Source organism: Miniopterus natalensis, chromosome 5 (assembly GCF_054644295.1).
Source record: "Miniopterus natalensis isolate mMinNat1 chromosome 5, mMinNat1.hap1, whole genome shotgun sequence".
Taxonomy (NCBI): domain Eukaryota; kingdom Metazoa; phylum Chordata; class Mammalia; order Chiroptera; family Miniopteridae; genus Miniopterus; species Miniopterus natalensis.
Window position 1 is genome coordinate 32484692 of NC_142085.1, and position 576716 is coordinate 33061407.

The following is a 576716-nucleotide window of genomic DNA, read 5'->3' on the forward strand; positions in this document are numbered from 1 at the left end:
TGAACCAAAGTAAGAAAAATCTTTGACAATTTTGATGTCTTTATTGTCTCTGTTTAGTTGCGTATTTCTTCTGTAGTCACAATTTTTGTCTTCTTAATGTTCACATGCAGTCCTGCCGTGGCACTTTCTTCTTTTACTTTCATCAGAAATCATGTCAAATCATTGCTATTTTCTGCCAGTGAGACGGTGTCATCTGCTTATCTTAAGTTATTGATATTTTTACACCATTTTTTATATAAAATTAGGACATGTGTTTCCGAAATCTCTTCCCATCCTTCATTCTCTCTCTCTTCCTTTTGATGCCTGAAAACAGGCATCATTCTTTGACTTTCTCTATATCATATCTTAATTCTATTCTCAGAAAGCAAGTTTCTTGCTTATATGTTATGAAAATTTTCACAACCATTTTCTAAAGGTATATTCTTTCTATATTACATGAAAAATCTATGTGTTAGGTTGTCTAGCTTCAGTCCATGGTGTTAAAAGGGAAAGATTAAGGAATCTTAATCCTTGTTATATACTCTTATTTTTTAATTTCATGAGCTATTTTTTGTCTTTATATTTTATCCTTTCTAAAAGATCCATTTTGCTGATGGAAACATAGATACTGAAGAAAAACGGAGAGGAAAGAGACAAACAAAAGTTAAATAAAAAACACAGAATTTCAAGACCTTTCCTAGAAAAATGGGTCAATTTTAAACAAATAGTTCCCCTAAGATTCAAAGAAACTAAAACAAGTTGACCTTCCTAAAATAATGAGCCTGAAAGACTCATGAGAGATAAAAAAAAAAGAGAGAGAGATGAAAAGGAAATAGGAGATGAAAAGTGTGTCTATGGAGCTCATGAAGGAATAGAATAATAAAACGAAACTATTCCAGAGGTGAGCTTCTCATTAGAATCAACAAAAGGTAAAATATATATGGATAAAAATATAATCAGAGGCAATGCCAACAGGCCTGAGGAAATAACAAAATGAAATAGAGCAGAACAAAGAGGTAAAATCCTAAAAAGATGGTACATATGGACTACATACAAATAATCACTGTTCTGGAAGAAAATATATGGAATGGGGGGGATCCAATATATAATTGAATAAAAATATTCCTGAAATAAAGATTCAAAACTATGGATTAAAAAGAAATAGCTAATAAAATGATGAACAGAATAGATTCAATGACATGGAAGCATAGATCAGACTGACGAATGTCAGAGGGATGGAGGAGGGCAAGTGGGTGGAGGGGGAGAGAGTAACCAAAGAATTTATATGCATATATGCACAACCCAAGGACATGGACAACGGTGGGGAGAGGGACTGGGGAGGGGGATGGGACGGGGTGGAATGGGTGATTGGGGAGAAAAAGGGACATCTGTAATATTTTAAACAAAAATTTAAAAAAATAAATAAAATACAAATAAAAATAAATAAAAGAAATAGCTTAGCCAACACCCCAGAAATTTAGATTAAGACTGATTAATAAGACATATCCTAGAAAATGGATTTTGGGCAGGAAGTTGTAGGAAGTTACACCGTCAAGAACTAAGGAAGCCCATGAATCAAGTCAGCCAAAATGAGAAAGAATAGGAGGAAATGAATTTAAGAGATATTTAGGATCCTGACATGTTGGAAGGCAGCATTGTGTGGTTATTAAAAGGCATCTCTGTCGTTAATCTGCCTCAATTTAGATCCTAGCTCCACCCTTTACTACCCTGTGACCTGGGCAAATTATTTTGCCCCTCTGTACCTAGTTTTCTTACCTCTAAAATGGAGATAATAATAGCCATCCACATGATATGGTGACTGAAGATGAAATGAGATGGCACATGTAATCCTCTTAGAAAAACACCTGGCCCATATTAAGCAGTATTAATTATTATTAAATTCAACAGAGCTTGGTAATTCTCTGAATGTTAAAAAATCAGAGAAAGGGAAGAGACAAAAATGATTTCTAGGTTTCAAAATTAGACCACCATAGTACCACTCAGTAACAAGGTGAGTACAGAAGAGGAGATTATAAAAGCTTTCCAGTTGTAAAGGATTCCTTTTGTACATTTGAAGATTGCAGCATCTTTGGGCAGATAGAGATGTCCTGCAGGCACCTAGAGCTTAGCAGAGCAGTGGGGCCGGCTGTAGATGTAGATCCTTTCATGTGAGCCTGAAGCCATGGATGTGAATAAATTTCCTTTGTGATGTACACATGAGAGAAAAAAGGGGTGAGAACTGAACCTGTGGGACATCCTCATTGGTGGGCTGGGCTATGACAAGGGACCAGTAAAAAATAAAGAAGGGGGAGAAGATAAATAATGGAGCAAAGGCATGAGGGCTTCAGAGAGCCTGTGATCAGGAGCATAGGTGAATGGTTAGCTTTCATCAAAAGGAGGACACCCCTTCCACTGACAGAGAAAGGAAACTGTGAGGGTGTGGGTGGAACCACGTAAGTGTAGATGGTAGTAAAGCTGAAAAGGTTCCCGACCGGTGCTTCAGTTTTGTCTGTGAAGTAAGAGCAAGACCACCTGCGGCCAAACATGGGCAGTCAGTGCAACAGTGAGGGTTAGGACAGTTAATGATAGGAGGGTAGCCAGAGATGTGACTTCTCAAAAACAAACAAAAAACAAACAAACAAACAAAAACACGCGAGGACCCAGCAAACATAGAATGAAAAGTATGAACTATAGTACTGCCGCTGAACTTTAGTTTCTCATGCATGTCCACTAACTTTGGAAGGGTAGTACGAATAATTAGGAGGCTTCCCACTAATAGAACTGGAAAATAGATAAACCTGTTTTCACCAGAAGCACATCTTCAAGTCCCTTCTCCCCACTTCCTCCCTTCTTTGACATTCTGTCTCAGGACAAAGTAGGTCAATGAAAAGAAGTTAAGGGCCACATAGAAGGAGTTCATGATAAGACAACAGAGGTGTTCTGTGTCTAGAAGAAGAAAAGGAAAATACAGGTCTTAAAATGAGACAGACTGTGAACATAATAAACGAGTTAGAATTGATTGGGAAAGAACCTGATCTCATAACAGTTTTCATCATGGTATTGCTTGTGTGTATATTATTATTTCCAGTATTCTCTTCCCATAGTCATCTAGGTCAGATGTGGGTATAAATGATTTCCAGAATTGTGTTCTTAGTAGATGTCATGTCACAGAAACCAATGGCTGTGTAATAACTACCCACATATGGCATCTCTTCTCATAATTGTAAGAGAAACTTGCTCTATTTTGACTAGAGCGAAATGTGAAATATGCCTTTTTTTATTCTATAACAACACATTCATGTTTACCAGTTAGATTTTTCTAATTACCAACACTTTAGTTTTCATAAATTCCTTTGTCAATTCTTTACTGCTATTATTTGAATTTAAGACAGCAGTAATGCAAAAGGAACATAGGTTAAAATATATTTAAAGGGGAGATATTAAAAATCTATTAATACACTTGAAAGCCTGGCACATGGTTGACTCTTAGTTGCTTTCATTACCTTATTTCATGGCTAGCAAACTGAACTGGGTGCCTAACACTCCCTTTCTATTTATTCTCAACCTCAATTTTCTATGGCATTTTAATAAATTATTTAGCTTCTATTGTTCTAAGTTCTTAGATTTTTCCACATTACAATTCTCCAGTTTCCAGTGTGTTATTTCCTGTTATGAAATTATTCACAGTAGTTTGTTTTTTATTGTTGTTTTTCAAAGAGAGGCAGGCTGATCAATGGTGCTTGGGGATATTTCACAATGCTAGTTCCTTCCTGTATACGCATTCACACACGCACCTACACACGCGCGCGCACACACTGGCCTTAGGTAAGAAGTTGCCGAATCTTTGAAGTCTTCAGACCACCCTTTCTGGCTCTTTTCTCTTCCTTTTGGAAGCAACTCTTGCCCTTCAGTGATCCTGCATCTTGCATCCTGCGTTCTCCCCTCTTCCTTACAAAGAGCCTGTTATCGGTCACAGCGCCTCATGTTCCTGAGTTACAGTGGCCTAGTTCTACAGGAGCCCAGACACTGGGCAGCAAAATAAAGAGAAAAGACAGGCTCGCCCTCAGCCGGCGTCCTCAATCCTCCTGGCACACCATTGTTTCTTCTTCCTACAAGTTACATCCTGTCCGTAGACAGACTGGCCCAACAACACGGTTGTATCTGTTGAGGTGAAACTTGCCCAAAAGGGTGTGTGCTGAATCAGAGGGACTTGGGGGAAAGGGGAAATTGAAATAGGAGAGTGGATTTCAAGAGAGTTACAATCCAGCCGATATATACTCAGTCAATAAAACTTCATGATTTTATTTTTTTATTGCTGTTTGCTCTAGAAGAGAGCAATATTAGCATTTTCTAGAAAGAAAAACTTCAGTCAGACATCGTTGAGAGATATATGATTAAATGTTGACAAAAATTATCTTGAGGTTATTTTACACACTTAAGTTTAATAAGGTTCTAGATATATAGAATCATTACCTGTACACATTAAGTAAAAATGAAATAGTAACTGAGTAGAGTTGGAAAAGAGGCAGTCAAATACTTTAGATTGTCCATTCCTTATATACATTTGGTTTTATGTATGAGAGTGTTTGCCACCCTGATTCAGAATGTAAGGCTATGTTGTTGTTGTTTTTAAAATTGATTTTAGAAAGAGAAGAAGGAATAGAGAGAAACATTAATCTCTTGCCTCCACCAGGGATTGAACCCACAACCCAGGTATATGCCATGACCAGGAATCAAACCTGCCATCTTTTGGTGTACGGGATAATGCTGGAGCCAACTCAGCCATCTGCCAGGGCCAGGATGCAAGACCTTTTAATAGTACTTGTGGAATCATTTTTTTTCTAGCCTGTGGAATAATTTATTAGAGAAGAGCTGAAAGGGCACTCTTTTGTTACTATTTCAAAGCATCTTTTATTTTCTCAGGGAAAGAACTAGAAAGATTGGTTCCAAATTTAAAATGTCAACACTAGTAGTTGAGCATTCAAAAATGAATGCATGGAGCTACCAAGGATATTTAAAAATTCATGTTCTGGCCATGGGTAATGTGGGGGGCAAAATCATAGCAAGTATACCAAAGTGAACTAACGTTCTTCATTCCAAAATGTTCCCCAAAATAGTTTCTCAACCATATGACAAAAATTTGATACAGATGACTATATATGCTATCATGTTTGGTTATTGTTAATAGTTAAACTAACAGAGAGTTAGACTTTAGACACTAATACCTTAGAAGTATGAACTTGCATGAAACTATATAGAGATAACTTAAAGAGTTCTTTCTCTTAAAAAAATAAAACAAAATGCAAAGATCAGAGATGAAGGGAAGAAACATATATTAAGTGACACTAAATGCCAGCCAGACACTGGACTAGATGCTTTACATACCTTAGGTTATTTAATAATATAGATAGAAAATGTTCTAAACTTATGGGGGTATTTAGTTTTTCTTTTTCTAACTCTTGACTCAAGTGTTCATAATGCAAAGGTTATTTGTTCTGCCCTGTGTCTTTCTTGCACAAGATTTTCTCTCTTTTATAAGTCTTATTAATTTTTTTAATTTATCTTTATTGTTGAAAGTATAAGTCTTATTTCTTGAATCATGATCTGCCTCAGGCTTGATCTGGTGCAGTTTCAGAAAGACTGGTTCCATACTTCAACTCACCTTTCAAAATATTTCCAATGCAGGCCACTCATGCAGCGTCCCAGGCGCCTAATGAGTCATGTTCCTCCTCCTAGTCAACTTTATCTTTCTGGGTGGATACAGAGTCATTAAGCTGAAATATACCCTTTGCCAATAGACTTGAGGGTTGGGTTTAGTTATTAACTTGGTGAGCCTCCACCCAGCTAACTATTCTAGGAAGTAATTTGTTGAGTCAGGTGTCTTTATAATCATATTTCAGCAAACTACTCATCTGCCCTAAGTACTGCTATTGAAGGCTGAAGGCCCTGGAAAGTTTACCACCACATTTCCATTTCTACACAAGCACCGAGGCTAACAAATGAAAAGATGCATTGTCAGCAGAACCATTTTTTGTTCTTTTAAACGGCATTGCCTTGTGTTATAAAAGGTCAACAAATATTTGTTCATTTCAACTTTGATGAGGCTGCGAGCTGTTACATACAGCACGGAGCAGCAACCCAACCTAGGCACTGTCTAAATGGAAAACGAAAGGGGGAGCCTATGATGATTAAATGGGATTGAAAACTCAACAGTTCCTTTTCCACCTGGAAGAGAAATAGCCCTGGAAGCATATTCCCTTCTCTGCACAGAGAGAAACAATGCCAAATCATACGACTTCTGTGACACCTCTCCCTTCCAGCCCCACATACACTTGATTCAAAAGAGAGCTTGGAGAGGAGGAGGGATTTGAAGAGACACAATAAGATGGGCACCTCCCCTTTTTCATAGGAGCAAATAACATCAGTTCCCATCTACTTGGGAGCTGAGGACACTCTTAATTCATAAACCACCATAAACAGAATTTAATTTCCTAAATGTAAGGACATACAGGAAATTTAATCTTCTTTAGGAAAAAAAATTCTCCTGAAATCAAATTAGGGTCAATTTTGTATTGAAAACTTTCCATGCAGTAGGTGCTGAGCCAAGCACCTTACATGCTTTTGCTCACAACTTCATAAAATTGCCATTATTTTACCATTTTACAGGTGAAGCAGCTTAGGACAGTAACTTGCCCCAAGTTCCGCAGCTGAGCCAAAATTTAAATCAAAGTTTTGTTTGTTTATTTTTAAGAGCCAGAACTATTGACAAGTATATTACCTATATAGCAACTAATTAAATAAAACTAATGTGACTAGCATGTAACTTACATATCTCAGCTTATAATTAGTTTGTGTTTTATATATAACTTGTTTTGATATAAAAATTTTACCATTAAAAAAGCACAAGGCAATGAAACTTTCAAAGTAAACATTCTACGACAATTAGAATAACCCTATCAAAACATGCCTAAAATTCCTAATACAGGCAACAATAAGATTCCGTTTCAAAAGCAGTGATCTCACTGAAAGTCACAAAGGAAAAAAAAAAGACAAAGTGTTCAGATTTGACAAGATGAATTGTGAAGGCTCAGGTGTTCTTTATACTTCCTATCCATATTTTCATGTATGTTTGAAATATTTTACATAAAAATATGTCAAAAAAACCAAAACAAATAATTACCTATACAGAACTTCTGGCCATTATCCTTACCTCGATTATGCCCTAGGTAACCATATGCTCTGAGCTCAAAGGCATAGACAAAAATTATATATATATATACATATATATAGGTAAATAGATATGAGGTAAAAGCCTATCTTGAGCAATTTTGAGGGGCAGAGGGATATTAAAAGGCCAGATAATTTTAACAATAAATTTTTTTTAAATCTCATATAACTAAAAAGAAAAAAACTTCCAAACTTATTTTACAAATTTAGTACAAACTTAATACCAAAAGGTTATGGGTTCAATCCCAGGTCAGGGCACTTTGGGGAGGCAACTGATAGATATTCCTCCCTCCCTCTCTCTCTCTCCCTCTCTCTTTCTCTCTCTCTAAAATCAGTAAGCATATCCTTGGATGAGGATTATTTAAAAAAAAAAAAGAGCTATAACTGTATTCATATATTCAAAAAACTAGAGGAAATATTGAACATGTTAAATAGAAATATGGGCAATGTATCAAAGAACATGAGCAAAATTCTAGAGCAGGGTCAACAAACTTTTTCTATGAAGGGCCAGATAGTAAATGTTTTCGGCTTTACAGGCCACATAAAATTTCCATCACATATTCTTTAAAAGAAAAAAAGAAAGCTTTCAAAATGTGAAAACTGTTTCTAGCTCAGGGATTGTACAAAAAAGTCATGGACAAAGAACAGGTGGCACAAATAGAAAATAAACAGAACGATGACAGATTTATGTCAATAATTACACTATGTACAAATGGTCTAAACACTCCAATTAAAAGGGAGAGTGTCAGTTTGCATAAAAGAAAGCTATACATATCTATGTGGTACTTACAAGAAACCTACTTTAAATATAAGGACACAAATAGGTTAAAAGTTAATGGATAAAAAAATGATATACCATGATAACGTGAATTAAAAGAAAGTTGGAATGGTTATATTAATGAGACAAAGTAGATTTCAGAGAGGAAAAAAAATACCACCAGGGACAATGGAGGGCCACTTCACAATGATAAAGCAATAAACTCATGTAGAAAACCTAATAATCCCAAATACATATACATTTAATAAAAGGGTTTCGAAATACATGAAGCAAAAGCTGATATAACCATAGGCAGAAATAGCAAATCCACAATTATAATTAGAAATTTCAACAACCAGTTCTCAATAATTTATAGAAACAGACAAAAAACCAGTAAGGATGTAGAATATTTGAACAGTACACTATCAATCAAATTGACAAAAATGACATGTCTAGAATACTTCACCCAATAATAGCAGAATACACATTCTTTTCAAGTGCACACAGAATATTTATAAAAATAGTTCATAATGGGGGCCATTTAAAAAGTGACACTAAATTTAAAAGGATTTATACATACAAAATATATTCTCTAACCACAATAGAATAAAATTATAAATCAATTAGAGAAATATCTCTAAAATAGCCTCAAATATTTTGAAACTAAATGTCATACTTTTTTAAGTATCCCATGGGGCAAAGATGGAATGAAACAGGAAATTAGAAGGTATTTTGAACAGAACGAAAATTACACAAGCATATCCACATTTGGAGCATATAGCTATGGCAGTATTTATCCAAGAGAAATGAAGGCATATGTCGATATAAATACATATTAAAGTGTTCATAGCAGCTTTATTTGTAATAGTCCAAAACTGGAAACAACCCAAAGAACCATAATCAGGTGAATGGATAAAGAAGTTCGGTAATCTACATAATGGGTGCTATGGACTGAATTCTGGACGCCCTCAACCTCCATGAACCGAATTCGTATGTTGAAGCCCTAACCCTCAACACGACTGTATTTGGAGATAGGTAATTAGGAGGTAATTAAGGTTAAATTAGGTCATAAGGGTGGGACCCTAATCCAATAGGATTGGTGGCCTTATAAGAAGAGGAAGAAAGAGATATCCCCTCTCTGTCTATCATGTGAATTCACAGCAAGACGGCAGCTGTCCAAGAGCCAGGAACAAAACTCTCACCAGGAACTGAATAAGCCAGCACCTTGATCTTGGACTTCCAGCCTCTGAAACTGTGAGAAATGAACTTCTGTTGTTTAAGCCACCCAGTCTGTGGTGTTTTGTCACGGCAGCCCTTGCTGACTAATACAATGGACTACTATCCAACATTAAAGAGGAGCCAGCTATTGGTATGTGCAACAACATAGATGTATCTCAAAATAATTGCACTAAGTGAAAGAAGTCAGACAAAAAGTATGTACTGTATGATTCCATTCATATAAATTGTAGAAAATTCAATCTAACCTATAATGAAATAAATCAGTGCTTGCCTAGAGATGGGCATTGGTAGGGAAGGGGGCAGGATATAGAGATTACAAAGAAGCACAAGGAAACTTTCCATGGTCATGGATATGTTCCTTATCTTTATTATGGCGATGATTTTACAAGAATCAATGTATCAAATTGTACATGTTAAATAAGTGTAGTTTATGTTCATTGTCTCTCAATAAATTATTTTAAAATCTAATGAAGTTTTTCTTAAAGCATTGTAAAATTTTTATCTGCAAATTTTAATCTTGACAATATAGTATTCATATGATCATTTTAAACCAAGATAAAATTTAGTAGATACTTTTAAAGGAGTAACTTAAAATCTCCTGTCAACTCCTAATTCTTACATTCTCCATGGTGATGGAGTAACAAAAAAGAAAAAAGAAAAGCAACTATCAGCAACGTTTTTCCTTAACTTGTAAAAGCAAGCACACAGGCATATATTCTCTTCAAGGAGTTCCTACAAATCGAATCATCCAAAAGCTATTTACTCACTTTCAAGATTACTTTAAATTGCTTTTTTTGCTGAATAAATTGAAAAAAATGGTTTACGTAGCTTTTAAAGACATAATGGAAATGGTAAATGAAATTCCAATTTCCTAATACAGAGAATTTTTCTTTTTCTGTACCCAAGATAAATTTGGCAACTCTTACACATTTCAAATATATCTAAGCATAAATAGATTTGATAGTTCACCATGAAAGAAATAAAGCTTAATGATCATTATAGTATAAAAAAATGACTTTATTGTAGTTTTTTTTATTCCTTTCTACTGCATTCCCACCAATATTCCCAATGCAGCAACTAAAGAAGTTTTTCTACTGGAGAAATTTTAAAACATGAGTTTAATTTTGCATTCCCTATGAAAGCCTGTAGATTGATGTAGGAATTTAGAGTTGTGTATCTTGTTAGTGAAGAGGGACTTAAGGGCTAATTATAGATGCCTTTTACTATAAGTTCAATTGATCTATTAATCTATTGTTACTTCTCACTAATTCTGCCAGTTACAGGAATAATCAGTAATAATTACCTTTATTTTGCAAAGATCTTTGTAATAATTTCACAACATCCTGATGAAGCAGCTTATCATAATATTCATATTATAGATCAGGAAGCTAGAAAAGAAAGTTACACAAATGTATAGGATCATAGATACAAAAAGATATATTGAACTTTTGATTATGTGATCTGTTCATGAAGTTACTAATATGGCTGTTTCTGGGTTTAGGTAAATGGGGGTTCATTAACAGAAACTAGAAGGTTGGGAGGGAGATGGAGTTGTGTGTAATGGGGAATGGGCAATTTCATTTGGGACAGATTGAGTAAGAGGAGTCAACAGTTAAACTAAGTGACAAGGTCTGATATGAAGCAGAAACTATGTGCCTGGAGCTGGCTTAAAGATTAGGATTCAAGATAAGAATGTGTGAGCCTTTAGAAGAGTGAAATAATTGCCCTAACATGTTTGTTATCACAGATCAAATGGTAACTAGTATACATATTATTTTTAAAAAAAACAACCATGGTAAGCTTCAAGCCTATGAGGAAGAGAATAATTCAGAAAACATTTCATTACTGTCATTTGATGCTAGATAATGACCCTTCACAGGAGTGATTCAGTGGAATGGTGGTGGGAGGAATATCTTCTGTCTGACAGATTCTCTCCAAATGATCCGAGCAGACACTTATCTTTGGGAAATCCAGATAATCTGAGTTGCAACCAAGAAGTCACTGCTTTACCGCCCCTTTCACACTATATAGAAAAACCTTGTTTGCAGTTTAATCAATTATGTAGCTATTAGGTTTTTTCCACAATATCATTATTAAAGGCTATGGTATATGCATTTTTAAAACTGTATTCATTTTACATAGATTCAAATATTTTTTTTCTTTAATACATTCACTAGATTCATACCCAGAAGAATATACAATAAAGAAGTTCTTTGCCTCCCCCACCAAGCACCCCAGCCTCCAAGTTTCCCTCTCATAAGCAACCAACATTATCAGTTAAAAAAGAAGGAAAACGTTGGGGTTTTTTTAAGGTTTGCAATTACATTACAAGGAAGAAAAACTTGGTAATTGAGTAGCTTTATATGGTGGTTCCTCCAGATACACATCGCTATTAAGTCATAAAATAACGTTACAACATTACGTTATGGAGTAATATATTTTCCCTTGTGGTTTGTAGCTGTTACTAACCCATGAAGGAAGACCTATAATGAAACTGTTTTGTTCCATCTCATATTTGTTGTTAAGATTATATAACTTTAAAAAAACTTACCCTTGAGTACTGAGGGTGATCACCCCAGAGTCCACATATGATTAAATCAACGCTTCACACAGAGACAAGAGTGACTGCCCAAAAGGGGAGGTTAGTGTTTTATTAATATTATAAATTGGAGTATTCTCTACTCATTAGAGAATACTCCAATTCTTACTAAGAAATTAAAAAGGGAATTCAGAATTCTCAGTAAAAATGCCAAAAAGAATCATATTCCTGCAAAAAAGTGTGGAATAATTTGACTGTATCTTATTTTTAATTTAACATTGTAAAGTTGATAGTGATCTTCTTTAAGCAACGGGAATATTTTCAAAATCATAAGTCCCAGGAAGGAAAAAGCAAGCTTATTTGCTTAGTGAATTAATGTCTAGCAACAAATACAGACATTTTCCCACAAGGTCATTTCCAAATTTATGTCAATCTTCAGCTGAGCCAACATTGAGCAACTGTGTAAGGAAGAAATAACCTGATCTTCAGTTTAAGAGAATACTCCAATTAAAAGAGATTAGTAAAGATTCAAAAGCATTTAATGCCAAAGTTAAATTACGTAAACCAACTACAGAACACAAAAGATACCAGGCCTTGCATTCTTTGAGTACTCATGAGTTGGGTAGAAAATGACACATATAAGTCTTAGCTTAATGTACATAATTAGTGTCTTAAAAGCAGACTCAAAATATGGAAAGATAAATGGGAAGTAAATTTAGAATCATGAAGTTTCTAAAGGACCTTAGATACTATATGATTCTCTTATTATGAGAGAGATTGAGACTTAAGAGACTCTCATTTTACACAGTATACTGCAGAATGCAGAACTTGAGCCCAGGTAATCTGACTAGATCAATGCATTCTGCACTCTAGTAAATCTGCATGTTAGGAAATATAATTTTTCTGATTTTCATTAAGAGTATTTTATATTTTTCTATTGATCAATAATTTCCAGGAATTCTTGTCTAAATCTCTACATTAGGTGCTCCTCTACTGGGTTTCCAATCAACCTGTATCCACCCCAATTTTAACTCTTTAGTACAACTTACTGACATTTGACGTGCTTGTCTTATCCATACTGGTTTGTAAACTCCCTGAGAGTTGGAATTTACTCTTAATCCTCCTTGTACCCTATGCTTGGCACATACTATTCACTTATCAAAAATACTATTTAAATAGATCTATCCATGAAATCCCTCAAAGGCTCACCATGACCTGACCTTGCCTACTTCTCTAGCCTCACATCCTAGACTTATGGCATCAAATTGCTTAGTTTTAGCTCTCTGTAAAGATAGGTTTCTCATTGCATGGTTTCCTTTAAGCAATCCCTTTCTTCTTTCAGCCTCTCTCCTCTCCTCCATCCCTGACACATCTGACTTCATTAACTCTCTGGAATCATCTTCTCCTGGAAGTATTTCCTGACTCATGGCCTCTCCCACCTCAATTGGATTAATGCTTCTCCTGGGAACCCCGAGAACCAGTCGCTAGTTCCCTGCGCACACATCCCTCCACTACACCGTCACATCATAAGGGAATTATGCAGACACTCCACCCAAGTTGTTTTATTCATGGTGATATCCTCCAAGATGAGTACACTGTCTGGCATGCAGATGACTTTAATACGCGATTTAAATAAAAAGGACAGGTAATAGGGAAGTAATCTTGGCAGGGGGAGTATTTTAGTGAAGGCATGGCTGTAAAAAAGCAAATAAATGAAGATTTGGTATATTTTCCTGAGACAGAACTTAAAAAATAGAAAAGGATTCCAATTTTGAGGCTACATTCAAATCACAAAACAAACAACAAAGGCCCTTAGGAGAAAGGATAGTAAAATGGGATTTGGCTATTAATGGAAAGACAAAAAGATTAGGAACCAGGAAAGCAAGACATTGACTGGTTATCATGGGACAACAGGGCACTTACAGTTATGTTACAAATACATATTAAGATGAAAAAAAACCCCAGAGGTTAAGTGATAGTCCAAACCTGCCCCCCAAATGGCCTAGACTACAAAGCATCACAATTTTCCCCAAACCAGTACACAAAGCTTTTTCTTTCCAATCATTTTTATTGTGGTAAAATACACATAAAATTTTTCCATTTAACCATTTAAAAAAGTGCAGTTCAGTGCCATTAAGTACATACTGTTGTACAACCATCACCACTATCCATCCCCTTAATTTACTTTTCACACACGCTGCAGCCGCAATTTCCTTCTTTTCATTAACTTTGCTTTAGTAACATCCTGAGCTTTATGCGCCTCAAAACTTTCTGCTGGATCCCTCTCAGAAACGGGTGGGTGAGGAAAATCACTGAAGCATTACCCTTCACACGCTATCCAAATCATATGCTTCTGGTTCACGGAATTTAACAGGCAAAGACCCACTTCACCGCACCCCTCCCACCCTCTTGAACATCAATAACTGATAAGTAACCATAGCAGCCCCCACATCTCTCCAAAAAACGGCGACAACCGAGTCCCCAAAAGGTAGCCAGCCGCCCAGAGCGAGGCCGGACCTCCCGCAGCTTCCTTTCCAACTCCGCAGAGCGCGTGGGGCAGGGGCCAGGCTCTCTATCCGGGACTCCAGGGAGCAGGTGGAGAAGAGAAGAATAAAGAACCACCTGCGGAGCACCGCTGAAGCGTCAGTTCTCCCCCTCTCGCCTTCCTCCGGTTCCCTATTCTTCAACGTCAGCCACTTACCCTCTACACTTGTTCCCTGAAACCCGCCGCGCCGCCGGTCCGCTGGGGCTCGCGCTTTTTATTGACGCAAGCCTCCCATTCTCGCGGGAACTTGGGAGCGGGAGCCGCATAGGGCGGACAAATCTGTCGAAATCTCGGCTCCCAGGCTCCCGCTGCGGCTGAGGGGCTTGGAAGGAGGAGGAGGGGCGGGGCGCCAGGCTTGGAAGGGGCGGGGCCTAGGCTGAGAGAGGGGAGGGAACAGGCTGGAGGGGGAGGCGAGAGAAGGCCGGGGGCGGGGCCGCGGGGCCGGGGACCTGTTGATCCCAGGTAGAGCCGACTCGCCCGGGCTCCCTCGAGACTGGGACGAGTGCGCATGCTCGCGGGCCGCGCTGGGCCAGTAGCCGAGCGGCGGTGACGAACCGGCTCCTCCGCTGCGGTGGTTGCGGTTGCTGCGATGGCGACGTGAGGGGGCCCAAGGCGGGATGGTGCTTACCCGCGGAGGGCCGTATTCTTCCATTAAGACGACGAGCTCCTCCGTCCGACAGGCGGTGGAGGTGGCCGAGGCGGGCCAGAGGTAAGCCCCTCACTGTCTTCTCCGTCTCCCCTGGCTCCGGACCCCCACGACCCCTCCCTCTGTCCCTGTTTCCCACGGGCCCGGCAGGAAGCGGCCTCCTTCTCGCCGCCCCCCTCGCCCGCTCCGGCCCCTCACCCGGCCGCTCCCGGTCGGAGCCGGGTCCCAGGCCCGCTGAAGGTCGGTGGGGACGGCGGTGCAGAGTGCGCTCGGGGTGCGGAGGGGCCGCGGCGCGCCGCTCGCCCGGTCCCCCCGGCCGCCCCGGACTGAGGCGTCCCCCGGACAGCTTTTCCTGAACCTCACTTCTGCGGTTTCGCAGACTTCGCTTGCCCTTCGCCCTCCGCTCCATCCTCGCTGCTCCGTCTTGTCTTTACCCTCCTTTCTTGGTTCTCTCCTCCCATCCCCGCCTCCCACGTGCCTGTTTGTCTCGGGGGTCGGTCGCTCGGTTTGGGGGAGGCTGTGTATCCTCGTACTCCCCGGGGTTTCTTCTCGCTGCGCATCCCTCAGTCCGGCTCTTATAGGACGGACGTTCTTTACCCCCACTGACCAGGTTTCTCGCTGTTGCCTCTGTACTTTCTTCCTTGGCTGCCTTTTTATTCTCATAAACCGTCTTTCGGTACTTCGTCTGTCTTTTGTTAGTTTCTGACTGTGCGTTTTGCTTTGGCATCGCTCGAGTTCATTCTGCGCCCCACCATACCTTCGGAGCCCTCACTGCCTTAATCCTTAGCTCTCTTGGTACCCAGTTTCATCGCTTGCCGTGGAATGACCCCCTGTCCTGACGTCTTTTTCCATCTCGATCCCATTTCTAGTCCCTAGTCTTGATCCCCCCCCCCCAAACTGTTGTCTTCTGTTTGCATAGGTCGAGCCTCCTAACTTCAATCCGTTTAACTTGTATTAAATCTCGAAACCATTCAGTCTCTTCTGCTTTCTACTTAAGCAAGGTATCCACTCAGTATTTTTAAGTTCAGCTTCCAATTTAATAAAATCTCTTCACCTTCTTTCTTCAATGACTGGAAATACCACCGAAAGAGTGACAGTAGCAATAACCTGTTACGCTTACTGATTGAAGCTTTGATTTTTAAGAGTTATGTGTACCTGGCATTCCAGGAGAAACAACTTGAGTACAGACTTGATGAAAGTATAAAGGATTAAGATTTGTTAAAGGGTGAGCTACAAACATAAGGTTTAAATTTTGAAATTTTGTGGTCCTCCAGGAAATACAGTTGTTGAAGAACTAATCTTAAATGAAATTTAACAAAGTTTATTTTATAAAATTAGGTGTTAATTTTTATACATTTGCTATTGCAATTGATTGCATCATTTTCCTGATGTTCTCTGTTCCCTTTAATGAATGCATACAATTTCTACTAACAGGAATAGAATTAGTGTGCTTACTGAAAGAGAAATGTGAGAACGCAAGTATTAAAATTTTTAATTGGGCAAAAGAACTTTTTAAACAGTTTTGGAAGTTGTTCCCCATCTCCTTGTCATTGAGATTTGGCTTCCGTAAAACTTGTCACTATGTAAATCATGATATGGTGTCTTATTTTGAGGGCATCTGCTGAAGCAGTTGCTTTCAGTTAAGTTTGCCTTTATTCTGGAGTTGAAGATCAACTGGAGTATGTATTTCCGGAATCTCAAGGCTGTCCACAAACAGTAAATTCTTCCCTATGTTGTCTGTATCAGGTAGGAATTAAATTTTTTGGTTTCTGTTATACAAAGGGGAACATCAGGGCTACAAAGTGTAGTTCCTTATTTGAAGTGATAATAGAGGTAAAGATAGAGGGAGATACAGTTTTGGATCTGATGTCATTAAGCCACACCTCTTTTGGAAGAACCAGCACTTATTGTGTGTGTGGTACAAGGTTATGAACTCAGCTTTTAAGATTTTTAAAAATGATTTTTTCAATGCAAATAGATAACTGCTGCTTCTGAAGGAAGCTTTCCTGCCTTTCAAAGGCAAGTCTTTTATTTTTAGGAACCTATTCATTAAAAAAGTAAATGCTTACAAATTCTTGTTGGTATTTTTGAATGAGTTGATTCTGTGCTTATAGAAATTAAAATAAGGATTCATGTTTGATAGCAGGTACAGGACTAGAAGTCAGAAGATCTAAGCTCTTATGATGACTCATGACATTAGCTTGTAAAAGCCACTTAACTTCTATGACTTGGTCTCTCTACCTGTAATATGTGGATAAAAAAAGTGGCCACCCAGTAATCTCTCAGTAGTAGACTAAGCCTTAATCATTTAAACATGCTTAGGGCCACCACAGACAAAAATTGCTATGTAAGTATTTAATTTTATCTCTTTTAGACAGTGTAGTAGTGTGTAATTTAATGCTTAAATCCCAAATCACTGGAATTTAGATTTTTTTTTTTAAATTTCAGATTTCTGTGAAAAGCCTAGTAGAATGCTGTGAACTGTGGACTAGATTAGATTAATGTTCATATACAGTGAAATAGATGCTACAGCATTCAGTATATGGAACAACTATTGCCCTTTGTGCATCAGGATTTGACACTGAAAATGTAAAAATTATACCTTTGGTTACCTACAAAGTTTATCCTGTCTTATATTTTAGCTTTGTTTACTGTAGTTAATAGATCCTTGAGAATGGGGATTGTTTAGAGGATAGAGAAGACAAGGATTTCCTTTGCTTTGATTCTAGGTATTGAGGAAAAACTGCTTAAAAGGTAGTGTTGTGATATGTACATGTATATTTAAAGAAATGGATGGAGATGGGAGTATACAGATCTAAAGTGAGTAGTGGTTTTTTTTTTTCCTCTTGAGTTGTTTGTCAGGAAGTAGGTTTAGAAATGAATAAAAATAAGCAGAATGGTGTTAAAGAAGAAAGCATTCATAATGGGCCCAGTGGTTTCTCAGAAAAGTTATGAAGCACAAGTTGTTAGTCAGGTCTAGAATTTTCAGAAGGAATAGAGTGAAACAATTCTGCAGGGGTTTTTACTATTTTATTTTTAAAGATTTCTGTTTTTTAACAGGTACATACTTGGTTACCTATGATGTGCTAAATTTAATAAAAATTAGCCCTTTTTTTCTTAATGAGAATATAAAGGTGTCAGGCATACACCATTAAGAGATGTCTCCTACTTGAATAACCCCTTAGGTGGTTCTTGTTTTGATGAAACAATTTTTATGAACTATCTCAGCCAAGAGAGTATTCTGAGAAAAATATAGCATATTGCCTTTTATGAGATTAGGTCTCTTCAACCATCTATAATATAGAAAGTTTTTCTAAATTATGTTCTTATATAGAGTTCCGCTATTGATAGTATTATGTTGTTAAGTTTTATTAAATGTCCTTTTGCTACAGTTCTTAATATATTCTGAACTAGAAGTATTCCTTATTGAAATCCCCTTGAAGTTGCCATATAGGATGCAGCTGCCTCATTCATGATTGTTTTTAGAGCAGTGCTATCTCTGACACCTGCTCTTTGATGTCTCCAAGTTGCCAGTAAGTTATTGGCTTCAATTGGAAATACTTACTGTTAACTGTAAATGTCAAAGCAGCAAAGTAAGGGCTTTTTGGTAGTCACAATTTAATACCTTAAATGGAAGCCTTTGCCATTACTTTTGTCTTTTGGAATTGAAAAACCCAGATTTTAAAACCACTCTCATTCTTACTCACTCCTACTTTAAGACTGAAAATTAGTTACTTTCCTCAGGCAGATAAGATTAGACTGTAGGTTGTCACCAGTCCTCTTCTGTAATCTTATAACTATTTTATGTCAAAGTATGATAATTATATAATGTAATGCTTGCCAAGGGCCCCAGTTTGGTAAAGGAGTTCTGAAATAGTCCTTCAGGCAGGGGGAGCTAGAGAAATGTCAATGAGGAATGAAATCAGAAAATTGTTCAAATTGGAGAGTTGAAATATTCACTGTCTTGTTTTTTTTGTATTGTTTTGTTTTCTGTTTTTTTCCAACATCTTAATTAGAGGCCTGCTCTTCTCCCCTTAAAGTCCTATGGCCTATAAATGAAAATATTTTCAAGCCATGCAATTGAAACTTATAATAATAGCCTGTTTAGTTGAGTTGCATCATTTTGAATAGACATTTTCTTGAATGAAATTAATTTAAAATTTGAGGGTGTGAAGCCTCAAGTGGGCATTTTTATATATAATTTGAGGTAAAGTAAAACATATCAACAATTTATTGAGCACCAACTGCCATTCTTAATGCTTTGTATAAATTTGTATATATATAATCGTTTTAAGCCTTACCTTTTGACCTAGCAATTACAAATATTATTTCTTTTTGAGAAAATTTAGGCTTAGAGAGTCTGAATTAGAATCTAAGTCTGTCTGATACCAAAGTTAATTGTAGACTAAAGAAAGCATAGGCAATTAAGAAATTGTTTCTTAGAATATTTTTCAGAGAGAGGAATGTAACTCTTTTTGTTCTTGTTCTGAGCTTTTTTCTTTGTTGAGATAACTAATAAGACCAAGTATTTTAACGAATGCTGTGCAGATCCCGGAACTAGGTAGTAGATGGAGTAAAAGGAGTAACTAGTTTTTGTTACTTTGGGCTATCCTGGTTTTTTTTAAGGTATATAATAACATGATATATTCAAAGGCACTCTGTATTATGTTACTGGCAGGTTTGTTTTATGGCATAGATGTATCCCTGAAAAATGTATATGAACTGCTTTTGATAAATTAGATCCTGTTTTCCATATAATGTCAGAGGTAGTTTTCATTAAGTGTCTCATAAAAGTTTTTTTTTGTTCCTTTACTTCATTCTTATGTACTGAGTAAACCATGGAAATGCTCTCAGAAGTTCCTAAATTTTTTTTCTACATTATGTTTAAAAATAATTTTTTCTATGGATTTTCTATTATATTAACACAGTTATCCAAAATTAATAGTGTTCTGTTTTGAGAGTGCTTACCTCTTAATCTAAATGTTAGTTCTAACATTACTAGTAATATGTTTCTCTTTTATTAGACAACAACTGTTTAAACCCAGATTTTTAAAGAAATTAGGAAAGAACAATGCCTTTATTTTACTTATTTATTTTTTACTCTTCACTGGAGGACATGTTTGTTGATTTTTAGAGAGCAGGGGAGAGAGAGAGAAGCATCATTTGGTTGCCTCTTCAGATATGGTGTTTGTTGGTGTGGGATTTGAGAAATAGAAGATTTCAGTTAGGGAATAATGTTAATTAAATGGAAAATTAACTATAGTAATTTATCAAGTGCAGTTTTTTTCATTGTTGCATTCTGATTTTAGTTTTTGTTTTATTATGGGTATATTTACCTTATGGCTTGATGATCATTGAATTTGTTTGGTATAACAATTCAGGTGTAGGCTTTAGAAATGTGCAAGTGTAAATATAAATTGTAGAGTTTTATACATTTGAGGTTTTTGTCCTTTTATATTATTTCCTTACTGTGACCTTGGATAAATTATATAAACATTTTGATCCTTAGTTTGGTCACCTGTAAAATGGAGTAATAATAGTTCTTCCAGATTTTTATGATAATTAAATACAATAACATAGTTAAAGTTACTGGTGTAAGAGTAGGTGCTCCAAAAAGTTCTGAGTGTCTGGTTTCTATTTGATACTGTTATTTGATCTGTATTTGGTATCAAGAGGGAAACAGCTTTTAAAAAAGTTTGTCAATCAAGCTATTCCCATTGTCTTTCCTTTGAAGATCTCCCTCTTCTCCTCTCCCCAGAAGAGAAGAATTTAGTACTTTATTCTTAAGTATTTCTATAATTTCTGCAGTATAGCATATGACTGGCCCTCAGGAGTTCATTTGGATGACTAAGGAGTGGGAGCAAAAGTTTCTAAACCAGTGATTTTTTTTTCTACTTTACATGTCTCCTCTACTTTAATGATTCTGATAAACTCATCCTCACTGTGAATCACTTTTTAAAATGAAATGTCACTGATGAAAGTGTGTTGTGCTTGTGAATAATTATGAAGACAAAAAGAAGGTTAAAGCCGTCTGAGTAGTGGTGATTTTCAGAGTCAGACAAGTAACAGGTGGCTTGGCCGTTTTAGACCAGGATATAATCCAGTGACTTAGCATGTTTAACCTCTGCAAGAGGGAGTTTACCAGACTAGGCAGGGTGTCAAGGCCTTAGCCAATCAAAAAGGAAACTGAATCAAGAAATAGGACCATAGCTCAGATATTTAGACTGAACCAACCAATGCAGATTTAACCAACTTATGTGGCCAGAATTACACCAGATAACAGGGTTATAGATACAAGACTAATCCACATGTCATTAGCTGATTGTTCTCAATTTATAACTGTATGTAACTTACTCTTTTTGATGATTATTAAGGTTCAAAATAACAATTATGGCAGGTGGTACAGTCTACATATTTATGATGGAGAGAAGAAAATATCTGTGAAAAAGAGTGAACGTGGTCATTATTCTAACATTTTTAGTACCTAAAATAATTATGTCAAGGGCAAAATATCTTTTTAAATCTAAGCGATAAATATTTGGAGTTTGGAAAAAACTATCCATAGCATATCCAGGCAACTTTTTTGTCAAAATATTTTAGGTAGCTCATAGCATACACACATTTCATTCAGAAATCATTTGAATTTGCTCTACCCAGGGAGTTATTTAAAAATTATGAGTTCTGCATCTTAAAAATTAATAGGTTTATAATGTTTTGTGTATTCATGAAGTTTGTTTCTGAACCACTGAACTAAGAAAATAGTCTTCTATTTATTATTGTGCTTTAAAGTATGCACAAGTGGATCCTTGACAATGATACGATAGTTAATACTGATATCAGTGAAACTGTGAATGAAAACAAAATCTCTTAAACTTATTCCTAAGCCTTATAGAGGATATAGATCTTTTAGGTATATTGAGAATGTTAAGTAGCTAACAAAGCATAGGTTTCCTTAAAGTGGACTTTTTTATGTTTACTGTTTTGTTTGAGATGTTGCTTTTCCTTTCTCATAGGAGGAACAATATATTTTTAACAAGAATTAGTAACTGGAAGCACAAGATTTGTTATTTAATAATGTTAAAATGAAGCTTTGATCAGCAGAGGTAAGACTATGCCTTTATTTATTTTTTTGCATTCAATTCATAATAGATTAGATTCTTTGTCAAATTTCTATGAAGAACTATTTCAAGAACTGCGAAGGGTCTAAGATTTTATCCCACTTTCAAGTTAACATTTAGTGTGCCACAAGTGCCGTAGATGTGGTTAGAAGACATGAGACTCCTGGATCAACAAAAAGGATAGTTTATACTCATAGCAAGAGCAGTAGCTAGAGTACCAGGCTATACCTGCATATGAGTGGGTTGTGTCTTAGGAGAGGAACCCTGACCTAGGGGTACCCAAATCTTTCATTTTGGACAATAAGCCTACCTGACTTAGGCCTCAGGGGGACACTCTAATCTCTATTACTTGGGACAGTAAACGTATCTGCCCTTTGATCCAGTATAAAATCTATCTCTGATTTCCTAAGGCTTCGCTAACCACATCCTTGAAAAATAGTCTGGAACAAAGGCAGTCATTGTCTCTGCTTGCAAGACATACAGAAACACAAGGCTGGAGAATTGTCTTTCAATACTTCCTACTCGGAATTGCTTTTTAAAGCAAATAATATCGATAAAGATGATTGTTGCAGTGCTTTTTTGAAGTAGTGAAAAGATGGAAACCACTAAAATACCCATTAGGAGATTGTTTAAATTATAACATTCACAGCATAATAGTTAACAATTAAAAATAATGTTATAAAACTACATTTATTGACATAGATGTTCATCAGAAAGATTAAGTGAACCCTGGCTGGTGTGGCTCAGTTTCTTGGAGCATTGTCCTGTACACCGAAAGGTCACAGATTTCATTTCCTCCTGGTCAGGGCACATACCCAGATGGCAGATTCAGTCCTCAGTTGGAATGTATACAGGAGGCAACCCATCAACGTTTCTCTCTCACTTTGATATTTCTCTCTTTCTCTCCATCCCCTCTCCCTTTCTCATTGACATCAATGAAAACATATCCTCTGGTGAGGATTAAAAAAAAAATTAAGTGAAATAAATGGGTTATAGAATGTACATGTGGTTTGATCTCTCCTTTATAGAAATTGTACAAATGTACACACATGAAGAATATATACCAAAGTATGTATTTCAGTGAGTAGAATTGTGAATGTTTTCTTTTTTGCTTGTCTGTATTATTTTAACCCATTTGAAGATGAATACTTCAGGCTTTTGTAATGAGGGGGATTTCTTTTTGAAATTTAAAGATGAGTAGTCATTTAATAACTTCACCTAACAGAGAAAAACCTTCATGAATATAAGTAGCGGTTAAAAAATGTTATTTCACTTTTGACTCTGGAACTGCCTTTATGTGCAATATAGAACTAGAAGAGAATAATTAGCTTAATTTTTTCTTAACAAGTTACTATTTTATTTATGATAGATAAAGTCAAGAGTTTCTTTTAGCAGTTTGGTGTATTATTTATTATCACATGCCACAATGGGGAACAAATCTTAGAAAAAGCATTCTAACAGGATATATCTTAAATTATACAGTGCTATTTTAGTAAATATATTATTAGTAAGTATACTTAGTAAGTGTATATTCTGGTGCTATGTCGTTGGGTTATTCTAAGTTAGGTACACTTAACTAAATTGCTTCATTTTTCTTTCCTGCCTATATATGATACTCAAATATGTTTAAATGTTAGTGGTTTTGTAAGTTGGCATTTTTGTTGTTGAGCTTCTCATGATTTTTTTCCTCCAAGGTGCTGTTACCAGATTTGTCTTCTGAATATAAATTAAAAATGACTGAAGTTCAAGCAATGGTAGAATTCTCTGTGGAGCTAAACAAGTTCTACAATGTGGATTTATTTCAGAGAGGGTGTGTATTTTAATGTGAAAACTATGTATTTTGCATAAGATAATATGTACAGTTTTCATTTATAATTAATTAATTACTTTTGTTCCAGTATATTATAAGGAAAACAGTGAGGTATATTTAAGTAATTATTTTCTCAGAGGAATTTATTTTTATTTTTTATTTTTTTTAAATATATCTTTATTGATTTCAGAGAGAGGGAGAGGGAGAGAGAGAGATAGAAACATCAACGATGAGAGAGTCATTGATCGGCTGTGAGCCCGCAACCCGGGCATGTGCCCTGACCAGGAATCGAACCCCGATCCCCTGGATCCTAGGTCGACACTCAACTGCTGAGCTACGCCTGGCTGGGCTGGAATTTATTTTTAAATACATATTTGAGAATTATCTACATGGATATAATGATAATAAGGGATATATTTAACATGTGTTTATAAATGTATACCAATCATTGAGAGAACTTTAATGAAGTCTCATTTCTCCTTTTTAAAAGCTTATAGTGAATGGGGAAAATCAGATATATACATGAAGCACCTAAGAAGGAACACAAAACGGCGAATATTCAATAAGTATATGTAGGAAGTGCTCTAGGAAAAAATAGAAAAATATCTAGGTTATTATGTTAGGAAAGGCGTTATGGAAGGATAGGATCAAAGTATGAATAAGACTTGAGTAAGCAAAGGATAAAGTGAATGACCCTTTTAGTAGGAAAGAGCAGCACGAATCAAGTCTTGGAACTGGGAATGAACATGTTCTTTTAAAGAATATTTAGGAGATTGGATATTCTCTAGAAGAACTGCAGAAGAAAAGATAGTAAAGAAAGGACAAGTTATGTTGTGAAAGGCTTTTAATGTCTGTAGAAGAGTTTACACTAGGGATTAGGGTAGCTATTGATGGTTTTCAAGTAAGGATGAAACTATCGCATTACAATAAGCACTTACTAACTTGATGAAGATTGTTATATATTAGATTGATGGTTGATTGGTTGTATATAGGAAATAGAAGCATAAGGTATAGTTTAGAGGTGCTTGCAGTAACTCAAGTTAGATACCTGAAGGTATGTACTAAGAATGGGAGTAGAATGAGAAATCTTCCATTGTTTTTGTTTGTTTTTTGCTTGGCTCGGCTCTGCTCTCTTGTTGAAAATATAAAACAACTGTGCTCTGCTCTGCTCCACATGGTCTCTCATCCCTCAGCAGAACAGCCTAGGCTTCTCATGGCAGAGGCAGGAGCCCAAGAAAGAGCAAAGGATGCCCAGGCCCCTTGAATTGGCCTACTTGTTACTTCCACTGCATTTTGTTGGCTAAGCAAGTTATAAGGCCAAACAAGGTGTCTAGGCTAGTGGCTTTTGGGCCAATAAACTTTAAAACTTTATGGGTTTCTATATTTTTATATAATCCATTCCATGAAACCTACACCCACAATTGTTTTTTATGGCATGACTGCTCTCTAGATGTAATCACTACTCTTGGGGGATCATGCCCTTAAACTTCCTAATAACCCTTTTGTCAAACAGAATGTGTACTTAGACACTGCCTTAATTCATTTAGAGATCTTAGGAAAGGGACTTATAGCCACACCCATGATTTGATCTATGTCCATCACTGCATTTTATTTTGAAAATCTTTAGGGAAGTGAGATAAACAGTTTTATATTTCAACCCAGAAAGCCTAGTCTCTCTCTCTTCCCTCTATATTCTGCTTGTAAAATGACCAGTTGTTTCTTTAGCTTATCTCTTTCTTGCAAAATCTTATTATACTTAACTAAGAGCAGCCAGTGACATTTTTAGCATTCTGCCTAGAAATTAACTTGCTCACGTACGAAAGTTCCTTCGGTACATTGTCTGAATTCTCCGAAGTTATTGCTGTCAGCACATTTACTTAAGTTTCATCACTACATAACATGGGTTACCATTTTTTAAATCTCCTATACTTTCATTACTTTTCTTGCCTCTGTAACTATTACTGTTACTTTGGCCCCCAAGTCAATGCCACATATTTTAAGTTTTTGTTAGGTACCAATTTCTGTATTAGTTATATATTGCCACAGTAATGCAGCTAACAACAAACATAAAGCCTCAGTGGCATCACAACAATAAACATTTATTTTTGCCTCAAGTCTATAGATCAGCTGAGTGGTTCTGCTGATCTGGGCTGGCTTGACTGATCTTTACTGGGCTCACTCATGAATTCACAGTCAACTGGTAGGTTGGCTGGGTGCTGGCTGATACAGAATGGCCTTACCTTGATGGACTTAGCTGTGTTTATGACCTCTCATATTCCAGCTTATTCTCACAGAGGAGGCAGGTTTCCAAAGTGAAAGAAACTATTTAAGAAGACCTTTTAAGACCTAGGCTTCGAACTGGCACACTGTCATCTCTCCCACATTGTATTCCCCCAAACAAGTCATAAAGCCAGTCCAGATTTAAGGGGTGGTGAACTACACTCCACTTTTTCATGGAAGTTAACATTGTAAGAGGTGTGTATACAGATGGGGAGGGATGGGGGAAAAATTGGAAACATTTATAAAGTCAATCTATCACACACTTTAATGTGTGTGTTTTTAAAATTAATTTTTATGAGGCATTTTGGAGAATAAATAATAGGATTTAACAGCTGATTCAATGTGGAGGATGATGTTGAGACAGAAAAAACATTTAATAATATACATGAAGAAGCATGGATTTGCATGATGTCTAGGATTACTTTGAAATAGCTCAACAAAGGAAAATAGTACTGATGACTCATGGCAAAATATTTTTAATTGGAAATAGGCAGTTCATTGCTGTACATTTTGCAGATTTAGAATTTGTAGTGTGGGATTTAAAAGATAATGCTGAAGTTTTAAGTCACTTTTACTTGGACAGTATTAGAAATACTGAGATAAGTAATGAAGTTGAAGAGGATTTCTGGTGTGGGACTCAAGATTAGTTCATTTTGTTATGCTGGGTTTGAAGTGAGATATCAGTTAAAGAATAAAAATTCAGCCTGGCTGGTATGTCTCAGTGGTTGAGAGTCAACCTATTGAACCAGGAGGTCACTGTTTGATTCCCAGTCAGGGCACATGCCCTGGTTTTGGGCTTGATCCCCAGTAGGGGGCATTCAGGAGGCAGCCGATCAGTCACTTATCATTGATGTTTCTCTCTCTCTCCCTCTCCCTTCCTCTCACTGAAATCAATAAAAATATTTTTAAAATTTTTTGTAATGAATAAAAATTCAATTGAGAAAATTTAAAGATATAGTTGGCTTTATTGAGCAATTTATGAATCATGCAGTATTCCATCTATCAAGTAGAGAGGAGCCCCAGAAGCTGTATAATATATAGAACACATTTTTAGGCAGGAACTGGGTGGGACAAGAAAGTTATTAGAAAAGAAAAAGGATTGTTTCAAGCAAGGTTACCTTACTTAGGGGAAAGAAGGGATCTTATCAGGCAGATTGCCTTAGCTTCCTTTGGTGAATGGAGAGGGCCTGCTGGACAGATTACCTCATTGGTAGTGACCAGAAGATTCCAGACTGACCAATTAATGATAACATTCCTAGAAAAGGTTGAAACTGCAATTTGGTGAGGTATTAAGTCTAGGTTACTTGTGATGGGCTTTAGCATAAGTAACTCAGTTTTGGGCCTGTGGTATTCTCCTTAACATATCCTAGTAGAGGTAGTTTATAAATAATTGGGGGTTTGGAACTGGGTATAAGGCTGGGGCGGGAACCGTCCAGCCTCAATGGCGCACGAAATAATTTGGTCTGGCCCTGCCAATGCAACCACAGGTGGGATTCAAAATTCAATAAATCTAGGAGCTTTTTTCATAGCTAACTTTTAAGTTGATAATTTTGTATGACTTCCGAATGATGTTATAAATATCCAAATGGCCCTTAGCAGAAAAAGGTTCCCCACCCTTGGTATAAGGATTAAGTAAATTATTACTCTCTTTTATTGTCAACCATTATAAATATAGCATGTATAAATGCTGCTTTTATTAGTTTGCTGGTATTCTACAATCTGGTTTCTTTATCCGTTGAGGACTTTTGAAGAATATTGTTACTGATCTTTCAAAAACCTAATGATTAGAGACTTATTGTTTTTTGATATATTCTTGTTTGTTTGTAAGAATATTCTCAAGAATATACTTTACTCTTTTTTTTATTCCAATTTATCTTTTTCATCTTTTACATCTTTCCTTTATGCTACTTTTTGAGTCCTCGCCACTTCTGCCATTTACTCTAGTTAACTTAGAGCTTGCGTTTGGCTGTTATGTTAAATAACTGTCAGCTCTGATAGATAAACATACATAAATTACCTAAATTTATATTTATATTAGGAAATAAAAATGTCTTTAGTAGTTTATTTTTTGATATATCAAATGATTACTTAGGATACTGAGATGAGAAACTTAAACTTTCAAGTAATTCCTATGTAATATTTTGTTGTGATATTTTTAAAATAACATCAATAAATATCGTACCAAATAACATTGGAATTAGAGCCAGTAAGGATTAGATGGAAAAGGAATGTGAGGAAACATTTCTTGTGCATGTTTTGTGATGGTTCTTTTCCTGCTCTTATTTTTAGTGTTAAATTTGCCACCATTGTTGTTACATGATAAAGAACTGATTAAGCAGTACCAAAACTTTAGGCAGGTAGAGAAGAGAGAGAAAATGTTATATCTGAGTAGATTTATTTTCTTGAGTGCATAGGTTTTTATAGTATGAAATCAATTTTTAAAAAACATTTGTAATTCTCTTTTTTCAACATTATGCCTAGGAATAATTTATCCTTACCTTTTAAAAGAAAAAACAAATCAAATTAGGCAGTGAAAGTGAAACTCTTAGATGCCTTATTAATTCCTCTGGTTGCTATGACATTATCTCATTTGAAGTAAGAAATACCATATATCTTTCTTCTGTTTTTTTTTCCCATTTATCTTTAATTATACTGGTTTCCCTTTGGGTTTTATCCCACTCTAATATTTGATCTGTGGATCTTATACTTTCCACCAATAATACTATGGGAGACTGATATTAGCAGACAAACTTTATTACTTTAGTATGTATAGATATATAGTAATTGGGGCATTGCATATTTTAAATATGTTTTTTAAAATGGCTTCTTTGTCTCTTTTGCTTTAGTTTTTACCAGATTCGTGCATCTATGAAAATTCCACCAAGAGTTCCCCACAGAGTAGAAGCTAGTTTGTTTCATGCAACAGGTAAGCCAAGAATATTTTCAACTTAAAAAAAAAGCTGAAGCAACATTATACTGACCAATAATAACTTTTCATAATTATTTTTATTTTTAAAATTACAAATACAAGATACCAAAGAGCATCATTATAATAATACCTCTTATAAGAAATATATTTGAGACCTTCGGTAAAACAGGCTTGCTTATAGGTTCCTTGTCTCCCTCTTAGCTTTTCTTAATATGAATGAGGAAAAAAAATGTATGTGAAATTTCCAGGGGGGGGAAAACTTAAGTACTGGGATGTAATTTGAAAAATGAACAATGCGTCCTGGCTAGTGTGGCTCAGTCTCAGTGGTTAGAGCATCAGCCCACCCACCGAAGGGTCGTGGGTTCGATTCCCGGTCAAGGTCACGTGACTGGGTTGCATGTTTGATCCCAGGCCCCTGTTGGGGCTCATGCAGGAGGCAGCCAATTGGTGTGTCTCTCTCACATTGATGTTTCTGTCTGTCTCTGTCTCTCCCTCCCTTCATCCCTCCCTCCCTTTATCCCTCCCTCCCTTCGTCCCTCCCTCCGTCCTTTCATCCCTCTCTTCCGCTTTCTCTAAAAATCAATGGAAAAAATGTCCTGGGGTGAAGATTAACAAAATACAGCAACAAAGTATAGGGTGTCCCAAACAATGTTTACACACTTTGACAGCTGATAACTCAACTTTCACTCCTTTTCAGGTTTAACTGATTTGAAATAATGGGTGAAGCCAGACTAAGCTTTGAACAAAGAAAATTTATCCTAAAGTGCCACTAGACTTTTCTTATGGGGTTACATAAAAGGTAAAGTTTACAGTACAAAACCGGCAACAGTCAGCAAATGGAGGGCATACAAATACCGAATGAAATGATCCTTGATGTTTGCAATTCCATTGCTTCAAGTTACCAGCAGTGCCTGGACCAGAATGGTCATCAGTTTGAAAACAGACATTGATAAAAAAATTATTCATTTCTATAGATTCTTTTAAATTTTGAAAATGAGCCTTATGTTAATAAATACTGACTTTATAATCATGCAAAGTGTTTATACATTTTTAGGATACTGTGTAGATCTATCTATCTATAGATAGATAGATATTTATACAGTGAATGTAGATGCCTAATTTGACATGATTATCAGAGGTGTTTTATGATAAAGTTGCTTGAGAATATTTTTTTAACCACATTTTTTTACCTGGTTAACTAATAAGAAAGCAAAGAGCCAGAAGACAATGTAAGAATGTTATAAAATAGATGTTATAGCAGCTCTATTATTTACTTATATTCTAAGGAGAAACACCAGCTTTTATGTGTCTGAGCCAAAACTGGTGGCCCTGACATAATCACTGGGCATTTTTTTCAGCTTTCCTGATACAGTATACTATTATTATTTTTTCTTTTTTTAGAGAGAGTGGGAGGGAGGGATGGCAGGGAGAGAGAAACATTGATGTGAGAGAGACACATCAATTAGTTGCCTCCTATACCTGCCTCAACCAGGGCCAGGGATCGAACCTGCAACCCAGGTACTGGCCTTGACCAGGAACCGAAACCGAGACCTTTTGGTCCGCAGGCGTACACTCTAACCACTGAACTAAACGAGCAAAGGCTACAGTATACTATTTTATTCTATGCAGTTAAAAAATCAAATAGTTAATGAAACATTTTACAAAGTTATCTATATAATAGGAATTGCCAGTTGTTAAAGCATTGTAAAATAATAAAATACACCTAATATTGAAGCTGTGCTAGGCATAATTAAGTTACTTTTTAAAATTTAAAAGCATAGTCTGGGAATTTGAAATGTTTAACATTATCTTTTTAGCATACTATGGATAATAAAATGCTCATTAATGTTAAATTTTAATGAATTGTATATAGTGAAGAGTTTACTCTATATTCCTGAAGACTATCAAAATACTCAGGGACACCTATATTGCCTATAACCAAAAATACATTCTTTTAAAATGAAAAAAATTTCTTCTTGGCCTGGTGTACACATTAAAATATATATTTTTTATCAATAAGTCTTTTGTAAGTCTATGTAGTAGGAAACACAGAGGTTAAAACAACTAATATTGCAAGACAGATCTGGTACTCCCTCTTTCAACTTCCTAGTAAACTAAATGTCTTGCTCTAATTGTATCTCCTAAAGTTGCCATTTGAAAAAACTAGAAAGACTTTTTTTCTGGACTCCCTGTATATGTATTTTTCCAGCTTTATTGAGGAATAATTGACAAATATAATTATAGTATATATTTAAAGTATGCTATGTGATTTGATATACATTGTGAAATAATCACCGCAATCAAGATTATTAGCACATCCATCATCTTGCATACTTAACTTTTTGTGCATGTATGGTGAGGATGCTTAAGATTTACTCTTAACAAATTTCAAATATGCAACACTTTATTTACTGTTGTAACCATACTATGCATTAGATCCTCATAACTTATTTATCTTATAACTGAAAGTTTGTACCTTTTGATCTACATCTCCCCATTTCTCCCCACCCCAACTCCTGGAAGCCACCATTCTACGCAGTTTCAAGAAAATCAACTTTTTTGTTTTGTTTCCACATGTAAGTCATACCATATAGTATTTGTCTTTGACTTATTTCACTTAGAAGAATGCCCTCCAGTTTCTTGCATATTGTCGCAAATGGCAGGATTTCCACCTTTTTATGGCTGAATAATATTCCACCTGTATATATACCACATTTTCTTTTTCTGTTCATCCACTGCCAGACACTTAGGTTATTTTCCTGTCTTGGTTCTTGTGAATAATGCTGCAATGAACATGGGAGTGCAGATTTCTCTTTGGGATACTGATTTTGTGTCTTTTGAATATATACCCAAGAGTGGGCTTGCTAAATCATATGATAGTTCTATTTTTAATTTTTTGAGAAATCTCCATGCTATTTCCATTGTGGCTGCACCGGTCTGCATTCCCACCAGTAGTGCACAAGGGATCCCTTTCTTCACATCCTTACCAACACTTGCTATCTCTTGACTTATTGATAATAGCCATTCTTACAGGTGTGAGGTGATATTTCCTTGTGGTTTTGATTTACATTTCCTGATGAGTAGTGATGCTCAGCATCTTTTTCATGTACATGTTGGCCATTTGTATGTCTTTGCAAACATATCTATTTAATTCCTCTGCCCATTTTTTAATAAGATTGTTTGGTGTGGTATGTTTTTTCCTCTTGAGTTGTATGAGTTCTTTATATATTTTGGATATTAACCCTTTCTCAAATACTTGAGTCGCAAGTATTTTCTCCCATAAGGTAGGTTGCCTTTTAATTTTGTTGATGTTATTATCCTTTGCTGTGTAGAAGCTTTTTAGTTTGATGTAGTCCTATTTGTTTAGTTTTGCCTGTGCTTTGGTGTCCAATCCAAATAATCATTGCTGAGATCAGTGTCAAGATCAATGTCAAGGAGCTTTTTTCCTTGTGTATGTGTGTGTAATTTATTTATTTGAGAAAGAGAGAGAGAAACACCAATTTGTTGTTCCACTTATTTATGCATTCATTATTGATTCTTTTTAAATTTAATTTTATATTTTAATCCTCACCTGAGGATATTTTCCATTGCTTTTCAGAGAGAGTGGAAGGGGGTGCCGAGAGAGAGAGAAACATCTATGTAGAGAGACACATGTTGATTGATTGTCTCCCTCACATACCCTGACCAGGGCCGGGGATCAAGCCTGCCACCAAGGAACGTGCCCTTAACCAGAATTATACCCAAGACCCTTCAGTTCAAGGGCCAACGCTCTAACCACTGAGCAAAACCTGCTAGGGCTCATCATTGATTGTTGTATGTGCCCTGACCGGAGATCAAACCTGAAACCATGGCCTATGAGGATGATCTAACCAACTGAACTACCAGGCCAGGGCCACCCTGTATTATCATCCAAGAGTGTTATGGTTTCAGGTCTTAAATTTGAGTCTTTAATCCATTTTGAGTTAATTTTTGTTAGTGGTATAAAGGAATCTAGTTTCATTCTTTTGCATGAGGGTATCAATTTTTCCCAGTACCCATTGTATGTTCTTGGTGCTTTGTCAAAGATTTGTTGACCATATGGCGTGGGTTTTTTTCTGGACTCTTACTTTGTTTCATTGGTCTGTGTGCCTATTTTTACTGTTTTGATTACTGTAGTCTTGTAGTTTTAAAATAAGGAAGTGTGATACCTCCAGCCATGTTTATTTTTTTCTTAAGATTGCTCTGGCTTTTCAGGATCAATTGTGGTCTCCTGAATTTTAGGGTAGTTTTTTTCTATTTCTTTGAAAAATGCCATTGGGATTTTGATAGAGATTGTATTGACTCCATAGGTCACTTGGAGTAATCTGGACATTTTAACAGTATTAATTCTTTCAATCCAGAAACATGGGATATCTTTCCATTTATTTGTGTCTTATGCAGTTTCTTTCATCAGTATCTTATGGTTTTCAGTATAAAAGTCTTCCATCCCCTTGATTAGATTTATTTCTAATGTTTTATTGTTTTTGAATCTGTTGTAAATGGGATTGCTTTCTTAATTTCTCTTTCGATTAGTTCATGTTAGTGTATAGAAATATAGCTGATTTTTGTATGTTGATTTAGCATCCTGCAGTTTTACTGAATTTGTCAATTAGGTCTAACAGTTTTTTGGTGGAGTCTTAATATATAAGATCATGTCATCTGCAGATAGTGACAGTTTTATTTCTTTCCTATTGGATTCCTCTAATTTCTTTTTATTGCCAATTTGCTGTGGCTAGGAAGTTGCATATAAGTGGTGAAAGTGGGTAGTCCTGTCTTGTTCCTAACTTTAGAGGAACACTTTCAACTTTTCACTGTTGAGCATGATGTTAGCTGTGGTCCTGTCATATATGGCCTTTATTATGTTGAAGTATATTTCTTCTACACCTAATTTAGTGAGAGTTTTTATCATCAAAGTATGTTGAGCCACACTTGAGCCCAAGCTGGTGTTGCTGAGTTGGTTGAGTGTCATCCCATGCACCGGAGGGTCTCCAGTTCGATTCCTAGTCTGGACACATGCCCTGGTTCTGGGCTCGTTCCCCAGTGGGGGGGCATACAGGAGGCAGATTATAGATGTTTCTCTCTCACATTAATGTTTGTCTTTCTCTCCTTTCCTCTCTCTGTAAAATCAATTAAAAACACATGGATTGGCTGCCTCCTGCATTCCCCAACCAGGGACAGAGCCCATAACCCGTGCCGGTGCACTAACTGAGAATTGAACTGGCAACCCTTAGGTATATTGGACAACACCCATCCAACTGAGCCACACCCACCAAGGCTTTATCATGTTTATTGATTTGCATGTGTCAAACCATCCTTGCATCTCAGGGATAAATCCCACTCGATCACAGTGTATGATCCTTTTAATGTGCTCTTGCATTTGGTTTGCTAGTATTTTGTTGGATTTTTCATCTGTTCATTAGGGCTATTGGCATGTAATTTTCTTTTCTTGTTGTGTTTTCAACTATTTCTTTTAATGAATTTTTGGAAGAGTTCAAGAAGGATTAGTATTAATTCTTCTTTAAGTGTTTGGTAGCATTCACCAGTGAAGTCATCTGCTTCTGGACTTCTATTTGGTGGATGATTTTTTTATAACTGATTTAGTCTCCTTACTCATTATTGGTCTGTTTAGATTTTCTGTTTCTTCATGATTCAGTCACATGTTAGGGTTGGGTTGTTTGAGATCTTTCTAGGTCATTAGTATGGCAGAAATATTACATATAATTAACATTATTTACAAAGCTATGTTATTTTGACATGACAAATAGTGTTTCAAAAATACTCAAAGTACCTTTTTAAAAATAAATATATATTGAGTTCAGAGAGAGGAAGGAAGAGGGGGAGAGAGAGATAGAAACATCAATAATGAGAGTCATCACTGATTGGCTGCCTTCTGCATGCCCCCTACAGGGGATTGAGCCGGCAACCTGGGCATGTGCCCTGACCAGGAATCTAACCTCAATCTCCTGGATCTTAGGTCAATGCTCAACTGCTGAACCACACCTAGCCAGGCCCTCTTCCCTACTTTTAAAAAGAGATACACCATGATTCCCTTATCTTTCTTTGACCATTACTATAGCTTAAATAATATATTTAAAGCTTCGTACCCTATTTCAGCAAATATGACAGACCCCTTATTGTATAAAATAAGAAGATATACAGTCTTGTCTTTTTATTCAAGTTTTCTCTTTTTCTCCACCCCCCAACCTGTTAGATATATTTTGTTTTATATTATCAAGGTTGCTAACGTTCATATTGTTTTGTAGTTAAATCTTATGTGCTTTGTCTATGGGTTGGTTCCAGATGTTGTAAACAGTTAAACAACATTTGCATTTTTATAATAACACAAAAGAAAAAGGGTTTATAAAATAGAAATGACATGAAGAAAGCATCATAAGGTTCTGGCAAGACAAGGCAAATCTAGTTACCATTTTGATATTGATCTGGGTCACCTGTGATATAGAGATACAGCTATAGATATATCTTTGGTATTTTAGAAGTTGTAGATTCAAATATAAGGCTCTGTTGTGGTTAATAGAATAATGACTTGGGATCAGGATACCAGCTTCTTTTTATGTTACCTTGGAAAACCTCTGTAAGCTTCAGTTTTTGGTCTGTGAAATGTGTTACCTGCTTTACAAGGTTGTCGTGTGTGAAATAAGTAAAAGTTCTTAGCAAACTGTAAAGGGTTGTATACATGTAAAGTATTATTATTTCTCTTTTGGTGATGTAAGAAAGACTGGAAGCAGTGAAATTTTGGCTCATTTTCTATGATTTGTGAACCATTTACTGTTGTAAAGAGCTGACACTTACAATGAAGTTAATTTTATGTTTTCCTATTATATAATTTTAATTATGTAGCATAGTGATTAAGTACATAGGATAATATCTCATGTCAATAAGTAAATTAAAAATTTTTTTAAATCATTAAAACCATTTTGGTATAAGAAGCATGAACAAGTATGACTAAGGGCAAAAAGAGGAAACTGAAGGGAGGAAGAGACCTGTAAAAGATCCCTGAATTTATAGCTAATCAAGGAAACCTAGATACCTGGGATTGCATTTCTGTGCTTATAAAACTGGCTTAATCTGTAGAAAGTGTTTGAATTTGTACATAACTAGTTTCAAGCCTTGTTCTGCCACTCACTAGCTATGTATAAATTTAAGGTGTACAACATGTTACTTTGATTCATTTATATATTGTAATGTGCCTTTGTAATATTTATCACATTACATAATTATAGTAAAACATTGTTGTCTATATACATTGCATTGTGCATTAGATATCTATGACTTATTTACTACTTGATGCAGGTTTGTACCCTTAAACAACATCAATCTTATACCCCCCCTCCCATACCTTGGTAATTACCATTTTACTCTGTTTTTTATGAGTTTGAGTTTTTTAGATTCTACATATAAGTGATATCATATAGTATTTGTCTTTCTCTGTCTGACTTTTCTCACTTAGCATAATGTATTCAGGAGTCATCCATGTTATTACTCATGGCTGAGTAATATTCCATTGTAAATACATATCACACCTTTTTTATACATTCATTTGTTGAGGGGCTTTGGGTTGTTTTCATATCTTGTCTGTAGTGAATAATACTGCAATAAACATGAGAGTGCATATATCTATGCAGAACCCTCTTTTCATTTCCTTTGCTTATATATCCAAAAGTGGAACTGCTGGATTATATAGTAGATCTATTTTTAATTTTTTGAGGAGCCTCCATATTTTTTTCCATAGAGGTTAGACCAATTTACATTCTCACCAACAGTGTATAAAGGGGTCCCTTTTCACCACATCATCATCAATACATCCATCATCTGTTGTCTCTTATTGATGATAGCCATTCTCACAGGTGTGAGATGATACCTCATTGTGGTTTTGATTTGCATTTTCCTGATGATTACTGATGTTGAGCATCTTTTTGTGTGTCTGTTGACCATTTTGATGCCTTTGGAAAAATGTCTGTTTTGTTCTGATGCAAGACTTATTTATGAGGAGAAAGTCAGGGAAATGTCACAAAAATTCAAACAATGTGTGAGAAAAGTCTTATCACTCTATATATATATATATATATATATACACACACACACACACACACACACACACACACACATACATATATACACATACACATATATTCTCCACTTTTTAGAAGCTTCACAGTTAGATAAGTATTTGTACTAATAAATCAACCCTTGTTGAACAAAACAGAAATTCCCAGTTATTTGTATTTGACCAGGGTTTTTTAAGGCCATTTGTTCTGGATAAAATTCTTTGTGTATATATGTTTTACATTTTTCTTCCTACCTACCACTACCTAGTGCTCTTATATAGGTATTAGCAGTTACAAAAATTAATATCATGAAAAAAGTAAGGTTGAAAATAAGGACTAGTTATCAAAGTAAGAAAGGATTGGTTCAATTGCTTTGCCTTTGCAATGATTCATTGGCCACTTGTAATAAAGCTTTAAATATTTTGAAGTGCTACTAGAAGAACCATCTCTTTCTCCCCTATTAGTTGTCTCCTCAAGCTTTGTCCAGCAACCAGCTTTTTGGGGCCTTTCTTTGAGAGTCAGTGAAATGTTGTGGTAGTTTTGCTGACTTGTTAAGATTTTTCATGATTTTATCCTATACTGCATGTCTAATTTTATTTCCCACCGTTCTCCCTGTGGGTTCTATGGTCAACAGCTTCCTTCTGTCACTGCCATTAGTTATCTATTTACCTGGCTTAAGAGATAATGATAATTACATTGCCATTTGCTTTGGCCTCCTGAAAGAGGGAGTTAAGAGATTAGCACATTATACTGCAATTATTTGCTTGTATGTTTCTATTCAAACCAGATTAGGAACTCTGAAAAGAAATACAGTGTTCTTTTTATGTTCATATCTCATAGCTCCAGTATTTTAGAGGCTTAATAAAATATGACTGAATGAATGCTCACTTGTTTACAAAATAAATAAGAGATACCAATGCTAGCTGTTTAACCAAACAAAATGCTGAAAGATAGAAGAATAAAATATAAATTATGACTAAATGTAATTATTTATAGGTCTATATCACAAATCACTAAAGGTGCAGATCTGATGTTTTGGTTAGCAGAGTGAAAATAGTCTCATTTCAACAAGGAAATAGAGCACTAAATTTAGATGAAAGTTCATTTATTCAGTAAATAATTGCCGAGTACCTATTATGTATAAGACATAGTGCTCACTCCTAAATTAAAGCAATGAAAAAGATATATGTGGTTCTTAAACTCATAGTTAGAGGTTATCAACTAGTAAATATTAAAAAGCAGAGAGGGTTTCAGACTCAAGACAATAAACTGAGTATATGCTTATGTTCAGGTCTTTTGTATTCCAATACTCCTTGGTAATAGTAATATAAAATCACAAAAAGAAATAACAGACAACTATTTCAATAAATTTTTGAAGGACAGAAAACACAAGTGGGAGCTAAACTACCTTCTGGAACACCTCCCAGGAATTTTAGGCAGGTACAGCCGATGAGGGGATGCAAGAGGTGGGACTGAAAACAGGGATAAATTAAGGTTTGTAATTGGGCCAGCTTTGATATAGTTGGGCCCCCAGCCCCAAATGCAGAATGCCAGGAAGGTTAGTATTTACCTTAGGACAAAAATCTCAGGGCTTTTCTCCATATTGCTATGGGGTGTTAACGCTCCAGAGTGCCAGCGTGCTCGGAGTCCAGTAGTAGATGAGCTCTATGAGTCTCTGCTTCCCTGTTCAGTGTGCATGTGCTTGTATACACAGGCGCTCAGTTTTTCCAGGTGAATTCCACTTCAGAGGGCCTCTGTTATCCTCTCCAGGGAATAAACCTTCAGACTTCTACTCGGGTGAAGGAGGGGCAGCAGCCTAATGGCAGGTAGTAGGGAGAGTACCTAGGAGTCTGTTCTAATCTTTGCTGATAGGTTACCTTCTCAATTAAGCATTGCCTGACTTTTCTGTTTAAAATTGCTGCCTTTCTCATCTTTCCTCTTTATTTTTTTTCTATAGTGCTTATTTTTATTTACTTATTTTAATTCTCTATTGCCCTTCCCATTGGGATGTAAGCTCCATTAGGTCAGAGATTTTTATCTCTCTTATTTGACTGTTTATCCCCAATAGTGCCTGCCTTCTAAAAGGTTTTCAATAAATATTTGTTGATTAGATGAGTGAATGAATAACTAGAAGGAATTTGCACATCTTTTGCCCATTGCTCCTGATTTGAGAATAAAATTAAAGAGAAGTTTGTTATCTGTATGTCATTGGTACATCTTTTTTAAAGCTTTAAGTATTGATGTTAATTGAGAATATAGGTAACTTTCACAGACAGTTAATTATTGTCATTACAAAGCAATTTAGAATAATTTTTTTATATAGTTTCTTATCCTGTGCTAGAATCCCTTCTAGGGCATTCCTAACAGTTGTGTTCTTTTTGAGCATTTCTAGCACTTTTACTCAATAAATCTTAGATATATTTTGTTGGTGGAGCCAATGGGGTTTGCTGAAGAATTGGATGTGGGGCATGGAAGAAAGAAAAATTAATAAAGATCACAGGGCTAATAAGTGACAGTATTTAAACCCAGCAAGTCTGGCTCTAGAGTCTGTTCTTAACCACTATGCTGTGCTTCTTCTTGGACAAGAAAAAACAAGCCAAAAATGACTAAAAAGGGGTGGCCCATGAGGTAGAAGTAAAACCAGAAAAATGTGATGTCCAGGAAGCCAAATTCTTTCAAGAATGAGAGAATATGTAACTGTCAGATGCTGATACACATCAACTAAGATGGGGTCTGAGAATTCACTATTGCATTTATCAAAGCAGAAGTTATTAGTGGTCTTGATAAGAGCAGTTACATGCTCTAAAGCCTAGTTAAAGTGTGACTTAATTATTCTTGTGTATTTGCATGCAAACTTAGTTTAAAACAACAAACGTCTCAGAGTTTCTTTGGGTCTAGAATTCAGAAGTTGTTTAGCTGCTTTCCTTGGGCTCAAGGTCTCTTAAGACACTGCAGTCTATTCTGCTGTCTTACACAAATCATACCTTTAATTGTGCTGTATTTACACAGATCAACCCAGGGACTTTGTGGGAGGTCTTATATAAGGATGTAAATACCAGGAAGTGAGAATCACTGGGGACCATCCTTGAAAGTAGCTATCACAGAACGGGCCAGAGAGAGAATGGGAGGCAAATTTGAGACATTAAATACCAAAGACTCTTGAGGAGTTTGCTAGAAAGGGGAGCAGAGGAATAGGGAATTTGTCCAGGTGTATCTGCAAGTAGATAAACATCAGTAAGGAACAGAGAAGCTTCAGTCCCAGTAGTAGCAGCAATGTAAAAGAGTGGAAGAGCAACAGGGAAACTCACTTTTTGAAGCAGTGAATTCAAATTTTACATTATCTGGGTGCTTTACAAAAGTCTACTTTTCATTGAGGAAAATTTTTCCTCTTAGCTCTTCTCTGATATATACACTTGAGTTTCTCATCTGTTTGGTTTCCCTTGTAATGTACATATATAAATCTGTCAAACTTATAGAAAAGTTATAGTTATAGGACAAATACTGTTTTTTCCTGAACCACTTAAGAGTAACTATTTAAGGATAATTTGCTAACATGATGCATCATCACCCGCAAATGCTTCAGTATATATTTCCTCCAAACAAGAATATTCTCCTAATAACCCTAATAAAATCATCAAAATCAATAAATTAACACATACATTATTGCCATCTTATCCTCAGACTCATTCAAGTTTTGCTAGTTGTCCCAATAAAGTCCGTCATAGCAAAAGGACACAGTATAGAATCATGCATTGTAATTAGTTATGTCTCTCTAGTCTCCTTTATTCTGGAACAGTTCCTCCGTCTTTCCTTAACTTTCTTGACTCTAACCCTTTTGAAGACTATAATCCTATTAATTTGTAGAATGTCCTTCAGTTTGCATTGGTCTGAGATTTCTTCATGACTAGATTCAGGTTATGCACCTTTGGCAGGAATATCTCAGAAGTGATGCTATGTTCTTATTATATTCTGTTAGGAGGCACATGATTTCTGTATGTCCCATTACTGATGTTAACTTAGATCATTTGATTAAGTCAGACTTGACTTAATAAGCATCCTGTTCTTTATCAAACGCCTGACTTGTTTGTTCACGTATTTATATCATTATGGACTTCTGGATTTCTGTATTATTGAATGTATGTTAATACATTACTATCATAATTTATTTTGATCCTCAGTTCATCCCAGATATGACTAGGGGTAGCTTCTTCAAGCTAGTTTTTGTGTATTTTTTATGTGTCCCCTTATTCTTTTAGCACTTCCTTACTTTCTGGTATGAAAAGATGGCCCAGACTTTTCTCGTCCTATCTGTGCCCCAGCTCTGGAGTCAGCCATTTCTCCGAAAGCCTTGATTCCTTTTAGTGGATAGTGGTATCTAAAATCAACATTTGGGACTGTCCTGTTCCCAGTCCCTTTTAGGTGACAGAGCTAGCGAGTGCACGTGTGTACAAACATGTATATTTATATACAAATTTACACCTATCTTCCTTTATCTAAATATATAGTGAAAACCATGAGTTTATGTCAGGATTTCTAATTTCAATCCAGTACCATAGGATTCATTCTATATTTGTATCTTCTTTCCATATGCATGCATTCTTTCTCGAACAATAAGGAACCTGACTATCATTATCCTTAATATATTTTCTTATTTAATCTATCCCTTATATGTGCCAGTCCCTTGTCACTATTCCCTCTCCCTCATGGGCTACTTGGGCTTCAGCACCTCATGTCAGGTGACTCCCCTATGTGGACACCCTCCTTACCTTACTTGGGCTCAGTTGGTGTGTGTCAGGCTGCCCACACTCACCCTCTTTCCCATATGGAAGTTTTTCTCATCTCTCTTGGATTCCTACACCATGATGCTCTTCTGCAAGGACACCCTCCTAGGCTAATTTGAGCTCCAAATCTCCAGCCTTTGAGCTCCCATGCAGTTGCCCTCCTCATTTTGTTTGGGCTCCCAGTACCTCCCTCTAAGTCACTCCTTCACCTAGATTGCCCTCCTCACCCTACTCAGGTTCTAACACTTCACTTCAGCCTGCCTCTCACCAGGCACAGGCTCAGACATCAGACCACCACTCTGTGTGAACAGACCACTCTCCTTTTTTAGTTCGACCCTGGTATCCCACTCTGGGCTTTCTGACCCACAAGATGCCCACCTGGCTTTATCTCTGGCTTAAACGTCTCCAGTTCATTTGACTGTTTCTCCTACCATGTTACTTCTAGAGAATAGAGAAGACGGCCGGTGGGCTGGAGTGACCTGACACCAACAACTCACAGACCAAACTTGATAGGTTAAGGATGTGGCCTTCTGTGAGATTACTCTCACTTCAGACACCAGCTGCAAGTTCAGGGGTTCACAAACTACCCTCACTTTGGACCACTGACTACAAATTTTGGTTCCTCTTACCCCTGCCAGTTTGATAATTCACTAGAATAAGTCACAAAACTCAGGAAAACACTCACTTATCTTACAGTTTTATTATATAGCTATAAAATTATAGCCAGCCTAAAGAAATGCATAGGGCAAGGTATGGGAGGATCACAGATTTGTGTGGCTTCTGTTATTTTCTCCCCATGGAGTCAGGATGCATTACCCTCCCAGAAAATTGATATGTAACAAAATATAGAGTATTGCCAACCAGGGAAGCTCACCCAAGCTTTAATGTCCAGAGTTTTTATTTGTGTTTTATTACTCAGGCACGATTGAATCATCACACACATGGTTCAATCTCCAGCTCCCTTCCCTTCCCTTCCCTTCCCTTCCCTTCCCTTCCCTTCCCTTCCCTTCCCTTCCCTTCCCTTCCCTTCCCTTCCCTTCCCTTCCCTTCCCTTCCCTTCCCTTCCCTTCCCTTCCCTTCCCTTCCCTTCCCTTCCCTTCCCTTCCCTTCCCTTCCCTCCCCTTCCCTCCCCTCCCCTCCCCTCCCCTCCCCTCCCCTCCCCTCCCCTCCCCTCCCCTCCCCTCCCCTCCCCTCCCCTCCCCTCCCCCCTCTCTTCTTCCCTTCCCTTCCCTTCTCTTCCCTTCCCTTCTCCTCTCCCCTCTCCTCTCTCCCCTTCCCCCTCCCCTCCTCTCCCTTCCTCTCCCTTCCCCTCTCCTCTTCCCACTCTCCTCTCCCCTCTCTCCTCTCTCCTCTCTTTTCTCTTCTCTTCATGTGGCTCAAAGCCCCAGCTTTCTAATCACATGGTTGGTCTTACTGGCATGGCCAACTCCCATCCTGAATCTCCTTGGCATAAACTCTCTAGGGGACCACCTTGAGTCACTTCATTAACATAAACTGTCAGGGCCCTCCATGAATAATAGAGACACTTCTGTCCCTGGGAAATTCCAAGGATTTCTAGATCACCTTCCAGGAATCAGGGACAACAGCCAGCCAGATTCTTTATTTGGAGGGTTTAGAGGTTACTTCCCAGTAACCAGAACAAAGGCCAACCAAAATCTTTACTATGCAAGCTGTGGAAAACTAAATTGGTTTCTTCTGTGGTATCCATATTCATTTTTTACTTTTAAAATACCTACTTTGAGATTTCCTTTTTACTTTCTCAAATTAAGATAAGTTGTACACAGCAACTTAATAATGGTTATAATGACTTACCTATTCATTTTTTTAAATCATAGAAATGAATAAATTTTCAGAAATGTTCTAATACTGTTATTGGCATTGGAATAATATAATCAAGCTTATAGTGTAAAGATTTTAATTTACTTGTATTATGTTTTACCCTTTACCTGTCAATTATATATCTTATTTGTTTTAGGTATGACTTTAGCCTTTCCAGCTTCAGTTCATGATTCTCTGATTTGCAGTAAAACATTTCAAATTCTATATAAAAATGAAGAGGTGGTTTTAAATGATGTTATGATCTTCAAAGTTAAAATGCTGTTGGATGAAAAAAAGGTAAACATCTCTTCACATATATTTAGATAAGTATTTTTTTAAAGGCTCAAGTAGTATTTCTAACTTTCTATAAATATTTTAAAAGTATCTCTTATTATAATTTCTTTTCAGATTGAAGAAACTCTTGAGGAAATTGGTTTTCTGTTATCCTTGGACCTACACTTTACAGATGGAGATTATTCGTAAGTAGGCTAACCAAACAATTAAAAATCCATAGTTACTCATGACTATTACCTGTTAAATAGTCATTTACTTCTTAGAATTCAACCTTTTTCCAATGGTTAGGCCTACTCTTTTGTGCCCGTGCTGATTCCATGAGCGTCAGATAGTGAAATCAAGTTGAAGAAATATGAAATAATTTTCTAGGCTCTAGAAATAGCTCTGTTGATATAATAGCACTGCCGTCAGGCATTTAAATATAACTGAGCTCTTTTCCATTTTATCACTGGCTAATATTTTTAGTGGCATGAATGATGATTTCTTTAGGTGGGACTTTTTAATTGATATTCAGAGTTATCAAGACCGATGACTCTTAAACTTAGCAATTGTTTCTAGCTCCCCTTGAGGAAATTTTAGGACTAGCTACCCTGAACTTGCCCACACATCTGAACGTACAATACCGTCATAGATTTTAGGGACAAACTATGCTTGTATTCATTTAAAACAAGAATCGGAAATCCATTTAACAATTTTTGAAGATTTGTGTGTTTTTTTAATTTGAAATGTACTTGTAGAAATATTTCTTGCATGTAGGATAAGTGATTAAGCAGTCACATTACTGAAAGGACTACATGAGATGTCCTCTTTGCTATCCTAGAGGAATAAGAATTTTTTACGTGGTAGCTATTGCTCCTCTGTAATACTTATTTATTACAAATAATTCCTTAAGAGATTTTTTAAACCAAGAAATAATTCTTTAGGTGGAGTAAGCTGAAATGAGTAAGTAGTTTATTAGCTGTAGATAATTATAATGTGTGTATGTATGGGTTAAAATATATATGTGTGTACATATATTTTGGATATCATTTTCATGGAATTGTTTCAGATATCTTGTATGTGTATATCTAAAGACAGACTAAATATCTACCCATGGTTAGCTTATCTTTAGGAAGCATTTAATAACAAAATTTTGTACAATAAAAATAATTTTAAATATCTTTTAGGATTTATTTTAATCAGATTTTACCTATTGATACCGCAACCTTATAATAAACAATATTTCTATGGAAAAAATTTAATATAAGATGAGACTAATTTCTAACATATCAAGAAAGACTCACTTTATAGAGACATTAGTGAAGAAAATCCATATCATAGATTGATAGACATCTATAGGTAGGATCTTATTGTTAGACTTTATTTGCTGTCTAATGCAAACTTGCTGCTTTAAAAATGATTCTCATTAACAGTTTTTAAAAAGTAGTTAAATAACTGAATGTTTAAACAGCTTTACGAAGTATTGGCCTTTATGAAATAGTCTATACTTATATAAAAATATGTTGCTTTTTATAGGGCAGATGATCTGAATGCCTTGCAACTAATAAGTAGCCGAACCTTGAAGCTGCACTTTAACGTCCATAGAGGCCTTCATCATCATGTTAATGTTATGTTTGATTATTTCCACCTTTCTGTTGTGTCTGTTACAGTCCATGCATCTTTAGTTGCACTACACCAGCCACTGATAAGGTAATTTTAACCAATACTCTGGTCTTTATTAATGTAATGTCTTTTATTTTTATAGTGAAAACATATACTTTGATAAAGATAACTTCATTAGTAAGGAATTTCTAATTCATAGTTATTTAATAAATTCATTTTATACTAAAATATTGATTTAAAATTGAAGAGCATGCAAACATTAGATTGATAACTTTATTATCACAGATATATGGAGTAATCATTGTCAAATATACTAAGAAAAATAATGCAGTCTGGAAAGAATCATACAGCATTGTTTAGTCTGAATCTATGTTTTTGTGTGATGCTATGCTGTAATTATTCACTCTCTGGAAAAGTATATTCATTTTTTCGTAGTTTTTTTTTTTATTTGTCTCTTCGCTGGATGAACTTATTTTATCTTTTTAAATCTATATATACTATACAGTAATTCTTGTTTTCTAAGTCATTAACCAAATTTATACATCTTTTCTAAACCTTTTAAAATTATTTTATGTATATCATTTTAGCTTAAAAGTGCATAAAATTCTGGATCATAATAAACGCATTGGGATAATTATTTTCTCTGCCCACTTCCCTGGGGAGATGGATTTTCTTTTATTAATGTAAGAATACAATTCAAGCTCTAGTTTTTACAATAAAACAACATCCTTATGGTATGGGCAATTCATGGACACTATTCAAATCAGAAACTTACATGAAAAGACTCCAGATTGATTTGATTTTTGAACTACTGTATAATTCCTGGCATAAGTCTTATTCCGACAACTGATATTAGGGATAATGCTTAAATGTTATGATATTAAACGAATTTATCAGAAAACTAGGTAATTTTGTAGAATTATCCTCAGAATTTGTAGAAGACCCACACAATTTAACATATAGCCCACAAGTAAGAGCCTCCTGTGGCATACCTTTACATTGTTTTAAAAACTGTGAGAACCTTTTCTGTTATGTTTTCCCATTATCTCTTTTAGGGCACAGGGCCAGGAAGAAATCTATTTCATGACTTGCTTTGCCTTCCTTATTCTCTAGGAAGATCTCGTTCTCTAATAAGTAACTAGTGTTTTGCCATCTTGGTCTTACCTCTTAGGCTTTTGAGAATGTTCTGGATTGCTGTAACTTCTGTAAATAGCACTTGATCATAAACTTCGTCAAAAATTTTCAGATTCTGATTGAATAAATTAATATATAATAACATGATAACGGAATGAAACTTTTCTGACAAGAAATATAACTTTGAAATAAGTAGTATATAATATTTTTGTGTGAATTACATGTTAAGTTTTAATGATAGAAGTTTGTTTATAAAATACGCTCTAGTTTTCTGAATCTCTTATTTTTGTATTTTCAATAAGAATCCCTAACTAAACTAAATCTATCATTCCTTTTTCTTTATAGCACTGGCTTACTTTCTCTTCTGAAAAATGTACAGTTCATAGAGGTTAGGTCAGATTATTAATGTTGCTTTTTAAGACCCTGAATAGAGTAGTGATATTCATACTAATCATAGTGAGTTAAATGTGTGCTTCCTCTTGTAATACAGCAGTTTTTGCCACAGAATAGTAGGAGAAAGGGACAGCCATCTCCTAGAGACTGTTTGCTGGAAGGAGAGGACATTTTTGGCTCAGAATCAGAAGCCAAGAGGATTAAGTGTTGGCTTTGGTTAGTGACTGAAAAAGAAAATGAGGTGCCTGCAACATCTGAGGTTCTGTTCTTTACCTAGCAGCCATGGGCCCTGATATCCTCTCTTTTGCTGCTAGAATTTTACCCTGAAAGAAGGAACATCTTTCCCTACCTTTCTTTGCCTGTAAATGAGAGGTTGGAGAAGGGAAGCAAGGAAAGGGTAAAGGAAAGCTTTTTGCTGGTGGCGTGCTGGTAGAGGGATCATGTTAAGGGTAACATTCCTTATTATTTATGCTTCGACAAGTTTTTCCTGAAGTGTTATTATAAGTGAACTTTTTTATCCTTTAAACAAAGTGAAAAAATTTTAATTTATAATATTATCATTCTCTTTAAAACAATTTCTATGTTCAATCCAACTATAGCCATTAAATCAGTTATGTAAAAGTAAGTGGGAGCTCTTCTCTATGTAGAATTCATATTTGATTAAGTGTTAACTTTGAAAAGTTGATAACTACAGTTCTGACAGATCAATATTTCCAAATTAAAGCTTGACACTCACTTGTCATTTAGCTACTCTGGGTCCCACCCTGTTTTATCTTTAGGATCCTTTGAGGCTCCCTGAAGTCCAATTATAAAGAAATAATCTCAAGAATCTAGTCTTGGTTATATATATATATTTTTTCATTGTGTCTTTAATAATTCAAATTATTAAAGGAAAAATTACCTTGGAATACTTTACATCATCGCCGTGCAAAACCCTTGCTCTTTATTCTATTCCTAGACTTTCTTTTGTAAACATTTAACTTAACATTCAAATTGACTATTGTGACCATAATAATGTAATACTTATTCCTTCAGCTTTCCTCGCCCTGTGAAGACTACTTGGTTAAATAGAAATGCACCAGCACAAAACAGAGATTCTGTGATTCCGACTCTTGAAAGTGTGGTCTTTGGTATTAACTACACAAAACAGCTGTCACCAGATGTAAGAACTGATATATTTATAAACCCTTTCTTCCTTTTTATTTCAAATGAGATATTTCTTTAATGTTTTATCTGTGGATGTGATATTTCTTTTATTAATGTTTTGAGCTCAACAACTTACAGACCTAATTAAATATGATCTTAAGAAAATTGGTTGTTTTCAGTTGTTTATTCTGAAAAAAACAATGACTTCAAGATTTTACCAATTTAATCGAGATTTTTGAGAGTCACTGCTTTTTTAAACTTGTTACTGGCATCTGTTGCTCTCTTAACAGAACTGGTAGAATCATTCTAGAGGTGCCTGTAAAGAACAATTGGCAAAGTCAGACCCAACTTGCAGTAGTACAAGTATAGCCATTACTCCTCTAAAAGGAGAAGGGAATTATACTATAAAGGCAGAGTGTCTTTCCCTCAGTCCAAATGTAATTTGGACCTCAAATTTTTAAAAATCATAATCTTGTTTTAAAAATCCACTATAACTGAAATTACTAGAGTTGCATTTCATGTTTAAATTACTTGCATCGAAAAGAGCAACTCCCTAAAATATTGGTGAATTTCTTATGTTTTAAAATAACTGTAATTAGTAAATGCTTAAGGTTTTTATTTTATTTCTCTAAGTTTCAAGTGTAATATTTTTAGAGTTTTGGTTACTAATACTCAATATCCTAAATCTATTCTTTGTTTAGGGTTGCAGCTTCATTATTGCAGACTCCTTCCTACATCATGCTTATCATTTTCATTATACCCTTTGTGCCACATTGCTGCTAGCCTTCAAGGGATTGCACAGCTACTTCATTACGGTAACAGAAGAGATTCCCTCTTGTCAGAAAGTAGAACTAGGTATGTTGAAAGTAGTCAGACTTATCCTATAGTTCAAGTAATTCTCTTCATTCCCATATTGCTAGTTATCAGCTTTGACATAGTTTTTCTATACTACAGTGTTTATGTGCTTCACTTTTTCTTCTCTCTCAGTTCCATCTTTTTCCATCTTTGGTAGCTACTTTCTGCAATTAAATACTTTTTTATATTGAGAACTAACTCCTTGGTGCTAAGTTTGAAATGAGTCTTTTGATAGATTTTTTTATAAAAGCATATATCCACATACTACTCCTCTTCGACTATAACCAGAAAGCATACTGGAAAGCGAATGTTATTATCTGTAGAATCATAGGAAGATCAGTTAAATCCATACTTCCAATATTTAACAATTTAAGAAGAGTGTAGATACTTTGGACATTTTTATATACATTTGGTTTTAAGTGATCTCAGATCTTATTTCTTTCATTTCACTTAAGAAAAGAATAACATTACTCAGTTTTAACATTTTAAAAATTATTTAAATAATTTTAAAAATTAAACTTTAGTTTTAATCCAACAGTAATATCTGCATATATGTTACAGTACATGAGAAAAAAAATCATATTGCCTTAATTTTGTATGTCATTGGTAGTTTGCAAAATTTTCTTACATATATAATTTCACAAAAGACAAATTATTGGGATTAACAAAAATATATTTTATTTAGACTTTTAATAAGTTACTTATAAGCTTTTATTTTAAAATATCAGGTAATAGCTTACCATAAAAGCACATTTTAATGATCTCTTCAGAATAAATTATTCTTATTAGATATTTGAATAAATCACGAGTTACTTTTAAAATTTTACTTAAATTATTCAGTGTTCTTTGTTTGTTTCTTTGTTCAAGAATCTCAGTCTTTTAACAACATTGATGCACTCAAAAATAGTCATCATTATTGAAAATAATTATTGGGTTTGAGACTAGCCTATAATTGCCTATTTTGAGATACAAAAGAATTGTAAGAAAGTGAAATAATTTGTACCTTACTTAAATTCAGTTGTGAGAAAATTCTGGTTATTGTCCCATTCCCTGTCAGCAACTACTCCAGAGGGTTTGATTAATTTCGTTAGACAGTTCACACTTTTTTGACTTAAGGAGAAACAGATACAGATTGACTGTTTAGAATGTTTGATGCAAAAATCCCAATGTATGCATACATACACTACCAATAGGAAAGTGTGTTTGTTCTTTTTTGCTCATGTGTTCTTCCTAAAGATAAAAATGGAAGTGTGGAAGCCTTTTGATTACTGTCCTCTGAAATTTTCTTTTTCCTTGCTATTATTTCATGTACTTAGAATCCTTCTATTTCCCTTAGGAAAATCCTGTAGGGGACAACTGCCTAAAATGTAAACTTTTTAAAATGAAAGAATTGTTTGTAGAATAGACTAATTTAGACTATCAGTTATCCTCAATTAATGGAAAAATTATGGTCCATGTATTTTTCAGCTTGGCTCCTTGAAACTCAGACACATTTTCTTAGAAGAATTATATAAAATTTTTTGATTAATTTAGATTTAATGACCAGACCACAAAATTATTAAACCACAATATTAATGAAGGACAGTACCAGGTGCCTGAAAAGTAGTGTTATAAAAAGTAGTGGTGTGAAACTTAGAAGCGTGTGTAATAACATTTCTACAAAAAAATTTGTTAGTAGTTTTGACGTTGAATGCTGTAGTAGAATTCATGGAGGCATTAGCTCATAGTGCTTAAAAGTGCATGTTTGGAGCCATTTCTGTCACTTATTAGGTTTGAGACTGTATATGCAAAGTAGATTCCATTTGAAAGATAGGGAGATTAAAGGGAACCACGTTGGTGCATGAGTCTGGCAGGAAAGATGAGGACATCCAAAAGACAAGGTGTAAAGCAGCTCTCGCTGTAAAACTTTTTAATGATATAATTCCCTTGGGCTTTTTATGTCAGGTACTGAGATACAGGTACTGAGGAAAGAATAGGTTCTCACTCTTTAAAAAGCTTTGACTTCTCCCTTCCCTTAATAAGTAATCAGTTCAGCATAGGAATGAACGAGAGAAACTCACCCACAAGACTGGGCTTCTTGTGATTTTTAATGTGGAGTCATATATGAGATGGGCCTATATATGCTTGTATAAGGAAGGAAGATGTTTATCAGCATTTAATTTTCAAGTAGATTTATATTTGCAAATGAAAAAACACATAAAACCTATTTTAACTTAAATATTTCTCTCTAAAAGAAAGTAATGTTTAAAGAAAACGAGCATCTCTTTTCAAAGGCAAAGACTTATTTCAAAAAGCTTAGACGGTATTAGCACTTTATTGCTAATTTATTACTTTAACTTCAGTGTGATCATTTTATAAGGCTTTTGATTTTCTCTCAGATAAGGATTGTTTTTTTTGTCATCTGTTTGGGCTTCTAGATGTAACGTAGAAAATTTCATAATTAAAAGAGCCCTTATATTTAATTTCAGGAGATTATTTACTAAATGGATATCAACTTTATTCCAAATTATATGGTTAATATATTTTATCAAAAAATAAAATTCTAAAGCAAACCTAGACTTTAACAAGTAAATAATAGTGATAGAATAAAATTATTACTACCTTATTCATAGTATTTATTCAAAATATATTTGTTGAATGAGTGAATGAATGAATAAAACAGCACAATGCAGTTTTTGTTGCTACTTGAGAAGTATATAAGCATCAACACATAGTTTATAGCAGTTTCCTAGGGATTTTTAAAATCAAGACTCATCTTCAATAAATATTTATTGATAATACTTTGTGTTATTCTTAAACTTTTCATTACTATTTATATTTTCTATTTATTTTGACAGTTTATTAGTTTATTCTTGAATGCATCTTCTAGAAGAACCTCTAAAAATACTATCAACACTTCAGTAAAACTACTGCATATTCTTAGCTATTGATATTAACGTTGTTTACTTTTATTCTAGCAAAATTAAATTGTAGGCACTAAATAATACATCCATACAACACTGCTGACTAAACATCATCATATTCATCAGTTTTAATAAGTGGACTTAAAGTAGTTCTTGATTAAAGGATGTATTTTATTTCCTTCTACTACTTAGCATTTTTCTTGAGTATTCAAATAAATATATATTTAAAAGTCTTAAACTCCACCATACTTTGAATGTATCTAAACTCTACTCCATCTTTTAATATATGCCTTGAATTCCTTTCTGCTTTTGCCTTATTTTTCTCCTAGATGAATGATGTACATTTTTTTGATGACATAGAGTTAAATATTGGTTTGGTGCAAGCAGCTCTAACTGAAAATGAGAGTCACAAGTTCTGGAATCTAGGCTTTGGCAAATGTGGTAACCTTTCTGGGCCCCAGTATCTACACTTGTAAAAGCAAGGGTTTGACTTAGCTGATCTCTCAGATCACTGCCAACTCTAAAATTTTGAGTCTAAGAAATTAAAACATAAAAATATGGATTATGAAATATTGAGTGATGCATACATTTAAATAGAAAACAAAGTAATATAAACTTGAATGTACATCATTTGTGATTCTAATAAGCTAATTAACTAACGCAAAGATTCTGCTTTAGAGTTCTAACTGCACTATCAGGTCAATGCTAAGCCTATTAATAACAACTTCGGAAATTCTAATAAATTTTGTTGTAAAAGGAGTATAGTAACTAGTGCTGTGTGCAATCCTTATAACTAGCCAAGGCCAACATGCAGGTCCTTTATGAACGCCTTCTCAGAAGAAAACAGCCACGAACCCAGAAAGACACCTGTCTAGGTATGTTAACAAATAGGTTAAGTAAATAATCCCTTTAAATTAGTATGAAATTTTGCTTTAAATTAGTGTCAAATTTTATAAATATGTATTTATTAATATAATATGTTTCTACCACCCTTATTTAAGAACTTTTAGAATTTGGTTTGTAAATAAGCTTTAGTTAATTTCTTAATTTGTAATATTGAAGTTTTTATTTAAAACTGGAAATGGTAAATGCAGAGATTTCTTTGGCTCTTTCCATATCTTTTAGAGTTCCCACAAACAGCACTTTTGGAAGCCATGTTTATTGCCAGGATTTGTTGGTTTAATGATACTGCCTTCAATTTATCTTTGGTTAGGGCTAGTGATAATAAAATGTGGTTTAAAAACTGAAGCTGATTTCATGCATTACAGAAATAAAGAAGAGAAACATCTTCATTATCTGGTTTTGTTTTTTGTGTCAATTTGCATTTATTTTTTATTCTAAATTTAAAAAGCAAGTAGTATCAGTCACCACTATCCAGATATGTTACATATTGTAAAGGAAATATTTTAATTTCATTATTTTGTTGATGTATTTCCCTATCCCTATATATTTTAGACTTGTTATTGACTAGCAATAGAGTTTAATTCACTATTTTTTGATAAGTATATTGAAAGTTTTTGCTTTACATTGGGTAGACCATCACAATTACATTTTTTAAAAGTTATAAAAGGCTATAGAAATAAAAAATAAAATCACAGTGTTTCTTCATTTTTAGGAGTATGAACAAAAGTAAATTAAGGAGCCAAAAATCTTTCTTAACACTTCTCAGATGAAAACTAGCTCAGAAATATTTAAGCTGCGTCAATTTTCACTAAAACTTAAGAGTGGAACTGAATTTCTTATCAGGAAGAAAAAACAAAGGTTGAAGATTTATTATGATCACTATTTTGTAATATAATTTTATATTCTCATGTAAAGTAACTAAAATTAAAGAATTTGATTGTGGTCATTTGTGACATATGTTAGTGTTCTTTTTAGCAATAAAAATATACTTCTTCCCCAGTAATTTTTTTTTTAATCTAAAAAAAAACACAGAGTAAGTGGTTGAACTGGAAAATATATATATACTTCTCATTTAAACTATTGTAAGTCTATCGATTTACATTCTAAATAATTCTATGGAATGCTATTTATGTAATAAGCTCTATATAAAGAAGAGCCCAGTTTTTAGTTGGGTGGGAAAAGACTTGATTTAAAACTAAAGTGTAATGAATTAAATTATACTTTTATCAATACTTTTATTAAGTAATTTATCAAGGTATTTTTGGTTCTTAATAGCTAGCATTGTATTGGCATTTTCTGAACTATGTTATTAATATCTGTTGAATGAATAAATGGATGGATTTAGAAAATAAGATACATTTTACCCTTTGACCTAGCAACCCCACTTTTGTTAACCTATATCATAAAATAAGAGTACTAATATCTAAAAATATATGTACAAGCATGTTTATTGCAATATTGTTCATAGTGTTAAAACACTGAAAACAAAGATGAATGACCATCATTTGGCGAAGAGTGGAATATAGAAGAAATTATAAGGTACTCACACCAAGGAATATTATGCAGCCATTTAAAAAAATGCTTTAGGGCTGTATACCAGAGTTCCATGGAGTAGTGCTGAGAGAAAAAGGCAAATTGCAGAAAGGGTGTAAAATACAATCCCATTTTTGTAAAACAAGGACTCCAAAACTCATTTATGTATACATATGAATATTTGAAAAATATGGAAGGATATGTTCTAGACTGTAATCTCAGAGTAGCAGGAGGAGCGAAAGTAAATGATTTTATATAAGATAATCACATTTCTACATTTCTATAAAGTTGTTAGATATATGTCATGTTAAGACGAAAACTTAATTAAAATAGAATTTTAATTCAGGTAACACTCCTAAATGATTTTGAAATCACTTGAACTCAAAGATTTTGAGGTTAAGTTTTGCTTTTAAACATTCAAGATGTTGTTTACACTGAAGTAGCTTTCACTAGCCATAATGCTAATGTACCAGTTTATGCATTTAGATCTTGTATGTAAAGATTTAAAAAATGTATCAAAACTTTAAAAAGCTTTATATTTTAAAAAAATACTTAGGCAGAATATATAACTACTAAAACTAACATTTTCTTCTATCACTGGAAAAGATCATGAGTAATGTGAAAGCAGATATTGGCATATGAAAGTTACAATTTTAATACAGGGTCTGCTGCTGGTTTTTTTTAAATTTTGGCAACCAATAGTAGAAGCCACTGATTTATCTGACAATGAAATGATTTTTGAAATCTTAGCAGATTTCTTTAGTTATCAATGGGCTGACCAAATTTGTGATCTGTTTCCTGGTATATTTTAATAACTAAATACAATATTATTTATACATTTATTTTGTCAATTACAAAACATATGTGTTCTACTGGTTTTAGTTACCAGTAGAATATCTGTTCACATCATAGTTTGGTTGTATTTACCACTTAATTGTAACTGCTTATTTTATCAAATTTAAATGTTTATCATTATTTTTATCAAGTAGTAAACATTCAGTCTGCCTTATAAGATAGTCAGTTGAGTGAATTCAGGGATGTCATAGAAAGTTTTCTTGCCTTTGTGTGAGAATGATCAATTAAACTCTCTTTGAGCAACAAGATTATGGAATTTTGTGTGATTATAACTATGCTATTATAGTTCTTTAGGAGATCTCATTTTGGTTTGATTTCTGATTAAAAATGAAATATATCTAAATATGGTATTTCAGAACTTAGGGAAAGCAACTAATAAATCTTTCTGTTCTGTTAGTTTCTATATTCCCTTGTAAATGTTACCATTTTAATTGCAAATTAATGTGTACAACTTTTTAATAGATGGTTGTAGCATACATTAAATAAACCAGAATTGTATGGAAAAATTTTGCCTCACTGTTAGACTTATAGAAAACTGAATTTTAATTTTTTTTAATATATTTTGATTTCAGAGAGAGGAAGGGAGAAAGAGAGAGAGCTGAAACATCAGTGATGAGGAGTTGTCATTGATTGGCTGCCTCCTGCACACTCCCGACTGGGGATTGAGCCCACAACCCAGGCATATGGCCTGACCAGGAGTTGAACTGTGATCTCCTGGATCCTAGGTCGATGCTCAGCTGCTGAACCACACCCAGCCAGGCGAAAACTGAATATTAAACTAAACTAGAAACTTACCTTTTTTTTTTTTTTTTTTTAAAACATATCTTTATTGATTCCAGAGAGAGGAAGGGAGAGAGAGAGAGAGAGATAGAAACATCAATGATGAGAGAGTCATTGATCGGCTGCCTCCTGCATTCCCCCAACTGGGGATCGTGCCCGCAACCCGGGCATGTGCCCTGACTAGGAATCGAACCCTGATCTCCTGGATCCTAGGTCGATGCTCAACCGCCTGAGCCACGCCTGGCTGGGCGAAACTTACTTTTTATTGAAGAGGATTTTGTCATTCCTTTTTATTAAATAGCCTGTACTCCAGGTATGTTTTACATACTTTTTGGTTATAAAGATTAATTTGACTTGAATTTTTTAGCAATAGCTTTTGTAAAAAGCAAGGAATGTATACATATAAGACAAAATACTAAGCTTTAGTGGAATTTACAGCATGTGAAATGCAAGAAAACTTAATTATATTGTTTTGTCTTTTCTGTGATGCAGTTGTGCAAGTTACTTTAGGTATATAGTCAATATTTCCTTGACCGTGTTAGCCTCTTTTGGGAACTGAAACACTGTTTAATAGAGCATAGAATATAAGGATTATCACATTATCTACATGATTAATATATTTATGAATATACATTATATTGACATTTAATTCATTAGAGTCAAGATATTTCTTAACCTGGTTTTTAAAAGGTAATTTAATTGATATAATTTCAAAAATAGATTTCAGATCTAACATTGAAATACTTTCTCTAATTGCTCTTTAATCCTTTCAGAGGATATGGATGTAGAAGCTCGGCTTACTGAACTATGTGAAGAAGTTAAGGTACTTGGACTTTTTATCAAGTTATTTTAGTGGATTGTTTCCTATTCTAAAAATTGTGTCTAAGAAAACCTAATAATTAGTTATCCTTCCTAAAATGCAAAGATAAAATTGTTGATCATGGTAGAACCACAGCTTAGTTGATCAAAAGACATTTGACTTGAACTTGAATTTAAATTATCTTTAAAAAGTATGTTGTTCTGCATATAATTGAAATAGCAAAGACAGCTGATCAAAAGTGTGTTTTCTCTTCAATTAGTTTACTCATAGAATTTCTGGACAATTTTTAAAGCATCACTTAAACTTGCATATTTTTATAAAATTATATTACTTAGAAATGAACATTTGTTTTATTTCAGCAAGTCAAATTTTTTCACAACCTTTAAAATGATGCTTTGAAGAAGTGTTTGATGATGTGGGAAAATGTTCATACTGTGATATATAGTGAAAATGGCATAAAACAAAATCTTGTTTGTAATCAAACAAGATCATTTAATGCTATGAAAAGTATATATTCCATGTAAGACAAGATAGTGAATGGTATTTGAAAAAATACAATACAAATGTAAGATCTTATTCCTACATTTATACATATAAAAGATCTTGTCAAACGTAATTCCAATTTTCTTTTCAACATAAAATAATTTTATTATTTATATTTTAAGACTTACTGTAAAGATTTATGTAAACCAGAAAAGTAATTTGTTTATACTTTAAGGGATGCTTTCCCAGTAATGAATATACTGAAGTCTTCTCTCAGAACTGTGGTGCCATGATCCCTGAGGAATAAAATTAATAATTGCAAGGTATCTAGATAGCCCTGCTCTCAGGAAAGGGGAAAAAAAGTTGTGTACTTTATTCAGCCTATGGTAGGGCCAGGAGAATTATTTCTACTTGTTTGTAGGTTATATTAGGTACAGTGTTGCTTGCCTTACACCATGCTATTTACTGTCAAATGCTTATCTAAGTCTTTTTCTAACCTTTGTTTAAACTATTGTTGGAACAATACTGCAGGTTTCAGCTTATTTTAGATTACATTGTCATCTTCTGTATGTTCTTAAGAGAGACGTTAAAAACTTGTTAGCTTCACCCCAGCCAGGTGGCTCAGTTGGTTGGAGCATCATCCTGTGCACCAAAAAGGTTGCAGGTTGGATTCCCCATCAGGGCACATACCTAGGTTGTAGGTTCGATCATTGGTCGGGGTGCATACGGAAGGCAACCAATCGATGTTTCTCTCTTTTATCGATTTCTCCCTCCCCTCCCCTCCCCTCCCCTCCCCTCTACCCCTCTCCTCCCCCTACCCCTCTCTAAAATCTGAACATTTATAAATCATCCCCTGAGGAAAAACACATCTGTAGATTTATTGTATGTTGTTGAATCAATATTTATTATATGTTCTATTAGCTTCCATTTCAGAATTCTGGAATTAGTCAACATTTTCTAAGTTTATCCATAAATTCTGGTAGCTTTTTCCTTATCTGAAGCCTATAATTTCTTATTCATTCAGTAAATATTTGAGTGACTACTATGTACCAATAACCAAAGTCACAAAAGAGACTAAAAGACTCTCTCTTCCCTTATTACTAATTTTGCTGAATTTTTGTCTTATGTGTTCTCTGAGTTAAGGTAGATAAACAGAAGCTTGGTTTGGGTGGATGAAGAAAAGCTTGCTGAATTGCAGACTTTAAAAAGAAGTAAAAATAAACTGAAATTAAGAGTTTAATATGTGATAAGCAACATTTGGGGAGGATGGGAGGTTTATTTTTTGTTTTGTATTTTGGTGGGCTTGTGTTGTTTTTTTTAAGAAAGAGAGAGTAGAGATATAATTGTAATTTGGCACAAGTTGAACTTGAGCAACTTTCTTTTCATGTCCAAATACAGTCATCCAGTAGGTAATAGGTCTAGAGGTCAAGAGAGCTGTGATCCAGAGATATAAATTTAGCCATCTGTGGTATATAGGTGGTAATTAAAACTATGGGAGCGACTTTCAACTTTAACCCCAATAGACTATGTCTACCTTCTTTAGGAAGGAAATGAAATCAACATCTTTCTATATATTTGGAGTAGATGTCCTGTTATTACTAGTAGTTGAAGACAGATGTTTGCAGGAAGAAATCTGCCTGAAAACTGGCTGCTGCCTCAGTGAATTAAAGAAAAACCTGTCCTCATAATAAAAATACGTGTCCAAAAGAGAAGCATTCAGTCTGTGTTTATAGTCTTTTGTTGTTCTTTGTTCAGAAATCCATATTTTATCATTCAAGAAAACCAAATGCCTTTTAAAAGATTATATATAATCTAGTTTCGTAGTATAATCTAGTACTCTTTAACTTTTATCATCAGCTTAGGTGAAGATTTAAATAAATGGAATAATTTAATATCACTATAAGAACATTCATAATATTAAAATTGTTTACCTACCTTACTTTCCTCACCTCGACTGTGAACTTCTCATATTAATCTTTGTATCTGTAGAATGGTAGGCTCTAGCATGTAAAATGTGCTCAATAAACAGTGGGTGAATATTAGAAAGAGAAAGACGTGTTTGACAAGAATTATCACAAGCAAAACAGAACATAGGAAACCTAGAAGTGACAGAAAAGCAGTACTTTAGAAAGTCCCTCAGCCCTTTATGAGGAATTACAGATCTTTTAAATACTTTACATTGCTGATTGGAGAAAAACTCTTATTCTAAGATATCATTATCTTTCAAAAATTTTATAACTTTCAATATGATTTGTACATTGTGTTTAAAATTCTCAATATTTTAGTGTTTGAAGTTGATCATGCTCTATAGAATTCCATTTCATAATTTTGTACTGTATTTGACATTGCAGTTACAAGTTATCTCAGATATTGAAATATTAGTTAAGTCATTGAAAATTGCTATATAGTAACTATCAAATAGAAAAAAACCATTGGTCAGTTCTCTTTCTACAGACATACACACACATACTTCTTTTGTTTTTAATCCTCACCTGAGGGTATTTTTTCCATTGCTTTTCAGAGAGAGTGGAAGGGGGGGAGGGAGGGAGGGCGCAGAGAGAGAGAGAGAAGCATCGATATGAGAGAGACTTCGGAGTGGTTGCCCCCCCTACTCGCCCCGACTGGGGCTGGGGATCGAGCCTGCAACCAAGGTACATGCCCTTGGTCAGAATCAAACCCAGGACCCTTCAATCCCCAGGCCAGCACTCTAACTAGTGAGCCAAGCTGGCTAGGCACACATTTTTTAAAACTAAAAATATGCCTTTGTATTGATATTCTCAATTATGTATATTTAGATGTATTATAGTAAGTCTCAGAGAGCCTTTCTTGTCATTTCAGAAAATAGAAAACCCTGATGAACTGGCAGAACTTATAAATATGAATCTTGCACAACTTTGCTCACTTCTGATGGCTTTATGGGGACAATTTCTGGAAGTTATAACACTACATGAAGAACTAAGGCTGTTATTAGCACAAGAGAACCATACTTTGAGGGTAAGTTAAAGAAAACTGTTGTTAGAGCATTTTCATGAGTATTATTATTTATCTTAAATTTCTTATGAGTGAAAAGCCTGATTTTTTAACTTCATGTGTTGATAAATCTGAAAAGAGACATTTATTACTGTGTTATTGTTTGATTTCTAAAGATAATAATAGAACAATACAGTGGAGCACGTGACCTAACTTAGTTAACCCCTGCTAGTAAGAAAAATCACCTAGATGTAAAGAAAATAGAAAAATGTATGATATAGATTTTCCTGGGAACCCAAGAACAGGATTATATTCATACATACATACATACATACATACATACATATCCAGGTCTTGTTAGGAACAGAAATCAGGAACTAGAGAGCCATCTCAAACTAATATAGACTATCTATATTCTATATCCTGTTCAAATAGTTTGCCCATTTTTCTATAGGATTACCTTTTTTCTTGATTCATAATAGTTTTCTATGTATTTTAAATACTGTTCCTGTGTTATGTTTTATAAATAAACCTCATATGATGGTTTGATTTTTCACTGTCTTTATGCTGTTTTTTGGTGAACTAGAGGTCTTAATTTTAGTGTAGATGGAACAGAAGAGAAAGGCCAGACATAGTCATATCCGTATTTCGACATAATAAATGCAGGTGGACAATGAAAAGGTGAGATTTTCAATAAATGACTGGGACAATTGTATATCCATGTGGAAGAAAATATATGAAATTGAATTTCAGATGAATTGAAGACAAATATGAAAGGCAAATTTATCAGACTTCTAAAATATAATAGGGAATTCACAGAAAGAGTATACAATAACTCTTCATCAGAAGCACAGATTATAATTTTGGCACATTTGCTTTATCATTTCTTTTTGTAGATAGGTGCATATATCTGGACCATTTGAAAGTTATAAACATTGTGCTCTTTTATCCCTAAATACTTCAGGGTATACTGACTAAGAACAAAGATAGCCTCTTACTTAACCAAACTACAATAACCAACACTAATATTGATACAGTACTGCTATCTCATGTATAATTCATTTTTAAATTTTATTAATTGTCTAATGTTCTGTGTGATAACCTTTTTCTCCTTTTCAGCATCAAATTCAGGACCACATAATTCATTCAGTTGTCTTATTCCTTTAATTTCTTTTTAGACTCATTTAATCTGGAAGTTTCTTATATTTTTTTTGTCTCATGACTTTGATTTTTTTGAAGAGTATTAGCCAATAGTTTTGTAGTCCATTCTTCAGCTTATGTTTTCTTGTGATTAAATTCAGGTGGTACAGTATTAGTGAGAATACTGTATTTTGTTTATTTTTCAATCAGTTTTAGTAAGTTATATTATTCCAGAAGTTCTTTCTAAATTTATTCATTTATTGACATCAAATATTCATAGTATCCTTCAATTTTCTTTTTAACACCTTCAGTATCAGTAGTATTTTCCTTGGTTTCATTCCTGATATTAGTTATTTGTGTCTTCACTCTTTTTTTCTTTATCAGTCCTACCAAAAGTTTGTCATTTTATTAGTTTTTTCAAAGAACCAAGCTTTCAGTTCTCTCTCTTGTTTTGTTTTCTGTTTCATTAGTTTTGTTTTTACTTTAGTATTTCCTCTTACTTTCTTTAGGTTTATTTTGCCAACTTTATAAATTTCTATAAGTAGATGCTTAGCTTATTAATGTAGCATTTCTTTTTTATTTTATGCATTTAAGTTTGTAAGTTTATAAGTATTGCTTTAGCTGCATTCCACAAGTTGTGATATGTTGTATTTTTTTATCCTTCAGTTCTCAATATCTCTTCATAGTGTCCTTTGAGACAAAGGACATGAGGACAAGAAGAAAAGTCTTAAACTAATTTTTTTCCAGTAAAAGGGTCTTATAAATTAAGACATATATATTCAACAGTTACTTTTTGGTAAAATTTTTAAATGATAGAACATAACTTTTTTAATTGAGAGAAAGTATTGTGTTTATGACTGCTACTGATAGTTTTCTTGAAATCATTAATTTTTTACATGTTTGAGAAAAATCCACATGGCAAGGGGGAGAAAAGATTTTTTAAATCTAAGTTTACTTGATGTATATGTCTTTGTTTCAGTAGAATCCTAGTATATAGTTGATTTTTTAAAAATTCATAGTCCTCAGAGGCTTAGCACAGAAACTTTGCATTCAAGAGATCTAGATGTTATAAACTCCAATACAAGCTTCTTGAATTATAATTGGTACCATATTTTCAAAACCAGGCATAAAATCTAATATCTGCTTTTTCTCTTTAACAAATTAACTAGTGAAAAAAAATGAAAAGGAATAAATATTGGTATCTTGAATCAATATTGGAACATATACTTATGTAAGTTGAGGTTTTATTCCCCCTTGAAAAATTACCCTGCTGCTAAAATCCTCAACAAAATATTAGCAAACTGGATTCAGTAATAAATTAAAAAGATCATACACCATGATCAAGTGGGATTTATTCTGGGGATGCAGGGTTGGTACAATATTTGCAAATCAGTAAACATGATACATCACATAAACAAAACGAAGAATAAAGATCACATGATCATATCAGTAGATGCAGAAAAGGCATTTTGACAAAATTCAGGACCCAATTATGATTGAAACTCTCAGCAAAGTGGGAATAGACAGAACATTTATCAATGTAAAAGAGGCCATATATGATGAACCCACAACCAACATCATACGCAGTGAGCAAAATCTCAAAATGTTTCCCTTAAGATCAGGAACAAGACAGGGATGTCCACTTTTACCACACTTATTCAACATAATACTGGAAGTCCTAGCCGCAGCAATCAGATCAGAAGAAGAAATAAAAAGCATCCAAATTGGAAAGGAGGAAGTAAAACTGTAATTATTTGCAGATGACATGATACTGTATGTAGAAAACCCTAAACACTTCACTAAAAAACTACTAGAACTGATAAATGAATTCAGGAAGGTACCAGGATACACAATTAATATTTAGAAATCGATGGCATTTTTATAGACCAATAATGAACTATCATAAAGAGAAACTAAGAAAACAGTCCCATTTACATTTGCTAAAAATAAATAAGGTACCTAGGAATAAATTGTACTTGGAAAATTACGGAATACTGAAGAAAATTGAGGAAGATACAAATAAATGGAAGCATATTCTGTATTCAGTGATAGGAAGAATTAACATAATTTAATTAAAGCAATCTACTTTAATTAAATTATGTACCATACTACTTAAAGCAATCTATAGATTCAACACAATTTCTATTAAAATAACAATGGCATATCTCACAGAACTAGAACAAATACTCCAAAAATTTATATGGGATCACAGAAGACCCCAAATAGCCTCAGCAATCTTGAGAAAGAAGAGCAAAGTTGGAAGTGTCACACTATCTGATATCAAACAATACTACAAGGCCATAGTAATCAAAACAACATGATACTGGCATAAAAACAGGCATATAGATCAATGGAACAGAATAGCCCAGAAATAAACCCACACCTTTGTGGTCAACATTGAAAAAGAAATCAAGAACATAAAATGAGTAAAGACAGTATCTTCAATAAATGATGTTAGGAAAGTGGACAGATACATGCAAAAAAATGAAACTGGACCACTTTTTTTACACCATACACAAAAATAAACTTAAAATGGATTAAAGACGTAAATGAAAGTTGCAAAACCATAAAAATCCTAGAAGAAAATATAGGCAGTAAAATCTCAGACATTTCGCATAGCAATATTTTTTCTGATATAGCGCCTCAGGCAAGGGAAACAAAAGAAGAAATAAACAAACGGGACTACATTAAACAAAAGCTTTTGCACAGCAAAGGAAACCATCAACAAAATGAAAAGACAACCCGCTGAATGGGAGAACATATTCACCAATAATACACCTGATAAGGGGTTAATTTCTAAAATTTATAAATAATTTCAACTCAACACCAAAACAACCCGATTTAAAAATGGGCAGAGGACCTGAATAGACACTTTTCCAAAGAGGACATACAGGTGGCCTACAGACACATGAAAAGATGCTCAATGTCACTAATCATCAGAAAAATGCAAATAAAAATTGCAATGAGATATTACCTCACACTGGTCAGAGTGGCTATCATCAGTAAATCAACAAACAAGTGTTGGTGAGGATGTGGAGAAAAGGGAATCCTCGTGCACTGTTGGTGGGAATGCAGGTTGATGCAGCCAGTGTGGAAAGCAGTATGGAGTTACCTCAAAAAATTAAAACTGGAACTGCCTTATGACCCAGCAATTCTGTTAGCAGTGGGGAGAGGTCCTTTTCCCCACCTGTTGCTCGTAGGAGTGGGCTTTGTGCGATATTCCAAGGAAAAGAATTTCCTGAAACTCACAGGAGGGTGAAATATTGTAGAAAGCTTTATTTCTGTGGAATTACAACTCTGAGTTTCTAAGGTCCCATTTCCCTTTGCCCCACCAGGGAAGAAGTGTAGCTGTGGCTTCAATAGGGCTAGAATCAAAGCCAGTGTCAGAGGTTTCAAACTCTCCATGTTAGGGGATAGTCTAATCCAGCATCATGCTAGCTTAGTTTGTGTTCCCAGTTCCAGCCCATTAGTCCATTGCATGTGGGGTCCACACGGCCACATGTCTATAGTGCAAAACATGGGTGAATGCAAGAGATCCAAGAGCCAAGAGAGAATTCCTTTGTTTAGGGAATTATGTATTCCCAAAGTTTTGTTGGCTTGTATTGGCTCCACCCTCCTCTGGTCAATGATCTCAGTCCCAAGGTTTGACTGACAGGCAAGTACCTTCCCTGTGTCACCCCAACCTCATTGGGCATGCATGTATCTCCCCTTTGTTGGACCCTTTCCCCTGGCGATATTCAGGGAATGGGCTGGTGGTTCCCTGGAGAGTGAAATTGCAGCTTCCTGTTGAAGCTGCCCAACTGATCATGCCTATAATGTCTGACCTTCTCTTTGCTCCTTTTCTATTAATAAACTAGCTAATTACAACAGTATTAATTCCATTTTGGGGATATATCCAAAAACACTAATTTGAAAGAATATATGCACCCCTATGTTCATTGCAGCATTCTTTTCAATTGCCAACATATGGAAGCAGCCCAGATGCCCATCAATAGATGAGTGGATAAAAAAGCAGTGGTACATTTACCCAATAGAATACTACTCGGCTGTAAAAAAGTGGGGGGGAGAGTAGGGGATCTTACCTTTTTCGACAGCATGAATGGACCTGGAGAATATGCTAAGTGAAATACCACAGAAAAAATTACCTTGCAAAAAAAAGGAAATTATGTCCTGTTTAAGTTATTGAGAGCTCTCTCAGCTTGATTTTGAACACAAAAGCAAAACTCTGTTGTCTTCAAGATAACAAGAAATAAAGTCCAAGATTAGGGTAATGTGAAACGGTAGCAAATGAAAGAAACTGTCTGCTTAAATAACTTTAAAGAGCATACAAAACAAAATGTTCAGGGAATGGAATCACTAAAGTTTTAATCACTGTTTGAAAAATACTTACAGAAGGCATGTTAGCTTGAAATATCTGTCTGTGATAGTGTTTTAGATGCTTTTTGAGGTACCTGACAAAATCAGTATAAAAAGTCAAAGATATGTACACAGATTTAGTCTTTATCCATGGGAATTGCACTTTATACTGCCAAGTGTTGAATATAAGTGTAAACAAATTTTGTAAAGATTCTCTGAAAACCAAAACAATAAGTTATGTTATGCTGATCACAAATATACCCATACCAAACTAATGAAAAAAAACCTAGTGTCACACAAATGACTTGGGGTGAAATCTGAGAAAGCGTTATACATGGATTCAAAAGTATCTGTATCTCAAAACACTTGGACTAAGTGACGATGAGGTTCACAGTTGAATTTAATCTTGAGAAATAAGATCCTACAGAGTTAGGATTATATGATCTAGGAAATTTAGCATTTCATTTTTGAACTTGATCCCAGTGAGACAGGCAAGTAGACCACTTCTCAGTGTCAGTGAAACACAATAGATCTTATAAACTATACAGCCAAGAGATGGGCAAGGACACGAGAGGAGTAGAACATGGATGTTGTGCCAACCTATTGGGTGTTAGAATATACTTTCTAATACCCAATAGGCTGTTAGAAAATAAACCTTCAAGTAGTGAAGGTTTATTTTTATTTTATTGAGGTAAAGTTTCAATCCAGTGAAATGCACATATTTTAAGTGGACAGTTGAATGAATTTTGACAAATCTGTTCATCCATGTCACTAACACCCCAGTCAATATATAGGACATTCCCATTACTTCAGAAAATTATCTTGTGCTTCTTTTCATTTTTTTTAGATTCTCCATGTTGCTGGGTGCGTTAGTAACTTTTTTCTTGCTGAGTAGTATTCTATTGTATGATATACCAGAGTCTATTTATCTTTTCTCCTGTTAATTTGGTTTGTTTCATTTTTTGGCTATTACGAATAATGATAATAAATATTCTTCTACAAATCTTTTTGCAAACATGTTTTTTTTTCCTTTTCTGTTTCATTGACCTATTATATATCTTTATGTCAGTGATTTTCAACCTTTTTCATCTCATGGCACACATACACTAAATACTAAAATTCTGTGGCACACCAAAAAGTATTTTTTGCCCATCTGACAAAAAAAAAAGTATAATTTTGATCCATTCACATCGGACAGCTATTGTTGTGTTGGCTGTTGTCATTTTTTTTTGACAATCTAAGGGAAAAGAGGTCAGTAACCCTGACCAAATAGTCAGATATTGCATATTTTAAAAATTCTTGTAGCACACTGGTTGAATATCACTACTTTATATTAATAGTACACTAACTTGTCATGATATATATCACTCATATTCTAAGTTTGTATTTGTAAATTTAACACTGTTTCTATGTATGTCTTTTGCCCCACATTAAGCTGTGCTGTCATCAGGTAGCAGTCATACCTTAGTTATGTCCATATAATGCAGTTAATGGGGTTATTCATTAGACATTGCCACAGCACAAAAATTATGGCAGGAGAAAATTTAGAAGGAAAACTATATATGGGTGCAAAGAGGAGAGAAAAGACTTTCTGGTAACAGGGAGTCTAATACAGAAGGGAAGAGGTAAGCAATTTAGAGCACAAGGTTTAGAATTTCTCAGATTTTTATTTGAATCCCATGTTTATCACTTGCTATGTTATCTTGGCCAGGTACTTAGTCTCTTTGTGCCCATTTCCTCATTCATAGGGTTTTTATAAATAGTTTAAATGAAAGAATGGAGCCTTGGCCAGTGTAGCTCAGTGGTTAGAGTGCCATCCCCCTCACCAAAGGGTGGAGGGTTTGATTCCTGGTCAAGGACACCCACTTGGGTTGCAAGTTCCATCCCCAGCCCTGATTGGAGGGCATGCAGGAGGCAACCAATGGATGTGTGTCTCTTACATTGGTGCTCCCCCCTCTCTCTCCTTCCCCCTCCCTCTCTCCTTCCCCCTCCCTCTCTCCCTGCTTTCTTCCCTCTCTTTCTCCCCGGCTCTCCCTCCCTTCCACTCTCTAAAAATCAATGGAAAAAATATCTTCAGGTGAGGATTAACAAAAAATAAAGAATGGAAATAATGTTCTTATTTAGCCCAGAGCCTGGTAGGTAGAGTGCTGTCAAGAAATGTCAGTTATTGTAGGAACTGGGGAAAGTAGAGAGAGAAGTAAAATCGACTAGTCAGTTTTGCAGGCCCAGCTGCAACTGCAGGAATCCAGATGACTTCAGGCTGCATTTCTTCATATTTTATAGCCCTCAGGGAAAACATATGTAGTAGATAGACAGGCAGACAGATTTTTTTTTTTAAATGTTTTTATTGATTTCAGAGAGAGGAAGGGAAGGGGAGAGAGAGAGAGAAACATCAGTGATGAGAGAGCCATTGATCTGCTGCCTCCTGCACACACCCTACTGGAGATTGAGCAACCAGGGCATCTGCCCTGATCAGGAATCAAACTGGGATCTCGTAGATCATACATAGGTTGATGCTCAGCTGCTGAACCATGCCACCTGGCTCTCCTCATCTTTAGTGTTAGAAGGGATAAAGAGGCAATTGGATGACATTTGAAAGTGGACACAAGTTGCGTCATTCTCATAGATGCTACATACCTTCCTCTTCCCACCGTTCTGTCTTGTTCCTCTGAAGATCCAGTCTCATCAGCTTAAGAAGACAAGTTAAATAAGTCAGAAATTCACATAGCCACATCTTGATAACAAGTAAAATAAATCACCAGTTCATTGTATGTTTAAAACCAAAGAACCCTAAATTGTATTTCCCTTTAGAAAAGAAAGTTAGATGTAATATAATTTCAAGATGTAAAATAATTATCCTTCCTGTACCTTCTAAGCAAAACATTTTTCCATCTCCTTACTGTTGCTTTATATTGCTCCAATAGCTGATAGAGCCTTTCTGTGTATAATTAGAAATGAAAGGATCAAAATACAAATATGATGGAAGAAATATTTAATTAGATTCAACCAGTACTTACCAAGTACTTACTTCTGTAACATACCCAGATATATTTTTTGGGGGTCTAACATAAATCATAAAAATATAGTTCCTACTCTAAAGAACATTACACATTAGAGAGGAGACAATTCACATATCAATTATTTTAAGGAAAAATGTGGTGAATACTTATAATGGCAATTATAATAATATATTTATACATACTTTCCAGATTAAAAACTGCTATCAAATAGTTTGTCTTTATCTCATTTATTCTTCAAAATAACCTTATATATAGAACAAGTACTAAACAGAATTTGAAAATCATCCAAGGCTCAAAGGTGAAATGCCCGAAGTCAAGATGCCAATAAGTCATTCAGTTTAGCTGGCATATACTATGCCTGGCACATGGCGTAGTGGAAATGCAATCTGATTCTGTCATTTTTCCCATGTGCTGGGCACTATTTGTGGGACTGGGGGTGTAGTAGTGAATAAGACAAACAGATCCCTGTCTTTGTAAACCTAAATTTCTCATTCTGCATTCCATTGTTTTATTTCATAGAGCACCAAAATACAGTGCTTTTGCAACACTGAGGAGGGAGGTTAATTCTCACAGGGGTGCTTATGGAAGGCCTAATGAAGGGGTTTCTTTCCCTACCATCCCATGGCTGATTGATTTTCTTATTTTTTAATTTTAATTTTTTATTTTTTTAAAATATATCTTTATTGATTTCAGAGAGAGGAAAGGAGAGGGAGAGAGAGAGACAGAAACATCAATGATGAGAGAGTCATTGATCGAGCCCGCAACCAGGGCATGTGCCCTGACCAGGAATCGAACCCTGATCGCCTGGATCCCAGGTCGACGCTCAACCCCTGAGCCACGTCCGGCTGGGCCTGATTGATTTTTTAAAATGTGCCATGTTATTCATATTCTCTTTTGGAATTTTTCAGGTACGCAGATTTTCTGAGGCATTCTTTTGTTTTGAACATCCAAGAGAAGCTGTCATTGCATACCAGGAACTTCAGTGAGTAGCATAAATCCAAAATTAAAATAATTCTATTTCCTTTTACATTAAGTATCTCAGAATTTAGTGACAGTATATACAATATTTAAAATGAGGAAATTAGGAAAATTTGGTGTTCAGATAGAGCTTGTTTAATCAAATTGGGTTTAATCTTATGACTTACTTTATGAAAGACCCATACCTTATATAGAAAAGCATCTTGCACTTTATCCCCTCTTCCTATAATCAGATCTACTATAACCTTGGTAGTCCCATACAGCTCTGGCTCCAGCCTTCTATTTGGCCATCTAGTTGCATTTTTATTTCCACAGGTCAGAATCTCTTACATTTATCATTATATATTACAGATTTTCATAAGTTCTCTTAACTGGCATTGCATTTTGTTATGTCTGCTACTGAGTATATTTCGATTGGTTTTCTTTGGCTTTAAAGAATATTTTGAGGACATTGTATTGAGAGAAAGAAGTTGGAATAAAAGAGTAGATACAATATGATACTATATATGTGAAGTTCTGGAACATGCAAAACTAAGATAAAAAAAGTCAGAACAGTGGTTGTCTTGTTGACTTGGGCTGGGAGTTTGAAAAACAAGGGTAATCGCTGGGTAGATGGAAATAGTCTGTATTATGTATCCATTTTTCAAATGGCTAAGATTTGTGTATTTTAGTACATGTGAATTTACCTAAAAACACACACCTATAAATAATAATAGAGTGTGGGGATAGGTAGTGAGTAGGAGTATAGCTAAAACAAGAAAGGCAAAATGTTAATTGTAGAAGCGGAGTGGATTTATTTTAGTATTCTTTTTACTTTGATTTGTTTGGAATTTTCCATGAGAAAACATTTTTTGAAAGGCTCTTTTGTACCAGAAAGTTATATACCTTGTTTTAAATAGTTGTTAATTGTATTCATCAATATGTGTTAAGTACAGCAGTAACAGTGGAACACTTTTTTTTTTCAACACTACCATCAAATCAGTAGTAGCCATTTGAGTTTTCTCCTATGTGCTATTCTCAGCAAATTAGGAAGTTCAGACATTAAGCATAGGTAAGTCACTTTGAAATAACATTAAAAAGTATAGAAGAATATAATGGAAGTTAAATAAGTTTTTAACAAACCATAGTTTTATAAGCTATTAATTTATTGTCAACAAACTATTATTTTCATTTTACCAATTTTTCTCTCTGAACAAGAAGCTCTTTCATGAGGAGGTTACATCTTGAGGAAGGAGCATAGGAATGGTGAGGGGAAGGGAAATGGGTATAGAATCTGTAAAGTGGAATTAGGTGTAATTTTTTAAAATTACAGTCTGACCTAAGAAATATTTTTCAGTGTTCAGAGTCATCTACAGATGTGCACCGCTATCAAAAATACTTCCTTCTGCAGTTCTCTTCCACCCCTACCTATTGAATGTAGTGAATTAGATGGAGATCTCAATTCATTACCTATAATCTTTGAAGATAGGTATTTAGATTCAGTTATTGAAGGTAAGTATAATCTAAAATATATAAGCTGTTGTGTCATTTTCAGTATATTCTCCCTAATATACATAAAACTATTCCCTAATGTCGGTCCATTTCTTTTCCCCTCTAGTTTGTTTATTTTTGAGGATATTAGAAAGTTATAGCCAGAAAAAATAGTCTTAATCATATGAATTCTCACACCTTGTTTTAAACCTGAATCTTTTTTTCTTTGGATAAAAGACTTAGATGCACCCTGGATGGGAATTCAGAATCTTCAGAGATCAGAGTCCACTAGAATGGATAAATATGAGACTGAAGAAAGATCTGTAGCTGGACTTTCTAGCCCAGAGGTGAAAATCAGACCTGCTGGTGCCTCCAATTTTTCCTATACAGAAGGTGAAAAGCAGCTAACAAAATCTCTAAAAGGAAAGAATGAAGAATCACATAAATCCAAGGTTAAGGTCACTAAGCTCATGAAAACAATGAAACCTGAAAATACCAAAAAAATAATAAAGCAGAACTCTAAGGATTCTGTGGTTTTGGTAGGCTACAAATGTTTGAAAAGTACAGCATCAAGTGATCTCTTTACATGCTTTGAAGGCAACCCTTCACATAGTCAGAAGGAAGGTCTGGATCCCACAGTATGTGGATATAATATTGACCTAAAGACCTACATCAGACAGACAAGTCAAAAGGAAGCTAGCTATTTGCCAACAAATAGAACTGAACAAAAGTCTCCAGATATTGAAAATATGCAACCAGACCTGTTTGATCCTTTGAACTCTGGCAGCCTAAATCTTTGTGCAAATTTGTCCATTTCAGGTAAACTTGGTATCTCCCAGGATGATAGTGAAATTTCACACGTGGAACTCAGTATGGCAACCAGAAGTTCATCAGACGATTGCCATGATCATCAAGCAATTCCATCTTCAGGAGTTAGAACAATTGAAGTAAATCCCTATAATAAAGATCTTTTCAGTGGGGAGAAAAAAACTGTTAAACTAGGTCCTTGGACAGAGCTTCAACAAGATGAAATACTTGTAGATAGTTTACAACTACCTAACTTTGAGTCCTTAGAATCTGATGGTAAACCTAAATCTGTAGACATAACACTTGAAAAGGAAGCTTTGCAGGAAGCAAAGTGTCGTTCTGTTGGAGAATCATTAGCTAAGTTAAGAAGTAATCAACCTGCTTCTTCTACAAAAGAATATCATGTTGTCGTAAGTGGAGATACAATTAAGTTACCAGATATTAATGCCACATATGCCTCATCTAGATTTTCAGATTCAGGTGTTGAAAGTGAACCAAGTTCTTTCGCAACACATCCAAACCCTGATGTAGTTTTCGAAATTGTACAAGGACAAGGCCCTTACAATAATGAAAGATTATTTCCTCAGCTTTTGATGAAACCTGATTATAATATAAAATTTTCACTAGGAAATCATTGTACTGAGAGTACAAGTGCTTTAAGTGAAATACAGTCATCTTTGACATCCATAAACTCTCTACCTTCTGATGATGAACTGTCACCTGATGAAAATTCTAAGAAATCTATTGTACCTGAATGCCAGCTAAGTGATAGCAAAACTGTGTTAAATCTGGGAACAATTGATTTGCCAAAATGTGATGCTAGTAAAAAGACAAGTATTGTTTCACAACAGCAGAGTGTCATATTTTCAGGGCATTTGGACAATGAAGCTATAGCAATAAATTTCTTAAATTCAAGCACTAAAGACCCTCTACAAGCTGTGTTTTCAGATGAAGCTACTTCCAGTGATGTGAAAAGTAGTTGCAACTCCAAACCTGACTTGGACCCTATTTGTAAAGACTCCCAGAGTCCTGATAAATCCAGTAATTCTGCAGGGACAGCAGTTACATTAAATTCAAAACCTGTTTGTTTAGGCTCCCCTTGTGTTGTTTCAAGCTCCATTTCTACTAATACAGAAGTTAGTGAAGATAGAACTGTGAAAAGAAAAAATAGTGATACATTAGATCTCAAACAAATAAATCCAGAAGCCCCTACAGTTAAAAGTGAAACTTACCTGGGTACAAGTGACCCTTTTTCAGCCAGTCCTGATATGGTAAAACAGGGGCTTGTGGAAAATTATTTTGGCTCTCAAAGCAGTACAGATATTTCTGACACATGTGCCATTAGCCACAACAATTCAGGTAGCCCTCAGAAGGAAACTCCTGAAAAAGGACTTGGTGATCCTCAGTGGGAACAGGGCAGAGGGGACGAGGAGGAGGAGGACCAGCAGATGGTTCAGAATGGGTACTACGAAGAAACGGAGGACTCGGCCTTGGACGGAACCCTAAACGCTCGCTATCCAAACAGAGATGCACTAGAAGAAGAAAGGCTTATAAAATCTGAAAAATTAAACAGTGAATTTCTGAGGGATGGTATAAATATGCCTACTGTCTGTACTTCTGGTTGTTTGTCCTTCCCATCTGCACCACGAGAATCTCCTTGTAGTGTTAAGTATTCTTCTAAAAGCAAATTTGATGCCATTACAAAGCAGCCAAGCAGCAATTCTTACAGCTTCACTTCATCAGTTTCCTGGTATGAAAATTCACCAAAACCTCAAATACAAGCGTAAGTAATGGAGCACAAAACGTGCTAATAAATATATAGAGACATAACTTTATATTATATTTTATATTTACATTATATATATATCTGGTAATGTATATGTTTCATGTTCTGTGGTTTCTGTAATACTAAAAGAAAACAAAGTGCTTTTATTAGCTATCTAAAATGGAATAATGAATTCATCATACAATTTGACAGACCTGTAGTTCCCCGTATGATATAAATTTTCCATTGGTGGTTTTATGTTAGAAGTATGGAATAATTGCAGTTAAAACCCTTTTTTCATTAGTACCTTATTTTGCCTCCACTAACTCCCAGACAAAAGTTAGGTTTTATAAGTACATCTAGCAAATAAGGACAATATTAGCTAAAGAATAAGAGGTTAAGTAGAAACTTCCTAAACCTACCAGACCCAGATTGCCTCAGCTAAGTGAGTATTTCCAGAATTGAGTTTTCATGGGGAGTTAAAAAAAAACAAAACCAGAAATATTTGAGGACAACATAGGTTTTCTAGTCTGGCACTAGTTTTCAAAATATTCTGCCTTACTGCAGATGGAGTTTTACCCTGGAGTGAAAGGTCTGGGCATGTCTACAGTAGATTTTTTAACTTCCTAAATTATTATTATTATGCACATAATTAAAATCCATAGTGGTTTTGGCAGGCTACAAATGTTTGAAAAGTACAGCATCAGTGTACTTTTCTGATGCTGAAACCAGGTAAGTGATGACAGCCTATTAGAGAATTATAGTGTGCTAGCAAGCTGAAGGTTGTATCACCATCTAGGTACCTCAACTGTTCCTGAGTCCTTAATGAAAAAAATGGTCTATATGTCTTCACCTAGTGTATCCTACTATGTTTAGTGTTCATCAGCTTCTTTGAGTTTTACTTTAATCAGTTCAAATTATATAAATGTTAAAATAATTTTTGATGTTTACAATCCCCGAGTTGAATAGTCACTCATTCCAAATGAGTATGTTTCACCAATTATATGTAGTCACATCCCCCTGTTGGTTCTGCTTCTTCTTGGTATTTTTAGAGAAAAATCCAATAACTTAATCTACTAAATGCTATAACTACCATTCTCACTGTTACACTTTGTACAACAGCTCCTTCCCTTCTATTAATGTAAGATTTAAAAAGGAACAAAGAGGACAAGATTTGATTAGAGGATAAGCATTAGATTGTCTCTTTCCAGTACTTCTCCCAGCTTTTCTGTGCATACAATACAAAATTTTGTAGAAAGCATTAACTCCACTCTTATTTTCTTCGTTAATTTTGAGTTTAAAGGAGTATTTTAGGTATTTTCAGGTTTAAAATAGTTGTTGTATTTTATGAGAATATGTACTAAAAGTAGTAAAGAAAATTACTCTCTGATTTCTAAATCATTTAGGTGATCCCACATATTTTTATTATTTTAAAATTAAATAATTTCTGCATTTCCCTTTAGCAATTCCTTAAGTTCAACAGATTGTCTTTCTGGTTTTAAAAACTGAATATAATACTTGCTTCAGCTTCCTTCAGGCAAAAGAAGAATTGAAGCAACTTAAACTCCCTGGGTTCATGTACAGTGATGCTCCTCTGCTGGCATCCTCAGTCCCTTACTTTAGCATGGAAGAAGATGACTGTTCTGAAGATGGAGTGCATCTCATTGTCTGTGTGCATGGTTTAGATGGTATGAAATGCCTACTGATATAATCCATAACAACTCAATTATGTTTTCTTTTCCTAATAGATCTCATTTCCTTTTATTTATCTTTGAACTGAAAAAAAGATTTTTAATTTGCTTAAGTTAATTGAATTTTAAATACATCCTAAAACAGGAATATGCTTAATTGTGCTAAGTATAATATTAGATTTCCTTTTAAGTGAACTTTACATGGAACTAACATCCATGTGCCAACATTTTATTTTAACTTTGGAATTTTCTGTCTTCTCTCTCACTATGTGTATTTCTTTCCCAGCCATTACTTCATGGCAATCATTTTGTCTCTCTTTGATAGTCTTCCTAGTTCCCTTTTAGCTTGATGGATACCTTAGGACTAGAAAAGTCAATACCTTAAAATTAGAGATTCACTAATTAATTAGGGATTAATTAAATTCTAAATACCTGGCCTCAGTGCTATGGTTTTATAACAGACTTTTTTTCTTTATTAGGAGTTATATTAGAAGATGCTAAATATCTCTACACTAGCAGGATATTGCTATAATGTTATTCTGTAAGAACAAATTGACAAAAGATTTTATGGATTATAAAAATACTAAATAGTTCTGAGGTAGTAAATTCTTAAAACAACCACCAAAACAAACTCTCCAGAAATAAAATGCTTCCAGTACTAACCTCTTCTCACCCCCATAATAAATTTTCAAAGAATTAGCCTTCAAGGAAGAGTTCTTGGTCCAGTAGAATCTCTGGCAAATTCTTCTTTGAAATCTTCAAGAAAACATTATTCCTTTGTTATACAAATTGTTGCAGAATGATAGAAAAAAAGATGAAATGCAGCTTATTTTGTATCTTAAAGCTAACCTAACCTTGTAATCAAATCTGAAAAAGATATCACACCCATACCCCCCAAAATAGTAGAGCAATTTGACATAAACGTATTTAATGAAACTAGCAATATTACAGAAAAATAATTCATTTCTAAAGTGTTCAAAAACCTTCTAGCAAATAGGATTTAATTCTAAGAATGCAAATATAAGTAAATATAAATTTATTAATATACTATACCAGAAAATCAAGTAAGAAACTATTGATAAAATTCAGTTTTCATTCCTAATTATGACAACTAAGCACCAAACTTGAAGCCTTAAATAACACTAGCCCTAGTTCATTAATGTGATTAAACATATGTATTTCCAGCCAGTGGGAAACATATCCTTAGTAGTGCAACACTAGAGGTGTTCCTTTTAAAATTAGGAATAAAACAGTTATCTCAGTGTATGAGATATGTAAAAGATTATACATACATCTATATTTATACACATATGTATATATACATATACATTTAAATACATATATATACACACACACACACATATATGGTAAAAATTCAACAATTGATAATGAAATGTTATTCCTAAGTAAACCAAAGGAATTATCTAAAACGTGACTAAACTAATTTTTAAAGAAAATAATTTTTATGTATTATCTATATTATAAGTATTTTCTATTTCTAGATATCTTTTAAGTTAGTAGTAAAAATAAACTATCCTAGATTATTTAAATAGATTTTTATTTCTATCAGGCTATACCGGTATACCAAAGGAAAGTCAACAGATTAAATCTAAATCTAAAGTGCATTCAAAGTTTGTTAAATGATCATCTAGAGTAGTGGTCATTAGGAGTACTTCAGTCAGTCATTCAAGCTACTATAGTCAGCAATCAGTCACAGTCAGTGAGCACTAGCAGTTAAATACATCCTTAGGTGAGAAAGTGAAAGCCTCAGTGTGACCAAACCTAAGAAACAGAACTGTTGAAAGACATTGGTTAATGGAAATCAACTTTGAAATAAAAATTGAGAACTCTCTTTCCCAGTGCACTGTCTATTTACAGCTGGCATAGTTATGCCTTTTACTTTATCTCATCCTTTAGACATAATTTTTATTTTCTTTATTTTTTAGGTAACAGTGCAGATCTACGATTAGTAAAAACTTATATTGAACTTGGACTGCCTGGGGGAAGAATTGATTTTCTTATGTCTGAGAGAAATCAGGTACAATATCACAGTGTTTTCAGTGGAAGAAAATAATTTTGAACTAGTTTCTACCTAAATAGTTGCTATTACAAAATGCCTGTAGTAGTAGAAATTTTTCTAATTTCTATAAAATTTAACATTAATGCATATCCCCAGTAAGTAAAAATGGTTTATATTTCTATTTATGAGCTCTTCACATGTACAAATTTCTAGATTTCACATTTCTTTGCAAATATATCATTAATGAAATCATTATAAATAATATATTAAATTCTGGTAATGGGTTAAACAATTAAAGAACTAAATGAAGTGTTATTAAGAACACTGAACCTTTTTTCCCCTAGAAATTTCACCCTTTTTTGCTCATTTAAATACAATGAATATTACATTCACCAAATCTCTAAAAAAACACTGGTCTTAAACCATATTTTCATACCTAAATGTAAAATAGTTTATTTTCAGTTTTTCATGTGATTACACATATTCAGTATATATAATGTGTCTATTTTGCTTTTGTTTAGAATGATACTTTTGCTGATTTTGATTGCATGACTGATCGCCTTCTGGATGAGATAATGCAGTATATTCAGATGTATAGTTTAACAGTCTCAAAGATAAGGTAACTTCTATAATACTACATAACTATTTTTATATCTCCGTGAATTATAGAAAACCAAAAAAGAATTTGTGATAGTTTTGATGTCCTGTTCTGAATATGGCAGACCACATGTCAGAATGAAAGAGAAAAGAAAAAATTAAAAGATTTTAGAGAAAGACCACATATTGTATGATTTCGTTTATATGAATTGTCCAAAATTAGCAAATCTATAGACAGAAGTAGATTAGTGATTGCTTAGAGCTGGGAGACATGGGAGATAGGGTGGTAATAACTAAAGGGTACAGGGTTTCTTTCTGGGGTAGTGAAATGTTATACAATTTCTTGTAGTAATGGCTGTACAACTCTGTGAATACCCTAAAAACCATTGAATTGTACACTATAAATGGATGAATTATATGGTATGTGAATTATATCTCAAAAAAAAAGTGTTACCTAAAATAAAGGTTTTAGGGAAATGGATATATATAAGTAAAAAAATACAAATATTTTCGAAGTTTTATGACTCTACCTTGTGAGTTAGTTTTCCACAGCAAGAGATTATGATTAGACCAATATGTCTCATTATTTAATCAGATATTGTGAATATATATGGGAGACAGAAAAGTTTTTGTTTCTTCTAATCCATTAGGAATTAAATAAAAAGTCAAAACTAATCTTCCTCAAAAAGAATAAACTGATTACCTTCATATTCCAGCTAGGTTAGAGGAAGAAGCTGGCTCTGTATACTGTAGGCTTTTGTAGAGTTTGTTTCCAGTCTGAATTATAGAGTAGGGGTTAGGAAAAGAGATAAACAGATTTTTATTTGAAGTTGTTTTTTTTTTAAAAGAAAGATTTCTGTTAAAATATGGAGAGAGATGCAAGTATGTTGTGGGGAAGAGAAATTATTTTCTTGTTCTAATTTTCTTCATTTATAGATTTTTAAATACTCTTTGTTTACTAAATTTTCTACAGTGAGCTTGTATTTTTTTGTTCATTATTTTATGATGAGAAATGTTTTCATTTTTTCATTCATCTACAAAAGTATTCCCTCTTTCAAATTAGATTGTCAGTTAAAATAATCCGTTAACCAAAAGCCTGATATGCTTGATTTAGGACTGTTAGTTACCATCATAACTCTCACCCTACAACTTTAGGACAGTCAGTTTGGGAGGGAAGTTTGTCCTGAACTCTCACTAGTTATATGTGTAAACCAGTGTTCAGACAGCTTTCATTTCTTTCATTGTTAATTGTCCCTAGGGATTCATATATTATCTGTTGTAAAATAATGCTAAGCAAGAAGGCTCTTTTGATTTAAACTATTTTAGTTTAATTTAAACTATTCCTTAATAAAGGTGAAGTGCTTTATAAATATTAGTTATTCTTTTCCTATGATCGTAGACTTATAGTAGGAAAATGCACATTTTACCTATGCTGTGAAAGTAGTCAAAGAACTTTCCCACTTTTGAGTGTGGACCAGAGAATAAGAGAAACAGGTATATAATTTCTTATTAGTCATATTTTATAGGAACAAATTCATTATTTTGTTTTATATTTTATTTTTTTATTTTAAGTTTCTTTATCTTTTTCTTTATTGTTGAGAATATTACAAATGTCCCCTTTTTATCCCCATTGATCCCCTCCACCCTGCCTCCATCCCACCCCCAGGCTTTCCCTGTACCAATGTCTGTGTCCATGGGTTATACTTATAAACATATAAGTTCTTTGATTAATCTCTCCCCACCCACTCCCCCTTCCCCGCCTTCCCTCTGAGATCCCTCAGTCTGTTCTATGCTTCTATGTCTCTGGATCCACTTTGTTCATCAGTTTATTTTGCTTATTATATTCCACATGTAAGTGAGATCATGTGGAACTTGTCTTTGTCTGACTGGCTTATTTTATTTAGCATAATACTTTCTAGTTTCCTTCATGCTGTGCCAAAGGATAAAAGACCCTTCTTTTTTACAACTGCATAGTATTCCGTGGTATAAATGTGCCACAGCTTTTTTATCCACTCATCTACTGATAGGCACTTGGGCTGTTTCCAGATCTTAACTATTGTAAATTGTGCTGCTACATTAAATCGTTACTTAAGTAAATAATTATATGTGTGCCTAAGGAGGCAAATTATCATCTAGTCAATGTATTACTACTTTTAAAATATATTTATTTCTAAGCAATTATAAGCTGTAAGTAAAATTTTCTATATAATATCTTGCTTCCATGAAGTAAACATTTAAATTATCTAATAGGAACTTTCTACTACATTCACATTTTTCCCTTTAAGATATAAGTTATCTCATTTCAAAGTATCAAACCATAATTTTAACACATACTAGAAAATTTGAAATTCTTAGTATTTCACATCTATCACCTTGATATTTGTTTTTAAAACTAATACTATAAGAGAGTGATATCACCTTGATATTTGTTTTTAAAACTAATACTATAAGAGAAATGTCTTTTTTTTTTCTCTTAAAGCTTTATTGGACATTCATTGGGCAATTTAATAATCCGTTCAGTGCTTACAAGGCCAAGGTTTAAATATTACCTCCACAAACTTCATACCTTTCTATCTCTTTCTGGACCTCACCTCGGTACACTCTACAATAGCAGTGCTCTTGTTAATACAGGTAAAAAGTTTTATTGTTCAGTATAAAAAATATGGCATGGGGAGAAAATTTTAAGTCAAATATAATATTTTCTTGTGTTTATTTTAGAGCCAACTTGTCAAATACTTGGAAATTCATGAAAGAAAAGATGTAGCTGTTTTCTATTCTGTCATTCCCATGAATTAAGCTGATAAGTCATTTCAGAAAAATGAATATTATATTGAGATGATATTTGTAAAAAGTCACTAGAGCATTTTTAAAATTAAACTATAAATATTTTCAGTAAATGTTTACCTTATAAACAGGCTATTCTGTTTTTACATTAGGTGAACAGATAAATAAATGTCTATATTTAATACATTATAAAGTTATAAAATATTTTATAAAGAATGTTAACTCTGATTTGGTTTGATAACACAAGCATGTTATGAGGAAGTAAGTTCTAAAATTTTTAAAGAAATTAAAATGAAAGTTAAGAGCCCATTTGGATTAGAAAAAATATTCTCACTAAGAAAGATCTCATTCTTGATTTGACTTTTATTTGGCTTTGTTTTCTCTTAGATTTTTAAAAATGGTTTTTATAGTTTAGTCCATTGATTCCCATTGAGAGATGAATTAGATTTCATTTTGTTGTCCTTTTTCATTGAGCCTTAAAACTCTTATTTTCATTTTCTCTTTCACTTCTTTCATTGACAAAAAAACCAAACCATTTTCTTTTGTATCTTATTTCAAATGGTGGTATTCAAAATACAGCGAGTTCTAGATTTTTACAGTTTGAGAAAAAGGAAATCCATAAATAAATAAATAAAAATAGAGCCCAATATGAATAAAATGCAGCGCTCTGAATTTCTTTCTTCATTAAACTTTCCCCTAAATAGGCTTACAATGATCAGATTTAATCAATTAAAGGGTTTTTTCTTATCTTCTCCTCTTCTATAATATTAGAAGCACCAAAAGTGGAAATGAATATTCCACAGTCTGAAAACCAGTTCCAGAGTGATTAGGGTTTCACATAAGGGAAGGTGCATTTAAATATGAGTAACTGATGACATAAGATATACAATTAAATATGAAAGTTAAGTTATATTCAGCTATTGCTAGGAAACATTAACCAAGTCCTCATTCTAAGAGTTGGTTCTTATATAATCATTCTACCATAACTTAACTATAATTATCTATTGTCTAAAGACTCAGTGTTAGGCATTTGGATCTATACTATGTTTGAAGTTTTATCTCCCTCTGCTTCTTTATAATTTGGACAAATATATCTAAAGGTACAGTTTTCCCAGATTTGTTCTTCATAGACCATTATCTGTTTTATTACTGAATGAGAAATAGCAGGCCATCTTTTAACCACCATTAACCCATAGTTAACGTATATGTGTGTATATATATATATTTATATTTGTTACCACAAAATGGAAATATTTTGTAAATATATTTATTAGCCAACAAAATGCTAATTTGGAGGATGTCTTTTTTGAAATGAAATATATATTAAATTTAACAACCTTGGCATATGTTGCCATATATTTCCAGTTATACTTACATATCATTTATAACTCTCTAGGTCTATGGTTTATGCAGAAATGGAAAAAATCAGGTTCTCTTTTGCAATTGACATGTCGAGATCATTCAGACCCTCGCCAAACTTTCTTATACAAGCTTAGTAATAAAGCAGGTGAGTATATAGTAACAGTTTTTAAAACATTCACTTGCAAATCTTTTGTAAAACAAACCTTTAGCAAATAAAGTATCTACATGTCTTTCTGGTGATTAAAAAGTATTAGTCAGTTGAAGAATGAAATAGTAGACTCACAATTAAAACTAAGCAATTGATAGCATGGTTTAATTTTCTCACATGATTGTATTTATCTTTTAAGAGCTGCACAGCTACATTGAAATTATCCTAAAATTTTAGTATTTATAATTCATACCAGTTACAAGTTAGTCAGTTTTTAAACTAGGTCTCTGCATACCCTGGTCCTCCTTTCCTAGCTGCCCCTACCCCAATCTTCAGTCCTGATTATAAACTGTCACATATTGTTCTACTCTCCTATTCTAAGGCTGTCAAACATTTCTGGAAAATGTCAGCAACCGAACTATTAATAGTTATTCCTTCTTCACGCTCTCACCACTGACGAGTCTTGTTATTCCTCTCTTATTGGTTGATTATTAAATATTTTCTTTCCCCATCTTGTATATATTTTCTAAGCTTTTACAGCCTGAAGTCCACAACTGCTGCTTTGATACTTTCACTCTATAAATGACCTTACCTCTAACCTTACCACATCTCCCTGACTCATCCTCACACTAATGTCTTCCCAATCCATTCTTTCCACTGGGTCCTTTGAAATCTCCATTTGAGGGGAGCAGACTGCCCTCGTCTTTATCTTCAAAGAATGTTATCTTCTCTTCCTTCTGAAAGTAGAGACATAACTGAAACCTAGATATTATCCCACCCTACCCCCATCTCCCTTTTTCTCTAAAGGGGCAGATAGTGAATATTTTGGCTTTGTGGGCCATCTGATCTCTGTTGCAGCTACTCAACAATACCACTGTAGCACAAAAATAGCCATAGACAATACATAAATTAATGAAAATACCCACCTTCTTGAAATACTTTGCTCCCTCCAACTCTATAACATCAGTCTCTCCTGGTTTTCTTTCATCTTAGTTCTCTGCTTCCTACACAGGCTTCTTTTCTTTCCTTTCCCCTTAAACATGGGTATTTTCCTTGGTCTGCAGCCTCTATCATCTGCTCTCTGTACATTCTTCATTGATAGCATCATTTCATATCCATCTTCACTATTGGTGCCTCTCAGATATGTATCTAAAACCTCAGTCCTCTGTGCTGTGCTCTAGACCTACGTAGCTAGCTGCATACTGAATATATTCACTTATATGTCACAAGGGTGCCTCAGATGTTTTCAGACACCTCCTCTTTCTACTCAGATTTAATTATCTGGATTCCACAATTTACAGGAGTGGCACCATCGTCTACCCAGCCAGAAATGTAGGAGTTGTTCCAGACTCCTCTTTCTCACTCTCCCCTCACATCTGTGGAGTTATCAAGCCCTGAAACCAATTCAGCTTTCTTAGTAACTAATGGAGGCTTCTCTTGTCTTTGCCACTCTGCTAATTCACCTTTCATCACCTTCTACTTAGATTATTGCTATGGCCTCCAAACTTTATGCTCCCTTCTCTCCAGTCTCACTTCTTCATGAGATGAAATGATTTTCTAATAATTAAATCAGACTATATTGCTCCTGTTTGAAAATCTTTCACAGTACCTTTAGGATGAAGCTTTTAGGATGAAGTTTAGATTCTGTGGCTTAGGGCATCAGATCCTTTATAATCTGGTCCCTGATTCTTTTACTTGCTTCATATCCTACTCTTCCCACATACACATCCTTTGCTTTAGTCATACCACATATGTTTTATGCTTCCTTGCATTCATGCTATTTATTTCTACTACCGTTCCTCCTGATGTGTTTACCCATCTTTTTAGAACTAATTGTCTTCATCTTCTAAAGTTAAATTCAAGCACCACCTACTATCAAAAGCTTTTCATGATGTTCTATCTGATTTAATGCTCCTCTGCCCTCAGAATGCCTAATATATGCCTTTATATCCCAAATCTTATATCTCTAGGACTTCACTAATGAAATCCAATCCTCATTGGCCTGCTGGACATCTCTACTTACATATCAAACTAAGTGTGTTGAATACTGAACACACTGTCTTCTTTTGCAGCCTCTTTTCACCCTTTTTTAAATGGTACTCTGTCTTCTAAGTTACTTGGTCTGAAACACCTTAGTGTCATCTTTGATACCACTTTTTTGTATCCCACATCGCTAATGTTATCTCTGAATTCATATTAGCATTATATAGGAACCTCTCTTATACCCGTTATAGTTTATCTGATATGAGTCATTTTATGTCTCTCATCCTCTTTCTTTAAATATGATCTGCTGTGACAACCCTTTTTCCACCCTCCGAATACATACCCAGTATTTACTGTAGTTCATCCTAGTAGGTGTTCAGTATAAATCCATTGAATCCATGAGTGATCTTTTCAGTATTATTTCCTGTGTCCTAAAGCAGGTCAGATATTGTATGGTAAGCTGAAAATCAAAGCCATCTATTTGGTGACTAATAGTTCCAAGTCTGAAGTAACTTCACCTCATAAACTTAAATCCTGGCCTTTTGAATCTTTTACCTTAATTCCTATCACCCATATCCTCCATCCTACTCTTAAAACATTTGATATGAACACTGGACAGATTTAGTAATTGAATGAATATAGCTACTTCATTTGAGTCCTATTTTAGCCTTCTTAGGATTCTACCGTAAATGTTGTTATTAATATGATAAAGGAATCTGGGAATGGTTACTTCATGTATTGTCTGATAATAGAATCAGTAAAAAAAAAGTTTTTTTATAAGTCAAGTTTTATGATCTTGTTTCTAAGGATACAGAGCAACAAGTTACTTGTAGTGCACAGAAATATATATTTGATTAATAAAACTACAAAATATTCCTATAAAATAAAATAGTCTATAAGTTCTCGTGTGAGAAAAACTTAATGACACTAACTAGAACCATTGTGTGTAGCTGTGGATTTTGTACCACTGCTCCTGATGGGCTGGCAAATAGGTGAAAGGCAAAACAATGTAAATGTTCTCCAGGGTGTGTGCATTTTACAAAGCAAAATTTAATTAGCAATAGTAATAAATAGCAACATAAGAAAATAAAAACATAAAGCATAACTGTAAAATTTTACTGCACAAATTCTATACTCCATGGCATTCCTCATCCAAACAGATTTTGTGTATTATTAAGTTTATAGTTATTAATAGATGTGAGTAGGTCTTTTGCACTTGAGTTGTTTCTTAAGGAACAGTTTAAACTTTTGTTTACAAGTTATTTATTATTTGCCTTATCCCGTGTGGCAAGATTCTCACCTCCCCTCTAGTTGTACCAGCCTAACACTACTTAATAGCCAAACTTTGAAGGCACACATAGATGTTAGTTCTAGTTGAAACACTGAGTAGGTGTTACTTAATCAAAATAAACTTTAGTTTCTTCATTGGTAGAATGGAAATGATAGTATCTTCCTCATAAGACTATTCAAGATTATTTGAGATAATGCATGCAAACAATTACCATTCTGAATAGCATGAAATTCAATAAATGTTAGATAGTAAAAATAGCTCTAAACAAAGAAGTGCCTGAACTAAAATAATATTAGTGTTTTAGATAATAGAAATTTGCTTCACATTAACATCATGAATCCATTTTAGGAGATATTTTAACAGAACTGTTAAAAAACAGCTTATCTAAATGTCAGTATTACTAGCCATAAAAATTATTCAAATGACTTATGAAAATTGTTATGTTTTAAGATTTCTACTTATACCCAGATATAAGTTTATTAGTATATACTTGAATTAAATTAATATTATTATTGGATAATAACATGCAAGAATACTGTTTTCTAATAATGATGACTAATACATTAAATAATACTAAAATATAGGACTGTGTAGCTGACACAAATGGCACTTCCTATATTCCAGGTACTACTAAGCATGTTATACATATTAGCTGATTTAGCCTTATGAAGCAGGACTATTATTGCCCCCATTTTGCAGATGAGGACACCGGAGCATAGAGAGGTTGAGGGACTTGCTGAAGGTCACAGAGCTAGTAAGCAGACATGCATGGTTCAAGCCATGTTATGTTAAGCCAATAATGTATATTTTCAAGAACTTTAGAAGCTATATATAATTTCAGTTTTAAATATCAAAAAATATATATTAACTGATCTTATTTTTGCTAAATTAGAGTTTTTTTGTGTTTTTTTTTTTTTTAATTTATCTTTATTGCTGAAAGTACTACAAATGTACATTTTCCCCCCATTGGGCCCCTACCCCCTTTACCCCTCCCCACAGGCCTTCACCACAGTATTGTGTGTGTCCATGGGTTATGCATATATGCATATAAATTCTTATGTTAATCTCCCCCACCCCCACCCCTGCCTTCTCTCTGAGATTCTTCAGTCTGTTCCACGTGTCTATGTCTCTGGATCTGTTTTGTTCATCAATTTATTTTGTTCATTAGATTCCATATATGACTAAGATAATGTGACACTTGTCTTTCTCTTACTGGCTTATTTCACTTAGCATAATACTCTCCAGGTCCCACCATGTTGTCTCAAAGGGACAAAAATGAAGGGATCCTTCATTTTTACAGCTGCATAGTATCCCATGGTGTAAATGTCTGAGAAGATCCTTGATATGATTTCAATCTTCTTGAACTTGTAGAGACTTGTTTTGTGTCCTAGCATGTGGTCTGTCTTTGAGAATGTCCCATGTGCACTTGAGGAGAATGCCTATTCTGCAGCTTTGGAGTGGAATGTTCTGTAAATGACAATTAAATCCATCTGATCAGTGGGGTGTTAAAGTCCCCTACTATGACTGTATTGCTGTCGATCTCTCCTTTAAAGTCCTCCAGAAGTTTGTTTTGTTTTGTTTTGTTTTCCAGCCTCTGTGAGTCTTTTGTTCTGAGGTGAATCTCTTGTAGACAGCATATATTTGGGTCTTGTTTTCTTATCCATTCAGCTACCCTATGTCTTTAGAACAAATATTCATTAATTGATTTTAAAATTATAATATTACCACAGTCTGTCTTGAGCTATGTCTCCCTCCACCACAGTTTTGTCATCTAGAGAATTATGAGAATAAGTGGTCAGTTCCTAGGCAATTATTACACCTGTATATATACATATAATTACTTTATTCACAATGTAGAAATATATGGGTTCACATAAGAAACATAAGTAATACAGGAAAGCATAGAGCAATGTTTACGTAACCATTTTATATAACCAGTGTGCTATTATTAGGTGTTTTTAAACAATCAAAAGTCCTAGTGGTGATTTCTCTTTTATGTTTTCACTCTGTGAAAGGTACAAAGTCTTGGATGCCCTAGTCCAATTATTGCTTCTATATCTTCTGAATGGCTAATTTCCTCTTCTTTTGAGGAAGACTAAGATAACCTCTGTGAAGCAAAATCCAGCCTTCTACCTTGTTTTCTTTTTTTATTTAAGCAAAGCCTCCCCTAGGGTCTTCCTTTTGAAAGTCTTTTTCTCTGCAACTTACCATTAGTTAGTAGCTTTTCTTAATTGAAAACTATTCATTATTTTAAAATTATGGAAACATTTAAAAGCCTAAAATAATTTGTGTGATTGGAAGGGAAGGAAGTGGAGAGAGAGAGAGAAATATCAATTTGAGAGAGACACATCGATTGGTTGTCTCCCCTACGTGCCCCAACCGGGGCCGGGGGTTGAGCCTGCAACCGAGGTATGTGCCCTTGATTGGAATTGAACCCAGGGCTCTTCAGTCCACAGGGCCATGATCCAGCCACTGAGCCAAACTGGCTAGGGTTTTTTTCTTTTTTTAAAAAAAGTGGGTTTTTTTGAGAAACATAGTTTTTTAAAGAATCATTTTATTAAGTGTCAATTGCCTTTTCTGTTTTGTGGACACAGTAGATCTATCTGGTAAAGAACTAAAGAAATACGATTTTTAAGGGGAAATTATTTTTTTTATTAAAACATTACAATTACAAATGCTCATTAAATTGTTACAGCAACTTTTGACCAAAAAACCTACAGCATTCTACAAATGGCTGATAGACTATATAGTTCACACAGTATAGTTATGGCATACTAGCATCTCAGCATTGAATATCAAGGGAAAGAAAGAAGATGAAGGAACTAGAGCAATGTGGAAGGTAAAATGTATATTATATATAGATTCAGTGACACCAGTGGTGAAGTAGTCAAGATTACATAGAGATAAGGATCATGGGCGCTTTTACATTCCGTAATGAGGGCTCAAATATAGCCAAATAAAAATCTATTCATGTTGGAACTTCCAAAACGTAATATCCTATTTTAAGTTCTTCCCCAAAACATCTGCTTAGATTCTCTTTACTGGCGGTTGAATTCTGACAAATAGAGAAGTTTCCTGCTGTGCTACTGTGGCACAAGATAATCTTTTCTTCCAGTAGATTACAGTGGTGTTTAATAATATGTATCACTTGATTTGTAAAGAACATATGTATTTTGTTTCTGAAAATTTGGGTAAGAATCAGCATCCACTAACATTTTTAGGAAGCAAATTCTTTCTAACAGTGTTTCAAATAAATAAGTAAAAATAAGAATAGTTTAATGTTGCTTAGAATATGTCCATTTTAAAAGTACAGGGTCTTCTCAACTTCAGCACTATTGACATTCTGGGCTGGATAATTCTTTGTTGTCAGGAGTTGTCCTGTGCATTGTTGGATATTTAGCAGCACCCTGGCCTCTACCCACAAAATACCAGTAGCACACACCGTTACAACCCCCAACCCCCGGTTGTTACAACAAAAAATGTCTCCAGACTCTGCTAAATATCCCTTAGTGTGCAAAACAACCAGTGCTTTAGCCAATTTCAAAAAGTAAAAAGAAAATGAGTCAATATGAATTGCTTTAAAACATTAAAATTTCAGAAAAAATGAGATGTCAAAAATATCAGGAAGACTATGATAAGGAAGATGAAAGTTACCTTTTATAATGTTCATATGTAAATCATGTTGTTATATATAAATACAGGAAAATATTGAAGATTTACTTTAATCTTTTTCTTGGAAATCCTGAAAAGTAAAATATTTAGAAACTTTTCTAATTCCACTATTTCATTCTGTAGATAGGAAAACCTTGTTACCTTCCCAAGTTAGAGGTAACTTTTCAACGGAGAGTTAGCCACTTCAGGGACTGAGTGAAGTGCTAACCGGAAGGCCCGTTAACTAGGTCATCTTTGAGCAGGTAGAATCAGTATAGGTGCAGAGACGATTAACCTAAAATAGAAGGCTCCCAGAATAAAGACTTCAGACATTTTTATTAGCTGGACTTCAACTCAGATGAAATGTTTCCATAATTCCCTTTAGGACTCTGGACCTACCATGTTTCACTTTGAGTTTCTGCCTTCTCTAGCCAGCACTGCTAGACAAGGAATTGAAACCAAAAGATTCAAAAAGAGTCACAGTCTACTTAACTAACTTGGTTCTTGGATAACACAAAAATCAAACATTCTATGCAGAAGTACATTATTAGTATTAATTTATTGTTGAAAAACTATTATTAAAACAGATTACTTATTTTAAAATACTTTTTTAAAGTACAGTACTGTCTTAGGAATCACATTTCAAAATGACAGTATATTTATATCAGTATTAGGATCTTTGATTTGATTTTATCATCATGCAATCTGAGAGTTAAAAGTTATCTTGATCAAAGATTCAATTCCCAGTCAGGGCACATGCACAGGTTGTGAACTCGATCCCCAGTAGGGGGTGTGCAGGAGGCAGCTGATCTGATATTTCTCTGCCCCTCTTCCTCTCTTCCCTAAAAATAATTTCAAAAAGAAATCTCATCTAATCATTATTGATTTTATTTACTTTCATTGCACTGAGCTGCCTGAACCTGAGTAGACATACACTTCCCTCAAGGATCTCAGTCTAAAGCAGTGATTCTCAACCTGAGTGTCATTTCTCTATAGAAATATATCAGATTCTCTGTAAAAAGCTATTATTTTTAAAAAACATATTTAATGTAATTTTTTATGTAATGCCTATTATTTTTATAGTATAACTATATAAATAAAGCAGTGCCAAGAAATTGGGGGGAGGGGTAATGGTAAAGAAGTATAAAGTCCAAAGACAGGTTCATTGATTGATTGATTCTTTAAATGGGAAATATTATAGTGTTTTGCTACTGATAAGAATCATCTGTACAAAAGAAAAAATTGATGATGCAAGAGAGGGATGGGACAATTACTAGAGCAAAGGCCTTAAATAAGGAGGAGGGATAGGGACCTAGCATACAAGTTATAAGGGCTGGCCTGAGGTGAGAGCATGAACAGTTTATCAGAAGGAGCAAGAGTGAAGGCAGAACATGAAAGTACAGGTGTGGAAGTGGACTTGTGTTAAGGTGAGAGTATGTGGAAGTTCTCTTCTGATTCTTCTATATTCTCAATGAAATAGAAAGCAAGGTCATAAGGTAAGAGTAAAGAGGGGATAAGAAGATGCTGGCAGTTTGAGGGAAAATAGTCATTTAGGAAAGTACAAAAATGAATGTTGTTAAGGCTGGCACAGGCTGTGCAATGCACAGGTCCAAGTGGTGTTATTTATGCAGACTGTGGTATGAATTGTCCCCCTGGAGTTGTGCAATATGGTATCCCTTTATGGAGTACACAAATAGATAACTTTTAGATAAATGAAGAAGCTAATTGTGCTGTTATATGACTGGTTTCATGCAGCTTGGGATAAAATTTCAATAACAGCATCATACTTAGATTCAAAATGTGCAGTATGGAAAACAACTTGGAAGTGAAGATGATGTACAGTAGGACAGTTGTTTGCACATATTTGGCTTATTTACCCCTTAAAATATTTCGAAAAGGTATGTATCCCCTTATATAATTTTAGGGTGACACCTAAAAACATTTTCTATAATTTTAAATAGCTGCAAAGGATATATTTTATGGAATATAAGGTTGTATATATTTACTGTAATTATATCATTATAAAAATATAAAGACTTAACTCATTCAATTAGAGTTACAGATTTAGCTCATTTAATTCAATTTATGGAAGATGTGTGCCCCAGGGCTATACATCATAATAAGACCCAAAATAGATTGGAAAAATATCTTTCTTGTAAAGTGGGAAAAGGACAAGTCATTTATAGAAAAGTGCTCGTATGGCAGTTGGACTCCGGAAATCAGTTTTCTTAAAGCTGTACATGCCCATCTGCACTGTAGAGGGTCTTAAATTACTCCTGGGGTAAATGTATACCAGTTTGAAACCTCTGCTGTAGGGTACATAGATGATTCCCAAAGTAGCACTAATGTTAATGACGACAGTGCTGTCAAATGAAGCCAAAGTAGAATGAATTTGCCTCATGAAATGTGAGAAAGGAGGAAAATCAATTTTTCTTAATATCTTTCTAAAATGATATTAAATATGATTGTGTAATTGAATTGTTATTGTAGATGTTTATTTTACTTATACCCCTAGAATTTTATATATTCAAATTGCCTTAAAGCGGTATCTCCTCACTGTGAGAAAAGGGAAGATGACCCCGTGTTTGGCACAGAGGGTGTGAACCGTCTCACCTGTGTGCGCCTGCAGTCTCTCAGTATTTGGACCCTTAAGTTCCAAGGGAGAAGGGATCTTCTACAAAGGCTTTCTGTGTTCTGTATCCGCAGTATTCCCACAGTTGGTCTGTTTAAGAATCTGAGTTTCGCCAGCCGTCGTGGCTCAGTGATTGAGCAGCTGCCTGTGCTCCAGGACATCGTCGTTTAATTCCAGGGCACATGCTCCGGTTGCGGGCTCGATCCCCAGTGAGGGGCGTGCAGGAGGCAGCCGATCAGTGACTTTCTCATCATTGGTGTTTCTCTCTCTCTCCCCATCTCCCTTCCTCTCTCTGAAGTCAATAAAGAATATATATTTAAAAAAAAAAAGAATCTGAATTTCAGTGGACAAAAAGTATCTGAATTTTGCTTTGGAATGTTCCAGAAACAAAATTGTATGCACTGCACACCCCAATTGTAATGTATTGTTATTATTGATATGTATCTTATTTAATAATCACATAAAATTTTTGGTTTTTATTTACTAGTCTGAGACAGATAGTAAAACTATAACATTACCATATTAAAGTGGTCAAGAACATGGTTTCAGACTTAAGTTAATTAACAGCGTATCCCAAATCACAAGCCTTAAATTCACCTAGTTTAATAAAACATAAAAATAAAGGGACCTGCCCAGCCAGTGTTTCTTAGTGGTTGAGTGTTGGCCCATGAACCAAGAGGTCCCCAGTTTGATTCCTGGTCAGGGCACATGCATGGGTTGTAGAATTGATCCCCAGTAGGGGGCGTGCAGGAGGCAGCTGATCGATGTCTCTCGCATTGTTTCTATCTCTCCCTCTTCCTTCCTCTCTCTCTAAAAATCAATAAAAACATTTGAAATAATTTTTTTTAAAAAGAGGGACAGGACAAAAGTCTGTGGATGGATCATGAAACCTGTTGTTATTACTGGAAGAAATCAAAGCATCTATCTTCCTGATATACTTAAATAAGGAGAAAATATGAATATTATTAGGCAAGAGTCAAATGAAAAATTAAAGTAAAAAAGCCAGCTTTAAATGAATTCACATATGGTGTTTCATTTATTTTTAAAGGTAGAATGTAGTTTTGTTTATTTGGGAAATATTCCTAAATATTGAGGAATGTCCTTTGGAAAGTAAGAATGTCCTGAAATATTTCCTATGGGATTTTAGTCCACTGTATCTAATTTTTCCCAACCCTCACACCACCACACCACAATCCTTGCTTTCAGTCAGTGCAAACACATTTCTTATTTCAGTACATAAACTATATACAATGAAGCTTGGGAAGGGGCGGTTATAGATAATATATAGAAATTTGGAGAAAGAATTCAGTAGGTATTTAAAAAGCCATAAACAGTGCTACCGAGGAAATTGTTTTGATCACTTCATATGATACTAATAAGTTCTAAATCTGGTTAATTACTGCATTATAATTCAGTATTTTCTTTCCACAGGGCTTCATTATTTCAAAAATGTTGTGCTAGTGGGATCTCTGCAGGATCGCTATGTTCCTTACCACTCTGCCCGCATTGAAATGTGTAAAACGGCTTTAAAGGACAAACAGTCAGGTATCAAAGGAAATTAGTATTTCCAAGAGTGATATCTCTATGGGAGCTTTCCCCAAGTTTTTCCCAGAGTCACTTTCTTCTTTCTCTCGTCCGTCTCTTCCTTTCACTCCTTTTTCACCCACTGACATGAACAGCTATCCTTCCTCCATTTCTCTTTTCTTTACTCCTATCGCATCAGATGTTTTTACCAATAAAACAGTAGTAGTTTTTATGAAATAATTCTTTCATCTGATTGCAAATGCTTCTCCGTTTTGCTGCCTCAAAAGTAATTTGAACTTTGATTTCCTCGATTATTGGGATTGGTGATTGTGGTGATGGTCATGTTACATGTTTGTCTGTGCCTCACTTTTAGTCTGCCCATTTTGTAACTGAGCCCCAGAGATGCAAAGCGATGTATCCAAAGTAACTGGTGGTTAATTACAGGCTTAGGATAAGAGCTTGGGTGTCCTACCTCCCACTATTGCCTCAGTTCCTTTTTTGAATAAGGCTGATTTCAAATGAATTCTTAACCCTTCACTTTTCCCACATTGTGACTGTGAACAGCTCCTTTAGGCAGGGACTCTCTTAGATACATTTGTATTAGAATTGCCTAGCATGGTGCTGGCACATAGTAAGTCAGTATCATTGAACAGATATTTTTTGAGCATTTTGTGACATCAGAATAACTTGGGTGTGTGTGTGTACATACATCCATCCCAGCAAGGTCCACTTATGGGAAAAGACTAGAGTCCACTTAGGGAAAAATTCAGAAGAGGTTTTTACCTTCAGACGGGTCACTAAAACTACAGAAATGTCCGTTGTTTTAACAGTGGGATTCTGTGCCACTGGGGGACAGGGAAAATCTAATAGAGGTTTGGATTTCTTCCTAAGTAAGAATATTTTTTAAATGGCATGGAATCAGAAATCCACCTTGATACAATGAAAACTAAGAGGAGAGGTTGTCTATGAATCTGTGTGATATTAATCTTCCTTTTAAATACTTTTCTCTTCTTTCTCTAATTGTACTTCTGTATACTATTACCTTCTCTTCATTCCTCAGGACCACATCTGCCTCTCCTCCAAAACGTAGTACCTGCCTCCCTAAAATTTACAAGTTCCATGTTATGTGTCAGCACTCATCTATTAGTAATGTAGTAATGCATAAGCAGTAAAAACTGTTTTGCCTCCTTAGAGGTAGTTTGTGCTTTTATATGTATATATATCTAACTTTGATCTTTTATGCTTAGCATGACCTCAATAAATCCATTAAAAGAATTAACCAAAATGAGGGAGAGAGAAACACAACTTTGGAATTAAAAGCAGAACCAAGCATTAAATAAACCTTCAGAGCAAAAAAAAGGATCTTCTTTGATCTTTGAGCCAGACTCACATTGTTCTTCTGACTATAGGAAGCTGCTGTTCTTCTCAAAATACGGGGGTGGACAAAAGTAGGTTTACAGTTGTGAGTGCACAAAACATAGAGTTTATTCTTATATTATTATTTATTTATTAATTGTATTATTTATTATTATTATTAATCTACTTTTGCCCACGCCTGTACTGTGGAAAATGTTGACTGCCATGGAAATTTGCTGTAGACTGAAGTTTTAAATTTTGCCTTATCAAATGTCTCAACATGGCTACTTTTTCATAATGATTTAACAAATAATAGATGACTTAATCTTGAAGAAAACTTTGCTCTATTATATTCATTGCTTTGAATTAAAAATATCAAATTAACAAGGATAATGTATAATAAATTTGCTACTTGTACTTGACTAGATAAATAATGGAAACATGTTTTCTTTAAAACAGTCTCAAAAATGATAGTCAAAGGAAAATAAAACCTTTTAAAATAACTTTTTCTACTTTTTTATTGAATTTATTGGGGTGACAATGTTTAATAAAACCATACAGGTTTCAAGTGTACAATCTAATCAACAACATAATTTGCCCTAGCCAGTTTGGCTCAGTGGTTAGTGTCGGCCCACGGACTGAAGGGTCCAGGGTCCAGGGTTCGATTCCGGCCAAGGGCATGTACCTTGGTTGCAGGCTCAATCCCCCGCCCCAGTCAGGGTATGTGCAGGAGGCAACCAATGGATGTGTCTCTCTCACATTGATGTTTCTCTCACTCACTCACTCTCGCTCTCTTCCTCTCCCTTCTCCCTGAAAAGCAATGGAAAAAAATACCCTTGGGGTGAGGATTAAAATAATAATAATAATTAAACAATAGAAACAGAAGCATAGATACATGGAACAGATTGACAGCTGGGGGTGGTGGCTGGGTGAAAAAGGTGAAGGGATTAAGCCTTATATATATATGACACATAGAAACGGACAACTTTTTCTACTATAAATTGTCTACTATAAATTGAAATAAAGCAAATTATATAAAAGTTGGTATAAAATATTTTTTTAATCATGTCACCTAATTTTACTTTTCCTCTTTTTCCATAGGACAGATCTATTCAGAAATGATTCACAATTTGCTTCGCCCAGTTCTGCAAAGCAAGGACTGTAATTTGGTTCGATATAATGTCATCAATGCATTGCCCAATACAGCTGATTCACTCATTGGGAGAGCTGCGCATATAGCTGTTCTTGATTCAGAAATATTTTTAGAGAAATTCTTTCTGGTTGCTGCCCTCAAATATTTCCAGTAGGATAAAAACATTGTTAAGAGACTTGACAATTACCTCATTCAACAATGATTCAAATAATGTATTATATTTAAACTATAGATGATAAGTTCTAAGAAATATTTATACCTTTTTATATGGAAGATAATTTATATCATCCATGTTTAGAGCTTTTTAAACATCAACTTTACTTTCTAGGTAATGTGGCTGTGCAATATTTTTTTAATTTTATCTTTTTACTTTTCTATTTTCATATATTTTGCTACATAAGTATTTCAGTGAAACTTTAAGCCCATACATATGTCTGATTGTTTATTATTGGCTTTCCACAATCCATATATCAGACACATCATACTAGAGGACATTATTGCTAGAATAGCATGGGATTTTAAATTTTCTAGTATGGGGGTATTTTTAGTTAATTATAAATTTTACTTTTACCATTTTACTATGTTTTAACTGGAAATAAAATTATGGCTGCTAAAATATATTTTTTGAAATCAACTCTTCAGCCCTGCCAAATGAGGTAGTTCGTATATGACAATGTTATAAAAGTTTTCTATAAAAAGTCACTACTGTTGCTATTAAACATATGTCATGCCTATTAAAATATATTTTCTACTGGTAATTTCAACATTGTTTCTCACATTGACTTTTATTACTGGAACTTTTCATGTTCATGTTAGCAGCATCTAGAGATTTTTGAATGAATGCCCTTTGCCTTGATTTAGTTGGAATTTTGTTAAATTTGGTAATGTTGCTTGAACTTTCTGACTACATTTCTTTAACTTTTTTTCATGGACTTCTTGTATGTACATAATAATTAAATGTTGAAATTTATGAAATACTTTTATGAATTTAGATAATTTTTAAATATTGTTAAAATTTGTTGAACTAAAGAGTAATGTAAATAAAATAATTCATGTTAAAAATGGAACAAAATAATTAACTTTACATGTTTGGTGATACAGATGCAAATGTTTTTGATATATGGAGATGATGTTAAGTCTTTTGACTTTACTAAAGGTGCTGAATAGCATTAAATTCTCTATTTTCCTTTACTGTTTCACTTGCAAAAATCATAATGCACTAAGGGTGGATAGAAGTCTGTTTGCATTCACCAGTTGTGACTGGACACAAAGTTTTTGTAAGTATGTATTGTATGATTGATGCATGTTTACTTTTAGCATTGTGTTATTGCCTCTGGTGTTAATAAATGAACAAATGACTAGAGGAACAGCTAAAACACTTGCTTATTTTCAGAATACTAGAGGTATGTTTTTATTTTTAATTGGATAGACTATTATTTATAGGTCAGCATGACTGTATAACTTACAGCCTTTGTAAAGTATAATTTACATCTTTTGCATGTATTAAGTAGTTAAAAGTTACTTCATTGGTAGCTCTCCATAAATCTTTACTTTTTAAAAAAGTACTTGAAAACTTAATGAAATGACTAAGCAATAATATACCAAGTGCATTATAACTGGAAAATGTAAATATATGCATTATCCACCATATATTTTTGCCACACATTTTTCATCTTCACATACCTTGACCCTGAATTTGAAATATCATGCTTATTTCTAAGTTTGAATAATCTCTTCCAGGTTTATCAAAGGATTCTTCTTACTCATAGTCATATCATTGTATTTAAGGCTAAATTGCTCTTATGATCATAGTCTTCAGTTTGCCAGTGATCATGAAGACTGATTATTACTTGTCACCACTGCCACTTCCTCTGTTTCCTTTGTTTTCAACCAGCTCCTCAGCTGATCAGATCTGTTTACCTAATGGGTCACACAAGGATCTGCAGCTTGGGTGGTTTTGCCTATATATGGTTATAACAGCTCTTTGCTTAGTTTTCACAATTCAACATGATATTGATAAGATTCCCAAGTTCTAGTCAAACACCTCTCCCTACTCCCTTTCCCCCCATGGTCATTGGGGCCAATCATTCCAGCTGGCACCATAACCACTTTTTCTAACTCCCTACCTAGAGGAATGAGCTAAAAATGATCAAGTGGAAATCCCAACTTCCAATTCAGGGAAAACATATCCCCTTGTACCTCACTTGGAGTGTAAAAATTGGTATACCAACAGAACCTGGAATCATGGAGATGGATGACAAGATCAGTGAAGGGTCTGAGATTTTATCCTACTCACTGGCTTGTTTGCCACAGTTTCAGGGATGCTGGGCAAGAGACAAAAGACTTTATTAGAGCAAAACAGTAGCCAAGTGTCAGCATATTTGCACTAGTTCCTGGAGCCCCAGCCCCCACAGTGATGCAGAGGGCCAGATGACACCTGTACACGTGGTATGTTGCATTACAGAAGAATCCAAGGCTGAGGGCCAAGCAGTTTTTGAGCAAGCAGTAAAGAAGCCTGTATCATTCCCCCAAGGGAGCAGCAGCTAAATGGTAGTGATGCTGTGGTTGCTTTGACCTACTTAGATGCCTGTATGACTAGCTACAGAAATGCTCAGTATCAGGAGGTGGATGAGCCTTGCAGTTGGTATACTCAGCAGTAATATGCAGGGTCCCTCAGGACTCATGCATGCAGATTGTTTCTCCCCACAATGGAAAGCAAAATACATAGGTCGTGTGTCAGATGTAACAAGGTGTCAATCCCTCTGCTACTCTTTGGACACTGGTATTCTATCAACTGAAGAGATCATTGAATACTGTTAAGTCAGTTGGAGCATATGCCAAACCTTCTAGGACAACATCCCAAAGTGTGTTTTCTCACCTAGTTCCAAAAGTAAACCAGTAGGACTGTCCATTATTTTATAAGACCATTTGCTTCTGGTCTGATGGGATATGTGATAAGACTGGTTAATCCCATACCCTGCTTTACATCTTCCACAGGAAAGTGAGTTCTAGGGTAAGAGGCAGTGTTGTATGGGATCCTACATGAGGTGTATGGTGGATACTCCACAGATGGAGTATATTAAAGAAGCATAAATCAGGGAAAGCAACCGAAACCCAGGACAGTCTATTCCTATAGAACAAGCTGCTGCTTCATTATAGTAGGATCCCACTGTTATCAAACCTGCCACCCAGGTTTGATAGTACAAATAATAGTGCTAACCAGTCAGTCTTGGCAGAGGAAAGTAATGTTAAAAATATGTGCATGTCTCCATGCCACCGTGGTGATCTTGTTAGTGAGCAACTGAGCAAACAACTGTAGTGGGGGAAGGAGACTGGTGCCTACAGAGTGGGTCATTGTGGTAGGCAGCCTCTAAAAGAGCCTTCAATGATCCCCACCTGCCTGTATTCATCCCCTGTGTAACCCCCTCCCTCTGAGAGTGGGCTGGACCTAATCTAATGCTAAAATACAGCAAAAGTGATGCATGTCCCTTTTGAGATTAGACTTCAAAAAGACTTGTTTTCCATCTTGATCAATCCCCCCTTTTCTCCCATTTATTCATTCTGTGGAAAAATAGCTGCTATGTTGTGAGATGACCTTTGGAGAAACCAACGTAGCAAGGAACTGAGGGAGGCCTATAGTCCAGCTAAAACATCCTGCCAGTAATGTGTGTTTGAAGGCAGATCCCTCCCCTAGTAGTTTCTCCATATGAAACTGGAACCCCAGTGAACAGCTTGACTGTAACCTCATTTAAGAGGTAGGGCCAGAGGCACACTGGCTCCTGGATTCCTGGTGCACAAAAACTGGGAGAATAAATGTTTTTTAGGCCACAAAATTTTGGTATGTTAGACAGCAGTAGAGTCAACTTGTTCTGATTAAGAGCCCTTTAGCATCGACAGCCTTTTTTTGAGCATTCATTGGAACCCAAATGTTCTTATGCTTTGGGGCCGTTTTGAGAGGTCCTATTGCACAGTATTCCAGAGCCTTCTATTCCCAGTCCCTGACCACTTGACTACTGGAAGGATGTAGATCTTTATTTCAAGTCATATCTCCTACCAGGCAAAATGCACAAGATAAAGTCCCGCCCTCCGGGAGGATGTTTTTCCACACTGCTATTCCTTGAGGGCCTCTGTTAGATGGGGCTCTAAGTGCCAAAGCCAGTCTCCTGCCAGCTGGGTCGGTACATTGAGCAAAACCATCTGTAATTCAGCTTTGAATTTTTTCCTCAGCTAACTGGTCACAAGGAACTCATCATTAAAGTGTAGATGTGAGCCCGCCCGGGCATGGCTCAGCAGTTGAGCATCGACCTAGGATCCAGGCGATCAGGGTTCGATCCCTGGTCAGGGCACATGCCGGGGTTGCGGGCTCCATCAATGACTCTCTCATCATTGATGTTTCTCTCTCTCTCTCCCTCTCCTTTCTTCTCTCTGAAATCAATAAAGATATATTTAAAAAATAAAAATAAACTATAGATGTGAGCTAAGTGTCAGAAGTATGACTGTGAGCTACCTGCTAATGGAAATTGGTGAGCTTTTTGGCTCTGTATATACCACTTCCTCTTAGTAAAAGAACCCCTATCTAGAATAAGCGGATAACCCGCGTAGCCACCTGATGTCACGCGGTCAGACACTGCATGGGCCCAATAACTAGCCAAGAAATTTTCTTTAAAAAAAAAAAAAAGACAAAATTCTGGAGACCTCCCCTGTGGTGCTGTGAAGTCTTCCGCGGGTTTCATAAAGCCCCCGATCTGCCACACACGCTCCCAACAAACTGGAGCTGTTGGAATTTAAGGGGCCAATTGGCAGGTCTCCTTTCACAGCAGCCTGGGCAAGATGGAAAATCTCCTCTTGCTCTGCACCTCACTCAGGACTCATCTTTCAAGTCATCCGGTCAATGACCGACGAATTAGTTCACCGAACGAGCAGAGATTTAAAAAGAGAACCGAGAGGAAAATAAACGATGCTCAACCTTTGTATACTATAAAGGAGACCTGCCAAGGTTTTTCCTCAGGTTTAGAGGAGTCAGCGAAATTACTCCCTCATCCAACTTCAGCCATGACTTGGGGGTTTAACTAACACAGGCCTCGGGGTGGTTTGGGTCGTTCGCGACGGTCCTGGGCTGCTTCCCGCGGTCGCTCGCTGCAAACGGCCTTGGCCAAGGGCGCGGATTCCTAGGGCGGGGGTACGGAGGCCCCGCCCCTCCCGCGGAGGCCCCGCCCACCCCGCCCCACGCCGCCCCACGCAGCCCGATAGCCCCGCCCCTCCTGAGGGGGCGACGGGAGAGGACTCCGCCGGCTCCCTCCCTCCCCGGGCCTGTGCGGATTCTGCGGGACTCGGCGCCATGACTGCCGCCGGGCTTCTCGGTCGCGCTCCGGCCACAGCGTGGAGAGCGGCAAGTAAGGCGCCTGGCCAGGAGCCAAGGTCGCGGGCGGGTCCCCGGTGCCGCGAGACAGGCCTCTGGCGGGGCAAGCCGCGTGTGTCCCAGGCGTTTGAGGGTGAGGGGTCGCCGAGCTCCTCTCTCACTCAGCTCGGCCACCCGCGTCTTGGCCCTGCGGCAGGTCTCGTACCGCCGGGATCTCAGGGGTGGGACTAGAGCTAGAAGATCCCCAAAAGCTTTCCGCCCCGGACACCTGCTTCCTTCCGGCCACTGCTTGTTGCAGAACTGAAGCAACCTAAAACTGGCACACATCACTTTCAGTCTCGGCCGGGGGTGACCCTTGGACACTGGGCTGCTTGCCCGCAGGGGAGGCTGGGAAACGGGCTCTCTCAGGGAGCGGCCTGGGGCTCAGGTTAATAGCTATATTTGCATCATTTAAGAGGTAAAATTTTTAGCCTCAGAATTTGTCTACATTACCATTGGTAACCAGGGATGTATTCTGTGCCATTTTTATGATTTTGCATAAATGCTTAGGAATTTCTACAGATTTGGAATATACCAAAATTACTTTTTATACTGATTATTATTTCAAGCTTTCAATTAAGAGATTTAAAAAAAAATTTGCAACAACCACCAAACCTAAAACAAGAGTGATTTTATTGTGTTGAGTTGAACCTGAGCACACAGTATCAGGTAGCTACTCTTATGTATTAGATACTTACTGATTTTTAGGCTTCAAAGTGAGTTATTTAATGTATAATAAAGTATACTTAATTAGTAACCAAATGCAAACACTACTCATTAGCCAAAGTAGATGTAAAATCTGTCCACATTTGGAATCTAATATGTAATTGTTAGAATTCTCCTTTCTGTGTATCTATATTATTACTGAACTATCATGACTTAGCATACAGTCTTTTTTGCTTTACTAATTGGTAATAGATTTGTTGACAAATGGATATTTAGACATTGGATGATGGACAGAATTTTTACTGTGGAGGGTGCATGAACTTGCTAAATTGAGATACAAGGTCAAGTTATAAAGAATCCTATATTTCAGATAACATGACTAAGTGATTTAAAAATCCTGTTATTTGGACTGAGAAAGTCCTTCAGTTGTGCATAGTTTATTATCACCAACATTTTCAATGTATTTTCTAAATAGTCAACCATAATAAACCAAGATGAGGTTATTATATTTAATATATTAATATAATCAGAAACTCAGATTTGTATGTTTTCCACTTAATTCCTAAATAAAAACAAATGCTGCCTTATATTATTGCATGTTTTTCTGTTTAGCCTTTTAGTATATGTTTAAGTATACTTATGAGGAGATAAGAAAAATAAAATATGCTTCAGTTATTGAAGTGGAGTTTGAAGACAGAATAGTCGGTACCATAAATAAAATAAATGAAAACCTTTAATAGATAAGTGTATTTATTTTATTTTATTTTTATTTTTTATACATGCAACACACTTAAAACAGGGCCCAGCACATGATAAGCCAGTGTATTTATTTTAATACAGAAATTTTTTTGGTCCACAGAATTTTTCTTAGCCAGTTAGTATCATAAATATGAAGTATTTTATATTAGTGAGCATGTAGATGAAAAGAAACTATATTAATTCCATAGATCATTGTCATCGCTTTATTAAAATATTGATGAATAGCCTGGCTCGGTGGTTAGAACATCGGCCTGCACACCAAAGGGTCTTGGGTTCAGTTCCCAGGCAAGGGCATGTACCTGAGTTGCAGGTTCGATCTCCAGCCCTGGTTGGGGTGTGTATGGGAGGCAACCAATCTGTGTGCTTCTCTCACATCGATGTTTCTTTCTCTTCTCCTGCCTCCCTCCCTTCTACTCTCTCTAAAAAGCAATGGAAGAAATATCCTCAGGTGAGAATTAACAACAACAAAAAAAAACATTAATAAATAAATTCTTATTTTCTATAATCCAGTTTGACTATTTTTCAATTCTTAAATGCATCTGCCTGATACATTTTTTAAATTTTGGTTGGCAGGAATAGAGGCCCATGATTAGGATTTACCTGTAAGAATACTAAATATAGTCTCTTGTGACTTCTAGATATATACTAAATATTGTCATTGAAAAATTCATACTAATTAGTTATTCTTAACAATATGATTCCCGGCATTTTTGGCATTGCTTCAGATAGGCATCAGTATTTCATATATAAGTTCCTACAATTTTGACAGTGGTTAACTAGCCTCTTTCAAAGCTCTTCTTTTCAAACTGATATTGGTTGCTGCCAAGGAAAGGAAATGGCTGTCTGGAAGATATGGACAGAGGGAAGAATTTTCACTGTGTGTCCTTTTGTACTTTTTGAACTTTGACAAATGTGAATGTATAAACTAAAAATAAAGTAAAATTATTAAATTTTAAAAATAGAATAAATGAACAGCTCCTATTTTTCCGCTATCCCCGCTCTGCTAGGATCCCCCCTTCTGTGTCATTCTTTGAGGAAAACAAGTTCTCAAGGAGGAAAGTCTGAGCCTATCCAACAACCCCTCAAGAAGCCAAAGTTACCTCAAGGTCGTTTTGATGCACCAGAAGACACCCATTTAGAGAAAGAACCACTGACAAGTAAGTACAGTAAAGCTGCTCACATTTCAAGACTGCATGGTAGCCTAGTCATGGTATCCAGCCTCCTAACTGCGTAACTCTGCAACCTTGTCTTCAGAATTGCCCATAATGCTTTTCCTGTCTCTTTGACTGCGTTGTTCACATCTTTCTTCAGAATTTCCAAATGATGTTAATCCTGTTACCAAAGAAAGAGGTGGACCCAGGGGCCCAGAACCTACCCGATATGGAGATTGGGAACGAAAAGGACGCTGTATTGATTTTTAAGCCACATATTCTTTAACTTCAATATTTTTTTCTGAATACATACATCTGAATTAACTTATTTCTAATTATTTACTTTCTGTATATTCTTTAATCATCTAATTTCTGTAATGTGTTTAAAAGTGTATATGATGGCTTTGAAAGAAATATGCTCCTATAAATGAGGAAAGGGAAAATATTTCTGCATGAGCACATTAATTTTAATTTAAATGTATTGGGATATATAAGTGATTATTAGAACTGTAAGCTTCTTCATGTTTTAGTTTAAATTCATTTAGTTGTTTATAAAATGCAAATGTAAATAAAGCAACTTTTTTTTAATGAGTGTATTGCCTTGTGCTAGATAATATTGGCTTTTTAAAATGTGAATTAAGGTGCTCGCTTCGGCAGCACGTATATTAAATGTGAGGTAAGTAGTGCATTCTCTTTGAGAAGTCTATAGTAACAGCAGAAAGTCTTTAACTTGGAGCTAGATTACTTGGGTACAAATCCTGGCTCTACTACTTACTAGCTATGTGACCTTGGGTAAGTTATTTAACTTCTCTGTGCTTCAGTTTCCTTATGTGTAAGTTGGAGATAGAACTAGTTCTACCTCACAGGGCAGTTGAGAAGATTTTATGAATAAATACCTGTAAACCACTTAGAACCATAGCACATAGCTCTCAGTAATGATAGCGGTCCTTAAATCATGAATGCATTTTTCCAAGTCTTTAGGCTTCCTGGGGAAAAAGATTAAGAAACCAAAATTTGAAATACTTGAGTTGAAATTGTTTTATATGACTATAACAATAAAAAGTCATTGATTGGAAAATTGGTGATTATTTGCATAGGTGAACTGAGCTGAAATATACATTCACTTGTGAAACAAAATTCAACTACAGAGGGCAACTATGAGAAATGTGGGGCATAGAATGGACCAGCTTAGTTCTGATGACTCAGTAGGTCCTGCCCCTGTGGCCTTTGGCTAACTAACTGGGTCAGGAGAAGTCAAGTCCAGTTTACAGATCTGGGATGAAGGAGGGATGAGAACTGCTGGGCCTCCCTTAAGGCCTCCTTTGCTGTCCTGTGGCCTCACTCAGTCACAGAGATTGGCCCTTCTGCCTTCAGGCTACACTTAAATTGGGAAGTAAGGGTTTGCAAAGCTTATAGAGGACAGAATACACGGCCGATTATTGTGTGATATAAATCAGGAGTGCAATGAGAAGATTGTAGGGATACTTGTTGAAGAGAATGAACTTTTTTAAAAGTATATTCTCCCCAGAAACAAACTAACTAGTGTGGTAATTGGGACTAGTCATTCAGTCTTTATACCATTCTCTCAGTCAAGATTTGTTCTCTAATTGCAGCTACTGCGTATGCTGCTAAGTAGTAATGACATTCCTATAAAACTGTGCTATAATTTAGTCAACCTCCAATTAGCCCAAATTAGCGAAGGTTTTTACTAAATTAACATTTCAGAACTACTGTGTTAAATTATTTTGTATTGTCTTGTTTTGCTTGGATTCCACACTAATCATCATGCTATGTGACGGAGAAAAGACAAGTTACATACCTCAAAAATAATATAAAATGTGGAACAACCAAAGTGTTGCATTAACATAATAGAATCTTTAATCTCTGTTACTAGTAACATGATTCCTGATAGCAACAAATATATAGGTAGAAGTTCATGGCATGAAAACACTTATTTCATGTCCATCAAACATTAACAGAAAAACCTGAGGACTTACCAAAGGTGGTGTGGTGGCAATGGATGCATCACTCAGCTCTCCACCTGTGGGAAGGAGCGCTGACTGAGATCCCCAGCTGCTGCCCATTGGATCCACTGTTGTGTTTCTGCTGAGGCCATGCTCCCTTCACGCTGTTTCTAGCCATGAATGAGTGTGGCGGGGCTACAGTGAATGAATATGATGGCCAGCTCCCCTGATGGGTGATGTGAGTTCAAAGGACTCACCAGTAGCCTTTCCAGAATTTTCTCAGGGCTATGCTGCTGTCTGACACTCTTCCTACCCAATCCTGTCCTTCCCTCTCTCCTTCACAGATAGACTCTGCCTATTCCTCCCTTTTATAATTCACAAAAGCCTCCCCAATAAATCTCTTTCACATTTAATCCCATTTTAGCATCTGTTTCTCAGAAAACTCAAACTAAAGTGGGTAAATTTAAAAGAACAATTTACAGATTTTCAGAAAACGTCACACAAAGCTTGTGTGGCTTTTTCTAGCGTAATCATAGTTTAAACACTTTAATTTACATTACTAGAGGGATTTCTGGGAAATTATAGGCTGAGCTTTTATGTACAAAGCTCATACCATGGAGCCTTGTACATATTAGGTGTTTTGGTGGAATCAACTTATGTCCAGTATTTTTTCTTATTTTGATGTCAATTGCTGAGACCTGTCATGAGTCAAAATATAATATTACCTATAATTAAACTAGTAAGAAGAAGCCTAAAGCCATGTTCTACTAGTAAATAACAAATGCTTGTTGTATGAATAGAATAGTTTATAATGAGCAAACTTTATAATAGTGATTATTAATGATCTATGAGCAATTTTAGTGATAATTTCAGAACAGGACAGTACTTTTATAAGTGCAGAATAAGAATGGTGGTCAACTATTAGTTAACCACTGGTTGACCAATTAGGAAGGAAAGGAAAGTGAAAAGTGTCTGATGAGTGCATTCATCCATTCAGTTAATGCTTTCATTTAATCAGTGTCGATTATTTGTTTGCCATTGCCAGATATTCTGCTAGACTGTGTATTTCGTGATAAATGAGACAGATCCCTTGCCATTCTGGCATAAAGTCTGGTGGGTTTGATTTACACATGAGAACAGTTCCAAAAGACAGCTGACAGAAGACCAAATGGATTGCAAGTGACTCTAATTCCCCCCAAACAAACCAAAGGAGACTTCCCAGATTTGATGAGGCTATCCTTTCTGGGTTTTTGATACCAGAAACCTGTTTTTCACCTTTTTAAATATAAACTGACTCTGTGAGATACTTATTAGTAAAGATACTTATTTATACAGTGATCGAATGTGTTCTGACCTCGCCATATATCAGCCTCCTTAGACATTAACCAAGAAGAAGATATGGAGTGAGCAGAGCGATATAATTAAGAGTCTTGGACATAGAAAGATTCCTCAAGCCATTCCTGGCTCAAGGAGAACATTTTGAGTGGGCATCCCTCTGCACAAACACTGGAACTAAAGCTGCCTCTGAATTCCTTAAGCGAGGGCTGTCTACTGTGGGTGAATTATAAATATTATTGTACAATCCATGAATTGGAGGATATGTGTGAATATTAAGAAATATTTATGATTAATAAGTATTCAGTGTCAGTTCTGTGTCCTCTGGGTACTTTGTTCTAAGTTGTCCTCAGCTCTGTCATTTGTAGAAATAGATAGCACTTTCTGGCGCTCCTGTAGACTCGGCCTTGGTTCTAATGTGTGCTGCTTTTGCATCTCCCTCTCCTCCTTCTCTTTAGAGGACAATACCAAATATTCTCCCTAAACCAACTTCTCTCTCATATTCACCCAAATCTCAGTGGAGATTTAAAGAAAAACGTAGCTTTCTCCATTATTCAGGGTTTTTGGATAAAGATCACAGAAACTACTCTGTTTCAGTGGCTATTAAACTTTCCTGTCTTAGGGTCCTGTTATACTTTAAAAAAATTTTTGAAGTCCCTAAACTGCTTAGGGCACCAAAGAACTTTTGCTGGTGGGTATTATATCTATTGATCCTGTATTATGAATGAAAACTGAGCAATCTTTAAAATATTTAATTCATTTAAAAATAACCCAATAATAAATCCATTGCATGTTAACATAACATTTTTTGTGTGTGCAAAATAACTAAAATAACTGTTCAAAACAAAAAGCAATTAAGAAGAGTGCAGTACTCTTTAATGCCTAACTTCATAGAAGGCAGCTATATTCTCATATCACCTTCTGCATTCCTTCCGTTGTGACATCAATTGACATATAATAAAAGCTGACTTCACACAGAAGCGTAGTTGGCAAAGCGTAGTTGGCACACACCCTAAAAGGGTCTTGGAGACCCTAGGGTCCTGGGACATCACATTTCTAAGAACTGCTGAGCTGATTTAAGTAGGAAGGGAGGTACTGAATACTGACTCTGGAAGGGCTAGCAGAACAGGCTGAGCCTCCAAGACCAAGTTTCAGAACTACACAAGAGCGCTGGTGGGAGAAGGGAGCTGCTGCCTGAAATCAATTAACTACACCTCTCAGGCAGCAACCTGCAACCGCCACCACCACAGGCCCCAGAGCCCTTACGACTGTTACTGCTGCCACTTGCACCCACAAAATGAAGTCCCATGGCTTCCTCTTCCCCTCATCTAACCCATTTCTGCATCATTGTCTCATGCTGATGTTTCTGATTAGACACTAAAGTCAGATGTCTGCATCCTAGTGGAGGCTGAGAAGTATACTAATACCTAATTCTCGAGATGGTGCTTATAAGATTTTGGACAGACACAAATGTTACTTATTTACTACCATTATCTAGGAAAACAACTAGCTGAGAATTCGTTTTATTGGGGCATACAATATAGAAATGTAAATGTATATATATTTCCATATATGACATAGAAGCATAAAATTGAGCTTAAATACTCCCTGAGCATGTTAGATGTTATTCCTGCTCACTTGAAGAATGCTTCCATAAAGATTGGGCATTTGAGCCTGTGATTTATTTTTATGCCTTTTACAAAGCCTTGGTTAATGAATATGAAGATTAGTTATATGAAAAGTTGCTTAAAATTCTGTAACATCCTATATTCTTTAAAATACGGTTTAGGTATATTTAGGCTGTGTATTTCTAACTTGGTCTTAGCAAGTGGAATCTTGTCTGAAGCCCTGAAGCTGCAACTACTCCTCCTTAGCTGTTCATGGACAGACTGAGAAAGGAGTTTGTTGTTCATGCAGGTGTGAGGAGATGAAAGTCAAAGGTGTTTCAGAAGCAACCTAGAATATTGGAAGCTGAAAACACCCACAGGGAAAAACCTTTGCAGGATTGCCTGAAGTAGCCCCTTGGGGAAAATCTGAAATAATAAATTGAGATATTATAGACTGTGGAGTGTAACTATTATCTTAAAAATTGTATATTTCTTAGCACCTGAGGTCACTATATTCAAATCAGTATTTACAACTTTAAAGGCATGTAAAATTTAGATTCTTTGGTTTGCCAGAAGAGCTTCATATTTTGCATCATTCCTAAGTCAGTGGCCCAGGTAGATCCCTTATTTTTAAAAAGGTTACAGAAGCTTTTGTTTTGGTAGTTATCCTCTCATTTTCATTGTGCTGGTTAGAAATGTCAGGGCTCCTGAGTGGGTTGTCTCATACCAAATCTGAATGCTTGATTATGTCAGTTACAGCCCTCTACCACTATCCATACCTACATAGCAAATGTTTCAACCTGGCAAAACAACCCAGATCTTTTTATGTCACAGTTTTATATAGGTTAATGCCCACTAGAGTGCCCCCTGCCCTTCTATATTTACACATCTCTCCTTCTGATCCTTTTGTTGAGTGAGGCTAGGTATAAATTAGATAAGTGAAATCTCCCTCTCTAAAAAAATAAAAAATGTTTGACTCATGTCAGACCTCAGTGCTTTTCCAGCTATTAATCCTGACCACCTCTGATCATGCCTTATCATCCCTCTCTGCCGATGCGTGGCTGACATGCAATCACCAGCCTTCTGCACAGACGTACTGTGGTGGTTGTGATGACTTAGCCCTTGCCCTCTGTCCCAGTGTTCTGGGGAGCTTTTCGGTTCTGTAGGGGTTACAATGCCAAGAGCTACATTCTAGTGAGTATTCTGAGAGCAAGTGAATTAGATGCACTTGTTGAGATTTGGAAAGGGCTGTGAGCAGAGCCGTCTTCCTGCTGCCAGCTTTTATGGTTGGCTGGTGCAGTGGTGGAGACTGGATTTTCCTGCAGCAGCACTCCAGCGTCTAGTCACTAGCCCTCTGGGGTCAAGAGGCACGCCTCCTATGTTCTTGTACCGAACAGTTCCCAATAGAGCCTTGTAATTCCCAACATTCCTCATTGTGGTGGAGATGACAACTCCTTCCCACCCCCGATAGGCCAGTTTGGTCATATTTTTTCTTAAGTTATTTCTGGAAGTCCAGTCCAGAGTCTGCTTACCTATCCCTTCAAGGAATGTTGTCAGCACTAGAATACCTGCCTATTTAGAATAACAAGAGAGGTGTCCGTGCCCTACAATGAACCCTGACTGTCAGGGTATTTGTCTGTGAATAGACCAGCTGTGTCACATTCGGTTTCATTCCTGGACTCTGTACCCTCTTTTCTCTATATATCTGAAGCTACTTGACTCACCCGCATGGCAACCCCTACCTCCACTGACTGATAAGAGTTCCAGAAAGATAGGAAGAGAAACGGAGGAGTGGAAATTATTAAAAAATCAATACAAGACAGTTTAGTACAATCAAAGGATGTATTACCAGAACAGAGAAGCTGACCAAAACTGATTCCAAGTTATGAAGTTGCAGACTATCAATTGCAGGGATAAACAGCATATCAAAAAAGCTTCAAAAGAAGAGAAATAATGTCGCTTAGAAACAAAGGGTACCAAGGTCTCCAATAGAACACAGGAAAGTAGTAAAGCAACCTGGTCCATATTCTGAGGGTAAATAATTTTTATTTAGAATTCAGTACAGCCCATACAGCTTGCCAATGAAGTATACACATAGAATATACCCAGTTAATCGCATTTGAGAATGGAATAAATATATTTTCAGACAGCAAGGCCTAAGGCAAGAGGGGGAACTTCACTCCCATGCACTTCCTCTTAGGAAGCTACTGATGGATGTGCTTTACCAGAAAGATGCATGAACCATAAAGGAAGAAAGTAAAATCCAGGAAGGAAGAGATTCAGCACAGGGGTGCAGTAAAGGGAAGATCCGGGATACAGCTGAGCAACAGCCAGAGAACAGCCAGTCCAGACAAGAGGTAACAGTCCAGAGGTGTGTGAGAGGGAGATATAGGGGAGGGAGAGGAATGGAAATAATCTATTATTTACTGTGATTGAGCATTAGAAAAATCATAAACATTTGACCAATGGGGAATTTAGATGTCAATGGGTACATAGAAAGCTATGCAAATTTAAAAAATGAGACAAGAATTCAATTGTTAACAAGACAAAACTTTGTACAAGAAAGGATATGTTACTCAGAAGGTAACAATTATTACGTACTCTTAATAATTGTTAAAATATTACCTATTGAATTTTTTTAAATTAAGACTTAACCGTATGGAGAAGAAGGCAGAGGGTGGTAGTGATAGAAAGCTGAATCTACAACTCTATATTAACAGGAAGTCAAGAGATAATTGCTAAATTTGATAAATCCAGGGATAACAATGTATACATATTATTTAGAAATGTGGAGGTAAATACCAGAACAATCAACTAGCAGAACTAAAAGTGGTAGCCTATAGGGATGAATTGACTGGACAGAAACTGTTGTTTTTCCTTAGAAGTTCTAATTCTTAAAATAAATGAATATATTGTTATTTTAAAAATTTATACAGCCCAGCCGGGCGTGGCTCAGCAGTTGAGTGTCGACCTGGGATCCAGGCGATCAGGGTTCGATTCCCTGTCGGGGCACATGCCCGGGTTGCGGGCTGCAGCCGATTAGTGACTCTCTCATCATTGATGTTTCTCTGTCTCTTTCTCCCTCTCCTTTCCTCTCTCTGAAGTCAATAAAGATATATTTAAAAAATAAATAAATAAATAAAATAAAAAAATAAAAATTTATACAGATTCATTGAGGAAATTTAGAAAACAAAGTATAAAGAAGAAAAAAACGATCTATAAAACCTCTATATCCACTTAACCTTTGATGGATTGTCCTTCAATATTCTTAACTATATACGGTATACATGTTTTTATATCGCTGTTATCCTAAAAATTTCATAGCCAAAAATAAGATTCCACTATTTTAATCTTCACTTTCTTAATCCTCACCTGAGGATATTTTTTCCATTGCTTTTCAGAGAGAGTGGAAGGGAGAGAGAGAGAAACATCAATGTGAGAAAGACACACCAATTTGTTGCCTCCTGCACGCACCCCGACTGGGGCCAGGGATCGAGCCTGCAACCATGTCAACGTACCCTTGGCTGGAATTGAACCTGGGACCCTTTAGTCTACAGGCTGACGCTCTAACCACTGAGCAAACCAGCTAGGGCTAATCTCCACTTTCTTAATGACAAGTGATGATAACACTTTCCCCTATGGCTATCAGTTCTTTGCATTTCTAATGGGCATGTTACCTTTATAAGACTCCACCCTGTAGCCAGCTGGAGGAATATTCTCCTGCTGGCTTTGAAGAAGTAGGATGCCATGTTGTGAGAGTGTAATTGGCTAGGAACTGAAGGTAGCCTCTAGAAGCTGAGAGTGACCCCTGACTGTCAGCCAGCAAGAAAACAAGGACTTCAGTCCTACAGCCACAAGGGCACTGAATTCTGCCAAATACCTGAATGAGGTTGGAAGAGGATTCTGAGCCCCCAATGAGACCCCAGCCCCAGCCAACAACTAGTGAAACCCTGAGCAGAAGACCCAACTGGTGCCCAGACTCCTCATTCAAGGAAGCTGTGAATAATAAAGTGTTATTTTAAGCTACTAAGTTTGTGGTAATTTCATATGCAGCAATAGAAATCTGATACAGTATTCAAGCTGCTATGACTAGGGCATTGGCCTTGAATCTCAGATCAATGACTAGGCTGGTTTTAAGACCTTGTAGTTTGGATAACCAAATCTTTGTTTTGATTGTTTGAACACAAAATCCCTTTGAGACTGGCTCTGCCAAACTCTTGCCATTGTCTCTCTTAAGAGAAATGAAGCCCTCCTAACCAAAGCCATTCTTCCCTGTGCCAACTCCCCATTGATCAACAACAAAGTTTAGTTACTGATCTTGGATTCCTTCTTGCCATGTTCTGTCTGCATATAATAACACTCCTGTTACTTTGCATTGAATCTCTCTTCCCTATTGGAACCACACATATGTAAGCTACCATCTACTGTTTATTGTGATAACTTTTGTATGTTGCGTTAAGCCTACTGGACTGAACTTCCTTCAGCAGCGTACAGCCTGGCCGTCTTCACTGCCCAGAAGACAGATCTGTTTTCTTCTGAAACTGTCCCCTCTAATAACAGTTACTTGGCCAGGTATTCTGGAATTGGGCCAGTAGAGTCCCTCAGGTGAAGTAAAATAATCTCAAGTCATTCAAAAAACACTTAAAAATATGGTACTGTTGCCCAGCTGGCATGGCTCAGTGGTTGAGCATTGACCTAGGATCCCGGAGATCGCAGTTCAGTTCCCAGTCAGGGCTCGTGCCCGGGATGAGGGTTTGATCCCCAGTGCAGGGTGCGCAGGAGGCAGCTGATCAATGACTCTCTCATCATTGATGTTTCTGTCTCTCTCTCTCTCTCCCTCCTCTCTCTGAAATCAATAAAAATAATTAAAATATATATATAGTACTGTTTGCTTTAATTTAGAAAATATAATGAGAAGCCTTTTTAAACTTTACGTTGTTGTAAAAAATGCCCCAAATTCTTTTAGGAATTGGTTTATTAAATAAAAGTGCATAATTTTTAAAACCACCCAAAATACTGAAAGATTTGGAATCTAAGATTTTTAATGTCAACAAGAGACAGGTAGCAAAAGGTTCCACTTAAGTTTCAGGGGCAAGTGATTAAAAAGGTAGGTGGTGGTTAAGGAAGGTGAAGTTGGGGCAGGTCAAGCTAATATGCTGCTTGAGAGAAGACAGAAGGGTAGGAGAGGGGGCTGGGAAGTGCCAAGTCTGGAGGAATTTAACCCAGTATTAAACTTGGTCTCAGAGTGTGTGAGACTGGTCCTGGTATTAACATTATTTTTATGAGGCTATAAGCTGAGCCATAAGACAGTTGCCCTCATTTTCTGCAAATGAGCCAAGAATTCCAGGCTATGGGAGGCTGACCCCACTTACTTTTCAAAACCATTAAATTCACTTAAACTACCCATATTTTTTGCATTTAATTTTTATTAAGAAATCTAAAGAGAATTTACTAGAAATGGGAATCAATCTATAAGGACAGCAAGCGTCAAAATAACAAAACAAAGACTCTTCACCATGTTCAGATAGTTTCCAAAATTTAGAATAATTAAAATGCAAAAGGTATAAATAGTTTCAGAAGAGAATAATGCTGACATTTTCAGACACTCTGCCAAAGCAAAGCTCCTCTCTGGCACGCAGCAGCCTGACTTAGACGATCGCCGGTGGGGGAGGGAGCAGCTGCTGATTTCCTGCCAAGACCCCCGCCCCCACCTGCCATTCCCACTGCAGGCAATCAAGTAGGCTTTGTCACCACGCCGGGGTCAGTCACTAGGAAGATGCTTAGGCATGAAATGTCATAGCTATTTCCGTAGTTAAGATACATTTCCTATTTTTTCCCTTCAAAATGTAACTAGATAAATTTTTAGGGCATGCTCAGAACCAGTTTAACACCTACATATCATGATTTAAGCCCTCAGAAAACTTTCCCCCCTGCACTTTATAATATTTTTCACATTAGAATCTCTCCCAAATGGCCCTCTAGAAGCATACCTGTCACAGTTTAAGGTATTAAGGCACACCTTAACATGTGTAACTCATTACAATGTGTTAATTACTTCTGATATATTTATTGCCACTTGGCATTAAGCAGTCTCCTGTGGAAAGGGATCAGACATACCATCTTTATTTTTGCTGCAGCCTTTACTATGTAAATTTTCAAAATACACAGAGGTAGAAAGCACAATATAATGTGTCCCCATGTAATTATCATCCAAGCTTAACAGTTATCAATATTTATCAACAATTGTTAATTTTGTTAATTTATCCCCTTACATTTTTTTCTCCCCTCTGAGATACTTTATGGCTTAGAACTTCAGACTGGATGTGTAATTTTTTTACATACAGAAGTTAAGCAAGTTTCAGAGGGCAGCCTATCTAGTTGGGGGCTGACACTAGTGGGGAGTGTCAGCATAAAGGAGGCAGTAGTCCAGGGCTGGGATACTAAAAGGCTAATACATTTTTAAAAATGTATATATTTTCTGAGAAAAAAACAACAGATCATGACTGCAAACCAAAAAAAAAAAAGGTCTTGTTCTTTTAAGGTTTTGCTTCATCTAAAGTATAGGAAGCGACTTTAAATGCTCATGATCCCAATGAGTTTAAACATCCTGTTGTGAGCAGGATGGTGACCCATGGGTTCTCAGTTTTATAGCCTACTCTTAAAGACTAAGGACAAGGATTTCACGAATTTTAGGAAATACATTAAAAGTTCCATCATCTTTTACATTCAGGAAAATTATCATCATTGTTTGAGCTCTTTTTGATATAGTATATTTCCATTTCTTTTCCTTTGGAAAAGTGTCAAACTTTGGGGGGGGGGGTTCTATCCCTTAAATCTCTACTGTCAAATATTCAACATACAGTCTTCAGACAGTCCCTCGTCTAGCTTTAAATGTAAATGTAACCCAAGTGAAAACCTCCTTCTTGCATTAGCGTGTTTGGGAAAGGGGTTTGTCGCAGGACAGTGTGTGAGCCAGTCCTCACTGCAGAGGCCCCCCCTTGCCACTCAGTTGCGCAGTGCCCCTCAGCGGCTCACAGCCCTGCCTCCTCCCGCTGGGGTGGTGATGGGCTGGCCTCCCATGGTGGAGGTAGGGGAGAGGCCCAGTTTCACGGTACCTCTGTGTCTCTTACACCCGCTGTTGCTCATGGCAGGCTCTCACTGAAGGGACAGTGCAGAACAGGGCACAACTGCACACTAATGTGATAAGGTAAGTTATCAAGGGGGAAAAAATCCACTGGGTTTTTTTTCTTACATTATTGCTTTCCTTTCATTATGGTGGCCTCACCAAGGAAGAATAATTTCTCTGTCCCTTCCACCAGTCTAGTAAGTATTGTGTTTTTAGAGTCCAAGTTCTTCTTTATGTCCCTCTGACTCCATCAGAGAAGTAAATCGCTATTGTGATTCATGTCCTCTGAGGAAGAGTCAACAGAGAGAGGAGAACCCAGCTCTTTGGCTTAAAGAGGGAGGAGTGTGGCCCATTTGTACCTCACCTCAAGCAGCACCCCTGGTGGAAACACCTCTGAGGGAATGGAGTTGGGGGCACCTGGAGGCTAGATGTCAAGTGCCACAGCCTTGAAAGCTGTATGCATTTATTAGGGCTGCCACAAACGGGGTGGCTTAAAATAGGAATTCATTCTCTCACAGTTCCTGAGGCTAGACGTTTGAAATCAAGGTGTTAGCCAGCCACGCTCCCTCTGAAACTCATAGGGGGGAACCCCCTGCTTCTTCCTGCTTCTGGTGAAATGCCAGCAGCCCTTGGCACTCCTTGCTTTGCAGGTACACAACTCTAATGTCTGCCTCCATAGTCCCATGGTGTTTTCATCGAGTGTCTGCTTTCACCATCTTATAAGGACACCTGTCACATTGTTTTAGGGGCCCAACCCTACTCCATATGACCTCATCTTAACAAATCACATCTCCAATGACCCTCTCTCCAAATAAGGTTACATTCTGAGGTACCAGAGGTTAGGGCCTCAACATATCTTTTTGGGGGAGAGACATAATTTTGGGGGGATGCACAATTCAACCCATATCAAGAACCATGACATAAGAAACCTGTACCAGCCACTAGCCTTTGAATAGGACAAGCAAGGTTGAATAATGACTATTCTCAGCATCAACCAAGTAAGACCAGAGCCTCTTCCCAAAGTTTCTCCTCTATGTAAGCGTTGAGAGACTCTTACACAAATTTAAGAGGCGAAGGAAGCCTCCCCCAACTCCACCATCCCACAAGGGAAGGATAGGTTTGGTGATTCTGCACCTGAGTGCATGGGAGCATGTTCAGGTCACACTTGGCATTGCTGCTCATAAGAGTCCCTGGGCCATCTCTACCTCCAGCCATTTCTCACTGGGGGCTCTTTCTCTCCAAATGCCTCATTCTTTCATTTACTTTCCACAGTTGTCAGTGTTCTACTTTTGGAGTAGTCTTTTATTTTGCCATTTGGAACTTTTATGGCCCAAACACACGTAGGCAAAAAAACTAAGATCGTTTCCTAGTCAAAAGTGTCACCTGCTTCTGGTTGACAGGCTTAGTATTAAAACACTTTGCAGTTACAATTTTTCTTTAATAGCTCCTATATAAAATTTGTAGGAAGAACTTAACCACCTACCGGACCCTGTAAGCATAAGGGATGGGATGGAAAAATATGTTCCTTTCCTCAGAGTCAGTCCCTAGGGGTTGAGAATATGGGAGGCTGGATTTTTTTCTTCCAGTTATATAAAAATCAAAGAATTGCCCCATTTCTGCTCAGATTCACATGAGATATCACCACTCTGATTTTTCCTTAGTTTTAAAACCAAAATCTGTCCACAATTTTTTAAATCCCATAAATAGCATCCTCCCACTGAGACAAAATGGAAACTTCTGTACAGTGTTCTGTAACCAAAGCTGCTTCCCACAGTTGGACCGAGGGGGAAAGAATCCAATAAATAAGGTAACAGGAAGCAAACTATATTTATAAAATCATGTAAATATTATGTAAAAGCACTTTAGTTGCATTTGGTAATACAACTAATTATCAATAAAGTATTGATAACTACTAAATATTGATAACTACTGCCCAGCCGGGCGTGGCTCAGCGGTTGAGCGTCGACCTAGGATCCAGGCGATCAGAGTTCAATTCCCGGTCAGGGCACATGCCCGGGTTTCGGGCTCGATCAATGACTCTCTCATCATTGATGTTCCTGTCTCTCTCTATCCCTCTCCTTTCCTCTCTCCGAAATCAATAAAGATATATTTAAATATATATAAATAAATAAATATCGATAACTACTTTACTTATTGAATACTTTTTAAAAATTCCTGTTTGAAACAATGAGACAGTGGGGCTGTAGGATGCTGCCCTTCACTCTCCCTTAATAGAAAATCATTAAGGCAGTTTTAGCAATCTGAATGCAGGCTCATTTTATAAAGAACTCTATTTATTTACTCATTTATTTTAAATATGTTTTTATTGATTTTTTAAGAAAGAGAGGAAGGGAGAGAGAGAGAGAGAGAAACATCAATGTGAGAGAGAAACATTGATCGGCTGCCTCCTGCACACACCCCAACCGGAGATCAAACCCAAAACCTGGGCATGTGCCCTGACTGGGAATCAAACTGGCGCTCTTTCGATGCACAGGACAATGCTCAACCAATTCAGCCACACCGGCCAGGGCTTAAAATATATATATATATGTCATTTTTCTACAGGGCTTTGCAAATTTGTGATCCAATGCCTGAATACACCCATAGCCAGCCCAGGGAAAGTTACTGTGACTCATTTACCCAAAGCTTTTTTAGCCATAACCTATTAAAATGAAAAAGAGGAAAGGAAGGGAATGGGAGCCAGAGGATGGTTCCTGGATTCTGTTGTTGAAGAACTGAGAGTGTAGTGCCTGGAATCTACAGTTGCAGAGTCAGACTCCAGTGGGGCAGATGTTATCCCTTCAGTAATGAGTGTGTGTTGGAGGAAGAGTGTGGGATGAGGGTATTTATCTTAGAATCATGGCCATTACATCTTGACCATAGGCATTAGATCTTGAAAGTACTTAGAGATTATCTAGTGTTCAGCAGAGTAAGCAGAGGTGCAGAGACAAGTCAGTGACCTGGCTGAAGATCACCCTGCTGCTTAGTCACTCCAGGGCCAGTACTTAGGTTTCTTGACTTGCAAGTCTGTGCTCTTAACCCTCCCCCTCTCACTCACCTCATTGCTTCTCTTGAAACTAAACTTAAAATGTCACTAACTTAAAAAAAGAAAGTGTGAATTTGTTTTATTTGCATAATATATGTTAGATCACTAATAATTAGACATTTCAAAGTATAACATATTGTAGATGATATTGACAGTCAAGAAAATATCTTTGTAACTTTAGAAGTGAGTTGCTAGCCTCCATTCCAAAGAGTCTCAGCAAGTCTGCTTGTTTTCTTAACTGTTTTTTGAACTTAAAAGGCTGGAGTCAGAAACAGCATTCTCTGCCTACTGTCTGAATATGTTATCCTGGCCTCCAGCATCTGGGTAAAATGATTAGTGCTTCAACTGCTTCTTTGCCCCAGCAGCTGTCAGCTTGAATTCATTTCCCCACACAAGCCATTACCCGATAAAAGGCGTTTGCAGTATATCATACTCTAAAGCCAAGAAGTACAAACATTGACAGTTTAATGGCCTAGTTACACAAAGTTTATCAGTTCTATAAAGTTTACCAGCTATTTCTTAGTTTTAAAAGGTACTGATACTTACTAAATTACATATTAGTTTTAAAAGTATTGATACTAACTTACATATTATTAACTGTTCTTTAGGAAACCATCCATTTCATTTATTTATTTAACTAGTCCCAAGCAAGAATACAAATGTACTCTACATTTTCCTTAAGTCAAACCAAGCTCTTAACAGGGTGAAGAGTCAATATACAAAGTATTCAATGAAAAGTATATAAAGCAACTCTAAAAAATATAATCAGTGCAAATTTATTTGTCATTGATATTCTTGGGAGCAAATAACTGGTGAAAATTAATGATCAGCTCTTTATTCACTACCTGTAATTTTTAGAGTATCTAAATAGTGCACACATTTCAAACCCTCACCTGCAGCTTCCCGGAAACCATACTCGCTAAGGATGGAATTATTGGGAGCTGGCTGATAATCATGGGCTGTAATAATAGGGTGGATTTTTTGGAATGGCACATTCATCAGCTCCCCATGGTGGCCGCTTTTCCCTGGGACTGTTCTCCCTCCCAGGACAAACATACCACCTGTGGACAGACAGCACCCCGCGTCTCCTGTTAACATCAAAGTGTTAATAACAAAGATGGACAAAACTCACTCAGACTCGCTCCCACATAGGGCTCTCGGCCACTTCACTTGCTGTCCTTGCAAACTCCAGTCTCTTGTCTGTGTCATGGGAACACGCTCCCGGCACACGGGGCTCAGGGCCTGGACATGCCACGCCACGGCCAGCCTCTCAGCAGAGATGGCCGTGTGGTGGGACGCTCCGCACCTTCCCACAGCACCTGTGGCTGCTTTTCCTCCTTTCCCAGAGGCACCACCAGCTCTGGTCAAGTTGGGTCAGAAGTTAGAACTAGGCACTGCCTATGCACTGTAAATTCCAAATATTATCCAGAGCCGAGGAGAATAATTAGTATATAATTTATATTTAGACCTCTGTTTATGAAACTTACTCCTTCAGAAGCTATTGAGAAGCAGCTGTAACTAAATAATAATATGATCTATGCATGAATTTTCCATTCAATTCCTGCAAACCAGGAATTCAGGTTCATCAAATCTTTTCAAGAGATAAGATTTCTGATCAATGTGGAAGTCTTACTTAAGGAAGTAAAAACTCCGAATCATAGAACGTGGCATGTGGAATAAACAGAGACGTACTGTTTCTAGTCTCTTATTTCACAGATAAGGAATCTGAGGCTCAGGAAGGGTAAGCGTAGAAAACACAAGATCACGGGGGGAATCTTCCACCCTCCAGTGTGAGACTAAAGTGATACACCCAACCAGAGCAGCCTCCCTTGAATCAGCTCTGTTTCATCAGGGTGTGTCATCAGGGTGCCCATCACCAGGCCGGAGAGCTGACCACCTGACAGGTGGGGAATACTTAGTAACCTACCAAGAAACTGACTGACCCATGTCTCAGGGAGCTTTCAGAAACTGGCGTGGGTCCTGTATGCAGAATGGCTATTTCCGCACAGTTTGGAAACTGCGGTGCCCCTGGCATTCATTACCCAAGAACGGTTGGTAGGGTCATCTCAAAGCTGAACAGCAAGTTATCAGTCCAAACCGGCACAGTCATCAACTCCAAGCAGAATGAAATCTCAATTTGTGAGAATGAAAACATAAGTTTTAAAACAGTATACACCAAAATTTAAATAATTTAAAGACTTTTACTTACTTTGTACCCATTTTTGTTCTTAGAATTACAAAAAGGAATGCATTTGATAATTTCTCCCTACTAGTGATGTACATATGTGTGCATATGTAATACCCATACTCAAACGGCCTTAAACAGATAAAAATACACACACATTAAGAATAGACAAGTTATATTCTTACAGCTGAGCTGAGAAGCACTCTTAGGGAATAGTACCCTCCACTCCTATCTCACCCACATGTACTTATTGGGTAGGCAGAATATGTCAGCATCTGCCGAGGTGATAAACAGCCCTTGGGTCAGAGGCCCAAGGTCCTTTTCAGATGCCAACAATCACAAACATTTTTAGCCAGGAAAATTATTCCTTTGGTAGTACCACTGTCTCAGAAACTGAATTGGCTCTTCCTCCTTCCTCAGCTGATGCAGTTGGAGTGCTCAGTACGGCTGGAGCCAGGGTGAAAGGAACTGGGTCAATGTAGTCTCTGCTTCCAGAAGAGGTGGGGCCAACGATGTAGTCTGAGTGTTCGGAAGGCTGATTACATGGGCAGGGATTGAGTAGATCAGTGAATATGCTCAGGATAATGGGAGCCAGACTTCTTACCATTAGAGAAAGGGCATACAAATGTGAAACGGGAAGGCCAGAATAAATTTTGGAATATTGAATTGGAACTGACATAGAGGTTTCAGTGTGAACATTTGGTTTTCGAGGTAGTTAGGCGGGTAGATGATAGACAGGCATTTGTGTCCATGTCTCTGTGTGTATACACATGCTTATATCCCTTTGCTTTTTCTGCTGATAGAGCCTAGAAGTAATGACATTTAGCAACAAGCACACTGAACTCTCACATCTTGGCTCTGCGGTACCATTCCCTATTCAAGGAACCAGAGCTCTTGAATAAAGGGCTGGATGTCAGACTAGGGCAGGAAAAGTACAAAATGAGCCTGGGATATCTAGTTTTGCCAGAAAGTAACTATGTGGTCAAAGGACACAGGAACCAGCTTCAAATGTCTTCCACTGGCCAAATATGAAACATTTTCAAGATAGTGATCCATGTTCTTCTACGGCAAAACATGTGACAAAATATACTACTGCCTCTGATAATTTGAAAAGTAGGTGATGTGCCTCTGGACTTGCAATTTTAGGGAAAGAGAATGGTTAATATTTGCTGCATTTCATGAATTACCACAAGGCCAATGGGTCCTTAGCTACCTGCATAGTTTATAAGCAGTAACAAAAGGAAACAGAGGGTCTAGAGATTCAGAACTTGTAGCATTGAAAGAAATAATTGCTACTCAACTCCAAATAGTAAATGATAAAAATTAAGAAATATAATGAGTTTGTGTCAAGGACCAAACCAAGGATCTGGCCGTCAAACCCATGATTTACACCTTTGAATGGATAAGGTGGTGCCGAATAAATTCTTTCAGCTGAAAAAAAGGGGCTCAGGAAAGGCAGACTAAAGAGTGTGGCTCTGCAATTCCCCAGTGTTAACTATTTGCCACATCAACCTTGTATTTACTGTCTCTCTGCTCTCTTCATGAGCACACACATTCATACTCATCATTACTACTTTTTCTGTACCCTCTGAGAGAGTAAATTGCAGACATGATGCCTGTTATTCCTAGTACTTTAATGTGAATCTATGAAAATCCCACAGCTAACATCATACTTAATGGTGAAAGGTGAATGCTTTCCCCTTAAGATCAGGAAAAACACAAGGATGTCTGCTCTTGCCACTCATATTCAACATCACTCGGGAAGTTCTAGACAGGGCAACTAAACAAGAAAAAGAGAGAAAAGCGGCATCCAAATTAGAAAGTAAGACATAACATCATCTTCGTTTGCTGATGATATGATATGTTCTTAGAAAATCCAAAGGGATCTACTAAAAAACAATGAAAACCAATTATAATTGTATTTTTATATATTTAGTCCGCCTTTCCTGAACCAAAATGACATTAAGACAACAACTTCATTTACAATAGCCTCAAAGAGAATACAATATTTATGAATAAATTTTAAAAAGGAAATAAAAACTATGCTCTGAGAACTACAAAACATTGCTGATAGAAATTAAGAACTAAGTAAATGGAATGACATCTCTGTTCATGCATCAGAAGACTTAATGTTGTTAAGATGGCAGTACTCCCCAAATTGATAGGTACATTCAGTACAACCTCTATCAAAATATCATCTGCCTCTTTTGAATAAACTGACAAGCTGACTACTCCAAAATTCTAGTGGAAATGCAAGAGACCCAGCCTAGCCAAAACAATAAAAAATAAAACAAAACAAAATTGGAGGATCCGTACTCCCTGATTTTAAAATTCACTAAAAGCTGTAACATTCAAGACTGTGATACTGGCATAAGGATAGACATATAGATCAGAGGAACAGAATTCAGAGTCCAGAAACAAACCCTCATATGGTTCATTGATTTTTTGACAAGGGTAGTAGCAAGATGATTCAATAGAGAAAGAACAATCTTTTTAACAAATGGTGCTGGGACAACTGGATATCCAACAATGCAAAAGAATTAAGTTGTACCTGGCCCTGTATCAGATATAAAATATTAACTCAAAATTGAACATAAATCTAGATGTAAGAGCTAAAATCATTAAGCTCCAAGAAGAAAGCATCAGAGTACATTCTCATGACCTTGGGTTAGGCAATAAATAGTTTTTTTGATATGACATTGAAAGCACATGCTACAAAAGAAAAAATAAACTGGACTAAATAAAAATTTAAAACTCTCTTGTTCAAAAGACATCATGAAATGAAAGGGAAAGACATCCCACAGAATGGGGGGGAAATATCTGCAATTCATACATCTGACAAGGGACTTATATCCAGAATACATAAAGAACACTTATTGCTCAATAATGAAAATACAAATAGGCAAAGGGTATGAATACACGTTTGTCCAAAGGATATATACAAATGATCAATGAATATGCTCAAATATTTAATTAAGGTAAAAACATTCAAATAGGATAGGAAGGTATGTAGTATGTATATCTATGTATGTATTAGAAGGTATATCTTCTTAACCTATCTAAATTTTCTTTATATGCATGTATTACCGTTTCAATTTTAAAAAGAGCTAATTTTAAAAGGTTTAAAAGATGCAAATCCCTTGCAGGCGTAAAATTCTATTATGTCATCATTCTGCATAACACTGTTTAATAGAGTATCTCCAAGAATCTATTATAAATTGAGGTATGAACATTAGAAAATGGTTGTTTGTGTGACTTGACACTTAGGTACTGCTGGGTATTTTGTAAACCATGTGTTTAATTTTGTGACTAGAGAACTGGATATCATACAATGTACCACAGAATAAGTCTGGATATTTCTTTCTTAAAATAAGTGAGAAAGTTTTAAATGGATGCCACCTTTGTCATGCCATCATGATGACGTGGTAGACATCTGTCGTCATGGTAGCACAGCAAATACATTGCTGTTTGTACCAGGCTGATGTTTGAATCCTGGCTTACCACTTAAATTCTATATGACCTTGAGCAAGTAACATTATCTCTTGTTACCAAAGATCCTTCTTATAAAGGGAGAGTTACTTCTGCCTCACCTGTCTCCTGAGGTGTTGTAGGGATGCATAGAGATAATAGAGTTGAAGAAGCTAATCAAGTCAAGGGATCATTAAGAATTCCACTACTCATCATATGTAGATCATGTTTTGAAAACATCCTAAAAAGGAGTAGCTAGATATTCAAGTGTCAGCTTTCTAAGGTTTTCTGAGAAGACACAACTGAGCAGCCACAGTGGACCTAGTGGCTCGGAATATACCAGGATACACGCTCACTAACGTGTGTAAACTGCTACCTTAATGAAACTCATGAGATGAAGCTGTTGGTCAGATATCCAATTTTAGGCTCATAGAAGGGTACAGAAATACTCAGGGTAAGGTTTGAGGTACTTATAAGTGGGACCTCAGCAACTCACAGTTGTTGTGGCAAATGTACCATTACATCTGGCTTTGGGGAAAATTGTCATTTAAAAGGCTGGTACAAGAAGAGTAGGGAGAAATGGCCTAATTAAAAGGCAATTTTAACTCAGAATTTAGATTAATGGTTGGGAATGCCCTTTCCACATGTGATCCCACAGGAAACAAAGGTAATTCTTCCTTAATAAGGTAAAGACAGCAGGTGGAACAGAGCTACCCTGGATGGGCCCTAAGGGCCTGGAAGAGGCAGGTATAGGAAGGATAGGAATGTGGAATATGCATTCCCGTGCAATTTGCAGGAGCACACTCACACATAAACCTGTATCTCCAAAGGTGAACTCAAGCTTTTATGCATTAAAGAGGTATTAGTATGGCAAAAATGTATTGCTTAATAATTCAGCACATGCATTAATCTAAGAAGGGTTTAAAAGTCATTTATTGGAAAGAGCAATTTATTACCAGCCCATTTTCAATTGGTAATTTCATTACCATTTGATGCCAAAGGTTATCATTTCTCTTTTTTAAATTTTCTTTTATATTCACTTTAATATTTTATGAGACAAATTTGACAATAAGTCATAAGATATTTAATTACTTTTTACCTCTCTGAGTTTTCTCACTCCTCTGCTGTTTCCTTTCCACAGAGTACATAACAGAGTTTCATCAATAACAAGAAATTAAACAGAGATTTTTAAAAATGTTACTTATCTGATACAAGCTTAAGGAGACTTAATAGAACGGGAACTTGTGTTAGAAAGAAAGTAGGGACTGGATATTAGTGACCAATGAGCTTAATATGTTCAAGGGAATGATAGGTGCTTTGAAAAAAAACCAAAAGGCAAAATAAACTTAGGTTCCATATATGGAAAGAGAGTGCTGGGAGCACAGGAAAGTTGTAGTTCTGCTTTCTGTTGATCAAACCACAGCTGAGCTAAAGAGTTCAGTTTGGGAAAACATTATCATGGAGGAGTTTGGAGGAAGGCCACCAGAACAGAAAGAATATGGAAACAGTCCTGGAAGGAAGCACAGGAGGCATTTGGGAGGATTGGCCTGAGGATGAGAACAAAAGAGGGAGATAGGACAATGGTCTGAAAATAGACAAACAGACACCCGGTTAAAGAACTTGTGGATTTGTGTTATAGTTATCCACAGAGCTAGGATTGTCATGCAGAAATCAGAGGGAAGCACATTATGGGTTAAATTATTTAAAATTATGTTCTAGCAAATAGACCTACCTAAAAATGCAATATGCTGTCTTAGAAATTAGCCATTTCTCCACCTTTCAAGTAGAAGATAAATGGGCATCTATCAGGGACACTGTAGAGCGGTGCTGTCCGAGGAACTGTGCGCGGTGATGGAAAGGTCTTAGGTCTGTCCTGTCACGACAGGTTGCCTTAGACAGGAACCCGCAATGGTCTTTCACGCCAACAGATGGGAAGGCAGAGAAAACAGCACAGCTGCAGGTGAGCGGGGAACTGGGGCTGCTGATGGCATTTGGAAGTTCTCTTCAGATTGATTTCATTTTCTTAGTGAAATAAGAAACAAACCATCTGCTGAGAGCTGGAAGGGAGAGACAGTGTTGAAAGCACGAGGAAAGAGAACATGTGAAATAGTCACCTTGAAAAGTGAGAGAGTGATATTATTAGGGAAGATTTTAGCTCCTGTCAGTCTCTCCAAAACTAGTTCTTCTATAAAATGGAATGATTTCAGTATCCACGTAAATAATCCTTCCAATACTCTGGCCTCTCAGTTTCTTGCTCTCTGCTCTTCCAATGATCTTTTCTTCCACCCTTTCTTTTCCTCCACTTACTCCCATGAAACCCTAGACATAATCATTTATATATAACTGTCATCCTCCCATTATTTCAATTTCAAACACTTCACTTTCTGAACTCCACCTTTCAACTTTCTAGCTTGTTTTTTCTAGTACTCAGATCCCAGCAATTCTTCACTCCATCACAGCCTTTCACTGTCCCTCACTCCACTCCTATTTCAGTCCCCTTCTTTTCAAGGTTAGATGCCGCGATCAACCGTAATCATCCCCTTGAATACAGCTTTGACCCCTTGTCCCCTCCCTGTCCCTGCCCATGGATAGCACCTAGCAATTCTCCCATTTCTTGTTTTTTAAAATTTTCTTTTTTTTCTTGACTTCTTTTCATTACATAATATATGATGTAATTTCTCCCATTTTAAAAAACACCATTTCTTTTACGTTTCTTCCTCCATTAACTAATACTCTTCCTTTTCCCTGTAGAAATAACTCCCAACAGCATTGTCTATTTTCATTGTTTCCAAATCCTTTCCTTCTGTTTTCTCTTGATCCCTCTCTAACCCGTCTTTCCTTACCACCACCCTGCTGGAACTCCGTATTGCAGAGTCTGATTGCTTATTCTCAGTTCCCATTTAACTGCATCTCTCAGGGACTTTATCTTGTTTTATCCGTTTCTTCACCTGAATTCCAGGATACCAGAGTTACTTTCCTCCTATCTCACTGGCTTCTCCTTCTGAACACTAAAGAGCTCAGACCCTGGACTTCTTCTATCTCCATTCACTCCCCTGGTGATCTGATTTGACTTCATGGCATTAAATGCCACACATACCCTTATGACTCCCAGATTTTGTCTTTGGGGCAAATCTGTCCCCTGAATTCCAAGCTTTTATATAACTTCCTACTCAGCATCCCCACTTAAGTGTCTAATTGGCATCTTGAATCTAGCATATCTCAAACTGACATCTTATCTTTCCTTCTAAATTTACACCGCCCAGGCTTCCTCATCCAGTGTTGATGGCAACTCCATCTTTCCAGGTGTTTAGGCCAAAAGCTGTATAGTCATCCTTGGTCTCTCTCTCTGTCTCACATCCAGTCTGTTAAATTTGCCCATTTCTTACCTCCTTGGTCTACCCAAGGTCTTCCCTGACTGCCCTAGACCGAGCCATCTCATATCTTATGCACTCTTGGTCTATGAAACATTTGTTCTGTGATACATTTGAGAAGCCCTGAACATGTCTAAGGAAATAAAGAGAAGCTTTCTAAGCAAAAGAAAATAAAAGCAGTGGAGAGTAAAATGAGATTTGGAGGACTGCTAGTAGTTAAACAAAGCTAGAGCAAAGGATGTAAGAGATATGGCTGGAGAAATACACAGGGGCCAGAATATGGACAGAAGGCCTTCTATTATCTGGATGAAGCGGGCTTTATTTTGCCAGCAATGAAGAGTCATTGAAAAGTCTTAAGCATGGGGAAATAGCAGATTTGTGTTGGGAAGACCCCTACTACAGCAAAGTAGGAGACTGGATACATGCCTGGAGCTGGGGGGACAGTAAAAAAGGAAAGCTATTATAATAGCCTAGGGGAACGGTGATAAAGGCCTGAGAAATCTTAAAAATACAGAACCCTTGGTATTTGGTATATCATTGAGTATGGGGAAAAGAGGGAGTCGAGGGTGAGTCCGTGTTCCAACTTGGGTGTGTTTGGATGGTGGCACCACCTGAGATAGGAGACAAGAGCAACACGTGTAGAGAGAGGATGAGTTTCTGTTGGACAGAGTGTCAGGTCTCCATGGACATCTGGGTGAAGACGTCCAGGAATTTGTAAATTTTATGGGTTAGGAGCTCTGGAGAGAGGTCTGTGCTAAAGATGTGAGTTTAAGAATTATTCTTTTCTAGCCTGGGCATTAGAATGGCTCAGTGATAGTTTGCCGAGGGAGAAGAACAATCCAGGGATAGTATTACACATGTGCCGACTAAAAGGAGCCTCTGAAGATTCAGAATAGTTGGAGGTAAGATGAGAACCAAGAAAGGGTGATGTCTCAGAAATTAAGGGAGGAATTCTAAGAAGGGGAGTTAGCAAGTAAGATGATGATTATATTAGTCAGCTCAGGCTGCTGTAACAAAATACCATAGACCGTGTGGCTTTAACAACAGACATTTTATTTCTCACAGTTCAAGGTGCTAGCAGCTTTGGTTCCTGGTGAGAGTGAGAGATCTCTGTCTGACTTGCAGATGGTGCCTGCTCCCTGTGTTCTCACATGGCAGAGAGAGGCAGAGAGAGAGAGAACTCGGATCTCCCTTTCTCTTCTTCTAAGAACACTAATCCTATCATGGAGGACCCATGACCTCTCAAAGCCCCACCTCTAAAGACCATCATAGTGGGGCTGAAAGACAGGAATTTGTGTGTGTGTGTTGAGCAGGGCTGGGGGGTGGGGGTGGGGTGGTCATTCAACAAGGATTACAGGAGTTCTTTAGATTTGACAATAGAGAAACATTTGGTGGCCTTGGTCAGAACAAATTTTGGTGAAGTTGTGAATATAGAAGTCTAATGGCAGATAAAGGAAAGATCTGGAAAGCCAAGACAATGACCTCAGTCAAGTATTCCAGTCCCTGGCTTCAAAGAGAAGGGAGAAAGATAATGCATTTAGAGGGGGGTGCACAACTGTTTTAAGATGGAGAGATTTGAGCATGCTCACAGGCATCTAGAAGCATCAGTAAAGAACAGTTTTATAATTTTAAAGTGCTGTAGAGAAAGGAGATGACTAAGGGAGCAAGGTCCTTCAGGTAAGGAGAGGAAGGGAGTTGAACAAGAAGTGAGATTGCTCCTGCTGGGATTAGAGGGGAGGAAGTAAGTTTGGGGCCAGATATAGTAAACACACAGGTGTGAGCAGTTGCATAAGGCTGGCTCTCAGAAGGGACCCTATGCTTGGTTTAACCTCTGCTGTGAAATTCTTAGTAATGTTATCTTTGAACTTGCGTTTTGTACATGAAGTCCAATGGGAAAGTGAACTATGCACATGAGCAGAGAAGACATTTCTGGCAGCAATATACACACTTGAGCAATATATGCTCAAGTTCAAGCCCACAGACATGATAGGCAGCAAGCGGTTTAGCTGGCTGCCTGGCATACATGCACCCACATGGGCCCAGAAGGAATGGCTGTGGCCAAGACCTGGGTCCAGATTGGCAGCGGTGATTGTGGCAGTGGCAGCAGAAGCAGTGGTGGTGGCCATGGCCCTAGTCCCAGGACAGAACAGGGGCTTGGAGACAGCTCCAGGGCCTGCAGTAGGAGGCCAGCTTGATTCTGTCCTGGTATCCCAACTCTGCGACACCTACACAAATATTAACTTAGGAAAGTTAATATTTGAACACTGGGACAGGAATTGTTGATGCGAAGGCAGTAAACTTTGGAAGAAAATGAATGGAAGATAGAAGAGTGCACATGGGGCTTGCAATAAAGCATATCGGGGACTTAGTAGAATATCTCAGAGTTCAGAATTTCTGGTTTTGATAACTGCAACACTGTCAAACAAATATCCATTAAATTGCCAATGAATAAATTTATAATTAAATTCAGAATTAACATAAAATTGATGTGTATGAAGAGTTAAATCTTTTTCAAAGAATTGTTCCATGAGAATCATCAATCAGCTCTAAGTATACTAAAATTTGTATTTCAAAATAATTTCTCAGAAATTTATCTCAATGTCATCATAGCCTATAAAATACTCTTAAGAGCTCCCATAATAGTCACATCAGCAGAAATAACCTCAACATTAAATATTATCAAAAATTACTTGCAATCTTGCATTTGAAAAGAGGACTAACATTGCTTTCAGTTATATAGACTGAAAATGAAGTTGTTGAAAGTAAAAATTTTACCAACCTAATACACAAACTTGCAGAGAAAATGAGCTAGAAAGAGCTTGTGATTAGGATGTCACATTAATAAAATATTGTTATTTAATGTATTATATAAAATTACAACACCAAAGATATTTTTGCAATTTGTTAGTTTGTTTTAGTCATATATCACTATTATTCCTAATATATGTTATAATGAAAAAATATTTTTAATGGAGAAAGCTTTATATTTTAGTACTTTTAACTGCTTTAACTGCATTTTTTAATGTTTTTATTGATTTTGGAGAGAGAAGAAGGGAGAGGGAGAGAGAGAGACAACAACGTGAGGGAGAAACATCAATTGGTTGCGTCATGCATGCACACTGACCAGGGTTCGAACCCACAACCCAGGAATGTGCCCTGACTAGGAACTGAACCTTCCCAGTGGCCTTTCAGTGCTCAGAGAACTGAACCACACTGGCCAGGGCTTTACTGCATTTTTTTCCCTTGCTTTTTGAAATAAGGGGCCCTACATTTTCATTTTGGATTGAACATTGCAAATTATGTAAACTGAACCTGGGTGTGAGGATGAGCTGTTGAGGGAGTCTAGGCCTGATATACTCAGGTTTCTTTTCCTTTTTTCCTTCTGGACAGTTGGAAGCAAGAAAATGGGAGTGGGGTGGGGAGTAAAAGGAGAGTGGGTTCTGAGTGTTGGCTCTGGGGAGAGTTTTAAGGTTTAAAATGTTCTGTGGGAAATTAATAAGGGAATGTAGCACTTTATCTGAGCATTTTAAAATACTTTCAATACCATCATTTCCATAGGGTTTTTTATTACATCTATAATATTCATTTTATGACCAATCATAAAGAAAATTACATTGGGAATTATTCTATTTCTATCAAAACATTTGCTAGGTTCAATATCATGTGAAAAGTCAGATACACTTAGCTTGACTTGATATGAAATAAATGATGTGTTAAGGTCTCAATTGCTATAGATGATAGAGAACAAATGTAAAAGTATCATGAAAACTATAAAGCATTATGGGTACTATAGCCATTAAACTTAGTTTGGGGAAATTATCTATAAAATATGAATTTTAAAGATGTATTTTGGGGGGTTGGAGGATGGGCAAAAAAGGTGAAAGGGATTAAGAAGCACAAATTGCTAGTTATAAAAATAGTCACAGGATATAAAGTATAGAATAGGGGATACAGTCAATAATATTGTAATAACTATGCATGATGCAAGATAGATACTAGGCTTATTGGGATGATAACTTCACAAGGTATTTAAACAGAAATATGAAAAGATTTTCAACATCACTAGTTATAAGAAAAATGCAAACCAAAATCACAATGACATACCACCTCACACCTGTTAAGATGGCTATGATCAATAAGACAGGAAATAAGAAGTGTTGGAGAGGATGTGGGAAAAAGGAAACCCTCACGCACCACACACTGCTGGTGGGAATGTAAATTGGTGCAGCCCCTGTGGAAAACAGTATGGAGGTTCCTCAAAAAATTAAGAATAGATCTACCATGTGATCCAGCAATCCCTCGTCTGGGTATCTAACCCCCAAATTTGAAAACAGTTATTTTGAAAAGATATATGTAGTATTATATATGTGATATGCATAGCAGTATTACCCACCATAGCCAAGGCGTGGGGACAACCTAAGTGTCCTTCATGGGCTGACTGGATAAAGAAGATGTGGTGCGTACACACCATGGAATGCTACCAAGCCACAAGAAGAGGTGCCATACTGCCTTTGTGACAACGTGGATGGATCTTGAGAGTATCATGCTAAGTGAAATAAGTGAGACAGGAAAGGCCAGGAACTGTATGATTCACTCAAATGTGGGAAATAAAATGAACAAATAAACTCATAGATACAGACAAGAGAATGACGGGTCCCAGAGAAGAAATGAGGGTGGGGAGGAGATGAGGAGGGTACAGGGGGTCAAATACATGGTGACAGGAGGAGACGAGACTTGAAGTGGTGAGCACACAGTGGAGTATACAGATGCTGTATTATAAAGTTGTACACCTGAAATTTATATAATGTTATTAACTCATGTTACCCCAATAAGTTTAATAAAAAAGAAAGAAATGTTTAATCACTATATTGCACACTGGAAATCAATATAATATTGTATGTGATCTGTAATTGAAAAATAACTTTTTTAAAAATGTATTTTTCGCCCTAGCCAGTTTTGGTCAGTGGTTAGAGCGTTGGCCCATGGACTGAAGGGTTGCGGGTTCAATTCCCGTCAAGGGCAGGCTCTATCCCTGGCCTTGGTAGGGGCACTGCAGGAGGCAACCAATCGATGTGTCTCTCTCACATCAATGTTTCTCTCTCTCCTCCCCTTCCACTCTCTCTAAAAAGCAATAGAAAAAATATCAAGTGAGGATTAAAAAAAAAATTAATGTATTTTTGTTTGTTTTTAAAAATGGAATATTTCAAATTATAAAATTGGCATATGTTCTTTGTGAAAAAAATTTTTATAGAGAGAAAAAGAGTGCTCACATGTCCTTCTTTCACAGTCTACTAATGTTACCATTTTGATATTTTTTCCAGATTTTTTTCTCAACAATTAGAATTATGATCATAATTACATGATATATAAATTTTTCATATAACTCATTTTAATATTTATATGCTAGTCCATTATATGGCTCTGTCATACATCATATATCCTTTTACTTATTGCTAGATATTTAGGTTGTTTCCAATGTTTTTGTAATTTTATATAAATACATGAAGATTCCTCATTGAACTCACTTCCAGTTGAAATATTTCTAAAATTAAGCTAAACTTAATCATATTCAATTTCTCTGCCTGTCCTCCCTTCTCATTTTTAATGCATAAAAATGTGAGGCACTGACTTTATTTGAATCTTAGTTACTAAGGCTATTGTGCATTATCTATCTATCGTCTATCTATCATCTATCATCTATCTATCTATCTATCTATCTATCTATCTATCTATCTATCTATCATCTATCTATCTATCATCTATCTATCATCTATCTATCATCTATCTACCTATCTATATCTATCTATCTATCTATCTATCTATCTATCTATCTATCTATCTATCTATCTATCTATCTATCATCTATCTATCATCTATCTATCTATCTATCTATCTATCATCTATCTATCTATCTATCTATCTATCTATCTATCTATCTATCTATCTATCATCTATCTATCATCTATCTATCTATCTATCATCTATCATCTATCTATCTATCTATCTATCTATCTATCTATCTATCTATCTATCTATCTATCTATCTATCATCTATCTATCATCTATCATCATCTATCATCTATCATCTATCTATCATCTTCTGGGAAGGTGAAAAAACACAAGGCTAACCTCACAGGAAATTATCTTTATAAACTTATTGTCTGTTATATGGCCTCACAGTTGAAGTGCCTGAGAATTTCTTAACAGGGACGAAAGACAAAGGCTCGGCTATTGCTCAATCGATGAATTAGTCATTGCGGGAGATAGCTCAGGCTGTAAACAGGTGGAAGACCCCTGACAGATATAATAATATGTTTTCTGTCACCTCTGAACTATTTAAATGTAAATAGGTTGTTTGGGAGCACATTTAGATTTTTCCAAATGACTACTATAACTAGAAATGTTTCACTTGCACTTTTTTCAATTTAACCTAACCATTTACTAACTCTTCGAAGATATTTATTTTGTGATCAGGAGACTCGAAAGAGTTACTATATTTTGCAAATGCCTTACTTGCATTTGGGATTAATTTACTCCCGCAGCAGGATCTGGCTTATTAGACCTTCAGATATTTCTAAAGATAATTCTATGTTAGCTGCATCACTGAAATGCTTGCTGTCTCACCGGGAACCCACATAAAAACAGCTTGGTTGAAGTAAATTTATTTTTGTCTTTTTCTTCCTATGAGTTTTCCACAAAACAGCTGGCCTTTTCTAAAATGAGTTTGACTAACCATTTATGAGATTTCAGAAGGGATTAATTAGTATTGTAGGCTGATTGGGGATTATATCTATTTTTATTTTTAAAATCACATACAGAGAAGCATTTGTTTGGTTGCTTGCTTGTAAACTTACTTTCCATCAACCACAGTGTTAACAGTGTGGCTATTGCATAGGAACAGAGCCTATGATTCTTTATCACTATTTAAAATTGGGCCCATTATAGTCAGTGACTCTAACTATGTGATTTTACAGTTTTACAGGGTTAGGCAGGAGATAACAGAAACTCTGACTTCTCGTTTTCACAGATAAGTTTTCATTAATTTTTCAATGTAGAGGCTATGACTAAAGTCCCTTTGCAGGCCTTTCCTTTGGGGGTTGAACACATATGACAGGATATAGCACGTGAGTTTTGCAGTTGAGGGAACAGGGACCATGAGGTCCACTCCCAAGTCCCCTACCCCCATCCTGACCACTGTGGAGGAGGCTCCTTCAACCTTACCAAGACTGGGCTGATCCCTACCTCCAAAAGAATATGTAGACAATTTTTTCAGGGTTGAATATCCTAGCCTTGAATCTCACTATCCTCCAGGTAGATTAAGTCCTTGGATTAACTAGATCAGCAATTTTCAGCCTTTTTATCTCCTGGCACACATACACTAATTACTAAAACCATGCAACACACCAAAAAATATATTTTTTTGCCAATCTCACACACACAAAAAAGGTATAATTTTTGATTCATTCACACTAGATGGCTATTGTTGTGTTGCCCTTGTCATTTTTTATTTGACAATCTAAGGGAAAAGAGGTCAGTGCCCCTGACTAAATAGTCAGGTATTGCATGTTTTAAAAATTCTTGCACACCGTTTGAAAATCACTGCACTAGATTAACTATTGCTCTTCTCCCACTATCCTCCAGCTAGATTAAGTCTTCTGATTAACTTGGAATTCCTAAAGCAGTAAGATCTCTCTTTTCTCTTTACATGTTTGTAAAGCCTCACCCTCACACTGCCTTTTCCATCCCCCACTCTCCTTTGTCTGGCTATTTTTACCTCTCATTGCAGTTTCAGTCTAGAGGTCAGCTTCCCTGACCACACCTTGCCCCACTAAAAAACAAAAACAAACAAAAGAACCCAAAATATAATAGCAAAAATAACAAATTTAGAGCCTGTACACTGTTTTCCCACACCACCTTGGACTTAAGCTTTTAGTAGCACCTGTATACTTTATTAGAATCACCTATTTACTTGTGCGTGGGGGTGTCCCCCATTAACATTCTTGAGAACACTATTTTGTTTACCTCTATTTGCCATTATCTTAAAGGGTATAAGATGCAGTTTAAGAGAATCTGCAATCCAGCTGTGAAAAAAAGGTGTTGGTAAAGCCAACAGTAATATATATATAATTAGTCCAAAACTGTTTGATGTAATAATTAGGTCAATAGGATCAATTTATTATAATTATTGATCAACTTATCAATAATTAGATCAATTTACAGGCACAGCTGATCCATGAAAGCAGGAGCAATCTAAGGAGAAGCTGAGATTAGAATTGGCCAAATGTTGCTGTTTCTGTAGGACTGGGGAAGGGGGTCATTTCTTTTTATTATTGATTTGCAGTACTTTATGTAATTCCTAAAGAAGTATTTTGTATTTATCATGTATTAAAATATTTTCTCAAAATCTATAGCTTGCCTTTTTATTTTTTTAAAATATATTTTCCAACTTTCATATTTCCTTTCTCTCCCCAGCTTTTTTGAGGTATAATTGACACATAACATCGTGTAAGTTTAAGCTGTATGATGCCTTTTTATTTTCTTAATGTCTTTTGAAGAGCAAAAATTTTCAATTTTAATGAAGTCTCATTTTCAATCTTTTCTTCTTTGGTCAGTGCATCTGGTGTCCTAAGAAACCTCTGCCTATCCAACATTTTAAAACATTTAAAAAACAATTTTTAAAACAATTAAAAATAAAACTATGCCTATTTTGGGGAGAGAGATGGGTGGAGATAGAAGAGGGTATAGGGGGGATAAACAGTGATGAATAAATAAATATTTCCTTTCCCCCTTTCTCCTAAAATGATGCTATTTTTAGTTTAAAATTAAGATGATATGCACCATTTTGGTAAGAAGGTCAAGAATGAGAATGTCAGAAAATTTCACATGTAAAATGTCTCATCTCAGCAAGGTTTCCAATCCTCAAAGTCCTAAAAGGTAAGGAATAGGTACCTTTGAAGACAAAGAAAAGAAGCTAAGTTCTTTCAGAACATGGCCCCTTGTCTACCATCAAATGGTACATGGCTCATTATCAATAATTTTGGAGCTGTGCATAAATCAGCTTTAGTTTGATTCTTTTATATATAACAAACAAAAGAAGAATGCATTGGAAGACTTAGTGAGGTAGTCAAAGAATCTACGGGGAGCTGAAGAGCTGGTCTTCAGAAAGGCCAGGAACTCGCAGCACTGTGAGGATCAAGGGAGCAGGGTCAGACAGACCAAAAGGCTTCCAGAGAGCTGAACCATCTGCAGCTGTTTCTGTACTTGTGTTACTCCCCTCAGGCTCAGCTTTCAAGAGGAAAGTACCTAAGTGGCCTGATTTGGTCACATAGCCAAGGGAGATACAGGGACCTTGGTTGAGAGTTCCTCCTTCAAAACTGGATTCAATAGTTCCCCAAAGAAAAATAGGGCACTGCTGCTAGGGAAGCGGGGGTAGTGATTCTAGCATGGTAAAAACAGTTCATGCTCACCACACCCTTAAAAAGGTAGAATATGTATCTTTCCACTTGTGTTTATGTTCCCTGATTAAGTAGAATGAAACTGCCTTTATTCATTTAACTTTAAGTCTTCCCTCAAATAAGTGGGCTTGGTTGAGTTAAATTATGCTGCTGCCAAAAAGGCCAAATCCGTGAAAGCAGAGTGCACCTGATTAGAGCCCAACCCAGGTTAGTTTTGTTGTTGTTGTTATTATTGTTTTAAATCTTGATGTTGACTGTGTATTTCTGATTAGTTAGAATTTTTCTTTCTAAATTAAGATGCAGAAACTCTGGGAAATCTACTATTAAGTGGAAAAAACGAAATAAAATATAATTTGACCAAGATCAGAAGTGAGTTAGGAGTGATACAAACAGGTTTTGTGCATTAGATTCCTTTTTAAAAAAATTGCTTTAAAAGTTACATTGCTTGCTCTGGCCTGGTGGATCAGTGGTAGAGCGTCGTCCTGTACACCAAAAGGTTACGGGTTTGATTCCTGGTCAGGGCATATACCTGGGGTTTCGGGTTAGATCCCAGGTCAGGGCATGTATGGAAGGTAACTGATCAATGTTTCTCTCTCACTCTCTCTCCCCCTTCCTCTCTCTCTAAAATCAATTTAAAAAAGCAAAATAAAAAACATATCCTCTGGTGGGGAATAAAAAAAAAAGTTAAGTTTCTTAATTTTGCTTCCAGAAACTGTATGTTTTCACATACAAGTTCTTACCTTCAATCTTACTTGTTCATTCTTTCATCCTGCAAAAATTTATTAAGGGCTTGCCATGTGCAAGGTGGGGGCTTTTGTGGAAATCTCAGATAAGGATATAGATAGTGAGAGAACCTGATCTAAGAATATGGACAATAAACCATTATAGAAATGAGGGATGGGCTATGATTGGTTTGTTCACTGATTTTTATCTCTATTACTTAGCACAGTACGGAAAACACAGAAGGAACTAAAAAACATATAGTTGAGATGAATAAATGAATGGAGGGAGGAATCATTGCTCCTGTCAAAAGACTGGTGGTTGGGAGTGTAGAAGACAATGGGAAGGGGCAGGTTCAGGAAATTTTTCTAAGAGTTGTTTAATTCTGCTTCAATAAAATGCTTAAAAGAATGAAGGCTAGAGTTGCCAAAGCCCAAACTTGAGAACTGGCTACCTCTCTGGAGTTCCACCAGGCATCTGCCTTCAGATACACATGATTATCCTGTCACCTACAAAGGATTGTCAGAGTTGAATGTGCTCTTCTGACTCCTTGTATCAGGTTTTTGGTGGCTAGGGACACTGGTTGCATGACCCCTAGAAAATTTTCAGTGTTTCTGTACTGGGGGTAAAAAGATGAGGCTAAATAATTTGGAAATTACATTTGCCTACATTAAGCAGTGTGATGTTGTGGAATCTTGTATAATAGAGTCTTGCTCAATACTGTATATTTGGAAATAAGTCATTTCTAAAGGAGGGTGGGAAAGAAGTGTGTGGAAGTCACACATCTGCAACAGAGACCAAACTGCCCACACTGAGGAGAGCCCACTGGTATCTAAGGATAGATCAAAAGAATGTTCCACAAACCAGGTGAGCAGAGTTTTTAGGAACCACAAACACACTAACATTCCCTGACGTAACTTTTAAAAACAAAACAGATATAAAATCTGGGTCTTTCCTGGGTTTCCTCTTTGTGGGTGTGTATGTTGTCTGTTTATATATCTCCATGTTTGTGTGTTCCTCTTGCCTTAAAATACCTGGCCTCTCTCTATTTCTTGTTATTGCTGGATCTAACTTGTTCTACTATTTTCCATCCCAGGTGGTAGCATGGCTCATGAAAAAAGCAGGGCCTTTAATGCCAAAAATACCTAACCTCAAATGCAGTTACATTATTTAAGATCTAGGCTACTTTCAACACAGTACTCATCTCTGAGCCAATTTCTGTGCTGTACAGTGATATTTCCATCTCTCTTTCTTGGTACATGGTAAGATTACACTTCTGGTTCCCTTGATATTAGGATATGTAATGCACTTGCTTTGGCAATGGACTGAGTTTAGAAGTAGACGTGTCATTCTTGGGGAGAAGCCTGTAAGAGACTAGCCTTGTTGCCTTTCCCCTGAAACATGACAGAGGCTATCACTCTGGTCCCTGAGAAAGGGCAACATGGAGCAGAATCCTTACCAACCCAATAAACATGCAGCATGACCAAGAAATAAACTATTGTTTACAGTCATTAAGATTTTGGGGTTGTTACTCAACATGAGTTAGCCCATTCTGGCTGATGCTTCCTGATACAAATAATGAGTATAATATTTACCTTAAGGATTTGGTGTGAGGATTATTAACCCATAGATTAAAAAGCAGCAGTTCTTATACCTATTAGCCCCATTCTCACAGTTGTCCATATCTATTGCTCTTCTTTGTTCCTTCCTTCCCCCCCCCCCCCCCTTCCCCTCCTAACCATCCCAATCCCTCCCTCAACATTTTACTGAGCAGTTCCTGGGAAGCCTCACCAGATGATTTCATTTCTCTTGTTTCTGGGCTAAAGGCCAGCTGCGAAGGAAAAACTGAACCCATAACTACACGCTGTTATGTGTTGACTAAAATTGAAAAATTGAATTTTCTGGAGCAGTTGGCATTAGTGTTCACCCTTACCTCTCAGAACCCTCTCCTCCATGGCCTCTGGTTCTCTTCCTGTCCATATTTCACCTCTCTTTTCAATGGTTCACCTTTCTTTGTCCAGTCCTCATTTAACTGGCAATTCCTAGGGTTTTGTACTTGGGACTCTTTTTTTAGCCTGTATGCTTTCTCTGGAGAAATATCCACCCTATGGCTTCTATGGCCATTTAAATGTAGATGATTCCCAAATGACTTTCACCAGCACTTTCTCCTTAGAAATAGATAGGCAATGTCCTATTAGACGTATGGAGCTGAATGGATGTCTTATGGACACCTTAAACTTAACATGTCCTCCAGCAAACCCCTTTTCTCCTCTGACCCCAAATCTGTACTGTCCCTTCTATTCTTGACCTGGATTACTGGCATCACCATTTACCTGTCTCCCAATTTAGAAACCTTGCTGTTATTCTCACTTCCTTTCTCTCAACCTCCACATATAGTCAGCTGCCAAATCTTGCTGCCTCTAATTTTAAAATATCATTTGATTTTCTCTTCCAAACTGCATGCTACTGGCTTAAAATAGGCCTCCAGCATATCTTCTTTGGGCTGTGTTACAATAGCACTGTCTGTAATCTGTTCCCCTGATAACATTTTCCCCCAACCATGTTCTCCAGCCTGCCACCATGGTTTTAGAAAGTGAAACTAATCAGGTCTTTCCTCAGTGTAAAAGCTTCTGCTGGTTCTCTACGCCCATGGAGTCAATTCAAACTATGTAGTTTGGATACAAAGCTTTTCACCTCCTTGCCCCAATCTACCTCTCTCCTTCGTTTCCCTACCTGTTCTCCATGCACATTCCAGGTTCCTGTTGCCTCATATTATCCCTGCTTCCAGCACATGACCGTGCACTTCCAGAAGCCCATACAATTTTTTTTTCAAGCTATTGCTTTTCCTTCTCTTCACCCCTATTCACTTGAAAAATTCCTATACCTATTAAAATCAAGTTTAAGGTGAAGCCTTCCCTGATTTTTCCAGCTGTTCTGGTGTTCTAATGCCTTTACTGATGTTCTGGTTCCTTTTACTCGCAAGGCACTTTATTTTTAAATTAAACTTATTGGGGCAACATTGATTAATAACATTATATAAGTTTTAAGTATACAATTTTATAATACATCATTTGTCTATTGCACTGTGTGTTCACCACCCAGTCTAATCTCCTTCCGTCACCATATATTTGACCCCCCAGGACAATTTATATCTGCTACAGACTATACAGTGTGGCTGTTAATTTTTCTATTTACTTGTTTGTATCTCTACTAGACTGTAAGACATGTAAGCTTCTGATTATCAGATAACTAAATAGAAATTGTTTAATAAATATTGGTGAATGGATGCATTCTTATTTTTCTCCCAAGATGGTTTTGGTGTCAGTCTTCTTTTCTGCTCTTCCTGTTACATCCTTAATAAACAATCCATTCAAAGTTAGATTTTTAATAGCCTCTAGGTTGACAATCTAGGGCAGCACTGTTCAATAATATAGCCAACAGTCACATGTGGCTATTGAGCACTCCAAATGCAGATAGTCCAAGTTAAAATGAGCTTTGAGTGTAGAATGCACACTGGTTTTTGAAGACAATATGAAAGCAATGTAAAATATTTTACTAATAATTTTCTATATTGCTCACATGTTGAAATGACATTTTGAATACACTGGATTAAATAAAATGTTCTATTAAAGTTAATAGTTTCACCTGTTTCTTTTTTTTTATTTTTAAATGTGGGCTACTAGAAAAACTTAAAGTATGTATGTGGTGTGTCTTATATTTCTATTAGACATTGTTGTGATCCTTCAGTCCATCATGTAGATCATTTCTTCCTGGAAAGCCTGTTTTCTTTTCCTGAATTCTTGCAGTGCTAAGCAGAATTTGGGGGTGGGGGAGAAGACTCAAAGTGATGTCTGCTAACTGGGTACTGCTGGACTACCTTTTCCAAAACATCCTTATCTTTTTCATGCTATTATTCTGTTTGAAGGATCTATAGGTTTTCTGTTGTTAACTGCATCAAAGCCAGATTGCTTTGTCTGGTTCCCCCAGCCTACTTTAATCCTGTGTACTTGACTTATTATAGCTTTGTCTTTCACTTGTCCTAAGTAGTACCCCTGTTCTTCAAGTCTGTTTTCCAAGTGACTTGAAGTCTTTGTGCTTTGCGCATGCCGCTCCTGCTCAATAGTTCCCTCCCTAGGTTTTCATCTATTTTTTTAAAAAATATATCTTTATTGATTTCAGAGAGAGGAAAGGAGAGGGAGAGAGAGAGATAGAAGCATCAATGAGGAGAGAGTCATTGATCGGCTGCCTAACCCACAACCCGGGCATGTGCCCTAACCGGGAATCGAACCTGATCGCCTGGATCCTAGGTTGACGCTCAACCGCTGAGCTATGCCCGGTCGGGCCCTAGGTTTTCATCTAAATCAAGACAGTCTTCAAGATGTGGCTTAAAAGTTCTACCTCCCACATGATGTTTTTTTCTGTTTATTGGAACTCTCCCTGATATCCACCTAGTTATTATTGTCAGAACTACAAAGTTTAAGCTGTAACTTATTTAATTACTCAGCATATTCACTGCCATTACAATTCAATTTAATTCCACAAACATTTTGAGACCCTGTGCCAAAAATGGGGCTAGGTGAGCAGGAGGGTCACCTTTATAAAGGGCCTAGACTAGGAATTGGCACTATAAATATGAGACACATACTCCTGCTCATTGCATTTGTTAGCATAAACCCCATCACAGGCAAGGGCCATGTGTATTCTAATTACATAAATCCCATATTAAAATTGCTTGTAAGACAGAACATGCTAAAACATTCAAATTGCCTCACTCAGGGTTCAAATCCCACGAGCCTGAAGTGGAAACTAATTAAAAGTGTCTCCCTAGTTTTCTTTTTCATGAATTAAAGATCACTGTTTATACAGCTTCTTGTTAAAGTGACACTGCCCAGCATGTGGCTCCTCCAGCACACCTTCCACTCCATATGGAAGGCCTTATTGCCAGATGTTTTACACTCTGCAGTCAGGCTACTTTGAATTTGAATCTCAACTCCTCCAATGAGTAGCTCTGTAACCAGGGCAAGTTACTAAACTCCAGGTCTCATTTTCCTACCTGTGCAAGGAGGATAACAATATTACAGGGTTGTGATAGGGGTTAAGTGAGCTAATCCTTCATGGCACAGAATAATTAATAAATGTTAGCCCTCAATGCATGTCACTACAAGACAATTTCTTTCCCCTAAAATGGAAGAGACTGTTTTGTCTACTTTATTCTACGCGTACCTCTAGCTTCCAGAGTCGTGCCTACAGGTGAATAAGGGTCGAGTGAATAGATCTCCCCAGTCACTTTTATTTCTGCATTTCCAATGCTGTGCTAGAAGGAGCAAAGCCAAGAAAGCAACTGAAAACCGCCTCTTTGTAAAATACCTTCCCTTACCGGGCTTTACCCGTGGCCCTCAACGACAGTCACATCTCAAAAGTGGGGAAGCCCACGGCGGACGGCGCGAGATACTTCGGAGGATCACCTTGGGCTAAGGGCTGTGCGTGGGAAGCGGCTGGCTTTCCGGGAAGTTCGGCGCATGCGCAGCGCGCCCGGCGCCTGGGTATCTTCCTGCGGCGCCACCCGGAAGCCTCGGCCTAGTCCCTGAACCTCCTCCCCCTCCCCCTCCATCCCTCGCGGGCTCCGGCGGTGCGTGAGGGGCCGGCCGGGCGAGGAGGCGGGACACGTCGGCGCTACCACCGCCGCCGCCGCTGCCGCAACTCCTCGGGTTCCAGCTGCCGCCGCGCTCGCTTCCTGGGGCTGAGTCCGCCCGCGGTCCCGGCGGCGCCAGGTGCGTTTCTCCAGCCCGGCTCCTGCCCGCGTCCGCTGCCGCCGTAGCTGTCCCGGGCTCCCCGCCCTGCTGCCGAGATGGCGACGCGCTCCTGCCGGGAGAAGGCTCAGAAGCTGAACGAGCAGCACCAGCTCATCCTGTCCAAGCTTCTGAGGGAGGAGGACAACAAGTACTGCGCCGACTGCGAGGCCAAAGGTAGCGCTGGACGTCGCCTTCCCTGGTCCGGGCCTCCTGCAGCCGGTGACCTTCCCGTCGCCGCGGCGCCCGGGGCCCGAGCGGACGCCGCGGCTGCGCCCGGTCGGCCGTGGCCCTGACGGGAGGGCGGGCGCGGGGCTCGAGGGGACCCTCATCTCTGCCCGTGGCGGCGGCGAGGTCAGGCCCACGGTGCCGTCCTTGGTCCCAGCCTTTTCTTCTACCCGGCCTCGGGGTTGAGCCGGTGCCAGCGTCGTGAAGCTCGGACCCTGCACAGGGCCTGGGCTGGGGTGGGTCTGGGAGCGCGGAACCGGGCGCCGGCCTGGGCTGTGCTTGGGGTTAAAGGGTTGTCCTCCCTGGGTAGGTCTCAGGTACGTCCGTGGGTGGGGCCACCCTTAAGTCTCCGCGCCTTGACCCTCCCCCCATAACTTCATTCTTGCTGCCCGGGCCCCGATGTTCCGTAGCCCAGGTGGACCCTACCTGCCTGCCCACCTGAGAGCTTCTCAGGGCTTTTGCTTCTGCTTCCTGAGGAGGAGGAGAGTGTGGTGGTCCTTTTCGGTGGGATGTAGTTTTACTGAAGAAAACCATTAGGGAGGGGTCTTTATTATTAGTAGTAGTAGTATTGTTTTAGTCTGGATGTTAGCCAGATTGAATAGGAATTTCATTACACGAGTTTCTTGGACAGTAGGCTTATGTTCCTGAAGATTTTAATAATTAGATTGCCTCTCACCAGGTAGTTTGGGTGAATATATGGACACAGGTTTGTGTGCCCCATAAACGTTGAAGGTGCATTTTAAAGACCGAGAGATGAAAAAAAATCTAATTTTAGGTTTGTTCAGTTGGAGGGCTTTCAGCCTCAGCCTTTGGAATAGATACACTATTTTTAGCCTATATGTTTTGGATTCCAAGATCTGATTTATATTTAATGTCTTAAAATTCATGGAAAAAGTGTTTCAGATTTTTAAAACAAATTTCTCACGTGGTTAGGAAGAGATCTTGCTTGCTTGTAAATTGGTTTATTTGTTTATTCGGTGAGAAATAGGTAGTTCTCCAAAACAGGAGTCAGTCAGTCTTTGGGAATGTGTTCCAAATAATCATTTAGGATTTCTGCATTATTTGACCTAGACTTTTCCTGAAGCTTTACTGCTTTTCCACAATACTGTATAAATGAGTCTCATGTCAGTAGGCTGATGTTTGATTTGACTAAGCCACACAGCATCAGCAAGTTACTACCATAACAGGTACTGGATTTCTGTAACTAGACCATTTTATGAGCACTTTTCTATATAGTAACTTGATTGAGCCAAACTTCTATTTATTCTGTGTGACCTTTCAGGTGATGTGTTAAAAATGCCTGATTATTGTAGTAATATTTGTTTACCCGATATTATGTGTGTAGTGTTTTTGGGGAATACTGTTCTGTATTAAGGCTCAATTGCTCACTCATCACTATACTAGTAAAACACTGAAACTGGGCCTTAAGAAGGCCAGAAAAAGAAAGGAGCTGAGGGTATATGGTATGCATTTTGAGTAATAAGTAACGTGGTTAAGTAGAGATGCTAGTAAATATGAAATCATTAAAAATAATAAATTTCAGTAATTTAAGTATAGAAATAATGGAAAAATAATTTTTGTTCAGATTTCTTTCCCCAAAAAAGTACTGTATAAAATCAGATTTTCATTAGCGCTTTCTAAAATAGTTTATAGGTTTTTTAAAAGCCATCATTTACCATGTTAACATTTTCATTTACCTTTTTTTTAAGGTCAGGGAGGAGAAACGTGTACTTTGCAAATTGGGACGAAGGTTTTATTTTTGACCTGAGGAATAGGAAGCATCCGTTTTGCTCACTATTTGTATTGACACTTAGGGTAATAGCAATATATCGAATAAATGTCTTTTTAATTTTGGTTTTGTTTGGTCTTTTGTTTGTGGGTTTGTTTTTGAGAAGTGGAGGAAGTGGATGAGAATAGTAGTATCAAGAGTTCAAAGATGCAACATGAAGAGCATGAACTCCATAGTCATGATTTAGAAAGATCATTATTATTTTTTTCTTTGTGCTGCTAAATCTAGAATAATGTTAAAATGATCTTCTAAAGTATTTCACCGTTTTATCTTGATCTTTCTGGGGGGAAAAAAAAGACAGTTAAGGACACTTATTGGTTTAATGAGACTTGATTTTATGCTTGTAATAAGTGAAAAATTTGAGATGATTGGACAACTGATGTAGTTAATTAAATATATTTTGTAAAGTTTTTGAGTCATCGGTTGAACCCATTTATGAGCTCTTTTGGTAGAATTCTTGGCTTGTTACATGATTTTGGATTTACTATTATATTTGCCAGGTGACACAATAAATGTAGGTTGTGAAATTCAGATTAAATGTACTTTTAAAAGACAAGCTAAGTGTCTTATTCTACAGTTCAGTTATTATAAAGAGATTACTTACTGTATATATGTATATTGGTGTTTTCTTCACTATCTAGTAAACTCTACATCAAGCTTTTCATGTATTTTGGAGCAATTTCTTAGTTAACTCACTTTTCTTTCTTTCAAAGAATGCTTCTCCCACTGCTCTTTGAGAACATGTGCCAAAAATTAAAGTCTAGGGTAGAGATTGCCTTATTCTGTTGAGTTATAATGGTTGGTAGAGGTATGTCAATTGGATTTGACATTTTCGTACTGAGTCATCGGTGTGTTTCCTGAATTGACAGTATTTAGGAAGTAAGGAAGAAGAAAAGGATGGCATAGGTGCCAGTTTCCTGTTGTTGATACTGCTCTTACCAGATCTGTTGAGCAACTGGAGAATAAGAACAGGCAGATGGAGCTGCATTTTTTTCTCCCTGGCCTCATTCATGATTCTGTTGGTTATTAATTGGTGGCACTTTATGGAGCAGTTAGGATTTAGAGGCCCTTGCCAACTTAAAGTTTAGTTTTTAGTATTTAGAGTTTTATGCACAGTAATACTAGCTTTGATTCTGGACATGTATATGTTGGCATGAAAATGTGTCTTTTGCCAAAAAGTTTTGAGGTAGTCAGAATCAAGATTTTTCAGTCCTAGAGATAATTTCTGTTCCAGTGGATCTTGTATTGAGATGCTAAGCTCCTTGCTCAGATCGAACACTCATTTCTTCATTCAGCAGATCTTGACTTGAGGGGATGCTGTTAAGCACTGTGTATGCTTATGGAGCTAAAAAAGTTTGTAAGACCTAAAGCAGTTTGTTTAGTGAAGGCAGCATTTTTGCAAATGAATAATTCTAAAAGAGTGTTCTAAGTGTTACTTATAGTAGTGGTTGTAAGAAGTACCTCCCTTTCCACTCATTTTGGGCTGCTGTCTCCCTTGCATTCTGACTTGTCTGTAAGTTGTTTTCACATTTTTAGAATGCTACCTCAAGGCCTTTGTACATGCAGTTTCCTTCTGCCTAGGAAACTAAAATTTTTTTGCCTGATTAGTTTTACCTGTCTTCTAGTTTCTGTTTAAATGTGTTTTCAGGGGAAATGATTTTCCCTGTTCCTTCCAGATTAGGTTAGACTTGACGTTTATACATGTAAACACACCCTGAATGTTTTATTACACTTACCACAATTGTAATTAAACATTTTTTGAATATTTATTGGATAAGCTATATCCCTTTTGGATTATATCTGTAAGAGAGAAGAAACCTTGTCTGTCTTGTTTTGGTTTATATCCCTAATCCCTCCACACAATGTGGTAGGTAAATGTAACTCAGCAAGTATCTTTTGAATGAATGAATGTAAATGAGCACAGAGCCAAGGGTATGCAGCAAGGTATATGGAAGAGAGTGTACATATGGGCATGTGGAATGACTTTCTTGGGAAAGATTCACAGAAGGAGCCTTGTTTGAGCTAGATTCTGAAGGTGAAGTGGGATTTCAGATGGAGAAGGATTAAAGGACATAGTCTGTAAGGTGCAGGTATATAAAAGAACATAAGAAGTTTTCATGTGGCCTTTTTTTAGTAAGTTTTCTTTAAGCATGGTCAGATTTGGGGGTGGCAGGTCAGAGGAAGAACTAGAATGGTGAGAGATTTCAGGCAAGTCACTTAGTTATAACAGCTGAAACAAGAGTATAGGATGTCTTGAACTCAGTGTCAGTGTATCATAAGTCGGGGTATGGGGCAGGAAACAGAACCACTGTAGCTATTCTAAGGAATAGGATGCTTATAACATCATGGAAGGGCTGCAGGAACAAAAGTCAGGGAACCACCGCTGGACTACTTTCAAGGCTACATAATATTGCCATTGCTACCAACACCTCCGCTGCTGTGGCTGCTTCTTACCCATGAGACTGGTAAGCTGATTGGAGAACCATTACTGGTTACTGCAGTCGTTCAGTGTTTACTAGACATTTTTGTCAGTTGCCTTACTGTAGGAAGATGGTCTTTGCTACACTTGTGCCTTCCATGTGCAAAAATTTGCAGACTTACGTTCAACACCTTGCCTTCAAGGCAGTCTTTTAGCTTTCTAACCTCTTCAGATAGTAGAAAGGTTAAATGGAACTTGTAAGACCCAATCCCTGAGTCTGCTACAGGCAGTGAGGATGGAGATCATTTTTTAAGTGTTTGATATTTAAGAGTTCTTATGTAAACTTACTTTAAATAAATTCATACTAAAAAGTTCACCTTGAGGAACTGGTGTTTATGACGATGTTGATGCTTATAGGACAAATTGATGTAATCTAAGATCTGTGACTGTAATTCATCTAAAGAGACCTGCCAATCTAAAAGTTCTCTCACAATGCTAAACTTCAGCCTGATTAGTCCTTTGTTCTGGTAATCCTCCTACCTCGAGGTTTTTCCTGATGATTATGCATGATTATGCTCAGAGTCCTGGTGTCAGAGCTGGGATAGGAACCACTGGTCTCTATCTGATTTATCAGTTTAAAACTTGGCCTGCATGTGGACCTCCTTTTTTCTCTCTTCCAGTTCTTCTTTTTCTTTTTTTAAAGATTAAAATATTCTTTTATTACTTGATTTCATTAATTGTAGAAATGTATCTCCATAATCCTTGCTGTAAAACATATATAGAGTACCCTAAAAAAATGTATACACACTTTGCATGATTATAAAGTCAGTGTTTATTACCATACAGTTCATTTTCAAAATTTAAAAGAATCTACAGAAGTGAAGAATTTTTCTTGTCAATGCCTGTTTTCAAACTGTTGGTCGTTTTGGTCCAGGCACTGCTGATAACTAGAAGCAATGGAATCGCAAACATCAAGAATCATTTTGTTCAGTATTTGTGTGCCCTCAATTTGTCGACTATTGCTGGTTTTGTACTATAAGGTTTATCTTTTGTGAGTTCCCATAAAAAAGTCTAGTGAGTAAATTTTCTTTGTTCAAGGCTTAGTCTGGCTTCACCCATTATTTCCAATCAGTTAAACCTGAAAAGGAGTGAAAATTAAGTGAGTTGTCAGCTGTTGAAGTGTGTATACATGTTTTTGGGACACCCTGTATATAACCCTTATTGACCTATGAGGATTTGAACCTGTCTTTAAGGGAAAGTCAAATGTGACATTGTAATCATACACCTTATAAACTCAAGTGTTTTCCTGCTGCTGCTGCTACTACTAGTCTTTTCACTGCATGAAATCAACTGATTTTTCCTTCCATTTCTCAATAGAAGATCAAAGAACCTGTTTAATTGGTAATTATCAAAAGTGTTGACTAACTGCCTTACATTCTGACCACTGTGAAGAATTGATTTAACAGATGTAATTTTTTTGGCAAATCAATATTTTCTGCAAAGATTAGGTACCATGTCAGGTACTGTTGTGTGTGCTAAAAAATTTTGGCAAAAAAACTAGTTAGGGATCTCAGTGGACATGAAACAATGATCACTTAAAATATAATCTATATGTAGGCTGTAGATTCATTAAATTTAGCAATGGGAGAGCTTAGTGTGACCTGGAGATGATAGAACCTTAAGGTTGGAAGTTAAAAAAAATCAACTAATATCACATATATACATATAAGTTTTATAGTGCTTTCTTCTTTCTAGGCACTGTTGTAAACACTTCGCATATATTAATTTAATCCTCAAAACAATTTTTTGAGATAGGTACTATTATCCCATCTTACAAACAAGTAAACTGAGGCACACAGAGCTTAAGTAGCTTTCCCAAGGTTATACAGCTAGGAAATGATAGAGCCAGACATTTTTTTCATTAAAAGAAATTTTGTTTTGAATGGCTACTATATTTCAGGCACTTTTCTAGGAGCTGGGAACAGGTAGATAAGGGCTATGCTCTAAAGGATCTACTAGTTTTATTGGTCTGTTGATCTACTAGTCAGTTGGAAGCAGGCCTGATTTGCAAGGTTGGCTCTTGGCTGCCATCAGGGAACTTGAATTTGGGGAAGGTCTCACCACCCTAAGTATTAAGTCAGTTACCTAAACTATTTATACGAAGTACAAAGTGTGGTTTATGCTGAACACCTGCTTTCCTTCTGGGACTCTGAAATTTGCATATGTGCTAGGCAAGGGTGTCTGTATGATCAGACCCCCTCCCCCTCTCCAGGCAATAAAAGCCATAGGCACGAAGTTTCTAATGAGCTTAATTGGTTGTTAACATGTCATACTTGTCAGAATTCTTTGCTGGGAGAATTAAGTGAGTTCCGTGCAACTCCGCTTGAAGGGTATACACCTGGATGTTTGTGCCTGTTTGGTCTTGGATTTCAGTCCATGCATCATTTCCCTTTGCTGATTATCCTTGGTATCCTGCTCTAATAAATTATAGCCATGAGTACAACTGTATATTGAATTTTGTGAGTCCTCTTAGCAAATTACTGAACCTGAGGGTGGTTTTGGGAATCTCCCAAAGTAGTTGATAATATATATTTTCACCCTTTATATTGTACAGGACATGTTGGAGTCTCAGCTAGCTCTAGAACCTAACCTACTATCAAGGGTACAGCCCAGAGGAGCAGGTATGAGAATTAGAGGAAATTATAGTCAGAATTTGAACCCAGGAGATCTATCTCCAGTGTCAGCGCTGTTAACCGCATGTTCCATGGCATGAAGGATGAAACATGCTTTTGCAGTTGAAATTTTGTGATAGCAGAGGTTATTGTTGGGAAGAGAGTATCACCTTCAAGCTGACTTAATCTATTTCTCAGAGAGATTATTTCCAAATGTATTTCCATATGGACAGTGTCTTTGTTTTAACTTATCTCTGCATTTAATAGTAGAACCCCCATAACTTCAAAATACTAATATAAACAGAATAGAACATTTTTTTCTAATCACTGAACTATTCTACAAATTGATTGAATCTGTAGGTGAATCTTTTAGTGGTTTTTGTTTGTTTTTTGTCTTCCTTATAACTTTTTTGTTTTTTTCTGCAGTTATGTCCTTAGGTCAGGTACTAGTCATCTACCCTAGTTTTTTAAACCATAGAAACATGATAGAATTGGAAGAGCACTGGCCTGGGTTAAGTTAGTAAAGTTAGGTTTGAGTTCAGGCTTTGCCTCTAAGTTGTTTGGTGACCAGTTGTCCCTATACTCATTAAGCCTTACAGCAAAGAGTTACAGTAAAACCTTGATATAACGGACTAATTTGGGATGAGGGGGTGTCCGTTAAAGCTGAAAGTTCGTTATATGATAAAGTAGGTCTAAAGTATGTTAAAAAATTGTCAAATTAGTTACTTTACCTGTTTTTCCTTATGTAGACAACATTTGTGTAATTAAGTATGTATGAAAAGTTTAATTTCACAGAAAAGTTTTCTGTATGTATTACTAATGTAATTTTAAATTTATACTGACTAGGTCTAGTAAATGCATGCATTCACCAGTCTCAGCAATAAGCAAATGCGTGCAGCTGGGGCGTGGCATAGCACACGTGGGAACATCAGCCAGCATGTGTTCAAACTGATGCTAAAGTCACACCATGCAACAATAGAACTAATTACTGCATGCAGTACAGTGTGATCACGTGGTAATCATTAAATTGTTTATGAGTAGTGACTCTTGGATTTAAATATGTGGACTATAGTGGTAGATATGCAATATTTAGTTATGTTGGCGAAATTACCAGTGTTTCTTTCCCAACATATGGTCTGGTCTGTTTGCTAAAATTTGTTAAAAAGTAACAGTGAATTAATAACAAACAAAAAAACCCTTTTAACTTAATTATAAGCAAATCTTGGTTAAACACACTTTAAAATTAATAGGATGTTAATTTTCACATATGACATATGGACTGGAAATTTTTTCTGTTAAATCTGAAGTTCTTTAAATCAAGGTCCAAAAAATGGAGGGTTTACTGTATTTCAACTCTGATGTGAGCTGTATTCTTTTCTAAACCCCATGCATCATGTCACTTCTGTGTCAGTATTGAATGTAGTTATGTTAACTCTGAATGGCATTTAGCTATAGTACAATACAGAAATGATTTTTAAAAATATTTCACATAAAACAGAGCTTAGATAAGATACTGTTGGAAATATGTGCTAATTTCATGCCCACATATATTTTGAATGGTAAATGTGAGGGTTTTGAGGATCCAAAAAGGAGAGAATTATAAGCTTTTTAGTAATTCTTCTTTCTCTGAGCCCTCATGTGCCCCCCCCCCCCGACTCTCCCAACAATTTTTGGTTTCCATTTCACAAGAGATCCAAGTGACTGCTTTTAGGAGTGACTGATAATAGATCTTCAGAGGTCTGCCATTGATCTTTTGTAAAGAGTGCATTTCAAGGACCAGTGATCACATGAAATTCAAACTTAAAAAGAAAATAAAGGGGATTTTGAAGATTCTGTGGGAAATCATATGTAAGATAGCTTTATCTTCCAATATAAGAAAATTTTAAATGAATCTGTACCCTCGTTGATGGCCATATGCTTTCTAATTTTTTTGGTTGCAAACAGCACACAACTGTTTACTCAGAATAAAATCTCATATGTGAAGGTGTATGGTAGAGCATACCTGTTTGATTTGTACTACCAGGAATTGGAGCCAGTTTCCTTCCTACCAGTAGTGCATAAAGACTAGCTGACTCTGTGTACCCAACCTGTTGCTGGGTATTCATGTTTTAAAGTTTTTGTTTTTTTTAAATCCTCACCTGAGGATATGTTTAGTGATTTTAAAGAGAGGGGAAGGGAGGGAGAGAGAAAAACAGAGAGAGAGAGAGGAACATCAATGTGAGAGAGAAACATTGGTTGCCTCCCACACCTGCCCTGACCAGGGATCGAACCTTAAACCTGGGTATGTGCCCTGACATGGGATCGAACCCCCAACCTTTTGTTGTACAGCACATCACTCCAACCAACTGAGCCACCTAGTCAGGGCCGGATATTCATGGTTTTGAAAAGCTTCCTTGATATAGTTGGTGCAAATAGTATCACACTGCATTTTGCATTTTCTTGGTACTCTTCAATATGCTTATTGGTCATTTCTATTTTTTTATGATTTGACTCATCATTTTGGAGGTGAGGGTGGGCTTTTTTACATTTTTCTCTTGACCAGTCACATTGGGCAGTAACACAAAATTCCAGACAACATTGATTCCTTTGAGTATGGTGGTAGGCCACACCGTTTAATCCTAGATTCTGTAAGCCCATGAATAAGTGATGTTTGAGCACTTTGGACAGATTTTCAGTCTCTCATCTACATTTTTGTGTGACTATGAAATGATAGAAAGTTTAGATATAAAGGAGATGTGTCATGGTATCTGGTCTAATCTCCTATTAGAGAGATGAAACAGATCAAGAGAGGTTAAATTACTTGTTCAAAGTTGTGTGACAGTGAGAGAACATGGGAATGAACCCAAGTTGTCTGGAAACGTGCATATTGCTTTGTGCACCCACAAATGAATGTGTTACCCTTGACTTTTACAAAAGGTAACTTTAAGCTTTTTATTTTTTTCATTTGCTTTACTTTCAGCCATGTATACAATGAGAAAGGAGATAAATCCTAGGTTTAACCAACTGTGTAATGGCAGAATATTTAGATAAAAATTAGTAATCAGAGTGAGGAATGATTACACATTAAGTATTTACTTAACCAGTTTATTTAAACACAGATTTGGCAATAATGTTAACATGTTTTAAAACTTGGAATGCTGTTTATTAGTGTTTGAGGTGTTAACTAGAAGCAAATGTTATCTCATGAATTCTGTAAATAGTGTCGAGAATAGTTTAAAAGCGAGAGGTATTTGTAAATATTGTTAAGCATAAGAAAGGTATTTGTAAATATTGGGTATCTTTGGCCTTGCGGGAGAGATTTTGCAAATAAAAAACACTAGAATATTTGTGAAAGAGTAAACAAAATAAAGGAAATCTGTAATATGCTTGCTTAAACTTTGAACTTTTAACGTCAAATTTTCAATAAGAAATAGGTTTGACAAGGTTTAAACTTTAGGACAGGTGAAACAAGGATTATTGATTGTTAAAAATTAAGCTTCATTTCATTTTCTCCTTTTATCTTGTATCATTCTGATGACCAGTGAATTCTTCTTAAATGATTACCATTGTTTAACTTCTTTGCCAGAGTAAATCAACATTTGAAAAATAGCAATGGCATGCTGTATTTGTAGAGTTTATTAGTTCCCTTAAGAACCTTCTAACTGTTCAGTGGCCTTATGATATTTTGAATTTATTTACGTATTTTTTCCTTCCCAAGTTTAAGGGAGAAATATAAAAAAACATGGTTATATAATATATAACTATTATTCTATATTATTGTTTCCCCTAATTGACTGTGGGTTGGCAGATCTAATTGTCTGCTGTTATCTTTGAGAGGCTTCTGGTTCAATAGCTAAAAGCATGGGCTTTGAAGGCTGACTGCTCTGGCTTAAAACTTCAGTTTTTCCATTGCTGCCTTTGACTTCTTTCTTTTCTTTTTTTCCATCTCTTTCCTTCCTTTTTCTTCTTCCTTCTGTGTGGTGGGAGTTTTTTATTTTAGCTTTCTAAGCCTCAGTGTCATTACATGTAAAATGGCCATACATGTGTCATAGGGTTGTGTGGATTAACTGAGCTTGTGAAGTGATGTCTAGCACAAAGTAGGGTTTGATAATTATGTCAGGTTTCTCTTCTTTTTTTAAGCACTCAGTCATTACTTTGCAGGAATCATTTGTGAATTATATTTTGTTTGGTCAACGATGTAATTGAATAGATTTTGAGGCTAGATCCACATAAGAATACTTTTTGGAAGGCTCAAGAAAAGAAGGTAATTTCTCTCTCTCTCTCTCTCTCTATATATATATATATGCACACATATACATATATATAATGTATATTTATATTTACTCTGTATCTGCTGTTCCACTAGAGTAGACATTAGGACGAGGTATGCAACAGAAGCCCTGTCCCTGCTCTTTAGGAGTCTTGACTTAAGGAGACAGATAGTCCATAAACACAGTACATTCTGGATACCTGCATGGAAAGAATAGGGCAAGCATTAAGTGTTACAGAAGTTCAGAGAAAGTTGAAATCACCAAGAGCGGGAGTTGGGAGAAGGCTTTTAATGAAAGAGGTAGTTCTTGAGGAAGAGTAGAATCAAACATAAAAGAGAAGAGTGGCAAAGTTATTCTATGTAGGGAGAAGCTAAGCTGGTAAACAGGTTAGTGCGTATACTTAGTACACTTTTTTACATTCCTGGAGGCAGGTATAAGGTACCAGGCTGAAATTTAGGGGAGGGGATAGATGGGGGTGATTGCTGATTTGGGAGTTGTTTGCATGAAATTGTTTCCCAAAACCATGGGTGGATTAAGGTACTTGTAGATCAGAGGGTCTATGACCAAGACTATAGGAAGGCAGCAGTAGGAAGTAAAATCATTGAAGAAGCTAAGTGGGGTCCTATAAGACTGCAAGGAAAACCAGAATACAGGTGCCTCAGGAGAGGAGGGTTGTTAGAAATGGTTATAGTCTGGAAAGTTAAATGCCATAGGGAGGTAAAAGGGACTAGAAAGGGGCATTTTATTTTGGAGCATTTTAAAACTATTTTCGAAGCTCTTAGGAGACTGTTGTGAAACTGAGCCCAGTCTGCTTCAGAGCCTGTTTTTAACTTGCTGTGCAGAGTCAAGAAAGTGAATCTTCAATATGTTGGCACCATTTCTGAAGTTTTTCTCAGATAAACCTTTGCTATTTTTTAGCACCTTTGCCACATTTTATTACTTGTTTTGTTTTTGGCATTTAGTTTACTTTTGAAATGAATGCTTTATTTTCCCATGGAATTCTGACAATTTATACTCTGGGAGGAAAATTATTTAGAATTTATTTTGCAGTTCAAGCACTATTGTTAATATATATGTAAATGGCCTTGAAAATAAGGCTTGGGTGACATTTTATTTGTCAGGGTTATTTTGTTTTGTTTTTATAGTTAACTCTTGAATAAAGTGATAAAGTTGACAAAAACTGGTTCTGGGGAGACCTGTCAGTTTATTTTTGAAAAATATACATTCATTTTTAGCATATCCTCTCTTACTTTCAAGAAGTACAATTACTTTTTTGAAAGTGAGTATACTAGTGTCTTTTGATACAGTACAATTGGACTTAAACATATGAAATTGGTATGTGGTGTTTATGATATATATCTGCCCTCTGCTGGTGAAAATGCATTATTGCTCTCAACCCAGTACCTTCAGTAATTTCTTCGCATTAAATAATACTCTATAATATTATAGAGTGACCATAAAGTAAATTTGGAGAAAATACCTTTACTGTTAGAAAGGAATATATACTTTTTAGGGCAGCCCTGCACAGTGAATTATTCTATGCAAAGGGACATGGCTGAGAAATACTATACTTACTACATTGATGATTATTACATTTATTGTGTGTGTGTGTGTATGTATTATTTTCAATTTTTCTGTAAGTTCTAGATCATCTCTTTTCATTGTGATAGCTACTAGTCATATGTGGCTATTTAACTGAAGTTAAATATTCAGTTCCTTCGTTCCACTAGCCACATATCAAGGCATAATAGCCACATGTGGCTAGTAGCTACTGTGGCAGAATAAAGGCTATCACAGAAAGTTCAACTGACAGAACTATTCTAATTTTTAAATTTTACATAATAAGGATTATTATTTTCATGAAATAATCATTGTTCTTATATTTGAAATGAATTTCTTTTCCACATACCTTTTTTACAAAAAAGCAGTTTATCAGTGAAGAGCCCCAATTAAATAAGGGAATCTGTTTAGAAGGATTTTAGTTAAAAATTTTTTGTTACTATGTAATTTACTGTACCTTACGTATACTTATTACCAAATGATTATAGTACAATTTTTTTAATGTAGAACTTTGAGCATTTCTAGTGTTTTCATTCTTTGCTTTAAAGATTAAAGTTAAAAATATGACCATATTTTCTCTGTCATTTAATTGAAGTAATAGCTTCTTTCTCTTTTTGGTGCATGTTTGGGGTGGAAAGAAAGCTATAAATCAAAGTATATGTAGAGAAACAAAGACTTTATGACAGTGGGAATCATAGTTTAATATATGTTGGTTGATTTAAAAAAATAGACACTTTGCCCTGGCCGGTGTGGCTCAGTGGTTGGAACATAATCCTGTATACCAAGAGGTTGCAGTTTGATTCCTGATCAGGGCACAAACTGAGGTTGCAGGTTTGATCCCCTTTTGTGTGTGCAGGAGACAGCCCATCAATATTTCACTTTCACATCTCTCTTTCTCTCTCTCTCTCTTTTTTTCTCTTCCCCTTCCCTCCATCCTTCCCTTCCTGTCTCTCAAATCAATGGAAGCATGTTCTTGGGTGAGGCTAAAAAAATAAAAATAGAGACTTCACCCAGTTTCCTCTAATTGGTAACATCTTGTGAAACAATAGTACAATATCTCAGCCAGGATTTTGACATTGATGGGATCTACCAGTTTTACTGTGATTTCTAGTTTTACTCATACATATGTGCGTATGTATGTATTTAGTTCTATACAGTTAAGTCACACGTGCAGATTAATATATCTCCCACCACACACACCCCTTCCTCCCATTCCTCCCCACCCACCCCCTTTTTTCAGTCTGTTTTCCAATTCTAAAATTTTTTCATTTCAAAATGTTATATAAATGGTATCATGATACTTTTGAAATTGGCTTTATTACTTAGTGTAATTCTTTGGAGATTTGTCTGAATTGCATGTATTAATATCTCTTTGTTAATAAGTAGAATTTTATGGTATGTATGTATCTATGTACCATAGTTTAACCATTCATGTGGTGAAGGACCTCTGGGCTATTTCTGGTTTTTACTCTTACAGATAAAGCTACACAGTGATCTGCAGATGGCTGCTACTTGTGCTGGGCATAGAAGTGCTCAGGAGAGGCCAAACTGTGAACCAAGGCAGCTGCCACTAGTGCCAGGCCTGGGGCCATTTAGGGAGAGGTACACAGCACTTGAGGCAGATGCTGCTTGTTTGAGAGATTTTAGGAAAGTCTGAAACATGAGCCAAACAGGCCATTTGTATGGAAAAGCCAATGGAAACAGCTTGGGTGGGCCTGCAAGTTGGGAGGGGTGAAGTCTCAGGGAAGTATCAGTGTGGGTCCAACAGTGTTAGCCTAGTTGATGGGAGATGCAGATATGGTGTCTGCCTGCTGGCTCTGTGGGAGGAGGGCTAAGAAAAGGAACAGTGGCTTCTGCCAGAACTTTTGTCTGGGAGGAAGCTGCTCCAGTTCTCTCTCCCTGATGCCAGACAATTCAGTTACTCCTGGTATGTCCCTGGTGCTTTTCAAGCTGCTCCTCTAGCGCTGGAGCTCAGCATTTGTGAGTTCCAGTATGAGACTCCAGCAGCCCTCAGTCTCACTCAGCCACAGCTCCCACTGTTTTTTTATACCCAGAAGTTATGGGGACTTCTCTTCCTGGGGGGGGGGGGGGGGGGGGCTGGTGTGGGGCTGAGAAATGTTGCTCCTCAGGGGGGAACTTTACCACCAATATATTCATCCTAATTTTTAATGGATGTGGGACCAGTCCGTTCAGCATCTCTGCCCCTCCTTCCAGTTTTGATGTGGCTGCTTTATATCCTTAGTTGTAGGACTCCTCCTGTTCAGCTAGATTTCAGGAGGTTCTGAAGGATGGTTTTTCTGTAGTTTAGTTGTAATTTCAATGTGGTTGTGGGAGGATTAGAGTACCATATTTACCTACCCTCCATCTTGACCACTGGTTTAATCTTCAGTCTTTCATTTCCTAGTTGGGTGTGTGTTTTTTTACTGAAGATTTTTTTTTTTTTTATAGACTTTTTTAGAGCAGTTTTAGGTTCACAACAAATTGAGTCCGATGATTTCCCATATAATCCCTCCCCTACGCGTGGATAGCCTCCCTCATTATCAAAATACTGTTGAGTTTTGAAAGTGCTTATATATTCTATATACCAGTCTTTTGTCAGATACATACAGATATTTTCTACTTGTAGCTTGTCTTTATATCATCTTCACATGGTCTTTTATAGAACAAACTTTTTAATTTTGATGAGGTACAATTTATTAATTTTTCATTTTATTGATTGTGTTTTGGCATATCCATGTTGTTTCCTAAAAGTTTTATAGTTCTGTATTTATGGCCATGATCCACTTTGAGGTGCTTTTTGTATATGATACAAGGTATGGGCCCAAGTTGAAATTTTTTTGGCATATGGATATTCAATTCTTTCAGCAGCATTTCCTGAAAAGATTATTTTTTCTCCCCTGAAATTATTTCAAAAATCAATTGACCGTGTATGTCTGAGAGTATTTCTGGATTTCATTATGTTCTACTGATCTGTTTTCATGCCAATGTTACAATGCCTTTATTGCTCTAACTTTATAAGTCTTTAAGTCAGGTAGTATAAGTCCTTCAACTTTGCTACTCTTTTTCAGAGTGTTTTTGCTATTCCAGGTTTCCTGAATTTCCATATGAATTTTAGAATCAGTTAATCAGTTTGTCAGCTTCTACAAAGTAATCTTCTAGGATTTTAATTGGAATTGCTTTGAGTCTATATGTACATTTAGGAGAGGATTGACATCTTTTACAATAGAGAGTCTTCTAATCCATGAACAAAGAATATTTCTCCATTTATTTAGATCTCATTTAATTTCTCTCAGCAATATTTTATAGTGTTTTTTATTTTAATATATTTTTATTTACTTCAGAGAGAGGAAGGGAAAGGTAGAGAAACATCATTGATGAGAGTCATTGATCACTGCCTCCTGCACGTCCCCTGCTGGGGGTTGACCCTGAAACCTGGACATGTCCTGTAATTGAGAATTGAACCACGATCTCCTGGATCATAGGTTGATGCTCAGCCGCTGAGCCACGCCGGCCGGGCAATATTTCATAGTTTTCAGTGTATAGGTCTTATTTATTTTTTGTCAAGTTTATCTCTAAGTAGTTTTTATTTTTAAATGTTATCATGATGGTATTTGGTATTTTTAAAATTTCAGTATCTAATTGTTGTTGGAATATAGAAATATAGTAAGTTTTTGCATATTTATCTTCTGTGCTGCAACCTTGCTAACTCATGTTTTTGTTTTAGTAGCTTTTTTATAGATCCTGCCAGATCTCTTACCTAGCTGATTGTCATCCTCAAAAATGACATTTTTTACTTCCTCTCCAATTTGGATGCTTTTTATTTCCTTTTTCTAACATTTCACTAAGCTAGAACCTTCAGTAAAATAGAAGTGGTGAGAATGGACTTGGTTATTTCCTTAAGTATGGTGCTAATAATCCAAGGAAGGAATTTCTACTGGTGCAAATAAGCTAAGTTATTCTTTAAGTTACTTATAACATGGTGTGGTGCTAATTCTAAAGAATGTTTTTAATTTTTAGCTCTCATAGTCAGGATGTCTGTTTTCCTATTAGCTTTACAAACACTTGTTTGGAATATAGTGTTGCTGTGGCCCAGTCCTAAGGTTATTTTGCCCATTTTAGACATTCCAGAGGTTTAAGGAGTAAAATGTGCAAGGTAATTCCTCTGGAATGACAGCTCCAACTCCATTTTGAAATGTCTCCTTGTGTATCATTTTCACAGTAGTTACATTTAAAAATGTTTAGAGCATCTGTTTATGTAGTACTTAGAGTTACTACCACAGCATAGGAGAAAATGACAACTGTTGATGTTGCTACTACTGACTAAATGATGCAAAACAAGTTAATCTACTAAATCAGTCCTCATTCTCTTAGGATGTGGTCTTCATATATAAATTTGATGTTATTTTGCTGACTGCTGATATCACAATTTCTTTTCATATCAAATGAAAACACTTATACTCTGTGACGTATTATTAAATATCATATTTCAAAGATCATATCATTTATTTTGTACTGTTTAAAACATCTGTTTATATAATTATAGCTTGCTATTCTCAAACTAGTACAGAATTTGACTTAACCTTTGCATTCTTTATACTAAGAGTGCAAACAAGCATATCAAGGCCAGTTCTAATATATAGAGACAAGAACTATTTATATTATTTTTTCCGCTTCAAGCTGAAAGTTGGTGTTAATTGAGCCAGCATCTAAAGGTGAAGAAAAAGCAAGTTACTTCTTGTTAATGTGTAGTGCAAACTCTGAATAAATCTAGTATTTTTTTATTATATTTTCTTAAGCTGTGATTTTATTCACTTCACTAGCCTTTTCAAAACTGTTCAGTGACTCCTCGTTGCTAGTAGTATAAAATCAAATTTAGGAGTATAGGTTCTCGGCAGTGTTTTCTGCCTGTATTTTCACTTAGGATAACTTTCTTTGTTTTCTGTTAGCGGTTGGTGACCAAAGATATGTGCTTCCACCCCTTCCTGTGCCATGGTTTTTATCCTACTGGAGTAATGTCAGGGCCTGTACTTGTTAGGCTATTTCCTGTCTGAAACCCTTTCCTCAGTTATCTGGTTGGCTTCTTGCTTTAGGACTTTGCTCAAATGCCACATCAGTGTTGTGTTCCCTAGCCATTGTATTTAAAATAGCATCCCATCTTTTTTCTAAGCACTTCCTATTCTCCTTACCCACTTAATTTTATGTTCTCCACAGCCTTTATCAGGATCTGACATCCTGTACATTTTATAACTTGTCTCTTTGTTTTGTTCCACTGGAAGAAACTTTAATCTCTTTTATTTTCCTACATCTAGAAAGTTCCTGGCATATAGTAAGCATTCAGCACATTTTTTATGACAATGAGTCAATGAATGAGTGAATGAATAATTAACCTTTTGAGTCTTTCATGCTCATTCGAGTCTCACCCATCTTTCCAGGCCCACTTCAAAGTTACACCACATTCATGAAAACTGCCTTTGAATGCATCTGCTTCTAGTTACTTCAAAGTAGCCTATGATTTTTTTCATGATTTTTTCCCCCTTCTTTGAACTCGTGGTATTTTCATATGAGGATAAGAGAGAGTTTTCTAATAGATATAATTACACATGATTGGAGTAGGCTGCAAGATGGGAACATTCTGTTACTTAAAATGTTTAAAAAGTGACAGAATAACCCAGTTGGTAAAGAGGGTGAGAGTTGATATTCACTATTCTTCCTTTGTATGTGGGAGATAGACCCCTGGTGGATGCCTGAAACCAAAGATAGCACCAAACACTAAATACACTGTTTTTTCCTATACATACATACCTACGATAAGTTTAATTTATAAATTAGGCCCAGTAAGAGATTAACAACAATAACTAATAATAAAATAGAACAATTATAATAGTATACTGTAATAATGTTATGTGAATGTGGCCTCTCGAGATATCTCACTGTAATCATCCCTTATTTGCAGTTAATGGTTTGATGTCACTTGTTTGAGGGGGATCCTTTGCTGAAGTCTTCATATAGGCTCTGTTTTCTGGAGCATCACTGTCTGTCACTTTCTTTTCATGTATTCCATACACAAATTTAGTGCCTTTTCCATTTTAACTAAGCACTTATACACAGTTGCTGTAAGTTATGCAATTTGAGGTGTACCAGCAAAACTAACATAGCATGGATTTCTTTTTCTTTCTTCACGATTTCATGGATAGAAGATTCTTTCTTACTGCAGATCTTAGCACCTCAATATATAATTTTTTTCTTATTGAGAACTTTAACCCTTTCATTTAAAGGAAGCACTTTAATACTTTTCTTCGGCATATCTGAATTGTCAGTATCACTACTCTTGTGCATTGGGGCTGCTATTAAGTAAAATAGAGTTACTTGAACAGAAGCACTGCGTTATCAGGACAATCGATCTGATAACTGAGACAGCTACTAAGTGACTTAACAGCTGGGGATTATATATATAACAGCTACTAAGTGACTTAACAGCTGGGGAATACACACACACACACACACTCTCTCTCTCTCTCTCTCATGGATAAGAGGGGACTGCTGTTTATAGTTCTCTTTGTGCTAGGTGCTTGTATATTTCTTATCCTTTAATTTCAAGAGATCCTAAAAGGTGTAGATGAACTCGCCCTATTTTATATTTGTGGAAACTGACATTTAAGAGAGGTTGTATAATTTGTCTATAGTTTCATAGCCATAAGTGCCTGATTGTGATTTATTTATTTATTTTGTAAAAAAAAATATCTTTATTGATTTCAGAGAGAGGAAGGGAGAGAGACACAGAGATAGAAACATCAGTGATGAGAGAGTCATTGATCGGCTGCCTCCTGCACGCCCCTGACTGGGGATAGAGCCCGCAACCGGGCATGTGCCCTGACCAGGAATCGAACCCCAATCGCCTGGATCCTAGGTCGACGCTCAACCGCTGAGCCACACCCGGCCGGGCTGATTGTGATTTAAACCAAGGACTGACTTTGTATTATGGGAAGAGCTGTTGTACTTTCTTCAGTGAGTAACTACTTCATGAACTCAAGGTCCGTAATGATTGTGTGAAGTTTGGCAGTTTGACGTTTTACCAAGAAATGAAAGCTTGAATAGGGCAGAATGATGACACTTGGTTAGGAAGAGAAAAAAAAATTGGGTTAATGGTATAATTAGAAACGTTAAAAGGGAAACAGAGGGACCGAACTTTATTATTCTGTTCAGATGTTTGCCTGGTGATAGGTTAAGATTTTTGCGACAAAGTTGGTGGATCTTATTTTGATTTTTTTTTTAAATCCTCACCCCAGAATATGTTTTTTAAGTTGATTTTTAGAGAGAGAAAGAAATGTCAGTTGGTTGCCTACCGCCCCGCCCTGATGTGCCCTGACTGGTAATCAAACCCGCAACTTTTTGGTGTATGGGAGGATGCTCCAACCAACTGATCCCCCTGGCCAGGGATTTTTTCATTTTTTTTTTTTTTTAAATAAACACTTATTATTGGGGTTTATTGCTTGGGTTTTTGTTTTTATATGATTCAAGTGATCTTACTGAAAAATTAAAATAATACCCTTTGGGACAGTAGAGATGGACCTGGAGAATATTATGCTAAGTGCAGTAAGCCAGGCAGAGAAAGACAAACATCACATGATATCGCTTATATATGGAATCTAAAGAATTTAATAAACTGATGAACAGAATAGATTCAATGACATGGAAGCATAGATCAGACTGATGAATGTCAGAGAGATGGAGGAGGGCTGGTGGGTAGATGGGGAGAGATTAACCAAAGAATTTATATGCATATATGCACAACCCAAGGACATGGACAATGGTGGGGAGAGGGGCTGGGGAGGGGGATGGGACAGGGTGGAATGGGTCATTGGGGAGAAAAAGGGACATCTGTAATATTTTAAATAAAAATAAAAATTAAAAAAAATGAAAGCCAGTCTCCAGAAGATAGTTACCATGTTCAATTAGGATATATATTAATGAAAAATTAATACTTATGGGTGGGTGCAGGTTAGAAGGGTCATTGGGGGGAAAAGGGGGATATCTGTAATACTTTCAACAATAAAGATAAATTTTTAAAAATTAGTATTTATCAAGCACTTACCATGTGTCAGATATGATGGCTTCTTGCCTTATATTTACCTGCCAGGACTTCACATCCTGAGATCATCTGCTAGTGTCTTCTCAGCTTCAACTACTAGTTCTGCTTGCCATTCTTTCTTTTCTGGTAAAGGAAGGAAAAAGCAATGATTTTTCATGTCTGTGCTTAAAGAAATAAATGCAGGTTTTTAAAAAACAGCCTTATTGAGGCATAATTTATAATACTATAAAATTCACTTATTTTAAGTGTATAATTCAGTGACTTTAATATAGTAACAAAATTTTGAAACTATCACCATAGTTGAATTTTAGAACATTTCCATTATTACAAAAAGAATCCTCATGCTTATTTGCAGTAATCCCTGCTCCCCCTTCCCCCATCACAGTATACAGGTGCTTTTGCAAATTTATAGTTAAATACAGTTTGGAAAACATGTTTTCATGTGTTGTTGCTTGCTTCTCTTGGTGATTGATGCACAATTGTACCTAACCCATAACATAGCTGACCATGAGCAATGAAAGGCTAGTCACTCTTGGGTAAAGAACTCTTGGGCCTTGTGGTAGTGAAAGAGAAAGGGTGTCTTTCTGGTTTCATGCTCTATCCTGGACAATATTTTGATAAAGGCAGTTTCTCTTTCAGGTCCTTTTATTTCTCTTTTTCTCTGTCTCTGTCTCTGTCTCTGTCTCTGTCTCTGTTGTCTCTGTCTCTCTCACTTTCTAGCATTTTTTTATTTATTAGAATTAATTCAGACAGTGTATCTGCAAATATGATGAATGATGACTTGCGTATTCAATGAGATGGTGGATTCCTCTAAAAATATCCTTCTAGCAGTTTTGGAAACAGTAATTCAGGGGACTCAAGGTCTTGGCTATCATTTGTAAGGTAGAGACAGCCTACATTTTATAGCACACATTGTACAGGTTACAGAGCATACAGAGTTTAATAAAAAGTCCCTATTGTCAAAGAGATGACTTTTTCTCAGAACAGGCAGCTAAAACAAGTAATTGTAAATTATTGTAATAAACGTTATTTAAAAAGTGTTGGGGGAATTGGAGAAGGTTTTACTGAAGAACTAAATCTTAAAAGGAAATTACTATTAAAAGTTAGTGTTACGCTTTCTGCTCATTATTGTATTTTATTTTCTGTTAGCAAAAAATTTCAAAGTAGTTGTTTCTGATTGCTAGTCTATCATACTAATCAGAAACTTAAAAAAGAAGTTTCTTCTCAGAAGAGCATACAATTTCATCTTCTTTCTCAAAATATGTGAAAGCTACAAAGCAAGTATATTAAGTTCTCAGTAAAATTCTTACTCATTAAGATAGTCTTTTTTTTACATTGTTTATATATATGATTCATCCTTTAGTAAACCCCATTTTCCTCTTTTTACAGAGTTTTTGTATCTTGAAACTACCTTTTGTCTCTATCTGAAAGTTATTAGTCACTTGGTACTATACAAATTTTAGGTGCCTATGTATCACAACTTAAAAAATATCAAATCAGTATTTAAGTAAGAGAAACTTAGCAGTAATCAGGTGCTGCAATGATGTTGTTTCTGGCTACAGCCATATACAGGGTGTCCCAAAAAAATGTATGCACATTTTGAATAATTACTAATTCCAATGGGTTAAGTCGGAAAAGAAAGAAACATCAATTGAGCTATCAGAAAAAGTGTGTATACATTTTTTGGGACACCCTATAGTACTGTTGAAACTATTCAAAGTGGGGGAGGCACTGTACATTTTACTTAGAATGTGCCTTGTCCTTGTACCTTGTCCAGACTGTACCTGGACTATAACTGGACTTATCTTTCAGGAATCACCTCAAATGCCACTATCTCTACAAAGCCTGCATTAATATCCCTTGCCAACATTCATCTTTTCCTCTTCTATGTTCCCCCATCATTTGCATATGTACTATAACCAGCAAGCTTCTTGAAGACTGGACTTGTGTTTTGTCTTCTTCATTTAATACCTTGGTGAAAATAGATATGTGGTGGTTTAAATTGAATCTAGAAAACTAAGGTTAATAAAAATGTGCTTTATTGATCTTTAACACCTCTTTTAGAATTTTGGCTCTAGAATAAAAGAGTCAGTCTCTTACATTCTGTTTACTGCAACCAACTTGCAAATGTAATTCACATGAAATTAGGTAGATTACAGATTTAGCTGCGATAACAAAAAGACCCTGAAATACTGTGGCTTAAACAGGATAGAAGTTTATTTCTCTTTCACATTAGTCTGGAGATGAACTGTTTAGTGTGGATAGAGTAGCTCTGTTGGCAAAATTGATATTCAAAACAACAGTTTCTGTCCCACACTGTTTACATTTGTTTTCATTAAAATAAAAAAGTAGATGGATTGATTCAGGTATCAAAGAACCTGTATATTTGAGTAAGTCATCAGACTTAGAAGATTTTTTTTTAAATTTTACTGTCTGTTCCCTTACTGTAGGTGATGCAGAAGGCCATATAGAAGCCTGCCCAGTGAGAAATGTAGCATCTGCTTTAGTTGACTAATTTTTTCATTTGTATGAAAAAAATAGCAGGTGTCTCTTGTGTGAGAGAAGCTGTCATGGCATTTATAGGAAAGGCGAGTGGAGGGATGGAGTCATAAGGAAAGGCTTTATGGAGAATATGGGACTCTAGTTAGGCATTGAAGATGAGATAGGATTTACATTGTCACAAGCAGAACATTCTAGTCAAGGGAAATGGTGTGCAGGAAAGTTTTAAGATAGGATAATTGAGATGTTTTCAAGGAAAAGCATTAGTCTATTCTCATTGGTTTCCTGAGTGTATAATTTGGAGAAGGGCAAGATAAAATTGATTGAAGAAGGATCAAGATTATAGATGGTTATGAGAGCAAAATAGAGGAAAGTAGAAAATTGTGTTAAAGGTTTGGAATCGGAGACTGAATGGGTGAGTTTAATTTGGTAATGGAATTCAGAATGGGTGAAAGCTTTCCCTCTCTCCCAGCCTAATCTTTGTGAGGTTACCTGTGACCTCTCAGTTAACTCATCCAGATGTTCTCTTCTAGCTCTATTCTTGATTTCTCTGAAATTTTTGACACCGTTGACCATCTTTTCTTCAAAACTCTGGTTGTCTCTGATTTTGCACTGCTTTTCATTTTCTCCCTAAGACTTAGTAATGTGCTTTTTTTGCTCTTCTTGGGGCTGTAACTTTTATCTTGAAGACAGTGCTCATGTATAATATCTTTAGTTTAAAGTTTAACCCTATATTACTAATTGCTTGCTGGACATTTTCATCTTGATGTGTCACTATCATTCAAAGCATTCAACAGATTTCTTGCAGAGTTTACTGAACCTCCAAGTCCCTATATGCTTTAAATCCCAGATTTAAAGCAGAACTTGCAGCTATCTTGGTCTTTGCCTTCTCCCTTATAACTGTTTCCCAATCACTAAGTCCTGTCTGTTCTTCCTGGTGATTCTCATATTTGTTCATTTCTATTCTTATTGTTGCTACATTTATCACTCCTTTAACATGGTATGTTTGGATTGTTAGTATTCCCTAAGTATTCACTGATGATAAAGTACTAACATTAGTAAGCACATCTTTTCTGTTACTGGAGTTTTGTTTTAGTGTGGTTGTGATTAAGAGATTATTAATATTAGTGTAGTTGATGCTAACTTTTTTGCGTTGTTTTTAGTGAGATGGTGGTGATATGGATAACTCAAAACCCCCCAATATTTGAATTCTAAATACACTTTGACTTTTTTTCTCCTCAGCAGATCTAATTCCTAGTATGTGTTAATAATTTTTCACAGTTTAAATCACATATTCAATGACAATAATGAAAGCAGATCAGGAAGTATGCTGAATGTTTGAGTTGAAGACCTTCTCAAGAATATTCTAGGATTTCGCTATTCAAAATGTGTTCTGTGTTGTCAGTTGGGTACACTGGTTGCTTGTTAGGAATGCAGAATCTCAGGTACCACTCCAGGGCTATAGAATTAGAATCTGCATTCTCATAATATCCCTAGAAATGTGTATACACTCTAGAGTTTGAGAGATACTGATCTAGAACTTACTGTGCTTTTCTTTAACTTTTTTTTGGTTTGAGATTTAGCTGCTAAAATAACGAAATCCTCCAAATATCTGTTTGTTTACCATAGATTTTTGCTTGAATTTTGAAACATCATTATACATGTTATAAATGATGAAGAGTAACTGGGGCAGGCAACTCTAGCCAGCCAAGTCATAGAAGTCCTTCACGAGCAGGCCCCATATGAACCAAGGCTTCCAGGACGAAGTGAGTCAGGTATGCGAAGACCTGAGAAACATTTGGGGCAGAGGGAGCAACAAATGGAAAGGCTTGAAGGCAAGAAAGGGCATGTGTAATCATAGTAGGTGAATGGGAGAGCCTTAGTGAACTTGGAAGAGGTATTAGGGCCCTTCTCCATGGGAGCCAAGGTAAACCAGTTAGCCTGCCATGTGAGGTCTTTTATTACCTTGTCCTCATATTATCTCCTGAAAACTTCCCCCAAATACTTTAATACTTTATGCTTCAGCTATACCAAAGTCCCCGACCATACTGCTCCTTTTTAAACTTTTGCCAAGAATGTGTTGTGACATATTTTCTACCTACTGCTTATTAGTTAGCCTTTAAGTTTCACTTCAGACTTTTCTTCCTCTGTGAGACCTGTGTGCCTTCCAACAGACTTTGTCTCATTAGTTGGGGAACCTCATTGCCCCTTATATATATCACATTATGCTAAAATTGATTATTACATGTTTTGTTTAAGGTCTATCCATGCAGATATGTGTAGTTTATTCCTTTTCACTGTTGTGTAGTATTTCATTGACTGGTGAGATAATCATACTGGTGAACATTTAAGTTATTTCCAGTAATTTTTAGAAACTATGCTGCTATAAATACTCTGGTACACGGCTTTTTGCATACATGTATGAGTTTCTTTGTGGTGGTTTTCAGCCTATTTGACAGTGACTCAAACATTTTATAGCATGACTTGATGTTGTATGTATTTGTGTCTGTACACGTTACTAGTTTTTTCTGAAAGTCTAACAATAATATTTACCCTTCATATGATGCACTCATTTCCTTCTCTTCTAAAAATAAATACTTGTTGAGATTAAATTAATACATCGCAACCTACAGTTTAAAATACTGCTGTAGGGTGTGTTGTGTGTGTGTGTGAGTGTGTACCTGCACAAAGATATGTCATATTACATATATAAATTGATTGTGAGAGAAAGAGAAAGAAAGAGGGAGGGAGGGAGGGAGAGAAAGGGGGTGGGGGAGAGAATAGATTGATTGGTAGAAGAGTTTATTTATCTAGAACTTGACTAGATTTCAACAAATTGTTTTTTAAATGGTTATACATATTTGTACTTGGCTTGTTGCTCTGAATTGGGAACTTTGTGTTTATGGTCTTTTTACAGCACCTATTTGTCACAGAATAGTAGGTAAGTACTCATTGAATAGTTTTGTGAATGAAAATGAGGATTTCATGAAATCCTCGTGTTGAGGGGCTATTATCAAGGCAATTTTAGGAAATGTTACAAGGCTAATTTTTTAGAGTGGATAATACATTTGTAATTTCAGTTAGGCTTTAAAACATCTATTTTTGGAGGTTCATAACTATATTATTAAGATATGATAGCATATGATAACTATATTCCAAAGAAAGATGCATTGACAAAATTACATTATTATTTAATTTGGTCAAAAGTTATTAGAACTAAAGCTTCCCATAAATGATAGCAAAGTGGTTTTTTTTCCCTTTCAGGAATTAAGAAAATGGTTTTTATAGCCTTAAATTGTTTAAAACCCAAGCATCACCTAACATTTAGTTATCTCTAGTTTTTAAGCTTTTGCTCAATATAACATACCTATTTTTTTCTATTACTGCTAGCATTATTGTACATGTTCTTATACATTTTAATACCTGTATGACCTTTGCTTATTATAAAAATGCACCACTGTACTGGGTGCTAAGGTTTTTACCTGCATTGGTAGTCCTATCACATATAAATGATGCTTCCTGTTTAATTTATTCAGTTGTAACTTTTGTTACATCAGGAAAACTGTGCTATAGAGAAAAAGTCTCCATTTGGCTATGGTCCCCTAGCAGATATGCTGAGGGGGATTATTCTATTTTAAGAATAAAAATGAAGCTGCACTTGGAATGCCTTGAAAATCTTTTGTTTCCCCATCATGCTCTTGACTCACTGCTTTTTTGGGAATTGTTTTTGAGAAAAGTTAAGATATACTTGTTTTGCTGACCAATATAGAAACTTCTCTAGAGAAGAAAAAGTATTGTATTTTGATTTTCAAAATTTCTTAATATGACATAAACTTGTACTTAAGTAGTGCTTTAAAACTTTCAACAAGTTTTTCATACAAGTCTCACCTAAGTAATGAGGACAGCCAATCCTAACTCTGTTTAATAGGTGAGAACCTTTGTTGCTCAGTTTGTTTCTTGTCCAATGTAATTTATACAGCTCAAAGGTGGCAGAGTAGGTTGACAGCACAGTCTTCTGGCCTTGAATTTATTTTGACACTGTTAGCAGTTAAATAGAGCAAGCCCCAGATGTTTGTCACTTTATAGGTGTCATTTCTAAATTTAAAAGTAGGATATTTTGGCATAAATTGTATATGCATAACCTGTTACCTAAGGAATTTGGGAGGATATATTTAGTTTTACTGCATTATAATTACTAGCTTCAGTGTTATTTTATAGATTGACTCTGACCTTTAGATAAAAAATATGTGCTTAAAACAAGCCTAAATTTTCTGAAAAGCTTGATTTTTTTAATTGATACCTCTTACTGTATATATTTTTATAGTAAAATGATTCATACAAATCTATTAGTATAAGCCTCTGACCTATTTGACAAAATTTCTAGATATTATTTTTATTTTTCCATTTTTGCTTGAATTATACAAGCAATATGTAAAAATAGTCATAAGAACATTTAAAATTATCAAGAAAAAACATTCAAAGGTATGAAGAAGGGTACAGCTGAGGCTTGTATTCTTGTGTACTTATGTGAGTTTCTCTATTGTGTTTTTCAGAATTTTTTGACCATGAGCTAACATTTTATAGCACACCTCAGTTCATCTGTTAAATTTCATAATCTTAGAGTTATATTGGAGATTAATCTGATACAAGGCTTCTGGAGCCAGTCCTTGTTGTTTCTCATGCTTGCGAACACTTAATATTAATTGATTTAAATTTTTTTCTAATATATTGAATTCAAAATGGAGATTGTAATAGTTTTAAAGGGCATATTCCCTAATTACTAGTGAGGTTGTGTTTGTTGTTATATGTTAATTGGCCATATATTTCTTCTGTAAATTACCCATTCATATCTTTCTGCCCGTTTTTAAAATTAGGTTGGTTGCTTATTTCTTACTAATTTCTGAATTTTATTTTTTAAAATCTCTTTGATTTTTATTTATTAGTGTTCTTTTAAGCAAAGAACTTTTTACTGTGGGATGTTACTATTCCTGGTTCAACTACGTGGAGTGAAAAAAGTGTTCTCATAAATTAGTTTTAAATTACTAGATTTCGGGGAAAGTTTCTACAAAAGCAAAATTAGTAAACACATTAAGGTTCTTGAAAGTTGATTTATAACCTTTCAGTACAAACAAGACACATTCTTCTTAGCAGTCTGCTGCTGGTGCCATTTGAAAATTTAAGCATGTAAATTCTGTAAGCCTCCATTATAATTGTATTCAAAAAAACCCAGAATGATGTTTAAGTGCTGTCATGATATTTTAGTTTTTAATATTTGCTTTCCTTTTTTTTCTCCCTAATTAGGTCCCCGATGGGCTTCCTGGAATATCGGTGTGTTTATTTGCATCAGATGTGCTGGAATCCATAGAAATCTTGGAGTTCATATATCCAGGGTCAAGTCAGTAAACCTAGACCAATGGACACCGGAACAGATACAGGTAAACATTTTCTTACTAATAAATTATTAAAAATATCTAGAGTGAATTTAAAATCTTTAATCCTTACATCTAAGGATTAATATTGAAATGTAGTGTGTTGAAATGGCATGTGCCACATATAAAATATGCGTGTTATTTGAATTGTCAATTGACAATGTTTTTCCTTCTTGAGTCTGTAGTAAAGTCAGTTTTTATAATCTATTTTTATCTAAAATAGTGATTTTGAAGTATTTAAAAAATGAATTCCTTTTCCTTGTATTGATGAAATTTACCCGTATAATTCTATAGTCTGTTTTGTTTTCCTGTCAGTAGAGGGAGCCTGGGTAAAGATAAAGAATAAACCACCTCTAGCATAAAAACTTAACTCACAGGAGAGGTGTTCTTGATTTTCAGACAGGCCTAATAGTTGGAAGACAGCCCAGTTAGCAAATGTTCTGATTACTGATTTGGACTTGTTTCAGATGGTTTAGCTTTGTTAGAGATAAGTTTGTAATTTTAAGGGTTTGCTGTATTTCCAGTATGACAGTCTTAAATTCGCAAAATCATACTTTCTAATTTTAAAGGTTGAATGTTGGTGTAAAAATGATTATTTCTACTGGTTTTATTTTATAATTCGCAGTGAAATTACACTACTTTTTCTTATGCCCTTTCAAAATACTTTGTTAGTATGAAGGCTAAATACACAGATACATGTAGTTGAACCTTAGTGATACACAGACCTCACAATCAGAAAGAACAAAACAAAACACAAAAATTGGCATGAATGGGGTGAGGTAAGGGTAGAGAGAATGGGGAGTGGTAATAAAATAGGTTATTTTTAAAAAGATACATCCATTTGGTTAAAGAAAGTAAAACTTCTATACTGAAGACTTATTTATACCAAAGTAAATTCTAGAGGTAGCAAGGATTGAAATATTTAAAAAAATTAAACCTTAGACATCCTCGACGGAAAAAAAAGGAGTCGAGATCTTTAGGCTATATAGGCAAGCATAATTTATTTAGTTCAGTTTTAAATAAAGTTTTGAGCTTTTTGCTGGCTAGGGCATAAAAGAAAGCATGGTACTTTATGTGTTTTCAAGATCCTTGAGAAAATTTACCTGTTACATCAAGGAAGCAGAGCTTTTTGAACATTTCATATAAGTTAGTGTTCTGTAGTAACTGTCAACACATTTCATGATGTTGTTTCTTAAAGTTATCTTTAAGAAAATGTGAAATGTACCTTAAAAATGTAACTTGGTGTTTGTAATGAGTTATGGAGGTACGAAGCATTCAAAACCCAAAGTGTATTGTCTTTTTAATGACTATTCCAAACTAAGGACAAAACATGAAATCCCTGGACAATTCAGTTCTCTAGAAATATTATTTTTCTCAACTAGTCAGTTGAAAGGAGTTGAATAGCAGGTGATTAGCTGTTTTTTTCCTATAGCTTAGAGCAGAACTTCCCAGTCAGAGGGCTGTAGTTCATTGGTTTTCTGTGGAATAGGTTACAGGTATACCATAGGATACTATTGTATTATTAAAAATGTAGGGATTTAGAAGACAATTATTAAGTAATATACAGTCTTTGAAATTGTATTTAAACACTACTTGTATAGTTCCAACTGCCAACTTCCTGAAATAAGAATTATTATTTTGAAATGTAAGACTTTGGTTAGTACTTGTCATCAGAGAATGCTCTTTATGGCTCCATATACCACATATCTCCTCTTCCAGGTGTCCTTTGATGAGAAATGTGGTTAGGATGCGCTTAAAAAAAATTACATGAGTAGACAATAAAATTTTACTTAAAAAAAAAAAAAAAAAGAATAGAGAAGCCTAATCACACAGACAGATGTACCATCCAATGTTCTTTGTAAGTAAAGCCAAAGTTGTTCCTTAAAAATTATTCTGGGACTCGTGTAATATAAATGAGGAGGTAGGTGGTGAAGACCCCAAGGTGCTGTACTATAGAACACAACTTTTATTTTAGCCTAGAAAATTTCAAGGCAATTGATTGTAGATAGACAGTAGAACAAAGTGATTAAGAAAGTTTTCCTAGTTAGACTGTCAGTTAGACCTGGATGGTTACAGGTGGATACTTAATTTCATGTGTCTGTTTCTTCATTTGTGAAATGGGAATAGTAATAGTGCCTACTTCTGTAGGTTGCTATGAGGATCAAATTAAAATTGACAAAGCATTTAGAACAGGACCTGGAATATTTTAAACACTCAATAATGTTAACTTGTCAGTTATTTGTAGTATTAGCCCACTTGTTCATTATGTAAAACCCTCAGTATTGCTGCTTTGAATATCTTTCTGACCTTGAGCAGTTTAACCTTCTAGTGAATCTTCTGTGATGAATTGGTTGCTAAATGCAGTGCTGAGTAAATAAATTGATTTATTGTGTGGTATTGAGTGTAAATTAATTAATTTTTGAGCATATTTGTGAAACATAATTTATTTTTAGTAGTATTCGATGTCAAGGCATTTTGAGATGTATAGTTAGGTATATCACATCAGTTGTCTATTGAGGTTGCTCCTAATTCAGATTTAAGCATACCGTATTTCCTGTGGTGATAGGTATGTTTCATATAATCCAACTCAATTTATACCTTGCCTCTTTCTTCTTTTTTTCCTTTCTTTAATGTTTGCTTTAAAAAATTGAGGTGTAATTACAGAGAAAAAATTTACAGATATAAGTGAGTTTTATTTGTCTTGGCAAATGTCTATACTGTGTCACTAACAGCCCATTGAAGATATACAGAGCATTTCCATCACCCTAAAAAGTTTCCTTGTGCCAGTTTCTAATCAGGTCCCTCAGGGGCAACCACTACACTAATTTCTAGACCCTTGGGTTGCTGTGCATTGGAATTTTTATATTTTGAAGTTGGTTTTTATTGACGCTGACTCTTAACTCAGATTAGGGGAAGTAAACATCACGTGATTTAGTGTTCCTTATTCATATGATATTTTATAAGAATTTCCTTGATATAAAAAAATGCTTGGGTGGTATTTATTTGTAGATGAGAAATACTTTTACTGCATATACTTCTATGTCTTTTCCTCCCACCACGCCAACATTTCATGAAAATCATGTTTCTAATTTTCAAAGATGATACACTATTTAGTTTTGGTTAGTTCTGGGTTTTTTTTAGATCTTTTATTAGTTAATGTGGAAATATGATTTTATCTCTGAGCCCAGTTGAGCTATTAAGTAAAAATATTTTTTGTGTGACTTTGTAAAATGTAACTAAAGTTTTGCCACAAGGTTTCTTATCAGCTGGCTATATGTACAACATATTTATATTAGTTAATTTATATATATGTTGTGTGTGAGATAATTTTTTAGGGGTTCTACCATACCATAGCTGTGTTAGAATTGCCGTATGCTTATTTTTAAAAGAAAATAATTTATCTTCCAAAACTTATTGTGATTTTTAGCATTGAAATAGTTATTCACCTTAAATCTTAATAAAAATTTTAAAAAAAAATGTAGTTCATGGTCAGATTAAATGTCTTTATTGGATTTATTGCCAGCTAGGTCTCTTTTTTTTTTTTTTTTGAAAGGACTGATTTTTTAATACTTTTATAAATACTATAGCTTTAATTTTTTTTTTTTAATTTTGTACTAGTTCATTAACCCTAAGTCTTTTCATTTTCCTCCGTTATTTATAAATTCTCAATTATTTATTTTCAGTGTCTGTGTTGAAGGAGTTAAAATGAAGATTATTTTTATTGTAGAGGAGTGTTATTTGTGCTCTCAAGTTTCTTAGCTCACTTTGTAGAGAGAGGAAGGGAGAAAAGGAAAGAAACATCGATGTGAGAGAGAAACATTGATTGAGTGCCTCCCGCACACGCCTCGACTAGGGATGGAACCTGCCACCTTTTGGTGTGCTGGACGAGGCTCCAACCAACCGAGCCACGCTGGCCAAGGCTATTTTTATTTTTTTAATGAAGCTACTAGAAAATTTAAATTGATGTAACTGTCTCAGATTATCATTTTGTTGCACAGCAGTGGTATAGATAGTTGTTATGCATTTACCTGTAGCCATTGCAGCCTTCTTTTGCTTAATGTTTGCACTGTATATCTTCTTTCATGCTTTTATGTTTAACCTATCTATGTCTTTAAATATAAAGAGACTTCAAGACAAGAAATACTTACATGTGGTATGCTCTTTCAGTATGTAGTTTCAAATTTTTTTTTTATTTCCGTGACATTTCAAAAATTAGTTTTTTAGTATTTTGTTTCCTTGTTTAAGTTTTCTTCTTCTGTGACTTTCTTACCTGTATGTTGGATCTTCATTGCTTAACTCCTATATTTGTCACTTTCTCTTGGATCCCTTTCATTACCTCTTTTTAAAATTTAAAGTATTTTTTTCTTTTGCCTCTCCAATTTTCTTGTGTTTATTTGTTCTCATGTTCCATTTTATTTCATATTCATTTCAGGAATATTTTTTCTTTTATTTCTAATTCTTTCCTGAGTTTTTATTTTAATTCTCAATGTTTCTAATTCCTGATTTAGTGTTCTTTCATAACTTCATGTCTTTTAACTCATTTTACATGTTCTTTCATATCTTGTACATGTGTTTTAGCTCGTTTTGAATTAGTAGGTTACAGTTTCTATCTGTTTTCTGGTCCTGTTTGTTCTAGTGTTTCATTGTAGAGATGTTATTCTGCTTCTAATTCTCTTTTTCTATGAGATTTGACCTTGATTCTTTTCTGTTGATTGATTACTGTTATTATTTTGAGAGAGAGAGGGGAAGTGAAAGGGGAGGTGGGGAGGGGGGAAACGTCATTTTGTTTCACTTATTTATGTATTCATTGGTTGCTTCTTGTATATGCCCTGTCCTGGGATCAAACCCTAAACCTTGGTGTATTGGGACAATGTTCTAACCAACTGAGCCTACCCAGCCAGAACTTTCTTTTCTGTTTATTATTTTTTGTGTGACATTAGTTTTCTATTACTTTTATTTATTTATTATTATTTTTTTTATATCTTTATTGATTTCAGAGAGAGGAAGGGAGAGGGAGGGAGAGAGAGAGAGAGAAACATCAGTGATGAGACAGTGAGTCATTGATCGGCTGCCTCCTGCACACCCCCGACTGGGGATCGAGCCGGCAACCCGGGCATGTGCCCTGATGACCGGGAATCGAATCCCGATCGCCTGGATCCCAGGTCCACGCTCTACCGCTGAGCCACGCCCGGCTGGGCTCCATTACTTTTAAAAGGAATTGAACTTTGAGATAGCTTTTCTAGACCTCTCTCTTCAGTTGTTTTCATTTAAGGTTTAAAAATGTCAGTTATTTTGAGATTTTTCTTGCTTCATTTCTTTCTCCTACTTTTATCTGGACATTCTCTTTCTTTATTCATTATTTCTGTCCTTCTCAACTTTTAATCATTTCCCGGTAGTTTCTCCTCAGTGAATACGTTGTGAGAGTTCATAGAGGCTATATTGTTTTCCCCCATTCCGAGCTTATTGTGGACCCATTTACTTGCTATTGGATTGGATAAAAAATTCTTTCAATTTCATGCACTTCTTTGAGATTTGTTCACTATAATTTCTAGTTTGTATCTTTTCACTATTTTAGCATTCTGTTCTCAGATCCACCTGATTCCCCATTAGGCATCATGGGGGAGGTGTAGTGATCATTAGGGCCTTGTCGCTACCCGATGCCATTTTGGAGCTTGGGGGTACTCCATCACTAAGTTTTATTGTAAATATTTTCCCTGGGTTTTTGGTTTTTCTATCTAGCTACTGTTTTTTTGTTGTTGAAGAGCTTGTGGGAGCTTCAAAAAATGTCACCGCTAATACAAAATTCCCAAGACAAGCAATATTTAATAGAATGAAGTTAAAAAAGCTAATTTGGAGAGCTCCATGATTTAACTACATTTGATGTATATGTGTTAGAACATTGTTTAACCTCTCTCTCAAGATTTTGACCTTTAGATAAATGTTCATAGTGCCTTATAACACCAGGCACATAATAAGCTTTCAATACACAATTTTCAGTACACATTTATTCAAGAAAACCCAAGGTCATGCAACTTTTTTCTTATTTTGTAGGAAGAGTACTTATTGTAATTCCATCAAGCTGACAGACTTTCTCAGTCATGGCCTTATATACACACTTAACTTGTAAAGTTGATTGATCTTCAGTTTATGCTAACTCCTTGCCAGGATCATTAAGTGTGTCCTCAAAGAAGAGCAGAACAAGCAGTCAGCCTAGTCTTGGATTTATGTATTGTCTGCATGTGCAGAGTAAGGTGAAGAAAGAAATGTGATACTATCTGTAACAAAATTTAATCTGTGAAGTTCAATAAGTGTGCATTTTTAAACAATCCTTTTGGGGAAAAGTCACTTTTATTTTGAATTTTAATGTGCAAGATTTTGCCCTATATTTTCTGCTTTTTCTTGATTCATTAACTGTTTTTAAGGTTACATTTTAAAAAGATCAGTAGTAGTATTTAGAATTCTGTTTTCCTAGTGATTAGTTATAGTCCTTGGGTCAAAGCATTGAAAAGAATGGTAAGATATTACTTAGTGGAAGTCTTTCATTAATTTAACTGTTAATTATATATTGCCTAACTAGATAGATCTGAGGGAGTATAACTAAAGGAATATAAATTATTTGAGGATAAAGGCTTATATATATATCCCCATATAGAAAGCTATATTTGGTAGGAAATTGTTAGGTGCCAGTGAATGAGTAGTTGTATAAATGGATCATGTAGAAACATAATTACTTTAATTTCATTGCACGTAATCCACTGTAGACCTAGGTTCTGGTTTTGGCTTTGTTAAATAAATGGTGTGTGATCTTCAGCAAGTTACTAAGTAGTAACTCCTTTTTTTAAAAAAATAAATATTATGGTAAGTTTAAACATATTTTTTAAATGTTTTAATACTACTTTTATTGTAAGTTTCATTTGTTTATGAATTTCTAAAAGCATATTATGGTACATGAGGGTCTTTTGGGCAGAAAGATGGGGAAGCATGTTGTATTTGAGAAAGTAAGGTAGTGTTCTGCGACCAGAGCATCAGTTGCAGTTATGTGTGTCATGGGAGGCAAAGGTTGAAAGTTGCAGCCAGAGGCTGGTTTGGTCTCAATCCTGAGTGATAGAGGGTGAGTACAGGGACAAAGCAGGGAGCTCTTAAAATGTTGTAAGTTTAAGAGTGACATTTAATGTTATGTTCCTTTTAAGAATGTGAATCTGATGGGCTTGTTCCCTCAGTCGCCTACGCATTGAGTGACTAGATCTTGAACTACAATACTGGTAATTGGTAGATTATCAGGGGAAGCCTACAAGAAATATTGAAGAGTTACAATCACTAAGACTGACAGAGGGAAGAGTCCTGAGCTGAACCTTAAGCACCTAGGATGACAGTAGTAGTTTGTTCCTAGAATTCTAGTGGTCTGAATTTCATAGTAAGTACAGATGACAAAAGACTGCGATGTGAAACTTCTTCATCTTTGTCATAACAATGTTTAATTTTATTGCTTAAAAAACAATGCATTCTCTGAATTTGTAGCAACAAGCAAATGCTGCAGAAGATAATCAAGATCTGAGAATATCTAGATACTGTGAAAAGTGCGAAAACTGGTAGCTTTAATTCCACATTATTATTTAAAATTTAAAATTTTTTAATGTGTGGTTTGCTTTGTTCTTAAAAAGAACAATTAAAACAGAAAGAGAACAACTCCCCTAAAACACAATTTTATGAAAACTGAAGGAATGGACTCTGTATTAAATATTTCCAAAGAGTTCCTGAGACCAAAAATGGTGGCCCTTCTTTTCCAGCAGCTGGAATCCAAAAGATCTTGAAACCAGTCCTGAAAAGCTTGCTCCTATGCAAGAAATCCTGGTGGCTTTTGAGAGGAAGATAGAGAACTATTGTGGAAAATTTCAAGTGGTAGTAGAGGTGAGTCACTGACATGAAGAATTTATTCAGGGACTATAAATATTCATTTTTCTCTTTTTAATTGAGTTTTTCTTTTCTAAATATACATTCAGCTAAGGCAGTTTGAAATCTTACTCCCTGCGTTCTAAAATTTAATGAATAGAAAGTAGTAGAGCAAGTAGTATTTCCTCTCCTACACAAAAACAAATACATTGAAGTTCTAAGAAGCAAAAACAAATACATTGAATTTTCAATGATGGAATCTTCAGCAACAGTACTGTTTGTTTAGGATGATGCTTATGCTGGGAAAAGACATGGTAAATAAATGCTGTATTTATACTGTGAGTGTAAGGTATACTTGGGTGAGATTTATAAAAATGTACTAATGCAATTTGATTTATAACCTTTTGGATCATCAGAAGACTTTGTTCTTCTAGTAGGAGTGGAGGATACCAGTGAGGAGGGTCTCCTTGCTCTGAATACCCTGGCTAAGTTCCCTCTGGATAGAAACAATGCAGGATTAATATAGTTTTTCTCTAATTATTTTACTGCTTTGGGGATTTGAAAATACATGGATATGGTACAAACTTCCAAGGGTACAAAAGGTACAGTGTGAGCAGTCTCCCTCCAGTTTCTGTCCCTCAGTCATCCAATTTCCCTCAGTAGGAACAACCATATTTATCAGTTTCTTGTATATTCTTACCAAAATATTTTGTGCATATCTACAAATGTACAGGTGGTACACATTTTTAGTTGTTTTCATATTCTTACACATTAATCTTTCAACCTGGAGGTAAGATTCTTTTCCCCCATCCATTCTTCAGAAATTTGGGTAGAAGAGTACTGATTTGCATGGTTTTACCTTTCTTCCTCCAGATTTAACATAGGCATGTAGTATCCTTCCGTTATACACTAATATGTAAGATTCTATTGATTATTTTAATGTTTTGTAATTTTGCCTTTGGGACTTTTAAAAGATCTAATTGCTATAGACCTAATCGTTTGCAACAATATAGTTGGTAATCTCAGTTCTTTATTTTGTAGCTGCTATACTTTTATCCACTTATTTCAGTCTTTAAAAGCAGCAGTAAACTTAGAAGGCCAAATCAGTAGTACATCCATAAAATTTATGAAAATTATGCAGATAGCTTTCAAAATAATACATTAGTGTGAATTTATTTTAACAGTAAATGGTTGTTAACCATGTACCTATTAGTGTCTGAAGGAAAAAGTGCAGGAAACGTTAAGGGGCCTGATAGGAAGTAGGTACTGAGATAAAGGGGAGGATGCACGAAGATGAAAGAGAAGGGAGGCCCAAGGAGCCGTAGTTCTTAGAACTTGCCACTGGACTCAACTGTGTTTGGCTTTATTTGGGCTAGGACAAACAGAAGTCATAACCTGAAGTAGTTGTATCACTTAGTTGGATTTCACAAAGAGCTGTGCTTTCCAAGATTGTGGAAGATTAAAGAAAAAAATTGATGTTTTATTCTCAGAAGAATGAATCATTAACTTGGAATATCAGGTGGCCTATCACTTATTATTTCCTGATATTGACAGTGATTTAAACTAGGGCACATTTTATTTCTATCTGTTTCTGTTACCTTTTGTCTTCCCATTCACTAGACGGCTCTTTTTTCCCCCCCTTCAGTAAAACACTTTATGTGTCCTGCTTATTTACAATTTTCCTCCCACTGGAGAGGCCCCATTGACATAAAACAGTGATTTAAAAAAAACATATACAGTACTATTACATAAAAATGAAATTTTCTTTTACATTTGTTTGCCTCTTGATTGATTCTGCCTATTTTCATTTACTTCTACTTTTTGTTACTGATTTGTTTGTTTAGTTAAATTTTGTATGTTTATTGAATTACACAACTCCAATAAATACATGCCAATTAAAATTCAGATTCTCAATTTACTTCAATCTCTGTAAAACATTAAAAACTTAGAACTCTTAGAATATAGGTTTTGTTGTTTTTAGAGCAAAAATAGTAGGTTTGGGGATTCTTAAATGTGATTTATTATACCATTTCCAGGTGAAGCCTGCCTTTGCAATTATAATGGTGGTAATTTTGGATGAAGTTGGTTCATTCAAAAAGTATAATGTAAAATTCACCTTTCTAAGAACATATAATACAAAATAGGACAAATTGAATTTAATAGGAATAGTAAATAATATTAACTTTAAAATATGCTCTACCTAAGTGGCAAATTATTTAAAAGAAGTGTATGGCCTTTATCATCCCCCACCCCCTTTTTTTGGTAACCAGTCTGCTCATCAAAGCTCTGGAAAACTGAATTATAAGTCCCAAAGAATAAGCAACTAAAATTCTCCTTACAGTTGGTGCATTTTTCTAAAGCATTTTTGATGAGAGAACCTAAAAGAAAAGGAGTAATGCTTTAATAACAGGAATGATGCTTTAATAATGGAGGCACAGTATTCTGTTTTACGTTCACATTTCCTGGATACTTTTTTTGACTAGTTGGTACATGGCGGTAAGGATTGGGACTGAAGGAACTTGATCCTAGTCTCAACCCTGTAACTGATTCATTGTATTACCCAGTAGAGAAAGAGAGAAATTATATAATCTCTGCTTCAATCCCTCATCTGTAAAATGAAAAGTGAGCTTCGAAAGCAAGGAGCCTGGTGTTTGTAAACCCTGCAGCACACAGTTTCCAGTTTTGTTAGATGCAGCCTGAAATATCTAAACTATTGACAGGCTGATGTTGGTTCTATCAAAAGATAAATACTCATGGAGACTTCCCTGGCCGGTGTAGCTCAGTTGGTTGGAGCATCGTCCCATACACCAAAAAGTGTCAGGTTTGATTCCTGGTCAGGGCACATACCCAGGTTGCGGGGTTTGATCCCTGGTCAGGGCGCATGCAGGAGGCAACTGGTTGATGTTTCTCTCCCCCCTCCCATCCCAAATCAATTAAAAAAACCCAAACTCATCGGATCTAATAATCTTGGCCCTGTTATTTAACATCCTGCAGCTTCAGTTTTCGTTCCTGTCAAATTTGGGTAATAATGCCTAAATCCTGCCTTTTAAAAAAAAATTAGTCCTTGCCCAGCCGGTGTGGATCTGCAGTTTAGCATCAGCCCATGAACCTGGAGGTCATGGTTAGATTCTCTGTCAGGGCACATGCCTGGGTTGAGGGCTCAGTCCCCAAGAGGGTGTTCAGGAGGCAGCTGATCGTTGATTCTCTCTCATCATTGATGTTTCTATCTCTCTCCCTCTCCCTTTCTCTTTCTGAAATCAATAAAAAAAAAACTAAAAAAAATTAATCCTTACCTGAGGATATGTTTGTGGTTTTTTAAAAATTGATTTTGAAAGAGAGAGGAAGGGAGAGAGAAACATCGATATAAGAGAGAAACATCAATTGATTGCCTCCCACATGCACCCTGACTGCATTTTAATGCCATATATGTATATGCGTTATATATATAATATATATTATACATGCAATTTATAATAATATGGTATTAGTGTACAAAAGTAGAGTATTGAAGCTAATGTTTATTATTGTAGTCATTAGGATGTTTTCATTATTTTCTGCTGGTTACCAGACAACAGTTTGCTCTTCAAGGCCAATAGAATAATTTTCATAAGTGTTCTATAGGGCCCTTGCCTATAGTGTTCTGAAACTAAACAGCTAAGGAGTAGTTTGTACCATACTCCTATCACCTCCTCGAAATGTAGGCTCCTATTTATTTTCTCTAGTTCTAATCTCCAAATTGTTTAACCTTTTATCTCTACTGATCTTTTCATTGCTGATCTTCCTTCTAACTGTACTCTATTCTACTTTTTAGAAATTATCTGAGCTTACCAGTATCTTCCTTCTTACAAAATGATTTTTCTACATCGGTGATATCATTGAATCCTTGTTTCCCCATCCCAACTAATAACCACACACTCGTGCACCTACACCCAGTCAGTTTTTTGTAGTGGTCTCTTGTAGAAATAACACATTATTTCACATCACTATTCCCTTTCAGATTTTTATACATCTTTTTTTGTTGTTGTCCTAATTTCGATGGGTAGCATCCCTAGTACAATATTAAATAATTTGATATAATGTACATGTATGCCTTGTTCCTAAATATTTTTTTTGTCAAAATAAAGTATCAATGACCTACATTAAAGAAAGAATATTTTGTATAAAATGTGTATAGTCATATTCATTGAATATAAGATATCGCTGATTGTAAGATGCACCTCCATTTTACAGACTAATAAAAAACATTCATCATAAGATACCATCAAGTGTAAGATTTATTACTATTTCATAAATGTTAAAATATGAAGAAAAATGTAACAGGATCAATGAGATATGGCATGTATAGTAGATACTGTTTTTAGTCTTACTAAATTTTTTGTTAATATTTCCATGTATTCTTGCTTGCTTGATAGAAACTTCAAATTTTCTTACTTTCATAGTTTCTGTGAGCTGTATCTAAGTTACTTTTTGCTTCATTGCATATATTGTGCAAACGTAAGAGATATTTTTTTCTAGATCTAATTCTTTCCAATTGTTTAATGTGTTTATGATTACATAACTTGATCTATACTCCCAAATTCCCACTGTGACACAAAGATGCAGCATCATTTGAATATTTGAGATGGAAAACATTTTTTCATTTTTCAGGAAGAATAAGCTATCCTGCAAGTTTCTGAACTCTTCTCCCACTACACACAATTATATATTAGCTCTACTCATACTAACTTCATGCTAGGATGTTTCATGATATAGTAGAGTCCTCTGACTTTCTACTGTCAGTTTACTTTATACAAACTTTCTTATCTCATATACTTTAAAAAAATATTTTAAAATTATAGTTGACATATAATATTTTATTAGTATCTGATACACTTTTGAAGCTTGTGTTTATTTTACCTTAGCCTCTTTTTTTTCTAGAGCTAAACAACAAAAGAACCCTTTAATTCTTTTTTGGTTTACTATTCCCTTATATTTTCCAGCCCCCTGTTACTCACTTTCTCATTGTCTCTAGAAGAATGACTTAGAAAATCTCGTTTACTTTGAGAGAATACTTACGTTGAGGTGGGGTGGAGTAGAGATCCATAAGTGAGTGTATATTAGTATTTCGTATTCCTTAAAGCTCTCAGTTGGTACAAAAATCACTATTTTTTTATTTGAAGGAAAATAAATTCTGTGTACCCTTCAGGGCTACAACTCAGGGTCAGCATCCAGTAATCTGTTAAACCTGGATTGTCTTCTCTAGGATGTGGGTGTGTATGTCCAGGAAACCAGAAAAATAAAAGGACTTATAAAAGCTGATTTTACTACCAATTAAAACATTTTAAGGAACTCAAGCTCTATGTAAATGGTGTAAAATAATAATAGAATAATGTTTTGTTTATAAATGTTAATTTAGTTTCTAATGTAATAGACTTTCCAGGAAGTACTGTTTGGCTAGTCTTTACTCATAGATGAGACTGAAATGTAATTAAACTGGTTGAAGTGATTATCAAATACTCTTGGGGTTTATAGATTTTAGGGAGAAGGTTCTATGAACTCCTGAACATGTATGTAAAATTTGGCCATTGGGCAGGTGTGGTTTTTTTTTGTTTTTTTTGTTAGGGAGAGTATGCATAGCTTTAAGCAGAATCTCAAAGACGTTACTAACTCAAAAAAAATTAATACACTTCTGTAGACTTCTGACCTAGAACTCACTATTTCTCTTTTATCTGTTTTCCATGACGATCTTGATTGTAAATCATGACACCCCAGAGTATTTTGAAGCTCAAAACAAAGAAAATTTGATCTTGAGTTGTTACTTATAAATGGTAGCATTGTTCAAGTGGTATATTTAAAACAATAATAATTACTGCACATGAACTACCCCCAGGAATTCACTTTTAGGAAATAGTGAGTATAAATGAAGATGGTATTGTATGTATGCACAGAAAAAGGCATTAGAAAACTGTGGATCCATATATGTTGAAAGAAATGTGAAGGATTAGAAATAAGTTTTTATTTTGAACACGAGGAATTTTATAATTGTGATTTAAATTATTTTTCTGGAAATAATAAATGTTACCTGGTATTTGTATATATATGTGTACATATGTATATATGTATGTGTGTATAGGAATTACTTTTTAATGTTCATGTGAATAATGAAAATACTTGATTATTTTTTATAGTGCATGCAGGATATGGGAAATACTAAAGCAAGACTACTCTATGAAGCCAATCTTCCAGAGAACTTTCGAAGACCACAGACGGATCAGTATCCTTTAATATTTTTTTATTGTGAGTTTGTAAAGAATTAATTCATTCTTACAGTTCATATTTTAACTGTTTAGGAAGATGTGAAAAGATGTGAACTTTATCATACTGTTGTTCATTGAAGATACAACTTGATTTGCCCTAGGCTGTGCTTTGTATGTAGTCGATTTTTGTTAGGAATCTGGTAATACATGATCTATGTAGTATTTTTTTCTCTAATTATTACTAAGTATAAAACATTATACCTATTCTTCCTGATTGATCTCCAACTCTTTTTTTTTTCATTAAAAGTTTTTAAAAATTTATTTATTGATTTTTAGGGAGGGAGGGAGAGGGGATGAGAGAGAGGGTGAGAGAGAGAGAGAGGAAAGAAAGATCGATTTGTTGTTCCACTTATTTTTGCATTTAAGTGGTTGATTCTTGTATGTGCCCTCACTGGAGATCGAAGTGGCATATTGGGATGACTTTTTAACCAGCTGAGCTACTTGGCCACGGCTATGATCTCCAACTCTTGATTAGACAGTTTATTTTAGATTGTTTATTAGAGATTTGATTTGTGAGTATCTTGAGTATTTAAAAAAATCTTTTCCAAAGGGATTTTCTTCACTATTTATGTGAAGTAGTTTGGCAGGCATGCATTTAGATGGCAGATTACATGTTTAGTGGAAGCACTGAAGTAATTTATGCGAATATTCACTACTGACATTCCATCTTTGCATAGGTTGCACAACTGTGTTTACTTTACAAATCTGCTCTACCGAATGAATAGAATATTTTCTCACAGGTATTTTAGTTAGGATGTTGTTCACATTTGTTGAAGGTAAACATTTGATCCTATAGGATTTCTCTAACTAATATTGAAGTTTAAGAAAGTAGCTCATCAAAATCGTCCTGCTATAAATAAGATTATCTAATTCATTGTAGGTATTTGTGATTCTATCCAAAGGTGACATTTGCACTTTTGGCAATAAAATGTAGTTTCTTAAAGATCAGTCGTTTGTTACCCATTTGTGAACCAAAACGGTTTGTGTGGTTAAAACAGTGAAAAAAAAGATATTTTCTCACATGAGATACAGGTCATTATATATATTTTCATATTTATGTAGAAACCTCTTAAGTTATAGTAAAAAAATTAGTATTTGAATTGTTCTGTTTCTGTTTCTGCTTCCCCACCTCCTTCCCTCAAATTTAGCAATCTGGTATCCAAGGCTATTTTTATTATAGCAAGATCCTAGGGTAAGAATGGGAGGTATATTTCAGACATAAAAATTGTGTGAGAAGTATTAAAGTGTGAGGAAACATGAAACTTTAAGGTTTTGATGTGACAGGATTTAAGTTTTATGGGTTAAGTGACAGTAGAAGCTTATTTTCCAAATTATGAAGGGTTTTTTTAATACTGTGTAGACCAGTTTAGACCTCATTTCATTGGCCCAAAGGGTTGAAGGGTTTGAAAAATCTTGAAGGGTTTTGAAGCAGGAGAAACATTGCAAACATTAGCTTCTCCACAAGGAAGATTAGTTGAAGGAGATCTTGGAGTCAGAGAGACCATACAGAATATACTAGGATAGCCCTGAGTATTAAAGAAGGCATAAATTGAATAGTGACATTGAGAATGGAGAAGCAGGCAGTTGGGAAGATCAGAAAGAAATTTGGGAAAGCAGGAGCAGTTGGATTAGCTTTAGATTGGCTTTGTTTCTAAGAAAAACACTAGATGACCCCAGATTTTCTAGCTTCACTGAGGTTCTGTGGAATTCAGTACCAGATGAAAGTTTAAGAGTTAGAAATGAAAGATAATGAGCCATGCTTCATTACTTTGGGCAGGTTGAGGTGTGAGTTGGACACATATTTAGAGATACCCATTTAGTAGCTGGAAACGAGTCTGTACCCTAGAAAAAGAAGAATGCTTGATTTTTCAAACTAAATGTGACTACTTCTAAAGCATTTACAAATTATGGTCATATTTATATGAGGTATTGGCCTCTTACTGTTCACAAAAAGATAATTTAAGAGAAACTGCTGAAAGAGGGATTTTGTCTAAACAAATTTGAAATAGATGACTACTAATTATAACAGTATAAGATGATACCTCTTGGACCATGAGACTGGCCTCTATATCTAGTGTAATGCTATAGCCTTAAAAATTTTTTTTTACCTTAGTTATAGCAATAGCACTCTTATCTCTTTGTTTAATTACGAAACACTGTGATTGGGAGTTTGTATTAGGAAGACTAGAAAGAAAACCTGTCACCTTTATTTTATCAATCATTCTAAAGATCAGTGCTCTTTTAAAAAAGCCTAACATCTCTGCACTTTTATTGACTTAAATATAGTCGTCTCATCTCTAGGGGCAAGTAGAACCAAACTGAGTAAAATTCACATAATATGGGACCTCACAGTGTTCTTAACAAAATTTGTCACTTTTTGAAAGCTTTACAATTACAAAAGTTATGCAGAAGCTGCTGTGAAAGTATAATTTGTTATGTGGGATGTGGTTAATTATGGGCTGCAAGTACTAGTGCATGACAAATGATAGAGCTTTACATTATTAGGATATTTCATCTTATCTAAAACTTTAATTACTTCAGTTCCACGAGATCTATTGTGCACCAAAGCTAATCAGCAGTTCTCCTTTGAGCTTTTGAATGTTTTATTGCTGTCAGTAGTATGTCTGTGGAACTGGAAGATTTTCTTCTTGGGATTAGATATTAATTTAATTGTCTTTTAAATGGTGTCTTTAAAGAACGGAAAAAAATCTTAAAATACAAATAAATACGTGTTAAAAGATAAAATACATAGTAATGTTAAATAATTTTCTAGGCTTATATATAGTACCATTTGTTGGTTTTGAGGATGAGGACAAGGATAATGTACTGAATGTTTTGAAACTATTGGCATGGAGAAGATTCTGGGGTATTTTGTTGTTTGTTTACTAAATCACAAATGAACCACTTAAACTTGAATTAATATTAATATACAGGGGTAGGCAAAAGTAGGTTTACAGTTGTTTGTATGGAAAAATATGTAATGCAAGAATAAATAACAAGAATAAACTGCATTTCACATACAACTATAGACCTGCTTTTGCCCTACCCTGCATGCCTTACAATTACTATTCTATTCCTTTTTTTTGTTGCTTTTTTCTTTTTTTTTCTTCTCTTGAATACTCTGTCATTATAACTAAATCATATGTCTCAAATGACACCTGGAAAATAAATATTGGTATTTCCTGATCGCCAAATTTATTGGTTCTTTTGTCTTTTTTTCTCATTTTTTTTTATCTATTTAAACTTGTGGCATGCAAGCCATCTTAGCCCTTAGCACAGTAGTTGCTGTCCATTTCCTTCCTCTGCCATGGGCCTTGTGTTTTAAAATATTTGACTATCAAAATATATTTATTAATGATAAGAGCTAAAAATTAAATGTACTCACTATGTGCCCTGCACTGTTCTTAATATACTAGCTTAATTCTTACAATAATCCTGTGAGATGAATCTTAGTGTTACCTCTATTTTAAAGGTGAGGAAACAGCTCAGCTGGGCGTGGCTCAGCGGTTGAGCATTGACCTAGGATCCAGGCGATCGGGGCTCGATACCCGGTCATCAGGGCACATGCCCAGGCTGCAGCTCGATCCCCAGTCGGGGTCGTGCAGGAGGCAGCCGATCAATGACGACTTTCATCATTGATGTTTCTATCTCTCTCCCTCTCCCTTCCCCTCTCTGAAATCAAAGACATATTTAAAAATAAAAAAAATAATAAAAATAAAGGTGAGGAAACAGAGATGCAAATTTATATAAAAATAAAAGCTAACTTCATTTATTGAATACTTACTGTTAGGTACTATGCTAAGTGCTTTATATATATATTATCCCCCAAATTCAATAACTTTGTGAGATGAGGATGATTCTTTTCATGTATCTAGGTATAGCTAATCAGTAGATTAGCTAACTTCAAGGTCATAGTAACTGCCAGTTAAATAGCAAATGGCCTTACTCGTACCAGAAATGAGGATATACATTGGAGCCCATCTTCTTTGGGAATTAGTTTCCCTTGAAAATTTATCAAATTGTTTATACTGTAGTTTTCTCTTAACTGTGGTTTCACTTTCTGCAGTTTCAAGTAACCCAAGGTCATCTGTGGTCCTAAATAGTAAATGGAAAATTTCAGCTATTTTGAGAGACAGAGAAAAAGAAGGAGGGAAGGAGAGAGGGAAGGAAGGAGGTAGAAAGAGAGATCACATTCACATACCTTTTATTACAGTATATTGTTCTATTATTAGTTGTTGTTAATCACTTACTGTGCCTAACTTATAAATTAAACCTTAGCATAGGTATGTATGTATGTAAGTATGGAAAAAATATAGTGTATCTAGGTAGGGTTCAGTATGATCTGCGGTTTTAGGCATCCACTGGGGATTGTGGAATGCATACCCCTCAGGTAAAGGGGGGCTGCTATAATGACAGTTTGCAGACACAGAGACACTCTATAAATCCACTTTGGCTGTTTTTTGCCCTCTAGGATTGGAATAGAATTCAGGAATCAGTATCTACAGGCCCATGAGCCAGCTCCTGATTTTATAATTATATTTATTAGAATACAGCCATGCCCATTCATTTATGAAAGTTCTGTGGCTGCTTTGTAAAAAAGCTTGCTGATCCCTGGAGTAAAATATTGTTTCTTCAGGTGAATTAACAATGCAGAGTTTGCTTGTTTTTGGGACCTGTGCAAAAATATATAAGGACCATGTGATACATTCTTGCTTTATGAGACATGTAGGAACTAAGAGCAAATGAGAACATTACATGTTCTCTAAATCAGTCTTAGGTGACTCCCATAGAATTTTAAAAATTCATATTGTGGTACGCTTTGATTACTTTTTAAAAAGTAATGTTTTGATACCTAGGTTGCAGGTTTCATCCATGGTTGGAGCACATACTAGAGGCAACAAATTGGTGTTTCTCTCTCACATCGATGTTTCTCTCTCAAAACAAGAAAATACATCCTCGGGTGAAGATAGAAAAAAAAGTAATGTTTTATGTTAATAATTAGGAAACTCCTATTAAGTTCATTCTCCTGCCCTAATGCTTTATTTTTATTTTAGTTTATTTTTATGTTCTTGAAAAACAACTTTTGTCCGTTATTCTTAAAAATTGCTTACTTTTTGATAATTTTTTTTAATTCTCACCTCAGGACATGTTTTTAATTTGAGAGAGAGAGGGGAAAGGAGAGACAGAGAGGATGCGGGGGGGAGTCAGTTGCCTCCCATACCCGACCGGAGATTGAACCCACAACCTGGGTATGTGCCCTGACCTTGAATTGAACCTGTCACTTTTTGGTGTAAGGGACAATGCTCCAACCAACTGAACCACAGTTGCCAGGGCACTTCTTTGATAATTTCTGAAAGAGCTTTCTATAAGCAGAAATTAGACTCAGATATTGTTAAATTGTTTATATAAAATGCATTAAGTATATAGTAAGATTTCACTGATCTGTTACTTCTGAAAATTCACAGCAACATACCATTTACAAGATGTTAGTATTGTTTTTTTCTCCAAGAAATTGCATACATAAAGTGTTTCCTGTTTTCAAATTTGGTGTTTATAATGTCATCATAGTTTCCAGTATTTTAGTTTTACTGTTGCTGGTTAAGTTGTTTTATGTACTGTGTTTTTAATCAATAATAATAATGTTTTGGTTGTAAACAATGATCTTTTCTTCATCATAATAATTTCATAAAAGAGAGTAATGAAATCTTTTCAAGCTTGAATATGTAGTATACTTGAAACAATATCCAAAATAAATTGTTTATCTTTAAGAAGGAAGAATATCAGTGTGATTCTCCTCCCAGATATTTAAACATAAAAATTATACTTTAAGAATTTGGATTTCCCAAAATTTTCTTAAAAACTGTGTACACATTGTGCTATATAATACTTATATAACAGTAGATGTAGTTACTGTTTTAAAAATATTTATATAATTTTTTAAAACAATAAATATATTTCATATCACCTGAAGTGAAAATTACATTAGTGTAAATTCTTTTTTCTCTTCCCATTTGTGGAGATAAAACTTGTCTGTACAATGAAAATTGCTCAATTCATCCAGCTTTTTGATTGTTTCATTTTTTTCTGTTAGAAAAATAACATAATATGAACTTAGATTTATAATTATTAGCAAACTTAACATTTAGCTGATTTACATGTGAAATAATTTATGTAAAAATAACATTTTTATGAAGATCTTGGCATACTTGTTAATTTGTTAATTTTTTAGTATTGAATTAGCTGCCAAAATGCTCATATATCTAAATAAGCAGCCTTTTAGCAACCCTGGCGCCTTACACTTGAAAGGGTCTCCAAGGCTACTTTGAAAATGAAAGTACCCTCAAAATTTGACATTCTTCTTTAGATTTTAAAGCATGTATTATTACCAGAAATTAGCTGATTCACAAATGAACTTGTGTTGACCAATAACATTCTGAAAAGGTAGATGTCATACATTCCTAGTTCCGAATCACAGCTCTCCTTTATACTGTAGAATCCCAGAGAACTTTTAAAACTTTCAGTGCCCCAGTTTTAGTTGTAAATGGCACTTACCTTGTAGGTTAAGAGGAGAAAATAAGATAATGTAAAGTGCCTTTTACATAGGTTATAGAAAACTATCTTTAAAAAACAACTTTCAGTCATTCAACTTACTTAATAAACTGAATGTTTAGATTTTCTGTCTTGCTTGCCGGTATGAAAGGCCTTTGAGTGCTTTCATAACAGCTCAACTCTTATATCCACTGCACAGTGGTCTGTCAACTCTTTTATTACCTATAGCCTTAACTGTCCCTGTAAAAGGCTGTTTAAACTTCTAATATGGAGTTACTGACTGAAAATGTATTGTTTTACTGCTTCAGGTAATTTTTCTTTTGAACTGAATAATGTCTTAACTTGGGGAACCACAGAGGTTGTATTTTAATGTAATTAATTTCCTTTGTAATTCTGTCTATTTTATGCATTAAAAATCACTATTCCAGAAAGGAGTACACAGGCTTTGCAAACTGGGGTTCATGGTACTAAAAGGTTAAGAATCCTTGATGGAAGAATTTCCATTTTAGTGGACTACAGTATGATAAAGCAGTGATTGAGTGGCAAGAAAAGTCATCTATATCAGATAACCCTAAACTCTCAGATCCCTCTAGAAGCAGCTCACTTGATCAACAGGAAAGGCTAGTTTATAGCCAACTTTAAGAAAATTAAATAGTACTAACTTTGGCTTTAGCTTGTCTTCTCCATTCCTCAGATTAAAAAAAAAAATGGCTGCCACTCAGACAGAAGCAACCATGTATATTGGGAAAAAACATAAGTAGTAAAATCTCAATTGTTTAATTTTTCCAAGTTGTTGATTCTTCAACTAAGATGTGGACATAATATGTACATTACTGGGTTGTGGAAGGACTAAAGGAAAGAACTATGGACAACACATACACATAATGTCGGGTACACTGTGGGCACTGTGTGGGTATTAGTTTCTTTACTTAATACTGAAAATCCAAAATGAACCTTAATTGAATTTAGAGTTTGGCGGAGATGGGGTGGAGCTGAGGAGTATCATGGAATTGAGAAACATGGTTACTTTTCTTTCTATATTGGGTTTAGTGGTTTTGTTGATTGGGGAAAATTTCCTGAAAGAGACGGACTTTTGGTAGAAGGAAAAGTAGGTTATAGAATTTAATTGTAGAAATAGTGTGAGAGGAAAACACAGACTGAGGAGTAGGAAAAATGAATTTAGAGTTTAAACTTTGTAGAGAGGAATGAATCAAAGGGAGTGTACATGTCACTGAGCTCATGCTTTTCCTTAAGTTATCTGTTTTCAGAGCAGTGGAATTTTTCATCAGAGATAAATACGAAAAGAAGAAATACTATGATAAAAATGCTATAGCTGTTACAAATGTAAGTAAAATCTTCATCTCTCACCAATTTAAGTTTGTTAAATAGATCTTGAACTTCTAACATACAAATTTTTATTGTAAAAATATACTATATACTTTGTAAAATTTGAATATTGGAATTTTTTGTCACATGTGTTAATGAGCTCTCCTGAAGCAGAACTCTTGTTTTGTTAATCCTCATGGGAAAGTTTTTTTTCACTGATTTTTACAGAGAGTGGGATGGGGAGTGTGGAGAGAAACATTGATGTGAGAGAGAGACATCGATCAGTTGCCTCCCACATGATCTCAGACAGGGTGAGGATCCTGCAACCCAGGTATGTGCCCTTGACTGGGAATCAAACCCGAGACCCCTTTCCACGGGCTGATGCTCTAACCACTGAGCAAAACTGGCGAGGGCTGAAGCAGCACTCTTGATTTAGAAAGGAGCATATTCTAAGAGTCTAATAACTGCCTATATGGCATTTAATTAAGTTAATTTTATGAAATTTGCAAAAAGAGAAAGCCACTAATTGAAAAAAGGGGGAGAGAAAATTATTTTACTGCATTCTGGCAATTTGTGAAAAATCAAAAAGGCCGACTTATCCTCCCCTAAGGGCTTTGTTGGATCTGTTAATTGGTTATTATCAATCCTTTTGATAACAGTTGAAACCTTACTATAGTGATCAAATACATTATATGGTATCTCTGTTTTTTTATGTGTTTTTCCCCCTGATTTTATTTTCTCATCCCAATTTATAGTTCAAGACTAATTGTCTATATTGAGGCAATCATTTTTTTCGCCCTTGATTTCTAGATTAATAAGCAAGCTTTAAGTTAGTGCATCTTATTGGTTAAGTCATCTGTCAAGCAATCGAGAGAATACTTTCATCTCATTTTAGATGCAAACTGGGTTTTTCTTTTCAGTCCATATGGAGAAGCAATAAACTAAAAAAATTAAATACTAACAAAGTAAGGATATTTTAATATGCTGTCTTTGGCTATGGAAAAAATCTTGTTAATGTTTTAATATATCGTTAATGTATATTTTGGAGCGAAGATACCCTGTGTGTAGAGTTTGGGCTGCATTTACAATGAATGCAGAAGAAATCTTTGGGAAGATTGATAAAAATTGACAATATTGAGAATTATGTTTACAATCTCCATAAAACTAAGTTTATTTATAGCATTATGGGGAAAAAAGGAATGACTTTTAAAATATAAGTAATATGTTTTCATATGATTTTTTAAGAAACCCTTTTAGTATGTTTTGTAAAATATACTGCTTTACATTAAACATTCTTTTTAATATCCTAAATGTTTTTATTGAATTTATTGGGGTGACATTGGTTAATAAAATTATGTATGTTTCAGGTGTACAATTCTATAATACAACATCTTTATATTGTATTGTATGTTCACTTCCCCAAGTCAAGTCTCCTTCAATCATTATTTATACCCCCATGCCCTCTTCTGCCTCCCCCTACCCCCTAAACTTTGTGATTATATAGATATTTATAGTATTTTTTTCCTTCATGGAACAGTTTATAAATTATTTTTATGTAGTAATGTATAGGAAATGGTTTTATCTTTAAATGATAGCTGCTGTTACGGAATTTTTTTTATCCCTCTCAGGTGTAATAATGGTATTATACTTAGTTAAGAGAAATTCTTCACTCGTTAAAGATGTATGATGGAATACAATGTTTAGGATTAAGTGTCATGATATCTGTAACTCATTTTTATTTATTTTTTCTATTCATAATAATTAATGTAGTAATTAAGTTATATAAACACATCTAAAAATAACCTAGTATATAAATTATATTAATGATGAAATAAAATACTTCCTCCCACTGTCATGTATATTGCAATAACTTTATTCATAGTCTTTACATGCATCAACATCGGTGTCATCACTAGAGCCATTTTTTTGAGTTAACTTTTTTTAATTTTAAAAAATTTTCAGTTACAGTTGACGTACAGTATTATTAGTTTCAGGTGTACAACATAGTGATCAGACATTTATATAACTTACGAAGTGATTACCCCAATAATTCTAGTACTCATCTGACACCATACACAGTTATTGCAATATTGTTGACTTTATTCCCTCTGCTATACTTTACATCCCTGTGACTGATTTTATAACTGGCCATTTGTACATCTTAATTTGTTTCCCTTTTTCACTTATCCCTTAATCTCTCTCCTATATGGCAACCATTAAAATGTTTTCTGTATCTATGTATAACTCATTTTTATTTATTTTATTTTTTTATTTTTAAATATATCTTTATTGATTTCAGAGAGAGGAAAGGAGAGAGAGAGAGAGAGATAGAAACATCAGTGATGAGAGAGTCATTGATCGGCTGCCTTCTGCACGCTCCTGACTGGGGATCGAGCCCGCAACCCTGGAATGTACCCTGACCAGGAATCGAACCCTGATTGCCTGGATCCTAGGTCGATGCTCAACCACTGAGCCACTCCTGGCTGGGCTATAACTCATTTTTAAATGGCTCAGTGAAACCTAGCAGCTAAGAGAGAGAGTATGTGTGTCTATAGAGAGAGAAGAAACATGGTAAACTGTTAAGGTTTGGTGAATATTAGTGAAGTTTATAGAGTTATTTGTTCTACAATTTTTTACATTTTTTGTAGGTTTGAAAATAAAAATTTTCAAGGTAAAAGATTTTATACTCTTTTTCCCCCCTCTTTTTTTTTTTTATTTATCTTTATTGTTGAAAGTATTACAGGTGTCCCATTCCCCTCCCAATTGACCCCTCCCCAGGGCTTCACCCCGTTATTGACTGTGTCCATGAGTTATGCATATATGCATATAACAACTTTGGTTAATCTCTTCCCACCCTCCACCCCCCTTCCCTCTTTCCTCTGAAATATGATTGTCTGTTGCATGTGTCAATATCTCTGGATCTATTTAGTTTGTCAGATTCTTTGGTTCATTAGCTTCTTCTTAAAGAAGACCCTTCAGCTTTTCCTGTAGTGCTGGTCTGGTGGTGATGAACTCCTTTAGCTTTTTCTTACCTGTGAAGCTCTATATTTGACCTTCAATTCTAAATGATAGCTTTGCTGGGTAGAGCAATCTTGGTTGTAGTTCCATGTTTTTCATCACTTTGAATATTTCTTGCCACTCCCTTCTGCCTGGCCAAGTTTCTATTGAGAAATCAGCTGACAGTCATATGGGTGCTCCCTTGTAGGTAACTAATTTCTCTTGCTGCTTTTAAGATTCTCTCTTTGTCTTTAACCTTTGGCCTTTTAATTATGGTGTGTCTTGCTGTGGGCCTCTTTGGGTTCCTCTTCTTTGGGACCCTCTGTGCTTCCTGGACTTGTAAGTCAATTTCTTTCTCCAGGTAGGGGAAGTTTTCTGTAATTATTTTTTCAAATAGGTTTTCAATTTCTTAGTCTCTTTCATCTCCTGGCACCCCAATAATACAAATGTTGGGCCTCTTGAAGTTGTCCCAGAGGCTCCTTATACTATTTTCATATTTCTTGGTTCTTTTTGCTCTTCTGGTTGGATGTTTTTTGTTTCCTCATGTTCCAAATTGCTGATTTGATTCTCAGCGTCTTCTAGTCTACTGTTGATTCCCTATAAATTATTGTTCATTTCAGTTCCTGTAGCCTTCGTTTCAAATTGGTACTTTATTATGTTACCGATTTTTCTGTTATTTCCCTAACAGTCTGCTTAAACATCCTTATAAACAAAATTCTGAACTCTGTATCTGTTAGCTTGCTTGGATTTGTTTCATTTAGTTCCTCTTCTAGTGATTTCTTCTCTTCTTTCCTTTGTGAAATGTTTCTTTGCCTTCGCATTTTGGCTGCTTCCAGGTGTTTGTTCCTACATATTAGGTAGAGCTGCTCTGTCTCCTGGAATTTGTAGAGTGGCTTTGTGTAGTAGGTGTCCTGTAGGGTCCAGTGGCTCAGCCTCCCGGGTCACCTGAGCTGGGCCTTGTAGGTGCTCCCCTTTTGGGCTGTGTACACTGTCCTGTTGTAGTTAAGCCTTGGTTGCTGTTGGCGTCCCTGGGAGAAGTTGACCCTCATGCCAGTCACTGTGAAGACCAGCTGCAACTACAGCCAAAGAGCTGCTGTGCTGGAGACACCCCTATGGAGCAGGATTCACTTCAGTGGAGCTTTGGTGTTCATTAAGTGGCCCCTTAAGTGTGTCACTCGTGGATGTGGTAGGGTTATAATCCAGCGTGGTCGAGTCTGACCACCAGGTGCACTGTCTCTGGGGCCTCCAGGGAGGTGCAAAGTCAGCCTGTGCCAGTGCCTTGCCCAGGGCCACCCAGCATGAGCTACACAGCAAACTGTAGTTGGCTGCTACTTGTGCTGGGCTTGGCGTTGTCCAGGAGAGGCCAAGCTATGAGCCAATGCAGGCTGCAATTAGTGCCAGGCCTGGGGCGGCGTATCAAGGTGTATGGGGCCCACTGCTGCTTGTTTGAGAGATTTTAGGAAAGTCCTAAGCATGAGGCTCCAGAGGCCGCTAGCATAGAAAAGCCACTGGAAATGGCCTGGATGAGCCTGCAGGTAAGGAGGGGCGGGGCCAAGGGTGTGAGTCAGGCGCTGGTGATTCAAACATGGCGCCTGCCTGCTGGCTGTGTGCAGGGAGGACTCCCCAAAGGAGCAGTGGCCTCCGCCAGCTCTTCTGCCTGGGAGGAAGCCACCCCCCCACCTCACTGGGATTTCAGGCAGGTTAGTTCCTCCCCAAATGTCCCAGGTCCTTTCAGTCTGCTGCCTGATGCTGGGCTCAGAGGGAGCGCGTCTGAGTGAGTCCATGCGCCGGCCCTTTAAGAGGAAAGCCTGGGTCTCCCACAGCCTCTGCGACCCTCAGCCACAGTCCCCTCTGGTTTCACAGCCCGAAGGTGTGGGGACGTGTCTTCCCGGCCCTGGGGGCCTGCTATGGGGCTGGGACCCCGCACTTCTCTGGGAAACCCCCGCCGCCGAGGTTCCCTCCCAGATTTAACTCGAGGCACCGGGTGTGGGCCCTCGGCCGTATCTCCTCAGTCCAGCCCGGATCCGCCCACGTCTCCACCCCTCTGGGTCTCAATGCTCTTTCAGCTCCCTGGTTGTAGGGCTTCTGTTCAGCCAGATTTCAGGAGGCTCTGAGTGATGGTGGTTCTGTATTTTAGTTGTAACTTTGATGTGGTTGTGGGAGGCGGGGGGTGCAGCTGTTACCTGTGCCGCCAGCTTGTTTTCCCCCATGATTTTATACTCTTGAGTTTATGTTATTAATGTAATGAAAATTCAGAAAAGTTGACAAAAATCACATTTAATCCAAGAGAAAATGTATTTTACCTATTCATTTATAAGCAAGTTAGTGGTTTTAAAAAAATTTATATTCTAGTAAATTTAAAGTATTTCTTCCTCTTTTGTGGTAATCAGTGTTCAAGTAACTAATCTTATATATTACTAAGAATTACATTATATAGTTATATCCCATGTTTTGTCTTCAGTAATAGATTGAACATTCACTCAAATAATTTTTTATTACTTATTGGTCACAGTGCCCTAGGATACTGAAATAAAGAGGACATGACCAGTGCTTTGAGAGAGATTTTATTTCATAGTGGGGATGAGACCAGGTTAAAAAAATAAAAATATAAAAAAATGTAAGTATCTTATGTCTAAGGTACTTAAGGAGTTCTAGGGCACTTAAGGGGATCTCTAAGGAGGGACAGTTTGAATATTGTACCCTGATAAAGAGATGCCTTGAGTGGCTATTAAGCTTCATATGGCTGTTATCCCTATATTAAATGAGCCCAAATTGCTCTACCTTTATAGTTTTTGTGTCTGATTTTTCGAGTTTTTCTGTCTCCTCTGATTTTAGTTGACATTTTTCCATGCTGCCAGTGTGTGTTATTGCGCTTATTATTTTTTTATTTTAAACGAGTAAAAGCCTAAAGGTGACCCTGTTTCTCTATGTAAGACAGTTATTTTTTAATCCTTTAATAAATTGATAAATTTTTACCCTTCTGAACATAAACATTTTAGAATGTTGTGGTAAAATAAAAAGCAATAAACTACAACAGAACAGTGGCAAAGAGTTTTCCTTTTTCTCCTAAAATATTTTCCTCCTGCCTCCCAGGCCATTTAATGTGTTTGTGAACTACGCCCCATGTGAATCCACCATATAGAGTATAAAAGGGCCTAGGATGGTACCTACTTTACCCCTAGGGATTTATTTGTCTTGTGAAGAGTGGCTTCAGTGAACTGTTAATAAATATGGTGTTTGGTCGTGTAAACAGGATGCTTCTGAGCAAGTTGGGAGGGTTTATGTGGCACTTTTATGGAGGGAGTTTGTGGTATAGGCCATATGATTTTTGAGTGCTGTGTAGTAGTACCATAAGCATGAATTAAGGAAGAAGGCTTAAAGGGGAAGTGTGAAGTTCAGATAAAAACAAAAAGAAAGGAAAATATGTTCCAAATAAAATGTTTTTTCTAGAATTTTTACTGATTTGTAACTTCAAACAAATGAAAAAAGATATGTTTATATATACATACATATATACACACATACATACACATACACATACACATATATGTGTGTGTGTATATATATCTCGCATCTTTTAAAGTAACTGCATGGTGCTGGACACCAATGTGAGGATATCATATCAACCGTCATTCATATCAGTCCTAACCATTTCCCCTCCCTCACTTTTGAGATCTGTGCTATCGTCTTATTTTGATACTAGATTTGGAGTGACAGAGATTGGTTGTTGCAGTTCCCTTGGATTGTTCCTTCCCTTTTTTGTTCATTTAGTCATTAACCACAAACGTTACTGAATGTATACCATCTGCAAGACACTGAGATTCAAATGTTATAATCTTTGTTCAAAAGTAGCTTACCCTCAAAAATTATCAGTGCGTACATGTACAGTGACCAGAATGTGTTAACTTACGACAGAAGAATAAAAGTGTTACAGGAACACAGAATTTAGGTAGCATTAATTTCCTCTAGGAGTATTTTTAAAGAAGGTATGTTTCAGGTTATCCTTAATAGAGAAGTAAGATTTCAGAGAATTAGGACGAGTGTTGATAATACGGGAAGGACATTTCTGGCTGAAGGGACATTTTATCCCAGCTGTGCTAAAATTAGATGAAGAGGAAAGAGTTCAAGTCCATTATTTGGTGTTTGGGTTTGGTGAGTAGTCCACAGACTGTCTTGTCTAGTAAGTGTGTAGGAAGGCTCTCCAGAGTGGGTAGATGATGAGAGAATAAGTGTATGAGAAAATCAGTCTTGAGAGGCAAATAGCGATTGTTTAGAGGACTTGAATGCCAAACTGCTTAGGATTTTTTATTAAGGGATGATTATTGGATTAATTTTCTTTTGCCACTTAATAAATTGCTAGAAACTTAGTGACTTACCATTTTACAGGTTCTATTAGTCAAGAGTCTGGGCATGGATTAGCTGGGTTCCCAGCTCTGGATATCTCCAGACTGAAATCAAAGAGTTGGCCGTGGTGCAATCTTAATCTTATGTGAGGCTCAGTGTCTTCTTCCAAGCTCACGGTTGTTGAAATTCATTTTCTTGTGGCTATATGACTGAGGTTTTGTGTTCTTGCTAACTGTCGGATGGGGACTACTCGTAGTTTCTGGGGGCCACCCTCAGGTCCTTGCCAGATCAGCGCTGTTGTCTTACAACAGGGCAGCTTGCTTCTTCAAGGTCAGTTGGAGAATTTCTCTCACGCGTTATATATCTCTTATTTAGGGAAGGGCCCATCTGATTAGGCCCTATATTCCTGCTTCTGAGTTTTAAAAGTGGTCAAATCAGTTTATCTCTTCTCTAAAGGAGAACAAACACTTTTACAATGAATTATCTTTCATTAGTAACCCTGGCAATAAATGCTCCCCTTCCTCTTTTATAGTTTTATGTTCAGCTCTTGCATGAGTTTGAGCAAAAAGGCCTCTTTATGATATAGATTATCATCATGATTTTATGTGCTTTTTTCTTTATCTTTTGTTTTCTATGTAAAATAGCAATTAAAGATCTCTTGCAAGTAAATGTCCAGTGGGATAAACCAGCTTTGTAGTCATGTTTTAAGATGCTGTTTGGCTTCTTAGATATTTTCTTCTATGTTTAATTTCCATTAGTAGTCACTAAATGGAAATATAATAGCCAACAAACAATGTACAAGGAAAAAACCCCTCAAGTTTATGGTCTCAGATTGTGATTCAAGAATTGCAGCCATAACTAAATAACAAGCAGATTGAATGAGGACTTGTCATCTCACAATGTTATGTTGATATTGCATAATGACCTTTCTATAGTAGTACCTTTTATTAAAAATACCTCATAGGCACTATTGATATGATAGGGTAATATGACTCCAAAGATCTATGCGTTTCTTAAATGTATTTCAGTTATATTTTGGCAGTAAAGAGAGCAGGAAGATAATGTGTCCATTTAAGTGATCAACTACGTATGTAGAAATTGAGTAGGAAGATGTGTGAGAGGCTTCTAGATGAAATCCTTTCTCATGTATGAATTGCTTCTGCTGCATATATAACTAACTGTGTCATAATACTTTGGGGTAATTCAGCAAGTACAGCACTGGAAATGGTGTTTGTGTGTACTGATCTTAAAGGAAGTATATAAATGGCTTTATAAATCCTTCTGCTGCTTTGCTGTTATAGTACATTGATCCACCTTTTTCTCCCAGCTCTTTTTCCTGTTTTCTTAAACAGTTGACTAAAACTTTAATTTTACCTACTTTAGATCTTTTTATTTTCCATTCTTAAAATGGTTATTATAAGTTTTTAAAAAAACCACAAAAACCTCATTTGTACTTTCCTGCTACTTGGGACAATATGTTTCCATGAATTAGTATTTCAGTAGTAAACTGGAGAAGCTTAATTATGTTTTAAATACTTTTGTTATGACCTTGTTTTAGTACATTTAAAATTTTATATCCTAGTGAAATCCATTTTAAATCATACAGTCATACACTATTCTGTAATAAATATTTTAAGAAATTTTATGTGGAAATTTTAAAAAAGCAGTACATTCTTCTTGATGCATTATTTTCCTTTGTTAACATACTCTGAAGACTTCTATATCTCAGAAATACATGTTTTTTGTTTGTTTCTTTGTTTCCTGTACCTATCAGTTCTGATTACCTTCTTTTTGTTTTTTTCTCTCCTGACTTTTCATCTGCGTTCCACAGATTTCCTCCTCTGATGCTCCCCTTCAGCCTTTGGTAGCCTCTCCTTCTCTACAGGCTGCTGTTGAGAAAAACAAATTGGAGGTATGGTAGTGTTTTAGCCAGCTGCATTTTGTAGTGTTCAATGGTAAATGAACTTCCTTTCTCAGTATGCCATAATTTGGAGCGCTGTAAGAGTTGTTTAAATTTTGTATGGTCTCCAGTATTAAATATGTTAAATACAACAATTTCTAGAATATTTTCCTATGCCACAGGTAGGCTTAAAGGGCTTTAATCTATATATAATTCCAGAATGACTGATTTGTTGGTACCATAGGTATATCTCAACATTTAAGAAGCAATTAACTTTTTGTTATTTCCATTGCTGCCTTATACTTAACATTTTTTTAGAATTGCTGTTGAATTCTTTGATCTTTTAGTAAAATCTGATTAAAATGTTTTCTTTCTGTGATTCTGTTATAATCACTTGAAGAAAGTTAATTTTTTTTAAAGCAATAGTCATATAGAATCATGAGTTTAGAATCATAAATCATCATTATTATACTGTGTTTGGGTAGAGGTGGTTAAGGGTACATGATACTACCATTATGAATTTTTAAAGCTATCCCTACACATATTTGAAGTTTTTACATTTTTTATTTGTTATCATGACCTTAATGAATTTGTTTGAAACATTGTTTGAACTAACACTTTCTGTGTCTACCCCTTGGTAAGTGGTGCACAAGACATGGGGGATACTATGACAAATAAGATATGGCCCCTACTTCAAGGAGCTAATAGTCTAATGGTGAAAAACAGATAACTAGATAACTGTACAGATTTCTAATGCAATATAATGTGGGCTGTGATTGACATGCACTCACTGTGCTGCTGTTAGTACAGGAGGCATACTTTTGATGCATCTTAAACTCTTAATGAACATTAGCTGTAAGGATGAGAGTGCATTCTTAGTAGAGAACGCATCTTGTGGTGAAAAAAAGCCTGTAGGCAGAGTGGAATGTTTGGGGATTTGCAGGTAGAATGGCGTGGCTGGAACGTGCATAGAATTGGGACAGGAGTGGGAGAGGAGCCTTCTTGTGAGCCTGCTAAAGGAAGTTGGTGTTCATTCTGAAGGCCCTGGTGCTTTAATGATGAGTTCTAAGGGTAAGAGGGGTAACAGGATCTGATTTTCATGTCATTACATGGCTCCACTGTCTCTCTGGAGAATGAATTTTGTGCTGTTGTGTGGAAAAAGTTTGAGAACCTGTAATAATCCATGAATAAAGCGATGGGAGCATGTGCAAAATGGATGCAGAGGGAATGAAAAGGAATGTGTAGTTTTAAGAGATCTTGAAAAGATAGAATCTGTGGGATTTAGTAATCAATGGAGTATGGAGGTGCTTTGGGAAGATTTGATGACTCCCGGTTTCTGTCTTGAGCATCTCAGTTAGATGGTGATGATACTGAGTGAGAAAGGATAGAATCTGAGGAGAGGAGGAACAGATTTGAAGAGATAAAAGAAAGGGAGATGAATTAACAGTTGTATTTCTTGGGTGTGAAGTGACCATTGGAACATCCAGGTGTCTAAGTAGGTGGTTGGATATACAGGTCCTGTAGCCCAGAGGAAAGAACCAGGCTGGAAAGGAAGTAGGGAGGGAACAGCATTTTATAATATGTAAAGAATTGTTACACATCTCATTTATTCTTTACTTATACTTTACTTATAAAGTGGGGATACTATTATTTACCTCATAAAGTTGTTAGGATAAAATGAGTCAAAACAGTGTTTGGCAAATAGTAAGGGACCAGTAAATATTAGCTGTTGTAAGGAAGAACAATACCAAATAGCAGTGCTTCACTGGATGACAGTGAGACTTAAGAGTTTGGGCTCTGTTGTCCCACAACCCTACCATTGATTAGCTGTGTTGCTTTGTGCCTTACTTTTTTAAGACTGTGTTTCTTCATTTGTAAAATGACAGTAATGACAGTTTTTTCCAGACAGTTATAAAAATTAAATTAGAAAATAAGGTGCTTATCATACTGCCTGACCCATAAAAACTTTGATTACATCTCTTATGTTATAGCCTAGGAATTGCCAGTATTAATTTTTCTGATTTACAAATAGCAAAAATTCTTGCCTTGAAAGAGGTGGTATTAAACACCATTGTAAAGTCACAGGTGCAAATGCAACCTTTAGGCATTTAGACTAAGTTTTGTATGATTATTTTCCTGCCTTTCCTAGGTTCATCAGTTTATATATTCATGTTTACTGCCAGGAAGTTAAGGTCAGATCAGTGCTCAGTTGCAGTAGTCATTCAATTCTAGGTTTCTACACATCTCTTCCCTCTTATTGCCTACGAATAATGCTCGTGTTTAATCTTTTTTCCTTAGAATTTTTAAAATTAAATTTATTGCGGTGACATTGGGAAACAAGCTTACATAGGTTTTAAATGTGCAGCTTTATGATACATTATCTGTATATTGCATTGTGTGGCTACCACCCAAAGTCCAATCTTCCATTTCCATATATTTGACCCCCATAATTTACCGTTTCATTCCCTCTTCCCTCTGGTAACTACCATACTATTGTCTGTGTCTGTGAGTTTTATTTGTTTTTCTTGTTTATTCATTTGTTGCTTTCAGTTTTATATCCCACATATGAGTGAAATCATGGTTTTTAACTTTTTCTTTCTGACTTATTTCACTTAACATGATATTCTCAAGATTTATCCATATTAATCTTTATTTCATTTTTCTCTTTTTGGCATGTTTGTGGCCCTTAAGTTTTTATATTCTATTTTGTTTTATCCTTCTTGAAAATGCTAATTGTGAACATCATAATACCATTATAGTTTACCTTGACTGTTGAATTACACTAACTAGTAAGTTGGCTCTGGTCTCAAAGCACTGTATTTAACGTGGCTTTTCTTTTCATGATAAAATAATTGTATTTGCCATGTTAAAAACCACAATACTGTGGTAGTAGACTGAAAATGTTTTGTGATATTTTAAAAAATTGAAGTGATTGTGCTGTACCTTTTTCTCCTTATGTTTATGTAATATAATCTGTCTGTATTGGTGTGATAGGAATTGTACTGATTAGTTAGTTTACTTTTTCTTCTTGTTCAAATTTCAACTTTGTGGTTGCTATTAGGAAGCTTAATCTTATGTAAAGATGCAGTGAGAGTTTATTGAATAGAGGTCTCATTTGTTAAATTACACAAACTCTAAAATATCAAAGAAGTTCTAAATTATCTCACCTGCATTTTAGTTTTTTTAAGAAAAGATATTCTTTTAAAAATTTTTTGTTATTTATTTTTAGAGAGCATGTGTGCATGGGAGAGAGTGAAACTTATTTATGCATTCATTGGTTGCTTCTTGTATGTGCCCTGACCAGAGATGGGACCCACAACCTTGGTGTATTAGGACGATGCTCTGACCAACTGAGCTACTGCCCAGGGCCAAGAAAAGATATTCCTTATTGTGTTATCAGCCTCTAACCTTAGTGAGAGTATGGATTTGCTGTTTACTTTTATATTTCAGTATCACCAGATATTGTCATCATTGAAAATTTGTAACTTTCTCAAATGACAAGTTGAACTAATAAAATAAAAATGAGTTAACAGCTGACATTTTTTTAAAAGTATACTTACCAAAACTTTGGGATATGTTTTAGAAAGAAAAGGAAAAAAAAAAGGATGAGAAAAAGAGAGAAAAGGAACCAGAAAAGCCTGCAAAACCTCTTACAACTGAAAAGGTAAACTTTCCCCCCCCCCCCCAAATCTGTAAAGACTACCATCTTATTTGTATACTTAGATATGTTGCATAAGCTTTGGGATATTCATAATATGCAAACAGTCATTCTTTCAGCAAGTATTTGTTGAGTGAATACTGTGTGCTAAGTATGGCTAAGTATGTCCTAATAGCTTGTTCCATATGATTTATAGTCAGTTACTTATGTGTGGGTATAGATGATGTGAGTTCCTCCAGGACAAGTATTCCCTTATTAATGACATAAAGAATGGTGTTTTATAGTTAATAAGTTAGAAACCAACATGTATGAGCCATCAAAATTCACCAGTTGATGGGTCCAGCCTTTTAACTCTCCAGACCCTGTCTCGCCAATCAGGAGGTGAAGAGTTTCAGCTCAGAACTTGTCTTCTCATATGAATAATAAAAGAGAGTCTCAGATCATATATAATCTAAATTCTGCTTCCAAAACCTGCATTGGTCACTTAGAAGTTTTAAGAATTCAGACAGTTTAGTTTTACTCTCTCATTTCATAAAAAAGTAAAGCTTGCTAGCTAGATATTTGCTTAAAAAAAAAGAATGGTGTTTTAGCTTTCATACACAAACTTCAGTATTGTTTTTATGTTTTTCTTCTCTCATCCCCCATTTAATATTATATAATGAGCATTTTATGGTAATACTGGTATTACCATAAGGTTTAGTATATGATATGGACTGCATTAATATGGTTTTATATTTTCTAAATTTCTAGCTTATTTTATGACAGTTTTAAATATAGATGGAAGTGAAAAGTTTTTTGGATTTCAAAAAGGTACTTTGTACCTCACACTCGCTACTATGACTACTTATAAAAACAAACAAAATAACAAGTGTTAATGAGGAAGTGGAGAAATTGGAACCCTTGTGCATTGTTGCTGTGAATGTAAAATGGTGCAGCCGCTGTGAAAAAAGGTGTGATGGTTATTCAGAAAAGTAAACATATAATTACCATATGATCTAGCAATTTCACTTCTGGGTATATACCCGCAAAATTGAAAGAAGACTCAAAACAGATATTTGTACACTAATATTTATAGCAGCATATTTTGCAATGACCAAACATTGGAAAAGACCTAAATGTCTATCAGTGGGAGAATAAACAAAATGTGATATATACATACAATGGAATATTATTCAGCCTTATAAAGGCAGGAAATTCTGACACAAAGCACAGCATGAATAATTCTTGAAGACATTATACTAAGTGAAATAAGCTAAACTGCAAAAGGACAAATAATATATGATTTCACTTCTAGGCACCTGTATAACATACCTAAGAGAGGCTAGAATAGTCAGATTCATAGAGACAGAAAGTAGAATGGTGGTTGCCAGTAGATTGGGGGTGGGGTGGGTGGCAGAGAAATGAGCAGTTATTGTTTAATGGATACAGGGTTTCAGTTTTGCAAGATGAAAAGATTCTGAAGATAGATGGTTACGATGGTTGCACATCAGTGTGAATATACTTAATGCTAGTGAACTCTACAGTTAAAAAGCGTTTTACCATATTTAAAAGTTAATAAATTTTTAAAGGTACTCTGTAAACATATACAGCTTCATCTTTATAACCCAATTTTAATGAATTTTATACTATAACAATTTTATTATTGTCATGTTATTGAGATACATGAATTATGGCAAATATTTTAGCTACCTTTTAGCTGAATGTTGTGTTTATCTGAGTTATAATCTTTTTTCTTATAATCATACTGTTTCAGAAAATATTTTTTAATATGACATTTAAACTTTTAAAACAAGGTATTGATTTATTTTACCAGTAATGGTAATAAGTTGTACTGACCTGTGGTGGTGTGGGAGGGGAAAGTCATAGGCACTAGACTGGTAAGTCACAGTGTACTAAAGAGTACTGAGAAAACGTCTGCTTGTCCAAGTGGGTAATGCTCAGCCACCAATTAACAGATGAGAATACGGATATTTTATCTTCCCATTTATTATGGCATTCTTACAAGTGGGAACAATAATGAATTGAAAATAAAATGGGCTTAAGTTATACAAATATATTTATATAACATGTTTCAATGAATACATCTAATGTTCTTAGATGCTTTTCTCCATCATTTACACACTATGTGATAAACTACTCAGAATAATTAAATGTTAATGTTATGTTTTTTAAATTATAATACATTTTCTAAATGTAAAGAATTCATATATTAGTTTTAGTTTTTCTTCCTCTATTGGACAGTGGTGATGGTTGTACAATTCTAATAATAACTGTTTTAAACTCACGTTGTACATTGCCTGCCCCAGACCTGTCATCAACTGTTTTGTTAGGGAATCCTGGTTCCTTTAAGTGGAAAAGGGTATTTCCATATTATAGGTTCTAGGGGTTCTCATTGTCCATATATAATACATAGTTTTCTCAGATTTAAATTGTTTACTCTCTGTACCTGTCATTTTATATAAAAAAGTTATGACTGGTGATAGCAAATCAAGAACAGATTGTAGATTTCAATTTAGATCTCCATAAGTTTACTGTTCTCTGAGTTGAAAAAAATGTCTCACCAAACTGAATAGCCAACAGTTGACCTTATCAGATTTGAGACCTGCTGCTCAAGAATCACAGGGAGTAGGTTTTTATTCCTGTTTCCGTTTCTCCATTATTTTCACATTCCCCCCTTTCTAAATCCTATTTTTTTAAAAAGCTAGTACAGCAATTTTCAACCAGTGTGCCACGGCACACCCGTGTGCTGAATTTTTAAAACGTGCAGTATCTAACTATTTAGTCAGGGGCACTTACCTGTTTTCCCTTAGATTGTCAAATAAAAAACTGACAACAGCCAACACAACAGGGCATTCACACTGTGTTGAACTGTTGGCAGCAGTGTGAATGCCCTGTCTTGAACCATAAATATATAGGTTATATAATAGAGTTGTATCTTATTGGTCACATCGCACAATAAGGTTGTGTCTGGTTAATTCTTGGTACTAGAAATCTTATCGATAAATATAGGCACGTAATTTTTTTAAAAGTCACTTTGGAGCAAAAAGGGTAGGTAATTACTATTATTATTTTATAAATCAATCAAAATTATACTTATTTTTTTGTCAGACTGGCAAAAAAATGTATTTTTTGGTGTGCCACAGAATTTTAGTTATTAGTTTATGTGTGCCATGAGATGAATTACTGAGCCTAATACATTAAATATTGATAGGGTATATTCAGATCTTGTTTATAATGAAACTGTATTGCTGTGGTTTTCATATTGTGCTGTTTTGCCACATACAGATGTATTTGCAAACAGAACAGAGGACGATTATAACAGATTTCTTTTTGGAATTGGTATCTGGGAGATACTCTTGGCTTTTGGTGTAAGATGCTGAGGTGGGAGAGGTTTGTTTATCAGACCTTGCATTCCCCAATCTTCTCTTTCTTCCTTCCTGGCCTTCTAACCCTCTTTCTTTCAGAGAAAGAAGAGTAACTAGGCTAAAGGACACTAGATCTGTAGTAGTAGGAGACTGTCCTCATAGAATGTTGGCATTCCTCAAACTGGATTGAAATATTTACTACTAAAGTATAATTATGGTAGTTTTTTTATTTCCAATTTGTGGAAAAACCATTCTAATAACATTTTCCAGTTATGAAGTTTTCTACCATGTTATTTTTAAATAACAGCTTTATTGAGATATAATTCACATTTTATAAAATTCACCCATTAACATGTAAAACTTAGTGGTTTTTAGTATATTATTAGAGTTGCACAACCATCACCACTGTCCAATTTTAGGACACTTTCATCATCACCCCCAAAAGAAACCCCATGGCAATTAGCAGTCACTCTTTCTAGCAACCACTGATCTTTCTGTCTCTGGATTTGTCTACAATGGACATTTCATATAAATGCTATCTTATAATATGGTATTTTGTGAATGGCTTTTTTTCACTTAGCATAAGATTTTTAAGATTCATCCATGTCAGAGAATATGACAGTACCTTATTCTTTTCTTGCAATATATATTTTTTGTTGCAGTTGCAGAGCAAAGAAATGGCCATTCTCTCTTCCACAAATTATTAGCTGTCAGAGTTTTTAAAAGTGTAATATGTTAATGATTCAAGAATCAGACAAACTAGATGTAGCTGTTTACTAGAGAGAAATTTGAAATCTGAAATCAGTATTTACAAAACAGATAAGTTCCATGTTAATGCATGTTTCATTCAAAGAATATTGCCCATTTCAGGTCTATATACTCTCAAAGCCAGAAACTTATAGAATTAAGATTTCAGTTTTCTGTGTTTCATTTCTTGAAATTTAATGTAGGTTTTCACTCTCCCTGTATTCTTCTCTAAAGTAAGCATAAAATGACTTGAAAATATAAAGAAATAAAAAGGGTTGCTTAGACCCATATGGTAAATGGTAAGAGCTGTTTATCCTGATAAACTGAGGGTTAAATTACCACTAAAGGGAGACTCCTTGATACAGTTTTTATTGGAACAGAATAGTATGTTGAAGTCACATTAGAACAATATTAATGTTTTTAAGATTTAGAAATAAGGTGCCGCATACATTGTTACTTAACTCTAAACTCTGCTAATAAGAAAAGAACATTCTGCTAAATTGGCAGTAACATGCCTCTACTTAAGATATTTTGGAAAAACTTGTCTTAGCCCTAAGAGTTTTTTCATTTAATACTTTGTCATGTGTTTGAAGCTAAAAGACTGATTAAGGATGAGTTCTGGAGCCATGTTGGCTAACAGTATAAGTGAAAACAAAACTAATTTAAAGGATACCTTTTTTTTTTTTTTTTAATTAAATAAACTTGAGCTAAGATACCAAATAGAAATTTATCCAGTATAAGCAATATCGTATAGAATTATTGTTTATAGATTTTTATGCCACTTTTCTATACAGTAAAATTTAAGAAAAAAGTTTAAACTGATGTTATGAGCTTTGTAAAGAGGGGAGAGAGAGAAGAAAGCTGTTCGATTTGATGGGATAGACATGGTATGACTTGGTACAAATACTAGAGAAAAACTGTGAACATTTTATATATCATTAAAGGAATTTTGAGCTAGTGATAGAATTTTTGTCCAGGAAAACCTAGCAGATATTTTTGTTATTTTCCCCCACTTAATTATACAGAGTGAGTTAGGTTACTTTCTTATAAATAAGCATTATTTAGAAGTCAGCTTTTCACCACAGTGGAATAATCCTTAAATCTCCAGACTCTCTTTTTTAAATAGGCTAAACTACCACATATAAGTGAGCTAATCAATACAACCACTAACTGTAGTTTAAGGGAGTAATCAATCAATAGCTGCCGGATTTAGTCCTTAGAGTCTAAAGTTTGACTTCTCTATTCTTTTTCTCAGTAAAATCAATGTTACAAAATGTCACTCAAGATGGCACTTGAAATTGCTGTTGGGATGTCTTGTTTTCAAGATGTCCTATATTTTTTAAATTTTTATTTATTGATTTGAGAGATAGAGGAGGGGAAGGGGAAGGGAGGGAGGGAGAGAGGTAGGAGAGAAACATCAGTTTGTTGTTCCACTTATTTATGCATTCATTGATTGATTCTCATAAGTGCTCTGATGGGGGATGGAACTCACAACCTTGGCGTATCGGATGACACACTAACCAGCTGAACTACCCAGCCAGGGCTCAAGATGTCCTATTTTTAAAGGAATAATTAAGGGAATTTTAAAAACTTGTACAGTATTTATATCGTAAGCAATTATCTATCTGAAAGTGACATTTTGTAACTTCATAGAGATTTCATTTCAGAAGTTAAACTAGTTCTTTTAATTTCTTAACCCTTTTATTGAAGTATGACATATAGATCTTGAGTTTATATCTTAGTGAATTTTTACAGATATATACACTAGTGCAACCAATGCACAGATCACTATTCAAAACATTGCTAGCACCTCTCACTTTCTTGGTCCTTCTATTCAGCATTCTCCCAAAGTTAATCACTAGATTTCTGTCAATATAGATACATTTTACCTGCTTTTAATTTTATGTAAAAGAAATCATACAGCACCTACTTTTTCTGTGTCTGGTGTCTTTTGCTAATCATGTCTGTGAGATTCATCTATATTTTTGTGTGTTCTTTTCTTGTCTACCTGTACCATACTTAATTTTTTCCATTCTACTGTTGGTTGACACAAGTAGTTTTTGGTTTAGGACTTTGATGAGTAAAGCCGCTATGAACATTCTTGTACATGCCTTTTAATAAACATATACACATAGCTTATTGGGTGTATACCTAAAAGTAGAAATGCTGGGTCATAGGGAATATATATGTCCAACTTTAGTTTTTCATAGTGATTTTACCAATTTATATTCTCTTCAGATTGTATGATAGTTACAGTTGCTTTGCATTTTCACAAAAACTTGGTTTTGTTATTTAAGAAAAAGAATCTGGTGGGTATAGAAACTAATATTTTTATTGATTGGTGCTAATTTAGTATACAGGATATCCCAGCAATTAAGATGTTATCTTTAAATGAATAAGTGATTTAAATAGCTTGAAACAATTGTGACTACTTTATGAAAGTTCTTTCAGCCAAGATGGTTTTCTTCTCACCTGTTTTACCTAGTTTAAAAGAGAAAGAATTGAGTAGCTAAAATAAGAATTACTGTCTTACAGAAAGCAATCACAAGATGATAGTATAGTTAAATAACTGTATACTGAAATGCTCTCAACCCTAAAAGAAAAGGGAACCAGCTGAAGTTGTAATAGCTTTTTAATATTTGTCCATTATTAAAGTAAACTGTGGCGAGAAAGAGTGTATAAGTTGTGGCAGAAAACCGTATTTCAGGTTCTATGACAGGCTTGTAGTAAATTGCAACATTTTTTTTTCCTTCATGGAATTTCTAAATGTTTTCACAGTCATTTAAAGCTGTATTGCAAGTGAGACAATAAAGAGGGAAGAAATCCAATTACTTCATGTGCAAAACTTTCATTTCCTATTTAATGAAAGAAAGGAAGACTTTTGTTCAGTAAGCATGCAATCTTTACAGTTCCTCATAGTAGATTATAAATTTCCTTTAATAGAAAATCAGAAAAATATGTCCTCAATAAATGCTCTGATGAAAGGTAGTTTTACTAAGTTAAAACCTATGCTTAAGAATGTTGCAGCCAAGCCAGGCCAGTGTTGCTTAGTGGGTAGAGTGTCTCCCCGTGCACCAAAGGGTTGTGGGTTCAATTCCCAGTCAAGGGCACGTACCTGGGTTACAGGTGTGTACTTGGTCTGGGTGTGTGCGGGAGACAACCAGTCGATGTGTCTCATCTCATATCGATGTTTCTCTCTTTCCCCCCTCCCTCCCCCCTCTTTCTCTCCTCTCCCTCTCTCCCACCCACTCTCTCTCAAAATCTATTGAAAAATATCCTTGAGTGAGGATTAACAAAAAAACCCTACAAACAAACAAAACTATTGTTATAGCCAGGTTGGAAGGGCCAGCAATTAGATTTGATGGGTCTAAGAAAGTAATAAAAATAGTAAGTGCTTGCTTGATGCTTAACTATACCAGCCATTAGCCATTGTTCTAAATCCTTTATACAAAGTGTTCAAAAAAAATGTCCACACACTTTGAATACCATTTTTAATTCCAGTGGATTATAGTCCTCACAGCAACTCCATGAGGTGGATACTTTTATCCTCATTTACTGATGAGAACCTGAGAGACACAGGTTTGGTCATTTATTCATGATCACACAGCTATTGAGTAGCCAAGCCAAGATTTGAATCTGAACATTCTGCCTTCAAAGTGTATGCTCTAAGCCAGTGTGCTCTGTGGCCTCTCAGTGTATTACTGTTACAGCCAAAAGCGGAGAAAGAAAGAAGGGAGAAAGGTCAAGGGATTAAATAAATATCTTCTAAGTGCCATGAATTGTGCCAAGCATTTTGTGTGTGCTAATTAATTCTCACAGTAACCATAGATAGTTTTAAGACAGTCATTATACAAAGGAGAAATAGAGGATTCAAAGAGTGACATTTTACCCAGGGTAAAACACATCTCATAATTGCCAGAGCAAATCTTTCTAAAAAGGAGGCCACTAATGGGGAGTTCATTATTTTTTGTGACTGTCTGCTATGGATTAATTGAAATAACACCCATTGGGAAGTAGCAAGCTGTTTATGTCTTTGGGACAAGTTTTCTAATATAAGTGTTCAAGGAGTGATTCAACATACCATCTATGCTAAATGATGGCAACATGGTATACTAAAAAGAATATGGACTCTGGGGCCAGAAAGAACTCAGTGTTTATGATCAAAGTTTAATTTTAAAGTCATAGTTTATTTGAATATTTGGGTGGGTCACTTCATCTGCCTAATCCTGAAGATACTGCCAAATTATTCAACAAATGTGTGCCTGATATGTGACAGACACTCTACTAGGCTCTTGGGATTCAGCAGTAAACAAGTCTCACAGAAACCCCTAACCTTTAGAGTTTACAGTGTAATTCAGTGGATTCAGTTGTGATTTGCTTTTGAGATACTGATCTTGATGCTGTCTCTTTGCTCTCCTCACAACCTGACAGGTTAGGAGCTGGCCTGCCTGATATAGTTCATTTCCAAGAGCCTCCAGGAACAAAGGTGTTTTGGTCCCATCTACACTAGCTTTCTTTAGGACCATCAATTTTCTATATCTTTGCCCCCAGATGTAATTTCAGTGGACATTTATTGAGCATCTTTTATGTGATGAGTCCTATTCTAACATTGAGGGTTTAAAGATGACATTAGAAAAAAGTGTTTCCTCCCTAGCTGGTTTGGGTCAGTGGTTAGAGCCAAGGGCACGCAGCTTGGTTGCAGGCTTGATCACGGCCTTGGTCGGGGCATGTGCAGGAGGCAGCCAATCAATGTGTCTCTCTCACATTGATGCCCCCCCCTCCCTTTCTGCTCTCTCTGAAAAGCAATGGAAAAAATACCAAGTAAGGATTAAAAGAAAAAAGTGTTTGCTCCAGGAGCTTATAATCTGGGAAAAAGATGAAGAGTAGAGGGAGAAGAAAGGAGGAAACCTTTTGTCTCCTACCTATGATCTCTCCATAGCCCTCCCTCCACCCTTTATTCCATAAAAACTAGTTAGCACCTACAAGTAGGGGTGTAAGGCTTCATTGTGTAAGTCCCTTAACTTTAGTCATTCACTGTTACTGGCGCATGGTTATCCCTCAAGTATTCTGTCAAGAGAGGACAGGAGAAAGGTATATTTCCAGATATATGTATATTTTGTTATCTGGTTCATCTGGTTTAATTTCAGTTGATCCTTCAATGACATTTTCATATATCCCTCTTTTCTGATGTTTTAATATGCATAACTAGCCATTGTATGTAGGAAGACCTTATTGAAAAAATCTATCCAGTCACTGCAGTTGAGTTATCATGATATGAAAAAAATTTAAATAGATGTTGGAAAACTGCTTTAATTACATACAGTACTACTTACTGTCAAATGAGGATTTGATAGCGCTAAGCAGTTAGCAGTCAAAAGAAGAAAAAGATTGCTGAAGATGTGACATATGTACCTCAAAATAGAATGATCTAAATAGTCCTCCTGACTTAAAATCCACAGTCTCATTCTGCTCACTTCTTTGTGACAACCTTGGTCTCCCTCAGTAGTACTCCTATCTGGCAGGTACTGATTCAACCCAATTATTGTCCTGTTCCATGCCCTCATTTAAGCAGAAACTCTGCTAACTGGTCTCACTTCCAGTTCATGGCTGCAGATCTCAAATGTGCATTGGATGTTGACTTGCAGTCTGATTACACTTTTCTCTTTCTTGGTATGTTTGCTTTCTAGTTTTCCAAAGAGTTATTGCATGCTTTCTCTTCTTTCTATAAACATGTTACACACCCCATTTCAAAAGTGTGTTTGCTTCATATTTGATTGAGAAAATAGCAGTCATACAGGAACTTCCTTATTTTTCCACCACCAAAACAGCCTGCCTCTGTGCCTTACTGTTCCTCTTGACGAAGTGGACAGGTCCTCTACCAGCTGCTCCAACTGGGCTCTGGATGTTTCACCTTCACAGCTTCACTCTTTATCCCCTTCCCTGCTTCCTAATTTTTTTCCTCTCTACTGTATCTTATTACCACCAATTATTTTCACTTCTAGCAATCACCCTTATTTAAAGGGTAATCTTTGGTCGTTGTGTACATTGTCTTAGTCAAGGTTTTCTCCTCATTGCATTTTATTCCAGTTTCTGTTTGAATCTTTCTACTAACGCTCCTTAAATCGAGGCCACAGGTTATCTTTGTGTTTCCAAATCCAGTCGATTTTTCTGTTCTTATCTTTCTTTTCAGTTTTTCATATAGATGGTAATTCCCTCTTTTTCTTAAAGCTCTTTCTTGTCTTGGTTTCCATGCACCCCATTCTCTTGGTTTTATCCTCACTTCATTGCCTACTCCTAAATGTCCTTTGTTGGCTTCATCTCCTGTGTCACAGGAGATGACACAGGAGATGTTACAGGAGATGTCACAAAATATATGTCCTCAGTTCAGTTCTGGGCTGCCTTCTTTTGTACTCTCTCTGCGTAAATGCCCTCAACTAGTTCCAAAGCTTGCTTTATCAAGGGCATGCTGATGGTTGCCAAACCTATATTTCTAAGCTTGACCCGGCCTCAGAATTCTAGACTTGTGTATTCAGCAGTTTCCTGTCATCTCCATGTAACAGATGTCTTAAACTGAACATGGCCAAACCAGAATTCTTGCTCTTTCTCTATCTGCTGCTTCCCCCATCTCAAGAAACCACATCACTAGTCAGCTCACTGAGTTGCTTAAGGCAAAATCTGAGTTGACTTAGTCTGATGCAACACTTCCAGCAGTAAATACCCTAGTAACTATACCTTTCATTGTCTTGACTGTTACCATCCTGGATCAAGTCACCATTGTCTCTTTCCTGGACTTCTGTGATAGCCTCCTAAATGTTTTCCCTGTTTCTCTAATTTGTCTTTCTGAAAGTAAATGGGGCTCTTTTGCCTGATGGTGGCCTTTCTCGTCTTCTTTACTACGTGAAGGAGCTGTCTCCCCCTCCCATAGTTCTTTCTCCCCTGTCTTGTCTGCCCGGTCTGTTCCTTTTCCTATGCCTCCCAAGGCAGCCTGGGGAAAGTGGTTGGCTCAGAGTTTGATAGATGGAAGACAAATAAATACTGTATTAATAATAAAAAATATATATATCAGATTATGTTGCTTGCTTGACACCTTCCAGTGACTTCCCATTGCACTTAGAATGACATCCTTAGACCTTGTCTTATATAGATAGCCTCATACATTGAAGTCTTTTGCCCTTGTCTATGTCTCCGACTTTACCACTTTCCACTCTTTCCCTTATTTATTGTGCCTCAGCCATCCCTTTTTGTTTTCCCAGAATAAATCAGACTCAAGACCTTTGCACTATTTTCCCTTTTTTGTGATGCTTTTCCCCATCATCCCATGGGTGCCTTGTTCTTGTTATTCAGATTTTAATTTAAATAGCATGTTAGAGGGAGTCCTATCCTGAATACTGAATACAAAGTAGTGAGTCCCAGTCATTCTTGATTACAGCATCCTATTCTAATGTACCCTGTGGTACTTAACACTACTGGTTTATTTGTGATCAGTTGTTTTACTGTCTGTTTCTCCTCTTTCCACCTCCTCCCCACTTCCTCCAAATGCCAATGGTAGAATATCAGTGCCTAGAATAGTGCTGAGCATATAGAGGATTAATTATTGAATAAAAGACTGTCAGTGGAGTAAGCAGTCCTAGTGCAAGATGATGACTAGCAAAAATGATCCTCTTTAAGATTGTGCTGTTGGGAAAGTTGAACATGAAGACTGACACAATTTAGGGGAGTGAAGGGAACCTGAAGGCTATTTGCTACTTAAGGCCAAGAGAAAAGTTCAGTTATTGGCTGTTTACTTTGCCTCTAATGCAAACAGCTCACTATCAAGTCACTTTATAGAATGGGTCTTGTATGAACAGAGGCCAGAGGTGTTGAATAATCCTTAGAAGGTTTAGAATGGGTGAAGCTAATTTATGTCTTTTAATGATATATCTTTGAATGTTTATGGACTTTGCTACTTAGAAAGGTATTTTCTTGCACTAAAGATTCCGGTGCAGTAACTGGTAGACTGTATGGAAATGTATACACTAGTCTTAGATGGGGCCCAACAGTACCCATACCCACATAGGCATTTCTGTAGAGGGGAGATATTTAGGGCCCATATCAACACTTGATTTTCATTCTGTTAATGTTTTAGAGGTGATAGGGATGTAAGCAATCTAGTCCAACCTCCTTACTATTCAGAGGAAGAAATGGGAGCTGAGTGTGATTACACAGCCTGTAAATGATGTCAGGACTCAAATCCCCACAGCTCCTGACCTGAATCTCTGCCAGTGATAACTTGTTTTTAATAGTTGTCTGCAATTGGTAACAGTGCACCCGGAACAAGCAGTTGAATGTGCATATCCAGTGATAGATGCAGCCTTCTTTATCAGTTGGCTTTTTGTTCTTACCCAAACCCTGCAGGAAATACTTTGCAGCTTTTATTTTTTGTCTCTGACTTTGGAACTTGAACAGTAATTTTTCATACACAGTGATCTGTTTATTTGTTGTTGGTAAAATATCTAATAACTTATATAATATGTTCAATTGTCCTCATAGGTTTTCCTCACACTCCTCCCTAAGCTGAGCGCCCCATATTCCTCTGGCAGAACCAGGATATATAAGCTTGAAGTTACCTATTTTTCTCTAGTTTAAAAAGAAGATAGAAAGCTGGAAGTAAAGTGTTGAAAAATAGCATGGTATTATTCTGAAGTAGCTACAACTAAGTGCCAAAGAGAGAATTTCCATTCTTCAGGAGAAAAGGAGACCATGTTGGGTTGGAAGCTAATGGCCAAGGGTGGGGAGGTTAATAGTAGTAATGTTTATAGTAGAGGCAGTAGTGGTAGTAGTTAGTAACTGTAGCAACAGTGCAGCAGTTTAACTCAAAGAGCATAGTCTCCAAATCTTTGTATACCAGTGTGACTCCTAGATTATTATTAACTAATAAAAGTAAAAAAATTAAAAAATAGGCTTAGTACATGTGAACTCCATAAATAGAAGTTGTTATTGATTGTGGTTGTGTTGATATGGCGACATTAAATTATATCTTTGGATGGATTTATTACCACATTAATAGAATACTTATGAATTTAGACATACTAAGTTTCAAATAATGTTATCTCACTAATAACTATATAAAATGACATCTAAAATAAAGTAGCTATAAAGTATTACTTCTGTTCTTTACTAACAGTGATGTTATTTCATTAGATGTTTTACTTTATTAAAACCAAGAACTTTAGAGAAAACATCCTCTGTGTTTGAGAATTGAGTTGCTTCTGACACTGTGAGCTTACTTTCACTATAGACTTAATGCATCATCTTAAAGCAAACATTGAAAGGATGAAATTATTTACTATGTTTCTTGTGATCTAGTAATAAGTTGCTAATGATTTCTAGAGAGTTCCTAACCTGGCTATAAGGGAAATCTTGAAATAATGTAAGGTGTCTGATAAAACAGGCTGACATTACTCAAATGTGTTTGGTAATGCTGTGTTTTGGTCATAGTACCTAATGATATGATGACACATAAAACCATCAGCTTCTGAGGATAGTAAAGAGGGAAGAAAGAGTTAAATTATAATAGTAATATTAAAATCTCAAATGCTGATAGTGTTTTTTATTTTTAAAGTTTGCAAAGCACTGTTGTAATGTATATTTCATTTTACTTTCACTTATTCTTTCTCTAATGGTCTTCCTTTTTTATGTAGTTCTAAGTTTCTGACCCATATCATTTTTCTTCACTCTGAAAAACTGAACATTTCTTGCAAGCCAAGTCTGCTGGCAACAGATTCACTTAGTTAAGTCTTTATTTCTCCTTCACTTTTGAAAGATAATTTTTCAGGTTTTGGAATTCTAGGTTTGTGAGGTTTTTTCTTTCTACACTTTAAATATTTGAAGGGCTTGTGTGGTTTCTTGCTTGCATGGCTTCTAAGAAGTTAAATGTAATTCTTATAGTATTTGTTCTTCTGTAGGTAAGTTTTCTTCCCCTTTTGCTTCTTTCAGGATTTTTTGTTTTCTGTAGTTTCAAAATGATATGACTAAGGTGTTGTTTTTGTTTTGTTTTGTTTTTAGCATTTATCCTGCTTGGTATTTTCTGAGATTCCTGGATCTGTGATTTGTTGTCCAACATTCTTTGAGAAACTGTAAAAAAAACTGAAATGAGAACCAAAAGTTTAGTGAAATGCAAATGTCCAAATTTTTAGAAGGACAATTAAGTGGGTTTTGAATGCTGTATCATTGAGCTTGACATGAATTCTATGCAAAATTCAAATGAGATTTTTTTTTAATGACTTCTAACAGCACTTACTAGTTGCCTACATGAGTTCCCAAAGACCAGCTCCTGTCAGACTAAGCTTAATGATCAAGGTTCTTAGATATCCTTCTGTTTAAGATATAGACAGGTGGGCCTGATGATCAGATTGTAGGAGGAATGTGAGTTGCACGGACAGCTTTACCCAGAGAAGTTCAGTTAGGAGGATTGATATCAATGTCAGGGGAGTTTGCTGCATTCTTCAGTGCTCAATCCTGGACTTTGTTCTTTTCAGCATTTTTATTAACTGGTTACATCAGTGTCATATTGTTCAAATTTTCAAATTACCAAGCAACATTAGTTGCTTAACAAGATTAGTTAAGACGTTGCGTGACAGAATCAGTTCCTCAGAAAACGTTATACACAAAATACCAACAAATTGGATAAAAGCAAAATTCTTAAAGAAGTGCACCCAAACCTCACCTGTCATGAATATAATAGCACAAAAGAAAATGACTGAAGGCTGGGAATGAATTAGTGGTCTGCTGTGACTGCTGAGAGAGTCAGTGATCTACTTATTCCTTCATTTGTTTTATACATGGCTGTGTCATGGAGAATAGAGGTAAGTGGGTGGATGTTACAAATTGCCTGAAGAGAAAGTTCTAGCAACTTAAGTATTCAGTTAAAAAGAATTACTTTGGCCTGGCTGGCGTGGCTCAGAGGTTGAGCATCGACCAGTGATCCAGGAGATCGTCATTGGTTTCTGTTCAGGGCACATACCCAGGTTGCGGGCTCAATCCCCAGTCGGGGGCTTGCAGGAGGCAGCCAATCAATGACTTTCTCTCATCATTGATGTTTCTATTTCTCTTTCCCTCTCCCTTCCTCTCTCTGAAATCAATAAAGACATATTAAAAAAAGATTACTTTGTTACTATAAACTATGCTTTCTTTAAAATTACTTAGCTAAGCAAAGTAAATCTTACCTGTACTGGAGATTGAAAAGTAAGAGTGTGAAATGGATTGTGTTAAACTTATGAAAATTATATATATTAACAGGCTGATAATTTTGTATTTCAGAAGGTTATTAAAGAATTGATATCTGTGATAGTAGACTAATTGGTTAAAAAGTAATTCTGAAGGCGACAGTAGTGAATAAAAACAAGTAAGGGTAGATATATGTTTTTAAAAATTATATATCTGTATAGCTAACAAAAAATGAACTCAACTAACATGAATTCTTTAGGTAGTTATAGAAGAAATGATCTTGTAGGAATGGCTTGCGAAAGGAGCGAGTAAATGAATGTTTTATTTTCTTTGTTATAGAGAGGTAGGCTTTTGAGTTGAGAATTCAGTAGATACAGGGGTTTTTTTTTAATCCTGTTCTATACAGCATTTTTTGTATGAAAGAGAAAGATGGTTTGGAATGTGTGTGACTTGGGCTCCTGACACCTAGAAGAATATTGTACTTAAAATGTGACTGATAGTGTAGACTCAGGGGGGAAACATTATCAAATAACATTTCATTAGGCTTTTCTTGGTGCAGTGGTGTCTTATGCGTCAGCATTGTGGGTAAGGGGAGTAAACTGCTCATAGAGACTTCAAGGCCTGCCCCACCTCTGCTAACAGGTGCACATTAACAGTAGCTAGCAAATAATATCAAGTGCAGTTATTTAAAAAAGCATAATTTCATATTAAGGGATTAAATGGTTAAGAATAATTACATTGATATTAAATTTATAGTCACTATTTTGAGGTCCTAATATGTAAGGTTTGTCACTGTGAGCTCAATAATCGTGTATACTTGTTTTTTATATAATAATGTTCTAGGCTTCATTGCACTGACTTTATAAAAAAAATCTGTATAATTGAGGTTTGAAAGGCTTGATTGGTTTATTTAAGAAAAATTTATAAATCTGATTGTTTGCCTTTAAAGCTACAGAAGAAAGAAGATCAGCAATTAGAGCCTAAGAAAAGCACCAGCCCTAAAAAAGCTGCAGAGCCTACTGTTGATCTTTTAGGACTCGGTAAGCAATGAAAAGCCCAAGTCACCATTAGAGTTACAAAACAATTGAAACCTTTACTTCAAATGAACATAATGGCTTTATTGTCAGTGTGCTAAAAGATACCTGTTAACTGAATTTAAAAATGGTGTGATTACTTTGCTGAGTTCCCACAAAAAAGGAACTCTTTAATAAGGGAGCTAGTTAGTCTCTGTCAGCACTGTCTTCACAGAAATCCAAGTAATGAGTTCCTTGGGGAAAGAAAAGATATCAAAGTCATCTTCAAAGGCTTGGCAGACTGTGACATTTCAACATTTAAAATAAAGAGTAGATTCATTTTCTCCCTCTCTCCCTCTCATTAAGTCTGTGTGTGTGGTGGGGGTCCCTTGGCAAAATAATTCTGGGTAATCTTATTATAAAATGTGTTGGTTTAAAGAAAATTTTGGCTAGCTGAAGCAACACCCTTTATACCTGTATCGATTAGCTAGATTCATTTATATACCTGGTCACAATAAGGCCCATTTTAATTTAATGTCGTATTTATTCTCATGGCTGATAGATATATATTGTCTGCCTGGTAAGTAAATAGGCTTTCATTCAAGGATTGCTTGTACTGTGCTTATCTGCCAATATTGTCAGCTCTTTTTACATTTTTCTTCTCTTTTAAAGTAGCTTGATAAATGGTTATTTTTAGTAATATCTGAGCCTTAAAGCAATAATTAATTTTTAAACATTTTTTTTTTAGTTTGGAGAAAGAGTAACAATTAAAAGGGTGAAAGATAGTTGAAGGGTAGAGTTGAACTTCATACACTGCTTTTCTAAAAATTGATCTTTTACTGAGTATATTGTTTTCTGTTTGAAGAATTATAGTTGAATGTTTTATTCATTTCTTAGGAGGCTGATACAACATGCAGATACACACCGTGGAGTTAAAAATCTCTTATGGTGGTAAAAATAAGTAGTATATTAGAAATATTTAAAAACTGTAATTTTGAAAATAGAGATTAAGTCCAGGGCTCTAAATATAATTCTGTTGAATTCTAGTCCTCATAATTTCTGTGTTTTATTTTCTTTGCTATAAATGAGGGAAAAGAAAAAAGACTTACTACTAAAGTAAGAAAAAAATCTTACTAAAACTATATTCATCTTTGTCCTCATTGCAGCATTTTCCTTCCAGTCTAGATGCCTGGTTTATAACATAGAAATGTAAGATACAAACCAGACCTCTTTTCCTACGTACTGATTCACTGATTCAACAAATATTCATTAAGTGTCTTTTATGTGTCCAGGCACCATTGTAGGAACTAAGGAGATAGCTATGAAAGAAAACAGATAAAAAATGCCTGGGTTCTTGGAGTTTTCATTCTGTCTGAGGAGACAGTGAATATACAGTTCAGTAAAATATGTCATGGGTCATATATGGTAAGTGCTATAAAGAACAAAAACGAGTGGTTGTAATTTTAAATAGGGTTAGGGGTAGGCGTGGTCACTGAGCAAAGACCTGAAGAAGTGGTAGTGCAAGAACATTCTAAGTAGAGAACAGCAAGTGCAAAGGCTCTGCAGTAGCAGCTTTGAGGTGTGTAAGTACCAGCAAGCATGACACTGTGACTAGAGGGGAATGATCGGCAGGAGGGGAGTGACAATGGAGAGAACTGAGGGGTGAGGAGAGAGGCAGACAGATTGTGACTTTGACTTTTCTCAGAGTGTCCTGGAAATATATTGGAGGGGTTTGAGCAAAGGAGAAGTACATGATCAAAGAATTGTAGCTACTGTGTTAAGAGTAGATTGTAGCAGGGCAAGGCTGGAATAAGGGAGACCAGTAAGGAAGCTATTACAGCAGTACAGGTGAGAGATGAAGATGACTTAAAGTAGGTGGTAGCCTTGGGGTGTATAAGGAATAACCAAGTTCTGAATATATTTTAAAGATAGCGCCAATAGAATTTGCTGACCAATTGAAATTATAGGATGTTTTGCTTTTGGAATAAACCTGTAGAACAGGCAAATCTGATGATTCAAGACAACAAAAATTACTTATAGCAATGTTTTAAATAGCAAAGAGGGGGATGGGATCTAGTAGACAAATGGAATGACTGGCCTTAGATATGAAACTATTTCTGGAATAATGTTGCATAGCAAATAACCCCCAGAGTTCAACTTATATCAATAAACATTTATTTATCTTACTCTCAGGTCTTGGGAGTGGCATCGAGGGATTCAACTTGGGCATCTCTGCTAGAACTTTACGTGATATTTTCTACCTTTCTTACAGAAATAAGTGTTTCCTTGCCTTCTTAATCTCAAAGTCAGTACCACAGGTTTTAGGGTTTGGTGATTGCCCCCCATGCTATGTAGCAGATAACTCCAAAGTCTCAGTAACTTACACCAGTCAACATTTATTTCTCTCACTCGGTCTGTGTGTCTCTTGAGACAGCTCTCTTTTAGACAACAGGAGAACTTCAGGAAACAGTGTCTTTAGGGCAGAACCTATGTTTACTTAGGGCATGAAGGTGAAGGAGATGTTTGAAGAAGAGATTAAGGATATATAGAGGATTTTGCTGCTGACTGACAGTTTTAGATCATACACTGGAAGAGTTCCAAAGGTGGGAGGAGGGATGGAAGATGGGGTCAGAAAGAGGGATGGCTTGTTGATGGAGCTTCAGTAGCAGGAAGCTGGAAGCACATATAGCTCTTCACTTATACTGGTTATCAATATCCTAAATTCTTTTAAAAAATATTTTCAGACTTTTTTTAAAGCAGTATTAAACATGAGATTTGATAAGTTCATGAAAGCCTAGGAGACCACAGAGACTCAAAGGTCTCTTTCAGCTCAAAACATATAGTGGTCATAAATCAGGATTGATTATAAATCAGGATTGATTATTGGTATCTACCTTGGGCAGCAGACTGTTTTTCCTGTTTTAAGCATGCCACTCTCCCCTAATGGGACTCTGGTTTCCCCCTGTATATGGGAACATGGTAAGGAGTAGGGAGCAGTATGATTTATGCTCATGCAAAGATGACAGCATATTCCCATATGAATGAGACCAGAACAGGCATTAACTTAAAACATTTTCAGAAAATACAGAGAAAACCCCTACATAGTTAAATAATTTTGAATAGTCTCATAATAGGGTAATACTTAAAATCATTTTTTATACAGTTATGCGCCACATAATGATTTTTGGTTGACAATGGACCGTACAACAGAGGTCCCATAAGATTATAATGGAGCTAAGAAATTCCTATCACCTAGTGACTTCGTAGCCATGGTAACGGCTTAGCACAGTGCATTGCTCATGTGTTTGTGGTGTAAACAAACCTGCATTGCTAGTCATATCAAAGTATAGCACATGCAATTACAGTAGTTGGCTATACTATCTAGGTTTGTATAAATACACTCTCTGATGTTTGCACAATAAAATCGCCTAACAACACATTTCCCATTGTGAAGTGGCATATAACTATAATTAGATCTTCACTTTAAAATGAGACTTTGGTGAGCCCACGCTCTTTTCTTCAGCCTGGTGACTCAAGCTAAACCTTTCCTGATCTACTCCCAATCCCAAGGACAAACATAAAATGTTCTCTATATACTTTTTAGCAAGGATCAGCTTTTTTTTTTTTTTCTGAGAAGGACCAAATATGTTGGCTTTGCAGGCCATGTGGCCTCTGTTGTAATCATTCAGTACTCCCATTGTTGTGTGCAAGTAGACATAAATACATAAACAAATGAGCATGGCTGTGTTCCAGTAAACGTTAAAAATAGGCAGTGGGCTGTTGTTTGCTCACCTCTGCTTTATGTTCCTGATTATACCTGCAAGAACTACTTCATATTTAGGTGTTAATTCCTGTTTGAAGCCTGTAGAAATACTATTTATTCAGTGCTTTACTCTCTGATACCAGAAGTGGGATCAGATACTTGGTTTTTACCTACTCTAGTCTTGGATATAACCTAAGATCTTGGGGCCCCGATTGACTAAGGGCCAAACTGAACAATCCCTGAATGCTCTAGACTCAAATCAGACTCAAGAGACAGACACATCTTGACTTGAATATGTCCCTCCTAAGTTAGAATGGAAAGCTCAGACACATCTTGACTTGAATATGTACCTCCTAAGTTAGACGAGAATTGAAAGCTCCTAGGGAGTTTGGGGGGGGGTGCCCTATCTGCATAGTTATTCTGGGACTGGGAATTATTCTGTTAGGCTAGTATTCATTCTTTGTTGGTTATTACTTAATTTTTACATAATAAAAACTGACATACTGTTTAGCAATTGGTTAGGATTATGCCCCCCAGAACTAATACTTTTATTTAGCAGAATTTTTTGGGGGGGGGGGGGAGTAGAAGATCCCGTCTGAGAATAAAATCTAAAAGGATGAGCATATGCTCTAAACATAAGTCTTGAAAAGAATCTTAAATTGCTGGTGTTAAATGTGACCTTATAGGTTTTAGTTCAGCCTTTCACCAAAAGTGGAAAGCCCACCTGTAGGTTTTCTGTCTTGTGGCCAGCTGTGCACTGCAAACATACTGCAAAGCAGCCTGGCCTCTGTTAGGAGGCCTTGACCAGCAGTTCAGTTGGGCACAGAGCGTGTGTGTGACTGGATAGACCTTGGAAGGTGTCAGAGGATCCCATCCTTTCAGCACTCCAGAGGGTGTCTCACAAAGAATCAGGTATGATCTTGGTAATGAAAAGTTGGCTCAGCGTGTATTCGCTACTTAAGTAAAATGATCTATTCTTATGCTTACTCACTTTAATCTAGGGAAGTTTCTACCTGAACATTTCATGTATTATTTAAAATTATTTTAAATACTGAACTGTATACAGGCATCCCTTGTATTATTGTGCTTTGCAGATACTGCATTTTTTTATTTTATTTTTACAAATTGAAGGTTTGTGGTAACCTTGCATCAAGCAAGTCTGTTCGCACCACTTTTCCAACAACATTTACTACTTTGTGTCTCTGTCACATTTTGGCACTTCTGACAAGATTTCAGATTTTGTCATTATTATATTTGTTATGGTGATCTGTCATCAGTGATCTTTGATGTTACTGTTGTAATTGTTTTGGGCCTCCACAAGGCATGCCCCTATAAGATGGCGAATGTAATCCATAAATGTGTGTTCTGACTGCCACGCCCGTCTCTTTCCCTCTCCTTGAGCCTCCCTATTCCCTGAGACATAACAATATTTAAATTAGGCAGTTAATAACCCTACATTGGCCTCTAAGTGTACAAGCAAAAGGAAAAGTTGTACGTGTCTCACTTTAAATCAAAAGCTAGAAATGATTAAGCTTAATGAGGAAGGCGTGTCAAAAGCCAAGATAGGCCAAAAGGGAGGCCTCTTGCACCAGTTAGTCAAGTTGTGAATGCAAAGGAAAAGTTCTTGAAGGAAATTAAGATGCTACTCCAGGGAACATATGAATGATAAGAAAGCGAAACATCCTTATTGCTGATCTGGAAAAAGTTTTAGTGGTCTGGATAGATCAGTCCAGCTACAACATCCCCTTAAGCCAAAGCCAAATCCAAATCCAGAGCAAGGCTCTAAAACTCTCTTTGATTCTGTGAAGGCAGAGAGAGGTAAGGAAGCTGCAGAGAAAAGTTTGAAGCTAGGAGAGGTTGATTCATGAGGTTTAAGAAAAGGCCATCTCTGCCCTATCTGGTTTGGCTCAGTGGTTAGTGTTGGCCTGCAAAGGGTTCTGGGTTTATTTCCCAGTCAAGGGCATGTACTTCTGTTGCAGGTTCAATTCCTAGCCTTGCAGTTGGGGTGCAAGCGGGAGGCAACCAATTGATGTGTCTCTCTCACATTGATGTCCCCGCCCCCCCCAAAAAATAAAATCAATGGAAGAAAATATCCTTGGGTGAGGATAAAAAAAAAGAATGATGCTAACTCTCCTCTGCCTGTGCTGTATGAATGGAACACAAAGCATGGATGACAGCACATCTGTTTACAACGTGGTTTGCTGAATATTTTAAGCCCACTGTTGAAACCTACTGCTCAGAAATAAACAAAAGATTCCTTTCAAAATATTACTGCCTATTGACAGTTCATCTGGTCACCCAAGAGCTCTGATGGAGATGTACAATAAGGTTAATGTTATTTTCATGCTTGCTAACCAACATCTATTCTGCAGCCCATGGATCAAGCAGTAATTTTCACTTTCACATCTTATTATTTAAGAAATACATTTTATAAGGCTATCGCTATCATAGGTAGTGATTCCCCTGATACGTCTGGGCAAAGTAAATTGAAAACCTTCTGGAAAGGATTCACCGTTCTAGATGCCATCAAGAATATTCATAATTCATGGGAAAAGGTGAAGTATCAGCATTAACAGGAGTTTGGAAGAAGGTGATTTCAGCCTTCATGGATGTTTTTGAGGGGTTCAAGTCTTAAGTAGAGGAAGTAACTGCAGATATGGTGAAGAGAGCAAGAGAACTAGAATTAGAAGAGGAGCCTGAGTGACTGAATTGCTGCAACCTCATGATAAAACTTTAGTGGATGAGGAGCTGCTTCTTAGGAATGAGCACTGAAAGTGGTTTCTTGAGACGGAATCTGCTCCTGGTGAAGTTGCTGGGAAGAGTGTTGAAATGACAACAAGGGACTTAGAATATTACACAAACTTCGTTGATAAAGCAGTGGCAGGGTTTGAGAGGGTTGACTCCACTTTTGAAAGAAGTTCTACGGTGTGTAAAATACTATCAAACAGCATCGCATGCTACAGAGAAATCATTTTCAAAAGGAAGAGTCAATTGATGTGGTAGTCTTCATTGTGGTATTTTAAGAAATTACCACAGCCACCCCAGCTCTTAGCAACCACTGCCCTAATCAGTCAGTAGCCATCAACATGGAGGGAAGACCCTCAACCTGCAAAAAGATTGACTTGATGAAGGCTCAGGTGGTGGTTAGCAGTTAAGTATTTTTAATTAAGGCATGCACATTGTTTTTTTAGGCACAGTGGTATTGCACACTGAATAGGTTATAGTATAAACAACTTTTACATGCACTAGGAAAACAAAAAATTAGTGTGACTCGATTTATTGCCATATTCACTTTATTATGGTGGTCTGGTACTGAACCTGCAATGTCTTTAAGGTGTGCCTCTGAAAGAGTAGATAAAGGTTCCCTCAGTGTTTTCTTAATGGAAAAGCTTAAGGAATATACAGTTTGGGGCAAGTTTTAAGGTTTTTCATTCATGCTTGTCTTTCAGGAAATGAAACTTATCACAATGGACAAATTAACATGGATTGACAATGCTAATTAAATATAGGTATCAGTATACAACTTTAATTATCTAGTCATGTATACTTCAGTTTTATATAATGAGAGAGCTGACTCTATTACCCTTTTTTGTCTAAATTGTTTTGTTTCAAAAATATTTTTCTGGACAGAAAGTAACTAAAGGATAAAATACTAGTAGAAAATGCTTTACTGACCTTAAAGCAGAAAATTCCTATGGGGGAATTTCTGTTTCTCAAAGTTCATAGGCTGTAAAATAAAACAAGTTTGGGAATGACCTAACTAAAAGAATACCAGACTTAACAGTGGCAGCCCTGGAAAACCACCAGAGTCTTTTGAACTGTGCATTGACCAGCCCAGGTGGATGTTCATGGCCTTGTGTGCATACCTGTCTTCTCCAGGGGAAGGGGAAGTAGAAGGAAGACTCTAGCACAAGTGCCCAAAGTAATTTTATAGTCTATTATGTTTTTCAGATAGTGTTTAAAACCTGATAAAAACTTAGATTGCTTCTGCTCAGAAGAGTATGTTCAGTGAGCTATTATGAACTATTACTGCCATTTCAAAAAAGAGGGTCTTAGGAATTGTTTTTATTTTTAGTAATTACCTGTGGAGGAGAGAAAATGCAGATAGGTGAGTATATTGCTGTAAGAGAACTGGTAACAGGCAGATACTTGCTGGCACCAGAGACAGGTCGGGAGGGGGCAGGATCTCGATGATATCCTGAACTTTAGGAGCAAGGACTTCTTGGTAGTGCTGAAATAGCTCAGAACCTCTGATGGACAGGATAGCAAAGAGAATATTTAGGTACTTAAAGGAGTGAAAAATGACCTGTGAATGAGGCTACTTCTGATTGCCTAAGAGTGGCTTAAACATAAGACATTTAACTATATTACTAAGACTATATTACTATTAAATATAGACATTTAACTATATTTAATTAAGAAAGATTAATTAAAAATCAAAACAGTCCTGGCTGGCGTCTCTCACTTGGTTGAGCATTCCCATGCGTGGAGAGGTTGCCTGTTTGATTCCCGGTCAGGGCACATGCCCTGATTGTGGGCTTAGTCCCCAGTAGGGGGCATACAGGAGGCGCCTGATCAGTGTTTTTCTCCCTCTCTCTCAAACAATAAAAACATATTTTTTAAAAATAACTCCACTTCACTCTCAGGCACTTGTATATTTTTTAAGCATTTGAAAAGTATATAGCTTGAAAATTTTTATATGCTTCAAATGGACATTTGTGACTTGAATTTACAAGGTAACACACGTGGAAGCTTATATCATTTATAAAGCAAGTTCTGTTTTAATATAAAGGAATTCCAAGTAATATTTTTATTAAGGAAAAAGCTTTAAATGGTTTCAGGAGTAGAAAATAAAAAGGGTTCTTTGAGTAACATGAAAATTTATAAAGCTTTAAGGAGATGGAGTTTTGCCATTAAGGAGAGCATCACTGCATCTCATGGAAGGAGCCTTTAATCATTGCTGTTTCCACTTTAAATTCATTCTTAGGATGACGCCTCAGTAGTTACCGATGAAGAATTAGACTTGGCAGTTTTCATTGTAGCAAGGTGTACTCAAAGCTGAATGTTCATGCTCAGTCAAAAGCAGTAATGAAAAACATAACATCCATTTACTTATCATAGTCTTATCTGCCTTAAACCAGATGAGCAATACATAAAATCTCATGTTGCTCTTTGACATTTTTTTTATTATTTGTGCAAATAGATTATGACCAGCTAATGCCTCTGACATTCAAGTAAAGGATGAATTCAATTAATATTTATTGAGCCCCAGCAGAGTTCATGGAACTCTAGTAAATACCAGAAAATACAGCTCTGTGTGCAAGTGGGGGATGAGGTTGCAGTCTGGGAACTAGAAGACGGGAAGTTACTGCTGAGGGAAGAAATGGGATATTTTCGAGAATTGGTTACGAGAATTCAGTTTGAAATCTGGAATGCTAAAACTCCAAATTTAAATTATATTTTCTTCAAAAGATTTCTTGCTGCTGCTAAATCGAAGGAGCAAATGTAGGTTTTTGGTACTGCACAGACTTATTTCAAGTAAAACCTGATGTGTCATGGAGGTCCTCTTTAGAGTGAATAACAGAAAAGATAAGCACCTTCCCAGATAAACACAACTCTTGGTGCCTTACCTTTGTAAAGCATCTTGTGACTTAAAACCCATCTGCCTCTGATTGAGCAGACAGCTTTGGAGTTCGGTCAGTGCTGTGATGAAAGGACACTTGGAACCGATCTGTAGGGAAGGAGAGTAAGATGTGCTCTGGCTCATGAGGCGGCTGGTCATTGAGACTGACTCATTTATGCCCAGGTAGTTGCCTGGGCTACTGTGGCAGAGTGATGCACCAAGCTGTGGGCAGTGACTCTGGAGGACACACTTCTGATTTAGAGAATTCCCACCGCACTGTCATTGGTACACTGGAGAGAGGAAGCCCTGGGGTAGGGATTCCAGTCAGGAAGGAGGCAGTTGTAATGCCATAGTTGAACAGTCTTGTGGAATCTGTGGCTGTGAAAACATAGGAGGAAGAGCAGCCAGGATATCAACAGCAGTGGCCACAGCCTCTTCCAAGAGAATATGGCCCTAGACTCAAAGGGAGGAGATTTTCAAGGAGGAAAGATCAGCTACTGCTAAATGAGGTGGTGGTTAAGCAGGGCAAGGACTGAAGAGGGATTTTGTAGCCAGATCACTGGTACTTTTCAAAAACTGTCCTTATTTCACTTTTTCTCCCAGCAGAAGTAGGGTCACCGACTTGTTTCCACCACGGCTCTTCTGTCACCAAAGAATCCTCTCATAATCTGTGTGTGGAAAGCATTTCAATTCATCAGTCATTTATTTAGCATTTTCTTTGTGCCAAACATTAAATTAAGCTTCACTGTGTCTTCCTGGTGAGAGGCTAGGAGGGAGTGGACAGTGGCTCTGGATATAAACATGATTGATGCCAGCATGGAGCATGGAGGCCTGCAGCATACCGAGGCATGCCTGTTGATCTAAATTTATTCAGTGCCATTAAAAACTAAAAATGAAAATATAAAGGCACTTTAGAAGGCTGCCACTTTGCATGCAGCCTTGGGCTTTCAGGAGAGTTAGTCAGTAGGCCTGACTGACGAGATGTGGGTGATGTGACCTTCAGTGGAAGTAGTGTCAGGTCTTGTGGGCTCAAGAGTCATTTGTTGCCTCAGAAGGGAGCTCAGCCAACTACTGTGCCTGCAGTTGGTAGTAAAGCCAGCCCCTGCTCCCAAGGCCCTTCCATAGGGAGGTAGGGCAACTGCCTGTTTTAACCCTGGGTGGGGAAGTGGCACCTGTTTTTTGCTTGGGCTTATTGTGTAAATCCTCTTGAGGTGATGTAATGATTAACCTGAGATATTTTAGATCTGATAAGAGTACCTGGCAATAGAAAAATAAAAGTATTCGTGTTAAAGTGCGTTATTAAAATGCAAAGTGTTCTTTTATTTCCCTTTAGTTTATAAATTATCGTTCAAAGGCACTTGGAATGGGCTAAGAAGCAGCCACTAAATATCATTGTAAATACTTTGTTTACCTTCACTCATTTGGATTATTGGTGTCAGACGAGTTCTGGTATAGCCACAGTTCATAGAACCAACAGTCTCACTCACCATATTGAGGATTTCTCAATGGTAGAGACTGGCCTTCATGACTTTGTCATATTTGAAATGTTACCTTCTTTTTAAGTATCTGAGTCACAGTGTGAAACAGGCCAGTAAATGCATACTGGGAGTGCCAGATGTTCATGTGAGATGCAGCTTTAACAACTTTTTTCCTTTAGCTCAAAACATTTTAACCTTTTCTTGTAAACTTCTGGTATGTGTGCACTTTAAAAGTCATCTACCAACTCAGTTTTCTTTTTTATTATTATTATTAATATATCTTTATTGATTTAAGGGAGAGGGGGGCAGAGAGAGAGAGAGAGAGAGAAACATCAGTGATGAGAGAGTCATTGATCGGCTGCCTCCTGCACGCCCCTGACTGGGGATTGAGCCTGCAACCCTGGCATGTGCCCTGACCGGGAATTGAACCGCGATCTCCTGGATCCTAGGTTGATGCTCAACCTCTGAGCCATGCCTGGCCAGGCTATCAACTCAGTTTTCAGATAACACACTAGTACAAAATCTTAAGGTAACATAGAAAGAAATGGTTACCCACAGCAACTAACTGTAGGCTCAATGCCTTGCCTTTAAGATCGACACTCCTCCTTTATTTTACTGCATTGTCCTAATTTCTTCTGTTTGCTCGTTCCCTTTTTAAGGGGTCTTTTGTGCTTCATTATCGTTTTTTATGATGTTGTCGCAGCTAAATTTCTTCCATTTGCCTTAGGCTTTTCTTGTACTCTGGATCTCCCATTATTTTTATTGTCCACCAACTACTGTTCCTGCATACTGATTAAAAGGGGTTGCTGCCTCCTGCTGCTGGCTGCTCCTGCCACCAGCCTTTAGCTGAGCCAGGAACACAACACCCACTCCGAGGTGCATGTCTGGTGAATTCTGATGGTTTGCACAGACATCCACTTCTCTCGTAGCAGGCATTGGAGGAGGTTTCCATTTGTCTGGGTGTGTGTGTGTGTGTGTATTTTGTGCACACAAAATGTAATCCATGCGGATTTAAATATTTTCTTAAACCATTTAATTTGAATAAACTTTATTTTTTCTAAATTTTTAAATTATACATATCTGAGAAAGTGTTTTCAACATCTTGGTATTCTGTTGCTTCTGTGGCTTCTGAGCTTTTAATCATTGTTAGCAAATTAGTGGGTCCTGGACCAAAGGATGCATTGAACTGCCAATGATTTGTGAATACTGTTGACTGATTGATTATATATCACACTTGGTTCCCTCAGCCCAGTTGGCTCAGGGATGACCATATCCACCTGCATCCCTCACTAAACTGAGAAGATACTAGGCTTGGCAGGAGGAGAGTGGAATGGGGAGATGCCGAAGAACTATGAATGTGGTACTGAATGGCTTCTGAACTGTTTCTTGAACTGTTTTTGTCACTGCTTCTCTAACTTAGTACAAATAATTATAAACTATTTAAAAGTTGGTTTTTTCATAATTTAAAGGGATTTCTTTAAGTTAGGGTCAGTTGTAAGTACCTGATTTTTGATGAAATGTGGTTTAAGGAAAAGAGCACTCAACTAGTCTGGAGGTCAGAAGATTGTTCTAGTGCAAGTTTTTTGCTACTGAACTAGGGACGTGACCTTGAGCAAGTGTTTTAATCTGCCTGTCCTGTTTTCTGTAACTGGAGATAATGGAAGGAGAGGCCCTTCCCGTATTTCATGGAGACAAAATGATAACATGTAAACATTCTATAAAAACGTCCAGGAAACATGATGTTTATAGTGATGATAATGATAACTAGTCTTTAACTGTCCTTTTTAAATACTGAGATAAAAAACAACCTTAAAGTGAATTGAAACAATCTTTTTTAAAGAATATGTTTAGCAAGCCAAATGTGTAGTGAGTCAAATTAGCAGACGTTGAAATCTGTTGGGAAAACCTACTGGGAGCTTGTATTTATTGACTTTTGCAAGGCCGAGAAGTTTTCATTTAGGTTAAAGTTTTGTTTTTCAACAGTTCTGTGACTGCTTATATTTTGTAGTAACAAGGAAAAGTGATGGGGGTGAAGTCCATCATATTAGGGGATCATATGGGTAGAAGAATGGATTAAAGAGAAAGCAGGGCAAGTATGTTGTAGATGTGAGAGCAGAGGAGAGTCACTTGCGTCTATTATTCGGCCAGGAAGAAAGTTTTTCAGAGCTAAGAGAAAATTCTTCCCAGTCGCTTGAAGATAGTGTCAGCCTGGCCACAACGATTGTTGTCCCTAGGCAGATGTCCCTCCCTCTCATTCTGAAGGATTCCAGAGTCCCTTGGACTTACATTGTGAGTTAACTTTCATGGCTGTTCCACTAATTGTGGTAGGTGGTTACAGAGAGAGTCCAATTTTGTTGTTTGTGCTGAATGCCTTTCTGAGATTTCAGGAGGCCAGTTTAAAAAAATTTTTTTAATCAGAATGTGAAAATGGAGCTGTTTATATTGCAATGGTAGAAACAGAAGTCATGTTACCTTGCAGTGAAGGAAGTGAACTGTGTGCCTTTTCTATTAAGAACTGTGGGTGTTTGCTGTTCTGTTTTTGTATGGTGAAAGTCTATAAACTACCTAAATGCCCAGTAGTGAAGGATTGATTAAATCACTTACTGTAGCTCCGTGCAACATCATAGGATGCAGTCCACCCCCACTAACACATACACAGTTTTATTTAAAGAAAACTGTTCGTTGTATGTACATTGTTCTAAGCATGTTTATAGAAAATGTATGGTCAGGGGCTTTTTTGTGGTGAAATACACATGAAAGTTAAGATTATAACCAGTTTTAAGAGTACAGTTTAGTGGCATTCAGTACATTCACATTACTGTGCAATCACCATCATCATCCATGGTAGGGAACTCTTACTTGTTTTTGCATGGTTTACATCTTTTACAAGAATGTGTTGCTTTTAGAGTAAAAATTGAATAAGATTACCACCTCAGGCTTTGCTCTAGTTCTGTGATAATAGACAAGTATAACTTTTTTTTGCTATCTGTAAATGAGGATAATTGTTGATAGTGCCTCTCTCATAGCATTGCTATAAAGATTAAACAAATGCATATGTGTTTATGTGTGTATTTGCATTTTTTCAGGCTTCATACAAAACAAGCACTATACTAAGTGTTGGCTGTTATTTTACTAGTTACATGTGTGATCCTAAGGGTGTGAAGGGTAAAATAAGACTTCAAAAACCAAATAAAATGCTCTGTGTTGTTTTACAGGTTAGATAGTGTACTGCCGGATAGGTTTTAGATTTGAAGTATAAATAAGTTAATATTCTTTTTTTTTTTTTAATATATCTTTATTGATTTCAGAGAGAGGAAAGGAGAGGGAGAGAGAGAGATAGAAACATCAATGATGAGTCATTGATCGGCTGCAGCCCGCAACCTGGGCATGTGCCCTGACCGGGAATCGAACCCTGATCGCCTGGATCCTAGGTCGACGCTTAACTGCTGAGCCACGCCCGGCCGGGCAATAAGTTAATATTCTTAGTGGAGTATAATGCACTACTTAGAATAGTCTTAAAGTTGCTGAAATATGTACAGTATAAAAGTCATAAAAACAGGTCATTTGCTGTATTACGTTAACTGCCTGGTTCTCACACAATGCATCGTTGGCTCAGGGGTTTTGACTACATTCACATGGCTTGTGGTAAAAATCCAATTGATAGTACTTTCCTAATTCACCAAAGGGAAAAATAGTATTTTCTCACATTTAAGGATTTTCCCCCATAAATTTATCCTAATTGTTAGTGTTTGGTATTACTACAAAAAGCAAATTTAACTGTAAAATTGGAAATAATTATTTATACTCAACCTGTTAGCTTTATCTTTTCATACTTTTGTTCTTGGGTTTTAGTTTGTCTTGGGGAGGGCATATGCTTCTGTTTGTGAGTTGAAATTACAGATATATAAGATAGTCACATTTTGTTATTGAATTAAATGTCTCTGATGTGGACATTCCCCTACCCTGCACACTGCAATTTATGGGTTAAAGCACCACTGGCTTACATGTCATTGGACTGAGTTTATTTACTGAGCTGTTGTAATACCACAAAGATGTTCCTTTAGTTGTGTTTTTAATCTAGAATACCTTGTCCTTTTAAACTATTTATTTCTGGTTCATATTTACACAATGTACTATATACATGATGTACTATATACATCGTGTAAATGGAGTGTGGAATGGACTGGGAAACAAAATAGATCTTCAAAGAGGTCTAACTTCAGCATGAAGGTTGCCACTTGAAATGGTTAGAAATGAAAAAAATTACTTTCTTATATAAGTCATATTTGAATGCTTTTATGTCATAGTTGTGTCATAGCTTAAAATTCTTATGTTGCAAATTAGTAATCTGTGCATTGCTTTATTGCTTCACCTTTAACTTGTCCATAGTCCTAGGTATGTGTAATACATATATATATATGGTCCTGATAATGTGATATCACTGAAAATGAGTGAAAAGGGTTCGCAGTTGATCTCTTCCAAACTAACCTTTTGGGGGCTTCACACTTTTATAAATTAGGTAGTAAAAAGTATTTTATTATGATAATTTACTCATTGAAATTAATAATTTGTGATTCCCTAAAGCTTCAAACAGGAAAATAAAAGATACCAATTTCTATAGTTCTACTTTAAAAAAAGAGAAGAAACCTTTGAGTTTCTGTGGGTTGTGGTAGAAACACTGAGTATACATGATAGACCTTTCATTAATTACATTTGTCAAATATTTAAGTACCTGTTCTATGCAAGACATCCCACTCGGTATTGAAGAACTTTTAAAAAATAACTGATTTGCTTTTGACAAGTGTATGGTATATCAAAGAGAGATCAAATGAGATTGCAGATTGTTAAAATAGAAGCTCAATTAGGATAGAAGTGCCAGAGATTGGAGTTGTGATTGGAGATTGCTCTGCTCTGTTATTTGGTTGTGGCCACAGAAAACTAAACCATGTGAGATGTTCCATGTCCTGGAATACCATTCTCTCAAACTCCACCTCACCCCACCTCACCCCACTCCAACTCCCACCCCTTACACTTTGTAAATTTTGCACTGACATAAAAAGGAGATATTTAAAAAGGTTTTTCAAATGATAGGGTAAGTAGGAAGCTGATAGAGGATGTTGGCATCCTATCAGAGTTCCTTTCCCAGTACAGCTCAGTGCCTTGTTACTGCCAAGAAAGGGTTTATTTCAGAGTTTTATGGATACTTCCCATAGAATCCGTTTACGTAGTGCATGTTTGTTTTCTTTCTTTTTATCCAGTTTTTTTTCCTTATAGTAACTATAAAATTCAAAAATTCAGATATCTTAAATCATCAAAATTTATTTCTAAGGTAGGTATACATGATATGAAGTGATACCCAAAACACACAAACACATTTATGAAGAGGCATTGTTTGTAAGAACATGGGATCAGATCCTAGCTTAGCCAATCAACTCAAAAGTAGTGTCTGTCTCATCAGGTTATGGGGATTAAATGAGTTAATACATATAAAGTACTCGAAACAGTCCTGGCATATAAGGAAGCATCAGGATACAGAATAATGTCAATGTATGATACCATTTTTTAAAAAGATTTTTTTATATATACCTAGAATGGGTGTGTATATATATACACACACATATATATTCTACTTGGATATACATAATGAATATTGAATATGGTGGGTAAAACTTTTTCTGGAAGAATAAATAAAACTGGAAATGCTGCCTGGCTTGTGTGGCTCAGTAGTTGAGCATCGACCTTTGATCCAGGAAATCGAGGTTTGATTCCCAGTCAGGGCACATGCTTGGGTTGTGGGCTGGATCCCAAGTAGGAGACGTGCAGGAGGCAGCCGATCAATGACTCATCATTGGTGTTTCTATCTCTTCCTCTCTCTCTGAAATCCCTCCCGTCCTCTCTCTGAAATCAATAAAGACATATTTCAAAAAACAAAAAACTGGAAATGATTTCTTTGAGTAACAGGATAGAACCTGGAGTAGAAGGGAAGATATATTTTGTCAACTTTTTGGACTGTTCTTTTTTTTAACCATATTTTGAATAATGCCATGTTCAAGTACTGAGACAAGAATCTATGTTCTTTTCAGATGGTCCTGCGGACGCACCAGTGACTAATGGGAATACGACCGCAGTGCCGGCTCTGAATGATGATCTGGACATCTTTGGACCAATGATTTCTAATCCCTTACCTGCAACTGTCATGCCCCCAGCTCAGGTATGTGGAAGAATATGGTTTTACATAATTACTGCTTATTTCCTTTCCTAAAAGTGTCAAAATTTCAGACACTGATTTGAAAGCCGCCTGTTCTTTAGGCCAGGAGTTGGAATACTAAACTTGCAGCTTTTTTGCAAATAAAGTTTTATCGGAACACAGCCACTCCTATTCGTTTACAAATTGTCTGTGGCTGCTTTCATACTAAAAAGTAAGTTGAATAGTTGAGACACTGTATGAGCCACAAAGCCTAAATATTCACTGCCTAAAGTTTGCTAACTTTGGCTTTAGGCAAACAACAGTGTTTCAAATGAACAAGGAGGAAAACTCAGATTATTTCAGCCTTTCCTGAGATCATCAAGGTCACTTACCTCTGAAGTATTTAAACTGTGGGTAACTAACTATTGACTGGAAGACAGTAGTTCTTTCTTGTGCTCTATTGAGCCATCCCTAAGATAGTATTTACTTCTGGTTGCAGGAAAACTGAGAATAAGAAATTCTAGCAAATTCAGTACTCAAATTCTTTTTTATGAAGAAAATTGTTTTAAGTTAGCCTTTAAACCTACCTTACTTTTTTATTTTACTGATTTTTAAGACACTATTTAGAACATAATATTAGTGATCAGGATTTTTTTAAAAAAGTATTAATGGCAAAGAAATTTTGAATTGCTTTCTGAACATTACATGGAATTTCTTTTTTTGCCTTTATTCATTTATTAAAATTATAAATTGTTTAATACCTTAAATACTATTTCAGCTTCATTGAGATATAACTGACAAAATTGTAATGTATTTTAAATGCATAACGAAATGATTTGATATTATGTATACATTGTGGAAGGATTCCCACCATCAAGTTAACACATTTTTACTTTTTGGGGGTGAGGGTAAGAACATAAGTTCTACTCTTTCAGCAAATTTCAGTTATACAATAAGGTATAATCAACTGTAGCCATGTGTTATCTATACATTAGCTCCTCAGACCTTATTCACCTTATAGCCGAAAGTTTGCATGCTTGTACCAAGCTCCCTGTATTTCCGCCACCCCCAGCCTCTGCAACCACCATTCTGTTCTGTTTTTATGAGTTTGATTTTTTTATTTTATTACACATATAAGTGATAAATGCAGTCATGCAGTATTTGTCTGTCTTTAAGGTAAAATATATGAACTTTCAGGAATATGGGTTACTCCTAAGCATACGACTTTAAGATTCTATTTTAAACTTACACCTTATAATTAAAAAAACAGTTTAAGTACAGCATAATTTTTGAGGTAAAGTATTTCCTTTTCTCTAGAAAAAAATGAACCAAATGGGAATTGTTTGGATGGAAAGTTTTAATAAGACAGAAGTTATGTCTTATTGAGAAGACTAATTACATGTATTTTTATTACATGTTTATTGTCTAATTACCACTAGAATTGAGCAAATAGATTTCTTAGGAATAATTAGTTTAAATCTTTATCAAAATTGTCTACAGCATTGTTATTTTCAGAAAAGAGCTTTATTTTATGGCTGAGCCCCTCCTCCTCCCCCTGCCCCCAACACATAGAAAGAGGGACTAAGCGTTGCTACTACTGTTTCAGATAACATTAATTTACCTTGTGAATTTGTGCAGGCTTGGGTATGCATGTGATAAAAACCAACAACTGTCTAATACTAACACTGTGGCTTAGAAAGAAGTATTTGACACTCTTGAGTATAGAAAGCAATTTCTTTCGGTCTAGCCGTCTAGTGAGGTTGGTTTGTCTGTTAGACTTCTTTAGATTCCACTGGAGTGTAAGAGTTGCTTTGCACCTGCTTGGAGAATTAGACCCACATCGAGGCTTCAATGTACTTCATGTGTTAAGTATTAGAGCAGCAAGGGGAACAACGCAGACTTCACTTAACTCTTAAGTAGCCATGATGAGGAGTGTGTTATGTATAGCTTTTGCTGTCATGAGGGGCTGGTCTGGCTTCCATGGCTTTGGACATTCTACATCACTGTCTGACAGAACAGGGCAAATTTTTTTAATCAGACCTAATTCTTTTTTGAACATTGGTTTTGAACCAGAATTGTGCCCGTTTTATTGAATCCTATACTTGAACAGAATTATTTCATCTAAACTACATGTAAAGATTAAAATCCAGACATGTTTTTAAAATACTATCTTTGAAAATGGTGGAAGTGGGTTAAAGTATACATTTTTATGCATAACTGGTACTATGTAATTTACTAATTTTGGTGTTTAATGTGAAATTTATTGGACACCAGTAGGAACTATAGTTGACCCCCGAACAATGTGGGGGGTTAGGGGTACTGACTCCCTGCACAGTCAAAAATTTGCATAACTTTTGACTCTCCAAAAACTGTACTGGTAACCTGCTGTTGACCAGAAGCCTTACCAATAACATGAAATAATCAACACAGATTTTGTCTATGTATTATATACTGTGTTCTTACAATAAAATAAGCTAGGGGAAAAAATGTTAAAATCATAGAGAAAATAAATTTATAGTACTGTATTTATTGAAAAATAATTTGTGTATAAGTGGACCTGTGCAGTTTAAACCTATTGTTTAAGGGTTAACGGTACTCTGAACCCTACGTTCTTTCACTCTTGATTTTATTTTCTGAGCGTAGTACAAATTCTAGTAAGGTTTTCCCACTCCTGTGAATATGAAATAGATTGCTTTACCTGCCTGTGTAGTATTCCCTACGGGGATTAGAAATGCTTACCAGAGTATACATGTGTACTGGGGGTTGAAGAGGATTGTTCCAGAGCCTGCAAAGCTGACATGCAGAAGCCATCCCTTTCCTTTTCTACCTATAGTATGTGTACACCAACAGTATCTTGACCTGCACAAGTGCTGTGGCCTTTCCTTGTTTCAGCCCTGGGATCAGGGCTGATCAGATAGTCAGAAAGCCTTTGCTTCAGGGTCCTGCAGCCTCCTGAAGTGAAAAGTGACAGGCAGAAGTTATATCCTGGAGTTGTGCTGGCAAAGGGGGCACCAGGAATAATAATAAATGGACATTGGAGTGTTTACTAGGCATGCTCTTTGGTTTGGCTGTCTTTAGACTATGTCCATGTTGAGGTAGATGTTCCATGTTGTCTACCCTCATCGAAAGAAATGCCCATGTTTAGAGCATGTATTAGGTGGTTCTAGTATGAGACTAGAGTGATAGCTTTCCCTACCATCTTGGGTTTTCTTATAGTTAAGTCTCCTCCACAAGGTATGACCTCAGGGTTTTTGAGCAGGTTCTTGAACAGAAACTAAACATGATGAAAAGATCACTTAGTGAGGTGGTTGCTTTGTTACAGAACAGTATTAACAAATACTATGTGCTTCTCCCTGCTTTTGTGCAAATTACTTCTTGTGGTCAAACAACCCTTGAAGGTGGGTAATGTCATCCCACTTGACTAGAGAGACAGTGGAGAGTAAGTGACTGTCTAGGGCTTGCTTATTGTAAATAGTGGGCTCTTGTTTGGCAGGCTGGCTCCACAGCCCGCATTCAGCCTCTGTGATCTTTGCCGCTTCATTGGTAGTTCAGACATATATTTGTTATATTTGTTATCCCATCACGTCTGATTTTACACATTTCAGATCTTTTGCAAAATTAAGTGGCTTTTTTTTTTCTTTCTCAAAATTCTTGCTTAATTTGTCATAATAGATTCAAAATACTGTTCTGCTTAAGTTAGTTTGTGAGTACAGTGCTTGGATGGTAATTTATGGCAAGGCTTTTTGTTTTTGTTTGTTTTAGCAAAGATGGTAAATGTTTGGATTTTTTAAAAAGTCAAGGTAAATCATATACATGATTTTTAACTTCTATTTGGTACTCACCTTATTCTGTAGTTTGAGAAGACTCTTACTCTCAGTTTTTACTAGTCTTCATAGGATTCTTGACACCCTCCATATATACAAATGTGAATAGGATTGAAAAAATATGGGCTATTCAGTGACTGCAGAGGTCGTTAGCTTATCCATTGTGATTGTATACTACCACCTATGTGCAAGGTAGAGGAGATCAAGTGAAAATTACTGTGTTAAATGTCCATGTTTATTTGGATTTGTGTTCATTTGCCCCTTTTCCAAAAGTAGAATACAAGATATGGTTGAGAGTGGAGGTGGTTGAAGTATTGCTGTCCTTCATTTCTGGATAGACTAGAAGCATTCTAAGGTTGTCGTTAAAACCGATCTAGATTAGGTTTATAAGAGTATTATAGTACAGGTTTTGACACCCCCCCCCCCCCAAGACAAAATCAGCCTTTGCAGGACCCTCTTACAGTCTTCTGTAGTTGTAGAAATGTTCTTTATTCCAAGTGATACTAGTTCTTGGAAGCAGTAGTTGCTGAGGGAGATGCCTGAGCATTTCCCAGGAATGGTGGTGCTCACACAGCAGCCACATACCCTACTTTTTGTTGAACCCAGCATCAGTCTAGCAGGTAAACACAGTTTATTACAAAAGAGTCTCAATCTACCTCTTACACATTAATACATTCAAAATAGAAAACGTTGTACCTTTATCCTAGATGTTTTTGTGTGGGCTTGTTGAATGATCCTCTTTAATGCACCATTTTACCTTCTACAATTGTTGAATTTCTAATTTCATAACTTCACTTGGATTTTAAGTAATGGATGAGCCATGTTTTGGTGTTTGTCTCAGGGGACGTCCTCTGTACCAGTAGCTGCCACTGTGTCTACAGTAACATCCGGGGATCTGGATCTATTCACTGAACAAATGACCAAGTCAGAAGAGGTGGTAAAGAAACAGCTCTCCAAAGACTCCATCTTGTCTCTGTACGGTGCAGGGACCACTCAGCAGCAGAGCACGCCTGGTAATTCATTTTGAAGTCTGTTCTGAGGGACTGCAGTGACATTACTAGAAGTAGATTCTTGTGGTTATATCAATTATATTTCTTCCCCATTTTTCTATGTAATAAGTGCTTTTGTTGTTGCCATTTACACAACTACAAAACTGAAATGAAACACTAGAATTAAAAAGCAGATACAGGAGTCACAAAGCTTTATTCATTTAGAATCAACAAGCTGTTCATATATCAATATTGTTTCACAAGCTTTTAGGACATGGAGTATCTTTGAAGAATTTAAATTTGATTTGCATGAAGTTTTTAACTGTACAGTATGGTATTTTCTCTGCACATAAACAGTAAGCAGCCTGAATTATTACATGAATTCCAAAAAAGGTTTGAGATTTAAAAAATTACAATGAAATACTAGCACAGATTTGTTGTTTACAGTTTTAATCTGTCACTCTCTTTTTTAAAATAATGAGCTTCATTTCCTATATGAGCTGAAATTATATGACATCCCAACTGCTTCCCTTGAAGCGAGACACAGTGAACTTGCACTTGTATGTTTGGTAGTGGGAGACCAGTGGTGTAGGTCAGCAGAAACAGCACGTCATCTCATGCTATGCAGTTTGGTCTTCACAATGGATATTTTATGTAGCTATTATAAGATGTATTTATTTTAATTTAAATTGCTGAGGTTCTGCATTCTGGAAATAACCAGCTCCGAGGGTTTAGGGTGTGAGTTGGTCTGAGCAGTAGAAGCAGCCAGACCAGAATTAAAATTTTTGCTATGGGTAGTTCAGAAAGATGATAATTGTTTTTCTGTGATTATAGTGATGTTCGCAGTTGTAACAGTAACCCTGTTCTTTCTTTTCTTGGTCCTTATGATGCAGGTGTATTTATGGGACCCACAAGTATACCATTTACCTCACAAGCACCGACTGCATTTCAAGGTTTTCCGTCAATGGGTGTACCTGTGCCTGCAGCTCCTGGCCTTATGGGAAATGTGATGGGACAGAGTGCAAACATGATGGTGGGCATGCCCATCCCCAATGGGTTTATGGGAAATGCACAAACTGGTGTGATGCCACTGCCTCAAAATGTGATTGGCCCCCAAGGAGGAATGGTAGGACAGATGGGCGTACCCCAGAGTAAATTTGGCCTGCCACAAGCTCAACAGCCCCAGTGGAACCTATCGCAGGTAAGGGTCATTTACTCTCCCCCTTATCCAAAAATCAAAGAAACCAGATTTATTTTCTAAATGGTTTTATTTGTATTTAAGTTAATAATCTGACAGAAAGAATTGAGTAGAGATAATGAAGTTACATCAGACAGACAAATGACCTATCATTGTCCCTATTTGGTATTCTGTAAAAAAATGTTAAAGCATTTTTCATTTCAGATTATAACAACTAATGGTGAACATCCCTAATCTAGTTCTAACCGTTAGGAATTATCTCAGGCGTCTTAAGAGACTCCTTGTCTGCCACCTTTGAAATTAGTAGCAAGTTTTAGCCCAGCCCCCTGGGGCATTTTTATAGTCTACTTAGACCAACCTGTCTTCACGAATTTGAGGGTGGGGGGAGGAGGTGTAGCTTTCACAAATTAGGGAAAAAATCTAGTCTCAAAGCACTATTTTGTGAGGGATGCAGGCTGTTCTCCATGTCATGTGGCTGCTGTCCATGGATTTGTAAAAAAATATTTTTGTTTAAAACCTCTAAAGTTGTATTTCCTTTTTATTGATCTTATAATTAGGTTTATATTTTAAGAGTACACACTAGTTCAAAAATTCCCATAAAATATGAACAAGTCCATATTTGTCTGAGACATCCCTTCATATTATAAAATCCTGTTTAGGGCCAAGAGATGACACATCCGTACTACCTCCTTCAAGTGCATTTCCATTTTAGGTGCTCTGTCCTGACTCCACAGAAAGGCCCTCAGACTCGGGTTGATGGTCCCGCTTCTCTTCCCTTTGTGCTTCCTATTTGATGGTTCTCTAGCATTTTGGTGATCTTTACTCCTGTTCTGGTCAGCTGTTTTACCTTGAGGGCATTCGAGGAATAGCCTATAGTGATTTCTAACCAACATTAGCAAAATCACTGTATATCCCATGAATGCTTCAAATTATTTTTACTATCACTGTTTAAAGGAACATCTGTATGACATTGGTCTCTAGTCTCTGGGAATCTCAGTGGTAAGTACCAAGTGGCAGCAACAGCTTTTGGGTAGCCAGAATGCTAAAGCACACCCAGGTCAAGGTCCTGGATGAGCCAGGAGGGCGTTGGCTTACTTCCAGGCCACCCGAAGGCTGTTCTCCAGTACTTCCTGTGTGGGAGCTTTTGGCCAGTGACAAGGTGGTTATAACATCCTTGAGTAGGTATCAGAAGCAACCCGCCCCTGCAGACACTCATCAGTGGTGTGATTAACAGTGTCTTTGAAATATTGCAAACAAACTCTATTAAGAATAGAATCCAACCGTGAGCATAGGTTTTGACTCCACTCTGTAGTCAATTCTCTTGCCTTTCCTTAACCTGTCATCTTAGACGTGAGAGAACCACAAGGAAATGACCAGTCTGGAAGAAAAACACATGAAATCTTATACCTTATCATACAATGAAAATTTTAGATGTTTTATGTGGTTAGCTAAGCAAAGGAAAAAAATGTATGCTTACTGACCTTTTCTTTAATATTTAGAAAATACATAGAACCACTTAAGATTTTTATAAAAGCAGAATAATAGCTATAATACACAATTTATAATTTTGGAGTATTTTATCTTTTAAAATTCACTTACTCTTTAGTAGTTAAAGCACTAGTAGAGTTGAAAGTTAGAATAGTGGACTCAGTATACCCAGATAACGAATTCAAAGATTATTTTGGCACTTTTTTTTTCATTTGTGGTTAATATGTGGAGAGCAAGAAATAGAGTCTAGAAAATGAATAAGTACAATATAGTGCTAAAAAGGAAATAAGAAGGGAACAGAGTAGCTGGCTGTTTTCTGTAGAGAAATAATTGTGGGTGGTCTGCTTTTACCCCAGGGCTTTGACTGATTTTCACATGGACAAAAAATACTTACTGTAATTGCTATTAAACTTCAGTATCTCTTTGACAAAGGCAGCTTCTAATAAAATAGGGTAACTATTAAAAGTGCCTAACGGGCTAAAGAAACAATTAACAATGAAGTGAGCTTCTTAAACTGAACCCTGTATGTGTTTCACAGGTGAATCAGCAGATGGCCGGCATGAGCATGGGCAGTGCGAGCCCCGCGCTGGGCTTTGGCCAGCCCCCCAGCACGACAGCAGGGTGGTCCGGGGGCTCGTCGGGTCAGACTCTGAGCACGCAACTGTGGAAGTGAGGGCTGCAGCACGAGTTTCATCCAGAACTGCCACCTGACATTCCTTGCTGAAATGCATCTAGTTCCCCTGTTTATTCATGTACATATATATTTTTTCTTCTTCCCCATTTGTTCACATTAAGAATTATCTGATTGACTGTGTTGGTTTGTACTGATTAAATTTGATGTGGTGAAAAGCAGGTTGAGAAACCATTTTATGTCCAGGGCAGCTTTGCTCATAGTTCCCATAACTTCATAAACCACATTATTTGAGAAGCTGCTCAATCAACTTGCATAATCAGTTTTACTCTCAATAAAATTATAGCTCTAATGTTTGCATATAAGGAAAATAGTTATCATGTTAGTAATACCTCTAACAGTATAACCCCACCCCCAAATTAGCCAGTAATCTTGTAGGAAGGTACTGTATGATCAAATGGTTAATCATATAAATAGAATGTAAATGTATCACTGAGCACTGTTTTCTAGTGTATCCAAATTCTTTTATTTCATCATTTCCTTCACTGTGCTGTTGTTATGATGTGCTTAACAGGGAACGTGGTTAGTGAAAGGAAGATAAACCTGGATGTTACTATAAAACTTAGTTTAATGAATATTTAAGGAATTTAAATTTTATCTGCCTCTCCTGCAATTTGGATCTCTTCTTATGTACATAGTGCTAACATGAAGACCTTTCTCTGCACTATATGCAAACAGGGTAACTAAACAAAGCCACTTTCAATCCTTGAAGGTATATCCAGGTTTATGACAGTAATTGTGTTTACATTTTATGGTGCCTAGTATTGACAAAATGTTCTCTCCCTATATTAAATAGATGAATCCATAGACCTTTTTTTGTGGGTTTTATTTCCTAATATGTATACTGCCACCAACCTTACGTAGATTACTTAATGTTGCTAAGTCAGAAATTGGGGACAAAATACTTGTCATCTGTTTCTAAAACCTGTTCAGTTCTACCAATGATAAGGCCAAATGGGGAAAAAAAGGAAAGTATGTAAGATACTCAGAATGGTACCTGCAGTGTCATTAGCTGTACTGTACAAAGATCTTCCAGTTTAGTTGTAGAGAAAACATGCAGAACAAATGAAGAAAAACACATTTTATACCGTCCGATTAGCTTATGTTAACTGGCAAGCTCTGTTTAACAGATGTCCATCAGATGTCAATAAAGCTGTTGTGCTGAAGTGAAGCGGACAATACCTGAATGCTCTGTAGCCCTCCCGCCAGCGTCCCCTTCCACACGCACGGGCGGCGAGGGGCCGGTGCCGCTCCTGTTCACACCTCGATCCTCACCGTGTCCAGGCGCTGCTTGGGCTCGTTGGCTAGATTAACCTTCTCTGTCCGAGTGTGCCACACAAGAACCTACAGGAGGGGAGGGAAACCTTTTGGGTAGCCAGGCTCTTAAGGCCGGCCTGTGCCTAGGTCAAGCAGCACATGTGAAATGAATACCTTGGTGCAGTTATTTGCTTTTGGTTCCAGTTCTTCAACAGTGGTTATCTGCTTTAGGAAGTCAGATTCTTGCATCCCTGGCTGGGATCCGCGGCGCTTAAATACAGCTTTTGGATTGGACAAGATGACTTGAAGGCTTACAGCAAATCCTTTGTGAAAAGTTAAAAAAACCAGAAAACTTTAAAATAAAATACTGGTGTACTTTTTTCTATATATCTTTGGTCACATCAAAAACAGTTTTATATGCCTACTATGTGCCAGGTCTTGGTTCTCAAAGTTGAAAAGGAGCATTACCTGTATTGCAGTCTCAAGAGGAAAAGAAGTCATTACAATATAGTGCTTTTGGTACCTCTACAGAGGTGTGCATGGGGCGGGGGAGGGGCATCTACCGTAAAATATTAAGTCTGTTAATAATAAAGGGTGAATTCTGTAAGCTGCTGTTTCACAGAAGTCATCACACCCTACATTTGACACTCTGGGAACAAGTAAGACCTAAATGTAGCTGAAATGCATTCAGACTCACCCTAGCTGTGCCTGAGGTATGAGAGCCCACCCAGTTCTGCTGCCTGCCCTGAACATGCTCTGATTTACTGTGAGTTTAGAAGACAGGAATAGAAGGAAAGTTTGTTTGCTAGAACATGAGTAACATATAATCATTTGGTTTAAATTTCTGATTTGGTTCAATCTGAAAAAGGCGGGCGGGGCTAGACATCCGTGTATTATATATTAGGCCATTTAATAAATTTGTTTTCTATAGTTTATTTTTTAAGGAACCAATTAGTGTCAATTTCCTTCAATGGTTTGGTCATAGGGTAAATCATTACTATTTAATCTGGTTTAAACTGTGTTAAAGGCTTAGCCATTGAACACTGTACAAGCCCTCTCAGCAAGCAGTTGTTACAACCCTTGTAACTGTTTGAAAGCCTGAAGCCCCAGACTGCTGCTCTTAACGTCCAAGTTGACACTATAAAGCCGGGCACCCTCCCCGAGTTAAAGCTATGAGGACCAATCCCCGGGAACACTGCTCAGCGGTTTTGCCCTTCTGAGTTGATCTTTGCTTACTTTTGCAAAAGCACAGTGAGCAAAGTATGTGCCACATGATACAAGGCAGCAGTGGGGGGAAACTGTGAGAAAGCCACAACCAGCATCCTCATAACCTCTCCAGACGCCAGACGGGCCGGTCCCATGCTCTCGAGTGACCCCGCTACCTTTATGGGTAAACTTCCCACTAGGCCACATACAAACACAACTTGCTACAGCGTGTGCTGAGGGAGACAATAAACAAACAATCATAAAGCATCAGCCTCAGGACTGGTGCCAGTGTCTTCCACCGATCCCGGAGAGAGGCAGCACCTTCTAGCAGAAGGAACACGGGACCTGAAATCCGAAGCCTCTTGTTTTTGCCTAGGGCCTTGCACTTGGGACACTGATCAAGTCACTTAACTTTTCTTGCTTCTGAACCTTCCCCATTTCCTCATCTGCAAGAGAGATGTGACACCTCAACTCAGACCGATGTAAAACTAGCGAATGGAAAGACTCCACTAACTGCAAAGCACAACTGGAAAGATACAACAGTATGTGAGTAATGCCACAAAACAGTGTTGACGGGGAAAGGGCTTGTGCAAGTCTGGGTAGCCGAACCAGGCAGCCTGTGTTCCCCACCACTCTGCTAACAAGTCTGAAGCGTTCTCAGACACAGAAAGCCAAAGGTTCAAATTAACACAGAAAGTGACTTTTCTAATAGGTTAACTCAGATTTCATTGTTAAGATTTCTGGGTTTTTCCCATGTGCTAGTAAATAAGCGCCATCCCTTTTTCCTTAGCTGAGAGTCTGCCCTTCTCACACACTGAAGGGCTGGTCTGTTTCTTACAGGGCTTCAAGGTCCTGATTATACTTTCCCATTGTCATAAAAACACAGGATCTAATTTGCGCAGAAGTCATTCTGAAAATGACAGACACCACTTGGCTCTCATTCCCTGCTAAGATGAGCACATGCGTGATGTTGTGCCCACTCAAGGATCCAGATTCAGATTATTTTCTCTCTCTCCTTAGCTCAGGAATATCCTGGCTTTTAAAGCAGAGTTACAGGGCAAAATCTACAGTGTAAAGCAAAGCAGCCAGCCAGCTGTTAAGCTAATCTCTTGCTACGAGGCCTTTTCCTGGCTTCCTTGGACGAGGGGATGCACCTGGAACGCCAGCACCCTGCAGAGATTCTAGTGGGCAGCTCACAGTTGCAAAGTGGCTTTCTATTTTCTATCACAGAAAGGGTGTGGGCAGTTAGATGCTCTTCACTCCCACCTCCACTTTCTCAGCCAGGCTCCAGCTCAGTGAGCTCGTCAAAGGAAGCAGGTCACAGCCAGCACCCAGGAACCCAGGAACCACCTGCTAAGTGGGCCAAGCCCAGGGCTGCCTTTTGGGGAATCATCTGACCTGCTGTGAAGGCTGGGAGAGTTCTCCCTCTGAAAGCAGGACAAGGGGCTTTTAGCTTCTAAATCATTGCTTCCAACCCAAGATGGGTATCTTGATTTTCTTCATTTCCAGGTTTTTATGCCTCAAAAATAACATTTACCCTTCACTTCTTTTAGTGAAATTAATTTAGCTTTAAAGATGTTTGCAGCAGCTTTTGAGATACTATAAGCCTTACAAAAATCCTGGGAGTAAGATCCTCTGTCCTGGTCAGTTGTGTAAAAAATAAAATGCAATTCTGCTCCTGTTTTAAGACTTACTTATGGTCTTCTGCTCAGAAATGCTCAAATGGGTACAACCATCACGGAGGGTGGGGTGGGAGGGCAGAGGGGAAATGAAAAATGAAGCATCTAAATAAATAAATGCAAATGAAACTGGTTATACACTGTGAAGGCAGGATTCCCTGATTTCTGGTGGAGTGGGGGAGGGATAAGCATATATTCCCTGCAAGTCAGAGGGACAGGGCCTGCCTCAGTAGGTCCTTATTGATTAATAAATGGAAACACTGGAAAGACATTCAAAGCCCAACAAGCCACTTCCACTTGTGGACAAGACGGAGCAACAAGGGCTGGGTTTTCCCTGCTGTCTTAGATAACTAAAAATCAGACAAAATGTTTGAAAAAATGGTTTCTAGACATTGTAAAAGAGGCAAGCAGGACAAAGATCTCTGAAAAAAGAAACGGGCAAGAGCCCTACAACTGCCTCAGCTTCCTGCTTGAAGCGAGCAATCTACAGGCTCCACTGTGGGGAGGGGAACTCGCAGCTCTGCAGTCACCTTGAGCTGAAGAAGCACAACTGAGAATTCAGGAGGCCCAGTCAGCTGGAATCCATAGCACAGCACAGCACCGGACAGAAAGCTTTGCTGGTTCCATCAGCAAATGCTTGTGCAACTAGCTGAGGCCCGGGGAAGAGCACTGGAAAGAAGCAGGTGGACTGATTATTGGAGCTCACTCAGGGCTGGGATTAGGTCACGTTCCCAATGGCCAAAGTGGAATGGTAAGAGCTGGGGCATCTGGAAAAGTAGTTGGAAGGTTATTGTGTTCACTACAGGGTTCAATTAGCCTTAAAGTAAAGGCTGAGCTGGGTCTGCCTAACAAAACCTTAAAAGCAAGTGTGGAAAGGATCAAAATGCTTCTGAGTAACTTAGTTCTATCTCAGAAAAATACACAAAAGGGAGGGAGGCAATTCAGATGTGCTTCACTCTTTATATGGATGTGTATGCTACACAATATATACATATAAATATACGTATCTTTCTAGTTCCTAGCAACATAAAATTAAAAACGCCTGATACACAAAAATTACAAATGTACAGAGGGAGGAAATATAATCCTGTAATAAGAAAAATCAGCCAACAGAAACCCAGAAATGACACAGCAGAATTACAGAACAAGTACATTAAAATGTTATAAACATACTTCATATGCTCAAAAAGGTAGGGGAAAGATTGAACATGCCAAGCAGAGATATGAAAGATATAAAAAGATCCAAAGTGATCTATCTCATTGTGATGAGAAAAACAATATCTGAGATGGAAAACCTACTGGCTGGGATTAACACATGATAAAACATTACAGACTAAAAGATTAGTAAACTTGACTACACCAACAGAAACTGCCGAAGGGAAACAAAAAGGAAACACACAACAACACACACACACACAAACACACACACGAGTACAGAAAGTGAATGAAAGGTGGGAGAGGGGAACAGAAAAAATATTTGAAGAAATAACTGAAAATTTTACAAATCTGAAATATCTATAAGGCTATGACAGACAACACTAGCAACCAACCTGACATTTATAGAACACACCACCCAAGAGCAGTGGAACGCACAATCTTTCAAGTACATATGGGACATTCTCAAGATCAGCCATAGGCTGGGCCATAAGTCAAGTCTCAATACATTTAAAAGAATACAAATTATACAGAATATTTCTCTGGCCACATGGAATTAAAATATAAATCAGTAATATAAAGATGTCAGGAAAATATAATATTTGGAAGCTAAACAACATAATTCTAAATAAGATATGGATCAAACAGGAATCAAAAGGGAATGAAAACAAAAGACATCAAAATTTGTGGGAAGTATCTAAAGCAGTACTTAGGGAAAAAAAGGTATGAATAAACAAAAGAGCCAAAACCACTGAAATAGAAATAGAAAACAATAGAGAAGATCAGTGAAATCAAAACCATGCCCTTAGCAGGGAAAAAGTCAATACAGTTGATAAATACCTACCCATACTTAGGGAAAAAAGAAGACAGGAATGACCAGGAATGAGAGGAGCAGCAGTGCACTTTACAAACATTCAAATGATAACAAAGGAGTATTATGAGCAACTTTATGGCAGTAAATTTCAAAACAAGTAAAAATGGGCAAATTCCTTGAAAGAAGCAAGCTATCAAAGCTCTCTCATGAAGACAGAGAGAATCTCGACAGCCCTTCATCCATTAAATACGTTTATAGTTAAAAAGCTTTCTATTGAAAATCACACATACACAAAATAAACCCCCTAAAAACCCTTCAGGCCCAAATAGCTTCACTAGTGACTTCCACTAAATGTTTAAGGAAGAAATAAAACTTCCCATGATCTGGAAAAGGAAGGAACATTTTTCAAATTCTATGAGGCCGGTATTGCTCTGATACAAATCCAGACAGAAGCATTACAAGAAAACCACAGACCAACAACTCCTGTGAAAACAGACAGACAAAAAAATCTTAATTCAACAATAAAATGGCAATAAGTCATGACCAAGTGAGGTTTATCCCAAGATTACAATGTTGGTTTAACATTTCAAAATCAATCAATGTAATTCACCAACTTAAGAGAATTAAGAGACAAAAAAAAAAAAAAAAAAATCTCATTATCTCAATAGATAGAGAAAATGCACCGACAAAATCCAACATCAAGTCATAATTTTAAAAAGCTCCTCAGCAAACTAAGAATAGAAGTGAACTTCCTCAACTCGATAAAGGGCATCTACAAAACACCTATGGCCAGCATTATACTCAGTGGTAAAAGACAGTGTTAAATAAACCCCTGCAGATGGGCACGAGGCAAGGATGTCTGCTCCCGACCCTTATTCAACAACGCACTGAAGGTCCTAACCGCGGCGGTAAGGGAAAAAAGGAATGGAAAGGAAAGGGGGAAAGTGGGGAGGGAGAGAGAAGACAAACTGGAAAGGAAAAAGGTGTTCAGCGCACCTAGTGCCCCCTCCAGCCACAGTCAGAAGCATCAGGAAGCTTACCAGCTTTTTCTATCATTTTTCAACTCAGCCTCACCTCCATGTGCCTGTCCCACCAGCACATTCTCTCTTTTCTAACTCCACATAATCTAATTTCAGCCAGGCTGCTACAAATCAAAACCACTTCCAGTCAGCAGAGGACAGTTTCTGGCAACAATACCTGTATGGTCTGGTCACAAGAAAGCTACAGCTGCTTTTTCTTGAACACTCACTCTGGCTAGTTGTACCAGAATGCTGGGCACTTGACACACTTCTGCTGTTGCCAACAGGTATCAGGTCATTTCAGAAGTCTCTCCCTACACACTTTAAAAAGTAAGAAGGAAAAATTCAATTATCAAATTAAAATATACACACACACAATAGACTCAGGGAACCTGTTAAAGAAAGAAATATGTGTGTGTGTGGCACCTCCTCTCCTCTTTTCTCTAATCCTTTCTGAGGAGGCCAACTCTTTTCATCTCTTCCTAGCAAAGCACACTGCCTTTGGAGTGTCGTGTGCATGTGTGCATGGTGCGCTTGTGTATCTTCCCTATTTCCCCTTTATTGACAAATAATTCCTATATACTCAAATTTGCTTTTTTAAAGGATGTGATTAAGTGGCTTTTAGTATAGTTATAACTCTGAGTACCATTTTTTGGAAAGACTATTCTTTCTCTATTGAATGGTCTTGGCACCCGTGGCAAAAACCAACTGACCATAAATGTAATAGTTTATTTCTGGACTGTCAATTTATTTCCATTGATTCACATGTTTATCTTTATTACTGTCTTTATTACTGTGGCTTTATAGTAAGTTTTCAAATCAGGAAGTGTAAGTCTTTCAACTTTGCTCTTTTTCAAAATTGTTTGGCTATTCTGAGTCCCTCGCTTTCCCATGTAAATGGCCAACAGGTACAAGAAAAAGCTCAACATCACTCATATCAGGCAAATGCAAACCAAAAACCACAATCAGATATCACCTCACACCTGTTAGAATGACTATTATAAAAAAGACAAGAAATAACAAGTGTTGGCTTAACACCTATCCTCAAACTATTCCAAACTATTTGAGAGGAGGGAAGACTCCCAAGTTCATTTTACAAGGCCAGCATTACCCTGATTCCAAAACCAAAGATATTACAAAAAAAAAGGTATAAGCCAATATCCCTGATGAACATAGAAATAAAAATTCTCAACAAATACTAGCAAACTGAATTTAGCACTACATTGAAAAAGATCATGCCGGGTGTCATAGAGCCAAGGTGCGTGGCTCAGGGACGCAGAACTGGAGGGGACGCGAAGAGCCCTCCACCCAGGATGCAGGGCGGGCCCTGGGGAGACCATGCTGCTCCTGCTGAGCACTGCAGCGGCCAAGACACCGTCATCGCCCACCCTCTGACCTCTGATTCATTCCATGCAGTACACTGAAGCCTCTCTTAACGTTTCCAATCACAGCCTCAACACTATCAGTCTGAACCTGTGAGAAGAAGGTTGGAAGCTTTTGTTAAGAGAAACAGAAATGCTTCTGTCTCTTTTCAGGATCTGGAGGACAGGAGTTATCAGATGAATCAGAAGGTGAAGAGCTGCAGTTAGAAGACTTTCCCATGCTGAAAACACATGATCCCAATGCCTGAAAGAACCAGGACCACGATGCAGTCCCTGGTCAGGGCCATGTAAGACACAAAGCTACACAGAGACAGATCAAAGCAGCTCGTAAAGCAATGGTTTTAAAACATCACCCAGACAAATGGAGAGCAGCTGGTGAGCCCACAAAAGAAGGAGATAATGACTTCACTTGCACAGCTAAAGCTTATGAAATGTTATCTGATCCAGTGAAAAGACCAGCACTTAACAGTGTAGAGCCTACTTTTGATAACTTGGTTCCTTCTCAAAGTGAAGCAAAGGATAATTTCTTCCAAGTGTTTTCCTGTGTTTGAAAGAAATTCCAGATGGTCATATAGGAAAATATGTCCTTAAATTTGGGAATATGAATTCATCATTTGAAGATACAGATGCATTTTATTCTTTCCAGTATAATTTCGATCCTTGGAGAGAATTTTCTTACTTAGATGAAGAAGTATAAAAGCAGAATGTGCTGATGACAGGTCACGGACTGAAAAGCAGAACAGCACACAAAGGAAAAAAGAGGAAATGAACAGGATAAGAACATTAGTTGACAATGCACATAGCTGTGATCCAAGAATAAAAAAAATAAGGAAGAAGAAAAGACTAAGAAAGCAGCAGAAAAGAAAGCAGAAGCAGAAGCAAAACAGAAGGGGCAAGCAGTTAAAGAAAATCAAAGACGAGCTGAATTAGAAGCTGCTTGTTCAGCTAAAAAGAAAGAAGAGGAGGAATTTAGACAAGCAGTACTGGCAAAGAAAAAATACCCAGAAAAAGACATTAAAATGGAAAGGCAAAAACTTCGAAACCTATGCCAAGACCTGAAGTCACTTTTCTGATAATGAGGCCGAATGGATTAAAATGACAGAAGAACTGGTAAAACTTTGTGATTGCCTTGAACTAGCAAGTTTACAGTGCTTGAATGAAACACTCACATCGTCAACAAAAGAAGTAAGGGGAAAAAGAGAATATGCCCAGCTGGTGTGGCTCAGTCAGTTGAGCACTGTCCCATGCCCCAAGAGGTCACCAGTTTGATTCCCATCAGGTCACATACCGGGGTTGCAGGCTTGATCCTTGGCGGGGGGCGAGGCGTGCAGGAGGCAGTTAATCAATATTGAGGTTTCTCTCTCATCAGTGTTTTCTCTCTCTCCTTCTAAAAATCAATAAAAACATACTTTTTTTAAAAGAGAAGAAATAAATGAGCAAATTATAAAAGAGAAAGAGGAAACTGAGGCTCATGTATGAGAAACATCTATGAATGCAGAGAAATCAACTGGCAGAGGTGGAAATGGCAGTAAAAATTGGTCAGAAGATGATCTGAAATTACTAATTAAAGCTGTGAACCTTTTCCCTGCTGGAACAAATTCAAGATGGGAAGTTACAGCTATAACATACATTCTTCTGGAGTCAAGAGAACCACCAAAGATGTTACTGGCAAAGCAAAGAGTCTTCAAAAATGTGACCTTCATAAAAAAGATGACATAAAAAAGCTTTAGAGAAATTTTAAAAGAGCACAGAGTGGTGCCTCGAGCAGACAATGCAACACATTCAGAGTGATTTGAAGGTCCATGCACAGACTTCACCCCCCAGAAAACAGAACAGAAGCTTTTGTAACAAGCTTTGTAAATGCAGTCACCAAATACACCTGAAAAACTGGGGGAAACAGCAGAAACAGTGCCCGGCAGGACAAAAAAGAACTTCATGAAACAGTATAAGGAACTTGTTGAAATGGTAAAAGCAAAGAAAGCTGCTCAAGAACAAGTACTCAATGCAATTAGAGCTAAGAAATGACTTATGACAATCTTTGCTGCATGTGCATTTTTACAATAAAGCTGAAAATACTATTAAAAAAAAAAAGATCATGATCAAGTGGGATTTATTCCTGGAATGCAAGGTTGGTTCAATATCTGCAAATCAATTAATGTGATACACACATAAACAAAAAGGGAAAAATTATATGATCATATTAATAGATGCAGAAAAAGCATTTGATGAAATCCAGCACTCATTACGATAAAAATTCTCAGCAAAGTGGGAACAGAGGAAATCTAGCTCAGTGTAATAAGGGTCATACATGACAAACCCACAGCTAACATCACTCAATGGGGAAAAACTAAAAGCATTTTTCTTAAGATCTGGAACAAGACAAGGATGTCTCCTTTTACCACTTTCATTCTACATTGTATCGAAAGCCCTAGACAGAGCAATCAGAAAAGAAAAAAAAATAAAAGGCATCCAAATGAGAAAAGAAGTGGGCCCTGGCCAGGCAGCTCAGTTGATTGGAGTGTGGTCCCAATGTGCCAGGGTTGTGGGTTTGATCCCTGGTTGGAGCACATGCAAGAGTCAGCCAATGAATGTGTGAATGGGTGCAACAGCAGACTGATGTTTCTCTCTCTCTCTCAAATCTATAAAAAAATTTAAAAAAAGAAAACTGTCATTATTAGCATACACAGAGAACCCTAAAGATTCCACCCAGAACTATTACAACTGATAAATGAATTCACTAAAGTAGCAAGATATAAAATTAATATTCAGAAATTGGTTGCATTTTTATACACCAATAATGAACCATCAGAAAGAGAAATTATGAAAACAACTTCATTAAAATTGCATCCCCAAAAAATAAAATAAAATACCTCAGAATAAATTAACCAAGAAGGTAAAAGACCTGTACTTGGAAAATTGTACAACATTGAAGAAATTAAAGATGATACAAATAAATGGAAGCATATCCTGTGCTCATACATAGGCAGGATTAACATCATTAAAATGTCCATATTACCCAAAGCAATCTACAGATTCAATGCAATCTCTATCAAAATACAAATGGCATTTTCACAGAATGAGAACAAATAATCTTAAAATTCGTATGGTACCAAATAGCCACAGCAATCTTGAGAAAGAACAACAAAATTGTTGTTCAAGCTACCTGATATCGAATTGTACTACAAGGCCATAGTAATCAAAACAGCATGGTACTGGCATAAAAACAGAAACGTGGATCAATGAACAGAACAGAGAGCCCAGAAATAAACCCAAGCCTGTATGCTCAATTAATCTACGACAAAGGTGGCAGGAATATACAAATTGAGTAAAGACATTCTTTTCATTAAGTGGTGCTCGGCAAACTGGACAGATACATGCAAAAAAAGAAAAAAGAAACTAAACCACCTTCTTACACCATATACAAGAATAAACTCAAAATGGATTAAAGACTTAAATGTAAGACCTGGAACCATAAAACTCCTAGAAGAAAACACAGGCAGTAAACTCTTTGACAGTGCTCTCAGCCATGGTTTTTCTGATACATCTCTTAGGGCAAGGGAAACAAATGAAACAAAATAAACAAAAAAGACTGTATCAAACTAAAAAGTTTTTTCACAGCAAGAAAACAATCAACAAAACAAAAAGCCTACCAAGTGGAAGAAAGTATTCATCAATGACATATCCAATCAGGGGTTAATATCCAAAATTTGTAAAGAACTCATACAACTTAACAGCAAAAAACCCCCCAAACAATTGGACTTAAAAATGGGCAGAGGACCTAAATACACATTTCTCTGAAGAGGACATACAGATGGCCAATATTCATATGAAAAGATGCTCAACATTACTAATCATGAGAGAAATCCAAGTTAAAGCCACAATGTGATATCACTTCACACCTGTCAGAATGGCCACCGTCAATAAATCAACAAACAACAAGTGTTGACGAGGGGGGGTGTGTGCACTGTTGGTGGGATTGTAAATTGATTCGGTCATTACGGAAAATAGTATGGAGGTTCCTCAAAAAATTAAAAATAGAACTACCAAATGACCCAGCAATTGCCTCTTTTGGATATTTATCCAAAGAAAATGAAACCACTAAATCAAAAAGATATATAGAGGCTCATGTTCACTGCAGTGTTATTTACAACAGCCAACATAGGGAAACCACCTAAGTGCCCACTGACGGATGAATGGGTAAAGGAAATGTGATACACACATACCCACGATGTTATAATATTCAGCCATAAAAATAAGGAAATACTACCTTTTGCAAAAATATGGATGGACCTAGTGAGTGTTATGCTAAGTAAAATAAGTCAGAGAAAAACAAATATCATATGATCTCACTTGTATGTGGAATTAAAAAAAATAACCCAGAGACCAGTGGGTGTCAGAAGCAGGGTAGAGGGTGGGCAAAAAGGGTAAAGATAGTTAGAAGGTACAAACTTTCATTTACAAAACCAGCCCTAGGGATATAATGTACAGCACGGTGACTATAGTTAATAATACTATCATGTATTGTTGAAAGTTTCTAAGAGCAGATCTTAAAAGTTCTCATCACAAGAAAAAAAAATCTTAACTGTGTGATAATGGTTGTTACCTAGACTTATTGTGGTGATCATTTTGCAATTTATATACATATCGAATCATTACTCTGTACACCTGAAACTAAAATAGTTATATATCAATTATATCTCAACAAAAAATGGAAAACTTTTACTTAAGTGCTTTTTTTTTCTTTCTCATAATCTTGTACCTTCCAGCCTTGGCATCCATGAACTACTGTCCAACTGAAAAACAAACCTGTGACTAACAGTGTTTGGGGACTCACTCTCACTAGATTTAAATCAGATCTAGAAAGCACAAGGAAGGGCTGTATTAAAGGGATTTATTCCCCCTCATCTCTAAACTGCCACTGTTTCAAGCAAGTATTTATACAGATTTTCATGGTTCTACGACTGAATGTGCTTTTTAACAGCCAGGATAGAGTCCTTCCTAATCTATTGCTTCCTAAGTGCAGACTGAACTATAGCTTTTCACATTTACTTCCAATTATAATTTAGAATGATTTTCTCCTAGTGCAGAAAGGAATGAAAAGCACGGCCTGGCTGTGGAACAGGCCGTTCATCTTCCCCAGGATGCTGACGGAAACTCTGTGATTGCTTCGGGGTAAACCACTCTAAAAAAATGATTGTCTAGTTTGTAAAGCTCCTCAAAAGCTATTTAGCAGCCACTGTCCTTTGTGGAAAGAATAAAACTCTCTTCATTTCCAAGCAGTATTCTTTATTTAATCTATGAACGGTTCATTTAAATCTCGGCTCTGAAAACAATACACCATCTTAGGAAACCAAACCTCCTAAGGAAACAATGGGGAGGCTGGACAAAGGTGAAAACTTGATCCTAAGAATAAAAGAGGCTTAATTAACCGAACGCTAAAAATACCCAGAACGACCTTCTAGGGAGTGGGTGGCCGGGCGCCGAGGCCGGCGAGGGTCTGCCGAAGGGGCCCTGGCGAGAGAGGGGCACATGCCGAGAAGGGCAGGGTCCACAGGGCGGTCACGGCCGCGCTTTATGTCACCTTTGAGGTTCTCTACTTTCCATTCTCCACGAGTACTTCTGCATGTCACTAAGCCACTTGATACCAACCCAGAAAACACAGAAGAGGTGGAGAAGATGTCTGTGTTCCTCTTCTTCAAACCCCAGTGTGTAAAAACAATTTTAAATAACAAGAGTTGGCGAGGGTATGGAGAAACTAGAACTCCTGTGCGTTGCTGATGGGAGTGTAAAATGATGCTGTCACTGTGTAAAAAACTACGGCGGTTCCTAAAAAAAAAATTAAACATACAATCCCCATATGATCCAGCAATTCTACTTCTAGGTACATGCCCTAAATAATAGCAAGCAGTGGCCTAAACAGTGACTGTGCACCCCGGCTCACAGCGGTACCCAGAATAGCTGCAAGGTGGAAACAACCGAGCGCGTACCAATGGATGAATGAACAAACAAAAGCTGGTCTACATATACAAGGAAAAATTACTCGGCTTTAAAAAGGAGTGAATTCGGACACGGGCTACAACATGCCTGAACCTTGGAGACATTATACTAAGTAAAATAAGCCAGACACAAAGGACGAATGTTGTATAATTCCACTTATGTGAAACACCTAGAACAGTCCAATTCATAGAGAAAAAGTAGAAGGGTGGTTACCAGGGAAGGAGGTGGGGTGGGGAGTTATTGTTTAATGGGTACAATGTTTCAGTTTGTAATGATGAGAAATTTCTGGAGATGGATGTCGGTGGTGGTTGCACAATAAGAATGTTCTTAATGCAACGCTGTACACTTAAAAATGGTTAAATATTGTTATGTGTATTTTACCACAATAAAAAATATATTTGCATTCCCAGTGCACAGTCTTTCCTTATATTGTTAGTGGTGCTTTTCAGTTGTTATGACTTAAACCCTTTTCCTGTGCTCAAATTCTCTTCTTGCTTGACCAGTGGAAGTGCTTTCCATGGAAATGATTTTACTGAGCCTTCTCCAGAATGACCCAGTGGGTGGTGTTGGGAGGGGGTCATATCTACTAATGGACTATAATGAACCACAGGGAGGAACATGAGAGCAGCCTGTGGCCACCTACACTAGCTGTTCCTAACTCCGGCTGTATTTTACAATCACCTCAAAAATCTACAATATATACACACATATCCCAACACCAGGCCCCACACCAAGAGATTATGGGTTAATTGATCAGCGATGGAGCCCAGGTCTGGGTATTTTTTCAAAGCTCCCTAGGTAATTCCGATGTGTAGTCAGGTTGAGGCCTACTGAATTAGGTCTTCCTTAGAGAAGTCTCTGGAGTACAGCTCAATATTCCTCCTTTTCCAAAATCCCACATTAAGAAATAATGTCAATGTGCTCTCAGAAGGAATAAGAGGCTGTATCTTTTAATTTTGACAATGAAAATTAAACTAGAAAAGGAAGACAAAATTCATGAATTCAGCAAAAAATGTATTCAAGCTCCTACTGCCAGAGGCTGTGCGAGACCTGGGGGTGCAGCGGGAAGTCACTGAGCCCTCTCCCCCCAGGGCAGGGCGCGGCTGGCAGAGGGAGGGGAAGGCAGGACGGCGGGCCTGAGCGCCACCTAGGGGACAAGTGAGAAAGCGCAGGACTCTCGGGACCGTGGGAGCAGCATCTCTGCGGGATGGAACATCGGGCAAAACCTCCCGGAGAAAGCGGTTCCTGCACCGCTAATGAGCCTTGGGAGGTGCCTAGAAACCCCCAGGCAAACATGGGAAGACAAAGTGACGCTCCCTGTTCCGGGCTGCGGGCGGTGCGCGCCTCCCCTCATACTGGAGGCCCATCGGCTTGGGGCCGCGCGGGGCGGACCTGGTGCGGGGCTGGATTTGACAGGAGGCGGGAGGAAGGGCGCAGTGTTTTGGGGTTGGGGTGATACGGCGGCTCGGGGGACACAGCAAGAACCCGGCTAACTTAAACTTCTGAAGCCAGTGCAGAGAGAGGAGTGGCAGTCACAGCAACCAACCTGTGTGCCAAGGAAAACTGGCAGGTGTGCCAGCCCCCAGGTCAGGGGTGCAGAGCAGTAAGCCTTAATTCTTATTATCTGCACTAATAAACTGTCTATAATAGATTCCAAATGAGAATTATATCTACCAATGCTCTCTTAAGGGCTTTAGGAAAGTCGTCGTGTCCCGTCCCCCCCCCCCCCCCCCCCCCCCCGCCTTGTGACCTAATTGGAAAATGTGCGACTCATTCTTTCAGTCCTTTCCACCTGCCATCGGTACGGAGAATGCTCCCTTCTCAGCAGCAGGGACAAGCTGACACGCACGCTGCACCTTGCAAATCTCAATGTTATAAATGGCATTTTCTTTTGAAAGCTCAAATGCTTTTTGTTTGTCTAGTGTTTCAGCTGGGAAATTAAGAAAACGAGCACGTAACTGCTTCTCAACAACTTTTTAATAATCTTTTTGTCTTCTTTTTCTCTTGGTGACTTTTTTTTTAACGATATTTTATCTAAAGCAGGAGCCGGCATTTATCTCCACATGCCGTCGGGCCCGCTGAGCTAATTCACTGAATGAGAATGAGCAGAGGTCCATCAGCCAGGAAAGAAACAAAGTTCATCACAAAGCAGAGTTTGCATGCTCTAAAGAACGGCCGCCCAGGATGAAACGGCGAACGCAGCGAGGATTCGAACATTCACAGACACCAGGGGCTTTTGCACATGATCTATTTTCCCTTCAACCTCACCAAAAGGTAGGTGGTCTGATCCCTAATCTACAGGTGGGAAACCCAGAAATAGACTGCCTGTGCTGGAGTGGGGCCTGGGGGCCTACCCCCAGCCGCCTGCACCGGCCTGGATGTGACCACCATGACGACCAGTCACACCCGGCACTGAGCCAATTCCCCTGGACAAATATCTGAGCCATTTGAGCCCAGAGACACAGCTGATCTTGCTTCTTGGGTAAGAGACATAATAGTCACTGAGTGTCTACAGCGTTGGACCAGGTACCTCGGTGAAGATTTCCATCTCCTCTGCTCTGCAGAGGAAGGAAACAGAGGCGCAGAGATCAAGAACTGGGTCACCCGGCTGTAGGTGGGTGAGAAGGGTTCCGAGCCCACTGGCAGGGCCATCCCTAGGGACACACTGACCTGAGTTGGAATCCCAGCTCTGCTGCTTAATCACTGTGCACCCTTGGACAAGTAACTTAGCAGGTCTAGGCCTCCGTTTCCTTATGGTTGAAGATGATGATGATATCAGCACATCCCTCTCAGCCTTGAGTGAGGAATAAGAAAGCGCACAGAATGCCCAAGAATGCCTGCTGCGTGGTAAGTGCTCGGTAAACAATAATGATGAAGTCTGCTGGAGTTTTCTGATGTAAGAGAAAACTTTTGGTTTTCAAAATTCTTAGTCGTGAAGGATAGTTTTATTCCACTGAAATTTGGAGGAAATTATACTATGTAAATGCAGAGCTGCTATAGTGGAGGTAGGATGGGGCCCTGGAGCACAGTCTCCCCACTTCCCCTGCAGCCCTTACAGGGCTCAGTGGATCCCTCCACCTCTGCCAAGCCCAGGTGAACATGGCTGCCCCATCGCCAGCTACCCCAGAGAAAGTACCATAATTATAGGCACACTGTGCACTGGTGCTCCTGACCCCAAACACCCACCTCCACCCAACACAGACAGGTACATGTGGACAGGGCTGAACACGAAGCAGCCATCAAGTGCCTGCAAGTCTCTGGAATGCATGTCATTCTGGAAATGAATGAGAAATGGGCAGCAGGCTTCCTAGTGCCCTAACACCCCACTGCCACCCCTATGGTTCTGTAAGCTGTCAGGTTTGCAGCTGCAGTCTTCTCCCAGAGACCCCACACACCACTCCAGGGACAATCACACCACACCGGCCTAAAGCCAAGGTCCCAGGTCAGTCCCCAGGTCCTGTATTAAAGCTACCATATGACACACCAAGTCACTCTACTGAGAACATTTGACAAGTTTCTCTTTCTCATACAAAACATTCATGCACTGAAAACAGCACATGTAAATTACAAGTGGCTCCCAAGTAGCAAGAAGGCTATTCCCTCCATTTTCTTGCAGTGTTTATATTCATAAAACAAGGTCCAACATCAATTCTGGCTGTGCTCATTTGGCCTTGATTGGCATCTGAGTGGGTTGAGCTGAAGTCCATTTCTGCATTGTCTACCAAGAAAGGGCTTGCCAACTGAATTAACCCAGGCACAATCCGTCAACAAGTATCAGAAGAAAGAAGGCCCTGTACAACCGTGATTTCCAGAGAGCTCAGGGAAGGAGAGCTTTAGTCATCTGCCTAGTGTGAGTGACCCCTTCACCATCTTCAATTTAAGAGTTATCATTTATATTATATATAGTTAATCCTTGCCTGAGAATATTTTTTCCATTTCCAATGATTTTTAGAGAAATTGGAAGGGAGGGAAGAGAGTGAGAGTGAGAGAGTGAGACAGGAACATCGATATGAGAGAGACACTTTGATTGGTTGCCTCCTGCATGAGCCTTGACCAGGGTGGGGATCGAACCTGCAACTCAAGTACATGCCCTTGACTAGGAATCAACTGGAAAATCAACCTGAGACCCTTCAGTGTGCAGGCCGATGCTCTAACCACTGAGCAAGCAACCCCAGCCAGGGCTATATATTTTTAAAAGGTTTGCCTGGTAAGCCTGCAGTGGGGACAGGAACTCTGGTATAGAGCAATTCCTCAGCCCACTTTAGGGCTGGGGCATGGGTACACAAGGGACTAGGACTGGGATGGAGTGGAGGGCAGGACAGTTGTGGCTGCATTCTGTCTGAGGTGGGGGTGGGAGCTTCAACAATGACAGTTAAAGATGTCACACCACTGTGGTAAGGGCTGTGGTGTCGAAGTACAGGGGCTTATAACCACGGAGGTAATAATGAGGTCAGGGGGCCTATCAATCTGGGATGTCAGCAAAGACTTCCCTGAGAAAGTGAGTTTTACGCTGAGAACTAAAGGATGTGTAGGGCTGAACTATGGAAAGAACATTCCAGGCATGGGCATGTGTGCAGGTCCCAAGGTGAAGGTTAGGATGTGCAGGAGGAACTATGGGAGCAGGTGTACCCAAAGATGAGTGGCAGGGGACGAGGTGTATGGGGGCGAGGTGGGATGGGGGATATGCAGGACTTTGGGGCAATGCAGAGGAGGAGCCCTTTACCCTAAGGGCACAGGAGCAGGGCACTGCCAAAACCTGGTTTCCACTCCTGAGTGACTCCTCCTACTTCTCAGGAGATGGGACTGGGGAGGGCAGTGGCAGGCACAGGAAATCCAGGCAGATGCTATGCTTGTCTTCCCCCTCATCTCAAGTCCTTCCAACTCCATAACCCTCCAAACGGATGGCATACCCACAATGGATGTGGAGTCTGGAGACTTCAGCCAAGGAATGTGCTCTTTCTTCCTAACATGCAGATTCCTGTTTTTATACAGCTGGTATTCTGGTTAACAGAATGTTCTAATTTTCAAGATCACACCATATTTTCTGCACTTAGTTACAGCTCAGATAATACAACAAATTACACCAACTAAACTAAAACCAAAATTAAGTTCCATATATCTCTATCACCATACTGGACAACAGTGTTAAAAAGATCTTAATTTCTGCTGGTTTATGGGCAGATCTGAAATGGCTGACCTACCTCTCTGTCTGCCTTCAGGTAAATGCTTTGATTGAGATGCCAGCTCAGCTCTGGGGCTGCAAGAACTGAGGACCAAAGCATAGGCTAGGGTTAGAAGAAGGATGGAGAGGTCAGGAAGCAGAGAGGGGGGCCTGGGAGAGGGTAAAGGATCTAGTCTGCCCTTGGAGTTAGAGACAATAACACATAGTCCCCAAAACCTGGCACTCAGGAAGTGTTTGCTAAACACTGAGTAAAAATATCTTCTCCCGTGACGCAGTGCGACAGAGCCACTACGCTGCCATCCACAAGAGCATCCCCCACCAGCTCATGCGCCTGGTATTCTTCATAATCATGCTTCCTCCAATTTATAGTATTGTCAGAATAAAAGTGATGGATCCAGTTTAGAACACAGCCTTCATCCTGTCAGAATTCTGAGCACAGAGATTCTGACTGCAGCAGGGAAATATACACAAAAGATTGGCCAAGCACAGGCTGACAGACAGACAGAGCAATGTTTCAGAGCTGAAGATTGATGAGATCAATTTTGAAGCTTTTCTGCCGTTGTCTTCTGGGTTATAGATGTCCGTGATTTTTCTGCCTCTAAGCCTCATGTTTCAAACTGCATCTTTCCACAGTTATCACAGGCATCATTTTATACAACCCACAAAAAATGAGTCACTTCATGATAAAGTAACATTTTAGAATCTGTGGTCTGCTACAGGTCTTATTTAATTCAATTGTTTGGTTAGAGAATAAAAAACTTTAAAATACAGTTCTACTCAAAATTAATAAGTGCTTGAAAAACCAGTAATCCAATTTTATATTTTAGCTATTAAATGTACCAAGAAGCACTAAATTGATCAATAAGAATTAAATTGATTAGCTTGTCAATTTCATATCACTATAAAATTTATCAATAAGCATGTGACTTATTGTGAGAAATTGGACCTCTAGAGAGAATACCAAAAGGTAGGGGCCAGGTCCAGTTCTCATGACGGACTCGCCAGTGCCCAACCCAGCACCTGGCACATAAACATTTGTTGGATAAAAGGGCGGCCACAAGGACAGTGGCAAAATAGAAAAGGAATGAGCATTTTCTAATTGCCCCCAAAATAAATTTCCACTTGAATTAACCAAAAGCCTGTTCTGAAGGTTTAAATCGGGGTGGGGAACGTCTGGCCCATGGGCTATAAACAGCCTGCGAAATCAGTTGGTCTGGCCTTGCGAAGGCAACAGGCAGGACTCGAAATTCAATAAATCTAGGAGCTTTTTTCATAGCTCATTTTTAAATTGATAATTTTGTATTGCCCACAAATGGTGTTATAGTATCCAAGTGGCCCTTGGCAGAAAAAAGGTTCCCCACCCCTGGTTTAAATAGTTCATCTGCTGATTCTGATATGCTTCAGAGTTTTCGCTCAAGTGGTCTTTTAAAGCTTCCTTCATCTTGTGTCCTGTTACAATGGGAATAGCCATAAGAACAATCAGGCAGATGCAAATGTCACCATCCATACACCTCACCTGCCATGTCGATGGCAAAAGGCCTGTCTGCTCTCCAGCCGGTGTACCAACCAACGACTTTGCCATTTTCCACCAACGGACGTTCATAACGTCGCCCACCAACCAGGCCTACTGGCCAGACAGAGACCTTGCGTGTGGTTCGCATCTATAAAAAGGGGAAAGAGATTTGGTTTAAATTTCCTTAGGGAAAATAATTTGAAAGGAGGGAAAGAATGTGAGCCATGTAGAAAAAATGGGAAGGGGTGGGGGGGGGTGTGTCAATTTCCAAAAGTTGAACGTTTCCAAACAGAACCCTTCTGCTGATAGACTGTTAACCAATTACTGTCTGTCTGCTCAGCACCATCAGCTGTGTACTCCGTCATAAACTAAGCCTCCGGCTCAGGAAGGATTAGGAGAACTACAGTGGGTGCCATTATCTGAACTTCACTTATTGGAAGCTACGATGTGACTGTCAAATATTTCCTATTTGTCCCAAAGTTGAATCTTCTAAACAATTGTATCTTCAGAATTGAGAAGGCTTAGCTCCTCTTTAGGAAGCTTTATTACTCAGAAACAGCAAAATCTTACTCAGAGGAGCCATAGGAGTTGCCTTTCTCTGAATTTTTTATTGTTATAGACACACAGAAATCTTGGCTGGCGACATTAGTAATGGGATCCAGATACAGAAGAGACACCAGGCGTCCTCCTAGGTGACAAAAAGAAAAACATACCTTAAATTTGCTTGTCTTTCAATGGCAATTGGGCCAAATTACAAAAGACAACACCTTACCTAGGCAGCTAAAGCAGCTGCCAGCACATCCTGTTGTACCTGGCAGAGTTCTGGTTAAAGGCAACCCTCAACTGAAAGTTATCTGCTGGATCTCTTTGAGAGGAAAGACATGTTCACAAGAAAGCCCAACGATACTAGACAGCATTTTTAGAAAAACCACCACCTTCTTCCTGAACATGTGTTGAGCAGGGCTATAGGCAGCCCACATGGCAGCTTTGGCAAACTAGAAAAGGTGTCCCCTTTTCAGGCAGACACACTCCACACTAAGGCCCATGGCTGTGGGCCCAGCCATCAAAGTATCAGCTGCATTCCAGCTCCACGTACCCTCTTAGCTGGGTGAGGTTGTAGTGTTAAGATAATTATAATCTTAACACCAATGCCTTATCTTTCATCTGCTATAGAACTGGGTCATGATCAGTAACCAATGGTTAAAATAATGATTATCAATCAAGGATTTTTTTTTTTTTTTAAATGAAAAGGACAATTATATATTTGGGAATGGTTTTTCAAGTGTAATTAAAATGAAAAGTCAAATTATTAAATATTAAAAATAATTAGATGCTCCCATTTGCCAAGCATGTCAATTTTACTTATTTATTAATATCCCACTGCATTCCAACAAAAGGACATAAGGGCATGAAGCTCTCCAAGTAATGAAGATCTATGTTGGTTTTCCCCAAATCTGAAATTACTATTTTTCAAGTCTATTCCTTTTTAATAACTTAATCACTGTTGCCTTGTGCTAGCTCATACTGACATATATGATGATCTTTTAAAAAATTATACTGAGGTATAATAATGGAAACACTAACTGAAATGAAAAATAAACTGCAGGGAGTTAACAGTAGAGTAGATGAAGCCAAGAATCAAATCAGTGATTTGGAATATAATGCAGCAAAAACACCTAATCAAACAGCAAAAAGAAAAAAGAATCCCCCAAAATGAAGATATGTAAGGAGCCTCTAGGACAACTTCAAGTGTACCAACATTCACTTCATGGAGGTACCAGAAGGAAAAGAGAGGGAACAAGAAATTAAAATCCTATTTGAAAAAGTGACAGAAAACTTCCCTAACCTGGTGAAGGAAATAGACCCACAAGTCCAGGAAGCACAGAGAGTCCCAAACAAGATGAACCCAAAGAGGCCCACACCAAGATACATCATAATTAAAATGCAAAATGTTAAAGACAAAGATAGAATCTTAAAAGCAGCAAAAGAAAAGCAGTTGGTTACCTACAAGGGAACTCCCATAAGACTGTCAGCTGATTTCTCAACAGAAACTGTGCAGGCCAGAAGGGAGTGGCAAGACATATTCAAAGTGATGAAAAGCAAGGATCTACAACCAAGATTACTTTGTCCAGCAAAACTATCATTTAGAATCAAAGATCAGATAAAGAGCTTCCCAGACAAAAAAAACTAAGAGTTCATCACCACCAAAGCAGTATAACATAGAATATTAAAGGGTCTTAAGAAGAAAAAAAGAGGATAAAAAATATGAATAAAATGTCAATAAATACATCTCTCTCAACAATTAAATCTAAAAAAAAAAAAAAACCCCAAAAACCAAAATAAGCAAACAAGCAGAACAGAAACAGACTCACAGCTACAGAGAACATTCTGGTGGTTGCCAGAGGGGAGGGCGGTTGGGGGATGGGTGAAAAAGGTGAAGAGTTTAAGAAGTACAAATTGGTTGTTACAGAATTGTCACGGGGATGCAAATTACAGCATAGGGAATACAGTCAATAATATTCTATTAACTATATATGATGTCAGATGGGTGCGAGACTTATTGGGATGATCACTTAGTAAATTATCTAATCTCTAATCACTGGAGTATACACCTGAAACTGATGTAATGTTGTATATCAACTATAACTGAAAAGTAAAAAATTATTTAAATAAAGAAAAACAAAAAAATTAAAATTTCTACTGAGGTATAATTGACTGCAGAAAAGAATGGATAGTTCTGACACTGTCATCTTTAGAAGGGCCTGCATGCAAGGCTGACCGTTGGCTGGCATCTGAAAACCTGGCTGTTGAAGTAATCCATACACTGATGAGGTTTTTTTGCCTGCCTGGGGTACTAAACTCCTGCTTTCCTTCAGGAATGCAAAATATTGGTGACCAGACTGCAATAAAAACCTTGACCCTTAAATGGGCTTCTCTGAACATAAACGCTGTACACCCAAGGTTCCATCTTTGCTGGAGGGAAGGCGTGCTCCCTGCGAGCCTTGAGAGGGAGAGAACACCGGAAGCCTGCAAGTGGAGTCCTCCCGACCCTTCCTGATGTCTTTTTCCCTCACAGAGCCAGCTCTGTATCCTTACTGTGTCACTGTAATAAATCTTAACCACAAGTCCTCAACATAATTTTGCTCAATTTGAGTTGGTTATAACTTTGATGAGGTTCTGTGGGAACTTAACTCTTGTTTATATCAACTAGCCTATAGTAAAAGTGTTCTTTTTATACATCATTTTGCTTAGTCACAGAACCTATTAACAATGTTAAATGAGGACTTACTGTACAACTAACTATATGCTGAGTGGCATGAGTCCTAGTGAACCATTTAATGTGGGTGGTCTTGGGGAACTCCTGAAAGAATAAAATGCACTTTTTAAAGTGTAAAATTTGATACACTGGGACATATGTATATAGCCATGAAATCATCATCACGAGGAAGACAATAAACATCTCCATCACCTCCCAGTTTGTTTGTGCTCTTTTTTAAATCCATCCCTCCCAAACCCCTCTACATCCCCTATCCCTAGGCAACCACTGAACTCCTTCCTATCATTATACATTAGTTTGCATTTCATAGAATTTTATATGAATGGAATCATAGAGTGTATACTCTTTTTTTATTTTTTAAGATTTGGCTTCTTTCACTCAACATAACTATATGGTTATTCACCCATGCTGTAATTCATTCCTTTATATTGCAGAACAGTATTCTATTGTATAGATATGCCCCAGTTTTTGTTTGTTTTTGATTTTTTAAAATCCATTCGCCTGTGGATGGATGCTTCAGTTGTTTCAGATTTTTGACTATTACAGGTAAAGCTGCTATAGTATTGTGTACAAGCCTATGTGGACTTTTTTTCTTCTGATAAATACCTAGGAGTTGAATGGCTGGGTCATATGGTAGGTATACATTTAACTTTTTAAGAAACTGCCAACTTATTTTCCAAAGTGGTTGTGCCATTTTACATTCCCACCGGCACTATATGAGAGTTCCAGTTACTCCACATCCTCATCAACACTTGTTATAGTCAGCATTTAATTTTAGTCATTCTAATAGGTATTAGCAGTATCTCACGGTGGTTTTAATTTGCATTTTTCTAATGACTAATGATGTTGAGTATCTTTTCATATACTTATGTATCTGCCACCTGTATCACTTCTTTAATAAAATATTTGTTCAAATCGTTCACCTATTTTAAAAATATTTCCTTTCTATTGAGTTTTGAGAGTTTTTAAAATATATTCTGCATACCTGCATAAAAATTCTCTCTCAGATATAAGTATTTTCTCCCAATGTGTGGCTCATCTTTTCATTCTCATAACAGTGTCTTTTGAAGATCAGAACTTTAAAGGTTGATGAAGTCCAGTTCATCAACTTGTTCTTTCATGGATCATACTTTTGGTGTGATAGCTAAGATACCTTTGCCTAACTCAAGTCACAGGGGTTTTCTACTCCTTTCTAGAAGTATTATAGTCTTAGTTTTACATTTAGATTATGATCTATTTTTGAGCTAATCTGTATATATGGTATGAGGGAACGACTGAAGTTCTTTTTGCATATAGAGATCCAATTGTCCCAACTTTATCTGCCTCTGAATAAATAAGCTCCCTCTGCCTCTTTGTCAAAAACTAGTTGTTATATGTGTGAGTTTATTTCTGGAATTCTCCTCTGATTCACTGGTCTATTTGGTAATTTTGATGCTAATATCACACTATCTTGATTACTATGGCTTTATAATAACTCTTGAAATCAGGTAGTGTTAGTCTTCCAACTCTGTTCTTTATCAAAGTTGTTTTGACAGTTCTAACCCCTTTTCATTTCCAGATGAGTTTCATAGTATGTCCACTTCAGCACATCATTTTGGTGAGAACTGACATCTTAGCAAATACCGAGTCTTTTAATCCATGGACATGATATATCTCTCCATTTATTGAGATCTTTAATTTTTCTCAGCAATATTTTAGTGATTTAATTCTGAATCAATAACAACACCCACTGCTTTTGTGTCCTAGCTTTTCTCCATAGGTGGGGAAAAAATCTAGAAAATTTACTAAAATTTTCATAAAAATACAGCTCTCCCCTAACTCATTCCACCTTCAGACTCCTATTTGCTCCCACACTGCAGAATATAAAATGATTTCAATTTTTCTGTCTTATATGTCAAACAGGCCAAAGATACTAAGAAATGAAGTAAATCTAATATATATGTTTTTCCTTAAATTAACAGAATGGCCTTCTGGCACTAAAAAGAGCACTGTGGGGTTTTTTTTATATGTTCTTAAAATGCCTATGATTTTTCAGTTCTCTAACTGCTTTTGTCCAGTTGCACTAAATTTTCAAATCTGTGAAAAACAGGTAAGCAGACGCCACCTCAGACTTGTGTGTCCTCTTGAGAATGCATGGGTTGTGCCCTGCATACAGCAGGTGCCAAAAAGTATTGGTAAGTGTGAAAGCACCAGGTAGTAACTGAAACATGGGCCACACGTAACAAGCAGTCAGTACGTGCCTGCGCTGTGCAAGGGACAGGCTCACAATCAAAGAGGAGAGCAGATAATAAAACAACAGAAGGCAAAAATATTTTTTAAATAGGAAAAGAGAAATTAGCATTAAAGAGAATATAATAAGCCATAACTGTGGGACCACAGGGAAAGAAACAAATATGGCCAGGCATGTTTTGTGGCAAGCTTTTTCATTTAAGTTAGGTCACGAAAGACACATGGAATTTTGTCCACAGAGTACAGAATGGCCTAGGGTTCTAGGTAATGAGATGAATCAAGGAAGGAAAACTTTTTATTTCTGTGTCAGTTTTGTGCTAGAAAAGATAGGTTTTGCTTAGCACACTCCAAATTTCTGAGAGGATCTCAGAACTAACATTTGTTTAAACTTTACTTTTTTCCAGAGTGGTGTTAAAGGCGAAGTGATGAAGCAGGAGTCTGTTTACAAGGATGCTAAATAAAAAAGTTTGTCATTTAAAGAGTTTAAAACTTCAGAAAGAGCCAGCTGCCCTTGCCATGTGGGCACTGCTCTGAGATTTGGTGTGGATGCTTCTTCACAGACTCAGACACGCAGCCCCTCAGACACGGCCACAGTACTATATAGAGAGTGCCAGACACGCCACGGGAAAATAGCACAGCTATTTACAGAATGCCTTCACGTCACCCCTGGATCTATCCTTTGTTGGTGTCCTTTCCTCTGAATCTGTGCTCTTTAAGGATCCTTGGCAGCCAAGTTCTTTTCTGAGAGGGGTGCAAATGTAACTGACTGTTCCTATTATATATAAAACCCTTTCATATAGCTAAAATATTCTCAGTACTTAAAAAGTGTTGTTACTTTCTTAACAAGAAATAGCAGTTACATAACAGGCACAATTTCAGGTGCCTGGTGTGAGTTCTGATCTAAAGTCAAGTAATAAAGCCCTGGATATTAAAATAGAGAGGAAGCAGTTCACATATTTTTAAGTTACAATATTACGAACAGGTGGGACCCCAAAGGCATTCTCTCCCTATTGATTCAATGCCACCCTCTGTCATTTATTCCTCCCTCCTGGACTTGCCATGGCAAGATTACCAAGTCAAAACCACTTCTGGCAGGGTCATTTCCATACACCCAACCGCTAAAAGGATACAAAGGTGCATTCGGTACACCCCTACACGCCTCCAGGCAAACTGCCATTTCAACCATCCCAGGGCAGGTGGTGCTTGTTTATCTTCATGTCCAGAAAAGGAGGCAGCAGGTAACCGGGGCGCCCGTGTCTGGAAACCCTTACCAACAACCAGCTCCTGTTTTTTAGCTAACTTTCCCCCAGCAGCTTTAAGCTGCATGCTTTTGGTCCCTCCTCGAGAGATGGCCAACAGCCAGCTCCAGGGACGGCCACGCTTCAGAAGAGCACACATGTGTGATCATATTGCCCTCAGAGTAAGACAAAAAGTTAAAGAAATGCCTTTAGTGTCCTTCAAGACATACCACTAGGTGAAATCTTGTTTTATTTTTTCCGAACGGAAATGAATAAAGTCCTTGATCTTCTGAAATTTAAAATGCTATAGTCAGGGATTAGAATTACATAAAGGATGTTACACTTGGTATCCTGCCTTTTAAACTAATAACTTCAGAGGGAAAATGAAAACCCACCCCGAATCCAACAGGATCCAATGAATTAAAGAGAAGAGCAGTGCAAATATGATGTAGGAATACAGGAGCGATGACCTAGAGACAAGGGTCCTTCCCAGTTTCACTGCCTATACACATCTGATATTTTCCAACACAGAAACTGCATTTATATGGTCCAACATACCATAACTTTTCTTTGGAACAAGTCTGAAAGTTAACGTCATATCTGCTCTTTCTCTTTCTTGCATTGGTCCCCTAATGGCTTCACCATCTATTTCCTTCAACTAATTGTCACTTGGCTCAATGCTCTTTGTTCCACAGTGTCCTTCACATAACTTTATTGTTGCCCAGGACATTTTTGGTTTTTGCCTATTTTGATTTCCACCTACCACCATCCATAGCATGAACCTTTGAGGTATGTAAGCTAATTACTTTAAAGGAATTGAGAGCTCTAGAAAGAAGAAATGTTCCTGATGTTATATTCTCAACCCTTCTCCTATGTCACTGGACAGAAGGTGGAGTATAACATTCCTTCCATTCCCTCTGTATTTTTTCACTAAATATCTATCATGTACATAATGTGTGTCCAGTGCTGTGCTAGCCCGTGAGCAAGCCAACATTCTGGGAAAGAAAAGGCAATGACACAAATACCCGTGAAATTAGTTCCTTAAGTTCTATGCTGACGAGGGCTGTGAGGGAAGCAGATGCTACGAGAACACGCTGCAGAGAATCTGACCTGCCCTGGGCCCTGCCGAGACTTCCTTGAGAACATCAGCATGAGCTAAGCATAAAGCGTGAGTAGCATTAACCAATGTAGACAGAAGACCAAAAACCTTCCAGGAAGAAAGGAACTCAAGTGCTACCGGCCCTTGACAGGAGCATTCCACTGCACTCCTTAATTTTTTTTTAAAAAAGATCCATTTCAGATGGTGGATATTGTGAGCCAGGTTCCTCACTGCTGGAGTGAGAACTTACAGATAAGCAGAGAGAAAGCTAGAATGACCATGTGGTTATGGGGTAGAGTTGAAGACATCAGCATGAACTATGTATAGCTTAACATAGAGACGGTTCTAGATATGTTTATAGCCATGTATATACACGTCTAAACATGGCTTAGTACACTCACATATATTTTCTTGTTCTGTCAGCTGAGAAACCTAGAAGCAATGACATTTCAGTAGCAATGAGCCCACCTAGCACCCAGATCTTGGTTTCTAATATCATGTTCTTAAAAAAAGGATCAGAACTACTTGAAGTAGCTGATTTAGGGCAGGGCAGAAAACATACAAGATGGCCCTGGGGTATCTTTGGAGCTAGAAAGTGAGGAAGTGCACCAAAACCCTAAAACAAACAAAACCCCACATATTGATGGGGGTATGGAAAAGACCCACAGGAGTCGACTGAAAGGGCCCCAAATGGCCAAAGCTGCAACAATCTGAGCAACAAAATAAAGGGGTAAAGTATAAAATAAGTGCTGGATACTAATACAACCTAAAGTATATAATTAAATGATTGAATACATAAGCAAATAAGGAAACAGACAAATCTTCCAAGCAGAACAATTCCAAACAGTTTACATTGACAACCCTCACCCACCCAAGAAGGTGGAGCGTAACTCCTTAGGGGTGGCTGCACACAGTAATTTCCTTCCAAAGAAAACAGTATGGGGTGGGGATAACTGCAGCGTAAAGAAACCTGGTAAGCAGCACCTCAGCTAGATGATCAAGGTTAAGAGGACAAGTCATGTTGATAGTATGTACCCCTGACACGATGTGCTGAGCATGGCACTTTACCTCCGTGGTCTTTACTAACACATTCTCTAATAGAAGGAACCAGGGCCTCTTGCAGAAATGGCTGCTTCTAGGACTGGGGTGGGAAATATACAAGGTAAGCCTAAAGCACCTTGTAGTGCCAGAAAGTACGGTGTTTAAAAAGCAACAAACAAAACCCCCAAACTCACACTGAGGAGGAGGTGCCAAGAGAAGTGAGCTGAAAGAGCCCCCAACAACCAGAGCCAGAATAATCCCAGCTGCAGAATCATGCTGATAGTACGTACCCTTGACATGAGGTTACAAAAATGGGACTTGACACCTGTGATCCTTTTCCCCAAAACCCATAACCACATTCTAATCATGAGAAAAACCTCAGAAAAACTCCACTAGAGAGGCATGCTGCAATGTACCTGACCTCGAGGCCATCAACAACGAGAAAAATCGGAGAAACTGACACAGCCAAGAGGAACCCATGGACATGACAGTTAGCACAGTATCCAGAATAGGATCCTGAAACAGAGAAAGGACACTAGGTAAAAACTAAGGACATGTGGATAAAGAACCGACTTTAGTTAACATTGGTCCATGAATTATAACACACGTACCACACTAACGTAAAATGTTAACAACAGGGACACTGGGTATGGGGTATACAGGAACTTTCTAGTATCTTCTCAGATTTTCTATAAATCTAAAACTGTTCTAAAAATAAAGTCTATTTAAAAACCGAAATCCCTTTCACGTGTACCTAAGGCAATCATTCCTTCTCTACCCACCTACGTCGGGTATGACACAGACTTAACCTGAGGTGTATTGTTCACTCATTTCTATGCTCTTACTTATTGTGAAGACCAGAGGTCATGAACTGCAGCATCTGGCCATATGTGGCCCTATAGGAAAGTTTGGCTTGGTCTGCACAGTTTCTGTGTTTTTAAATTGAGACATGTTAAAATCCAATGATTTCAGGTCTTTCTGAAAATTTGGCAAACTAGGCTAGCATTCCATTATGGCAACAGTGGCACTGAGAGGCTCTGTGCCTTCCAGCTGCAGCTGCACCTGCCCTGCCCTGGTTGCCACAGTCCCCACCATTCCCCATCGCAGCCCCAAAGCTGAATCCACATGCCAATCACCCTTCATTACTAGTTTGTGCTGTCATGGGAGATACTCCTCTCACCAGGGGGAAGTGAAAAGCAGACCAGATAGGCCGCATTTCAAGAAACCAGGGAGGCAACACTGTTGTAGGTACAGAAATGAGGAACGTTCCTGTATATTTAATATGCAAAGTATGTATATAAATGACACCACTACAAATAAGAAAAAACATGAGAAATATAGGGGAAAGGGACATAAATGAAATTAAGTCAGGTTGAAGTTTTAGTCCCTTAAGTTTTAATACAAATAAGGTAATACTGCTTGCACGTGGCCAGCTTAGCATATGAATTTGTGAATCCTGGTATGAACTCTCTGGGAGGAGCTAGCTTGGGCTCTGCTTCTTATAAAACTGCAGCAATCAAGACAATGTGGTATTAGTGTAAAAACAGACATATAGATAAACGGAAGAGATTAGAGAGTTCAGAAATGCTTCTTCCCACAGATGGCTGGTTGATTTTTTTTTTTGTGGCTAAGGTGCCAAGACAATTCAATGGGGGAAAGGTTAGTCTTTTTAATGCATAGTGCTAGAACAAATGGACACCTATGTTTAAAAAAAGAGAAAGAAAAAAAAAAAAGAACTCTGAGCCCTACATCTCACAATATTCATAAAAATTAACTTATAATGGAATCATAGACCTAAACACAGAAACTAGTTATAAAACTTGTAGAAGAAAATATAGGAGAAACTCTTTTCCTTAGATAGGACCAAAAAAAAAAATCCACAGCCCAGCCAGTGTGGCTCAGCAGTTGAGCATCAACTGATGATCCAGGAGATCAAAGTTTAGTTCCTGGTAGGGGCACACGCCGGGGTTTCGGGCTCGATCCCCAGCAGGGGGCGTGCAGGAGGCAGCTGATCGATGACTCATTGATGTTTCTATCACTCCCTCTCCTTTCCTCTCTCTGAAATCTATAAAAAAATACTTTAAAACAATCCATAAATTGGACTTAATCAAAATTAAATTTCCTACTGTCCTAAAGATAATTTTTTTAAAAGTCACAGACTGAGAGAAAATATCCTACTATATATATATATATATGAGTGAAGACTTGCACTCAGGATACACAGAAAATTCTTACAGCTCAACAAAAAACCTAAAGCATGGGTAGCATTACCCACTGCGGACAATTAAAAATGGACCAAAGATCTGAATGAACATTTCGTCGAAGAAAAAAATAACCCATCAGTTCCTGAAAAGATATTCTATATCATTAGTCATAATGGAAATTAAAACCACAATAAAATTCCATCACATACCCACTAGAATGGCCAAAATTAAAAGACTGAGAGTACCAAGTGTTGATGAAGATGTGGAGTAACTGGGTCTCGTTGGTGGGAGTATAAAATGGTGCAACCACTTTGGAAAATTATTTAGCAATTTCTTACAAAGTTAAAAACATGCTTATCATATAATGCAGCAGTTCCATTTCTAAGTATTTACCCAAGAGAAATGAAAACATACGTCCACACAAAAACTTGTTCCTAAATGTTCACAGTTTTATTCATAATAGCCATAAGCTGGAAACAGCCCAAATGTATATCAACTTGTAAATAGATAAACAAGTTGTGATATATCCATTCAGCAGATTACTACTCTGCAATAAAAAGTAATGAGCCACTGATATTCATTACAATGAGTCTTAAAAACATAATGCTGAATGAGAAAGAAACCAGACAAAAGGCTACATATTGTATTACTTCACTTATATGAAATTCTAGAATAGGCAAATTTATCTACAGTGATAGAGAGCAGATTAGAGGCTGTAAGTGGTGAAAACTGGCATAAGGTGATCGTTACAAGGGCGTATGTGTTTGCTAAAATTCAGGAAACTCTACACTTAAAATGAGCACATTTTATAATAGGTACACTGTACCTCAATAAACTGATTTAAAATAAAAAACAAAATAATGAGGAGGGTTCAATATGAACTCATGATTAAAGAGCCTAGAAATATTAACACCCAGGAGCCATAAATACACTTAACAGCCAGATCTTGGCTTGTAAATACCATTCTCCACTAAACGGCATCAGCAGTGACTGATCCCAGGTCTGGCGCAGGTAAATGATGAGTCTAGAATGTTTTGTTCCCCAAAAAGCAGATAAGTGCTCAAAGATAAACAAGGACATGTGCAATAAAGACAGAAGCTGGTCTGAAGGGTTGCTGGCCAATCTGGGAACCATTTGAGCATCATTAAGAATGACATTGCTAGATTAAAACACATTGGCGGGGGGAGAAAGGGAGCCCCAGTCCATGGCTATAGGTTGGGGAAGGTGAGAGAAACTGTTCTTTAGGAAGCATGCCAGCTGACAAGTGTAGAAGGAATGATACAATAAGAAAATCACCATTTGATACTCCCAATGTAACCACTAATTCAAGCAAGAAGCATCGTTCGATGCCAGGACGCCTAGGTAAAAGGGGCTGGGAAACAAGATACTCACACTGTCTCGGGTATGCATCTATGGGCTACTTACTAATTACAAAAGAAAAATGGGTTTTTACAGCAGAGATTTGGCGGTCACTACCTTAACCAAGTAGCCAAGCTTGGCATCGCCAGCCACAAGGTGACCTAACAATAAATGTGCCACCTCTCTAGATGCAGGAGGAGGAAGACATCATCTGTGTGGTGTCCTTGCTAAAGACCTTTGGCCTGGATATATTTATGAGGCAACTGGGCTGTTGATAAGACTAAGCAGCTAAATGCAATTTCTGTGTAGGTGGACTCATCACAGTCAACTCTAGGAACTATTTAAGTTTCTATTTCCCTCAAGATTTCTAGAAAAGTAGGCACTGTTACAGAAAAGAATTCCACCCTAAGAGCACGATGCTATTGTGACACTATTGGAAAGGACAAGAGAAAGGGGTTACTACCTTGGAGGTCCCCCACCCCACACGAGCCCATCCTCTTTCCCGCCATCAATGTTAAAATACGTTCCTTCTAAAAATTCAAATAACCTTCATCTATTGTCCTATCCCTTTTGTAGGTATATTTACTGTAGTAAAATTTGATGTGTATTGAAAATATGACCTTAACGAATCCCAACTACCATGTTAGTATAGTTAGGTTTGCATAAAACATTTGCAAACTAGCATGCTAACAAAATGTGTTCCTTTTACTAACATTCCCCCCAAACGTTTCAAGAGGCCTGAGTTCTTTAATGGCACAGAGCGTGTTACTCATCTGTGTGGCAGTGTATCCAGCACATAAAAGGAGGCGTCTGTCCAACCGTGCAGTCCGCTCAGTATGGGTTTATGGTGCCCTCATTGGTCCACTAGCCTTTTCATTTAATAGACAAACTCAGATACAAAGAAGCTAATCCACACTTCAAAAAAAGTTATAAATTAATACCACTGACTTGAACGATTAAAAAAAATATATATATATATGGCCTCAGAATATGTCTTCTGGTGCAGTGTGTGTGCACGTGTGAGTAGAGGGGGGGTACAGGGGCATAAATTAGCTTGTTCAACCCTTTCTGTCACTACGTAAGAGGTGGCAGAGTTCACTACAGGAATGGTGACCTTGGCTATGTTCAACCTGTTTTCCTGAATGAGTTCTGACCCCAGAGACCTCTGATCCAATTTGCTCAGTGCTATGAGTATGTGAGGAAATTCAAATTCCTTCATTTCTGTTTCTTAATTTCCCCCTATGAAAACCAATTACAACAGTTCCCCCTTATCCATGGCTTCATTTTCCATGGCTTCAATTACCCGTAGTCAACCACCATCTGAAAATATTAAATGTGACCAAGTCTCACGCAGTTGCCCTGGGCCCTGCCTGGGCTGTGAGTCATCCCCTTGCCCAGCGTGTCCACTTTGCACATGCCCCCACCTGTTAGGCTCTTAGTAGCTGTCTCGGTTATCAGATTGATTGTCTGGGTATCACAAGTAAACTTAGTTTACTTTAGTGATGGCCCCAGAGCACACAAGTAGCAATGCTGGCAATTCGGATACGCCAAAGAGAAGTCGTAAAGTGCTTCCTTTGGTGAAAAGGTGAAAGTTTGCTGCTATCTGTGGTTTCAGGCATCCACTGGGGGTCTTGGGACATATCCCTCTGGGGGAAGGGGGGCCACCCTACCCATCTCCCACTCTTCTCAGAAAGAACAGTGGGGGAAAGCGGTCTTTAAAACGCTCAAATATTCTTAAAAGATGTTTAATAATCCAGTTTCAGCATTAGGTATAAGATTCGGGGACAGTGAAGAGATCACACCCACCCCCTCTCACTGCAAACACACAGCATTCTCTTAAAACACGTTTTGAGAAAGATACACAATCCCACTTCTTCCCCAGGCAATGAGATGCAACCTCTCTTTTCACAGAAATGTAACGTAATAAAATATTCTTTACTTTCTTACTCTTCAACCCTGTCACTGTCCCATTTAAGATCCTTATACCTCTGGGTTTCTTTCCCTGTATTTAATTCACATATATTACTCCAAAAAGGATTTAAGGCATTTACCGAGACACATAGATAAAAGAAAATTGAACAGAGGTGACTGATAATTAATAGCTTTCCAATATACCAGCAAATGTCATGGAAAATAGCATCATCAAAGCAAGAACAAACAATGCAGTACCAGGCATAAACTTACTGAGCACAGTGCAGGAGCCATGGGAAGAAAATCGCACACTTTGCTAAGGACTGGAAATGATGTGAATGAGACTGACTTTGGCAAACATTGCTGGTTGCCTACACACCACCTACGCTCTCCTCTCCCATACCGACTGAGCCTCAGTTTGGGTCAGATGGTGACCAGCCCTCCCCATCCCACCCCTCAACATGACTGAGGAGAGGGTGACCCTCTTCTCACACTAGGGCTAAATCCTGACTTGTCAGTGATTAGCTTCAATGTTGGCCGTTCTGGTCATCAGAGGAAGCGTGCTGGGCTGCTTCTAGGAAAGGTTCCCTCACTCAGGAACCCCTGAAGTCCCTTTCCACCTTAGCATATAGCCATGTCTGGATGTGACGGCTGAAACTGCAGCAGCCATTTCGTAACCAGGAGAACAGCGGAAGACAAAGCTGACACTCGGAAGATGACAGCCTGGAAAGAGAGAGAAAGATTCCGGGCCCCTGATGACACTATTGAGATGCTCAGTCAGCCACCCCTGAGACCTATTCTACGTCTAGACTCCCTGGGGCGAGAATGCGGCTCCTTGATGACCATACTCTTTCCTTTTCCTAGGCCCACAGGAAGACTCCATGTCTCAGCATCCCCTGCAGCTAGGACGGGGTCATCTGACTGATGTGGGCTGTGGCACACAGGCAGAAAGCATGTCAGTTCCAAGTCTTGTCCTTAAAATCCACCTGTGAAATCCACCAGCCCTCCTCCCTTACCAGAATGACCTTACAAGCCACGGATTACAGTGTAGTGACGAGATGAAGCACTGTGATGTCTGAGTCACCAGCTCCACACAGGACAGTCACCAAACCCCAGTGAAATCTGCAGGACCAATCAACAAGCTTTTACTGTATCAAGCTTCTCAGATGCCTGCGCTTGTCTGCTACAGTGTGCCAATATTAATCATTCTGCTAATAACATGAGATAATTATCTATCAGCTATCTGTCTGCCTGTCTATCTATCTGGCTTAAAAAATAAATCTATATATAATTTAACTTGGGGTTTTGTAACATGTAGCCAAAAGCTTCCTGTTTGTTACAGCTGCCATTTTCCTGAACCAGAAGTCTCAAAAATATATAGGATTCTTCACATTTGTGCCCAAAGTGAAGCTCCCCGACAATAGCTCCCGGGGACACAGTTTTTCCGGGCTATTAGTTTGGTTCAGTGCTATAAAAGCCTTAACTGCTGATCCAGGGGAAAGTGTAGTATGATTTTATGAAGATAATCCTAAGCATCTAACAAAGATGTGAGACTGAATAGAGAAGGGTCAGGCGTGTCAGAGACATCGTCCCAGGGTGTGCGTCCTGGGAGCTGGAGGTACTGGTCATCTCTGGGCAAGATCCACATTTACTTGGACAGAGTTCATGAGAAAGTGAAAACTTTCCATTGTGGTGGAGTCCTTGACTAAATAGTTTTTTTGAGCAGCAGGACTGGAATTTTAATTTTTTTTCACCAATTAATAAAGCACTAGAATGCTATGGTGATCAATACAGCAAAGTATCTCACAGCAAATTATAATTTCCCAAATAAACAGAAGATTTGTGAGCATCCCAATTTGAAGGAAAACATTTCAAGGTTACAGGCAGTGGATTAAAGATGCACACAGCAATAAAAATGCCTCTTTATAACACAGTACAGCATGAAAAAAGAAATAAATCTATTCCATAATGCCATTTATACACATTTAAAATTCCGCACACAAAACAGTAAGTACTTCATAAGGACATATACAAATGCAATAATACACAGCATGTATGTTTGAATAGATGAAGATAAAAATAAAAGGAAATAGAAGAAGGAAATTTGCATAGGATGATGTCGCTGGCAGGTTAGAACTGGGAATGTAATCAGCTCTACCTCTGTACCTGAAATCTGACAGAAAGAAAAACATTTTCAGGTTCTACTGGTGGAAAATACACTCTGAATGTGTAACAAATGAATAAAAGAGGAACAGTGAGGGAACTCTCTAAAATTATAAAAATAATTAATACATTTCCCGAAAATATTAAAATGGAAAATTTGACAGAACTTTTCCTAGCATAGTAAGTAGACTCTCTATAGCTTCAGTAAAAGGTTACTTTACACAGTTATCATGACCGACCTTTACTTTGGATCTTGAAAGAAAGCCTAATTCTCAACAAAATGCAGAGGCTGTTTATTCAGTACAAGGTTCACGGCAGGGTTTATTTAAGTTAGGCTTAAAAATTTTCTTCTTATAGATTATTAAGTCCTTAATTTGGGAGGAGAGTATCAGAAAAGCAAAAGAGATAAAGAGACATGAACCAGCTATCCGCTCTTTACAACAGACACACTTTAAATATAAGGACAGGGTTGGGATAAAGGTAAAAAGTGGGAAAATATACACCGTGTGAACATTAAGTATATGGAAGCTGTTGTGGCTATGTTAATATTAGACAAAGTAGCTTTCAAAACAAGGAGATTACAGGAGATAATGAAGGACATTTCATAAGGATAAAAGGGTCAATTCATCAAGAAAAATAACAAATTTAAAGGTGGACACACCAAATAACAGTTTCGAAATGCGTGAAGTGAAAAAATTGATAAATCTAAAAGCAGAAAGAACTGTCACAGTAAAAAATTTTAACACAATTCTCCTTGTATTTTATAGAGCATGCATACTAAATATCAGTAAGAATATAGAGAATTTAAGCGGCACTCAACTAATTGAAATGTATAGAACTGTGTGCCCAACAACTTCAGAATAAACATTATTTTTAGGTACATCTGGAACATTCACCAAAAACAACCATATGCTGGAATATAAAGCAAATCTCAATAAGTTTCAATTGAGTGAAATTAGATTATATTTTCAGACCACAAAGAATTAAACTAGAAATCAGAACCAATGATAATTTTTCAAAATCCCTAAGTATTCATAAATTAAGCAACATACATAGAATTATTTAATCAAATTAAATGAAAAGATACGCAAAAGTAAATCAATAAAAATTAGGAAATATTTTGAAGTGAACAATATGAAAAACCAGCATCAAAAATTGTGGGATGCAGCTGAAACCGTGTGTAGAGTGAAGAGTATAACAATATATTAGAAAAGAAGAAAGGCGGAACAAGGAAAGGTCTAAGTTTTCATTTCAGTAAACCAAAGAGAGAGAAAATGAAATGAAAAACAAAGAAGGAAGGAAAAAAAGTGCAAAACAAAACTTAAATGAATTTGAGACAGGCAACAGAGAAAAGCAAAGGGAAAAGTTGGCTCTGTAAACTTAACTGCCAGCATTCAGACCTCAAATTCACCATTAATTAGCTCTATGGTCTCAGGCCAAGTTAGTAAGGCACTCCATGCCTCTCCTCACATACGTAAATGGATATAATAATATTACAGTACCACCTCATAGGGTGATTTTCAAGATTAAATGAGTTAAAAACGTGTAAAGGACTATGGATTCTGGCACATAAATAAGAGCTGCATGTGTCTGCTGTTGTCACTGTGACCAGCATCACCATCATCACCAGCTGCTCAAGGGCAGAGATTCTCCAACTTTGGCTCAGACATTGGGACCTGTCATCAGGAAAAACCTTTTCTTCGATATTTAAGAAACAAAGGACACCAATTTTTCTAGGAAAAACTGCACCAAGTAAATTCTACAAATCCTGGCCTGGAATAAGGGGTGCCCTTCCTACTGTGTTTCAGGATTTAGGAGCTCAATCTCCGATGCATCTTGAGGTCTGTCCTGAATATGAACATGGGCAAGAATCAAGTGCTTTAACACCATGCCTTGAAATGTCTCACTAGACACCAGTTATGGAACACAACTCAGAAAACCCTGCATTATTTTGTGTGTGTCCTTGTAAAATGCATAATACTTTGCACACAGTATTTTAAATGTACATAAATGGCCTTGTGGAATAGATTTTCTCCCATTTTCTATGCAGGACCATATTTTTAAGATCTATTTATGTTGCTCTGTGTATCTCAAGTTTCCCTCAGTCCTGGATTTTTTAGTTCTGTTAGGAGCATATAAACATATTTTTCAAATATGGGACAGCTATCAAAACTAGCTTATTAAAACCTAACAAGTAGCATCAAAAAAGAATAAAATAATTACAAATAAATTTAACAAAGGAAACAAAGTATTTGTACACTGAAAACTATAAAACATTGCTGAAACAAATTAAAGACGACATAAACAAATGGAATGACATCCCACGTTCATGGGTTAAAAGATTTAATACTGTCAAGATGCCAATACTCCCCAAAGCAATCTGCAAGTTTAATGCAATCCCTATAAAAATCCCAATGATATTTTTTGCAGAAATAGAAAAATCCATCCTAAAATTCATATGGAATCTCAAGGAACCTGAAATAATCCAATCTTTAAAAAGAACAAAGTTAAAGGACCCACACTTTCTGATTTTAAAACTTACTGCAAAGCAACAGTAATCAAAACAGTGTGGTATTGGCATAAAGACAGACATACAGACCAATGAAATAGACTAGAAAGCCCAGAAACAAACACTCACATAGATGGTCAAATGATTTTCAACAAGGGTGCCAACACTATTCAATGGGAACAGGACAGTCTTTTCAACAAATGGTGCTGGGAAAAACTAGATATCCCTATTCAAAAGGTACTATAAAATACTATGTATAAAATTAACTTAAAATGGATCAATATTAATAAACTAAACATAAAAGCTAAAATTATGCTGTTAGAAGAAAACATAGGGGAAAACTTCATGACATTGAATTTGGCAACAGTTTCTTGGCTGTAACACCAAAAGCAAAAGTAACGAAAGAAAAAACAGATAAACGGAACTTCATCAATATTTAAAAGTTTAGGGCATCGAAGGACACTATCAACAGAATAAAAAGACAACCCTAAGAATGGGAGAACATATTTGCAAATCTCATATCTGATACAGAAATAGTATCTAGAATATATAAAGAACTCATACAACTCAACAAAAACAACAAAACAATCCAGTTCATAAGTGGGCAAAGAATGATACATACAGTAAGAGGTTAATACCCAAAATTTACAAAGAACTCATACAACTCAACACCAAAAAAACAAACAATCCACTTAGAAAACGGGTAGAGGACGTGAATAGTCACTTCTCCAAAGAGGACATACAGGTGGCCAATAGACATATGAAAAGATGTTCAATGTCACTAATCATCAGAGAGATGCAAATTAAAATCACAATGAGATATCACCTCACAACTGTGAGAATGGCCATTATCAATAAGTCAACAAACAAGTATTGGTGAGAATATGGAAAACAGGGAATCCTCATGCACTGTTGGTGGGACTGCAGATTGGTGCAGCCACTATGGAAAACAGTATAGAGGTTCCTCAAAAAGTTAAAAATGGAACTACTATATGACCCAGCAATTCCATTTCTGGGTATATACCTGAAGGAAACAAAAACAGGAATTCAATATATGCAACCCTATGTTCACTGCAGCGTTATTTAAAATAGCCCAAATGGAAGCAACCCAAGTGCCCATCAATAGATAAGTAGATAAAACAACTGTGGTATGTATGTATGTATGTATGCGTGTGTATATATTGAAATATTATGCAGCCATAAAAAAAGAATGACATCTTACCATTTGCAACAGCATGGATAGGCCTACAGAGTATTATGCTAAGTGAAATAAGTCAGTTAGAAAAAGACAAATACCATATAATTTCACTTATATGTAGAATCTAAAGAACAAAATAAATGAACAAACACAACAAGCTCACAGATATAGACTAATGGTTGCCAGAGGGAAGGGGGTTGGGGGAACTGGGTTTAAAAGGTGAGGGGATTAAGCAGCACAAATTGGTAGTTACAAAATAGTCATAGGGATGTAAAGTACAATCAATATAGTCAATAATATTGTAATAACTATGTATGGTGCCAGGGGGGTACTGGAAATATTGGGAGGAACACACTGTAAAGTATATGATTGTGTAACCACTATGCTGTACACTTGAAACTAATACAAAATAATATTGAATGTAAACTGTAATTGAAAAAGGAAATTAAAAAAACACACAATCAAAACCTTAAAACACTGGCAAAGGACATGAATAGACATTTCTCCAAAAAACCCCCCCAAAACACAAATGGTCAATAAGCACATGAAAAGATGGTTAACAAAGCTGTTTAATTAATCCCTGTTACACCATAGCTTCCTAATTCAGGTGTGCCTAAATTGGCAATTGCAGTCCATGTTATGGTACATTTTGCATTTAATAGTTACAGTGACTACCTTTTCATGAAATAATCAATTTATATACAGGAGAATAAATTGGCTTTGCAGCCTAGAAGTAGTGGAGTAAGAAAATAAAGGGAAACGAAACTTGATTAGAACAAATCTGATGTGGGAGATGACATATTTAATAAAACTCATTGCTCTTCACAGATAAGGAATCTCTAATACAGATGTGTCAAATAAAATCTTAATTATGCCATGGGAGAATGATACAATTACCTCATCTTTAGTGGAAAAGATAGGAAAACTACATAATTGTTTTACTGAAAAATTAAATAGCATTCTTTGTAAAAAGTTATGCCAAGCCCTAGCCAGTTTTGCTCAGTAGTTAGAGTGTTGGCCCACAGACTGAAGGGTCCCGGGTTCGATTCAGGCCAAGGGCATGCACCTCAGTTGACAGCAATTATCAAAAACAGAAAATAAGTATGTGGAGCAATTGAAACCCTTGTGGTCTGTTTGTGAGAATGTAAAATGGTGCAACCACTGTGGAAAACAGAGTGGCAGTTTCTCAAAATACATGAAACAGAATTACCAGATGATCCAGCAATTCCACTTCTGTATATATACACATAAAAAACCCTGAAAGCAGAAACTTGAACATGCATTTGCTGTGACCAATGGTCACAGCAGCATTCACAACAGCCAGAAGGAGGACATAACCCAAGTATCCATTGGTGGTTGAATGGATAAACAAAATATGGTCTATATATACAATGGGATAGTATTCAGCCTTAACAAGGAATGAAATTTTGACACATACGATAAAGTGGGTGAACCTTAAAGACATTACACTAAGTGAAATAAGCCAGACACAAAAGAACAAATATTGTATGATTCTACCTGTATGAGGTGCCTAGACTAGTTCAATTCATAGAGGCAGAAAAAGTAGATTATAAGGACCAGGCACAGGAGAGTAGGGCAAATAGGGAGTCACTGTTTAATGGATACAGAGCCTCCACTTAGGATAATGGGAAAATTCTGGAGAGGGAGAGAGGCAATGATCACACAACAAAGTGAACCTGCTCAATGCCCTGAACTGCACACCTAAAAGTGGTTAAAATGGTAAATTAAAAAATAACAGGAATACTCAATTTTTGTTTCTCTGCCTTTCACATGTAGGTAAAAGAGACATAACAAGAAACAGAGAATGGGCATTTACTTTTAAATGTCACTGAAGTTTCAAGAGCCAACCAAATGGGGTGAAGGCCTGGGGAGGGGGGGGGGGGAGGTCAATGGGGGACACCTGTAATACTTTCAACAATAAAGATAAATTAAAGAAGAAAAAAATGAACACCTATGTTTTAACCTACAGGACAATCAACTGATTTTCAGAGGAAATGCTGGGTGTCTGTAAAAACCCAAATCACTGCCCATAGAAACCACAGCAGTGTCAACCCAACTGCTTTTTTTAAATTTAATTTTATTATTTTTTAATAAATCTTTAGATTTCAGAGAGAGGAAGGGAGAGGGACAGAGAAACATCAATGATGAGAGAGTCATTGATCGGCTGCCTCCTGCATGCCCCCTGCTGGGGATCAAGCCCGAAACCCAGGCATGTGCCCTGACTGGCAACTGAACTGAGATCTCCTGGATCATAGGTCGATGCTCAACGGCTGAGCCACACCGGCCAGATGTCAACCCAACTTCTTGAAGTTTTTAATCCTTACAAAAAAAGGTAAAAATCACAAAACCTGTCTTTTCAGTATGCAGGTCAGGAATCAAAGGTAACAGGCAAATAGTTAAATATAATCATGAAAGGAAACTGAAAACAATGAATGGTTAGGGTGTGAGCTCCAAAGCCCAGCTCTGAAGTCCGTGTAACAGAGCTTCTCTGTGGACAAGGCTGAGCTCCCAATGGAGACTCCCCCAGAATGTCTCACGCACTTTCGCCAGATGTAGCTGAGGAACCTTTCAAAGTTACAAAAATATCCCCAAACTGTCATTTGACCTTTAAAACCAACACTGGCATTTTAATCGTGCAAGGCCGAGTTTATTTGGATGATAAACAACTCGTCCACACATGGACCATATTTAAATTCTCATTCCCACCGGCTGACAGAGCAGCACCTTGGGGCCCCTGAGAAGGTTAGCTGGGTGGCTGGGGACAGCCTGCCTGCCTGAGCCTCTCCACAGCTCCCGTGGCCACTGACCTACAGAGAAGCGGACCACCAGGCGGGCGTGGGAGCTGCCCCGCTTCCCCACCTCGCCTGCGCATCCCACAACCACCGCGCGCATTTGTGCCAGGCCCTGCGAGGAAGCTGAGTGCAGGGCTTTTCCTCATTTGTAAAATCGACACTGTAGTTTCCACTCAGAGACAGGAGAGTTAAACAGCAGTGTGCACCTCTAAATGCCTAGCATGGGGCCGAGCACAGGAAACAATCCAAAAACATCGGTCCCCTGAGGTCCTGATGCATGAGGGCTTTAGGCTCAGCAAAGCCTGGAGCCCACGCTTTCCAGTTCCTAACTTAGTGCTCCTTCGACCAAAACCGGTCTCAGACTGAGGGTGCTCCGTCACCGAGTGTGCACAAAGACTCCGTGTAAATTCCCAGACCCTCGGCATCCCACACACGCTTTCCTAAACCGGCCCCACGAAAGCGGGCGGGTCTGCCTTCCCTCCCTTCACAGAAGGGCAGCTTCTCACCCACCCTGAACCATGCAGAAAGTACTGTCCACCATGGCCAGACCTCTAGGGCACCAAAGGTAATTAGAAATATCACTGTCCTTATTAAGAAAGTTCATGCCTCTATTAAATGGGTAATAGATCCTTTTGGAGGACAGGAGGTTTCTAATTATCTGCTTTCAACAAAACTGAAGGAAGGGAAACTAATGTCATCAATAGATCATTAAAACAGTTTCTGCTCAGAGATGAACATATGATTTTTGGCTTAGAGCCCGAGTTGAAAAAATTGAACACCCATATAAGAAAATGCTTTCCGTCTTATTTACTTCTTTATGTAAACGAGGTTGATTTAATGGGAAAAGAATTTATGCTAAATCTTATTTATTTCTAGTAATAAGTAATATTCATCAATGAATACGGAGTATATACTAACAACAAAATGTCCATCCATGTCATTAAGAAATCAATTTCCAGTGAATGTAGCTTTTATGCTTAACAAGTAACCAACTTGGTAACATTTATGTTGTTTTGATTACTTGTTAACCGCTACTAATTGTAATGTTAACTCAGTCCTAAAGAGTTTTTAAGACAGAAGTCTAGTACCACAGGAATTTTTGAAAAATGTAAATTCTGCCTACATCCACACTTTGTTACTGAAGATATACATAATAGAAGGATCTGCAAATGACCTTGAACTCTGAAATATTACACTAGGATAAAATTCCAAGGGAGTTAGAGATAGAAAACAAGAACATAAAATTCCCAAATTATTGAAAAGTATGTTTATTAAATGAATAATAGTGGGTACAAAACTATTACGGTATTTATAATATTCACTGGCTATATTTAAGTTTCATTCACAAATGTCAATATTTATGATACACCAGGAGTCACATTCCTTTGCAACTATTTTAAATGGCTTTGCAAATTTAGACATCAATTTGAAAGTATGCTAGAGGTGTATAATTTTATTAAAATTTTTTTAGGAATTATGTGACCACCATCCTTGCCAGAGACTGACCCGGAGGGCACAGGTTGTATGTGTGAAGAAAGAACATTCACAGGCAAGGAGACAACCAGGGGATCCCATGGGCAAACATGCATACGTACACATCCCAGCTACACCTTCCCATTCTGGCAGGAAAGAAACTTTAAAATACTATTGTTTGAAAATTTAAGCAATGTTTGAAAAATGAGAAACAAGCTGAGGGTAGACTTCCCAGTAATTGCCCATCAGCTGAAGACCAGCTCAGTATCCCAGTCAAGGCTGGAGGGGGCTGGGCACAAGGTAAGGCCTTCAGACTGAATCTTCCCTGCCTCCTCCAAGAGGTGCTGTGTAGAGGAATACTCCTAACCTTCCCAGGCTCAGCAAATAAACACTAAACTATTGCTTCTAATTATGTGCTTTGAAAATAAATTCATTTCATTCCTACTATGTTGCCCTCTCCTTTACTGCATAACTATCTCTTTGATCCATTAATTCAGGCCAGAAATAATCTATCGTGTAATATGTCCCTACGTCAGCGCTAGGTCCTGGGACTACAACAATAACTAAAAGTCACACCCGGGACCTGCAGGGAGTTCAGTATCCTGCTCTGAGCTACATGTACACATCACTGATCGGCCTCACCCCCCTCAACCCACAGGGGAACACCCCTCTACCTCCTCTCAGCCTACAACATCTTTCAGATGCTTTCAGTCCTCTCAGTCTCACTTCCTCCCAGGCCTCTTTGCAGACAAGCCCTACTTAGCTCTTGTCCCTCTAATCACCGTAGTAACCCAATGGTGTCATTAAGACACCCAATCTATGCAGTTCCACTCGGGCACAGACTAATTTGGGAAAGTCAAGCCCCTCTACCTCCTCCTCCCACCGGGCCCGGGAAACACAGTCCGGATCTCAGGAACAGTATTTAGAGGCATCTACCCAACTGAGGCAGTGCAGCCGTCTGGTGTGTCCCCCAGTCGGGGAAGCCATCCACAGAGAAGACAAGGGAAGAGAGTTAACAGTTACGACTTGCCTGTCACTCAGTGCTTACAGCGATGACATGAGGCAGGCAGCCCTTGCCCAGGGCATGCAGCCACTAAGTGGTGAAGCTGCACTTGAACACGGGGCTGTTTACCTCCCGAGCTCCCGTCTGTGCTGCCCACCAGCCTCCAGCCTTTCACACGTGTGTCAGGGCCTAACACTCGACCGGCTCACAGCTACCGCGACACACCTCAATGGGCACTGACAAGGATGCCATAGATATTCATGGCCCTACTCTCTCTCCTCCCCAGCCATCCCTCCTTCTCCCTCTCTCTCCTTTTAGCAGGAAAGCTCTTAGAGACAGAGCAGGGGCCCCATTTATTTTTAAGTTACTACTTAAAGGGCTCAATATAATCCTACACACACAATAAAGGCTTCAACACCATGATCTGACAATCTGTGCCGAGCTCCTTTCTAGGAACAGCTTCCTTCTGCAGTACAATCCCTCAGCTTCTACGCGTCCTGTAATTCACTCATTCATTCCACAGATATTTAATAAGCATTGACCACACGGGAAGCACTGCTCTGGGCACTGGACACAGCAGTGAACAAACAAAACCCCACTACCCTTATGGAGTTTGTACCCTAGTGGGAGAAACAGCGAACTGGAACACATTCTATGTGATGTTAGATGCTGCAGCGAATCCATAACAGTCTATGCAACCGCTTCCTTAAGACTGCCAGGTGTACAAATACATATCTATAGTCTTTCTATTAATTTAGCAAGTTCTATTTTAAAGTTAAAGGTCAAAAATATGCCTAATGGGTGCTTGGAAAACTGGATGGAAAACAATGAAAGCATGCTCCTCACATGGCCATATACACACTTTTCAAATTCAGATGGACATGGGACAGGGACATGCCAGTATCCAGGGAGAAGGACCTGAGGGGCATGACTAAATAGCACCGCCGAAGACAGAGAAACGGTGGACTTCTTTACAGAACACGTTTGGGGAGGCTCCACCTCCTCCCCCAAAGATAACAAGGACACCTTCCAGTCCTCCGGACATTCACACACCCTCTTTCCTCAGGTTCATGAAGTTGGCTCCCTCCACCTGGAGCTCTGGATGCTGCTGGACCCAGATTTCTGGGAGCAGGTGCCTTGTATGGGCGGCAGGGTTGCCTGTGGCCTGGCCCACACTGATTATCACAAGGCAGCCAGGGCCTGGGGGGCCCAGGGCTTGCTGCTCTCCGGGGAGGAGAATCAGGGGGTCCAGGTGGGTGTGACGCCCAGCAGCAGTGCCAAGATGTCCATCTGGTCACAGTCAACATCCTCACTGGGAAGACAGACTTCTGCAATGGATCCGCTGCTGTGCAGGGCTGCATGGGTCCCTTCCCACCCCTGGACTGGTTTGTAGTCTCATCTTTGCCTGCCCTGGGCCTATCCCATGAGGCCCAGTGACTCTCCAACCTCCCTGAGGACACGAGGGCTCAGAGCTCAGAGAGACTCCATCCCTGGCAAGAGCTAGAGAGGTCTTGGACCTTTTAACCTGCAGGTCCAACTGTGCCCTTTCTCCCCTCCTCTTAAACATGGAATAAACCTCCTCTGGTCCACATGGGCCCAAATACTTATCCCCCAATGCCCTCCCTCACAAAACCAGCCTACAACCTCATTAGGTGCCCCTGCTTTACACTCCTAGGCACCTGCCTGTCTCTCAATGTGCTCTGATCTTAGCGCCCCAAATTAAGACCAGGTTCTCAATCTGGGAGGGCTGGGTGCTCTGTTCGCAGCTGTATTACCTGCTGCAGTAATTAGGCACAGTGCCCGGCTCACAGTGCTCAACTAGCCTATGTTAAGCGGAGGAGAAGGCATACTGGTTATATTCATTACATTCAAATATCTTCTGAATGTGATACTGTTTAAGCCCAGGCAGGTGTAAGGAATCTTGCCGAGCTGAGTGATACACTATTACTGCTAATATACAATTATCTTAGATAACTGAAATCCCAGTTAATGGGAATGTTCAACACTTAGCACACTCAGCTTTCATTAGAGAATGAAGATACAATTCATAATACCTGGTTGAAGGAACAAGAGGCTTAGATTCTGCACGTACCATATGTAATGCTTAAAGTTCTTTTTCCACTGGTAGAGGAGACTGATGGAGGAAGGGGGAGAACTACTCAGCTTTGGTTATTTAGGAAAAAGATCAAATAATCTGACTTGTGGTAGGGCACATGATCACCCCCTCAGCACAGCCATCTCCAAACTTCCTATCATGCAAAAGGACTCAACCAATGATTTTTATCCATTGTTTTTCATCCAGGGAAATTCCTAATCCCAGAAGAAATCAGACAAGAAAATTAACAAACCTACCAACAAGTTAGTAGCCAGCATAACCAGCTCACCGGCATGAGGCCTAACAGTTCCTACAGGCACATCTCTGTGCTCCACGGAGGAGCTGCCTCAGCCTCTGTTGGCGGAGCAACCTGCAGGTGTTGGCCCAACATCAGCTTCAGCTCAGACTGGTTTAGGTGCCCAGCTCCTCTCCTCTGTCCCCGTGGTAACGGGAAACAACTCAGTGTTCTTCCATTCAATTGTCTGCCCTGACAAGCTACATGCCCAGGAGATACAGCTGCTGATATACATGTATCAGCTGAGGAGAAAAAATAATCTCAATGTTTTATCTCCTGCAGAAATTAACAGTTTTTACTTGTTCATAGGAATACCTAATTCAAAAATATAAGACTACAGTTTATGTACTGACTTGGCAGTTTTCGCCTGACTTATAAAAACAATCCAAAAATCAAATGATCTATCAGTGAGATAGCGAGGGAGGAGATAACATTTTCTTAAGACCAAGTGATATCGGTGAAAAAAAGTCGTAAGAGAAAAATCAGAAGTTGATGCCGCCCAGAGGACAGAGCTGAGTGCAAGTACAACAGAGCATAGCAACAGCATCAAAAGACTCCTGCTGATCAAAAGCTTCACTTAGCTTGTGACGTGACACAGCTCCATCTGACTGTCGGGCCGGGTGCGATGAGCTGCAGGACAGTCCAGGGGCAGGGTCAGAACCAGGGCGCTGGGGTTCAAAGTCCTCTCTCTGAACAAAGTCCTAGCAGCATGACCTTTTCAAGTTACTTCCCGGTCCTTTGGCTCAAGTATAAAAAGGGTTACTGTATTAGATTCAGGCTGCACTTTTTAAAATCCCTGTACTCATCAAAGAACTGTGTTCATGACTAAATATGAGCATTAGGATGGTGGAAAACGTGGGAACAGCACTAGCACCTACCTCAGGGGCTGTTAGGATCAAATGCGTTAATGCATGTAAAATCCTAACGGTAAGTGCTCGACTGATGTCAACTGTATTTTGTTTGTATCCACGACAAAGGGTATTTTTAACATTTACTTAAGGTTGTGTACAAAAATTACCAGGTATGAACAAAGGATTATATTTTATTAGTGTGTTTCTGTGAATTGGAAATCTATTCTAAATCTACCTACTTACTTACCTACCTGTGGTTGGTCTAACAATTTGATTTGTGTTTGGGGGAGAGAATTTGAGAACCATGCAAAACTTAAATTTCATGCTTCTACAGCGCTGCAAATCAAATATACGATAATGTGTTGACTTACTCAGACTGAACAAATCTTCCATCAGAATCCAAAAGGTTTGAATAGACATATCTGAACATTACTGAATTCCGTACCCAAAAATAGCACTACTTGAACACCCCCTGGGATTGTTAATAAATAGGACCGTTCACTTTGGTTCTTCTATTTTGCTTTTGTAGCATGCCTTAAAAGCAATTACTATTCCATTACTGTTCACACAAGAGAAGAATTACCAGCTTGTAATTTAGAGGCAGGTGGAACAGACAGAAGAAAATGGAGTCACCCACATAGTTTCCAAGAAGCAGCAGACAACAGCCTAAATGTTTAAAAGACACACACTCACTGCATCAAACAATAATCCAGACATGTCTTCATGTCTATTCATGAGAAAGAACAGTCAGTGAAAAGTAGGTGGGCAAATGACAGAAAAAGACAATTGGAAGAGACAGGAGAGAATGTCTTTTAAACCTGAATTATTATTTCTGGTCCATTAAATTATCAAAATCCAAATGAAAACTGCTGGTCTCCAAAGAACTCTGTCAAAAACTAGCCAGAACTCAAGTTCTATCCACAGGGAGACTAAAAAAATCTATAGGTTTAACATCGATAGCCTAAGAAAATTGGCTGTAGTCTTATGAACATATTTTTACAAAATTCTCACATTTTATCAGACCTATGGCATGACTATCAATATGCTTTTAGGCAGAAAGAAATAAAACACACGGAACACATTTCAGGTAAAACAATCTTTTTATTCTACACCTAATGGAACTTTCTGGGTTTCTTCACTTTGAAAAGATAATTACCCTACACTAAGTAACTGAATCGAGGGTAAAAAGAAAGGTAGGTCTTTTGTCTCAGGAAACATACAGAATTTACTATTGGGGGTAAGGGGGCTAAAACTGTGAATTTAAATATTCTTTGGATTATAGCTCCAATAAGCTGCATGTAAAGGGGGGAGCTTATAAATGTTTCAGAAAAGGAGCAAGATGGAATTAAGCCTCAACTCCTCCACCTGCCTAGCACACAAATAGCTTAACAGCACCCAACAAAAAATCCAAAGGGCCTGTTTAGTTCACTGCCTGTCAGAACATCTTCTAGATGCAGTCTCATTAACTGAGTCCTTTCATGAGCTCCTGAAATGGCTCAGACTTGGCCTGTCTTCCAGTCTTACCTCATTAAATCTAAAGTTAAAATTTTTAAAGTTTTTGTTCTTGCTTGGAAAGTGCTATTTTTTAACCTTTCAATATAATGGATTTGCAAAGGTGAAAGCAACTTCACCTGAAAAGCATCAGCTTTAAACTCAGGGAAGCTTGGAAGGTTTTCCAGTAAAGAACAGCAATCTGATGAATAGCATTATTGAAAATATGACTGGATATAGAGTCCCATTTGTCTGTAGTTGTTGCTTTTATTACAGCAATTTAAATCCTTTGCAAATGAGCTTTCTGGAGAGCTAGATCGATACGGTGCACAGGCAGGCGGGTTACCTGTGATCCAGGATTCAAACCCCATCCATACCACGGGAAGAGCAGTAGTTGTTGAGATTCAGGAAACCTGAAAAAACAACAACAACAAAACACCCGACCACTGTTTTCTCCAATGGCCAGTCCAGTTTCTGTGGCTGCAACTCACACTGAGCTTCATTTGCAAATGGATTTGGCTGTTAACATAGGATTCATTCAATGGAAATATTTCTTTCCAGTCAGCGTAGCTCAGCTGTAGGCTGAAAATGAGTTAGCTGTATGAGAGAAGCAAACACCATGCCAGTTACCACGGAGAAATAATTGAACATGGATTGCCTGTTGCGCCTTTAATTTAATTTGGAGACCTTTCATCTTTTACTTTCCTTCATTTGCAGCCAATGCTTAGTGAGCTAATTTGTACCTGGTTCATTTTCTTCCTTCTATCTTATCTGCGTTTACATCAACCATGGGAATTAAAAGCACTATGAATAAAAGATGAAGCCTGACTTGGGACGTTCTTTCCTTAAGTACTGGGAATTACTTAAAAACTAATTTGTGTGTGCACACATACACAGGACTGAGATATAGACCTCGGACCTGAGAACCCCTGACCAGCACCTTCCCTTCCCCCAAGGAGCTTCGGTGTTTAGATGTTTTATCTGGTCCTACCTTTCCTCCAAGAGAGCCACGTCTACACTGTCATCCACATGGAATCAATCCTAGAAGTGGTTTAAGGTAGGCCATCCCATTAATGCACAAAACTAAGGCTGCATAAATTCCACTAATCTGACTTTTTTTTAGCGAGTTCAATACTGCTTGCCATTCGAGGAATAAAACGGAATGTATTGACATGTATGCATGGTGAACAGATGCCTACCCTGTCCAAACACCGTGTGGGAGGGAGAAGGGATGGTGGTGGGCAAAGACTCTAGTCTCGGAGGGACCTCTAGGAGCTATAGAATTTAAATTCTAAGTGTATCATCCATATTGTGTTTTTAAAAAATTGCTTCTGCTGTGTATTTTGTATACTTGGAACTTCTCCATAAAACAGAGCTGCACATGCTCTTAATTTTATTCTCATTATTTCAGCATTTCCAACTGTATACACAGTTTGTCTTGAAAGTTTTGCTGTTTTCCTTTATTGTTTCCTCTGGCCAATACTACTTTTTTCCCCTTACCCTCTCCTTTCTTACATCTTCTCTCTTCCTTTTCTTCCTATGGACCACTGGGGAAAAAAACACACCTACTGGGTTCTTCTCTTGCTGCTTAATACCCACCACCAACAAGCCATCCTTTCAGTTTGGGAAGCATCAAAGAAAGACTGTTCTGAATCGCCTCACTGCCTGTGGTGCCAGCTCTTGCCCTCACCGAACACCTCACACAACAGGCTAGCAGCTGGGAATAAATTGAAAAGCATTCCCCCTTCACGGCCCAGCCCCCTAAAAGAGTAATTAATAATGACGTGCATTACTTTACATACGCAAGACCACATTTTCACAGGTAAGGCAACTTCCGAGTTGTAGAACAGTGGGTTTAAGAGGATGGTGTCCTGACACATAAAGGTCTGCGCTTCAGAACGCAAACCACATCTTTGGGGAGACAGAGCACACAAGCAGAATCAAAATAAAAGCCCAACTTAAAAAAAATCAGATGATCTCTAATCTTGGTTACAATACAGTCTACACCACACATTTATTTCTTCTGAAGAAACACAGACAGAAAGCCCTACATCCTGGGAGAAGAAAAGACAGAGAGCAATTCCTGGTTCTTTTATTCATAAAGAAGGAAAAGATAAATAGAAATGAAGGTGGCAACCGCCCTTCAGAAATGGGGCTTTTAAAGCCACACAAGCAGAACAATTAAATGGAAAGTGTACAGAGTAGCTTTGTCCTGAGGTTAAGACCCCCAAACAGATGTGAGGATGAAAGTGTGGGAGGCATATGATACACACGGACTGTCCAGTTTACCTGGGGGAGAAGGGGTGCGATGGAGTCTTAGAGGCAAGAATGTCAAGAAAGTCGGGGGGGGGGGGGTCCCACGGGAGGTCAAAGTATCCTAGAATTTTTTTCAGCTCTATTTGTGTATGAAGAAGAAAACTGACAAAACCATGTAACTCAGTCTTATTTGCAGCACACACACACACACACAGAGGCTGCAAAATACCAGCCTCAAGAAACAACACCTGATCTAACCGGTGCAGGCTGGTTGTGCGCAGGTGTGGCCTTCCAGGGGGACAGGGGGCCATCTCAACAGCTGGGGCGGGGATCTCTCGGGACCTGGCTGCTAGCGAGCCGGATGCCATGGCCCTGGGAGAGAGTGGCCTGGCTAACTCAGGGAAGAGAGGCCTTGGAGACAGGTCGAGAAAGGGAGCCCGACAGTGCAGCGAAGGCTCTGGCTGCGAAAAGGCAGAACAGTCTCAAGTCCTATGCCAAAGGGTTTCCTTGAAAAAGAAGTAGCCTGCAGAACCGGAGAGGGCCTTCGTGGGGTGTACAGAGCAGCTTTGGGGCTCCAGGTGGGCGCCCTTAAGAGGCACTGTTTGCACTAATCAACGGACTGCCAGAAAAATGCCTCTGGGTTGATTTTTAGGTGACCCTCTCCACCTTCCTCTCCACGTGGTCCTAGGACATGAATCACACCTGTGTGCGCCGAAAGGCCTCGGAGCACACCAAGCCGCCTCCCACGCGCAGCCTCTCTCCCCGTGGGCCCTCTGCACCTGGGCTCCACCCTCAGGCCACCCAGGGCCTGGTCCTGACCCGACAATCATTCCCGCGCCCCACACCTGCGCTGATTTCTCGCGGCCCAATCTCGGGGTCAGGGAGACAGCAAAGCCCCTGTCCTGACTCCCACCCTTGAGCCACAGTGGTCCTCACCCCCAAACCCCCGAAACACGCCAGGGCTGGCGGAAGCTATTGGCTGCCCCCCGAGGAGCGCCCACCTGGAGTCCCAAAAGAGCGCACCGAGAAGTGAGAACTCCAAAGTGCAGCCGCAGCCCCGCAGCCCCCCCCCCGACCCCCAGCTGGGGCGGGCCCCCCACTACCTCCTGGAACAGCTCCAGACTGTAGGTGTTGTCGTCGTCGGCGAAGAAGAGCACGCCCGGCTGCGCGTGGCGGTGCTGGTGCCGCTGGCGCAGCCAGGCGAGGCCGGCGTTGCGCTGCTCGGTGGCGCGCGGCAGCCCGGGCCGCTTGTAGCGCCGCGGCGTGGGCACGTGCAGGTGCGTGCAGGGCAGGCCGGCCCGCGCCAGGAAGCGGCTCACCAGCTCGCTGCGCGCCGCCGCGTCCTCCACCAGGATCCAGTGCAGCTGCGCCACCTGGCGGAAGGTGTTGGCCAGGCGGGTCAGCTCTGCCTTCTGCACCGGGCGGCTGTAGGTGGGCGTGATGGCATAGATGGTGGGCAGGGGCGGCCCGGGCTGCGGCGGGAGCTGCGGCCGCGACTCGTTGCGCTGCTCGGAGCCGCGCCCGGGGCCGCCTCTGCGGAGCGGCGGTCGAGCGCCTCCGCGGCCCGAAGCGTAGGGAGAGAAGTAGGGGCGCGGGGTGAGCGGGGGCGCGGGCCTGCGGGTATCCACGTCGAGCATGATGATGACGATTAGGATCCAGGGCAGAAGGATGAAGAAGCGGCTGAACAGAATGGACTTCATGGTGCGCTCTCCCCTGGCCTCTCGGACGCCCCTCAGAGGGGCCGGCCGGGGGACCCCCGCGCGCAGTTTGGACGGCGGCAGCGCCCGCGCTCAGGCAGCCGCGGTCCGCGCGCTCTCCATGGGGTCGCGGGGCGCTGCGGGGTCCGGGAGCCGCGGCTTCAGCGCCCGGGCGTGGGAGGTCGGCGCCGGTGCCGAGGAGGCAGGGCTACGGGGCGTGCAGGCGGGCGAGCGGGTGCTGCCCGTCCTCCCGGCGAGTCGGCGGGGAGCGGACCGGGGCCGGCCGCGCGCCGCCAGCCCGGAGTTGCGCCGAGCGCCGGGAAGACGGTGATCCTCGCCGCGCTCCTTCCGAAGTGGGAGCCGGCCGCCGGCCCCCGGGCCGCCTCCCGCGCCCGTCCCGGGGCTGCGGGCTCCCCAGCGAGCTCCCCGGGGCACCTCCGAGGGCTGGGGGCAGGCGCTCAGGGCCTCCGCGCGTCACATCCCAGCCGGGGCGGCGCGGACCGCGAGCGGACGCGGAGACGCAGGAGCCCAGCGCCGCGCGCGCTGCAGCGGAGGCCCGCGCCCCCGGCCCTCGCGCTCCTCTCCCCAGAACCTCTCCGCGCTCCGGCAGCAAGATCCCAAACCGCGGAAAGAAATAAAAAGCGAGGGGGCGGGGGCGCTGCGGACTCCCGCGTCCTCCCAGGGCTCCTGTGGGAAGACAGCAGCGCTGCTACTGGCGGAGAGGGGCTGCGAGAGGGGCGCGGGGCGGGGGCCGCCCTCCGCCGGGTCTGGCGCCGACGCCCCGCCAGCCGGCTCCGCGGGCGGCTGCTCCACCGCCGGGGGAGGCGCGGGGGAGGGTCCCCGAGGGGCGCGACCTCGGGGAGCCAGGAGATGCGCCTTCGCTCACCTCCGCGCGCTCCTCGCTTTCCGAAATGCGGCCAGGTCTTCGGAGATTAGCCAGGAAAACCCACTCACGTGCAGAAAACTCGGGAGACCTCGCGTGGGGAGTGCGAGGAGGGGAGGCGGGAGGGGGCAGAGGCTTCCTTGCTGGCTCCCGGCTGCGGGGCTGGGGTGTGGGGAAAGCCGGCGACAAAAAGCGCTTTCACGGAAAGGCAGACATCAATGGAAGCCCTGGGAGACCGAGGGGCGGGGGGGGGGGGGCCGCATAGGTGTTTGGCACGTGAGACAGCCCCTAAGAAAGAATGCGTCCCCGCGGCGCTGCCTGAGCGCGGGGAGCGTGGGGGTGAATCCCGAAACTCCACCTGCGCGCGCCTCACTTGCGTTTCCGCGGTGATCTGGAGTCACAGCCCCTCACCGTGCGCTGCCGCGGGAATGACTCCAGTCCGACCCTCTCGGTCCTTTGGAGGAGGCCTGGGAAGTAGAATCACCTCCATTGTTTTAGATGGGGAAGCTGAGGCTCAGCGCTTAAAAGTGATTTTTCTGAGGTCAGTGGCAAGCAGCCAAGTGAAAACGGAGCGCGGATCCCCCGGGTCTAGCCAGCGGCGCCCCGGTGCGCAGAAGTCACGCCCCGCGGAGCTGGACCCGGGGCTGCCCTCCGCCCTGTAAACACCGTGCAATCAAAACCAGAGTGGGCGGTGATGTGCAGAACTGTGTCAGTGCCTGGAGGACGAGGAGTGCGCAACTGGTGCCGAATGGGGACGTGTCCTACCCAGCCGGCCTGCTAGCTGCGTCCCTGTCTGTGTAAGGACCAGGAAGAGGGAAGAGAGGCGGGCTTTGCAGTCACGTTCCAGGGAGGCGCCTGCAAAGCAGCAGACCCCCCCCCCCCATGATAATTTCTGAGCCCTTCTTCCCTCGGTTGTCTGTCTTCCTCTGTCTTGCTCACAAATAAATTCCCCTGGGTGCAGACCCTCCTACCCTTGCTGCTCCCGCCTATCATCAGGCCTTGCTGCATCTGTGACTTTCTCTAACTTTCCTCTGAGAGTGAAAAGTACAGATTTAACAGCCTCCCCCCAGCCTGCAAGGACAAGCCTTCTGTTGGGGCCTCCCTGTATCACCCACAGTTCCTACTTTAAACTTGGCAGATTAGTGCATCCTAAACACAAAACCAGGCATCCATTAGGCCCCTTCAGGTGTTCTGAGCTGGCCAAATAGGCCTGCGAGCCCCGGTGGGCCAAACATACGTTTACGGTCGTGAGAACACAAAACAGTTTATTCTTGTATTATTGTTTATTAATATTGAATTATTTTCCATAGCACCAACTATAAACCTACGTTTTCCCCACCCTGCATAACACAACCTCAGAAAAAGATGTCCTGCTTAGGCCTGGGGTGCAAGCAGATATCAATGTCAACATCTTGGGGAAGGAGGAAGGGAAGATAATTTAGTAAAGGCTTTTCTTAAATACTAGAGAGCAGCACATACCCACGCCCGCCCCCACAAAGATTACCCAAGTCTCCTCCATCCTGCCAGCAATGCTAACGCAATTGAAGAGAAATGCCTTGTGTGTGAGCTGGAGGAAAGCTCAAGTGGTTACTGAATTATATTAAAAAGCATCACTAACCTTATTAGTAGGGAGCTCTTGGTTATTCCCACTACACCATAAAACCTATTTCCTAATTGTTTCTTCTTCAGCATGCAGGGCTATTCTGAGATGAGACACTTTCAAAATCAATCAAATTTTGGAATTTGAGATTTCAACTGGTGCCAGGAATTCACAGGTGTCATGCAACACAACACAAAACTACCACATCCACATTCTGGAAGTCACACTCCATTTTTTTCTACTTAGTCAGCATTTGCATCCAGGTTTTCCTCATGTAATCCCCTGGGGGTGTCACGGTTTTGGGTTTGATTCCCAGCTGGGCTTAGGCAGCTTTGGAAAGTCAATGAGCCTCTCAAAGCCTCAGTTTCTCTTCTGGAGCATGGAGCCAATAGTACAAACTTCATGGGCATCTTGTAAGGACTCAATAGGATAAATGAGGTAAAGTATTTTGCAGAGGAGCTGGCACTGTGAAGGCAGGCAATAAATGGTTTTTAAATACAGGTAGTATATCCTCTAAAGATCTTAACTCAGGAGAACTCATCATCGCCCAGGAATAGAAAATGAAATCCATCCAAACAGGATTGACAATGCCTCTAACTAGGGCCCCCACCTGTGTGGGCCACAGGAAGGCCTTACTGTGTGTGGTTGAGCTTTTCCAAGTTGAGGTAGGGGAGGGAAGGAAGAGGAAATCAATTAGCCCAAAGACAAGGTGCAGCTTATCACGCAATAAGGATGACATGATTCCAAGTGGCATTTATTTCAAACTACTGAATATGCCATAGTGTTTTATAGTCAGTGTCTCAAAAATGTGGACCACATCTTTTATGACCAAATTTCAGTAAAGATAGAAATACAAAAATTACTAAGAAATAATATATGCACCCCTGTGTTCATAGCAGTGCAATTTACGATAGCTAAGATCTGGAGCAGCCCAAGGACCCATCAGTAGATGAGTGGATAAAAAAGCTGTGGGACATTTGCACCATGGAATACTATGCAGCTGTAAAGAAGAAGAATATCGTACTCTTTGGGACAGTATGGATGGACCTGGAGAAAATTATGCTAAGAGAAATAAGCCAGGCAGAGAAAGACAAACATCACATGATATTGCTTATACGTGGAATCTAAAGAACTTAATAAACTGATGAACAGAATAGGTTCAATGACATGGAAGCATAGATCAGATTGACAAATATCAGAGGGATGGAGGAGGGCGGGTGGGTGGAGGGGGAGAGAGTAACCAAAGAATTTATATGCATATATGCACAACCCAAGGACATAGACAATGGTGGGGAGAGGGACTGGGGAGGGGGAGGGGAGGGGGTGGAACGGGTCATTGGGGAGAAAAAGGGACATTTGTAATATTTTTAAAAAATAAAAATAAAAAGGGTAAATAATGGAGAAAAAAGGAGAATATCCATTGGAAGCATAAAATGAGGGTAAAATGCTTTAAGTGCACAATTTTGTCACTCTTTAAACGTTTAGAGAGTTTATCAGGTACCGGAATGGAAACAACTGCATTAAATGGAAACTTGAAGAAATGTCATTTTTATGAAGCATCATCACTGGGCAGCTCTAGTACTTTTCCATGTAGTTATGATATTCTTACATAAAACAATTTGAACTTGATCTGTAGCTGGTAATGAAGATTGGTGGAAGCCACTAGAGTAATTAAAATGATTACCTAACTTCAGAGCTTCTGTACATCCTCTCAGTGTTTATTTTGATTTAATCTCTCTAATTATTTGTGTAACAAATGAGCAGTGCTTCATCTGTACTAATGAAGCCTTAGATTGCTGGCATCAGCCACCACATCTCAGCATTCAGTTGTTGTTCTCAAATAAACAAACAAAGGTAAAAAAAAAAAATTCATCTGGAGAGTTAACAAAACATATTGTATAATCACTAAACATTTGCATTTTGCCTTGATGAGTGATACGCAGCTGTAACTTCTGTAGCAGGAAGACAGCACATGGTTAGTGCACCGTGTAGAACTGGTCCTATCTGACATTTGAGCCTGAGGTTCTACTAGTGTGACTCAATCCACCTTCAAATGAGCATTTGGGGACACCCTTGATATTCTTAGTCAAGTAAGAAAGAGAGCAGGAAAAAAAAAAATCTATACACAATAAAGCACTTGTAAATATCTATATGATAACATGAGTATGCAAATCAGGTTGTAAAAAGAATCAGAACCAACTCATGTACAAGTAATAATGTAATGTGGAGATGTTGATAATCAATACCCACATGCCTATGAACATAAGTACTTTCTGTTAAAATATCAAACATAAACGTGTGAAAGGGTGATATCAAAATAAATAATTCTAATAGCCCCCAATTCCGGGGGTACATGACAGTTTCACTGATACCTGTCAGAAAAATGACACCCAAACCATGATTAAATGGCTTCTTTGGTTTATGTAATTTTCATGCATCTGGATCCTCTACAAATATCACTTTTGGCCTAGAATTATTCTAAATTACAGTGCTTCCTTAAATTTTTAGACAATTGCAGCTATTATGCACAAAATGTGACATTAGAAGTAGTTTAGTAAAATTCCATTTTTATAGGATGAGTTGGGATCAAGGTTATTCAGTAAAAGCAGTTTTCTAGAAAAGTAAAAATTGGCAATTTATCCTAATAATTTTATTAAAAATAATTCAATTCAGCTTGAATAACAGCTGAAGATAAAACATGCTAGTGTTCCCCCTTTCCCCTTTATTAATGAATTCGGATACACAAAAACCCAATAAAACATGCATAAAGAATACGGGCAAACTCTGCGTCTTTTTTCTTCACTATCTTAAAAATTGGCATTTACATTAAAATGCTAATTTGTTAGAAATAGAATTTAACTGTAAAACTGCACAACCTACCTTTCTCAGTCGTTAGGACAATAAAAGGAGATCATGTTGATGAAAGTACTTTGAACACTGTAAAGTAATTTATGCATGTAAAATAGAGGAGATGGGCCTCGAGCTGGTAATTGTTGAAGCTGGGAGAGTACGCATGGGGGTTCCTTATACTATTGGGCCTATTTTTACATATGTTTCAAACTTCCATTAAAAAGTTAAAATACACACAATAGGTTATTATGTACTACAATTTGTTTCCCAAAATAATAATGGTGTCACAATCCAGAAGATGAGTTGGTAGATTGCTCCATATCTCATTGAACCAGCCTCGGTCTTGAAAATAGGTCAGTTCAGTTAAACAGTTATGTCCTATTTTAGGAGGCAATAGTGTAGGTAGAAGTGTGTGTGTGGGGGGGGGCATCTAAATTAGTCCTTTATATAGTAGGAGTAACAGGCATTTAATGAGGGAGCAAACAAAAGAAAAACAAAAGTTAATGATTAGAACAAACTATAAACTCAGTTTTTGAGTCCGGAGGGCAGCCGGTCAAGATTTTTAGTTATTGGGCTTGAGGCATCTTCAGATGGTAGAGAGAGGACAGGTGGTGGCAATCTGATAAATTGTCTTTTATTTTTTGTAGTCCGAATGTCTCTGGTGGTGGCATCAGGTGTTCGGTGAGCTTGCTGAGCTTCAGCAGCAGGCATGAAGGTTGTCCACACAGGATTTGTTGTGGTGATTTCTTTGACACATCAAATCATCCAGCTTCAGTTTGCAGGGCTTCAGAAAAGGGCAGTTATAATTTTTAGTGACATCAAGTCAGGAGGGTGGGAGGAAAATGGAAAATATTAATTACTGAAAAAATACATGCCATCACAAGAGCCAGATTACAAAGAGGAAGAAAGCTCACTCAGTGACCACGGCACTTTTTGACAACCCACAAGGGTGTGTTATAGTTGTTACTGACACACAGAATGTCCTCTCTACTGCCACCCCCATTTTTATCAGGGATATTGAAGCAAGACTAATTTGTTTGTAAAACAAATCTACTCTCATTAAACTTGGCTTGCTTATTTACATAAGTGCAATAAGAATAGAGATTTATCATATAGGCTTTTCTTAACTCTACTTTGACAGAACTTTTTTTTAAAAGTTTTTTAAAAAAATATGTTTTTATTGGTTTCAGAGAGAGGAAGGGAGAGGGAGAGAGAGATCTAGAAACATCAATATGAGAGAGAAACATCAATTGACTGCCTTCTGCACGCCCCCTTCTGGGGATCGAGTCTGAAACCCAGGCATATGCCCTGCCCTGGAATCGAACCAGTGACCTCCTGGTGTCGGGGTGACAACCAGCTGAGCCACACCTCTAGGCCCTGCCAGAACTTTTAATAAGGAACCTCAGATTGGACCTTTGAAAGCCTGTAGCCCAGTCGGCGTTGCTCAGCAATTGAGCGTCAACCTATGGCCCAGGAGATTCCCGAGGTTCGATTCCCGGTCAGGGCACATGCCCTGGTTGCGGGCTCGATCCCCAGAAGGGGGCGTGCAGGAGGCAGCCGATCAATGACTCTCTCAGCATTGATGTTTCTCTCTCTCTTTCCCTCTTTCTTTCTCTCTCTGAAATTAATAAAGATATATATATATATTCCTATAGAGGTTAATAAGCCAAGTCAGGAACTTGGCACCAGACTGCCTGCCATACTATAGACTTGGGTAAATTCCTCTCTTTTAGAGGTTCCCAATGTAACTTAGCTTGTGGATTTGCCAGGAAATGCCCTTTCTTGCTCACCTACAGGGCTGCTAACCCTGTAAGCAAGGTACCAGGCTGGTATTTCAGGGGACTTTATAAAGTTGACCTTAGTTCCTTACATCTGTCTGGTCATTTCTAATTCTATGCATATTATTCTCAAATATGATGTTCCAGTCAAAGCTGTGGTAATATAACCAACGTTTCCAGTTATGTCCTGTTACAAGAAGAACACATTCTAATTGAACTTATTCAAACAACTGTATTGTCATGAATATAAAAATATTCAATAAGAGTTTCTGAATTCTGAAGGGATCAGGTAGGGAGAGAAGGGTAAGTGTTTCAGTTCTGTTTACAAATTCTGTATAATTTATAAAATTGCTGTAAGTTACAGATAGTTTAAGAGAAAAGAGAAAATGAAATTTTCCCTGAAATTAAAAATTTCCAGAATTTTTAATCTGAAAGATAAGATATTTAAAAACCAGTAATGTTTTAACAAAAACTAATTTTAAAACATTTATTTATTTAGCCCCATGTTATTGATTCTTGTTTTGTTTGATCTTGAGTTAGCAGTTTTATGAATCAATCAGTTTCTCCATTAGCTAGAAATTCATACCCACTTCAGTGATATGATTTTACAGGTATCGGAAACCCATATTCCAGGGTACGTTCCACGAATGTCTCTGGAAATGAAGCACCTTGTTTTGTAATTGATTGCAAAAAGTTACAGGAAAGCATCATAGTGAAAAATAACTGCAAACAACAAGCGACTCAAAGCTAGCCGTGGTTAAAGATCTGGTGAGAGTTCATTATGATGTAATTGACCAGGAAATTTGGTTATTTCTATGATATTTAACATATTAAGATACTAATTGTAATTATGGCTGATTACACAGGCAGACAGTAAGAACACTGACAAATTTTTAGGAACTTTACACAATTTTTGAAATAGTATTAGCAGCACATTCTCATACAAATATGACCCAAAAAGGTTAAGCATCACTTTTATTTGGCAATGTTTCCCATGTAATTTAACATATCAAATAAGTCTAATTAGTTCAACATCTCTCTTTTCATTAGGAGAGGGAAAAAAATCTTCTGAGATTATCCAGGGACCCTGCAAGATATCCCAAAGTTAGTGGACAAAAGATTATTCAGAATGTGATTTGGGGGAGATTGTCAAAAACTGTTAAAAGTCTTGGACACTTGATTAAACAGATCACAGGTCACTATGAAACAATATCTAGTTATCCATCTAACCAAGGTGACAACAGATTTTAAAGACAAATACAGAAAGTAACATACTTCAGGAAACAACAACGACAACAAACCTTAGCTTTTAAGTACTGAGAAAATTCAGTTTTTAGTAGTAATCAAAGACCTGACAGAGCCAACATGAAGCACAGGAAATTATTTTGAAAAGATACAGAATCTTTGTTTCCTAAGCTGTTAACTCAAAAGGTAGAGGAAACCTTTTATAATCTCTTATTAAGAGAAAGCCAATAATTTAAGGAACATTGTCATTTTAACAGAGGGAGAAAATTAAAAACCAGCTTTGTATCAGTATATTGTTGAACTCATGCAAAAAACTCACAAATTAATCCATTTACTCTTAGCTTTGACCTTCTAGCATAAAAACTACCCCCCCCCCCCAAACCCTCTGCAACTTTCTATATCCATTTAGGCTTTGTCCCACTCTTTTTCAATTTTTCATTCTGGAACAAGTGGTTATTTTGTTTTAGAACAAAATTAGTCTATTTTTCTCTTAGCAAAAACATGTCCTTCATACCTTTTCTCTCTCTTTTCTCTTTTTTATATCCTACTTTCCTTGTAAACTTTGCATACTAAAGTGTTTCCCTTCACTCTTTGGTTTCTAATAGTTTCATTTACATATATTGATTGCCAGTCATATACAGCAGGTCCTCAAATAGTGTCCTTTAGTTATAAGGTTGGCATGATGCCATGGCAACTTGACCTTTGTTTGTATCAATTAGCCTGTGGTAAAACTCGTTTCATTATACATCATTTAGCTTAAGGCTGCAGAACCTATCAATGACAGTAAGGACTTACTATACTAGCATTCTGCAGCAAACTAGCCAATTTTATGAATATACCATTTTGTAATTTATAGGTACATTTTTTTCATAACACAAATTTTCAGTGCAATAAAAAAAACCCATGTTTACTAGCAGACTCAAATATCTTTTTTCTCTGTAAAACTTAAGAACTCAAAAATAAATCGTTAACATATATTATTTTTCCTATAGATAAACCAGGTAAGTACCAAAAAAAAAAAAAAAAAAAAAAAAATCACCAAAACAAAGAACCTAAAAGTTAAAATACATGGTTCTCGCCAACATTTTTTTTTTTTACTGCTATGCTTGACATACCCTAAGCAATTTATTTTTTATTGTATTCTTTGTTCTTAGTTGAATTTATAATTTTACAATCATAAACATCTGGTAGAGACAACATAAGTTTATTTGACTAGTGAGCTCAGGTAGAAGAATTTGTATGCCTGCACTATATGTCTGAAGACATACTTATTTTTATTAAGCCAACAAACTTTAACCTTTATTTACTAAAAATTATCCAAGATCATGTGAACCTGAAAAACATTGGGGTTGGTTTCTATATATCTGAGAGTTTTATGAATTTCTATAGCTCCATTAAATAGACCTCTTTCACAAATTAATTTGGCAATATCACCTGGAGGTAGGGAAAAGATCACATATACATAAGTGCATATATAGACATAAACGTACAGACAGATATAAACAGAGATTGTATAGTTTTCATTTTAAATCTTATCCATGAGTTAGGTGTACATACAGAAACACAAAATATACTAATTTATATGAGTTGACTCTCATCTTTGCCTGAATTTTTTCTTTTTAATTTGATCTTCATTTATTTACAATAAGAGATCTCTAAGTATCCTTTTAGATGTAAAAGTCCAAATCTTCAAAGGTGTATCTATTTTAATGTGACTACAAACCGAAAGGCCTTTCATGGCTTAAAATTAAGAAGCCTTTTAATGGATTAACTGTGGTCACAAGAAGCATCCCCAAAGAGGGTGCAAAAGATGCAGCCCTCCCAAGCTCCAGAGCCACTCATACAGACAGCCTTTCAAAGAAACATGTAGACAACCCCCTGAGAAATAGTAACTGCCGGTAGGACACTAGGCACAAATGGCATGCAACCCGCATGCCTCTACCGGCCTCCAGTCTGACCGCTGGCTGCCGGGACACGGGCCCAACGACCTGCAGGCGCCGGCCGGCGGAAGGCCAGGCCCAGCTCCCAGCGCACAAAACAAGGCCAAGAGGAAAGCAGTGCCTGGCCTGGTATGGGCACGACCAAGAGTCAGTGGGCACCAACGCCACATTCACAAGGGGCACGGTCCAAAGACGTAATTTTTTTTACAAATATTTTTCCCCCTGCCAATCTGAACTTGTAAAGGAAGGAACAAGAAGTTTGTTTTTACCTTCCTCTCTTGACCAGTACTATAGAGATGCAGGAAAGTTCTGTAAGAATTCTTTTTTTATTTTTAACTTACCTTTATTGTTCAGAGTACTATATTGTTCAGATGTCCCCCTTTTTTTCCCCATTGCCCCCCTCCCCAGCCTTCACCGCACTATTGTCTTGTCCACAGGTAAGAATTCTTGCCTTCTGCCAGCTTTTGGCAGTTCTCCCAGGACCCCAGCCACAGGCTCTGGAGAGAGTGGGAGTGGGCATCCCAGCCTTTTATGATCACATCCTCACTGTCCAGGAACTGTAGGGAAAACAAAACGAAGGGTCTCTGTTTGGCCCTGAGAATTAAACAGACATAAAACTGATTAACAGGAGAAAAGCATATAAGCTACTGTAAGTTTTATGTGACATGGGAATCCTCATAAGGAAATGAAGACCCCCGAAGATGTGGCAAAACCTACACTTTTATACTAGGTTGAGCAGAGGCATTGTGAGAAATCAACTAAAACATACGGGAAGCTTTAGCCAAAGAGAAGAATTATTTTAACAAGGTCTGTTTGTATGGCATTTCCTTGGCTTCAGCTTCCCATCTGTGGTGGTTAGAATTTTTTTCCCCTGGTATGGGGAGGACATCTTTCACCGGGAGTTTTATCTCCTGCTTTCAGGAAGAAAAGAAGATGAGAGAGCCCTTCTTATACCTGCTGTTTTGCAAGTGCCTTTAGCTCCACATAATGCTTATGCCAAGTAGCCTATGTTGGGGTGGCATATTCTGCCCCTTTCAGGCTGAGTGGCTTAAACAACACACATTTACTTGTCACAGTTTTGGTATCTTGTATGTCCAAGATGCCAGCAGATTCACCGTCTGAGGAGAGCCCTCTTCTGAGTGGCCAACTGCTGACTTCTCATTGAGTCCTCACAAGGCAGAAAGAGAGTGAGAACTCTCTGGAAGCCCTTTTATCAGGGTACTAATCCCATTCTTGAGAGCTCCACCCTTATGACCTAATTATCTCCCCTTAACCCCAATGTTTAATACCCCTACACTGGGGGTTAGGATTTTATCATATGAATTTTAGAGGGACATAAACATTTAGTTCATTGCACAGGTTGGTTTGCAGTATCTTATTAAATAAGACAGTATCTCCTGCCTGTCTCAAAAGTAAATCTAGTCCCTGTGGGTAAACACATGTTATATGAGCACCCCACCTCCAAAATATAAGGATTAATAATAGAACCCTATCAATGTTTTAGATGCAATTTCTTCTAAATCTGGCAGTCCATTGACTTGAATTAGTTTTTTTAAAAACTAATTTTCATTAATTAATTTCTGAACCTGAAGTTGTGCAATTACAGTGCCTACATTTATTAGTTTCTATTTCCTGAGTGCCAAATTACGTATGACTTGGGTTGGGCATGTACGTGGTGGTCTAAGTGAAATGAATTCCTCAAGCAAAGTAGACATGGGTTTGTTCCCTTATTTCTTTGCCCGTCAGGAGTTTATAGCTTCAGCCTAAGAACTGACCCACACAGATTTAGTCAGAAAAGAAGTTCATTAAGAAGGCTGGTTCTGAAGCAGGAACAGCACCAGGGCTGCAAAACTGAGTCTATCGTTTTTCAAGAAGAGTGCTTAGAATTCTATTCAAATAGAATATAATTAAGTCAGCAAAACCATCATTCCCAAACTATGGTATAATTGCTTAGAGTCACATTTCAACTAACCCCAAAGCCCTCCAATTCCAAATGAAGTTTGATATACACCCCAAGCAGCCAGGTGTCAGAGCTGTCACAACCGAGGTGCTCTCACTCCGTAGGATTTAGTAGCACTTGATCATTTAGAAAGTGGAAGTAATAAAGCACAGAAACCTAACTGTGGGACACTGTCTGCTAGACAGGTTACCACGAGGCTTAGCAGTTACCTGAGACCCAGGTCAACCTTGTCCAGCGTGTCACCCAGGAAAAAGAGCTACCTCAGAACGGAGAGACCCGAGTCCATGCCCTGGATACCCACTCATTGGGTACCTATCCGAGCTTCTTCCTCACTTGTCAAGGGAAGAGGTAACAATACGTGCCTCCTGTTGTCGCCTCTGAAGCTGAGAGATGCTGTACAAGAACTCTCATGGACCAGGTTCTATTCAATGCACTAAACACATTTTAACACAACCACCCTGCAAAGTGGGTACAGAGAGTGAGAAACTTCTCTAAGGTCACACAGCCAGGAAGGATAAGAGACTGAATTTGAATTAAAAAAAATTCCAAGGCCAACATTGTTTTCACTATAGCTGTTTTCCACAAATGTAAAAGAGTTGAATGGATAATAGGACTGCAAATGGGAGTTATTTCAGCATTCTAAAGCCCTTGTGATTAGATGAGTTGGTATGTATAAAACCCTGAGGACAATAACACAGTAAGTATTCGGTAAGCACTGGCTGCCGCTATAGTGATGATGGTGATATGATGACGTAAGGTGCACTGTTGGCCTCTGAATATGCAGTAAATCAAGATACTTAGAATAGGACTAATTGCACACATTTTTTAAAATGAGTAATCAAGTGGTCGTTGTTATGCAAAAGCACAGACTGGTGGTAGAAAGATGCCTGGGTTTGAGGTCAGAAGATCAAGGTCCCAGTCTAGGCCCTTCCCATTTTGTCACTCAGAACAGTAAGAACTTGGGGGGGGAGGGTTCACCCACACCTGGACAGTGTGTGTGAAATTCTATTTGTAATGGGCACAACACTATAAAAATGCTAGTCAATAAAGAAGATAATCTCTTTTGGGGCCTACGGATTTATTGATATTCTGTGTTTCCTCTCTGTTTCTGCCAGCATTAGATCCGTGGTAATTGGAGAGTGGAAGGGGTATTTATCTGATGTAATATGGCATACAAACTGTAGGTTCAAAGGAATAGTTTTCTTTTAATAAGGGCACTTGACTATCAGGAGAAAACAATCTCCAATAATATAACTTTTAAAATTTTCACTTAATGTATTGTTTGTTAACATATGTGGAGTTCGTCAAAGAGCACTCACACTGTTCAAGTGCTATGTGTGCTGTTTTTAGAGAAACTGACTAGGAGAGACGCTATGGACTGAATGTTTCTGCCCTCCAAATTCACAGACTGAAACCTAACCTCATTTCGATGATGCCACACGAGGGGTGGAGCCCTCATGATAAGATTGGTGACTTAAAGGGATGAAAAGCTAAGAGCTCTCTTTTCAACATGTGAAGATGCCAGGAGAAGCCAGCTGTTCATAACCACAAAGAGGGCTCACCAGGACCTGACCAGTCTGGCACCCTGATCTCAGACCTCCAGCCTCCAGAACTGTAAGAAATAAATTTTTGTTGTTGATAAACCACCCAGTTTATGGTATTTTGTTTAAGCAACCCAAATGGACAAGGGGCAGACAATACCACAATACCAGCGTATTCGGGGGTTACTATGAAGGTCAGAGTTGTCAGTGTATACAAACACACTTTATAAATGATAATGGGGTAATAAAACAGCTTACATTCCTGACACAAGTAATACAAGCTACCTTGTTTAAAGTTTTGAACAGTTATGGACAGATTTTATATATTAAAGTTTTGAAAAAGAACAGTTACGGGCAGATATATAAAATCTGCCCATAAATGTTCAAAACTTTAAAGAAGGTATAGCTTTTATTACTTGTGTCAGAACGGTAAGATGTTATGTATACACATACATACCTATTTTTTTCATACATATCTATTAAAATCAGCCGAGAGCATAAGCCCATATGGCAAAGTCTGGAACATTTTAAACATGGATCTTCTAATTGTCCTCTCCTCATGGGGTCACGAACAGCATTATGTTCCTGCTATTGATGTGACAATGCACATGGAGTATTGCCAACTGGGGAAGCTCACCCAAGCCTTTGTGTCCAGAATGCAAACCTGGATGGTCACCCACAAGGCTAGCCTCAATCTCGAGCCCCTTGGGAGGTTGAGCTGATACCACCTGACTGAAGCCCCCACCCTCTGTCACATTGTTGGTGTGGCTCAAAGACCCCGGGAAACAAAGACACGTTCATCAGGCAGCACCTTCCAAGGGTTTAGAGATCAACTCCCAGGGTCCACAGGCAAAGGCCCGACGTCTCCTTGGACAAGGTTAAAGCCTTTACTCCACAGTTACCAAGATCAAATCTGGGTCATGGTATGCTACCAAAAGCAGCTAGTCACATACTTGGCATCCCATCCCATCCCTCCCAGTTTCCCTAAGATGTCAAACCTACCCCAGTTTAAACTCTGAATTTAACTGGCAACATAGAGTAATTGCACTTACAGTAACTTCTCAAAGGGCGTAACTTTAAACTTTCTATGAATCAAAAGTTTTGCCAAGAGAAAGGATGCTTATGAAGGATAGGCAGGTGGATGTGGCATTCATACACATCACAAAGAAAGCTAGCTACCTCTGGAGCCATTACCTGGGCAAGGGTCTCACACAGGCATGCTTCTATCTCAGTCACCTAAGTGCTACATTATAAAATATATGCAAGGGCGTAGTCCTGCTGTCTTGTAGGGAGGAACCGTGTTATCAATGTTCAGGATCTGTGCAACTAGGCATTGCCATACTTGAACAAATAAACACTCTTATGTGCTATATAAAATAGAAAATGAACTCAACATCATGCCACTGGAAATGCTGTTCCCACAACCTGCTCATTTGGGAAGATGCATCACAGATTGAGATTCTGACTCATTAGAACACCAGGGAATTCAACCTCTCAGAACTCCACAGTGCCAGTGTTGCTCCTTGGTCACCACACATAAGCCGGCTCTCAAGATTCAGTAACTAAAGGAAAGTGGTAATGAATTCAGCACTACATAAGCAATATGGGTCAGCTAAAAAGGTGATTGCCCGTGGTTATGACAAATAAGAAAAAATAAGATTATATAGATTCCCAAATACCTATATTTGGGAGAAAATGTGACAAAGACAAAATATATTAGTAGGGTTTACAAAAAAGGCAAAAAGAGACAAATTTGGAAGACTATAAATTTCTCATATTAGACTCAAAACCTCATTAACTCAAAAAATTCTTTTAATGTGAGGACATAATTAGGGTAAAATTTTTAAATGGTAATAAAAAGTAGGAAGTAAAAAAGTTCCCTGTGTTCCACTTTTATCCCACTTCCCCCAAACCCCCAGCCTCTCCATCCCTCTGTACGAAGCACTGTTAATAGTGCCTTTGAGTTACACCCGAGAGTGGGACTTCCACCAGTCACCAGCTCTCTCTGCATCAGGTTGAGCCCTCGGAGAGCTGTACATGTGAACTGCGTCCACGGTGCCTCCCTGCATTTGCTTTCACCACACTGCTCTTCTCTCTGATGCCATCAGCCTGCCCAGAGAGTGAGAAGGTGACATCCCGGAGACCATGACCATGTTTGCTGTATAAATACTGCTGAGAGCCTTGTTTATTATTTTATAGTGGCCTCTCAGTGAAGACTTACACAAGAAATTTGTTTCTGGTGTCTCAGAACTAGGGATGGTGGAACTTCTCCAGATTTGCTTTCATCTAAAGGACTGTTGCAGTTGCTGTGGTCACATAACTTACCCTAAGCTTAATGGTATGGAATGATCATTTATTATGCTCATGAATTCTGTGGGCCAGACATTCCAAGAGGGCACAGTGAGGTGTCTTGTCTCTGCTCCCCTGTCTGGGGTTTCCTGTGGAAGAAGCTTTGGCCAAGACCTTAGCTGGTGCTGTGGGCTAGAACCCTTATTTATGGCTTCTCTATGCAGCCTGGGATTCCTTACACATGGTACAAGTGTGAGCATTCCCAGGGAGAGAGAGGGAGCGAGCGAGGTAGAAGAGCTTTTATGGCCTAGCAGACATCACATAGCATTAATTCTGTTGCTTTTCACTTGTTGAGGCAATTACAGAGTCATCCCCCACATCCAAAGGGAAGGGAAATAGAGTCTACCTATAGCAAGGTTCCGGAGCAACATGAGGGACTGAAACTAATGCTATGTCCATTTTAGGAAAATGTAATTGGTCACAGGACCCCGCTGACACATGGTCCACTATATATACTAATTACTTAAAAGCCCTAGAGGCAAATCTGTGGGCACCTCAAGCGAGGGTCCAGGACTTCATGCCAGGCATTATGTGCACTCACCTCACCCTGCCTTCATATTGCTTTCCTCTCCTTTTTTCCCCACTGCTTCATTCTCCGCATCGACTTTTGTTCTATCTTGCAATATTTTATGTATCTTTCTAAATCGCTGTAAATCATTTTGGAGGGGAGACTAAAATATAAATTAACTAAAGTGGATCTCCAGCAAAAAAAAAATATTTCTAAGTACCAAATTAATTTCAAAAGGAAGAATGAGAACATGGCATTCAGGAATCAAATCCTAACAAAGACTGTCTACTATGTAAATTTTTTTCTTAACTTACATTGACTTTGAATGGAAACCGAGAGGAGTAATTCATCTTTTCAAGTCAATTTTTTTATCCCTACACTGACATAGTTTCAATTCATCATACTGGAAAAAGTATGTTAAATAAGTAAACTAATTTCATAATTGTTTTGTAGTTTGGAGATACAAATCTCAAATGATTCTGCAATACTTACTTCATCTACTTAAAACGTTTTGTATTATACCACTTAAAAATAATATACTTTTTCTGAAAAGGTAGGCTAAGAATTTATTAAAATTCTTGGCATAACTTTTTACAAAGAATGCTATTTAATTTTTCAATGCAACAATTACATAGTTCCCCTATTTTTCCACTAAAGATGAGATATTAATTATATCATTCTCCCATGGCATAATTAAGATTTTATTTGACACATCTATATTAGGGATTCCTTATCTGTGAAGAGCAATGAGTTTTATTAAATATGTCATCTCCCACATCAGATTTGTTCTAATCAAGTTTCATTTCCCTTCATTTTCTTACTCCACTACTTCTAGGCTGCAAAGCCAATTTATTCTTCTGTATATAAATTGATTATTTCATGAAAAGGTAGTCACTGTAACTATTAAATGCAAAATGTACCATAACATGGACTGCAATTGCCAATTTAGGCACACCTGAATTAGGAAGCTATGATGTAAAAGGGATTAATTAAACAGCTTTGTGATTGTCTCTCATGGACATTTGCCAGTGTAACTGGAAATACACAGCAACAGAATGCTGCAAAGTAGACAAGTTAATGTTTTTAAAAACCATGAGAGTTATATGTGAAACACTGAGTCTTTCGTGGTCTTACCATAAGAATTAGAATTAATTGCTTAAGGTTTTACTGATCTTTTAGGGTATGTTTTAAGACAATTGAATAAGTCTTTTACAAGCAAAGTTAGAACAGCAATCATGTGACTAACACCCACCAGAACGTATCAAGTCGCTGTTCTCTGCACTCACCTTCAATTTCCTGCCTTGCTGAGTTTGCTTCTTCTGCCTTGAAATGTCTTCCTCTCTCTCGACCTTGTACCCTCTTGTTGCATCCTACCTAAAGTTCAATGCCTAGATCACAAATCAACAATTTCAGGGTTTTTTCCTACTTCCTCCAAGGCAGATTCTCTCCTGCACTCTGCATTTTGGTCATATGCTCATTAGCATATTCTTGCCTTAGCATATTCTACGTATTTGTCATTTTCCCACAGCCCCCTCCTTTTCAATGAGTTCCTTGTGGGAAGTGCCATGTCTTGTGCGTTTCTGTCTCCCCCACAGCATCAAGGCCAAGGCTGTGCACGACATGGGTGGTCAAAAATGTTGACTGGATTATAAACTGGGGTTTGTGTGCCCATGAAGTTGACATAAAAATATGCAACCCCAAAGCATTATGAGATAATAACTACTATTGTAGTCTGTGAGCCCATTCTGTCTTGCTGGACGTGTGTGTGTGTGTGCGTGTGTTTGTGTAACAGACAGCATTCAATTGCATTCTGAACCTTTAACACTCATATTTGTTTGCTCCCTTCGAATGCTCTCATTGGCCAACACAGTGGCCTTAGAGAATGGAGAAAGACCACTATCTAAGTGGTCTTCCGACTTCAATGACTTCCGTTCTCTCTTCCCATCTCTGGCCTATTGGACTATACATTTGGCCTCCCCCACTTTGCCTTCCACCATTTAGGTTCACAATGAGACTTCAGACTGTCTGCCAGGATCTAACCTGTCACTATTAGGAAGCCCCTCATGGTGGCCACATCAGGGCCTTGCCCAGAACTCCAGAGTCTCTGACCCTTACCAAGGGAGGAAATCTCAATATTTATGATATTCTATGTAATATTAATGGAATTCATTAATTTTGGAATAGTGATATTAGTATCTTAATATTTATGTTATTCTAAGTAAAAATTAATGAAGCTGATTTCCATACATGGACCTTATTATTATTTTTGTTTACTTTTCACTAGTTAAGTTTCTGTTGGTTAGGTTTTTACTCTTGAGCTTTTTTTAGACTATATGAAAAATAGACAAAATACAACCTTCTACAATGAGTGTTTTGCAGTGACAGTGATGGTGAATGGTGCCCTGTGGGCAAAGTAATGTGTTCAGGTTCCTTTCCCTTGCACCTGATTTGCTAAGACCAGTGTCTTTGTGGCTGGGAACAGATTGGCTTCTGGAGATGAGTCCCTTTCTGCACCCCCCCACCCCACCCCCACTATGCTTTTGGCATTTTATGATCTATAAAGATTGTTGGGAAGTTGTCGGCCTATTTAATTTTCCTGTTGCAGTCTCAGAGGCTGGTCTCTAGCTAATGTCAATAGGCATTTACTACCTTGAGCACAATCACTCTATTTGTTTTTTTGCAAAATGAAGAATTATAGAGCAAATGCATGGCTGCTAAAGGCTTCAAGACAAAATTATAGTTTATGTGAGCAAAAGTGAAGGGTTTTATAGTGCACATATTTGTGCTTATCTACTCCTGGTCCCAGTTTAACTTTACTATTTTTATTACACTTATGTCTCAGGTTTTTTTTAAACCTATTTTGGATTATTTTGTTTGGTTATAGTACTTGAATTTTATAAGCAACCAAATCTTTTCTGATACAAGGTAGGTAAAACATAAACAAATTTCAGAAAGCAAAAACATAGAATTTTACATTTGACACTCGTATGAAACTATTTTCAAGAGGGAATAAACATATAATAAAGCTTTGATTAATCCAAATTTGGGAAAGAGACCATTCTGGTCAAATGAACCATGTGGTTAAATTCGAGCTAATCGGAAGACGGTCATGGTTCAACGATTGTTAAGAATCTTCCTGACGTTATCTTGCTTTACTCCAGCGAGTGAAATGTACTGAACATAATTGATTTTTTCTTAGGTGACTAAAGCTTTCACAATGGCCCAGGGATATCATTGTGAACATCAATTTGGATTGGAACATAATTGGAGACATGTAAGGTCTAAGAGATGAGGCTGAATTTGTACTGATCCCAGGGCAGACTATAAATTGATTTAAAAAAATGAAATCTCTTCTCTTAGTTTGGTATCAGTCACTCATTTCCTTTTCCTAATAGCAAACAACCTGCTCCCCACCCCCCCCACCCCCAACTACTCTTCAGACAGAAACACAAATACTGAATTAAAGACTTCTTGTTGAGGTCACTCTGCCTGAATAATTTAATTAATTATTTTGATCGAGACCTTATTATTTACAGCTTTGGGGCTGTGGCACTACAATTAGGGATGAGATCACTACTTTCTAAAGTGGAATGACAAATTTGCAATGACTCTCATACTGAATTTGTCTTTCAAAATTCAGTAAAATATGGCTTGGGCATTTTAAAATTAAGCAAATCATGTATTTTTTAGTAGAAACAATACATTCAATCTGTGCAAAAGAGGAAAACAAGGGATCTCATTTGCCAATGTACAGCATAATGAGAGCTGAGTGAGAATACTCAGCCTCTAGGAAAGAGGGGAAGTTCACTGAGTGACTGGGTGGAGGTGAAAAATCCATGCTCCTTCTATCTGGCGATCGGGCAGCTGGCACTCTCAGTGATTCCCGCACAGCTACACATTCCGGATAAAATAGGAACGGTCTCTTTGAGTAGCGAGGAAATTCTACGGGATGGAACTAGACCCTGCCTCAGGATACACTTTGCATCATGTAAAACTTGATTTAACAAGTTTTTCTGCTGATCTTCAGTACTTCCTAGGTTTCAGAAGGCAGAGACTCAAAGGTAAGGAGGAAGAGAGGGAGAGTGGGAGGGAGAGAGGGCGCTGAGCTGAGCTGAGCTGATTGGATGGGGACAAATGTGCCTGTTGGTTGAGGGAGATCTCATGAGCGTGGGCGTATGTGGGAGGGTGCGGTGTTGGGGAGTTGAACTGGGAAGCCAACATATTGAGCAATGGCAACCATGGTGACAGAGAGAAGAGCAGAATCTTCAGTTATATAAATATAGTCGCCCAGGGAAATTTATTTACGTACTTTATAAGCACTTGTTTTGTGATTTTTTTTTATGGGATGGTCAGCCAGGTGCAGGTACGAGAGAAGAAGGAAGGTTCAGGAAAACAAAGCTTTATTCTATGGACAGGTTCTACGAGCAGGAGGCATGGCACGTGCAGGGCGCCATGGGAAAGACACCAGGTGGTCAGGAGGCAGGTGACAGGGAGGGGAACACTCGGGCTGCAGCCTTTGCTGGAGTTTCTTGGGAAAGGCAAGGCAGGGCAGGACAGACACAGGACTGGCTAGTTTAAATAGCTGTGGTGAGCTTTGGGCTACACGGGTGGTCTCTAGTTGCCTGGTATCTGGTCCTGGTATGCACGGAGCAGAGGAATATCGCCTCCCGGGATGTGTGGGCTCCATAGAGGAGGTGTGGTTCTGGATTAGTCTGTCTGTCAAAGGCATGGTCCCAGCTGGGCCCTTTGCTGTCTCTAAAAATCAGCTGGCCCTGGGAGGGGCAGTCTCTCCCCAGCCAGCCAGAAAAGTTCTTGAAGACGTCAAAACATCCTAATATACAAAAAATTTAAAATGATACTCTAGAGCACTGAAGGCCATCACTGAGAACCAAAATGTAACACAATGAAATAAAATCTGTAATGATAAAATGCGACATCAAGTAAAGGTTGAATGATCATACTCCTAACAAGAGAAATGCAATATATTTTAGACAGACATTTCTAAAGTCAGTGTGTGCTTAAGTTTTATCACCTCAGGCATAATCCTTGTTTAGCCAAAATTTTACTTACCCAATATAACATTCCTAAAGATAATAAATACAAGGGATTGACGTATTTTCCAAGATAAATGGTACATATGTTGCAGAGTTATTATTTTCTCCTACCTTTATCAAAAAGATAAGTAGACTACACTTGAAAAGTATAGTGTCTGAAAGGAATGTTTACTACTATTTTAATGTTTAAGAAAGAAAATATGCATGAAAAAGATGCCTTAATATTCTATAAATTCTGTAGCTAACTACCTCTGAATATGTCTGTGTTTGTAACAAATCGTATCCAACCATGCCAAAAAATATTTTTCACAGCTTTTCTCTAAAAAGTGCCACAACGTTTATGTTGTATACAGACAGTAAAGCACTAAAAAGCACCAACTGATGCCTGACACAATTTAATCTTTTATTTTAAACATTTGTTGCCCTGGCCAAGCTCTCAGCTGGTTAGAGGGTCATCCTGATACACCAAGGCTGTGGGTTTGATCCCCAGTCAGGGTAAAAAAATCAATGTTTCTCTCTCTCTCTCAAAATAAATAAATAAATAAACAAACATTTGTCTTAATCTTTAAAATTGATGTCATCTCCAGAGAGCACTTTTCACTTATTTCCAGGTGTGTTGTTTGAAAGACCTTCATGGGGTTAGGGTTAATAACAGATTTGAGCTGAGCTGGTGAATAGTGTGCAGTCAGGGCTCTCTTTGTTCCCGAAATCCTTCTGCCTTTGTATGAGTTCTCTGCTCTGTCTGATAAACACTGTGTGCCCTACTTCTTTCTGTAAAGGCCCCTAGTCTACCAAATCTGTTTGAAATTTCTCTTTTATATAATGAAACATTGTTAATGGCAAAGGGAAAAAAGGGTCTTCCCTCTTTGGAAAAACCTGTTGGAAAAACCCAACTGGCAACTCAGAAGGTAGAGGAGCAGTGAAGTCAGCAGGGTCTGCTCATTTTCAGGGTATGGTTTTGACACTTATTTATTTATTTATTTACTTACTTACTTATTTATTTATTTAAATATATCTTTATTGATTTCAGAGAGAGGAAAGGAGAGGGAGAGAGAGAGAGATAGAAACATCAATAATGAGAGAGTCATTGATCAGCTGCAGCCCACCACACGGGCATGTGCCCTGACTGGGAATCGAACCCCGATTGCCTGGATCCCAGGTCGATGCTTAACCGCTGAGCCACGCCTAACAGCTGAGCCACGCCTAACAGCTGAGCCACGCCTGGCCGGGCTACTTTTTTTTTTTTAATAAACATCACTTAGATCACTAAGACTTGCGTTAGGTTTTCCTGTTAGCTAATTCAGATGAAAGGATATATATAACATTGTATAAGCCATATAAGATAAATGGAAACCAAGAAAGTATTGCTATGAAAAGAAATGAAATTGAACTATATATCCACCAAAGTCCCCATAAATGTGACATCTCCGAAATGTAAGTTATGATTAGAAAGTAATTCAACTCATTTAAAATATATATAGTGTCAGAACTTACACCTCCAGAATGAACTTTGTCACTTTCAGAATCATGGTCAAAAGAATATTGGCTTTTAAGACCACATGGGTTAGGCCATTATCCTGGCTCCAGGGCTGACTACCAAGGCACCATAACTACTTAGGCCTCAGTTTCCTCAATTATTAAATGGTGGTGATAATGCATACTCAGGAGGCTGTGGGACTGAATAAAAATGCATTAACTGGCACTGTTATTCAACAAATATTACCGCTCTATTTCTCTTTCATATAAGAACGGAATGGCTCAGAACACGAGAGCAAGGCAAAGAAGACAGAAAGAGGGAATTTTGTGTCACCGGAGGCTACATCACATTTATTTCAATTTACCACATTTTGATACAAGGCACCTATTGAAGACAGGGCTTTTGATTATCACATTTTACTCTTAAAGGTGGATTCAAATTTTGGCTACTTCCAAAATATCCAGTCAATTTTTATGAATATAATGAATTATCAAACTTGGGTAAGTTTTCCGGTAATATCTCACTCACATGTGCACATGTGTGCGTGCGCGCGCACACACACACACACACACACACACACACAGGAGCACACATGGGAACACACACTCCTTTATATGTACTGCATGGCCATAATGAGACAGATTTATGCATCTTGCAAATTATTTTAAAGGCATTTCCAAACATATTTTGAGCCTCATCAGCACTGCCTGCCCTCCCCATGATGAGCAAGTCTAGTGGTCCAGTGTTTAGCAGGACAACTTGGGGCAATTAAGTTGGCAGTAGCCTCTGGAGAGCAATTTCTTCATGGGTTAAATGGAGATAATACCTTCCTGGCCTACCTCAGAAGTTTAAATGGGGGTCACAAGGGATAATAAATAAGTTATATATAAAGTGCTACAAATTTTGTAAATGGTGAATTGGAGAGGACTTTAGAAGTCTGAACTCTCCATTTTAAATGTAGAAAGTGAGACCAGGTGGAAGTGGCAGGAATTTCCTGAACTTGCTAAACTGATGAATTGTGACCCAACTTTCCCATTCTCATGATTCCAGCTGAAGGTGGCTGTCGCCCATCCTGAAGCAATGATCGTGAGTCTCCCCAGTTCACACACAGGTGCTCTACAAAGTTGCTGTCATTAAGTTCACTTATAAAAAATAGAATTATCCACCTTAGCCAGTTTTGCTCAGTGGTTAGAGCGCTGGCCTTTGGACCGTAGGGTTTCGGTTTCGATTCCAGTCAAGGGCAGGTGCCTTGGTTGCAGGCTCGATCCCTGGCCCAGTCAGGGCATGTGCAGGAGGCAACTGATCAATGTTTCCCTCTCTCTCTCTCTCCTTTACACTGTCTCTGAAAAAGCAATAGGAAAAAAATATCCTTGAGTGAGAATTAAGAAAAGTAGAATTGCCCTTAATAAAAAAAAATAAGGCAATAATAATGGAATATTGCCATGGTTTTCTTACTTCAGTGTCTCCATATGATAGTTCTCTATAGTTCTCAAACAACGGTTTTCCCTCCAGTTTTATTGAGGTATAATTGGCAAACACAAAAAAACCGCTGCACATATTAATGTATAAAATTTGGTAAGTTTGGACATATGTATACCCTCATGTCACCATCACCACAATCAAGGTAATAAATATATTACCTTGTGTCTTTCCTTTTTGGAGGTAAGGGCACTAACATGAGAGCTCCCCTCTGGAGTGCACAGCACCTATTGCTCCCCAAGCAATCCTTGCAGTGCTCTTCGACCCACCTCTTCAGCCCATCCTAGAGATGTTCCCCGTTTCCATCTCTCTCCTCTGGTGGAATGCAGGACTGGCCTTATCGTCTCTCGACAGAACATATTTTCTTACACAGACTTAATGGATTAGGACTAGTTGGATTTTCTGCTAAGTTACATCTTTAAATCCACTTCAAAATTCTTTTCTCTGACATGAAAATCAGCAAACACACATGCTACGGACAAAGGAAAAGCATTGCAGTGATGACACTCACATGAAAGGCCAACTGATGAATGCAGCGGCATGTGTGTGATTAAATCAAAGGCCAACTCAAGGCTGCCCAGCAATCCAACCCCATTAACTGTTTTCCAAATCGTGATACAGTACAAAGTAATTGACAGTAACAGGGACAAGGGGAAATCAGATGCAAAATTGGGTATATCACTAGCAAATGGTTAACAAAACAAATTGCCCAGTGTCTTTCAGTTCCCATATTTCTAGAAACCATTGTTTCTGTGACCAAAACACCAGAAGTGTTTCCAGCTGAGACCTGGGGGAACATGAATTCAGAGGGGACACCACAAAAGTACCAAGATGAACCAACCAAAAGGAAGGGTTTCCCAGTTCCCAGGATGGATAGGACCCCGGTCAAACAATAGCTGTTGTTGTTTTTTAATGGAAATATATTCACACCCTCATCTGTTTTAATCACTTTCAGAGGCACTATTTTGAGGGCCGAAGAATTAAAAAATTAGGCAGTATAATCAAAGTCTTTATGGAGTTGTTAGTTTGTATGTATCCCAAGATAGCTGAAACATAAAACAAAACATGAGAATAAGTTTATTACAGCTACAGACATGAACCAAACATTTGCACTGCCACCCCTGACTAAGTCCATTAGCCACTAGCTAGTTGCACCAGACTAATTACACTGACAGTCCCTCACCTTCCTAAGCACAGCTTAGTGGCAGCAGCTGACAAATCAGGGGAGTAAGGAAACCAGAAGCCAAAAAGCCCACAACAAATGTGGTAGATGATTACACACACACACACACACACACACGCACGCACCCCTTCCTTCCACTCAGTGTTCAGGCTCCAGAGAGGAAGGCTGTATCCCAAACAGGAAGCTGGTCCCTGGCCACCTCTTGCTGGCCCCTCAAAGCTGCTCAGTTCTCTTCTCAGGTGCATTGTTAATCTCCTTTTGCTTTAGCTTATTCATTCCTTTTTTTCTCTGTAGAGTGAAAACATCCTAGCACATTTGCATATTTGGCTGTCACTGGAGGTCTTGGACAGCTGTTAGTGACTGTTGGAACCATTTCCCTTTCTCTCACTGTCTCATAGATGGGCAATGGAATGGGCAGGGAATTCACTACCACCCCCCTTCCTCTCCCCAAGGGAGTAAGTGAGTCCATAGCCCTGTTGCTGTTTCCATCTGTCAGGTCAGGGTGACATGCCAACCAACTAATGCTGAATTATTGATACTCCTTCCCAAAGTAAGTTAACCAAACAATTCAAAATCAGTGAAAAAGGGGTAGCCACTTGCAAATGAGGTTAACCCCATTTTGTCATGTGGACAGGAAGCTGATGGCTGCCTCCAAGCCAAATCTGTTTGATTTATGTTATCACCGAGAGAGGTTCTCAGGGCCACAGAAGGAAAGGACACATTAGAAAAACAAAATTAGTCTTTTAACAAGGGGACTCAGAGCGCTCTCCAAATGAGCCACATTTATTAGCTAACCTTTATCCCCATGCAGCAAAATTTGAGTAGCAATAATCAGAGATGCTCTTTCATAGTCAAAAGAAATGCCAAGATTTCCTTGAATAACAGATTCTTCCATGAATCTGACCTTCATTTCTAAGGAAAAGGTGATTATTGAAGTATAGGGGCTCACCTCTGATTAAATTCCAACTAATATTCTACTGAGTGTTAGGATACAAGAGCAATTAATGAACCTGAGATATGACAACTCGTTGATTTCACTGAGCCATGTCTCTCGGGAGATCACAAAACATTCTCTTACGTATTCAGCATCCTAAATTATATTCTTTAGGGAGCGCATTAATTGTTATGCACTGAGTAAACAGCTGCTTTATTTTATACACACAGGTGCCAGGAGGCACTTGTCCTGAAAATGTGTATGCCCAGGCTGCCAGGTGTAATAAATAAATGGGCATGTTGGATAATTGTATTCATTTGGTTGGACCTTTTATTCAAGTGCCTGCCAAGACACATGCACAGACCAGAATGTTTAAAGGATTAACTTTCATAAATTTTAAGCATTCCACAGCATTTCACCTGTCAGTGCTTTTCACTCCTCTTTTTCCAAGCCCAGTGAGCTGTTACAAACACGGCTCTGCAGCACCATCTAGTGGACAGGAAGGGGGGGTAGTGCACAGATAACAGGCAGTAACAATTGAAAGCCCAGTTTTGGGTATGGCCCAACCCACTTGTTCGTTGAGTATCTCAGCCATCTTTTGAGCAGAATGAAGCATGAGAAGGATGGCAGGAAATGCTGCCGCAGCTTGGCTGCAGGGAAGGGCGGGGAGGCTGCCACCAAATGGAGCAGTGCATTGATCTGTGCATTTTCACCAGTGGAGAAATCAGCTATTAATCAACAAAGAACTATTGATTTCCCAGCACAGTCCAGCCAGGAAGCAGTGTATCAGCTGTTATTATTAACAACCGGTGTGTTGGGAAGTTACCCAGCAGCAGCTATGGCCCTGGCTTTAGTAATCAGATCATTAAAAGATGGGAGATCCCAAACTCTCCAGAGTGATGGCTGGAGGACACTGAGGAGATTCTTCAGTGCCTCTCTCAGTGATTCTTCCATGAGTCTGTTCCAAGGTCCGATTCATGGAAGAATCTTTTAAACAAAACACAAAACTTATTTTCACTTTGTAGTTCAAAATGGAGCTAGTCATTATTTCTCTTTAAGTAAAAAAGAATGAAAACTGCATATATATAGCACGTGGGTTGTTTTGCTTAACTAGAAATGGAATTGTAGGGACCAAGAAAAAAATCAATCATCAACAAATATTTATAAAGTGCCTACCTAGTACCAGGTAGGGAAGTAGACATTAAAATCCCAGCCCTTTATAGTGTGACTGAATAACTGTGTCAGGTGACACAGATACCATGGTGCTGCCACAATTGAAACCAACGCTTCTTTCATTTTGTACAAGTACACTCCAGAGTTACATTCAAGTGCCATTATGGTATGAGATACATTTCTCAAAAGAGAAACTAACCAAGCATGTTCGGTTTAGCTGTTACTTTTCCTCCCATGTCCTTCTTTTATGGGTTATCTTTACTGAGAACATTACATGTTCGGGCCTTCAGCAAGGTTTTCTTGTGGCAATTGTCCTTTAAAACCAGCCTGGAAGCAATCTCGGGTGAATAACTACAAAGTCCTCAGGCCCTTGAAAGAAGGCCTGGCTCCTAAAAAAGCTTGTTCCACGGGGCCCATTGTCAAAGAAAGGAATTAGTGCATTAGTGTTGGGCACTGCCTGGCTGGCTCAAGTGGGATTTCATGTGCTGTCCAACCAACCAACCCTGGACAGGGCTGACTGACATCTGGGAAGAACCTAGCAATTTGGGGAGGGCTGAAGAGTGGCAGGAGGAACAACTATAGTGGTTTGTTTTTTTTAATGTTATGAATATTACTGTAAAAAGCCAGGAATATGAGAACTTATTTCTTATTTCATTTGCAGAAGTGGTTGATAGACTTCTGTCTTTCAGACACCGAGGAAATAAGGATGAGTTTGATAATTTTCCTGCACAGTAGACACTCCTTGTCAAGCAGTGATGACGAAGAACCACAGGTAATGACAGTGTAGCGTGAGGAGAGCCAGTGGTAGGAGCAGGAGCTGTAGAGCAGTAGTTCTCACACTTGAACATGCATCAGAATCACCTGGAGGGTTTGTTAAACTGCGGGCTGTTGTGCACCACGGCCAGGTTCTGGTTCAGCAGGTATGCCGTGGATTCTGACATTTAGCATTTTGAACAAGTTTCCAGGTAAGGCTGATGCCGTTTGTGTGGGGATCACTACTTTAGAGGTAAAGAATTAGGGAAGGCTTCACTGAGGCGGTGATGTCTCTGCTGGGACTTGGAAGAAATGTTAGGAGTTTGGCATTTAGAGAGGGGTATGAGCATTCCAGGCAGAGAATGGGGTAAGAAGGCACATCTGGGGGTTGCTGAGCCCTTCAGGGTCACTAGGGCACTGCGCACAGGGGGCAGACAGGGACAGGAGGCCCAAACTGCAGGCTGGAACTGTTCTGAAAAGCCTTGGGTGCTGGGTTCAGAGACTGGACGTGGTCCTATAAGCAATGGGAACCACCAGGGATGGTATTTCAGGAGAGAGACAGGATCAAATTTGCTTCCTTAAGGGAGGCTGTCTGCCATTTGAAGAATGGAGAACCTGAGGCAAGAAAAGCAATTAGGAAGCTGCTTCAATTGTTCAAGTGATAAACATTAAGGGTCTTCAGTGAAGCCATGAAAGCAGGGAGAAAAGGCGGGAGCAAATGAGAAAGAGATTTAGGAGGCAGAATCCACTGTAATTAGGGGCAATGCTTAAATGAGAAGAAGAGCTGCGAATGGGTCTGAACTGTAATCCTGGGGTGTCCGAGTAGAAAGCCTTGCTATAAGTTGAGATACTATAAGATAAACAACAATTTTTGAAGGAAAGTAATCAAGCCAATTTTGGAAAGATTAAATTTGGAGCATTACCAAAAGAAAAAAAAAATGAGAACAGGGAGGCAGAACCTGTATAAACGGAACTGCACTAATGGGTTAGTGACGGGTCTTAAGTTTATATTCATCCTTAAATATTAAGCCATAACATGATGGGCTTCCAGCTTCCTTTTCCTTATTATTTTGACATATCCAACCGAGACCAGGAGTTCCCATAAGCAGGGCTGCTTTAAAAAAATTATTCAATCCACTCCTCACACACACTACTTAAACTTAAAATATGGATGTGGAGATAAAACTATGACACTTGAAATTAGATCAGAATTAGATTTTAACTCCATATCACATGAGTGACTGAGATTCCCAGTTGCAACGATCAGCCGCAGCGAAGCCTTTGCCCCCTCCCCTTTATGGCCCGCTTCCCTTCTGACTCCATCAGCCAGGTATCTCCCGGTTGTCCCCGCGTCCCCTTTGGCTAGCAGAAGTTCTCGGCAGAAAATATCACTGAAGTGTAACTCAGCTGTGTTCAGACACTGAGGACATTCTAAATGGCAGGGAGTTGGAGGTGAAGTTAATTAGAGAAGTGCTTCTCGGTTCTAATGTGCACCCAAGTCCCTGGGGAGCTTGTTAAAATACAGATTCTGATTCTTGTCTTGGACCCGAGGTTTGGCATTTCTAGCAAGCTCTTGAGTGATGCTTCTGCAGACCACGCTGAGAAGCAGCAAGGTATTAGGACACTTTCTGTCAGACTGGATGAAACGCCTGGATTTCAGGTTAGAGAGACTAATGCCCCTGTCAGTCAGTAGGTGGTTGACCTATGAACCAACTACTAAGTTAGTCAACCTCAATGAAATTTTCCCTTCTGCGACAATAGTGTCTTGCTTATGGAGTTACTATTTATAAATGTGCTCTCTGGTGTCCTTGAGGATGGTTTTTTATGAACAATGACTATTTAAGGACCATTCTGGTCTTGCAAATTAATATTCAATTTAATTAAAGTTACGATTTCAAAAATTTAAGAGCTTAGGCTCGGGAGGCAGATGCCATGTTTGAGCCCCAGCTTGACCGCTTACTCACTCCACAACCTTGGACCAGTGGCTTCTCCTCATACACATCAACTCATTTCATCTTCAGGACAACCCTGCAGAGGTGCCACTATTACCCCCAGCTGGGCCTCAGTTTCCATTTATCTAAACGGGGATGCTAAGAGGATGGTTGTGAGGAATAAATGAGTTTGTGCGTGAAAAGCAATTAGAAAAGGGTTGGCATATAGAAAAGCTTCTATCATTATTCCTTAAGCCTTTAGGTTCGACTCAGAAATCTTGGCTTCCTATTTATACACCTAGCAGATTTTAACAACCATTTGTCAAGTAGCATTTACAACTAAAGGTGGCTCTGACCACCAATTAGAATGTGTGTGTGGGAGTGGGAGTCCAAGAGCCTACAGGTAAAATGCTCAGCCCTAAAGACTCCCCAAATTAACACACACACTTCAGTTATCAGTTACAAGGCCAGGTTGTCACCTGTTCTTCTGACCAACCAGCTACAGATCAGTGGTTCCTTGGGTTGAATCAATTTGCCAGAGCAGCTCAGAACTCAGAAAAACATTGTACTTACTAGATTACTGGTGTGTTATAAAAGGACATAACTCAGGAAGAGCCAGATGGAAGAGATGCGTAGGGCAAGGTAGGGGATGGGGCAAGGAACTACCATGTCCTCTCCAGGCATGTTGCTCTCCCCAAATCTCCTCAAATTTACCAACCTGGAAGTTCTCTGAATTCTGTCCTTTTGGGTTTTTATGGAGGTTTCATTACGTAGGCATGGGTGATTAAATAGTTGACCATAGGTAACTGTACTCAGCCTCTAGCCTCTTCCCCTCCCCAGAGGACAGTTGGGGGTGGGACCGAAAGGTCTGACCACCTTATCACAAGGTTGATTCCTCTGTTGACCAGCCCCTATCCTTAGGTGTGATCCCAAAGTTCCCTCACTAACATAGCAAGAGACACCTTTATGGCTCTCGGCACTTAGGAAGGGTTTTAGGAGCTCTGTGTCAGAAACCAAACAAAGACCAAATATATATTTCTTATAAACCACAGTATTCCAACAACTTAATTTATTTAATACACTTTAAAATGCATTTATAAATCCAGTGTTCTTTATTTTCTTTAAGAAATTCTTTCATTTTTAAAACAAACCATATCCAGTACAGGCATATCTCAGAGATACTGCAGGTTCAGTTTCAGACCCTGCAATAAAGCCAGCATCACAATAAAATGAGCTGTAATCTTTTTGCTGGCAGAGGGTCTTGCCTTCAATTTGTTAAAAAAAAAAAAAAATAGCAACTTTAAACTCACAAACATGGGGAGTCTGAAGCAGTGGTATAGCAATGGGAGTGATAAATGTGGTCTACTTTGGGCATAGACACTAAAGAGATGCATATCTGTAGAGAATTTAAAAACAATAATAAAACCAATTAAACATTTATTAGCCTACTTTTTATTATCACTATGTACTGACATGCTAACAATAACTGTGATAAAACACTCTTCCTGCTGGGAGGGGCCATTTCTATCCTCTGTGCCCCTTGATGTATCTACCGTCTTAAGTTCTCTTTAATGTTCCAAAACTACTTGAAATCTTCTAAATTATCTTTTACTTTTTAATTAAAAATAACAAATCTGAGTTGTCCCTAGGCTTACCTACTAATTACTATACTATGTCATTAGATAGTATAAATAATTAAAATACCAAATATTCACTATTTTGCCCTAAACATAGCTCAAAATATTAATACTATAGGTTTGATTTATATCACCATTTATACATTTAATTATAAATTTTCCCGGGGTTTTACAGTGTTGACTTAATAATGAAACATTTGTCACAGAAGGAGAACAGTGTAGTGGGGTGAGCATAAATTCTTATATTGTAATCATTATGCACAGTGACAGCTACTAAAAGGAACAGTATAAATTCTTGGTGTACACCATGTAGTTTTCAAGCCTGGCCTGTCCACTTGCTAGCTGTGTAACCCTTGGCTGGTAAGATAACCTCTCTGTGTCAGTTTCCTCATCTATCAAATGGGGATACTAATAGCAAGTAGCTACCTCATCAGGTGACTAAATCTAAATAAATTATTATACTAAACTGCTTAGTATATATTACATATTGATTGACCATATAAGCTTGGGTCTATTTCTGAGTTCTCTATTTCATTTTATTGATTTCTTTATCTGTTTTTAGACTAATACCACAAAGTCTAGATTATTGCAGTCTTGAGATTAGGTGGTACAAATTTTCCAAGGTTGTTCTTTTTCAAAGTTGTTTTGGCAATTCTTCACTGGTGAAGCTACCTGGGCCTGATATCTTCTTTGTGAGAAGGTTTTTAATTTTAGATTCAATTTTTTTTTTAACAGATATAGTACTATTTATGTGTGTGTGTGTTTTAAATTCTCATTTTGTCAACTTTGGGAATTTGGATCTTTGAAGGGATTTTTTTCCTTTCAATATAAATTTGTATATAAGAAATAAATTGACTTGCTTTACCCATTTTATTAATCTGTTCTCTGTATTTGAGCTTTTTTAAAAAAAGATTTCACATATGAGTGAGATCATATGGTATTTGTCTTTCTTATTTCACTTAACATAATGCCCTCAAAGTCTATCTACATTGTTGCAAATGGCAAGCAAGATTTCATTACTTTTTATGGCTGAATAATATTCCATTTTATATGTATATATCACCTTTTCTTATCCATTCATCTGTTGATAAACACTCAAGTTGTTTCCATATTTTGGGTGTTGTAAATACTGCAACGAACATAGGAATGCACATAGCTTTTCAAATTAGTGTTTTGGATTTCTTTGGATAAATACCCAGAAGCGAAACTGGTAGATCATTTCATAGTTCTATTTTTAATTTTTTGAGGAATCACCACACTGTTTTCCATAGTTTTGCACCAATTTATGTTTCCACCAGCAGTGCACAAGGATTTCCTTCTCTCCACATCCTTCCCAACTCTTGCTATATCTCATCTTTTTGAAAACAGCCATTTGAACAGGTGCGAGGTAATATCTTATTGTGGTTTTGATTTGCATTTCCCTGATGATTAGTGATGTTAAGCATCTTTTCATGTACTCAAGCATTTTTTTAAATGATGATGATACATGTTCTAGGCTTTACTTTCCCTCCCCCTGGGGAAGAAATTCTATTATAGGTCTTAAACCAAGTGGAGTCCCTAGGGGCCACTGTAATTGGTCCCACTACAGAAATGAGCTTCCCCAGGTAGTGCCAGGTGGTGGGCCTAGGGAAAGGGGCTGTAGAATGAGCTGCTTTACTTGCCTGTCACCCAGGCCTTTTGATCAAGTCCAGGAAACAGTTATCCAAGGGTGGAGAACACACGGTGGTGAAGGTCTGAGGACTTGCCAGGAGAACTCCACTATATATGTCCCTCAGGATTCCATCGGGATAAAAGAAGCAGGTGGCTGAAGAGGCATATGTGGGTGGTTGCCACCATCTCTCTCTCTATCATGACTAACATACATCAATTTTCGGAGAAACTGGAATAATAGCTACCAATAATAATTAATAGTTATTGAGCACTGTCTGTGCATAGGCATTATGCTAAGTCTTCCATCTGATTTAAATCACACAAAGCCCATAAGCTGAATACCACTGTTATCAGCTCCGTTACACTTGACAAATTAAGTTACTTCCTTCGGGTCGCTTACAAGGACATTCTCTTCAAAAATGGAGAAACTTTCCTCCCCATCCTGAGCCAACTTTGTTTCTGGGCCAATGGGAAGTCAAAAATATTTTGAAAAGCTCTCAGTGGAATAGACATCACAATGACTGAAACATTTTCTTCCAATTGTGGTCTCTATTACATGGCAAAATAAATGAGGCAGAGAAACCCAATCCACTGTTGACAAGCTTTACGCTGACAATAGGAGCAAGCACATTTCCAAATCCCATTTGTTTCTCCACTGCATACTAATCCCAGAGTTTATCTGTTTGAGTTTACTCCCTGAAGAAAACTCTAGGCTTAAGATCCCATTCTTAATTCTTTAGGGAAAATTTCCATATCCTGCATTAATAACCATACAGCAATGTCACCAAGCGCCCTCAGAGGATTGCTTTGTTCTCTCACATGGAGACAGGTTGGTAATGAACTGATAAATAGAACCTTGAAAAACCAAAATTTACAACATAATACTTGTCATTCAGACATGTTTCAATATGATGGCACTAATAATGTACCTCCTAAGCATTTATTATGATAGTAAATGGACAAGAAAAATTTTGGCGGAGAGAACCAGCTATTTATCCAGGTTTTCTGCTCTGAAGGCAAACTCCAGTACGTAGGGCTGACTTCAGGGCCATGCAACCAGGGAAGCTGCACAGGGGCCCCATGCTCAGAAGGGCCCTGAGCCTGCTTTAGTGCTCTGCTGTCATCATCACGGAATTCTTAATAATCTTACTTCTGAACCTGTTTTTTGTAAATTAAGTCTGGGGGGACAATGGAACATGTGCCTGAGCAGAGCTATGCTGGATACCGTTTCTGGGCACCCACAGGCAAGCAGTGCTTGCTGCGCCTCATGAACATGGAGTTCTAGTGGACCCACGATCTGTGGGAGTTTAGGGGATCAAAGGAATATAAGTAAGTGGGTTACGTATATGGCTAAGTGATATTCGTAATGCTGGCAGCCCCAAGAGGCCACATTTTCCATTTGAATCAAAACTTGCTTCAAGTACAGAAAGAAGGCAATGGCATTCTAAGGCACATGAATGACCAAGGAAGCCAATCATACCTTTTTTACTCATGTCACTTCCTCATATTAGCCAACTACTTACAGAGAAATTAATGACATAAAAGAAAGGGAAAGACTGGGCAACAGTTTCTTTCCTTTCAGTCCTTCCTTACTCCTCAGTAAGCAGAAGGTGGGGAGTATTGGTGGAATGTATGCATATTAAGAAGTGAAATAAAACAGATGAGTTAATTTGTGTGGCAGGGCCACTGTTCTGGTGAGAACAAAATACATATGTATGTATGAGCTACAAACTATGAGTTGTATAATTTCAGTCATTCTGTTTATGAGTGAATGCTTTTATTTTGCATTTAAACGGGCATCACACGATATGAAGATGAATTGTAAAATGTATGCTAATAATTTAAAATTTTAATTTACTTAGAATGACATTACATCACACATATAAAATACCGTGACAAATAAAAAGAAAGACTGCAAAAGAAAAAAATCTTTTTGTCTTAGCACCTTTAATGGCACATTTTTCTGCTCTTTGAACAAGGGGCCCTGCAATTTCATTTTGCACTGGGCTCCACATATTATGTCACTGGCCCTGCCGACATGAGCCAGATCTCCTCGGCCTGCTAGCAATGGCCTATTTCCTGCTCCTTCACTTTCCTTTCCAGCTGCCATTTCTAGTTTTCTCTGGTGCCTTGTCTCCAGCTATCTTGGTGGAGACTTGCCCCAAGATCCCAGAAGCATATGAGAGTTTCCTGATTAAGACAAGTGTTGACTCAGTATCAAGAACTTTGAAGGATGCTGGTGCCAAGAGTCAGGCCATCTGGTCTCTGCCTTCCACCCCCAATGGGTTTGAGTTCCTAATCCTTGTAGCCTCCCCCAGTTGTAGACTTGCTACTTGCACTGACATTTGCTCTCAAGGTCTTCCCATGTTGTTCTTCTGCCTGGGTCTGGCCATGAGAAGCGGCATATGTTTCTACTCTGTACTGATCCCGATTCCAGATTCCTAGGTCTACCAGAACCAACGACTGCTTTACTTCTTAAAATTACTTTATTGTTCGAATGGGTCATACATGCACATGGCACAGAAATTCAAAAAATGCAAAAGCATGTACAATTAAAAGTAAAACTCCTTCTAAATCTGGCCTCTGACTCACTTGTGCCCATCCCTGAAGTCAGTTATACTCTAATTAGTTTTTCGTGCATACTCCAGGGATATTCTATGGCCATGTGCATGTGTGTTAATAAACATACACATATGTATATGCACCTATATATACAAATATCTACATAAATACATAAATACATATGAATATATGGATATATTTGTTTTTAAAAAACAAATGCAGCGTATGTACCTTGTTTTTTTCAGCTAATAATATATCTTGAAGAGTCTTCTATGTCAGTACATATTGGGCCCAATTACTCTTTTTAAGGGCTGTACAGTAGCTCATTGTACTCTTTGAAAGACATTTGGATTATTTCTCATATTTTGATATTTCAAAGAATGCTAAAATGAATTTCTTTCTTGCACATAATTTCACATATTTGTGACTATTTCTTAATAGTCAGGATCTAAGAGAATATGAAATTTTAATTTAGAAATACAGTGATAAATTGCTCTCCATAAGGTTGTATCAATTTATATTGCCACCAGGAAGGTATATTGCCACACCTTCACCAATACAGGGGGCCTTTGAACTTACCGCTTTCTGTACAGGAGAAAAATAGTTTTCTAGGGTCTTTACCTATGACAGGATGTGCAGGATCATGGACTGCAGATATATTTGAATCTACTAGGTAATGTGTCTATGGGGCAGACTTCTATATCCTTGCCAATAGCTAGTACTCTTACATTTCGAACTGATTCCAATAGATGAGGGTAAATAATATTTCACTGTGGTTTACTTTGCATTTCTCTAATTACCAATAAGGGGGAAAATTTTTTCATGTGCTCACAGACCATACTTGGTTTTTCATCAGTGAAATATCAACTTGTGTCTTTTACCCAATTTCTATTGGGTTGTCTTTTTTTGTGCTGATGTTTTTTGTTTTTTTCCCTCCTTTTCTTTTCAGTGTTCTGATGCCAGTCCTTTGTGAATTATGTGTGTTGGAAAAACCTTCCCTAACTTTGTGGCTTGTCTTTCTACTCTCCTTAAGATATCTTTCCATGATTTTAAATTTATTTAATATATCAACCCTGAACTTTATGATTTATGCCTTTTATGCTTATTTATAAAATTCTTTCCTGCCCTATGTAATAACGGTAGATTCTTATACTACCTTTTTAAAAGTTTTATAGTTCTACCTTTCATATTGAGGTCTTTAATCTGCTTGGAATTGAATTTTTATATGGTGAGAGGTAGAAATCCCACTTCATACTTATGGATAACTAATTGGCACATTAATTTTTAATGTGCAATTTACTGAATAAGTTCCTCCTTTCCCCACTAAGCTGCAATTCTCTTTCTATCATGAATCACATTTTCATATATGTGTGGGTCTGCTCTGGGCTCTCTGCTCCCTTTTATTGGATACGGTGTCTCTACCTGCTCCAATGCCACACTATCATAATTGCTATATTTCATGGTAAGTTTTCATAGCTCAGGCAGGGACCAATTCCCATTCACACGCTTTCTGTTACTCCGAACAAGAGGTTGTTGACTTTGTCTCTCAGACGGTCCTCTTACTTTATAGGCTTGTGCTTTCTCCCTGGGTCTGAGCTCTGTGGCTCTGGGTGTTCTCTTAGCCCCTTTCAGAACCCATCTTGACCGTTACTGCCCCTGACTGCTCTCCTTTAATACTATAGTTTGCGCTTGTATACGCTTGTTAGTTTCACTGAAGACAGAGTTTGTGTTTTTCTTCATTGTGTTACTCCTTATAGCTTTTAGATAATATTTTAGAAAAAAGGGAAAACTGCAATCTTGACTTTGCCGCGTTAAACCTTTTCTATGGGCTTCTTACTTTGTCATTAGAATGGTCTAATCCTGGGCCTACCTCCTGCCCCACCCACCTTCCAGGCTTGCCTCCCTTGTTCTGGTTCAGGAAAGGTTGCATTTCTAGCCCCTTGCTACCTGCATTGCCGACACTGACTGCTGGATGGGGTTAGGAAGAATGCCTCTAAGTATTATTCAGTGATGGTAGATAATACCTTGTCCTTATAAAGAAAAGTAAATGTGTCAGTACTTTTAGTCACTGTTGAGAAACCTAACTAGATACTGAAATATTCCTATGGGATCTGAAAGCTTTGTATTTTTATATCCAGTAGTAGAAAAGCCTGCAGTTTTATCCTTGAGAAATATCCAATCAGTTTTCAACTCCTAGCTCACGTCATCTAGAGGCTCACAGTCCAGTAATTCCCTGCACTTCAAGATGTCATATACTAGCTACAAAACTCACAGTGGGTTCTCCAGTAATTTTCTTACGTGAATGTGTATCCATGGCTTCCTAAACTAGGACTAAGACAATCAAGACCATATTTTTATTACTTCTGTATGTAGCCACAGTCTAAATTTTAAAAAGAGAAAGAAAAGTTGCAAAGTTGTAGCATCAGCTCAGCACTGTGGGCGACACTGGTGAGGCTGGTAGGACTGGTCCGTATTTCTTTCTTTGCCTCTGTCAAAGAAAGAGGTCAATGGGGAGGGGAGGAGCGCAGGGTATTTTTTCACACTCATGAGTGGTAGAATGTCGTGCTGAGGACAGGCTCTGGGGTCAGACTGGATTCAAGCCCTGGCATTGCCACCTATAGAAAGTGTGTTTTTGAGCAAGTTCTTAACTTCTCTGTGCCTTGCTTTCTTCTGTAAAAGGGAGCTAAAGATGCCAATACTATTACCTCACAGGGTGTTTTTGAGGAGTAAAACAGGTCATATACACAGAGTGTCTGGCAAGTAGTACTTGCTAAATACACATTATTGGTGTTGTGATGGGGCTAAGTCTGTCTCTTTAATGAAATACTAATGAGGAGGCCCCAGTTCTTAATGTCGAGACTCAAGAGAAGGCAGTATGGGGGAGGGGAACTTGCAGGCGCTGCCTCCAGCTGGAGGCGGAGCTCACAGACTCACGGCCATCTCCCTCGCCGCCCTTTCTCTGTGGCCAGCGTCTGCAGGCTCAGGCAGCCGCCACACCAATAGTTAGAAATGCGGCTGCACCCACGATTGGCATAATTCTAGTAGTTTCTGCAGCATGTTCCCATACATTTTTCTTTTTGCCTTTTTCAACAACCCTGTGAGGAGGGCTTTGTCATCCCCATTTTACAAATGAGACAAGTGACTCACTCATCCAAGGTCGTGCTACTTACTGGTAAGAAGTGGAAACTTCTCAAACCAAAGTCTTTTCCTTTTTAATGTGCTCACTTTATTAAATTGGCTGTTGAATTATTTGGAGATTGAGCACAATAGCCTCTAAAACACACTCTCCAATGTGTTTCTCAAACATCAGGGTTCATAAGAATGACCAAGGGAACTTTTAAAATGTGGATTCTTAGGCCCCATGGCTAGAGAGCCTGAGGTTTGGGAAGGAGCCTGGGATCTGCCATGGTAATGAGCCCAGGTAGCCATCAGCATCTTCCAGGACCCCAGTCTGACCTTCGCTGCATTTGGCTGCCCTTCCTTTAAGACTAGTTTGGGGTTATATACACAGAGTGAGGTGATTGTGTTCACAAGTGGCCTAGGAAACTACACTTGCTGGGGACTAGGGATGAGTAAAGTAGACACAATCATTGTCCTCATGGAGTTCATGGACAGATATGGGAAACGGACAGGTAAACAATCCAATGCACGCGGCGTGATGAGACTGTTGCACCCATCTGGAGAAGAGGCCCATCTTGATCCTGCCCTGCTACGCTTTGGCTCGCATGTAGTTATGTAAATATTCCTATGTTGTCATTAGCACCATCTGGAGAGGACATCTAAATCTATGCTTATGAAGGTCACATATTAGACTGGCCCAGATCTAAATTATATAAAGCTCCTATGAACTTAACAGTTACCTATATGTGTTTACATATGAACTTTTTTCTCATGTAAAGAGAGGAGGCAGAAATTTTGGCTTGATCCCTATCACCCAGCTGGTCAGTGGCAGAGCTGGAAGCAAACCCCATCCTTCTGACTCTCAATGCGGGGTTTTTTCCATTGCATGACAATGCATAGCAAAACAAACCAGCCAGCTTTGCGCCAAGCTGCAGAGACTGGAAAGTGCCTAACCTGGGCAGGGCTTCTGGAACATAACCAGGGGAACCCAGTCATCGCCTTTTAGTAGAACTCATCCATGACCTGCTCCTCCCAGTCCTTAGAGCTTGTTTTGAATATTGATGGTGGCAAGCTAGGCAAATTATAGGGCAGACAGCAGCAAATACACCAGGCCCATTAGGCATGAGTAAAATGACCACTTTCAAGAGCTGTTATGGGCCTCACAGGGAAACACATGGGCCTCACATGGATAAAAGGAGACCAAATCACGGAGCTTAGAAATCCATCAAGAAACCTTACCTCAGCAAGGACTATGGCTTCTATCCAAGAGATTAAATGTCAGTGTCTGTGTTTATCATTTTCTTGTCTTAGTAGTTTTTACCTTCCTTTCATAACAGTTAATATAATTATGTTTTTGTGTTTTTTTTTAAGTAAGCTAATCCTTGTTCCATTTAATAATTTTTATTTGGTTACCTTGGATATACATAAAATACTGGAGATAGTTAAAATGAGGTTGAGTGAATTGTTTAGCAACAAGTGGTTATTAGTGGATAGATTCATTAGGGAATTTCAGACAGTCCCGGAGTCAACGTCCAAAGCTGGCAATAAGCCCTGTCTGAATATTCACATCACACCCAGGCAGCTGGAGAAACAGAGTGTGTGATTCCCTGGCTTAGGGGTGGTTTCACGGTAAAAAAAAAAGATTAAAAAAAAAGTAGTTTTATAAAAATCAATAGAGTGACCACAATTACCAAGTGCATTACTTCATTACTTCAAAGACACTAAGGGCCATAAATCAAACACATCGGCTAAAGAATAATGATGATGTTACATACCCAGGAAAGCAGGGTATCTGCTGAGGACGTGCCTAGGGTCCTATTCTAAGGCTTCTGAGGAAAATAAGTAGTTGCTCTTTGTTTTTTGCATCACTTTTAAGGCAGTTTGTCCCAGTCTTGCAAAGCAAAGTATACAATTTTGTAATCACTGACAGTGTTGGGAGAAGAAATGCAATCACGCTGAAAGATTTGGCTAGAATTGTCTCCATTCAACTAGCAGAGACTGGCTTGGCTGCGAGTGCGTTCATTAGCGCTGAACCCCCACGCAGTGCAGGCGCCGAGTATGTTCCAGAACTGCTAAGTAGCAAAGCGCCCCATGTGCCAATCAATTTAAATCTTGGAATGTCAGGGTTTAGAGAGTCTGCAGAAAACATCTAGTCTGACTGCTCACAACTCTTCTACAACCCCAAGCGATGCCTGTGTGCTCAGCCCCAGGAACCCCTCTCTCCCAGGGCAGCCCCTTCTGTTCTGAGGAAAGGGCCCATTTCATTCTTGCCGGCATAGCTCAGTTCCACCGGGCCATGAGGAATCATCTCATGTATCTGAAGATCGACTTCATGTAGGCACCGCCTGAATGTTTCCTTCTCCAAGGCAAACATCATTAGTTTCTCAGCTGTTCCTCGGCTCTCATGGCTTCCAACCCTTCACTTTTATGTTTGGGCCTCACCAGACAAGCTCCAGTATCCATTCCTTTCTCAAAGGGTAGTGTCCACACTTGGACTGCCATGGTCAGCCTGACTAGTGCAGACTGCAGTGGGACTAATACCTTCTTTATTCCTGATATTTTGTGTGAATAATAAAAAACTTTAGCTTCTAAATCCTACAGATGAGCCATGGCCAGTGTGGCTCAGATGGCTGAGCATTGTCTTGTGCACCACAAGGTCACTGTTCAATTCCCATTCAGGGCACATGCCTGGGTTGCAGCCTCAATTCCCAGTAGGGAGCCTGCAGGAGGCAGCCAATAGATGATTCTCTTTCATCAGTGTTTCTCTCTCTCCCTCTCCCTCTCCCTCTCTCCCTCTCAAATCAATAAAAACATAGTAAAAAAATAAATCCTACAGATGATTCATATTGATGAAATTATACTAATTTATTTATTCAGTATTTATTGAGCACTCACTAAGTGTCAGGTGCTGTGCTAGCTGCTGAGGATATATACAAGGACTCCATAGTATAATAGCACAGACTACTATAAATATGGTTAATTAAAAATGACATGAAATGGCAGAGAAAAAGTGTCAGGTTTTAGTCAGACAGAGCAGGAATACCTAAGCCAGCCAGGGGTGGCAGTGGTGATAGTGATGGTGGGACTGAAGGAGGACCTGGAGGCTATGTGGGGGCTTCTAAGAAGACATGAAGTTGGACCTGGATGCTGATGGGTGATGGGAGTAAGCAGGGGAAAGGAGGAGGGGGAATGGAGTTCCAGGAAGAGGAATTCACAAATGCCAAGACTCAGAGACAAGGGAGAAAAATGAATACCTGTAGGGGACTCCAAGTATTTAAGTATTAATGGTAGGGAGTGCTGAGAGATGAAAGAAGAGGCTTGAAAGAAATATAGCCATGCCAAGGGGTTTGGATTTTATTGTGAGCACAATGGAAGAGCACTGGAGGCTGTCCTAAACAGGTGTGGAAAGCCTCTAGGGGAGCAGAGGTGGAAAACTCCCAGACCCCTGTGTTGGCATAGCAGGGATTATAAGACTCAGAACACGGAAACTGGGCCTGGGTGACATGGCTTCCTAGGGAGCTGGCTTATCCAGCTTTATACGGTAATACATTTAAGTTGTTTTGGGTGTTGGCCTCACTGGGTGTAGGACAGGCAGTGAGCCTATAGCTTTTCGGTCCTGTAGCCTGTGGCTTTCTCCCTTCAGATGAGCTGCTGAGACAATACTTCTGGTGACCTCCATGCTATCAAAGGAAGTAGGACTGTGTGTGCCCACATCCAATGGACATTATCTGTATCTTTTGAACTGTTTGTTGGAATAAAGTCAAACTGAATCCAAGTCCTCATTCTTACCCATTTACCACCTTGGACTTGACTCTGTGCTGTAGCCTAATCCAGAAGGGACATGACAGATCTGATTTCCTGGGTCAGAGACCGTAAACTTGTAACGCATCTGCCCATGAGAGTGCGTGATACTGTTCAGCAGCAATCGGAGGCCCAGTAGGGTGGGAAGAAGATGATGCTTTTCTGGACAGTAGAGAAGAACCAGGGAGGCAAAGGAGTTGAGAATATTGGCAAGGGGAGTAGGCAGAAAAAAAGAGCTCCTAAAAATATATTCACATCCAAATCCCTGAAATCTGTCACTATTACTTTATATAGCAACAGATGTGGTTAAATTAAGGGTCTCGAAAGGAGATGCTTATCCTGGATTACAAGAGAAGCGCCCTACAGTGTCATTCCATGTGTCTTCACAAGAGAGGGGCAGAGGAAGCTTTGATACATACTCCCCACAGGGGGCAATGTGAAGATGAAGGCAAAGAGTGCGGTGGTGTGACCTCAAGTCAAGAAAGGACTGGATCCACCAGAGACTAGGAGAGTGGCACTGAACTGACCCTTTCCCAGAGTCTGGAGGGAGCATGGCCCTGCTGGTGCCTTGATTTCAGATGTCTGCCTCCAGAACTGAGAGAATAAATTTCTGCTGTTCTAAGCCTCCAAGTGTGTGGTAACTTGTTACAGCAGCCACAGGAAACTAATACAGTGAGAGAGCAGTTAAAGTGGGGGACTTGGAACCTCCCTTTTGAGCCTCAGGTACATGGGATGTAGGGAAGTGAGCAACTTGTACTCAAGGGCTCTTCTGGGGCAGGGGACTATGTCCTCAGAATAAACCCCGGCACCTTTGAGGGCCAGGACATAAAGAACATCATCATGAAGTGACTGGGGATAGAGGGGTATTTGTTAACATGTAATGCGATAAATCAGTTAATGCAACACATAGCAGCACTTGAAAACTACGACCAAGTCAGAATAAGCCTGACAATGCAGTAATAAGAATGCAACATTTCTGAAGTTTGCACTTGTGCCCAGGTGACAGACGCACTTCAGTACAGCTCAGTGTTGCCAGCTGCTCGCCTCCTGGAGAATGACGAATGAGCTCCCTCAGTGATTTTAGTCATGCACTCATGTTAGTTAGTTTGTACATATCAAATTTTAGTAATCTTCAATAACTAATTGAGCAAGTTACTCTAAGTAACTTTTTGGAGTATATAAAACGGCAGGCCTATAGAATTGCTTGTCGTTTATTTGTCTCTAAGAATCAAAGCAAGGACCTATAGTTGGGGAGCAGTCTGAAGACTCTCAGGAGGTCTTTCATAATTCACAGTAATTCTCTAGACTGATATTCTTGAATTAATTTGCAGTTTTGCTTTGTCACTTAACTTGTTACAAGTCACAAAGTTGTTTTCATACCTATTCCTCAGTTCTCCACCGTGTCCGCAACTATGTCATGAGACACTGCTCAGGTTTCCTCAGGCGTGATCAGCTTGAGCTAATGTATTAATGACACCTAATATTTATTAAGCACTGTACATAGATAATTGTCCTTTGATCCTCTGAACATCCCTACTAGGGAGGGAACCTACGGATGGAGATCCTGTGAAGTTTAGGGGAGACAGTGACTTGCACAAGGCCAGCTAGCAGGTAGAAGAGCAGGGCTTCGGTCCCAGGCAGAAGGACTTCAGGAACCGTGTCCTTGCTCACTCTGCTGAACAGCTTTCCACTCCCTGGAGGGAGACTAGGAATGTGTGAGTCTTCATAACACGGACAGAAAAAGAGGTGTCCGGATCTTCCCTTACGCCCACCAGGGCGTTCCGTCGGCGGCCCAGCGCCTCGGCCCTGGCTGCCCCCCAGCTCCGCAGGCCGTGGAAACCTCGGCTCCTGCTCTCCCCGCAGCGTGGGTGCGTCCTGAGCCCTGTGCGCCCAAGCCCAGGGCGCCGGCCTGACACCTCCATTCCGAAAGACTCCTTCTGTGTTTCCTGCAGCTGAGGTGGTAGGGCCCTCTTGCTGCCCTCTCAGGTTCTGGGGCTGGGAAATGTCGCATGGTCCCTTCTCCAGAGAGCGCCGTTCTTATGCCCCTTTTCCCCAGGTCGAGGCTTCTCTCCTCTTGCCTTCTGCTCTCTCTGCTTCTACCGGTGCCCCCTCCCTATTCTTGTCTTTCTCAGTCTCTTTCTTTTTCTTTGTCCACTGCCTGTCCCCCCAACCCATCTAGATTTACCCCACCGTTCTCTGGGGACCCTTGTTGCAAGATACAAGAGCTGCACTAATATCTCATTTCCTATTCAGTCCAATAACTCAGTCTGCAGCAAATGTGGTCAGCCAGTCCATACTTGTTCTTACTGCGTCTGTGCTGATTCTAGTGATCCAGGCTTCCTTTCCTAAGCCCTTTCCTTTGAGAATTAATCTTAGACTAAATCTTCAGTTTATAAGATCAGCATCTACAGTTTATAGAATTTTCAGTTTTGACAAAAATCAGAACATTTCCAGTCCAGGCAGTGGGTCAGGGGCATCATCTGCAGGTTTTCCACATTCTGGGATGTTACTAATCAAGCCTCGAGACTTAACCCTGTCTGGAGCAGATAGAAGCTGTCTGACAATCTCCACGTCTACCTCAAGCTCCTAATCCCTCTTTACAACCACAAGGTTTGTTCCATCCTGTTGGGTCTGAGGACCATGCTCACGGACAGAGAAGCCAGAAGAAGGATGAGTGCTGAGGGCTGGCTCAGGTCATCCAGCCACTACACCAGGCACCCAAGTAGATCATTTGCACTTAGCCCCTGGCAGCTAAATTAACCCTTTTAGTTTACAGCTGAGGTAACTAATAAGAACCAGAGCTAAAATCCAGGTTTCCTGACCACTAATCTGTAGACTTTCCATTTTTGAATTAGGTTTTGCTAATGTATACTCAAACTAAATAAACACAGATCAAGCACATCAGATACATTTGGGACTTCAGATCTCAAAGCGTTATCCAGTTCTTTCTTATTTAAAGAACTTTATTTGGGACATCTTACCACTCTACCTCATACTATGCAGAAAAACAAATGCAATAAGATGATATAGTAACATAAATTCTCGCATAATTGGGGTGTTAGCTATATCAGTGGTCCCATTCTTTGAACTTATGAAGTAAATTGATAGGATGGCTCTCTAAAATCCATTCTTTAAAATTCAGCTTGAAGTTAAAAACATACCTAAATGCAGATACAATAACGTATTTTATTCTAAAATCATACACTAATAAATATGGTCATCTACAAGACATTCCTATCAGTGTATGGGAGTGGTACAGTGGGTGTGCCCTGAGATTGATATAAAACATGGACAAGTGATGAGTTATATGGGGACTGACAGAGTCCCCAGCCCAGATGTATTCTTATTGACTTTTACAAGAGGAACATTTGGGTTCATCTGAGGCCAGTGCTTGTAAAGGACCTAGAGTTAGGTGTGGGAAGATAAAATCCTGCAGGGTGACAGTAAGGCTATGATAGCAGAGCCAGAAGAAAGGGGCTCTCCTCACTGTGACACCTGGGCTCAAATCCACACATTTCTTGGCAACCTAAGGGTGAAAAGTTCCATCATGGTTGAATTTCATTCTTCAATATTTATTGGCTCTTTAATGGAAACGAAGCATGGACTAGAATAAGAAATAAGCTGTGATTGCTGTGGCAGGTAGAATTTCTGTGAGGGGCGTTCCCTGTTGCTGGGATGGAGGGGCCAAGAGATAAGGACCTGAGAGCAACTTCTAGGAGTTGACAAGTGTTGCTTTGTTGACAGCCAATAGGACAATGGGGACCTCAGTCCTACAACTACTAGGAAATCAATTATGCCAACATCCTGAGAGAACTTGGAAGAAATCATTCCCTAGTTGAGGCTGTCGATGAGGACATACCTAGCTGACACCTTGACTTCAGCCTCATGAGAGCCTGAGCAGAGGACCCAACAAGACTGTGCCATACTGCTGACCCCTGGGTATGGTGAGATAGTCAACTTGTGTTTCTGCAAGTAAGCTGCTAGGTTTGTGGTCATTTGTTACACAGCAATAGAAAACAAATACAATTGTGTTCTAGGATTTTCCCTAAAGTTAATTGGGTTTTACTCAGGTTCAGTTAACGTTACTCTGAACTCACTAGATAGATGAGGCAGCTTTAAAGCATGGCTCAGTGGCAGTGGAAAGCCAACTGGGATTTGCAGTTGGTGTGAAAAACCTAGAAGAGCTTTAACCGTCACTACTGGATGAGCGCAATGATTAAGTGCATGGACACTGAATCGGGACTCCACGCCTTGCTACCTACGGGATATTGGTTAAGTTACTTAAGCAGTTGTCTAAATTGGGATACAAATATTTTCTATGTACACTTGGTGTGCAGTTTTAGTGAAATGCAGTGTTTAGCACAGTGCCCCAAACATAGTAAATATTTAATAAATGGTCACTATTATTATTCTAATTAAGATGTCAGTGCTGTGGGGATGTTAAAGGACCATGACAGCAAGAAGGAGAAAAAAGCAAGGCATGTACAGGGGAAAATGCATCTATATGTAAGCTTTTGCTATGGGTCACCAGGTACTGCGGGTACTCAGCAGCCAGATTTTATTCATGGGAAAACTTTCAAAGAGCCTGGAGATAGAGCAGGTGGCTTTTTTTTTGGCAATGAAATAGATTGCATCCCCAGGTTATGTGTCCATCACCCAAGGTTTATTCAGATTCTGTTCTTGTTTTGAATTTAATGCTCTGCCTATCTTTGTGAACCTGAGGCCACTCCAAAATGAAGCTGAAACTACAGATGATCTAGAAGCGAAGGGCACAGAGGAAAGGGGAGATAAGTCACAAGACGTATCTTTCAAACCTGACTCTGTTGGCGGTCCTTCTGTTTGCCAGGCTGAGGAGAACAAATGGCTCCTTTCTGCAAGGCTTTGGGCAGCCTCACTAGCAGTGATAGCACATTATCTATGTATATGGGACTTCAGAAATAAAAGGAGAGAGAAGAAAAAACACTTGTTACCTACAGATTTCCCCCCTAAATTTAGTGGGCCCAGTGCATTCTACCTTCCAACATTGGAATGGGAAACGACATGGGAACTTAAGTCCATTAATATTTTATGTCCACATATTTCTAGATAGAATTTGGTTAAAAAATGGATGATGTTTGAATGAGATTTAAATTCTGAAAACTCTCTAAGATGTTCAATCATTCTTTTCTGGCCCTCAAAGACATTCACCTTGTTTCAAGAGTATCTATACTCAAGGTGGTATCTACACCGTGGGTGGTATCTGTATGGATATTACATGTCAGTTTTCTCTAACATCAATAAACATAGGAATAAAAGATAACTAAAATTTTCATCTTACACAGAATATTTATTAGGTAGTGTCTGTCTTTAAATAACAAAACACATTAAGAACTGAGTAATCTTCAAGGACTGGTTTTTATCTTACTCGTTTTTTGTCGTTCCCATGGCCTTGTCTAGGGCCAGATGCACAGTAGTGGCCAATAAGGATCCGTGGGAAAAAAATGAAGTATTTCAGACTCTGTTCTCCAAGAAGCGGGCTGGTTTGGTGGAGGAAAACTGGACTGATCTGAGGCCTGGCTGCCCCATCATGTGGCCTTGGCAGAATCACTTCCCCTCTGGGCTGTAGTTTCCTTGTGTGAAAACAAGTGGTTGGTCTGTTCTCTTTCAGCGCTGACATACAGATTTCATGAAGCAAGAAAAATCCCCTGAAGTAGAGCCATGATGCTTTTTATGAATATGCAAGAGAGTAAACAGCCATATAACAAGGCCCTCAGAGTGTGAGTGCGTGTAGAGGGCTGCTTTCAGTCTGACTCTTGACATTTTTCACAAAATCTGCTTCAGAGATGTTAAAGAGCTATTGAAAATGCTCCATTTAAAAATGTCTCTTTTCTTCTCCTTGAAAAGGTGTCTGTTATCTACTGGCAGTCATTTTACAGAACACTACATATAGGGAGCATGCATTTGTGGGAACCTATGTGTGTGTACGTGTGCATGCCATTACAATCCCTATTTGTATTGTTTTAATTGTCACCAAGGGAATTGTCACCATCAAATTCCTGTGGCAGCAATTCACTCACAGAGCCTCACTTTTTTTTTTCCTTTCTTTCATTTTTATGTATGAAAAGGAGTGGTGTGGGAGAGTAGAAACGACTCTTATTTCCAGCTGCCTTTGTCCTCAGGTAGAAAGCATAACAGGATTCAAGAGCAAAGGAGGAATGTGAAGGGTAAGAGCAAAAGGAATCACTCTTTGAACACTAATGGCAAGTGATAAAAATAAGTTACTAAAAGACAGAGCACCTTTTGATACAGAGCAAGCTCTGATCCAGACAGTGTTAGCTCTTGTTAGAACAAGCGTGGAGAAATGAGGGCCTTGGCTATTTCAACCTTTAACCGCCCACTCCCAGAAAGTCCTGCTGGAACCAATTACCATGCATTTTACAGGTTTTTGCCACAGGCTCTGCCAAAGATGTCATCTACCCAGGCCCACCCAGCACTGACCTGTTGGTTGCCTGACCTGTATAGTACTGATAGGAGGCAGCTGCCTCATAGGGTCAGCTTGCCCCTCCCCAGGCCCCCAGTTAGACTTACAGTCAGATGGCTTGGGCAGCTGATGGGACTGTGGCGCATTCTGAAAATGAGGTCACGCAAGCTGCCAGCCCTCCCGTCTCTTTCTCGTAATGAGCCGCTGGGAAATGCATTGAATGGGCCCACCTTTAAGAAGACACAGACAAATATATCATTTATTTACCAGCGTGGCTTGTACCTGACCACGGAGAAAAGCTTTCAAAATGAAAAAGTAGAAAACATGATGCTGTGGAACAGAACTGTAATTCTCCTGTTCTTTGGAATCAGGTCACTGGAAAGAGAGGCCAAGTTGCTTCTTAGACAAACGGCTTGAATGTAAAAGGGAGTCAGAAGCTTGGATGTTCCAATCTCAGATCTTCCCCCCTCTTGATACATTGATTCTTTTAGAGCTTTTTGTTGGCTGAGGAAGATGAGAATGGCTCCTTTGGGAAATTCTGCAGCAGAGAAGGGCGATGAAAAGCACTCTGGGGACGGAAACGGGAGACTTGAGTGGAACTGCTGGTCCACTCATTATTAGCTCTGCCACTTGCAGCTGGCTTCCTAACCTCTATCATCATCTTGGCATCCTTATCTGTAAAACAAAGGTGACAGTGCCCTTCCTATTCACCTCATAATGTTTGGAAATTGAAGAGATATTACATACGAAAGCCTTTGCACACTTCCCTTCGATACTGCGAAGTACAAGCAAGCTCTGAACGTTATTAGAACTGCCAAGTCATTTGGGTATTATCACATTTTTGTATAGCTCAGTGAAAGATTCTTAAACAATAATATCCAGACTCTAAGACGAACACTCAGAGAGACTATGGTGACATTAATAAAAGCTCAGATCAAACAAAACCATTTCCTTGCATGAGTCCCAACTTCCAGGAGGCTGAGGCTCACGCCCTCTTGAGCCCCTGTGTGGGGCATTCACTGTATTCAAAGGACATTTAAAGCTTCTCCTTCATAAGTCCATATTTTGGACACTGACTCTGGAGATTTAGCTGGCAAGTGTTTTCTTCAACTGCAGTCAGTTAACAGAAAAATACTAGAGGCTTTTTAGGATTTCTTAGGATTATAATAATTGCCCTTTACCTACAATCACTGGTCTCACAAAACATAGTTTCATTGCCAAAATTACCCACCAGATTTCTAAGGCCTAATTGGGAGTGTCACACAGGTGTGCATTTTTTAAAAAGTCATTTTTGGAGGGAGTAGTATGAAATATGAAGCGTTATATCTTAACTCCTTTTTGAGCCATGCAACATTCGCAGAATGCTTAGATCCCTGTGAACTAAAAGTTTCCTATGTGCCCAATTCAGGCACTAAGTGTACACATTCTGACTTGGAACGCTGAGTAAAACAAAAGTCCTAGCCATGCTTTGAGAATAATAAGACTTGGGTGAAAGAAAACAGAATTATGACTGTTTCAGAGTAAGCTCACCATCTTTAAAGATAATTCTTTTGAAACCAGAATTTAAAACTTTCTCATTAATAATTGAAAAGTCTTATGAGAATAGAAACTAAGCATATATAATTCCAAAGCCACAAGTTTGAAAATATATGCCAGGAAAAAAAGTTGCTTCTGTTTTATTACAGATTCTCCGGTTGGGGGTAATCAACATTTGTTTTATTGACACTTTACGAATTTAATTGCTTGCTATAGCCACTCTCCAAAGAGTAATCAATTGGCCTTCTGTATTATTAAAATAGCTAATCTACATCCCAGCTTTGTCATCCTTTCTTGCCAATATGCTTAATAACATTTCTCCCAAAATGAACATTTGCATACTCACAGTGTGTAAAATATGGAAATTGGTGTATAGAGCTATAGCTGAGGGAAAATATTACTTTGCCCCCTCCTTTGGAAGGGCTCCATTTGAGTGCAACTTACATTATTCTCTAGAATTATCCCCCACTCACCCTCTGTGCCATCTGGAAAGCAGAAAGCTCTGCTTTCTAATATGTGCACTGATGAATGTACGTTCTTAGAAATTATCACAGACTCAGATAATTAAAGGGAGTCCTCTCTTGGTCCCTTTGCTCATCTAAAAAGCAGATCTTAGATGTAATTTGCAGGGCCCAAGTGGCTCCCTACAGTACTCACTACCTAGCCCCTAGGTCATACCAATGAGGGGACATAGCATACCATCTGGGTATAAAATAAGAAATCAGAGCTGTGAGAGAATTCAGACCTTCTTTTAGGGCTTATGTTAGTGATTAGGCCACCTACACATTTAAGAAGGTAAGAGATCTAGATTTAGAACCACAGAGCTGGAGGGAAGCTTAGAGATTATAAAGTCCAACTCCTCATTTAAGGCCCCAAGAAGTTAGGTGGGTTGCTCGAGATCACAGAGGACATCTAGTGTTGGTGGCTTTTGTTTTTCCCCCCCATGTAATGATTAACATTTCCTATCTAGACACGTTTACTGATAAGTTACCATAAAGGAGGGAAAATATTCTATTTAAAACCTGTGCAACCAACCAGCTAACCAACCAACCAACCAATCTGTCAACCTGCTCGAAGCCCCTTGTTTACGTGTGTGGGAACACACTATATATATCTCCATGGTCTCCTCTGTGCTTATAGAGGTGGGGTGGGTGTTTAGAGAGGGAGGTGGCTATCCTTAAGAATTTGTGTGTGCATCATATAATATATTGAATTTCCTGCCAAGAGTATTCATTATTCCTTGAGTATCAGTGAACAATATGTAGGTATAGATAGCCACAGAATAACTTTTAAAATGATTTTGAGATCCAATTTTGCAGCTTCTACTCATAGCTTTCATTCACTAATATATATCATCATTCTCAACATTGCTATACAATTTTGCATTTCTACATTTCAGCTGGGTCTCATGTTATAACTTATTCACTATAAATAGGGACATAAAACTGGTGACAGATTAGCACTTATAATAACTATAATAATAACTGAACAAAGTCCATCAAAAGCACATATCTACATACTTTGAATGGTCAAAGTAAGGGTTGGTGTTCAAATTACCTATGATGCCATTACGGCACTGTCACTATTTTTCATTTTTGCACGTATTGGGTCTTGCCCTGAAACAAAATGAAACAAATCAAAATTTGTTTCTTCTAGATGTATTCTTTTTTCCCACTTCTTGTACCTCAAAAGATCACAAAATAACTTCTCTTAGAGAGTAGCTCTTTCAATATATGTTAGTGTCCCATAGAAGTGCCATAGTGATAATAATAACCTGCCCCTTTCCATACCATCTTTCTCACACAAACTGTGTAACATCCTGTAAATTGGTTTAAATACTGGCACTTACTTCCCAAGTGTGCCTGGTTCCTCTAAACTGGCACCACCTTATTTGTTTTGTAGCCTTATTTTTCTATCTCTAACAAGAAGACTAACAATAAATTTGAATAATAAAATATTGTTGAAAAGCCCAGACTGCAACTGCTTAATTACTAGGTCTTAAATCACATCCCTACTGTGAATAAATTATGAATAAACAAATTGCATATATACCCTGGCTTTCAAAAATAAACTTTAATGAGTTGTTTGTTTGTTTGTTTTTGGAAAAGCTATAATACACTGACCACCTACCAAAGATATTGTCTTGTTGAGTAAAGCCACACGTATATTTAGTGTTTGATGTTAGAAAGTCTTGAAATAGAGATTTTTATAATGTGCTACATACACAAGGGCCAAAAATCCACCTTAGCGAAACCATTCCAATACAAACAACTACCATAAACACTTCTGTGAGTACCATTGCTTAGGAACTTTCATTATTAAAGTGTTTTGACAGACACATAATCATAAATAATTCATTACTATGGGAAGAAAACCATAGGATGATTGAAGCTTCCCCCCCTTTCTCTATGTAATTTTTTTTCGATCATAGGAGCCTATACGGATAGTTTAACTTAACCTGATATATCCTTGCTGTGGAGTGATTAATTTATGAAGAAATCAATAAATCCAAAATAGTTTGTCTTGAACAGCTGCCTGAAGAGATGGAAGGATATGAGAGAGCCCTCTCACTCTGCTGGTGGTTGAGGGGCTGAAAGGGAGGAGAAAGAACAGAGAAGAGAGACAGCCACACCCTGGAAGGAATTTACATCTTGTTAATTCTAGAAGGAATTCTGAGATTTTTTAAAAAATCACTACCCTCTGTTTTGTCCTTCAAACAAACAGCACTTTAACCTTTCTTTCCTCTCTTTTTGAACTGGAATGTTTACTATGATAAAGCTGTTTTTTTACACTGTAGGTGTAAAAGTACACCACAATATAAAGCTATGTAAGACAGAGTTATTTAAGACTTTCAAAGTCGCTTTTGAATGCCGATTGCTCCATTATCTTCACAGTTTCTATCTTCCTTCTTAGAGGAAATGTTTCATGCCAGAGACACGAGCGAAGGGGGTGAGGTGACGATACGCACCATGTGTACATTCCCAGCTTCCTCCCGAAAGGGACTAGGATGCCCTGGGGATTCCCGGGATGCTGAGGACCCTCTGACTCAGACTAGGCCACAAGACGAAAACAAAAGAGACTGTCGGGTGGGGGGAAGGGAAGCTGAACAGTGAGCCACACTTAGGTTCAAGAATACGATGGAAGATAAATTCACTTCTGAATTTACCTAAACTGCTTGAAAATATTGACCACTACCTATTAGAAAGTATAATAGTGAGTCAATTTCCCCCTGCTTTAGATATTAATCTTTCAGATGACACTATATTGTAATTAATGGGACTTCATTGGACTGGGCTCTGATGTCTGGCTTATTATATATTTATTATACCTAAATAACTAGTGCAATACACTGCACTCCTCAACTGAAATACACTAAATATTTTATATATTCCACATTTGAAGTGGAAGGGCCCATTGGAGTTCTAAGAAAACAAATCCTGGATCATTTCCAAAAAGTGATAATCACAACATTATGTGATCATTATAGTCATTTGTAAATATAAGTATGATAAATGCAACAGCTGCTTGAATGAACTTAGGACGGTTGCATTTTATTAATGAGGGAAATGGTTCATTGAAGCACTTGGAATAATGTGAGCTCTGCTTGGTTGTGACCTGTTAATTGATCAGAAAGTCTAAGCAGAGTAAATCTAAATAATATCTTCCTACACAATAATTTAAAAACCACTTACTTGCTTCCCATACTAAGTCCCTTATTGTTGACTTCAATATATAACAGGATGTGGAATTATTTAAATGACTTTCCATTAGGTATCATTTGTGCTATATAAGGTCCCAGGGTTCATCCAGAGACGTTCTCTGAAGACTATCTTGATGCCACAGCCACTAGAGTGTCTTCCAAATGATATTCAGACTTTCACAACTTCTAGTCATAAGAATGCACCACTATTCATTGTATTACTATAGCAATTTTAATATAATAGTTTGGCCTGACCTTTATTATAACTTGCATGTAGTAATAAAACTTATAGAGCATGATAACAGTAAAAGCTGTAGAATCGTATTTAAGAATAATTAAAATTAGTGAAAGGTATGAGTCAGGATTTTGTGTATTTTGGAAGGCCCAAGAAAAAATAGCTTCCCCCCCTCCCAGAGTCAGTCAGAAAGCCATATCAGTTCCAACCTGAACATTAGCACCTGCAGTGCTAACAAGTCCGGACACTGACAGCACTGAGAACAAAACCCACAGAGCACATGCTCACAGATGAGAACGGGCAGGCTAGTATCTCCTACTTAAGCAACTAGATCCTTTTGGTCCCTCTGGGTCCAAGATATGACGCTGTACTCAGTCTTGTTTTAGATTCCCCATTAGGTCTATGTGTACTGAGGCACGTAGATGAAAAGATAATGGATTAATCACTGTCTTAAATCATCTCTCTTCTTGTGCTTACACTCTCCGTTTCAAGCATGAGCAGTGGCCCCGGTCCCAGCTCTGTCACTCATTTGCTGATTGACTCTGGAGAAGATGCTTAACCTCACAGGCTCTCACCTGCCCTCCTCTGAAAATGAGAAATAAACAGGGGCAGGGGCAGTGATCCAGAAAGCTTGAAGTCTAATATGGTACCAACATGTTACGACTTTAAGAATTTACAATTTATGGATTTTCACAATTACAAAATATGAAAAACTCTTTGATATAAAGACACTAACTCCACTGTGGTTATTTTTCAATCTCATATTTTAAGGGGCTGAAGTTGGGAAGATTAAGGCTCCTGACACACAATCTCAATCTGTTTGTTACTAGACTCATCAGAGTCTCCTGGAGTTTTCTATTTCCTAACCTGGAAACCAAGGCAACTAAGGAATATGGACCCACTGGGTGAACACAACTGCAAGGTACTCAACAACTAAACACGTGCTAGTTTCTTGAGTTTTTATCATCGTGTATAATTCTCAGTGCAACTGTGGGAGTTACCTGTCACTACCTCCTTTTTATAGATAATGAAATGAGGCTCGAAAACATCAAGTGACTGAATTAATGTGGTCATTAGAATGCTTAGGCAATGTTGCTTCTATTTTCCCAGAGCTGGTATTTTTTTTTTTAGTGGGTACAGAAACCATTTTCCCACCTCACCAGTTTCTAGCAATTGTGAATAAAATGTAATTCTAAGACAGCAGAAAGTAATAATCAACTAACAACTGAGATTTTGATCTGTATTGTCCTAATTACCTTTTAAAACATTAAAAAACAACAACTATGAGCAGTGATGACCTCTCTGGAAGGAAGGAAGCAATAGTGTTTTAGGAAAATTAAATAGTTTTACTTTAAATAGGATATTATGACCACATATTGCATGTTTTTATTAAGCATTAAGTGAACAAATGCTTTCATAGCTGTGAAAACGAGGAAGGTGCACAGACACCTTAATTAGAAGCGGGTATCTCTTCAGTATTGAGTTCCTATTGTTCTGGACATGCCAGCTCTCAACTCTGGGCTGGCCTCACTCTACTGTGCAGGAGAAGAGCTTCCTGCAGCTCCTGATGCCAAGGCTCTCTGCTAAGTGCTCTGTGTGTACTACCCATCTTGTGTATGTGTTATTGTGATTCCTGTTATACATATGGGGAAACTAAGGCACAGAGGAACAATGTCACTTGCCCACAGTCACATAGGCAGTGAGAATTCAAGCCAAGTTTTGACCCAGCAGTCTGGCTGCAGAGTTCAAATTCTTAATTCTTCACCATACTGTGCAGGCACTCATGTACCTTTGATAGTTCCAGAAGATTTTTAAAAAGGCTTTAAATGTGAGAGAGAATTAATGTCAAATCCACTGACACTAAAATTGTAGGGTTATTTTAAAATGTTCAGGATGTTACAGAATCTTCTAAGGAAGGCCATGCTCCTTGCTTCCAGTCACACTGTCTACAGATGACACTCTTGTGGTTATGTGATGCCACTCAGAAACGGCATCTTTGAACTTAAGTATTTCATATGCTTCAACTTCAACTTCTAGCTTTTAATGCTAAAATAGTTCTCATAAAGAAATGGGAACTGGCTTCAGAGGTTCCAGTGTGGAAGAAAGGATGTTTCATTCCACTTGCTCTTCTGAATTTGTGTCTCTAATAAGGTCACCAGCCTTGACCCAAGGAGAGGAACTTCCAGGGTCATCTGCCTGGCAGGCACTCACAGTGGGCATGAATATAATTTGTGAAATACAGTGAAAGAATAGTTAAATATTCTTAAATTTAATTTATTGTATTTAAATATGGCATTTAAATTTTTTATTTAAATTTTTAAAATCCAAATTAACTCATGAGGGTTAAAAATCACGTATGAAAAAACGTGCATTTCTCTCTCCTCACATCCTTGCCCCCACTTGCTCAGTCCCCATCCTCTCCTGCCTCATCACTGCTATTAGTTGCAATATGTAGTCTTTCAGAGCTTTTATATGCACATCCAAGCAAATGTTAATATTGCTTCTTATTGTATATCCATTTTTTACATAAACAGTAGCAGAGAAGACAGACTACCTAATTTTGCTTTTTTCACTCAACAATAAATCTATAGTAGTTCTTTCCATATTAGTACATAGAGAACTTCCTTTCTTAAGATGATAATATCTGTCTGTCTATCTATACATCTGATCAGCTTCCCAGTGTTGGGGGCAGAGATGTCGATCATGCTCTGTCCCCTGTGATTGTGAAAGAGAGGAGGGCACTTAATAGGAACAGGACCATAGCTGTTTAATGACCATTCACCTTACTAACTATAGATACGAGGTTTTTCTTACAGACCCTGGGAAACTGGAGGATGTGCTGCAAGAAGAAAAACAGAGTTGTAAAAAGGTAAGAGACACACTGGGGCCTGATGGGTCCATTGCTCAGAAAAGAAAATGCATTTTGAGAACAGACAAAGGACAGGACGGGAGCTTTGATTTGGTTGCTGTGCCTGGAGCCTGATCCTCCCCACCTTCCCTCAGGAATGCCAACCACTCTCAGGTCCTAGGAACTGGCAGAACTAGGTTTTAACACCATTGAAAATTAACTACCTTGTTATCAGACTTCAAGATCCTGGAAAGAGACACACGGATCTCAGACCCTGCAGCAGCCCCCCCCCCCCAGCCTTTCTTCTTTCTTCTCTATAAAATATAATCAGCCGGCTAGTAAGAAGGGACAGAGCAGATTTTATGTGGATGACCCTTACTGCTCTCCCATTTTGCCAGCAATAACGGAATAAACGCTCGAGTATGATTCAACTTTGTCTCTGCTTAATTGGCTGAAGTAGTGACAGGCAGCCCGGATCAATAGTGTCTGGTTTCACCAGTATTCTGCTGTGTGACTCTACCATAATTTCTTTTTTTTTAACCAGTTCCTACAAATGGGCATTTGGGTTTTTTCTAATCTTTTGTATTATAAACAATCATCAAAAACCTTGGTGTTCAAATATATCTGTAGGGTAAGTTCCCAAAAGTGGAGTTGCTGGGCCAAAGATAAATATATTTTTCATTTTGATAGATACTGCCAAATTGGCCTCCACAGGGATTTTGCCAATTCACATGTCCACTTGTGATGGGTCAGAGTGGTTGTTTCTCCACAGCCTCATCAAATAGCATCTATTATTGAACTTTAATATTTCTGCCAGTATCTTAAATGAAAATTTGATATACCAATTTAGGTTGCTCATTTTAAAAGCTATTTGCCTTTCCTTTTTCGTGAACTGACTGTTCAGATTCCTTGACTTTTTTTTCCTACTGAATTGAGTGTGTTCTTGATCTTTATGTTAGCAAGTTTAGCTTTGTATGTTATTTAGTAGCAAATATTTTTCTCATTTATTTGCATTGATTGCTCCTTATTATTTTCTTTTGCTATGCAGATGTGCTTTTTTTTTCCCTTTCTCCTATGTGGTAAAATGTATCAATCTTTTATTTCATGGCACCATGGACTTCTTTTAATGTAAAGTTAAAAAATATGAAAAAACACCTGTGCAGAAAATGGATACAAAATCATGAGTTTTAACCTGCTCCAGTGTGTATTATATTTTCCCCACAGAAATTGATTTCTGCACAGTGTGTGACTTGAAACTGCCAAGAAGGTTAATGCCCTAGGCCCTGGCTACAAAGCAGGATTAAACCTGTGGAATTATAAAGCCAAGGGATATTTATCATGGATTTTTGGAAGGTGCTAGTCTCTCCTTGGAAGCCACTCTACATTCTGGCTATGTTTTCAGCCAAATGTTCATTTTGGGGAACAAAAGACATAGGAGAAGAAAAAGGCAGCTTACAGAGGAATTTGCCAGCAGAAATTGAATCCTATTTTCTTTAACAAAAACCTTTGTGAGAGGTTTCAAGTAGGCTAGTTTTATTGTTGAAAAACCAAGATTCCTCTCCAGAGAAGAATCATGATAACTATAAAAAGTGCTTTGCATACATTTAAAATTTACTCCTCACAACAACTTGAAGAGATAGGTACCATTAGAATCTCCATTCTGCAGACAATATGAAGCTTAGAAATGTTAAGTACTTACCCAAGGTTACACAGCTAGGAGTGAGGGCCAAAGCTGAGAGGCAAACTCAAATCTCATCTGTTTCCAAAGACCAGGGTCTTAAGTACAATCCTAGCTGCCTCTTCAGTCATGAAGAGGTTAGCCTAATTTAGCAAGGTCAGGTTGCCTTAACCAGGTAATTTAGCTTCGGCGGGAAAGCATGAATATTTCTGTGTCTACCGATGGTATAAAAATCCCCGAGGTTAGTTTCTTCACTGCTTTTCAAACAGTAATTTTAAAGGGTGCTATTGTTATTGGTGGGGTACTCTCTGTTTCCCCACCAGTCAGCAGTGGAACTGGAGCTCTTGGGGTGCTGTGGGAATAAAAATTTCTGGAGGCCCCATGGAAGGATAAGGTATCGTGGAGTTTTATTTCTGTGGAATTAAACCCGAGTTAATTTTTTTCTTCCTTGTTTTTTTTTTAATCCTTATACAAGGGCATTTTCTCCATCAATTTCTAGAGAGTGGAAAGAAGGGGGCAGGAGGGAGGGAGAGAGAGAGAGACATTGATGTGAGAGAGAAACATGGATTGGTTGCTTCCCACATGACCTGTACCAGCCTGGACCGGGGCGGGGAACCGTCATCCAAAGTATGTGCTCTTATCCAGGAATTGTACCTGTGACCCTTCAGTCCACATGATGATGCTCTAACCACTGAGCAAACGGCCATAGCAAACCCCTGAGTTTCCAAGGTCCCATCTCTCTTCATCCTGCCAAGGAAAAAGTCCCATTTCGTCTCCAGCAGAGCTAGTATTAAAGCCTCTGCCCAGAGCCTCTGTTGCATGTTGAAGGATGGTCCAGTCCAGCTATCTTAGCTTGCGTTCCCAGCTGCAGTCCACTGTGTGTGGGGTTCACATGGGCCATGGCTTCTAGGACCACATGGCTATGGAGGGAGCATGGCCAAGAGCGAAAAAGCAGGAGTGATACAAGAAGAGCAAGAGAGAGAGAGTTCCTTTGGAGCATTTTAACTAGGAGCTTAACCAATTAAGCTTCAGGATTTCCCACACTTGCAGTGGCTCGGCCCCCCTGGCCAATTATCTTTGTTTCCAGGTTAGGCTGACAGACAGGCACCTTTCCTGCATCACCTCGACTTCACAGTGCATGTGTCCATCTTCCCCTGTACTGAACCCTTTCCCTCTGTGATCTGCAGGGAATGGGCGGGTGGTTCCCTGGGGAGTGTCGAGTTGCAGCCTCCTGGTGAAGCTGCCCAGATGGCCATGCTTATAATGTCTCGCCTTTCCTTTGCTGTCTTCCTATATTAAGATGAATAACTAGCTAATTACAATGGTAACACTATGGAAGCACCATGTCTAAGTTTCAGTTACCTAGAGCTGTGGGATACAGCCACTGTGTTATTTATCTTTATGTCCAGAGCATCTAGTGTGGTGCCTGGTGTACACAGTCAATGATGTCTGCAGAGTGAATATATGAATGAATGAATTCTCTCCCAGTATCCTCTTATTTATCTAACCGATTGATTTTTAATTTACTTTTTGACTCGTTAATACATTTACATGGTTGAAAACCCAAAAGACACAAGAGAGTATACAGTAAAACTCCCCTCCCACTACATTCTATCTACCCAGGTTTCCTCTCCATAGGCAATCATATTACTGGTATTCTTCCATAAATTTCAAGCACATGTAATAAAAAATTAATATATATCCCTTTAGCACAACCTGATTCTTAAAAACATGTATATTCATTATAAAGAAGTAAAGTCTTATTACAATTTTTAATCATGCAGAGAAGTAGAAAGAGAAATAAACTCTAATATCTAAATATGCATTAGGAACATTTTGGGGTATTTTCTTCCCTCTGATGAAACTATCAGGTGCCCTTTAATTACTCTGTTCTCCCTGCTTTTCCCTAGCTGCAAGTGTAATCCAGATGTTAGCAAGGAAGGGCTAAATAGCATGCTCTGATAAGGTTTCTTATTAAATTGCTTTTAACAGTGGCCCCTGTAGCAGAGGGGCTTCTTACGGTGAGATACAGGAGGCAACTATTAAATGGTGACGTCCAGGGCCCAAAGTTCTTGCTTTCTGACATAAGCCATGGCAGGGTAAGGACACAGAAGACTGTTAAGTATTTTGCAGCAGATGTCTTGAGGGGGTCTTTCTAAAGAATCTATTCGCCTTTGCAGAGATTAAGTCTGGAAGGGTGAGAATTGAACAGTTGTATGCGGAGACTGAGAACACTGTGCAGTTAGCCTGCCAGCCCTAATAAAAGAAACTCTGAGTCTACGTGGAACAGCCCAGACCAGTGGGGATGTCTGCTGGTGTGGAATGGTGAGACACGGTGAACTCTGCACTGTGACAGAAGAGGGAATACTGACCAGAACTGCATTTGTAGCTTCTTTTTATTGAGCTAAGGGTTAGCCCAAGCTAGAGGCGCTACTAGTGTCCTAATTGGAGGGACTGCTAGTTTACACCCTAACCCCTGTGTAAATATGCTGGAGTAGTGGATGCAGTTACTCTGTGTGAGTGTGTGAGTGTGTTTGTATTTACACCACGCATACAGACTTTTATTACGTTTAACATTTTCCATGAAAAGTAGGGTTCAGCAATTTCTTAACCCATCACTTTTTAAAAATTGTTTTTAAGATTGGGATTAAAAACCCATTCATGTGTGGTTGACAAAGGTGTCTGGATCATGGAAAGTGAAACACAATTGTGGCTAACGTGAGCGGACAGATGAAGTAAACAGAAACCCTTATATGTTATATTGGTATCTTAAGGTAGTAGAGTCCTGTCTGGGACTGCCACAAACCACACAGGCACTCCCCAAGGTTCTGTCTGGTAAGTCTTCTCTCTTTTAACTTTCAGCTTCAGTGAACTGAGACTAATATGTTCAATGAAAAGAGTTAAGACATTCCCCTCACTGTAAGTTAGAGTGTAGAAAATACCCTTGCAGTACATGCGCAACAGAAATGTTACAAAGAAATTGCTTTTGATCTCCTCGCCACTGCCCCAGTTCCCCTCAGTGCGCTGTGATGGCTGATTTATTCCTCTGTAAAGTCTGTATGTGTGGTGTAAATACAAACACACTCACACACTCACACGGAGTAACCGCATCCACTACTCCAGCATATTTAGACGCTAGCCTGTTAGCAACGTGGCGAAGGCTGAAGCCCCAGGGACTTACAAAGTGTCTGGCACATAGTAAGTGCTCACTAAATATTTGTTGAGTGTATATTGAATACATCTGCATTAAAAAAAAAATAGGACAGTGAAGGTGAAGTGCAAACATCACTCCAGTGACCTCACGGAAATGATGGTCTTTCTAGTCCATCCTCAGCACCCTTCATTACCTGTCCTCTGGTCCTTTGAAACGAGATCCTTCTGGGGCTCCTAGTTTACTGTCTTGAATGTCTTCAAACTGTTCTAATTACCTCTGGGAGGTTAGTATTTCTACTATTAACAGGTTTAATCACATTACTACTCTACATAAAAAATATTCTTCACCTCGGCACTCGAGACCCTCTGCAATGTATCTCCCCGTTTGTTTTCCGGCTCTATGCTAAACTCATATCCTATAGTCCAATTAGGCTGCAATATTTCCCCGTGTGTCAAGCAAATATCACACTTCCTACATGCATCTACCCCCTATAATATCTATCTTATTTTCAACTACCCCAGAGATAAGAATAATGTGAGGCCCTTATTACCTGGAAATTCTGGTTCAGTAAGTTTGGATTGGGCCTGAAGGATTTTGAAGAAATAAGTGGCATGGATGATTCTTAACATCAGATAAGTTTGGGAAACTGCCCAGAGCAGAGCATCTTACACACGAGCGCTCAGTAAATATCTGTTAAGCAAATTCATTTCCCTGTGTAAGAATCAGCAGTTGGACAGGGGAGCAGGCTGCCTGGCACGTACAAGAAAACATTGTCAGGCTTAGTTGACTTTGACCACCAACAATGCTGTAGGAGTTGTTTAATGAGACCCTCAAGGAGGATGATAATTTGAATGTCAGAATAATAATTCAGTGTGGACAAACATATCCTTTTCACTGTGTAGCATATGGGTACAGTCACAGAAAACTGAGTAGGCACAAAGCTTCTTTAATGTTTTAACCATGCAGAAATGTTCAAAGTTGTTCATTTCCCTGTAAGAACTAACAGTAGCAATAAAGATAATTAAACTAACTCTATTTTCTAAATGGAATTTTTGAGATTTCATTCATTAATCCAGGGTATATCTAATCACTCCAACTCCTTAAAATATATAGCTTAAAAAGTAGAAGCAATGTCACCTCAGAATGTCGTCTCATGATGTGTGGGGAGGAATTGAAGACAAGTTCAAAAAGAAGGCCCACTGATCACACTGCCATTTAGTTTTGATCTACTGAATTCTACTCATCCTTCTTATGGATATACACCTGACCTATTTTTCTTCAGATGTCTTTTCTTTACAGCAGGAGTCTGCACACTGCCTTCTGTTCCTGTGCCCTCCGACTTCCACTCGCACCTACCAAATGCCAACTTTCTCCGTTATTGAATTCAAATTATTGTAAGAGGGGGTCTTATAGGTCCACTTAATTCCCATTTCTTTTCTTCTGTTATTTAGGAAGAACTTTCATCCCAGTCTCCTTTCTAGGTGGCTGGGAGACATAGACTAATTATCTTTTACCTAGTGTCCTTGCGATCCAAACATCTTGGCCAAGGCACCAAGGCTGTGTTTAGAACATAGCCCTCCCTATGTCCTAAGTGGCCAAAGTAGGTCACTCATCAAGGGGCCAGTGAGTGGGAACATTAGAAGGTCATGGAGACAGGGGATCATTCTAGGGCCCAGCTACTGTGGGATGTCTCTCTACTATATTTCATTCCTCCTTTACTCATCAATGATAATTCAAAGGGTATTTCTTGGCAAATGTGTTTTCCTACTATATGTGTGTGTATATATATGTGCATTTTTTCCTGAAGACACCTGCAGGTCCTTAAAGTATTTAAAATTATTCACTAAAAATAATGTTAAATGAATAATATTACCTGACCCGTAGGTACCTAGAGACAAACAAGGCAGGCATCTGTGAAGTATTCTGGATTTTACTCTTGTCTTTCTCTTCCTTATTGTTTCCTGACCCAGGACTGGCAGGACCCTCTCATGCTGTTTGTAAGCCCAAGGCTGAGAACTGGTTAGAGCATCAATAAGTGCATTTGAACTAAGCGCTTCAAAGACAGAGGAGATAGAGATAGTTGTGAGACAGGGAGGGGAGAAGCATGGGGCTAATATTAGTTGACAATGGCAGCTCTGCCATGTTGGAGATGGGATCGCATTGGCCACCAGCGTCCATCTCCTGGAAATCTGGTTGCACCTGGTCCAAACCCACTTCTGCAGACTTTGTGAGGCTCGCCCACAGCCTCCTCAGGGTTTTAGCTTAGTTATTTGACATGCTCTCCATGCCTCCTCACTCCTACAGGGTCCACAGGTGCTGCCCCAGTCTTGACCACATTAGTTTAGTGTGGCCCAGTCCTTTCATCAGGTTTTTAAAAAATCCTTCGATTTCAAACATTGCATAAATTTTAGTAACTTTTCTGAGAATTTTAGTGGTTGCAAGGAGGGGTTTGAATCAGGGGAGTGCTCAGCCTTCCACCATCTCCCTGGCCCTTCCCTTCCCACTTTCTCTCCTAGTCTCACATGATTTTTCCACATTCAGGCACCCTCACAGGGTGTATCAACATATCTGCTTGGGAGCTAGGGATTTGAGATCAGCGTCAACCTTCAGTGATTAATCGAAGCATTCCCTTTCTTCTAAGTCATCTTTAATTGCTATTAAATGATGCTGTGAGCAAATGTTTAGTAGGAATGAGGAAGCAACACAGAGATGAAGCAATGTAAAAGAATATTGAAGTTAGAATCAAATGAAAACGGTAAGCACCAATGATTCAAACTGCTAAACAAAATATACGGTTATGAAAAGTGATGGATATTAAGGATTTGGGGAGGAAGGGATATGATTTCATTTTATCATTCTCTCAGTTAATTCTCCAAACTAACATTGCTCCCTTTTTAGCTTTTCAATCTTTTCCAAACCTCTTCCTTCATCTCTTTTTTTATTTTTAAAACCTGGAGTCTTTTTTCCTAGATAATGATCTACGTTTGATAAATCAAATAATTTCCTATAGTGTAAACTTTCTATATTTTAAAAATGATAGTGAATGAACATGAATTTTGAAATGGTATACAATTCAGGTGTTAAAAATATTTGTTCTAGAATATAAGTTGAACAGATCTGGTAACAGATGGCCCAGCATCAGTGAAAGGCAGTAAATGCATCTTTAATTGGTATTAAATACCTCCCTTTCCTGCAGGGAGCAGAGGAAAAGGGAGATTCACAAACACTGAAATGACTTGATTGTCTGAGCAGAGCCATGATGCCCTTTTGTTTATCAAGATGGCATATGTTTTTCTCATCATTAAACGTCCACTAAATTGTGTTGAAACCTGAAAGAAGATTGTAAGCCAAAACCTGAGAGTGTGAAGAAAATAGAAAATATACATGAGCAGGGAAACCAGCTTGGTTTTCTGGTCCTAGCATTGTCACAGATGGTGTGACCTTTGCTAAAGTAGTACACTAGTCTCTGGGTGCTCGAGGTGTTTCATCTCTAACTGGTAAAACCCCTGCCTACTTATCTCAGAGAATATATGAGAACTTGGAATGGTCAAGACTATGAGTTCTTTAGTTTACAAAATTTTTCCCATAAAATATGGCCATCATGGATAATCAAAATTCTAAAAAGCTGTGATATAAAAGGCAAATTCGGTAGCCCAAACAGAGCTCAACTCTGTGCTGCTCCAAGTTAACATCAAGGGATATAGATTTGGAATTGCAGTCATAAAATGTTCAAAATGACTTTATGACTTACATTTGAGATCAAACAGAAAAGTTTTAGAAATAAAATGAATGAGGGCCTTGCTGAGTAGCTCAGTTGGTTAGAGCCCCCTCCCCATATGCCAAGGTTTTGGGTTCAATCCCCAATCAGGGCACATATAAGAATCAACCAATGAATGCATAAATAAGTGGAACAACAAATCCCTCCCTCTCCCTTCCTCTCTCTCTCTAAAATCAATACAGAAAAACAAGAAATAAAATGAACTAGGTTTTCAGATTGTTGGTGAATGTTACAGTTTTTCTCTTTATTTTAAAATGATCTCTGTACTCAACTTTTCCTTTCAGTAGTTTTCCTAGGCTGCCAGGCCTCAAGGTCTCCTTTTTACCTTTTTAAAATGAATTAAAGGCAATAGAAAAGGGGGGTTATAGGTTCAATGGTTTGGGAGGAACTTGGATTTGTTTCCTTTGCCTTGGTAAAGCTCAAATCTCAAATTAATTATAGTGAGTCATTGCTATAATTATACTAAAAGGTCTAGTAGGTTTTTTTAACCTTCTGATTATCCAAATAAAACCAGAAATTTAAAAAATTCTGAGATAATATGTTTTCAGGGAAGAAATTCTCAGCAGAGACATTTCAATTTAATTAATTAACATTAATCTGTAGAAAAGTAAATGACAAAAATGATTAATTTATATTCATGGACTATATTTCAGCTCTCCTACAATGATTACTGAGCAAGAACAGTGGAATTTGCTTTTATTTTTTATTTTTTAAAAGGATATAATCTATCTTTTATTATTTAAAACTATGCCTGACAGCATATCTACAAATAAACAGTGTGTCATTGACCAGATGCTGGCAGCAAAATAGCATTTCTACAGGTCTGCAAATACTAAACCACGGATTAGAACATGATCTTGAAATTTCTAGGGTCATTATTCTCTCATAAAATTATGAAAAGGAATTAAATTAGCATCTAATTTAAATGCAAACCAAAGAGTTCTAGTAACACTAGCCAAGACATAAGATTACAAAGGGAAGCATTTTCACTTAAGAGCGTATTATTTTCTATAGAATCCAAGATTGGGTTGCTGTTCATTATAATTCAGTTAGAGACACTCTTTTAACTATATCAAGTAAAACAGTAGGTACACACATTAGTCCATAAGAACCACTTGGAAGCATTTAAACAGTAACACTTCATTATGTCCTACCTGAAGATAATAAAATTTTCTCACCAAAATAGAAACATTTGGGTTCTGACCCGAGTTTGGTCCTTAATTTTCTACTCTTTATAATGAGGGTAATGTATGCTCCTTAGAGCCTCAGTTCCCATAAAATACACACAAAGAATAAACTGTCCAATCACAGAGCAGAAGATGAAGCAGGGCCAGAAAAACCTGGACAGCATCACTAAGCCAAAAATGCTTATATTTAAGTGACTACACCACGTATTTATTAAGTGGATATTATGTTTAGCTTCTAGTTTTTAAAGAGCTGAGACAAGTAGGACTTAATATAGCAATAGTTAGATGTTGAATTTGGGACATTTAGGGGCAATTATATATTTTTAAATCATGATTTTCATTGAAGTTTAAATATATATATTAAAATAATCAAGACTTCTCATGAGCAAAAATTACATCAGGAACACACTATCTCCTATGGAAGATAAAAAATGTGCATGCTGTACTCTTTACTATGAATTCAAGAACTATTAGGAAAATTTTTTGCTATTTCCTCAACTCATTTGTAAAAAACATATGTATCCTATTTAAGTGGGATCCCACCTGATATAATAGCTATTTATAATTTGTGTTTCTATGATACTTGCTTGAGAAGCTACAGGTTAAGTGTGCTTTGGCATTTATGGGTAAAATTTCCCAGAATCATTGGGTGGATAGTAATAGAAACGAAAGCTTGAGGAAGGCCTAGGGGTTATCTAGAGCAACACCCTTCTCCCCTCTTCCTCCCCCTCATACACACTTTTATTGTTGTTGTTCAGCTGAGCACAGAGGCTCAAAGGGATTAAAGGAATTAAGTGATTTTCTCAAGATCACAGAGGTTGTCAGAAGCAGAGCTGAAACTAGAACCAAGTTTTCTCATTTTGAGGCCAGGCCCTTTTCTTACAACTCTCTGCTCCAATAATGCAGCTCACAGGGTACCCAGTAGTACTTCTCAGCAGGACTTCTGCACAAATCACACATGTTCGTTTATACCATTCCCCAAAGCATGCAGAGCCATTTCCAGAGGAGTTGCATCTTCTTTTTTCATGGAGTGTCATTTAGATGTTAGAAGCCATGTGGGATCATCGTGGGAATTAGCTGTGTGGTCCTTCAAAGCTTTACTCCTTTCTTCTCTCCTTAGTCAGTGCCTGTGTGTAGATGAAGCCTCTTCCTCTATTTTTTCTTTTCCTTAATTAAATTCTTACATTGTTTATACCACAGAATTCACCATAAGTTGTACATTGTCTTATGTATGTTCCCTGATTGTTTCAAGTGCATCAACATTGTCTCCGGAGCTTGAGAGTTAGCTTCCTGAGGCTAAGACTTACTCAGGTTTTCCATTCCTTGTGTTCCTTGGCGCCTGCACTGCAGCAGGAGCCTGGTAACTGTTTGTTGTTTGACAGAATGAAATAATGTATGAGAAATTAAAATGACTGAAAACCTTTAGAATTGTTGGCTCTGATTCATAAAAGAAGAAAAAATCTTGCTCAAGGGGAAACTGCCTTCTCTGCATTTCTAACTAAGCACCAATAATCATGTCTTGACCTCTTAGCAAAACCAAGTATTATCCACAATTCTTGCTCTTAAGAACTTGTAAGTGGGAGTAGAGGATGGTTACACATCAAAATGGTTACTGATGTAACATCAGTGGCTCCTAATATACTCACACTTGTAAAACACATTACAACTTCCAATTGCTTTTATATTCACTATGAAAGTGATTGTGTTTGGGGAGATATGATCACGTAAACCTGCAGTGACGTGACTGCTTCTAGAAGATTCTTTTAAGCTAATGTACACTGTTGATTACCATAATATAGGAAAGAAATCAAACATTCATTGGAAATGGACTCTTTACCCATCATGTGGAATTTGCGCTAAGCCCATGGACGGCACGGTGCTAAGGAAAGAAGACTGAGCTAGGAGTCAGACTCCTGGGCCATATTTCACTTCTGCCAACTGCTGTTACGATCTTGAGTAAGTCATTTAATATCTCTGCACTTTCGTTTTCTCCTATGTAGCAAATGCTAATGAATAACATCTTTGGTGATTTTTTAATCTTATTCATCTCCTATAAGACATATGAAAGAATTTCATAATCAGCTAAGCACTAGAGCAATGCAAGGGAGTTATTATTGGGAGACTAAATCAGCAGCAGGGACATGTTTGTAAGGAAGACCTGTGTAGCCACATGGCCTGGATGTCAACCCCAACTTGGCCACTTCTCAGTTGTGTGACCTTAGCAACCTTCTCATTTTCTCATTTATAAAATGGAATTATAACAATAGAGCCTACCTCACAGAATTGTTGTGAAGGTGAGTTAATATATGTAAAGCACCCACATTGCTCAGAACATAGTAAGAGCTACATTGTCATTAGCTATTGTTGTTCTTGCTACTTTAATTCATGATCTTAAAAACAGGTAATTGGAGGTGTTACCAATAGGCTGAGAAACACCTGGCTGAAGAATAAAATAGCCCATTGAACAATTCATTTTCAGATCTATAGGTTATGTTTTCAAGGACACAGGAAAAGTTTATGTCCTCATGGACTTATATTTTAATAGGATGCGGAGAGACAATGAAAAAACAAATAAATAAACTAGGAACTGATTAAAATGACTGACTTGGAAGGTGCTATGGATGTAATGAACAACGTAATGAGTCTGCGGTAGCCGTGTGGTAGGGAAGGCTGCTCGGAGGAGGGGATGTTCATGCCAAGGCCTGAAAAAGGGGAAAGAGCCTGTCATTAGGACAATATGGTGAGAGAATGCTGAGGAAAAATTCCAGGGAAGGAGGAGGCTCCAGGACTTGGGAACACAAAGGAGTGACACGGCTGAAAGGTGGCGTGGGTTGGAGAAAGCACTCGATACAGTTAAGAGAGGGGTTAGTTCCTATGAGGCCTTCTGGGCCATGGCAAGGAATTGTTTTTTTCCATAAATACTAAGAAACCATTGGAGTGTTTTGTTCAGGAAAGGCATTACAGAAAGCAGTAAAGAATATTGAATTTTATATGCCAAAGGCCTTTCAGAATTAAAAGTGAGTTAAATGATGGACAACGATTTTACAATAAATTGTTTGCTCGATTAGCAGATTTCAAAATAAATCTACAACTGATTGCGAATAGGACCTTAATTAAAAGTACTATTTTAGATTGGCCCCTCATGGTCCCTAGATGGTTGCTGCAGCTCCTGTCAATTCATCTATAATCCAGGCAAGAAGAAAGGGGGAAGTACAGAGGGGGGGTGGTACCTGCATCAGGAAATCAGAGACTTTTTTTTAGCACTTATAGTCAAGGAAGAAAAGAAAGGTTAAAATGGGTTTGAGTGAGCCATCCTATGTTATTTTTTCACGGCAGGGTTCTTTCAGAACTTTAGTTGTCCCTAGAGGTGACAAGATCTATAGCAGATACCAAACTGCTGCAAGCACTTCGCATAAAAAATTATAACTGGAAATGGTTATCTTGGGAGATAGTTAAATAAATTTTCCAGCTGACTATGAAATCTAAAAGTAAAGGCAAAAGTCTGTATCAGGTAGTAAATAAAATTTTAACATTGAGTTCCATAATTGATACCAGATCTCTGTGATTGGAGTCACACACAGCTATCCATTTAAATGACCCTTTACTTGAGAGGGTGAGACACTTGGCTTCACCTGGCTGTATAATAAAGCATCTTGATGCACAAGTACAACCGCTCGGAGTGAGCTGGGCTCTTTGGCTGAACCTCAGTTTGTGTATTTTCATGTAACTTTAGGGTATTGTCCCTGTGATTTATTCTTGGATGAAAAAGGAGATGCAAACTGCCAGATTTATAGTGTCTGAAAATAGTTTTAAAAGGAAAAAGAAAAGCAGTTAAAAGTGGCAAATAGAACTAGAACAATCCCAAATCCTAGACAATGTCCTTATAGAACAATAAAAGTGATTTGGCAGGAAGCTGATAAATTCTATCAATTTAAAAAAAATCAAATTTGATTAGTCAGTGAGTGCAGTGGAAAGTGTACAGAAGAGATATGAGATGAACTTGCACCACTTACTGTGTTCTCTTGGCAAGTTTCCTCAACTGTATAACAGGGTAATAAAAGGTCTGGTAACGGACAGTTGCCATTTGGCCTCACCACAGCCAAATATCCTTTAAATTCTGAGGGATTCCAAAAAAAGGTGAGAAACATGGCCCCTTTCCCCCATGAAAATTGAAGATGTTTCCTATCTTTATCTTGTGGAAGCCAGAACCACAGGCAGTAAATAGATTTTGCTGAAAATAATTGCTGTTTGTTTCCCAAGAGGCCTAAAGAGATAGACGCTGGTTTTGAGAGGGGCTGAGTTATAGTCTAGAGTCCAGTAGGGCCAGTGGCCAGTGGCGGCTGTGTGCGGAGGTGGTTTTTGTTTTTATGCTTACTGTTCTCTTTTTTCAAAAGATTGATTTTAGAGAAAAAGTGGCGGGGGAGGGGGCATCAATTGGTTGCCTCCCATGATCCCTTGAACCTGCAACCCGGGTATGTACCCTGACCAGAATCAAACCTGCCACCTTTTGGTGTACACAATGACTCCCAACCGAGTCACACCGGCCTGGGGTCAGGGGGTGCTTTTGATGGTGCGGTCCTGGCCATGCCTTTCCTCGGGTTGTTCCTGCTTGATCTGCCTTCTCTGGCCTTTAGATTTCTTCAAAATATCCACTTGCTGGCTGAGTTAACCGGTGAGTCTCTGACATCTGGAACGGAACTATAACTAGCACTGGGAGGTCATGGTGGCTGGGCGACTGCGGCCCAGACCCTCTGCCAAGGAAAGACTGGTGACCCTGCTGGCTGCCCTCTCGGGGGCTGCCTCGCTTGGTGCGGAGAGCTGCTCCTGCTGGATGGTTGCCAAATCCCAGCTTCGTTTCATGCTATGCACCACTCACACACTCATGAATGTTTAAAAATCTGTCCCTTTGGGATGTTCATTTTTACAAGCATTTAAAAGTGCTGCTTGGGAATCTTTAGTCACTCCATTAAAAGGCTCCTTTTGGGGGTGCCTCGGTTGTCTGGGTTAACTAGTGGCAACAAACAGCGATTCTTGAGAGTGCTTTTAACTACCAGGAAGTTCACCCTTGTTGTGTATAAAGCTGTTATTTCTTCAGGCAATGAACTAGCACTGTTCTTGAAAGTATCAGAAATGAAATGATCTGCCCCTCTAGATTAGCCATAGCTAGTGAGAATATGTCCTGTTTGTTTTTCATAAATTTGAATGATAACTAGGCTTTGTACTTTTTAAAATTCAATACTTACTTGGCGATTACTTCAATCTCAAGTTTATGGGGAAGGGAAAGTAGCATACATTAAGCTCCTACAATACACTAGGCACTGTGCCAGGCACTTTCATATCCTCTTTAAAATTTTTTTTATTGAGGTACAGTTGAGATATAACATTGTATTAATTTCAGGTGTATAACTCATATACTCTTCACTGAATCCTCTCAGCAACCCTGAAAATTATACAGCATTATCTTCGCGCTACAGTCCATAATTTGAGATTCATATTTTTTAAATAATAAAATTAGCTTAAGGTCACCCAGCTAAGAAATAGTGGCAAAGCGATGCCGCACAGGTTTGTCTAATTCTAAGACCCATGTCTTTTCATTCATCCGATCATTAAATATTCAGTGTGTACCTAACCTGTACCAGGGATACTGTTAAATAATAAGTAAATATCTCTTCTATCAAAAAACTCATTGACTAGAATGGGAGATAGACCCAGTAACCAACAATATACCACACACAATACAGTGTGAGTAAATATACCGGTATAAGGGAGGGGCTTAGCTGAAATGGTGGCCAAGGAGGGCTACTCTAATAAGTGAAGACTGAGCTGAGGCTAGAAGGAAGATTAGGGGTCAGCCAGGTAGAGAAGGGAAAGAGATAAACCTACCTTCCTACCTATCTACCTACCTACCCTCCCACCTACCTATCTGCCTGTTCTTAACTGAATGTTTGTGTTCCTCCAGATTCATATGTTGAAGCCCTAACCCCTAGTGTGGTTGTATTTGGAGACAGGGCCTCTAAAAAGGTAATTAGGTTAAATGAGGTCATAGGATTATCAGATTCACAGCTGGAATTGGCTTCACAGATCATGTAATTAAATGGTCTCGCTTTACAGATGAAGAGGCCCATAAATGTTAAAAAATTCATTTAGAGTTGCTCGGTAATTACTGACTACTAGAACCCACGTTTCACTAACTCTTAACTCAGTGCTTTCTAGGCCACATGGTGGTGACCTGGAAAGAACGCTCAGATGTCTGGATCCAGGCCACGTATGCTTCCTCTGTAGAATGTGGTTTCCATCTCCGTCCAGCAGTTAGAAAGAAAACACATTCACCTGTTCAAAGCTTAATGGAAAATGACAATCCTCATGCTAAAAATGCTTATGTTGGAGGTGTTTTTACAATATATGTATGTATTTTATGATTCTGTGCTTGTTTTTGACTTTGAAAACAGTATATTTAACTAAGGGACATGTCATTTTTATTGGCAATCTTTCCATAAATTTTCTTTGCAAGCATATTTTTAGTGTAGATAGTTCTTTTTTTCTTCAAAAGATATTACTAACACATTTTATTTTTCTTAGCCTCTCATATTTTAACAGGAGGGTCTGCTCTTAGATAAATTTAATTATTCATTTGCATTGCATGTGAAGTGTCACTTTACGTCAAAAAGTTTTTTCTAAGGTTCTGTTTACTTGATATCTTTATTTCATGTGCTGTTTCCTGGTTATCAAGAGAAAGAGAAAATAAGTTACAGTTGCCATAAAATCTGTTAAACTCACCACAGGCAAGTCAAGATCTATAAACCTTAACAATGCAAAGGATTGGTTTGGAGGAAGAAAAAAATGACTGAAGGGAAAGAAAACTCACATTCCCAGAAGGCTATAGCTCTCTTCCCCATGACCATCTTGTGTGCACTTGCTTCCCCTATTTGGCTGACTTCAGTGTGCCTGGCAAGTCACATCCTTTTGGCAATTATAGCTAATATGTAATGTAAAGAGGTATCATCAAGCATTACTAGTATTATACAGGATAAGTTGAATAGATAGACATCAAATACCTAAAAGCAAATAAAGAAGAAGATGGTAGTTTAACAAGGAGGAAATCCAGGGAGAAAAGATGTGAGTTCCAAAGTGAGATATATTAAGTAAGGGATGAAGAATTTTCCTGGACCCCACAGGACCTTCGGTTATAGTTGAACGAATCTGTCACAGCAGAAATTGAGAGTGACTGGGGAAACTGAAAATAACAATTGAAAAGGAAAAACAAGACAGTAAATTGGCCTCTCTTGGCTCTCCACACTGGGCTGTCCCCTTGTCACTGGAGTCCATATCACCTGTACTTCTTCATAACGCCTACCACACTCTGGAGTAATTGTTTAATGTCTGCCTTCCCTGCCTTTGTTCAAATCCTGGCTCTGCCCCTTACTAGCCATGTGATTTTAGCTAAGTGACTTAACATTGCTTTGTCTCCTCAGTTTCCCCATAGGTAATATGGGGATAATAGGAGTACTTACCTCATGGGGTTAGGATGTATAGAAACTTAGAACATAGCCTGGCCCAGAGTTAGACCAAACAGGACAAGGACTACTTCTGTCTTGTTTCCCACTTTATTTGTAGCGTTTTAGCACCATGCCTGGCTTGATAAATATTCACTCACTGACCCTAGGCCCAGCAGCCCTCTGAAAGAGCATTCAATCTCAGCTGTCCCCTACATAAACTCAGGAGGTGGTCAGCTCAGTTGACTCCTGTTGAACTTCCGTCTTACCTCAAGGAATTTTAAGTAGGTGGCGTTTTTTGATAGTTTATCTTGGTCTTTCTCTTATGTTAATGTTTATGCCAGGTAATTCTGGCCGCTTATCTGTCACACCTGCTTTGTGACAGTAGGTGAGTATTCTGACCTGTAAGGCATCTTTCTGGGCACACTGTGTGTACTCTCATCTTTGGCGGGAGGAGGGGGGGCAGGATGCTGGTTGAAAACTTCAGGTTGTTCAAATGCCAGAGTAAGAATGGCTTTCCTCTGAAGGTACCAATACCCATACCATACCTGAAGCCTTAAGCTTTCCCAGATGGTTAAATCAATTTCTGCAGAAAGGAGCCCTCTGTTTTCCATAGGGGTAAATGTCCCTTCCGTGCCCTTAGTGCTGGAGTGGTATTGAGGCACAGGGTGAGGATTATGTTGGGGAATCTGGAGTGCACAGCTATTCCTATAGTGACTTTCAGAGACCTTTCCTCCCCACCCCATCCCCCCCTATTTCAGCCCATCTCTCATTCCTGTTACGCAGGAATATGTGTTCAAAAGTTTACTTGTGGTCCAAAAGCTAATGTAACCACTTGTGAGTGATGGAGTGAATTACTGAGCTGGAAAACAATTTCAGGCTAGTTAGAGTATAGTTACTAGGTAAGACCCTAATAACAATCAGTGAAATATGAGATTTGCAAGGGTAGGCCAAGGAATAGGTACCTTCGAATGTGCTGAAAAGAGTAAAGTTTCAAATCATTATAAATGGAGGCATAAAGACACGAGTGTGATAAGTTATCACACTGAGGCTTAAGTTAAAAAAATTAGATTGGGATCAACAGAATATTACATGGCCATTACAGACAACCATCACCTTCAACTCTGGAGCCGTGAGAAACACAGAGCCCATTCAGTTAGGCCCTTTACTGCACAAAGAGAAAGATGAGACATAAAGAGGTTAGTGTTGCCAACCTTAAAGCCACATCTTAATCCCACTAAGCCCATTAGACTGTAAATGTAGACAGCCTGAAATCATTTTACAACATCTCTGCTCCAGCCTTCCTCGTTACCCATTTGATTCATTTCCAAGGACGAAAGTGTAAATGTGCTTCCAGCGTGTTGACTGTTCAATAATTTATGTAAGGCTGTAAACACATTTCAGCACATTTGGGGAACCGATTTTCCTTAATTTTTTTCTATAGCATAGTCTCAAAACAATTTCTGCTCAATTAAAATCTCCTGCGATCAATAGTCTTGTCATTTCCATCTTTTGTAATTTTCAGAAAACCTATCCTAAAATGTACTTCTCACCATGTCATCATGTCTAAGAATTATCTTTCTATTTTTGTGCATATTGCAAAATTTGCCCAAACCATTTCCTTTTGTCAGCCAGAACTCTAATACCATCATTTCTCTTATAAAACATTATGTCTTCCATCATCATTAATGTCACCTATCTCCTCTTTATGATGTTTATGCCTTTCTTATAAACAGAGCTCTTTAATACTTTGAATCCTCTCTGCTACCATTTCCTTACTTTAACTATGTCTCTGTAATAGCAAGGATATAGCACATTTTGTGTGTGTTTCTTTTGGAGAGATACCTCACAGGAATCAATCTTAATGTATTCTTCCAGCAATGGCTCGGATAATAGACATTTCATTTTGGCATTTCCTTTTTTCCCCTCTTATCTCAGCTTTACTGTTCTTTTTATTTTTTCCTTTTGCATTTGCCTGTAGTTACATTCCTGGTATCCAGGTTGTGTTTTTCTGTAGTTCTCCATTTTCTGTCATTAATATAAATAAAGTCAACAAAGTTATTTCCTAGATTAATCACAGGCTTTCAAGGTTAGAGGAATGATAAAGGTCATCCAGCTCATAACCCACTGGAAGCTTAAATTTCCTTGACAATATCCATCAAATGTTTATACCAGCTGTGTTTGAACAATCACCATCTCCCAAGTTTGTTCCCATAAGTGCAGCTCAATTTTTAGAAAATCTTTCCTTACATTGGGTCAGATCTGCATTGCATCAAATTACCTCTTTGCTTTGCCCTACCAGTAAGTATCCTTTCCTCAGTATTTAAGACATCTGACCAATAATGATGCTATTTTCATGTCTCCTTTTCCCTTTTGGCTCTTATAAAGGCCTTCCTTCATCACTTCAAAAATCTACCTACTACTCTTCCCTCTTTTAATCAACACGGGATCATTTGCATCATTAAATATTACAACATGTTACTTTGTAACTAATTAGAAGGGTTATAAAATGAAAATCACATAAAAACATGCCCATTTAAGCTATATTTCTTGAAAGAAGTGATTGTATGCCCAGAATGAACTAAGGTTTGGGATGAAAGGACAGAACAGCCTCCTATAAACTGTTTAGTTTCCCCCCCACTATATCAGTGCTTATTGGTGTCATAAATTATCACAAACACAGCAGCTTAAACAACACAAGTTTGCTGTCTTACAGTTCTATAGGTCAGACATTTGTCATGGGTCTCACTAGGCTAAAATCAAGAGATCAGAAGTGCTATGCTCCTTTACGTAGGCTCTCGGTAGGATCGGAGTCTTTGCCTTTTCCAGCTTGTAGAGGCTGCCTCCACTCCTTGACCCGTGGCCCCTTCCTCCACCTTCAAAAAAGGAACTGCAGGCTGAGTCCTCACATCACATCACATCACATCACTCTGACCTACTTTCTGCTGCTCTTTTACACTTTTGAGGACATGTGTGATTAGATTGACCCCACCTGGATAATCCAGGATAATCTCCCATCTCACATCTGCAAAGTCCCTTTTGCCATATGTAAAGTAACATATTCACAGATTTAGAGGATTAGGACATGAACATTTGGGGGACCATTATTCTGCTGCTACAGACACTGCCTGAAATTTTTGTGACTGCCACCAGTAGACCCAGAGGTGCCTTATCTGACTTTTAGACTCAATGAACTAATATACTTACTATTTAAAAAGAATTATGTTAAGTATTATGAGAAATCACAATGATGTTGAGTAAACCATCTCCATTGGACACAAATCTTGCACACCTTCTCCAGCTTTCCCAATAATGCTTCTTCCTTCCTTCCTGGACTGGCTGGCCCTCTACTTTTGGACTTCAGGGAGTGAGTCTGACAGTCACTAATAGGATCTGAGCTCTTATTGAGGGGCTGATGGATGCAACCCCAAAGTTCAGGGGAATTCTCCTCCAGTGGGGGTAAACCTAGATAAAGGGGAAAAGGGAGATGGGAGGGGGCGACTAATAATCCCCTCTCCTTTGCCTGGCATGTGGTCTACTGTTAGCAGCTCCTTCTTCATAACTTTCTGGAGAAGTTCTGCTTACTGAGTGAGCACATCTACTGAGCAACTTCTGTGTTTCTCCACAGCTAGTTGTGAAACAGTAGCCAGTGCAGTAGCACTTTCCATCACATTCTCCTTTCTTTTCCTTTATTCTTTATCTTGTTTACCCACTGTCCTGAGCTTGCACTTCTCAAATAAATTGTTAGCGACTTAATGGTCATCTCGGGCTCTGTATATTAGAAGACCAGGCCAAGGCACTCATTAGGCTTTCTCTAAATATTATGAAATGTGAGACAAACATTTTCAAACCCATGAATGCCTTTTTAAATGAAATAAAAGCCTTAAAATACAGTAGTTCTCCCTTCTCTGCAGGGGATATGCTCCAAGACCCCAGTGGATGCCTGAAACTACAGAGAGTACTAAACCGTACATACAGGGTGTCCCTCAAAAATATATGCACACTTTAGCAGCTGATAGCTCAATTTTGAAAATGAAATGTATTTTAATAAACACTGCCTTTATAATTATTCAAAGTGTGTGTAAATATTTTGGGGGGACACCCTATATACTATGTTTTTTCCTATACACACATACCTTTTCACTTAAGGGAAGCACTATATGCCTTCTCTTTGGCATATCTGAATTGCAGCATCAATACTATTGTGCTTTGGGGCCACTACTAAGTAAAATAAGTGTTATTTGAACACAAGCACTGCGATACCATGACAGTGGATCTGATAACTGAGTCAGATACTAAGTGATTAATAAGTGGGTAGTGTATACAGAGGGGATATACTGGACAAAGGGATGATTCACATCCCAGGTGGGAAGGATGGGAAAGTGGGAGATTACATCACACTACTCAGAATGGTGTGCAATTAAAAAAATTATGAGTTATTTACTTCTGGAATTTTCTATTTAATATTTTCAGACAGCAGTTGACTGTGGGTAACAGAAACTGGGGAAAGTGAAGGAAACGGGGGATGAGGGGGGACTACTATAATGGTAAGAATTAGTCTTAAATATAAACTATAAGAGGTAAACAGGGAAACACATTGAGGACAAATTTTAAAAGAAACACTATAAACTTGCCTTCTTTTTCATAGATTTTGCTCTTGCTGAACTTCATCTGTTATCAATCACTATTTCACCTTGGCTTTTTATGAAGGATGAAATCCTATTATAATCCCTCCTATTATAAAACAATGATAAAAAATGCACTCATTTCTGCAGACAGCATACTTCTTTTGAAATTGCTATTTTTTCAAATAATGCAAGAATTCTGAATTTGGAGTGAGGATTTGAGTCCCAGCTGTTTGGCTTAGTGGCTGTATAAAATGCAGAAATTGTTTCAGAAAAGGCGAGGAAACTAAGGTTCAGGGAGAACTGAGCAGTGTAAAATAACACCAAAATTTAGACTTTTTGCCTAGTATCAAATAAATGGCTTTTATCAGATTCTCTTACAAAGCCTGCCCCAGTGTCTACAAATGTCACCCTACATATGCCTCCTTTTACTAATTGGTTATTAGCTCTCTTCAGTGTCTCTCTTGTCTTCCCAACCATTATAGCAGCTTTCGGGCAGGTTCTCTTAGCCTTTTTTTAAATTTTCCCACAGGGTCCATCAGGGTGTCTTTTATAAAGCAAACATTTGATAATGGTTGATTTATTATTAGAGATGACTCACGCAGTAAATACTGAATTTCACTGAGGAATCTTTAATGTCCTTTCTATGTTTGCACAGTGATCAGAGAATGAACTACTCAACAATACAAAGATATTTTTTGGAGCCTGACTTTGACATTTTTCTATTCAATTCTGAAGGCCCCCTGGACATGACCAAATGGGGGATTATAGGAGATAACTCCATGTGCAGAAAAATATTCTGCATGTTCAAATGTTACCTGCACCCAATGGAAAGTGAGAGCAGAGACGTTACATGGGTTGCCCGAGGGATGTTCTTTGTCTTATATTATACAACTCTTCCAGAGGGCTTACTCCTTTAGCTTCATAAAAGTTGGCCTGATAGCCTGGAGAACCGAAAAGAATATGTATTTGCCATTTTTTATTTCTCAAAAATAGCAATTCAAATTATGTTAATCTCAGGTGATATTTACCTTGGTTAAAGCATGCATGTTAAAGCAGTTGATTTTCTTCTAGTCAAAGTGGGATTGATAGATAAGTTTTAAAAATAGTCAGATCAGCCAATCCTGCACATCAAGCTATAAAAATAGAAGCCAGGTCTACGCTTGACAGATTCCAAAGATAGTCTCTGGTATGATTAGCTAATACTCACGGTATTGCAGGTCTCTTTAATATTAATGAACCACTAATGTCAATGTGAGAAACTGCACAATGAACATGGAAGCTTTTAAATATAATCACCCAGGCAGCAGTAAGATTTACATTTTGGATTTTTCAGTAATTAGAGAAATACTCATGAATAAGCATATGTTAAACTACATCCATTTTATAGAATAGAGTGTTGTATGTATGCTAGAACAAGAAAGATAAACGATTGTTGCAAATCAGGAATTATCATTTTTCCTTAACTTGCTGCTTGGTCAATAGATTGAGAACATATCCATCTATACTACGAAGCCCAGAAGTGGTGAAATCCATTACTCTCTGAATTACATCCAGGGATATTCTTCCAAACCATGTGGCAGGATAAGTTATTTGGATTATAACATGTATTCACTGTTGATGAAAAGTCAGAAAGAATGAGATTCATTTGGGTTTTATGTTCCATTCATTTCTGTCTTACTCCAACTCACATACGTCAAAGGTTGTTTGCAGGTCTATATCAGAAGTTGCTTAAAGACAGCTCTTCCTTGATTGTGAGGAAGCCTAAACTATCTGAGAGTCCCTCAGGAGGGAGGAAGAGGGGCAAGGCCCACAAGATTAAATCAGGCACCTTCTGAGTAGCCCTACTGTGTGCCCTATCATAACACCATCCTGTATCATAATGTCATACTTATTTATCTCTCCCCCCAACTGGACTATAAATAGTCCTTTATTAAATAAATGAATGAATATGGGCTCTTCCTGTAAGAATTTTTAGTTGCTATAACTTCTTAATTGTCTTCATTATGGTAATATGTAAAAAGGAAAATTACATAAACCCCTCTCTGATGTGTAGAAATGGTAGGTAGGTATACTGAGAACTTTCAGAAAAAAAAATTCATCCAAAAATTTTACACAGTAGCATTGTCAATAGTCCCACAGTAAAAGAAATACTAAAATTCGGCTGATGACTTACTTTGGATCATGTGCCCTGCTGCACAGCATGTGGCCAGATCTGGACATGTCAGAACACTTCCAACATTTTACTTACTTTTTTCCAGATTATAAATATAATATTTGTCAATTGTAAGAAAGTTATAATATGTGGAAAAATATAAAACAAGTTCATCATAATCTCATCATGAGATAACTCAGCTTATTTTCTGTTCTGTTAGATTTTGTCAGTGTTATGTATGGACATATGTGTATACACACACACTCACATGCACACATATACAGGGTGTACCAAAAAATGTATACTCTCCCAAAAGCTGATAGCTCAATTGATGGTTCTTTCTTTTCAGATTTAACCCATTAAAATTAATAATTATTCAAAGTGTGTATACATTTTTTGGGACACCCTATATATCTATCTATCTATATCTATCTATCTATCTATCTATCTATCTATCTATCTATCTATCTATCATCATCTATCTATCTATCTATCTATCTATCTATCTATCTATCTATCTATCTATCTATCTATCATCTATCTATCTATCATCTATCTATCTATCTATCATCTATCATCTATCTATCATCTATGTATGTATATATTCCTCACCCGAGGATATGTTTCTATTGATTTTTAGAGAGAGAGGAAGGGAGGAAGGGAGAGAGAGAAAGAGAGAGCCAGAGAGCCAGAGCCAGAGACAGAAACAGAGACAGAGACAGATGTGAGAGGGAAACACTGATCGGCTGCCCCCTGTAGGTGCCCTGACTGGTGATCAGACCTGAAACCTTTCTGGTGTGTGGGATGATGCTCCAAACAACTAAGCCACCTGGCCAAAGCTATGTACATATATTTTTTACAAAAATATCATGTTGGGCTCTGGCCAGGTAGCTCTGTTGGCTAGAGCATTATCTTGATAGGCCAAGGTTGTGGGTTTGATCCCAGGTCAGGGCACATACAAGAAACAACCAATGAATGCACAAATAAGTGGAAAAACAAATGGAAATTTCTTTCTCTCTTTCTCTTTCTCCCCTTCCTCTCTCTAAAATTAAAAAAAAAAAATCTTACTTTACATGTTGCTTTCAGATCTGTTTTTTTGCTTTTAATGTTCTGTGGTCATCTTTCCTTGTGAATAAATAAGCCTATTTGAACATCATAATTTGTAATGATTAAATAATATTTCATCATATGGATATAAAATATTTATTATACGTGTGTTTATAATAATATGTTTATAATAATATATTTATTATAAATGTATTTATGAATTGATATATATCTTTGTAGATTTGATTATCTTAAAATAATTATAAAGAATATAAAATAATAATAATTATTAAAATAATTTAATAAATAACAACATTATCTTTAAGTAAATATAAAGTTGTGGTCTTTGGTCATAAAGATACATGTTCTAAGTTCTGATATATATTACCAAAAATTTGTCCAGAAAAATTGCCAGTGCATACTCAACTCCCAAATGGATAAACTTCCTCACTTCCTCACATCATTGGTCTTAACCAGGTATTATTATTATTTTGCATCTTTTCCAAATTAATAAGTAAAAAATGATACCTCTTGGTTTAACTTGCATTTCTTTACTTACTAGTGAGGTTGATCTTTTCTAATGTTTTTAGGTGATAGGTTAAATTTTAAAATTTAGTTGATTTAGGGGCAATGTAGGTTAAAGAAGTGGAACTCCACCAGTTCCAAGGAGGCTCCCTGTACCCCTCCTAATTGCAGATCCCCTTACCTTAGGTAACTGTTTTCATTACTTTTGTGATAACTGGTATCTTGCTCTTTTTATAGTTGTACCACTTCCATAGATACTGAAGGATTAGTACCCCAACTTTCAGAGTGCTGCATCTGAGCTGGCACTTTAGCCTTGTCCTCAGAAAGTCATTCTTGTCATCTTTGAGGCTGGTTGCTTCTGGATGGTCTGGTATGTGTTATAGCCAGTGGTATGGGCATACACCCCTATTTCATTGTCAAGGAGGTAAGGAACTGTGCAGTCCCCATTTACCCCTCCTCCAAGATTTATTTTCTGCTTTCTGTGCTTTAATCTATGTCACAGGAGGTTAACCGTTTGGTATGACATCACCAGGTTGGATTCAGGCAATGGGAATGGGATGGGTGGGGAGAAGCAGCATGATATGGAAGGGAAAGTGAAGAAAACATTTAGAGTATATTTTCTGCCAGAACTTCCTGATTTGGTACAAAAATTATGCATGATTGTGTCCCTCTATATGTTTTCATAGCTCCCACTCTCATCAGACTCCAGTTTTGCTATTTCCTAGGGGTGGCAACAGTTTCCCTCAATATTTTCCTTAAGCTTATCGTTAATTGGATACCAAGTTGTGTGGGCCCAAAGCCTGTGGTTCTCAGGACAGGAAAGGCAAAACCATTCATGTAATAGGTAGCTATCCCTGTGAGGGTGAACCACTGGCAATTCCAGGATGGAAGGGGTCCAAAGTAGTCAACTTGCCATCAAGTGGCCGGTTGGTCTCTTTGAAGGATAAACCATATTGGGGGGTCCAACTGGCTTCTGCTGCTAGCAGGTTGGGCATTCAGAGCCAGCAATAATAGCTAGACTGACTTTGGTAAGTGAAAGTCTATTGGGTCCACATGCATCTTCCATTCCATTTATGGGCTCATCACGCTAGTTCTTGGGCGGTTGATGATGAAAGCTAATGTCAACAGGCTCGGTCATTCGAGGTTATTTACTGCCTCTTCTGTGGTGGATGCTATCTGGAGGGTGTTAACATGTGGCACAAAAACCTCCATGTGGCCCAAAAACCTCCCGTAGCCACTGCCACATGGCCATCCCCATGCTTCTTTCCTAGGCCTCCTTGCCTGAAGAATGTAGTAAAAACAGGGTCCATTTGGATAAGCAAAGGTTAAAAAAAAGAAAGGAAATTCTAGTCTTATACAAAGTTGAATAGCTCACGAGACTACTACAAACATAATAACATAGGCTAGTAAGTTTGATTAAAGTTGTGATTACTTAAGATTTAGAAGTCTCATATTTTTTATTCTTAGAAAGCATTGACAACCCTATATCAAAAGATAAAGAAACAGATGAAAAATATTTCCTGGGTAGATACTAGGCCTGAGTCCTCATTCTAGCTAGACACTGCCAACCCAGGCACAGGAATGAGCAAGACAAAACCAGGGCAGAGTATGGAGCCATAAGAGGTGTGTGAAGCCACAGAGGATACGACCTGATTTTGAGGCAAAGAACTCTCAGTGGTAACTGCCAAATGAAGGCAGGAAGGATTAGCCCACCCCTTTAAATCTCTCTGCCCACCAGCTAGAATAGGAGGCTTCTAGGCTTTTGGAGTAAGAAAGCTTCTCTGGTTTGAGGAATATGCCATAAGGGATCCTGCTAAGGACCTTATGGAAAGGCACAGTTGGAGCAAACAGCCTGCTGACAGTTGAGATTTGAATTTCAAATGTAGGAACTTCTGAAAGAAAAACAGTCTTAGCGCAACATAAATTGCTTCCAAACACTCAAAGACACAGCAGAAAGGGCAACAGAAAACCCCATGGGGCAAAATAATTTTGATAAACTGTTACAAATCTGTTCTCTTTTTTGCATCCCTCACTTCCCCAGCCCCCTCCAAGCAACCGAAAGAAGCAGTAAAATTAATTGAAACTGTGGAGGAACTTCCAAGAAATTCTGAGCAAGGAGGTATATTTGAAAAGTAGATGCCATGACTTAATCAACAGTCTCCACTGGGGAAATATCCCCTAGCGAGAGAGAAGTTGGTGGCTGAGTGTGAAGTCAGGCAGTCAACTGGTATATATTTAACTTGTAAAGGTGCAAGCTGTGTCTTGCTAGGCAGCTCTTAAACTATTCCTGAAAGACCCAATAAGGTGATTGCATAGCAATTAATCACCTCATGTTTTGTCATCAAGAAATCTGCAATAAATTTCAGATACCTCAATAAAAAAAAAAAAACCCTTCATTTTAGGCCTGGAAAAAGAATCTATTGGAGCCTATGTGTGGCTGGGGTCTGAGAAGTGCCACTGTGTGTATATCTATACCTGCATCTATATCTATATATCTATAGATACAGATTGGTATAGCTATAGATACAGATCTCTCTCTATGTGTAGCTATATATACACAGAGTGGCACTTCTCAGACCCTAGCCATACAGAGGAAGATGCTAAATGGATTCTTTTTCCAGGCCTAAAATGAAGGTCTTTTTCCATTGAAGTATCTGAAATTTATTGTAGACTGCTAGATGACAAAACATGGGGTGGGGTTAATTGCTATGCATGCACCTTACTGGGCCTTTAGATGTATATATCTATATCTGTATGTATTTCCATCTATATCTATATACCTATATCTATATCTATATCTAATCATATATATCAATCTATATCTATATATCTCACATGCCTAAAAAACATCAGAAGGTCAATTCTTATAGAAAGGAAAATACAATTTTGTGAGCCACATCTGAGAAACTGAGTAAAATGAGTTGGAGGCCAGGCTCTAGAATAAATTTGAAATGCATGGGCAGATTGTTGGTTTTCCATGCCTGTTTTCTTTGCATTTAATGTGTCCCTACTGGTGACCCAGTCAGAGAGCAAATGTTGGATTCCTGCATTTCAGGCTGCAGACGCATTATTCTACCAGTGGGAAATAGGTTCTCATAGTCCTATTATGGAAGCCAAATTGCTTCATCCCCCAAAGCCAGATTTCAATAGCTAGCAGTGGGGAGTCCATACAAAGCTGTAATTTGCAATCCGAATCTAATTTCAAACCTCATCTTAAAAATGATAATTAATATATTGAAGAAGTTCCCTGTATCACTAGCTAGCTTCCTCCTAAATTCTTTAGAATTTATGGGTAATCAATTTCTTAAAGAAAATTAGAGTTTAATCATTGTTTCACACAGTCTTTTATTTTAAATATACTATGGTAAATATTGGTGAAGATCCATTGTGCATATTAAGAAACAATTCATCACATTATCCAAAGGAATGAGTATTTTCCAAACCTACCAGCTTAAGAAAACAATTGTGCCTTTTAATAAAAGTGAAAAATTTATGTGAATTCATCCTTAAAATAGACTGGTAGGAGACCACTGTACCAGAGTGAGATTGAATTTAGGGGCTGTCACTCCTGTAGATGGAGAGAAGGATGTGTATGGGGAAGGTCACACACATCTAAGCTTTGGCTCTGCTCACTCACACCCACCCCCTTCTAAAGTGGAATTAATGAGCTGGCTACTGTCTCCAGCTTCCCAACCATAACAAGCTTTGCAGTGGAGCAAAGGAAAAAAGCAAGGGAAATTCACAACTGAGAAATGTCTCCTGTAACTTGAAAGGAGCTCTGTAGGCAAGACAAGATAAGGAGATTATTAGACAAACAAACATACCTCCCTTCAGCGGTGGAGCTTGGAAATGACGGTACAGGGCCAGCCTCCTCAAAAAGAAAGTGGCAAACAATATAAAAACCCCTTCTTTTCAACTTCTGCACTTCCTATTTGATTTCTGGAGCTCTTAACAAATGAGAATCGGCCAACTTTTGTTTTTTCTCCCTCTACCTCTTCCCAGCCTCTGCTGGAAGTAAAAGCAAAAAAGCTGAGAAATGATCCCAAATTGGACAGAAGACAGGAATTGAGTCTGAATAATTTACCAGCTGTTATCCAGTTCTGGAAAACTAAAGCCTGAAGGACACATGCCACGGCAGAGGATCTTGCGGGCCCCGAAGCTTACACAATTTTTTTTTTGGTTAGGGGAGGTTTCTTTACCAAAAAGAAGACCCATTTATGAAATCAATAATTAGTATGAAGGTGCTTATTCAGAATGAGAAATCACAAGAATTACAAATTTTTAAAAGTTGAGAAATACTTTGGCATCTAGGGCTTGTCATTTCTCCATTCAGTTACTGCACTAATTCTTTTGTTCTCACCAGCAGCAGAGAGGCTGTTGTGAGCACCAGCGATATAATTTACAGGGCCCAGTGCAAAATGACACTCCAAAGTCCCTTCATCAAAAATTAAGAATTTCAAGATGACAACAGCAGGCATTAAACACAGCACTCAGCCCTTCTGAGTGTAGGGCCCTATGTGACTGCATAGATTATATACACATGAAGCCAGTTCTATCAGCATCACAAATTTAGAAAAATGATACAAATAATACAATACAGTATTTTCCATTAATTATGGACCCACCTCTATGAAATGTTCTTCCTACATTTATTTTGCTGCAAACTTCATATGATGACTATTTTGTAGGGTCTTTTTCAATAGAGAAACGAAAAATAATTGTCTTTCCTTTAGCATGTTTGCTTAAAACCTGTCTTTTTTTTAAAAATTATTGTCAGCTTAGGAAGTTTCTTTCAGCATCGCAACTCATTATTGTTTGTGTTTTTAGGATTGTTGTCAAATTGGGGAAGATCACTGCTAGGTTTCTTTCCCACAGGAGCTGTGAGCTTTGTTTTCCACTGGTAGACTCTGTGCCACCTGCACACTTCTGATGCCAGACTCTCTAGGACACGTTCACATCACAGCATAACCTACTATCTGTTGTGACACTGGGGGAACTGGCTCAGGAGTGGGGAGTGGGAGATTCCTCAAAACCACTCCCTCACCAGGATGGCTGGAAATAACATGGAAGCGCCATCTCGAACCAAATGATTCCCAAACTAAGTTTCTCTGAGCTGGATTCCAAAGACACCCATGGCCCCAAGACCAACAAATAGGAGGAAGACAATGTGATTAAGTTTCAGGAAGGGTGAGAAGTCAAGGTGGAAAAAGAAAGTGCTCACAGCTGATCATTGTCAAAATATCTCACTTTTGCAAATTTTGAAACATGTGACGTGGAAAGGGCCTGTGTAAGCTTAACCCTCATTAGCCTCTTAGTAAATCTATTTCTAATAGTAAAACACACCACGCGGACATCTGGCAGTCTACCTAGTAGATTGGCAAAATATCATGCCAGCCACAGAGGAGAGCTCCGGAGCTGATGAAAGCACAGGCTGGGCAAATGGTGGCTATTATCTTTGCCAGAGGACAGGTGACTTTAAAATTCTACATGGTAAGGGCTGCTTGCTGCCCTTCTGTGTTTTTAGGTGCATGTTTCTACTTAGGTAAGAAAGCAGCCAGCAATGGCCTGATGGACAATGAAACTCATTGTAGAGTAAGATGGATGAAAAGAGGCTACTCACTTATTTGAAGTCAAGGGCCACTTCTGAACAGATCATTTGGCATTACTCCTAAAAAAGTGCTTGTACATTTATTATAAAAAGTATTTCCCAGAAAACTAAAGTCCTGTTCTGAAAAGAAATATTTTATTCATACCTTTATAGGGCTGGGATTATAAAACTAAGGCCGCACCTTGGAAAAAGACCTAATTTGGCAATGCCCGCTTCATGTCATTTAGACAGTAGGTAACCCAGCATTTTATAGAGCTTAAGTGTAAATGTGGTTCTCAAACTTTGGTTTCACAACCCAAGTTCGAGAGAAAAGACAACAGGTTATAAAACAAAGGGAAGAGACTAGAATGATATGCAGCAGTGTTGAATGTGTCTTTAGAGTCAACTTTCAATTCTTTATGCCAGAGAGAGGAGCAGTGACAAAGAAAACTGGAAACTGGATAACGTGTCCAGATGGCCAGGGCCAAAGCCTCCCTCCCCAGGGCCCCTTTTTCAGTCGCACCCTTCTCGATCTCTCGGCCACCTGTGAGACTGCGCAACTCTTCCTTCTTCACCTTTCTTTCTTTGCCTTTACCTTCCCCACATTCCCTTTCCCCCTCTCCCCCTGTTGGCGAGCTTTCAGGTTCCTCCTCCCTCTGCTCTCCTCTATGCTCTCTCCTTGGCTCTTTCATTTTCTCTCCACTTCATTGCCTCTCTCTCTGTGGATTCTCTCACTCCAGCCCTCATCTCGTTCCCCTTCTAGTCTCATGTGACTGGCCTGTGACTTTTCACACCCCAGCATGCCTAAGATCTTCCATCTGTTATTGCCACCCCAATCCTCTTAATCACTTTTTTCAAAGCCTTGGGGTCTTCTCTGACTCTTCCAACCTCTGCCTCTGAAAACTCCCTTTCATCTCTCTTTTTCTCTCCATCTCCAATAACATCATCTTAGTTTAGGCCCTCATCACTGCTTCACTGATTTAAAAAAAAAAATCTCCTGATTAATTCTGCTTTAATCACCACCCTCTTAATCTATTTATTTTAATATAAGATTAAATTATTTTAATCTTCTAGATATTTCCTCTTAGTACAATTAGAATATTGTACTCCACTGCTCAAATGCCTTCCATAGCTCCCCACTGCCATATTTCACAAAGTGTAAAATTCCTTTGTACAACATTTGAGGCTTTTCATAATTTGACTTCAACACATCTTTCCAGTATTATATCATACAACTCTTCCTAACTCACACTTGATTTAATGGAGTAGGAATAAAGGGAAAAAGTACAACATGAGTGTCCATGTGGATAACTGAGACCTGACCAAATTTTGCATTTCCCCCAAAGCACCAACAAAGGTTTTGATGAGAAAGGACATGTAGCTAAGTTAATGGCTAAGGAAATGAACAGAGGGATGGGGCCAGTAATGAGCATAGATGCTCTTAAATGGAATGAGCTGGATACACAGGCTGCCCTCACCGATGGAATGGGCAAAGCCCTTGGAAAAAGCAACTCTTCAGTTAGTGAAGGCACACTTTGCAAATGTCCCTCGGCACTGCTCCTGGAACACCAAAATCTTATGAAAATTATTATTAGTGGACTGATAATTTCTGCCTTTCTTTATAAAAGACAGGTAAATGCTCCAGAATACCTAACCTGACATGCTTTCCCTAGATCTCTATTATCTCTTTTTTTGCACTGATATTTTATGTCATCTCTTGTGGAAAGCTAATTTTAAGGCCGTTTTCACCATATTACTTTTTACTCAAATGGAGATCTGATCATTTGGGGACATAAAAGGAAGTGAGGAAAATGCATTAGGCAAAACCAAGGCTAGGATATTAGAAAAAATGGCCCTGTAATAAAATACAGATAAAAGTCACTTTCCTAAAATTATTTTTCCTGTTAAATTATTGAAGAAGAGATATGATAAGACAATATGTATTTTATTCTTCAATACCCAAGTCCTATATTGCTTTACCTGATCCACTTACATCAATTACATATTTGTAATGAAGTTTACTTCTAACACATATATTTTGAGCTCATTTTCTATCCCTCCACCCATCACACTCACATATACATGTTCACACGTAGTCACACCATTCAAAGGAATAAGATGAACGAGTCCAGTATTTAAAGTTTATTTAAAACCTACTGATATATATTTTCAACTAAAAACAAATTTTCTTAGATTTAATCATATTGGCATTGAATAAAATAAAAAGTGAAAACAAAACAATGGATATGTGTAAGAAATGAGGTACAAAGAGTTTTAAATTTAGGAGAGGATAGTTTGTTGTAATTTAATTGAGTGAAAGAGATTTTATCACTTTGAAAAGTCATATATATGCTTTAAAAATTAAAATATGTTGTGATTAATTGAATAAAATAAAAGCTATTAAAAAGTTTGCAGATTTAATCATTTAAACATCTTAAAATACTTTCAAAATTAAGAACACTAAAGTAATACATAATTATCTAAACTTTTTAACCAAAGGAAATTAGTTTACCAACACTAATTAAGTCTCCTACTGTCATTAGAAGTAAATTAAGAATATTATTAAAATGGTTTTAGAAATGGCTAAATTGAGACAGATAAATATCAAGTGAATTTCTCAGGGTCACAGTCAAGTCAGTGGAAATTGGAACCTGTGGATTTTCATTTATATTTGTATCTTTTTAATGATTATTAAAGTGTGTCTTCTCCTAAGCATACCAGTTAATTATATTAGTTATATAAAAAATTTTCACGAGATCTTGCTTTTGAGAATCATGATTTTTCTGATTAACTATTACAAAATATTGAGAAGAGCAAAAATCAATATATTTCTTATGCAAAGTAATAAAAATATTTTTTAAATCATTTGGATACATAAAATAAAATAGCTTTTATAGCAGAAGGAATAGAAAATTCTGATTGATAGGTGAAACTTAAGACAAACATTAAGGAAAACCATGACTCATTTTCTTTTGATTCTCCCAGTCCCTGAACATCATCAGTTCATGCTTTTCATCCTGGCTTTGAGATCTTTTGTAGTTTCTGATCACTTGGGGATTCCTTTTCTGTCTTTCTACCTAAGCTATGATTTATGATACTATTTTTTAGAGACTTTCATTTGTTAGAACAGTTTTAAATTTACAACAAAATTGAGAGGGATGTACAGAGATTTCTCATGTGTCCCCTACTTCAGTCATGCATGCATAGCTTCCCCATTATCTTCACTCACCAGAATGAGGCATTTTTTTACCAAGGATAAACCTACACCGACACATCACAAAGTCCATAGTTTACAGTTGTTCCATTGTATTGCTTTTCTTCTTTTGTCAAAGATCAGTTGATTCTATTTATGGGGTCTATGTTTGGGCTCTTTATTCTGTTTCATTGCTCTGTTTGTCTAGTCTTTCACCAACACCATACTGTCTTGGTAAAGGCAGCTTTACAATAAGTCTTGAAATTGGCTAGCATCAGTCCTCCAAGTTTGTTCTTCTCCTTCAATATTGTGTTTGCTGTTCTGGGTCTTTTGCCTCTCCATATAAACTTTAGAAACAGTTTGTTGATATCCATAACATATGTTTCTGGAATTTTGATTGGGGTTGCATTGACTCTACAGATTAAGATGGGAAGAACAGATACCTTGACAATATTGAGTCTTCCTATTCATGAGCATGGTATATCATTCCATTTATTTCATCCTTTGATTTCATTCACTGATATCATTATTTTATTCAGAATGTTGGAGTATTAGCATAGTTTGCCATATTGCCAAAAGTTTCCTAATTTTTCTATATTTCTTGCTTTGTGACCTTTAGATGAAGCTCTAGTCCCTTGTTTTGATGTTCAGAATTGAAGGCAAATTATACTTGTCTTACTCAGAAGGTAAGTCCATACTTTCGGAGCTTGTTAGTAGGATGGTGAAAAGATGTGAGAGTTGGCAAGGACCCTGAAACATAAAAGAGGAGAGGAACAGGACTAGCGGGGTAGGTAACCAGGAGAAAGATGTTGACATTCCCTCAAAGCTAAGCCACTGAAGCCATCCAGGCAAAAGTAATGCTTCTCTAAATGTACATGTAGCTATGTACTGACTCCCAAAGTTTAAAATATTTAAACTTTCAAATCCACACAAATGCAGAAGATTTCAGAGTGAATTAACCTTATGTATTTTCACAGTTAAGTTTATTTATTTTTAAGCATCTAAATAGTGTTGAGCAGAATTAGAAAGTGTTTGGACATTTAAACACTTGTTCTTTGGCATGTAGATCTACGACAAAAAAGATGCCATCTTTTTAAGTATGTCTATTGATTTCAGATAGACAAAGGGAGATGGAGAGAGAGAGATAGAAACATAAATAATGAGAGAGTCATTGATTAGCTGCTTCCTGCACACCCTCTACTGGGATTGAGCCCGCGACCCGGTCATGTGCCCTGTCCTGGCTGGGAATTGAACTGTGATCACCTGGATCATAGGTGAGCCACGCTGAGCCACGCTGGCCAGGCAATGCCATCCTTTCGATGGTTGACATTACTAATGCTGTTTCAGCAATATGTACATCTATGCTATATAAGAGTTATGTCTCTTTTTTTGGTTGTTCATTTTTAAAATTACAGTTTACGTTCAATATTATTTTGTATTAGCTTCAGCTATACAGGAGTTATGCTTCTCTTTGATGCTTTGTTAAAATCAAAGTTATTTATCACAATGAATATTTTATTATACAAAACAAGAGGTGGTTTTGTAGCATCCACTCTTTACATTATGCCTAGGCCTGTTTTGTAATGTGGTAGGCATTTAAAATATATAAACTTGGTATAGATTTGATGAAGAATCTCAAGAAAGAGATCTTATCTATACCATTCTATATCATGATCCTCTACTTAAAGGCTCAACTCTGCGTGAAGGTCAAGAGAGCACCTTGATTCTTAAAATTATTTTCTTTTGGGGTGTGGGCAGCATAATATAACACTAAGTGGAGCAAATTCAATTCACCAGGATATCAGACCTTTAAGAAACAAACAAAACAAAAAAACCACTAGGACGGTATTTGCATTCACCGCGCTGTCTCCCTGGAAACCCAGAAGACAAACGGCCTTTGTTCTCCCTCTCAGTTCAGATCAAGTCCCTGTGGGCACCCATTTTATACCACCCTGGACCTTTGCCTGTGGCACTTAAGCACAGCTGCAGTGATATACTTAGGAGATTGACGTTTAACTGCACCTCTAGACTAAAAAATCCACTAGGACAGAGACGGTGATTTGTTGTGCCTTTGGTTGTATCTCTAGCATCTAGTTCAGTGTCAGGCTCTTAGTAGGTACACAGTAAATGTTTTTTGAAAGAACATATGAATATATTATACAATTCTGAATTGGTTGTACTATATCATGCAGTAATACTTGTAATTGAGCCAACTTCTGATAATCATTAGAACTGACACAAGTGTAAGAAATACAGTAAGTTTCAGAATAAAAACTTGTTGACTATTACATAAACTTCATAGTTGATTTGAGATTCCTTCTGGGAACCAATTTGACAAGGGCAATGATTGTCCACTGTATTTTTTCTTATGAATTAATTTGATTCTGTATTGTGTCTTTCTTTTCTTTTCTCTGCATTCAAAGCCTATTATTTGATTTTCTCTAAAGATAACTATGCAATGACTTCATGCAAATGCCCCTGTTAAATTACTAAGTTTTTGGTGAACAAACAGAGAAATATAAACTGAGGGGGGAAAATCTATTGCATATTCTTTTTTGACTTGAGTATGAAACATTTTTTTCTTCTAACATCTGAAACACTGTAGGTACAATTTACAATTATGTATTTAATAATTCCACCTCTGCAAAATAATTTTCTTTAAGAGACATTTACAATTCTTCCTATCAACAAAATGATGATATTTAATTGACAGAAGTCTGTCTAATGAAGCATGGCTTAATTCAGTATCTATCCCTGAAAGTATTTAGTTTTAAACCTTGTATTTATTGTGGCATTGTGGTCTTTTTATCATTATCAAGAAAAAATCTGTACAATTTTATTTTAAAATGTTTTCAAATGAGTTTCAAAATCTGCTTATATCTAAAGAGAAGTAGGGGAGCTGTAATGAGAGAAATGAACACTGCCAGGTTGAAACATGCTGGGCAGATGAAAACAACATTCACTGCAACTGATAAAAAACATAACATGGGAGGTTTCTGGTCCAAGATTGAACCAAGATAATTACATAATGTGAGGAAGAAGAAAAAAAAGACTAGAAACAACAAAAAGATACTTTGAAAACAGATACCTCAATCTGAAATACTTCCCTGGGACAATCAACTTCATTTTTCTCTAGTTCTCCGAAATATGTCACACTGAAGAAATATGCAAGGAAGTTTAATTTGCTTAAAGTTAAATTTTAAAAAATTATTTATGTCCATTACATGGAGGAGCACAATATATATTTCTTGAGAGAAATGATTTTTTTTTTTTTTTTTAAGTTCATCAAGTGACTCTTGGCTGCTATTTGTTTCCCATGTTTCCATCAACACTGGCCAAATTACCCTAGTGGGGCTATGGTTGAGCACTTTTATCCTGGAGGCCTCTGGAGCAGGTTGCCTTTCAACAGATAAGATGAGATCATCAGCAGAAGGAGTTAGAGCAGGCTGCCCTTCCTGGGGGCCTTGTCTCGTGACTTATTACCTTGAGAACTTGCTTGGCCTGCTTTGAAGAGATCTGAAGTTTATGTAACCCCTAAGTTTACCCTAATTTCATTGTTAAAGTTGGGCAGGATAGACGGTGGTCTTTGGGGCCTGGCTAAACCGGCGACAGAAATGATGGATTACTATTTGGGTTCTAGCGGGAATGGCTAAGGCACTCTCAAACCTTTGGGTGCAAAATAGTCTTGGTCTCAGAAATAAAGTTTGGTTCAGGGCTCCCTGTGGAGAAAAACTCTCCAGGAGAGTTTGGGGTGTGAAAGCTATAAGTTAAATAGATATTTCTTAGGTCAAAGAATGTTTTTAAGGTAATTATATGACTTCTTTTTATAAAAGAAAGACTAAGGAATTACACATATCTTATAAAGATTGGATGATGATAATTTTATATATTTTTCAAGTGCTTTTAAAAGTGTCCAAGATGCAGGATGTTCAGTTAGAAGATTTTTGTTTTAGTTATTAATAGTTAAGATTTTAATGAATGAATTTTTAAAATGGGAGATAAAGAAAAATATGCCTCTATTATAATGTTTTAAAAGAGGAATGGAAATAAAATACTTGGATTAGAACCTTGGCTTTATAAATCAGAAAAATAGTGAAAATAATATTATCCTGAAAAATAATGGATTTTACACAAAAGAAAAATTACTGGGGAAATAAAAGTAGCACAGAACATTCGTATTGCATCCATAAGACCCCTTTGTTCTATGCAAACAGCTGGACTTTCATTCATTTGCAGATCTTGGACTAGAGAGGTGTTTATTATGCAATTAATTAAGAATGACAGAGTTTTAATTTTATTTATTTTTTAATATGTTTTTTATTTATTTTAAAGAGAGGGAAAGGGAGAGGGAGAGGGAGAAACATCGATGAGAGAGAAACATCAACATCAATCTGCTGCCTCCTGCACGCCCCCTGCTGGGGGTTGAGCCTGCAACCCGGGCATGTGCCCTGACCAGGAATTGAACTGGTGACCTCCTGGTGCATGGGACAAGGCTCAGACACTGAGCAACACCAGCCAGGCAAGAATGACAGGGTTTTAAAAAAATGCAATTGACTTTCTGCTGGTGGATGCCACCAAGTAAGCATCGTTAAAGTCTCCCCTCCTGCAGTCGTAATGTTTTAAGTCAGAGTCTCCCAAAGAGCCTGAATAGCTGTGGAAGCTCTTCCTCAGGGGTTTGAACTTTGAAACAAGAAGTGAGTCTGAGGAGCCATGTTGAGTGATGGGGATGCTCACGGGCTGTGTCCTGGTGAGAGATCCAAACCCCAAGCTCTTCAGAGGCTTTGGGTTGGTCATGACGCCTCTGTGGAGGAGGTGGGTGCAGCCATGAAGGCAGGGCTACACGAGGCGGGTGAGAGAGCTGCGGAACTGGAGAGGGCCGTCTTAGGAGAAGATTCTCAAAGACCTGGTGCCCACTTAACTGTGAAAAAGATTTTTGTCAGCAGTGTTGAAGAAGACACTGGAGAACATCACTAAAATATTATTTTAAATCGAAGTGATTGAAATCATGACTGACCGAGAGAGTGGCAAAAAGAGAGGCTTTGCTTTTGTAATCTTTGATGAGCATGACTCTGTAGACAAGATTGTCATTCAGAAAACCATACTGTGAAGGGCCACAACTGCAAAGTAAGGAAAGTCCCATCTAGGCAAGAGGTGGCTAGTGCTTCATCCAGCCAAAGAAGTTGAAGTGGTTCTGGAAACTTCAGAGGTGGTCATGAAGGTGGTTTTGGTGGGAATGACAACTTCAGTCATGGAGTAAACTTCAATGGTCGAGGTGGCTTTGGTGGCAGTCATGGTGGTAGTGGATACAGTGACAGTGGGGATGGCTGTAATGGATTTGGTAATGATGGTGGTAATGGAGGAGCTGGACCGGTTACTCTGGAGGAAGCAGAGACTATGGAAGCGGTGGACAGAGTTATGGAAACCATGGCAGTGGCTAAGGCAGGAGTGGCAGCTATGACAGCTACAACAGTGGAGGAGGCAGAGGCGGAGGCAGCTTTGGCAATGGTAGTGGAAGTAATTTGGAGGTGGGAGTAATTTTGGCAATTACAACAATCAGTCTTCAAATTTTGGACCCATGAAAGGAGGAAACTTTGGAGGCAGAAGTTCTGTCCCCTATGGTGATAGAGGACAATACTCTGCCAAATCATGAAACCAAGGTGGCTGTAGTGGTTCCAGCAGCAGTGGCAATGGCTGCAACAGTGGCAGAAGGTTTTAATTACTACCAGGAAGCAAAGCTTAGCAGGAGAGAGCCAGAGAAGTGACAAGGAAGCTACGGGTTACAATAGATTTATAAACTCAGCCACGCACAGTGGTGGCAGGGCCTAGCTGCTACAAAGAAGACATGTTTTATACAACACTCATGTGAATGGGCAAAAAACTCGAGGACTGTATTTGTAACTAATTGTATAACAGGTTATTTCAGTTTCTGTTCTGTGGAAAGTGTAAAGCATTCCAACATAGGATTTTAATGTATGAGCATTTTTGCACTTATGCTGTTGATTGCTAAATATAATAGTCTGATCATGACGCTGAATAAATGTGTCTTTTTTAAAATGTGCTGTGTAAAGTTAGTCTACTCTGAAGCCATCTTGGTAAATTACTCCAACAGTGTGAAGTTAGAGTTCCTTCAGGGTGATGCCAGGTTCCATCTGAAATTTATTTACAACCTGCTTGGGCACAGAAACCACTGTCTTCAGAAACCTTGATGTAGCTGAACTGACAGTTACTGTGCTGTGACCTGGAGCTCATCATTAAAAGAGTCACCCAAGCAGAGTCATAGAGTTTATTTGTCTATTAACGATTGTTGGCACATCCTATGTAATATATCTAAATAGAATTATGGTACCAGATACAATTATAGATGGGAATGAAGTTTGTGTATCATCTATTATCATATGTAATCAATAAGCAAATTAATATCCTCTTGAAAAAAATTCAATTGAGATGTCTTAGATGTCATTAGTGACGACAAACATTTATTGAATGCACATCAAGTGCTGGCAATTTGTTAGCTTTTGAGGACTCAGAGATTAATATGGTATTGTCTTTGCTTGGGAGAGGTAGTTCATTGACTAACAAGTTCATAGAAAGAACACATGGTACCTGGTAAGTACTTACACAATGCACAACAAAATTGTTAGTTTTTCTATAATAAACATTTAATTTTAAATTCTAAAAGATAAATCAATACTCTTTTGCAAAAACAATATTTTCCCTCCTAGAGACAAAACATTCTTATTCTGGAATTAAAGTAGGTCTAGAAGAAGAAGTCTGGGGTGAAGGGACCTCCAATAACTATGCGGCAGTAGGAAGTAGGCATGTGCAACTTTGAGATGTCTTGAAATATTTTGAGAGCTACAAGGGGAAGGAGATTAGTCTTCCTCTGTTAGTCAGAGGTCAGAACGCTTAGTTAGGAGTAAACAGCTCTATATAATGATGGTTTTTCCAAGCAACAGAGTTTCCAGCTCTCTCCTTATCCCAGGAGTTCATGCAGAGGCCGAGAACCCAATTTTCGGGGTAGAGATAATTTGTAAATAAGGAAGAAGCTGCATTTGGTGAGTTCTCCAATCCCTTCCTTCTCGAACACTGTGTCATTCCGGATCTCTGGATTAGGATGAGTCTGATGTGTCTGAAGTGTTACCAAGATGCCGTATGATGTGGGAGCAGTGAGTTAGTTGTGAAATAGATCTGACAGTAAGTATTATTAATCTGGGTTTCACAGACACTCTATTGCCCTGCATACCTTATGAAATTAGATAAACCCAAGCAATGACATAATGATATTGTTTATGAAAAGAAGACTTTAGAACACTTTTATCATACAGATCGAAAAGGTTAAAATTCATACCTGGTTTCTAATTTAGAGAGAGGGTTTCTTAGAAAATGGGGGTGACTAGGTAATAATACACTTTCTTCTAAATAAAAATCAAATCACCATAGTGGTGAGTTCGTAAACATCTCAGGATGACCCAGGGAGGTTTGATAAAATGAATTATTACCAAAAAAATAAATTATTACAGTGTAATTAATATGGAATAAGGAAATGTCATATAAAAATTTTTAACCAAATAGAGGTTTCAAAATATTTTAAAGGAGTCACAAAATGTTTTTCAGGTGCAAAAAGAATTTTTGGATCTAGATAAGTTAGAATATATATATGTTTGTGCAAAATTAAATTTTCATGTTTGTGGTATTAAGAAGACCCTAAAAGAGGTGAGTTCAGCAATACTGAACCCTTAGTAAATGTAACTAATAAAACTGAAAAGTGAGAACAGTCCTAAATGAGGTACTGCCCGCTTGGAAACAGTACAATCAGATTCCCACTCGTGTGTGTCATTGCCCGTGCTAGACCACTGCACAGCCCTCTGTGGGTTCTCAGAAAAGGAAAGTTAACATTAAATGAAAACATTTGCTCTCTCTATACTCATGACTTTCACTTAGTTTCTTGAGAAAGTATACATTTTTCCTAGATCTTGTGATACGCTTTTCTACAAATCTATGCTCTGTCCCCCTCGATTCTTTTAATTATTTGGTTTACAGGTGTGTTGTTGACACAAAGGCACATGTTTTATGCTAAGTGCTCCTTCTTCCCTACAACCAAATAATAAAACAAAATTAACAGTGCCTGGTAATGAGTCTAGTTGAAAACCAACCTCCCTGTTATTTTTGTGGCTTGTGTGAATCAAACACCCAATTTGATGGATGGGCATTAGTTCTCAGTGACTCAGAGACTACTCTGGGATTTCAGAGCTGGAGGGAATCAGAGAGATCATACAGACCAGTGGTTCCCAAATTTGGCTGTTTCAGAGTCACCAGAGGAGCTTTTTAAAAATCCGTATTAGAGCTAATTCCAGATCTAGCAGAGTCCCTAGACTTGGAATTGGCAATTTCCCCTAGTGATTTGGGGACCAGTGATCTTTTATCACATCTTTATATTAAGGAGGTCTAGAAAGACTGGGGGTTGTATATCGTGAGTAAATTTAGACTTAACTGAATTAAATGACTTGTCCTAGGGTTGATTAGTAACAGAACTAAGAACAGAACCCATATGTCCTTGATTCCAGTTTTATTGTCACACTACTAACCATTGCTATGGCCAGCATCATTAGAAAGCACATAATTTGTCCCTATTTATGAATAGAAGTGTCCAGAAACACACACACACACACACACACACACACACACACACACCCCACACCCCAGACCTTTTGGGCTTTCTGTCTTTGACACACCTTTGTTCAATTCTAACCCTCAACATTTTAATCACCACCTTGACAGAGTTCCCTGAACTCCATCTTCTCTTTGGCTGTTAAACTCAGTTTCCTTTTAGGGATTCCAAAGGCCATTCATTTGTTTTCACTCATTTTCTTCCAAGGCTGTTAATCACAGTAGGGGGAGCTAGTCATTATGTTTTCTTACCACCTTCTGTTCTGTTTCTGTCTTCTAGTCTGGTGATGTTACGTCTCCTCTACTTATTTTCCAAGTGGTTTATCTTTTCCCTTATTATTTCAATGTAGTTGCATGTTTGCTGGACCTCTGAGACATTTTTTCCACTTGATTTTGCATTTCACTAACTTGGTTCCCCAAAGGGACGTTTTTGTCCTTCAATTCATCTACTTAATGTTTTAGTCCTTAAATGTTTAGTCCTTAAATATCTATGTATCTATCTATAATATATTCTTTATATTACATATTTTTATATATTTTTATAATATATATTCTTGATACTATAGAGAGTTGGTTCATGTGATTATGGAGACTGAGAAGTCCAAGGTCTGCATCTGGCAAGCCGGAGACCCACAAAAGCTGATGGTATATTTACAGTCTGAGTCTGAAGGTCTTATCACTAGGAGAGCCAATATGTAAGTTCTAGTCCAAGTTTGAAGGTAGGAGAAGGCTCATATTCCAGCTTGAAGGTAGTCAGGCAGACAGAAGGAGCTCTTTCTTACTCAGCCTCTTACTCTAATCAGGCCCTCAAGCATTGCAGGAGGCCCACCCATACTGGGGAGGGCAATCTGCTTTACTCAGTCTTTGATTCAAATGCCAATCTCTAATGGAAACACCCTCACAAACATACCCAGAATAATGTTTAACCATTCCATGACCCAGTCAAATCGACAGATAAACTTAGCCATCACAAGTCCACTCCTTGTCAGCTTGGCACCCATATGCATCTATCTACACTCAGTCTCTATTGATCTATACCCTTAACCCATCTATACTCAATCTCTAAAGATAGTAACAGGGTCATAATTCTGCCTAACATGATACAACAAAACTGTGTTCAACTGAACACATACTAACCCCTTCCACAGAAGAATCTGCTCCCTGCCCATGTCTACGCTTTACTAAAGATGAAAACGGAGAGTGTCAATAGCTGTTTTTGAACATAGAATTTGATTTGTAGTGCCAGTAATAGATATACTGTTAGTATTCACTATAAATGCAATGACCAGTAACTACATAGTTTGCTAGGTCAATATGCATTCATTTCAAATAAAGGATGTCACCCTTTGGCTGTTCTTTCATAAGTGACTCTCTAATGTATCTCAATTAATTACCAATGTTTACAATCATCCGGTCCAACTATGATTGCTTCTTCCCCAGTTGTGGAGCCCCAACAAGCTCACAGCAGTGAGCAGATAGTGTGTCTGTCACAGTAAGGTGACCTCTACTGTGCAGTGAAGAGGTCAATATGAACAGCATCAGCAGTAGTTCCAGCAGAATCAGTGGGACGGCAAGTGCCTGCACCCGCACAGTCAATAAGAGTGTGATAAGTACTGGGTCCCTGCTCGATGACACTGCTGACTCAGAGTGAGGAGTCCTGGGTTCCACCTCCATCCCATTTTGCTCCTTTGGTGCTTCTAACACATCTGCAAACAATTCCCTGTTACAATTCTGTTTTAACATTTTTGTTACTAATCACTCCATTTGAAATAACCAGAAATCTATCTATTTCCTTGGCTAAAACCAACTGACATATTCAGGTAATAAAACTTCTAGAAAAGAATCTTGTTTATAATGAGATTGACTGTGGTAAGTTAGGAAAAACAGAAGACTCTTCATATTCATCAAACAGAGCTGTGGATCTTTAAAGCCACATTTGATAGAAATGCCTCCACAAGCTGATTCTTTTTTCCTGGTCCCAGTTTAATTATAAACTCACCCCATGGAAGACAGTTATGCAGTTCTAGGGTCTGATTTCTTCAAATTGCATATCTTTCCTCTATCCCTTTTCCCCCACTTGGTAACTGCCCTTATCTTTTACTAAGTCCCTTCAACGTGAGATCTCTGGCTAGCTGAGAGCTCACACTCCAACAAAATAGTGAAATAGCAGAAAACATAGCATCAGTCACTTATACTCATTGATATCACTGACTGATGTCGCAATGACCTTCATTTCATGGCTGTCTTCACTAGGTATTTTCTTTTTAAGTATTAATCTCTAATTTGGAATTAAGGCCCTTTTCCCTTCTCCCATTTTCCCTTAATTAAGACCCTTTCCCATTTTAGGCATCAGTAAGATATTTTTCATCCATGCACACTCCAGTGGTCCCCTCCAGTGGTAGGTACTACAATATTAGCAGAGTCAGCTCTGAAGTTAACTCTGATGAGTTATCAGCAACATAATTGCTTTTGTGGATGTGCCCCTGAGACCCCAGGAAAGACTGAAAAGGTGATAATGGTACCCTTTTCTTAACCATTCATTCACTGACTTATTCATTCATGGAAACCAATATTTATATTGGTCTTCATATATAACAGGTACTGTGCCAGGCACTCTGGAGACAACTGTGATTAAAATAAAACAAATGACACAGTACAAGGTGGGACAAAAGTGGGTTTACAGTTGTTCCTATGGAAAATAATATAATAATTAATAAATAACAATACAAAAAATAAACTTTCATATACTCCCAACTGTAAATGTACTTTTGCCCCACGCTGTGTATTAGTCAACAGTATAGTGGATCTGCCACTTGGAGCTTTGGGAGTTTGAGCAAGAGACCTAGAGCCTCAGTTTCCTCATCTACAGTGTGGGGGAAATTATTGTATGTACTTCAGTGAAGTGTGCCTAGCTCTCCAGGTTGCTGGGGGCAGAGCATTTTGTATCCCTTTATGATCTACCTTGCCTCAACAGAGAACTGCCGAGTAAGCCCCGAATTGAACACAATTCCTCCCTTTCTCTCTCTTGGATTTAGTGTTTAGATGCTTCATTGTCATTTTCATATACAGAGATTTCTGAGCTTCCAGATGCATTTTGTATGTTTTGTATATTTATGATTATATGTAGTCCTGTTTAGTGATATTTTTCTTTTTTAAATTTTTTAACTGATGTTTAGAGAGAGAGAAAGGGAGAGGGAAGGGGGGAGAGAGAGAGAGAGAGAGAGAGAGAGAAACATCAGTGTGAGAGCAACACAATGACCAGCTGCCTCCTGCACACCCTCTAAGAGGGGTTAAACCCTCAACCTGGGCATATGCCCCGACTGGGAATCGAACTGTCAACTTTTCAATGCTCAGGATGACGCTCAACCAACTAAGCCACACCCACCAGGGCTAATGATATTTTTCTAACACAAAGATCCTGCCCTTGTATCTTAGACCTCAATCCTGTGCTTTCTGTATCATTTCTACCTGTGATAATGAAGTTTCAGAAAGCTGTGTCGGACACATTCTCTTCAATAATATGTTCTTGCATAAAAATCAGTTTACCATGATAATAAGGTACTGCTTAATAATCAGAGAATCTTCATAAAAATTCATCTTTAACTTGTCTCAATACAAAATGAAGGCTAAAACAGCCTTTATATCAGGTATAAACTCGACTTTCTGCCTCATCATCCAATTTACCACATTCTTATACTTAATATAGGATTGCCAACTAGGACATGGGGAAATATAGTGGCAGTTGTACTTTCAAAGTTTCCCAAAATAGCCTTAAAATAATAGAAGAAAGAAATAAAGCCAAATTGCTGCTGGGAATATTTATATAACACTATTCATTTTCTAAATTAAAATAAATGTCCCTTCTATAGTATAGGCCATAGTTATGGATTTTTACAGATATTTGACATCACTTTAATTTGCCAAAATAGCTCTATTTCCCTGTATTTGGATTTGTGCTTTCAGGCTACTGTAGTCGGGGCACTACTGAAAGCTGAGTCTGAGAAAAAGGCTTGTGTTCAAGTAGTTTATTTGGGAAGTGAGCTTGGAAGTGAAATGGGAAAGGAAGGAAATCCCAGGTGAATATACATCCTTGAGTCAGCACTGCTGTGGGTGGCTGAGGCTTAATGCCCCTGGAACCTTTGGCAGCATGTAAGATGCTTCCCAGATGAAGAATGGGAGAAGCATTTCTCATACCAGCCCCCACTGGCTGAGGGTTGCCCATGTGGTGCTAAATTCCCTGAAGGTTCCTCATGAGCATGTATGGAGCTGAGTGGGGACCCACACCCACGCCAGACACGGGGTGAATGCTGGATGGAATGAACTCGGCCCCTGAAAAACTGTCACTGTGGCTGTGGCTGCATTCAGAAGAGGCTAAGGAGGCTGTGGGGCCAGGTACCAGAGTGTTCAAACAAGCTAGCAGTACTGAGTTGAGAAAAAATATTAGGTCAAATAGGACAAAAATTGTTCACAAGAAAAATGATCCCATTTGAAGATTGTGCACTTTCCTTGACTGCTAATATCCGTATTTCCATGCTTGGTACATAGACAACTCATCAGAGCTGGAGAAATCATTGGGTTACTTAATTAAATATAATAAATCTGATTTTTAACACTGGGTAGGGTGATTAATTCTATATTCTTGAATCTAGCCTCATTTGAAATACACCCCTGGGGCACTTTATTCTTACATTTATAAATTATACACTCAATGAATCTAATATTTTGCTGATAATGGGTATACAATACATGAAGGCTATCTTGCTTTAAACAGATATTGTTCTTAATAGCAATTAGGCTGGGGGAAAATGTCCTTTGTTATGGTCCATCTTTATTTTCAGGCTTATAGTTTAGCTTAGTAATTATAGAGTTATGAAAGCAATATAAATGGAAAACCCTCACAAATTTGAACAAAACAATTATAAAAATGAAAAGAGGAGTGAAAACTGGAATGAAAAGATATGGTGAGGAAAAGGAGCATTTTTGAAGATCTGAATAAAAGAGTGGATTTAGAGGAAAGAATACAGAAAGAAACCCTTGCCCTGACACATCAGGAATGATAATTCTGTGTTACTTTGACTTTTCTGCCATTCAAAGCCCTCAAAGAATCCCTGTGGTTTTTAAGACCATGCCCAAAGCAAGTCATACATGGACCTCCACAAGTGGACCCCAGCCTACTTTTCAAACCTGTTTCCCAGAACTCACTTATAAGAATACTCTACTCCAACCCACCTGGCCTGAGCACTTCACAAGTATTAACTCAATCTGCATGAAATGTTTACGAGCTACTGAGGTACACATAGGTAAGACTTGCCCTAGCACATCAGCTAGTAAGTGGTGGAGCCAGGATTCAAACCCAGTCTGTCTCCTGAGTCTGGGCTCCTCCTCATCAAATCCCTGGCTGCCTGACTGGTCTCCAAATATGTCTACTTATATTCTACTGAAGCTTTGCTTTCTCTCATGTAGAATGTGTTCCTCCCCACTTTCTCCCTCTTGAAATCTCACTGTCCCTTTAAGGCTGAAACCAAGTCCACTCCCTCTCCAAAAGCGTCCCTTGACTACAGTGGTCCCTTCTTTGGATTTACAGTCATCTCTTCTTTGGATTTATAGAGTACTTTCAGTTGGCAGAATTCATTTCGCACCTGTCACCTACCACCTTCACTGAAAATTACCTCTGTGTATATGTACATGGGTATATGTCTTCCTAATCTAGATATACCCACATTGAAGATAGGCCAGACCTTATTTTTCTCTTAGAAGTAAGTAGCATTCAAGTTGTTGGCAGAGTTGAAAAGCAGGAGACTAGTACTGCAGAGAAGGAGAGGACAGGGACTTGGGTGTGGTCACCTCTTTGGGTTTCTTGTAGCACCTACAGCCATGTATACTTTGTGCATAGTTAGTGCTCAATATTCACTGACTTGAATTAAAATCAAGAACTGCAATGAATTGAGCTGCCATGGCTTCATTTCTATTATTTATTAAAGTGAAAGTTTAATACATATTTCATATTCAAAATAAATGCAGATTGGCAATTTTAGTACCAGATATGACAGGCAACTTAAAAAGTCCTAAGAATTGCAGGGTGATACTAGAAATGTTTTCCTATTCTCTTTTTACATTACTTTCACAGCAAGCTTCCAGTGGCCACTAAAATAGCATTAATTGTATGTACAAAGGCATAAATATAAATTAAAAACACATATACATTCTCACACGCAACCTACCTTTCAGGGGTTTTTCAGAGGGAAAAGAGACAGTGAAAATAAGCAAAGATGGCATCTCTTGTCGCTTTTCTGCCTGAAACTCTGGGTTCAAAAGCAAGTTTGTTTCACTTTGTCCTTGGAATCAGCATTTCCAGGGTAAGGGAAGGCAGGTGACCTTGGGAAAGGGGCAGTGGATTTGAGGGGATGCTCTTCTCACATCAAATTACTGGCCTGAATTTCACCTTCTCTTGTTTTTATGAAGCTTAAATGCATTTACTGAACCCCCTCTGCTGAGAATGACAAAGGAATTCATAGGGACAGCAGTGTGTGTTCTATGCCCTGTGTCTTTGGCTTGCACTTCTTTCTCCTTCACTGGGGAGCTTCTTGGGCAGAGGGCCCTTGGAGCGGCCACAGTTAACTACCATTTTGCTACGAAATGGCTCCCTCTAGGGCAGTTTCCAGACCTCACAAATAAATATGTGGTAAAGACGCCTTTCCTTAACTGATGTTTATGTTCCTTTTCTTCTACCTTTGTAGTAGTTCCTCTCAAATTATATCACCGCTTAGATAAAATAAAAAATAGTCACCCTTTCCCGGCTGGTGTGGCTCAGCTGGTGGAGTGTCGTTCCATGCACCGGGAAGTCACTGGTTTGATTCCCGGTCAGGGCACGTGCCCAGGTTGCGGGCTCGATCCCCAGCAGGGATCGTGCAGGAGGCAGCCGATTGATATTTCTCTCTCAAATCAATGTTTCTCTCTCTCTCTCTCTTCCTTCCTCTCTCTCTAAAAATCAATAAAATCATATTAAAATAATAATAATCATCATCCCTGAGCACAGGGTCTGAGCATCCTAATTTTTCCCACACATTATTTCCTTTTGTTATATAAAATTATTCTTTATTCTATATAAAATTCAACTATATAAACAACATTTCTCAGTAGTAATAGGCATATATTGAAAGTGGAGACTACTATAACTCAGGGCTTTTCAAACTTTACTCTTTATATGACTCACCCAGGATTTTGTCACAGTTGCGATTTGGAGACTGTGGGTCCAGTGTAGAGTCTACAAATCTGCATTTCTAACAAGATCCAGGTGCTGCTGGTGCTACTGGCCTTAGTTCTACACTTTGAGTAGTAAGGAGCCACACACAAGCAGCCTGATTTTTTACTCTTTATAGGAACTTCATCATTTTGGCAGCATTTTTGCTTTTTTCAGCCCAGTTAGGTGGGCTTTGCCTAGGTAATAACAGCCAGCCTTCCTAGGGTTAGTTGAAGATGCAATGATTAAGCCCTTGCTACCAGTAGCAGTAGCAGAGCCACCTGTGGGCTCGTTAGACATGCAGAGTCTCAGGCTCCTGCCCCAGATGGACCAACTCATCTGCATTTTAGTAAGATGCTGAGGTGATGATGATGGGTGGCACATAAAGTTCAGGAAGCACTGATATATAATCCAGGTGGAGTAACTGGTGTATTGTAAGTGCTCAATACATACTAGCCATTACCCTTCGAGTCCTTAAAACCATATGAACTATTTATGTTTTTTCATTTTTGCAGGTGAGAAGACTAAAACAGTAATAGGATTATGAATTCTAACCTAGATCTTTGATTCCAAAGCCTGCACCCTAAATATTACACTGCCTTTTCCCTAAAAAGAAGTGAATTTAATTAATAGTGAACACCTCGGGGCCTCTCACCTCTCCTTTCAGCTCTCCTTTATTCCTCATGTGCTCAGGCATCCTACTGTTGAAAGTCCAGTGTGCTCCAAAGGTGGTATCTTACTGAGCCCTGTCTCCCTTTTCCCTAATCAGAGCACCACATGTTCCTTGTCCTGCATTCTTAGATTCCAGTAGGGTTCAACTGAAGGCTGACTATGGCCTGTGTTGATGTCCTCAGAGGTATTTGCTTTATGCAGGGTTTTCTGAATGTAATGTTTTTGTTCAAAAAAAAAAAATACTTTTGTTGGGAAAATTCTAGATTTTGTGGGATTGGTGAGGATGTCTTTTAGGACATGGGAAATCATGGTGGTGGTGGTGTGTGTGTGTGTGTTGGAGGCTGTGGGCTGTGGAGATATCTCCTGGCATTCCTTAATCCCAACTATTGACAGACACCTGCTCCATTCATATGTAAGATTTGCATGAGACTCACAGAAGTCCAGATGTTTGGACAGATATTTCTATTAGGAAATAATCAAATCACAAATGAAAATAGGAGGGCAAGGAAAAGAAAGGGGCAGACATGTCTGGACTGTGGCTCTCATGTCTGACTAGCAATATCCAGGCCATGCAAGGACCATGATTTTAGGGCCAGAGTTGTGGGGGAACAGTTACATCATGAAGACCATTTGTCCCACCCTGATTCTGCAGTTTTCAAATTTAATTTGGGTTTTTGTTTCTGAATTTGCTTTCAAGTTTTTAAAAACAGGCTAACAGGCTGTAGGCTTACTGAGATAGATTTAGCTACGTCTCTTGATCTTAATTGCTTTATATCTAAACTGGAGGTGCTTTTCAATTTGCTCCTGTTTCTTACCTCACAAGCACTGATTGATCTAGTTTCTTTTCACAATTTTGCTAATAGGAATCGAGTGGGCTTGCTGATTCCCATTAGTTTTGCTTTGATTTGATAGCTTCATTTAAAACTGAAGTTTCTACTTGAAGGTTTTGTTGGTCCTACGGTTCTGTCTCCTGGAGCAAGACCACTCCATGGATACTGAATTTAGAACTCCGGAGGAAAGCCGGGTAGGTCTCAATTGCTTTCCATTCTGCTCCTCGTTTGTGTTATTACTTATATTTTGATTCATCTATTCAGAGTTTCCAAGGGCATCTTGTTGGGGCTGGCATAATGTTCTGCAGGAAGATAGCATTTTGCAGGTGTATTTAGACAGATGCGAGGTATGAAAAACAGTTTGCTACTCTCATCCTAGATCAATCTTGAAAGGACATTTATGTAGGACTAAAACATAATAGCAGAGAAAGCCTACTACTGGTAAATGTGAGACTCAGGCAAATTTGGTAGTTTAAATCAAGCCATTCTGGTTTCATTGTTTTTTTGTGAATAAAGATTTACTAGGCCACCATAATAAAGAATCGGAGAATCATCTTTTGTTTGGAGTACATTCAAATTTTAAATTAAGGGACTCAAAGGTTAGTCTTTCGTCTCCTGGTATCTCTCTTTCCCCAGCCCCTACTGGCACCTGTTCTATATACATACACATGCATATGCTGCTTTGCCTTTAATACAACTAATTTTATAGACAGCTTGAATTTAGGCATCTACAGCAATTACTTTAATGACATAGCACATTGTTTATATAATGAAAGGTGAAAAGTAATGGTCTGTCACATGACAACAATGTTATACAGGACACATACACTGTGTATATGTGTTTACTGTGGTGGACTGACTCTCACTCCATAAACTCAGGTGAGCAAGAAATGTAACTTTATATTCTATAACTCATTTTTTTTCCTTTTGAGCTTCTGGTCAGATGGGAGTGAGCAGAAAATTCTTGACATTAGCTTTTCCTAGAGTTCACCCCGCCCACCCCCCCACCCCCATTCCCTGGTGTTCACTGACCTCCCTGGTGTTGTTCCTTAATTCTAAGATCCTACCCAGTTTAAGGTGTTGGGTGGTGAAAGGGAATGATCAATGGTCCCCACATTGCCACTAAAGTGTTCAGAGTCCTGCCTGGCCAGGCGTGGCTCAGTGGTTGAGCATTCACCTGGGATCCAGGTGATCGAGGTTTGATTCCCTGACAGGGCACGAGGTTTCGGGCTCGATCCCCAGTAGGGGGTGTGCAGGAGGCAGCCAATCAATGACTCATCATTGATGTTTCTATCTCTCTGTCTCCCTCTCCCTTCCACTCTCTGAAATCAGTAAAGATATATTTAAATAAATAAGTAGATGAATGAATGAATGAATGAATGAATGAATGAATGAATGAATGAGTGAATGAAGTGTTCAGAGCCCTGGTGCCTGTGGCTTCCTCTATCTGACTTTCTGTTTTTTGGTATTATTCTCGGAGCATGGGAGTCTTTCCCTGTCTAGGGTTCTGTATTCTTACACATACAGCACAGCTGATATTTCTGGGGACTGGCCATCTCTTTTTGTTCTTGGGAATCTTGCTCTCTTTTTTCTTTTCTTCTCCTTCCAATCTTGAGGGATCTTTTCCTGGTCTTAAGAAATCGTATCTTTCGTCATGTTTGTGCTCGCTCGGTGCTCTCCTCTTATGATTTGGGAATTAAAGCTAGGTTCCCCTGCTGGAGACCCCATTCATGCCCTTCCCTGAGGCACTGAAATGGACCTGAATGGGAGGGGCAGGGAGTTGGTGGGAAAGAGGCAGGTGGTGATAGAGGGAGTTGGTGGGAAAGAGATAGCTCAGAGGGCTATCTGGAAGAGAGTAATAACACCTCAGAGTCTCATCTCCATACAATGCTGGGATTCAGTTTGGTGCACTGCACTTTGTAATGACTATTCCAGAACACTGTGTTGATGGTCCTTCCTCCGGCTGCAGAGTCTGCAAGCAACAGGGAACCAACGAGTGTTCATCCACTCTCTGTCACTTATCAAATAGGCTATTTGGTAGAAGAGACTCAAATTGTAAGCTGTGCAGTGAAATTTCCTTTCTATTATAAGTTTCTAAGGACAATGAATTTTAGGTGACTGGCAAATATACTGTGAAAAGAAGTAGATTGTTAAGTAGCTATGTGAAGCCAAGTTGTTTTTTTTTCTCCTAATAAGGCACTTAAATTTTTACCTTTTAAAAATACTTCTTGATTAATGTGAATTATAACTGCAGCATGACAAATATTTTTCAAAACAAAAGTTTCATGGAGGCAAATCAAATCAAAAGTAAATGGATGGGTGTGAAATCCTTTCATTGGTACAATAATAGGATAATTTATGTAACACCTCAAGCATCCAAATCTTTTAATGGCTTTTTGAAATATAAAAGACTGAAAAAAATCAGTTATGCCTGTTCCCTCCTTCACTGAGTGTTTATTTGAAAAAAAACAAACAAAAAAAACACCTCCTTGTTCAGTTAATGTTCTTTTGAAAAATAACAGCAACCCTGTCTGGAATGAAAAAAAAAATTGAATTCTTAGTGGTTTTCTTCTCAGAAATTTCTGTAGTAGTTTTGGGCGAAATGTTTTTCTAGTGATAAAGTTAATCCTTGTTTTCTCCTTCCAGTATTCTGATAACAGTTCATAATGTTGTATTCTACTTCGAATTTTTAGCACTATTTCCAATCTGGTGCTCAAACTTTCATCAGATTCCATTTTTCTGTTTTAGATTAACCACTTCTCGGGCCCACATCCCCTCTCCTCTGGATATCCATGGTAGCCTTGGACAGCAGAGATTCTCAGACTATCTGTGGCCAAGGACAAGTTTCTATATATGAACTCTATTCCTGTACTAATTCCCTCACAGACTGGAAACAAGCACCTGGCAGACGGGCACTGGTATGCTGGCCATACCAATGGGTGCTCTGAGGTCCTCCTCTAGAGTCCATTGTCTATGCCCCTAGCCCTATGCCATCCTGGATACCTCCCTAAAATACTGCTTTCTGAAATGAAATCCCTACTCATCATCTCAGAGCTCAAGATCCTGCAGCATCTGTGTCCTGTGTCCAACACGTGGCCTGTGTCCTAGCCACACCTCAGCCTTCTTGGGGGTTCTTCCCCTTGGCTGGAAAGCAATTCCTCAGTCAATAGCCAGAATTAAACCTTTGTCTCCTACACCTGGCTGCATAGATTTCCAGATTGTATATAACATACTGAACCACAAGCACTTCTAATTGCCTTATTTTTTTCAGATGGATTGCTTATTTTAATGAGTAACTATTGAGCAGCAAGAAACATGGAATGTTTCTCATCAAGGGATGAGGGGGCAGGGAGCAAACCATCATGTGTACAAGGGATGGGTGGTGGTATAAGGAAGGACAGGAATTCTTAACCTTGGGTCTTTAGGACTGCCTAAATCGAGAGTCTTAGGGGCGGGTTTACCCGATTCTAATAGGTGCATGTGTGTGTGGTGTGTGCAGAGGTGGATGTCACGGAGAAGGGGACTACAACTTGTGTATGATCTTTCTCAATTGAATTTTTATTGAGAAAATTGTAGATTCACATCTAGGTGTAAGCAATAATCCAGGGAGATCCCATATGTTCTTTATTCGGCTTCCCCACTGGGCACATCTTACAGAGTTATACTCCTGTATCACAGCCAGGATATTGATTCAAACTATCAGTCTTACTCACATTTCTCTAGTTTTATGTGTACTCATTTTTGTGCATGTGTGTATTTAGTTCTATCCAAGTTTATCAAATGTGTAGGCCTGTGTACCCATGATCACAGCCAAGATATAGAACAGTTCCATCACTGTAAGGACCTGTCCCGCTGCCCCTTTATAACCACCCTCACTTCCTTCCTCTAGCCTTACCCTGCTCCAAAGCCCTTGCAACTGCGGATCTGTCTTCCATCTCTAAATTTTGTCATTTCACAAATGTCACATAAATGGAATCATACATTATGTAACCTTTTGGGATTGGCTTTAGTTTTTTTTTGCTCAGCATAAGTCTCTGGAGATTTATGCTAGTTGTATATATCCATAGTTCTTTTTTATTATTAGGTTGTATTCTATGGTGTGGATACATCAGAGTTCATTTAACCATTCACCTACTGATGGTCGTCGCGGCCGATTCCAGTTTTAGGATATTATAAATAAAGCTGTTATGAGCATTCATGTACAGGTTTTTGTGTGAACATAAGTTTTTATTTTTCTGGGATAAATGCCTAAGAGTGCAGTTGCTGGGTCATATGTTAGTTGCATGTTTTGCCGATCTTTAAACTAATTATTTAAAAATTTCCTAGTTTATAATTTTGTATCATGACACAAACTCTTTGTTGCATTTATACATATATATGTGTGTATGTGTGTGTATATAGGTGTATATATGGTGATAATTAAAAATATACATATATATAATCGACTGATGGTTAAAAATGCTGAATAATTTATTTTTATAGCTTAGGTCTTTCCATTAAAACCTCCATATAATTACCTTGTATTTTCCCTGTGCCTAACAAAGGACTTATAATACTCCAACTAGAAGAGAGGTTTAAAGAAGAATTCTTGGCTAATATTGGTATAAAAGTTGGCTTGAAAGAAGATATTCTCTCTCACCTGATAGGAACTTGATTTTCTTTACCACTTAAGTCAGACCTCATACACAACCCTTCCAGATTATAGAAAAAAGGGAACACTACCCAACTCATTTAATAAAATTAGCTTAACTTGGATAATGAAACATTACAAGGGCAGTACAAAAAGTTAGAAATTAGAGGACTTTTTCAAGGTCACACATTTAGAAACAGCTGGAGCCAAGACCCAATTCCAAATTTTCTGAAACCCGGTAATATGCTTTCCCTGAAATCTTACTTTGATTCTCTGTGGGGTATTTTCAAAGTAGCATATGGTGGTTAGATTGATTTTATTAGTAACAGACTGTATATGCCAGAGCTTTCATACAGAGATTATTTAAGCTACAACAAAGAAGACCAGGGAAGACAGACTGACTCTCTGCAAATACTGGAAGGCTTGCCATAGGAAAGGGAGAAGATGTTTCTATCTTACAGCACAAGGCAAAATTAAAACCAAAGTCTGGAAGGAGGGAAAGTGATTCACCCCAAGGAAAACATTTCCAAGTAAGCTGCCCAGGAATGAAAGAACTGCCTGACGTGGTCTTGAGCAATCCAAATGAAGATGTATTCATTAAATCATCCAAAAACCACCGTTTCTAGCTGCTGGAATTAAAATTCTTTGATTCCACCAAATGCTCTTTAAGGTGTTTTCCAAATCCAAGTTGCTAGGAATCTACCACTAAATGACTTTCTCCTGTTAGTCATTTATCGCTGCAAGTTCTGCCCACATACCATACTTCCTTGCAATCTGTTTAGAATTTAATAATTTATCTATAATTGAAACCTTAACTACCATAATTTTATTTCAAGTAGACATAATTTATCAAAAACTGAGCTTTAGGAATATGTATTTTTTTCTCAAAGTATTTTGAATTTGGTCATAAACCAATCAACTCATATTGTGGAATGGAATAGAATGAGATGGAATGTGAAATTCAGTGTTATCAATGTGAAATGGAGACCTTCCTGATGGTAATCCTTAAGAAGTAGACAGGGGCAGATATTACTCAATTGAAAATTCCAACAGAGAAAGGAAAAGTGATTTGCTCAAGGTCTTGGAGCTAATAAACAATCACATAGCTAATATATTTTCACAGTTAATGAATCCTGGGCTCTTTGGTGACTCCTTAAATAAATATTAAACTTTCCACAAGAGAATATGCATGAACAGAAGCGTCTGACTTACAACGAGAGCATTTTCAAAGTGTTATGAGTCCAACTATGACTGACTTATTTACACAATAAATCTCTCATACTTTGTTTACCAAGATGTTGTTTAAAAAAAATAGAAGATGCTCCCCACTTTTATGGTTTCTTTTCCTTAGGAAAAAAAAGAAGTTACTTTATAGATAGATATGTCTATTCTGAAAGCAAAACACTCTAAATCATTAGATTTTATCTCATGGTCTTAGATTTCAAACTCCTCTACAAAAGATACTGAAGTTCATGTCAAGTACTGCTAGGAAAAAATGTGAGTATAACTAAGAAGTTAAAGTAATTCAGTCCCTACCTTTCTACACTGTAGTATCAACTAGGCAACAATACTTCTATTTCTTCTGCTCTTACATGATTTCCATCTTACCTTGTTGTTTTTGTGAACAAATTCCTGTCCACTGCACTAGAGGAAAGAGTGGATATCAGGTCCGACGTCTGACAGATGTTGTTCATAACATCTCTGGGCCTACAGTAATAGAAAGTCTGGTTAGCTTATGATTTAGAAAATTCAAGAGATATGTTTGAAAAGGCATGGGACAGAAAGATGAGGGAGTTGGTAATGTGAGAGGGAGAGTGGTTACTCTACTTGAAGGAAATGATCAATCAGAGGGAGGGTCGACAGGTTATGGTGAGAACTATATTTTCTGCTCTTCAACTTCTCATCTCTGCTGCTTGCTGGGGCCACTTGGACATTTTTTTTAAAATATATTTTTATTGATTTCAGAGAGTGGAAAGGAGAGGGAGAGAGAGAGATAGAAACATCAATGATGAGAGAGTCATTGACCAGCTGCCTAGCCTGCAATGTAGGCATGTGCCCTGACCGGGAATCGAACCCCGATCACCTGGATCTTAGGTCGACACTCAACCGCTGAGCCACACCCGGCCGGGCCCACTTGGACATTTTTAAGTGTACACAAGTGAAGAGGAAGATGCCATGGAAGAGGGGCTGACCTGAAAATGAAGCCTGTCTTCCCAGTGAACTAACCACTGCAGATGGCATTGCAGGTCTGGGCCTCTGCAGACTTCTAGCCCTACAGAGCATGTGGAGGAATTTTCAGAAATTGTTCGCTGGGGTTTAAGTCTCTGAGAGGTTTAAGAAATCCCATATGTTGCCAGGAACACCAAGAAGCTATTTAGGTATATTCCAATGAATATAATTTATGGAGGACTGAGTTTAAGAGATCAATGCTGAGGGAACTGGCAGAGCCTTTGGCTAAGTTTGTGGCAAGTGTTTACACAACAATTGTAGGGGGAAGAGCAGGTTCTATGCATTTGGGTAGAGGGGTAGCTTAGCTCTTCTGCCCTCCTTGCCCCTCCAGGCAAAGCTCAAGCAATAATTTCCACGTCATAGTCCTTAGAAGAAGAATTTCGGTGATTAAAGAAGGAGCAAAAATGGATGCTTATGTTAAGTTCTTTGTCTTTACCCAGAAATTTTATCTAATTTATAAAAGTCACATTTAATTTTGAATCATTCTTGATCGTTTTTATAATCTCTTCTTTATTCCAGTCTATTCACTTATTTAAACTGAATTGTGTGCTTTTTACACTGCAGATTCACATGCAGTTGTAAACAATAACGCAGAGAGATCCTCAGTTTCCTCCAGTGACAACATATTGCAAAACTATCACCTGGTTGTACAATACCACACCAGATTACTGACATTGATACTGTCAAGATACAGAACATTTCCATCACCACTAAGATCACTCACTTTTCCCTTTTATAGCCACATGCACTTCCTTTCTACCCCATCCCCCCTTGGCTCCTGGAAGCCATTACTCTGTTCTCCATTTCTGTAATTTTTTCATTATCAAAACTATTATATAGATGGAATTATATGTTATGTAGCCTTCTGACTGGCTTTTTCACTTTATAATTCTCTGGGGATTCATCAGGTTTTGCATATATCAATAGTTTATTAATTTTTATTTCATGATGCAGTATTGCTAGCAATAGCCAAGATATGGAAGCAACCTACATGTCCATCAAAAGATGAATGGATAAAGAAGGTGTGGGGTGTGTATATATGGGATATTATTCAACAATAAAAAGAAATGAAATCTTGCCATTTGCGACAACATGGATAGACCTAGAGGGTATTATGCAAGCAAAATAAGTCAGACAGAAAAAGACAAATACTGTATGATTTCACTTATATGTGGAATATAAAATATATAAATACACAAAAGAGAAACAGATCCAGATATGTAGGGAACAAGCTGATGATTGTCAAAGCGGAAGGGGTGGGGAGATGGGAATTAAAAAAAAGGGGGGTAATCACAGGCTAGATTACAGACTACCTTGAGTATGGATTTTACTCTGACAGGGCATGAATTTTTGAGCATACAAGTGGCACAACCACATTCAGATCATTATTCCTCTGAAATGCAAAAGGCAAACAAATCTTATCTATAAAAATAAAATAAAATAAAAAAAGTTGACCACTTTGTCAAGAAAATAGAGAAAGGTAGAGAGAATGCCTTGTGGTCAGGCAGAATATGGGAATTTTGAGTGCTTGGGTGTATAGAAATTCAATTAAATTAAGTATATAATATCCACTTCCTTTGTAGAAAAGGATTGTACCGCCAGAAGTTGAAACTATTTCTTTTTCCCCCCTTTTCAAACATTATTTAAACACACGCGCACACACACACACACACACACACACACACACACACACACACACACACACAAATTAATCTTGAAACTCCACCAAGAACATCTTGCAACATTAAAGCTGCTTTTCCCAAACTATATTCTGTGGAAATTTAATATTATGTAACATAAATGGTAATAAGATTTCCTCAAAAAAATTTCATGGTAAGAAAATTGGGAAAAAGCATGTACACTATATCTCCTGCTCTTAGGAATCTATTGTGCATTATTATGTTAAAGGTTCTGAGAATTCGTGCAGTAAAAAAGCCTCACAACCAGCTAGGCCAATAATGTAACTGCAATGAGAGCACTGAACCTGAAGCGAAAAGAGTGGGTTTGAGGGCCAGCTGAATGATCTTGGGTCCCCATTTTAGCCTGAGACTCAGTTTCCCCTCTCTAAAACAGCAGGGATGCTAATTGTTCCACCTGCTTTGTAAGCCTTCTGTGTGGATTCAGGGTGATAATAAATATGAAACTGTGCTGTGTACTGCAAAAGCTTTGCAAATGGAAGGTGTTGTGAAAGGCAAATAATGAGTTTTGTGATTGAGGTTACCTGCAGTTTACAGAACAGTAGGTTGAAACAATAACTAGAGATGCACACACCAAGGCTTTATAAAGGGAAAAAACACCATTTCAGGAGATAACACAGTTTAAATATTTTCCCAGACCTTGTCCCTATTTTCTCTCTCCTGTTGTCTTTTTATACAAGAAGGAAAACATAGAAAATGAGCTAATTTAAAAAATTCAGTCATGGGGTTTTCCAGGTAAAGAAAGTTTAGAGAAAAGATGGGCCAATTTCAGTTAAGACACACTCACATGCCAAAGTTTCTTTTCAGTCAAAAGTCTCTTCATCTTATTCATAGCAACAAAATGAAAACTGATGACCTAGATGTGAAAATCTATATCTCCTCCTACTTATTCACGTGTCATTCAGTTCTCATTCCTTTGTGAATTCATATAATCCTTCACCAATGAATTAATGAATAATATTCTTCTAAGTGGGTTCCTTAAAGAATGGATTTTTTTTTGTATAGCGTATTAAATCCTTGTTAATATCTATGATTTAGCATATTAATGAAAGCACCAAACTTAGGCCCTTGAAATGTGGAAAAGATTATTAAAATTATTTTTTAAATGCTTTTTTTCCCCCCAAAGATTTTTTAAAATTGATTTTGAGAGAGCATGGAAGGAAGAGGGAAAGAGAAAATAACACTGATGTGAGAGTGAGACATCAATGGGCTGCCTCCTTCATGCCCCTTACTAGGGACAGAGCCTGCAACATGGGCATGTGGGAACTGAACTGGCTACCTTTTGGTGCAAGTGACGCCCAACCGAGTCACCCTGGCCAGAACAAGACTATTATTCCACTATTCAAAAATCTTTCTTGCAAAAGCACCACACTACAATATTCTTATGAAAATAATAAATAATATAAATCTTCTCCATCAAGCTGTTAGGAAGTTGGCTTAGTGGGCAAAGAAACCTTTGAAATCCTCATAATTGTCACTGTTTTTTGACAGTCTTTTCAATGTAAGAAAGACAACTAAAGTGGAATAAAGAGAACCTAGCCTAAAAGGGCTGAGTCAGAGCCTGAAACATTTTACACTGATGGGATCTGAAACGATAGCTGAAAAGCTCTGATGAATGGGGCTACAGGCTAAACGTCCGAGTAGCCCCGGCCTGCACTGGGTGATGCAGCTTGGCACCGCTGCGGCACAGGGCACAAAGCCTCCGGGTGAGGATGGGCGTGTCTTCTCCCCACCGCACGGCCCATTTCCCTCCTCGCTCCCAGTTTCTTTCCGTTTAACATTCCAGGTTCTTTAAGGATGGAACCTCAGTACCAAATGTTTGATGTGGAAGAGTCATGCTGGCAAGTAGCTGAGGAACATCTTCCCTCTGCCACAGAGATCCTGTTTTCTCTCACTGTCTGCCTAATTCTCACTTAACCTTCTGTGTCTTATCTTAGGTGTCACTGAAAATGAAAAGCAGTTCTAGACCCTGTGGCCTGAGTCAGATCCCCCTTTCTGCGCTCATAGATCACCCTGTCACCAGATAAAGCACTTATACAAGGCTATTTAATTTCCTTTTTTATTTAACCCCTTAATTCCCACCCAAACACAACCATCACTGTCCAGCTGAACTTTCTGCAATGATGAAATGTCCTAATCTGTGCTGTCCGATATGGTAGCCACTAGTCACATGTGGCTGTTTAGTACCCAAAATATGGCAAGTGTGAAAGAGATACTGAATTTTAAACTCTATTTCATTTATATAAATATTTACACTTATTTAAATTTAGATGATAAAGTATATATAAATTCTATATGTAAGTTATAAATAAATTAAATACTTTATTTGAATTGTTTATTAAGATTATTTACATTTAAATTTAAATAGCACATGGTGGCTTTGGGCTACCATATTGGACAGCACAGTAATAAGACTGTAAACTTCTTAACAGCAGGGATTGAATCTCATTAACTTTATATTTCCAGTACCAGAGAACAGAATCCAGCACTTTCTATTCATTTGAGAAATACTTGTTGATGAATGAATGTCAGTGTTCCATCCTATTTCACTATCACATTTTGTCTGATAGCTAAAAATCAGAAGCCAGCTTAAATTCCGGCTCCGTCACTGAACATTTATGTCAAAGGTGACTTAATCTCTCTGTGCCTCAGTTTCCTCATCTTTAAGATGAGGTGTCATTAGCACACACCTCATAGGGTTGTAATGAGCACTAAGGTAATATATTTGTCAATTCATTAATGTAATAAATACATTTATTAGTGCTGAGTGCAATGGTGGCAGACAGTAGGTCTACTGTATCCTAGGTACCATATTGATCTTTCAGTCCTATCTTTGTTGAGAGAATGAGTGAGAGAAAGAAGAAATTGGAGGAAAGCACTACTTTGCTGGAAAGTACTGAATTTTGTGCAAGATCATTTAAACTAAACACTTTGGGGATCTTTATGCATGCATTATTTTATTTGAGATTCTTAACCATCAAAAGGACTGCTGCTCTGATGTGTCCCATACTGACAGCCGACAGTGCATGGCTGAAATAACACAATAAACAATGCAAAAAATGGAGTAATTTTGGAACACAGATGCAGTGACAACTTTTAAGACAATAACCTTACTATAATTTATAATATAAATTAAATTTAATGCAATTCTAGTAATATGTGTCTTTTAAAGACTGTGAGTAAGGATGCTGAGAGGAAAGACTTTATCCAAGAGCAGACTTCCGTTGCTGTCACTCTGAGCCAGCATGGTTGGCACCAGGCTGCAGTGACAAAACAAATCACATTTTTCTTCCGTTGTTTGACATCCTTTCAATACACAGTTGATGAGTGAAATTTAAAAATGTCTTAACCCTGCAAACAATTTCCTTCTTTATATTTGGATTATTGTTCTGATTTATTGATATATCTGCATTTGGAGAAGGAGAATCAGATGGTGGCTCTTGGTTTTGGGTAACTCAGGCCATCCTCTCCCCATTTGGGGGAAGCTTGGGGCATTACTATCTTTTTTTTTTTTTTTTTTTTGAATAAGAAAACTAAATCTCAGAGTGATGTTATTTGCCGAAAGCCACATGGTTCATAGTAAATAGCAGAATTGGAAGTAGAGCCTGGGCTTTGTAACTTCTAGTCCAATGAGTCCCAACAAGTTTTAAGTTCAAAGACAGTTGAAAAAAAGAAAGAGGGGATAGAAAGAGGAATATCCATAGGCAGGCTCTACTTATTTCAGTGGAACTTAGCCTTTTATTAATCACAATGAGAATCTGATGTCAGCTACTAATCCTCTTGTCAGAAGGATGCAGATAAAAATTTTTTGCTGACCGTTTTGAGTAACAATAGTCCCTGAAATTAACGGAGGGACCCTTATTTAGAAGTGAACAGTGTGGGAAGAGTCTAGCCAAGGAATTATAAATACTACCTCACAATCTCTGCACACATAGTAATAAATGTTCTGAAACATCTGCTGGAAAAGGGTATGCTCTCATGGGATGAGGAGAGATTTGAACGGGTTTTATCGTTCTCTGTTATTGAAAATAATAATTGTAGATTGTGAAGCTTCTCCTGCTTTCATATTTGATGTGGTCATCATGAAAAGCTACGAAGTTAGAATGTAATGCTTTTTTCATTTAATAAGGAAACATTATAACATGTTCCTCCCTACCAATAACCTTTGAAGTTAGGTAATGTTACCAATTATTACCAAGGTATATATATTTCAAGGGCATTTGCTTCCTAGGAATTAAAATATTCTAGTAATTCCAATAAGAATAGAAGATATATTAGCTATTTCATGCTTTCAAGTTTATAAAATTGTACTAGAAAAAAAAGACAAGAAAATGTTTGAGATGTTTTAATAATGCTGGTATTTTGAGAATTTAAGTAAGTTGTTAAAAGGAATAAAGACATTGTGTTAAGTAACCAGAGGTCACTTTAAACATGGGTATTAATGTTAAACATGAGATCCACTAACTGCAAGTTGCTGGTGGGGACAGTATAAAAATTTAGAGACATTATGAAGGTTTTATTCCTGGTTTCAGGCCTCATTTTTATTTCTCATTGGGAAAATGTGAAACCGCTTCTCAGAACAGTAATTTTAAATCATGTAACTGATGAATAAAAGAGACACAGGGAAATCATGGTAAAAAATATGTCTTCAGTATTCTTTTAGAAAATATAGTATGCTATGCATTTATTTTTTTCATATCATCCAAACTACATAGGAAATATCTCCAAGACAATTTGTATGAAATTTATCTTATCTGCCATTGTAGCTTCTTTCTAGTCATTTTAAATAGAAACTGTTTATATAGCACTGTTAGGTTCTTCCGAAGAATTCCATTTTCATTAATAAGCTCGGACTATCTTTCCTTGAAGGACAAGCTATTTTCATGGGGAGGGGGAAAGACAACTACAGTCCTGTTGTCTAGTGTGGCACCAGTGGTGCCTTTCCTTAGGAACTGAATTTATAACCGGAGTTGCCCATTACCTCTCAACAGGCTAAACTCTGGCTACCTGAGACCATGGTCTAACACTCTTTTTACAGCCTGATTTGATCGTAAACAAACAGCTTCCAAAGTATACCCAAAAAAGGAATCAAAGGCTGAGAAAAGAATCTAAATTAAACAGGTCAGGGTCAGTAGAGACCGGAGAGACATAAAGTCCAGATCAAAGTGGGAAGGGAGAATGGAAGCAGAAATCTTAGAGTGTAAGTACTCATATTGTTGAGTACTCTACAGAAACAACCAGAAGAGGGTGGCCTAGAGACGTCACATTGGAAGAACTATTCTAAACCAAGCCTCCTTTATAAAAGTTCAGAAAATCTAATTCTATGTGTTACTGAGCAACAAAAAAAGACTAGAGTTCAAACCACATTTAAATTGATTACAGGATAAAAAAGAATGAATAAGTAGACTCCTATAGATAATATATCTCTATATTCTTACAAAAATGAAAACCGTAACTTAGTATTTCAAAATGAGGCTAAGAAAGAAGATATGAAACATAAATCATAATGAAGATAACTCAATAATGAAGTGGTAGAATTCAAGAAAAAATTAGACATAAAAGAAAAAATCATTTCTGAGATTAAGACTAACTAGAAGATTAACACAAGAACATGGACACAACAGGTAAGGCTTTAAAATAACCAGAAGATAAAAGGGAGGCAAAAGAATTAAAGATCAAAGAGAAATGAAGGTGCCAGGGGCTTGGGGAGGGTGGTTCCCTGAGCTGTTATTGTTTGATGGGTGTAGAATCTCAGTTTTGCAAGATGAAAAGAGTTCTGGAGAGGGAAGGTGGAGCTGACTGCATAACAACTTGAACATACTTAACACCACTGAAATGTATACACTTAAAAATGGTTAATATGGTAAGTTTTCTGTTATGTGTATTTTACCACTACATAAAATAAAAAGAAAAAAAAATAGAAAGGAAGAGAGTGTGATAAATTCAGAAGATAGGCAGAGAAGATCCAATGGGTGTGTAAATATATATGGAATCCATGAATTAGTAATCATAACAAGGTAGAAGTACGTAATCATCATTTCACAATTCAAGAAAACTTTGATAAGATAAAACATGTTGAAATTATATATAGAAAGAGCACATTGTATACCTGGGAAAATACTGACACAGAACAAATATTCAAGCAATATGAGAAAAAGGGACTTTTCAATAACAATGCCTTACACCAGAAGAAAACAAATTAACATATTGAAGATGATGAAGGAAAGAAACTGTAAGCCAAGGATTTCATATTCAACCAAAATGACTTTTAGGTAACTAGTGGGGTTCAAATCTTGACCTCACTAATTACAAGCTTTGTGACCTTAGGAAAGTCACCTAACCTCTCTGTGCCTTAATTTTCTCACCAGTAAATGTGGCTATATAGTATTAACTAATCCTTATGGTTAGTGTTAATATATATAATGTGTGTATATATATATGGTGTCCCAAAAAATGTATACACACTTTAACAGCTGATGACAGTTAATTTTGAAAATGAACTCTGTTAGTAAACACTGACTTTATAATCATTCAAAGTGTGTATACGTTTTTTGGAGATGCCCTGTATATATCTAAAGTGTCTTGAAGAGTGTCTGGCCCTTAGTAAATACTATTTAAGTGTTAATATTATTTTTTCCTCCATTGCTTTTCAGAGAGAGTAGAAGGGAGAAAGACAGAGGGAAAATCGACGTGAGAGAGACACATCCATTGGTTGCTTCCCGCATGAGCACCAACCAGGGCAGGGACCAAGCCTGCAACCCAGGTATGTGCCGTTGGCCGGAATCGAACCTAGACCCTTCAGTCTGAGGACCAACGCTCTAACCACTGAGTCAAATCAGCCTGGGCTAAGTGTTAATATTATTAATACTGCAGAGTTTATTATATCCCACATACATAATTTATTTCGTTGTTCCTGATTTGCCTGTTTGGGCCCCTTGGCTAGGGGCTGCAGAGATGATGGTCCTACTCTCAAGAAATTTTACTTTATTTGGAAAGACAAGACTGTAAAGAGATAGGTAAGAGCTTAGGTAAAAATAATGACTGCATATCTAAATCAATGCTTGCTGGGAAGGTGGGATGTGGGTAGGCTTTAATGGTGATTACCTAGAACCAGGTCAGTCAGAAAACAGGGTGTGTAGGGAGGGGCAGGTGTGGAATAGAGAGAGAAAGTAAGCCGTGAGGAGGGGCCTTTGGGCTAAGCTTTTACACACCAGAAGCATTTTGATAAAGAGGAGGTCAGTGGAGAAGGTGGGAACTGTGTGAGTGGGGGAAGGGAAGTGAAAAGACGTGTGAGAGACACTGTCCAAGAAGTCCAGTCCCTGAATCTCCTTCAATCTGAGACTATGCATCTGGGAAGAAAAATGACTCAGTTCCTACGTAGCAGGTGGAGTGATGGTACCACTTACCAAAATAGAAAAACCAGCAGGCAGAGGCTGGCTGTGAGGCCAGCCCACTTTACTGCTTCCCAGATGTAGTTGTTGGGAGGATTGGATGAGATACTTCATGAAAATCACTTAGCACAGTGCCTGGCACAAAGTCAGCACTCAATATACACTAGATCTATGCACTCCAAAGGTTGCATGGCAGTAATTTAAGTGCAATGCTAAGAAATGCTGGCCACAGATGTAAATAAAATGTATATATTATATTTTTTAACTTTTATTGGTACACTTGGGTCCTTTTTCCTGAAATAAATAAAATATACATTTTATAGCTGTGATATTCAACATGAATTCTCACCATGATGTTAGCTGTGATTAGAAAAATTGTGATAATAAAAATGGTCAAACTATAGGCAAGAGTTTCCAAGAGGCCTTAGGGAGGCAAATTAGCAACATCGTCACCGTTTCCTCTGATTGCAAGTCTCCCTTCAAATCCTTTTCTCCCACCTAGAATACAGGAAAAAGAAAAGGGAAATCTTAATAGCCTTTGGTTAAGAAGCAGTTGATGGCACTGGTAGAACCAGCACATTCACTATGTGCTATAAACCTTGCTGACGGTGTTTATAGAGCCATGTGGGGAACCGCCAAAGGACCTGGTTGCAGTAGAATCCTGTGCGTACACTGCACTGAGTTTCACTTGTGAAAAATGAATTTAACAGTTTGTTGACTTTTGTCTTCTTTCTAGACTCACTCCTTCGCATTTTTACTTTTAAAAAGGCATTTACTTCAATGCTGCATGAATGCTGAGAGCAAGTTTTGAAACTCAAGCTTCACACCACTGACTGCAAAATAACTAGCGATGGTGGGGAGGAAGAGGTGTGAAGGAGCAGGAAATTAGCGCTATTTGTTTTAAGATGTTTTCACTGAGAGCTGAATCCTCTTTAAAAACAGTTCATCAGCTGTGTGTTTGTCTTTTTTCACTGTCAGAGCAAACTGAGATTTTGGGCTCAAAGAATACTAGAGCCTAGAAGGGGCTTGGCAACCCCATACTGAAGGGTTATGTGACTTATTCAAGGGCACGGCAGAGCCCAGACTCAGGACTGGAACCTGGATCCTGTTGCATGCCTGCCTGCTTCCCTGCTGCCTCCCTCTCTCCCCCCACTTCTCTGATGTCACTGAGTGTTCATTACTGGTAACCAGGAGAGCATCCTTTAAAGCATTAAGATTTCAGAATTGGAATGTGCTTTTGAGAACATCAGCCTCAATCCTGTCAAGCTCTGGGGCCTGCTCAAGGTCAAGAATAAAGGTGAGATGGCAAGGCCTGGACTCAGCTTCCCTGAGTCCTGAGCTATTTGCATTCCTTTAAACCAGTCCAGATCCAGCAGACAGATGATTTGGAGAGTTCCTGTCAAAGTACCTGCAACAGAAGCTATGCTCCCTGACTGAGACTTGTGTGGTTCAAGCTTCCACTCACTGCACTTCTCTGGACCTAGAGGTCTCCTCCACAGACTAGTGGGAAAGATGGGGCAGATGGTCTACAGGCTCTTCCAGCCCAAACAGACAGCACTAAGTGATTCTGGATACAGCGTGTGACAATCCCCTAGATTCCTTTCATAAACCTTCTTCTGCAACCAGACTAATCATTTCTCTTTCAATTGATCAATGATATTGTCCGCCTCTGCACCTTTCCAAAACCATTCCCTTTTCCTGAAACACTCTTTTTTGCTGCATCTCAACTGATTTTGTTATGTTCCCTCTGGAACTCGACTTCCGGGGAGCAAAGGCCTGTCTGCTTTGTTCACGGCTGTAGTCCTCCCCTTGGAACAGTGCCCAAAGTGTAGTAGGCACTCAATAAATATTTGCTAAAAATTAATCCAAATGAGTACAGGTGCTGCTTGGTTCCCACCTTTCGAAGCCTTATTAAACTATAACTAGGCGTCCTTGGTCCTTATCTGTGGACTCAATCCCATCTTGGACTCTTTATCAATTCTGACCCAGACAGGAGAGTCATCAGAGCTCTCACCAGGAAAAGATATAACTTGGCATCAGGTTAATTTTGCTGCTACTCGGGCTTTGTCCTTGGGCCTTATCTCTGGACTCTGGTTTCCTCCTTCATTATGGCCCGCAGAGTGCATGATTCTGATCATGAATTTAGCACCCTTCCCCCCCACCCCCAGGCGGCAGCTTGGTGCATCTTGTTTAACTTTATGTTATAAAGGTCATGCCATACTTCTGGATACCAAGTTCTGCCGGCCAGGCTGACCTGCCTTTTGGCAGCTGCCGCTGACTGTCTCCACAGTACCTACCTTATCCTGGGGTGAGGGACTCCAGATTCCCCCCTCCCTGTCCTGCTCTGGTTAAATCAGTTTCTTTGGGATCTGTGGCATGCTCTGTGTGAGAGTCACTCCCTTGACACCTTGGCACATCAGTGTCTGTTAAGATGTTTGCCTTGCCCTGTCCATGATCCAGGACTCTCTTCATAAACCGAAGCCTGCTCACTGACACATGTCCTGGAGGGTGCTACCTGCTTGATTTCTTGGTGTTGCCACCTCAGGGTTCCTTTCCTGGTGCTGTCTCTCTTGTGGAGTCACCCCTGACACCTGGAGTGTGACTGGTAAAGCCAACTACCAGGCTGAATGGCCTGTGCAGTGTTTCATCATTAACTCCAGTTAGTGTTCATAGGTTACACTGGTCTTTCTCCCTGAGATGCTTCCCTTTCCCAGTCACCTTCATGTTCAGGGAAGTATGGTGGTTTCCTTATGTAGGATCATGGCTAAGAGCTAGTGTCCAGAATACATGGACACCGTGTGTGTGACTTAGGCAAGTTACTTAACCCTAAGCCTCAATTTCTTAATCTGTAAAATGGGGAAGAATGCAGGCATTAACAGTATTTTGTCTTGTATGGTCATGACTAGGACTGAATTAGAACTAAATGTAGCCAGTAAGTTTTGTAGCCCAGAGTCACTGGGTCCCCCAGGCTTCTGAACTACTCAGTCACATGAGTGCCCATAATATTTATTCTCCATACTACGTATTTTGGATTGAAAGGTACTATATTGCAACTGTAATTTCCATTTTTAGATCCATGTTTTACATTTCCGGCTATACTGTCAGTTCCTTTAGGTAAAAAAAAAATCTATGTCTGTATCTTGCATCTCCCAAGCCTAGGCCAGTGCCCTGCATATACTAGATACACAATAAATGCTTATTTCTTATTGCTATTATGATGATCTCATTTATTTTAAAAATCAAGCACTATCATCCCACAAACTCTGATGAGCTTGTTCACCCTGGAGTACATTTCCCTTGTCCATAGTGCATTGGCAAGGACAAATGCCAAGGCAGACAAAAACACTTATTAACCATCCTAGGGATTACGCAGGTGGCAGCAGTCCTGGGATAATGTTTCTTGTTAATGATGTTCTTAGATTCACTTGCAGCAGTGGTGAGACATAGCAGTGGTCATGCTAAAAAATCTGCTTTTTTGATTAGCTCAGGAAAACAGATCGGGTCTGGGACTCAGCCAGATGGAAACTAAGAGACTCACTTCACAGTGTTTCAGAATACTGCTTCACTTGTAATAATAGGCTAGATTGTTTGGGGCATTTAACTAATAATTTCCCTACAACCATCTTCTTCAACTTTACCTACTGTTGATTAGTGATAGAATGAAAGTTGCCACAAGTGTCATTGGTAAGTTTGATGATGTCGCATCAATTTTCCTAGGGAAAGCAACTTAACACAATTAACAACCTGACACATGGGAATTTTTGTTGTTGTTTTTAAAGAGCTTATTTGGGTTCTGAGTTGAAAAGCATTGGACATCTGTGCTCTGACACTAACACATCTGTGATGAAAGGGTTACAGGAGAGAAGTGAAGCAAACAAGAGGCACTATTATGGGAGTGTCCAGGATTTGGATTGCCAGCTACAATGGAAGTGGTTGAGTGAGGGCCTGGACTTGGAGGAAGGAGAGCTGGGTTCCAACTCTTCACCTTCTTAAACTGAGAAGGTGGCACTGTCTTTTGCCTCTGTCTTCCATAAAATGGTGGGGTTATATTTTCCTGTCCTGCCTTCCTTAGAAAATTCTTATAAAGATCATGGTTGGTAGTATTTGTGATCCTTATGAGATTAAAACTGCTGAGTAGGTGTAAGGCTGTTGACTACAGAGCCCTCTGGACCCGGTGGTGTTCCCAGTGCCTGGCATGGCAGCCTGGACAGAGCAAAGGCAGAGGGGATCAGAGTGTGCCATGCTGATGGCCACCATTATTTAACTGGAGACCAGCTGATCTGAAGGAGGGCAAGGCATTTGTGGGGGAGGTAAGTCTTGCTTTTCCCTTAGGTCGAATTTGCAAATTCTGATCTAGGGACCTAAAGGTTTGTGTTCTAGATCTTGAGGAAAGGGTCCAGAGAAAACATGGCCAGACACAAGACTTCTCGGATCTGAGTATCTCTTCTTAGAAGAAGAAATCTCTACGTATGCTCAGAAACAAACACTTGTTTTTCTATGGGTCAGTCTTCTTTTGGAAGGAGAGGACTGAGAAAAATGGCCCTAAAATTACAAAAGGGATATTGTTTCACAGGAGGGGAGAGGTAATTTTTCTCAAGAAAGAAAAACGTGACAGCAAAGAGAGAGCAGAAGAGTTTTATGTTTGCTCCGGGTTGGAGGTAACACAGCCCATTAGCAGCAGAGACCTGGGTAGACTTCTGGATATTTTTAAGAAAAAGGGAGGTAATTACCTTTCTGAGATGACTTAAGGGCATTTCTTTTAAAGGCCTCTTCAATTTCTTTGCCGAGTCTATAAACTTTGTGAGGGGAAAATAGAAATGTATACCCATTTCGAGAATAATGTGACAAGCTATCTTTACAGTGAATTCTTGCTTTTTAAGACTTTTCATTTTTAGTACTGAGAATTCTAAGAAATGAGGAAAATATTGAAGTTTGAAAGCAAGATGTCAAGAAAACACATTAGTAACTAATTTGTTAAGCACATCATACAGTTCCCCATTAGGTTAGTTGTCTTAAATGTTAACTCCAAGAAATGTGGTCCCCAAGTGCTATCTCTGAACAGAGGAGGAGTGATGAAAAGCCAAAAGCCAAATATCTATGAGAGGTAGATAATTTCAAAATTGAAGTCATCCATTATCCAAATTCCTAGGGACTAAGAAAGATATTTCCAACATCAGATTATTCACCTTTCTCCAAGAGAAAGTACAAGTGTAGCAAGAGAGTTCAAAAGAAACATATAAATAACTGACACAAACAATAGCCCCAGGGAGTCTCCAATGAGGCTTCCTTAGAGAGAGATGCCTATAACACTTTTCCGCAAAAATTCATCTTTCTTAATGGTGTTAATAACATTCAGGCTTTAAGAAGTACTTTCTATTATTAAACTCTGGGGGAAAAAACCCCCACTCTTACCCAGATGCATGAAACAGCTCATGCTAGATGATCCATTAATTCCTGAACTAGGCCTATAAATGAAATGGTTTATAGAGAAAAGAATTAAAGAATTTACAATCTTTGTCGAAAACTCAAAATAACTCCCGTTATTTCTCTATTTCAAATAAAGATTCATAGGCAGATCCAAAGAGTAATGATTTTAAATTAAAAAGTTTTATGAGCTTTTCAAGTAGAGGAATAAAGCTAGATGGTCAGGCTCTTTCTCTGAAGGAAAAAAAAAGGGGGCAAGTGGAGAGAGAAGACTATAAAAGCCAAGCAGGAGAGAATAAAAATATTTTGAAGAACGCCCACTAAAATATATTTGCAGAGCATGGTAAAACTACTTCATCTCAACTTTTTTATTACTAAGAGAATGGTTCCCTTAGCAAATTAACATCATAAAGAAGATTTCAGGGAGGATCCAGAACTTAATTATAAGAATAAGTCATGCTTGTAGTTAACAGCAGTTTACAAACCGAACACGTCTCACTTGATGCTTTTGTTTGTTTGTTTACAACAAAAGGTTTGGGAACAATCCTACTTGACAATGTTTTGGTAAATTACCAGTTGGGGTTAAATATTTATAACAATTATCAGAATTTTAGGGAGTGGGGAACATTAGGAAAAAAACCTAAATTGATTTAACTTCTCAATGTATGTATCAGAAAATGGAGTCCCTTAGAGAAGCGATGCTTGGTTCAAGATCATACCTAGTTGGTTCAAAAGTGTCTAGGATCATGTTTGAAAATGTCTTGTTCAGAATTCTTTTTTCTATCATAATGCTGTTAATGCTTATTTGAACAGTCATAGAATCATAGAATTTCACTCAGGGTGGGAAGATGCCTTAAAACTCATATTTTTGGTAAACTTTTCACTGACGTATAACACACAAACTGAAAAGTACACAAGTCATAAGTATACAGTAAGCACATCCAGCCCAGTAAAGAAACAAAACATTACCCAAACTCCAGACGACACCTTGTACCCCTTCAAGTCATGGCCCATCCTACCCCACAAGGTCAGATATTTCTATACCCAGGTGAGGAAGGAACAAATGAGGTTCACCTTGGATAAATGATGTTTCCCCAAAGCAAGAACATGATACATGGTATTGTGTGGTCTACTTCAGTATTTTTCCACTAATTCAATTCTATCTAGTTTAACTAACAATGTAAAGCCCAGCACAATGTAAAACTGTAGTCTCCCAAATGTTTGTTGAATGAATTAGTGCAGTTGTTCTTGAAGTTCCTCTTGTTTCATACATCATTTCTGTGTTCTCTGTGTGTTTTTCTTGGCCTCTCACTGACACTGCAAGGTCTCATGACATCTCACTGATGATTCTGGGCTGTCCCAGTATTTCTGAGTGACACACTATGAAGCTACATGCATGCATTGGTTGTAGTTGCCCTTTATAGCACTTCTCTGGGGGCGGGGGGATGCATTTCACTGGGTGAACTCCCATGTCCATATTTGAAGAATTTTTCTCTGGAGTTAAATTGCTTGGGGAAACATGAAGAGTGCTAGTATTTTAGAAGCAGTGTGGATAAAGGAACTGTACAACCTACTCCTCACGCCAACTTTCACTAAGTCCTGTTTTCATTTCTACATCTCATTCCTGTTCTCCTCTGGGAATGGCTACATGCAATAGAAATTCTAAATAAAGGCAGTAATAAAATACTCTTCTACCCTTAAACATTAAGTTGGTCTGGTTCTAAACAACCATTGTGGTTGCTATTAATTTTTTCAGCTTTATTGAGATTTAATTTACATACCATAAAAGTCACCTACTTTAAGTGTACATCTGATGAAGTGTAGTGACTATACGCAGTTTGATGAATTTTGGTAACTGCATTCAAGATATAGAACAGTTCCGTCACTCTAAAGACTTTCCTCGCATCCCTCTGCAGTTGATCCCCTGCTCCATCTTTGTGTCCCAGGCAACTGCTGATCTTTTTGCCTTTACTAGAATTTCATATGATGAATCAAGTGGTATGTCATCTTGTGTGTTTGTTTTCTTTCACTTAACATGTTCTTTGAGATTCATCTATCTTGTTGTGTGTATTAATACTTTATTCCTTCTTATCGCTGAGCAGTATTCCATTATATGGCTATATCACAATTTGTTCATCCATTCACGCGTTGGTGAACATTTGGGTTGTTTCCGGTTTTTTGTAATTGTGGATAATGCCACTGTGAACATTTGATTCAAGTCTTCAAGTGAACACACATTTTCATTTCTTTTGGATAAATGCCTAAGAGTAAAATTGATGGATCATATGTTTAACTTTGTAAGATACTGCTATACCTACTTCCAAAGTGGCTGTGACATTTTGCATTCCACAGGCAATATGTAGAGTTTTCATTGCACCACATCATCATTAACACTTGGTATTGTGGGTATCTTTATTTTAAGCTATTCTAATGCTGTGTAGTGCTGTCTCATAATGGTTTTAATATCATTTCCCTGATGACTTGTGATGTTGAGAATCTTTTCATGTACTTATTCGCCATTTGTTGGTCTTTTTTGTGTGTGACCTGTCCAAATCTTTTTGTCTTCCTATTAATGGATTGTTTGTTTTATTATTGAGTTAAAAGGGTTCTTTTTATATTTTGCACAAAAGCCTTTGTCAAATGTGTTTTGAAAATATTTTTTTCCTAGTCTGGACTTGTCTTTTTGCTTCTCTCAACTGTCTAAGAATATAAGTTTTTAATTTTGATAAAATACATTTTATCAGTTTTTTCTTTTATAGGTCATCTTTATTTTGTCCTATTTAAGAAATCTTTGAAATAGGTCACAAAGATTTTCTTCTGTTTTCTTCTAGATGTTTTATAGTTTCACTTCTTATATTTAGCTCTCTGATCCATTTTGAGCTAATTTTTACTTATGGTATGACGTATGGATTGAGGCTAATTTTTTCAATACAGATATCCAGTTGTTCCAGCACAATTTAAAGACTATTTTTACCTTAACCTGATAAAGGACTTGGCATATTCCAGCAATAGAAAGGAGATCAACATGGCCTGAGTATAGTGAGAGAGGAGGAGAGTATTGGGCAACAGTGTTGGAGATAAAAGTAGGGGCCAAATCTTATAAGGTCTTGGGCCTTATAAGAAACTTGGACTTTATTCTGAAAGCAATATAACTTAAGCATTTTAAGAAGGGGAGCTAAATGATCTGACCTATATATTTAAAAGATAATTCTTCATCTGTTTGTACCAGTCTAGTATAACTGCTCTGATGAAGATCACTACTGACCATGCAATAGCAAGTGGAGTTTGATGAGTTTTATTGTTTATTCTGTGGACAAAATTTGACCCATAGCTCAGCAGTTGTTAAATTGCCAACTACACATATGTTTTTCCCCTGTCTTCTGGGAGTCTGTATAAAACCAGAGATAATGCACTTTTTTGGATGCTATCTTACATGCTGCTATAGCCAGAAATTTTTGCCAGGGATATTAAAAATGCTACCTGGTGCTTTATGTCCTTTTGGCTTCTCTTCCTTTTGCTGTTTCTTTATTGCCAAGGTAGACGTTTTACTAATGCCAAAAGGTAAAAGCTTAAGAAGGCTTTTTAGTTATTAGATATTGTATACCTCTTGCTGATTATTGCCAGCTGAATTTGAAGTATATGAATGAAGCTAGCATGAGGAATCTAAAATAGCATTTATAATAAAAAATAGTAATGCATTGTGATCATCTGTTGAACTTAAAAATGATTAAATTAGCTTAAATAAAAAGAAAGATTTTGATACAGAAAAGTTTTCTTCTGTAATAGAGTAGGTTATAAGAAACCTCTAATACTAGAATGGGTTTGATTTGGAAAAATTTCATTGAAGGATGATTAACTGTTTAAGTTACATCTAGATGATCTTTTTAACTCAATTCCAAAAGGCTCTTTATTTAAATATATATGCGCTTAAACTACAGTAGGAGATTTTTTTGGTAGGGGCTTTTTCTTTTACTGAATAAATTCTATATAATTAATATCAACTATTTGGCTGAACAGTTCAGCCAATAAATTTCAAAATTTTTGTCATAACTGTGTAATTTCTCTAACACTGTGAGAATGCTGGCTAGGAAGATAGACACTTTATTAAGTAAAATGTTGGTACTAGTCTTTATAACCTTGACATTCCTTAATTTTACTTTCTTGATAGTACCTCAACATTAATCCGAATTTTGTCTTAAAGATATTTTTAGGCATTTAAGTATAGAATTTAGTTTTAGTCTTCTAAAGATTTAACATTTATTGAAATAGCCTTGCTAGAATGGAGCTGGAAATTTTCTCAATTTAAAGAGATGTAGAGAAACTCCTACTTGTTGTTAGACTAGAGGTTATGAAAATTTCCCCACTAATAACATCTAGATATTATGAGATGAATATTTCAAAGCAAAGAAAAAAAGGAACTAGAGTGGTAAGCTAGCACTGAAGCCCTGATTTCCCTGGAGGGGTCTTCAATTCTAGAAACAGAGACCAGGGTTTGACAGCCAATACTTTTTTATAGCAAGATAGGCAAATAACTAAAACTCATGCATAAAGCTAGGATGCTCAAAAAGCTAGTCCCCTGAGTGAAAGTTTGAGCTAGGAAAAAAATCCCTATCAAGGTGAAAGGAGTCAAAAAGAAACTTTTAAAATCCCAGATCTTGGTTTCAGGTGGGGGAAAAATTCTGCACTGAAAATTTATTACGAGCCTATTTACACATAAGTTTGGGGTTGGAATTTACAACACCTTCACAGTTCAAGAAATGCCATACTAAAATTTAAACTACTTTCAGGTGGGTAGCACACCAGATTGGTAGAGAACCTATCAGAAGCAAATACATATTCATTTAGAAAAAAAGCATTGTCCACTTTCTTCCTTCAAATTTAGGTTAGCCAAATAGGATCTCATACACACAAGGCAACAAGCCACACAGTGAGCACAGTCAATAAAAACAGTAAATAATGAATTAGATAGATCTGACCTAGGACCTAATATAGAACCTGAGATGTTGAAATTACTTAATGCACTATTTTTAAAGTGATTCTGTAAATAAAAAAGAATATTGTAAATATGACCAAGGACTAATACTAAGAGACTATTTTAACAATTAACATTAGGTTGGAAAGAAACTAAGTAGAATTTATAAAAACAAAGTATATTTACTTAAATTAAAACTCTGGCAATGAGTTAAATGTCAGACCAGACACAGCTGAAGAGAAATTAATAAACTGGAGAAAAGATCTGAAGAATTATATATATGTAACACAGAGAAATTAAGAAAATACAAAGTACCAATTAAGAGATATGAAAGACAGAATGAAAAGGTCTAACACATGTAATTGGAGTTCAGAATGAAAAGTGTAATGACAAGAAAGAGAATATATTTTAAAAAACATCAATATTTTTTAGAGTGAAAATTTTCCACAATTGAGGAAAGAGACAAATTCTTAGATTTAGGAAAACAGCAAATCCCAAGCAGACCAAATAAAGACCAATCTTTACCCAGTCATATTATAGTCAAAGTGAGATCATTAATCACAAGAGAAAATTAAAAGCAACTTGTTAAAATAGACAACCTAGATTCAAATAAAAATTATACTGATGTCACAGCAGCAAAGATGAAAGCCAGAGTAAGTAGAAACACATCTTCAGTGTGCTGAGAGAAAATAAAGTTCATCTAAAATTGGAAACAGTTAAACTACCTTTTATAATGAAGGTAAAATAAAAAGTCTCAGGCAAACACAAATTAAAGGAGCTCACCACCAACAGACTTCACTAAAGGAATTTAAAAAGGATGTACTTAAGGCAAAAGTAAAATGATCCTATAGGAAGGTCTAAGATTCAACGAAGAATGGTATGCAATGAGGGAAAATATAAACCGAGATAGACTTTAAAAACTAATAGCATTTATTTAGGGGTAAAATATAAAAATTTCATAATAACTTTTAAAATGAGAGGGGAGTTGTTATGTGTTGAATTGTTTCCCTCCAAAAATATATGTTGGAGTCCTAACTCACAGTACCTCAGAATGTCACCTTACTTGGTGACAGTGTCTTTAAAGAGGTGACTGAGTTAAAGTAAGGTAATTAAGATGGCCCTAAGTGGATATAACTAATGTCCTTATAAAAAGGAGAAATCTGGACACAGACAGCACACAGGAAGAAAACCATGTGAGGATGAAACAGAGATCATGGTATTCTTTTTGCAAGCCAAAGAATGTCAAAGATTGCCAGCACACACCAGAGGCATAAGAGGCGTGGAACTGATTCTTGCTCATGGCCCTCAGAGGAAACCAATCCTACTGACACACTGATCTTGGACTTCTGGCCTCCAGAACTATAAAAGAATAAAATTCTGTTGTTTAAGTCACCTAGTTCATGGTACTTTGTTACAGCAACCCTAGCAAACTAACACAGAAATGTTCAGATTAATACTTCCAATGAGATGAGAGTTCTAATATCTTTATATTATTAGCAGAAGCAGGACTATATATATTTAAGCAAACTATGCATGTTAAATTTTTTCTTGGAAGTTACTAAAGATTGAAATATAATGTATATCTTTTACTGCAGTAGAGAATAAATGGGGAAAAATCAATCGCCATTGGCTATATGACTGATTCTACATCTGGGACAGGAAATGTACAAGATGATCCTGGAATATCTTCATACCAGAAAGCAAAGTAACTCTAAAGGACTACTACTAGGCCAGCTGGCTTGGCTCAGTGTTTGAGCATCGACCTATGATCCAGGCGACCGAGGTTCAATTCCCGGTCAGGGCACATGAGGGGGTTGCGGGCTCGATCCCCAGTAGGGGGCGTGCAGGAGGCAGCCCATCAACGACTCTCTCATCATTGGTGTTTCTATCTCTCTCTCCCCCTCTCCCTTCCTCTCTCTGAAATCAATAAAGATATGTATATCTATATATTTTAAAAAGACCACTACTAAAGGTCTCATAAACTAATCTGATTATGATGCACTGGTCAAAGATGGGAAAATTTAGATGGGTCAATAAAGATAACAATGGCAATAGATCTAAGTATATCAAGTATATTTAAATCCAGAATGATGTTACTTACGATTTATAGAAATACATAAATAAATAAACTCATTGGTTACCTTTGAAGGGTATTAGAGAAGGACCTCATTATTGGAAACTATTAAAAAATCATTAATTAATCCTATGTTTCCTAAAAGATTTCCTGAGTCCTTAGACTATGCGAATATTTGTTGTGGGAGTTTCTCTTTATAGACCTATTCCATAAAATAAATGTAGAACTTTTAAAAATTAAAATATCACCATTTAAAAAACTTCTAATGAACTGATAGATCTAGGTAATCATCATCATCAATGTCATATAAGACCATAAAAAAGAGAATAGCTAAATGTTATATATGTCCTGATAGAAGTGCACACCACCTACACCACCTGATAGCCTTGCCAAAAAAAAAATCTATTACCTAGAAGAAAACATAGGCACTAAATTTATGGATCTTGATCTTAGAGAAGATTTTATAAATTTGACCCCAAAGGCAAGGAAAGTGAAGGCAAAAATAAATGAATGGGACTATATCAAACTAAAAAGCTTCTGCACAGCAACAGAAACTGTCAACAAAACAAAAAGGCGACCAACCAGATGGGAGAAGATATTTGCAAACAACAAACAGCTCTAACAATGGAGTTAATAATCCAAAATATATAAGGATATATGCACCCCTATGCTCATTGTAGCACTATTCACGGTGGTCAAGACATAGAAACAACCGAAGTTTCCTTCGATGGAGGACTGGATAAAGAAGATGTGGTGCATATATACAATGGAATACTATTCAGCCATAAGAAAGGATGAAATACTGCCATTTGAGAAAACATGGATGGACCTTGAGAATAAGTTAAGCAAAATAAATCAGTCAGAAGAACCTAAGAACCATATGATTTCACTCATATGTGGGATATAAAACTGAAACTCATGGACACAGACAACAGCATTGTGGTTACCAGAGGGAAGGGGGATGGGGATACTAAAGGGAAAAGGGGGTCAAATATATGGTGACAGAAGATGATTTGACTTTGGTTGGTGGGCACACAAAGATCATGTATCATACAGATGTACACTTGAAACCTATATAATCTTATTAACCAATGCTATCCCATTAAATTTAATAAACATATCCAACCTAAATATGATCAAGGCTCTAGGTCTAGTCAACAATTTTTAGAAAATACAAGGGATGGAGGAGTATGGTAAACAACCCCATGCAAATGCAGTAACAAAAACTATACCATAGAAAACCATAAGATGGATTCCTAGCTTATTCAACACATCAAAAACAAAATAAAAAAGTAAAATAAAATAGATGGAAGGAGAACATGCAGATTAAGCGAGAGCTAGGAGGCATATCAAGAATTACAGACCTTATTTGGATATTTTTGAAGTAAAAAAATGTGCAAAATCATCAGGAAAATAGAAACATTGACTGGATATTTTATAATATGAAATATTCATTTTTAATTTTTAAAGATGCCTTTATGATGTTGTGATTATGTTAAAAAAGAAGACTTTAAAATAATCTGTGACAGGGTGGGGTGGAGATGGGGCTCTTTCGGGGGCATGAGTAAAACTCTAGAGGGAGAATTATTGGAAACATATTGGTAATTACCGATGCTGGGTGATGGGGGTATTCTGTCTAGCATTAGATGTTTGAAAATTCTGGGATAAGAAAGTTAAAAGTAAAACAATAACAATTTTCTACTTCACAGGATAATAGTCAAAAATTAATTATTATACTATTTATTAGCACAGAGGAATTTTAATTTATACCCAATTTTTTAAAAGCCTCAATCAGTTATAAAAAAGGCAAAAGGAAAAAATGTAGAAAATTCAGAGAAACAAAAAGCACAAAATAAGATGGACTATTTCAAATGTATTAATAGCTAAAAGCCATTTTGAAAATTTATATTAAAAAATAAAGAGCCCAAGAGAATAAAGCCAATTTGAAAAAGAAGAAAAAAGTACTCTACCAATTATGGAGACTATGAAACTCAAATTGTTAAGACAGTATGGAATTGCTGCAGGAAAAGACAAATAATACAGTGAAAGAGAACAGAGTGAAGAAACAGACACATATATCTTACTTAATATAACAAAGATGTCATTGTAAGTCGGTGAGAAAATGATGGATTTTTCCATAAAGGATAGGCTATTTAGGGAATTATCAATTTGGAAAAATACAATAAAATCAGATTCCAGATCCCTATTTCATACCATATAAAAAATAAGCCCCAAGCCCTGGCCAGGTGGCCCCGTTGGTTGGAGCGTCATCCCATACACCAGAAGGCTGTGGGTTCGCTTCTCGGTCAGGGCACATACCTAGGTTATGTGCGGGTTCAATCCCTGGGCAGAGAGCTTTTGGGAGGCAACTGATGGATGTATCTCTCGCATGTCCATGTTCCTCCCTCTCTCTCCCTTCCTTTCTCTAAAATCAGTAAATATATCCTTGGGTAAGGATTAAAAAAATAAAATAAAATAAACTCCAAGTGTATAAAGACCTGAAAGGGGTATAAAATAATGTAATAAAGTATAATATAATGGAATATAACTTAATATATACATTATAAATTCTGGGTAGGAAAGGATTTCTTTAACAAGACTTAAAAAGCACAAAATCAAAAAGGAGAATGACTGATTGTATTTTTTACCAAAGTTAAAGGAGATTCTATTTATAATACATATTACTGATAATTGAATCAATAAAATGGGTAACAACGGAAAAAGACCAATTACATATAAATAAACCCGGCAAAAGAAATGAACCAGCAATTCATAGAAGACAAAACTAAATGGTAAGTATATAAAAACAAAACCTCAAGAATTATTCATCAAATTTAATGTAAAATAATGAAATCCCATTCACATATCAGATTAACAAAAATTTTAAGAGGCTGCAATTCCAAGTGTCAATGAGGAGGCTGAACACTGACCAGCAAAAACCTACTTCTAGGTATATACCTATGTACAGAAACTCTCCCACATGTAAACAACGGACATAGACAAGAACATTTATAGCATAGTTGTTTATAAGAACAAAGTATTAGAAACAAATGTCCATCATAAGCAAAACTGATAAAAGAAAAATTATATATAATCACACAATTGACTACTATGAATCAAAATCAATTTTAGTCATAAATATTAACATGGGGATGAATCTCATAAACATAATGTTGAGGAAAGAAACCAAATCACATGTCATATAAACATTATGATAATATTTATATAAACTTTAAGCACTTCCATAAATATATATATAACAAAATTATAAAAAAATGCACTGGAATGCTAAATAAAAAATTCAGAATGGTAGTTATGGGTTGAGGAGAAGTGGCGTTTTCATAATGGGCTACCTTGTGTTGGCAATAATTTGTTTCTTAATCTGGGGAGTGGGTTTTGTATTATATTATTATACTACAGAACGCTTATATAATACTTTTTAACTATTAAAATTAATTTAAAGTTATTAATAATAAAATATTAAATATATTGTTACTTTAATAAAATTAATTAATTAAAATATAAATACATTCATTGAGTTTCTTAAAAGTGTCAGGCAATGCTAAACTAGAAAGAAATATTATGTTGAATAAGAATGACAGTTCTTAGCTTTATAGACCTTGAAATCTATCTGGGAAGATAAACACTAAACAAACAGTTTCCAGCATTCTAGACAACTTGCCATTCGCAAACATGTGATTCTTTATGAATTTCTGCTTTCTCTTGACCTTCCTTCTACCATGTAGGTCTCCATGACTACAAAGTCCCCCTGATGTCCCTCCCCCGCAGTATTGATCCTGCCTTCCTCTCTCAGATCACTATGCTCTCCACTTTTAACCTCTGAATTGCAATTACTAGTTTACCTTTCTGTCCCTGCCAATAGTCTCTGAGGGCTTCTTTCAAAAGGAGCTATTTCTATCTATTCATCATTGTGGCACATAATAAATCTTAAAAAACTATGTTGACATGTGAAAAGTGAAATAGTAAGGCAATTATGTAGATTATACAAGGTTAAAGTGAAAGCAATAAACAAAATCCTTTGCTTCAAAAATTAAAACATTGCACAAAAATTTATTTTAACATAGCAAATATAAATTCAATGATGTCGTTAAACCACCAAGGTAGCACAGTATGCGAAGTAGTAATCAAATTTATAGTAAAAAATGGTATAACAAGATATCGAAACTTACACATCTAAATGACACACCATAAGAACTTCTTTTTGACTTTTAGATGTGTAAGTTTTGATATCTTGTTATACCATGTTTAAGGTTTTTTAAGCTATAACAATAAAACCACCTTATTTTTTATCCTATTCTCTTTTTGGAGTTTTCTTTGTCGAAATATTGACTTCTCTCAGTGCATGGAACTTCTTTATATGCTATCAAAATAAGTAGGTACATTTAATGGAGACTCTGGGAAATTCTGATGAAAACATTCCTATTCAAGAACTTTTTTTCTATATCTGATTCATGCAGAATTTTGTTCATTATTGACCAATTGCCTGGAAAAAATATTTTTCTTTATATCAGAAAGAAAAAACACTCTTATTTTTTTATGGTAGTGTTTTCCCTGAGTTGACACACCTTAAGAACTTCTCTTAGAGTTTTAGATGTGTAAGTTTTGATATCTTGTTACACCATTTTTTACTATAAATTTGATTACTACTTCGCATACTGTGCTACCTTGGTGTAACCTAACTTTTTTTCAAACTACTCCCAATGCTTGTGTCTTACTAATTTTCAGAAAATCTGTTAAGTACTTATACTGGAATCCCTGTGATTAAAACTTTCCCAATATGCTATTAATCTATGTTCACTTGTATGTGACAGCAACCTAAAATTGAGATGACAGTCGGTATTACAGGTATTTGGCCAGAAACATTATAAAAGATACATTCTCTGCTGACCTACGACTGAGTTTTTTTTCAAGGTTTTCTACACCAAAATAATCTCCAATCACATACACATTTAAGAAGACAGTAAATCAAATACCTTAAAATCATTAAAACACAGATAATTTAATTTTCCATTATCCTACCAGTAACTGGGACCTGCCTTTTGCCTTAAGACTTCCTCTCACAAAGGTACATCCTATCCTCTTATCAGGCCCTCTATGGCTTTTATTAGATTACCTCATCAACACAGAGAGAGAAAGACAGCAATTCGGCACATGTAATTCAAAAGAATTTCTCCAAAACTTCTTTGAGTTAACATCATAAGTTTCTTTGATTTCTACCTTAAAAGAAAATTGGATCTTAAATTTAACTCCACAAGCACATCTTTTGGAGTATTACAATACTATTAGTATAGAAAATGGAACATCACTACATTTATCTGTCTCAAAAATCACCCTAAGATGCCCACTATCTCCACTATTATTTCATATTGAACTGGTATTACTGGGCAATGCATTCAAACACAACAAAATGAGTAGAGGGATGAGAATTAGGAAAAATAAAGAAATAAAACTATTATTATTTGCAATTGACAAGATAATATTCTTGGAAAACTTGAGTGAATCTATAATAAAATTAACACATACATACATTCTATGGTGTAACAGGGTATAATTTTAACATATAAAAACCAATAGTCTCATGCTCACTTTGACAGCACATATACTAAAATTGGAAGGATACAGAGAAGATTAGCATGGCTCTTGCACAAGGATGACATGCATATTTGTGAAGTGTCCCATATTTTTATATGTAATACCCTCAACAACAAAGATAAATAAATAAACCAATAGTCTCATATAAACAATAACCAGTGAGAAGACATAATGGAAGAAAAATTTCTTTACAACAACAAAAAAAAATAGAACACTTAGGCATTAACTTAAGAAGAAATGTGTAAAATCTCCAAGAGGAAAACTTGAAAATACAGTTGAAAGACACAAAAACAGATTTAAATAAATTAAAAGAAACTCTTCACTTTTAGAAAAAATGATCCAACATAAAGGAGTTGTGTCCCCAAGTTATAATATAAAGTAAATAGGATTTAATAAAATCCAACAAGTAGAAAAGATTGAGGAAGAACTCTATAAATTATTATGAAGCAATTTCCAAGATACGTCCTAATTTAGAAAAAAGCTATATAGTCAATAATATTGTAATAACTATGTATGGTGCCAGGTGGGTACTAAATTTATCACTTTGTAAATTGCATAAATTCTAACCACTAGGCTGTACAACTGAAAATAATTTAAAATAATACTGAATGTTAACTATAATTTAAAAAAAGAAAAAGGATCCAAGAGCTGTCTTAATAGAATACCACTCACCATGTTTGGGAACAATATGAATATCAAAAAGAATACTGTAGGTCATAGATTACAACATAGTGAACAAAGGAGAACCCATAAGTCCATAGTGGTACGCACAGGAAGGCAGAAGGGCATGAAAAGTAGCTCTTTACAAAAGAATGCCAGCTAACGAGTGTAGAAATACAACAGCATTAGCACTTGCCATTTTTTCAAACACAAATAATTCATTTAGGCAAAAATTATCAATGGATAGAAAAACTACTAAATGAAAAGTTATTGGGCATAGATATTCACACAGACCTCCCAAAGTATTCCCATAGATTACATATTAATTTCAATGTGTAAAAGATTCCTTTACAATGTGGAGATCTGGGGACACATCATAACCAAGTGACCAAAGTCAGCACTAGCAATAATGGGACAAACCAACAGTCTACACTTCCTGGTGTGAAGTTGTGGAAAATATACCTATGCAGTATTTCTGCTAAACATTTTTAACATGATTTTTGTGACCCATTTTATGAAAAACAGTAAAATGTTATGAGTGGTAAGTACAAATATGAATGTTTACTGAGAATGAGGAAGAGGTCATGTCTAAGTATCACTTTTAAGAGCTAATACCACAAACAGAATAACAGAAAATATAAATTTATTAAACAACTGCCTAAGACATAGTTTTTTGACTATAACTTCTTTTTTTATAGCAAAACTTATATATTCAAATGGACAAAAAAATAGTATCATTTACAGTATCTTAACATAAATTGCCTTTGAATGAGAGCTTCCTTTCCAGTACTTGGAAGTCTACAAGATGTAGCTAGAAAATGTACTACTGTGGAAAATGAAGATTGCTTGAATTGAATGGTGGGGAGGGAGAGGGCCTGTAGTCTTTCTTTTTGCTGAATTGATGTAATGCTGTCCTTCAGGTGGCTGAGGGAGTTTCATATTTTCTTTAGACATCTGGCAGGACAACTTTTATACTATATGAATTCTGCCATTTTACTAGCACTGATATGGCTCTTGGGTCCACCACTCCATTAGAACTATTAACTCCATTCATATTAATTTTTCTTAAAAATCTTACAAAGGGGGGAGGTGCTTCTGGGTATTCAGGTCCACGTTCTATTTTAAGGCTGTATGTTCAGTTTTCATGAATTGTCCAAGGCCATGGTGGCTGTCACCTTGCATTGCTGTTGCTCCTTGACTATAATCTCTTGGTCAAATTTTCATGAAACATTGATTTTAAAATATTTTTATAACAGCCAATAGAAAAGTAATTCAGTCTTTCATCAAGCACTGCTAATCAAAATTTATAGAAATCAACTTCTCAGAAACTTTCTGCTTGTTATTGGTAATATCATAAAATTTTAGGATTGTTGCCAATTTGGAAAAAAAAAATCTCTACCAAATTTCTTTCATATGTGAATTGTAAGGTTCAGGTATTATTGAGTATACTTTGGGTAGGAGAGAACTTCTATTTTGACTGAGAATTAATAAAAGCCAAACCCTCAGCCACAATTTTGTGCAATGATTATTAAAATAATTGTCCACAATGTTTCCATATATTCCAAACTTCATTTCTCCTTCATACCCTCATAGTTCTGGGATTAGGAATTGTTGGCACTTTTGTGTAAAATGCTGGGTGAATTGTTGCAAGAAATGGTAGGTTTTCTGGAAGCAAACCCTATGCAAGATCGCTAATAGCAATATGACTATCCATGGAATTGACTGTGAACCACATAAATACATTTTCCTGAACCCTAAACTCCACAGCTACTCAAGGTAAGGGAAATATGATGGGAGGAAAAGTTGCAATAGAAAATGACAATAGTTTTAACTGATGGCAATAAAAATATCTTACTTTTGCAAATTTTTCTAAAGCATATAACCACGTGAACATATTACTAGGGATTAATCTTCATTAGTTTCATGGTTAACCCATTTCTGGCCATTCCTGCTATACAAAGTTGTCCTTTCCAAGTCTTTAGTAGAATCTACTGAGAAGTCAGGAATATAGGGACCACGCTTTGTGGCCTTTTCCACCCATCCCATGCCATACACATCTGAGTAAGAGTTAATAGGAAATATATTTTTACTCTGTTAGTGAATCTTCATTTAAGTTTGCCCATAGACCGAGGTAGGGGTGAGTAATAAGCAAGCTTTTTTGGGTACTTAGTGGTTATACGTCCTAACCGAACATTGTTCGGAAACTTATAATCACAGAATCACTTGAGTGACCCATAATTGTACAGAAAAATATTTCAAGGAACATTTTCAAAAGTAATAAAGGTTCAGTGTTCAACTGAAAATGTATTAGATGAAAGGGATGAATTATAATCTCAAAGAAAAATAGGAGGGATTAAATATAATGTCCGCAAAGGTATAACACTGTAAAATCCAACAGAAGTATTTGTAAAAATAAGGGTAAGTACTACTCTGTGCAGTTTTCCTCCTCCTAGGGAAGACGTTATTTATGTAGAAAATCTGATGGGATGCTTCCTTTATGAGGGAGGTGGCAGGTGGCTGTCTGTTGAAGTGTGAAAAACAAGTTGAATCATTTGGATGTAATTTGAAAAAATTAATCAAATGGCAAAAATACAAATGAGGAAAATTTTCCCTTTGGAAATTTTTCTATGCAGAAATTTAGGAAGATATCAGGACTAGGGGAGAAAATAAACTATGTATCTAAGAATACCTGCCAACAAAAAAAGATGGATTATTCTGTAATGTAGGCAACAAACAGTTCTTATCTTTCAAAATACAGTGGTACCTCGGTTTTCGAATGTAATCCATTCCGGAAGACCGAGTTCTGAAATGCTCGAAAACCGAAGCATTTACTTCCAGGTAAATGCTTTACAGCGTTCGTAAACCGAAGTGTTCGTCAAAGGAGACGTTCGAAAACCGAGGTACCACTGTACATTCAATATAATTCCCTTTTACTGTGATTTAAAAAATTATTTATGCACAGGTCTTCTGAAGTACAACGCATGCAATATATTCTCCTATTGCAGCCGAAAGAAACTGACGATCGATTTTTCACTTGACTTTTGTAGAATCTGATAAATAAGCCTTTTTTGATTTTTGATTTTTATTTTTTATTGTTCACAGTTTTACATATGCCCATTTCCCCCCACTCTGTCCCTTCCAAACAGCCCCACCCCACCCCAGGCCTTCACCACACGACTGTCTGTCCATGGGCTATGCATATGTGCATATAAGTTCTCCTGTTAATTTCCATCCCCACACCCCACTCCCCTTTGGTTTTGTTTTAATGCAGGGAGCATATTTGTGTGTGTGTGTGTGTGGTTGTGTGTGTGTGTGTCTGTGTGTGTGTGTGTGTGCTTTCATACCAATAGATTGAGAATCTGAAAACTTGTTTTATTTTTATTTTTGTCCCCAAGTAGTTCTCTCGCTTTAGGAAAATTAGTTAAACTGAGCCTCAGTTTTCTTATCTGTGCAATAAGAATTAGAATATACAATATCTAAGATTTCTTTACATTCCAACATTCTGAGTTCCTGTGTGTCTGACCAAATATTAGTATTCTTTTTACTCAGGGAAATGTATAAAATCTAATTTAGGCTACTGAAAAATAAAAATAATAGAACAAGATTGATTAAGATTACTGATCTAATAACTAAAGTAACTAGTTAGAGAGTATTAATGGCCCTAAGATTATTTTAGCCTTTTGCCTAAGGCTGTCATAGCCTATCTGCTGACAAATTTATATACCCAGCATGAATTTATTTGAGCTTCAACTTGTATAAGAAGCAGCCGACTACACCAATATTACTTGTATGTTTCTCAGATATTCAAATTTAGGCCCTATAAAGCCAAACCCTTGACCCTGCTTCTTTCCATCTCACCTTGGAAATAAGGCGTTCTACTCTACCTCCGTCTGCGGCCTTCCTGCCCCCCGGTACAGCAGCTCCATTAAGAAACTTTAGCACAAGCATCCTACTCACGCGACTGCATTTTCTCACTTGGGCTTTTGTAATAAACAGTTTAGGGGCTTCCTTGCTTCTACTTTTATCCCTTTATTTAATTCTCTCAGTATTCAAAGTATACAATAATGATGTCATTGTTATAAAAGTGACACAAGGACATAAGTTATTCAAGGAATACAGAAAGGTGCAAAGAATGATGTAAAATTCTCAAATCTCGCCATTTGGAAATATTAGATGAATATTACTATAAATATATCTTTATAAATTTCTTTAGATAAGTGGATAAACAAATTATTTTTAAAAAGAGACACTAATATAATTATATTTTTCTATTTTTAAAAGTCTAAATTGATTAGTCATGCTTTTTTGGATTATCTATTTTAAACATTGTCTACTGACTTCCTGGCATGCTAATTGAGGATTTAGCTCACTATACTTCCCTAACTCCCTTCTCTCCCTCCTGCCACAGTAATTATTTAACTACTGAGTTCCTCTTTTAGCTACTTTTGTATCCCCAATAATATATACAGGGTGGGGCAAAAGTAGGTTTACAGTTGTATGTGAAACACAGTTTATTCTTGTATTATTTATTTATTAAGTATTGTATTATTTTTCATACAAACATCTGTAAACCTCGTTCCCCCCATCCTGTATTTTCCCTTTATTTCTGCTCCAGTAATAACAAACAAACTTCACTCCCTGCCCTTTAAGGTGAGGTGCTCAGTCCTTTGCCCCTTCCAGTCCTTTACTCTTGCAAGCTTTGTTTTTACTTTCATATTGGTAAGACTGAAAAACAAAATGCCTTCTGTTCTATAACCACAGCGAAATTTTCCATAAGTTTTGCCTCTGTTTAGATTTAAAAGTTGAAAAATCAACAAGCATCGCTTCACCTTATCATAACTATGTCAGTGTGATTACATATCTTCAAAATTTCTAATTGCCTTTCTTATCTTTAGCCGATCCTTAGGTTCATTCTTCTAGTTTCAAGGAGACTATCATATCTATGGAATGCCCTCCCTCCCCCCCCCCCCCGTCCACCATACACACACTTTTTTTTTTATTGCGTACTTATTTCTGGGCCTTACTTCGGGCCTGACTTTGCTGCGCAGAGGTCGTCTTAGGCCTTCCCTTCATTACTGTCGCAGGTTAGGCTGTTTCCTGAACCCTATGCCTTTCTCATTCTTAGTTACCTTTTTATTTTGTTTTTCCTAAGCTCGTGTAAGGAAGGATGCCTTGGAGATAAATTATCTGAGTCCTTAGATATTTGATAATACTTTTATTCTACAATCATACTGGCTTAATAATTTGGCTAGATAAGGACGTTTAGGTTCAATACCAGTTTTCACTAGTTTTGAAGCAATCACATGTCAGCGATCAGGGCTGCTATTTTTTCTCTGAAAACTTCTCCTTTAACCTCAGTATTCTCACACCTCTCACTATCAGATTGAGGAACAGATGTTTGTTTCACTTGTGCTGAACATTTCCTGCGTCTTCTCAATCTGAGCACCTGTATATACCCTCAGCTGTGGGATGTTCCTTCCCATTTTTTCTTTGAGACTGTTCTCCTCCCTAGATTCTTTGTTTCCCATAGCCATATATTAATTGTCTAAGTGTTCTTTCTTGCTGTTTCACTGTTCCTATTCTTGTTATATTCGTATAACATCCTCTAGCATACCTCTGGTATAATAATTAGAATATTTAAAGGTTGCTTTCCATTTCTCAAATTAACTTTCTTTCTCTAGGGCATTTTATCACATTTATCTTGGTCTCATTCTTTAACTATTTTCCCTTAACAGGAAGATAATCCATAGTTGTTCATTGTTTTAGAATAATGAAAAAGTGTACTGGAAATTATGTGTAAGTGGTTTCCTTAAGGGTAAATGGGTAGTGAGCTGGCCTTTAAGCTGAAGAATCCTTAAATGAGGAGAGAGAGTGCATTTTATGCAACGTATTAACACCTTTACTTTGGATCTCCCAGACTATTTAATTTTTTTGGAAAAGAACTGTCTCGTTTAGTTTTGATTTGGTTTTTGGGCTAAGAGTGGGTGAGGAATATGGAGTGACTGTTTTATATTTACATTTTGAGTTATTTCATTTTATTTTTTATTGGCTGTTATACCTGGCTTCCTCATGCCCAGGGCCCTTCATACACTTTTGCCCCCTCTCTACATTTTGGACTTTGACAAACTTACTGAACTCTTTTTGCCAACAACAGGGCTTGCCTTGTTTATTTGACTTTTGTTATATTTTTACTATCTTGTTAATCCAGCCTTGGAAGAGAGAGTTGATCAACACATGTATTCAGTCTGTCATCCCAAAACACTATCAGAATCTACATTCTGTTTGTTGTTGTTGGTTTTTTTAAAGTCCTCATTAGAGGATATTTTTTCCATTTCTTTTCAGAGAGTGTAGAAGGGAAAGAGAGAGGGGGAGAGAGAGAGATAAATAACCATGTGAAAGAGACACATCAACTGGTTCCCTCCTGCATGTGCCAGACCAAACAGGACCAGGAATCGAGCCTGCAACCGAGGCATGTGCCCTTGGGCCAAATCAAACCCGGGACCCTTTAGTCCGCAGGCAGATGCTCTAACCACTGAGAAAAATCGCTAGGGCTGTTTGGTTGTTTTTTGTTTTAAACTAACTTCATTTTACTTGACATTAAGACACTGAAGTTAAACATTTTAAAGTTTATGACATATATATTATGTTTGGTAACCATATTTCTCACTGTTATTTTTAGTTCTATATCTTAATGGATTTAATGTTTATCACTGTTTATTTTAGGAGAACATTCCTGAGTTCTAAAGTTTGATCTCCTCTTGTTGTATGAATTTTATTTCAAGGAGTTTATCAAAAATACTTTATAAGTGCTATGTTCCCTGAGCTCTTTCATGCTAGAGAAGACTGTGCGCCTACCTTCTTTCAGCTTGAAGAACCACTTGGCTGGTTATAGAACACTGGGGTCACACTTTCTTACAATGCTGTGACATCACTGTCTTTTAGCATTCAACGTGCAGGAGTCACCATTTACCATGGTGTCATAATCCACTTCATGACTGGCTGGATTCCATCACTGAGTCATTTTTCCCAACTCAAGAAAGTTAATGCATGCTACAATCCTTTTATTCTTCCATATTTGAGAATATCTATTTGTGGTCCTTATACGGGAATGGAATCTTGGCTCTGCGTAATGTTTTTGGACCACATTTCTTTTCCTTTGGAGCTTGGTAGACATTGTTCTATTGTCCTCTAGCTGGAATGTTACTCTGGAGAGGACTGAGGCCAGCCTACTTTTGTTCTCAAAAAAGTCTCTTAGACTATTTGTCTCTGGATGCCTGGAGAATATTTTTTTTCTTATTCTCAAAATTCAATAAGAAGAATATGATTTTGACTTAACACTTGAATATATTTGTCTTGGAGTATGATATGAACTTTGAGTTATAGTCTCTTATTCTTGCATTTCAGGATTTTTTTTCTATTGGAATACTCTTTCTGATTCATTCATTGAATTCTTCAATTCAGGAATAATTGTATAATGTCATCTTTGTCACGCCTCATAGCTATTATCTTCTTTTTCCATTAATCATTTTATCTTTTCCCTTTGGTTTTATTGTGCTTATCTCAAGCTTTTCTTTTGTGCAAATAATTCATTTGCAGCCATGTCCATTTGATTCCTTTTGGTCTGCAATTTATTAGTTCTGTAATGGTGTTATTTTAGTTTCAATTTGTTCTTACATTTTCAATTACCATTTTTATTTCACTCTGCATTGTTATCATCTTACATTTAAGCTCTTATTTTATTTGATTCATGTTCTGAATAAACTTTTCTATAGTACGAAACACTGGTGAGATGTTTTCATGTGTCCTTTAGATTCTGGTTGCTTTAGAGTTTCTTTCATACTTATTTTTTGTCCTGTTTGCATAGTTTCCGTGTCATTACATTTTTGTCTTGTTCATATTTCCAGTGAATCCAGTATGTAGACTTTTAGTTCTGATATTGTCTGGGTGACTTCTCCTTAAGCCCCTTTCCATAGGCTCTGAGTCTGAGAGTCTTTCCCTAGAAGACACAGCTTGCAAGCTGGTTATTGAATTCTACTCTCTTGTTGGTAGCCTGAGGGTTTTGGTGCACATATTTGGGGAGATGGGTAGGAGTAGGGACAGAGCTAAGCTGAGACTGCATATAGCCTAGTTCTTTAAATATTCTATATTCTTATTAGCTTTTTCGGTTTGATCTATGTTTCTTATTGACGTTTTAACATCTACGATAGTTCTGGATCTGTCGATTTTACTTTGTAATCCTGTCAGTTTGTTCTGTCTGATGCAATGTTGTATTACTAAGTACAATTTCTTTTTATTGTCTTGGGAATCATTATCTTTTGCAATACACTTTACTCTAAGATCTACTTGGTTTTTCAAAACTTTATGTTCACATTTTCTTTTGGGTTTGGTGTTAGTTGCCTTTTCTAATGGGTATATAGATGAATTTATGTTATTCCATCTGATTATGTTTTTTAATGGGCGAGTTTTATCTATTCATGTTCACTTTCACTGAGCATTTAGGATTATTTTTTGCCACCTTCTTTTGTGTTTTCTCTTAGCATACTTTCTTTGTTTGCTTGCTTTTTTCTCCCTGTAATCCTACTTTCTGTTGAATTGATAATAGGTTCTGTATTTTTCTTTTTCTCCCTTTCTTCTCCCCTCTTCTTCCTTCCCTTCCTCCTCCAAATCCCTGAAATCCCCATCTTCCTTTTGATTCATCTATTGATTTGGGAGATATTAAGGTTATTTCTATTTCTATATTGGTTACCTAAGGTTTGCTTTTTTCCCTCTTTTATGTATAGCAAACACACAGAAACGAGCATTTGTATAAGTGTACACATTAGTGAATTTTCACCAGGTAAATATACCTGTGTAACAACAATTCAGATCAAGAATAGAACAGTACCAGTACCCTAAGGCCCCACTCATGCCTCCTCCTGGTCTCTCCCCTTCCCTTCCTAAGGTTAACCACTGTTGTCTTCCTTACTATACATTAGTTTTGCCTGTTTTGAACTTCACTTAAATGAAATAATAAAATGTTAGCTCTTTGTGTATGACTCCTATTGCTCAATGCTATGTTGCTAGACCTAACTATGAGGATGGATGCCCCTTATCAGATATATGGTTTGCAAATATTTTCTGCTACTCAGTAGGTTGCTTTTTCATTTTGTTGATGATTTTCTTTCCTGTGCAGAAGCTTTTTAGTTTGACATAGTTCTTCCACTGTTTATTTTTGCTTTTGGAGTCATATCCAAAAATTCATCACCAAGACTGATGTCAAGGAGCTTACCACCTATATTATAGTTTATTTATAATTAATTAGTTAAACTTATTTATGGCTTGTTTGTTAATAACTTTAAAATATTTTTGTTGAAATTAACACATAGAATCTAATTTATCTATATATGGAAATGTAAAGGACTAAGACTAGATAAGTCAATATTCAAGAATAACAAAATTGGAGGTCTTGCTCTAAGAGTTATCAAGATATTTTGCAAAGCTACATAGTTAAGACAGTCTAGTATTAGCACAAGAACAGACAAATAGACACATGCAATGGAATGGAAACATATGATTCTTTACTTTATGATAAAATATAAATAAATAAGGAAAGAAATGTTTCTTTTAATAATGATGGTAGGTCAATAGGGTACACATATAGGAAAAAGTAATCTTAATAGTCTACTTCACATAACACACAAAAATCAATTCTGGGCCAGGTGGGAGGTGTATGTATATGTGAAGTAAAAGATAACAAAGAATATCTTTATGACTTTGGGATAGGCAAATAATTTTTTTTAAAGAAAAATAACGATGAGACATAATTAAAGAGAATATAATTAAGAATCCCTGTTCATCAAAAGACACTAGTAAAAGAGTAAAAGAGAAAGCTGCAAACTGGAGAAGATACTTTCAATGTCTTATATGATAAAAAAATTATTATCCATAATATGTAAAATGTTCCTATGAACTAATATAAAAATAGACAACCCATACAGAAATGGCCTTGAACATTGATAAAGTAATTCATGAAGGGAATAGATAGACAGATGATAAGCAATAAACATCATTATTAATCAGGGAATTGAAAATTGTGTACATGCACACTCGTCAGAGTAGGTAAGATCTAAAGGAACCAGTAGAACCACACAGAGGTGAGGGTGTGGAACAAGTGGAGCTTTCATGTGGTACACATGGGAATATAAATTGGTACAACCACTTCAGAAAACTGTTAGGTAGTAACTACTAAAGCTAAACATATGCATAGCCTCCAACACAGCAATTCCAGTATTTCACTCCTACATATATACCCAACATAGCTGAGAATGAAAGTAGAAACAAGAATGTTCAAAACAACTCGGCCAGTGTGGCTCAGTGGTTGGGTGTCCACCCATGAACCAGGAGGCCACAGTTTGATTCCTGGTCAGGGCACATGCCTGGGCACATACCCAATTGACCTACCAGCATTATTAAAAGAAACATTTCTTTTCTTATTTATTTATATTTTATCATAAAATAATCATAAGTTTCTATTTCATGTGTTTATTTGTCTGTTCTTGTGCTAATACCAGACTGTCTTAACTATGTAGCTTTCAAAAATATCTTGGTTGGATCTCCAGTAGGGGGCGTGGGGGAGGTAGCAGATAGAAGATTCTCTCATCATTTATGCTGCTATATCTCCCTCTCCCTTCCTCTCTCTGAAATCAATAAACACATTTTTTTTAAAAGAATATTCAAAACAGTATTTATCATAATCACCAAACACTGTAAACAATCTAAATGGCCATCAAGAGTAGAATGGATGAATAAATCGTGGTGTATTCATACAATGGGATACTACACAAAGCAAAACAAAAACCCAAGCTCTTAGGTAAAGTAAAGAGGAGGCAGAGGGGAGATGGAGGCCCTGTGAGAAGCAGCAGAGGCCCCCGCTCCCAGCCAGACTCAATTTACCCCTAAAATCCTATGTAGCCAGATTGGCAAAACCAGAGAAACATACCTGAGTGGATGGAGTGCGAGTGGGGAGCACTGAAGACACATCACGGAGTCCGGTAAGGTGGGGCCGTAGAAAGGGGGAGTCCCCCCTGAAGCCCATGCTGGGCCCTGAGCCCCAAGGTTGGAGGCTGCAAAGCTCCCCCCCTCAGGAGTGCGGACGGCATCCAAAAGCAGGGATCCCACACCCGGAGCGACGAGAGGGGAAGGAGCACCCCGCGCACAGGGCAGAGGGACCCCGGGGAGCAGTGAGTCCCGGAGGGATCAGCGCCTTCCTAGGAAACAAGGCCTCTAATGGCGGACGGCGCCTTCCTAGGAAACAAAGCTTCTAGTGGCGACCGTGACCAGCATCTAATGCTCAGGGTGCCAACCATAGGAAAGGCTGTCCCAAGGTCTGTGGCACCCGAGTGGTGAGGGACCAGACGGCTGCGCTGAGCAGCCACACACGGGGACCCTCTGCCTCCCTGTGGGGCACTGTGTTGAGCCCCAGAAGGCGCTGAATCTGCGTGGCGCAGGGGAGGGGAGGAGCCCTCCCGCCCTGAGCTCCCGGTGCCGGGAGGCTGGGACCTGTGACCAGCCCTGAGGGGCGTCCTGGTGGTGCGTGAAGCCGCCCCAGCTTTGCTGAGACCAGCGGTGTGGGGAGCTGCATGGAGCTGACTTTGGGTCCCCTCCCCTGGGGGCCTTGGCCCGCGGGACCTTTCGGGGCGGACTCACTGCCTGTGTGTTGCTTTGTGCGTTTTTGTGTTCTGATTGTGGAACTGGCTTCCGCCTTCCCGGCGTGCACTGCGAGGACAGACCGGCGGAGGCTGGGACTGGGGTCTGCACAGTGGACGGTCTGAGGGGCGGGCCTGGTGAGACCAGCCAACCAGAGCTGAGCAGGGAGGGGTGGAGGCCCCCCCTGCAGCCGGAAGCACCGCCCCCAACAGGAAAGGGGTGGGTTCCCCTCACTAAGGCTCCAGACACACCCGCAGGGCACAGTCCTGAGGAGGAAGGGAGAGCAGCTCATAGGAGGACTCTGCAAGAATAAGACTCTCAGGGATTGTTGTTTGGGAACTAGAGGAAATGCTGAAACCCCTGCTGGGGGTAGGGCAGGCAAAGGGCTCACCAGAATGTGTTTTTAATTGGACCCACTGAGCCCAGGCTGCTGAAACGGCCCATAAAGAAAAGGCAACAGGCTGAAATCAATCTGAAGCTGCAGCAGGCCAGAGCCTGGGGAACTAGAATCAGAGGACAGGGTAGGGACTGAGGAGCTGGTGGTGGAGCAGAGACTAACGCCCGCAGAGTGAGTGCCTGACACTGAAACCTCTAAGTAAGGGGAGTGATACCCTGAGCTACACTAGCCACCCTGCACCCTAAAGACTCTACAGAAGACTCTGGAGCAAGACCAGGCAACTACAAGGTTGCAAAATAGCTGTCAAGAGGAGGTGGCCCACGGAGAGCCTCAGACCAACCATCTACCTAAGGACACCAGAGCCAAACCTGGATGGCTCCTCACATTGGGTGATACACAAGTACCTCCCAGGAGAACTGAAACCAGCACACAAAACAGTGAGCCTCAGACAACATAGGCTGCCCAGAAGAAACTCACCCGATTGACTGTCTTTTTTCCTCCTCCTTTTTTAAATTTTTTTTATTTTATTTGTGTTTGTTTGTTTGTTTGTTTTCTTTTTCCCTTAGGAAGAAGAGAAAGGGGAAAAATTATTTGTTTTTTCTTTTTAAATTTTATAATAATGTTTTTAAATTTTTTAAAAGCCTTTTTTAACTAAATTTTTTTCCTTTTTTATAAAAAAACTTTGTTTTGCTTAGCTTGTTTTTAGCTTTATTTCTCTATTTTGTTTAGTTTATTTGCTTTGTTTTGTTTTATCCTTGCTCCTGCTATCAAGACTTTCTTTATATCCCTGCTTAACAACTGGGACTTTATCACCGTAACCAAGTTTACTGCTTTCCTCTATAGTTTCTCCCAAATCTCTTACTGGACTCCCTCTGTGCCCAGGCTTTATCTCTCTCTCTCCTCTTGATCCACTGGCATAACTTCTTTTCCCCCTTTTTTCTTCTTTTCTTTCAGTCTTTTGATATCCTCCATTCCATCTTCCTGTCTTTTTTTTTGATTGTTAGTTTCTCTTCTCTTTATTGTATTTTTATTTTCTCATTTTCAACTATTATCCTATTCCCAGTCTCTCCCTTAAGTTTTTCCTGGCCCTTCTTTCAGAATCTTTTCTCTGTGTCTATTATCTCCCAGTAGCTTCTCTATTTTTTACATTTTAGTTTATTATTATTATTTTCTAAATTTTCACCACTATTAACAATATACTTCTCTCTCTCTAAGCGTTACTTTTCTTTCTATCTTTTTGTTTTTTTAAGCTTTTGTGTGTGTGTGTGTTCTCCCTTCACTCTCCCAGTCCTATTTTCAAGTGGGTTGTTTTCATTGTGACTGTCAAGATATTTTGTAAGATACCTCTTGTTTCCTGGAAGTTTAGTTGTGTATTGTCCTGCCTTGCCAGCACCCGTACAACAGCTTACACGTCGAGGTTGGGGCTAAGACACATAGCTAGCCAACCTGAGAGGAGAGTCCTCCCAACGACTGGTCAACGACAATCTAGACCCAACCACAACAGGAGAACATAAAGAAACCACACAAGGGACACCCACAAAAGGGACACACCTAGAGCAAAGAGCTCAGGAGTATAAGGAAAACACACTTCTGGGCTCCATTGGACTCATAAGACAAAATCCCCCCCCACGAGACTGGGAGACAGCAAATATATCTAATATATAGATACAACCACTAAGATCTACCAAAATGGGGAGACAAAGAAACAACCCCCAAATTAAAGAAAAGGAAATATCGCCAGAAAAAGTCTATGATGATATGGGGGTAAACAAGCTATCAGAGACAGAGTTCAGAGTATTGATTATGAAGATGCTCAAGGAACTTAATGAGAAAAACAAAGCAACAGAGGATCAGATCGAGGACTTTAGGGAAAATATGAAAAAAGAGATACATAACATAAACAAAAATCAGACAGAAATAAAGAATGCTGTATCTGATATCAAAAATACACTGGAAGGAATTAAAAGCAGGCTCAATGAAGCAGAGGATAGAATAAGTGATTTAGGAGACAAAGTAGAAAAAAATCACTCAGAGCAGCAAAAAGAAAAAACACTTAAAAAGCATGAGAACAGTCTAAGGGAGCTTTGGGACAACATGAAGTGAAACAACATTTGCATTATAATAGACTTAGAGGGGGAGGAAAGAGAGCAAGGGATAGGGAACTTGGTGGAGGAAATAATGCCAGAAAACTTTCCTAGGCTGGCGAGGGGGAGAGCCACACAAGTTCAGGAAGCACAGGGGATTCCAAACAAGAGGAACCCAAAGAGACCCACTCCAAAACACATAATTAAAATGGCAAATGTCAAGGACAAAGAGGAAATATTAAGGGCTACAAGAGAGAGACAAGCAGTGACCTACAAGGGAACCCCCCTGATTTCTCAACAGAGACTCTTCAGGCCAGAAGGGAGTGGCATGAAGTTCTCCAAGTAATGAAAAGCAAGAACATGCAACCAAGATTGCTTTATCCAGCAAGGCTATCATTTAAAATTGAAGGTGAAATAAAGACCTCCCCAGACCAAAAAAAAAGCTAAAGGAGTTCAGTACCACCAAACCAGCATTGCAAGAAATGCTAAAAGGACTGCTTTAAGAAAAAGAAGGAATAGTGAGAGAAAGGTACATCAGCATAAAGAGGAAAAGTGGCAGTAAATAAGTTTATATCAATAGTAACCTTAAATGTAAACAGAATAAACGGTCCAATCAAAAGACATAGAGTAGCTGAATGGATAAAAAAACAGGACCCAAATATATGCTGTCTATAGGAGAACCACCTGAGAGCAAAAGACTCACACAGGCTAAAAGTGAAGGGATGGAGTAAAATATTCCATGCAAATGGAAAGGAAAAGAAAGCTGGAGTAGCGATACTTATTTCTGACAAAATAGACTTCAAAATAAAGACCATAACAAGAGACAAAAATGGTCACTACATAATACTAAAGGGAACAATCCAACAGGAGGAAATAACCCTTATAAACATTTATGCACCCAATATAGGAGCACCTAAATATACAAACAATTCCTTGTGGGACTTTAAGAGGAACTTTATGATTGTGCAGCAACACAATCATAGTGGGGGACTTTAACACCACACTGTCAGCATTGGACAGATCATCAAGACAAAAAATCAACAGGAAAACACAGACCTTAAATGACTCACTAGACCTAATGGATTTAATTGACATTTACAGAACATTCATCCCAAAACAGCAGAATACACATTCTTCTCAAGTGCACATGGAACATTCTCAAAAATAGACCACATGTTAGGGCACAAGGCAAATCTCTATAAATACAAGAAGACTGAAATCATATCAAGCATCTTCTCAGATCACAATGCCCTGAAACAAGAAATCAACCACTATAAAAAAAACTCAAAAATATTCAAATACATGGAGGCTAAATAGCATGCTATTAAACAATGAGTGTGTTACCAATGAGGTCAAGGAAGAAATCAAACACTTCATGGAAAGAAATGAAAATGAACAGACAACAACCCCAAACCTATGGGACACGGCAAAAGCAGTCCTGGGAAGACAATTCATAGCATTACAGGCCTATCTCAAGAAACAAGAAAAAGATCTAATGAACCATCTAACACAACAACTAAAAGAACTAGAACAAGAACAGCAAGAAAAGCCCCAAGGAAGTAGAAGGAAGGAAATAATAAATATCAGAGCAGAAATTAATGACATAGAGACTAAAAAATGTATTAAAAAATCGATGAAACCAAGAGCTGGTTCTTTGAAAAGATAAATAAGATTGATGCACCTTTAGCCAAACTCACTAAGAAACAAAGAGAGAGGACCCAAATAAATAAAATCAGAAATGAAAGAGGCAAAATAACAACTGACCCAACAGAAATACAAAGGATTGTAAGAAAATACTATGAGCAACCATATGCCAACAAATTGGACAACATGGGGGAAATGGACAAATTCCTAGAAGCATACAACCTTCCAAAGCTGAATCAAGAAGAGGCAGAAAACCTGATTAGGCCGATAACAACTAATGAAATTGAAGCAGTAATCAAAAAACTCCCAGCAAACAAAAGTCCTGGACCAGATGGATTTACAGGTGAGTTTTACCAAACATTCCAAAAAGAAGCAACACCTATTCTATTCAAACTATTCCAGAAAATTCAAGAGGAGGGAAAACTCCCAAACTCTTTCTATGAGGCCAGTGTCATCCTAATCCCAAAACCAGATAAAGATACTACAAAGAAAGAAAATTACAGGCCAATATCCCTGATGAACATAGATGCTAAAATCCTCAACAAAATACTAGCAAACCAGATCCAGCAATACATTAAAAAGATCATACACTATGACCAAGTGGGATTTATTCTGGGGATGCAAGGCTGGTACAACATCCGTGAATCAATAAATGTTATACATCACATAAACAAAACGAAGAACAAAAATCACATGGTCATATCAATAGATGCAGAAAAAGCATTTGACAAAATCCAGTACCCATTTCTGATAAAAACTCTCAGCAAAGTGGGAATAGAAGGATCATACCTCAACATAATAAAGGCCATACATGAAAAACCTACAGCTAACATCATACTCAATGGGCAAAAGCTAAAACCATTTCCATTAAAAACAGGAACAAGACAGGGATGTCCACTTTCACCACTCTTATTCAACAGAGTACTGGAAGTCCTAGCCACAGCCATCAGACAGGAAGAAAACATAAAAGGTATCCAAATTGGAAAGGAGGAAGTAAAACTGTCATTATTTGCAGATGACATGATACTGTACATAGAAAACCCTAAAGACTCTATCAAAGTACTACTAGATTTGATAAACGAATTTGGCAAGGTAGCTGGATACAAAATCAACATCTGGAAATCAATGGCATTCTTATACACCAACAAGTAAACTTTCAGAGAGAGAAACTAAAAAAAATACCATTTACCATTGCAACTAAAAAAATAAATACCTAGGAATAAACTTAACCAAGGATGAAAAAGACCTGTACTCAGAAAACTAAGTGACACTGAAAAAAGAAATAGAGGAAGATTTAAACAAGTGGAAGAATATACCATGCTCATGGATTGGAAGAAATAATATCATTAAAATGGCAATTGTACCCAAAGCAATTTATAAATTCAATGAAATTCCTATTAAAATACCAACAGCATATTTCACAGATCTAGAACAAACATTTCAAAAATTTATATGGAACAAAAAAGACCCCAAATAGCTGCAGTCATCTTGAGAAAAAAGAACAGAGTGGGAGAGATCACATTATCGGATTCCAAACTGTATTACAAAGCCACTGTAATCAAAATGGCCTGGTATTGGTACAACAACAGCCATATAGATCAATGGAACAGAACAGAAACCTCAGAAAGAGACCCACACCATTATGGTCAGTTAATATTTGACAAAGCATACAAGAACATCCAATGGAGTAAAGACAGTCTCTTCAATAAGTGGTGCTGGAAAAATTGGACAGCTACATGCAAAAAAAATGAAACTAGACCACCAACTTTCACCATATACAAAAATAAACTCAAAATGGATAAAAGACTTAAATGTAAGTCACGAAACTATAAAAATTCTTTCATATTTTTTTCTTTAAAAATTCATAATTTTTTTCATTTTTCTCCTGCAGCATACAAAACATACTTATTCTAAAGTTTTGGCTGGAGAGTTCCATCAGATTTCACCTGGAACGAAATTATGTTGCAATTGTTGATTTGGGGCTGAATCATCTTCACAGCATTAGAGTTCCCCCGTGCGTTTTAAAATTTTGTTTTGCAGCCTCATTTTGGATGAGATTTTTCTCCCCTTCTTTTTCTTCACACTTCTCTGTCTAGTGGTTTTGAAGTTTCATTCTCTCAACCTCCTAAACCCTACTTCCAAGCCAGGTATTGCCTGGCATTGCAGAGCACCTGCCCTGGGTCTCAGCAGGGATGGGCCATTAGGTCCCAGGCCAGAGGCTTTGGTGCAGTTCCTCGGGTGCAGGGTGTGTTTGGCCTCTTGCTACTGAAGCCTCTACAAAGCCATAGCCCCAGGCAGTGGGTGGCTGCAGGTTTTCAAACTCCTCTCACCAGAAGAAGCTCTACTTAGCCCTTTTACAGACAACTTTTTCCAGGGAACAAATTCAATTTTCCTTCTCTGAATCCCCAATTGCCACTGAGATTATCACTAATTATATCTTACTCCCTCTACTGTAACACAGGAGTTTAGTTTCTAACCAAGAAAATGTTACCTCCCAAATATTTATAGGTAATTATTTCAGATAATGATACAATTTTAAAAAATAATGTATAAAGTTTCCCTCTTCCTCATGGTTTTATGCTCAGACATAGCCACCCTATCGCCCCTTATGATCGGCATACGCTTCCACCTACCTCTTTTGACTCTATTTATGAATCTTATTGTAAATAGCTCCTCCTTTTTTTGAATAATCCATCTCAGATACTTTCTAGATGAAATAAAATGTAAGTACTTTAAATTGACGATAATAAATTCTTTTGTTTTTCCTATTTGTGTTATCTTTCCGTTTTAATAGGTCTTTACTGCTAAGATTTGAGTCCATGACTTTTTTTTGGCTCAATACTATCACCCTCTGGTCTCTCTCTGTCCCTAATCTTTTCCCTATTTTCTCCTGTTCCTTCCCGCCAAATACTGTCACCAAGGACATTTTTCTTTCCCATTATACTACCGTTGCTGCCACCTCCCGTGTCACACACCGTCCCATAAGGTCCTGCAGGTGCCATTAGCAGGTCCTTCTTCAGCTTGGGCCTAGCTTGGCGGCCTCTTCTTTGTCCTATTTATAGCAATCCCCTGGCTTCATTTTTTCTTCTTTTCCACACTTCTAGTGTTTCTTAACAACACCTATTGTTAAGATTCTTCTGAATTTATAGATTAGATTGTAATTACAGTGCTTTATTTTATTAATCCTACTGGTAGATAGTTCTATGTAACTTAAATAAAGCATTAAAAGTATTCCCTTAACCCCCTCTGCCCCAACCAAAACTATGATTAAGTAATTCTAAGCTGTGTGTATTCTCCAAAGTCCTTTCAGGATGATGTAACGTAATACATGTAGCAGAAAAATAATTATAATTGAGCATAGTGTTCCAAATTTATTACTTAGTACAGAACGTAGCAGGTACTAAATTGAATTGAAGAATTAACTAAGGAGGTATCAGAGTAGAGTCCTGTAAAATTAAAGGCACTGCTTTTCATATAAATTGTTTTGTAGAAGTTGTTTAATTAGGAGTGTGGAAGAAAATTGCAGAGTCTCTTTAGACGTGGTTATATTCAGTGACATGCTTCAACCTGGTAATAAATCAGCTTGGGAACCTTTCACATAAGGAGATGTCACTATAAATTAGCTTTTACATTTTATCTTAAGTAGTATCATCATAAAATATTTAATCAAGACACTAAAACTGCCAAAGTAGGTAGATACTAGTGTTTTAAAAAATCCAATTCTTTCATGTTGGGATTTTTCCTTGTATATAAATTCTGATCTGTGAATTTACCAAACTTGCCACAATAGATAATTTGTTCAAAAATTATAACTATCACAAGTGTTTAACAATCACTGATGCCAATTAAATACTTTCTAAAAACTAACAAGAGCAGACTAAATTTAAAGAAAATAATACACCAAAATGCTTTGTCCTATTTTGTTCTGCCACATAAAGAAAATATTCTTGCCATGCAGCTGGGTTTTTTTCTCAGATGTTTTTATAGTTATCTGTCTTTCCATATATTTCTCAATTACATCACAATTTTTAACAACAACAATAATAAAAATAATTAGGCTACGCATATAAGACTGAATATGACCTTTGCCACACCCTTATTAGGCAGGGAGGGTAGAGAAACTGAAGTCTCCTTGGGCCATTGGGTGTCCTGGTTTCTTAAACTTCAGAAGGCAGTAAGAGCTCATCTTCTGGTTGCTTGCCAGGATTACCATCTTTCTAATAGTAGGTCCTTCTTTTCATTTTCACTGGCTCTTTTACCTACAGGTTGTACCAGTTACCTGTTGCCTGCCTCGGCCTCTTCTTGCCTTGGTAACTGGCTTAGCTGTGCATTCTAACACTGACCTTTGGCTTTACTGTTTGCTCTTTGCCTCCATGCAAGGACAGAGGCCAGGAGAGCCACTTCCTGCCATCTGCCCTAGTCCCTCAAGCTTATTAGCCAGGCCAGCTCTGTCCAACGCCCCCAGCACAAGAAGGAGATCAGACACCTAGCAGGGAAGGAATGAAGTCCAGATGATAAATCAAGTGAAAGTACTTTTAGAAAATGCCATTAAAACTGTTGAAAATGACAACTATCACAAATTCTTGACTGTTATCAGTCATTACCAGGCTGGCTACATTGATCAAAAAACAAACAAAACAACAATTATAAAGGTAGGTCTGTGAATTCTTACTATTTAAAACTGAAGTAATAAATTCCCCAGGTATAGACTTCAAATAACATCTGTTGACTTAATTAGACAAGAAATGTTTCAAGGATGAATTCTTTTCCTAAACTTGGTTGCCTTTTAAACAGATGATACATCTGAAACAATAGGTAGGGAGCAGGTGTGTGTGATGGTCTGAGTCTTAGCTTGCATTTGGCAAAACTCTTGACTACAGAGTGAAGCCATTAGAGATGTTGTCAGTGAGATTGATGACGTTACCCATTTGGAAATTGTCCTTGACATATTATATAAAACGCACAATTCTTCTCCAAAGACACATCATGAATTATAGCAAAATGTAACACATAACACACCCTTTTTCAGGGGCAATGACTGTATTAGTTTAGTGTGGCACCTTAAGATTGAGTTAAGACAGATTCTTAAATAATTCTACTAAATATGTCTAAACAGTTTGGAGTCAAGTGAAAAGAGAAGCATGAATGAACAGAGAGGGGGCTATTTAAATAACACATTAACCTTTCCCAGTGTATGAATCCTACCTGGTGTGTAGAAGGTGGGCCTTGCAGAAGAAAGTCACAGGGACTGTGAGAAGATGGTGGATAATAAACCCAAGTCCTGAGTGTCAGTCCAACATGTTGGTCTGAGCTTCTTAAGTAGGATTGCGTTTGCCTTGTGCATAAGAAGGAAACACAGCCTGGCCGGGTGTGGCTCAGTGGTTGAGCATCTACCTAGGATCCCCGCAGATTGCAGTTTGATTCCCGGTCAGGGCACATGCTCGGGTTGCGGGCTCGATCCCCAGTCGGGGGTGTGCAGGAGACAGCCGATCAATGACTCTCTCATCATTGATGTTTCTGCCTCTCTCTCTCCCTCTCCCTTCCTCTCTCTGAAGTCAATAAAGATATATTAAAAAAAAAAGAAAAAGGACAAAAACACAGACACATCTTCCTAGATAGACTAAGGCAAGTTCTTCACCTCCCCTGCCCCCAGAGACTGATAATTTAAAATACTATTTTATATTAAAACAGAAACAGATATATGATGAAGTATCATTTTAAATTCCCATAGATTTTTTTAAATGGAGAATAAGAATTCAAAGAAATAGTGTGGTTGCGCTGGTTGGCCTCTCCTCCAACTAATGGGATGCCTCTATCTGCCTTTGTCTTAAGGGTACTTATGTAGACATGCTTGGGGGGGGGAGGGAAAAATACCGTATTCCCCCCTTATCTGCAGGGGATATGTTCCAAGACCCTCAGTGGATGCCTGAAAATGCAGATAATACCAAGCCCTAGATATACAGATGGTTCCCGACTTATGATTTTTTAACTTTGTAAGCGAATGAAAGTGATATGCATTCAGTAGAAACTGTACTTTGAATTTTGAATCGTGATCTTTTCCCAGGTAGCAATATGCGGGGCGATCCTCTCTGGTGATGCTGGGCAGAGCCAGTGAGCTGCAGCTCCCGGCCAGCCATGAGATCATGAGGGTAAACAACCCATACTCTATAGTGTGTGTACTGTGTTAGATGATTTTGCCCAACTCTGGGTTAGCAGAAGTGTTCTGAGCACATTTAAGGTAGCTTAGGCTAAGCTATGATGTTTGGTAGGTTAGGTATATTAAATGTACTTTCAATTTACAATATTTCTGCTAACAATGGGTGTATGGGGCTGTAACCCCATCATAAGTTAAGGAGCATCTGTACTAGAGAATCTGTAGTATGATTTTTCCTGTACATACATACCTATGATAAAGTTGAATTTATAAATTAGGCATAGTAAGAGATTAACAGCAACTAATAAAAAAATAAATTATAACAATATACAGTAAGTTATGTGAATGGCTTTTGGGCCATTATTCAGTAAAATAAGGGTTATTTAAACACATCAGTTTGATGCCACAGCAGTCACTCTGATAACCAAGAGTGCTACTAAATGACCAACGGCCCAGTAGCCTCCACAGCATGAATACGCCAGACAAAGGGATGATCCACATCCTGGGTGTGCCAGGACAGTGCAAGATTTCAGTATGCTACTCGGATTTGTAACTTATGAATTGTTTATTTCTGAAATTTTCCACTTTATATTTTCAGACCTCTATAGGTAACAAACCACAGAAAACAAAATCACAGATAAGAGGGGACTATTGAACCAAGAAAGTGCGTATCTAAGTATGGAGTCAGAATGGACAGTAGAGCACAACCTCAGGAAGCCTGGAGCAACTCCAGAGACCAAGGCAGAAATCCACGCAAGGCTGGCTTTTCCCTCCTCGCTTCTTCCCTGCTCCTTTCTTTCCACAGAACTAAAGCAGAAAATCATTGAGTTTCAGGATTCAGAGATTTTTTTTTTTTTTTTTAGAACCATTAAATCCAATCTTTTTATCACATAAAAACTGCACAGTTTTTATGCCCTAAGAAGTGGTTTTCAAGAGTCTTCTGGGATATTTTCAGTAACAGGGAGCTCATTAATTTGTATGGAAGCTCTTTCTACCTTCCAAGAATGTGAATCGTTTAGGAAGTGCAGGCTTGAGATGTACATTGGTTTCTAAGGTCAAACAGTAAGAAGAAAAGTGGGCCTCAGAAATCTGTTTATCCCGGCTTCTCATTCAAGGCTCGTTTCATGAAACGTTAGTGGAAATACTTGATTACAAACTGGTCTAAAGGGAAGTGGCTTGGCAGAACTCTGGAAGGGAAGTTCTAATTCAAGCTGAAGGGCGGAGGGAGAAAACAAATGACATCACAGGAAATTATGAAACCTAATTTAGTAGAGAAATATGTAGAACTACTGATCACCTCCTAAGACTTGGACAGGAAGTTCTTACTCCACTTTTGGGTCACAGAGCTTGTTTCCTGAATAATATTTCCTCCTTTGTTTCTCAGTCTCCTCTTCTGGGTCCCAGCGTTTATAGATAACCCAGACACACACAATTATTTCAAAGGAAAAAGGATTTTAAAAGCCATTGTCTTGTGTCTTTTTTAAATCAACAAAATTAATAATCTAGAATAAATCACAGATGATTTTAGAATTCTATAAACATATTTACAAAAAATTCTACAAAAAATCACAATGATTTTATAAATATCCTCAATTGTACAGTGTCAACTGCATATCACTTTCAAAAACAAAACTTAGAACATTATTTTGAAGTGATAAAAACATTTCACCTGTAATTAAGCCATTGATTCTTCTATCATATCAAGTGCAGAACATCTCTAAGATTTTATTTGTATTCTGTACATTCTTTTCACAGTACCCGCCATGCTAGGATATCATCACTACTCTCCTTTAATGGCATATTAACTGAAAATCTAGAAAAAAGATAGGATACGTATAAAAGCCAACCATATTTGGGGACCCACGGCCTGACTGACATTTCAGTTCGTGCTCACCAGCCCTTATAGTGAAGCTTTACAGTGGATGTGCCAGGTCTACCATGTGCACGGAGCTCTCAGTCAAACTCTCCTCATTAGAGAGGCCTAGGAGGAAAACCATTGTATTTTGACAACAGCAGAGGAAACTCCACTGACCCAGACCTTTTTAAAGCATGACTAGATATCCAACGATAATGAGCCATGTGAGAAATACCAGTAGCATTAAAAAGAACAGGCAAACAGAAAAACATAAGCCTACATCCCATGAGGGTTCTCTTCCCAAAGTCCAGATCCAGGGTCCGTCATTATTCCCTCCCACCTTCCACCCTCACCCCCACCCCCCACTGGCTTTCTGACAGCATTGTCTGGTAGAAAGCTACTAGATTGAAGCCCCTTGGGGGGGCATCTGGGTAGAAACGGATGGGCACCAGATGTAGTACCATCGGCCCACCAGGACCTAACCCTGAGGAGTGGGCAGCCTGAGACACTGCTCCCCACGCCTCACCTCCATGCCTCAGCCCCACCTGCCCCAGGAATGAGCTTTGCCAACAATATCCCTTGCCTGCTGCCATCAGAAGAGGGGCCCTCTACTCTGAGCTCCCAATCCCTGTGTCACCCGGGTGTGGAGCCCATTGACCACTCTAGTCCACCTCATTCTGAAACCAAAAACTGTTCATTTACTCTCACCCTGATACCCCAGGAGAGAAGCTTTTTGGGTTGGTGCCCAAGAAATGATCACCACCCCAGGGGTTGCCTCAGGACTACAGATCTCCCCTGGGGGGCTTGGCTGCTGCTGCTGCTCTATATTTGCCTCCTGTGATCCTGTTCTTTATTCATGTCCACTCCATTCCCCCCAGGAGAGGCCTTCGTACCCCCTCTGACCCTCTGCCTAGCATTCCCATAGCCCCGCTGCCCCGCCCCGTCTCAGCATCCCAGCTGGGCCAGAGCGGGCCGACTGTGCCAACGAGAACTGGGCCCTGCCCGGCTGCCCGCCTCAGGGATGGGCACCTCATGCCTCTCTCACTGCTCCTGTGCCAATGTTGGCCCACCTCCCACCTTGGGGTGGGATGCAGCTTCCATTTACTGGTTAGAAGAGGCCACTGTCCAACCTTTCTCCCTCCTGTCTTGTATCCTGCACCCCCTCTGTCTGTTCGTCTGTACTTCTCTAGAACTGTTTTCCACATATAAAACCACCATCCTGTCCTTTTAAAAAAGGAAAAAGGAAAACATATGCGTACAGAAAAGTTGACTAGAGATAATAATCGACCTGAGCTTTAAATTATTCCAAACTTACATATAAGCTCAATCACTGTAACAGCCTTATGAGGTAGGTACTATATTACCCCACTTTATAGATGAAGGCATTAAGGCACAGCCCACCCTGCTTCTCCCTCTGGTGCGGACTGTCTGCTGGTTCTTTAGTGTCCCCTGCGTGAACCCCTAGGCCCACCTGCTCGGAGTGGCCCCGCGATTCTGCAGGGGGACATGGCTGCCCTCACTGCAGTGTGGCGCAGAACGAGGGCTGGTTTTGTGCTTCGGATGGAATTCAACCTTTTCAGCTTCAAAACTAGAAGAAGAAAGCTAATTAGACTAAGAAAGCAAAGATCTCACATACAGCAGAAAGTTTTTAAAAACTGTTATTAACAGCAGAAAAGATAAACCCATTCATTTCTTTAAAAAAAAAAAAAAGACTTCAGAATTCAGCACTGTGTGGTGGAAGCATTAGAAAATAAATTATCAGTAGGAAAAAGAGCAAAAATCCAGCAACAATTAGCCAAAATACATGATGATGTAAAAGACTTCAGCATCAGTTAAAAGAAGTAACACAATTTTGTTAAAAAGCTAAGAGAAATAATAGAGACAATTGTAACTGCAATGAACACTTAAAAAAAATTTTTAATCCCCACCCAAGGATATGTTTTTTAAAATTTATCTTTAGAGAGAGAGGAAGGGAGAGAGAGAAACATCAATGTGGCAGGAAAACATCGAATGGTTGCCTCCTGTACACACCCAATTGGCAGGGGGACTCGAACCCGAAACCTTTTGGTGTACTGGGCAATAATCCAACCAACTGAGCCACCCGGCCAGGGCCAATGAACATTTTTAAATAATAAATAGGAGAGCTTATTAAGGAAAATAGCTAATAACGAGTTGAGAGCCATATCCAGAAAAATTGACAGGGGGGCTTCGGGTCACTCAGAAACACAGAGAGCTCTCAGAGCTGGGGCAGGCAAACTTTCTGTAGACAAAGTACCATCATGTACTTCTTCAGGGGAAGTGGCAGATTCTGAAAAATGTCAGCAAACAGGAGGGCGACAAGGGCACTGTACGATTATGGTCACCAGAACTTTGTAAAAGTGAGACCCAAAAAGATGTAACAGCTATGGGACGAGTTCTAGAACACTGTTCTAGAAGAATACAGGATGATGTATGTGCAACAGGGACAAACTATAAACATTTCTGACTCTAGAAGAAAGAAAAACGTATTCAGAATTGGAAAAATAAATGGAGCAAAAATGGAGGAAATTTTCAAGTTAAAGACAGAGGATATACCTCTGCTTCTTCGTAATAAACAAGATGATCAAAAGTAAAAGAGGAACAAAGAGAAAACAGGAATTGTCAGTTGAAGCTCACAAAAAACCCCAGAAAAGTATATAAATGTCAATGCATTTACATTTGTATTTCATCTTTAAAAGAAGTTAGAAGAAGAAGAGAAAGAGAAAACTTAGCAGAAAGTGCACCAATGCCAGCTTCAAGTAAAATTTCTATTAGGAACTTATACCCAAGAGAAGAAAAAAACAGAACTTTTAAGGCTTGAAAAGGAGCTCAGGGAAATGGCAGAAAACACAGAAATAAAAGAAACTGCTGCTGCTGTAATTTCCAGGTTTTAAGAAAGAGATTTACATAAACTTGAATAGAAAATTCTAGATAGAGAGGTGAAGGAAGATGAAACAGCAGAAAACAAAATACCAGAAAAATTAAAAGAGTGAAAACATGTTAGTAGAGGTAACTTTAGGCTTTACAAACCTACCAAAGGTTGGAAAGAATGGACAGAACAGAAGATATAGGACCATCGTGTTCTAGGCCACTTCTCCATATTCCACAACAGGACTACAGGCAAAGAGAATAGAGAAGAATATGAGATAATAAAATTGGTATATAGTTAGCCCTGGCTGGTGTGGCTCAGTGGTTAGAGTGTTGGCCAGGGCATCTGAGGGTTTGATTCTGGTGAGAACATGTACCTGGGTTTCGGGTTCGCTCCTCAGCCCCCAATCGGGGTGTCCTCCAGAGGCAACCAGTCGGTATGTCTCTCTCACATCAATGTTTCTCTCTCTCACTCCTCCTTCCCTCCCTCCCTTCTACTCTGAAAAAGCAATGGAGAAAATATCCTGAAGTGAAGATTAACAACAACAAAAATTGGTATATAGTTAGTGAGACTGAAGCATATTCAGTTAGTTATTCTGGGAAATACAGTGTGACTAAGCATGCTCTTTAAATATCACTAGCCTAATCAATAAACTGATTATTAATTATATTATAAGTGAACCGACAAGTAATAAGTTCCATACTGATCTCAACATTAGTATTTCCTATTTATACTATGAGAGCATTTAGTTTATATGTTGGCTATTACTGACATAAAAGCTATTTAAATAAGTTTATGTTACAAAGACTACTTCATTTAATGCATTTAAAAGATATTTTGTTTTTTATGGAATAATTAATTGGGACAATTTTTAGAATGACTTTTTTTATTAAAAAATCTGCAACTTTAAGAACTTGGAAGTAAGTTAGGCTGAGTAATAAGAATGTAGCTTTCTTTTTTGAATTATAAAATAAGTTCATATTTTTTCTAAGTTTAACAGATTGATAGCTTGGCAATTCCTGCATTTTTGCATAATAAACATTTTGTATTTGTTTGAAGCAAACAAAACAAATAAAAAAGAAAGAAAAGAAACTAAAATATAGACAAGTTCTGCAACAGACACAAAGCCGTAAGAGAGCTGAGGTTCAGACCCAGGTGGTTAGGTTCTAGAGTCCATCCTCTTTACCACTGTTTAGGCTACCTCCATTGCAGAAAACTTTAAAAATATAACTAAATATTCTCATGGATACTTAGAAGGTATTATAACCTAAAAACAAGAATAGGAGACTGTGAGCAAGGAATAAATAGCGACCAAGAAAGAGCTCTTAAAGGTTAAAAGCATGAATGAGAAAAACAAAACAACAGAAGGACCATAAAAAATTTCCCAGAGCTACCAAAATAGTAGTTGCATGGGATTCAGTGTCTGCATGATCCCAGATCTGCAGTGTCTGAACCTAGCAACGGCTGGCGCTGTTTCCATGGTTATGGAATCAGGGCACTGCTGAGGCTGCTCCAGAGGGGCCTGCTGAGCTACCTTTGGTCCCTCCAGTCACCTGAGGACACAGGCTCACAGCACCCTGCCTCCTGCCCCAACAGCATCTTTTGCCTCCTACCCCGGGGGTTCCCTGTTGTTGCAGAGAAACTCATTAGCATCAATCAATATGCAACTTGGAACTGCGGAGGAGCTATCCCATGGGACAATCCTTGCCCCAAAGGGGATGGCACACTGGGCAAACACACCCCTTCCCCTCACAAGGACTGTGCGCAGAAGCGTAGCTTTAAGCTTCCTTTCTGAAGACACTCTGCAGGTACTAGCAGACAGCTTTCCATGAAGCTGTGGCCCTCCTTGCCTCGCACCCATTTTCTCTCACTCCTGCTTCTCTGACATCACTTACACTCCCCAGCTGTGTTTATCTCAGGTGCAGTTTTCTAGAAAATTCAGTCCAAGACAACAGTCTTCAGAATGGCAGAGTCAGTCCCGAGGAGTTGCAGAGACAGCCACTTTTCCTAGAGGACCTGGATGCTTGGAATTGTCCAGCAATGGTATAGGGTCTGAAATTGATGAAAATAGTGTAATTCCAGCCTACTATGTGGCTCAGCAGTGAGCAATATTTACAGAGTAATAGTAATATAATGCTGTTTGTGGGTCTCCATTTTTTAAGCATGTATCTATACATGAAACAAGAGAGATTTGTTGTGGTTGAAGGGTTAAAATGTAATGATAAAGTCCAAGGGTAAAAATGTAATGATAAAGTGCAAGATAGGAAGTGAGAGAGGAGGAAAGATAGGACTATTCACATTCTTATCTTATGGAGTAGGGAGTTAAGAAATACTGTTGAAGGTTGATGGGGAAAAATACAGAGATGCAATTCTTATTTAAAGTTTCAAAGATAACCGATTAGAAATGATAAATACTAAAAGGCCTAGGAGAAGAAGGAGACGAGTGTTAAGTAAAACTTATTCTCACCTTTCATATTAGGAAATCAGGAGACGTCTAAATGGGATAAATCATGAAACAGAAGAATAATCATATCATTTAGTCATGGAGATAACCAACATAAACCCAGAGAGTGCCTCTCAGTGCTTCAGGCTCTGGGCGAGGAAGAGTTGCACGAGAGAGCACAGAATTTTCTTCATAAACTTTCAGGAGTCTTTGATTTGTTTCATGTGCATGTCTCACTTTTGTAAAAATAAATGCAAAATTATTGTAAAAGCTATCAGTAAACAGATGGCAAAATTAAGCCCCAAGAATCAATTAAGTTACTTAGAGATCAAGTGCAATAGAAAGTGAAGAGGGATACCTAGCACAGGATCCCAAAGCATATCGAAAGGTAAAAGGAAGACAGAGCCGCAGGGACACAGGGAAGGCACAAAAAGGGAGGCAGGGGAACAGAAGAGGAAGGTGTTGAGACAAGGAAGCCAGGCAGAGAGAGTGAGCTCAGCTATATCCAACGCTGCCAAGGTCAAGCAGCACAAGGGCTGGGAAGGTCCGTTGGACTTGGCGACATGGAGAAGATGGATGGGAGCTGTAGACCGAGAACAATGTGTTGTGAGACACATTGACAAGGAAGGCGAGAAACAGGGGCGGCAGGCGCAGGTGATGCCCAAGTTTGAGGGTGAAGGGGAGGAAAGCAAGGGAAGCCAGCAAACAGGGACACTGCATCGGAGGACCATGTGTGGTTGTCCAGTATAGAGAGAGGAACATGCTCAAATCTCCGGGCAGGCACCAGTGGGGCGGCTGAAGATGGAAGGATGTGGGAGGGGGGACTCCAGAGGCCAGTGGAGGGAGTCCACAGAAAAGGGGGGCACTTCTGTCTCTGCAGCAGGAGGAAGGAGGGGGCGGATAATATAATTACAGTTAGATGTGTGGGCAGGCGGGCAGGGCCTTGGGGAAGTTACTCTCTGACGGCTTCTAATGCCTCTGTGAAGGACGAGGCCTGCCCTGCGCCTGCTGAAAGAGAGCAAGCAAAGGCACTGGGGCTCAGTTCATTGGGTGGTATTATTTCAGCACTCGCAGCCCAAGGCAGAGGCAGAGCAGGTGGAGAGGTGGATTCATCCAACTTCGGGTTTTGCCAGGTGAGTGCAAAAGGCGAACGAGTATTTTCTAGGAGCACAAGGGGAGGAAGGCAGAGGCAGGCCAATGAGCAAAATGCTAATTTGTCAAAAATGAATTCTGCAAATTTTGAAAAGAAGTTTAATTATGTAATGAACATACTTTTTTAAAAATGCAAAGCAGGTGACAAGAGGGTTGAAAGGTACAGTTTAACCAGCCCAACACAAATAATTTATTAACCTAACTCAGGCTAAAGGAAAGCCCTTGTATAGCCAGGACAATCAAGAATTCCAGAACACAGGGATTCTCTCCTACTTAAATGCGGTCTTAGCGTACCATAGAAAAACATTCTAGAGAAATAGCCCAGACAACAAATGTATGGGCCCACTTGGTGAAGAAGCCTCAGGTTTACATGTCAGTGAGGGTGGGGAAACAGCTGATTGCAAACTGCTATGGAACTATTCATTCCTGATGGGAAAGATGCATAAAAACCGGGATCATTCCATAAAAGGTCTTGAGAGGTTCCCAGAGACAGACAAGTAGCCAACTGGGTATAGTATCTTCCTGTCCCCAGCTCTGCCTAGCTTTTCTGGAATGACATTTTGGCAGCTCATGTCCCTTCCGCAGGCATCTGGGGGACTTAGATGATGCTGGCTCAGGGGGAGAGCCCTGCCAGGTGATGGTGGAGTTTGGTCCAAAGTCACTATCATTTTGCAATGACTGCAAGAGCTGTTTTTGACTCAGGTCCTCTAAGAAGGTCAGGCAGTTAGGATTCTGTGGCATGGAAACAAAGGGCTACCCAAACTGGGGTGTGCTGGGAGGTACAGGGCACTCCTGAAGGAGACTGAGATGTGTGGTGATGACCATTGCCGCCATACATCCCATAAAATGGGCCTGACCAAAGTCTATTATTAGAGGCCAGTTCCAGCCTCTTCTCTTTGCTTGCTGCTGATGCCCGCAAGCTTAGGAGCAGTATTTAGTAATACACTGACACACGCTTTTGTACTGAAAGGAGAAGGAAAGTGGGGACTGTGTCTGGGTGACCCTGACAGAATTCCCAGAGGACAGTGTGTGACAGCTTTAATTTTGTGCTTGGTGGATACTAGGATGATTGCTTGGTTATGGATTATATCATCACTCCTTTGTACTCTCAAGGACATACAGAGATACACATTCCTTGGTTTGTTCTTTTATTTATTTATTCATTTGAATGTTTGTTTAGAATTTCTATGTGCTATGCACTGTGCTAGAAACCAAAGATGGAAAACCTAATAAAGACCAGATCCATATTCGTGAGGACTCAGAGTCTATTTTCTTTCTTCTGAACCTCCCAATACTTTTCCCAGGTTTCTTCTGAGGCCTTTACCTCCTTCCCTTTGAATTATATTTATTTATTTAAATGTCATCTCTTCTCAGAGGCTTTTGGCCAGAATTTGCAAAATGGCTGTGGTGTTTTGACCAGCAGATGTTTTCCCTTTTACCTTACATATAACTTAAAAAAAGAACACCCAACCTAGAATTAGTTACCACATATAAAATTTAGAAATCCAAATCAAGAATTTGGATTTCTGACTTCTCTTAAAATATCAGAAGACCTGCAACACTGGGTGCAATTTCCCACATCTGGAGCTGAGCAGTGGCTGCTCATTTCATTAGAGCATTAGCTTTCCAGGACACCCAAGTCCCTGCACAATGGTTTGACTATCTGTAATGCCTTTTCTGCCTCTGGAAATCTTGAGACTAATTAGGAAAATATGATTGTTCATTAAGTGTGAGTCAGTAAGAACTGGGACTGCTCTAAGTAGTGACTAAGGGAAAAAAATACGAAGGGAAAAACACAAGAAAGAAAGTATAAAGGAAGAATTTTCCAGATTTAGCGACCAATCCAGGATGGCTTGACAGGAATAGGAGTTGTGATCCTAAGTGGCCAGGGGAGTGATGATGTTTCTAGTAGGCATGGTTGGTAGCCAGTCAGGTGCCCTTTAGCAGGTGGTGCATATATCTCCTAGGTGCTTTGAGAGTTGGCTGGTAATTACTCACAGTTGCTCCCTTCTCCAGAAAACTGCCATCCACTGAATGGGAGCATAAACATTGAGAGATTATGCATAGGTCTCTTTGCAGTAGATAGCAGCCCATAATCAATGCTTAATTGACATGGACATATAAAAAACAATCCTGCTTGCCTGAAGGTGGGATTGATTCAGTGGTACCATTCATGCCCCAGAGCTCCCCACAGATTAGGCTGAGACTAGACTCCAGCTGGGACAATGGCCCGATTTAGCTCCTTCCTCTGTTGTGTCTTGCTCACTCTACTCCTTTTGTCCTGAGAGCACTCAATAAATCATGAACACCAGAATCTCAATAAATCATGTACTTATTGGGAACCCAGCCATAGATAGTATTTATAATAAAATTATGTAATTTAAAACTTGGAAAAGTGGTAAAAAGTGGGGAGAAAACACCTGGGAGCTCCCTCCTATAGGGATTCTTTCAAAATCATGGTTGTATTTCTACCTCAGCAGCACAGGGCCTGGCATATGGAAAGTGTGGGGTAAGTTTTATGTTGTTTGTCAAATGAATTTGATTTAGAGTCTATTGACTTTGAGGACACAGTAAGACACCCAGAGTAAGATAGGAAACATGGGCACAGGAAAGTGGTTGTGGCTGGGTATTTAGGTCTTTCACAGGGTAAGAAACAATTCAAGAAAGAGACAATAATTTGCATCAGTGCAAATGAAATCTTGATTCTTTTCAATGTAAAGCAGCCAGCATATGTCTTTACCTCAATTAGCTACATAACTCCGATTAGTCTAGATCAATAATTTATGATCCTTCACTAATGTTTAGGTAAAATTCCAATTAGTGACTTTTGCTCATTGCTAGTAAGTAGGTCTGGCGGAAAAGATTAACATTCGATTGGGGAAGAATTTATGGATTTTGTTTATCTTTTGTATTCTATTTGTCAAATAATTGAATGAACCACCTGAGATTTTTTTTTTTTTTTAGAGCCAGAGAGTGTGCAAAATAAAAAAAAATACTGTAATCAAGTGTTTATTGTACTTACCTTTAAGCGATTTATTATTCCTGTCTCTATTAAAATCTTATATATATTTAAAGATAGAAATAGAAACAGACAAAAGCATTAAGATGCTTCAAAGGTCACACAACTTGGCTGTTTTAAATACAGGTCATCAGTATCCCAAATGCTGTATGTAGTGGAACACAGGGCTCTAATTTCATTTCATAAACTGTAATTATGACTTTTTATATCATGCTAAATAATTCCTCCCTTACTGGATGTTTATACCTTTCAGATATTTATAGATTGTCATCATTCCTTAGTCATCTCTTTGCAAAGTGGCACATATTTCGTTCCTATAATATTTTTCATAAGTCAGTTTCCTCAATACTAAGATGCTTTTCTAAGTTCTCTGTTCAGTTTCTCTCCATCTATTTGATATAGTGCTAATCAAAGGAAAATGAGATATTTTGGGTGCAATTTATCTCAAGATTGTTGGAGAGGTCTGAGGTTTAAATGTCCTCACCTGGATTAGAGTTCCTCATTTATACATAGTTCAGAATAGCACTGACTTTATCAGTATTTTCACCATTTTACTTTGAAAATTCATAACCAATTTCCCACACAATGGCATTAAAAAATCTCTATGTCATTACTGTTTCTTCACTGATCATGGAATATGCAGAAACTAAATGAGTTCAGGATATATTTCTGTAATTTACTTCTTATTACACAATATTGAATCACATTTCCAGCTTTTTTATATCCATAAACTATTGTTATTTCTCAGTGGCCTTCCAAGTTGGTAACACTCTAGAACATTCAAAGAGATATTAAATTCTTCCTTGCAACTGTATGTTTAGCTTTTCAACACAATTATTTCCAACAGCATTTCAGTTGACCTGGCTGTGTTATTATTATGATAATTTATTAAGACACTTCTTTTTGGCCCTAGCTAGTATTTCTCAGTGCTTAGAGCATCATCCTGTACACCAAAGGGTCAAAGGTTCAATTCCTGGTCAGGGCACATACCCAAGTTGTGGTTTTGATCCCCTTTCAGGGTGCGTGCATGTGGTGCGTGCATGAGGCAACCAATCGATGTTTCTCTCTCTCTCCCTCTCCCTTCCTCTCTCCCTAGAATCAATGAAAAACCTATCCTTGGGTGAGGATTTAAAAACAGATAATTATTTTTGCTTATTATGTCTTGGGCATCACACTGGTAGGATAACATACATATATCCTAAGTGTAATGGAGATATAAAATTGGATGAAAAGCTCAATATTTTCTTTCTCAAGGAATATCAATCCTCAAGAACCCTTTTCTATATTTATATATTTCAAGTTTTCAAACATTTTCACATACCTTTTTAGTTTAAAAGCCTCATATGGCTTCCAAGTGCCAGAAGGGTAATAATGTGGGCCTGGTCTCCACAGGTTTCGCTCAGTCTGACCCCACTGTTCTGGTCGCAGCTCTTTCACTCAGTGCCATCACGCGTCCTATGTTCCACTATATACAGTGAATTATCTGTGAAGCCTTTGGAAGGATCCCCACAGAATTAAGTGCTCCCTCCTCCCAGTACTTGTTGCCTTAATTTGTATTTCTGTGATAGCCATTGTTTCACTCAAAGCTTTACTGTTATTTGTATGCATCGCTCTCCCACACATTATGTAAGCTTGTTTTCCCCCTGCCCAGGGCCTCACAGGAGAAGTACTAAATAAATAATTGTTGAATAGTGGCAACTCCTAATTTTCTACTTAGATAGGGTTTTGGGTGATGTTCAGTTGAAGAGAGAGTTGGAAATTAGGAAACTTGTCTGGAAGCTGCATTGGCAGAACAGGCATGTGGCACTTAGATTGTTTATTTGGGGATGGTTCTGGGTGGCTTAATAGAGAGTGTGGGGGCTACAGGCCTCTGTGCACCCCTTGGTGTTGGAGGCAATCAGGGAAGAAGGAATTGAGGACCATCAGATTCAGAACCATGAAATGACTTGCAGACACCACCCCATCCATGATTGATTTGGATTAGAATCCTGGGCTCCTGTTTCCACTCTTGGTCTGTTCCCAGAATTCATTATTTTGTTTTGCTCTGGGTGTTTTTCTTAATGTTTAGTTCTTGACTCACTGACATCAGATAGAGCAGATAATATTTTTCTACCTTCATGCAATCTGTCTGGAAGATAGAGTTACCTTCTCCCACCTGGCCCCCATATCAATCAGAGTCCAGTCAGGAAAACAAACTACTCTAGGTATTTTAAACAGAGGGAGTTTCATACAAGGAATTGGTTTCAACAGCATCGGAAGGCCTGGTGGAGCAAAATGTGTGGTAATGAAGAGCCAGTGACTGCAGGAAGTCCTTACCAGCCCTGGCTAGAGAAACAGGGAGGAGGCAGTGTTGCCAGCCTGCGTGGATGCTCACAGCAGACACTGCTGGAGGCCGGAAGCCATGCCACTGCCAAGTCCACTGTCATCGCTGCTGCAGCTGCCGAAGACCATGGAGGGCACAGCCAGTTGGCTTCGTGGCTGCTTTTTGGCTGTGGGAACAGTTCTGGAGCTGCAGCCGCTAGCCACAGTCCAGAAGACATGAACGACACTGAAGCCTGAGGCTACCCACTGCTGTCAGAAACAGTTAAACACCAAACAAAACATATTTTTCCTTTTCATTCAGCTTTCCAGTCTTCTGCAAGTGCCTCTTTTTGGAAGAACTGATCCAGAAATCATTCAGCTGAGAAATCTGGAAATTTAATTTTCAGTGTTTCAGCCCCAGAATATGAAAAGGTAGAAAGGAATCTAAGAGAAAAATGGGCAAGTGAATGTCACACACTCTATCCCACCAAATCTTTGGCATAATTCCAATTCTCTACTTTTTCCACCTGTGAAATAATGATAGCAGATTAAGTTTAAGTATCAATGTAACCATAATCCTGTAAATGTAGTTTTAGCATATGCAAAATTTCCAGTTATTTCTTTAGATCAGTATTTCCTACAATGTATTCTACTGAATACATCCTGAAGAAAGATCTATTGGTCACAAGAGTTTGGGAAATTGCATTTTACACCCCCTCCTGGAGTTTCACACTTCATTAAAGCTCTGAGAAATTCATTAGTCTCAATTGGATTTGACATTTTTGACATTGCAATTGCTATGCATTAGTAAAAAAAAAAAAATGGTAACAGTACCTGTCACCTGGGGTTTATAAGGGAGAGGCAGGGAATAAAGTAAGCAGAAAAGTGTGTGTGTGTGTGTGTGTGTGTGTGTGTGTGATTTAGATAAGTGTTATGAATAAAAAAATAGGATACAGTGATAGAAAATATTATAAAGGGGGATGGATCCAATTAAATAGCATGGTCAGGGGCAGACTCTTTGAAGAAGTGACATTTAATCCAAGAACTTAGCAGATGGAATCAGTCATACACAGAGTACTCTAACTCAGGGCCACTCAGCAGCCCACGGATCTTCCCCTTCAGCCAACTGTTCTTGAACCCTAACGAGATCTGTGTAGAAACTGAGAATAAGCATTTGAAACATCTGTAGTAATTTGATAGACTATCTTTATGTCTGGTAAATCTAAAAAGAAAACATATTTCTTTAACGATTTTCTCTAGTAGTTGATTTTTACTCTACTTTAGAAAGCATATTTTTATGATAGATTGAAGAAAAGGAAAGAGCTGATCCTTCACAGATAATCTGAGAAGCTCTGCTCTAGCAGATGTGAACTGTGGCAGCAAAGGCTCTAAAGAAGGAAAGAGGAGTCTGAGTTAGAGGAACTGACGAGGCTCACGACCCGGAGTGTAGTTGTGTGCAGAGCTCTGAGGAACAAAAGAAATAAAGTGATCGGATTTTATTCTAATTATAGTGGGAAGCTACTGAGGATGTTTTAACAACTTAGACACATGGTATGATTTAGGTTTTTAAGTTAATCATTCTAACTGCTTTATGAAGGAGTTGAAATAAAGAGTGTAAGGCAGGATGATCATCTCAGAAACTTCCATAAATTTTGGAGAGGGATGATGTTGGCTTAGACTATGGCCATGAGGGCAGGAGTGGATTAACTGGGGGAGAGCTGGAAGAGATTCGGCACATCACTCCCTGATGAGCTGGAGGCAAGTGGGGAGAGAGGGATGGGGAGGGAGAAGCAGGAAGATGCCCAAGTTTCTCTGAGGAGATATTAAAGATGGGTATATACATTCAGGGATCATCAGTATTTAGTTTTCATAGTTATAGGGACTAGATGATACAGAAGAGAATGGAAAGGAAAGAGTTGAGGGCCCAGAATTGAACCCTACATAGTATCTTTGGACTTTCTCTAAGGCCTTGTGAAGTCTAGCTTGAAGAGAAGTAATTATCTCAAGGGCATGTTGATTCCCAGGCATTCAGATTTGTGTCTAGATGTCTCTAACATTAAATTCCACGCAGTAAATTTACTGAGCACCTATACCATTTAAGAGATCACAGAGGGTGTTGTAAAAGATAAAATCCATACAAGACCTTTAAGAGCTTGCTATCTGGAAGGACATCTAAGATATGTATAAAAGCACAAGACAAATCTGATAAGTGCTATAAGAGACTTATAAAGAAAAATGGACTCTGAACAGGGAAAATTGTAAATCTTCATGAAGGAGGCATATGAATTTGAATCAATAAAAATATATATGTATATTACATATACATATATGTTATATACATGATATTAACACCATGCCTACACACATTTGTATTTAGTTCTACAAGTTTATATATATATACATATATACATACATATATATAACTATATATGTATATTTAAAAATATATAAAAACTATGAGTTTATAGTTCCAATCCAATTCTAATCCAATACCATAGGGTTCATTCTTTCTCTTTTTGTTCAATTTTGGTGCACACAAATAAGCTCAGAATTGCTAACTCACATCTCATTTACTAACTAGAATATAGTAAATCTGTACAATAATTTTCCTCTTGAGCCTTAATAATATTTGATCAAAATACAGTATTCTGAAGTTACTTAGGTTGGTTCTTTTCTTCTCTACCTGTGTTAGTGTGGTAATGTTATTCATGGTTTAGATTAGTAACATTTGTTAGAGTTTGTGTTCCATTTTGGGATACCCCTATATCCTAGTATATATATTTTTTACTTTACCTGGAGTAAAATTAACTTGTTTGGGGGTAAAATTCTATGGGTTTTGACAGATGCTTAGACACATGTATCCACTATCATAGTCACGATACAGAGTAGTTCTATTATCCCCAAAGTTCCGTTATGCTGCTTCTTAGTAGACAACACTTCCCCCACCTCCAATTCCTGACAATCATTCATCTATTTTCTGTCTCTATTTTGACCATTTTCAGAAAGTTACATAAATGGATCATATAATATATAGCCTTTGGATCTTTCACTTGGCAAAATATATTTGAAATTCATCAGTGTTGTTGCAAGTTTCAATAGTTCATTCCTTTTTTATGGCTGAGTAGTATTCCACGGTGTGGATGTGCCATGCTTTGTTCGTCTGTTAACTGACTGAAAAAAATATTTGGGTTGTTTCCAGCTGGGGTGATTATGAAGAGAGACATGATAAACATTCATGTGTAGGTTTTGGTGTGAACACAACTTTTCAATTCTCTTGGGTAAATACTTAATAATAACTTTTAATTCTTTCCTCTTTGTGTTTCAGTTTAGGTCATTTCTATTGACCAACCTTCAAGGTCACTGGTTCTTTGTTAAGTCTACTGATACCCATTGAAGGCATTCTTCACCTCTGCTACTCTGGTTTTCATTTCTTACATTTCAATGTGATTGATTCTTTCTTACAGTTTCCATGTCCTGCTGAAATTGCCCATCTGATCTTGCATGTTGTTTTTCTTTTCCACTAGAGCAGTGATTTTTAACCAGTGTGCCACGAGAATTTTTAAAACATGCAATGCCTGACTATTTAGTCAGGGGTGCTGACCTCTTTTCCCTTAGGTTGTCAAAAAAAAAAAAAATGACAACAGCCAACACAACAATAACTGTTTGGTGTGAATGAATCAAAATTATACCGAATTTTTGGGCCAGATCGGCAAAATATGTATTTTTTGGTGTGCCACAGAATTTTAGTAATTAGTTTATGTGTGCCAGGAGATGAAAAAGGTTGAAAATCGCTGACCTAGAGCTTTAGCACATTTTTCATAGTTATTTTAAATTCCCTGTCAGTTAGTTCCGATAGCTCTGTCATACCAAGCCTGGTTCTGTCGACTGCTTTATTTTTGACAATGTGTTGTTTTTCTCACCTTTTCGTCTGTCTCATAATTTTTTGTTGAAAGCCAGACACCTTGTTTAGGAGAGTAGAGGTGAGGAAAATAGATTGTATGCCTGGAAGTGCATATACCTGTTTTTCTGCTAGAATTTTAGCATGCGACATGAGTTTGGAGCTGGGCTGAGTTTGAGATTCCCTTCCTAAGCTGCAGTGGTTAGCCTCAGTGCCACAGCATCAAATTCCTTTAGTGACTCCTTGTGTTTCAGTTGGGGGGCTGGTTTGCTGGTAGTTTTTCTCAATGTCTGCCTCCCCCTCAGCATTAGGCCTTCCCTTTGCACTGTACATCAAAGAGGCTCTGTCTCTTCACTCTTGGCTATCTCCAGCACTACCTCTCTGTTGCCTGTGACTCAGCTTACGAGCCTGGTGATGGGGAGAGGGACTTCTCTATTGTGATAGAGTCTCAGCCTTAGGCGGGCACTGTCTGGTGGGTGTGGTCTTCTCTGTGCTCCTGTTCCTCTCTCTCCAGTAGCTGTGCATCGAGAGGTATTGTAGAGCCTCACCCACGGTTTGGGTGACCACCTCCTCCCAATGAGCCAGGGACCTTCCTACTTTTAGCATCGAAAACCCCACATCTGTTCCAGGCAAACTGGAACCAGGGGTGGGAGGATTATTTTCTGTTCTCTTTTTCAGTTGCAACAGGTTTTCACAAGTGTTCTGAGGGTGACAGAGTTTGTTATCCTATGCAGTAGCTTTAGGCTTTGGTTCCATAGGCGACATATAGGAGAAAGGCCCTAGTGGGGGTTTCTTACCCTTTCTGCAGAGGCTGCTAGTTGGCTTTTCAGGCCTCCAAGATCAGGGATGCTTTTTCAGTGAGGTCTAGATGGGGCTCATGCAGAAGAGCTTGCAAGAGGGTGCAAACACTCCCATATCTGCAGCTCTCAGACACATTCAGCCTTTGCCAATTTGTTAAATATTCTGGATGAGCTCCTCCACAACCAGTGTCCCATTGTGTTTGCACCAGGTGAGCAAGTGGCCATTTCTTGCCTCTCCCTGCAGAAGCCTGTCTCTCCTTAGATTTGGGGCTAGTGGTTATCCTGTGCCCTCAGCTCTCTGGTGGGTTCAAGAAAATCGATGCACTTGCGGTCAGTTTGACAGTTTTTTGTTGTTGTGAGTGATGAATAGGTGACATTGTTTAAAGTTCTCTACATCCCTGAGCTAAATCTTTGATTTTTAACATTGTGCTACCAAAAAACAAACAAACAAACAAAAAAAACACAACAAAAACAACTGCACATACATAATACACACACACACACACACACTCTCTCTCTATACACTCAACTCATAGGTGCTCTAGGCTGGTGAGAATACTCATAATTGGTCTGTGTTAGTTGGATGTCCAGTTTAGAGCAGACAGGTTTGGGTTTAGTTTCAATGAACTATCCTGCAAATGTGTCATTTTCATGTCTATTTTACATGCAATCCAGGACTACTGTGGAAGTTTCTTTGACATCTAGAATGTAAGCCACAATATTGACATTCTATCATCTCCCTGCTCATCAGGCTTTCTCTTTCTTCCAAAATTGGGTTTGTATTGCTTACTTAACTTTATTTTTGCTACAACAGATTAATTCAAATGTATTCAGGAGGTATATATTGAATGTCTTATAGACAGTAAGGCATATTAGAGATATAAAGTATATATTGAGTTTTTATGGAAAATCCCAATATCTTATCAGTTTGGGGCTCAAAGGTGTCTTGTTAGTTGATGTTTGTGATTTTCAGCTCTGTATAAGTCTTTGTGTTGGGAAGGCTTGTTGTATAAGCAGATTCATAAACCTTCTGCTAGCCACATCACCTGGCATTTCATATGACTTTTTGTTTGTTAATTCTCACCCAAGGATATTTTTTGCACTGATTTTTCTTAATGCAAGTGGAAGGGAGAGAGGAAGGGGGGGAGAGAGAGAGAGAGAGAGACATCGATTGCTTGTGCCCAAACTGTGGCCATGGATTGAGCCTGCATCCCAGGTACGTGCCTTTGACTGAGAATTGAACCTGCTTCCCTTCAGTCCGTGGGCCGACGCTTTAACCCCTGAGCCAAACCAGCCAGGGCTAACATTATGTTTTAAACTAACTAATATGATTGTTATTACACTTACAATTGATTTTTAATTTATAATTATTATAATCACTCTCACAATTACTATTTTATTACCTAGTACTATGCACATCGTTTCTGTCTCATAATTATCATCTTTAACTCATAAATATTTCAAATATCCTTTTTTGTATATTTGTAACTACTTATAAAAGTGTTTACTGAACATTTGGAACTTTTTTTGCATCCCTTAATATCAAAGGCACTTAATATATTTACAAGGAAAATACCCTTTAAACAGATTACTATAACATTTTTAACTACTATAAGTATAATTTTTATTAAATACATCCATTGGTATTAGTTTCATGGTTGTTTTTAACAGCAAAACATTCTAACAACCTAGATAATGATAGAGATGGTTGTGGAATTATATGTTGCCCTCATTCATGTGGGAGGCAACTTTTCGAGGCCATGAATCTCAGGAAGTGAGGCTCCTTACGGCTATCTTGGAAACTGGGTAGAATAGATGATTAGCCACTAGAAAACAAAGCTTAAAATTGAGACATAAAACTATCTAGGCACTCGTCTATAGGTAGTTGTAAGCTATGAAGGCTGGAAGCAACAGTTGTTACCAAATAGGATGGTGCCTCTCTTTGAAGAGATGGCCATTTGAATAAATAGTACCTTTCCTTGCCACACCCCCCCCCCATGCCTCAGTTCTCTCCTGATGGAGTTGCTGACAGTCTATGAGGAATTAGTCTTTAACCCCCACCCCCAAACAGCACACCCATCTCATAGAAGACTAGCCCAGAGTGGGGGGTCAGTCAGGGTTTAAGCAGCTTACACTTCTTTGGGTAGCAGCATGACGTGGCTCCTCTGGTGGACTGAGGCTGCCATCACGTCCTGAGATAAAGAGCCGATGCTTGCTTTTGGGTCTCTCTGCATCCCCTCTGGCGTGTCCCTGGGCTGAGTGACAGCATGTCTGCTGGTTCTGATGTGTCCTCCTAGGGGCAACTGCTCTGAGTAGCCTGGAGGAGATCCGTTCCCACAGCCTGCCTCCGGGAGTCTTTTCACAAGATTAAAAGTAACTGTAAAAGAGAACAGAGACTCTGAGGAAGCCTGGAGGAATCCAGGAGAATCACATATTCCTTGGCTGTAGAGTTAATAACAAGCTCCCTTCTGAGCTGAGGAAAAGTCCAGAATGTGTTTACATTTCTATTCTTTATTCAGTTATGGTAATGCTTTTAAGTGATCAGATAAATTTAAAGGGCCAAGAACAAGAATGATATAAAATAATAACAAATATTTAATGGTAATGATTGGAAAAAGGAAATTTGGGGGTACATATCTATTTTTCTTCTTGGGAAATAAGCAATAACTTTGTAGGTGATAGGCAAAATTTCTTCTTTTCCTTTTTTGATTGAGGTCAAAATTCCTGTATTTCATCACGTTTATACTAATTTTCTTTTAAAAATTTGAACGTTTGTTTTATTGAAATGTGGCTAGGAAAGATCTTTACAGTTCAGCATCTTAAATTGAATACAAAACCCCAAATATGGGTCTAAATGCTGCTCATTGCCCAAATAAGGATTCCAAACATTGTTACTGAACAAATGTTATTATTTTTAAAACTTAAGCATAGCTCTGCTTTTCATCTACAGACTGAACTTATTTGCTTAGTTATGCAAATGATGACTTATTACTGAATTATTATCATATTAATTTCAACTTGCTTCACTGATATCTTACTATACACTAATAAATTCTATGGATGTTCACTATTGCTTTATTAATCACTTTAGTGTGATTTGTATAAAGGGCTTTAAGCTGTGAAAATACTCTGTTGGATATGAATCTAGAATTGGCCTTTGAATGGAAAACTATTTCTTAGAAATAAATTTGTCCTTTAAAAATGTTAAACTTTTCTCTTAGCAAACCACAATATTACATGGATTGTAGAATGTTTTTCAAATTTAAATGTCTCTAAAGTAAGATTCCGTTTAGAATCAATTGCTTCTTAGTTTTCCTGCAACACAGTACACTGTTGCTTTGGGGTGTTAGCCAACACGTCAGTGGCGGCAAAAGGCTGCAGAAGGCACCTTATCATATGCAACCAGGGCGGCTCCAACTTCTCAAGTCTGTTGGTGACATCAGTTATCTACTCCCTGCACTTTTACTTTGCTATAAAATAATAAAAACAACAAAAAGAACTACCAGAAGTAATAGAACTAGGGTTGCTTTTGATAAAAGAGGGCAATATATTTTATAACACTTTTTTCCCCTCCATAGGTCTTAAGTTCCTGGGAGCTACTGAGAATTTAACTCCTGAGCTTGAATAAAATGGCCTTTGATCTACCCTTTCCTTTTACTTGAAAAGCTCTCAAAGGAAATTATATAACGATAAACTTTCTCTCTAAACTTCCCTAAAACACGATTCACTACAAAAAAAAACACACACCACAATTTAAGATATGCCATATGTGTCCTTGGTTCCATCCAAAAAGTTTAGTTCCTTCTTAAAATGGCCTCACCCTTCAAGGACACGATTGAAGCACGACCAGGTTGAAAACAGTTACCCTTAGGGTCGATTTTGGATACAGGGACTCAGAAGTTATACTTTATAACAGACCACTGTGATAGTTCCTCCTCATGCCATATAAATGTATAATATTGTTGAATTCAATGTTCTTTGAGGACATATTGGATAGGTTATGATTAGAGCTAACATATATTGATAAATTAACATATGCCTGGCACTGGCTAAGTGTTGAATTTTTGATATGAAGTAAAGCATACTTCTTTAGTGTTAATGCATGACAGTAAATACTTTCAAAGGTAGGGATAATGAAAAACTTTAAGCTTTCAGATAAGGTAATTCCTGCATACAGAACCTAGGGATGAGAGATCTCCACAATTAACTGTCTTAAATACATAAATTAGACACAATGTGATCAATTATTGCTGTAAATTTACTTTTAAAAATTATTACTTAAGGTTGTTATAGAACTTCATGTAAAATTATGTTCTTTAGAAAATATGTTGCACAACTTGGCACAAAAACCTATAGCCCTATAAAAAATCGATACTTTTGCCAAAGGGTGGTGGAAAAGGTAAGGATTTAATCACGGTGGTTATATATACAAACACATAGAGGCTTACACAGATACTTTTCATTGTTCCGTTAACTATTGCCGGTTAAGAAACTACTGCAAAATTTAGTGACTTAAAACAACAGCCACTTTATTGTATTTCACTATTTTGACGGTCAGGAATTTGAGTAGGGCTGTGCTGGATAATTCCTTTGTGTCACATGGAATCGATGAGGTCACTAAGAGGATTCAGCTGGTGGGTTGAACTGGAGGACCCAATAAAAAAATAGCAGGATTCGCCGGGCCAACGTGGCTCAATGGTTGAGCATCGACCTAGGACCCAGGAGATCTTGGTTTGATTCCCGGTCAGGGTACATGCCTGGGTTGTGGGCTCAGTCCCGTCAGGGGTGTGCAGGAGGCAGCCGATCCATGATGACTCATCATTGATGTTTCTCTCTCTCTCCCTCTCCCTTTAAAGATGTATTTTTTAAAAAAGTAGCAGGATTCAATAGGGGGTGCTAGAAGGCAGGGTTCAGCTGGGACTACTAACCAGATGTGCACAGTAGCCTTCCTGGCATGGCAGTCTCAATGTAGTTGAACTTACAAGGCAGCCCAGGGCTACCAGAGAGTATGTTCCAAGAGACCTCAGTAGAAGATGAGAGGTTCCTTATAACTTAACCTTGAAAGTTCCAGATAGTTTATTTTTGAAAATCCTTATATTCTATTTTCCAAAACAAACCCCTGAGGTCATCCCTGATTCAAGGAGAGGGGAATTAGACTCTACCTCTCAGTGGGGGGAAGGCAAACAATATGAGGCCACCGTTAACTCACACACACCTAAACCAACTGACGGAGCACCTACCACAGCAACGATCCCCAGACTTGCTGGGTCTGGAATGTTTGTGACGATGGACAGCATTTACTTCTGCAACGTGTTCTGATCCTCTGCCAACGGAAGAGAAATTCAGTTCTCCAGCTACGAGCAGTTAGATTCAGGTATTCTACTGCTGCGCATTTCTTCTTCACTAAGCCATGACGACCAAAAAGTTTCGTGTGTGTCTGTTGTCTATTAGTTATTAATTTTAGAACTTTTCCCAGTCAAGGATCATGCAGAGCCACAGCTGCAAGAGACACCAGAGATAAAACCTGGTCCTGTTTTACAGATAAGGAAGTTTAGGTCTAAAGTAGCTATGTGACCTGTCCCCAGGTCAGAAGCTGATTAGGGACAGAGCAGGGCTGGGATCTCCTGCTGCGGGTTGAAGGCAGGGAATCCTGACTTACCTGTGGAGTGACCGGCCTGGTCACCTGATTCTTCCCCTAGAAACAGCCCCGCGGGCCTTGACTCAGTCTCCTGTTTTATTGCGAAACATTAAAAAAGAAACTATTATGTCCACTGCACCGATTTAATCTTGCGTATCTAACCTCTATCTAACCGTATTCAACAAATGAACAAATGTCTAAGGACCTACCAAGTTCCACACATACAGGTCTGGCTGCCTTCCAGAGGCTTTCTTTCGTTTCCTTTCCCTTTTTTCTTTTATTTTCCAGCTAGAAGGTCACAAATCAAAGCTTACAGTAGTTGCGTTTCTCTGGGCCGCTCACCCCACCATGCCATCAGCCCCCCCATGTCCAGAACACCCAAAGGGCCGAGGGCTCCGAGGGTGCCCGTGTGAAGGGTGCTGGGGAAGCCGCCCCAGGCCGGCGTGAGCCTCGCTGCTACGGCTCCGTTTGCTCTGAGGGCGCTTTGCTCACGAGGCTGCTTTGCGTTTCTTCAGACCCGGGCGCCCTAAATAGTCCTCAGGGCTGGCTTTTCTGTTCAGACGGTGCCTGCTCACCAAGAGCTTTTGTCTTTTTCTGCTGCAGCTAATTTATCTTCCTCCTGGACCAGCGGGGAGAAGGGGGAGGGGTGGGGGGTGTGGACAGGACTTGCCCGCGGGCCGGACCGCGACACCTCCCGGGCCTCAGGTCCAGCCCGCCGCCCCCCAGAGCTGGGCAGGGTCAGCCACCCCCGCCCGCCGGAGGGCGCCCCAAGCCCGCGGTCCTGCGGGGTGGGCGCGGGGCCGAGGGCCGGGAGGGCAGGAGGGGAGCAGTAAGAGAAGGTGGGCGCGTAAGCAGCGGACCCCGACCCACCCCGGGGACCTCAGAGGCCCGAAGGCAGGCCCGGGGCGCGCGGCGGCGGAAAGCGCGGTGCGCGCCCCGAGCCCGGAGGCGGCGCTCGGCCGGGCGGGCAGTTCGCTGACCTGGGCTCCGGCGGGCACCGGCGCCCGCCCACGGGGAGGAGAAGGAACCAGATGGGCGGGTTCAAGCGTTGGCGGCGGCGGTCCCGGGGCCGCCGGCTCCTCCCCGCGAGTGTGGCTGGGTGCGCTCCCCGCGCCGAGGCAGTGCGGCGCCCGCCGCCCAGGATGCCGCCCCGCGCCCTCGCCGCGGCCGTGCCCGGGCCCTAGCGCGCCTGCCGCAGCCCGCGCCCCGCGCCCCGCGCCCGCAGCCCCGCGCCCGCAGCCCCGCGCCCGCCGCCGCCTCTTCAATGGGCAACCTGCTCGGCGGGGTCAGCTTCCGCGAGCCCACCACCGTGGAGGACTGCGACTCCACCTGGCAGACGGACTCGGAGCCCGAGCCCGAGGAGCCGGCGCCGGGCGGCGGCGAGGCCCCGGGGCAGGAGCCCGCGCAGCCCCCGGAGCGCGCCGGCGGGCGGCCCCGCGCCGGTCCCGCGCCCGCCCCGGACGCCGAGGCGGCGGGCGCCGAGCAGGTAGGCGGCCCTGCGCCGGCCTCGGGGGGCGGTGCGCCCGGCCGGGCGCGGGGAAGGACGGGGCCGCGAGCGCGGCGGGCGCCCAGCTGTCCCCGCGCGGGGGGCAGGGGCGCGGCGGCCGCTGGTCCTTGGCGGCCGGACCCCCCGGTGCCCCCGCCGCCCCGCTCCCTCGGACCCGTGGCCTGCGGATCCGCCGATCGCTGCCCACCCGGGGCCTGATCGCGGGCTGGGCGAGGAAGTCCCTCCAGGCGGCACCCAACTTGCAGGGGTGTTTTCTTCGCCTCTGCGGCGCAGCTGGGTGATGCGAAGGTGGGGTGGGAGGAACCCGCCTAAAAATAGAGGGTTGTGGAAACCGGTCCAATGCCTGCTCAGGGTAAAAATTACCCAGAACAAGGTGGGACTGCGGTCGGTCGGTGGAGAGCACTCTCCCCTGGGGGGCGGGGGGGTCTACAGGCTCTGAAAGTGTGTGGAAGGTCCCCATCCAAAGTTAAAACGCCAGGTTTTCACCCCAATAAGGCCTTTCATCCGAGGCGTTCAGGGCACTCAAAAAAATCTTATTTCCCCCAGAAGACTTGTTGATCCAACTGTGCTTAAATCATTTGCCTAATACAATTTGGAGGATAGGTTAGGAAAGAGAGAAATATCCCTTGTACCCCCTGATGGAACTGAAAATAATTCAGAAAACTTTCAAAAAGAGGAACTGTCTAGCCAGCCCTCTGAGGAAGTGCGCATGGTGGGGGTTTTGGTTTGCTGTTCTGCGTTAGGCCCTCCTCTGTATCAGCTGTGGGAGCATGAGAGTGAAGAAGTGGAGCCCAAAGTCACATGTGACCTCGGGGTGCTTTGCTGGAGCAGAGGAACCACCCCCTAAATATTACAGCTGAGGCCGCCTCCTCCAGCTAGTTGATCATCTCTGTTTAGGTCAGGAGGAAACCTGAAGTCTTGGTGCAGGCTCTGTGCTAAACTAGTTATTTCAATCAACTGCAATTTTGGGGGTGGGGTGGGAGTTGCTGGTTTCAATCCTCATTTTAGAGAAAACTGAGGCCTAGAGAGACGGTTGCTCAAGATCATCCAGAGAGAGAACCGTGCAAACCCAAGTATATCTATGGTCAAGGACAGAATCTTGAACCTGTTGGAATTGTGCAAGTCAGCCCTTGTGTTCTGGTTTGCTGCTGGGTTGTTTTCACATTGCGAATTCAACCCCAGGAAAGTAGGAGAGGCTGTATTCCATGTTTTTCCCTTCCATTTATCTCCCAGTTAAGTAACCTTCCAAAGAAGTTTGGCTTACCAAAACACACCAGCTCAGATTCAAACCCACTAACCAGGTCTGTCTGCATAAACCGATTTGATAATTAATGTTTCAGTCGGTTCATTGCAACCCCAGTAAATGGTAGACCACACCAGCTTCCCTTCTTTTCTTTTAATGATTACTATTCCTTGTTTGTATCACTGTCTAGCTTCTAAAAAAAAAAAAAATCTACTTTTTAATTTTGCTTTTTCACTACCAATCCCATTTGTTCCTTACTCCACACAGTCAATGCATTTGCAAGTATTACTGGAACTACCTTTAAGGTGTATCTCAGACTGACTACTTTTTGCCACATCCTAGTCCAAGTGAATATATGACAAGTGATGGTGCCGTTAACTCTGATGGGGAAGTCTAGGGAGATTGCAGCTTCAGAGGTTAAACCAAGAATTCTCTTGCGTTTTGATACTCTATTGGATGGCCAAGTTGAGTACTTAATTATATCTGTGAGTGAAACCACTGGGTTCCTTGGTATATAAGGACTTCAGAGGCATTTAAAGTCATGGGAAGGAAGGAGGTCATCGGGAGTGATGGGGAGTGAAGACTAAGCCTTGGGCACCCCTCAGTGTAGAACATGTGAAGGGAAGGAGGAGCCAAAGAGAGGCTGGCAAGGGGCAAACAGTGGGGTAGGGAGAAAACCGGGGGGGTGGCATCTGACAGTGTTTCAGGAAGGAGGGAGGCATTGACTGGCCCGGTGCTGCGGGGTGGTCCCCTGTGCTGAGCACTGAGAAATTGTTTGGTAATGTGGAAATTTGTTAGTGACATTCACCGGTGCTGTTTTGATGGAATGCTAAGGATGGAAGCCTGGTTGGGGTAGGTCATGGGGGAATGGGAGAGGAGGAGACAGGGAGTATGAGCAACTCTTTGATGATGTTTTACTATAAAAGGGAGCAGAGCTATGGATCTGTAACCGAGGAGGGGCAAGGAGGACTGTGTATGTTTAAGATTAGAGATGCTACAGCATGTTAGCTGAGGGGAACGGGCCCCAAAAGAGGAAAATTTTGATGATACAGGAATAGAAACAGTATGTTAAGGAACAAATTCCTTGTCTGAGCAGGTGCAAAGGGATGGAATAGAGAGCGCAAAAGGAGCAGAAGTTGGAGGAGCAGGGAGAGATGCTGGCAGGTTGGTACATTTAGAAGTTGGAGGAAGCAGTTGTGCTCATGATGATCCTGGGCATTAAATAGGGCATGAGTCATTACCTTCATTTCACAAATAATAAAACTAAGATTCAGTTAAGTGGTTTGCTCAAGGCCTCACAAGTAAGCAGCGGAGCTGAGACTCAGCCCAAGTCTCCTGCTTCCAAGTCTTGGGCTGCTGACATTATACCAGTTTCTGTAGTGATCCTTTACTTTTAGTGGAGTTGAGACTGATTTCTACCGAATTGATTGGACTGGGATCCCAGAGCATGGGATTCTAGCTCCTCTGCTATCATTGGGCTCTGGGTCTTGTTCAACTTCTCTAAGTCTGGGTTACCTTCTTTCTAAGGTGGAAACACTGATAACTGCCAGCCAGGTGCCTTAGAAGAATCAAATGAAATAACATACATGTAAGCACTTTGTAAATGGAAAAGTGCTTTCTATACAAATGTAGGATGATGATTCATATGGTTGTAGCTGAGGCTAAATAGATTCGGAAACTTGCTAGGCAGAGCTATTTTGAAACGTGTGGCAAGGGCCAGAATTTAAGCTTTTCCTTGCTTATGTAACATGGCAGAGTAGCTCATGTTAAACATCGGAGAATGTGGTGTTAAAGCGTCTCTGTACTTGTAGTAATAAGTGAGAATCACACCAGTTCAAAAATGTGCAAAAACTGCGTAGAGGATGCTAGTCTGTCAACACAGATGGGGGTAGGGCAAAGCTGAATGTTGAGATCTAAATTTTGTCTTCTATTTCATCATTGTCATCAGTCACATTGTCCTTCTGGGGGACACTGGATACGAAGCACTTTCTTATACATTATAGTACTACATTTCGTTTACACATGGAATGTAAATCAGTTACATTGACCTACATCTTATATTTTCGAACTTACTTTATGGTGGTGGGAATTTTCTTTAGAATATAAATAGTATGAGTAAACTACCACATATAAGTCATTACAATGTGAAGTTCATTCCATTTGAGAGCTTTTTATTTCTGTGCAAATATATTTTAAATTTGTTAATTTATATTGCATTGTATTATCACTGAGTTAACAGATTATTTTTGCCTTTGTGAACATACAGTGCTGTGAAGGGTGGAGTTTAGAAAGCTATTTAGTTTGTTTTAAAAGCCTCCTTTTCTTACATAAATATTACTTAATTTCCAAATGCAGCTAAATGTTGCAAAATTAATGACAATTTTCAATGTAGAATTGATATATATTATCTTAACAGTTTTGAGTATTATGTAAAGTATTCTAAAATAAGTTTTGTCATAGAATCTCTTGTGTAACCTAGGGTAAAATATATGTGTTAAATTCATTTTGAGTTCTGTTTCTGATGGATATTAATCCATGAAAGTTAGCCTCTTCACTTCTGGTGCATAATAAAGTTTTTTTATTTAGTAAAACACCGTAGGACGAATGTTATTGTGTTCAAATCAGGAAGATAGGATGCCAACAAATGTTGTTAGTCTTATTAAAAGGATATGTATAATATTTTCAGTAATCTGGACAGCATGGCATTTTTTAGGCTTTCTTTACGGATTGCCTCATTGTTTTAAGTTTGTTCTGGAAATTTCTCTGTAAAATTATCTTACTTCAGCATGTGAATGGAAGTTCACTTTTAATTTTAGGGTGCTGATTCCACTGAAGCAACTGCCAAACCAAAGAGGAGTTTTTACGCTGCGAGGGATTTGTACAAATACCGACACCAGTATCCAGTAAGATATAGAATGTTGTTGCTTTTTCTAAAACGAATGTAAAATATTTCTCTTCTGTTTTTCTTATTTTGTGGTGCCAATCAGCAAACACGCACAAAGGCTCTTTATGCTTTTTTGTATATGTCCATATGCTGGAGATTGATTAATTTTTTCCTTTAGCAGAACTTCAAAGATATCCGATATCAAAATGACTTGAGCAATCTTCGCTTTTATAAGAATAAAATTCCATTTAAGCCAGATGGTGAGTAATCTGCTGCCTTGGTAAGAAGCAAAATCTAAATAATAAGTGCTCCTAGTTATTCCTTGTTTATTCCATTGTCAATTTATTTGCTAATTGAAATAATATTTACTAATTTGCTAATTTAATATATATTACTAATTTACTACTAATAATATTTACTAATTACTGCTTTATTTACTAATTGAAATAATACTAATGAAATTCTCAGCGCATGTGTTCATCACCTGGGTTCACGTTGCTATGCGGTCTGATGTGTCCCCAAAGTCCTAGACCCTCGAGTTGTGAGCATCCACTTGGCAGCTTCTGAAGGAATCACTGAGGATTAGCAAAACCTTCCATCCTCTGTTTCCAGTTGCTGCTATCCAAAAGGTAGTAGGGGTCGTTATTGTGAGTGGAAAGGAGAGAACATTTTTAAAGCCATAGAAAATTAGATTATTAAGGAACTCAAATTCAGCTCAAATTCAGCTTCCTCGTTTTAAATATAAGATCACTAGGTCTTAAATCTTGAATGACTGACTTGTTGGGTCACTCATTCGTAGAGTTGGGTGTAGGTTCCAGAGTTCAGTGTTCTTTCCAGTGGGCCATACCTGAAAATTATTTAGAACATAATTGAAAAGTGATGTTTGTATTAGAATTATCTTTCCTGGAGACTTCCAGATTCAGGAGTCAAGGAGCTATAGCAGGCCTAGTTCAGTGTTCCAGTGTCCTGCCTGGGAAGGGAACTGCACATACAGTAGTTCTCTATGCAGCTCTGCCAAATAAACTTGCCTCTCCTTCACAACTCTACGTTTGCCATCATGGGATCTTTTCTAAACTATCGTGATGAGGGGATGCAGCCTCTATGGTAATATGCATATTTCCCGAGGCACCGTGCTATGATTCATGGTGGGCTCCTAATTTTATCCAGCTCAAACCAGCAAAGCTGGCTGCTCTCCTTAGAGCCCTTATCTCTATGAGACCAATGGCCCTGGCTCTTGCCCTTGGCACTCAGTGGAAACTGAGCCAAAACCACAGCAATGTGAGTCAGAAACATGGGTCATGGACTGCAAAACTTCCCAGGGGCAGGATCTTGTCTTCTTTGATGAACTAACTGGAAGAAGGATATCTAAAATCTGGGAAGAGTGTTTGGAGGAGGAATTCCCTGGGCTGTGCACTGAGAAGCACACCAGTTGGGAGTTAGGACTTAACAGTTAAACTATTAGTAATTTTTTTAGGACTTCAGGTAAGAAAACTTTTGAAGAAATGCAATGATAAATTGTTAACTTGACTCTGACTTGAATTTAATAAAATTTACCTACAGAAATACCTTCAGTATTAAAAACATTGAACGCAGGCCCAGCTGGAGTGGCTCAGTTGGTTGAGAGTCATCCTGTGTACTGGAAGGTTGCCAGTTCCATTCCCGGTCAGGGCACATCTGGGTTGCAAGTCTGATCCCCAGTCAGGGAGTATTCAAAAGGCAACCTATTGATGTTTCTCTCTCTCTCTCTCTCTCTTTTTCTCTCTTCCCCTCTCTCCGTCCCTCCCTCCCTTCTCTCTGGGCATGTCCTCAAGTGAGGATTAAACAAAACAAAACAAAACAAACAAAACATTGAACACAGAGATATGACAGTATTTAGCTGAATTATTTTTTATATTTCCTAATAGTGGATTTGTTTTTCAGGTAGTAATTTAAAGCAGTAACTTTAAGTAATGCATTCATTTTTTTGTAATCTTTACCACAACATTTATTTTGAAATCTCATAAAATAGGTGGGGGTCAGAAATTTTAGCTAAGGTCACATAGAACGTTATTCTAGTTTATTATATCAATTACCTCAACTCACACACTTTCCTCTCTAGTATGTGCGTGCGCACACACACACTTGACAGTAAGCAGAAGCCTGCAAGAATGTATTTTACTTATTAAATAGGAGGAGGGGCAGTTGGAAAGGAAAACAAATGGGAGATTGTGGAGGTACATGGTTTCAACATGCTGATAAAGCCAACAGTGTGACCAAACCTTTGGAGAGTGGTCCTCTACTAAAAACTGGTGATTTCTGGAGGAAACAAAAATGAGATATGTTTAGAGAAATATTACGTTGTTGTGCTTTTTTTCTATACAATTGACTAAATGGCCACATAGTCTATTGAAAGGACCTGGACAGATTTAAGCAGGAGAATTTTGTTATAATAAGTTCTTATAGGGGAACTGTAGAATGTGGTAAAGAGGGCTTACTTTTTGAAACCAGAAAGAACTATGTTCTATTCCTACATTTATTTTTTTATTAGTGAGTGTGTGACTTTGAACAAATCACACCATTTCCTCTTTAGTAAAATAGAGATAATAACACTGATTTGGGAGAGTTTTGTGAAGATTAAGGCAGATGATATACACCATAAATAATATGGGCCCAACATATGGTAGGCACTTTCTTTTTTTTTCCTTTTTTTTTCTTTTTTTTTTAAATCCTCACCTGAGGATATGTTTTTATTGATTTTATAGAGAGAGGATTGGGGGGAGAAATATCGATGTGAGAGAGAACATCGATTGGTTGCACCCCAACGGGATCAAACCCGAAACCTGGGTTTGTGCCCTGATTAGGAATGGAACCTGACACCTTTCGCTGTTGGGGACAATGCTCCATCCAGCTCAGCCACACTGACCAGGGCTTTCTTTCATTTTTCATTCTTCCCCTTCCTTGCTTCTTTCTTCTCTTTCCCTTCCTCCCTCCTTTCTTTCTTTTTCATTGGGATTTACTTCAATTTGATCCTATGCAGTATTTAAAGAACTATATGACCCTTTAGGGCAGGGTCTGGTAAATTGTTTCTGTAAAGGGCCAGATAGTAAATATTTTCAGCTTTGTGTGGGTCATACGGTCTCTGCTGCAACTACTAAGGTCTGCTGTTCTGGTGTAAAATACATAAATGAATTTCATTCATTGGTGCATGGCTGTGTTCCAATAAAACTTTACTTACAAAATAGATGTCAGACCATAGTTGGCTAACCTCTGCTTTAGAGTAAGGCTATTCAATAGAACTTTCTGCAACTTGAGGTGCCATGTCTTAAAAAATTAGGCTTGTTATGTAACTCAGTATATGGCATAGGGAATTCCTCTTCTAAAGGCCTTGCTCGTGAGTGCTGTTATTAATTAATAATTAAAAACTTTTTATATAAAGCTTAAGTGATTAAATCTTAAAATGTTTCAACAGTGTTTTCAATGTCTGGTTCATTTTCTGAATATTTACTGTTTAGGTGTTTACATTGAAGAAGTTCTAAATAAGTGGAAAGGAGATTATGAGAAGCTGGAGCACAACCACACTTACATTCAATGGTCAGTTTCCAAACCTCTGTCTTCAACCATGTCCTGTTGAATCATGTGTGCTTTCCAGAAGACATTAATATACAAATATTATTTTTCTAAAAAATAGGCTTTTTCCCCTGAGAGAACAAGGCTTGAACTTTTATGCTAAAGAACTAACTACGTATGAAATTGAGGTAATGCAAGCTCATTTTTTTTTTTTTTTTATTAGATGGCCAAATAACATTGCTATTTTATTGGCCTGGTAACTACTGAATCATTACAGTCGACTTTTTTCTTTTAATTAGGAATTCAAAAAAACAAAAGAAGCAATTAGAAGATTTCTCCTGGCTTATAAAATGATGTTAGAATTTTTTGGAATAAAACTGATTGATAAAACTGGAAATGTCACTCGGGCTGTTAACTGGCAGGAAAGGTTTCAGCACCTGAATGAGTAAGTGAAGCCCCTGCTATACATCGGGCCAGCATGTTACTTTCCTATGGTTGGGATTCTCTTTGGGATCCAGAAATATGAATTCAGAAGCTAGTCTGAAATGCATTGTATTCCCAGTTCTATATTCTAAAACAAAACAAAACAAAACAATGAAATTCCAAGTAGAAATATGGCTGTTCAGCTTTGGAGCCGTTTCTTCCTGGAGCCGCTCCACTGCCCACAGCCAGCGAGGCCTCCTTCCCTTTTTAGGCCGTGCTTCTTGGCCTCTATGGTTATTGTTTGTGTAGTTTTCCAAATCCCCTCCTCGGGGTTGTGAGCTTTGCATGGCACAGTCTGTTCCTCAAGCATGGTACCTTCTTAGATTAAATCCACGAGCTAAACCTATGACACAAAAGTCATTTTATAAGACTGAAATATTCTCATACATTTTACTAAAAAGGAGGGAAAATCAGAATCTTTGCTACTTAGGTAAAAAACAAAAGGCCATTTTTGGTTAATAAATCTGAAAACCTATGAGGGAAATTTTAACAGTTAATTTGGAATTGATCTGCTGTATCCTTTTGCTTAGGTTATCTATAACTTTCATTAATATTTTTACCCAAAGTTTATTTCTTACTATTTTCTTTACATGCAAACTGGCTCCCCCCCCCCCCCCCCCGTTTTTAATTATAGTGTGACTTGTGAGAGCTGGACTATAAAACCAACAGCTTTAAAGCATTTATTTTATTTTTTTAGCATGTTATAATGAACTGAACTGGGCAAGTACTAAGAGAAAAAAAATTAAAACTACCTAAGAAAATTTTCTTTGTCCAAAACAAATCAGATTTTGTGCACCAATTAACTAAAATTTTTGTATCTTTTTAGAACTTTCATCTTGCTTTAGTAAAATAAGTATTAATGTTTAAGCCTTTCTTTTACTCTACTTATTCATTTTTATTGATTTTAGAGAGAAGAAGGGAGAGAGAGAGGGAGGAAAGGAGAGAGAGAGAGACATCGATTTGTTGTTCTACGTAGTTATGTATTCACTGGTTGATTCTTGTATGTGCCCTGACTGGGGACTGAACCCCAACCTTGGAGTATCGAGATGATGCTCTAACCAACTGAGCTACCCAGCCAGGGCTCTTTTACTTTATTAGTTATAATCGACACTATGAAAATGGTGGCTTGTACTAAAATACTGAAGATAAGGGCATAAAACCTTATGATCCTGATTAGAAGACTCATTAACTCATAACTCAAGTTAAGTTTGATTTAGATAGGGCACTTAAAGCAGAAGTGGCCAAGCCTCTGCCTAAGCAGTGCAGGTGGCTATCTCTGGACAACGTTCCTAAGCACTTATGTCATCCTGTCAAAGAAAGTTGTATTCACGTACCTATTGACATGAGAGATGGCAGAAGTAAACCTTTGGAGAGGATCGGGTAGTATCTCATCTTTGACATACTCGTGTTTTTCGTTTTAGAGAATCTCTGTCTCCAACTTGTTTTTGGTTGGAATAGCAGTCTCGTTTAGCAAATGTTTGTTGAATGAATAAATGATGAACAACATATGTTTGTAGCTTAAATCCTCCTTAGGGCCATATTGTCAGATCCTCTAATTGATGGCTGGAAACAGAGCCTTCTGAAGGTTCAGTTAAATATCTCCTGGGTTGAGAAGGGAGGGGAGCCTGAACGGGCTGTTATGTCTCACGCCTCCACCTCCGCCACCTCCCTCACCTTCCACCGCCCATTGTCTCTTTTTCCTTTCCCTGGCTGTTGCATAGAGCTTTTCCAGCTGTGAGTTAACTGCCTTAACGTCTTCCATAAACAACTTTCCTTTGAGATTTAGTGGCCCAGAAATTACATTGACTAGATACGAACAAATTATCGGGGATTATAGAAAGACTTCTAGTCCATTTTCTTTTCTTCAGTTGGTTTCTTTTCTGATTTATCCTTAAATGTCATAACTTATTTGTGTTTTAATCTATAGGACATTCTGAGTTTTTCAGAGTAAGCAGGGAATTCAATATTTATTTATAGTAGCCCAGCAGACAAAAAAATATTGAATGTAAGTAATAGGAAATAATGTTCAGTGAACAGGTGGCCATGACTAGAAGAGGTGAAATATTTTCAAACATGACAGTAGAGATATATAAACCAATCACGAAGATGTATTTCCAATTTTATTGGTAATCACCTTAGATGACTGAGCCATATTTTAGACTCTGGAATCTCCTCTGACTTTTATTTTCTGTTTCCTAGTTCTTGCCTGTTTTGTATTCTCTCGTCACCGGCTTGGCCTTCCTGACAGCTTTAGCCCGCACCTCTGTCTGGAAGCCCGGCTTCCCTTGTTCACCAGCCGTATATAACCCCAGAAGCTGCTCACTGCGTTAGGAGGGCTTTAGCTACTCTTCTTTCTTCCACTTTGTCTTAATTTGTGACATTTATTTCATATCATAGTGAAACACCCAATTTCTTTCTTGCATAATTTTGTTCCATCACCTAGATCTTCATTGTCTTCAACCCATATTTTTGCCCTTTTTGACTGTTATATAAATATTTTTACTTGGAGAATATGCAGATACAGATAAATGTGTACAGAAATTTTATTTTGGCCATTCACCTTGGACTAGAGATGTGAAATCAAGCTGGTTGCAAATAGAGTATATTTTGCTCTGTTTTAGAACTCCTTAGGATTTTAAAAATATTCTTTCACTTTTCCATACTTCTCTTTATTGTAGATGTATGAGGCAGATACTGCCCAAGAGTGTTGTTACTAAGTTTCTAGATTATACAGAACCTATATTAACCTAACAACTAAGTCAATTCTGCCATTAATGACACAATGTCCTCACTTCACCCAAATTTTCAGTGTCTCAAAATACCCTTACTTCCTAACTATTAAAAAGTACAGATTCCTAAGACTGAAATGTCGCTGTGCTACGGTTTACCCTCTGCCTTCAGAGAGCTGAATGTTAAGATAATGCTCTTTTGGTAAACAGCCTGAAGCATGGTGACGCTAAAATTGCTGGACTTCTCTTTTCCAGGGTCTGGTTAGCCCAGATCCTTAAGGCTTTTGTTCTCTCCAAGCAAACTCTTGTATTAAACTCTGAGACCATGGAACCGCTCCTTTGTTTCCCTCAAATAATTCATTAACATCCCTCTCCATTCCTCCCAAGTAATTTGCTAGCTGGTCCTAAGTGAAGTACTCCAAGCACTTTTGGGGAGCCAGGACAGGTCGATGCAGTGCGTGTAGAAAGTGTAGTGTCTGAGGTGTAAAATAGGTTTTAGGAAGTTAGAAATAAAGGATGGTTACGGTTGTGTTGCAAGATTGAGTAAACAAATACCTGGGCTGTTGATGACAACACATGCTGAATATGTGTCGCTGCAGGTTCCTTTAGGATGCAGCCAGGCATGTGTAATCAGGCAACTGTTGGGCTGAGTGTAGTGGGGGAGGGAGATTGTGAATTGTGGACCAAATAGAATTGCGAAGCATTCTTCTGATAATGGCCTTAGTATTGGGACGGAGGAGAAAGATGACAGTGCAATCTGGGGGGAAAAAAGCATCTTTGGAATCATTGTCATTGGAGGGAACATTTAAAATTCTCTGTAGGGAAAGGGGTAGAGAGAGGCCAGGGATAGAAGAGAATTGAGTTCCTAAGTTGGGATTGGTACAAGTACGGTGGTTCTTAATACGAAAACTTTAAATAATAACAATGACAATATTAACGTTAAATAGCGCCTATTGTTTATTGAGCTCTGCATGGTCTGCATATTTACCAACTCATTTGATTCTTACTACAGTCCAGTTGTAAGTCCAGCAAGTGAGGATACGAGCCTCAGTGAGTCGTCATTTCACGTAGCTGTGAGCAGCAGAGCCGGGTGTGAACTCAGGCCTGCCTCCGAAGCCCATGCTCTTAACTATTAAACTATGCTCTGCTAAATACGCCAGTGTTGCAGCTTTTGTCAGAATCGTTCCAGCAAGGTAGAGCGGATTTTTTCATGTGTTTTTTTAAAAATATGTCTTCATTGATTTCAAAGAGAGGAAGGAAGGGGAAGAGAGAGAAACACCTATGATGAGAGTCATTGATCCGCTGCCTCCTGTGTGCCCCCTACGGGGGGGGGGGGTCAAGCCTGCAACCTGGGCATGTGCCCTGACTGGGAACCGAACCGCATTCGATGCTCAACCCCTGAGCCATGCTGGCTGGGCAGTAGAGCGGTTTTTTGCAGCTTTCCTTATGAGTTGGCTGATATGGTAGATTTTCCCGACGAGTTGACACTGCAAATCACACCATTCAGTTAATAGCTAATACTGGTTACCTCTGACAGGTATAGTGCATTGCTGTTGTTGCAAATAAATACTCTAGTAGATCCCTTATCCTCAGTGTATTTAAGAAACAAACAATAGCCCAGCCGGACGTGGCTCAGCGGTTGAGCGTTGATCTAGGATCCAGGGGATCAGAGATTCGATTCCCAGTCAGCACACACAGGTTTCGGGCTAGATCCTCGGTCGGGGGCGTGCAGGAGGCAGCCGATCAATGACTCTCTCATCATTGATGTTTCTATCTCTCTCTCCTTCTCCTTTCCTCTCTCTGAAATCAATAAAGATATATTAAAAAAAAAAAGAAAAGAAACAAACAATAATTCAACATCAGTGGAAATAACTCTTAATCCAAATATTTTTTCAAATTTGAAGAATTTAAGAAATAAGGAGAATGCCTATGTTTGAGTTTCACATGATTGACATTACACCAAGGGTAAGGCTTTCATACCTTCTAATTTATTTTTCTTATTGGTGTCTCTAATACAACTTTTAGTAAAGTCATTAAAAGGATTATTTTCATAAAAAATATTTTCCCAGTAGTTTTTATTCCCTTGCTTTCCTCCACCGGATTTCCCCACCCCTTCATTTTATCCACTCCTCTCTTTTAGGTCCCAGCACAACTATTTAAGGATCACCCGTATTCTTAAAAGCCTTGGTGAGCTTGGATATGAAAGTTTTAAATCTCCTCTCGTAAAATTTATTCTTCATGAAGCTCTTGTGGAAAATACTATTCCCAATATTAAACAGAGTGCCCTGGAGTATTTTGTTTATACCATTAGAGACAGAAGAGAAAGGAGAAAGCTCCTACGGTTCGCCCAGAAACATTACACACCTTCAGAGAATTTTATCTGGGGACCGCCTAGGAAAGAAGAGACAGAGGGAGGCAAACCCCAGAAAATGCCTGCCCCTCCCGCCTCTGGTCATAACAGTCAAACCTCTATGCACAAGAAATCTAAGGACTCCAAAAATTCCTCCTCAGCTGCTCATGTGAGTAGCAAAGCAGCTGAAGAAAAAAAAGTGGCACCTAGTGAGCCTGGAGAGGGGACAGACGGGCCCGGCGCGGAGCCCAGCGGCGAAGCCGCCGGGCCGGGGGACGCAGAGAAGGACGGGGGGGCTGAAAATCCAGAGTCTCCCCCAGAAAAAACAGCGAGTCCCGCAGAGAAGAAGGAGAGTGCATTGCCTCCCGAAAAAGACAAGGAAGGTGACAGTCAGAACAAAGACTGTGAGAACCCGGGAAATACAGGTCCCCAGGATGCGGCTCCGTCGCAGTGAATCTTCAGAAGCCGACACCAGTTTGGGCGCGAGGAGAAGGCTGCTGTCCAGTTTGTCCGGAGCAGCAGAGGCCTCAGTCCGGGTGTTGGCCGTCTGCTTGTGATTTCTGTTGTGAGCATTTTGTTGTTTTCTGTTTTGGATGACAGTGAGTTGAATAAGATGTTTTAAGACAAGACCCCGTAAGTGAATGTGCTCTGGAACACTTAGGATGCGAGTTTACAAGGTCTGTATACAATCCTTATCTTGCAGTTATTTTCATGTATCTGGAAATCACCATTTAGTGTTTAGGATATCAAATAAATTCTTTTGAGAGATTACCCTCTACCTGAAGAAAACCAAGAAGACAACTTCAGTATGTTGCGCACTTTTGCCTAATGTACGGATTCATTTTTTTTTTTTAAGCTGGAAGAATCCGGTCTTCTCAGTTGTATTCGGAAAGTAATTTAGGTTTTTTCATTACAACACCTCAACATGATGATTTTAAAGTTCTGGTAGATGAGATGGATGTCCTCGGGAGCTGCGGCCCCCCAGTCCGTTTGTCTGTCTTGCTGCCTTTCCCTCCTCCCCCCTCCGCCCTCCCCCTCGCCCTCCACCTTGTCAGCCAGCGCCTACATTGCTCCTGTGCATTTGGATAAACTCCTGTGCTGAGATTTAAATGGAACAGGGCAGGACTTGCAACGGTATGGTTTCAGGAATCTGCTTTGCTTGGGATAGTAAAAATATTTTTCTGTATTAAGTGCTTAAAATTTTTTTTGATGCGAAAGTCCAAGAAAAGAATTTTGCCTTCTGTGGCTGTTCCATGTAAATTTGGTGCTTGTATCTGAATGTAAATGACTAAAGAATTTTAAAATACAAAAGGAAATTATTTATTTTTAAAAGGCATGCCTCTTGCATTGGCAACAAGGCAGTGGTCCCTAATACCATGAATATCTCGGTGGTATGTGGATTATGAAATTAATAATATTGCTTAGTTCATAGTGTATCTTTTTTATTACATATATATATATATATATATATAATTTTAAATCCTCACCTGAGGAGAGGAAGAGAGAGAGAGAGTGAGAGAGAGAGAGAGAGAGAAAGACAAACATCAATGTGAGAGAGAAACATTGATCTGTTGCCTTCCATATGTGCCCCAACCGGGGGTCGAACCAAAACCCAGGTATGTGCCCTGACCGGGAAACGAACTGGCAACCTTTCCATGCACAGGAGATGCTCAATCAGCGGAATCACTCTGGCCAGGTGTTTATCTTTTTGAAAAGAATTACAATTTGATGCATCTCTAAGTTGTCAACCCTTGAAACTGAGAACAGATCTGAAATTCCATATACTCAGTTTTAGTAAGCATTCAATGTGTTAATATTGGTTAAGAGCAAATAATGTTATTTCTTGTAATATTTTAACTAATTATTATTACACATCAGGAAAAATCAGAAGCACTGTTGTGAGAACTTCAAAGTATGCATACAAATATAGGTAAAGCAATGAATAGAAAAATTTCTCATTTTTTATTTAAAAAGGAATTGGCTTTTGTGTGTCTCTTAGGCTTTTAAGAAAAGTTCTATTCACGCGAACCCCCAGTGAATGTATATTATGTCATATTTTAATCACATCATATATCATCTGTTACATTTATTGATCAGAGGATTTTAAGCAGAGCATTTCTGGAAAATATACACACTAGTAGTATGCCTTTAGAAATAGAATTTTATTACTTTGAAGTTTACATGAAACATTACAGTTGCTCAAACTTGACGTTGTTTATATGAATGTTAATACCACTCATGTTCTATACCATATTCCAATAAATATAAAAGAATTTATCATTTTTGGTTCCCCAAATATGCCAAGTTTTGCTTTCTACTGTTTTTGTGAAGTGCTCATTAGGATTTGGGGGGGAAAATTCCGCTTTGTCATTTCAAGTGCTTTTTTACATGGACCCTCTGATGTTGTGCTGGTTGGAGCAGTGTCTCCATAGAGTTCAGTAAACAGCTTTGTAGGGTTAGGAGGTGACAAGAGCTTGTCACATTGGGCTGAATTGCAGGAATGCGATTAATTTAATTCAAAATATCTCACCAATTTTGCATACACGATGAAATGTTCAGACTGTTTTCTAAGTGCATAATGTTAAGAACTTGTGACCAGATATTAAGATAGTAAACAGTGGACAGATACTAAAATAAATGGGTATCATCTGAATTACTGAGAAACTGTAATATATCAAAACCCTTAGATGTAAAAACATTTTGTCCAATAATTTAACTTTTGGAATATTATTTCTAATTAGGGGTTTGCTTAGGTTGTGCCATTTAATTTGAGGACATTCTGTCTCAAGGGAAAAACTGCCTGAAAACAGTGGCCTTTTCCCACCATGTTGTGTTTTAAATGCATATTTAACTCCATTTAAAACAGTGGCCTTTCCCCACCATGTTGTGTTTTAAATGCACATTCACGTGTAACAGTACGATTCTTACATTTAATCTGTGAGTAATTTCTGACAGAATTATTCGATGGAGAACAAGGGAGAGAATGTTATTTCTTTTGCAGATAAAAATGAGTGTCTAGAACATTTTTCTATTAAGAATACATTGTACATTTTATAGTTTTTAAAATAAGATCTATAGATATGTATTTATGTGTGTCTTAGATATGAAACAACCCTCTGGGTCTGACTCTGATGTTTTGTATCCTTAAAAACTACCATATGCTTACAGAAATTTACTGAGAAGCTGTTATAAAAATGCAGTGAAGCATGGCCAAATAGCTAGAAACATTATCGAATCTTTGCAAATATATAGTATTGTTGCATCATGGACTGTGAGGATACTAAATATCGGCTATTGATAAAATACTAACTTGCATTTCATGGCAAATCGATGTTATACCGCTTGGTTAGTCCAGTGCATTTCTCATATTTTGTGCTTTCCTATCTCTAAGGAGATGATATATGTGAAAATATTTTGAAATATTGTAAAGTGACCTAGTTACAAGATATATGTCAGTAAAGGTTTATAATATTAAGAAAATTGTACCACTATATATTTTCATGCTTGATCTCATGAGAAATTCAAAAGAATCATGATAGGACTGAGAATATGTCTGCTTTATCTAAATCGGGTCTCGTTCTCAGTCATAAATTACTTTGTATTTTTATTTTAAATTTAGTTCTTGAGACTACTCATTTTCAGCTTCAAGGAGAAAATAAAACCTACAACTCAGGAGTTATTAGAGAAATTCTAAGATTTTTTTGCATAGTGTTAAGAATATAAAATATGAAAATGCCATTGCATCTGTCACAGTCATGTTTCCTATTTTGTGGTATACAGTTACCAACTTGGCTTTTAGCTTTTATACTTTAATCTGAGTGAAAGTATGGTGTGGTGAAAAAGGAATAGCAGCCCAGTGTTACATTTGAGTTACTCTTCAAACATCACTTTAGTAAGTAAACTTCCATATCAAGTGGTCAAAAATGAGTTGAACTAATGGATAGAGAATATTTGGTTAATTGTTTAAATTTCCAAAGTCTGTAGTAGACTCATGGCTGAGTTTATTATCTGCCGAGTAACCAAATCAAACAGGTTTTTTGTCTTTTAGAATTGAGAGTCTTCTAAAAGCTTTATTTTCTAAGGTGAGGAAAGAGGGACGTTCTTGATCCTGCTTGATTGGGGTTGCGTCAGTGGGTCAGTGGGTCTTCCATGTGTATGTGGGGTGAGTGGGGATCTTTTGTTATGGGAATAGTTTTGAAGATTTCTGTTTTGTTTCCCACTTGGAAACCCCCCCTTTTCCTATCGGGGTGTATGTGTTAAATACAAGGCAGGCTGGAGTTACATATGCTAGAATCATTTCAGCGTAGGCTTGGTTGTAGGGAATGATGGCCTGGGTTAACGTCTGATCTAGAGAGTTAGGTGTGTACATATATTGATTTCTTTCAACTTGGAATTCTGTGGCGCTTATTACAGGAACAGATGTGTGTGGGCAGTGTCTAGGGTGACAGCCAGTACTACCCTGCCTCCTTCCCTGTTCTAGTTTTCCAGCCCACCCAGCAGATTGTGTTCGGGCACAGACTGTGTTTTTAGAAACCCCTTATTACTGAAGCTAATATAGTTAGTTATACATGTGAATGTCTGGAGATGTCCAGATGTGCCTTAACTAATGCAAATGCTTTTCATTCACAAGTTTAAATTTTTACTCCATTGTAAAATCTTGCCATAAGGAATTTTCCAAACCATGAATCTCAGTTTATTTTAATGAAATTTACTTTGGTGCTTTTTCATTTTGGAGAAATTTCCATTTGTAACAGTAGCATCAGTTCATAAGGAAGTGTACTGGCCACAGTGTTCAACAATATGTGATAGTTTACAAAAAGTGTTTATTGTTACATTTATTTATGCTTCTGCTTAATTATTACTACATGCTATAATTTTCATTTTAAATATTTCTCAGTTACTGCAAGTAATTTCTGTGTTTTACTTCCTGTTCTTAGATGCAGATGGATACAGAAAATGGAATTCTTTTAGAGCAGTTATTTAAAGTTTAACTCTAGTAGGTGGTTGGAGGATTGAAATTAATTTTTAAACGGTTATGCCATCGTCTTACTAGAAACCTTTACAAAGCACTGTTCTTGCTTTTTTCCTAGATTAGAGAGAACGTTCTTTGTCATCTCCTTTCTTCCTGATCTGTTGAAAAGCATATTGTTTTAGTTATTTGTGGGAAAGAATTTCTTGATAAGTTTGTCTTTTTGAATTGAAGTTTCCATGTGGAGGATGCAATTCAGTGCTTTGTTTTATGGCCCAAACTATGCCCAGAAGTAGAGCTCAGAGGGGGAGAGGTGACCAAGAATCCACGTGGTCATCTTGGTGAGGTGGAGCTGACCCTGGGCTGCAGCCTCTCCAATGACAGGATGGCTCCTCAGAGCCAACTCTAAATTAGGAGGCTGGTGCGCCCCATGACCTCTGACTTCTGAGGAAGGTGGGCCACTGTGGGCTCCATACACCGTCATAATAAGCATCGATTTTCATAAAATATCTGTTAAAATTTATTTGCCACCATTTTGCAGTTTAGGAAATTGTGAGCAATTGGGCACCCGCTATATAAATTATAGCTGTATTCTTATAACTCTCTTGGGAAACATATTGTAATACCAGTTCCACCTACGCTTTCCCCCAGTTTTTCAATTAAAAATTATTTGGAGTTGTTCTTTCATAGGTATATATAAAACTGTCTTTCCATAAAGTGATTCAGTGCACTTTAAAAATGAAGTGAAAGGGAAAAGGCATCGATGCTCACTTGCTACGCTAAAATACATTTATTTTGAACAAAAATAAAAATAAATTTTAAAAATAATAAATAAATAAATAAATAATACATTTTAAAAAATCAGAAACCTTATGAAAGTATAAGCTACAAAGTTTATCGTATTTTATTTTTAAATTATAGTGGAGTTTGTGGAACAGTTTGTATTACTAGAGTGGTTAAGTAATAGGCTTTGGTCCTAAGAAATGTTCAATGTACTCATTGGTCGAATGTGCATTTTTTTCCAATGCTGATGGTTTTAGTTTCATGTGAAGGAAAGGAAAACACAAACTGAAACAAAAGATTAGAAACAGTAACAAGAAACTCATTTCAAAAATATATAACCAATTATAGGTTTGTGCAAGTGCCGGAATTATTGGAAGCTGATGAGAAATGATCTACAAAAAGCTTTATGTTGGGGACGTGCCTTTAGAATCAGCTCTGTTATTTGTGCCGAGGAGATGATGGATTGGTGTGGAAACAGAATTCCATTAATACTCTCATTTGGACTATGAATTCCACCTACTACTCCACAGTAGACTGAGAATTAATCAAATGATCAGATACCAAGTTTAATTCCTTTGCTTGTGTGTATCGACAGTTGGTGGTTTTACAACAAAAAATTAAATTGAGGGACTGGCTGCAGATAAGAGAAGATTTAGGGATAAGTTGTTGATTAATGAAATAACTATCTCCGGTACCATCAAAAGTCGACAGCATACCAATCATGTGGCATTACAATTCAGAGAAACAAATGAGAGCCAAGTGTTAGGCCCTTGGACAACCATTTTCCTTTTCTTTTTTACAAAAAGGGCATTTACTTGTTTCCTAAGTAAGATACTGGCTCTTCTTGAGTGTTACCTGAAAAGATAGATGGCCAATTGGTTCGAGTCATTATTTTAATTTGGAAACTATTGTGTCCTTTGCATTTGAAGTACTTCAGGAAAATGGGTATGATTCTTAAAAAGCTGTGTCTGCTTCCCACCGAGGCTCTGACTCCCCAGTGGCCGCTGGGCCTTCTGCAGTATGAATGCAGAGTGCTGTGCATGTCTGTTAGAACCAATACCATGTGTATGTGGTAGGAGATGTAACCAGTTTCTGGGTCTGTATGGTACTATGAAACACTTCTTTTATAATTCTGTAACTGTATGGCAGTGTTATGCCAAAAATGTATCAGAGCAATAGTTTCTGTTGCTTCCTGCTGTGTTTTAAAATACTGTTTCTGAGCTAATATATTTTAGAGTTCCTTTAGAGTAATTATTTTAATAACTATTGCCAAATACAAATCTTGTAAAACGAATAAAAGCCACTTCATCATAGTTAAGGTTTTAGCATTATGTTAGATTGTGTTCTGTTGGTTTTGCATGATTAAAATATTTTTAAAGATCTGGAACAGATGACTTGCTGTTTTTCTATGATTAGACATATATGTTTTTTATGATTCTCATATGAGATCAACATTATTTTCTTTTATGCTCTAAAATAAAATACTTTATTTTGAAGGGTGAAATCTTGTTTACACATAAAGTCATTTTTGTTGCGAAATTTTGGAGGGCAGATCATTTGTCAATACTTGGATACTTATGTTCTCTCTTTTTTACTTTAATGCAAACTATTAAAAGTATATTTAATACAGATGAATGAAAATCACTGGTGGAGATGAAAGATTTTTCTTCACTTAACAGGGTAGTCTTTTTAAAAAGTCAAATTTTTTATTAAGACAAATGCAGTTGTGAAGAGAAAGTGAAGAGGTTGCTCTGATATCACAGGACAGTGTGGATGACTGGAAAAGCAACATTGGGGCCCGGCTGTATTGATCTGTTCAGGCAGGAAAAGAGAGGGTGAGAGAACTAAGAATAAGCTGGTAAGAGAATGAACCACATTGTGCATAATAGAGGGAGAGATGGGGGTGGGGATGAATAGCCTTAGGGGTGAGTGAGCATGATTTTAACTGCAGCCTTTGGGATGAATTGTTTAGGAGAGGAATTCACACAAGCACTTACTGTCACAAGGGAAGAGCGGACACATTCTGGTAATAGAATATCAAGGGGTTTTCTTTTCCCCAGAGGTCGAATGTCTGAAGGCAGTGGCGATGTATATAATCTTAAGAGAATGGAGATTCTCAGTATGGTGAAAAATTCAGGACTGGGTCTGCATTTCTTCAAGGATGTAAAAATTTAATATGAGAGAGAGTTTGGAGGAAAGATTTATAGCATGTTCCCTATTCTAAGTCTCCAGTGAATGCAGAGCAGGCAAGCCGGTGCTCAGGGGTGGAAGGAAATCCCAGCCTGGATGAGAGTGGTGATGGGCACGGTGGCTTGCGGGAGATTTTAGGCTTTGGCGAGATTGTGACAGACTAAGTCAGAGTGATACAGGGAACATGTAAGGATTATCCTGCCTTTGGGATTATCCCTGTGAATACCTAGGATTAATTGGCAGAGCATTTTAAAATAGGTTACTAAAGAGAGAGATTGGAGAGCCAGCCTGGATTTTTCTTCATTCCTTAGGAGGACCGGGTTTATTACATTTGCTATAATAGCATTCTACTATTTTTATAACCTTAGTGTATTGTTCAGCACTACCAAGAAATATACAGATCTTTTCAAATGATGAGTAACATGTTTGTTGTGATTGGAATGGGTTGTTTTACCTACTCTCAGCTTTAGAAATGAAGAGGTTAGAGGAAGGAGGTATAAACTAAGAGGGAGTGGACGACAGGAGCCCAGTGAGAGCTGACGGCTTACCTTGGAGTGCTGAGGTTGCCTGAGATGTTTGAACGGATGATTTAACTGTTGTCAGAAAGAAAAGTTCAAGAAAAAGCCCTGAAGTAGTTAAAAAAAAAGTGTGGGCCAAGATCCATTTTGTTAAATGGGGCAGAGCTGGCTTTGAGGCCGTGTAGACTTGGGTCCATATGGCAACATCATCATTTATACTTGGCTGTGTGACTGTGGGCAAGTCACATAAATTCTCTGGGTTTCTAGTCTCTCGTTGGTAATACATCTATTTTGTGAGTCTCTCGGAAGGATTAGAGTGTAGGTGAAATGCGAGGGATGTATTGAAAACACTCCTTTATAGTGGCTGCTAGTGTTCTAGGAAAAAACAAGGAGCTCTTTGGGCACAACACTGTGTCGCATTGACCTCAGTGGAGATCAATCTAATCTTCTAATCTAATGTATGTGTGTAAGGTTTATAGGTTGAAACAGATATTGTAAGTTTTACTTATAATTTTAATGTAGTTCTTACTAAAAAAGGTACCAGGTATGGAATTGATGATTTTACGTTAGACATACTGACATTGACAGGATAGAGAATTTCCCTCACAGTGAACATAAGGAATATACAAAACTACTCTATTACTTCCTTCATTTCTTGAACTGGTTTCCCTTCTCTGCCAAGGGAGAGCTGGGCTATGAGACAGAGCTGAAGCCTTTTCATCAGGGTCAGGATTAGTTTAGGGCACCATCAATATTGATTCTTATTGAAAGCAGGCAATTCTAATTTAAAATCCTCCAAATACATATTTACTTCATACCTTAATAGAAATCTGCTTAACAGTTAACACTATTTAAAAATGTGTATATAGCCTGGCCAGTGTTGTTCAGTGGTTGAGTGTCGACCTCCATGAACCAAAAGGTCACAGGTTCAGTTCCTGGGCAGGGCACATGCCTGTGTTGCCATCTGGATTCCCAGTAGGGGGCATGCAGGAGGCAGCCCATCGATGTTTCTATCTATCCCTTTCCCTTCCTCTCTCTCTAAAATCAATAAAAACATATTTTAAAAAATAAAAATGTGTATATAACTAATTCTGTGAACATAGTGGTTCACTTGCCATTGTTTTCTGTTTTTGTTTTTTCTGTTCAGAACTATGAAGATGAATAATCTTGTGTTAAATATTCATCTTTCAAAATTCTGAATTGTAGGTGTCTTCATACTGTGAAATTAAAATGGGGTCAGAGGTCTTGGGCCATTGTCTTGTTCAACTGTATATCCTTTCGGAATATCAGACATATGTGATAAAGAAGATCTGAAATAAATTCTCATTGAAATAAATAGAGGTTGAACATTTTCATGTTCTCTAGCATTCATTTCAACCAGTTTCCCTTCATTTTGTCTGTTTCAATGCCCAGAAAAGGGAAGGGAAATTATAGAATTTTAGAGTTGGCAGTGAGTGTGGATCCTAATTTTGTAGATAATGAAGAGAGGAGACATGACTTTTCTCCCAGGGATGTTGCAGATGCAAGAGCGTGAGGTGGACCCCATGCCCCCGGCTCTCTATTCAGTGTGTTTGCCATGTGGGCCCCTTTTAACTCATGAACACACTTTAATAATTAAAATGGGTTCAAAAGCATCAACCCAGACAGTGGGAGGACCTATGCTGCAACATTCATCCAAGGCTAGAGTCCTCCCCCTCCATCAGAGGCTTTCTCGTCACTTAGTGTATTTTCCACCAGCTAGTGTTTATGTTTAGCAGGTTCTGAAGCAGGTTTAATTTGGGGAAAAATACCCACTGAGGCTCTGAAAATGGGCTTGAATATGGTCATCTCTGACCCGGTACCTTTTTGTGCACAGTAGCTCCGTTAGCCCTCATTCTGGACTAATGCGGAGCTGGCTGTATTGCTCTCACTCTGACACTTCTAACCTCATTGAATGGCATTATCTGACCCTCAAACTGGAAACCAGGGAGCTATCTCTGAATTTTCATTTGTCAACACATCCAGTTTGACAACAAATTCTGTTGATTCTACCCAAATTTGTCTGCAGTCTACCCCCTCATTTGCACCCCCATCGCCTCCATAGGCCTTTGTCTATTGCAAAGACGCCTAATTTTCTGCCGTCAGAGAGAATGCAGCCTTCACAAGATGCCACAGCGTATCTTTGTATCTTGGCGGCTTAACGCAGGGTCCAGTATGTAATAAACAGTCAATACTTAGGGACATATTTAACATAATATATGCAAATCTATACATTGAAAACTACAAAAGATCATTAAGAGAAATTTTAGAAGACAATAAAAAGGAAAGATACCGTATTCTTGAGCTAGAAAATTCATTGTTAAGATGTCAATTCTTCCCAAATTGAATTAAAATAATGTTTAGCAGTAATATCTTGAGAAGGATGTGTAAGTGTACAGTAAAGGATATGTAGGTATAATGGATGTATCTGGATCCATTTCTGAAATAAGATGTCTTCCTCAAGACAAACAGCCTTCACGATGAATTATTTGTATGACAGTACAGAGATTTATACTGAAACATTTCATGGGTGTTTAATACTTTGTTTGACAAACATAGATCATGGTTTCTTCCTGATTTCTTGGCCCACTTAGTAACAAATGTTATTAATGGTTTTTAAACTGATTTAATAGAAGTTTCTATTTTAAGGTTAAAAAGAGGAAAGAAAGTACATGGTCCTACTTTTCCTGCTTGGGTTGAAATTTTAAATAAGATGAAGTAATTTTAAAATTATACGCAGAGGATCAACAGAGTACCTGTTTCCACGCCCGACTGAGTCATAGGCTTGGAAATAAACTAGCGAGAGCTCGAGACAGAGGTCTCTCTGTGAGAGAAGCATTTGGCAGAATAAAGGCAGTTTCCTTGGCATTCCCAGCAGAGCTACTTTTTGCTCAGGTTTAACACTGAAGAGCAAAATTCTGATTGACAGTAAAGGCTGCACTTTAAGAAACAGCTTTTTCCCTTGATGTTTAATTTTCAGGTTGCACTGCTTCTTTGATGTGAGCTTTTCTTTTTCCTACATGTTGACGATCACATTGAAACTGAAAACTCACTTACCTTAAGGATTCATTAAATGGGAACCCCATGGAAGTTTTCATGGATGGAAGTAAATGGTCACCCGAATTCTTTTAACCTTCATTCTTTATGAACATTTCTAAGAGAGGCTGAGTGTGTTATATACTCTTTGAGGTCCACAAAATCGCTCAGACTAAACTCAGATCTGTAAAGAAAATGCAGCATCTTTTTTTTTTTTTTGCAGGTTTTAGACTCTATTTTAAGAGAATTTTAAAAACAAGAAAAATTTCTTGGGTTTCTTTCCATTACAGTCAACATACAATATTATATTAGTTTCACATGTACAACCCAGGGATTAGACATTTACGTAACTTGCTAAGTGATCCCTCTGGCACCATACATAGTTATTGCAACACTATTGACTGTATTCCCTAAGCTGTACTTTCCCGGGAAGAAGATGTAGCACCTACTTCTTAACAGCTCACCTTCCCTTCCTCATGAGTCCCGCCCTGCTGATGGTAGGGACCCCTCCGGCTTGCCAGTGGGAACTATTTCTATCATGTCTGCACTCTCACTTTTGGTTTAAACATCTAGACTATTCAAAATTTGAATCAGGGTTGGAATAACAGCCTCTTTGGAGTGACCCTGTTTCTTCTTCTAATAAATTACTACTCATTCAGCTTTTACTCTCTGCTCTCTCTCTGTCTTTTTTTTTTTTTTTTTCCCAATATGGTTTCACGGACACACTGAGGTGGTCTCACTGAACATTTGTGGCAGTGGAGCAGGACAGGTGCAAAGACCCCCCAGGCTGCCCTCAGGATGCTCTCTGGGCATAGTTGTGCATTGGCTGGGCTAGGCTGCTCCTGGATTGGTAACTGCTAAGGCTCAACTGGTCTTGTCTGGCTATTTGGACTTAAATCTAACAGTGCCTGTGATGGAGCTGACAGCCTTCAGTCTTGAAGTTTCTACCGACAGCCACATCACTTAGACTCCAAGCCTCTGTAGGGCCATGGATAACGTGGGCTCTCCTGGGCCTCATGTACAGTGGGAAACCAGAAGTCCTGATACATGCTGATTTTTTTTGTCTACCTCCTGGAGATTTCAGCTCATATCGGTTACCCGGGGAAGTGTGACATCTGGCTTCCTGATACACCTAAGGATGTTTCTAAAGACCCTACTCTGAGTTGAAAAGGTCACTTACGTAGGAAATCAAGAGATAAAACAATATTACCCCTATAATAACAGACACAAATTTTTTTTGAGGGGGGGTAGAATTTAGAGTTGGAACAGACCTTAGAAAGCCTACGTCCAACATCTGCATTTACTCATCAGGAAATATGTTTTAAAACGCTCCTTCTATTTTGTGACAACTTGCTGTTTAGATTTAGATCTAATCTACATCTCCCAGTCCCCTAGTTCCTTGCTCTTTCTATGATGCAATGCTGCCTTTTCAGTAACAGTAGGTATCTACGTAGTTTCCTGCAATATGCAGGTTGAAAGATCTGTTAAACTATATGCTAAAGTGTACCTTTATAGTCACCCTTTGGTCTGAATTAATTAAATATTTTAGTTTTGGAGGCATCTGTGTGCTAGAGAGAAGCTGGGTTCTGTGATTGGAACCCCACCTCTGTGACTGGGCCATGCGGCCTTGGCAGAGCTTCTCCCTCCATGAGCTCCAGTTTCTTTGCCTGTGAAGGGGAGCCGTAATGCCCTGCAGATGTCTGAAAGTTACAGAATTGCCATGTTTATTCCTGACACAGTGATAACTATTGTTGTCAGTATTTTTGAATATTTGTGGTTTCTGAGTGTTTCTTTTGAAGCCAAAATTTAAAAGAGTTGGGAGAGAAGAAAGAAAAGATAGAGTCAGATCTCTATATATCTTAGATTGTGCTTTGCTTTTTCTTTAGAGTTTGTTTCCTAATTAGATAATAACACCCAATCCTTCTTTATCTTATTTGATAGTTATGAGAAAAAATTGATATCATAAATAGAAGAAGCACTGTGTAAGTCAATGTTATAATTATATTTATAATATTATTACTTCAGGAATCTTGAATAATCTACTTTATAAAATAAGGAAAATCTATAAACTACTCATCAGGGATTTTGGTGAGAGAAATAATGTAATATTTAATGGTTCAAAAAGTTAGTTTCCTCTTTATAGTCAATATTTTTGCGTGGAAAGCAAAAAGATCAGTGAGGTAGTCAGATTTCCCAAAGGTGTTTTTAAAAGAATTTTGTCCATCTAGGTAAAACTCTGCTGATAAACACTTCTCTCTACTTTTAATTTTAGGCCTCCTACACGTGCTCTGTAATTGCACAAATGTTATTGCTGATTCAAACTAAAGTATGAGAATTCTAATAAGAGAAATGTCCTGCCCTAGGAAAAATTTTCGAAGTGCCGATTAATGTGATAAGTCAGATAAGTTTTGAGTGGTAACTATATGCAGATCTGTAGACTGGGTAAGCCACCATAAAAAAGCTGCTTTCAACTTGAAACGCCTAATTATCTTGCTAAGTAACTTCATTATTGACACCAGGGAGACTTGTCCATGTCTACAGTCTCCCTAGTATGTGTATGTACTAACATTCTTGCAAGTTGGGGTGGAGTGATGTTTCATCATGAGATGCATTTTTCTAACATGGCAGGGAATTATAACTGGAAATGGTTTTGTTTGGGAATTTTTCCTCCCCCTTTACCTCCCCTCCACTACCACCAATTTGAAGAAACTGTTATTCTAGGAATTAAACTTTTAATACAACTAATAAATAATAGATGAGATTGCTTTCTGTTGTAGTCAACTTCTAAGACAGGCTGTTTGAAATATCAGGGATAAATTTAACATAATATGTGCAATGCCTGTACATTGAAAACTAGAAAAGAGTGTTAAGAGAAATAAAAAAAATAAAAAAGAACAATACTATATTCTTAAACTAGACAAATCATATTGTCCATTCTCCCCCAATTGATCTATGGATTCAACGGAAGTCCCAGGACCTCTTTGTAGAAATTGACAAACAGATTCTAATAGATATATGGAAGTGGAAGAGACTAGAATTGCCAAAATAATTCTTAAAAAGAAAAATATATTTGGAGAACTTATTTCCTGACTTTAAACCTTACTTGAAAAGCATATAATCAAGACAGTGTGGCCTTGGTGTGAGGTAAACAAATAGGTCAATGGAATGGGATAAAGAGTTCAGAAATAGACAGACTTATAGAGTCAACTGAGTTTTCACAAGATGCCAAGGTAATTTGTTCAGGAGAGGATAATATTGACAATGGACAGTGCTGGGGCAACTGGGTAGTCAAACTGAGAAAAACTTAGCCTTGACCCCTAACTCATACTACTGTACACAAAAGTAAATTCAAAGTGGGTCATAGACCTAGAGGAAAATCTAAACATATAAAACTTCTGGAAGAAAACACAAAAATTTCAAGATTTGAGTGTAGGCAAAGACTTTCTAGATAAACCATAACCCTACCCATAAAAGTTGATAAATTGGACTTTATTAAAATTAAAAATGTTTGCACTCCCAAAGATACTGCCAAGAAACTGAAAAAAGCAAGCCATAGATCAGAAGACAATATCTGCAACACATATATCTGGAAAAGGGCTTGCATCTTTGTAAAGAACTCGTACAACTCAAAAATAAGACAAATGACAGTAAAAAAATGTGGGCAAAAGATCTGAACAGACACTCCACACAAAAAAACATACAGTGGCCACTAAGGACATAAAAAAAGGACATGAACAGATCACTAATCATTACAAAAGTGTTAAAATGAAAGAACATTGACATATTACGTATTGGAGAGAATGTGGAGCTAGAACTCCGATGCACTGCTGTTGGGCATGTAAAATACTATAACTACTTTGGAAAACAGTTTGTCAGTTCCTTACAAAATTAAGCATACACTTTCATAGGACTTAAACATAGGTATTTACCCAAGGGAAATGAAAACCTATGTCTACAAAAAAACTCATACACTAATATTCATAGCACTTTACACATAATAGCCCCAGACTGAAAACTACTCAATTGTCTATTTACAAGTGAATGGATAAACAATTTGCAGAATATTCATACAACTTTATCCAGCAATAAAAAGAAGCTACTTATACATGCAACAACACTGATGACTCTCAAAAACATCCTGAGCCAAAGAAGCCAGACACAAAAGAATGTGTGCTGTATTTATATGAATTTATATGTATTTATATGAACTTCTAGAACAGGCAGGACCTAATGTATAGCTATAGACATCAGATCAACAGTTGCCTGAGAAGCGTGTGTCTGATGTGGATTGCAGAGTTTTGAGGGAGTGTGGGGCGTTGGGGGTGACAGAAGTGTTCTATATCTTAATTATGCTGGTGATTATATAGAAGTCATTGTCAAAGCTCATCAAACTGATTACTTAAAATAGGTGCATTTTATTATATTGAAGATATAGTACGATAAAGTAAAATAAGATAAATAAATAAATAAAATAGACAACCTTCCCAGTTAAGATCAGGAAAGGTGGGGCCTAGAGAGTCCACATGGAATTACTAAGAGGGTAGTAATTCTCTCTACATTTCCTATCTTCTCCTAAGAGGAACTAGCTCCCACCACCTCCCCAGAGTGTCAGTTGTACTGCCTTTCTTAGCTTACAAAATAGTTCAGAATCTTCATAAACATCCAATTAAACAGCTGAAATTCAAATGCATTTCTAGTCAGTTATTTTTTCTGTCATTTCAACTTCAAGTACTCTCTGATCTATCATCTTAAGTGTTATATTTCCTGCTTCATCATTTTTCGTATGGGGCATCTCTAAGCAATTGGGTCATGTTCAACCCAGGGAAAATAATCTCATGAACTCGTTCCTTATTGATAATCTCTTCCACACTTGTCCTTTTGTTCTAGCTTTCTAACAGGTTTCTACCTCATCCCCAGACCCACAATTCATTCTACAAAACCACCATGTGAATAATCCTTCTAATATCTTTCCTTGATCAAATCACCCCCTTCTCAGAACCTTACACGTTGCTCACAGAATAACATCAGACTCATTAGTTTTGCCATTCGTATACCTACGATTTTTCCTAACTAACTTCCCATTATTCCCTTGTGAGTGACACATGTTCTAGCTAAAACTGACCAGTCATTCCTTCATTATCTCTCTTCCCACCTCCACTCTTTGCTTATTCCTTCTTTCCACTTGGGATGCTTTTCCCTTCATCTTCGCCTTTCTAGATCTCACCAATCTTCCAAACCAGTTTGCACGTCCCCTCCTCTGCCATCACTCACAATCGATGCGATCCCACCTACGTGAGCACTTTTTCTTTCTCTTGCAGCTGCTCCGTATTCCGTTATAAACTCGTAGAGGGCGGGGCCACCGTCTCTGACATCTCGGTTTCTCCCACAGCAGTGGCTTTGAGTCCAGTAGGAAAAATACACAATGGAATGAATCCGCAGAATGACTCATGCAAGTTCACATGGTTGAGAAGAGAGAGGAGCAGGACCTCGGTCTCCTCATTCCTGATCTGTAACTTCTTACACCACGGGTGTTGGGAAAGCCTCCCACAGGACTTGGGACTGCCTCCAGCTGAAAGGCGAGGCGAGCACATTGCTCCAGACATTTAAAACTGAACCCAAAAGCTAGTAAAACTCGCTGCAGGGAATCATCCTAGCAGGAAGACGAGCTTAGGTGCCTTTTCTACTTTTTTTTTAAGTATATCTTTATTGATTTCAGAGAGAGGAAGGGAGAGGGGGAGAGAAAGAGAGGGATAGAAGCATCAATGATGAGCGATTCATTAATCGGCTGCCTCCTGCATGCCCCCGACTGGGGATCGAGCCCGCAACCCGGGCATGTGCCCTAGCTGGGAATTGAACTTCGATCTCCTGGATCCTAGGTTGACACTCAGCCACTGAGCCACGCCCGGCCGGGCATGCCTTTTCTACTTTTAATCTCATATAGCAGTAGAGCCAGTGGACTGTGAAGTCCCCTATGGAAACTGTGACTATTCATTAGATCTTTTTATATACACCTTTTTTGATCTTTTTAAATGGAGCCTGATGGGCGGCTTACAGCATATTTTATATATGGTCAATACTTTATAAATGGGTCTCAAACTTCTTTGTACTTGAGGAAGTCTTTCACAAAACAGGATTTTGGATGACACTGTTTGAAGGCATTGACTCCCACCTGCATTTGTCATGGCACATGCACTAGGCCACTGTTTAACACCATGATGCTGTTTGAGAAGAGCCACATACCAGCTTGCTCATGTGATTGCATGTTCTAGTAAAAACTCAGTCTTTCTGTGGGCTGGCTTGACACTCACTATAAGCTCTTAGATCTTGCAACAAATTGTACCTCAGTGGTCTACCTGACAAGCAGTACTAGAAAGTATATTGGCTTGGTTGTAGCAAAAGTATACTTCTTGTGTGGATATTTGCCTATGATGTGACACACATATGGATTTATGCTACTTTGAGAGATCAAAGTTGAGGAGATGGAGAAAACAAACACACCATGTGGTGGAGGCTGCTGGCTGTCCTCCAATCTCCATTCTCTCTTTGTTTCATTGGGATGAACTTGTAGCTGGGCACGTTGTTGCACAGCCACATACTCATTTCCCAGCCTCCTTTCTGCTACTTGAGGGCTTGTGACTGAGTCCTTGGGAAAGAACGTGAGAGAAGTGACATAGGCATGGGCTTTGTAACATGGGTGTATGCTCTTCTCTTTCCACAAGGTGGAACTTAAATATGCCCACAGCCCGGCTTCTACCACACAGCAAGGCCAATACCCTAGAGCAGAGGTGGGCAGACTTTCTCTGTAAAGAACCAAATCCAGGAAATATTTTCAGCTTTGCGACTACACAGTCTTGGCCTTACTGTGTGAAAGCACCCAAAGATGACACATAAACAAATGGGCACGGTTGTATTCCAGTATAATATTATTTATACAAACAGATGGCAGGCCCGATGGGCTCACAGGTCTGTAGCTTTCTAACCCCTGCCATGTGGCGAAGACACTCTATGGATAAAAGAGGTGCCTAAATGAGGGCATGGAGCTGCCCACCTCACCAGACCAGACTGGACTGGACCACACGCCTCCGGACTGTTTGTGAGAGGCTGTAGGCTGCTGTGTCCGGGGCCTCTTAGTTCAGCAGTCGGCTTTCCCCAAGCCAGGCACGTGAGCAGACGCGTCCCTCATGGCACCTTCCCGGTGGAAAGCGGGAGCTTCAGCTGGACTCCAGCATTTGAGGTGGCCCTGCCACTGCATCTTGCTTCTCCCAAGAAGGCTCTAAGTTATTCCTTCCTCTCCATCCACTTTATTTTTATTTTTTTTTATTTTTTAAATATATCTTTATTGATTTCAGAGAGAGGAAAGGAGAGGGAGAGAGAGAGGGGGAAACATCAATGATGAGAGAGTCATTGATCGAGCCCGCAACCCGGGCACGTGCCCTGACCGGGAATCGAACCCCCATCGCCTGGATCCTAGGTTGACGCTGAACCGCTGAGCCACGCCCGGCGGGGCCTGCATCCATTTTATTTAAAAAAGACACATCCGTTTCCTCAGCGGCCATCTGTCTATTCAGCCTACTGTCACACACTTTCTTGAAACCGACACAGGTATTCTCGGGGTCTATTTTGACGTCTTCCAGGCTTCCTGGGGTGCAGAGAAGAATCTAGATATTATATATAGAGAAGGCAAAATTTGGGCAGGAGCGTTTTTCGTTGCCTCGTCCATCCTAAGAGGCCTCTTTCCTCCCCTCAGGTATCTCTTCCATGTCCTGGCCTCGGAGCATTGCTTTTTCCTCACTGTGAATTTAAGGGATAGCTGGTAAACTTAACATGCATGTCCTTCCCCCCAATTTGTCGTGTTCTGTTTTGTTTTTTCCAATCATAAATTACATGACCTTTAGAGAAAAATCGGAAAATATAAAGTTAAAGGTTATGCACAGTACAACTCCCACACAGAATCATGGCTAACAATGCTGGTGTATTTGCTATTTATTTTTGGCTTGGATTTAGGCATAATTTAAGAAAACTCTTCAAAATCCAAGGAATGATATTCTGTAATTAAAGCAAATGGAATTGGTAAACAAGAGCCGGCTTGGTCAGTTATTTCTGCCTGAGGATCCGGGAGGGCTTGATGGAAGAGGTAATATTTCAGTTTGTTCTCAGAGTATAAACAGCATTTTGAAGGAGAGAGACTAAGGGGGGAAATCCTATGATTAAAAGAAAAGCATGGAGGCATTAAAATAGACGTGTATGAATAATTTAATGGCTGACTATGGCCTTGAGGAAGCTCTTAAAACTGTGTGCTCCGGTTTCCTTGTTTGTGCACTGGGGACAGTCCTCTTTGCTTTGTTACTCTAGAAAGTGGGATATGTTAAGATTACCCATTTTCTAGTGTTTTGAACTCATGCCTAAAAGGTGCCTAAAAAATCTATGGAATAATTGAGGTATCAGATTCCTGTCACTCTAACCATCTATTATGATTTTATTTACTATAATATGACAATTCTTCTTGTGGTGGATTTTATAAAAATTTTACCAAAAAAAAAAAGATATTGCAAGTTTTAAATACCTGTTTTATCATCTAGACTTTGATTCACATGGCAAAGTTATCAGAAGATCATGTGTATTCTAAGTTAAATGAGAAGAGCATTAGCTTAATGTTTCTTACGTGCTTGGGGCCGTTTCCGACTGTGATAGTGGTACCTCACAATAACTTATAAAATTAATTTTCAGTTTCCACCATTCATTTGGCTATCTCAAAATCAGGCTCTACATTATTCAAGTGCCACTCTTTAGTGTCATGAAAACAAACCACTGCTGTGTGTGTTAACAAATAAGCATTTCAGTTGCAGACGCTCACAAACAGCTCAGAGTATGTGTTAATATGACAGCAGTTACACATCAGATATTTCTGCTTCTCAGGGAAAAAAATATAAAAAGAAATAGGACAAAGAAAATGTTGACAAGTAATCACATGAACACTTAGAAATGTCAGATCTTTACTCATTATAATCTTGAATTCCCCAAGTTTCATATGATGAGCATTACAGCCCCTAGTTAGGTACCATGTCATATAAAAGTGAACAGGATTACATTCAAATTAAAGACAGTATTCTAATGTTCACATGGACTAAAAAAAACAAACCTATTTATTTAGAGCTACGTAAGAGTAATTTCACTGTCACATTGCAAGTTGAGTTTTACAGTTTCATTAATCAAAAGTAGGTTTATTTTTAAAAGGAACTCTTAAATGAGCTCAAGTGTTCAAGAAACATCCTGGTTCTTATTGCCTTTAAGTCAAATTAAACAGACTCTGACTCAACCTTATCAGACTGAAAGGAAACACAGTGTCAGTCAGTACCGGGGTCCCTGATTCCCTTAGGATTATATCCACGTTCGGGAGGTCACACAGTAGGATCATGAAAAGGGCTTCTACTTGCTGGGCCATCATGGTCCTAGCTGATACATCATAGTTAAACTTCAAAATTGGTGTTTCTTGAAGTTTCCTGGCCCTCTGTTCCATAGCAAGTAGGGGAACAGGGACTTTGCTAAGGCTGGGGCTGCCAACACCTAGGGTCTCTCCTCTTTAGGGGCCCCACAGAGCCATCCTTCTGAGGTCTTGCTACATTTTTGCAGGGACACTGTGCACCATGGTGCATTTTGTGTCTTGTGCAAAAGGTTAGATTGAGGGGGCAGGGGGCTTAGAGTCAGCCTGCATTCTGCTTACCAGGCCCTGTGCCCAGGTATAGGGTGGATTCACTTTAATCTGGACCAAGGCACCATCTGTTCATGAGCCATGTTGCTTTGCTTTTGGCCTACATCTGCCCTGAGGGGCCCCTTTTCCAGTGGCACAGAGGTTTCCTGTAAGCACAATTGCCGTCCTTTGTGGAGCCCTCAGATCTCTCGTTCTCTGCACGGAAAGTGAATTTCTTCCTCAGCATGGCTGCTTCTTTTTCTATCCTTACCTGAGGATATTTTCCATTAATTTTGAGGACATTTTCCCCATTAATTTTTAGAGAGATTGGAAGTGGGGGGGGGGAGACATTGATGTGAGAGAGACACATCGATTGGTTGCCTCCTACAACGGCCCCGACCGGGCCAGGGATGGAACCTGCAACCCAGGTACATGCCCTTGACCAGGAATTGAACTTGCAACCCCTTGGTGCACAGACCAACACTCTAACCACTGAGCCACACTGGTCAGGGCAGCATGACTTTTTCTTAAAGGCGCTGTTCTCCTCACATTCTCTTCCAAGACTCCCAGTGAAATTTCCTTTGTGGATTTACGATTTTGCAAGAGTGAACGGCCTTTGGCTACTGGTGTTTTGGCTTTCTGTCTGGCCAAGATATCTGTGAAAAGAAATTACCAGAACCTGGTTACCAGCTTGGGACAGGAGAAATGTGCCAACTGACAGTGCAGTACACACACCAATATCTCAAAATCCACCACCACTGAAGTGTTAAGGGGGAATACTAAGTTATAATGTTATGATCTGCCACTCCTTCCACTTCTAAGGAGGAAGGACCATCTGTCTTGAACTTGAGTGCTCTCCAGGATAACAAAGTTAATAGCTGGGCATGAAGAAAAAAAGGGAGATTAGGGCAGAGAGGAGCCCCAGCAGAGTGGAGAACAGACAGGATTGTCCTGTGGAAGGAGTGGGGCAGTTGACATGACAGTGGGATATTAGAGAGACGCTGTTGTAAGAGTATTCTTGGAAAGTCCTGCTGTATATTATGTTATAATTCTCCCACCACCACCTCTTCAAGAATCTAAGTGAAGACCTCATTGTTTTTCCAGGTTTTTGTGGGTAACATTAGTTATTTTTTAGGCCATGTCATGGTACTGAGATTGCCCTCCAGGTGGCCTACTGTAGTTGGGCACGTGGTTATTCTGCATCAACACCAAGGAGTGCATTGTACCTGTGGGCCTGGAGGGAAAGGATAAGGTAAGAGCAAGTCAAGGAGGAGCCGATATACCCTTTGAGAATGGCTACAGTTTAAAAAATGAAAAATGCCAAGCATTGGTTAGGATGTGGAGGAACTGGAATGCTCCTTCACCAATAGTAAGATATAAAATGGTATAATCACATTGGAAAACTATTTGGCAGTAAACTAATGCAGAACTTATGTATACTCTAAGGCCTAGCAATGAATCCCCATAGGTGGATTCTCAACAAAAGTGCATATATATGTGCACCAAAGGACATATACTATTCAAAATAGCCTCAAGCTGCCCATCAAACTGCCATTATAATTCACAAATACATAGTAATGTAATCCTATGTAGTAATGATCATGAACCATTTATAACTATATATAGCAATAGAGCTGATTCTCCCAGATAGTATGTTGAGTGAAAGAAGCCAAGACCCAAAAGAGTTTACATTCTATGATTCTATACATACAGAGTACAAATTCAGGCAAAACAATACCAGTGGGGGTGTTGTAATATTGAGAACTGATATTGCAGTATCAGTCACCAGTGGGAATGGTGGTTACCATTAGGGAAGGGTTGTTGACAGGAACGAAGTACAAAGGGGCTTCTGGAATGTTGACAATGTTGTTTCTTTATCTGGGTGCTGGTTACATAGACATATTCAGCTTGTGAAAATACAGCAAGCAGTATAGTTATTATGTGTGCACTTTTTGTAAGTTTCTCATACTTCAATAAAAAAGTAAAACAAAAAATGAGATTAAATTTTGCCACACTTTATATCTGGCTTTTAAAAAACAACAACACTGTAATTCTCTCATAAAAGTATTGAGTAGGAACAGAATTGAATACTGAATCGCTTTGTATCCATCAAACTCTGATACAAAGAACTGAAAAATATCATAAGTCAAAAAACTTGGGAAATGGAATTATCTCTTCTTAAAGATATCAGCATCAGAGTTTGTCTGACATTTTTGTTTCTCTCACAGCAATGCAAAGATAAAAGCAAAGAATACATGGGATCATGTTATAAATTACAAGCACAGTGCCTGGCATAAGGTAGCGCTCAATGAGTGAAATTATCTTTATTTCTCAGGGCTGTAACTATATGGTCCAAGCAGACAGGCACATACGTATCAAGATGACATGTCTGCTATAGCGTGTTGCCCACCTGTACCTGAGGGGCTGGAATGGATGCTAATTCTGGCGTGTCTTGGGGCCCCAGGTGATCTGTTGAAATGGTTTTGCTTTTAAGAAATCCAGATGAGTAGCTAATGTCAGACAATTATTGAGCATTTGTTTGGTGTCAGGCATTGTTTTAAAGTAGAACTGTTTGGAGGGAGTGGAAAAGCCCATACAAATTATTAGAATTTAGTGGTCTGGAAGGAGGCCTTGGCAGCATCAATATTGTATATCGATGCAAATCTTAAAGATTGTTCTAGTTGGATAACTCTGTGGAAGGAGTCGTTGGTGTTTTTTATTGTTTTTATTGTTGTTCCTAAGCTTTAAAGTAGGTAGTATTTATTGCATTTCACAGAAGGGAAAAAGAAGTCACAGAGAGGTTAAGTAATTTGCCCAATGTCACACAGCTAATGAGGGGCCTAGCAAGGATCTGATCCCAGATAGTGTGACTTCAGAGTCTAAGATGTTAGCAATCAAACTATGCCAAGTTATGGTTTCTTGCTCATATTTATGTCACCAAGTCCAAACAGGACAGAGCAGGATAAGCCAGCCAAAGTGTAAGGACAGAAGGGTCCAGATGTGAGAGATTAATCCAGACAGCAAGTGATGTCTAGGCCAAGGAGTCCTGGAAACCTCTGGCAAATGTTTTGCTGGAAGGTTTAAAACATAAGTTTATTTAAAAGTCTAAAATAATTTCTTACAAACAAAAAAGGCTCCATCCTAATCAACTGGATGCATATTAATATCAGTCATTTTAGCAAATTCTATCTTATTTGAAGGGTTTTTAATCAATATTCTGAGATAATGTCCATAAGTTGTCATAAAATTCCTTTTTGCATGTTCTAGTAACATAAAAATATTCTTTTCCCTGTCAGCCAACATTTAAAATACATTTTTTCATATTAGTGGAATTTTATGTGCCTGTTAAGCACCATGTGTAAATAATAAAGTCTCATTATGACCTCAGCGCCAATTCAACACCAATTTCAAAGCAGTTTACCCACTTAGCATCAGCAGCTATGTACTTTCTAACTTACAGTTTAAATTTTAAAATCCCCTTGTTTAAATTTTGAATTTGCTTATTGGATGTAAGTTAATTACTTTGGAAGGATCGGGACCCTGCCCGAGTCTGCAGCACTGGAACCAGCACTCCCTACAGCAGGTGACTGGCTGTGGGTAGCATGGATGATGTCTGGGAGGGAGGCTTAGCGTTTCCTGGCAGATGACTAGCTTTCCCTCTTTCCTTCTGGGATTTTCATGAACGTTTTCTGTTCACTTGGACTCAGGCTGAGAAGTTATTTCAGTTAGAGAACTAATGCAGATTCCCCACTAAACTCATTCTCATATATAGCCTTAGCCAGAGGACTCTGATCCCTTGACCATGTGTGTGGAGGTTGGGACCCATGGTAACTTCCAACTCACTTTCTTCCTCCATTCCAGACCCTGACCCCAGATCAAGGGACCGCGACCCCAGGAAAAGCAGACACTGATGAAGGGAACCCAGAAAGCCTCTCCAGGGCACCCCCAGTGAGCCCATGAGGGCCCGAGTAATAAATGACTCTAAGAAGGTCTAGAATTACCTACATCAGGGCCACCTAATGTCTTTAGGTGGGGATTACTAAAAGAATAGATAGCAACAACCTAAACGTGGAGACCTCAGACCAGAAAACTCGGACTGTCTTTTGAAAAAAGGGCTCAACCCCTTCATGTCTTGTTTTAGAGCAACTGACTTGCCTCGTGTAGGGGAAGGCTTGCCTGCACCAGGCACCGGCCTCCAGCCTGTCCTCCTGGCTCAGGTACCCTTCTTCTGTATCTTAGGTTTGAAGAGCACTGTCATCATTTACAAAACTCTTAACCTGCACTGTCAGCATGAGCCTCTTTTCACTGTTCTTAGTTCTGAGCCTGTAAGCCAGCTCCTGTCTGCTGACATATCGTCTTTGTGACTTTACCCCTCTGGACACCTGCCCTAACGCCGTCTATCCCCGCCCGCTGGCCCTCCATGCTGCCTGCCGAGACTCTGGGCATGCCTAGCCTGGTCCTGCCCACATTATGGTATTTTAGAAACTAGGTCTCATTTTGAAATCCTAAGATACAATAAAAGGACAATAAAGAAAGAAATTTTCCAAGGACTTAGTGTTAGGATCTATGGATTCTTTTAAAGAAATAATATTTCCTGGTTAAAGAAAAGTAGCTTCTTTTTCCCCCTATGATAAAAGCAATTCATAATCTCTGCAGAAAACTCAGGAATGCTGGAGGAAATGATATCATGCTAAGCACTACACATGGTCATTCATTCATTTATTCAGCACTGGACATAGAGTGGTAAACAAGTTAGATAATGTCTCTGCTTTCATGGATCTTATACTCTAATGAGGTAACTAGGCAGCAAACAGAGAGTTACAGATAGCAATTAAGTCATTTGAGAAATTAATACAGCATTAAGGAATAAAGAGTGATGGGGCGGGGTCTACTAAGGAAAGAGAGGCTAAGTCTGAGAAGGCAGCATTTAATGAACAAAATAAACTGATGAACAAAATAGATCCAGAGACACAGAAGCATGGAACAGACTGAGGAATCTCAGAGGGAAGGTGGGGGGGGGGGGGGGGAGAGTAACCAAAGAACTTATATGCATATATGCATAGCCCGTGGACACAGACAATAGTGCAGTGACGGCCTCAGGGAGGGGGGCAGGGTGGAGGGGGTCAATGGGGGAAAAAAGGGGACATCTGTAGTACTTTCAACAATAAGGATAAATTTAAAAAGTAAAAATAAAAAGAATCTGAATGATAAGAAAGGGAGAGTCGTGCAAAGGCCTAGAGGAAGAGCATTCCAGCAGGGGGGGAGCAAGCATGAAGAGCCTGAGGCGGGAATGCTTGATGTCTCTGAAGGACAGAAAGACGGCCAGGGTGTGCTAGGGTCCTAGTGGCGATGAGGGTTAGTGGAGGAGGCAGGAAAGGCAGGCAAGGGCAGGGTGGTGAGAAATTGTAGGCGGTGGCCTTCAGCTCCATTTTTACTCTAAGCGCATTGGGAAACCTGGGGCAAGTTTAAACAGGGATGCAAACTGTGCTGTGAAAGGTCACTTGGTGTCGTGTGTCGTAGATTTGGTGGGGAGGAGAGTGGAACTATCAGAAGCACCATGCTTGGCTTACCTTACTGAAACCTCATCAACACCTTCTGAGGCGGCTATTATCAGACTTAATCTACAGATAGGAAAATTTAAATACCAAGTGATTGAACTGGGATTTTCACGTAGGAAGTTCGACCCTAGAACTCACCACCTTAACCACTGCAAAAGCTCTGGAAGAGTACGGAGTAGCTTCTAAAATGATAAAACTCCAGGGAAGTAGAAACTGTCCTGGGGAATAGGGTTGGGAATTGGACCACCACTGGGAGCCAAGCCAGCCCAGAGGCTGCAGAGGTGGGTGCAAAGCACATCTGCTTCTTTCTGTGATTCCTCTCCTTTCTCTTACCCTGCAAGTCAGCCTCCTCTGCTCCCCCCTACCTTTGACTAGTGCATACGAGCAGCCTGGCCCAGAGGCTGGCCCAGAGCCTGTGATGTACCAGCCCTTAGCTGTGCCAGGCAATAACAAGGAAGTTAGTTGAAGGAGCCTCTGGTGATTCCCAGTTTCACTTTCTGTGCCTCCTCGACCCTGATTCTAACTCATGGTGTCCTCTCCGACTTCATCTTCTTGGTATACTGTGTCCCCCTTCTGGCTTCCCATTTCCACATTTCTTAGGAAAGCACTGGCCTAACATAGCTGTTAGAGTGTGTAACTTGCAAATAAAAGAAACTAACTCTATTAACTTCTATTAAAAGTGAATTCATAGAAACTATGGGTAGATCACAAGAATCCTGTTTGGAACTTAGGAAACCTAGGTATCGCTAGAAGATCTCAGAAGCGGGCTCTGACAGACATCCATGTATGTGTCAGCCCTGGAATGTTCATTTTCTTTTCTGCCTTTGCATAACATGGCCTGAAATGCAAAGCCCTTGAAGAGAGGACCTAATTGGCCCAAGGCTAGTGATGCACCAGCCCTTAGCAGTGCCAGGCAATAACAAGGAAGTTGGTTGAAGGAGCCTCCAGTGATGCCTAGTTTCACTTTCCCAACAGGATCGCATGCAATTGGGAAATAATTACTTAGATGGGTATTAGGGAGCTATAGGAAAGTGGGGGATGAATACTGGGTAGAGAAAATATGACAAATATTTCCCATGCCCATTCATCGTTTCTCTTACCCCAGCACACCACTCATTTACTGACTAGTCTATAAACGGGCTGTTCCATAAAGTTGTGGCTGGCCTTAGTGCATTTCAAAGTAAACATAAACGACTTTCCAATTATCTGCTGTTTTGAATTATTTATGCCAGCATTTCCTTCTGTTTGCACATGCTAGATCTGATCATGGAAAATGACTATATTATAACCATTTATCAGACAAAACTCTGGCATGGCATTTCTTTATTTACAAATACTTCTTCGGCATTGCTCTTTTATTTACTACTGTGGCAGGTGCTATGGGAGACAGAGAGGCACTGGATAGGATACGGTTATTGCTTTCCAGGTGCTTAGAATCAAATGTAGGAAACATAATCCAAAATAAATAGTGTAAAATAAAATACAGAATGGTCCATAATCAAAAATAAAAAGTATGCCTTTGCGTATGGGGGCAGCATGGTTGAAACCATAACTTGTGCTGATGTAAGAGGAGCTAGGTACAATTTGTAATTTAAATATTGAAAGAATATATTTGATCTGGGAAAGAGATAAATTTGTGGTGCGGTAACTAGATGATCTATGTGTAGGCTATATTAATCTAAATGACGATGTTTGCTATTCATTTGTTCCAAAAGATAGGACACAGATTGATTTAGAGTCTCTATCTCTTCTGTGTGTTGTAGAAAGATTTTGTCCCAGGGTCATTCCCCTTGGCCACAGTCCTGCTGCGCGGCCTCGCAGGGAGGTGTTGTGGTTCTGCCATTTGTGAATGGCACAGGCCTGGCCCTCCTGTCTGCTGCTATCTTTCCACCACTAATGTCATGAAACGCCTCTGGCAGCATAAATAACTTTATTACTAAGCTGTAAAGTAGAGCAAGTTATTAATATTGTATGAATTGCTTTCTATTCAATTTTTTTTCTCTAATGGGGAAAGATCTCACTATATTCTGGAAAATAGATCCTTAAAACTGCTGAGTCGCATGGATTGAAGGAACTGAATTAGGAAGCTCCATTGCTGCTGGAAATTTTGATTGGAAGCTCGTTTTAATAAGTTCAGGTTTACTTCGGAGGTGCTCATTTTCTTTAGGAATTCAATTGATTATGGCAGCCTAACTCTCAGCAGTAACTACGAGAAATTAGATTTTACTGTGAATCGCAGGCTTGGGATTGATGATATGACACTCTGAGCATTATCAAGGGGCTCGTGAACTGCTTTGTTGTGGGACGTAATTGACACTAAAAGCTTTTGAAAATTGAGGTTTATAGGAGCAAGTACAAGTCAATGATGATTTCTTTCATCCAAGGTATTTGAATAAGACATGAATAAGGCATGTTCTAATACCGTGTTACAAAGCCCACGTTTAGGCAAGATATCAACCTCCTCTCCAATAAGCAAGATTTAAGCTAGAAAGGATAAAGATTAAATTCCCCCTAGATTAGTGCGATTACTCTTTGAGGAGCAGAAGAAAGGGGCCTGCAGATATCACAGACTGAGCTACGTTTGATACAGGTTTATTTCCCTTGGGCCACTAATAACCACACATTAAATTTCCTCCTTTTCTGATGTTTAAAGATTGAGAGTCTGTTCTATCCTTTATTATAAAGTGGATTTAAAAACAAAACCCTCTAGAAACCTCAGGATGCTGGGTTCCAGTCCTGGATTTTCCACCAGCTCACATGATGTTCAGCCTTTAGGTCCCCAATGTCAAGAAACACGTGACTCATAATATTGACTTGCACAGCCCTTCCCCAGGGAGCTGCAGGGAGTGTGCAACTCCTGGCTCAGTAGCAGGGGCTGGGCTGTCGCCTTCTCTCTCTTGCTATCCCGAACATCACTATTTTGTTAGTAGTAACAAACTTCTGTGACACTTCCAAACTGATCATCACCTTTCCAGTATCTTAACACATGGCTGGGATACGCTGCACTCCCAGCCTGGCTGTGAACGAATCGCTTAATTTTTCTGTGCTTTGTTTTTCTTACTCATCAGGACCTTGTAGGTCTAAAATTCTACAAGCATCGCTATATAGCAATAATGGAGTCAAATGAGGCCTCTTTGTATATTGATATCATGGTAACATAAGAAATCGCCATACTTATTAAGTCATAGTTCTTGCCACGCCAAATCCTGAATTTGACAGCACAAGGAAATGATTTAGGGTGTGTAGTTATTCTGATTGGCATTCAACTACAAGATTATGGCTCCTCCCTTGAAAATAACCTTTCTTTAATGTCCATGCTGGATTTATTAGCCATTAATGCATAATGAATACAGTCATGATATAAATATTAGTGTGGTGGAGATACAACAATTTATATTTGCCATACATTCCAGTCATTGGGGCCCTGACTTACAAGGTCCACGAAGACTGGCCTTTGGTCTAGTTTGTTCATAGCCTCAGAGTCTGTCACAGAGGAGATGTCCAATGATATTTGTCATCAACTAACAACTTCCATAGTCATGACAATATATAAAGTAGTGGTGTCTTTTATATTTTGTATCATCCGACTCTTTTTGTTTACATATGAAAGAAACCCAACTTTATTGAATTTAAGCAAAAACAAAAGATGCTGTGTGTGACCAACCCCAGAATGGAAGGTGGGTGTCTGGTCTTATGAGCAATACTCAGGGACCCAAGTCAGCATCTTTCTCCCTCTCTCATTCCTGATTTGTCCAGCATCTTCTATGCAGTGACCCATGGCCACAGGCAGCACCTTGGCTCACATTTCAATTTTAGCATCAGAGAGGGACCACTGCCTTCCTTAGTTTCAGTCTGGCTCCTGTTTTTTACCCATTGTTAGTGGCTAAGGTTAGGGGCAGAGCAAGGTTCAATAGAAGACCTTTTATCAAGGATTTGTTAGTTCATGTATAAAAGAGGTTTAAAGAAGAGAAAGCCTTTTTTATTAAACATTTTTTTATATATCTTTATTGATTTCAGAGAGAGGAAAGGAGAGGGAGAAAGAGAGATAGAAACATCAATGATGAGAGAGAGTCATTGATCGAGCCCGCAATCCGGGCATGTGCCCTGATCGGGAATCGAACCCCGATCGCCTGGATCCCAGGTCGACGCTCAACCGCTGAGCCACGCCTGGCTGGGCTGAGCATAAACATTTTATTTTAAGTTAAATTAATTTACCAATCTTTTGTTGTAAAGCCAATACTTTTTTTTTTTTTTTTTTTTTAGTTTGGGACTCTATCTTGTTCTGGGAAAACAAACAAACAAAAAACAAAAACAAACACAAAAGACCTTCACATATACTTTTCAACTGTGATTTCTTGAAAATGAAGCAAAAATGTAAATGTAGTGTAAAATCCTTCCAGATGTTTAATATTTCCCCCAGTTTATATAGTGGTATTTCTCATGATGGACTTGATAGCTCTGCGTGTGTGTGTGTGTGTGTGTGTGTGTGTGTGTGTGTGAGAGAGAGAGAGAGAGAGAGAGAGAGAGAGAGAGAGAGAGAGAGAGAGAAAGAGGGATATTTGCCTTTATCTACTTTTACCAAAGCTTTCCAGATACATTTTACAAAATTAAAACTTTTATATATGCTACACTCATTTTATGTTTGTTTAATATTTAATGAAATTACATACTTACAATAGCTAGTAAAGCTGGCATAAAGTTGTGGGAATAAATGGAGCTGACTCTTGGTGAGTATACAACTCGAAAGGGGCAACTGAAGTATGCACATGTTCAGAGAGGTGCCAAGGAGCCACAGCATCCTGTGCCCTGGGTGCCAGCTGCTCTTAGGAGGGGACTGAAGAGCATCTGTTGCTGTGGTGATGAGTTTAACGAAGGTAACATCTCTGCCTTTGAGTCCGCACAGTGGATGCAGGGACAGACACGCACACATAAAATCACGTAAGATCTTTGTTGTGAGGGTCACAACAAAGATCTATACCAGGAGGGCACAGGGGAGGGTAGGAGGGCAGTTGGAGCTGCTTCTTTGAGAACAGGAAAGGGGCGGAAGCACAAGGCAAGTGCCAAAGCAGGAATGTGTGAAAGAACAACACAGAGCTCGTGACCGCTTCCCATGGCTGAGCGTCCCAGATTATTAAAAACTGAACAAATGTCAAAACAAATTTATGAAAATTGTAATATATTTTAAACGTTTACATTTAATAAATTAAAACCACTAGCACACCCAAAAAGTGATATTTGCAAGAAATTTCAGGATTCATTTTAAAAAGCCATGTAGGCAGCGTTGGCCAGCAACGGGCATGTTTCAAACCGTATGACACACAGTGGAATGATGAACGCCCTGTCAGTGTATTCATGTGACTGTGTGGATCAAGTCACTTGGAGGTGATGCCAAAAGCCCAGCTCCGAAGTGGTTCGCACGTTGCCCCCCAGCTGGCTCTCTTCCATGGGCGCTGCCGCTCGCTTGGCCTGGAGCACGTACATTGAAATGACTGTGGTCGGGGCGGATGATGTGTAGGGTGTATTTTAAAGAACTACATTAACTAAGCAATAATGGGAGACAAGAAACAAATCGAGAAGGAACTTGCAGCCGTGCTAAACAATTTGGAATCAAGGTAACACAGAACCTAATAGTTCCCCTCTCTGAAGAAAGCTACTGGCCGTGAGAAGCCAGTTCTTGCGTTTTGTCTCTTTATATCATTTTCTTCTAAGACTGTGATCCTGACCTAAAAACACTGAATGGGTTTAGAATTGAATACCAGTTACTGTGTACCCATGACTCTGGATAACAAAATACTGAATAATACCCTTAGTTGTGTAACTCTGGACATGGAATGATCTGGCCTTAAAGATAAAATTTTGGCTCAGGTTGAATATGAAAAATGTTCAAGAAAATACTAAACACTGGAGCTCTGCACAATTTCTGATCTAGAAAAAGCATCCTAGAGTCTCACGGCGTCTGCCGTTCTCCTGCAAGCCCCCAGCATCATCATTCACGCTGACACAGTGTCTCCCCCGGGCACCATACCTTTACCCCTGCAGGCACGCCTCCTGGTGATGGATGTCAGAAACACGCGCAGGAGCGCGAACAGGAAAAGGTTGTGGTCTCAGAAAAAAATAGGAGCAGAGTGACGCCAGCTGTCAGAGAATGTGATGAGCAAGTCTATTTCCTCATGCTTCTTAATAACTCCACACTTTTCAAGAAAAAGGAGGATGCTTTTGGAAACTATCAGGGAGAATAACCTTTAATTGAAGGAAGTATACCTGACAGTAAGTCATGGATGGATTTTTAAGAGGGACGAATACTGCTCTAATGAGCACCCACAAGCTGGAAGAAGCCATGAGGCAGCTGACAGCTTTTCATGCATTAAAACTTTCCTTTTAGCCCTGAGTCAGAGTTTGATTCTTTCAGGCTTGACCAGGCATTGACAGGGCTAACATGTTAACTTCCAGCACAACTGGCTGGATTAAGGAAGATTTTAAAGTGTACTTGACATTTCTAAGAGTTAAGCAAATGTAAAATTGTTTGACATTCTGATTTTTTTACTTATTTATCTCGACTAATTTTATTTTCCATATGGAATTTAAATATCTAATTTAAATGATTAGTTTATAGCATTTTGCATTTCAATTATTGATCAATAACATGACAGAATTGAAAAAGCCAGTGCAAAGTGGTAGATGGGGTAGAGCAAATGAAACGTGAAGGTCAGACTTTGAGATCTTTGCATTAATGATGAGATTCCCATGTCTAAATGGGCCTAGAGGTGATAATGTTTGGCTTTGTTTAAGAGATGCAGTTGTGAGCCGAAGTTTAAGTGACCCGTTTCCGTTTACAACTTCTCTGTTTTGAGTTTCTAGCTCTATTCAGTTATAAAAGGGAGAATGTATTTCTTCTGTTTATTAGGCTCATGAATGGATCATCAACAAAATGTCAGAGAATGGTGTGAATTAAATGATAAACACATTGTTTATTTATACTTTTGTTTCTACCTTTTCTAAGCTGTTTTGGTTGAGATAAACTTTACATTGATTTGTGTGTTGCTACTGCCATTTACCAACAGTGGTTTTACATATATTAATCTACTTTTAGGTGAAGGTGGTAGTTCACCAAGGGTATTATTTTGTACTATAAGCCACAATAAGAAAATTATTACATATCAATACATATATAAATTTATAATATATAGTATAAGAAATCTAGACATCTCTGTATATTAACAGATTATATTAATAATATTTATACAAATATCTAATATACATATGAAACAAAAGCCTCATAAATCAAATTTTATTCTTGCCACTAATAAAGCTCTTTGACAGGGACCAATGGGGTGTGGTGTGTAGAGCTCCAAAATCAGTGTGTTAGCAGCATCTTGGCAGCCCAATCTCATATAATCCCACAAAAGAAATGCTGTGTCAGCCAGCAAGAGTAATTCCTACACCAGGCCACACATTCCTGGGAGCCAAGGTCCGGCCCTGAGTCTCAGAACTCTTCAGGGGCATCTGGCTGACCCTAGGTTGGGGGTATAGGACTACAGGATGAAGCATCCCAAATGGGAGAAATGGGAAATGGGTTGGGGGTGGTCTCTCTGCAGCACTGCAGGCCCCAGCTAGTCGTTGGCACTATGGGAAGCCACTTCAATGGGTGTGATGAGGGACCGAGAGTACTGTCCCAGAAATGATTCTATTCCATTATTTCACAATTTTAAAGTGTCTTATTATGCACTAAATAGACAATTCTCAATGTTTGTGTGCCTGCCTGTCTGTCTCTCCATTTGGTGTCCTGGGAGAGAAAATTTGATTAGCTCAGTGTGAATGAAGCATCTATGCCTGCACTAATCAGCAGTAGGCAAAGGGAATAGGAGCCTGTAGTCCAGATGTGACCATTTTCTGTCCCCAACTTCCTGCATCAAAGGGGCTAATTCCAGCAGGTGGTGATCTTGTGAACCAGGCAGCCACCCCAGGCGACATCTATGAGAAACACGAATATCCTTGGGATTTCGGACCCTGGTCCTAAGCTTCTCAAGGTCTCTAGCCAGGGGATATTGACAAGGAGGAAGTATTATTTGATTTTACTGGAGGAGAATCCAAGAAATAAAAGGCTGAGTGATTTACTGTGTCATGAGGAGTCCACGCATGAGACAAGGCTAGATCCATGCCTTCCTACTCCTAGTCTGCGACGCATCATGTAGCCTGTTCAACGCAATGGACTCCGAAAACTTGTTGCCATTAAAAGGTCTCTGTTCATGTCATTCCTTAAAAAACAAAACCTTACAGAAACCTAGTTAGTATGATGCTTTGAAAAAAGTTATGTTCACTACTACATATCTTCTGCAGTATTATAATGGCCTGTTTGATCCTTTGCTCTGGTGCTCATGTAAGTCCAGCCGTCTGTAATTTCCTGTGGCACTTCTTTCTCCTTTCTATTAGATAGGGAAAGCATTTCGCTTCTTTCATCTTCAGAGGTTTTTTGTGTGTCCTTTATAATTCCTCAGGAAGATTGAATAGTGGCTCTGTAGTGACAGCAGTAAAGCAATTTGTGATCCTTCAAAAAGATGCAGTGCAAGTAAAAATTATTACTCCACGTTAACAAAGTAACATATGACACCTAATATATTTTACTCTGATCCTCATGTCCACAACTCTGGCTTTTCTAGAATTATGTCTATGAAAGAACATTTTTAAAATGTGCAATGGACATTGGTCAAACTGGAAGAAAAGATTTTTATGCTTTTTCTTTTTTAAAAAATTTAGAGCCAGTGGGGATTTTTATGCCCATGGGCATTTGGGGGAGCATGAACTGCTTTTGATTGAGGACACTCGCAGGCCCAAGCTGAGAATTCTATAATCCTTTCTGGGTCTTTGTCAGGGTCCTGGTGAAAAGATTTCTTAGTAAATAGATAAAACTCAAAAGAAGAGCCCTCATTTGGTCTAAATCATTATGATGACTGCCTCACACTGGCTGACCAGCCCACCAGATTACTACAGGGAAGAACAATGCTCTCAGTGCGTGTGTGTGTGTGTGTGTGTGTGTGTGTTTCAGAGCTGATGTTTTAATTCAGAATGTAGGTGAGTATTCCTTTTAGAAAAAGAAGGTTCTAGTAGAGGAAGAAATGTAAGTGAGGAACTCAGCTAGTGGTCTGGAAGGAACTTAGCTTGAGGTAACATCTCTGTTTTGTCAAAAGTTAGTATCTGGTTGTCATCATCATGGAGGAATCTGGTTTCTGCTTCAAAAATCTCAGCACATTTTTTTAAAAAAACTTTCCTTTGACATTTATCCCCACTATCTGACTCTTCATAGACAGGATTTCAAATCATTCAATATTCTCTAAAACTTATGGGATTTAATTCTCCCCTTGGTGACTGAAAAGATAGCCGTCTATATATCTTTTGCCTTCTCCACCCCTATCAAAATCTCTTCCAGTTTTCCAAGAATGAACATGAGCTGCTTCTTAAAATTATCATTCAATGCTTCTGGAAACAGAAATTGAGAGTACTGGGCAAAATTTTCTATGAAAGTAAGGGCCAAAGAGCATTTAAGACCAGAGAGGGGTGCTCTGTATCGGTCCTGAGCCTCTGCTGCTCATGGATCTACTCTTCCTTCAGGGGAACAGTGGGCTGCAGGGCTGATCTGTTAGCCTGCTGGCCCTGGTTCTCTCTGCAGAAGCCTTCTTTATCATCTTTAAATTGAGCACTGAAACAACATAAACCTGCACAGGGAAGAACTCAGAGTGCCTGGCTGATGTTGGTAGTAGCAGAGCACAGCTGCCTTAGGGTGTCCAGACAAATTATTTATCCCAACTCACCATAAATATTCCACTTGATTCAGGGGTAAAGTTAGTACTTTCTGATAATAGTTTGCTGTAGAGAACAAGCCAGGAGGGTTTGGCTTTTCACTGACATGTGGATTATTCACCAGGGTGGGGCAGGAATGTCCCCTTAGGAAGCCTTACTTCCAGGTCGAGCTATCAACAAGCCACTTCTTGTTTTTGGTCTAATTAAACTGTACATATTTTTGGGGTATGTATGAAATAGCGATTCTGTCATGCCAGCATTTATGCTGCTGACACAATGTTTGAGCTTAGTTGGTGTAAGTGGTGCTGACATAAACCTTCTCCTTGAGAACAGCTGCAGGAGGTGCTTTTCCAGATCTGCCAGTGGATATCCTTTCAGCACTGTCTGGGCTGAGAGTTGAAGCATCTACCACTGAGATTCAAAATATTAACCCAAAAAATCAACCTATTGATTTTCAATTATTTATATTTCTTTCCTGCCAATAACTACTTAAATCAGAGCATGACTTCTAAAAGTTCAATGTTAGATAAAGAATACAGTACTGATTATTAGAGGCTTCGTTTGCAGGGTTCTAAAGATCACCAAAGGTCATTTAGATCAGGGTGGAAAATGGAGGCATGACTGTTACTGTATAAAATAACATGTTGTAATACAGATTTCATGTTAATACAACTTTTGAACTACTGAGTCAACTGACAATTAGTTGGCCACTGTGGATAATTCTGTAAATGAATGTGACGAAAGCTATAGTTCTTCTTCGGGGAAAATGGTGCACACACTTAACATGGTACACACATACTTAAGGGGTTTAGAACCTCCTAAAGTCACCATAGGTCGAGAAACTCATGATCAGAAATGGCATTTGTCGCCTACATTTAAGGGTGCATTATCCCCAATAAGGCTTTTAGAAGATGGTATCTTCCCCCACAGTATCTTTCCTTTATGTTGATGATCACGGATTTTGTGAGTTAACAGAAACTACCAGCTATTGGAGGTGTATGAATGCAAGTCCTCTAAGAAGCTAATGTCAAAGCAGAATTAGCTCTGAAAGAATCATTGGGAGGAAATGCCTGTGAAAGATGAGGAGAGAGGAGTTGGCAAGTGAATCTCCAGATCTGGAAGTAGATCTGATACCTGTGAAAGCAGAGAGGGAAGGTGAATTGGACAGGAAGAATCTGAGCACTGTGCTATTCTAGAAAGTCTCAACCAGGCCAATTGGGAGTCCCTGAGCAAAGTTTGCTCAATAGAGGAGGTCTGCGCTGTGCAGGATGTCCTGCCCCTCGTCACCCCACCTGCCCATCTTTGCCTGGGAGAAGCCCAGAGAAAACTCGGCCCAGACTTGAGTCATGAGTGCTGTGGCAGATTCAAGGTGCAGCAACTGGGGATATAAGCCAAACAAGCTTCCTGGGCAGTGTTTCTGGAAAGGGGATCTAAGCAGGTGGTCTTCATGGCCACCTTGTAGGTGCAAAAGTGTCGGTTCTTTTTTCTGCCATTTTCTTCCATTTTGATAACTGCTACCCTTTGGCCAGTATGACTCTGCCAAAGCAACACACAGGACAGGTAATAGGATATAGTAAAGTTGTGACTGAATTTCTTGTCTTCATGCAATACTGTAGCCACTTTTGTTTGTTTGTTTTGCTTATTTTTATTCAAGTAATGTTCTAGGTCTAAAACTAATATAATATCGTATGCCAACAATTATTCAATAATGGGATGGGGTGGAGGGAACATTATCCGCCGAGGTTGTATCTATGGGCTTTTACCACAACCTCTACCTTTTGTCCTGGGGCAATCAACAACATCATCATCAAAACAGCAGCTTCTTGTTTAAGTGTAGAGCCCAGAAAGCTCACCAAAGTCCTACAGAAGCCATGTGAATATCCAGTGTCTCTCTCAATTTGCAGTCCTAAAATTGGTGACTAGTTTGTTGTTTTTTTATGTCCCTTCCTCTATCAACTAAGACCAGTGGGCTACAAGTCCCTTCCTCTCACTTCCACATGGAGTATTTCCCTCCCTAATCAGCAGAGCAGAAGGTGGACTACTCTCCTCTTGGACTGTGTTCTCTAGGGGAGTGAGCTGGATTAGAAGTGCACCCAGTTTCTCAGAGGGTGCAGAGGCAGGGAGAGGGTGGGGAAAGCTGAAATGCTCTGTGGTAGGAAAGCGAAATGCTCACAGGACTGAGGGGTTTTTAGATAATTTATTCACTCATGCAACAAATGGTCGTGGGACAGTTAGGATGTACAAGACACTGTTCTAGGAACTTAGGACATATCAGTGAACAAAATAGAAATTCCTACCCTTTTGTAGCTTACGTCCTAGTGGGAAGACTAACACGTACATAAGCAATAAGCAAAATACATAAATAAGTTCTATCTAAATAAATACATTACATAGAAAATAGAGCTTTTCTTAAAATTGGTTCTCAGCAGGAAATGTCTCCTCTGCTATTACTAGAAGCAGAAGTTCCTTCCTCTGTTTTCATAGCCCCTTCTGGATCCTTTCACCTTGGCTCTTATTTCTTCCCCTGGGAAGGAAACACTTCCTTTGTAGAAACTCATCAAGAGCAATTCCCAAGAAATTACTAAAGAGTGAGATAACCCTGAATGAATTATTTAGTTAATATCTTTGATCTCTGAAAAGATTGCTTTTCAACTAGAGTTGCATTTCTTAAAACCTGTTCAGAAAATATATTTAAATTACAGTGGGCTATCACCAAATTAACACACCAAGGTCTTCAATTCTAAATTCAGTGGAGTCAACCTCCTGAGCTGGGCATGGCACTGGATAAAGACAGCCCCAAGTCTCATTGATCATGATTTAAAGCCCAAAACTGCCAGGAAGACAGACCTTTCAATTCTCCCTTTGCCACATTAAACAATACAGCCTGCAACCTAGAGTGACAGGAGGAGAAAGCCAAGAGAAAAATAATGACTTCAAGTGGGGAGGACTCGCAATTATCCCCTGACCCCATTTCAGGGCCCAGCTCTGCAGCAGTTGAACATACACAATCCCAGCTGGATTTATTAGAAGCCTTTTTTTCTTTTTTTTGGTGGAAGGAACTCTTACAGGTCTTCTGGGTTCATCCTTTTAGGAAAAAAACAAACCACACACACAAAAATCCATTGATTCATAATTAGAATTAAATGATATGCTTTAAAAGAGATTGTAAATGAATCATCAAACTACTGCTCCACCCCAACTCCAGGCCTCTACATGGATTCTATTTTTAACTTCTTAAATTACAAAAGCAAAAATTATCCTTGTAGCCGTGGGCAGTTGAAACTTTAATGAACTTGATTAAGCCAACACTCAATTAAAAGACAATGTAGGTCGCAATCCAGAAAACATTTATAGGATGTGTGGGAAGCATCCCTCCTCCCTGTGATGACTAAGATTTTTAAGACCAGGTCACACCCCCGTCCTCATGCCCTTGCCCCCCTGGCTCCATGGACATTCTGCTACCACTTTCCTGGTTGCAATGGCAATGGCTTCAGCAGTCCTTCTCTGCCTCATGCTCAACACTCTGTGCCCTTGGCCTCCGGTTCCCTTTGAATTGCTCTACTTTCTTGGCTCCTCAGCCACTGCGCTTTCTTGGATCACTTCATCTGGCCTCTCATCAGATTCCTTCACTGCCTTCTCTTCTTTTTCTCATTTCTTAAATAGAGAAACCCCCCACATTCAGTCATCGGTGCTCTTCTCTTCAATATCATCCACTCCATAGTTTCCACTCCTGCTCTTTAAGCCCTGGACGCTTCCTAAAGCATCAGTTCTGAATGTACAGCTATCTGCCCAACAGTGACAATGGATGTCCCCGTGTGACAAGTTAGCGGTCTGAACCAGAAATCTACTTTCCTCCCCTCATCCTCTTCTTCTCATGTTTTCACTACCCTCCGTTCACGTTCTTAGTCTCTGGGGCCAGAAAATTTGGTTGGAATCATCTTCGAGCCCTTCTCTCTCATCCCCTGAATGTAATCATCACGTAATCTAACCTATCCTATTTCATAATTCTGAATGTCCATTCCCAATGCCACTTCCCATATTTGGGCTTATATGAGACTTTCTGTCTGGACTATTATAACTTTTTTACTGAAATTCCTTTCTTTCCCTCTTTTTCTTTAAGAAATACTGATATATTTCTTATTATATTCCCACACTGTGCTCAGAAGCTGGGAGACAGAAGGAAATGGACAACACTCCTTCTTCGAGCTCACACTGCAGTGGGAAAGAAGATGGAAATGATACTTGATGAGCATTACACACGTGGCCACAATCCTAGGTGGCCCAGAGAGAGGGTCGGTTATAAATACATATATGCATGAAGTGGGCAGAGAGAGTTAACAAGGGCTTAAAAGAGAAGGTGGTTTTGGAGTTGGGACTTGGGGATGGATAGGATTTCACGAGATGGAGAATCATAGGGAAGGTCATTCCCGGCCAGGGTAGCCATGTGCACAGACTTACAGGGACATCGAGGTGTACGCTGTGTGTGTTTAGTAGTCTCGTGTCATTAAACACAGACCATGAGGTGAGCAGTAGCAGGGCAGGAGACTGGGAGGTGGGTTGGGCCAGATCACAAAGTGTCTCCAATGAGGTGTGTGGATTTCATTCTATAGATAGTTTGGAACTATTGGTTTCACTTCCTACATCTAACTAAATACCAAGTTTTGAGCAGAATCAACAAACTAATGCTTAAATCCAATTATTTTCTCGAATTCCATTGACCCATTATTTTTGGACTTATTCTTACGGTTCCTCAGCCAAATTCCCCTTTATGAGAATGACAATGTTTCTGTATCCAATTCTCACCATTTAATTAATGTTCTTTTCCCTTTCTCATAGGAAACAAATGGGACTTGGCAATATGTGCCAACAGCAAGATCTCTGTGCAAATCTCCTAGGTCAGCCTATCTATCATCTATCATCTATCTGTCTATCTATCATCTATCTATCTATCTATCTATCTATCTATCTATCTATCTATCTATCTATCTATCTATCTATCATCATCTATCTATATCTACCTATCATCTACCTACCTACCTATCTATATCTATCATCTATCTCTATCATCTATCTATATCTATCTATCTATCTATCTATCTATCTATCTATCTATCTATCTATCTATCATCTATCTATCTATCTATCTATCTATCTATCTATCTATCTATCTATCTAATCTACCTACCTATCTATATCTATCATCTATCTCTATCATCTATCTATATCTATCATCTATCTATCTGTCATCTATCTATCTATCTATCTATCTATCTATCTATCTATCTATCTATCTATCATCTATATCTACCTACCTATCTATATCTATCATCTATCTCTATCATCTATCTATATCTATCATCTATCTATCTGTCATCTATCTATCTATCTATCTATCTATCTATCTATCTATCTATCTATCATCTATCTATCTATCATCTATCTATCTATCTATCTATCTATCTATCTATCTATCTATCTATCTATCTATCTATCTAATCTACCTACCTATCTATATCTATCATCTATCTCTATCATCTATCTCTGTCTATCATCTATCTATCTGTCATCTATCTATCTATCGATCTATCTATCTATCTATCATCTATCATCATCTATCATCTACCTATCTATCATCTATCTATCATTAAATTTTCACTACAGTTTTTGTTTGTTTTTGAGAAATGTCCCTAGCTAGAAATTTTGCTTGCTAGTTGTTTTTGGCTACTAGAGAATGGAGAAGTATTTCCTCATTGGTCCAGCCTCAAATAACATGCTGAATGTCTGTTATTTCTGCCCTGAGGGATGTGATGAAAAGGGACAGAGGACCTGATACCAAACCTGGATGTGCATGTTGAGCGGAGCCCTCCAGGTCAGCCTGATCGGAGTCCTCACCCCTCCTCGGTGGGTCCGAGGCGGCTGAGGCTTCTGAAGTGCTCCCGGGGGCAGAAGAATGCAAAAGCATGGCTGCTAGTATCCACCCTTGCCCCGAGTAGAAAACAAATGGAACCGCAGAACCAGCCTTGTCTAGTTTCAAAATGTCCCTCAGTGTTTGAAAATTTCTGTCTCATTTTTTCACAGAATCAAAGTCGGCCTATCTTAATTTCCGAAAGGTTTTAAAACCGGTTCTCACTATGTCTCACCCAGATTACTGTGCTGACAGACTGACAGATGACCTCTCTGCTTCCTGTCTTCTCCTGCTTATTTGATAGTTTGATTTTGCTGTTTAAAATGCATTTCTTTCACTTCTACCTTTAAACACTTTAGTTTACTTCCTGATGCTTATAGGAAAAAGTCCCAAATTGGTTGGTATGGAAAACCTCTCTCCAGCCTCATTAACCATCTTAACCCAACAACAACACAAAAATTTCTAGGAATAATTCCCCAATTATTTGGGAGTTATATAATTTATGCCTCTATCAGAGATTTTGACATAGTGGCTGTGGTTCACTAGGGAGCCTGTGGATTGATTTCTGAAGGTCTTTGAACCTCCTGAAATGAATCTCACTCATTTTGAGTAAGCTGTAAATTAGAGCACTTTTCAGGGAGATTTTACATCTTCTGTAAAATCTTCAAGTGGGTCTTTGTACTCCAAAAGGTTAAGAACCACGGTAGATATGCTGTGAGCTTGGGCACTAAATAACCAAATTTGACACAACTATATACAAAATAAGAATGGATGACAGCGTTTTAGTCAGATGATCAAGTACAGAACCTCGTCATCAAATGTAAAAGCTGAGGCCAGAGAATTATGAGATCACGATCACGTGCACACTGAACAACACAATTTAGACTTAATTGTGCATTGTCTTCTCTATTGTTTGTGGTTTCATATATTAATCTTATTTTTTAAAGAGAATAGGGCAGGAGTGACTTGAAAGCAGGCACCTGTCCTTGAAATGATGATGATGATGATGATGATGATGATAAAGGTAATCTTGGAGAAAACTGTGATTAAGCAACATGACTAAGGTCACAGGCTAATTGTTAGTAGGTATCAAACCAAGATACAAGAAATATGTACTGTTATGGAATGCTATTTCTTATATATTTAGGAGACTCTACCTCTTTAAAATACTGGATAATGAGAATTTATTCATTTAAATAAAGTACATTTAATAAATCAGGCAATTTCCAAATAAATGTGAGAGTTCAAAAAATGAAATACTCTTGAAATTATAGATCTACAAATTTGCAGATCTGAGAACACTTTTGTTTTTCATGTTACCCAGTTGATTAATGGAATGGAAACTGCATTTACCTAAGATATCTTTTATTAGGTGATGGAAAGCAGAGGCACTTGCTTCACGTTTTATTTAACCTTTACCAGATAGTTCAAATCTTCCCATCGTCTGTTTCACTGATTTATAAAAGGTTTTAGGAATGGTTTTATTTTGAGAACTAAGGTGCCCTCTACTGTTTCTCTTCTGGCATTACAGTAAAATATCAATGAAGATAGTACTTGATTTAATAGAAAGGTTGTCCGTATAGAAATAAAAGCAATACATTAATTTTTGATAAAGCTAAATTAACAACTATGGATTATACTTATAAAAAGGAAATTATCATTAACTAAGCATTTTTATGCATTTACATGACTTATTATTGGATTAGTAAAAAAAAAATCTCAAATTGTATTTTGTCACATTTTACCTTAAAAATGCAAATTTCACTTTATAAAAAATATTTTCAACTTTTAGTATTGGTTTCAATTTATTCTATACAGCCTGTTTTTTTTTTTTTTCCTATGTTGACTAGTATATTTTTTAAAAGAAGAATCAAATATATATTTCTAATTTAAATATTCAGAAGAATAAAATAATTAAGAAAGGCCAATCAAGATTTTATTAATGTAATTAATTAAATTTACTACTGAGAAAAAATTTCTATCTTGTAAGATGTCATGTGATTAACATTTTGAATAAATTAAAAATAGAGCCCGGCTGATGTGGCTCAGGGGTTGAGCATCCACCTAGGATCCAGGAGGTTGAGGTTCAATTCCTGTTCAGGGCACATGCCCAGGTTTCAGGTTCAATCCCCAGTCAGGGGTGTGCAAGAGGCAGCTGATCAGTGACGATTCTCTCACCATTGATGTTTCTCTCTCTCTCTCTCTCTCCCCCTCTCCCTTCCTTTCTCTAAAATCAATAAAGATATATTTTTTAAAAAAGAGAATCATCTTAAGAGTTTAAATATTTGCTTACTGGAAACTTAAATTTTACTAATAATTATGCATATTACTTCCCTTCACTAAAAGATTTCAAATTAGGTCAAATTAATTTCAATCACTATTACTAACTGCATCATTAAAATAAATAAATGTCATCTCCAAGTCTTAATATTTCAGTTATCTCCATGCATAGAGGCCTGTAACCTGTAGAGAATATTTTTTTATAAGTCCATATATCTAAACATTTCAGAAATGTTTCTCACTCTTTTTTTCAGGGGACTATTCCATCACGGCCCAAGGTTTTTGAAATTTTCTAGCTGTTGCTAGCTGTTCAGATCTTGCACAAAGACACAAATCCTGGCTGCTGGCCTTTTGGCAGCTGCTAATATTTTCATAGACCTCAACTGAACTTGCAGTCTGTTCAGGGAACTTCAGAGGCCAACAATAGAAACAGCTTCTCTTTGTCTTTCTACCCTTCAGTTTTAATCCTTTCCATAAGCCACTTGAAAATACTGTATTAGGCAGTTCAGGAATCAAGAGAAAAAAGAAGAAAATCTATGTTCTGTCTGTATTGAGTATCCCTTCTCTTTTCATCCAGAGAAAAGCAAGTTAAGCACACATTAAAGCTGGGGACAATATGGAGCATGTAACTAAGATTAATATTGGATGAGCCTCAAACATATAACTCAGTCATGAGCCAGAATTAATGAGCAAAAGCAGCTGTAAAAGCACATAGGGAAAAGGGAAAGTGGCTTCGTAGGGTGGAGCACAAGCAAGAGGGGCTGCCAAAGACCACTGAGCCCTCACCTAACAAAACTACACAACTCAGGCTCGCCTGGGTCCTATCTATTAAGCACGCTCGCCTTTTCTGAAGGCCTGGGAAGAATAGCGTTCAGTTGCCTTTCCTCTCCTTCACCAACTCTACTCCAGGGCCTATCCGGTTGGCGACTGCTCTGCCCCTTCTTTCCAAAGTTCACTCCCTCCGGGTGGGAGCTCAGCCAGCCTCGAGGTGGAAGGACTGTCTGTGGGCAGCAGTTTTGGGTAAGAGGACCTCCTTGCCTTGTTGCCTTCTCTGGGGTCCGGTAGATTGCCCCTCCCAGGTGAAAGCACACCTGCTGACATAAGCTGTGGTCTCCAATAGCATCTTATTGGTAATAAAAAGGTTGGATGGCTACCTGAAAAATGATAAAGGGCCAGTGTATTGTGATGCAATTTGTCTGCTGTGTTTGCCCCGGGCTCTGAAGACAGCTGCATTGCCAGCCAATGAGCCTGGAGGCCAGTGAGCTTCAGCACACCCTCACTTCCTCACTTCAAATCCTCTCAGGCAATTTTTTTTTTTTTACCATGCGATACTGAATGCCTTCTGTAATGTATGCTGTTTAATTTGCTATGGGCAATCTTTCTGACATTTGTGTTCTGGCAAACCTTTTATTTTTTAAGACATATAGCGTCAGAGAAAAAAATGGGAGGAGAAATGTGGAACCAGTTGCTAAGAAGGGAAGTTTATCAGGATACAAATGAAAATCTGAGTTTTATATGGCCTTCAGAGTAATGTTTACAGGAACACAGGATAAAAATGAGAGACAGTTTGAGACTGGTGGAAGTTCTTTAACATCCTGAGGATCATTATAAACTTGTTGGCAGCTCAGGAAGGTCGACTGAAAATCATATTACTGCAGACTAGGTGGAAGAAGCTGTGGCTGGCTTCGTAGCATCTGAAGAAAACAAGTGTTGAATGCCACAGGCAGCCTGTCTCCTTAGGACTAAGCTACCTTGCCCCAGCCCTGGAATCGGCCATTTCTCCTAGGAGCCTTGGTTCCTTTGAGTGAGGGCCAAGGTATGGGCGCTAGGTTTGCTTGGTGCTACTCTGGTCTTCACTTTTTGGTCCTTTAGGTAGAGAGAGCTAGAGCTAGGAAATCTCTGTATACACACCTATGCACACACCCGCATACCAATATACAGACACATGCACATATACATATATACATGCATATATTGTGCACAGAAATGTATATACATATGTATATTTTAGAAATCTCGAGTTCACACCACTTCCAGTTCCCAGTCCCAGTGTTCTCTCTGCCTTCCAGCATTCATATTTGTATGTCCTTCCATAGGGAAAACTCTGGCTTCCAGCAAGACTGACACTTTTCCTCACTTGTTCAAACCTTTAGTACATCTAAAACAGTTTCGGGATTGCTTGGCCATGTCATTACAATAAACAGTCTGCCAAGATGGGTCTGGGCTTTGTTCGCGGTTCTCCCTCCCTGTCCACCCCAGGACTGAGGGTATGCGGTCAGACACCGCTTACAAATCACATACTGGCTGTCCTTCTTCCCTCCCCCCTCGATCTCTTTAGTGCGGCTACGGTGTTCATTGGAAACACAATACATCCATGAGTTCCAGTTTGCTTTCAGCTTCAGTAGTCCCTTGTTCTTAGTGATTTAATTTTAATTTTGGAATATGAAGAATATTTGCATGCTTTCAACCGTCAAAACTATATGAAAGGTGTGATCAGAGATGCGCCACTGCTTCCTGTATCCCTTCTGCCCAATTTCCCTGAGCCCTTGTAGGTAACCTACTTCATCTTTTTGGGGTTTGTCCTTCCTGTGTTCCTTTTTGTATTGATAAGCCATTCTATGTATTTTTTTAAAATTTCCCTTTATTTTGTATACAAAAGCTAGCATCTTATATACTTTTCTGTATTTTGCTTTTTTCGTTAATAACAACTCTGAGAAATCATTCCAATCAATAAGCCCATGGAACTCCCGACTCTGGTTGACAGCTGTTTATGTGCCATAGTTGACTCAGCCAGTCTCCTACACTTGACAATGACATGCTGTAATGCTCTGCAATAACTTTGTGCATCCATGTTTTCATATTGTTGGAGATATTTGTTCTGGATAAATTCACAGAGGGAATTCTGTGTTGAGGTTTGGTTGCATACAGAGGTGATACCATTTTTCACGTCCGTCAGCAATGTATGGCAGGGCCTATTTCCCTACCACCTCATCATCACGATCAAGCTTTTTAATTTTGTCAACTTGACTGGCAAAAAATGGAATTTCATTGTAGTTTTAATCTGCATTTTTATATGAATGAACTTGCATATCTTTTCATCTGATTAAGGCCATTTTTATATCTTTTTTAGTTGTATGTTCAAGTCTCTCCTCATTTTTCTTTTCCTCAATTAAAAAAAAAAACCCTCAATAAATTAGGGATTTGACCCTTTATCTGTGACAACACTGTGAATATTTTCTCCCAGTTTATCAGTTGTCTTTAATATTTTTTTTTGCACCAACAAGACAGGATATAACAATATCTTACATCCTGTCACAGAATTGTTGGTTCACGTTTATAATAAAAAGTCACACTTTTGAGCACACAAAATTATTTTTTGGCCATTCAAAATTTTTTTATTAGTGATTAATCAAATTTATCAACCTTTTATTGCATCTGGGATTTTAGTCCTAGAAAGGCTTTCCTTACCCCTGGTTTTAGAGAAATTCACTCATGTTTTTTCTTATACTTGTATAGATTTACTTTTTATATTTAGATCTCTAATCCACTTGGAGGTTATTCTTGGGGTGATGGAAGCAATGAATTTGCTTTTGTCTTTTTCCAAATGGCTATCGGGTTGTCCCTGCACTATGTATTAAACAGAGCACCTTTGCCCCACTGGTACCAATACCACCGCTATCATAAACTAGATTTTTATATGTAGTTGGATCTGTTGCTGGAGGGTTTATTTTATCCATTTGTTTGATGGCTTGTGCCGGTGCCAGTACCATAGTATTTAATGAAATAGCTTTGTAGTTTATCTTTATACCTGGTATTGTTTTTTCCCTCACCCTCCCCAACTGCAAGTCTTCCTACTCAGTAATTTCCTAGCTATTCTTCTCTTTCTTTTTAAAAAACTAAAAATTTCATAAGTACAAAGGTGGCTTTTACTATGTATTCATTAATAAATCATACTAAACTTGAATTATGGGAAGTGCTGTTGTAAACAGAGGGGAGTGATAGCCATTTTATTCCTGATCTTGAAAAACACTTATTTAATCTTTGTATCAGTTGAGTAGAGGAGAAAATTATTTCAATTTAATACAGATTTGAAAAAAGTTGTTTTATCACCTTCCTGCTAATATCGCCTCCTCCTTACTCTCTCTCTCATCGATACCCCATCGCATGCGGCGGAAAGAAAACAACGCCATCACCAGGCTCTGGTCGTTTCTGCTTCATAGACACGGAATTTGCAGTTAAAAACCACCTTTTTCTCTCATTACTCTTTAGATTAATAGAACCTCATTGCTGGGCCCTGGCCAGTGAGATGGTTGGTTGGAGCGTCGTCAGCGAAGGGTCGCAGGATCGATTCCTGGTCAAGGCACATACCCAGGGTGGGGTTTGATCGGGAGACAACCGATCGATGTTTCGCTCTCATATTGATGTTTCTCTCTCCCTCCCACTCCTTTCTCTCTAAGGAAGGAAATAAAACATATCCTTGAGGATTAAACAAAAGAACCTCATTGTCTATACAGCGGTGCCTCGGTTTCCAAATGTGATCTGCTCGGGAAGCCCGTCCGAGCTCTGAAAGGTTCGCAAACCGAGGGACCCACAGCGACAGCCGGGCCTCAGGGTCTCGCCCTCAGTGGGAGCCGCGGGCATGTTCCACTCCCGAGGCGGGTTCGGAAACCGAAGCATTTACTGCCGGGTTTAAGGGGTTCGTAAACCGAAATGTTCATCAACAGAGACGCTGGACAACCGAGGTGCCATTGTATTGATGGACCTCAAGGCAACTGCAGTCTCCTGCGGCGGCCTGGGGCCTGGGGCCATGCCACAGGGCCCCTACAGAAGGCCAGAGGTTAACCAATGCTGGTCCCCCGCATGGAATTCACGCTAGTTTAAATTACAACAAGCAAGGCTAAGGTCAACTGTACCTGCTTCAAATCTGTGATTCAAAAATCTTATCTGCTGACACCAGTGGTCCATGAAGCTGTCTTAAAAATCCAGATCTCATAGGACTTATGTTTATCATCAGAGTACATTTTCTTTTGTTTCTGGCATAAATTAGCCTTTTAAAAATTATATTTCCCTGGGTTTCCTAAAAAACAGAGCTGTTATTTCCATTAATTCTAAAAGTAGTTTTGTAATCTCAAGGTCAATCACATGTTATAGTTGATCAATAGAATTTTATACTCTTGACATAGTCCAAAGCTTTAAAAAATGCAGCTCAAAAGATGTATCAACACTAACTTTTTATATGGCTATGATAAGCTAATGTACCACCTCATAAAGGCTTAACTTTTTAATGGAAGAGATTGCTCTCAATGTTTGAGAACTTTCATTTTAGAGCCTCTGTGATTATTCTTGCTGTTGAAACTTTTAAGCATTTTTACCGGTCATTTTAATGTCTTCTTTTGTGAATTATCATTTAATATATTTCCCATTTTTCTATTAAAATCTGTCTTAAGAGTGTCTCATATATTAAGACTATTAATACTTTGTCATAAGTTTTGAAGATATTTCCCCAAATTACTTTTTCTTGTATTTTGTTTGCACATTTTAGTATGTTAAGATATTAATGATCTTTATATTGTGGATTTTTGAAAATTGCTTTAATGCTTAGGTTTTCTCCTATCTTCAGATCATATAAATATTCACCATTTGACTTCCAAAAATCATTTAACTCTTTAATAAAACTACAATTTATTTTGCTATAAAGTCTGAGGTAAAGAACTTACTTTTTCCCTGCTAACCAAATGTCTGAGTATTAAAAAAATTATTCTTCATCATGGTTTATGATGACCTTATCATATACATAATTTTGTATGCAGACTCTCTTTTCTATTTTATTAATGTATTTGTCTGTTCTTAAGATAGTACTATCCCATTTTAATTACTGTAACTTTGAAGAATGTTTCAATATCTGGGTAAGGCAAGTCTCCCTCAATATACTTCTTTCAAAATCTTCTTGACTATTCCCACCTATGTTTTAAAAATAGATGAATTTAGTGTAACTTAATAAATTTTTTGTCTACAACTAACCACACTTATTCATTTCCTGTTCCTCAGTGGACTTTGTTTTCTTCATGTTGGTCTGCACGTAATATTTGTATGCTTCTGTAGGTCAGACGTCTGGTGGCCTGGGTCCCTGCTCCGGTTTCACAAGGCTGATATCAAGGTGTCTTCGAGGCTGCTTTTTTTTTGGAGACTGGGGATGAATTCTCTGCCAAGACCATTCATTCTGTTGGTAGAATTTACCTGCATGTGGTTGTAGAACTGTCTTAATTTCCTTGCTGGCCGAAAGCAGTTGTTCTTAGTTTCTAAGATCGGCTCCATTCCTTGTTTAGTGACACCGCTGGTTTTCCATCTCCAAAGACAGCAAAGACAGGTCAGCCACGCTTGTGCTTTGACTCCCTCACTCCTCTTCTTCCCACTGCTCTTCTGCTCCCCACTTCCCCAAATTTCTCCAACTCTGTTAATTTTGTATATGAAGTTTAAGACTAGTTTATCTAGCTCTGTTTTTTAAAAAAGCCCACCGGAATTTTTATTTGGATCAGATTTGTAAATTAAGTTAGGGGAAACCAACATCTTGATGGTGAGATATGCTAGTAAAGAATAAGAGAGATCTTTCCATTTTTTCCCCAAGTCTATTTTTGGGTCTTATAGAAATGTTTTATAGTTTTCTTCATATAGATTCTGAGCACTTCTTGTGAAGTTTGTCCCTAAATATTTTATCCATTTGTTACCATTGTAAATGTTTTGTGTATTCACTGTATCTTCTAGATAGTTCTTATTTATGCTTACGAATGCTATTGATTTTTACATGCTAATTTATTGTTTAAATTCACGTTATCATTGATTCTCTGTGATTTTCCATGTATACTACCATGTCACCTGCAATAGAGATCAATTTACTTATTACTCCTGCACCTGTTTGTTTTCTCTAGTCTATGGCCTGGAGGTGAGTACCTTTTAAGTTTTTAAAATAACATAAATGAAGACCTTAACTATTGTAAAGCAAACAGAGTGTAGTAGTAGTGAAGGTAAGAAACACCCCCACCCACTTTTTCATAGCCACCACCTCTTCCTCCCACTGTAGAGGAAACCACTGCGCGACTTTCATCATAATCACTTTCTTTTAATTTTACTTATAAATATAAATTTCTAAACAATATAGTCTCATTTTGCCTATTTTTTACCATTATTAAAATGGAATTTTTTAAAAATTTCATTTTTAGATAATTGAAGGTTCACATGAAATTGCAAGAAAGAATGCAGAGATCCCATGTACTCTTTTGGCAGTTTCCCTTAATGGTAGCATCTTGTAAACCTATAGTCCAGTGATCACAATCATAATATTGACACTGACACAATCAGCTGCTCTTATTCAGCAAGATCTTTCATTTTCTCCTTTCATATTTCTCTCCCTCAGCCACCTCATATCCGAGGAGCACAATCCTTCGTCTCCCTCTTTATTCCTCCCCAAGAAGCACTGCCCCTGAGGCTGCCACTTCAGGCCTGCACACGTTCAAGCCCCTTCCCTGTCGCCAGGGCTGCGAACGACCAAATCCCACCTGCACCTGGTATTTCTGTGTGTTTCGCTTCCTCCTGTGGGCCCCTCACCCTGGCGCTCCATACTCACAGGTTTGCTGGGCTGGCCTGCAGGTATTAGCAGCTTTGTTAGAACTTGTTTCTTCTATTCCTCTAGGGCACTTGAAGGTTGAAGTGTTTTCTGTCTCCTAGCAATGCTTCAGTCACCGGTCCTGGGCAGTTTTACTTGTTCTCCTTGTTGATCTTATGGTTATTTTGGGAATGTGATGGGGAGATTTGGACTCAAGCTACTGCTATTGTTCTTCGACCTCATTTAATCTCTCTAACAGCTTTTCTAAGTTATCATCACCCCTCAGTCCTTTGAATAGGAGGAAACTGAGGCCCAGGGAAGTTAAGTGATACCCAAGAAGTTGGTAAGCGGTACATCTGGGAATTGTTGATACACATTTTAAAAATCTCAGAATCAAAGTGTGTTACATTTTTGTTGTTTAGATCACTGCTCTAACACACCCACAGTGGCTACTGAAATTGCTGCTTGAAATTCTCCAGAGATAAGGGACTCCCTGGCTCCAAATCTCCAAATGAGTCCATCTTTGGATTCTGTAAATATGACTAAAAAGTTCTTTCTTATGTTGTGTTGAATTCTGCTTCGGTGTTATCTATGACTCTTCTCCAACTTAGGCCAACTTTGTGGTTGGGGGAAAGTTCAAATCTAATCCCCTACCCTCTAGTCCTTTGTTGTTGTAAGTCAGAAAAGCATTCTAGTCCTCAACAATACATTTTTGAGTCTCCTTTACCCAATGGCCACATTTTTAAAGACATGTCCTACTTTATATATACCTTTCAGAAGTGGGCACAGAACTACTTGGAAAATCGGTCCAACATGAAATAGAGTAGGGCAATTTGTTTTCCTACTCTGGACATTAATATTTATATATATATTGCATTTTTTGTTTTTTTAATTTTTTTTTTTTTTTTGACCATGTCACTTTGTGGGTCACAAAGGTAGTGGTTAGGAAAAGCCCTAAGTCTTTTTCCACATTTGCTGATGACAAATCACATGTCCCCATACAGTCCTTGTGCAGTTAGTTGTCTGACCCCAAAGGCCGGAATCCTCCTTTTATACCAATTCAATTGCAGTGTATCCAACCTGGCCCATCCTTTTCGCCTGCTGAGATTTTACCCGGGCCTTGATTCATCTGCTGTGATATCCTGTCTTCTTGCTTCTTTTAAAAAATTAATCATAAATCCAACAATGTTTTTCTCTTGGTGAGCATAAAGATGTGGTGTAGGACAGGGCTCAAAACAATACTGTTGCCACTTAAATCTTCCCTCTAAATTGATGATTCTTAAGGCAGTATTTTTAAGGTTATGTGACAAGTTATGGGTAGAATGTAATATATCTTCTTTAGCCATTTCATATTAATGCACACCTACCTGAAAATGGAAATGAACGTTTGAAGATTGTGTAAGACAATTCTTAGTTTTGATTTCAGATGAGTTAAATAGTTTTTCAACAGACTAAATCAGCATTCCTTCCCTGTCTTTCTACCCCCTACCCTAGCCCATTTCTCAAAGAATAAAATGCACATGTTCATTTTAATAGGTACCATTGTTTCATTTATTTTTAGTTTCACCACTCTAGGTAATGTCATATGATTTCTATGCGCTCTTTCTCAGCATGCATTGGCATTTTCATTTTCCTTTTGTGCTTTTTTCCTCTCCTCCGGCAGAATGATATTCCATTGGCCAGTTGGCTGCCTATATGTTCCTAACAATAGACTGTGACCTAATCACAGGTTTATTCACTGAACCTGGAGAAATGATCACATATGGTGGGCACAGAAATATTATTTCTAATTAAGATAGCAATGAATATATTTTACATTGATTTATATCCTGTAAAATTATTCTACATGCTACACATCCATATATGCTTAATACAGTAAAAGACTATGTTATTCTAAATGGAAGGTCAAGATTTTTTTTTAATGAATGTTTGTCATATTTGGATTTATATCAAATCCCCACTCCCAGAAAACAAAACCAACCCAAATGCTCACCATAATTAAGGTCTTAAATCAAACTCAATGCCTACTGGAAGAACTACACTTTGAATAGTAAGTTTGTTAATTGCTGTCACCAACAGAAAACACTGATGCTGATCAGGTCATAAGGAAAGTCTTCATCTTCCAAAATATATAAAAACATTTAATATATATGTAGATTATAGGAAAAAATAACCGAAAATGGTATTCCAAAACAAAGTTGTATATGAATCATCACTGTTTAAAATCTACAATTGGTATGCCAGATTTCTGATGCTTTAACTGACACATGAGAAATAACTTTTAAAAATTTCATCTGTTAAAAAATAGCACTTTATGGAATGTTTCTGAAATGACAAAATTATAGTGTGAACAGATTAGTGGTTGCCAGGAATTAGGGATGGTGGAGGGAAATGGATGGGTGTGGCCATAGAGAGAGATATTTGTGGTGATGGAATAGTCTGTATATTAATTGCAGTGGTGATTACATGAATTGACACATGTAATAAAGTGGTATAGAATTACTAATGCCAGTTTTCTAGTCCTGATAAGGCACTATAACTTCATAAGATGTAACTAATGGGGGAAACTGGGGGAAAGGTACATAGGGCCACTCTGTAGCTGGCAACTTCCTAAAAATCTACAATTATTTCAAAATCAAAAGTAAAACAAAAACCAACTATACAACCTATTCATTGTACAGATCATTCCACAAGTTATCTCAGCATCATTTAACAGATACTTGCCTAGGTTAAACATATACACAGTAATTTCCTTTAATAACTTCTAGAATGAGGCAGTATTATAAACAAGTACACAAACTTAAAATAATTCAAAAGAGCTTTGGAACAAAGGGTTAGGAATTCTGTGATTAAATGAATAAAGTAACTTTACAGAATTAAACTAATCAGAGTCAATTTTCAGCAAATAATAGAGAAGACTCCAAGTCTCTAAAAAGGTAGCCCTGCTAATTTAGGGGATAAAGCTTCCTCCTGTCTTTCCCTTCTTACACGAACACCCACTGCCCTATACATCACGCAGTAACTCAAATGTGGAAAGAGGCAGGGTCCAGGGTCTTCTATTCACTTAGGCTTCAGGAGGAGAGTCCTCAAGAGAGATGTTCAGAATCTCCTGTAGCTCCCTGTTGACTGTCATGAGAGTCAGGGCTGCACAGCTAAGTTTAGTGCACTCACCTGGTGGGTTTGGAGATCCCCAAGCTCTGGATCTAAAAATGAGAACCTGGACAATTTGGGGTTTACATATACAGAGAAAGCAATACATCCACGGATGACGGCGTTACGTTACAGAGTCACAGAGTCTGAGTGACAGCTGACCTATAGAAGCCTGAAGTCACCTATTAACTTGCACCATAAAAAAATGTAAGTGAAGTTAGATTTGAGTAACACTCAGGACAATTTTGCATTCTTTAGCTAACAGGCCTGCTGACAGTCTGTTGCCAGAAACTGAATGTCAGAAGAAAGGCAGAAAATATTCTCAAGAGGCTGGTAGATCATGATATCAAGTTTCAGACCCAACAGGTAGGGCAGAGAATGACATTTTTCCTCTACATGCTCTTAATCTTGGGCTAACTGTAGACGTCAGATTGCACTTTTTAAGCACTTTCAATATTATATAATAAAATTAAAAGGCAGGGAAAATAACTAAGTTTAGGTTCCTGAAGCCCATGCAATATCAAAAGAAAGATAATAAATGAACAAGCCATGAACTGTTGGGTCAGAGAGCCCTGGATTCGAGACACATATCTGGCCCCAACAAGCCATGGGAGTTTGGGCAAGTTATTTAGGAAAATTATCAGGTTTTGGCTAGATTATGTTATGTTTGTTTACAAATACTCTCTTCCATCTTCAACCTGAATCTTAGGTTCTGAAACCTGTTCTGTTTACCAGAACAAAAATCTTTTAACACCTGTCTAGCAGAGGGGTGCTGTCCACAGTCACTCAAGGATCCAGGTGACAAAGGCTCCATTCTGGCAAGCATTTCCCCAGTGCAGGGGGCACGGGACATGGTATACGGTATACAGGCTCTTCACGCTTCCCTGGCACTTCTGTTCTCATTTCACTGACTAAAGCAAGTCGCACAGCTACACCCCCCTCAGAGGGTAGAGAGAAGAACAACTTCCTCATGCGCCAGAAGCAAAGAGAACTGGAGTATCTGTAAATGACTCCAGTGACTGCCTCATTTTCTTAACTCTTTCAACTTCAGTTTCCTCCCCTGGAAAACTGGGACCATAATACCTAACTTAGAGGGAGCTTCGGCGTATCAGCAATGGTTAGGAGCAGGCCTCTGCCACCACAGTCTAGGCTGGACACCCAGCTCCAAGGCTGCTAGGGTAACCTTGGGTAGTTCTCTTCTTTCTCTCTCACCTCAGATCCTCATCTGAAAATTAAACTTTGTGCCTATTATCTGAGGATTAAATCACAATTAATATAGTCAAATTAATTAATATAAGCAGGTTAAATAAATCAATTAATATAAGCAAAATGTTTAGAATAGTGCCTGGCATTGGTAAGGACACTAAGTATTTGCTTTTGGCCCCTAACATGGCTTCTGGAACAGAGAACCTTTAGTGATGATTGGTGGCTATCACGATGGTGATTATGCCAGAACAGAAGCCACACTTGCTGTAGCCCAGCACTGACAGTATTTGTGAGGGAAAAAGTCAGTAAACATCTAATCAGATTCCACTGAGTCAGCTGGAGTGGATTATGTAGAATTTTTCAAAGGTTCAATGAAGCATATTTAGCAGTAAGCGTAGCAAGTGCAGTCCACAAAACTAGAAGTTTCCTGAAGATGGGGACACCCACTTGTTTGCCACTCTTGCCCACTGCCATTGCAGCAATGGCTCATTCCAGAGATGAGTGTGTGTCCGTGAAGTGGCACGGGATGGGATGGCTCAGTGTAACCGCAGTGACTGCACTGTCACTGACCATGTCTATCTACTCAGAGCTCACAGGAGGGAGGGGGAGACTCGGCCTCTTCAGCACTCTCATGGGACTGGGCCAGCAACACCACCAAAACCAAACTCTTCTAAAACGCAAAGGTGGTTTTGAAGGACATTTGTTTCGGAACGCCTAAGCCTAGGTGTTGAAAGCTTTTTAGCACATCTAGAAATTCAAGGCTTTCCAGTGACTGCATTATACAGTGAAGCCCTGAATGTTGTCAGGTTCTCAACGAAGGGGCATTACCAACTGCAGAAATAACCGTTTTACCCTTGGAAACCTGGAGGTGAAAATAGGATGTATTTTATCTCCGAGCCAAAAACGAAGCACTTCAAGGCCCTACTTGGCTTCCTGGCAACAAAGCTTTTGATGAACTCAACATTACAGAATATTTCTCAGTCACTCTAAGATCACAGAGTATTTTTCTAATCGGTCTGGAGGCAATTTTTACTCTTTAATTATTATTGTTTTTAAGATGACTCAGATCATCATATTTATCTCTTTCAGACTTGCAGGCTCCTAGCTAGTATGCTACAAAGATGTGTTAAACTAAAGCCTCTACAGTGTGTATAGTTCAAATTTTCCTAAAAGTATAAATTTACATTCCTATAAGAATGTAAGTTTATCTACGGAGGGGGACTGGTATGATTTTAGGCAAAATTACTTTTTGTTGTGTGGGACTGTCCCAGGCCTCTTAAGAGTGGCATTTTCCAGTTACTGTGAAAACCAAAAAGGCCTGTACACACTTCCAGCACCCTCATAGGATGCAATGAAAGGAGCTTGTCAACACATGGACTTGATGTATAGAGTCAAGGTTTTCTAGTTTTGGGGAAATATGAAAGCAGTCTCAAGCTCATGTTTGTTATGCCTTTGTTTTCTTAAAAAAAATAAATTTTAAGACAACTCTAAAAACCTACAACTCATTCTTTCATTAAAAAAAACACACAAATTCAATCACAATAATCCTAAAAATAAAATATAATGCTAAATTACAATCTATTTGTATTCTTAACCCTGAGTGGTAGAGGTTTCATATTTCCTTAGCCCAGGCCTGGGTTACTGGGCTATAGATATACATTGAGGCATCACAGAGTCAAGGTGGCAGTGTTTCAGTCCTCGTGTGGCTGCTGACACCAATGTAACCCTGGGTAAGTCAACGAACCTCCTTCCCTCCACACGTGTAACTGAAGCAATGTCACAATGGCGATAACTGAATGCCTTTCAATCTCAGCCTTTCACCCCTGAGCTTCCAGAAACATGGCTACTTGTTGGAAAACAGGGATTGAATTGGTACAGCGAGCTTTTGAGGGAGTGGTGCTGTATGAAATAGAATAGTATCTTTAAAAAGAGGATGTCAGCTTACAAGTCGATTTGCTATATGAACTTATGAATGGCGGGACAGTCTGTGCCAGGCAGAGAATGTTCCTCCAGATGTGGACTGTTGCTGTATATTGAGAGAAAAACATGGGAGAAAGAACTTTTCTTAGTTACTATTTAAAAAAGAGTTCTATGTGCCTCATTAAAAGTCAGGTTTTAGAGCTCTAATTTTTAAATATTTATTTATTAAAACTTTTTCTTAAGTATAACACACAATCAGAAAAGTGTTCAAATGAATTTTAGCTTGAAGACTTCATAAAGTGACATGCCTGTGTAACTAATACTTAGACCAAGAATCAACACTTTGCCAGCACCCAGAAATCCTGAACCTCATGCCCATTTCCAGTCCTTGGTCTCCCGCCCGCCAAGGGAACCGTATTCTAACATCTGTCACCACAGACATTCATAAGATACGCCTGTGTGAAATGAATAGAAATAGAAACATATAGTATGCCCTCTTGTGTCCAACTTATTTTGTTCAACTTCATGTTCCTGAGATTCACTAATAATTTCATGTGAAGCTGCAAATCGTTCATTCTCAGTGCTGCACAGTGTTATACTGTATAACCAACCACAATTTATAGATCCTGTTAATGGGCATTTGGATAGTTCTCAACTTGGGCCAATTACAAAGTATGTTGCTATTATCATTTCTTTTGGAGAACATTCTATAAATTTCTGTGGGGTAGAAAACAAGAGTATGGATATGTTCATAGGGTATGGATATGTTCATAGGGCATGGATATGTTCCTAGGGTATGGATATATTCATAGGGTATGGATATGTTCCTAGGGTATGGATATATTCATAGGGTATGGATATGTTCCTAGGGTATGGATATATTCATAGGGTATGGATATGTTCATAGGGTATGGATATATTCATAGGGTATGGATATATTCAGCTTAAGTAGATATCACCTAAGTTTTCTCAAGTGGTGTCCCAACTGATTCTTCCACCTGCAGTGCTGCTCCTCACCCTTGCCTACATTAGATACATATTTTTTCACTTTAATTTACGCATTCTAGTAGGTGTGTCTTGGCATTAAGCTGTGATTTTAACTTTCATTTACTTAACTTTTGAGGCTGAGCAACCTTTCATGTTAATTGGTCATTTGCATAGCCTCTTTTTGTTCAAATCTTAGCCTATTTTTCTACTGAGTTATCTTATTACTTTGTAAAAATTATTTATATATTCTGGGTACAAGTTTGTTAATATCTGTTGCAAACAGCTTCTCTTCCATACATTGCCTTTTCATTTTCTTAATGATGTCTTTTAACGAATAGATGTTTCTTGATACTGTTTTCCAAACTGTTATTTAAAAACATTTTCTGGTTAGTGCTGTCTTGTGAGTTTTTTAAAAGAAAATTCTGCCCACTCCAAGCTCATAAAGATGTCCTTTATTTTTTTTCCTAGAAGCTAATTGTTTTACCTTTTATATTTAGATCTAGAATCCTCTGGAATTAATATTTATATGCATGGTGGTGAGGTAGAAGCCAAAAATTCATTGTTTTCAATAAGAGTATTAAATTAACCCAGCACTGCTAACTGAAAAAACTACCTTTTCTCCAATGCACCCGGTGTCATCTTTTTTATAATAGTGTCTCTAGTCTGTCATCTATTGTTTATCTGTTGCTAAACAAATTATCACTATCATAATTACTATGACTCTGTAATAAATTTTGAGACGTGGTAGGGTAATTTATCCATGTTTTCTTCAAGATTGCTTGGCTATTCTTTGTCATTTAAATTATAAATTTTTAGAAGTAGCTTACCAACGTTTGGAACTGCACTGAATCTACTTGATTGACTTGGAGAGAGTTAGCCACTTAACTCTATTAGAGTCCTGTTCTCCTTGGCCATAGTATATCTCTTTTACATTCAAGTCTTCTTTTATTTTTCTCAATAATATTTAATTTCCGGTGTATAGGTCTTATACAACTTTTGTCAGATTTATCCCTGGGGTATTTGACAGTTTTAATTGCTATTATAAATGGTATTTTTAATTTCATTTTTGTTTGTTGCTGATATATAGAAATAAAAATGATTTTTGTATATTATCCACATAGCTTTTTTTTCATAATTTAAAAAAATTTTCAATTCAGTTCACAAATAATATTATATTAGTTTCCGGTGTACAACATAGTGATTAGACATTTATATAACTTGCAAAGTGATCAGATTGATAAGTGTAGTATACCATACACAGTTTCTACAATATTTTTCTCATTTAAAAAAAAATTTTTTTCAATTACAGTTGGCATTCAATATTATATTAGTTTCAGGCATATGGCATAATGGTGAGACATGTATAAAACTTATGAACTGATCTTCAATGAGTCTAGTACCCATCCTGACACCGTACATAGTTATTACGATATTATTGACTATATTTCTCCTATACTGTACTTTACATCCCCATGCCTCTTTTGTAACTACCGATTTGTAGATCTTAATCCCTTCAACTTTTTCACCCATACCCCAAACCCCTCCCATCTGGTAACCATTGACTTGTTCTCTGCATCTATGAGTTCATTTGTTTTGTTTGTTCATTTACTTTGGTTTTTAGAATCCAGAATTTATACGGTATTTGTCTTCTGTCTGACTTATTTCACTTAGCTTTTCAATGACAGTTAACTCCACTAACACCCAAGAACTACTGTTGTGGATTGATAATTTGCTCTCTGAAGTTTTAAATAAAGAGGAGAGAGGAACTATATCTAAATCCAGAGAAATCTAAGTTGAGTAGTTTTATAGAAGACCACTACTAGACATAAAAATATTTATGTTATAATGACTTACCAATTTAAACAAATAGAGACAAGGAAACCATGAATTTATAAATGAATAAAGTATATACATATTAGACTTTTATTTCTGTTCAGATTTTATGACACAATTAGGCTTGCAAAGAACTGTTGTTAAAGCTTATGTATTTTCAGATATAAATAGATGTTTACATTTTAATATAGTTTGTTCTTTTAAAGTATTTATAGCATTTGTATAGCAAACAACAAATAGACAAATATAGTGTAAAGATTAATCATCCTTATCAGTGTCTGGAGAATTTTAAGCTTCAACAGAGTAGTTCAAGTTAATACATTTACTTATACTATATACAATGACAATTTGAATCTATAATAAATGTAATATATAAGCACATATGTAAACATATATACACTTAACCTTTTATATAAATGTTTAGCAATATCTTCTCAGTAAATACAAATACATAAGAGTGACCTCACAAGCATGCTTATTAATACCACTTACCCATGTCACATAACAGGCTAGTAACCATAAGAACATATTTGGAAGAACAATGCTAAATACAGACACTAACAATATTATATAGGTTTATATCTAGAGGTTTTTCATAGACAATGAAATAAGCATTACATAATATTCAAATTCATTTTTAAATATTAAAAATACATAAAAAAGGCAATAATATCATTGAATAAAATTAGGTATTTTGGATACTTGCAATAAGCACAATGTTTATATCCTGGCACGTTATATATATTTATTGGCAGATTCATGAAAGTCTGGATTTTGTTTCTGTTCACTGCTATATATACAATGTCTAGAACTGGCACATAGTAGGTGATCAATAAATATTTCTTGGATGATGGAATGAATATCAGCCCGTATTTCAGTAACTTGGAAATAGCTACATTTATGACTGAGAGTCAGAAATCATCTTACATCAAGAATAGCCAAATGTTTCTTCTTTTCATTTATGCAAAATAACTAAAAAACTATAGATCATTCCTCTCCTTTCACTTTTTTTTAGCTGCTTTTGCATTTAACCATATAATCTGCACCTCCTAGCAAAAAGCAAAATTTCTATCCACAATAACTATTTCTATAGAGCACTGTATCAAAGAGGGCTTCCTTAGCCTGTAGGCAAAATCTAAAGGGGTTAATGACTCACCCGAACTGGAGCTGCTCAGCAAGCACTTCAACAGCGTTCGCACTGCCACAAGGTCAGCTTGTTCAAATACTTCCTAGAAATCACGTGCTAAGGCAATCATATTTATACACTCTTTTTTGTTATACTCATATAAAACAATTGCTCCTATTGTCTTAGGTTCTGCACTCAGCAAGGAAGTGAAATTAAAAGTTCCTCTAATACTTCTAAAGCAGTCGAGTGTCTTTTAGCTTATGTGACCGGCATATGTTGGTATACCGATATAACATAGGCAAGTCATTGTGCACAAATTTAATATTTAAAACAGACATTAAGTTAGTTATTTTAATCTTTAAGGGCTTGCTACATCAGAGTAAACCATATTCAAATTCAAATATGCTCCTTGAAAAGAAGACTTAGTTAATATTAATTAGCAAAAATAAGTGAGGGAGTAAATTTGGGGTAAGTCAAATTCTAGACAAATATTAAATAAATCTTTGACTTAATTATTTACACATAAGAAGAAATGAAGGGCTATGGTTTTCCTGGTCAAGGCTGAACCTAGGAGTTAGTTCTGCAGGTGTTTTTTTTTAATTCTCTTCTTGCATTGCAACGGACTCCCCCACAATCCTATCCTTCTTCTGGATGCGCAACTACACTCTGGCTTTATGCAGCAGGCCTTATTCATGCTGTCAGTATTACCACTCTTTAACCGTGAGGCTTGAAACTGAATCCGACCCTTGACAAACAAGCAAGTCTCAGGACACCAGAACTTTTGCTTTAAAAAATGCTAAGCTCAGTGTGGGAATGCTATTCAGGTTAATGAAGAATTGTTTGGCTTACTGGGCAGACACTTAATGGTTTTTTGCTTTTATAAACCAGGCTACAATTCACAAAATGTAGCCTCATACAAGTTACCAGAACTTTCATCTCTTGGGTATTTGGTAATCTTTTTTTTCAATGATCTTACAAATTATTTTATATTCGTTAGCATGACTCAGTCGATTTACTTCCTTCCCCTTTAGAGTTGACCTCATAAGTAAATACTCGTTAGGATCAATTATAAGACATAAAACACCCCAAATCCATGTCTCTTTGGTTGATTTCCAAGGCAGATAGAGTAAACAGCCTTCTCCCAGCTTTCTTACTTTCCACAGCTGAGAGTGTAGGATGTTTACAGTGTCTGTCGCTCAGTGCTCTCTAGGGTGGGGTCAGCAGTCAGCAGCATAAGCCTCAGGAAACCCAGAATCATTTCAAGATACCACAATGTGTTACAGGAAAGATCAGAGAAGTGTACTTGGATAAATCATGGCTCTTTCAGTACTGGGGCCGGAGGGTAGGGAGGGAGGCCACATGACACTGCTTTCTCATGCCCGCTCAGTTCTTCTCTTCCTTTCTGCACATCCTAGAATTCTCCTGGGGTCAATAGCTTTGGCCTTGCAAACTTATGGATTCTATTTATGTTGGATTTTCAATGCTCTGTGATTAACCAATATAGTCTCTAAAGGCCTACCCACCCCTTAAATGGCACACCTTTCCTTTCTGTATGTGAGGCGTGAAATCAAGCTTCGCACACTGAGCTATACAGCTCTGCCCCAGCTTGCTCCTGCATGTAACAGAACAGCGGCTCAACTGTGCTTGCAGACAGAAGGCCATCCATCAGCTTAATTACTGAAAGCTAGTTACTTTCATTATGGGTTATGTAGTCATAAATTCAATCAAATGAGCAAAAAGTAAATATGATAGGTCATAATTGAGATGCATAAAATGGTGCACTGCAAATTGCTAACATAATACTGAAATCGTAAAAATCTAATATTTGGAAGGAAGTAAATCTTTAATTAGAAGCACATACATGAATGGAGTTGGTCGATACCTAAAGTTATTTTCTAAGAATGATTTATTCAAATGGCTCTTTGACTTCATTTGCTAAATTTATCTATGGGGCACAAAACACTTGGCTGAAAAAGGAAGTCATCAATACTACACATCACAAAACCACCCTCCATGACAAGAGAACATCACACTCTAAACCAAGTGCCACATAATTTCAAACTGTTACTGGACGCTGTTCATTAATTCATTCAACAAACACTTATGCCTGTCATATGCCAGAAATGTTTTAAGTTCTGAGTGAGGAGGAATGAATGGTATCATCCTTGCCCTGGAGAAAGACATGGCCTAAACTGCAAGACAGACACATCATAATAAACCACGCTTACACGTGCGAGAAGTGCTAAGCTGGGCTGAGTCTTAAAGACTGAACCAAGTGAGCTGGGTGGAGATGGTGCTAACGGGGGTCTGGAACGGTGGGAAGGGAGGGGGAGAGTGTAGCTTAACGTGTACGAGGAGGAACAGTCACACACTAGAGAAAGACAGAGATACCGCATGCTGAGAGCTCTGGGGATTCCGCAGAGTGGGAGCCGAAAGATGCAGGTGGAAAAAGGCAGGTGAGGCTGTGGGGGTGGGCGGAGGGGCACCAATGGGGGGACGGTCCTTATAAACCAGGCTAAGAAGTTAAGTTCGGGCATTACCTCCAAACTATGGAGGCCGGAGAAAGATTATAAGCAGGCAAGTGGCGTGACTGCGCCCGCACTCGAGTTTACTCCGGCTATGAGGCTGCAGGTAAGCAAAACAAAAAAGGATGACTGCACTAGTACAGGGCTCAGCGGGAGAGCCTTAATCAGGGACCGGCAGTAAGGACACAGTGAAAACTAGGGTGAGAAATCAGAGGGTGAGAGGGAACAGAGCTCAGTGAGCGAGCGACGGAGGAGATGGAGAAGTCATGGGCAATGCCCAAGCCTGGCCCGGGCTCACCGGCCCTCACGCCGCGGGAATGAGCAAGAAGAGGGTGAAGGAAAGGGCTCTGACGAATGCTGACTTACCTTTGATGGATCCGGGCTGGAAAGTCTAGCAGCCCACATCTACGGGATATTTAATCGTCAGAGCTGAAGGGATAAAGACATTCTGCAGGACGAACTCACACGAGGCTGCTCTTTATCCCGCTGTCTGCACGTGCACTCACCTGCCAGCTTGCAAACACCCACACGTTCTTCAACCCCCTGCTCTGGTGTTCACATCCCTAAAACCTGCCCCCCCCAACCTGGGGAGGAACTGTCCACTCCCCCTTTAACCATCGAGGTACTCTGCATATTCCTCTGTCACAGCCCTTATACTTCATTACAATTATTTGCTTACCGGTCTCTCTATAAAACACCATATTTCATTTCACTAAAAAAATCTCACAACATGTACCAGGGTTTGTTTGGCACTACAGGAGGTTCCCAGTAAATGCTGAATGAATGAACGAACGAACGAATGAATCATGTCATCTGTCACCTGGCAATTTGTTAATAATTTGAAGATGATTAGTCAGGTTTTAAATCTTTAAATAACAAATAATTCAAGGTTAAACTGCTTTACTTTGCTAAGGAACTCATGGCTAAGAGGAGATTACTGCATCGCAAGTAATCTTTCCTCAAATGAAGCAAAACCTTTTAGAAAGTTAACTTTTCACAAAGGCAGTTTGATTGATTTTATTTATTTTTTGGTGATGGATTTCAAATGAAGAAAAACCAGGGTACAAACTAAGTACAGAGGAGAAATGCATGTAAACAGTTTATAAATGAACACGAAAGAAAGGAAATGGCCTTAATAGTTGGGTCTGACTATTGAATA

The 576716-nt window shown here is 38.2% G+C and overlaps 5 protein-coding genes, 1 long non-coding RNA gene, 1 other non-coding gene and 3 pseudogenes across 14 annotated transcripts; 7 read left to right on the forward strand and 3 right to left on the reverse strand.

Moving 5' to 3' along the window:
• Positions 1-14802: 14802 nt before the first annotated feature.
• Positions 14803-97527, forward strand: FAM135A (family with sequence similarity 135 member A). Of its 6 annotated transcripts, none has more exons than XM_016195556.2 (21): positions 21950-22035; positions 23745-23860; positions 28987-29066; positions 43910-44049; positions 44161-44231; positions 45562-45735; positions 48211-48337; positions 49023-49176; positions 52877-52954; positions 56924-56973; positions 60292-60447; positions 69848-69921; positions 71254-71408; positions 71625-73977; positions 75487-75647; positions 77597-77688; positions 78192-78289; positions 80747-80898; positions 82448-82558; positions 93550-93663; positions 96100-97527. In XM_016195556.2, the coding sequence occupies exons 2-21, from the start codon at positions 23784-23786 to the stop codon at positions 96303-96305; spliced, it is 4623 nt and encodes a 1540-aa protein (XP_016051042.2). In that variant the 5' UTR covers positions 21950-22035; positions 23745-23783; the 3' UTR covers positions 96306-97527. The 6 variants fall into 6 exon arrangements, with proteins under 6 accessions (XP_087673594.1, XP_016051042.2, XP_016051046.2 ...); XM_016195560.2 differs by having other exon boundaries at positions 72207-73977; XM_087817468.1 differs by lacking the exons at positions 21950-22035; positions 23745-23860 and adding an exon at positions 14803-14995.
• Positions 97528-101458: 3931 nt separating this feature from the next.
• Positions 101459-104713, forward strand: SDHAF4 (succinate dehydrogenase complex assembly factor 4). The gene is made up of 3 exons (XM_016195567.2): positions 101459-101544; positions 103982-104131; positions 104286-104713. Exons 1-3 carry the CDS (start codon positions 101490-101492, stop codon positions 104393-104395), a joined length of 315 nt encoding a protein of 104 aa, XP_016051053.1. The 5' UTR covers positions 101459-101489; the 3' UTR covers positions 104396-104713.
• A 39428-nt stretch (positions 104714-144141) lies between these two features.
• On the forward strand, positions 144142-250828 carry SMAP1 (small ArfGAP 1). 2 transcript variants are annotated; one of them, XM_087817469.1, is made up of 11 exons: positions 144142-144368; positions 172999-173132; positions 187184-187269; positions 195130-195205; positions 204360-204440; positions 208012-208092; positions 224353-224443; positions 241364-241491; positions 246133-246304; positions 247174-247481; positions 249505-250828. In XM_087817469.1, exons 1-11 carry the CDS (start codon positions 144251-144253, stop codon positions 249637-249639), a joined length of 1410 nt encoding a protein of 469 aa, XP_087673595.1. In that variant the 5' UTR covers positions 144142-144250; the 3' UTR covers positions 249640-250828. The 2 variants fall into 2 exon arrangements, with proteins under 2 accessions (XP_087673595.1, XP_087673596.1); XM_087817470.1 differs by lacking the exon at positions 204360-204440 and having other exon boundaries at positions 144149-144368.
• Positions 246478-305118, reverse strand: B3GAT2 (beta-1,3-glucuronyltransferase 2). Its single transcript, XM_087817471.1, has 4 exons — positions 304470-305118; positions 270865-271009; positions 251089-251237; positions 246478-251001 (listed from the first exon to the last, which is right to left on the reverse strand). The coding sequence occupies exons 1-4, from the start codon at positions 305064-305066 to the stop codon at positions 250915-250917; spliced, it is 978 nt and encodes a 325-aa protein (XP_087673597.1). The 5' UTR covers positions 305067-305118; the 3' UTR covers positions 246478-250914.
• Positions 258388-260194, forward strand: LOC107523884 (dnaJ homolog subfamily C member 2-like; annotated as a pseudogene).
• Positions 305119-315335: 10217 nt separating the features above from the next.
• LOC107523891 (heterogeneous nuclear ribonucleoprotein A1-like) lies at positions 315336-403388 on the forward strand (annotated as a pseudogene).
• Positions 403389-449097: 45709 nt separating this feature from the next.
• On the forward strand, positions 449098-449204 carry LOC148093068 (U6 spliceosomal RNA). Its single transcript, XR_015714619.1, has one exon. It is a non-coding gene; the product is annotated as a U6 spliceosomal RNA (small nuclear RNA).
• Positions 449205-450569: 1365 nt separating this feature from the next.
• Positions 450570-453719, reverse strand: LOC148093069 (ubiquitin-conjugating enzyme E2 variant 1 pseudogene; annotated as a pseudogene).
• A 24723-nt stretch (positions 453720-478442) lies between these two features.
• Positions 478443-495701, reverse strand: LOC107531613 (uncharacterized). 2 transcript variants are annotated; one of them, XR_015714532.1, is made up of 3 exons: positions 495331-495701; positions 492224-492467; positions 478443-478529 (listed from the first exon to the last, which is right to left on the reverse strand). It is a non-coding gene; the product is annotated as an uncharacterized LOC107531613 (long non-coding RNA). The 2 variants fall into 2 exon arrangements; XR_015714531.1 differs by lacking the exon at positions 478443-478529 and having other exon boundaries at positions 491698-492467.
• A 1279-nt stretch (positions 495702-496980) lies between these two features.
• OGFRL1 (opioid growth factor receptor like 1) lies at positions 496981-512768 on the forward strand. Its single transcript, XM_087817472.1, has 7 exons — positions 496981-497214; positions 501295-501381; positions 501541-501622; positions 504854-504932; positions 505030-505096; positions 505208-505353; positions 510261-512768. The coding sequence occupies exons 1-7, from the start codon at positions 496993-496995 to the stop codon at positions 510922-510924; spliced, it is 1347 nt and encodes a 448-aa protein (XP_087673598.1). The 5' UTR covers positions 496981-496992; the 3' UTR covers positions 510925-512768.
• The last annotated feature ends 63948 nt before the right edge of the window (positions 512769-576716 follow it).

Excerpts from the sequence above, each read along its gene's own strand:
- FAM135A (XM_087817468.1), top strand. The coding sequence starts at position 14,904 with ATGGTGCTTACCCGCGGAGGGCCGTATTCTTCCATTAAGACGACGAGC. Across the intron at positions 69,922-71,253 it reads ATTGCATACCAGGAACTTCA|TGTTCAGAGTCATCTACAGA; the intron begins GTGAGTAGCATA and ends AATATTTTTCAG. Across the intron at positions 75,648-77,596 it reads CTGTGTGCATGGTTTAGATG|GTAACAGTGCAGATCTACGA; the intron begins GTATGAAATGCC and ends TTTATTTTTTAG.
- SDHAF4 (XM_016195567.2), top strand. The coding sequence starts at position 101,490 with ATGACTGCCGCCGGGCTTCTCGGTCGCGCTCCGGCCACAGCGTGGAGA. Across the intron at positions 101,545-103,981 it reads CACAGCGTGGAGAGCGGCAA|GATCCCCCCTTCTGTGTCAT; the intron begins GTAAGGCGCCTG and ends CCGCTCTGCTAG. Across the intron at positions 104,132-104,285 it reads AGAGAAAGAACCACTGACAA|AATTTCCAAATGATGTTAAT; the intron begins GTAAGTACAGTA and ends ATCTTTCTTCAG.
- SMAP1 (XM_087817469.1), top strand. The coding sequence starts at position 144,251 with ATGGCGACGCGCTCCTGCCGGGAGAAGGCTCAGAAGCTGAACGAGCAG. Across the intron at positions 187,270-195,129 it reads CGAAGACCACAGACGGATCA|AGCAGTGGAATTTTTCATCA; the intron begins GTATCCTTTAAT and ends ATCTGTTTTCAG. Across the intron at positions 195,206-204,359 it reads ATGCTATAGCTGTTACAAAT|ATTTCCTCCTCTGATGCTCC; the intron begins GTAAGTAAAATC and ends TGCGTTCCACAG.
- B3GAT2 (XM_087817471.1), bottom strand. The coding sequence starts at position 305,066 with ATGAAGTCCATTCTGTTCAGCCGCTTCTTCATCCTTCTGCCCTGGATC. Across the intron at positions 271,010-304,469 it reads GTCTGGAGCTGTTCCAGGAG|ATGCGAACCACACGCAAGGT; the intron begins GTAGTGGGGGGC and ends CCCTTTTTATAG. Across the intron at positions 251,238-270,864 it reads TTTTGCCATCGACATGGCAG|GATTTGCTGTAAGCCTTCAA; the intron begins GTGAGGTGTATG and ends CTTTTCACAAAG.
- OGFRL1 (XM_087817472.1), top strand. The coding sequence starts at position 496,993 with ATGGGCAACCTGCTCGGCGGGGTCAGCTTCCGCGAGCCCACCACCGTG. Across the intron at positions 501,623-504,853 it reads AATTCCATTTAAGCCAGATG|GTGTTTACATTGAAGAAGTT; the intron begins GTGAGTAATCTG and ends TTTACTGTTTAG. Across the intron at positions 505,097-505,207 it reads TAACTACGTATGAAATTGAG|GAATTCAAAAAAACAAAAGA; the intron begins GTAATGCAAGCT and ends TCTTTTAATTAG.